Source organism: Rhinatrema bivittatum, chromosome 2 (assembly GCF_901001135.1).
Source record: "Rhinatrema bivittatum chromosome 2, aRhiBiv1.1, whole genome shotgun sequence".
NCBI lineage: Eukaryota > Metazoa > Chordata > Amphibia > Gymnophiona > Rhinatrematidae > Rhinatrema > Rhinatrema bivittatum.
In genome coordinates, this window is record NC_042616.1 from 67,708,619 (window position 1) to 68,149,410 (window position 440,792).

The 440,792-nt window shown below is 43.4% G+C and overlaps 1 protein-coding gene and 1 pseudogene across 1 annotated transcript; one reads left to right on the plus strand and one right to left on the minus strand.

Annotated features, from left to right (window-relative positions):
* Window positions 1–13,964: 13,964 nt before the first annotated feature.
* On the minus strand, window positions 13,965–307,759 carry WNT9A (Wnt family member 9A). The gene is made up of 4 exons (XM_029588288.1): window positions 307,612–307,759; window positions 88,514–88,773; window positions 67,112–67,374; window positions 13,965–15,088 (listed from the first exon to the last, which is right to left on the minus strand). The coding sequence occupies exons 1-4, from the start codon at window positions 307,695–307,697 to the stop codon at window positions 14,615–14,617; spliced, it is 1,083 nt and encodes a 360-aa protein (XP_029444148.1). The 5' UTR covers window positions 307,698–307,759; the 3' UTR covers window positions 13,965–14,614.
* LOC115086389 lies at window positions 239,445–239,559 on the plus strand (annotated as a pseudogene).
* Window positions 307,760–440,792: the final 133,033 nt, after the last annotated feature.

Consider the following 440,792-nt stretch of genomic DNA (forward strand, 5'->3'; position numbering starts at 1 on the left):
AGATCCTAAGAGGCATTCCTGAAGGTCTTCACCACCTGGCAATGGTGCAAGGAATTCAAATCAAGAGAAAGTAGCTATAAGGGAATCAGATAGGCATCAAAGGTACATCGCCAAGTGTGAGTGTCACTGTTCACGCTGATAAGAATTGTAAACTAAATACAATTATTTGACCCGGGTTTGTGTCAGGATCTATGAGCTGCCCTTGGTAGTGCTCACAAAGTTTATTTTATCCCATTCTCATGTGAACCTGCTCACAGGGTGTCCATTATAGGACAACCACCTCCTTGGATAGATGCCCACCCCTTCCAGCACATAATTTCCCATAATAGTGGGACCCTCCAAGTGGCCAAGAAGTTAACCCTGAGAAGGTGTCTGGGGCAGCGCTCAGGCATTGCATGACAAACCTAGTTAATAACACTGATAATCACAATTGCTGTAAGCTCCTGGTAAGGCATTGTCAGTGGGTGAACTACCATACAGTTAACGGATCTTTGTATTGTATTGCAGAGGTCAGGGTGTTGTCCTCTGCCAGCTATTACAAAAATCCATTAACTCTACAATTTAATGTACTGTATTATTCACCACTCCTGCTTAACTGCATAAAACAATACATTCAGGTTTAATTTTTAAAGCAGACAATGACATGATTTTGAATAATTCTTCTGGCAGTTAAAACAAGCCAATTTGTTAAAGCTGTCCTCGTTTTTTTTACAATTCATGTTTTATTTTTGAAGCTCTGCCAGCTTAGCTGTTCCCATCACTAGGAGTCCTGGTATTTCAGAGAGTTTCTATGCTAATATCCTTACCAGGACCCCATGCAAGTACCATAGAGAATATATGGAAAACATCAACCTGCAGCATAGGAAAAACTGAAGAGGAGACACAGGGCAGGAGAGGTTTGCAAAGGAGCCTGAAACCCTAACAAAAGATTCAGAATTTGTAAAAGTAAAAGGGTGTAAGAAAAACATTAGGACAAAATAAGAAAGACTGAATTTGGAGTAAAGTCAAAAGAGGTAGCAATAGTGCCAGGAATAAAAAGGCATGTTTGCAGCTTACAAAATGTTATTAGCCCTTTTTGTTGAAATGGGTAAAGACTGAGGCCTAAATTTTTAAGTGTGTGTGTGTGTGTTTGAGATCTAAAATAGGGATATAGAGATGTGCCAAGAGACTAATGAAATGCCTAGTAAATCTCGCACATCTACAATTAGATGGTTAAAACTAGGCATTCCGAACTTCAGGGTGGTTTCAAGGCACGACTTTGCATTGGATATGCTGAGCTTTCAATAACCACAGCACATATTAGTTGTGAGATCCTGCATTCCACTTAGGTGTCCAATGGTATTGGACACCTAAGTGGAATGCAGGATCTCACAACTAATGTACATATGTATTTGTACACATAGGTATGTACCTATGTGTACAAATACATAGGTACATACCTGCAGTTAGACACACAGCTGCACACCCTTAAAAACTTCATCCTAATATCAACAAGGAGACAAGATAGTTTGTTAGAGTGATCTAGCCTGTTTCCTAAGATAAAATCTTCAGCTCAATAAAATTAAAAAGAACTATGGTGCTGACTGGACAAGGTGTTTTCCCCATCCTTAGTAAATTGGGACTTATGTTTGTAATCAGGGTACTGGATATGTCAGGGTCTGGTGCACTGAGTTACTGCGCTTTTCACTTTGTTGCCACTTTCAATCTAGGAGATCAGATCAGGTCAGATCAGGAGTGACCAAGTGCCATTATTACTGGGAGCTTATGTGACATGAATTGTTAGCCTTCAGTTCATTTCCCTGGACACTAAAATATATATACTAGCATTAAAACCGGCACTAAGGGCCTGATTTACTAAAAAAAAAAAAAAAAAATTCTCATGGACACAGAATAGAACAGATATGGAAGCTCTTACTCTTAAAGATGAGCCCGTCTGAGCAAAATTGAGAAAAATTGACAGGTCAGGGTAAAGGACACATGCACTGCCACTAATCATAACTGATCTGTGAATGAATGGAGAACTGTGGTTTCCAGTATTGTCAAACAGCAAATTTTACAAACACAAAAGCATCTTTTATTTATTTATTTATTTATTTTATTTTGAATTTTTCTATACCTGCGTTCATGTAGCAAATACATATCACGTCGGTTTACATTAAAACGAGTTATATATGTTGCATGAGAGCATTACATGGAACAGGGGAACAGTAACTGGGGTCCATGAAGATAAATAACTGGGGTACTTATAAACTACTAATATAACATTCAGGTGTAATGCCAACCATAATGATAGTTCAAGAAGTTAACAGTAGAGTCAGAGAATGAAGTAACAAATAAATTATAAGTTATAAATAGACTCTGGAGTGTACATTAAAACCGTCATCCTTAAAACGTACAATAAATGTCAGTGTTCACCATTAAGCGTCATTAAACAGGTATTGATCGTCTTTAAGCGTCTTTAATGATCGTCAGTATGGGGATAAGCTAGGCTGAATAGCCATGTTTTGAGCTTTTTTTTTTTTAATTCAGTTGGCATGGTTCTTGACGAAGGTCCGGGGGGAGAGCATTCCATTGAGGGGGACCGGCTGTCGATAGAGCGCGTTTCCTTAGAAAGGTCTTGGTTGCGGGGGAGTATAGAGTGCCTTTGTAGATGCTTCTCACAGGTCTGGAGGAGGAGTGGGACCGTAAAGGGATCTTGAGATCAAGAGGAGAGAGATTGTGAAGGGCTTTATGGATTGTCATTAGGACTTTGTAGAGAATTCTGAATTTGATAGGTAGCCAATGGAAGTTCTGAAGGATAGGGGTAATGTTTTCTCTATGTTGGTGTTGGTCAGGATCCTAGCAGCTGAATTCTGTGCCATCTGCAAGAGTCTGATGTGGTTGGCTGGGAGTCCGAGGAAGAGGGAGTTGCAATAGTCCATTTTTGAAAAAATGATGGATTGGAGTACCGTGCGGTTGTCCTGAAAGTGGAGGAGGGGGTCTCAATTTTTTTAGGACTTGGAGTTTAAAGAAACAATCCTTAGTGGTATTGTTAACTAATTTTTTAAGGTTTAGGTGGTTGTCCAGGATGACACCCAGGTCTCTCACTTGTTGGGAGAGACTTAATTGGGATGAAGGTGGGATGTTGGTTGATCTGTAGCTGTCGTCTTGGGAGACGATGAGGATCTCCATCTTGTTGGTATTTAGAATTAAATTAAGGCTGGTGAGGAGGTGGTTGATTGACTGAAGGCAGCTGTTCCAGAAGCTGAGTGTTTTGGTGAGGGACTCCGTGATCGGGATGAATATTTGAACGTCATCGGTGTAGATATAGTGAGTTAGCTTTAGATTTGCGAGTAAGTTACAGAGCGGGAGGAGGTACATGTTGAAAAGGGTTGGGGAGAGAGATGATCCTTGGGGGATACCCAGAGTGGAGCTGACCGGGTGGGATTTTTTGTTGTTAATTCTGACCTTGAAAAACCTGTTGCTTAGGAAAGATTTAAACCAGCTGAGGGCCACTCCGGTGATGCCTATGTCTGCTAGGTGGTCAAGGAGTATTGAGTGGTTAACTGTGTCAAAGGCTGCCGATAGATCTAAAAGGGCGAGAAGAAATGGTTGTCTATTTTCTAGGCCCAGGAGGATGGTGTCTGTTAGTGAGATTAATAGGGATTCGGTGCTCAAAGATTTGCGGAAACCGAACTGGGAGGGGGGTGAGGATCTTGTGTTACTCAAGGTATTCTGTGAGTTGCTTGTTGACGATTTTTTCCAAGAGTTTAGCAATAAATGGTAAATTGGCTTTAGGGCGGAAGTTTGCAGGATCAGCTGCCGATAGATTTGGTTTTTTTAAAAGGGGTTTGAGCGTGGCGAGCTTTAGAGAGTCTGGTACTAGCCCTTGTGATAAGGAGCAGTTTATGATTTCGGAAATGGATTTAGCGATGGTTTTAGGGATGGAGATGAGTAGATTTGACGGGATCTGGTCTGATGGGTGAGAGGATGTTTTGAGCTTCTTGAGGATGTTTTCTATCTCCAGAGATGACGTGGGCTCAAAAATTTCAAATCTTGAATCACAGAGGATTGACGAGGTGGGAAGTGGAGAGAGCTGGTGATTGGTTGAGATCAGAGGGGTGATCAGATTGGTGATATTTTTCTTGAAGTAGGTAGCAAGTTCTGCAGCTTTGCTTAGTGCTTAGTGCTTATTGTTGTTGCATGATTAGAATTGTTAATAAAAAATAAAGTGATACCTTTTTATTAGACAAACTACATTTCCTGACTAGCTTTTGAGAGATGACACTCCCTTCCTCAAGTTTCATCAGAATTTCTCTGACACTACAAACCTCTTGTGAGCAAAATGAAGGACCACAGATTTCACAAATAATTTAAAATACATTTATTGTTTCATTTTTTCTTGCTTTTGTTATACAAAGATGTTAAATAATTTAAATACATTCTCAACAGTCACTCAGAATCAGATTTAAACCTACAAGCTGTACACATGAGGTAGAGAAAAATAATTTAGGCTCCCATAAGACAGAAATACAAAGAAATAGCAATCCTTCATACGTTAGTGCTCATTCCCAACTTCCCTTTTAACAGGAAAATGCTTTCTCAAGTGTGCAAAACAAATCCTAAAATTTACTTTCTTAATTTTTGTGAGGTGCCTTTTCAGGTTGAGCAGCTCTTGTAAAGTGTTTTAGAATGCAATTCTTTTTTTGAGGTTAGGGCTTTAAAAAAAAAAAAAAGGTCATTTTTCTGTGGTTTGCTCAGATACATTCTATGCCATCTGTTTGGCCAAAGGTTGACTTGGTCTGAGGATTCCACATAGTTTTAGCATAGAAAGTCCATGGGCAGGGGCTATGTATGATCAGTAAAGATACAAGTTGGTCCAAAAATTATGATCTCTAGCTTTGGGCAAAGACAAAAAGATAATTTCGGAAAACTGACTGGGTGAGTTTTCTTGTTTTATGTTAACAGTATAAAAACAAAAAACAAAATACAAATTACTGCAACCTACCTCTCCCTTTCATGCTTAACCATCAAGGATTGCTATGGGGGATATAGGACCATACACGGTGCCTTAGGAATGAATAAACTCTGAATTAGAATTAAAATTGGTAGATTTGCAGCTTGCATGCATCTAACCTATTGTGTCTGAATTTCCACACCTTCAGTGACTTTGGTGAAACTAATAATTGCTTCCTGTGGGGATTGCTAGACCTTCCTAAAGGATATCAGGAGCTTTTTATCACTGCTTTGCATCCTAATTGGATTGAGTTTAAGGACCAAAGGCAAACAGGTCACAAACGTGAACTGGAAGCTTGCTTTAAGAACTATGCCTCCTGGAGCACCTAATCATGTCCAGTTTACTGATGCATTGTAGTTATAAACCTCTTTGGCAGGCACTGTATTCTTGTGCATTGAACTAAGGGAGCTTTTTCCAAAACAAAGCTACTAATAGAATTTTTCTTGAAATATTGCTTTGCAGGATATGGTTGACATTTTGACCCCTTTACATAGGCTTCTGCAGTAGTATGAATGAAAGTGGTTCACAATGTATCACATGTGATTTCGGAAAGTATGTGGACGGCGTGCATGCATACGTTCTGTGCAGGTGCCATGCAGCACACCCTTGGGCCTGCACTGCCTGAGCACTCATACAAGACTCACAAGTTACATCACACACAAACTTTGCTTGATTGGTTCATATCGGCTACAATGCCCAAAAATGACATCATATCCAAACAGATACTGATGTGTGGGCTAACCCGTAACTCTTTCTCCAAGGATGCAAAAGGAATCCCAGAAGAGCACTTGAAAATCGTCTGCATAAAAATAATATTTTGGGGTCAATAAAGAATGCACATAATTGCAAGCCACATGCACTTTTGTAACAGTAAACACTATGCAGTATGTTTTATTTTAACCAAAGACTTAGGATAGCATATAACTTCATGTCAAAAGAAATAGGCTACACATAGGCTGCCTTAACCCTGTTGCACGTGTGGAGATGAAATGTTTTACTTAAGCAAATCAGAACCACATCCCCAAAGCATGCGTGGGCAAAGCCAGCACCAGCTCAGTTTGTCCTCCTTAACGCGGCGCTAGCTGGCCATCCTATCTGCAGAGTCTGTAGTACGCCATCATGACTTTTATTTTTTATTTCTTTTGGATAAGAATAGCATTGCATGATAGCAGTATAGGTTATGCACAAATTTGCCAAGACCATTTCTGAGAATGTCCCACAAGCACAGGGCCCTGACTGGCAGTTAATGCCCTGCTAAACCAGTAAATGAACTAAACTTCTCCTGTCAAGTTCCTCTTGCCGCCCCAGAGTCCTGCCTTTGCCTGTAAGAGGGAAAGGCAGAAAGAGGAACAAGGATGCACCCAGAAAATGTATTACCAACAAATAGGTTTTGTAAATTGCTGCACTGACATTTTAGGGTTCAAGGTGTTCTGAAGCAACTTCCCCATATTCAGCCCAAAATGATATCGGGGTTGTCTGATGACTTCCCCTTTCTGAGAAAATGTAAATAAAAACTGCTGATGGGACTGAGAGACAGCTGGAGGATGTTAAGAAATGACCATTTTGTTAAAGTCCTGTTTGAGCCTTTAGCCTCTTCTCTGTCTAGTCTTTCAAATGCCAAGGGTGAATTTTGGGGCCGAGAGTATCCTTATGAGTGATTCTTATCATGATACTTTTCTACCGGAAGCAGCAACCACAGACATTCCTACCAGCTGACTCTCTGAAATGCTCTCTCTGAGGAATTAATGTCCTGTGCTCCAGCCAATCTGATTGCTCAGATGGAATTCAAAATTTTGAAAGTGATTTAATATGAGCTGAAGACATTAATTACAATAAGAAAAGGGACTTTCATTTAACTCAAATTAACCCACTAGCCGGTAAATTTTAAAAGGAACATGCGTGCGTGCACCCATAAAAGCACATATTGCAGTGTGAGCAAAAATATGCCTTATTTTATGAGGTACATGAGAAGCATTTAAAATGCTGGGTGTACTTCTCTGGAGAGAGAGCGAGAGAGAGAGAGAAAACCTCTGAATAGCCTCAGACTGACACTCTCTCTATATAGGTACCACTCTAGAGGGGCATTCTGAAACGGGGTGAGTTTTCAGGAGGTGGATTGGGGTTAGGGTGGGTGGTGTTACAGACACATTCAGAGGTTTTCATAGTGAAATTGACATCAGTAAAGAATTGTAGTCGCTTAGAACTAAGTAGCAACATCCTCCCTCCCCAGCCCACCCTGATTCAGTGCCCCTCTACAGTGGTACATAAATATATAGTCAGACTGCTGTAATACAGTTTCTTTCTCTCCCGCCCTCACGCTCTCTCTCTCTCCTTCCCCTCATGAGGAGCAGTAGCAAAGTTGCACAAGAAACATACATGCAAAATTTGTGGTTAGGTGTGTCAGTCTTAGCACTTCCCCTTTTCCACCTCCTTATTCTGGACACGTGTATATCATCCTTCCTGGCTTCTTAAAATTTGCTTTGCTCACGCATAGCCACCAACAATCACGTGTATGTGGCTGTTTTTCTGCGAGCAACGCTTTTAAAATCTACCTCTGGTTTTTTTTCCCATAGCTTCAGAATAGCTTGGTATGCAGCCTAGCACATTCACAACTAAATTCTATCAATGACAACTTCCAGGCTAAAAACTGCACCTTATGTGTTTATGCTACTGCCCCATACACAGCTGTGACATGAGGGAATTGCAATCTAGTGAGGATATTTTTTGACAGGGTTGCCTCAAGCCAACTCAAGTCAGTATGATCAGAAGTCATCACCTCCTCTGACTCTATTTAATACTATGCAGGACATTATACTTAAAAAGTCATTTCACCCATGTAGCTACCCTTTGCTTAATCAGGGTTGTCTAGAACAATGGCAGCTTGCATGCTCACCTGTTAATGGTCATACTGTACATGCTCAGTGTAAGACTCTACTGAACATATCACCCATGCATAGCAGCACCTCATATACTCACAGGGATGCAACTCACAAACATGCAATGCCTCACAGTGACCACAGGAAGTGGGACCTGAGCCACAGTAATTCTGCATTACTATATATGATGAATTGTGCTTTTTTCATTTATTTTCACATTTATATCTGGTTTGCAGTTGATCAGATGGTTTTTTTTCTCTCCGTAGAACCTGACAAACCTTCACAAACAAATCTGTGAACTTTTAGATCACATAATATAGAATCTGCTTATTCTGTGCCTGTATGCAGTCATAATTCCACAACTGCTTGCTATCCAGTTTTTGATGTTCTAAAAGTCTCTCTTCCATTTGAAAGAAATTCAGAAGACATATAAAATCACTTTCAGGCATGGCTGCCACCAAGGAGGAGGGGAAAGAGGAGTGATCTAATGGTTAGAATAATAGGCTGCCAAACTGAAGATTTGCATCTCGCACCATCACTCCTTATGACATTGGGAAAGTCATTTTATCTCAGGTAGTTACTTAGGAGCTAAGGATGGCGCCACAAGGAATGGTTCAGCAGTGCAAGATGTTTTTCTTACAATACCAGCTCTGTTCCATATTATGCAAAAATGGTTTGTGGTGATTCTTTTTGCATTAAAGTTTGGGCAAATTTATGAACTTTAACACACACAAGAACATAATTACATCTCCCTAAGAATTAGTTCAGCTTTGCGCACAAACACGGATTTGCTTACTTTTAGTCTGTGGCATTTAATCAAACATAAATAATGATCTGTTTGCATAATTATGCAGCTCATTCCCTATTTTGCAAAGAAAGCAGAGCCAAGCTAATGCTAAATTTCTCTCACTAAAATCACCGATAACACATGCTATCAGTGATTTTAGCATACAAAATCAAGTTGGCAAATTTGTCCATGTTTTAATACATTAGCTCTAGGGATAAAACTTTCAAACAACTCCACACAGCAGCATATACAAGCATATATGGATACACATAGATCTATTATAGTATTTTATAACCAATGTGTATTATATATAAGCGTATTATAAAATACTCAAATCTTTCCATTATTACTCTTTTTTGTCTGGCGCTATTTCATATATCATCACCTAAATGCCAAAAGAATTAAATTAAAAAAATACATTTCCGTGTACCCAACAATGTATGTGCATATGTATGCTCACAGTTAAATTCTTAGCATACAAAAACACCACCTACAAATTGCATGTACTCTCATGTGCACACCCACTATTCATTGTCATGCCCTCATAACTGCATATTACACTGGTATTTCATTATATTACACACATTGTTTTACTCAACAGTCAGTCCAGATACAAAAAGCAAAAGGAGCAAGGAAACTCACACAAAAATGACATTTGTGCAATGTTCTCTCAACCTAGCTTGATGGACTCTCTACCTGGGTAACATCAAGCTAGGTTGAAAGAACATTGCACAAATCTTATCTTTGAGTGAGTTTCCTCACTCCAAAGGTCATCAAATCTTCACAAGAGAGCACTGTTTGGTTTGTACATCTCACTCTGCATGTCAAAGTGGCCCCTAACCCCTACACTAATACCTAAACCTCACCTCGAGTGACTAGGTGGGCCTCATATAGAGGTATAAATACCTACCTAGTATGAGGGCATCATGGCCTTGAGGAAGTGTAACTTCAAAAAACAAAAAAAGGCCATTCCTGAGAGGTTTAAAGGATTTGGGGTAACCAGGGGGAGTGCAGGCTGTTAAACCAGTGGGGTTTGGAGGACTTAATCCTACACTAGGTAAACAGGTGAATGAACCAGTAAACCTGGTCTTGGCATGGATGCATGCCAGTTATAAAATTCCCACTTACATGGCCAAGATATTATTTGCACTGTCAGGCATGCCTATTTGCAAAATTAAATGCACACATATGCATGCCAAGGCTATTTTATAATGTACAGGCACATATGCACACATGCTATAAAATCACTGCTTCCCTGGGTGCGTGCCCACACACATGCTCAATGTGCACCCCCACACCCTTTTTAAAGTTACCATCCTTCCATCTGTGTTTTTAAGTGAAAGTCAATTATTATAATTTTATATTTTAATATGCACTTTAAAAACTGATTTCTTTTCTTTAATAGAAGGCTTGTCACATATTCCATGCATGAGCAGGAAAAGCAGGTAGAATCCAGTAACTCCAAAAATGCTAATCAGATGGTAACATAGTAGTTCAAAAACAATAACCCAACACAGACTGTGTTTTGAAGTGACAGACTTCTGCATCAGAGGTCTTAATAGCCTCAAACTTCCACAGGGCCAGTCAGCCATCTTCAAATTTGCCACAGCATAGTCTTTTGTATCTGGACTGACCGGTGATTAAGACAGTATGTATGATAAAATGTAATATCAGTGTTTCATATAATAAACATTTTGGTTTTTTACACCTTCTTGAGATCTGTTTGTTTATTGTTTACGTGTTAATGCATACAAAGCATTGACCATGTGAGCATTTCCTACCTGTTTTATAAATGTATATGTGTTTATTTTACTTATGAAAATAAAGTAGGACTTACTCACGTAAAACATGATTTACATGGCAGGTTGGTATATTTTAAAACATATGCATGTGGTTATTACTAGTTTACCAATTACTCTGCCAGTTTGCCCAGACCATCTCCATGTCATTGACATTCTCCCTCCAGTTCATCCAGACCTTCTACCCAGCCAATAATACACAATAAACAAATCTGATATCAATTACGCAAGATAATTAGCAGGTGTAAAATTATGCAAATTGTCAAATGTGTGCGTGCCTTTTAGAATAGCAAGTTATGCATGCAACTGCTGGCCCCGCCCAGAACAGCTTAGAATGCCCTTTTTATAGGCAGTTTTTAAAGTAGGCACATACTTTTGACTTTTATTAAATAACTATTGCGCAAGTACAGGTTGCTTACGTGCATACACAATCATTTTTATGCTCGTAGCTCTTTGAAAGTGACTTGTATCATCGCCCTGATTTAGGATGCTAAATAAATGTCAAAATAAAAGAAAAAGCTCTATGTCACAAAGGACAAGCTGTGCCAAGCCTGGTTTACCCTTTTGTAGCTATGGACTTGTACTTCTTATTTCTCAAAGATAGAAATAGAAGCCCACAGATGTAAGGGAATCAGAGCAGGACTGGCTGTGCTGCTTCCTTAAGACATGGGGTTGGTTGACAAACCTACTTCCAAGGGTGAAAGAAAAACTGAAAGTAGAGATATCCCTGTTGGGGGAGATAAGGAACACAGAAGGGAAGAGAGCATGATAATCAGTTTGCTGTCGTTATATGTGGTCAAAACCATCACATCTGAATCTCTCCGGGCTCTGTTTGTGAAATTTCTTTTAAAGATCAAGCCAGATATTCTTCCTGCCTAACCACTGACCCATCTTGCATTACAGTGATAGCTCACATTCTCTGCAATACTTCACACTTTGGCAATAGGTTGAGCATACCCTCGGGCAACAGCCTACATTTGTGAACATTGCTAATCTTTCAAAGCCATTTATGGGAGGTCAAGCAGGAAATCTTTAGCTCACTAGCTCTACTAGTATACAAAAAAGAAAGTAAGCTGGAATGATGATAAAAAATATACTGCATTGCTTTAAAGGGCCCTCAGTGAACTTTAAGTTTGGAAGATGAAAAGAAAGTATAGTTAGGACTTGTTTTGCACTTACATCAGGCTAATATGGAGGACAGAAGTAAGATAAACCATAAAACAGAACATGGGTGCAATGATTATTCATTTTTGCAATAGAAAACACTATTATAAAACAGCAAAGTTTGCCTTGTTTAAAAAAAATAAAAGATTTTCTTAATGCTGACATGTAGCTAAAACATATCGTCTGATAAAAGAAAATACTCTTCACCTCATTAACTCTTTACGAAAGGAAAGTTCTAAATAATGGCTGCACCCATGAAAATCTTGCTGGAGAAGGAAGGCAACTTCCATTTTTCTGAAGAGAAAAGAAAAGACAGGAAGGTTTGATATAGGGTGGGGGATGGGAGTGGGCTTCTTGCATTCCAGTTCTATCTGACACCACGTCTCTCATTTTCAAATAAGGAATATATATATATATTTTTAGCTTTGCTTACATTGTAATGGCACTTTGATATAGTGTAGGTGTGTATGATCCTAGTTCTTTTCCAAAATAAGGCAAATATTGAAAAACACAGAGAAATAACCCATGTGCATTATACCACCTTAAGTCAAAAGGCAAGAGAAGGTTGGAGACAACAGCTCCTGATTTGAGAGGGTTAAAATTGATGTTTTATACACTGCCTATACAATTAACACATGTGCCTCTCTACTATTTCATCTCATTTTTTTAACCACAGGAGAATAAACCTTACTATTTACAATATATAACAGAGAAGCAATATATCCACATTGATATAAATACATTTTTTTAAATACTAATAGAAAGCATCCAAGCTTCAGTGCGTGAATTATAATAAAGAGATGAGCTCTTTCACTCAGCAGCTCATTCATCCTTTCCCTCTTATCTACATGCCACTGTTTCAGGTGTTCCCACTGACAAAACCGACTATGGGCAAGCTATTTTATCTGATTCAAACTCACACACATCCAGCCTATACAAACTCACACACAGACACGCATTCTTGTCATACTTCATAAAGGCACAAAATCTGTGTCCTACTCAAAAAATGCTCTACATAAGAAAGGATTATAAAAGAAGTTTTGTGACACTTATAATTGAACATAATACCACAATGAAACCATAAGAAGGTTTTTTGAAAATGCTTTAGAATAAATAAATGTTAATATATCTATATCTATCTATCTATATATATATATGTATATATTATTCAGTGTATATCTATATATACATTGAATAATACACTTTAGTTCAGGCCTTATGAACAGATAATTGCTTAATGAATACTGGATTTTCTGTGTGTGTGACACAGAAAATACTGTTGAATACAATATAGGACAAGAAAAGCCATGAGAGGTTTGACAAGTTTCCAAGGTGTGAAATAGCTTGTCCTACTCCATTTGCAAGAAGGTCTTATGCCTGATAACACCCAGGCTGGACTTTCTGAAGCTTTCAGTTTGCACATGAACAGTTTACAAACTAGTGGCTAATGTCTTCAAGAGAAATTCAGCTTCTCATATTTGTCCATCCTTGAGATAACACCATTCTGGAGATGCAATGATATCTGGCTCCTGTTTTTCACTTGCTCAATGGTTGCTACCAGCATCACTAACAGATCATTAGACAACCAGTCTTGGGTTTATTGAGATAGTTCCGAAACTGGATCTATGACATTTTCTTGCTGATGATGTGCCAATAGTGTCTTCTAGGCCGAACAAAGCTTTCTGATGCAATTGTCCTGTAATCCTTTTTAAAAAGACACATGGCCTTATTCATTTCATGGCTTCATGAATTGGCTGACCTTCTAGTTGCATTTTTGTTAATGACTAACATGTTGAAGCTAATGCTGGAACCCAGTAGAATATTTAGGAGTGATGTTTTAGAACAATCTTTTTCAGTCTAGTGGTATCAAGAACATATATGTCCTGGTATGTATAAATGCATTTCCTACCTAGGTTCACAGTTGATGGAATGATGACCTAGAAGTCTTTACAGTAAGCTTTTTACCAAGGTGACTACTATGCAACATTTATTTGGAGAATAAGTATTTAGCTTTGAAGTGTGCTAGAATTTACATTTCATATTATTAGCAGGATATTATAAAGATATTTGCATCTGATTTGAAGTAATCAGGATAAGACTAAAAATATGGTTTTAGTAACCTCCACAGGGATATTACTTGTTCAAGAAAAAAAAAAGATTTTAAAGGGATATATACAACAAAAATTACAAGATTTTTTAGTGGTTTTTAAGACAGTGATAGTGCTAAAAATGCAAATGAAGTCTGTAACTATTGAATAGGAAAATTGATTTCATTGATGACTCATATCTTTCATTTACATATTCTGCTTGCAACAACATGGTGATTTGGAGCTCTATTTCAGAAGCAACTTTTGACAATGGTTTTTTTTTTTCAGAAACCTGCATTATATGGTCAAAGTCAAACTTCTGGTGTTTCCTTTCCTTTGCTGGAGTCTTTCTTCTAGCTGGGCAGAAATTGCAACAGAAGGCTGATATTCCTGCCTCTTCACTTCTCTACTTATTTCTATTCAGTTTGTTTCTCATCCACTTTGCTTAAGAAAAGTTCTCCAGAGTCAAACGTTTGTTTCTCATCCACTTTGCTTAAGAAAAGTTCTCCAGAGTCAAACGTATCCAGGCATATCAAGACTAACAAATTGTATCTGACATCAATGTAAATAGACAACTAACATTCAATTTCATTGCTTTCTGAGGTTGGCAAGGGTCAAATGAAGTATCAAACTGAGTGGACTAATGGACACATTAGTAAAAGTAATCTATCATCTACTCAGTCTGGTAGAGAACTTCCTGTTTTCATGTTGTTGGACCTCTTGATTCAGCTCAGTCTACAGGAAAAAAAAACCCCATAGCTGGGTTGCTTCTACCCTACAAAGTGCTTACATCTTAACATAGCTTTCAAATCCCATAATGTCAATCAAACCCTGTTTGTCTCCATATGCAGTTCTGCCATAATGCATAATCTTCTGCTACGTAGGATGTCCATCCAAAGTGTCTGTTAATCTTTGCAGGTGTAAACCTCTTCTCTTTGGGTACACTGTTTACAATCCACATAGCAGCACCAGCGAACTTGGCATTGGCAAGACCTGGTCACCACCCTGCTTTGTGTGTTATGACCCCGGCCACAACAGATGCTCTCACAGTTCTTGTCTTTGTAACATTTCCTCCCCGAGGTCCCAGGTGAATACTTGCTCATTCGACAGAAGCTTGGGGAATCATCAATATAAATGAGATCTGTAGTCCTAGGAATTTGGTCACCGTGGCCAGGAATGATTTTTTTGGGTGGTGAAATGTCCCCTTCTCCTGTAGCTTCGTTGGTGGTGCTGCCCACTTTGAGCGAAGTCTCATACTTCTGCTTAAGCTGTTTGCCGATTTCATGGAAAGGAGAAAGCTGTCTCCAGCAGGTACGTACTGTACAGGATCCAGAAACGCCATGGCACTTACAGGTAGTTTCCACTCCTGCTTTGATTACCTAAAAAAATAAAAATAAATAAAAAATTAGCAAATAGAAGAGGAAAGAGATGGGACGAGATATCTCAGAAAACAGAGGACCTTAATGAGTTCTTTAATTTCATCCTTTTATCATTATATTTCTCATCATCTCCAGATTAGAATATATATTTATTTTTTATATTTATGAGTTATGTAATTTAGAAAGGCTGTAGGTAGCAACCAGGGGTATGAAAAACATAAATTATACATTACATAAAACTCTTCTAACAGCAATGGCACAGTAAAACATAAACCACACACACCAAGTCAATATAAAAGTGTTTTATTTCTATCAAGAAGGTTATTTTCTTTGAACTCAATTGCTTTCTATCCAGGTTACATCAGTTTGGAAGTATCAACTATAAAGTCCCTATTTGCTAGTGAAATGGATGCTCAAGCTTCCATAATTAGTAGAGCATTGGCAAAGTACAGATGTAACCTACTGGCTAACACTTTCACACCAATCCATTTTCTTACTTGGGGTATACCTTTTTTGGAGTTCTGCTTATCCCATATCCTTATTTGTGACTATATGATATCTCTGAGGGAGAGAAAGGGACTGTAAAACTGAGCAGGAGGTGAGGATGGACAGATTGGATGGGTCATTTGGTCTTTATCAGCCATCATACTGTATGCATCTATGTTTCTAGGTCAACACTAGTGGCTACCATCTGGTTATGGCTGTTATCTACTAGTTTCAAAGATAAACCAATTCACACTACATTGATTACACTGAACATTTTTCATGGGTTTTCCTGGAGATGGTAATTTTACTTCAGTCATAAAACAAAAATCAAGGAATGTATTTATTTATTTGTTTGCTTGTTTGTACAGTTTTTTGCTAACTTTCTTACAGTTTCTTGTAGCCCACATCTCCCTAAAAAATGTATCCTGAGTCAATGTCATAAATTACAATCAAAAAATACCACATACAATAAAAACATAAAACAAACTTAAAATGCATTTACAAAGTTAAAAACTAGACAATTAGGTAACTAGAACCAAAATCCCTTCCCTTGCAGTGACAAACTCAGGTATATGCTTCTTCAAATAGCATGTCTTTCACCTGCTTTCTAAAATGTTTTAACTCCATCATCTCCCTCATCTTTATCTGCAACTTGTTCCATGCTAAAACTGAGGCATATGAAAAGCTCTGGACCTCGTTCGCTCATACCTGAAGGTGCTAGCAGAAGGAATTTGCAACAAATGAGTGCCTTCTGAGTGCAAAGACCTTATGGGAATATACCAGTTGACACTATTCTGTAACATACATGACTGATTGCTATTAAGAAGCTTAAAGATAATTACCAGCAGTCTGAACCTTGGCCTCCATTTCACTGGAAGCTAATGTAAATCTCTTAATGTAGGAGTAATGTGCCCGGAGTGTGATAAACCATTTAGGAGGCGAGCTATAGCATGTTGAATCAACTGTAAAACATGTACAAGTTTATCTGGTAGGCCTACATAAATTCATGAGGTTTAGGACTAATGACTAAACAACTGTACAAAAATGTTCAGATGGCAATTGACTTTTTAAAGGTTTTACTGATTTAAGTTTGTAAAACACTGCCTTAGCTACCTGCCTAATTTGTTGCTTCATTGTGTTGTGATTCTCCAAGACTCTTTATTTCTGAAAGAATGGGAATAGGGGACCCCTCAAGAAAAATCTGCTGTGGCTGCAGAATTTCTATGGGGTATCTATTTACCCAAAGTGTTCTGTTTTTTTTTTAATAATCAAACATAAGTGATTTTCTGTCAACCAATGTTTTTTTTATCAACAACAGTGATGTTTGCAGTCAATTCTCAGGCAGTGCCTCATAATTGATAATAATGCTAAACTTTAAAATGGTGCTGTCCACTTTGGTGAAAGCACCAGAGTTAATTAATTCTGGCGCGACCTCAATAGATGGTATCAGCTGAAAAAGTAAAGATGAAAAAAAGAGTGTTATCGGAGCTGCTCCGAGGCCTGGACTCCAAAACAGGCACTGGTTTCACATCTAGGTCTGGGCCAAGACCCCAGTGTCAGGATCTGGCCTTTGGGCTATGCTGCAGCATCAGGCCTGAGTCCAGGCTCCGGCCTAGGCCAAGGTGTTGGGCCTGGGTTGTGGTTGAGGCCCCATTATCAGGACCTGGCCTTTGAGCTGAACTATGGCATTGGGCCCCGGTGTCAGGCACCAGCCTCCAGGCTAGTGTGTGGCATCATGCCTCGGCCCAAAGATTCAGGCATCAGGACCCATCCTCCAGACTGGGTCCCGATGTTGGACTTGGGTCTGGGTTGAGGCCCAGGCATTGGGTCCCAGGTTGGCCACTTCCATGGATACCCTACAAATTAGGTAAGTGATTGTTTGTGGGGGTCTCAGCTGAAGCCCCAGTGTCATCCCAGGCTTTGGGCCATTGCCTATGCCCTAGGCGAAACAAACTTTGGGCCAACGCCTAGTCCGAGAGGCCAGCATTACACTTGGGCATAGGCCACAGCCCTTACTATTGGCCTCGGCCTTTGCCCTAGGCGAGTCCCTGGCCTCAGGCCTAGGCTTCTGCAAGATGCATTCATTTAAAACAAATGCAACGAATAAGGTTTGTTTCATTCAGGGGGCACTCCATTTGTTTTAGGGCCCTGAATGAAATGAATTGCCCTTATTCATCACATTTTGCACATTCCTACCCACCACTAAAAACTTCTGCAGTCTCTCTAATAAGATACTGTGATGTACTGTATCAAAGGCTGCATAAAGGTCCAACTGGACCAATAACCTTGATGTACTATGACCTAAACTATATAACATTATATCTAACAGGAAGAGTAATAATAACTCCATGTTGTGTTGCTTTCTAATGCCAAACTGCTTTGGGTCCAACAACTCATATTTACTCAAAAAGTCTTCCAGTTGTGCTAGAACCATATTTTTTAGTATTTTAGCCATAGTAAGGAAGTTGGAAACAGGGTGGTAGTTAGCTAACTCTTTTGTTTGTAGACTAACATCATTTTGAACAGGTCTTACCATTGCACACATCAACTAAGTTGCAACACATCCATGAACTAGTGACCTATTAATCAGGGTTTTTATAAATTCAAAGAATGTTGAACTCATATTTTTACTATGTCAAATGGAAATGGATCTAATTCAGAATGGGTAGAATTTAGTTTAGAGACTCCTGAACTAATCTCTTTTGCTGTTGTCATGGCAAACCTAGACCAACTAATAATCTGATGATTGCGGGTCTGATTATCTTCTGACTAAGCTTGTGCAGTAATGATTTGTTTTTGAAGATTTACTACCTTGTCTTCAAAATAGGTGGCCAATTACTCATTGTCGGGCAAAGACTCATTTTCCAAGATAGTGTTAATTGTCAACCTTTTCACGATCATAAAAAGCTCCATTGGCTAATTTAAAGAATATTTTAAACAATTCGAGTGCAGCAATTTCTATGGAAGACTCACTGTCTTTTTTATCTTTCTCCAGCCTCTCTCATATTTTTGCACTATTCTTCTAAGATGTGCAATAGATGTTGAATACCACACAGCATATTTCCTTTTTTACCTAATCTTGACTTCATAAGGTATAGCTAATTGATCATGTTTGTATCAGACTTTACTATGTCTTCACCAGCTCATTTACAGGTCTAGTGTCCCACAATGACAAATCTATTTGTACTACCTGAGAGAGTAAATAACAGTTTGCTGTTTACCCATTCCATCCCACTCATAGTTTTGTAGACCTCAAGCATATCTCCTCTCAGCTGTCCCTTCTGCTGGCTAAAAACTGTAATCTATTTAGCCTCTCCTCATTGGAGAAAGATTCTAGAATCTTTATCATTTTGGTCACTCTTCTCTTTACCTTTTCTAGTTCCATTGTATCTTTTTCAAAATGAGGTGACCAGAATTGCACACAATACTCAAGGTTGCATCATAGATCGAAAGAGTGGCATTATGATATCATTGTTTTATTTTCTATTAATTTCCTTATAGTACTTAACATTCTATTCGCTTTTGGACAGTCACCATGCACTGGGCCAAGGATTTCAAAGTATTGTCCACAATGACTCCAATGTCCTTTTCCTGGGTAGTGTGCCTAATATGGAACCCAGTATCATCATGTACAGATATTTTGGATTAGGCTTCCCTATCTGTATGTATCACTTTGGATTTAATAGTCTCTTTAACTTCTCCTTTTAACCATGCTAGCAGTCATTTGGTCTTCTTCCCACCTGTTTTGATACTTGGAATACATTTAGTCTGAGCTTCCAAGATATTGTTTTTAAATGGTATCCATGTTGCATTCAAAATTTTAAATTTTGAAACTGCTCCTTTTTGTTTTTTTCTAATGTTCTAATTTTCTCATAGTTTCCCTTTTTAAAGTTAAATGCTACTGCAGTAGTTTTCTTTACTGTTATTAATGTTTAATGTCATGCTTATCTCCCATCAGAGAAACAAGACATTTGATACTTCGCCCCCAGTCCTAAACATCGCAATCACCCCTGCACAAAGTGTAAAAAACTTGGAGTCACCATTGACAATCAGCTAAATCATAAAAAACATATTAACAGCATGATAAAAGACGGTTATTTTAAATTATATACTCTAAAGAAATTAAAACTCCTACTCTATCAATGTGACTTCTGAACCGTTCTACAATCCCTTATCTTAACAAAAGTAGACTTCTGTAACTCCCTCCTCCTTGGCCTCCCCAAAGCGACCATCCTGCAAAACGCAGCTGCACAGATACTCACCAACATGCGCAGATCCAAACACATTACACCTATCCTCAAAGAATTACATTGGCTCCCCATTGCCCAATGGATAAAATACAAAACATTGTCTATAATACACAAAACGCTACATACCGAAAACATGCACTGGCTCAATAATGCTTTACACTTCCACAAACCCACCAGACCACCCAGATCACAACATGCTGCTACATTACATACGCCTTCTCACAAAGCTACTCTACTCAACATGACCAAAGAACGCACCATGTCCATAGCCGGGCCAGCAACCTGGAACAATATGCCCCTGACCTCCATCAGGAATCATGCCCAAAAAAGTTTAAACAAAATCTTAAAACATGGCTCTTCTTACAAGCATTTACCTGACTAACCTCCACTCGTATAATAACAGTAGGCAACTACCTCCCTGGTCGCCCCCACTCAGCTCTCCACTTATTTTCAAATGTTTTTGATGAACTCCATGGTACGACCTCATCTTGAGTATTAGGGATGTGCAAAATGGTGCCAGTGGCCCTTTGCCCTTACCATGTGACAGGGGCTATCGGTGCTATTGACCAGCCCCTATCACATGGTAGGAGCAATGGAAGGCCCGCGCCATTTTTTAAGATGGCGCCGGCCATCCATTACTCCTACCATGTGACAGGGTCCGACCAATGGCACTGATAGCCCCTGTCACATGGTAAGGGTAAAGGGCCACCGGTGCCATTTTGTTTACTGGCAGCCAATGGCCCGAGAGTGGGAGATTACTCCCAGAACCCCCGCTGGACCACCAGGTACTTTAGGAAAGTTTTTGGGGGGTCGGGAGAGTGGGGGATTCTAAATAATTAGATTTAAAGGGTCGGGGTGTTTTGGGGTTTTTTTTGGCTCGGGTCAGCTGAAAACAAAAAACATCTGGATTGCGGGAAACAGAATTTTCTGCGGGTCCACGATCCCGAAACTGGAATCGATTCTGGCACCCGATTCACATCTTTATTGAGTATTGTGTTCCGTTCTGGTTACAACATCTCAAGAAAGATATAGCAGAATTAGAAAAGTGCAGAGAATGGTGATCAATATGATAAAGAGGATGGAACAATTGCATGGTGGCCTCCCCACAACAGGCGAATGTGGCACGTTTCATTGACATGACGGCATCGTACGTGATGTTGGCACCGATGCGGTGATGTCACCGATAGCAGGGGCATGTGCGGTGGTGCCCAGGGGAGGTTCCTTGGGGCACAGAGATCCGGATTGTGGCAGGATCAACCAAGTAAATGGCAGACTCTACAGTAGGGGGGCTGCTGATACTGAAGCCTAATTTAGCTATTTAAAATTGTGGATATGACCTGGAGGCGAAGCCCATTTGGCATCCCTTTTGTTCCTGCTCCTCACACTGCTGCATACTCCTCATCACATCAGTGAGTCCATGTTAATACCCTCCCTGGATGATAGCAAAAACAAAAACAAAAAAACTTCTAACAAGTTTTACCTTGTTCTGAGTCATTGGTTATACACACATTAAAATATATCATTTGGGCTAATTAATTGGGGCTTTGTTCCTGGTTCATAGTCTCTGACCTGCACTCAGTCCACTATATCCCTAGGCTGCTCCCTGATAGCAGTTGTAATGCCTGGTGCCAAGAAAGCTCCAGCTCGCCACCCATCCCAAAAGGGGATGACTGCTTCAGTCGTACCACTTTTAGAGGAATCAAGGAGTGCACGGCAGCTATTCCCCCCCAAGTATGGGTGCAGGGGGGTCACAAAAAGGGAATTGTGACTGAGCCAGTGACCACAACATCTGGCCAGCTGGGGAGGATCATATCCGGGAGCTGTGTAGTGGAGGGGTTTGGAATAGGACCAAAAGGAGATAGGATGCCTATGGGTAGTATCAGCGATCCCCGGTCCCTCAGGCCAGCCTCACAGTTGGATAAGTGGCAGCCGCTAGCAGGGGACCATACTTCGGCCTACCCCAACAATTTCAGCATTTAACTACGCTTCATCCTCTTATCCTTAGCAGTTGGTTGAGGCAGGACCTCCCAGATGATCTGCCTGGCCTTGTAATGGGCCGTCTTGTGTTTACCCCAATCCGCAAGTGTAGATTTGGCAATGTAGTTCTGCTCTGGTTTCTTGGCCAGGTGCGCATGGTCGCAGCCTCATTACAGCAGCACTTTGGGTTGTGGGGGCCCCTCACCTTTTTCCCTGTAATCATCGTCTAGCCTCATGGCACACGCAGCACAAACAGCGTTTCCTCCATGATGACCACCATGCAACATTCCATTTCCCTGGGTCTTCTTGCACCCAGTGTTACAGTACCAGGACCAACGGTTGAGGCAGAAGCTCCTTTGCTTGTGAAGGTGATGCAGGCTCAGTCCACTGATCCAGCAGCCATGGATGTGGCTCCAGAAGGTGAGTCATTAAATGATATAAGTGTAATTCCTGAGTCACTAGAGCAATCAAAGGTTGTTGAGGCAAGTGTGGGCGATAGTGCTCCTATTGCTGGAGAGGAGAGCAAGAGAAAGGGGCGAGGGCACAAGCGCAGGAGCAGGAGGTACTCTGGCCACTCTGACTTGTTGGGCAGTCGTAGTACCTCCTTTTCAGGTTCACGAGGTTCTTCAGTGGCCGAAGGCACCCATGGTGCTGCTCAGCCTCCTCTGGGTTCCCAGCTCTGGACACTTCTAAACAATTGTGGCAGGGTATGTCACGCTTCCTCTGGCACCAGTAATATGTAGATATATTTATCCTATTGGAGGAATGTAGGAAAGGGGAGGACACACAAAGAACTCACAGAAGCCATGATCCACCTTCTGGTACCAAGTGCATGCCAAGAAACCTTAATAATTGGGTGTGTCCTTTGATAGTCTGGCATCCATAGTAGATCGGGCAGATCCCTCTCAGCACTTGGTGATGTGGTCCTACTTGGACACCATAGTTAGTATAACTATGAGAGGTTTGCTGGCTGAACTATGACGAGAGGTTGAGAGATAAGATGGCTTACACCCCTAGTATGTCCTGGGGTTCTCCTGATGTGGAACTTTGGCTTACCCTTATAACAGCCAGGACTTCGGATGGTCAGTCAGGCTACCATTCCTTTCATTCCCAGCACAATACCCAGGGCCTGGGGTGGCCAACAAAGTAGTTGCAGAAGCTTGTTAGTGATTTACCAAAGGAGAATGTTCCATGCAGGATTGCAAATACAAACATATTTGAACCACCTGCACTGGAGGACATCCTGTCACAAAATGCCACAAGAAAGCGCCAGCTGGAAGGGGTAAATAATAACATGGGGAGGGCCCCAATCCAAGTAAGGTGGCAGCAGCTGGAGGTGGATTTGCAGTGGTACTCATATCCACATGCTGTACATACGCTGAGGGAGGATTTCAGATGGGATTTCAGGACCCCTTATGAAGGTCCCCTGTTGTTAGAATCTGCTATGTTGATGGGAGAAGCAAGTAGATGGGAGTTATGCTCAGCTCCTGAAGTGGGAGGAGTTAGCAATCTATTGTAATCTGCTGCTGGATACTCCTGTAGAGGAAGGAGTTGGCAATCTGTTATGAGTCACCATGCGGAGCTGCAATCTGTTAGGGACTGGCTCCCGTGGAAGGAGGAGTTTAGCAATCTGATATGCTCTGTAGGTGGAACTAGCAATCTTGTATGATGTAGACTGCAGTGTTCGCAATCTGTACCAGCGGAGTGCTGGAGAGGGTACTCAGCTGGAAAGGAAAGTAAATAGGTGAATCCTTAGGCCGATGGCAGATGACAGCGCCCCCAGGAGGATATCCTGAGAGGGACCACCGGCTAGGCTTGAGTATGAGACAGACACAGATAGTTCTTTTATTAGACAGGTCAGTAGAACCACCAGAGGTGGCAGTAGTGAGCTGATATGCCCGGTAGGGCTGAGGTCCCTCAGATACTGGAACTGTGATCCCAGGGTTGCTGAGCTGTAGAAAGACTATAGATAGTGAGTAGACAGGGTATGCTGTATACATAGCCAGTAGTAGATGACATAGGTTCTTAAGAAAGCTCAGTAGCTGAAAATGGTTAGGCCCTCGAGGAGCAAGTACCTGGTTCCAGGGAAAGCTCTGAGTGAGCGGTGGTAACTCACGAACGTCTATATCTGCGATAGCTTCCAGGCAGTAGCAAATCTTCAGAGTATTCAGGAACATGGGCCCTCGAGGAGCGAGTACCAGTTCCTATCTGCAATCTGAAATAGAGAAAAGAGAGCGAGGCCCCCGAGGAGCGGGTACCTCTGGTAAGTCCGATGGGGCAGAGTAGCTTAGAGAGACAAGCGGGTCTAAACAATCCCCGCTATCAATCCATCCTTGCTAACTCGATCTGTTAGCGTTAGTGAAGACCCTTTATGTTGGAAGCAGATGACATCAATACAGGGGGACACCCCTGAGGTTTGCACCCTTGCTGGTACATACTTCGGAACGCGCGTGCGCCCTATGTCATCAGGAACATGGTGGATCCGCAGCATCGAGCTGGTCCGGGTATGCCGGAGAGAAGTGGCATGGAGATGCCGCGGCAGCAAACCATCCATCAAGCCTGGAGGGAGTCGCCACAGAGGTAGAGAGGGTGGAGTGAGGGCTTAGAGCAGCCACGAATGCAACACCTGTCCTCTGCTTCAGCCAGAAATGCTCATTCTGCTGTGAAACTTGCACAGGTAGTGAGGTCTCAACTGGCCTCAAGAGATTTGCCTGGGGAGAACTGCAGCCTCCTTTCAGTAAGATGCTCTTATCACCTTTGGCAGTCATGCCATAGAAGGAGCTGGGTAAGAACAGGTTGATACATAAACTGACTTATCCAGTCAGCAGGCAGTGAACTATTTCATCGTGCCAGAGATGTCCACAGTCCAGTATGCTTCATTTGACACTGCACTTGGCATCTTATAGGACTGTGGGATGGGGGCCATCTTGGCTAAGGCTGATATTGAGTCCACCTTCCGGCTCTTGCCTGTGCACCTAGACAGTGTCCCCTTGTTGGGGTTTTACTTTGAACATGTTTACTATTTTGATAAATGCATGCCGATGGGCTGCTTTATTTCATGCGCCTACTTCGAGGCATTCAGTACCTTCCTACATTGGGAGCTGACGGGGTTCACAGGCTTAACAAGCATAGTACACTATCTGGATGACTTTCCATTTGTTGGACCTTGCGGTTCTGGCGCATGTTTGGACTTGTTCAACAGCTTTCAAAAATTGGCTGTGAGTACCATGGGCTGCGAATAAACTAGAACCACCAACCAGGGTGCTCACATTCCTGGGTATCGAGCTGGACTCCACTGGCATGGTATTTAGGCTATCCGTTGACAAGATCCAGATGCTGTTGGAGCTTGGTCGCAGTGCTCACCAGACCTGGAAGGTGACCCTTGCAATTTCTCAGTTCCTCATTTGGAGTCTGGCATTCACCTGCAGAGTGATCCCTATGGGCAGTGCGTAAGAAGAACTATTGATTGAGGGTTACTTAGGTAGTGTGGGAGGATCTGGTGGTCTAGGAGACATTCCTAGCCAAGTTCAATGGCATTATAGCATGGCTGCCTCTTCCAGTGCAGGTATGATTTGAAGCTCTTCTCAGTTGTATCGGGGGACATTGACTTTGGCTTTACTGCCAAGGAGCATGGTGCACTGAGACATGACCAGGGAGCTGGAAATCACATCAAATATTACCTTCCCGGTGGTGGTGTTGCCACACATTTGGGGCAAGCGTTTAGTCAACCGGAAGGTAGTATTTTGGTGTGGTAATCTGGCTATGGTACAGATAATCAATCAGTAGGCTGCCAAATACACTTCTGTTTCAAAGCTCCTGAGGGAGATGGTTTTGAAATGCTTGCAATTAAACATGTTGGCTTGGGCGAAAAATATTCCTGTACTATTCAATGAAATTGATGACTCTTTTCTCGTTGCAAGTGGGATGACTTCCAAAAACTGGCATCAGATGCTGAGAAGTCAGGGACGCCTGTGCCGGCACACCTTTGGAGCATTGGAGCCCAGGACGCATTTGACATGCTGCGCCAGTCAGTCACACCATCTACCTGGCAGACATACCTGAAGGGCTTCAAAGAGGTCGAGGACTTCCTGGGCACTGCAAGCCAACCACTCATTCCCACCTCACTGCAGGAGATAGTGGAACACATAGTGTGAGCTCAGCAATGGGGCACATCATGAGGCATGGTCCAGGCTAATTTGGCAGGCTATGCATTTTTTGCCAAAGCGCAGAGTTGGCCTAATCAGTCAGGGACTTCATGATAAGGCAAGTCTTGTCTGATTGGGCCAGGGTGAAGACCAAGGTTCCTGATGAGTGCAGACCAATCCTGCATGGGCATCTCCTGGCTTTGTGGTGAGTTCTTCTGTCAGTGGACGCTGGCCAGTTTGAATTGCAATTATTCTGCACAGCATTCTCCATTGCTTTTTTTGTTGCATTGAGGGTGGGTAAGCTGATAGTGGCAGCGAGATGCAGACTTGAATGCTCTTGCCTTTGAGCCAGTGACGTATTGATCAAGAAAGGTCGACTGTCATTGAGGATTAGGTGTTCCAAAACAGACCAATTGGGGTGTGGCTCATCAGTGGTGCTGGCGCTGGTCCCAGGATTGCCCATCTGCCTTGTTGCAAATGCCTCACATTATGTTGCCCTCAGATAGGATGGAGCAATACAGTTCCTAGTGCATCTGATTTTCTCCTGCTTAGCAAATATAAATTTGACACCATCTTGAGATGTGCCCTGGAGGCCGCTGGTATGCGGGTCGAACAATTTGGAACACATTCCTTCCAGATTGAAGCTGCATCGAGTGCTGCAGCTTCTTGTGCTCCCCTGCTTACCTGTCTTACTTTAGGCAGGCCAATGGGTCTCTGGGTCTTTCTACCCCCGAGTGGGTCTCAGCCTGTGGAACAGGAGACGTGCTGGGGCAGAGAGGCATAGGCTTGCAAATGTACTAATAACTGTATTATTCTAGGTTTTCCTCATTGACTGCAGATGATCTGGATCACGGGACACTTGATCATGTATTGGGCAAAGAAAGGTGCCACTGACTTACACCTGGGCTTCGCTTCTCATGAAGTGTTCATGCGAGGGTTGTGTGACAGAGGAATGTGATGGAGTAGACTCATCCTTCTTCTACATTGGAAATTGGCCAGATCAGCGCCCCCACCCCCAAGATGCTCATCATCCATTTGGGAGGCAATGATCTGGAGGTCATTCCAGGCCGATTACTCCTTGATTCCATGAGGAGCGACATTGCACGTATGTTGTCCCTAATCCCTGGTATGAGGATTGTGTGGTCTGAGATCATCCTATGTCACCATTTCCAGGATTTGCGGCTTTGGGGGCACTAGATACCAAAGTTCAACAAGCAAATTGGGAACTTTGTTGAGCATCATGGTGGTTTACAAATCAAACATGACTGGCTTTGTGTTGAATGTGAGAAGCTGTTCAGAAAGGATGGTGTGCACCGTTCGGACATGGCACAGGACCTTTTCATAAATGTTTGGAGATGATCTGTTCAGAGGATATTACTAGGAGCTGACCAGTTGGGCCATAGTGGTGTTTGTGGGGAGGGTCTCGGGGAAGCCTCAGGCTACCCGGGCCATATGGCAGGGGTTTCCGAGCCAGGAGGGGAGTTTTCTGATTGGAGGCAGAGCATCGTAGGTAGTTATCTATTTGGCTATCCGTGAAGGGGGGCTATCTATCTCCATGGCCGAGCTCCATTCAGCTGGGCTGTCACCTTGGACATGGCGAGTGACTGTAAATGCCCGCGGAGGATACCACATTGAAGGACAGGGCCTTTCTTGGCTGTGGCTGGCCCTGGGGTCTGGAAGGGTCGCATTGCTTTCCAATGGGTCTCATAGTAGACTTGATTGTTATAGCTCGGGTATTTAGCTCTTTATTGTATATTTGTAACACAATAAAGCTGTAGCCTATTTATATTCCACTGAGTTGCCCCTCTCTCATTTATTTGGCCTGCTCCTTCAGTACTGACATGCTATCCCTTCCTCTTTTTATGACAAAATTGTCACGGCTACCCGGGTTATTACCTGGCTGGCCATATTCAAGTCCTGCTTAAAGATCCATCTCTTTGAAACTGCTTTTAAATCCTAAAACTTTGACTCTTCCTAATCTTGGCTCCCTTAAACATACTTTACTGTAATTGTCAAGTGATTACCTGAAATGTATTTGTCTTGTTTCATGGCTCAATTACTGTAAGCTTCATGGAGCTGAGTTTTCTTTATCTGTACAGTGCTGCATACGCCCAGCATTGCTATAGAAATATTAAGCAGCTTTATAATATATTTTATATTGTATGTTTGTATTTTTGCCTTGAGCCATTGGGGAGGGGTGAATCATTTGTGAAGAAATAAATAAATTAAGAAACAGTGATGTTAAACTCTGCTTGAGTGCCACAAACATGCTCGGTTTCTCAATAGTCAAACTATGCAAATTAATCTTGTTTTTGCATCAGATGTAGGTAACTCTATCTCATGGATATTGGCCTGGGAAAATCAGGAAAACCATTGCAGTTGGCACTGGAAGACCAGAGTTCACCATCCCTGCTGTAGAGGGAAAGCACGCAACTGTGACGAGGCAGGGAATCTGTGGTTCCAGGGGAGGGGCCCTCAACTGGTGCTTCCAAGGTATCTGTTGAAAAGAGAAGTCTGTTTTGTTAAGCTTGTACATAGGGGAATTCTGCTTTGTTTAATAGCCTAAGGGTAAAAGAGAGTTTTCTGGGCTGTGAAAGGATAGCCTGCTGACTGCTGTAATACACAGCCTTTCCAAGAAGACACTTGAGTGGAAAAGATTATGTTTTGTTATACTCCTTGAAGGCAGGGCTGGATTAAGGCCTACTGATGCCCTAAGCACAGTCCCAAAATGATGCCCCCGTGGCCCTTCCATTGCTTAACTGACAAGACATTAACTCAATAAGTGCTGAAGGTGAAATAAGAGATTAAAAATTCAGTTTTCTTCCAGAACTATATTCAATATAAACTTTTTAAAAAATTGTATTTATTTAACACTAAATAGCAGTAAGTAATATAGCAAATTATTTACTTATAACTAGGGGGCAACAGAAAATATGTACATTTTCAACCCTGTGGTGTCCCCCTTCCCTTGGTGCCCTATACACTTGTTTATTTTGCTTAATGGTTAATCCAGGGCTGCTACTATCAAGAAGTAAATTAATTAAAAGGACTTTGCTGAAGTAGACATGTTGGAGAGGGGGCATGGTGCCCACAGATGGTTTAATCCTTTTCTCTGGGGGGAACAGGATTAGGCTGCCCAGGGAACAGAGAGAGCTAAACTTGTAAGTTAGTTTGAACTCTCTGAGACCCAGACTTCATTTTATTTTTGCTTGTCTACATAAAATTAAAAAAAAACATTTTCAGACATTGACTCCTCCCCTGAGAGTGAAGAGGTGCTTAATAAAAGAGGCCACTTCCCTGATACTACTTTGTGGACCTTACAATATGTTAATACACTGCCCTCCCCCAACTGCCATGAGATGTTGCATATCATTCAAAATGCATATTAGCATATTACAGAATACCTACATATTACACAAGCAAAGGAGCTTTATATCATTTTCTTAAATTTAAAAAAGGAAGGAAAAAACTCTTCCATCCCATAGAGTAAAAAAAAAAAAAAAGGTCTAACCATTTCCTGATGCTGTGCATGGGGTGTTTGGGTGACCCTCTGCCCTCTGGCACTTTCTCAGGGGTGACATCATAAAGCAGTCATGCATGGGCAGCAATTCCACGTAATCCATGGTATATGAATTAAGAGAATAGTACTTTAAAAAAAAAGTGTAATCAAGTTTCAAATTCGCTATACAAATTAATCTATGAATAATTTTAAGAAAACATAAACCATACAGAACCTAAGCCAATCAGATATACACTAATGAAATGCCTTGACTAAATCTGATCAAATGTGTAAGAGGAGAACTACAGATGTAACAGATGTTGGTCCAATGTAGCATCAACAAATCATGCACTGCAGCTCAAGTTTTTTTTTTTTTCTGATAGTTCAGCAGGACTCCCACTTCTCCAAAGGCTAAGAAAACAACATTTGTAACAGCATGCATATAGATTATAGAATGAGTAACTAGGGCAATACAAAACCAAGAAGAAAACTCCACACACATATACCACTTGGTCTGGAAATAATTCAGGGTATATAGTAGTAGTACAGTGTAGTACTGTCACTTGCCTTACATCTGACCTGTAGTCTAGGTAGCATACAAAACCAGGTCAGAGAAGGTCTTAGGATCCACATAAACCTTCCTTGTTGCCAAGCAATTGCTGGGGATTGCACAATGCTAGCAAATTAATTTTTTTTGGAATACATTTCTTTGGTACTACACCAATTACAAGTGCTTAAAAACACACCTCTTCTAGAGTATGATTCCTGTATTCTGCTACGATCTGCGAGTATAACATGGTTGTGCTGTAGTAATTTCTAATGGTTACAACCAAACAGAATATTGTGTTGCACTTCTGTCAAACAGGTACTGTATATGCTGTGCTCTCCTTACAATTATGCATGGTTTTTTTTTTCTTGCATCATTTAAAACATCTCTTCAAGCAGTTTTTTTTTCAAAAAAATGCATGAACTCACAGTGTAGATGACCTGATAATTATAAATTCAGCACATTGAAAGGATTTTGGAGCATTCACATGGTGCCAACCCTGTGGTATATCATGATCATTCACATACTACTCATTTAAGTGAGTTTTTCCCACTCTCTTTTGTAGTAAAGTGAGATTTCTGTTGGTATGTTTTTATTAGAAATGGGATAATTATGTACAGTTTCTCATTGAATAAATATTCCCCAATAAATTTCAGTTTCACTAACTTGGCAGCTAGGAGAAGAGACTCTATTGCATTAAATACAACAGAGTATATAATCCCAGTGCCAGCCTTTCGGAAAGGCATGAGTGCAGTTGCCTGGGGTATCTTGAGCTGAGGGGCTTCCTGGGTTCCACCAATATCACCCATTATTAGGTATGTGAATCGCTTTTGATGATTTAAAATATCGTCCGATATATTTTAAATCGTCAAAAATCGTTAGGGCCATGATACAATACCAATTCCCCCGATTTATCGTTAAAAAATCATAAATCGGGGGAAGGGGGAGGGCAGGAAAACCGGCACACTAAAACCCCCTAAAACCCACCCCGACCCTTTAAATTAAATCCCCCCCCCTCCCCAACCCCCCCCCCCCCCAAATGCTTTAAATTACCTGGGGATCCAGCGGTGGTCCAGAACGGTGGCGGTCCGGAACGGCCCCCTCAATTGAATCCTGTTGTCTTCAGCCGGCGCCATTTTGCAAAATGGCCGCCGCAAAATGGCGGCGGCCATAGACAAAAACGATTCGACGCAGGAGGTCGTTCCGGACCCCCGCTGGACTTTTGGCAAGTCTTGTGGGGGTCAGGAGGCCCCCCCAAGCTGGCCAAAAGTTCCTGGGAGTCCAGCGGGGTTCCGGGAGCGATTTCTTGCCGCGAATCGTTTTCCGTACGGAAAATGGCGCCGGCAGGAGATCGACTGCAGGAGGTCGTTCAGCGGCGTCCGGAACCCCCGCTGAACGACCTCCTGCAGTCGATCGCCTGCCGGCGCCATTTTCCGTACGGAAAACGATTCGCGGCAAGAAATCGCTCCCGGAACCCCGCTGGACTCCCAGGAACTTTTGGCCAGCTTGGGGGGGCCTCCTGACCCCCACAAGACTTGCCAAAAGTCCAGCGGGGGTCCGGAACGACCTCCTGCATCGAATCGTTTTGGTCTATGGCCGCCGCCATTTTGCGGCGGCCATTTTGCAAAATGGCGCCGGCTGAAGACAACAGGATTCAACTGAGGGGGCCGTTCCGGACCGCCGCCGTTCTGGACCACTGCTGGATCCCCAGGTAATTTAAAGCATTTGGGGGGGGGTTCGGGAGGGTGGGGGATTTAATTTAAAGGGTCGGGGGTGGGTTTTAGGGGGTTTTAGTGTGCTGGCTCACGATTTTAACGATTTTCACGATAGTTTACACACCCAAACGGCAACAATACGATTCCCTCCCCCTCCCAGCCGAAATCGATCGTTAAGACGATCGAGGACACGATTCACATCTCTACCCATTATGTTGAAGAGGTGGGGAGCTGATTTTCGCCCAGGGTGCCATTTGCCCTAGAGTGGGCCCTGTACATGTCTCCTTCAATGCCTACAGATTAGATGTCTGAGAAAGGGTTTGTTGGGTCAACAGCATACAAAAAACATGTTAAGTTACAAACTAGACTGGCTACTGCTAGTATGAAAGTGATTCAGCCTTCCCTCCTGCACATTTTAGAGGTGAATTTTGAAAACTTGGATGCATAAAAAAATAGCACTTATGCACGTAAAATAGAATACCCACAAGCATATACTATTTTAAAAATCCAAACATACACACATAATCAGGGATCAGAGATAAATTTACACATGGCATAAAAGGAGTAGGCCAGGGGTATTCCAGGGAGGGGCCAACATTCTATTAGCTATGGGGCCGATTTTAAAAGTTACGCGCGCACAAATATACACCCGATTTTATAACATGCACGCGCTGCCACGCACATGTTATAAAATATGGGGTCGGTGCGTGCAAGGGGGTGCACACTTGTGCACGCCGAGTCCTAGGGGAACAATTGGCCGCGCCCCAGGACCGCCCCTGAACCGCCGCCATGCCTCAAGCCATGCCCCCGGACCACACCGGACTGCCGCCACACTCCCGGCCATGCCCCCGGACCGCCCCTTTTTCGAAGCCCTGGACAAACACGCGTCCCGGGGCTTGTGCACGCCGCCAAGCCTATGCAAAATAGGCTCGGTGCATGCAGGAGTAGGTTTTCGGGGGTTACGTGCATATCTTATGCACGTAACCCTTTGAAAATCTACACCTATACATTTAAATATGGCACTTTACTTGCCTATATTTACTCATAAGAACATAAGAACATGCCATACTGGGTCAGACCAAGGGTCCATCAAGCCCAGCATCCTGTTTCCAACAGTGGCCAATCCAGGCCATAAGAACCTGGCAAATATCCAAAAACTAAGTCTATTCCATGTTACCGTTGCTAGTAATAGCAGTGGCTATTTTCTAAGTCAACTTAATTAATAGCAGGTAATGGACTTCTCCTCCAAGAACTTATCCAATCCTTTTTTAAACACAGCTACACTAACTACACTAACCACATCCTCTGGCAACAAATTCCAGAGTTTAATTGTGCATTGAGTGAAAAAGAACTTTCTCCGATTAGTTTTAAATGTGCCACATGTTAACTTCATGGAGTGCCCCCTAGTCTTTCTATTATCTAAAAGAGTAAATAACCGATTCACATCTACCTGTTCTAGACCTCTCATGATTTTAAACATCTCTATCATATCCCCCTCAGCCGTCTCTTCTCCAAGCTGAAAAGTCATAACCTCTTTAGTCTTTCCTCATAGGAGATCTGTTCCATTCCCCTTATCATTTCGGTTGCCCTTCACTGTACCTTCTCCATCGCAACTATATCTTTTTTGAGATGCGGTGACCAGAATTCTACATAGTATTCAAGGTGCGGTCTCACCATGGAGCGATACAGAGGCATTTTAACATTTTCCGTTTTATTCACCATTCCCTTTCTTATAATTCCCAACATTCTGTTTGCTTTTTTGACTGTCGCAGCACACTGAACTGACAATTTCAATGTGTTAACCACTATGACGCCCAGATCTTTTTCTTGGGTGGTAGCACCTAATATGGGTGGTATTAGCACCTAATATTGTGTAACTATAGCTTGGGTTATTTTTGCCTATATGCATCACCTTGCACTTATCCACATTAGATTTCACCTGCCATTCAATGCCAAATTTTCCAGTCTCATAAGGTCTTCCTGCAATTTATCACAATCTGCTTGTGATTTAACTACTCTGAACAATTTTGTATCATCTGCAAATTTGATTACCTCACTCGTCATATTTCTTTCCAAATCATTCATAAATATATTGAAAAGTAAAGGTCCCAATACAGATCCCTGAGGCACTCCACTGCCCTTGCCCACTCCCTTCCACTGAGAAAATTGTCCATTTAATCCTACTCTCTGTTTCCTGTCTTTTAGCCAGTTTTGTAATCCATGAAAGGACATTGCCACCTATCCCATGACTTTTTACTTTTCCTAGAAGCCTCTCATGAGGAACTTTGTCAAACACCTTCTGAAAATCCAAGTACACTACATCTACCAGTTTACCTTTATCCACATGTTTATTGACTCCTTCAAAAAAATGAAGCAGATTTGTGAGGCAAGACTTGCCTTGGGTAAATCCATGCTGACTTTGTTACATTAATCCACTTCTTTCTATATGTTCTGTGATTTTGATATTTAGAACACTTTCCACTATTTTTCCTGGCACTGAAGTCAGGCTAACTGGTCTGTAGTTTCCCAGATCGCCCCTGGAGCCCTTTTTAAATATTGGGATTATATCAAGCAGAAGAGAGGATTGCCAGGGAGATAAAAAATGGTGACAAAACATTTTTCAGATACATCAGCGAAAAGAGAAAGGTCCAAAGTGGTATAGTGAAATTGAAAGGTGGTAATGATCAATGTGTGGAGAGAGACGAAGAAATGGCAGAAATATTAAACGAATACTTCAGCTCTGTGTTCACTAAAGAAGACCCTGGGAGAAGGACCATCTCTACACAACAAGAAAACTGGGAGGGAAGTGGAATAGATGAAAATCCTTTTACAGTAGAAAATGTGTGGGAAGAGTTAAAGAACTTGAAAGTGGACAAAGCCATGGGGCCTGATGGGATTCATCCAAGGATATTGAGGGAGCTCAGGGATGTTCTGGCAGGTCCGCTGTGTGACCTGTTCAATAGAACCCTAGAAACAGGAGTGGTGCCGAGTGATTGGAGAAGAGCGGTGGTGGTCCCGCTTCACAAGAGTGGGAACAGGGAGGAGGCTGGCAACTACAGACCGGTTAGCCTCACTTCGGTGGTGGGAAAAGTAATGGAGTCACTGCTGAAAGAGAGAATAGTGAACTATCTACAGTCTGGAGAATTGATGGACCAGAGGCAACATGGATTCACCAGGGGAAGATCCTGTCCGACAAATCTGATTTACTTTTTTGACTGGGTAACCAAGGAATTGGATCAAGGAAGAGCACTCGATGTCATATACTTGGATTTCAGCAAAGCTTTTGATACAGTCCCGCACAGGAGACTGGTGAATAAAACGAGAAGCTTAGGAGTGAGTGCCGAGGTGGTGACCTGGATTGCAAATTGGTTGACGGACAGAAGACAATTGTGATGGTAAATGGAACCTTCTCTGAAGAGAGAGCGGTTTTAAGTGGTGTACCGCAAGGATCGGTGTTGGGACCGGTCCTGTTCAATATCTTTGTGAGCGACATTGCGGACGAGATAGAAGGTAAGGTTTGTCTTTTTGCGGATGACACTAAGATCTGCAACAGAGTGGACACGCCAGAAGGATTGGAGAGAATGAGACGGGATCTAAGGAAACTGGAAGAGTGGTCGAAGATATGGCAGCTGAGATTCAATGCCAAGAAGTGCAAAGTCATGCATATGGGGAGTGGAAATCCGAATGAACTGTATTCGATGGGGGGGGAAAGGCTGATGTGCACGGAACAGGAGAGGGACCTTGGGGTGATAGTGTCTAATGATAGGGGTGTGCATTCATTTTGAACTTATATGTAAAACGCTACTTATTTTTTTTTTTAACTTAAAAAAGTGATGAGGCGAAAATGATCGGATTTCCAACTTATTCAACACAGCTATGTTGAATACGTTGGAAATCGCGATCGTTGATCCTAAATAAAAATTTAAACCCCTCACCCTCCTTAATCCCCCCCAAGACTTACCAAAACTCCCTGGTGGTCCAGCGGGGAGTCAGGAAGCCATTCCTCTATTCCTTTGCGAGGAGCACGTGACGTCCGCGTCACGTCGGAGTGACGCGACCGTCAAGTGGTCCACCGCGGTTCCGCTCCCGGACCACTCGTTGGACACAAACGGAACTTTTGGCCAGCTTGGGGAGGTCAGGAGGCCCCCCCAAGCTGGCCAAAAGTTCCGTTTGTGTCCAACGAGGGGTCCGGGAGTGGAACCGCGGTGGACCACGTGACGGCTGCGTCACTCCGACGTGACGCGGATGTCACGTGCTCCTGGCAAAGGAATAGAGGAATGGCTTCCTGACTCCCCGCTGGACCACCAGGGAATTTTGGTAAGTCTTGGGGGGGGATTAAGGAGGGTGAGGGGTTTAAATGTTTATTTAGGGAACCGGTGCACATATGGACATAGACTCAACTTATGGAATTCTCCATATGTCCATATTGACCGAAATTGACTCCCCTTTTTGACTTATGGACTTATGAACATAAACTTTTTGTCTGCACATCCCTATCTAATGATATGAAGTCTGCGAAACAATGCGACAAGGCGATAGCAAAAGCCAGAAGAATGCTGGGCTGCATAGAGGAATATCGAGTAAGAAAAGGGAAGTGATTATTCCCTTGTACAGGTCCTTGGTGAGGCCTCACCTGGAGTACTGTGTTCAGTTCTGGAGACCGTATCTACAAAGAGACAAAGACAAGATGGAAGCGGTACAGAGAAGGGCGACCAGGAAGGTGGAGGATCTTCATCGGATGACGTACGAGGACAGATTGAAGAATCTAAATATGTACACCCTGGAGGAAAGGAGGAGCAGGGGTGATATGATTCAGACTTTCAGATACTTAAAAATCTTTAATGATCCAAAGACAATGACAAACCTTTTCCGTAGGAAAAAAATCAGCAGAACCAGAGGTCACGAGCTGAGGCTCCGGGGGAGGAAGACTAAGAACCAATGTCAGGAAGTATTTCTTCACGGAAAGGGTGGTGGATGCTTGGAATGCCCTTCCGGAGGAAATGGTGAAGTCTAAAACTGTGAAGGACTTCAAAGGGGTGTGGGATAAACACTGTGGATCCATCAAGTCTAGTGGGCGTAAATAAAGTGGAGGCAGCAAAACACTGCACGGAGCGGCAGTAGCCACAGAGGCATTCACGGAGCGGGATGCCAGTGGCCAGTAGGTGCTCCACCTTCAGGCAGCAAAACACTGCACGGAGCGGCAGTAGCCACAGAGGCATTCACGGAGCGGGATGCCAGTGGCCAGTAGTTGGTGTTCCACCTTCAGGCAGTAAAACACTGCACGGAGCGGCAGTAGCCACAGAGGCATTCACGGAGCGGGATGCCAGTGGCCAGTGGTTGGTGTTCTGCCTTCATAGAGGGCTGCCATCTCCAAAAAAACTAAAACAAGAAACAAACAAACAAAGCAGGGGTGGGTAGGAATATGGGGCAGGGGTGTGGCCTGCTTGTTGCGGCGGTTGCTACCCCTGTTTGAGCTGGATGTTCACTGGGATGCGGATACAGCGCTGCTCTCTGCATGGTGGAGGGGTGGAAGGGAGTTGGGGCCGGAGGGTGCTGGAAGCCAATAGTGATGGGTGGGAGGGAGAAAAAGGGTGGAGGGAGAAAAAGGGTGGGAAAAATAAATAAATAAAGAAATAAATGGATGAACTGCGTGGCTTGCTGGGCAGACTGGATGGGCCGTTTGGTCTTCTTCTGCCATCATTTCTATGTTTCTATGTTTCTATATTAGCTATCCTCCAGTCTTCAGGTACAATGGATGATTTTAATGATAGGTTACAAATTTTTACTAATAGGTCTGAAATTTTATTTTTGAGTTCCTTCAGAACTCTGGGGTGTATACCATCTGGTCCAGGTGATTTACTACTCTTCAGTTTGTCAATCAGGCCTACCACATCTTCTAGGTTCACCGTGATTTGGTTCAGTCCATCTGAATGATTAACCATGAAAACCTTCTCCAGTACGGGTACCTCCCCAACATCCTCTTCAGTAAACACCGAAGCAAAGAAATCATTTAATCTTTCTGCGATGGCCTTATCTTCTCTAAGTGCCCCTTTAACCCCTTGATCATCTAACGGCCAACTGACTCCTTCACAGGCTTTCTGCTTCGGATATATTTTAAAAAGTTTTTACTATGAGTTTTTGCCTCTACGGCCAGCTTCTCTTCAAATTCTCTCTTAGCCTGTCTTATCAATGTCTTACATTTAACTTGCCAATGCTTATGCATTATCCTATTTTCTTCTGTGGGATCCTTCTTCCAATTTTTGAATGAAGATCTTTTGGCTAAAACAGCTTCTTTCACCTCCCGTTTTAACCATGCCAGTAATTGTTTTGCCTTCTTTCCACCTTTCCTAATGTGTGGAATACATCTGGACTGAACTACCTTTGTAGTTGCTCCTTTCAGTTTTTTTCTAATTATTTTTCTTCTCAGTATCAGACGTAAGTGATCATAAACATCTTAAAAATGAAAAACTGATTGGGTTGGGGGTCTGGATGAACTGGAGAGACTTCAGGCTGAATAGCCAGGAGGGTCTTCATGAGCTGCAGATGGCCTAGGAAAACTGGTAGACTAATTGGTAAAACTGGTTATTTCATTGTCGTGAACATGTTATAAAATCCTATGACTTATACATGTAAAAGCTGACTTATATGGGTAAATGCATATATATAATGTGGGTAAAATCTACTCATTTATCCCTTTAAAATCTGAAGCAAAAATACATGGGTATATTATTTGCACACACATATCCGACTAATTTCTGACTTATCTGGCAAAGTAGCACTTCTTTGTTTAAGCTTATCCAGCTGTCTTACTTTTCAGTCTTATCTGGATAAGTTCCACTACTTAAGTGGATAAATTAGAACTTATCCAAATTAGTCTGAACTTGTGAGACTCGCATTTTTCTATATATGTATGCTCACATATGTACTTCTTTTTTATAATCTGCACATAATCATTTGTGTGCAGCTTATAAAATAAAATAGCAACTTTGTGCATGCCCATATACATGTGAGTATGGGCACTAGTGAGCAGTTTTGAAAATTATCCTCCCTGTATAGAAAATATAAGGTGTCAATTAAAAAATGATATTATTGGTGTTAATTTTGGCAACAGCTTCTCTGTGTCTGTAATCAGATTAGACATATTCAAGATAAATGAAAATCAGCTGTAGTGCTAGATATATCACAATAATACTGCCATATTACTTATTTATTTATTTATTTATTTATTTATTTATTTATTTTTGGTTTTTCTATACCGATCTTCCTACATTAGATGCAAATCAAACTGGTTTACAAAGAACAAAAATTTGCCAGAAGGCATTACATGGAACAATGAACGTTTAAGCAACTTTAAGTAACATGGTCAGAGAGATGAATAACCAAGTAAACAATTTGAATTACATAGTAATCAAGGTAAATAAAAATTGAATTACATAGTAATAAAGATCACAAGTAATAAAAATCAACAAATGAATGATCCAAATTAATTGTGCTTGTACTAGGATCAGTTAGAAAGAAGGAGCTAAGAAGAAATGTAGAAAAATGAGTGGTGAATAATGGAAAAAATAAAATAAAATACTTGATTTTTTTTAACTCATTTTAGAAATGGGATAAAAAGGAACTTTTGGCCAGCTTGGGGGGGCCTCCTGACCCCCCCAAGCTGGCCAAAAGTGCCTTTTGGGCCCAACGAGGGTTCCGGGAGCGGACCCGCGGGGAATCACGTGAAGCCGCGTCACTCCGATGTGGCGCCGACGTCACGTGATTCCCCTCGGGTTCGCTCCCGGAACCCTCGTTTTGACTGCCGCAGCACACTGAACCAATGATTTCAATGTGTTATCCACTATGATGCCTAGATCTCTTTCCTGGGTGGTAGCACCTAATATGGAACCTAACATTGTGTAACTATAGCATGGGTTATTTTTCCCTCTAGGCATCACCTTGCACTTATCCACATTAAATATCATCTGCCATTTGGATGCCCAGTTTTCCAGTCTCACAAGGTCTTCTTGTAATTTATCACTATCTGCTTGTGATTTAACAACTCTGAACAATTTTGTATCATCTGCAAATTTGATTACCTCACTCGTCATATTTCTTTCTGGATGATTTATAAATATATTGAAAAGTAAGGTCCCAATACAGATCCCTGAGGCACTCCACTGCCCACTCTCTTCCACTGAGAAAATTGTCCTTTTAATCCTACTCTCTGTTTCCTGTCTTTTAGTCAGTTTGTAATCCACGAAAGGACATTTCCACCTATCTCATGACTTTTTATTTTTCCTAGAAACCTCTCATGAGGAACCTTGTCAAATGCCTTCTGAAAATCCAAATACACTACATCTACCGGTTTACCTTTATCTACATGTTTATTAACTCCTTCAAAAAAGTGAAGCAGATTTGTGAGGCAAGTCTTGCCTTGGGTAAAGGCATGCTGACTTTGTTCCATTAAACCATGTCTTTCTATAGTTCTGTGATTTTGATATTTAGAACACTTTCCAATACTTTTCCTGGCACTGAAGTCAGACTCACTGGTCTGTAGTTTTCCAGATCGCCCCTGTGGAGCCCTTTTTAAATATAGGGGTTATATTTGCCATCCTCCAGTCTTTAGTTACAATGGATGATTTTAATGATAAGTTACAAATGTATACTAATACATCTGAAATTTCATTTTTTAGTTCCTTCAGAACCCTGAGGTGTATACCATCTGGTCCAGGTGATTTACTACTCTTCAGTTTGTCAATCAGGCCTAACACATGTTCTAGATTAAAACATATTTTGTTGAGTGGCATATCTAAAATATTTGGCATCCAGAGTAGATACTTCCTTTGGTACCCCCACCCCAAGGTTGACTCCACCATCCCCCCCCCCCCCAGTGATCTCTGGTTCCTCTCTCCCTCACAGAGGTTCCCTCTCTCACACACACTCACACCCCTTCTCAAAGGCTCCTTCTCTCTCTTGCACATACTCACTGAGCCCTGCATACAGTCTCCCTCCATTTTCCTCTCTCTCTCACACATATATACCCCTTCATACAGGCTCCTCTCTTTTACCCTCATGGTCTTACACACACATACACACATATACACACACACACACTCCCAGTCTGTTACTTACATAAACACACAGGCACATGCACTTCTATACACATATTCAGGCCCCTAATCTCTTACTCATACACACATACACATACACACACACACACACACACACTCACTCCCATACCCCCCACCACAATCTCTTATATATATACACACATTCTCGCTTCCATACACACATACAGGTTCCCAATCTCTTACTCACATACACATACACATACATACGTACATACACACACTCCCGGGACCCCCGCTGGACCACCAGGTACTTTAGGAAAGTTTTTTGGTGGTTGGGAGGGTGGGGGATTCTAAATAATTAGATTTAAAGAGTTGGCGTGGGGAGGGGGGTTTGGCTCAGGACAGCCGAAAAAAAACCCAAAACGTCTGGACCGTGGGAAACAAAGATTTCCCGTGGGTCCACGATGCCGAAACCGGAACCAATTCCAGAACCGATTCACGTCTTTAGTTCCTACTGTGGACATAGTCTTGGTAGTAGCACACATTCAATTTGATAAGAATGAGCTGAGGTGGGGGGGAAGAAGCATATATAAGACAACCTCAGAATAGTGTAAAGGACCAGTTCCAGTCGTATGGTCCCAGTAAATCTTAAGACAAAGCATTTTGGGTGCAGGGAATATAGTTTAGGTTCAGAGAAGAGCAAGGATGTCCTGGGAATGAGGTGAAGTTAGCTCCTAACATATCTTTCTTATCGTTGCATTGATACTAAGCACTACTGAGATAAGCAGTACATTTTCTTTGATTGTACTGAATAAAGATTATGCAAATGAAAAGCCAGAGTCTGAATTAATTTGTCCTTTGGAAATCTTAGACCACTCAGATGGTAACACAGGCAGCAAGATCCCCAAAGTGGAAACATCAAAGGCATGGCAGCAAGGAAGAGTGGTAGCATGTCTTATCCGTCTAAGTTTAGATCTACTATTGAGCAGGTCCAACAACCCCGGATATGTTATCTGCTTAACACTGAAAATTGCTAATTAGCCAGCTAAGTAGCACAGCCCTGATCTGCCCACTACCTGCTCATAACTTATCTGGCTATTCAGATAAGTGGCATCTGGCTATCTAGTGGCCACTGAACATAACTGGATATTTAGCAGCGACTAGATAGCTGTATAAGTCCTAATTATCCAGCTATCAGGTACTAAATGCACTAAATGCACAATATCGGCCTCAATAATAAATTATCCAGCTATCAGGTAGGGGTGTGCATTCGTTTTGAACTTAAATGGAAAACGCAACTTTTTTTTTTTTTACGCGAGCCCCGGGGCTCTGCGCGCACCGGTAGGCCTATTGAACATAGGCGCACCGGCGCACAGGGCCCTGCTCGCGTAAATCCGGGCGGATTTACGCGAGCAGGGCTCTTAAAATCCGCCCCATAATGTGTATCTTCTAACATCTGTGGAATGTATCTTAAAGAAATTGAAAAAATTTAATAAATACTAAATTTAAAAAAAAAGGATACAGAGAGGAGACTGCAGAAAACATTTATGGTATGGAGGCTCCTTAAAGTGAAGAAGAATCTCCATTTTGCTCAGTGAATTCACTGCAGAAAGGCCATCTGTCGAGGGAAAGTACTGGGGCATAGGACAAATGTTGGTATGCAGTAGGGATGTGAATCGTTTTTGAACGATTAAAATTATCGTCAGATAATTTTAAAATCATCCAAAATCGTTAGAGTGCAGATACAATACAAATGCCCCCGAATTATCGTCAGGGGCATTTATCGTTAAATAGGGTGCGAGAAAACCGGCACACCAAAAATCTCTAAAACCCACCCCGAACCTTTAAAAGAAATCCCCCACCCTCCCGAATCCCCCCAAAATGTTTTAAATTACCTGGGGTCCAGTGGGGGGGACCCGACGCGATCTCCTCTCTCTCTCTCTCTCTGGCCATGGCTGCGTTGAGAAATGGCGCCGGTGGCCCTTTGCCCTTATCATGTGACAGGGCAAAGGTAGCGCCGGCGCCATTTTGTTTCCTGGCTCCCGACGTCACGCCTGCTGGAGATCGCCCCCGGACCCCCACTGGACCCCCAAGGACTTTTGGCCAGCTTGGGGGGGGCCTCCTGACCCCTACAAGACTTGCCAAAAGTCCAGCGGGGGTCCGGGAGCGACCTCCTGCACGCGGGCCGTATTGCCAATCTTCAAAATGGCGCCGGTTTTCTCGCGCCCTATTTAACGATACAATACAAATGCCCCTGATGATAAATCGGGGGCATTTGTATTGTATCTGCACTCTAACGATTTTGGACGATTTTAAAATTAATTATTAGGGTTTTTTTGGTGTGCCGGTTTTCCCGCCCTCCCCCGATTTACGATTTTTAATGATTTTTTCAAACAAAAAAACCCAACAATTAGATTTCCCTCCCCCCCCCCCAGCCAAAATCGATCGTTAAGACGATCGATCACACGATTCATACCTCTAGTATGCAGCACCACCTAAGGAAACATCACTACTTAGCACTGGCATCAGGGGAGGGTAGCAGTATTCACCTAGGGATCCCCTCTGCCACTCAAAGAAGAAGCTGCAGCTAAAGGATAAAAAAGAGGAGGACATTTTCTCAAGCTGAGAACATGGCCCCCTTCCTGCAGTCAGGTGACAGGCCAGCAGGCCCCTGTCATGTGTCTACAGTGGCAAACCACCATAGAAGAATTGGGTGGTATTCTATATTACTGTCCTGGGGAAAGAAGTAGGCAGCCTCCAATGTAGTGGCAAATGCATCAGGGAAATGATCTGGATACCCAGCCCCTGGAAATAGTGGAGAACCTGGGTTTTAAGCATCTGTTGCACTGCTTAGCCTCCCATTACAAAATACCTTCCAGGACTATATTAAATAGGAAGGTTATTTGTGCCCTGTACAATCAATGCCATAGTTGCAAGCAGGCACAGCTAGCCAAGGTAGAGGGGGATAGCATAGGGATGTGAATCGTTTTCCATATCGTCTTAACGATAGAAATCGTGTGGCAGGGCAAGAAAATCGTCTTAGGCACGATTTTTTAGTTAAAAAATCGTTAAAAATCGTTTTTTCCGATTAGTGCGCACGAACTCGAGTTAGTGGGCACTAACGGGAGTTAGTGCGCACTAACTGGGAGTTAGTGCGCACTAACTGAAAATGATACAATTTGACACTTTTCAGGTCAGTTAAGGTCAGTTTAGGAATGAATATGTATTCCTATTGGCTGCCCTCTTATTTATTCATGTTACCAAGTTTCCTACTGACAGTATATGGGGGATGGGAAATGAAAACAGTTGGTAGCTTGACAAAACAAGTAATGTGATCAGTCAATGTGACTAGAACTTGTGCCCTAACCCTGATACCAGGGGTATTGTGATCTTCCTGCACACAGTGCCCTATCCCTATTAATACCAGGAGTGTTGTGATCTTCCTGCACACAGTGCCCTATCCCTAATACCAGGGGTGTTGTGATCTTCCTGCACACAGTGCCCTATTCCTGATACTGGGGGTGTTGTGATCTTCCTGCACACAGTGCCCTATTCCTGATACCGGGGGTGTTGTGATCTTCTTGCACACATCCCGATATCAGGGATAGGGCACTGCATGCAGGAAGATCACAACACTCCTGGTATTAATAGGGATAGGGCACTGCATGCAGGAAGATCACAACACCCCGGAGGAGTGAGGGTCAGGCAGCTCCCCCCTGTCTGTGAAGCCAGCCTCTCACTAGTAATGCAGGGAGGGAGCTGTCTCAGACTTCACCATCCTCCCCCCCCCCCCCCTTACCCACACACCATTCACTAGCTGGGACATGGGGGAAGTCAGGAGTGAGGGTCAGGCAGCTCCCCCCTGTCTGTGAAGCCAGCCTCTCACTAGTAATGCAGGGAGGGAGCTGTCTCAGACTTCACCATCCACCCCCCCCCCTCACCCACACACCATTCACTAGCTGGGACATGGGGGAAGTCAGGAGTGAGGGTCAGGCAGCTCCCCCCTGTCTGTGAAGCCAGCCTCTCACTAGTAATGCAGGGAGGGAGCTGTCTCAGACTTCACCATCCACCCCCCCCCCCCCTCACCCACACACCATTCACTAGCTGGGACATGGGGGAAGTCAGGAGTGAGGGACAGGCAGCCCCCCCCTGTCTGTGAAGCCAGCCTCTCACTAGTAATGCAGGGAGGGAGCTGTCTCAGACTTCACCATCCCCCCCCCCCCCCTCACCCACACACCATTCACTAGCTGGGACATGGGGGAAGTCAGGAGTGAGGGTCAGGCAGCTCCCCCCTGTCTGTGAAGCCAGCCTCTCACTAGTAATGCAGGGAGGGAGCTGTCTCAGACTTCACCATCCTCCCCCCCCCCCCCCCCTCACCCACACACCATTCACTAGCTGGGACATGGGGGAAGTCAGGAGTGAGGGTCAGGCAGCTCCCCCCTGTCTGCGAAGCCAGCCTCTCACTAGTAATGCAGGGAGGGAGCTGTCTCAGACTTCACCATCCTCCCCCCCCCCCCCCACCCACACACCATTCACTAGCTGGGACATGGGGGAAGTCAGGAGTGAGGGTCAGGCAGCTCCCCCCTGTTTGTGAAGCCAGCCTCTCACTAGTAATGCAGGAAGGGAGCTGTCTCAGACTTCACCATCCCCCCCCCCCCCCCTCACCCACACACCATTCACTAGCTGGGACATGGGGGAAGTCAGGAGTGAGGGACAGGCAGCTCCCCCCTGTCTGTGAAGCCAGCCTCTCACTAGTAATGCAGGGAGGGAGCTGTCTCAGACTTCACCATCCTCCCCCCCCCCCTCACCCACACACCATTCACTAGCTGGGACATGGGGGAAGTCAGGAGTGAGGGTCAGGCAGCTCCCCCCTGTCTGCGAAGCCAGCCTCTCACTAGTAATGCAGGGAGGGAGCTGTCTCAGACTTCACCATCCTCCCCCCCCCCCCTCACCCACACACCATTCACTAGCTGGGACATGGGGGAAGTCAGGAGTGAGGGTCAGGCAGCTCCCCCCTGTCTGTGAAGCCAGCCTCTCACTAGTAATGCAGGGAGGGAGCTGTCTCAGACTTCACCATCCTCCCCCCCCCCCCCTCACCCACACACCATTCACTAGCTGGGACATGGGGGAAGTCAGGAGTGAGGGTCAGGCAGCTCCCCCCTGTCTGTGAAGCCAGCCTCTCACTAGTAATGCAGGGAGGGAGCTGTCTCAGACTTCACCATCCTCCCCCCCCCCTCACCCACACACCATTCACTAGCTGGGACATGGGGGAAGTCAGGAGTGAGGGTCAGGCAGCTCCCCCCTGTCTGTGAAGCCAGCCTCTCACTAGTAATGCAGGGAGGGAGCTGTCTCAGACTTCACCATCCTCCCCCCCCCCCTCACCCACACACCATTCACTAGCTGGGACATGGGGGAAGTCAGGAGTGAGGGTCAGGCAGCTCCCCCCTGTCTGTGAAGCCAGCCTCTCACTAGTAATGCAGGGAGGGAGCTGTCTCAGACTTCACCATCCTCCCCCCCCCCCCCTCCCCCACACACCATTCACTAGCTGGGACATGGGGGAAGTCAGGAGTGAGGGTCAGGCAGCTCCCCCCTGTCTGTGAAGCCAGCCTCTCACTAGTAATGCAGGGAGGGAGCTGTCTCAGACTTCACCATCCTCCCCCCCCCCCCTCACCCACACACCATTCACTAGCTGGGACATGGGGGAAGCCAGGAGTGAGGGTCAGGCAGCTCCCCCCTGTCTGTGAAGCCAGCCTCTCACTAGTAATGCAGGGAGGGAGCTGTCTCAGACTTCACCATCCTCCCCCCCCCCCTCACCCACACACCATTCACTAGCTGGGACATGGGGGAAGTCAGGAGTGAGGGTCAGGCAGCTCCCCCCTGTCTGTGAAGCCAGCCTCTCACTAGTAATGCAGGGAGGGAGCTGTCTCAGACTGGTATCAGGGTTAGGGCACTGTGTGCAGGAAGATCACAACACTCCTGGTATTAATAGGGATAGGGCACTGTAAGAGATGACTGTAGTAGATTGAATAAAGATCTGATGTTTCTGCTCTCCTCACACCAAACAAAAACAACACACAAGCAGAGAAGCCCTTCTTACAAAGCTGAGCTAGTGAGTTAAGTAGGAGGAAAGTAAACATACTGGTGCCAGTGTGGCTACTTAAAAAATACACTTACCAACAATCAATTACATATATTTGAACTGTGTACAGTTCCAGCCAGGACCACCTTTCTAAAATGCACAGTGATTGGCAAATTCAACATGCACTAGCATTTCAGGTGCCTGCTAACAAAAATAATAAACAAACAAGTTCTAGTCACGTGAGTGCTGATCATTACATTACTTTTTTTGTCAAGCTTCCAACTGTTTCCATTTCACATCCCCCCAACCATATTGGTAACATCAATAGATAAGAGCACAGCCAGCCAATAGGAATACATACATACATATTCATTCCTAAGTGACCTTTACTGACCTGGGAAGTGTGAACACTTTGTTTCATTTTCTGTTGGTGTTCGTTAGTTTCCAGTTCCATTTCCCATCCCCCCAACCATCACCTCAGTGGTAACCTTGGTAATATCAATAGATAAGAGGGCAGCCAGCCAATAGGAACACATATTCATTCCTAACTGACCTTCAGTGACCTGGAAAGTGTTTATTTGTATCATTTTCAGTTAGTGCGCACTAAATCGAGTTAGTGCGCACTAACGGGGAGTTAGTGCGCACTAACTCGAGTTAGTGCGCACTAACACGATTTAACGATTTTTAACGATAAATCGTTAGAATTTCTATTGTATCGTGTTCTATAACGATTTAAGACGATATAAACATTATCGGACAATAATTTTAATCGTTGAAAAACGATTCACATCCCTAGGATAGCATGCATTTAATCAGCAACATCTAGACCAGCATGACTGCTGTGCCCACTCTGCTGGTAGCAGTTGCCCAAGGTAGGGGTGGGCAGCAGCTTGAGGTTGATCACCCAGATGATGGATACCACCATATTATTTCCTAACAGTTATAAGAAATATTATGAAGGGTTGGCATCTAGAGGCAGGAATGTTCATACAGGTTTATTTGTCATTGACAGTAGTGCAAATAAGATAAGGAAGGTAGAAGATAGGAGCTGTCAGGGGATCTGTTGCTTTGCACACTTGCTGTAACTGGCAATATGGGATGTCCTGGGGTTGGAGCCCAAGGAGCACAGAAATCCAGTCCTGAAGGACCTGATAGAGAGGAGAAGGAAAATAGCAGGGCATTAAAATCCTAGCATGAAGGGTAGGCAGCTTCTCCATGAGAAGCCTTATGAATAGCTGATTAAAGATGTTTGTATCCATTGGAATTCCCCATATATGACACAGCAGAGCTTGGTAGAGCAAGAAGACACCCCTTCATGATCTGTCTTTGGGAACAGATAGTTGTGGATTATCCCCAGGGCATTATGATTGAGTAATGATGAAGTGGCTGATGTATCCTGAAGCCCTTCAAGAATGCTGAGGGGGATCTGAGTTCAGAAGCCTTGTGTTATGGTTATGAGGTGTTGGAGTGGATTCTTGGGTACTGCGATGATGGCCACTCCCACGGGGAGGAGCCCCATGAGGAACTGCGATACTAGGCTAGACTCTATACACGCAGACACAGAGAAGTTGTATTTATTGTACAGCTCAATGGTACTGCCCAGGGAGCAGGCAGCAGTGAAGGTAACCCAGTGAAGCAGTCCAGGGGACCTCAGCAGAGGAGCCCAGTCCCACACTCGAGTAGGTGATAGGCAGCGAGGCGTAGCAGGGACAGGTCCCGGATGTAGACACAGAGTGCTGAAGCTGAAGGTGAGACAGACTGAAAGGGTTAGTACTCACTGAAGCAGAAAGCTGTATTGTTGAAGGTCCTGGCAGGCAGAAGTTGTTCAGTGGCAGGCACCAGATTCGAGAGATCAGGCCCTCAAGGAGCGAGTACCCGGTATCCCAAGATAGGTACCTGAAATAGAGCAGAAGGGCCCCTGAGGAGCAGGTACCCAGGTTAGTGAAGAAATACATCGAAGGGCAGAGAGAGCTTCCTGTGGCAGTTGGGAAGCGGTAGAGCAGCTTAGACCAGAGGTAATCCAATCCTTGCTAACTCATTTTGTTAGCAAATGAAGGGCAGGCTAAATACCAGGATGTGATGATGTCACTCAGAGGGGACGCCCCCGAGGTTCCCACCATGACGTGGATAAAGACGTGGGTAGCGTGCGCACACGCACCCTACGAGGCCCTCAGGAAAATCATGGTGAACACTGTCGCCATTGACAATCCAGGGACATCGGAGAGAGCAGCATGAAGACGTGACAGCAGCCATCTTCCCAAGGCTTGAGGAGAGAGAAGGAAGAAAGGTGAGGCACAGAGGTCAAAGCCGACTGAGACCGATGGACGCCACACCTTGTAATGGAACTTAGATCTTAAACAACTTGGTAATGGTTCCTCCCATGAAAGTGCAGAATATAAGTTTTTAATAAATTCAAATTCAGAAGCTCCACCATAGGCGGGGTCAGCCCATTAGTAAATATGATGAAGGAGAATATTTCCATGAGCAAAAGTGAATGGAAGCAAAGACGTTGCATTTTGTGGACTCCTTGCAGCACAAGGTGCAAGAGAAACTGAAACCTCTGATAAAAAAACAACAACAATATTTACCTGCAACATGGTTTGTGACACATGGGTGAAAGGGAGTCTCACCTTACGATCCTAGTGTCTCACTTTCATGAAGGAAATACTGGCAGCTAGGGTTCATGAACAGGAGTGCCAGAGGCAGAGGCACAGTGTGGATGCAGTGCAGGAAAGAGTAACCACCCCAGGAAGTAGTGTGAGTAGGAGCTGCACAATGTCAATTACCATTTCCTCCCTAACCTCAATATGCCACAGCCATGTTGCCCCCTCAGATACATCTTTCCTGAAGCAGGCCATATCTAAAGCATCTGGCAGCAGACTCTTGCCCCATCCCAGCAATGGTGACCCCAACAGAAATTTCTGTGACTTGCTAAAAGATCCCCTTGAGGACATACAGATCTGCTGGCATATCAGGCAAATAAATCTGTGGTATGGCTGATCCTGGTCAAGGTGGATTAGTGTTATCTTTCATAGCCACCAATGAATATGCCTATTGAACATGTCTTTTAAATGACAGGGGACATCATGAACTGATATTTGGCACTTTTTGGCACTCTACCTGGGCAACAACATGCTAGGTGGAGAAAATGTTGGCCAAATCTCCGCTTGGAGTGAGCGTCCTCACTCCGACGGCCAGCAAATCTGCACTAGAGACCACTGTTCTGTCCGTAGGTCTCATGTGGAATGCAAAAGTGGCCCCCAACCCCCGACGCTCATACCTAATCCCCACCCCGAGTTAGTAGGTAGCCCTCCCATAGGGATACAAATACCTATGTAGGGCATAGGCACTATAGTAAGTCTCTCTCTCTCTCTCTCTCTCTCTCTCTCTCTCTCTCTCTCTCTCTCTCTCTCTCCTGCAACAGGCTGTCTGGGACTATCTCCAGAAAGTGCCAAATATCGTGCACTGCGATACATGAAACTGGCAAATATCGTGCACTGCGATAAAACCCTGAAAGAATCATTGTGCAGTGGGAAAACATCGTGTGCGGCGCTAATGTTTTTGCGAATGGCGAAAACATCGCCGCACACGATGTTTCCCCACTGCACGAAAGAAGCCTCATTTGCATTGGTAACGCCCCCTAATGCGTTACCAATGCGATATTGGAAAATAAGGCCCTATGTTCTGATGCTACCCCTTGGGGGTTTTGATACCTGTTTTTTTGGCCACTGGAATCCCAGCCTAGTTTTCCCACCCTGTTTCTTTCTTGATGATAGAGGTGAAAATAGAAAAAAAATGTTTGAATTTCTCCTTCCACCCTAACTCTTCTGATTCTCCTCCTTACTGTTTTGTTGTACCCATCTAGGATCCTGGCCTAGATCTCCAACTCTGCTTCTTTCTTGATTTTACTGGGGTGTTTTGCCCCCAAAAAAATAATGTTAGAAAAGGAATAGAAAACACAAGTTTCTTCTCTCACCCTACCTCTTTTCTGGCTCTATGCCTTGTATCTAAATTTGCCACTGTTACTTCCTGTTCTGTTCCTGGCTCTCTCATGGTGCCTTGGAGAACACCTACTACTACAGTACCATTCTGACGCTTTGCAGTTCCTTGGTCTATTCATGCCACATTTGGTGCTTCTGTTGCTTCTCTTTTGGTGCCATGCTCTTTTTGTGCCATGTCCCCCTTGGGTTGTTCATATAACTATTGTTGACTCCCTTTGCCTTTCTTATGATGCCTTTGGGGTTTTGATTTATCTAAGCTCTTTGTGATTTCCAGTGCTCTATGCCTTGGAAGTTTGATGTCTCTGTGCTGTTTGTGATACCTTGAACTTTTGGCTTTTGAGGTTTTGATGCTTCAATGTTGTTTGCGATACTCCACCCTCACTCTATGCCTAGGGGGTTTTGATGTCTCTGTGTTGTTGGAGATTTCCCACACTCTACAGCTTGGGCAAGACTGTCCAGAATACCCTAAGCTCCAAAAAATGGGCAAAGAATACCAACAACAGTCGCATGAGCTGTCAAGCCTGGAGGAAAGAAGCAAAGTAAGACCATATATATGGCATGAACAGCTCAAGGCATCATAAAGGAGGAACAAAGCACAAAAAGAGGCAGAAATTCCCTCAGCAATGATAGATGGTCAAACCAAAGAGTGGCATAAAGACCTCAAAGCATCATGACAGTCATAAAGCACCACCCAAAGTGGCAAGTACACACCAAGGTTCCAAATGTGGGCAAGGGACACCAACCAAATTATAGAAAGACATAAGCATGGAGAACCCAGTGAAAGAAGAGGCCTGATGCAATTTCCAGATGGCATCATTAGGTGAAGGAACTGGTTGTTTAAGTTTGGAGTTGGTCTTCAGTGGAGATCAAGATGCTACTTAATAGAGTCACCAAATGTATTTAGCCACTAGTCCTTTAATATTCTGTGATTCAGGGAATCCAGTACATGGTTCTTCTTCTGAATCCATTTTTGAAAATAAAGGCTGTATTACCTTAGAATCACAATACAAAAGAGTCCTGAAATTAATCGACTTTTATAGAGATACTAAAAAAAGGTAGCAATCACAATCAGCTAATAATTGCTTATAATTGAAACACCAATAATTGCTTATAATTGAAACACCAATGTATCAAAAGACCGCCCTAACAAACAAAATGGTGAAGTATATATTCTTTTACTTCCACCATACAAGCTGGGCCATGTATAATCATCAGTCGTAAAGCATATTGCACAGTCCCAAAGAATTTTTTAAATCGCAAATAAAAATGCACTTCCCTTAGTAGCTGTAATAATGGAGGAGCATGGTCCTGGTTCTTGGTGCTGCACTTTTGCAGCTCTTGCCTTTTGCTATGGTATAATTCATCAAAAAGTTACATTCTGGATGAGACCAACAATTGTAAGAAACATAAAAGAATGGTATTTGAAGAAAATGTACAAGAGGGCATGAAACCATTAAAGATAACTGGGTGGGTAAGGCATGTGAAAAGCATCAGATGGCCAGGTCAAGACCATTGGGGAAGGGGAATTGGAAAGAAGCTCAAAGACTCTTGGAGCTGAAGAGGAAACACCCTAAGGTACTAGCTTGGAGAGATGGCGGTAGCACTGCTGCTAGCGTTTTAAAAAAGAAAGAGTAGGAACAGAGAAACATAGAAGGAAGAGTGGCTAAAAAAAAACCCAAAGTGTACTTTAAAGGTTGAGGCAGGAAGAAGAATGGCATCAAAACCCCAAAGCACCAGGAGGAGCAAAGTAGTAACAGGAGTGGCATGAAGAGCCAGAGGAGTGGTGCCACAAGCATGCAAAGTAATATATTGCTATTTCTTCATCTTTCTCCACACATTGCTCCTTATCACTTTTGTCTGATATATCTAAAAAATATTTTGTCATCTTACTTTACCTCTGTTGCTATCCTTTCTTCCACTTGACCTTTTGCCTTTCTGATTTCTTTCTTCTTCTCCCTTAGCATCACCAGGTATTCTTTCCTATGTTCATCTTTTTGGGATCCTTTGCACTTCTTGAACGCTGTTCTTTTTACCTTTATTTTTTATCCATTTCCTTTGAGAACCAAGCCAGTTTCCTTTTCCTCTTACTTTTGTTTATTTTTCAAAAATATATTTATTTATTTTAGAGTATTTCTCATCCATATCCCTCAAATATCGATGTGGGTTATAATATAACATACATAATAAAATAAAAATAGGTTTGATGCCTTTGCAATCATTCCTTTTAATTTAGTCCATTGTTTGTCTACCTCACCCATTTTTTCCCAGTGGTCCCCAGTGGTCCCCAGTGGTCCCCAGTGGTCCCCTTTTTTGCACCAGAGACCGGCTTCAAGCAAGACCATTTTTCCATGGCCCAGGCAGGGCGGGGTGGGGGTGGGGCAGGGGCGAGGCTTTGGTCATATGGGGGCGGGGTTATGGAGGGGATTAGATTTTAGTGCACACTTATTTAATTATGACATTTATAATGTGAATGTGACTCAACTCACTATAGGTTCTCACATGCATGACACACTGACCCATGATCGTCACAGGGCTAGATGTAAAAGTACAGTTTGCATCCACGGGAACCCCCCCTGACCCACAATAATGGATGTAAAGCAGAATTATGACATTCCCCATACAACTCACCCTACAAAAAAAGATATTCTGGTTCTGGTGTCATCTCAGTAACAGCAACTCAAACTCCTTCTACTTCCAGGCTCAATAGCCCTACTTATGAAAAGACAGCAGTTTACCACCAATGCATGTCCTCTTGAGAAAACACAACAAATAAGACCGATACAAACGCTTACATGCTAGTAAAATATCTCATCTCGGTAACAGGAACAGAACCGACCTAACATACTCCCAGGATCTGTAGTAATGCACATAAACTAATCTGCAGAGTTACACCTGTATTATGGAATACACTCAAACAGGAGCAACCCTATCTATGAAAAGGCAACACTACAAATATTAAATCAGGTCTTAAAAACCAATACACCTCTTATTAGGAAAACAGAACTAGCAAGCAGCTATAGATCCCCACTCAGAAATAATTGTAAAACTATACTAATAAGCAGAATAAATTTTTCAAAACAGCTATGAACAGAATAACATCCAACAATTAAAAACTCATAAAAACTATTAAACATGCTCCAAACACCAATAAAATATTTCAAAAAAGCAGACATCACACAATTAAAATAGCAGTCAAGAAAAATAAACTTAAAAAGCCACCTTTACTTATCTCCTCCAGCAGCTCTCCTACTCCCCTTCCCTGCAGGCCGTGGCACACACCAGAAGCAGCAATAGAAGCTAAGCTCTATACTTATGGTCCTCTTCCTTAGTGCCCATGTCTCTCACACACACACCATACCAGTCATGCCCCCATGACCAGCTTCTGTCTCTCACACACCAATCATCTCCCAGTCTTTGGCACACGCACACCAGTCACCTTCCTGAACAGTTTCTCTCATGCCATACACACACACAGGCTTCCCACTCCCATGTTCTACTTACATATATGGGCTTCTCACTCTCATAATCACTTTCTTTGTCTCTCTCTCACACACACACCAGTCTCTCACTCCCATGCTTGTTCTCTCCACATGCACAAGCTTCTCATTCCCATAATCACTTTCTTTCTCTCTCTCACACACACACCAGTCACCTGATCTCTCTCATGCATACACACACACAGGCTTCCCACTCCCATGTTCTTTCAGATATACAGGCTTCTCACTCCCATGCTCTGTCTCACACATACCCAGGTTTCTCACTCCCATGCTCACTCTCTTCACATGCACAGGCTTCTCATTCCCATAATCACTTTCTCTCTGTTACACACACACCAGTCTCTCTCATTTCCATGCTCACTCTCCACGTGCACAGGCTTCTCATTCCCTGAATCACATTCTCTCACATTCACACACACCAGTCTCTTTCTCTCACACACACCGTCACCTTACCAACCAGTCTCTCTCTCATGCACGCACACACACACCCAGGTTTCTCACTCCCATGCTCACTCTCTTCACATGCACAGGCTTCTCATTCCCATAATCACTTTCTCTCTGTTACACACACATCAGTCTCTCTCATTTCCATGCTCACTCTCCACGTGCACAGGTTTCTCATTCCCTGAATCACATTCTCTCACATTCACACACACCAGTCTCTTTCTCTCACACACACCGTCACCTTACCAACCAGTCTCTCTCTCATATGCATGCACACTCACCCAGGTTTCTCACTCCCATGCTTTCTTTCACCCCCCCCCCCTTCTTACGCCCATGCTTTCCCACATACCCAGACCTCACTTCCATGCTTTTTCTCTCTCTCTCACACACACACACACACACACATCAGTCACCTCCCTGACTAATGTCTTACACTCTCACATACACATCAGTCATCTCCCTGAGCAGTCACTTTCATTGTCTCTCACATACACACACACATCAGCTCTCTGACCAGTCAATCACACACAGGCTGGCTGGCTGCTTCTCTCTCTTTCTCTCACTCACTTCTTCTCCCCTCCCCCGGAGCACAAATGGTAGCTGTAGCAGCCCCCGCAGGCCAAGAAAGAAGAATCCCATCGGCCGCGGGAGGCTCAAGCTGCTCTCTCATTTCCCGATTACCGGCTGCTTCAATTGCTCGGGGGCTGATGCTGCAGCCGCCGCTGCTACTTTCACGTGGCACTGCTCTTTCTTCTTCCCGCGCACCGCGCATCACTTCCTGTTCTGGGTCACGGGGGGGGGCAGGCGCGGGAAGAAGAAAAGGCCCAGCCGCGGGTGCCACGGCTTCCTCTAACACTGCTGCCGTTCCCACTGGGCTTGAACGTGCTGATAGCCCGGCGGCAACGGCAGCAGGGAAGGAAGAGCAGCAGGAGAGATCGGGAGCACGCGACACACCAGCCGGTGCTTGGCGCCGGCGCCGCGGACCGGCAAAAATCCCCAACGGCCCGGTCCCGGTCCGCGGACCGGTGGTTGGGGACCCCTGTTCTAGTTCTATCTCCAGGTACATCCCCATTTTGGCAAAGTATGTATTTTTGAAATACAAAACTTGGATTTTCATGTGACTTTTCTCTATCCTGGTTGTGATATCAAACCATATAGTCTGATGATCACTGGTGCTCAGGTGAGCATTTACCTTGACATTAGAGTTATTATCCCCATTAATGAGCACCAGGTTGACTATCACACCCTCCCTTGAGGGTTCCATTACCATTTATTTGAGCAGAGCCCCTTTAGGGGATTCTACTATTTCTCTACTTCTTACAGATTCTGCAGAAAGTATACTCCAATCCACATCTGGCAAATTCAAATCACCAATGAGCCATGTTTCTCCCATCTTTCCCACCTTTTGGATGTCTTCAATCAGATCTCTATCCAGTTCTTCTGTTGAGTCAGAGACCTGTAGATCACACCAGTATAAATGGAAGCACCAACTTTTTTTTTTTAGGACATCTCATAATGCTTCTTCCCTACACCACATCCCTTGCAATTCAGTTTCTTGGATATTATTTTTGACATAAAGAGCTACTCCTCTCTCTTTTTGACCTCTCTATCCTTCCTTAACAGGTTATAGCCCGAGATGGCCATATTCCAATCATGAGACTCATTGAACCATGATGATGTAATAGCAATGATGTCCAAGATTCCCTCCACTGTGAGAGGCTGAAGGTCTAGGATTTTATTGTCCAAACTATGAGTATTTGTAGTCATAGCTTTCAAACTTTTCTCACTTGGTTTGCTGTTCGTTCTAGTCACCTTTTTAGATATTTTAAGCTGATTTATATTATTCTATTCTCTTCTCACTCCCTGTGTTGCATGGGAGTTACATGCCAATTTCATTGGCCACTTTCTTCCACCCCCTGCCCTCTAGTTTACATGCCTGATAATGTATGATCTGAATTTATAGCTGGTCGCCACATCTCAAAAAAGATAAAGTTGTGATGGAGAAGGTACAGAGAAGGGCAACCAAAATGATAAAGGGGATGGAACAGCTCCCCTATGAGGAAAGGCTGAAGAGGTTAGGGCTATTCAGTTTGGAGGAGAGACGGCTGAGGGGGGATATGATAGAGGTGTTTAAGATCATGAGAGGTCTTGAACGAGTAGATGTTACTCGGTTATTTACACTTTCGAATAATAGAAGGACTAGGGGGCATTCCATGAAGTTAGCAAGTAACACATTTAAGTCTAATTGGAGAACATTCTTTTTCACTCAATGCACAATAAAGCTCTGGAATTTGTTGCCAGAGGAGGTGGTTAGTGCAGTTAGTGTAGCTGGGTTCAAAAAAGGTTTGAATAAGGTCTTGGAGAAGTCCATTAACGGCTATTAATCAATTATACTTAGGGAATAGCCACTGCTATTAATTGCATCAGTAGCATGGGTTCTTCTTAGTGTTTGGGTATTTGCCAGGTTCTTGTGGCCTAGTTTTGGCATCTGTTGGAAACAGGATGCTGGGCTTGATGGACCCTTGGTCCGACCCAGCATGGCAATTTCTTATGTTCTTATGTTCCTGCCACAGTCAAATATAGGATGACCCTGCTACAGGGTGGTGCTTTTGGAACTCAGATCATCTGTGGTATCCTTGAAGTGTTTAAGAATTTTTATCAGCTGCCTCATCACTGCCCACTAATGATGCCCCAGGGGGCAATCAACACCTATTTCTGTTTCCAGAGACAGATTATGAAGTAGTGTCTGCTGCTCCACTAACCTCTGCAGAATCAAATAGGTGCCAATATCTTGAATCAGACGATTATGAGGTATCCCAAAATCTTCCTGCTTCTCATTGAGAATCTCTCCCCCCCCCCCCCCCCCACACACACACACACACATACACACATACACTTCATGCTTTGATGGAAATGCCCCACTGGTTTTGGGCACTTCTCTATCAGGTCCTTCAGGAATAAATTCCAGTGGTCCTTGGGCCCCTGCCCCAGAGCATTTCTTATTGCCAGGTGCAGCATGTGTGCAAAGCAACAATTACCCTGAAAACCTCCATTGTCTATTGCTCTTATATATTTCCTATGGTCTGTCACAAGAAAACTGCCTGAAGACTCCTGCCTCTCTGGTCTAGTTGCCAGCCTTCCAGCATCTTTCTTGTGGCCGATAAAATGTTGCACGAGGTATTGGGTTCTACATTAAGGGCCAGATTTTATAACATGCGCGCAGGCGCAGATTTGTTTGTACAACCCAGCGCGAACAACCCGGGCAGGCGTAACTTGTGCGCTCTGGCTCTCCATCCCCCGGCTCGGTGGCTGTTCCAGAGGCCTCGGTCCTGCCCCCGGAACGCCACCGGACTGGTGCCCCGCCCCAGAACGCCCATTTTTTCAAGCCCCGGGACTTATGCGCATCCCGGGGCGCACGCAGGGGGAGGCAGGGGTAGGTTTTCGGGGGTTGCACACATATCTTTTGCGCACAACCCGTTGAAAACCTACCCTAACTGAGTGTGCATCACAGCCCACCTGCACCCTGGTGCTCATTAACCACTAAGTGCATACTTTCTACTATCTCGGTCAGGTCTGACCAGTGTGTCATCAGGTAGAGGAAAGCATGAGTAGCATTTTTGCTGGTGAAATGTACACTGTTCCCCTCTATCTTAGGCAGATGTGCCTGTATGAACCTATGGCACTGGCTGCAGAGGGTGTAGATAACCTGCCTTAAATGTAATCCTGAAGGGCATTTTATAATTGGGGTTTAACACTTGCAGCAGACATTTAAAACCCATGTTTTCCACTACCAGCTGGTCATCAAGGGCAATCATTTTCCTGCTGGACATGTTTTACTACTTTTGATGCTGCCTTCCTCTTGCCCCGGGCCAGTGATATGGAACACCATACCATTTCCTTTATAATGGCTTGCCACTGCAGACACATGGCAGAAGACTACTGACCTGCCACCTGACTGGTGGAAAAGACTGTGGGATCAGATTTGGGAAAAGTCTTCCCATTTACAACCCTTTTTCTTTGGCTTTTACTTTGAGTAGGACAAGTAGTTCTCAGATTAGCACTGCTACCTTCCCCTGAGGCCAATGAGAGCAGGTGTTGCTTCTGCAGATGAGGCTGCATTCCAGCCTTTGTCAGATGCTCCACTCACTTCCATTGACTGATATCCTTATTGCAATGAACATGCTGAGCAAAATGTGGATCCTTCCTCACTTTAAAGCACCTACAGACAAGGGATGTCTTGTGCGATCTCTTCTCTGCCTCCTTGGAGGATGATGCTGGCACTGGTGTTGAGGTTGAAGATAGATCTTGAGGAAAAACTGAAAGACATCACTCATGTTCTCTGTCTGCATTACCTCATCTTCCTGGGGGTTGCTCTCAACACTGTCAGTGTCATCTATCTCCCACATTACCTCACTTGAAGTTAATATGTTATTTACTAAACCTCCGAAATGTTCTTCAACTACTAGCACTTCAATTTCTGATTCATGGAATCCTCAGAATTAGTTGTTGAAAATACTGCCTCATTGATTCAGAAGCAGTAACCCTAAAGGTCAAGGAGCATGCTGCTAATTTTGGCTTTTGCGATTCTGCTGCCCCTAACAATGACCCTCCCTTACTAATACAAGCATTGGATGGTTCTTGAGCCTTTTCCCTTTGCTCCAAAATAAGAAGAAATGGAACAGGCAGTGGTGGCACATGCTCTCCAAATTTCATTTTATTCTGCATTAAGCTGGCTTCCACTCCTGCCATTATCCAGCTTAAAAAAAATCCCTTTTCAATTTAAGCGCAGGACTGGTTTTTTTTTTGCTATTGTTGTTACTATTAGGCTGAGCTGGCTCTGCAGTAAATCTTCTTTCCCTGCTATTCCCTGTTCTGCCCTTGCCTCTCAATTGCAGGATGGAATTTACATTTTTCTTATCAGCTTAGTTCTGAATGTGTGTCTTTTTTAGATATGTGGGCTGAGTTTAAGGATGGCATTTTTGTTATATGTATCTTTAGAAAACCTACCGATCATAATAGTTTATTGTGATTTGATAGCCTCCATCCTAGGTATATTATTTATATTAGTGAGAATATTCTTACCTGCCAATTATTTTGTTTTAGGAGGATTTGTTCCTCTAAGGCTGACTGCAAGAAACATGCTATTGAGATGGAGGGAGCACTGGGTGGCCAGCGCCATCTTTAAAAATGGCGTGGGCCATCCAGTGCTCCTACCATGTGACAGGGGTCGGCCAATGAAATGGATACCTTGTCACATGGTAAGGGCAAAGGCCATCGGTGCCATTTTTATTAGTGGCAGCCGATGGCCCGAGAGTGGGAGATCGCTCCCGGGACCCCCACTGGACCACCAGGTACCTGTAAAAAGTTTTTTTGGGGGGGGGTCAGGAGTGTGGGGGAAGCTAAGGGATTAGTTTTAAAGTGTCGGGGTGGGTTTTTTGTTTATCGGCTCAGGCGCAGCCGATAAACAAAACCATGATCGGGCTGGACGAAAAAAAAAACACGATGTGAATCGGAACTGGAATCAGAACCGATTCCGGTTCCGATTCACATCTCTAATCAACATTGCTTTATTTTACAACACATTGTTTCAAGATGGGATGAAAAAATCAGCTCTTATGTGCAATGATGGATCTCTTTACTATAATTGTTTTATCGTGAACCACTTAGAAATTGGTTAAGTGGAAACAAAATATTCCAAATAAATAAATAAATAAATAGCCTCGACACAATTTTTCTTTCCAGTTTGAATAAAAAGATTGATTGGGTGGCTTGTTTTTGGTTGATGCATGGCTCTGTTGAGTCTGTGATTATAAATTTGTTCTATGATTGGCTGATCTTTGACGACATGTTCTGGATCTAGGATGATATCCATGTTTGCTTCTGGTTTGTACATGCTTTGAGATGCTGTGGGTGAATTTGCAATATAATAGCTTCAAGTATGTTTATTCTTTGGTATATGGGAAATATCTGAATAATAGTTAAAGGGCCGCAGGTGTAAAATTCAGGACTTACCATGCGTAAGGGCCAGGCCCTGCGCATGCTGTGCACATTTTAAAAAGGACACAGCCACACACATAAGTCCCAATATGTGCACACGTGCCAGATCCTAAAAAAAGAGCAGGGGTGTGTGGTCTGGGCAGGGAGAGGCAGGGCAGGGCGGGAAGGATGTCAGCCGGGCAGCGGCCATTAGCCGCTGTTCCAGGGAAGCGCATATCAGCAGCTGGCCAGCGCACAGAAGTTGTTTCTGCTCCAATGGAACAGTAAGTAAAAAAGCAACAAAAATGAGGATAGTTAGGGTTAGGTCAGGGGTCAGGGTGGAGAAGGGAAGAAGTAGGAAGAATAGGGTTAGGGATAGAAACGTTCCCTCCCTGTCTGCTCCTTAATTGAAGTGGACTGGGAGGGAACTGGGGAAGGCCCAATTATGTTGCCATGCGTAATTTTCTAAAATTCACCCCCTCCCCTCCGCGTGTGCCACCCACACATGCACGCACGGATTTTAAAACCATGCACATGCTAGCACATGCATGTTATAAAATCAGCTCCTCCATGTGCGTGTGATGGGATCCATGCACACATGGACGCGAATGTGCTTCTTTTAAAATCTACCCTTATGTTTTATGAGTAGTTTTAAAATATTTTGATATGTTTGATTTGTATAAATATTGTGAAACATAGCGCTCTGACCTATGCAATATAAATGACATTGTGCTCAGCAGTAATCTTGATGTTTTGCTGAATTTTCACCTTGTGGAACTTTGCTTTTCTGCTTTGGAATACTGGAGTTCTGGAAAAAATTCCACCATTTGCCCTTGATTGACATCCCCCCTGAGGAAGTTCTGTGGAGGTTGGAAGTATGAGAGATTATGAGAAATTGAGGATTCCTATGGATTTGTGTTTTCCATAGGAGTTCTACACCACGTGGATTTTCTATCCTTGTGGCATGTGATATTTTGTGTTTGTATTGACATTGGGAGTTGCTTCCTGTGGATTTTTATATTTTCGATATTGTTTGTGGTTTTATATGTTTTGTGCATCTTTGTTTGTTCATTATGTCTGTGATCAGTGTGTGGTTTCATGTATTGTAATAGCTCTGTGAGGTACTTTGAATTTATTTATATTTTTTAGATTAAAGATTGATATTTTCATATGTCTATATCATCCTTTATTATCTGCCATGTTGAGTAATACCAAAAATCCATCAAGCCCAGCATCCCATCTCTGACAGTGGCCAGTGGTTACTAGGAAGAACCCAAGAGTTTCCAAAGAATAGATCCAGACTATAACTACACTTAGCCATTGTGTTTTATCAATGTCAAGTTTTTTGGGGGTTTTTTTTTTCATTTGAATATTCAGATTGATTCCTCAAATGGACACCAAATTGTTACCTCCTTAATGGACTATGATCATATCTAGCTTGTATTGCTTCTTTGCCTTCTGCCAAACTCTAGGTATCTGCAGATCCTCTCTCTCTTCCCCATCTACTTTATCATTACCTTCTTATGTGATACACCCTTTTTCAGGCCTAAAGTATAAATGAATGCCCTACAATCCAAATGGTTTTCACAGTGTGTACCATATTGTTTCTACTTTGAACAGATATAAAGTTAGTATTAGCCTCAATACAGCTCGCCTCTCACATATCCTTTCGACTCGTCAGACTTCCAAACCCTGATCTTACATGCCTAACTCCTTAGCAAGTGAAGTTGTCCTCATTCTAAATGAATGTGTCCCATATCACTACTGCTTTCAGCATATGTTCTAATGGAAATTATGGTTTATAAAGTGCATGTGATTAATGAATTAGCAAATAAATAATAAAAGGCTTTTTCCGCTGTCTCGAGGCATTTTGATAACACCCTCGAGCTGAAAGCATGACAATACTCATTTATCTCTATGCTGAAAAAATGTGCTCACCCAATGGCCTGATCCATTAATAGATCACCACATCCTTAACCAGGCACTGCTTCCTCTTCTTAAACCAGAATAAATAGTGTCCCATCCTGCTGCCATTTTGCCCATCTTTGAGCTCTTTAGCCAAAATGTTATCTAATTACCTTTCTCCTGAACATCCTCTAATGATAATGTTGGACTATGCAGATTACGTCTTTTTCCTGTCAACTCACCCTAAACATCACAAAAAGACATAAACAAAAAGGCAGCTCAAAATAATCTACCCTTGTAGCTGTCCCTTTGCCAGAGTTGATCCCATCATCCCTTCGAGAACAATGATTTTCGGCCTCCTCCACCCTTTCTTTAGGCCCTAATAATGCTTCCACCATCCTTTCATTAGCTTTTTTTTTTTTTAATGAGGAATGCTTTATTACACCCTATTTACTACTAAAGCTTTTGAAAATTCCCCCCCCCCCCAGTATAAGTACAACTACACATGCTGTTTCACTATACACATAGTTATACCCATGTAGAAAAGAAAGTAGGATTAGGTCGAGGGAGGAAAAGAGCACATATGCACGGTAATTTCATTTTTTGGATTACTGCACAAACTTTTTAGTGTGCACGTTGCAGGTGCAAAGTACACAGGAACGTTTCTACTCCCAGTGTGGATGCAGGAACATTTTCAAAACAAAACACCATGGGCAATTTCCTTTAGAACTTAAGCTTGCAAGTCTGCAGTTACCTCTTGCTATCACATCGCCCCACGATCCCTTATACCACCAGCCATGAAACATTGCCAGATGCCTGTGACTCTCTTGTCTCTGTCATAAAGGAAGTCCTGGAGAGACCCACATCTCTTTACCACCTATGTCCTGGTGCCAGAATGGAAAAGGGGCTGAAAAGCTCGCTTTATAGCTCTTTTGCTACTATAGTGCTTGCTTGCATTGCTCCACCCTGCCGCCACGCACACTGAGCAATGAGGGTCACACTTTGCAGCTGTTCAGGAGCCTCCTGTTCCTCTGACTCTGATGCTGCTCTCCCACCTCTGCTGCTTTGCAAGCCGCCTGGCTCCAGCCAGCACCATTTATGCTCCCAACCAGCTCTTCCTGCTATTTCCTAGAGGACTTGATAGGTTATCTGGATTTGGATTTAATTACTAATGTCCCAAATCTGAGCTCAAGACGAGTTTATAAATAAGGTACAGTAGGCACGTCCCTGCCTCAGAGGGCTTAAAATCTAACAAGTAAATTTACAACGGGCCCGGCCACTCGTGTAAACCCCGGTATGTGCAGAAGTGCCGGCCAAGGGAAAAGGGGCGGCCCGGGAGGGGGGGGGGGGGGCAGCGCAATTAGCCGCTGTCCCAGGGAAGCATGAGCTGGAAGCTGGCCGGCGTGCGCAGATTACTTCTGCTCTGGAGGCGCAGTAAGTAACAAAATAAAAAAATTAGGGATAGGCAGGGTTAGGTTAGGGCTCGGGGAGGAGAGGGAAAGAGGTAGGAAGGGTAGGGTTAGGGATAGGAAAGTTCTTTCCCAGTCCGTTCCTTAACTGGAGTGGACTGGGAGGGAACTGGGGAGGCTCAATTGCATTGATGCGCATTACTTTGTAAAATTCCCCCTCTGCAGGTGCAAGTCGCAGGCCGCCTGCATATGTGCATGGTCATTGGATTTTATAACATGCGCGGGCCGGCAAGCACATGTTATAAAATCGGCGCATCCATGTATGCGCACCAGGAACCGCATGCACATGGACACACGCGTGCTCCTTTTAAAATCGACCCCTAAGTGAAAAGAAGTTGAAATCAGTGGCGTAGCTAGACAATTTGGCGCCCGGGGCAAGAGACTTCTTCGGCGCCCCCTCCCTCCATCAATGATTTGCATTGAAATCAGTGCTATTTTTCTGCACTCATTTTTATGAGCGCGCATGCAAATAAGATAATTTCAAAACAGCTGATGAATAGAATATCCAATAATTAAAGATTAATGCAAATTTTGAAAGCTTTACCAAACACAAATAAAATATTTCAAACAGCAGACACATCACATACTACCCAATAATTAAAATGGTAGTCAATCAAGAAAAATAAACTTAAAAAGCCACCTTTACTTACCCTCTCCAGCAGTTCTCCTCTTAAAATTTAGTAATTTCATCTTTCATCCAACTTTTCAACAAAATCAGCACAAAAGTTGAGGTATATGTATTATCACACTTCATTTTTTAAACTGGCAGATTCCTTTCTCACATACACTCACACAGAGAAAGAAGATCGGCGCAGCCGGTCTAGCTGATCATGTGGCCGAAGAAAGGAAGATCGGTGCAGCCGGAGACCAGCCGCCGAGACTTAAGGGGGCGCCGCGGCAGGCAGCCAGCCCCCAACTCTCCCTGCCTCCCCCCCAGTGCCACCCTCCCGACGCCCTCCATGGTGGTCCAGCGGAGGGCCCGGGAGCAATCTGCCACTCCCGGGGCCTCGGCTGCCACTAAGCAAAATGGCGCTGGTGGCCTTCAGCCCCTGTCACATGGTAGGGGCTAAAGGTCACCAGCGCCATTTTGCTTAGTGGCAGCGGAGGCCCCGGGAGCGCTAGGGGGGTGTCGGGAGGGTGACACTGGTGGGGCGGCAGGGCGAGTCGGGAGCTGGCTGCCTGCCACGGCGCCCCCTTAGACATGGCGCCCGGGGCGGCCGCCCACCCCTCGCTACGCCACTGGTTGAAATAGCTTGCCCAAAGTCACAAGGTGCATCAGTAAGGGAAGTAAGATGTGAACCTTGGCTTCCCTGGTTCTCATCTCACTGCTCTAACCACTAGACAGCTCTCTTTTTTTATTTTGCAGTTCTTCTACCTCCTTCCCCCATGCTTAGCTCACTGTAGTCTCTTTTTAAGTCTCAATGGCTCTACAGCTCTTGAAAACCAAAAAGACTCCTTGGGAGCAAGCGACAGCTGCTGTATTATACACCCTCAGTCATCCAATGTGGCCAGGTCAACAGAGGAAATGTTCTGTTTCAAAATACACATGCTTGAAACTTGAGATTTTCTAGTTATGTTTTAAAGTAATACTGGTTATACCTGTTTAATGAATGCATTTAATTTTAATATTTATTGCAACAGGCACACCAGGGATGATTATCTGCAAAGAATTATTAAATTTGCAGATTTCTGTACTGTGGGTATAATTTGTAAAAGCAAAATACTGATAATGTTAAGCAATCTAGTGGAAACCTCTTATTGCTGTATTGCTCATTGCAAGCAGAGGAAATAAAATAATGGATGCTACAATGCCATTTCTTCCTGGTTAGCCACATAACCTTGAATGGTGCCCCTAAGATTTGTAAGACATGCTTGACCAGACATACCTCAGAAAAAAGGTCAGCCCTTCTGGGATTAGGAAAGTTAGCAACGCTCCTGCTAGAAAGTCATGTTTAATGATACTTTGCTGAGAAACATGTACGAATTTAATTAACACATCACTTACTTAACCCGAGTGGAACTAATTGAGTCCTTTAATATTCTGACTTTTCATTAATGGGTTACAAAAGGCTTGCAGATGGGGGAAGGGGAGGGAGGAAGGAAGCTAGGACTTGCTGTTTAATCATAACTCTCATAAGCTTCCACTTTGTTGCCAGCCAGTGGACTTCTGGGGTGACTCCTTTTCCCCAAATAAAAAGCTGAATGGGTGAAAGCTGATTTTGCAGAGGAAGGGAAATTGCTTTTTTAATAAGTGCGCTATTCAAGGCTCATGCTTCTCAATAAATAAAATGAGTCTGGATAGGTTCTCAGTCTAATTACCTCATCCTCATGCCAGACAAGGTTGCCCTTTCATTAGCAGTTGAGGTCACACTGAAGGCACTTAGCAAGACATAATAGGCAGGACTAGATCGGTGATGATTTCATCACTGATGTGGCAAGTTTGAGAAATTAATTAAGGGGGCAATTATAAACGGAGATGGCAAACATTGAGAAAATGGATGGGAAAAAAACACTCCACCAGGATAATCACATCCTATATTATATCTGGCTAGGGACCACCTATTCATCTGATTTATTAATTTAAAATCTCTATAAACTGCCAAACCATTGCGATTGCATGAGGATGAACAGTGATATAGTTAAACAAAGACTTACAGAACCAGCCAATATAAATACAAACCACAACTTTCACTTATTCCCTTTCTGGAAATATAGATTTTTTTACATGCACCCAAAAGGTAAAAACGTTAACTCTTTATAGAAGCGGGCTGAGCTGCAGCTCCATACTACACCAACGGAGCCATCATATCCCTCAGTCAATCCAATGATAATTTACACATTAATGATGCTCAAAGATTTTGCCTAGACCAACTTAATGTAAACCTAGAGGAGGAAATGTTTCCATATAGGAAAAAGCAAAAATGATGGTGAATACAATACAATAAGCAACAAACACTTCCATAGTGAAGCAGGACCTCACCTTGATTCCCACATTGGTATTATGCAAGTCTACTCTTGCTCGAAGGTCTTTGTTGGATTTCTTCCCCAGAAACTCTTTGACAAACTTGTTGCTGTACTTGAGGTTGTCACCGCAGCCACCCCATTGCCAAGCTTCCCGGTTTTCCAAGTCCGGAGCCTCATCGCAAGTGCATCGTTCCATACGCCCCGCACTGCATGCTTTTGCCATGGCATGGGTGAGTCCTGCTGAGGAGACAGCATAGAGGAAGGCGGTTTCCTTAAAACCTAGGGAGTAAGAAGAAAAGACATTGGAAATACCGGAGCCATGGAAATGTGTTGATTTTCCAGGATTCACCTGGCAAAGGAAATTGTTCCACAAATCAAATGCTGTGTGGTATCCAGTACAAAACTACAATATGTTCCCCCTGCATTATGCCACTGTAGAATAAAGCACATTTTGACATTCCACAGCTAGGCAGGTTCTGCAATGTCAGATGAGTAGAATCATGCTATGCTGCTGGCTGCAGGTCTGAAACATGCTCAAAAACAACGTTTGCCTACAAAGAACAGCACAATTATGTGTAGCATTTACCATCAGCAATCATTAAAACAGAGAAAACAATTGTGCGGGCAATTCAAGATCAAGCACAAACCAGGTGAATTTCCAGTTTCTTGGAAAAATCTGATTTCATCCAGATCCAATAGAACAAAGCATTGGAACCATTGATCTACTACATTTGGCTTCACATTTTCTCAAAATGGAAACCACATTTCTGAAGATTCAACAGAAATCTGAAAACCCTTGCTCAGGATCATTATCATCATAGCAAACTGTTCAAACTTAATTCAAAAAATGAAAATATTTGGATTTTTCTAATCTTTTAAAAAAATAGTGGATTTTCCATCAAGTCTATTTTGGAAAAATTTGCATATCTCTGCTTACATGTACCAATTTAAGTTCATAAATAAAACCATTGTAGATTAGCAGGTGGCAATATAAACCCTGCCTTTGACATCCTAGTCAATCACCGTTGAAACATCACCATCGAATATCAAACTGAGAGAAGAGCTCAGCTAAAAATAAACAATAAGTTCACTACCCTGTAAGGTCCTCATTCATTAAGACATGTCTCTCTTTCTATATCAATGGAAAGAGCCCTTGATGAATCCAGCCCTAAATTGTAAGGGACAGAAATGTAGAGTTTTAAGAGTTGGTGTACATATCCATTGCACTTTAAAACATTAATAAGAATACTAATTTTCAGGGATAGCAGCAACAGCATCCTATTAAATGCATTGCTGGCATATAAAAGATGCCCTTATATTTAGAAATGTATTATTTCAATTTAATTGGAAGATTCATCAAGGGCTATAAAGTGCATTAAACAGCATATATCACACGATAGTCATGATATTTTGCATAAAATGGCCAAGAATCACACCTCTGTTCCAATGAGCTGCTTTGTATGGCATCTGAGTGCATTCAGTTTTCATATCCATGCAAAGTAGCTCATGCATAAGTAATCTCATGTCAACTGGTTGGTGGGGAGGGCCAACAGTGCATGAAAAGTATTCCTGTAGGACAAATTTCTGCTCTGAGATAAAAAAGGAATGGATTCCACCATTTCAACCCAGCTATAGAAAAGGACCTATGTCTTGTCTCAATCAAGTGATCCTCTCTCTGGGATGGCAAACAAATGAACAATTTCTCCGTCAAACACGGGAGCTACCTGGGAGCATATTCATTAATCAAATATTTCAAATACAGAACAGTTTACCCATGAATGGTCTTAAAACTAGAGCAAGTGATTTGAATCTAATCCACAAGGAAATAGGCAATCAGTGCAATTTTTCCAGAACTGGAGTAATGTCTACACAATAGCCACTGCCTGAGACAACATGGGCAGATGCATTCTGCACTAGTGTGGGAGACCTATAAAGATGGAATTACAGTAGTCCAGGCTTGACAGTAGAGTGATCTGGACCACAATCTCAAATCTTGAGGAAGAAGCAGATATTTAAACCTTCTAATAAGACAAAGCTTAAAGAAGATTCTAACATATCCCTTCAGTTGCATGCTTCATTCTGAATAGTTAGGCAAATATCTTCCACCTGAATTGTATATAAATCTTCCAGTAATGGTAAAACACTCACCCACAGAATCTTTTTTTTTTTTTTGTATCAAGACAATCTGTGTTTGTTAACAAGGCATTGACCACACTTTACAATTTATTAAAATAGGTAGGGCTTTCCCCAAAAGGCAAAGAACAGTCAGCTGAATATTAACACTGTAAATTCTATAGGTGAGACCGAGGAAATCGAGAAATTCTCCAAAAGGTTGCAAATATACATTAATCAACACCAGAGAAATCCCTGTCTACTCTCACCTGCTGAATGAGTTCTGACAGAAAACACTCAAACTAGTCAAGGGCTGACCTACCACACACTGAGACTTTTAGCTAAGAATAGAGTGGCTGATGAAAATACCAAGAAAATCAAAAGAAAAGCCCAATCATGGTCCAGATCTCATCAAAGGGAGCCCAGAAAGACACCAAAGGTTCTCTGTGCTGTGAACCCTGTGAAATCTGGACTGAAATGAGTTCAATTCAGAGCCTTCCTCCAAACATTACTGTCACTGAATTAGTACAGCCTGTTCACTTATTTTTGCCAGAAAAGGGGAGGTTGGAAGTAAGGTGACAGTTGGCAGGATCTGTGGACTGTAAAATTGTTGTTTTCCCAAACTGACCAGGATACTTTCTTGTGAATGCAAAACATTTTCTCACAGATGGGAATTGATAATACATGTCAGCATTTCAGAGAGGGAGTTTTTCAAGGCCCTTACTACATAAGAGGGGCAGGACTCTTAATGCTTTTCCAGTGACCTGGTGAAAGGAATGCCAGGTAGGCCTGGATTTCGTAATAGGCACACTAGGCCTCTGCCTAGAGCAGTTGGGAGCAGCAGGCTAGCTGAAGATTTGCCTCCCAGCTGTGTTTAATCTCACTCCGCAGAGAGCAGTCCTCTGCTTCCTGATTCAGCCTCTCCTCTCTGAATTAGTGTGCAGGAAATGTTGGGGGGGAGAAGGGTTGAGCCTGGCACAGACAGCCTAGCAGACTACAGAAGAGCTACACTGTGTCCTAATCTAGACCCTCCTTTCCTGTCAGTCAGGGAGAGGAGGGGATAGGTGAGCTTGGAGCTTAGAGAGATCATTTTGGGGAAGGCTAGGTAGTGCTAAGTGAGAGATCATTGGGGGGGTGAAAAGAAAGGCTGGGGGAAGAGAGGGATCAGCTAGAAGGGTGGCTGTGAGAGAGAGAGAGGGAAAAATGAGAAGTGGCAGTGTTTATGAGTGTGAGAAAGAAGGGCTTGGTGCCAATTGTGCAAGTTTAGGCCAGATTGGGTAGGAAGTTAAAGAGGAAATTACAAGGGGAACAAGATTGAAGCACAGGAGGGACCCCTGTCTCCTCCCTTACCTACCATTGTCCTTGGATTCTATCCCCCAGATCCTGGAACTTTCCTTCCTCTCCCTTCTCCCCAGATCCTAGAACCTACACCCGACCACTCCTACTCCCTTTTCTCCTTCCTCCATCCCAGCACCTTCCTCCTTTCTCCATCTTCATCCTCCCCATCTCTGGTCTTCTCTCCTTTTCCTCCTGCCACGTCCAGTCCTCCTTGCTACTCACACTCCTCTCCACATCTCCAGTCCTCTCACCTTCTCCTCATGCCGTTCCTGGTCCCGTTCCCTTTCTCTCCCCACTTTGGGTGGTTAGAGTTAAAAACAAAATGTGAGACAAGTCAGTGCAGTAAAAAAACACCCAAGAATTAAAGTTATAGCATTCAAAGGAGAGGGCCAATATAGCCAAGAGGAGTTTCCTGGACTCCCATCCATAACATTTCCAACATTCCTATGGCTCCTGTATATTGTAAATTGTATTCAACTGACCATAGCAGAACACAAAAAATCCTTAATTCATATGTGTTCTTTCATTGATGGTCTATGGCGAGCATGACATAGGATTATTTTAAAGGCAATTTCTTTTCCCAATCTGCATGGACGTGAGTGGGGTATTTTAAAGTAGTTACAACATTAGAGTTGACATTTTATTAATTGCACACATACTCTGAGCTCTTGGCACATATCCAAAGGGTGAGAGAAGGTAAGGGTATGGATTCAATTAAAAAGAAATCAACTGAGATGAAACCAAACCACAATATTTTTTACAGTATTTCTCATGAACTAGAATTATGAATGATGTTTATGGCATTTTGCGGAACAGGTATCATCATCACAGTACTTCTTTCAAGAAAACAAAAGTCACTGCATGATTTTTTTTTCCATGATGTATGCAGGCAGTTGGGATATTTAGCAAATCAAATAACAGAACTCTCTGAGTAATCCAACAACATGGGAAGGAGCATTTCTTATTAGCCAATTTGTCAAAATATCTCCCATTTCACTGACAGTGCTATCTTTTGTCAAACCGTGCAACTGTAATATTATTTTACTAGAGGAATACATTAGGATTGTTGCATCATTATGCCCCAAAGGTCAATAAGCCATTGTGATGTATTATGGAAGCATGAAATGTGATCTAAAAACATTTACTCGTAAATAATGAATCCAGGGCACATTTATGTGAAACCTGTTGTTGCCATACAATAAAATAGCATATTCTAACAAACAGTATAGTCTTTGATAAGAGTATCATGTATATGCAGATGATGCATATGTATATATGACTCATTGTACAAAACTCTGCACAATCCTTTAATCAAAACTTGAAGCAAAGGAACATTCTCCTTGGTAGGACACCTCCAATGCTGTCTATTAACTAGATGTGTTAAATTTGACAGTTATGGAATCTGACAACAAGGAATCAGATATGACACCTTCTCAATCATTTCTGCACTCGAGTACATGTCATACAGTTTAAACCTGCAGTGTTCTAGACAATGACACAAAGTGCAGCAAAAACACTGCAGATAATATTGTAAAGATTTGCACTGTAAAAGTGAACTCTCTTAGAATACTATAAGGAGGCATTTGCCACTGGGCGGTAAGACAGCTAGTAGTCACAGCTGCCCACAGTAATTCTCTGAGCCCTGGCATCATGCTGTTGTTAGTATGTTAGCTAGTTTTCTCATTTGGATCTATATTTTTCTTTTTCTTATCTTCCATTACATGGCTTCTTCTGTTACTCTGTCTTTAATTATGTGCCAATGTGGTCTTTTGTATTTCCCAGTTTCTGCCTGGGGTCAGGCAAAGGCTTATTCGTTAGTATGAAAATTATCATCTTTTCATTAAAGTTCTGGGGGGGGGGGGGGAGCTGTTTTTCCTCTGACAGAGACCACCGTGTACTACAGCCTTCCATAGAAACTCAAACTTTGGGAGTATGTGTTAATAATGCCACAAAATCCCCAAGGAGTTCCAGTTTCTTGTGGTATTTTATGTATAGAATACTTCTTTGTTTAAGTCACCATTAAATCAGAATACTAAAAACGTTACCATGCAACAGTTTTTAAGAGGAAGGCAGTGGTGGAAATAATGTTCAAATTTACCTATTGTGCAACCTTCACAGACAGGCGAATATGTACAGAAGGCATGTCTCCTTTTCAAAGCCTTTTAAACCGTGACAATTCCTGCCTGTTAGAAATCACATTTTCAGCGCACCTCCGCGGTTGCTGTTAGCAGACTGGACTTGCCGAGGCCATTTAAACCTTCGTTAGTTCGCGCCAAAAACTGAGTAAAGAGCTATTGAGAACGCATTTGAAGCTTGCCTCTGCGGCAACTGCTCTCAGATCCAGTATGTGCTGTGCATGCTCCAACATACGATGTACTCCCTTTTAGGGGAGTACATAGTGCTTCAGTGGGAAGAAGATAAAGGAAGAGTGAGGTATTGAAACCTTTCCTAGGGTTTGAGGAGGGAGGATTGAAGAGCAAGAGATTGCCCCCAACATCTGAAAGCAAGGTGGTTCCAGAATTGGAGATTCCCCTGGGTCTCACAGAAGGCATTTCAAGCATTTTTTAAAAAAACTGTTTTAGGAAGAACCTTTTGTGAGAAGAGTTAAGAACATAAGTACATGCCATACTGGGTCACACAAAGGTCCATCAAGCCCAGCATCCTGTTTCCAACAGTGGCCAATCCAGACCATTAGAACGTGGCAAGTACCCAAAAATTAAGTCTATTCCATGTTACTGTTGCTAGTAATAGCAGTGGCTATTTTCTAAGTCATCTTAATTAATAGCAGGTAATGGACTTCTCCTCCAAGAACTTATCCAATCCTTTTTTAAACACAGCTCCACTAACTGCACTAACCACAATCTCTGGCAAAAAATTCATAAGGAACAAATTCATGAGGAACTTTGTCAAACACCTTCTGAAAATCCAAATATACTACATCTACCGGTTCACCTTTATCTACATGTTTATTTACTCCTTCAAAAAAGTGAAGCAGATTTGTGAGGCAAGACTTGCCTTGGGTAAAGCCATGCTGACTTTGTTCCATTAAACCATGTCTTTCTATATGTTCTGTGATTTTGATATTTAGAACACATTCCACTATTTTTTTCCTGGCACTGAAGACAGGCTAACCAGTCTGTAGTTTCCCGGATTGCCCTGGAGCCCTTTTTAAATATCGGGGTTACATTAGCCACCCTCCAGTCTTCAGGTACAATGGATGATTTTAATGATAGTTTACAAATGTTTACTAATGGGTCTGAAATTTCATTTTTTAATTCCTTCAGAACCCTGGGGTGTATACCATCTGGTCCAGGTGATTTACTACTCTTGAGTTTCTCAATCAGGCCTACCACATCTTCAAGGTTCACCGTGATTTGGTTCAGTCCATCTGAATCATTACCCATGAAAACCTTTTCTGATATGGGTATCTCCCCAACATTCTCTTCAATAAACACTGAAGCAAAAAAATGTTTAATATTTCTGCGATGGCCTTATCTTCTCTAATTGTCCCTTTAACTCCTTGATCATCTAATGGTCCAATTGACTCCCTCACAGGCTTTCTGCTTCGGATATTTTTAAAAACGTTTTTACTGTGAGTTTTTTCCTCTATGGCCAACTTCTTTTCAAATTCTCTGTTAGCCTTTCTTATCAATGTCTTACATTTAACTTGCCAATGCTTATGCATTATCCTATTTTCTTCTGTTGGATCCTTCTTCTAATTTTTTAATGAAGATCTTTTGGCTAAAATAGCTTCTTTCACCTCCCCTTTTAACCATGCCGGTGATAATTTTGCCATCTTTCCACCTTTCTTAATGTGTAGAATATATCTTATTGGATTTTGCCTGACCAGTGCCTGAGGGAAAGGCATACCCACAGTATTCCAAAGGGTTGGGACAGAGATCTTTTGACCCATTCGCCCAGTTAACAGATTGGGTGATGAGAAGAATGTAAATGTTTGAGCCACTAACTCAAGAGACTTGTATTTTTGATAGTTGACTTACAGTTGAAGATTTTAGCTTGTTGGAACCCTATTTTGAATATTTTTCTTGGGGATTTTTCCAGTCCAGTTCATGCCTGAACTGGAATTACACTCTTGTTATCGCACTCTCATTGGTGAGGATATTTTCAATCAGGATGAAGGTGCAAGAGCCAGATGGGAAATGAACAGAGTAATGATGGACAGAGAAACCATTTGCTTTTTGTTGATCATTAGATGTATACTGATACTGATTTAAATTATGTTGTCCTGGATCCTCTTCTTCAAGTTACAGTAAATATTATCTTTTATTTGAACACAATTACAGACTCCAGTGTTTTCTGAGTTTTACCCTAATGTGGTTTCTCCCTTTTGTATTGGTTTTGGCTTCTTGTTTTTATTTTTCATTATCTGGTATCCTCTGAAAAACATCATTATAGAGTGATCACAGAGTGGTCATGAAGACTGTGGTAGCTAGCACCAGGGAAGTCTTCCTCCCTATCCAGACTTGAACCCTTATCCATAGCACTCCTAGTAGAGGACAAAGCACTGATATGGGGGATCATTACATAAGCATTTGTGGTCTCCAGAATAAACTACTGCAGTGTGTTATACGTGGATGCCCCCATAGATTATTAAAAACAAAATGGTACAGCAAAAGCAAAACATTGTAACAAGTGTCCTGGCAAATTGTGGCTTTTCAAATAACATTAGTCCTAGGTTGAGGATACTTCATTGACTCTCTGTAGCCTACAGAGCCCAATTTAAGGTTCACATCTTAACATTCAAGGTGCTAAATGGTATGGGCCCCACATATTTAATAGAGAAGCTAAGCTGTTACAATATTACCTGCCACTTTCACTTGTCCGAAGAAGCATTGTTGATCATTGAAGTTCCAGTAGAAGCAAGGTTGACAGGGACCAGGGATAGAGCTTTTTTCTGTAGCAATACCACACTTAATAGATTTTATAACAACAGAAGAAATGCTAAACTGGTCAGACAGCATACTGTCTCTGACAATGGCCAGTCTGGATCAGGAGTACCTGGCAGATCTAATAAAGTAGATCTGTTTTTTGTTACTCACTACCAGGGATAGCAATGGCTTTCCATTCTCCACCTGGCTAATAATGCTTTCTGCACTTTTCCTCCAGGAACATAGTAACATAATAATGAGGACAGTCTTCCCAGCAAACGTCTTATGCTAGTTTCTGCCATGCTGTGCAGGTTACCCCCATGTTTCTCTTTTACTGAATAATAAGCTTTCTTAAAAATTCAGACAGCACTGCTTGACATGCTATGCTTATGGACATGGCCGAAGAAGCAGTCCTGCACGTTTTCCCTTATTTCTGCGAAAACATCATAGCCCATATTATTTGTTGTCTGAATCAAATCCCCCCCCCCCCCCCCAATCAAAGCAGAGAGCGAAGCTGCAGTTGTGTCAAAAGCATCAAGGTTTATTGGCTAAGTGTAGTAATCCTCTGCCTTATGTCAAAAAGAAGTAACTGTTGAGCTGTGCCGGTTATCCCCATGTTTAACAGCTCCCAAGACCGTAAAAGTCGGGGCTCTTGTTGGTTGTTGTCTGAATTCAATTCCCTTTTTCCCCCTATTGTTGAAGCAGAGAGCAATGTTGCAGTTGCATCAAAGCATCAAGACTTACCCTATACCTTCTGTTAAGGGTAGTAACCACCGTACCAGCAAGTTACCTCCTTTAACCCTTTTCTTCATTTCTATCCTCTAGCTTTTAAGGATCCGCAGTGTTAATCCCATGCTCCTTTTCATTCTTTGACTGTTTTCGTCTCCACCACCTCCTCCAGAAGGGCATTCAGGCATCCACAACCCTCTCCGAGAAGAAATATTTCCTGACATTTGCTCTGAGTTATGCCCCTTGGAGTTTCATTTCATGACCCATAGTTCTAATGATTTCTTTCAAATGGAAAAAGTTTGAAGTTCGTGCATCATTAAAACTTTTCAGGTATCTGAAGTTCTGTATCATATTGCCCCTGCACCTCCTCCCTTCCAGGGTATACATATTTAGTTCCTTCAGCCTCTCCTCATAAGTCTTCTGATACTGATCCCACAGCATTTTGGTTGCCCTTCCCTGTACTGACTCCATCCTGTCTCTATCCTTTTTAAGATACGGTCTCCAGAACTGAACAAAGTGCTCCAGGTGAGGCCTCACCAAGAACAAAGAGTTGTCCTTTTTCTTACTGGTTATTCCGTTCTCTATGCAGCCCAGCATTCTTCTGAATTTAGCTATCACCTTGTCACATTGCCATTTTCAGATCGCCAGACACTAACACCCCAAGAGCCCTCTCTTGGTCCATGCACAGCACTCTTTCACCCCTCATCATATACATCTCTTTTGGATTATCACATCCCAGATGCATGACTCTGCACTTCTTGGCATTGAATCCCAGCTGCCAAATCGCCAACTACTCTTCATACTTTCTTAAATCACTTTTCATTCTCTCTACTTCTTCAGGCTTGTCCATTCTGTTACACATCTTAGTATAATCCATAAATAGACAAACTCTACCTTCAATCCCTTCCACAATGTCTCTCACAAAAATATTGAACAGAACCAGTTCCATCACTGATCCCTGTGGCACTCCACTTAACACTGTTCTCTCTTCAGAGTAGGTTCCATTTACCTTTACACGTTGTCTTCTATCAGTTAACCAGTTTGTAATCCACACCACTACCTTGGCATCACTCCTAAGCTTCTCATTTTATTCACAAGTCTCCTATGCAGGACCGTATCAAAAGCTTTGCTAAAATCCAAGTTGATCGCATGGAGCGCTCTTACTCAATCCAATCAAAAAAATCAGTCAGATTTGTCTCTCAGAACCTTCCCCAGTGCATCCATGCTGCGTCAGATCTCGCAACCCACTGGACAGTAGATAGTTCACTATCCTTTCCTTCATCAGCGTCTCCATTTATTTTCCTACCACCAAGGTGAGGCTAACTGGCCTGTAGTTTCCAGCCTCCTCTGTTGTGAAGAGAAACTGCCACTGCACTTCTCCAATCCAACAGCACCATTCCCATTTCCAGGGATCTATTGAACAGGTCCTTCAGTGGACCTGCCAGCACATCTCTGAGCTTCCTCAGTATCCTGGGATGTACTGCATCTGGCCCCATAGCCTTTTCCACTTTCAGTTGTCTAGCTCTTCCCTTACATTCTATTCTTTATATGGAGTTTCGGTTATCTGATCCCCATCTATGGTCTTCTCAACCAGGAACTATGCTTCTTCAAGATCTTTGGATTACAAACTGATTAAAAGACAGGAAACAGAGAGTAGGTTTAAATGGTAAATTTTCTAGGTGGAAAAAGGTAAACAGTGGAGTGCCTCAGGGATCTGTACTTGGACCGGTGCTTTTCAATATATATATATATATATATATATATATATATATATATATATATATATATATATATATATAAATGATCTGGAAAGGAATACGACGAGTGAGACTATCAAATTTGCGGCTGATAAAAAATTATTCAGAGTAGTTAAATCACAAGTGGATTGTGATACATTACAGGAGGACCTTGCAAGACTGGAAGATTGAGCATCCAAATAGCAGATGAAATTTAATGTTGACAAGTTCAAGGTGATGCATACAGGGAAAAATAACCCTTGCTGTAGTTACATGATGTTAGGTCCATATTAGGAGCTACCACCCAGGAAAAAGATCTAGGCATCATAATGGATAATACTTTAAAATCGTCGGCTCAGTGTGCTGCAGCAGTCAAAAAAGCAAACATAATGTTAGGAATTATTAGGAAGGGAATGGTTAATAAAATGGAAAATGTCATAATGCCTCTATATCGCTCCATGGTGATACCGCACCTTGAATACTGTGTACAATTCTGGTCGTCGCATCTCAAAAAAGATATAGGTGCGATGGATAAGGTACAGAGAAGGGCAACCAAAATGATAAAAGGGATGGAACAGCTCTCCTATGAGGAAAGGCTGAAGAGGTTAGGGTTGTTCAGCTTGGAGAAGAGACGGCTGAGGGTCGATATGATAGAGGTCTTTAAGATCATTAGAGGTCTTGAACGAGTAGATGTGAATCGGTTATTTACACTTTCAAATAATAGAAGGACTAGAGGGCATTCCATGAAGTTAGCAAGTAGCACTTTTAAGACTAATTGGAGAAAATTATTGTTTCACTCAACGCACAATAAAGCTCTGGATTTGTTGCCAGAGGATGTGGTTATTTATTTCAAATGTATTTATTTCAAAACTCTTTTATACCGTCGTTTAGTAGGTAACCATCACAACGGTTTACATAAAGTCACGATAAAGTACAGTCTGAGTGGTATAGATTACAAGTTAACATGTGCCATCATAGTACGGAAACATTTTAATATAATAAACTATGTGTATAAGTTATGTCTGTTAGGAAATATTAGGCGGTTCCAATTTAACATTTATTTATTTATTTATTTATTTATTTATTTATTTATTTAGGGTTTTTATATACCGACTTTCTTGATATATATATATCAAATCAAGTTGGTTTCCAAATAACACAACTATCGCCGGGGGGGTGTTACATTAAACAATAAATATAATATTGAACAGAGTAACCTTAAAACAATAAGTAAGGTCGTTACATTAAACCATAAACATAGTATTGAACAGAGAACGTGTAGGGTTACTTTGAACAATCAATAAGGTTCCTGATGGTCCTGAGGGTATTAGGTTGGTGGTGGACTTTAAATTGCGCTATTTTGTTCTTTGACCTGTGTCGAAGTGTTCCTGCGATTCTGGAAAGGCTTGCCGGAAGAGCTATGTTTTAAGGTTTTTCTTGAAGGTTAGATGGCAAGTTTCGAGTCAAAGATCTGGCGGAAGTGAGTTCCAAAGGGTGGGCCCGGCTGTGGAGAGTGCTCGTTTAGCTAGCGAGGTTTTAATCGGGGGAGTGTGTAGAGAACCTTTGTAGTTATATCTGATTGGTCTTTTTGATGTGTGAAGGCGGAGTTGCGAGGTAAGATTTAGGTGGGCGCTTCCCATAATATCCTTGTGGATCATTGATAGTGTCTTGAAGGTGATTCTAGCTTTTATGGGAAGCCAGTGGAGGTAGTGCAGGATTGGAGTGATGTGGTCTCTTCTGTTGGAGTTGGTGAGTAGCCTCGCCGCGGCGTTTTGTACCATCTGTAAGGTTTTATGGATGATAGCGGAAAAGACCCCTAACAGAAGGAATTGCAGTAGTCTAAGTTGGACAGTATTAATAAGACTGGACTACTAAGCGGAAGTCATGAAGTGAAGGAGTGTTTAAGATTTTTTAATACTTGTAGTTTGAAGTAACATTCCTTAGTTGTGTTGTGGATGAAAGATTAAGGTTGAAGTGATTGTCGATGCGCATCCCTAAGTCTCTGACTGAAGGGTGAGTGGTTGATAGGTGGATTTATGGATTGTGTTGGTTTTGGACGTTGAAGAGTGTGTGGTTTTCATCGGGCGAGATGATGAGGATTTCTGTTTTATTAGTGTTGAGTATAAGGTTGAGGCTGGATAACAAGGAGATTTGATGGATAATAGGCAATTGTTCCAATGCACCCAGGTTTTTTGGAGTGATTCTGTGATGGGAAGAAGTATCTGAATGTTCATCGGCGAAGATATAGTGTTTTAGCTTGAGGCTGGAGAGTAGGTGGCAGAGCGGAAGCAGGTAGATGTTAAAAAAGGGTAGGAGAGAGTGAAGAACCTGAGGTACTCCTCTGGTTGATTTGATAGGAGGTGATTCTACATTATTTATCTTGACTTTGTAGTATCTGTTTTCTAGGAATGATTGAAACCAACTGTGGGCTTCTCCTTGGATTCCTATGTCCGAAAGCCGCTCGAGGAGGATTTCATGATTTACGGTGTCAAATGCGGGCGGAATAAGTCAAGAAGAGCGAGGAGGTACGATTGTTTTTTTTCAAGGTTGAGGAGGATAGTGTCAGATAGTGAAGTTAATAGGGCTTCTGTGTTTTGTGATTTCCTGAATCCAAACTGTAAGGGGGAGAGGATGTTATTCTCCTCCAGGTAATCAGACAGTTGTTTGTTAACAAATCTCTCCATTACTCGTGAGATTAAAGGCAGGTTGGCTATCGGGCGGAAGTTGGCAGGGTCTGTTGTTGGCAAGTTAGGTTTTTTTAGTAGTGGTTTAAGAATGGCTATTTTCAGTTGTTCTGGGACCTTTCCTTGGGTTAAAGAACAATTAATGATGTTTGCTAATGCTTTGGAGATGGTGTTGGGAGTCGATAGTAATAGATTGGAAGGAATGGTGTCCAGAGGGTGAGAAGATGGTTTAAGTTTATTGAGGATGATTTCAATTTCCAGGGATGATGGGGTCTTGAATGATGATAAGCTGCATTTTTTGTTGTGGGTCGGAGTGCTGGTGGGTGTAGGAGTCCGAGGTTGGAAGGAAATTGGCCTAGCGGTGCTATGGTGAGTTGTTGTTGTCAGCTGTTGGGTGGTGATTGGTTTGATGAGATTGGTGATCTTGTTGTCGAAGTAGATTGCTAATTCCAATGCTTTGACGGCTGCTTGATCGTCCGGGATGGTTGGTGGAGAGGGTTTTGTAAGGGATGATACAAATGAGAATAAGGCTTTAGAGTCGAATACGAAGTTATGGATTTTTTTTGCAAAGAAGTATTTTTTTGCCTTGAGAATAGCTAGTCTGTATGTGTTGAGGTGGGATTTGTAGATTAGACTTGTGTTAGTGGATGGAGATTTGCGCCAGATGTTTTCCTTTTTCCTAAGTTCTTGTTTGAGAGTTTTTAGAGTCGGGGTGTTCCACGGGTGTCTATTAGCTTGCGGAGGTTTCAGAGTTTTGGTAGTGGTAGGGCAGGATAGATCTGCGACCTCCTTTGTTATCTTAAGCCAGGAGTTGATCGCTGATGAGGCGTCTGAGAGGTCCAGGCGGTCGAGTTCTTTAGAGAGCACTTTATTAAGACTGTCAATGGTGCAAGGCTTCCTGTAGTGAATAGTAGTTGCTGGGAAGCTAAGACGAGGCTGGTCTTTGATTTGAAGTTCCGCAGAGATGAAGTAATGGTCAGACCAAGGGACTGGGACACAGGTGGGGTTGTTGGTCGAAGTTATGCCATTGTTGAGAAAGATCAGGTCTAGCGTGTGACCCGCTTTGTGTGTGGGATCCTTGATGATCTGGTTGAAGCCAAGGTGATTTAGAGCTGTGAGGAGGATGTCGCAATTGTGGGTTAAACGAGTGCTGTTTACATGTAGGTTGAAGTCACCCATCAATATAGCTGGTTTGTCCTGTTTGGTAGTGAATTCAATTAATGGTGAGGGGTCAGTATCTAAGGTACCTGGAGGTGAGTATACTAGAGCTATTTGTAGATGGTTACATTAAGGTGTATTTATAGATTAAAATAACTGCTTGGTGCACCCTTTCCAATCAACTGTATTTCTCTTTCTATTTAGTGCAGTTAGTATAACTGGGTTCAAAAAAGGTTTGGATAAATTCTTGGAGGAGAAGTCCATTAACGGCTATTAATCAAGTTTACTTAGGGAATAGCCACTTATATTAATTGCATCAGTAGCATGGGATCTTCTTAGTGTTTGGGTAATTGCCAGGTTCTTGTGGCCTGGTTTTGGCCTCTGTTGGAAACAGGATGTTGGTCTTCATGGACCCTTGGTCTGACCCAGCATGGCATTTTCTTATGTTCTTATGTTCTTATGAGGGAATGATGGGAATTGTATGAGCTAGATAAATTAGATGGATGAGCAGACTAATTGGGCCATATGGTCTTTTTCTGCTATCATGCTTCTATGCTCCTGTAACAGACACCCAATTCTGTTACTATTAATGCCTGGGTGAATTCTTGCGCGTCGATTTTAAAAGCTTTGTTTGCGCAAAAATGCCCATGCCTGCATTGCTCGGGCCATGCACAAGCTACGCGGATTTTAAAAAGCTGCACAATTCATGCATATCTACTTGTGCATATGTGATGAATAAGGGGGCAGAAAAGGAGCAGGGCATGGATGGGGCATGGGTGTTCCAGAATGAGGTCAAGACTTATGTGTGTAACTCCGAATTTTAAAAATGAAGCCTGCAGTGCACATATGTTAGACATCCATGTAACTTTACTGCTGCTCCTGATGAGGACATAAGAAAATAAGAAATTGCCATGCTGGGTCAGACCAAAGGTCCATCAAGCCCAGCATTCTGTTTCCAACATAGGCCAATCCAGGCCACAAGAACCTGGCAATTACCCAAACACTAAGAAGATCCCATGCTATTGATTCCAGTAATAGCAGAGGCCATTCTCTCAGTCAACTTGATTAATAGCAGTTGACTTCTCCTCCAAGAAATTATCCAAACCTTTTTTAAACCCAGCTACACTACCTAATCTAACCACATCCTCTGGCAACAAATTCCAGAGCTTAATTGTGCATTGAGTGAAAAAGAATTTTCTCCGTTTAGTCTTAAATGTGTAACTTGCTAACTTCATGGGATGCTCCCTAGTACTTCTATTATCGAAAAGTGTAAATAACAGATTCACATCTACTCATTCAAGACCTCTCATGATTTTAAAGACCTCTATCATATCTCCCCTCAGCAGTCTTTTCTCCAAGCTGACCAGTCTTAACCTCTTTATCTTTTCCTCATAGGGGAGCTGTTCCATCCCCTTTATCATTTTGGACACCCTTCTCTGTACCTTCTCCAGTGCAACTATATCTTTTTTGAGATGCGGTGACCAGAACAGTACACAGTTCTCAAGGTGTGGTCTCACCATAAGAACATAAGAAATTGCCATGTGGGGTCAGACCAAGGGTCCATCAAGCCCAGCATCCTATTACCAACAGAGGCAAAACCAGGCCACAAGAACCTGGCAATTACCCAAACACCAAGAAGATCCCATTCTACTGATGCAATTAATAGCAGTGGCTATTCCCTAAGTAAACCTACAGGCCGATACAGTACAGTGCGCTCCGACGGAGCACACTGTTAACCTGCACTTGGACGTGCGGTTTCCCTTACCCCTTATTCAATAAGGGGCAGAAAACGTGCATCCATCCCGCGACACCTAATAGCGCCCTCAACATGCAAATGCATGTTGATGGCCCTATTAGGTATGCACGCGGGATACAGTAAGTAAAATGTGCAGCCACGCCGCACATTTTACTTTCAGAAATTAGCGCCTACCCAAAGGTAGGCGCTAGTTTCTGCCAGCACCGGGAAAGTGCACAGAAAAGCAGTAAAAACTGCTTTTCTGTGCACCCTCCGACTTAATATCATAGCGATATTAAATTGGAGGTCCCGAAGGGTGTAAAAAGTAAAAAAAAAAAAATTTAAATTGGGCCGGCGGCTGTTGGGCCAAAAACCAGACGCTCAATTTTGCCGGCGTCCGGTTTCCGAGCCCATGGCTGTCAGCGGGCTCGAGAACCGACGCCGGCAAAATTGAGCGGCGGCTGTCAAACCCGCTGACAGCCGCCGCTTCAGGTCAAAAGGAGGCACTAGGGACGCGCTAGTATCCCTAGCGCCTCCTTTTGCCCATTTCTACCACACCACCTAATTTACATACTGAATCGCACGCACCGGCGAGTGGCTGGTGCGCGCGTTGGGAGAGCGGGCGTTCGTCAGCTCTCCCGCATATTTACTGAATCGGCCCGTTGATTAATAGCAGTTAATGGACTTCTCCTCCAAGAACTTATCCAAACCTTTTTTGAACCCAGCTACACTAACTGCACTAACCATGGAGCAATACAGAGGCATGAAGTCAGTGCATTAGTAATTACACACACAAGGGTGTGCCAGGGTCCTCTACAGCATAACTTTACTTCAGCTATGGATGAAGTGTAAATCGTGTGACAAAAGAAATTAGGCTAGTCAGCGGGGTTTTAAGGCTCAGTGTTAATAGGGTAAAAGGGAGGCAAGTTAGCTAGGGAGTTTAGAAAGTCTTCTCCTTTACAGGAGCAAACTGGGAGTGAACTGGGAAAAATTCTCCCCACTTATGTGCAAAAGATGGCATTTGCATGCACATGTGTGCGTCAATATAAAATTGTGTGCACAGAGAGACGATTTTATAACACGCGTACATATATGCGCATATACGCACATATGTTATAAATCAGCGTGTCCATGTACGCAAGCCAGTAAATGCGCGTGGGTCTTAAATTTTGCCAGAAAGTTAGTGAATGGGCGAGGATACCATTCAAATGCAGTCTCCTCACTTTGAGAGGTCTGGAATGGCCATGTCCCTTGACAGGTTTTTTAAGCAGCCCTCTCCAGAATCTAAAGGAAGCAATCGCTTATGAGTTAGGAGTCAGAGAGGAGTTTCTCCTGAGTTGGTTTTTCAGGCCCAGGCAAAAGAGCCAGGCACATCCTGCCTGGGGAGACTGACCAGATTCTAGAAGGTTTTCCTTATCCAGTCCACTCCCTGGCTGGTTAGGATTGTCCCTCTGGGTATATTTTTGAGATTTCTGCAATTAAGTGGTAAGAGCCTTGCTATAGCCTGTACACCACCTGCGCTTAGAGCACAAGAAACCCTGTTCTGATTAAAAAAAACCCTGCCCTTCCAAACCCTCACTGAGGACGGAGGAGGTGGTGCCCCAGAGTAAGGAGGAATCCCGATGTTAGCTTCCTTTGAAGGAAAAATGACTTCGTTTTGAGATCCAGGAGGAAGGTTTTGACTGCCCCTTCCATCCTGTTTGGAGCAGGGACAGCTGCCTGCTTCAGGGGATCCCTCTCCTCAGGGATGTGAAAGAGACTATGAGAAGCTAAGGGGCGGATTTTAAAAGCCCTGCTCACGTAAATCCGCCCGGATTTACGCGAGCAGGGCCTTGCGTGTCGGCGCGCCTATTTTGCATAGGCCGTCGGCGCGCGCAGAGCCCCGGGACGCGCGTAGGTCCCGGGGTTTTTTGAAGGGGGCATGTCGGGGGGGTGGGACCAGATGACGCGGCGTTTCGGGGGCAGGACGTGGCATTTAGGGGGCGGGACCGGGGCGTGGCACCGGCCCGGGGGCATGGTCCAGACCTCCGGACCAGCCCCCGGGTCGGAAGACGGCGTGCCAGCAGTCCGCTGGCGCGCGTAGATTTACGTCTGCTTCTCGCAGGCGTAAATCTAGGGACAAAGGTAAGGGGGGGTTTAGATAGGGCCGGGGGGGTGGGTTAGGTAGGGGAAGGGAGGGGAAGGTGAGGGGAGGGCGAAAGAAAGTTCCCTCCGATTTCGGAGCGGCCTCGGAGGGAACGGAGGCAGGTTGCGCGGCTCGGCGCGCGCAGGCTGCCCAAAATCGGCAGCCTTGCGCGTGCCGATCCAGGATTTTAGAGGATACGCGTGGCTATGCGCTTATCTTATAAAATCCAGCGTACTTTTGTTTGCGCCTGCTGCGCAAACAAAAGTACATGATCGCGCTTTTTTAAAAAATCTACACCTTAGAGTTTCAAGAGAGCAGCTAACCATGAATAAAAGAAACCAGCAATCACTGGGCAGACCCATCCAACATCTTCTCCCCTGGGGAGAGAGAGAACCGGACTCTGTGCCTTTTTTGCCATTTCTGGAGGGGTTTTCCTGCCCAAACGAGCATCCCCTGTCCATGTTTTAACTTCACTTTTCCATGCCCTGGAGGGTGGATGTTCCTTGCCCTAGTACAAGATACCCCTGCACAGAGAAGAAAGACTGTAAGCCAAATTAATTCTGTAGTGCGGAAAATGAATTTGTTGTGCCATATTCCATCGGTGTGTAAACAGTAAAGCCTTTGTTTCGGGACACTAAACAAGTGACTGTGTGGTGTTAATTTTGGCACTTATAACACACACTTAGGGGGCGATGCAATAAACTCGCATAGAAAGCTGGCGCTGAACAGTCAGAGCCCGCTCTCTTAACGCACACCAGCCGCCCCCAAATTGGGCGCCATACAATATTTAAATGAGGGGGTCGCGCATCCTTGCTAACGTGAACCCAATCGGTTTTCATGACTGCGGCGTCGGTTTTCGTGATGGGTCCGACTGTCAATTTTTTTGTTTGTTTGTTTGTTTTATTTCTTTTATTTTTTATCTTTTGTTTTGATGCGCACAGCTAGTAACGCCTGCTCCTGGCAGGCATTAATAGACGGCAGTTAAATGTGCGTCCGAGACGCACATTTTTTTTTTTTTTTGCATCGAGAGTAAATGCCTAATAGCCTCATTCGCATGCATTTGCATGTGATGAGCGCTATTGGATTCACTCTGCATTGGACGTGCGTTGAATATGCGCTAGTCCCCTTATTGCATTAGGGGATTGATTAGCGCCTATTCTACCCGCGTCTGACTGCAAGTTAACAGTGTGCTCGGCTCAGTGCACCTTATTGCATCGGCCCCTTAGGATACGTATCCCCTCTCCCAGGGATAATGGAAGAAAAGTCAGCGTTAGCACTTCCACTTGGAGCCCTGAAAATTAACTCTTCCTCTCCCTCCCCCCCCCCCCCCCCCCCCCCCCCCCCCCCCCCCCCCTGACCCCACAAAAATAATCCACCCTCTGGGGAAAAAGTCTGCAGAGACAGCTAGCCAGGGTTCCAGCCCCAAAGAGATAGTAAATAAGTTTATGGCCCCATCGGAGTGTAGCCTGCCTCCCTGGATGGGGTTACCTTTCTAATCGTGTTCTCTGGTATTTAATTTATTTATTTAGAGTTTTTATATACCGGCAATCATGAAAACATATCTTGCTGGTTTAATGTTGTCATTGTCATTGTCATTGTCATTGTCATTATCATTGTCATTGTCATTGTCATTGTCATGATATAATTTAATGTTATCATTGTCATGATTTATTTATTTATTTAAATAATTTATATACCGGGGTTCCTGTATAGTATACATATCACCCCGGTTTACAAGGAACCAAAACTATCGCTAAGGAACCGTAACTATCGCTTCATTTAGCGGTTTACATTGAACATTTAGCGGTTTACATTGTAGGACCTTTTGTTTTACTGAAATTCCTATAGGCAGAGAGTTAGGGGCAAGCCGCCTGGTTTTCAGCTCCCCCTTGGGGGTTGCTGCCATGGTAACAGCACTCTCTGTAATAAATAGCAGAGCCTTCTGCAGTCAGGATGGATTTTTAGTTTCATTGTGGAGAAGGCACGAGCATTTTGTTTAAGCTCCTATTTCTTTCTCCCTAGACATTTTAAACCATCAGGGACGGCTGGTTTTTATTTTTTTATTTTTTAACTTACACCTCCTCCATAGCAGAAGTAAAGGTACGTGGGACTGGACCTGGATGAGTAAGTATTTGCACACACATCTCTTGGTCCTGCCTCAGAACGCCCATGCCCCATCCAAACCATTCCCAAACCACGCCCCTTTTTGAATCACAATGAGATATTCGCCCATCGGGAGTTGCGCGCGCATGTAGGTGGTTTTTAAAATCTGCTGGGCGCATGCCTGTCCTACTAGTTGGAAAGTTAATTACCCCTCAAGAGGTGTAGATAACTTCCCCACAGGAGTATCACCAAGCTAAACCATCTGATAGTAGTCTTCAGGCACCTTCTTAAAGGGCCATACGACCCAGTAAAAGCCATGGCCAACTTCCTACTTCTCCCAATCTCCCCAGTACCCCTACCTAGGCCATAATTAAAAATAAGTCCCATAAAAGCCCTGCTGTTTATGCTCCATTGAAACAAAACATTGCCCACATCTGAAAACTCGCCCCATCTCAACTCCAGGCTTATCATAAAAGCCCTGGAGGTTTAGTGGGGGGCAAGAGTGATCCCTACTCGCTTCTGCCCTGCCAGCAACAATTTTTAAAATGGCACTGGCTGACCCTAGGGGCTCCTTTCCCCTTCCCATGGATTTACTAAACTGCGATACTCAGGTTCCACAGTTTAGTAAATCCAATCTTTTTTTTTTACCTGTGATAAAATGGCGTTTCCAGCAGAATGTTATAGAGTATCATGGGCATTCTGGACAGCAATTTGTAGTTAACAATTATTTGCAAAGCATTTCTCAGATGTAGTCAGCATAAATAATATAAACACAGGATGCCTTCTCCCCAACCATCAGACCAACTTACCTCTCTTAAGCAGACTGGCTCTGTAACGTCCTTCAAGGGTGCAGTTCCACCGTTCAAAGCGGAACTGGTACTGACACTCTTCAGCACTCATGCTGATGGCCTCCATGAGAGTCTCAGCAACACCCGGGTCTCGCCTGCACATCCTGCGTTGCTTTCGCTCCAGCTTCAGCCGGTCGCAAGCTTTGTAATGAGCTTTAACTGCAGCTTCCTCCATTTCTGAAGTCAGAGGGAGGATGGTCAAAGGTTCATTCCCTGTCAGCCTGAAATAAAAGAAAGCAAAAGAAGAAAAGTTAGTGTTCAGAGTGCAGCGTAGACATTGGTCAAAGGTTCATTCCCGTGAATTATTTTCATCAAATCATTAAAAAATGTAAAGAAATATTGTTTCCGACATTTTTCATAGTGCAGATTTGTACTGATGCAGTGTAACTTCATGAGCTGAGCCCAAAGCCTTGAAACCAAAAGGTCCAGTTTTGAGGAAATCATTGATACGTCAATATACTGTGCAGAGTTCATCAAAGTCTGTTTTACATGTAAAAAATGGCAAGTTGAATTTCCATGTATTTTCTTTATTTAAAATTTAATTTTGTGTGTGTGTGTTCAAAGGTTTGCGTGTCATCTTTCTGCATCCCTTCAAAAGGATGCTATTTTGGATAAGAACATAAGAAATACCATACTGGGTCAGACCAAGGGTCCATCAAGCCCAGTATCCTGTTTCTAACAGTAGCCAATCCAAGTCACAAGTACCCAAGCATTAAATTGCTCACAAGTTACTATTGCAGCCCACCATAATACATGAACTGCCCCTGGCTCATCTACCTGTCCAATTCTTGACGAGGGCTATCTGCTGGTGGCAGGCTGGAGAGAGGTCTTAAATTAAGAGGTGGGGCCTCCCAACTGTTAGTAGGCAAATGGGATAGATGGGTTGCAAAGGGGGGTGTTGGCTGCATATCTCAAGTTAGGGGGCAGATTTCCCAAGCTAATTGCCATGAGGTGCTACTAGTAGAACAGGTAGCCCTGCCCATACTGGGAGGTTACAATTTCAGATAGGGTGAGGATGTCCCCTTGAGTGTAGTGTCAGGGCAGAGAAGCTGTAGTAGTGGAACAGTCATGCCATCACTAACCTACCTGGTTGGCAAATGGAAAGGCAGTGGTTGACTTCAACAGTGGCCATATACTGTGGGAGAACCAGCCAGAGGCCCAGCTGGTCCCATGGTGGACTGGAATAAGATGGTTTATTTGATTTTCTGACTTGGATAAACACAGGGTTTTAATGGTTTGCAAATGAGGTTGAGGCCTTGCATTTGTTCTTCCACAACTGTGATTGTGTCAGTTTGTTGTTGTGTTGGGTGAATGATGTCAAGAAGACGGGATGAGGGCAGGTGAGGAATGGGGAGAAGTCATGGCTGTCTATGTTAATTTTGAGTTTCCAAGATTGCAAAAAAAAAAAAAAAAAAAAAGCCCCTAAAAAACAATTTGCTGCTTGGATAATCTTCACACTTATAATCAGTAGAGACACATTTTGACTAACTAGCACCAGAAAAACGGATATCCAGGGGGAATTCTGAAATACTCTATATAGTAAAGACACACTTGCACTCAACCCCCAGTGACGACCTTTGCAAGCATTATGCAAAATAAAATAAACTACAATTCCTGATTACTGCACAGGCTGCAGTTCCAAATAAAATAGGAAAAAACAGTGAATGATTATAGGTAGGACTGCCAAGACATTTTAAGGAACTGAATTAGTCCAATGAAAATTTTACAAAAACAAACACATACATCCAGGAGTAGAAGGTCCTTGATTTCTATGACATGCAACAACAAAAGTCAGCATACTGTTCCCAGTGTTGAGTAACAGGTTGCTGGATCTGCACCAGTCTGGCATTTGCTTTTGGGACTAAGAAGTAGAAACATCTGCTGGAGCCCTGAATGTTTTGCTGACTGTAGGTTCAGTGCCCAAGTGCCTACTCTGGCTCTGCCCTCTTCCTGGGACCACGGCAGTCAATGAGAATAGATGTAGAGGCGGGCAGCTGCTCCACAACGCCAGCCAAAAAAAAGGTACATTTCTGCAGCTCCTTTCTCGGATACTGCCAAAGATATTTCAGATATTTAGGTATTCAGAATGAGAATATGGAAATTATTCTCAATGCGCATAGATTAGAAACCTATAGATTGCATTTACAAAAAGGTGACGTACTATTCGCAAACAAAAAAAGCAGGTTAGCTGCAATAAGGACAGATAACATCAGAATCTTGTACACAAACTTTAACAAACAGGCACTGAGCACTGTTCAGTATTCCCAAAGAACATTTTACATTCACACTGTATTAATTAAAAAATGATACGATTGTTAGCCTTGATTTCTATAGAGAAACTTGCCATGTAAGACCACTGTGCCTATGTATCTGGGTCTGCCCTACCTTGTAAGTGTGACTGTCTCCCTCCTCCCCCCAAACATCTTTTGAACTATACATTCAATTTCATTCACATTTCTACTACAATTGGTAGAGTGCTCAGTGACCCCTAGCACACCCTTTCATGTTAACCTTATGTCCACCACCACTTAGAATTGCTGTTTGTTTGTTTTTTCATTTTAGCTTCCTACAGGCCAGTTCAGTTATAATCCCTGGGAGATCAGAGCACATTGTAATGTCTTTGGGTTGCCTTGTGCCTTTTGGTCCCTCAGCACATAGTTTGAAATAAAGCAAAATGGCAAGCAAATAAAGGGCCTCATTTTCCAAGGAGTTACCGTGCGTGATAAATTTGCAAATCACGCTAATGTGATTTGTAATGTGGTATTCAGGGGGCGGAGCATATGTAAAGTGAGAAACAGTTATCGTGTGCGGCGAAACAGCTGCAGTGTTAGCGTGGCTAATAGCTACAACCCTTTCATTTGTGTTACATGCTGTGCTAGCGGGCAGTAAAGGGGTATTGCAGTGCATGACATTTCCTGACAGCCTATTGAGAGAGAAAGAGAGAGAGAGAACCTTCCTATAATGCTTATGCCCTAGACAGGTATTTGTATCCCTATGGGAGGGCCACCTAGTAACTCGAGGTGGGGATTAGGTATGAGCATAGGGGGTTGTGGGCCACTTTCACATTCCACGTGAGACGTACGAACAGAACAGTGGTCTCTTGTGAAGATTTGAAGGCCTTCGGAGTGAGGAAGCTCACTCCAAGATGAGATTTGGACAACGTTCTCTCCACCTAGCTTGATGGACACTCTACCTGGGCAACAACAAGCTAGGTGGAGAGAACGTTGCCCAAATCTCTTCTTGGAGTGAGTTTCCTCACTCCGACGGCCAGCAAATCTTCACTAGAGACCACTGTTCTTTCCGTAGGTCTCATGTTGAATGTGAAAGTGGCCCACAACCCCCTACGCTCATACCTAATCCCCACCTCGAGTTACTAGGTGGCCCTCCCATAGGGATACAAATACCTGTCTAGGGCATAGCCATTATAGGAAGGTGCTTTCTCTCTCTCTCTCTCTCTCTCTCTCTCTCCTGAAACAGGCTGTCTGGGAATATCGTGGACCACGATACTCAACATCACATGCAGCAATGTTTCCCCACTGCACAAAAAATGCCTTATTTGCATAGGACACACCCCCTCATGCATTACCACTGCAATATTAGAAAATGAGGCCCAAAGTATCTCTAAAGAAAAAAAAAGAAGCACACATTGTGATGTCACTGAGAATGTTTAAAGCTGCCCTGCCATTGGCGGGTAATCAGAACCATATGCAAATTTATATATCAAATAAGGAAACTAGGCATCTTGAAATGCTAACACATTTCCTTGTACATTCATTTTGAAAGCCTTGAACCAGCTTCACTGCCATTCTTCTGCAGTTCTGAGAGCAGCCCTATCGAAAAGTGCGGTAAATATAAATTCATGGCCACCATTTGTGCTTGATTCACAAATGACATCACACAGACTGCAATGGACCAATCAAACTCCATTACAGGTGAGATAAGGTGAATACAGATGTATGCAGAACATCAGGGGACTTGTAAGAGAGCAGTTAAAAAAATATTTAAAAATAATGATTCGTGCCAAAATGTTATGGTGTGAGTTAGTTTCTCCCTGTGCTTTGGATATATTCTTGCACAGCAAAAAGAGGTACTGTATAATTTTTTTTTCCAATTCAGCCTTGGTATGCAGAGTGGATCCATTTTGCTGTCACAAGGTCCGAAAAAAGACAAATTACTGTCTTTATATATATGAAATATGTATAAATATGTCACTCAATTGCCCAAATGAAAATAAGGGAAACTAGCAAACACTGCCTGGCATTGCTCAGGTTGTGGGTGATCCATATCAGCTATAAATATTAAAACTGAACAAAACTGAAAATATTAAATATTGTTTTATTTTTTTAAGTAATTAACAAAAAGCACGTAGACACAACGGCAAATTTTAAATGGCCTGCGTGCACCAAAACCGGGATCTCTGCGCACAAGTTGGGCCGGCATGCGCCGAATGGATTTTATCAGCCGCCCATGGATGTGCCTATCTCCTGATGTGCGCACAAGTGAAAAGATTCTACAAAGGGGCGGGGCTTGGGCCTGGTCAAGAAATATGCACATAAATACTTACGCGTCCTTGCGTGTGTGTGCCAGGGTCCCCTGCTGTGTAAATTCACGACGCCTATGAATGCCATGTAAGTATCAAAAAAATGTAGGCTAGTCAGCAGGGTTTTAAGGGTCAGGGCTAACAGAGGGAAAGGGGGGCTATTAAATTAGGGGCGGGGGGTGAGAAGTCCTATCCCTAAACTGGGAAACCTGGAATGAACTGGGAAAATGGCGATTGGTGTGCGTCTCTTATAAAATTCCCTCACTTGCGTTGTAGAAGCGACATTTGCACATACATGCGTGCATCCATTTAAATTTGTACTCATGCACACAAGTGCACCCGCGCGCCTGCTTAAAAGTTATCACCCCTTGGACCCTCTCTATAAATCACGTTGACAATACATTAGATGCCTCTTGTTGTCCAACTGTAGAGAGCGCTAAATAGTGAGTGTTACAGAAAAAGATTCAAAAGCCCATGCCCAGACTTTGCACCTTGGAGCTCTTTCTGTCATTGTGCCTTCCTGCCAAACCTCAGACCTTACACCTTGAGGTGTTCTTAGGAGGCTGCTTTGCACCTCTCATGTTGCTTTGGTGTCTTGGTGCCACTCTTTGCGCTGCTTTGTCCCTCTATTGGTGCCTTTGTTATTTTTTTCTGCCACCTTGTCGGCTTCACTCCTCCTTCTTGATGCCTTAGGATGCTGATTTATATATATTTAGCTATTTTTAAAAGTCTTATATTTCACAACTTCCACGATATAGCCAGTACAGCAAACTGGCACACAAAGTGATGCCACTTTGGGTACCCGTTTGCCTCTTGTGCTGCCATCAAGTGTTTATGCCACTATTTTGGAGCCTTGCGGTGATCTTCCCACCCACACTAGCTTTCTTCTTTGCTCCTATGATGATGCCCTGGAGAACTCCTGCCAATGCTAGTACCCCTTTGCCCCTTTATGGAGCTTTGGGATATTTCTGCCACTTTTGGTGCCATTTTGCCACAGTCTAAGTACCTTGGAGTTCTTTTTCCCTTCTGGTGATTTCTTCTCACAAGTTCCATAAGAACTGATGAGAAAACCCCATTTCTGGAACCTAAAATAGGCTGTAATGCTTCCCCCTTTGACTCTAATGACATATGAAAAAAGAAATCAAACGAACAAACAAATATGTTTTCATGTTGGAAAACGAAACAAATCGGTGTCCTCATGAAATGAATGGATGAAATGAAATCAATTTTTTCTTCTGCATATCCCTAGTAGTAATAGTGAGCATAATGAACAAGTAACTTATAAGAAAAGGTATGGAAAAGTATTCTCCAGAAAAGCTTTAAATAGCCTTGTTCTAAAATATGCAATGTTTTGCTATCTATGAAACATCATTAAGTATTATTAGATACAAAAATTAGGGATCCAGTTTAACTCATCTGGGATATAATTAGCTAAGAAACAAAATCGAAGCCAGAAAAAGTGAAAGCAGTCAATCCTACTCAGCTTTTGACAGAAGAAATCTTCTGTATGTGGGACACACAAGCAGACCATAAAGCTTTGACTTGAATCAAAAAATTGTTTATACTGATTTGTTAATTAATATACTTTTTCAGAAAATAAAATAATTTTCCAACTTTTAGTGGGTTTTGGTTTCATTTTCTTCTCTGCTTTTCTGTTCTTTTTGTTGATCTTCTGTTCTATTTTTTTTTTTGTGTGTGTTCTCTATTATCCTTTGTTTACCTTCCTTTGTATTTTCCATTCTGTTTGGCTTTTTTTAAATTTGTCTTTCCTTCAATTAATTCTTCATTCCTTTCCCTTTCCATTCTCCTGCCTCACCCCATCCTCCATTCTCTCTCTCTCTCTCTCCACCATATGTTCCTGATCCCTTCCCTGCCCCACATATGCTTTTCTCTCATATTTCTTATTTGGTATATTTCTTTCGGGTTTCCTTTCCTCTTGCTGGATCTCTTCCATCCTTCCAGGGAAGCAAAACTACAACATTTCCAAAAGCATGTCAGGTCCTGACAATCACACAAGCAAAAAGAACAGCCAGAGTCTGCTTTTAAATAACTTTGCAACTAGTATACAGAAATAAATTGTCCTTGACTTGCTTTGTGTCTATGCCTCTGACAAGACTCTGAGCTGGTAACTTTCCTTGAGAACTGTACTCAAGGCTTAGGGACTTGGGAGTGACCCTAAATTCTCATAGACTGTATTCTTTTTTCGTGTTACTTTGTCAGCTGCAGTAATTGAGAAGAAAGCATTTAAAAAACTATGGCCCCTTTTCAGTATCTCCTTCTGCTTTCATAACCCTTTGTGTTGTTGTTATGAGGCCCTAACTGCACCCACACACTCTTATTCTGAACTAATTTAGCAATACAGCTGCCCAATTAGGGAGGAAGCCAGCGGTAAACTTAAATCTACTGGCAGGAACTGAGGAGAGGTGCACAATAGGGGTGTGGAGCCAAAAAAATGTTTTCTTAAAATTAATTTTGAGTTTTTCCCATTTGTTTTATTGTTTGTTTGTTTTTTTGTTTCCATTTAGTGCACATTAAGTCAAAATAGTGTGCATTCCTATGACACTCAGCCTAAAGCATGATAGGAATGGGAAAATCTATTCTGATGAACTTTTCCCATATCAGAAGAATTTGATTTTACCTAAAAGACCAGACTTTTACAGCATCATTTAGATTTAATATGAATCTTTGCTGTTTGGTTCATATTCAAATCAGATAATTTCTAGCAGATGATATTGATTACTATGCAATGGTGAATGTAAGAAAAATATTTTGAAAAGAGGGTTAGCCATAAGTAGGGACAAGGCCTGCCAAGTTATCTATAAATATATAAAGCATTGTGTCAGCTACACTGTTGTGTCTGTCTGTGGCCACCAGGTGGTACCATGAACAGTGGATAGTACATTGTGCAATGATAATACAAAACCCTGTCTCTCAGACACACACATAAGCTCTTTCTCAAACATATACCCTGGTGTAGCATGAGAGGTATAGCAGCAAGGTAGAGTGGCATGGGAGATGCCAGTCATTCTTGAAGTACTCTTACCATTTTAATTGTCAGAATTATTAAAAGAAAATGAACTGTAATAAGTATCATTTTCTTGAAATATGCTTTTATCATATTCCCTACTTGTACTTGTTCTAGCTGCTGGATGGAAATTTGATTTTCTTGTGAAATGGGTTTTCAGAAGGAAACTGTTACACATTTATAACATGTGAATAGTTTCTCTAATGAATGTACTTTGATTTTTCTGTAAAATAGTGAAAGTTGCTTTACTTAGAAACCTTTTCCCATATTCTGTAGCTGAACTCTGGCTGTTCTACTTCCTGATTTTCTGGTTTTGCATGCATTCTCTCTGACTATGGTAACTGTTACCACATTCAGGAAATCAAAATTGTTTCTCTTAAGCATTTTTTCTCTTGTGCTGCATTTCTTTCTTCTGACTGAGGACTTTTTGGAAAACCACCTTAATATAATCAAGCATCAAACATGGTAGGAAAACCAGGCTGGGATTATGGAGGTATAGAAAAAAAAGAAGAACTATGAACATATGCCATGATAGTACAAACTTGCATGCATGTGGCAGAAAGTCCTCTTTCGTGTAATAAGAGACATGGCAGGTAGGCATTTGGCAGCAAGTCCCCTATGCTGGTATTAGTGGTATCAATCAAAAACGATATAGAAGTCTAGAAAAAAATTATATTTATCAAAATATACAAATATATTATTTAATTGTAATACTTAAAATCCACCATAAAAACTCTATCTCAACCAACCTTATACAAAAAAGGATTCACACATACCACACATACAAACCTACACAACAAAAAAACAACATTCATATACAATTAAAAACAATATTTTCTAACAATTGTTGCTGTACAAAACATCTTCAGGGGAATATAGTATGCTGTATTTATAAATCTGGGTGACATCTAAATCATCTCAATTATAGAATACAGATAGAGGTTGTATACATAATTTAAATGAAAAGATCAAGATCCAATCATTGTGCTATTTACATATCAGCTGTATTTCATCTTTTTACAATATCACAGGCAATTCAAAATATCTACCTTAAAAATAAAAAAGGGGATTTTTCACTACATCTCATGAGAAATCTAAGAATACATATCTAATCCTTTATGTACAATCAAAGCAATTAATCTTTATTATACACCAAAAAAAAACATTACAGCATTTCCAGGAATAATGAATACTCTATTCAGTATACAAAAAACTTTCTATCACATTCTTAGTAGAAAATATAAACCATGATTTCCAAACATTGTTTATTTCTTTTCTTTAAAAAAATGAGATAGCATTATTGCTGCTATTTTTACTCCCCTTTAGAATGCCTCCAATTTGATTTCAGGGTTTTTTAAGTATGCAAAAACAAGAATGTCAACTCTGGATACAGTATATACTATACAAAAAACAAAACAATAAGACAATATTGAGAAAATCATGAGCAAAGCCACAAAATCTTTCTGTTTCCAGTTTCAAGCTCTTGCCAACCTTTAAAGAAACACACAGGGCATCTTTAAAACTAGGTTTTACACACATAAATGCACTTTACTTGCATCAAGTGACTTTTGAGAATTGCTATAATATATCATTGAATTGTCAATTAAGTGCATTTAACATGGGGAAATGGCTTTTGAAAATTTACATGTGTAACTCCTTTGAAAATTCACCTGTAAGAATGCATTCTTTTGAATGCAAAGGTTATGGAAGCTCACTTTAAGATGAGGTAAGTAAAGTAAAAACAATTCAGTTGAATGTAGCACTGCAGACCATAAAATATTTGACGTGTATTAAATGCCACTGGATGAGGGATAGATAATTCTGCTGAAAAATTGCAGGCTCTGTGAAGCCCTTTCATAAAAGTAAAAAACACTAAGTAAGAAAGACATGGTATAAGAGTGACAAAAAGTCAAAGATAAATGCTCTATAATCCTCTAATTATATGTGAAAACCAGTCTGATCGCCTAATGGTGACATCATCTTAAAAGACTTCTACCACACACGAGTGTTTTGTTTCAGCTGAAAAGAGGCTATGAAAATGGATTTGGAACAATAGCCTATGGGCTTCAGTCAGGACCTCCCCTCACTTTTCTAGGATTAATATCTGGAAAACCAGAGGAACACTTTAACCCTAGTGAACTTGAGCTTGAATTCTTCTGCATAGAGTTTAGTTTGTGGAGGATGCACTGATGGCTGCCAAAACTGACAGCTGCAGTTTATGATTCATGGTGGAGATGAATAGAAACATAGAAATGATGGCAGAAAAGGACCAAATGGTTGTAGTAACATCAAAAGTATCAGGCTTATTGGTCAAGGGCATCAACAGCCGCATCAGCAAGTTACCCCCACTCCTTCTTGTTTTCCCAGTCCCCAAAATCCAGGGTCCTCATTGGCTGCAGTCTGAGTCCAATTCCCCCTCTCCCCTTTTCTTCCCCTTACCATTATAGCAAAGAGCAATATTGAAGCTGCACCAACAGCATGAAGACCCACCAGCCCCTTTGAAATCTTTCACTGTTTTTGTCTTCACCGCCTCTTCTGGAAGGGCTTTCCAGGCATCCACCACCCTCTCTGTGAAAAAATATTTCCTGATGTTGGTTCTGAGTCTTCTTCCCTGGAGTTTCATTTTGTGACCCCTGGTTCTCCTAATTTCTTTATGCTGGAGAAGGTTTGTTGCTTGTGCATCATTAAGACCTTTCAGGTATCTGAAGATCTGTATCATATCTCCCCTGCACCTCCTCTCCTCCATATCTAGGTCCTTCAACCTCTCCTCATAAGTTATTTGATGGAGACCCCACCCCCCCACCACCACCATTTTGTCACCCTTCCCTGCACAACCTCCATCCTGTCTCTGTCCCTTTTGAGATACAGTTTCCAAAACTGAACACAATACTCCAGGTGAGGCCTCAACAAGGACTTGAACAAGGGCATTATCGCTTCCTTTTTCTTACTGGTTATTCCTCTCTCTATGCAGTCCAGCATTCTTCTGGCTTTAGCTATCACCTTGTCACTTTGCTTTGCCATCTTCAGATCACTAGACACTATCACCCCAAGGTCACTCTCTTGCTTCGTGCACAGCAGCTCTTCAGCCCCCATCACATACATCTCTTTTGGATTACCACACCCCAGATGCATGACTATGCACTTCTTGGCATTGAATCCCAGTTGCTATGTCTTTGACCACCATTCAAGTTTTTTTAAATTATGTCTCATTCTCTCTACTCCTTCCAGCATGTCCACTCTGTAGCAGACCTTAGAACCATCCACAAATAGATAAACTTTACCTTCTATCTCTTCCACCATGTTGCTCACAAAGATATTGAACAGAACCAGTCCCAACACCAATCCTTGTGGCTCTCTGCTTAACACCATTCTCTCTTCAGAGTAGGAACAATTTACCAACACACGCTGCCTTCTATCCATCAACCAGTTTGTAATCCACTCCAACACCTTTGTGCTTACTCCCAAGCATCTCATTTTATTCATAAGCCTTGCTGAAATCCAAGTAGATCACATTGAGTGCTCTTCCTTGATCCAATTCATTCCTTAGTCACCCAATCAAAAAAATCAATCAGATTTGTCTGACATGAAATTTCCCTGTGAATCCTTGCTGCCTCAGGTTGAGCAACCCACTGGATTGTAGATAGTTCACTGTCATTTCTTTCAGCAGAGTCTCCATTAATTTTCCCACCACTGAGGTGAGGCTAATCAGCCTGTAGTTTCCAGCCTCCTCTCTGCTCCCACTCTTGTGAAGTGGGACCACCACTTCTTTTCTCCAATCTTGTGTCACCCCTCCCGTTTCCAGGGATCGCTTGAACAGGTCTTGCAGCAGACCCCCTATCACATTTCTGAGCTCTCTCAGTATCCTGGGATACATCTCATCAGGCTCCATGGCTTTGTCCACTTTCAGATTTCCTAGCTCTTCCCATACATTATCTTCTGTAAAATGAGTTTCATCTACTCTATCCCCCTCCGATGTCTTGTTAATTAGCGATGGTCCCTCTCCAGGGTCTTCTTTAGTGAACACAGAACTGAAGAAATTGTTTATATTTCTGCCTTTTATTTGTCTCTCCCAACACATTGATCCCTGTCACCTTTCAATTTCACTGTACCACTTTGGAGCTTTCTCCTTTCTCTGATGTATCTGAAAAATGATTTGTCCCCACTCTTTACTCTTTGGCAATCCTTTCTTCTGATTGGATTTTGCTTTCTTGATTGCTTTCTCTTCTCTCTCAGTTTCACCAGATATTCTTCCATGTGTTCCTCTTTTTGGGATCCTTTATATTTCTTGAACACTCTTCTTTTTACTTTTATTTTATCAACCAGCTCTGTTGAGAACCACATCAATTTCTTATTTCTCTTGCTTTTGTTTACTTTTCTAACATATAGATTACTTGCCTTAGTAATTGCTCATTTTAGTTTGGACCACTGTTGTTCCACCTCTCTCATTTTCTCCCAGTCTTCAAGTTCTTCCCCATGTCCACAAAGTCTGTATTTTTTAAAGTTCAAAACTCAGGGTCTTTGTGTGACTTGTCCGGATCCTATTTGCAATATCAAACCATACTGTTTGATGATCACTGGTGCTGAGGTGGGCACCCACCTGGGCATTAGAAACATTATCCCCATTAGTGAGCACTAGGTCAAGTATAACTCCCTCCTTCATGAGTTCCATTACCATTTGTTTGAACAGAGCCCCTTGCAGGGCATCCACTATCCCTCTACTTCTGGTAGATTCCACAGAAGGGATTCTCCAGTCTACGTCTGGCAGATTAAAATCTCCAACAATCAACACTTCTTCCTTCTTTCCAATCTTTTGGATGTCTTCAATCAGATCTCTGTCTAGTTCTTCCATTTGAGTCAGAGGCCTTTAAACGACTCCAGTAACAATGGATGCACCATCATCTTTTTTTAGGACGGCCCATAATGCTTCTTCTCAACCCCATCTTCCTTGCAGTTCAGTTGCTTTAATATTGTTTTTGACATAAAGAGCTAATCCTCCCCCTTTTTTTGTCCTCTCTGTCCTTCCTTAACATGTTATAGCCCGGTATGGCCATATCCCAATCACGAGAATACGTGAACTATGTCTCTGTAATAGCAACAATGTCCAAGTCTGCCTTCACCATTAGGGCTTGCAGGTGTGGGATTTTGTTGTCAGACTATGAGCATTTTTGCTCATAGCCTTCCAGCTTTTGTTGTTCAGATTTCTGCTTCTCTTGGACTTGTTTTGTGCCTTATTCAGCTGACTTTTGTTGTCCCCTAAACCCATTTCTTTTGTATTTGTATCTGTATTAGGGGGATGATGTTACAATGTCCTTCTGCTACTCCCATCATCTAGTTTAAATGTCTTATGGCATAGGATTTGAATTTATCTCTTAGGATCCTTTTTCCTGCCACAGACAGATGTAATATTTTGTTCTATGGGACCGTCATATAAACCCCAGTTATTGACGTCTTTTAGAGCATTGAATTATGCTCCATCGATAAGGGGATACAGTTTTAATCATTGGCCCCGCCCCCTTTTCTATACCTAAAAAATACTTTAAAATTTTGGAAATTGGACCAATGATTAAAACTGTACCCCGTTATCGATGGAGCATAATTCAATGCTCTAAAAGACGTCAATAACTGGGGTTTATATGACGGTCCCATAGAAACAAATATTATTAGTGTTGGATGAATATGTGTGTTGTTTGAAATTTATTGGTTCGTATCATCTTTTTAAGGCTTTTTCATTATATTGTTACAGACAGATGTAAGCCATCTTTAACATAGAGCCTTTTACTGTTCCATAATGGCCCCAGCCTCCAATATATCCAAAACTTTGTTCATTACACCAAGTTTTGAGCCATGCATTAGAAGTTATCTATATGACTTAGCCTCTCTTTTCCCTTTCCAGGAACAGGTAATTCACTGATTCACTTTCCAGGAACTGATTTCCTTTCCACTTTTCACTGATTTCCTTTCCAGGAACAGGTAATTCGACTGATTCACGCCCAATTATATCTTTTCTCCCTCCTCCCCACTTCTTGTGGGTCTCCCTCTCCTCCACCTTCTTACTCCTAATACCCCACCCCCCCTCGCCAATAACCTAACTGCCTTGATTAACTCTATTGTTTAAAAAAAAAAAAAATGTACATATGTATATAATCCATGTATTATTTCCTCCAGCCCCTGTTAACCGACTCCTTGTTAAAAATTTATATTATTGTAAAGCTTGTTGCTAGGTTATGTTACATTGTGAACCGAGGTGATGTTTTGCAAACGTGCCTCGGTATATAAAAAACCCTTAAATAAATAAATAAAGGTAACACTTCTGAAAAGGCAATAGTCTTCACCATGTGTCTAATCTGCTTCACCAGAGACTGGTAATCTCTCTGAAGCACTTGGATGCTGCTTCTTGCAAGATCATTGGTTCCCATGTGGATGATAATATCAACTTCAGAGTCTTTGCTTTCTTCTTTGATCATATTGACTATTTGAATCGCATTTCTACTGGCCGATGATCTCGGAAAGCTTATAACTTTAGTTTTTCCCTCAAAGAGGGTTTCCATGTTAGTGCCTCTGATTATGGAGTCACCCAGCACTATGAGCTTTTTCCTATGATTATTCATTTTATTGATTTTATTATGGAATTTCTGTGTGCATTGGGTTTCTTCTTTCTTTTCAGATACTGCTTCAGTCTCCATTGCTAGAGCTTCTTCATTATTTAATACAGAGAAGGTAGATCATACTTGTGTCACTTCAGGGAGGGTGTATCTCTGCATTACAGGTCTTACTCTATACAAATCCCATTGTAATCTATTTGTTCTTGCTCTCTATGTGCTCTGTGTAGGTAGGGAGAATGAGAAGAATGGATGTTTTTGGGTCACAGGTCATACAACTTCTCATTCCTATTACTTCGTCTTTAGAAGAAGCAATGTCAAAAGCAGCCTCACACCTTGAAGCAATACGAAAGCTGCTAAACAACCTAAAATTATGCTTAAATATGAGCAAAACAGAATGTATACTAATTACAAGAAAAAACTCTGGTATAACATCCACTCCACCCTTCCAATTTGACAACATTCGAATTCAACTCAAAGACAACGTTAAAGACCTTGGTATTTGGCTAGATAATGAGCTAAATTACAAAAAACACATCACAACAAAAACAAGAGAAGGCTTCTACAAAATTCAAATACTCAAACACCTAAAACCTCTGCTTCACCCCCAGGATTTCAGAACCGTTCTTCAAGCCCTCATCTTCTCCAGTTTGGACTACTGCAACTTCTAATTGGCCTCCCTAAATCAACCTTAAGACCACTGCAGTTACTCCAAAATGCAGCTGCCAGAGTCCTGACTGGTAAAAGAAAATCTGACCATATATCCCCAGTACTTTACAACTTACAATGGCTACCAGTTGAAAAAAGAATAGAGTACAAAGTCCTCACAATCCTACACAAGACTATTCATAAAGCAGACTACACTGCCCTGGACAATATTATACATCTACATAAATCATCACGTACAACAAGATCTACATATAAAATTCAGCTGGATGTTCCTTCACTACCACAAGCCAAACTATCCTCCACTAGAAATAGAGCCATCTCTATCGTCGGCCCAAAATTATGGAACTCACTACCTCAACACCTTAATTCGCAAGAAAACTTTAAATCTTTTAAAAAAGATCTTAAAGCTTGGCTACTTTCACAGTCTTACAATGGATGCTCACCCAATGTCAGCAGAACATAAATCTTTTTATCTTATCCACTACTCGTTCCATTTTATGCCAGCAATCCCCCTCCTTTTTGACATCTGCCCCGACTTGCAGAAACCTTTTTCTCATTTCATTTCGGTATCAACCGTCCCCCTTCAAGATTTGCATACAGTCATATCTAATGTACAATGTATTTATTGACTTTTATTAAGTTATTGTTCTGATTCAATTTCTGTTATACTGTTATGAATTTAAATGTAACTGGTTTGTTATAATGTAAACCGGAGTGAAGGCAATGTCTGCTATACCTCGGTATATAAACGAATGCTAAATAAATAAAGTCAAAGTCAGTGGAGTGGTTATTCTTCCTTTATATATATATAATACTTGTGACCATCATTAAGTCAGAGTGCTGAATATTCAATCTATCTGTTATGTAATTGATGGTGAACAAAGAATAATCTCTTAATGACTTCCTCTGTTCCTGATGCTCATCTCTCCTTCTTTCATATGATCTTCTAGAGACCAATTTATTTGCTTAAAGTGCTGCAATTAGTGTATAGTGCAGCTATGCATATTATTTTTTGGTTGTGATGGGATGATTGCTTGATGCCATTTATGAAGGATTTACACTGGTTAACAATATCTCAAAGGATCATTTTTAAGGTGTTAGCACCAGTATTCAAAGCCAACTATGTTCAATCACATCCCTTAACTGGGAAGTTGAAGTGGTATGTATATGCCTGCTCGGTCTTTGCAATCACCCACTTTAATGTTATTGCAATTTTTGCCATCTTCATACAACTAGAACAAGAGCATTCTCCGTGGCAATTCTAGATCTTTGGAACACTTTATCAATAGAGTTGCAGCAAGAATGAGATTATTTAGCATTTCATAAACAACTCAAAGCAGTCTTAGTCTGTCAAGTGCATGACAGTGTACCAGGGATGGTAACTTTTAAACCAGCATGCAGGCGCACATTGGTAGGGATGTGAATCGTTTTCCATATCGTCTTAACGATAGAAATCGTGTGGCAGGGCAAGAAAATCGTCTTAGGCACGATTTTTTAGTTAAAAAATCGTTAAAAATCGTTTTTTCCGATTAGTGCGCACTAACTCGAGTTAGTGCGCACTAACTGAAAATGATACAATTTGACACTTTTCAGGTCAGTTAAGGTCAGTTTAGGAATGAATATGTATTCCTATTGGCTGCCCTCTTATTTATTCATGTTACCAAGTTTCCTACTGACAGTATATGGGGGATGGGAAATGGAAACAGTTGGTAGCTTGACAAAACAAGTAATGTGATCAGTCAATGTGACTAGAACTTGTGCCCTAACCCTGATACCAGGGGTATTGTGATCTTCCTGCACACAGTGCCCCTATCCCTATTAATACCAGGAGTGTTGTGATCTTCCTGCACACAGTGCCCTATCCCTAATACCAGGGGTGTTGTGATCTTCCTGCACACAGTGCCCTATTCCTGATACTGGGGGTGTTGTGATCTTCCTGCACACAGTGCCCTATTCCTGATACCGGGGGTGTTGTGATCTTCTTGCACACATCCCAGTATCAGGGATAGGGCACTGCATGCAGGAAGATCACAACACTCCTGGTATTAATAGGGATAGGGCACTGCATGCAGGAAGATCACAACACTCCTGGTATTAATAGGGATAGGGCACTGCATGCAGGAAGATCACAACACCCCTGGTATCAGGGATAGGGCACTGTGTGCAGGAAGATCACAATACCCCGGAGGAGTGAGGGTCAGGCAGCTCCCCCCTGTCTGTGAAGCCAGCCTCTCACTAGTAATGCAGGGAGGGAGCTGTCTCAGACTTCACCATCCTCCCCCCCCTCCCCTCACCCACACACCATTCACTAGCTGGGACATGGGGGAAGTCAGGAGTGAGGGTCAGGCAGCTCCCCCCTGTCTGTGAAGCCAGCCTCTCACTAGTAATGCAGGGAGGGAGCTGTCTCAGACTTCACCATCCTCCCCCCCCCCCTCACCCACACACCATTCACTAGCTGGGACATGGGGGAAGTCAGGAGTGAGGGTCAGGCAGCTCCCCCCTGTCTGTGAAGCCAGCCTCTCACTAGTAATGCAGGGAGGGAGCTGTCTCAGACTTCACCATCCTCCCCCCCCCCCCCTCACCCACACACCATTCACTAGCTGGGACATGGGGGAAGTCAGGAGTGAGGGTCAGGCAGCTCCCCCCTGTCTGTGAAGCCAGCCTCTCACTAGTAATGCAGGGAGGGAGCTGTCTCAGACTTCACCATCCACCCCCCCCCCCTCACCCACACACCATTCACTAGCTGGGACATGGGGGAAGTCAGGAGTGAGGGTCAGGCAGCTCCCCCCTGTCTGTGAAGCCAGCCTCTCACTAGTAATGCAGGGAGGGAGCTGTCTCAGACTTCACCATCCTCCCCCCCCCCCTCACCCACACACCATTCACTAGCTGGGACATGGGGGAAGTCAGGAGTGAGGGTCAGGCAGCTCCCCCCTGTCTGTGAAGCCAGCCTCTCACTAGTAATGCAGGGAGGGAGCTGTCTCAGACTTCACCATCCTCCCCCCCCCCCCTCACCCACACACCATTCACTAGCTGGGACATGGGGGAAGTCAGGAGTGAGGGTCAGGCAGCTCCCCCCTGTCTGTGAAGCCAGCCTCTCACTAGTAATGCAGGGAGGGAGCTGTCTCAGACTTCACCATCCTCCCCCCCCCCCCCTCACCCACACACCATTCACTAGCTGGGACATGGGGGAAGTCAGGAGTGAGGGTCAGGCAGCTCCCCCCCTGTCTGTGAAGCCAGCCTCTCACTAGTAATGCAGGGAGGGAGCTGTCTCAGACTTCACCATCCTCCCCCCCCCCCTCACCCACACACCATTCACTAGCTGGGACATGGGGGAAGTCAGGAGTGAGGGTCAGGCAGCTCCCCCCTGTCTGTGAAGCCAGCCTCTCACTAGTAATGCAGGGAGGGAGCTGTCTCAGACTGGTATCAGGGTTAGGGCACTGTGTGCAGGAAGATCACAACACTCCTGGTATTAATAGGGATAGGGCACTGTAAGAGATGACTGTAGTAGATTGAATAAAGATCTGATGTTTCTGCTCTCCTCACACCAAACAAAAACAACACACAAGCAGAGAAGCCCTTCTTACAAAGCTGAGCTAGTGAGTTAAGTAGGAGGAAAAGTAAACATACTGGTGCCAGTGTGGCTACTTAAAAAATACACTTACCAACAATCAATTACATATATTTGAACTGTGTACAGTTCCAGCCAGGACCACCTTTCTAAAATGCACAGTGATTGGCAAATTCAACATGCACTAGCATTTCAGGTGCCTGCTAACAAAAATAATAAACAAACAAGTTCTAGTCAGGTGAGTGCTGATCATTACATTACTTTTTTTGTCAAGCTTCCAACTGTTTCCATTTCACATCCCCCCAACCATATTGGTAACATCAATAGATAAGAGCACAGCCAGCCAATAGGAATACATACATACATATTCATTCCTAAGTGACCTTTACTGACCTGGGAAGTGTGAACACTTTGTTTCATTTTCTGTTGGTGTTCGTTAGTTTCCAGTTCCATTTCCCATCCCCCCCAACCATCACCTCAGTGGTAACCTTGGTAACATCAATAGATAAGAGGGCAGCCAGCCAATAGGAACACATATTCATTCCTAACTGACCTTCAGTGACCTGGAAAGTGTTTATTTGTATCATTTTCAGTTAGTGCGCACTAAATCGAGTTAGTGCGCACTAACGGGGAGTTAGTGCGCACTAACTTGAGTTAGTGCGCACTAACACGATTTAACGATTTTTAACGATAAATCGTTAGAATTTCTATTGTATCGTGTTCTATAACGATTTAAGACGATATAAACATTATCGGACGATAATTTTAATCGTTGAAAAACGATTCACATCCCTACACATTGGTGCATATACATCGGCATGCTCAGGTAAGCGGCCATTTTATAACATACGCACGCTTCTACATGCATGTCCTAAAATAGTCTGGCTGCTCACACATGTGCACAAACGTTTAAGTGAGTGCACGCGTACGCATACAAATCCTGCATCTATTGCACAATTGGGGGGATTTTAAAAGGGGCGCGTAGCACTTTTCCCACTTTTCCCAGTTTGTCCCCAGTTCGCCCAGTTAAGAGAGAGGTCCTACAACCCCCCTGGTTTGATGGCCTTTACCTTCCCCCCCCCCCCCAAGTTAGCCTCTACCCTTAAATTTCTGCAGATCTGCCTAGTTTTCTTTAAATTTTAACTTGCATGGCATGCATAGCAGAAGTAAAGTTATACAGCAGGAGTCCTTGGTGTGCGCCGGATCACGTCAATATTTTTGCACACATTTTAGGTTCATGCCCCGCCCAGACCTTGCCCCCACCCCGCCCCCCTTTTGCAAACTTTTGAGATGTGCGTGCTCTGCAGGAGATATGCGTGTATCTCGTGGGGGGGGGGCATAGTTAAAATCTGCTCAACGCATGTGAGCTAGACCTCTTCATGCATCCCCTAATTGATTCACATTTCGGGCTTTTAAATTCATCTCTTAGTATTAAGTACAGTTTTAAAAGTTTCAGTGGTAAAGTGCTTTATAAAAATATATAATTTTAATTGAAATGTAGGTTTTTAATTGTTTTAAATTGTTACTCATGCTTTTACTTAATTTAATGTGTTTTATGTATTTTGATCATTTAAAATATAGTAATCCACATTTAACAATAAGATGTTTCAATAAATGAATAATTAAATAATGCATCTAAATTCAGGGTGAAGTAGCAGTTAGTATGTAGTAGCAGGAGAACAATACCGGGCAACCTCGTTACTTCTCTGCAAATCCTATTTCAGCCTTCATTATGAGAAACTGAAAAATGAATATTATCTTCCTTGTGCTCAAACACAGATATACAAATTTGAGCCTCATGAGAGGGATCCAGTAAAGGTTGTCATTAGAATCCAAGGACATACAGGGTCATTCTTTATTCTGTGATGGGCCAGTATTGCGGCAGTATTATTCTGATTAGGGGAAGGGGAGGAGTGTGGATGGGGTTTGGGCGGAGTTATCTCCCGACAGCGCTGCAGGCAATACTGTTTTTCACATTATTGCTGGCAGCCCCATGGGAAATAACTACATCTTTTCCTGTGGCACTATGGGGGCGATAGTGTGTGGCACAGCCACACCTCGATAAGAGAAACCGCACCACCGAGATGCAGCCAGCTGCCCACTGTCGCCTCGCCCCCTTTTTTTTGCCTCATCATTCTGCTATATCCCTAAGACCACTCTGCTCTTGTCTTTTTCCCTCATGCCTTTTTCCTGTCTTTTGATACCTTCTGTTTTTCCTTTATTTTATTAAAGCTTGCTTCTTATTCTTGCCTAGTTCTTTCTTTCCTTTTCACTAACCCCAAAACATGAACTATCACTTTCAACACTTTGGTTTAGCTACAATAACTTGCTAAATGTATCAACACATGCCCGTGAGAAAAGATTGAATTTTATGACGTGGCTTGGAATACCGTGAGGGTGAAAACACACATATACCCTATTAAGACTTATCATTTAATTTAATCCCATCAGAATGTGCCCTCTGCTTGACCAATATAGGTTTAGATGCTTATAGATTTAAAAAAAAAAAAAAAAACATTTACAGTATGATCACATCTATTGCTCTAGATGTCTATGGCATGGCTGTATTCCCACACTGCCTCAATGCAGAAGACAATGGTAGACAAAAAAAAAAAAATCTTTCACAGACAGCATGCAAAATGACAGACCGTGCATGAGAACTGTAGTACAACATGGGCGTGCAGCTGTCAAGGATAATCTACTGTTATCACTGCTTATCATTTCTATTGCACTACTGAGTGTATGTCCGTGGGAATTTTTACATGTTCTCTGAACTAAAATCATCTTGTTACGGGCTATCCTTGAGATGCTAAGAATTTTGTGTACTCTGTCTTTCAGGACTCCTCGATGATTCTTGTCCTTCATGGCAGCATTTGTCATTTTATTTCCCTCACTGAAGTTGGTAGTGTGCTATTCTCTGAGAAAACATAAATCTGATTCATTCGGTCATATGTTTTTTTTGTTTTGTATTTTTCAAAATAAAATCAAAGCATACAATTTTTTCAGCTGTTTGCAGGGTATTAGGTGTAGAGTAAGGGATTATCTTTAAAATAATGTGCTGTACTGTAGCACCTTATACTATGCAATCAGAAACAAAGAATTGATAGTGTAGTAATGAGGGTGACTTCACAGATTAAGGATTTGTGCAATCAGATGGCGGTCGCCAGTCACACATAATCAGTCCATATAGTGCAGTAGCCTTCAGAGAGAGGAACAAAGATTTTAAAGAAAAATAGCAGATTGTGATTCTCTTCCTTAGACGAAGATTAGCCAGACAACCACCTTCATATTATAAACTGAACTGGCATACTATAGAGAATCAATGCACATCTACAGAGTAATGGTCTGTTAATATGAACTATTTTTGCTATTGGTATTCATGTGTACTTAATAACTATTTTGGTGCAGTGATATCCATGAAACAAGAAGAAATACAATAACATTCTTGGAATGCAGATTTAATTAACTTTACTGGATGCTGGCAGATGAAAACTGCAATGTGGTTGGCTAATGGTGGTAGCTTTGTGAAGGCAATCGCAGGTGAAAGTGCAAGTGTAACTCCATAATTTAAAATTAAAATTCATTGGAAAGTGTTTGAACAAAAGAGAGAAAGTTAGAGGCAGTTCTTTATTCTATTATTATCATTTCAAGGTAGGATACACTTGATGAAGGCAGTATTGGTTTCTATTTATTTAAATAATCTCCAAAATGTTTCTCCTAGTTTTACTGCAAAATGAAATTAAATAAATTATTTATTTTTTTTTTTGCTTCTTGCCACCTGTTATATGTTCTAGGTTATCACCCCCCTTGTTACTTGTAAACCGACATGATGTGATTATATCATGAATGCCGGTATAAAAAAAGCTTTAATTAAATAAATAAATAAATAAATAAATAAATAAATAAATAAATATAAATGAATTCTCTCTACCTTTATTGGAAGAGATAAGAGACCTGATTACCTCTTTGGAAATTGATGGCTCCTAAAGTAGTAGTTTATGAATGCTAACATTTCTCCCTTCTCTTTACAGCCATGTCTTAATACTGTAATACAACTCAAATACTTAGATAAATATAATCAAGTATTAGAACAATTTGCCTAGAAAGGTGGTAAAATGATGGTGGTTCTTAAAGTTAGACAAACACCTCTCTGGGATGCTGCTACAGTGGAACCTGCTATGTGGCAAGGGGATAGACCAGATGAACATTCAAAGTTTAATTCAGCTCTGTTTTCTATGATTCTGTAACATAAAGTTCTGATTAATGTTTACTTTTCTCTTGTAACTTCAACAAAGAGGATTTTTCATGTCCCAGTTTTCAATAGGTTTTATCTTTAAAAGCTTTGGGGTAGATTTTAATAGATACACGCGTGCGACCATGTGCGCACGCTACCCGGCGCGCACACATGGACACGCAATTTTATAACATGCGCAGGGAGGCGTGCTCATGTTATAAAATCGGGAGTTGGCGCCGAGCTGTGCTGCCTTCCCCCGTTCCCTCCCAGGCCGCTCTGAAATCGAAGCTGCCTCGGAGGGAACTTCCCTACCCCCCACCCCATCTTCCCTTCCCCTACCTCCCCTGCCCTTTCCATCCTTCCTTTTTCTTCTTTTTACTTTTAAAACTTACTTCAGCCCTAGGGCTGAAGTAAGTTGTGCATGCCAGCCGATTGCCGGCGCGCGATCCCCGGCACAGCAGCAAATGGGCACTGGGCCGGGAGCCTCTGACCCCACCCCTTTTTGCAAGCCCCGGGACTTACACGCATCCCGGGGCTTTACGCGCGTCGCCGGGCCTCTTTAAAATAGGCCCGGCGCGCGTAACCTTTTGAAAATCTGCCCCTTTATAGGCTGAAAGATAATGAGGTGGTAACAGAAAGAGGACTACTGAATTGAGCACATAAAATACTATTCTGGATTATGCAGTAAAAAAAAAAAAAATCAATGGAGATGTGAGGCAGAAATTCAAGGGCTATACACCTTATGTGAGGTCAAGAGCTTTTAGGTGAGACCTCATTTGGAAAACTGCGTACAAATCTGGAGACATTTAAAGGAAATAGTTCTGATTCCTGAAGGAAGTCAGTCAACAAAATGTTGCAGAATAATAGTATTCTTCTGTTTATGAAGAGATGTATCATTAGTAGAAAGATTAGAACCCCTCCCTTTAGCTATAGTAACCAGATCTAGAGGTCACATTCAAAATAAGGTCATTGCTAAGGTGGAGACACTTCAAATAGGGGCACCAAACTGTTCCTGGTTTGCATCATAAGCCACATATGGAGATACTTTAGGATGTAAAGTACTCTGTAGATGAAAGGCAGGTAAAGAAAGATTATAATAGAAAAGTTTAAATGAATAGCAGGCTTCAAGAAAGTGCCAAAAGGCAACATTTTCTATAGCATTGGAAACTCAACAAAAAGGGGGTCATAAAATACTGTTGGATGTAAGGAAGTTCAAAATGAATGTGAGAAAATACTTTTTATTTTCTTACTAACGGGGGGATTGTGGACACCTAGAGTAGAATTCAAGTATAGCTGACAGGGAAGCAAAACGATACAAGAATGCAAGGATATTTGGGATTGAGAACAGCTAGTTATTACTTTTTTGATTTGTGTTTAACAGGGTTACTCCAGATATAATTTTTAATATTTCATGATTTTAGCCATCTAGTAGGCAGTTAGCTAAAATAGTATGCATTTAAAAAGATGCACTTAGAGATGTGAATCGTGTCCTCGATCGTCTTAACGATCGATTTCGGCTGGGAGGGGGAGGGAATCGTATTGTTGCCGTTTGGGGGGGTAAAATATCGTGAAAAATCGTGAAAAATCGTGAAAAATCGAAAAATCGAAAAATCGCAAAACCGGCACATTAAAACCCCCTAAAACCCACCCCCGACCCTTTAAATTAAATCCCCCACCCTCCCGAACCCCCCCCAAATGACTTAAATAACCTGCGGGTCCAGCGGCGGTCCGGAACGGCAGCGGTCCGGAACGGGCTCCTGCTCCTCAATCTTGTTGTCTTCAGCCGGCGCCATTTTCCAAAATGGCGGCGAAAAATGGCGGCGGCCATAGACGAACATGATTGGACGGCAGGAGGTCCTTCCGGACCCCCGCTGGACTTTTGGCAAGTCTCGTGGGGGTCAGGAGGCCCCCCACAAGCTGGCCAAAAGTTCCTGGAGGTCCAGCGGGGGTCAGGGAGCGATTTCCCGCCGCGAATCGTTTTCGTACGGAAAATGGCGCCGGCAGGAGATCGACTGCAGGAGGTCGTTCAGTGAGGCGCCGGAACCCTCGCTGAACGACCTCCTGCAGTCGATCTCCTGCCGGCGCCATTTTCCGTACGAAAACGATTCGCGGCGGGAAATCGCTCCCTGACCCCCGCTGGACCTCCAGGAACTTTTGGCCAGCTTGTGGGGGGCCTCCTGACCCCCACGAGACTTGCCAAAAGTCCAGCGGGGGTCCGGAAGGACCTCCTGCCGTCCAATCGTGTTCGTCTATGGCCACCGCCATTTTTCGCCGCCATTTTGGAAAATGGCGCCGGCTGAAGACAACAAGATTGAGGAGCAGGAGCCCGTTCCGGACCGCTGCCGTTCCGGACCGCCGCTGGACCCGCAGGTTATTTAACTCATTTGGGGGGGGTTCGGGAGGGTGGGGGATTTAATTTAAAGGGTCGGGGGTGGGTTTTAGGGGGTTTTAGTGTGCCGGCTCACGATTCTAACGATTTATAACGATAAATCGTTAGAATCTCTATTGTATTGTGTTCCATAACGGTTTAAGACGATATTAAAATTATCGGACGATAATTTTAATCGTCCTAAAACGATTCACATCCCTATTATATATTATAATGCATAGCAAAACAGAAACACAGAAGATGTGGGTACATTCCTTCTCTGTTATCACGGGTTTTATGTGATCTAGCGATGTGATTCATTTAAAACAAAAGTGCAAAACACAATGAATATTGTTCCATTCAGGGGGCCCTGAACCAAATTGGGGGTCCCCCTTAATGAAATGAACCTTATTTGTTCCATTCATTTTAAACTAATGCATCGGGCCAAAGCAGGGGCGACGGCTTAGGCCTGAGCCTGACACCAGGGTCCCAGCGGAGACCTGGGCAGATGATGAGGGCCTCAGCTGAGTCCCCCTAAAATTTAAATTAAAAAATTATATCTGATCCATCAGGTATCCAATGAAGGCCGGGTCTCGATACCTGGACCTTGGCCTAGGCCAGAGCCTGGGGCCAGTCCTGATGCCACGGCTCTTCCTAGAGTCCGGGTCCCAAAGCTGAGGCCTCAATCCAGAACCAGACCTTATGCCGGATCCCGACACCTGAGCCACAGCCTAGGCCAGACCCAGAGACTAGGTCTCAACACCGAGGCCTCAACCCAGACTCATGCCCGATGCCGAGGACCAGCCCAGGCCTTGGAGCTCCTCTTCTTGGTATTCTTTCTTTGTCACTTGAAAGCCAATGGACATCATCCACTGGGGTCATGCATTCACCCCAGTGGATGGTGCCATTTGATATGTGGCAATGCCAGGTGCTGGCATTGGGCTGGGACTGGGCTGGGCAGTGTTGGGTCTGTGTCTGGGCCAAGGCCCCAGCATCAGGACCCAACCTCCGAGTCATGTCTCAACATAGGGCCTGGGCCACGGCCCTGGTCTAGGTCAAGGTCCAGGCTTCAGGACCCAGCCTTCAGACCAGGCCCTGGTGTTGGGCCTGAGCTCAGGCTGCAGCCTAGGCTGAAGCTTCAGCATTGAGAATGCCAAGGCCTATGTCACGGTGACCTACCGTGGCCTTGGCGTATGCTTAACCAAGTCTTTGGCCTGGGTTTAGGGCTCAGCTGCAGCATCATACTTGGACCTTAGCCGAAGCCTCAGCATTGGGTAGGCCGAGGTGACCTATCATGGCCTTAGCCTATATGAAGCCAGGGCTTTGGCCTGGGCCTAGGCCTCAGCTATGGTTTTGGGCCTGGGCCTTGGCCAAAGCCTTGGCTTTGCGTAGGCCGGGGTCATGGTGGCCTACTACGTCCTCAGCCTACATATAGCTGAGGCTTCAACCTGGGCCTAGGCCTCACTGGTGGATCCCCACTGGACAGGGTAATTAGAGACCAAGGGAGAATCTGGTTCTGGCATTTTTGCAGGTAGGAGGGAAGCCACGTTTAACCTCATAAATAGCTACCTACTACAAGGGCCTTGTAGATAGTCTCTCTCTCTCCCCCCCAGTGGTGAAATGAGCACTTTGCAGGTAGGGAATTGCAATCATGTAGGTGTTACTGCAAAGTGTGAAAAGTTAACGCACTTTGTGGTAATACCTGTGCGAAGCGCTAAGATGACGCATATTGTGATAATTAGGCTATTACCATAATACACGCCTCTTTTCCTATCGCATGTGATATTTAGTGCAGTTTGATAAATCTAGGCCTAAATTTACCAGCAAAAACATGGTTTAAAAGTGGAAAAAGACCAAATCCTGAAAACAGGCTGGAAAGTATGACCCTTTGAATTACATTGGAGAGGGAGAGAACTGAATAGAGAAAATAAACAGTATTATTTCTTTTTGTGTATTGCAGTGGAACTCCTGATTTCCATAGTATATCACTTAGTATAATCTGGTATTCATTTGTGGATAGAAACCCCCTTAATCTTTATTCTACATATAGTCAAGGATTGTAGCTACCAGGAGATAGCAGCAGCTGGAATTTATAAATATATATGGAATAAAAAGTAATCAGGTAAACAATATAGATTAGCTACTAGGAGGTTCTTGAGTGGGATGGCCACTCATTGCAGTGTCAGTTTGTTCCTTTGTTTTGCCTGCCAGGTATTCCCCAAACAAGATTCTACTTCAGTGCACTGACCCACACTATTTGTAATTACATTAACACGGAAAAGGACAACATTCTAAAAGCATGAATAAAATTGGTAAGTGCGCCCATATGGTAATTACAGAGCAATGACTGACTTGAACCCTTCTTTCCATTGCATATGCACCCTAAGACCCAGAGGTCAAGGTTTTAAAGCTCTCACTTAAAATGCACTGCTCCCTCTAAAGAGTTAAAGTGCAAAAATAATAATAATAATAATAAAGCCTTACTTTAGAAAAACAAGGGTAGTCCAAGAGACGGCTTTTATGTATGCCAGAGGCAAGAAATTCCATTGACCTTTTTGTCAAGTAGCACTCTATGCAAAGACTGTGCAGAGGGAACTGTCACAGGCAGGATGAGACATAAGAACAAACTGACCTTCTAGATACATCACTGGCAGAAAGTACAAGCAGAGGGCAGAAAGATGTTCACCTCATGGTAGTGACTCCTTGGATAAAGGCAAATCTGGGAAATAACCTGTCATGCAAATCTGAGTTATAAGATCAACTATTACAGTATTATGCATAACAAATGTAAAACGCAGGAACATGAAATGCAATCCCAAAATATCAAATCCATTGCTGATCCTGTCTATTAGAAATACAGTAGTGGTCAAAATAAGATTATCAAACTTTGCTTTGGCAAACCAATATCAAGGTATTAAGACAAGCTAACATGATAGAAATCAACAGATGAGAACTATTTGGTCCACTCGGTCTGCCTGGTTTCCATGCTTAAGAATATAGAAGAGAGCCTCACTACAATTCCGTGCTGGTTGACCGTAACTTCTGTTCCTGGGAACTTAATGTTAGCTGCATTGCTGCTCTATACACACTGGCTTTTGTCATCTCCCCATTTGAGTTAGCATACAGAAAAACTCATACTGGTGTTTCTACTACTATAACTGAAACACCATAAAGAAACAAGAAAAATCAATATGGTAATAGCATTAAAGTACTCCAGAGAGGGCAAAAATACTCCTTATGATTTCTATATAGGGAAAATATAAATTTATTCTTCCAAGCGGAGCAGGTTAAAAACTTTGTCATTGATATCCTGGGAGAATTTTATCTCCCTGCAATGATCTCTAGTCTGTCTGAACAGAGAACAAATGTTTCCTACCCAACACCAATCATACACGCCAAGTACAAAAATGAACTAGTCCCCTTCACCCGATGCACTAAAAGCAGACTTGTTCTAAACTGAAACATTTGACAACCATAATTCAGAACCACTGACCAAACTGAAATTCAGCACAGCAGATACCATAATACGACATACACAAAGGAATAGTTTTCCACAGCACACTTTACAAATATACAGCTCTACAATATTTGTAAAATCTGCTCCTTACCCTTCTTTGGCATCTTGCCATTTACTTTTCCAGGCCCTGTTTAAATTCATTATGTGGCTACTGCAAATGGACAGAGCTGGCCTACCTAGCTCATCCCTTTAGCCTCTTCAGGTCTTGCAGAACTCTGCTCTTCATCAGCTCTTTCGGTTGCCCTGCTATTCCCATTCCATTCTCTGATCAAGTCCAGATGAAGCCAGGTGGGAACCCTGGGTAGGTCATAGTGGTGCTCCTGCTTTCCCTCAGCCTTGGCAAAAGAGGGACAGACCAGTATGGCACTCCTCTCCCTCAGTGACAAATGTTACTTGGCCTTAGAGGTGGTGGAGACAAGAACAGCATCTGAATTCAGTAAATCATGGGATAAAAACAGGGGATCTCTGGGGGAATGGTGGGGTCTGTAAAGCTGAATTACTTGGTGTGGATGGGCAGAGTAGATAGGTCATATTGTCTTTTTCTGCCATCAAGTTTCTATGTTTCTATGGAAGATGGAGGGGAGAGTGGAAATGATAGAGGCATTAATTACCTCAAAGACATAAATAATTCACAAAGCATTACTTAAAGAAAGTAAAGACAGTTAAAGATTGTGAGGCTAAAAACTGATAGACTGAGAAGTAACACAAATAAATATGTATTTATAGTAAGGGAGATGGATGTATGGAACACCCTCCCAATGGGAGTGGTGAAGGCAAAAGCTTTATCAATAGTCAAGAAAGTATGGGCAAAACACCAAAAATCCTTAGTGATAGGAAAGTGAAAGTATTAGTCAACCTTAGCCTGCAGTATTGCAACAGAAAGGTATAATGGGCAGATAAAATATCAAAGACCACAAAGTCCACCTTATGTTTCTATATGGCTAGTGATCATACGTTAAAATTATCACCTTGTAAACTGAAGAAAAAAGCCACAAAAATATTTAATGGAAAGACTCTTTTTAATCCAAGTATAGGTTTATCATGGAATATTTGAAATTGTCATTCAAATGTGAGGAAATTCATTCAAGCCCACAATCATCACAAATTTAAATAATCTGCAGCTATTTATTAATTTGAGGTAACTGCTGATGATAAAGTTGTGATTTTTGGCCCAAATATTATCAGTGACTAGAGGCTGATGTAATAAGTCCTGAAGGTCATATTTTTCCCTGTGGGAAAAGTGAGTACTTTGCAGTCCATTAGCAGACTACAAAATTGTATTTTTTTAAAATTAATTTCAGGTAAACAATATTTTACATGTTTGATATCTTTATTGTATTTAAAAAATCTTCATTTTATTAATTTGGGTTAAAACATTTATAACTAAATATATTACAAAGGAAAGAACATTTATTTTCAAAATTAAAAATGAATTAGAAATATTATTTAATTGAGCATGCTATCTTATCTTAAATGACTAGAAAGGAAAACATTTTGATAAAAGTCATATATTTATATACATACACGTGTGATAAAAGTCATATATTTATATACATTCACTGTGTCTATGATGAGACCCTTCAAAATGTATCATCTTTTTTGTGCCTAGACCCATCAAAGTGAATGTAAATGGAAATGTTAATATGTACTATTCCTGAATAGATTAAAACATTCATTTTTTTAAGCGTGATCTAAGCTTTCTTGATATCAAGTGATTTCTTGCAAGATTAGGCAGTATTGAATGTACAGATCCCTGACAACATTACATTGAAAGAAAGATAAAAGAGGGCAACAGACCCGTGTGTTACTAAGTCACAGAGGGCTGTGAGGGTTATATGTTAGAGGATTACATGCAGGCCGATACAGTACAGTGCGTTCCGATGGAGCGCACTGTTAACCCACCACTGGACGCGCATTTTCCCTTACTCCTTATTCAGTAAGGGGCCGAAAACGCGCATCCAATCTGCCGAACCTAATAGCGCACGCAACATGCAAATGCATGTTGATGGCCCTATTAGGTATTCCCACGCGATTCAGAAAACAAAATGTGTAGCCAAGCCGCACATTTTGCTTTCAGAAATTAGCGCCTACCCAAAGGTAGGCGCTAATTTCTTCGGGCACCGGGAAAGGGCACAGAAAAGCAGTAAAAGCAGTAAAAACCTCCTGTTGCCCGTTTTTACCGCCGGGCCTCATTTAAATACAGAATCGCACGCACAGGAGAGTGGCCTGTGCGCGCGCCGGGATCGCCCGCTCTCCGCGGACTTTACTGTATTGGCCCGTTGGTTTGATAAAGATTCTAGTAAGGACTGTGCTAAATACCTAGTTAATATAGAAAGGAAAGCACACCTTATAATGCACCTACCTTGGTACCCCAGTATGAAAAGAAGTAATCGATTAAGATGGAATGATAATATATGCTATCATAACATTCCATGTTAAATACTGCTGTGACCATTGGACTTCCAGAATTGAAATGAATTGTATTTGCTGGCTGGCTGGAGAACCTGGGACAATCACACATCTGGCTTATGTTAAACAGTTTGCCTTTAAAAATCATATGTCTCAGTTGCTGGATACTCTCTCTCTCTCTCTCTTTCTTATCTTAGCATTCACTTATGACCAATAATCTAATCAAAATCATAAAAGAGTAATGTGTGCTTTGTGTCCAAAATATAAAGCATTCATTATAATAGATAATCAAAACATAAGCAAATCTATACAGTAAATAAATTACATTTGTACAATATTTGCTCTATGTATCCAAAATATCCTTGCATAGCAAATCTAACACATGCTTCAGCATACTGCTAAGTTCAAGGATCATTATCTCACATACTGTAGAATATATAGGCCAGTTGATTTTTATGCACTATGGGGTAGATTTTAAAAGAAGCGCGATCAGCCTACTTTTGCTTGCGCATCAGACTCAAGCAAAAGTACGCTGGATTTTAGTAGATACGCGCGGAGCCGCGCGTATCCACTAAAATCCTGGATCGGCGCGCGCAAGGCTATCGATTTTGTATAGCCGGCGCGCGCCGAGCCGCGCTGCCTCCCCCCGTTCCCTCCAAGGCCGCTCCGAAATCGGAGCGGCCTCGGAGGGAACTTTCCTTTGCCCTCCCCTCACCTTACCCTCCCTTCCCCTACCTAACCCACCCACCCGGCCCTGTCTACACCCCCCCCTTACCTTTGTCGGGGGATTTACGCCTCCCGGAGGGAGACGTAAATCCCCGCGCGCCAGCGGGCCTGCTGCGCGCCGGGCCGCGACCTGGGGGCGGGTACGGAGGGCGCGGCCACGCCCCCGGGCCGTAGCCACGCCCCGTACCCGCCCCCAAAACGCTGCCGACACGCCCCCGCAACGCCGCGCGCTCCGGCCCCGCCCCCCGACACGCCCCCCTCCGAGAACCCCGGGACGTACGCGAGTCCCGGGCTCTGCGCGCGCCGGGAGGCCTATGTAAAATAGGCTTCCCGGCGCGCAGGGCCCTGCTCGCGTAAATCCGCTCGGTTTTGGGCGGATTTACACGAGCAGGGCTCTGAAAATCCGCCCCTATGTCAGGTGAACTCAGTCAACCCTACAGATTCCTCTTCTGACATACATTTAGAGTTTCCTCAGCTTGAAATTGTGCTCCTGATAGCAGTCTGGCATGTCTCCTGCAGGGTGCACTCATGAGTTCCCAGTGAACAGACAGAGAAGGCCAGGTATGAGTTTATGCATTTACTTTCAGGTTAGGGTGAGTAACAGATCAGTTTGGATTTTGGCAACAGAAAACCAGAGCTCCAGTTAGGAACAAAGGCTCATCACTAGTTCAAGTTCATGGCAGATTTAGAGCACAGGCAAGAAGGTTGAGACTGCATAGAAACATAGAAACATAGAAACATAGAAACATAGAAATGACGGCAGAAGAAGACCAAATGGCCCATCCAGTCTGCCCAGCAAGCTTCCCTCTTTCTTCTCCCATACTTATCTGTTTCTCTTAGCTCTTGGTTCTAATTCCCTTCCACCCCCGCCATTAATGTAGAGAGCGGTGGAGGAGCTGCATCCAAGTGAAATATCTAGCTTGATTAGTTAGAGGTAGTAGGGGTAGTAACCGCCGCAATAAGCAAGCTACACCCATGCTTATTTGTTTTTACCCAGATTATGTTATACAGCCCTTATTGGTTGTTTATCTTCTCCCCTGCCGTTGAAGCAGGGAGCTATGCTGGATATGCGTGAGGTATCAGTTTTTTTCTTCTCCCCTGCCGTTGAAGCAGAGAGCTATGCTGGATATGCATCGAAAGTGAAGTATCAGGCACATTTGGTTTGGGGTAGTAACCGCCGTGGCAAGCCAGCTACTCCCCGCTTTGTGAGTGTGAATCCTTTTTTCTTCTCCCCTGCCGTTGAAGTTATGCTGGATATGCGTGAAGTATCAGTTTTTCTTTTCCCCTGCCGTTGAAGCAGAGAGCTATGCTGGATATGCGTCGAGAGTGAAGTATCAGGTACATTTGGTTTGGGGTAGTAACCACCGTAACAAGCCAGCTACTCCCCGCTTTGTGAGTGCGAACCCTTTTTTCTTCTCCCCTGCCGTTTAAGCAGAGAGCTCTGCTGGATGTGTGAAGTAACAGTTTTTCTTTTCCCCTGCTGTTGAAGCAGAGAACTATGCTGGATATGCATTGAAAGTGAAGTATAAGAATGGAGTGATCAAGCTAGTTGAAAGGCATCAGGAATAGAGGAAGGTGGAGGTAGTAATTTGGATATTTGGTTTGGGGTAGTAACCGCCGTAACAAGCCAGCTACTCCCGTCTTTGTGAGTGCAAATCCTTTTTTCCACATTTCCTCTTGCTGTTGAATCTTAGAGTGATGTTGGAGTCACAGTAACCATGTGTATGTTTATTGACTAAGGGTATTGTCTCCAGGCAGTAGCCATCATTCTGGCGAGTCACCCACTCTTCATTGGCGGCCTCTTGACTTTATGGATCCACAGTGTTTATCCCACGCCCCTTTGAAGTCCTTCACAGTTCTGGTCTTCACCACTTCCTCCGGAAGGGCATTCCAGGCATCCACCACCCTCTCCGTGAAGAAATACTTCCTGACATTGGTTCTGAATCTTCCTCCCTGGAGCTTCAAATCGTGACCCCTGGTTCTGCTGATTTTTTTCTTATGGTAAAGGTTTGTCGTTGCCTTTGGATCATTAAAACCTTTCAAGTATCTGAAAGTCTGTATCATATCACCTCTGCTCCTCCTTTCCTCCAGGGTGTACATATTTAGATTCTTCAATCTCTCCTCGTACGTCATGCGATGAAGATCCTCCACCTTCCTGGTCGCCCTTCTCTGTACCGCTTCCATCTTGTCTTTGTCTTTTTGTAGATACGGTCTCCAGAACTGAACACAGTACTCCAGGTGAGGCCTCACCAAGGACCTGTACAAGGGAATAATCACTTCCCTTTTCTTTCTGCAGTCCAACAGAAGATCAAACTTATGTTGTAATATAGCTGGACGGCCTTCTAGTGGGGTTATCATCGAGGCCTTTCCTCTGGGGCTTAAGTCTTTTCCTGCATTCTCAGTTTAGTCCATCAGTTAGGGTACCCATCCTCTCACCCATGCTGCTCCCAGTGTAAACTCCATGGAGGCCTTACCTCTCAAAATCAAAAGTCATCAAATCCCAATTTGATTCATAAATCAATAAAAAAAAAAATAAGTAAAGGCCAAAATAATACCTTAAATCAGCCAGTATACTGATTGTACACATGTTCCTATTATTTCTATATATACAAATATAGATATAGATAGATATAGATATATGATTGATGTTTAGCTTCTATATTTAATACATGACTTGAATTTTAGACACAAAACACCTATTTCTGTTTTATAATTTTGATTTAACGATTGCCGAGAATCCCTCCTATTTCGCACATTGTATACTGAGCAGTGAAATCATCCGGTCCACTGATTAGTAAATTGAAGTACTCAATCATTACCATCACTACTTCCATCAAGAAACCTCTAGACAAAGGTTGGATGGAATAGTTCCCTTATGAAGAAAGGCTAAACAGGTTAGGGCTCTTTAACCTGGGAAAGAGATAACTGAGGGAACAGGAAAGAGGATTATAAAATCATGAGTAGGGTGGAAGGGGTAAGTAATCAATTGTTATTCACGCTTTCAAATAATACTGAAACATGAAAGTAGCAACCAGCAGATTTAAAGCAAATCATAGAAAGCATTTTTTCACTCAGCACAAATCTGATGCTAGAGGATATGGTCAAGGCAACTAGCATAGTGGGGTTTAAAAGAGGCTTGAACAAGTTCCTGGAGGAAAAGTCCATAAATAATTATTAGCCAGGTAGACTTGGGCTTTTGCTTATCCCTGGCGGTGAGCAATAAGAAAAAAGACTTATGTCTTGGGATCTACCAGGTATTTGTGACCTGAACAGGCAGCTCTTGGAGGCAGGATACCTGGTTCAGTGGTCTGACCCAGCACTGCATATCTTATATTATCAGATACTAAAGTGCCTACAGGCTCCCATGTTCAAAAAATGATCTCCTCCTACCATGTAAATGTAGGGATGCATTGATTCCGCTCTGGTTTGACCCTACTATGAGGATAACTTACAAACAACTAACTACACATTTATTTATTTATTTTTAGATTTTTATATACCGGTGTTCCTATATGAAATAAAGATCACATCGGTTTACATTGAAACAGAACATGAAAATTGCCAAAAGGCATTACATAGAACAAGGTTATGAAACTTGGAACAGTGTACATAAGTTCAAAATTTAACAATAACGTTGTAACATTGATGACCAAAAGATAAAGGAGAAAAAAAAAAAAAAAAAAGACTTAAACAATTAAGTTGACAGGTCTTATTGAGCATAAAAATTATAACGTATAAGTGAGAAAGTCTCAAGTGTCCTGCAGCAAGAGATTAGATACCGAAGTAGGTAGTGGTATGGAAAATGGGGGTTTGTGAAGAAGATATGTTCTTGCTGGTTGGAGGGGAAAAAATGATGATCATGGTCCTGGAAAAGCTTGGCTAAAGAGCCAGGTTTTAAGTTTTTTTTTGAATGAAGAGTGGCAGAACTCAAGCCGAATGTCTGGTGGGAGCACATTCCATTGAATAGGGCCTGCTGTAGATATGGCACGTTTATGATGCGAGGATTTTGTTGAAGGTACATAGAGTGTGCCTTTATATGCTCCTCTGATGGGTCTAGAGGAGGAGTGAGGGCGTAGTTGGTTACATAATTGAAGAGGAGAGATATTGTGAATGGATTTATGAATTACGGTGAGTACTTTATATAGGATCCTTTGCTTTATAGGCAGCCAGTGGAGGAGCTTGAGAATGGGGGTGATGTGATCTCTTTTATTCGTATTGGTAAGGATTCTGGCTGCAGAGTTCTGTAGCATTTGGAGGGGTTTGATGGATGAATATGGAAGGCCAAAGAGAAGCGAATTGCAATAGTCGACTTTTGATAGAATAATGGCTTGTAGGACCATCCGAAAATCGTTGAAATAAAGAAGAGGCTTCAATTTTTTTAAGACTTGTAACTTATAAAAACAGTCTTTGGTGGTTGTGCTTATGAATTTTTTAAAATTGAGCTGATTGTCTAGCATGATACCTAGATCTCGAACATGTGGTGAGTGATTTAATATGGGAGTGGATGAGTTGAGTAGGTCAGCTGGGTTTAGAAGTTTGATGTTGATGTCTTGAATGATGATTAGGATCTCAGTTTTGTTGTTGTTAAGAATGAGGCAAAGGCTGGAGAGAAGATGATTGATCTGTTGCAAACAATTGTTCCAGTGAGCCAAGGTTTTTTGTAAGGATTCTGAGATTGGGATGAGTATCTGGATGTCATCCGCGTAGAGATAGTGAGTTAGGTTTAGTTTAGTAAGTAGATGACATAGAGGTAAGAGGTAAATGTTGAAGAGGGTAGGGGAAAGGGAGGAACCCTGAGGGACCCCCCGGTTGGAAGGGATCGGTTGTGATTCTTTGTTGTTAATCTTTACTTTGAATTGTCTATTTGCTAGGAAGGATTTGAACCAGCTGAAGACTGTTCCTTTAATGCCTATATCTGCCAGACATTTTAATAGAGATGAATGGTTGACAGTGTCAAAGGCTGCAGAGAGATCTAGTAGTATCAAAAGATGTGGTTGTTTTTTGTCCATATTAGATAGAATAGAATCAGTAAGAGAGATAAGGAGAGATTCAGTGCTTAACGATTTCCGAAAGCCATACTGGGAAGATACAAGAATGTTGTTTTCTTCCAAATATTCAGATAGTTGTTTATTGACTATCTTTTCCATAATTTTGGCGATCAATGGCAGATTAGCTATTGGGCAGAAGTTAGCTGGATCTGTGGTTGGAAGGTTAGGTTTTTTAAGTAGAGGTTTGAGAATGGCTAATTTAAGTTGGTCAGGAACTAGACCCTGGGAGAGAGAGCAGTTAATGATGTCTGCAATTGGTTTTGATATGGAGTTTCTTATTGCGATGAGAAGGTTAGTAGGAATTGTGTCTAAGGGATGAGATGACGGTTTCATTTTTTTAAGTATGTTTTCTATCACAAGTGCTGAAGTGGTCTCGAAAGTTTCCAGCGTTGTATTTAGTTGAGGTGAGGTAATGTGAGGGAAAGGGGGATATGAAAAAGATGATGAGAAAGAGATAGTCAGTTTGTCAATTTTATCCTTAAAGTATTCTGCTAGTTCTGATGCTTTGTTGAGTGCTTGATCATCAGGAATGGTAGGAGGTGATGGTTTAGTGAGAGCTGAAACGTAGGAGAAAAGTGCTTTTGAATCAAATATGAAATGATGTATTTTTTTTAAGAAAAAATCTCTCTTTGTTCTCAGTATGGTGATCCTATAAGCATTGAGGGAGGTTTTATAAATAGCTAATGTTGTGGGGGATGGGTTTCTCCTCCAAGTGTGTTCTTTATTTCTTAGCTCTTGTTTAAGCAGCTTCAGTTCTGGGGTGAACCAGGGTTTCCTGTTGTCTGGCGAAGGTTGTACTACTTTTGTGATGGAAGGGCAGGTAATGTCTGCGATCTTTTTGGTGATGTTGCACCATGAGGTGGTGGCTGTAGATGCGTTGGAGAGATCGAGATGTGATAATTCATTAGTGAACTGATTGATGAGAAGGTCTGTAGAACAAGGTTTCCTGAATTGAATAGTGTTTTTTGGGAACGAAAGTGGAGGATGTTGTGAAAGCTTGAAGGTCGTGTTGATGATTTGATGGTCCGACCAAGGGACAGGTGAACATGTGATTGTATTTGTGTTTGAGATGCACTGATTAATGAAAATAAGGTCTAAAGTGTGACCTGCTTTGTGGGTAGGGGCTTTTATAATTTGTGTGAAGCCCATGTAGTTGAGAGCCGAGAGTAGGGTAACACAATTTGGGGATTGTGGTGAAGCATCGACATGTAAGTTGAAATCACCCAGTAAGATGGCAGGTTTGTCTGGGTTGAAGTATTTGGCAGAGAGTTCAATGACTGGTGAAGGGTCAGAATCTAAAGATCCTGGTGGAGCGTAGATTAGGCCAATTTGTAAATGATCAGATTTAAAGAAAGAGAGCTCTAATTTTGATGTGGTATATGAATGTTGTAAAGATATTCTTAGACCTTTCTTGGCTGCGAGAAGCAGAGCTCCTCCCTTTCTTTTGGTTCTAGGTATGGAGAAAAAATCATAAAGCTGAGTTGGTAGTTGATTTAACAGAGCTAAATCTGAAGGTTTAAACCACGTTTCTGTGATTGCACAGATATCTGGGTTTACTTCAGTAAGGTAGTCGTTTAAGATATGAGTTTTTTTGGAAAGTGATTGAGCATTGAATAGAGTAAGAGATAACAGAGAAAGGCCGAGGAATTGTGTGATTGGTGAAATCATTATTGGAATTAGCCTTTGATGACGGTTGTAGTGTTGTGGGAGAGGCTTAGTTTGATGTTTACGTTGATTCTTGATGATTGGTATGGAGTATTCGCCATGGCAAACATGGTGATGTATAGGGATAGGGAAACCAAGAAGCATGTTGATCTGTTTGTGTGGTATAGAGAGAATATTAGAGGCTTACTCGAGTGCTCCAAAGAAGATGAAGATTCAAGGGCCAGTAAACTGACTTATTATTGACCCGAAGCTGGCTTTAGGATCAGGGAACACTATCTGTTGAGGTTCCAGGGTTTGTGGAGATTTTGGATTACAATTTCAATTTGTTTTCCTGTTGATAAATAAAGCTTGGGATCTATTCTCGTCTCCCTTACACGAATCAGCTGACTTGAATCTTGTTGCCAATGTAATTTATAGATTTAAAGATGATATGCTGAATTCTAATCAAGGTATGAAAGGAGAATTAAGCAGATAATGAAAAAGAAGATATATACATATATATACATTGTATATATATATTCCATATACATATATATATATATATATATATATATATATATATATATATACATACATATATTCCATATGCCATATACATGCAAACATGCCACATGGTGGCATGTTTGCATGTATATGGCAGTGCGTAGTTTTATCATAGTATTTTATTACCTGCAGGTATCACATATGCACATATTAGATAATACATGTATTTTACCCCACAACATATGCGTGCATGTATCCATATGCGCAAAGGCATGCAATGCATTGTAAGCATGAATATCAATGCACTGAATGTGCGCACTTTTCCTACATATTTTGAAAATATACATACGTATATTTTAAGCATGAAAGAAAACTAGGACTTACCAACATAAATCAAACAATTTTAAAACATGAGCGCATCAAGGAAATTAACCAGTTTTTCTAATTAGTCCACCAGTTCACCCAGTCCTTTACCAGATCAATGAAATCTTCTTGATTCTTCAGCACGAACTCCCCTCAGTCCATCCAGACCTCCCACACAGTCAATACTGCACAATAAATATGTTTAACATCACTTATACCAGATTATTAGTAGGTATAAATATCTGCAAAAAATTTGGCCAAGTACGCATGCGTCTTTTTAAAATAGAAACATGCGTGTAAGTGTTCACCCCATCCCAGAATGCCCCAAGATCACCCCTTTTTTACACATGTATGTGTGCACAAAAGTGAAAATATATGCTCATTTGTTTCTTTTTTAATATACAGAATACAAAAGCAGAGGCTATTCATGTGCATATATGCTAATTTATATCTTGTAAACTTTTGAAAATTCACCTATTAGGCATTTAGGGAGTAGGATTTAGGGAGTAGGAAAGGTAGACCATTCTTATCCAGCACTTCCTATAACGCTGTTGAGATTGATCACCCTACCTGCATCAATACAGTCAGAGAAGGGAGTTGGTGTGGCATTTTTGATTTGGCATTTGGTGCAGACTATTTGGGTGCATCTCTCAAAGTTAGCCCTCATTGCTTGATATCAGAGAGGGAGAGGCAAGAGACAGATTTCTGGCCCAGTACCCAATCAGTCTGGCAGGATTTGTCCTAGTGGTGGTGCAATCTTTTGGAGATTTTTTTCTTTGACTGTGTTTTGGAGGCATCCTGTTTCTGTCTTCAGCTCTGTATCCCCTGCCTGGAGGAGGCCAGAATAAAGGGAACTGATGGTTCACATCCAAAGGAAGTGTAGGGGCAGTGGTTTCTGCCACAAGTAAAGGATTTTTTCAGAGATTTTGAGAAGATTTTGGCTCCGATTTGTAGCTGGGAGGAATTAGTATCACTATTCTTGCCTGAGAAGTTGAGAAGGCCATTGTTTTTCTGCCTCTTTACCTGAGATGTCCCTGAGAACACCAGGGGAGGACAGGAGAACTCTGTATCCATCTCTAGGGACCCACCTTCCACCCTCTGGAAGGGAGGATTTTCCCTGATGCCTGCCATCTAAAAGGATACTCATTCAAACTTAGGAGCAGGCCTAAGACATAAAGGCCTCACAGAATTTTGCGAAGATTCATTGGAAACGGTGTGCTGTTTGTTTTCGAAGTCTTTAGGTTACAGTACATTTTTAGGTTGGAGCACCCCACCAAAGTGTCCAGTGTATTACTGAGGGCTAAAGGTGACCCTAAATCCAGGTCATCCACGTGAGTACACCCTGCGTGCTTTGGAACTTGGACGTTAAATTCTCCCCCCCCCCATTGGAAAGAATCCAGACTCATAAGGCTATTAGGCTAATGAACTGAAAGGGAGAGCTGTAGCCCTGGGACATAGTGTACCCCTGCATTTGGGGCCATCATCGAAAAGTGAGGGGGGGGGGAACCCTCCCTCTGGAATTCTTTACCTAATCCTCTTCGCTTAATATCAAATCCTCTTCACTTCAAAAAATCTCTAAAAAAAAACATACCTCTTTCAACTTGCATTTAATATTTCATCAAATCACTCTACCTCCACTATTCAATCCTCCACCACCCCCCTCTACCTTTATGAAACTTCTTTCAGATGATCCATTATCATACAAACAGATTTCACTGCCCCCCCCCCCTTCTCTCCCCCCTCTCTTACTAGAGAATTCTTCCTACACCCTTCCTTGTTTTTCTCCCCCCCCCCCCCCCTTCTTGCTCTTCCCCTTCCTCTCTGTTTATTTTCTTAAACAGACCTAGGGCACAGTATCTTTCTTTTAATAAGATTTTTGTTTAAGGTTAGCAATCTATCTAGCTATATATCCATTTTATGTATTTTTAAATCTAATTTTAATTTGTTTGTTTTTATACTTTGTAAACCGTTTTGACAAAATCTATTTTTAAAAGCGGTATATAAATACTTTAAAATAAATAAATATATAACTCCAGCTCTTGTCAGATCCACCGTATTCACAGTCACGCTCTTCCTAAAATCCCGTAGTTCATTCAGATTTATTAAAAAAGCTCAAGCCATACAATAGGGCATATATGAATTGCAAACGTGTCTTCATAAGTGTAGTGAGAAAAAACAAAAACTGTTTTCCTATCTGCTGCAGTAAGCTATGACTTTTATTTATACAGTTTAATGTGATGTGTCATGGAATATTGTTTTTGTTGCACAGATTACTATGCCTTGTAATCATGTTAAACAATTCTCCATTCACATGTTATTTTAATATTGATCTGCCATCTTGGAGGTGGCTAGTTACCTATGCCACTCATAGAATCAATCGGTCATGTTCAACCTGCGTTAATGATAATTTGTATTTATAGCAACCCGACTTCTTTTCCCCTGAAGGAATGACTCAGTTCAATGAAATTCTTTTGGCACGAAGCAGTTACTTTTAATTCCAACAAGGATTAAATTGTCTTCTCTGTTGACGTTTCCCCTTCTCGTTCCACATGGCTATGTTATGATAAAATAGTTACAATGTATCAGGATAATTAAAAGCAAAATCAAATTCAAGATCTACAGTATTTTGGGAGGAGCAACACACAAGATGAAACCTTATGATACACAAATGACACAAAAATCATAACATGTACCAAAAGGATATCATTTCGGGCACAAACATTGCAAAGAAAAAAAAAAGTTCCATGTGAATCACAGATATATGTAACCATATATATGGAATATATGTAACCTGGTATCAAACATTTGTGCATTCAAAAATAAATATGCATTCCCTTTTCCAAGTAAGAGAAAATGTCAGTAATAAAATCTGCTGAAATGGTCTACTAGTGATGGGATTAGGACCCAGAAATGTAGTGAAAGTACATAAAAGCAGGGGTGAAAATATTCTAGGAACCATAGGTACCTGCCAAAAATGGTTAAGAGCCAAGGGAAATTGTTTCCTTATTTTTTTCATGTTTCTATTTTTTTTTTTAATTTTTCCTTGATATTTTGAGTTTTTCTTCCTTATTCTATTTTTTTGTATATATTTTTAGTTTAGGTTTGTTTCCTTTTCTTTCTTTTTACATTTCTTTGTTCCTACTTTTCCTCCCCCTCCAGACACTACCCCCTTTTCCTTCTTCCAGGCACTATCCCTACCTCTTTCAGTTTCTTCCTATTCCTTCAGGCACTTCTACCCCCTCCATCACAGCCTCTTCCTTTGCTTCCAGGCACTACTACCTTCCCCCTTCCTTTTCCTACAGGTACTTTTCTCCTTAACCCAACCACCATCCAGATTCTTCCCCACTTCCAGTTACTCTCTCCTCCTTCCCTTTTACTCTAAAACTACATTGTCAGCTTATTTCCCTCCAAAAGAACATGCCATACTGGGTCAGACCAAGGGTCCTTCAAGCCCAGCCTCCTGTTTCCAACAGTGGACAATCCAGGCCACACAAATCTGGCAAGTACCCAAAAACTAAGCCTATTCCATGCTATTGTTGCTAGTAATAACAGTGGCTATTTTCTAAGTCAACTTCCCAACTTCCCTTCAGGAACTCATCCATCCACCTCACCCTCCCTCCCTCTCAGCTTCTCCCCCTTCCAGATGGTCTCCTTCATCCTAATCTCTCAGCCATGATAGAGTGTTACGTGTCTGTGTGTGTGTATGTGTGTGTGTGTGTGTGTGTGTAAGCATGGGAGAGCTAGTGTATATATGTGTATGTGAGGGAACATGTGAGAGCGAGAGCCTGTGTGTGAGAGAGAAAACATGTGAGAGTGAGATCCTATGTGAAAGAGAGATAGAGTGAGCATGAGATCCTGAGTAGTATCTATGTGTGTGTGGGCTGGTGTGTATGAGGGAGCATATAAAAGTGAGAGTCTTATGTGTATGTGCATGTGTGAGGGAGCCTGTGAGAGACTCATGTGAGAGCCTATGTGTATTTGTATGTGTGAGGGAGCCTGTGTGTGAGAGAATGTAAGAGAGAGCATGTGAGCATGTGAACATGAGAGCCTGTGTATGTGTTTGTGTGTGTATATGTGAACCCTTGTACCCTAGGAAGCATAAGAGAGGAGAGCATGTGTGTGTGAGGGAGCATGTGAGAGTGAGAGCCTGTGTGTTTGAGAGGGAGAATGTGAGCATGAAAGCTTGTGTGTATTTGGGAAGAAAAATTGTGTGTAAGAGAGAGCATGTGAGAATGTGTGTATGAAGGAGCCTGTGAGAGATTTCATGTGAAAGTGAGAGCATGTGCGGTGTGTATGTGTGTGCATGTGTGAGGGAGGAAGGGGAGAAGACAGAAGGAGAGAGAAAAAAACAGAAAAAAACCCACCCTAAATAAATAATGCACCATCTAACGGGAAATCATGAAGAGCCGGACTGCTAAAATCCCTACAGAGAAACTACACACTAAGAGAAATAGTCATCTCATTCACATTCATATACGCAGAACACAGATTGACCCATACCTAATACAGAATAAGGACCTACAAATTAGAAACAGAAACATGTAGACAAAACTGAAATGGAAAGCCTGAAAAACCAGACAGTGGAACTCTGAAGAAAAAGAAAAATATGAAAATATAAGAAATGTACATTGCCAAAGAGGGCATTTTCCAATTTTTATCTTTATTTTCTGGTCTTATTTTCCTAATCAGTTGGTCTTGGTCTCTTTTTTATCCCTGAAATGTATGTTGCTAGATGCCCTTGATATATTAGTATACAGTGCAACCAGAAAGTAAAATAGTGCAATAAGCTAATATGCTGGATTTTAATTGCAAGATATGGTCACTGATATGTTATTTTATTTTCATAAGTTCAGACTTACAAAAAAAAGTGTTGGCTGACTAGTTACTATGAAAGTTTGAGATGTAGAATATAGAGTTAAATTATATTGAAGCATATTTCAACCCGATGACTTGGTTTACAGACTGCAGTTTTCTTCCCAGAAGAGCTATTTAAATGCAAGTTCAGTGTTCAGATTTGCGGCTCGGTCATCCCCGCGAGCTGCTGCGCCTACCCTCGACGTTCCCATGACCATGCAGGCCACAGCTCCTTTGATGGCTCTGACGCCGCTCTCTGCTGCCATGCTTTGGCTGCTCCCCATGGTTCCCTTAGGCGCGCGTGCACGGTGCCTCTTAAAGGGCCCATGGCGAGAAAAGACCCGTGGCACCCTTGAATGATGTCAGCAGCCCAGTCCTATATAAGCGCTCCTTGGACCTTCCTGCTTTGACTCAGCAATGGGTCTCTTGCCTTTGCAGTGTGTGAGTTATCTTGAGTTCCTGATTCCTGTCTCCCACACTTCTGATTCTTTGGCCTGCCTTGCCTCATCCAGTCAGCCTTCTCTCTCCCTGTCTTCCTTGACCAGTCTGTCTTGTCCTTCCTTCAGTGTGTATTCATCTATCCCTTGGCCTGACTCTCCAAATCTTGACCACTTGCCTGGACCTGACCACGATTGCCTACAGCCTACACCTGATTTCTGGTCTGGACTTGACTTTCCTTGTTGGCCGCATGCCCTGACCTTGACCTGTCTCTAACTCCATTAGCCTGCTGCCTGCCCTGACCCCGGCACGCCATTGGACTCTTGTTTTCTTCACCGTCCTAATGACTCAATTAAGTCCTGCCAGCTGCCAGAACCCAAGGGCTCAACCTGCGGGAAAGGTGGCTGGTATAATTGAAGCTCCAGACTGCTCCTGTATAGGGTGCATTTGCCAGCTGCTGGCATAGGCTTCATAGGTTCACCCCTTGAGGCTATACCAACTACTCTGTAACACAAAAGGCTCACACCCACACTACCCTTTACATTCAGCTGCTGACACTCAAAATCCATAATTTCTATGCTGTTAACAAACTTCAGTGATCTTGAAGTTTACTTGCTTTTCTTTCAGCATGCTGGCCATCTTTTAACTCAATATTTATTTTTCTATCCAACAGGAAGATTTAATTATTTATTTGATTGTGATATTTGGCCTTAGAATTATAGACTGCAAGGTGGATTACAGAAAAAAATAAGATAATAAGGTAATTTATCAGAAAACTGTTACCAGCACTCTCACTACACCAAACTGATCTCTAGATAAGAGATTCCCAAACCTGTCATGGGGGGACACCCAGCCAGTTGGGTTTTCAGGATATTCACAATAATGAATATGCATGAGACAAAATTTGCATGCTATGGAGGCAACTTGACTGGCTGGGGGGTCCCCCAGGACAATTTTGGCAGCCACTGCTCTAGATCATTTAGCAGTCCAGTCTTCCACATTCCTATCAGTATTACTCAAATTTCATCATTTATGGTCACTGATCCTTTAAAATATTAGTAACACTTCAGAGGAACATTCTGTAAATGCCTGTTTGAAGAACCGGGTTCTTAATTTCTTACTGAAAGATAAATACTATGGATCCAAGTAAATGGAATTGCAGTTCATAATGTCTGAGTGAAGCAGGCAAGGGCCCTCTGATGAGTAATCTCTAATTTTGTCTGTACCGGTGAAGGCATGCACAAGCACCCTTCCTGTGAGAAGCACACTGCCATACCCGGCGAAAAATACACCATCAAATTCTGCAAATATTTAGGACCCAATTGGTTAAAACTCCTGAACACAAATTGAAGGATATTCAGTCTAACTCTCCATTTGCATCCATATTACACGCAGCCAAATGAAGACAATGGTGAGAAAAATCAGCAGAGAAGTACTGAGCTATTGATGCGGAAGAAAAATGATATTAACAGAGTCAGACTGTAGTAGCAGTAAAGCAAGCAATTTTTTGTCAACTTTCAACAGGGGCCCTAACCAGAGGGGCTGCTGCCCAGGGTACAAACCTTTTTCTATTGGAGGGTGGGAGCAGACAAATGACTAAGTGTGAACTGGTAGTAGTTGAATATCCAGACAGTCTGCCATGGTCCTCCTACCATTCAGGGGGAAGAGGGGAGAGAGGAAAACATAACTGGGGATCATAGTGGAGGGGGTGGAGGGAAAGAGGAGCGGAGATCAGAGTGGAGGCAGGGGAGACATAAAATATACTTGCTGCCCTGGGTGCTGAAATGCCTCGTTATACCTGTGCTCTACAATATCACAATGTAAATTGGGAAATCTCCTATGCCGCAGTGACATAGCTCGAGGGGAAGCACCCACAAATTCCAAGCTGCAGTCAATGCTTTCTACCAGAAGATTTGTAGATTATCTGAAACTGTGGTTTCCTCTGAACGATGAGTGATCACTGAATGAACAGGGTGCTGATTTTATAGCTGTTCATTTGTAAGCAATGTGTAATGTGTTGCTCAGAAATTCAGATGCTTCTATGTACGGGATCTTTGTGGTATTTCTGAATTACCAAAGTATACATAAAGATGTTGCATTGAAAGAAGCAGAAACAAAACAAAAACGTGGACTCACCATAGCCGTGGCTGAGGATGCTGCAAGAGCGGCATTCACACCTCCTGGGAAGAAGGAGGTTTCAGCCATTGTATAACAGTGACACCTGGTGGTCAGGCTCAGATTTCACATGCATTGGGTTTGAGGGAGATGCTTTAAGTGGCTCCTGGCTAAATAAAATCGTTGTGATGGCCAGACTAGATAGAAGTGGAAGAAAAAGTGGAAAAACCTCGGGGAGTTGTGAATGAGGGCCCAGAGTGCTGAGGCCAAAGCAAGTGGCAGCTTCTGCCTGAGCTGGAAACCCACAGGAGAAGGAGAAAAGTGCTAGGCCAAAAAGAAATGAAATCACAGGGCAGAGGCACACTGCCAAACTATGCCTTTGAATGACTGTGCTATGGGCATGTGTCTGCCCTCAGTAAATCTCCCTGCTTCATTAATGTGTTCATTCCCCCTTCTTTCATACTCCATAGTAATGCTGATAAGGCATGTGGTTTCAGCATTATTCATAAGAAAAGAAGACAGAGTTTCAGCCAAACTCATGTTGTGACAGAAGCCCACGTTCCAGCATTCCTGTGAAGTTAAGCAATGATAAAAAAAAAAAACCCACACAAAGTTTTGTTTTTTGTTCTGTTGTTTTTAGTGCACGCTATTCGGAATAATGCACACTATTTTTTTTTGCACACAGTACATACTATTTAGTAATAGTGCACACTGTTTCCAAAGAGCATGCACTAATAACAACAGAATGAAAAACAAAAATTGGAGTGTTTTTCTATCAATTTGTTTTGAAAGCAACATGAAATGATGTTTCGAATGAATGCACATCCCTAGTGAGAGTGGGTGATGAGACTTCCAGACAGGCCCAGCGCCACTGGGTGTGCAAGCCATGCAATTACACAGGGCGGCACACCCGGCGGGGCGGTGTTGGGAGCAGGGTGAAGCCCGCGCTGCCGCTGGTGCCCTCGATCCCACTGGAGGCGGAAGAAGGAGGCCCATGCTGCTGCCGGTGGACCCAATCACACTAGCGCCAGAAGAAGGAGGTCTGTGGTGCTGCTGGTGGAGCTGATCCCACTGACTCCGGAAGAGGAGGCCCAAGGTGCCACCGGTGGAGTCAATCCCACCCGTGGCAGCAGAAGAGAAGCTACAGCAGAAGAAGCCCTTCTGCAGCTCTTCCTCCGGTGCTGGCCCCATGGTATTAAACACTCACCTGCTACAATTTCCTGTATTCTCCTGAGATGAGATGAGAATACAGGAAGCGCTAGCACCGCGAGTACTGAATTGTCGCCATGCCCAGGGGCGGTTCTATCATGAGCCGGTGGCCTCAGGCGGCAAAATTTTGAAGCCACAAAAAGTGCCCCTCCAAAACACCTGTACTGCACCTGCCGCCTCACGCTGCCTTCAAAGTCAAGCATCAGATTGGGCAGGGATAAACCAAACCCCTGCCCGATCCACTCAGTGGCAACCCCGGGCAGCAGGAGTAGCGTTTTTCTCAATGTCATTTCCTGCTGCCGCGGGTCTCACGGCAGCAGGAGAAGACATCGGGAGAAATGCGACGTCGGGAGAAACACGACTCGTCATCTTCTGCTGCCATGAGACTGCCCCCGCAGCAGCAGATGACGACGGGAGAAACACAACTCGTCAGCTCCTGCTGCCCAAGACTGGCTACCCAAGAGAGAAGGAGAATTCAGTGGCTGAAAAAAGGTCTAGGCCCTATGGGCGTGTGTGGGTAACTGTGTGTGTGTGTGTGTGTGTGTGTGTGTGTGTGTGTGTGTGTGTGTGTGTGCACGGGTAGCTGACTGCCTGCCTGGATAGATGGGTAACTGCTTGTGTGGGTGTTGGAGAAGGGTGAGAGCCTGTGTGTGTTAGGTGAGAGGCTGTATGGGTGTGGGAGACCTTGTGTGTGTATCTGTGAGAGAGTGAGAACTATGTGTGGGTGGGTAAATGAATGGGTGCCTTCCTGGGGTCTGTCTGTGTGAGAATGGGTGCCTGTCTGTGTGTATGTGTGTGTGTGTGTGTGTGTGTGTGTGTGTGTGTGTGTGTGTGTGTGAAAATGAATCAGTGCTTGCCTGAGGGTTTCTGTGTGTGTGTGTGTGGGGGGGGGGGTGCGTGTGTGTGTGTGTAAGAATGAATGTGTGCATGCCTGGAGAGTCGGGGGGGGGAGCGGTGAGAGAATGAATGGGAGTTTGCCTGGGTGTGTGCGTGTATGTGAGGGAGCCAGTGAGAATGAGAGCGTGTGTGTATGTGAGAGAATCCGGGGGAGTAAGAGCTTGTGTGTAGGGCGTGGGGGGAGAGAGAGGGCCATAGAGCCTGAGAGTGTATCAGTGTCTGTGAGAGAGGTTGTGGGTGTGTATAAGAGTATATATGTGTGTATGTGTGACAGTGTATGTATGAGGGGGCAGGACGAGGGGCTGGGGGCGAGATGGGGGAAGGACGAGGGGGTGGGGGTGCCATATCATCCCTCACCTCAGGTAGCAGATTGCCTTGAGCCGCCCCTGGTGGTGCCAGCACAGGAAGAGGAACTACAGAAGGGCTACTATCCATATCGTAAAAGGTACAGGCAGGCAGCAACAGTGGAGGAGGAATGAATGTATGTGTGTGTGTGAATGGGAGGCTGCCTGGAATGAATGGGTGTATGAATGGGAGACTGCCCGTGCCTGGGCTGCATATGTGTATGTGTATGTGTGTGAATGGGAGGCTGCCTCTGATGGATGTGTCTGTGTGAATGGGAGACTGCCTGGGATGTGTGTTTGTGTGTGTGTGTGTGTGTGTGTGAATAGGAGACTGCCTGGGATGTGTGAATGTGTGTGTGTGAATGGGAGGCTCCCTGGGATAGGTGTGTGTATGTGTGTGAATGGGACTGCCTGGGATGTGTGTGTGTGAGAGGAGAAAGTGTGTACATCCCACTCCCACTACTCCATGACAATTCCAAGGTGACTGGAAATCAAAATTTCCCAAGTATGGAGAGCGTGAATTTTTAAAATGCTTTTTAATTTTATTTTTTCTGATGTTATTTGCTGTGTCTGTTTTGAAATATTTTATTGATGTTTGGGACAATTGATAAAACTTGTATATGAGTTTTTAATTATTTGATAATTTATTCATCAGGTTTTTTTGAAAATATTATTAATATGTTTTTAGTATTATGATTATGTATTTATTTTATTTCTTGATTTTATTGTTTGATGTTTGAGGAATGATGATGGTTCTGTTTTTTTCATTATTGCACTGGATAGCGTGTCTTACATCTTGTGGTTTCCAGTTCAGGTTTTGTCTGCGCGTTGGTATTTCTGCTTTATGGTTGCTCTATGCTGTATTTGGTGAGGGTCTCTTTATGTTCTGCATGTGTGACTGAGGTGAGGCATTTTTCTAATAGGAAGTTTATTAGTGTATTTGGGCTTTCAGAGGGTTAAACCCACACCCAACACCTATCACTCACAATAGGCCTAATACCATAAGGGTTCCAGGTGGGTTTTTGTTTTTTTTTGCAGGGAGTTCTGCTTGGCGTCTCAGCAGTGCATGTAAATATAATGTAAGTGATATTTTTACCTCAGACTACTATGCTTTGATATTTTTCATATAAATATAAATGCATAACTTTTAACTGTGTGTGTGGAATTGGGCATGGGGGAGGCGCATCGTGCAAGACTATAAGGTTCACCTAGGGCATCTAATACCCTTGGCACTAACCATTGGTAAGGGGGGGGGGCAGAAGGACAGAGAATGAATGAATGGGGGTGGGGGGGGGGAGGCAGCATAGTAATTATTTGCACAGGGCAGCAAAACAACCTAGCACCGACCCTGCTTCTAGAGTTGCGAAGCAAAGCTCCCAAGCTTGACATGAGACATGGGCATTGTGAGAAAGAAAAAAAGATTTTGGCTCAATCCCAAAATAAGAAAGAGAGTCCTAAGCTTCAGAATTAAAGAAGAAGATGTGTTTGGGACGATTTGGACATTATTCAGGACATTTACACAGATTATTAAGGGGTGTTTGAAAACCCTGGGCAACTGGACTCTTAGCCTTGTGGTTGAAGTAGGAGGAGCCCCTGCTAGCTGAACCATGGACTAACAGTAAGATGCTATAATCTCTCGGAAACAGGACTCCTTCTAGCAAGGAAAGAGCTTTAGAATGTGGTTCCCCCGAGTAGAGTGGATCCAGAAACGGATTGGAGGTGGGGTGTTTGCACCCACATGAAGGTGTTGCCCCTGTGGCCCATCACAGGCAGAATTTAACAGAACCATTCCTGCAGGAGAGCAAAGAGTAGGTGGAGTAATAGTCCCCCCAAAGAGGGGCATGGGTCCAGCAACAGAGCAGAAGCAGAGCCAAGGAGACAACCAGCAGTCAAGTTTCAACTTGGACATGACGGATCACTCCCATATGACTGGCAACGTCCAACAACCCAGCTGCATGAGCGAAACTTGGGACATGCTGGGAAAGGATAAAGGGAAGAGAGGCTAGAGGATCAGTTTAAGGGAACAAAGGTAGCCCAGGAGGGCTTTTCTTTGAAGAATTATGCCCCACCATTTGAATACCCTGTCTCATATCACCTAGAAACTATTTGAATTGTTTAGGCACTGTTTGGTATCTCCTAGCAATTTACAAATATACAAATTCACTACCAGCTGTAAATGTTACCAGCCCTGTTTCCAGTCCCATTTGTTTGGGGTTCCCGGGGAGAAGGGATGGAAATACCATCTGCGGGCACCCATGTTCCCCAGGTGGAAGTTCCAGGTGCCAAGTTCCCAAGGGACAGCGGAGCCTGCCTGAGTTTGGGGAGGAGGCAGCGTGACCTACTGCCAGGTCAGTCCCAGACCCAAGAGGTTGGGTCAAGGGTATGTTACAGTTATGAAAGTACATCATTTATTTTACATGGTCTTTTCTTTCAAATGGTGATATGCATGCAACTACAGCTGAACAGTTAAATATGTCCAATTCTGTCCAGACCCAGTTGCATAAATGTAACTGCTAATTTCAGAATATGTGTCCCCCGCCCAGGATTAATTTAGCTGGGGACCGTGAAAATCTGACTAATACCAGTGAAAGTTCAGGTTTTCCTACCTCGTTGATTAGCATTCAGCAGGGACCCAGAGCAGAAGCCATTCCACGATGAGGTATCATGATGTGTCATGCCACAGAAAAGGAGGTGAGTGTTGAGAATAGCCAAAGAGACAGAATGCAGAGATACCGAGCGGTTCTTGAGGAGAAGCGAGCCAGAGCTTCCCAAACCAGTGCTGGGATCCCGCCAGCCTATCAGACTTTCAGGAAATCCACAATGAATATGCATGAGAATAACAGCGGTTTATGCTGTGTCTTCACCGCATACAAATTTATCCCATGAATATTCTTTGGTGATTTTGTGAAAACTCGACTGGCCATGGGGTCCCTAGGACAGGTTTGGCAAACCCTGTAATAGTACGGCAACGATAAGAAAAGCCAGCGGGGGTTTCGGGTTGCCAACTGGCTCCAGATTTTCAGGATAGGTTGACCCAGTCCTGGTTTTACCCCACTGCATGCAAGAACTTAACAGTTCTGATTTCACTATGAAAAGCAATAGGGTAAAGCAAGGACTGGATCAGCTTGTCCTGATAATTTCTGGAGCCATTTGGCAACTTTGGCAAGGACTCTATGGGGCGGATTTTAAGAGCCCTGCTCGCCTAAATCCGCCCAAAACCGGGCGGATTTAGGCGAGCAGGGCCCTGCGCGCCGGGAAGCCTATTTTACATAGGCCTACCGGCGCGCGCAGAGCCCCAGGACTCGCGTACGTCCCGGGGTTCTCCGAGGGGGGCGTGTCGGGGGCGTGTCGGGGGCGGGCCCGGTCGTCGCGGCGTTTCGGGGGCGTGTCGGCAGCGGTTTGGGGGCGGGTACGGGGGCGTGGCTACGGCCCGGGGCGGTCCGGGGGCGTGGCCGCACCCTCCGTACCCACCCCCAGGTCGCTGCCCGGCGCGCAGGAGGCCCGCTCGCGCGTGGGGATTTACGCCTCCCTCTGGGAGGCGTAAATCCCCGGAGAAAGGTAAGGGGGGGGTTTAGACAGGGCCGGGCGGGTGGGTTAGGTAGGGGGAAGGGAGGGGAAGGTGAGGGGGAGGGCGTTAGAGGATTCCCTCCAAGGCCGCTCCGATTTCGGAGCGGCCTTGGAGGGAATGGGGGTAGGCTGCGCGGCTCGGCGCGCGCCGGCTATACAAAATCCATAGCCTTGCGCGCGCCGATCCAGGTTTTTAGCAGATACGCGCGGCTCCGCGCGTATCTACTAAAATCCAGCGTACTTTTGTTTGCGCCTGGAGCGCAAACAAAAGTAGGCTATTCGCGCTCCTTTTAAAATCCGCCCCTATGAGCAGAGGAGGAAGAGAGGATTAATCACAGGTGAACATCAATTTAGTTTTTACCTTCCTGTGGACTTCATAAGCTACTTTGATTGTGGGTCAGCATTATTTCCCATGGATTGAGAAATGCTGCATCCTTATAAGTGCATTAAAAAAAAAAAGTACCCAATTTCATGCCCCTTTAAAGAAACTAAACATTTATAACGTTCCACATAGTAATCCAGCGTTCTCAGTTTGTCTGCTTACATTTCTCCCTCTCAAACCTGTCGCTTTTGACTTCATAGAAATAGATTACTCATGAATTTTTGACACTCTTAGAAGGCGTCTATGTTTTATGAAAGGCAAATGGTTAAAAAAAACAACAACCCACACATGCTGATGCTTTGAGTAAGATCAGGGGGGAGATCAGTTGTAGAAATCAACAGTAATGCCCTCTTTTGCTTATGTTGAATTTTCTTTGCATGAACGCATACAAAAATCAGAGCCTAGGTGCATTGCTCTCCTATGAAAAATTCCTCAGGCAAACTAAAGTGACAGGCCTGTTGACAGATTGCATTCCTGGAGCTTCCTTCTTGGCATTTTGGAATTTTTTTTGTTCAAAATAATCACATTTCTTTTGCACATCTGCACAAAGCCCCACTTGAGTTTTGGATATGTTCTTGTTTACTACTCTGCTTACTATCTCAACATAAGCCATCCTCCCTTTTCTGCCTCCTTGGCTCAATGTTGGGGTTTTTTTTTTTTGGGTTTTTTTTTCATTTTTCAAATCGTTGAGTGTTGCAAGCATGAAATATTGTAGGCGTTGCAACAGCTATAAAACAATTGAGCCACGGAAAATAGCAATACTATCCACTGGAAACAGGGCACTTTCAGGAAACCTCCTCAAACCTTCGGGGTGATGCTCTGTGCAAATCTCCCTATTTAAAAGATTTCTTCCTTTTGTTACTAGAAGGTTAGGGTTTTGGATTATTCCAGAACTAGCAAGGCTGTACACTGATGAGGGGTTTGAGGCTCGGCAAATTAATATTCCCCTCCCCCACCCTCATAGCAGCAAATGAAGGTCAGAGGCCATTTGCTGCTGTTAGGGGTGGGGAAGGGAATGTTCCAGATTTTCTATTTTGCTCCCTTTGACTAATCCAGTCACAGTTACCGCAGTCTTTAGCTGATGAGGTACAGGCATTGGTCCCCTCTTTAAAAATGATCTGCACCTGCCTCCAAGCAAGCCAGTAGAAGTCACTGTTGAGCAGTGGCTGAGTCATTCACCTCGGACACGGCCTATGCAGCATTTCCTTGCTGGCCTAAGCAGCAGGGTCTGAGAATCAAGAGTCGGTACTCGGCTATTGGGCTGGGCCTGGCTTAAGTTTTTCGATGAGTATTTGCACCCCAGTCGTCGTTAGCTGAACGCGAATCAATTTAATAAAACCCATTTAAACAGAGGTTGGGACTACAACTGGGCGGACAGTGAATAACAAAAATGCTTGCAGAGCTATTCAAGAAGCCAACCCGTTAAACTTAGACTGTGAGCAAGTTTTATTTTCATAAACCTTTAGAGGTTGATGATGAGTAGACCGGGATGCGGGATCGTTACCCGGTTAACTTTTCTCAGATATTCACTGGAACTCAGCAGAGTAAATGTTCCACTGAATTATACCTGGCTCAAGTTATGCAGGCAGGCGACTTTAGTATTGTGGTTTTTCCTACCAGACTTCCTCATCTAATTTTATCCTGCTAGTCTGCTGAATATCGATGTTAGCCAGATACGTTTTATCCCTGCCCTTAGAATGCCCTCGCCTCCCCCAGAAACACACACGACTTGCCTCTTTCCATCCTGCCAAACCGTTGACAATTAATGACTTACCCAGTTAAATTTCATTGGTGAGAGGTGTGGGAAATTCAAATCTTGGGGTTTTGCTAAGGTAACCCTTTTGAATACTGATCTCTTAAGAGAAATCAAAAACAACAACAAACCAAACCACCCCCCCCCCCCTCTCCCCGTCTAAACCCCTACACATTGACAGTTCTATACGGAAACCTTTTCTTAAGTAGCCAGAATGAAGAAAAAAAAACAAAACTGTAAGGATTACATGACCAGAATGATTTATGCTCACCTGCCAACCTGCTGATTCAACAATGAAGGGAATTTGGCAATGTCCCAAACTAAAATGAGAAACAGTTGTAATACACTAATTTGAATCTGCTATTAATGAACGAGATGCAAGAGGAGTCCAGAGAGGCAGCAGAGAGAGACTGGTCGCTAGAATGAACTGTCTCTCACAAGAATGGGGTCCAATATATCCCTGTCTCGTTTTTACAGATGTAACCCCAGCGTACTGACTGAGCTCTACTGGGGCCATAAAAACAAAACAGTACAAACCCGGGCTAACTCTCTAATTATTCACTTTCACCAGCCCTGTTTGCCCCGGGTGTGGGTCCTTTTCAGGATCCAGGCATGTAAGTGGAATCCTCTTCCCTTGTCCGATACTGCCTCTTGCTGTGGTGATGCTGTAGGGACAGACAGGGCACAGATTTAGTTGTTCCAAACCCAAAGTTTACTCCAAATTAAATAAAGTACAGTTTCTTTTGAATAAAGTCGTTCCAGATTACACCCGTGTTCAAACTGGTTTCTTTCTTCACACTCTAGGCTCCTTGTCCTCCTCTCTGCTTGTGTGTTCGTAGGATAAATCTTGCCCCTCCTGAATGTGAATGGGTAAGGGAAATCCTAGGTGTGAGGGGGGATTCTCTTATTCCTGAAAAAGCACACCCGAGCTTCAAACCCCTGCCTGTGCCCCGTATCCCAAAGGGGGTGAGATCCCCAGTGATTGGTCTCTGAAGCTGGAAGGAGCAGGGCTGCAGAAGCCCAGCTTCAGTGTGAGGAAGAGTGGCAGAAGACTTCCTCACAAATCAAAAGGTGAAAAAAACAAAAAAAAAGCACTTCTGAAGTCCAAGAACTTCCTCCACTGACCATTCCCTAACAGTGAAAGGGGCACAGCAGATTGTCTTTTCCCTGGCCACCAGATTCGGGGATGTCCTTACTCCAGTGCGAATCACCTTAATCAAAAATACAAAAATCTTCAAACTTCTAGCGAAAATCTATTTGCCACAAAAATGGGAGGCAGATCCTAACAGACCTGGGATGCACTGGAAGGAATCTTTCTCCCGATACACTAAGTCAGGCTGGGAGGCCCTAACTCAAAGCAGAGGTAACAGAAACAGCTCCTCACCCTCCAACATCTAAACCAAAATGGTCATGCTCCCCTCTGTCCTAGCCTCCCCTCTGTACATTAGGAGCTCACCACCTCTGCAGTCCTCGAGGGGGGAAGTGCTGTTGAGAAAGGTATACCCCGCTACAGCTTCCTTAACCGAGCGCTGGGAACTAGTGGAGACCTAAAGGGTCTCTACACAAACACTAAGGAGGCGACACACTAAAGGTTTGCATGTCCTCTAAGACCGTTTCGTTTGCACAGAAAAACAGTATGCACTAAAAGGCAACAGCACGGCATGTCTGCTAAACCAGTCCTCCAATACATTAAGCAGCTACGCATTAAAATTAGCACGCAAGTGCATTTCAAATGAGGGACGATCGTATGAAATTTAAGCTTTAAGAGGCACAAGCAAAATAGCGCAAGGAGGTCAGCAATACCACACTATTTCACATGTGCCCCCTATGGCTTAAAATATAACACCTGCCATGCAGGAGATGTAAACTAGGTGCCCACTGACAGATAGATTTTAAAAGCGTTTCTTAGGCTAAAAGGCCCATATACATGATTTCCTGGCACACATGTGAGAGGTGCGTATTTTAAATGCTGGAAATTGTGCACGTATATACCCATGCGCGAGGAAAAAGAAAAGGGGCGGAGTTGGGGGTGGGGCATGGGCATTCCAGGCCGGGGGCAAGAGTAATGCACATAACTCCATATTTTAAGACCAGAGGCTGCGGCGCACGCTGGCTTGTTATCCACGTAACTTTACTGTTGCACCTGATGAGGAGTCTGCAGATCTCATATTTTTGGGTTTACATGACAGGGTGAGGGATCTGGGTCAGCTGGGGGATGTGGATAAAGAACCAACCTGGTTTGTGTGTGGGAGTAACTAGTGAGACAGGGGTGACAGGTAGGAGAGAGATTTGGTGGGCTGGTGAATGGAGAGAGAGGCAGCCTGGTGAGGGAGGAGGGGGTGACTGTGAGAGGGTTGTGACTGGGATTAGTGAATGGGGTAACCAGGTGAGGAAAGGAGACTGGTTGAGGATGAGACTGGTGAGAGAGAGGCAGCATGGTTTGTGTGTGGGAGGGTGACTAGTGAGAGGGGGAGTGACTGGGGTGAATCTATGGTATGTCAGGTGGGAGAAATACTGGTGACAGAAGGCAGCCTGGTTTGTTTGGGGGATAGCTGGTTAGAAAGGAAGTGAATGGGGTGACTGTATGGGGTGATGTGAAGAGAGAGGCAATTGTGTGTGTGAGCAGGGGGATGACTGGGGTAACTGTATGGTGTGACAGGTCACCCACACACACACCAGGCTGCCTCTCTCTCACCAGTCATCACTTCAAACAGTTTCTCTCCTACCTGTCGCCCCATACATTCATCCCAGTCACTTCCTGTTTCACCAGTCACCCACCACCCACCCAATCACACAGACATATACCAGGGGAATTCAAAGTATGCATATCCTAAAATGTCAAGGCCCTTTTCCTAAAATATAAAGGGATGTGGGAATTCAAAATATGCATTTGCATTACATGCTTTTGCTGACTAGAAGTTGATGCTATTATTACATCATTTGTTTGTTTACATTTGTTACCAGAGCCATCCCCTTCAAACACAATCTTGCAATCTTGGCAGCACAAGCAAGTAACTAAGGAGACAGCTAATGGGAATGCAGAACTATATCTCTAGCTAACAAATTTCTCCCCAAATGACACTTTTTAACTTATCAGTAATATTTTCAGTCAGTGCACACTAACTCAGAAATCAGACAAACCAAAAATAAACACCCCCACTCCAAACCATTTAAAAAATGAAATCAAACAGATAATGACCCGAAAGGAAAATAACACAAAATAAAATCCATGCACACCCCTAGTCAGAAGCACAAGCAGTATGTCAGAGAGGAGTGAGTGGGGAATGCCAGTGCAAGGCCACCACTGATTGGCTGCATTATGCATTGCTGGCATTAGCATTGCATTTACTGCAGAACTGCTTGAACTGAAGACAGGGAGAAAGGCTGCAGCACAGCCTTGAGGTGATTTTGGCAGGGTGGTGTAGGCCACAGAAAGGAAATCACTGGTGGTACTGAAACATGGGTTTCTGGAAGGTTGCAGCAGTCAGCCAAGTAAGGATGTTGGTTCCTGGTGCTCCTGACTGCATTGCCCTCTCTTTAAAGCTGTGAAAAAGAAGGCATGGAAGTTGCCCCTAAGTGTGAAAGCTTTGGAGGGACAGAATGCATAAATTATCATTATTATAATTCAGATACCAAGTGTGAATGCCTCTCCCTAGGGAGGGAGGAAAAGGAGTAGGGATGGAGAAAGAGATGAGAAAGGGGAAAAAATATAGAAGGAATATGAGTCAATGGGGAATGCGTGACAGAGGACACCACACACAAACACAAACTTTCCATCCCGACATCCATCCACCCTCCACCACACTCCTATGGGGGGGGGGGAGAGGCGGGGGTCAAATATTGGAATAGGGAAGGAGGCAGGAGGAAGGTTGCTGGATGTATGGCAGGCTCCCAGTTATGCAGAAATCTTGAAATATTATTACTGACACCATCTGTCAGACATGTGCATCACTGGGAGCCCTGCCCTCTGCCTCACTCTTTCCCAGCATTTCAAATCACCCAAACAGCCAGACATGGTCCCCAACCTTTCAAACTCTTCTCAGCAAGCAACTCGGAGAGACTTCTCCTTCCTCTCGCCAGATCAGCAAACTCCAAAGAGCTTTTCCCCCTCCAAGCCACTCAGTGATTTAAAATGCCCTGTGTGGCCCTTCTCATGAAAAGTTTGGAGACTCCGGGGTTAAATATCAGAAGTTCGATTTGCATTCATTGCGACTTCTGAAATGTTACTGGGTTTGAGTTCCTTTTACTCAGCCCCTTAATTTAGTTATCAAAAATGTGAACAGGGAAAGGGATGGGCTCAGACTGGGGCAAGAAAGTTAGGCAGCCGTACATAGGTGCTGAGCTGCCCTAATTCTGGCCACCCACATCCTCCTTCCCATCGGTGGCACTAAAAGTTTGCTAGGGGAATAATTCCGCCAGCACCTCTGCAGCACTCTTTAATGACGATTTAAAAAATATCGGACGATATTTTAAATCGTCAAAAAACGATTCACATCCCTAATCATTTGCAAAATTAAGACCTAATGGTTTAGCTGTCTATAAAGTCAATATTGTTTTGATGTCAAATGTGTTACTGCTCCTTGAGAAAGAGGTGAAATGACTCATCACAACAAAACTGAAGTCATATCATTTATGTCCCAAAACAACAAAATAGTGTAGTAATGGCATATTTCTAGCGACTTTTATTTTAGTTTTTATTTTATTTTTCCTGGGAATTTCAGTAATAACAAAATAAGTAAGTGGAAAAATGATTGATATAACTCAAGGGAGAAAATCAGCAGAAAAGTCATTTTTCCACTGGTTTCTTTTCTGATATAACAGTGAAATTCCCATATATTTCTTACCCTATATCTAATTCATCCTTTTTGCTTTGTAATTTACATCCTAAGAGCTTGTGTTGTGATAGTAGAGGGAGAAAGAGAGAGTGGTATAGGGAAGAGTTGGCTGTGGGGTGTAGTGGAAAGAGTAATACATTTTGATTTTTCCAGGCAGCAAGAGTAAGAAGACATCTCAATACCCTGGCAGAAGAAGCCAATACTTCACAAAGTTATTTGTCTTGGGTAACTGGGATCTTTAAGATACTACCATCTGGGTGGAGATACCAAGGAACTACCAGCAGTAATGTTGTACTGGGGGAGAAGAAAATTCAAGAGTCATCTGTCTATGGCCAGGTACTGGTCATCTTGATTTTACTGAGTGGATTAGAGGCAAATGGAAATTGCTCATTTTTAAGAAGAGACTTCTGTATGACTATCTGTTCTCAGAGAGGTCATGGCCTGAAATAGGTATTATTACCTAGGGTTGTTCTGGGAATTTTTCACAATAGCAATAAAAACGTGGGTGATAATGAGTTCATCTTCCACAATCACTTTGCATGGATCTGTAAATAAACTACAAATGTTATTTTCTTCTGTAAGACTTGTTTTCAACTAAACCTTTGAAGTATAAAGAACCAATTTGGGAACACTCAACCTCAGTTTTTATAATTTTTTAAAATTTATCAGAAGTACATTTTATTAGCCACTACTAATAAGAGAACAAGATTTTTGCTTAGGAAGAAAAATCTGACAGCTCTTCTCATGTTAAACAGAGACTGGCCAGGACTACATCTATATTTATTTGTATATACTGACATTCAATCTCAATTGAGATATCACACTGGTTTACATTCAGGTACTGGAGGTATTTCTCTATCCCCAGAGGGCTTATAATCTAAGTTTTTGTACCTGAGGCAATGGAGGGTAAAGTGACTTGTGCAAGGTCACAAGGAGTGACAGCTGGACTTGAAGCCTGGTCTCCTGGTTTATAGTCCACTGCTCTAACCACTAGGCTATTCCTCCTCCCCTACACAATTAATATACATTAATATAGTATGTGCTGCAGTTTGACACATACTCTTTTTACATTAATTACATGAAAAAATGCCTTCAAGTTTTTCTGTTGATCATGATGAACAATGGCTTCATTTGCCATGCCTTAGTTATAGACCTACCACCTTGCTGAATAGCCAATTGGTTCTATTTTTTGACATAGAAAAAAAACAAAATGTATAAGTACATACGATTTAATTTTCAACACTCAATCTGAGCCTCCAGAGTATTTGTGACCCTCACATCCCTTGAATTTGACGGAGACTTGTTATCTTGCCTGGGCAACAGAAAGGTGAGAGTCACCACAGCCATGTCAGGCCCTGGAGGATTAGAAACCATCCCCCCCCCCGCCCCCCCAATGTAAAAAGAACCCTTTCCTGAAGCCTCTGGACTATGCCCTAGTGAGAGAAACCTAAAGGACTGTATCTGGGACCCTCATGTGCCCCTTCCCTACTGGCCCATAAATCAGAGAAGGGTACACTATCTTTTAACCAGTTCCTATCGCGCAAGAGGACACTGCCCCCTATCCCATGACTTTTTAATTTCCTAAGAAATTGCTCAGAATGGAGTTTGTCAAATGCTTTTTTGAAATCCAGACACATTGGGATGGTAACTTTCAAAGCAGCTTGTGGGCACACGTGTGCACGCATTCATGGGCTCGTGCTCAGGGATGTGCCAGGCATTTTATAAGGTACACACATATATTGGGCACATGTTATCAAATAGCCTGACTGTGCACACACGTGTGCGCAATTTTAAGTGGGAGTGAGCTTGGGCACAAATGATGCTACTGCTGCCTAAGTGGGAGAATTTGAAAAGAAACGCACACCAATGCCCATTGCCACTTTTCCCAGTTAGTTCCAGTTCACCCAGTTAAGGCATAGGGCTTCTAAACCCCCTAGTTCAATAACTTCCCTTCCCCCCTGTTAGCCTCAACATTTAAAACCCCACTGATCTGCCTAGCTTTTTTGCTTTACAACTAACACATCATCCATAGCAGAAGTAAACTTACACAGCAGGGGATTTCATGCACATAAGTATTTTTGCGCAAATTTTAGTTTAAAATCGCGGAATGCCCAATGCCCATGCCTTGCTAAGACCATCGCCATGCCCCACCACTTTTTTAGAATTTTTTTTATTTGTGCATGCAGCGGCATGTACACTCTTAAAATCCACTTGGTGTGTGCCGGCCTAACATATTCATTCACGTCCTAATTTCGTCACAAGTTGGGCTTTTAAAAATCACCTTTCTATCAACTAGCTCACCTTTAGGCACATGTTTACTTGCGCCCTCAAAAAAATGTAGCAGATTGGTGAAGCAAGACTTCCCATGGCTAAATCTATGTTGGCTTTGACCCATTAAACTATGCCTATCCATTTGTTCAGAAATTTTGTTCTTTTTGATAGTTTCTACCGTTTTGCCTGGCACAGTTGTCACACTCACCAGTCTGTAGTTTCCTGGATCACCACTTCTTCTAAATTTTTAATCTGGGAAAAAGCTAATATTGAGTTCTTGATAAACACTCTACATACTTTAAGGACATGCCATGCCAGTATCTGAAGGAAAGCCTTTGGATTTCATGTTCTTATGAATTCTACTGTAACGAACAAATCCTAAGATGAGTGTTCTGTTTCTAGCACAGCTCTAGCATTTCACCACTATTTGAATACAATGCTGTTTTTTTAGCTCACCTTACATATCTCTTTAAGGACCCTTGTATAAATGTATTTATTTATTTATTTATTACAAGAATTTGTTTTATCACACTATTTAGAACTGCAGGCTTATCAAGTAGTTTACATTCATTTGATATAGAAGATAAAGCAGCATCAAAGTTCAGGAATGAGTTGAGAGGTAAGGTTGAGAGACATAAATTAAAAAGAACTAAACAAAACCTTAGAAAATTAGAGAAACAATGGCAGAAATGCCCATCTTCTGAATCCCTAGAAACATATAAATATTTCCTTATAAAATATCATACACAAACCAATAAAGCAAAACAAAAAGATAACTATGCTAAACAAATTCTCGGGGTTATATTTAATAGAGATTTGCTTTGGGTAAAAATTTCATGTCAGGCTTAATTTTCAGGCTCCCCCCCCCCCCCCCCCGCGAGAATTTCATTTTTCCTGTGGTTCAGGTTTTTTTTTCGGGGGCCCCGATTTTCAGGTTAGTGCACACTATCGGGAGTTAGCACGCACTAACTCAAAAATTTATTTTTCCTGAAATTTCAGAAAAAATTCAATCATTTTTTGGTTCTGCCGAACCATTCCGAATTAGGGAATTTCGTTGACATTGCCTAATTCGGGAAAAACGATTGCACATCCCTAATATTTAATTCAAAACTGCTCTTCGAGACTGTTAAATATTTAATTAAAGTCCCAACATCTTCCTTCTCGAGAAACTATAACTTCACAAAGGCCTCTTGCAATGAATATTAGGGATGTGAATCGTGTCCTCGATCGTCTTAACGATTGATTTCGGCTGGGAGGGGGAGGGAATCGTATTGTTGCCGTTTGGGGGGGTAAAATATCGTGAAAAATCGTGAAAAATCGTGAAAAATCTAAAAATCGAAAAATCGCAAAACCGGCACATTAAAACCCCCTAAAACCCACCCCCAACCCTTTAAATTAAATCCCCCACCCTCCCGAACCCCCCCCAAATGACTTAAATAACCTGCGGGTCCAGCGGCGGTCCGGAATGGCAGCGGTCCGGAACGGGCTCCTGCTCCTGAATCTTGTTGTCTTCAGCCGGCGCCATTTTCCAAAATGGCGCCGAAAAATGGCGGCGGCCATAGACGAACACGATTGGACGGCAGGAGGTCCTTCCGGACCCCCGCTGGACTTTTGGCAAGTCTCGTGGGGGTCAGGAGGCCCCCCACAAGCTGGCCAAAAGTTCCTGGAGGTCCAGCGGGGGTCAGGGAGCGATTTCCCGCCGCGAATCGTTTTCGTACGGAAAATGGCGCCGGCAGGAGATCGACTGCAGGAGGTCGTTCAGCGAGGGTTCCGGCGCCTCGCTGAACAACCTCCTGCAGTCGATCTCCTGCCGGCGCCATTTTCCGTACGAAAACGATTCGCGGCGGGAAATCGCTCCCTGACCCCCGCTGGACCTCCAGGAACTTTTGGCCAGCTTGTGGGGGGCCTCCTGACCCCCACGAGACTTGCCAAAAGTCCAGCGGGGGTCCGGAAGGACCTCCTGCCGTCCAATCGTGTTCGTCTATGGCCGCCGCCATTTTTCAGCGCCATTTTGGAAAATGGCGCCGGCTGAAGACAACAAGATTCAGGAGCAGGAGCCCGTTCCGGACCGCTGCCGTTCCGGACCGCCGCTGGACCCGCAGGTTATTTAAGTCATTTGGGGGGGGGGTTCGGGAGGGTGGGGGATTTAATTTAAAGGGTCGGGGGTGGGTTTTAGGGGGTTTTAGTGTGCCGGCTCACGATTCTAACGATTTATAACGATAAATCGTTAGAATCTCTATTGTATTGTGTTCCATAACGGTTTAAGACGATATTAAAATTATCGGACGATAATTTTAATCGTCCTAAAACGATTCACATCCCTAATGAATATACCACTGAACTCATAGACAAAATCAATAAGTTGAATAAACAATTCACTATTAGTTCTCCAGCAAAAACAACTGAAGACTCAAATGATATAGTTAAGTGGTTTACATTCAGCAGAGCACCTAAACTGGAAATCAGTCAAATCACTGCTAAAATTAAACTTGCTATTCATCTACATGACCCAATACCAGTCAATTCCTTGAAACAAGTACAATATGTTATTACTCTCACAATCACAACTTTAATTAATCTTTCACTATCAGAAGGAATTATACCTCATGGATTAAAACAAGCAGTGATACAGCCGATCCTAAAAAATAAGACTGGTAGAACTGACAATTGGGGCAACTATCGTCCAATATCCAACTTGCCGTTTCTAGCAAATGTTCTAGAGAAAACAGTGTTATCCCAACTCGTAGATCACCTGGAAGATCAAAATATTCTCTACCCAAATCAATATGGATTTAAGAAACATCTCTCAACTGAGATATTACTCCTCTCATTAACAGACTTGGTTTTATGAGGGCTTGACGCAGATGAATCTTATTGCCTTGTGCTAATTGACTTAACAGCTGCCTTTGACACTGTAGACCATAACCTTTTATGCCATCAGATGAGAAACATGGGGATCAATAGCATGTTTCTTAGATGATTCACTTTTTTCTATCTAACACAACATTCCAAGTCAAATTTGGCAGCCATATATCTGACACTTTCAAATGTGATACAGGGGTCCCTCAAGGCTCAGCCCTCTCAGTAACACTATTCAATATTTACATGCTCCCACTGTGTAAATTACTGATGAATCATGGAATAACTTTCCTCTTGTATGCTGATGACTTACAGTTTTACATCCCACTCTCCAGATCATTTGAAAACACGGCTTCAATACTCTCTACCTACATGAAAGCAATACAACACAAACTATCACAACTTAAAATGACATTAAATCCTAAAAACTGAAAATATTTAGCTGAGTAGAAACTCATCAACAGTTACGCCACAAATGTATCCCTCAAATCAAGTATGGGATTTAGGGGTACACCTAGATGAGAACCTCACAATGAAAATGCACATCAGTAAATTAATTAAGACAGGTTATACCAAGTTGCATATACTACATCGGTTGAAACCATTATTAACTTTTGCGGACTTCTGTACTGTATTGCAAACTCTAATCTTCTCAAACCTTGACTACTATAACTCCTTACTACTGGGTCTTCCAGCAAGCCACTTAAAACCAATAGAACTATTACAAAATGCTGCAGCAAGACTATTATTAGGATCTAGGAAATATGATCACATTACTCTATTGCTGATACCACTACATTACAACCCAGTACCAGTACAAGCCAGAATCTGCTATAAAGTATTATTGATAATATTCAACATCATTCACTCCAATTGCTCCAGCTTATTAGGAGTGACTCTTCAACCTTACAATCCTCAACAAAAACTAAAATCTCAAAATAAAGGATTATTGTCTATTCCCACAATACGGTGCACACATTTGGCGCAAATAATAGATTGAGGTTTTTCAATACCCAGCCCAAAGCTCTGTAATTCTCTGCCTGAGGCATTATACATTTTACCAGATAGAAAGAGATTTAAACGTGAAGTAAAAAATGGCTCTTCAAAAGCGCATATAGTTTAACTTAAAATATCAGAATATATAGAACCACAAAAACAAGAAGGACAAAAATAATAATCAAATCATGAAGAATAAAACAAATGAGAGAATGCAAGATTCTTAAAACAGCTCACTGACTAAGACACGATACAATCATCACAAATGAATTACTCATTTCTCTTTACCTTATGTAGCAGATCAATTTTAATATGTACTAGAAAATTTCTCTTAATAGATATCAATGCCTAACTATGAACACCTTCTCTGTAACCAATCTTTGCTTTGATTGTTTGATGAGTTATAATTTATGAATGTCACTTTGTAAACCATTGTTATCTACAAATGGAACAATGGTATATAAAATATCTAAATAAATAAATAAATAAATAAATAAAATTAAGTAATGCAGTACATATGATACAGTTCATATAATATACAGAACAGTAATGTCACAAGTGAACTTAGATTTTAGACTCGACCTTTTCACTTAGCCTTCATAGGTGACAACCAACAAGAAGAATCTTTTTAACGGTCATGGATGGAAACTCTAATACTGTAGAAATATTGCAATGCATTTAATTAATGTAAATGCTAATCATAATATTCCTATATGCTTTACATATTCCCAAATTGAGGAACTGAATTACCTAACAATTATAAATTCAGATTGAATTTTAAATCTGAATCATAATCATTGAGTCATTCAACAAAATATGGACAACTCCACTTCACAAATCAACAATAGCGTGCATATACTTCTTACATTGTTTCCAAGCTCCTGAGAGTTAAAAACAATTTTCTTCTCAAACTGTCCTGTGTATAGATTGCCCACAGTTGGTGCCATCATAGCCCTCAATACAGACTGAAAACCAACAGCGTTTGGTTTTCAGAGGTAGATTTTCAAAGGGTTACGTGCATAAGATACGCGTGTAACCCCCGAAAACCTACCTCTGTATGCGCTGAGCCTATTTTGCATAGGCTCGGCGACACGCGAAAGCCCTGGGACGTGTGTATGTCCCGGGGCTTTAAAAAATGGGCAGTCTGGGGGTGGAGCTGGGGGCGTGGCAGCGGTTCGTGGGCGGACCGGGGTGGGGGCAGGGGTATGGCGGCGGTTCGGGGGCAGTCCGAGGTTGGTCCCAAATTCTCTGGCACAGCGGCCTGTGCTAGGGGATGGCGTGCTGGCAGCCATCCGGCGCGTGCAAGTTACGTCTGCCTCGGGCAGGCGTAACTTTGGAAACAAAGGTAGGGTGGGGGGATTTAGTTAGGGCTGAGGGGTGGGCTAGATAGGGGAAGGGAGGGGAAGGTGGGGGGGATCGAAAAAGAAGCTCCCTCCAAGGCCGCTCCAATTTCGAAGCGGCCTTGGAGGGAACGGGGAAAACCATCGGGGCTCCCCTTGGGCTCGGCATGCGCACGGTGCACAAGTGTGCATCCCCTTGCACGCACTGACCCTGGATTTTATAACATGCATGCAGCAGCGCGCGCATGTTATAAAATCGGGTGTATATTTGTGCACGCCGGGTAGCACGCACAAATGTACCCCGTGCACGTAACATTTAAAATCCGCCCCATATTGTTTTGCTGTTTTTGTAATTTATTTATTTATTTATTTATTTATTTAGGGCTTTTTTATACCGACACTCATGATAACAATCATATCGTATCGGTTTACAGTAAACAGTGCAATAACATTCACATCAGCGTGAACAATAGGCGAAGAGAGAAAAAGTGAATGAAAGTTACAATAAACAGGGGCACTTGAACTGGGAGGAGGAAAAGCCAGAGTAATGGCTAACATAGAAATAAATAATATTTAATCTCAGCAATAAATAATATCTAGAAATATACTTATGACTATGATACTCACTTGTACTCAGGACTGAGTATTATCAATTATATACTTGATATCCTATACCTAGGGCTGTGGAATAAATAGTATTAGTTCAAAAAACTCAGGACTGATTAATATAATGTCAGAAGCCATGTCGGGGATGGGGAACGTCGACTGGCGGACCAAGGTGAGTTGTGGCAGTAGGGGATGTCCAAAATCCTGTAGCAGTAGGGGATGTCATAGATCAGGGAAGGCTTGTAGAAATAGCCAAGTCTTGAGTTTCTTTCTGAATGTCTGCGTGCAAGGTTCTTGTCTAAGGTCTGTGGGCATGTTGTTCCAGATGGTTGGTGCTGCTGCTGAGAAGGCTCGATCTTTAGTGGATGAGAGGTGTGTGGATTTGGCTGGGGGGGGGGGTGTAGCGTACCTTTGTATGCTTCTCTGATGGGTCTGGTAGAGAAGTGTAGCGTGAGAGGGTTGCGTAAATCGATGGGTGTTTTGTTGTAGATAGCTTTATGGATGATGGTGAGACACTTGTGTAGAATTCTGAAGTTTACTGGGAGCCAATGTAGGTTTTTCAAGATAGGTGTGCTGTGGTCTCTTCTATTGGAATTTGTTAAGATTCTGGCAGCCGAATTTTGTAGCATATGAAGTGGTTTGGTAGAGGAAGCGGGAAGGCCTAGCAGAATGGAATTGCAGTAATCTAATTTGGAGAATATAATGGCCTGGAGTACTGATCTGAAGTCTTGAAAATACAGTAGCGGTTTGAGTCTTTTTAGTACCTGAAGTTTGAAGAAGCAGTCTTTGGTTGTGTTGGTGATGAACTTTTTTAGATTTAGCTGGTTATCAATTATAACTCCATGGTCTCTTGCTTGGTTGACCAGGGTGTTGGTGTGGCTTGTGTGTAGGCTATCTTTGTGGTTGAGAGATATGAGGAGCATTTCTGTCTTGGACGTGTTGAGCACAAGGTTTAAGGTAGTAAGGAGGTCGTTGATTGCTTGGAGGCAGTTGTCCCAGAATTTCAGTGTTTTTGTAAGGGATTCGGTTATAGGGATCAGGATTTGGACATCGTCGGCGTAAAGATAGTGTTTGAGTTTAAGATTCGTAAGCAGCTGGCAAAGGGGGAGAAGGTATAGGTTGAATAGTGTAGGAGACAGAGAAGAGCCCTGTGGTACACCTCTTGTAGTGTTGATGAGCGGAGATTGGCAGGGAACCTAACTTTCAAACCTATGTGCAGTACTGGGGATATGCATGTAAGTGGATATGTGGACATTAATGCTAGCATTTTATAAACTGTGTAGCAACCTGCTGCTCAGTTTATAAAATACAGCGTATTTCTGCTCTGAAAGTATGCGCATAGGGTCAGATTTTCAAAGCCCTATGCGCTTAAATCTGGGATGATTTATGCGTGTAGGGGGGTTACACGCGCCAGGCCTATTTTCAGAAGGCCCGGTGGCACGCGTAAAGCCCCGGGACACGTGTAAGTCCTGGGGCTTGAAAAAAGGGTCAGGACATGGGCGGTTTGGTGCCGGAGCCTCCAGGCACAGCGGCCATTTGCCGCTGTGCCCGGATCGCGGGCTGGCCATTGGCCAGCGCATGCAACCTATGCCTTCCTGGAGGCAGGTGCAACTTATAAAATAAAGGTTTGGGGGGAGTTTAGGTAGAGCTGGGGGGCAGGTTAGGGAGGGGTAGTTGCGGGGGGGGGGGGTGGAAGGAAAGTTCCCTCAGAGGCTGCTCCGATTTCAGAGCAGCCTTAGAGGGAATGGGGAGGTCTCCCCAAGGGCTCTGCACGTGCAAGGTGCACTATTGTGCACCCCCTTGCGCGAACCGACCCCAGATTTTATAACATGCATGTGGCTGCGCGCGCACGTTATAAAATCAGGCGTACATTTGTGCGCGTCGGGTTGCGCGCACAAATGTACACCCGCGCGTAGGTATTAAAATCCGGCCCATATATTTCATTTTTCTGCAAGTATTTCCAATGCAATCAAAGTACTCATTTTATCTACCTGTTTTATAAATGTGTGTGCAAAATAATATATAATACATACACATAAAACCCTGATTTATACAAAGAGGCAGGTATTTTCTAAAATCTTGAGTAAACTTTCAAAGTAGTTACGCGTGGAAAATTAGTATGTGCATGCTTGAGTAGCCCGTATGTGCGAGCATGCTATTTTTCAAACATCAAAAGCATGCACGTCATTTTGTTTCTCGCACACATTTAATGGCACAAAAAAGGGGTAATCTAGAGGTGCTCTAGGTCAGAAGTCGCTGTTTTATATGTGGTTTATTTGAACACATTAATCCAATTTATCCGCACATTTTTATCTCTATTAATTTCACTTTTATCTTTATTAATTTCACTTTTATGTCTATTAATTTCAAACAATATATTCAAGAGACTCTGGATTCAAGAAAACCACAGTAGCTTAAGAAAATGACACTACAAAAGAACTAAGAGATAAGGCAAATAATGCTTATTGTTGTTCATGCCACATTTCTACCTGCTAATTATTTACGCAAGTGAAACTGGACTTGTCTGCTATTTCTGGGTGGGAAATCTGGGTGAACTGGTGGGGAGTTCAGGGTGAGGTGCTCGGGATTTTAGGAGAACTGGAGATGGACTGGGTGACTTGACAGATAGTAGAGACACATGGTGATTTCAAGTGCATGCACATATTTTAAAACATATCTGCTTCTGCGTATTAATCAGGTTTTTACTAGTACTTGTTACATTTTTTCTCACATAAAATATGCACGCAAATGTTTATAAAATAGATAGTGAATAGATGTTTATAAAATAGATAGTGAAAGTACGTGCCTTCCTCACGTTAGAAATCTTTGAGCATATTGAGACATACTTTCAGAGCAGAATTACATGGAATTTTATAAAAACTGGCAGTTTATAAAATCCCAAAGTAAATCCTTTTATGTGCATAAATGCTATGCTTTAATAGTTTTGAAAACTATCCTCCATGTGCATAGACCTTTTTGAAAATACTTAATTGTGCGCGTATTTGAAATCACCAGGGTGCTGAATACCTCCAGCAGTTCCCCAGTCCCATCTCCAATTCCTTTAAACGAGTGGGTCCTAAACCTGTCCTGGAGGAACCATGGACAGTCGGGTTTTCAGGAAATCCGCAATGAATATGCATGAGATAAATCTGCATGCAATGAAGGCAACACATGCAAATCTATCTCGTCAGAAAAGCAATTCACATTTCTAATTAGCAGGTGTAAAATTGTACAAGCAAGTTGGCTAATGAATATACATAAATCTCATAAAATAGTAACTACCTTGTGGACCGGTGCTTTTCAATATATATATAAATGATCTGGAAAGGAATATGATGAGTGAGGTTGTCAAATTTGTGGATGATACAAAATTATTCAGAGTAGTTAAATCACAAGCAGACTGTGATACATTACAGGAGGACCTTGCAAGACTAGAAGATTGGGCATCCAAATGGCAGATGAAATTTAATGTGGACAAGTGCAAGGTGTTGCATATAGGGAAAAATAGCCCTTGCTGTAGTTACACGATGTTAGGTTCCATATTAGGAGCTACCACCCAGGAAAAAGATCTAGGCTTCATAGTGGATAATACTTTAAAATTGCCGGCTCAGTGTGCTGTAGCAGTCAAAAAAGCAAACAGAATGCTGGGAATTATTAGGAAGGGAATGGTTAATAAAACAGAAAATGTCATAATGCCTCTATATCGCTCCACGGTGAGACGACACCTTGAATACTGTGTACAATTCTGGTTGCTGCATCTCAAAATAGATATAGTTGGATGGAGAATGTACAGAGAAGGGCAACCAAAATGATAAAGGGGTTGGAACAGCTCCCCTATGAGGAAAGGCTGAAGAGGTTAGGGCTGTTCAGCTTGGAGAAGAGACGGCTGAGGGGGGATATGATAGAGGTCTTTTAAGATCATGAGAGGTCTTGAATGAGTAGATGTGAATCGGTTATTTACACTTTCGAATAATAGAAAGACTAGGAGGCATTCTATGAAGTTAGCAAGTAGCACATTTAAGACTAATCAGAGAAAATTCTTTTTCACTCAATGCACAATAAAGCTCTGGAATTTGTTGCCAGAGGATGTGGTTAGTGTAGCTGGGTTCAAAAAAGATTTGCATAAGTTATTGGATGAGAAGTCCATTAATGGCTATTAATCAAGTTTACTTAGGGAATAGCCACTGCTATTAATTGCATCAGTAGCATGGGATCTTCTTAGTGTTTGGGTACTTGCCAGGTTCTTATGGCCTGGATTGGCCTCTGTTGGAAACAGGATGCTGGGCTTGATGGACCCTTGGTCTGACCCAGCATGGCAGTTTCTTATGTTCTTATGTACTTCTTTACCCCACCCGTGAATATCCCAGTCCATTCCTTATTTGTGTCAGTAAAAGTTGTGCATGAAAACAAAAATATGCACAACTTTTGATGTTTACATACTATCCTGTGCACAAATACAGGCTACTTATATGCATATGTGCGATTTTTACATATGGAATCCCTTTGAAGATGTACTTATTTATAGGTGAATTTAAGAAACCCAGCATGTGTATCAATTAGGGGATGTGTGAACAAGTCAGGCTTACGTGCGCCATCCCTATTTTAACAAAGCGCCCAGTTACACGTGTAAACCCTGCTGCAAGCATATCTGCCAGGTTTCCAAAAAGAGGTGGGGAAGTGGTCGGGACGTGGGCATTTCGGAGCCTGGCCAAGAGATGTGTGTGTAAATACTTCCGCATACTGAAACGTGCCGAAGTCCCCGGCCACATAACTTTACTTCTCCTATGGAGTTATAAAAAGAAATAACCATTTCTCAAGGGTTTAAAGGGGCTGGGATAACTGGGGGGGGGAGTGCAAACTATCAAACCAAGGAGGTTTGGAGGCCCTAGCTGTTAACTGGGTGAACTGGTGGATGAACTGCTAAACAGGCAATGGCATGGAGGCGCAACACTTTTAAAATTCTGACCTATGTATTAGCAGGATTTGAGCACCCATGCATGCACCCACTTAAAAGTTGGTATATATAAAATAACCTGGCTGCACGCACAGAACATGTGCGCATATGGACATGCAAGTTATAAAATGGCCGCATCCCTGGATGAGAGCTGACGCGCACACACCAATGTTCGCCTGTGCGCCAGTTTGAAAGTTACCATCTTATGTTTCACGTTTGCTATAAATCCTCTAGTACATTTAGGGGGTAATATTCAGTCACTGGCCAGACTGCAAAGTTAGCCAAATAGACTTAATCTGACTAACTTTGTCTTAAAGATGACTGGAAATCTTTAACCAGCTAACTTTAGGAGTACTCTATGGCACAACCAAAGGTAGCCAGTTAAGTTATCCGGCTATCGCAGAATATTGGGATTAACCAGATAATTTATCTAGCTAACTTAGGACCACTCCGAAATGCTCCCAAATTATCTGGCTAAATTTTAGATGGATAATGGTTTATTCAACTATAATTTAGCCAAATACGTGTCCAAAATATTTAAAAAGTTGGCATTTAGCTTAATAACTTGTGAGTTAACTTGCTAAATGTCTCTTGATAATGACCTCTTGTGATTTAGGCCTGGATTTATCAAAATGCATTAAATATCTCCTGCAATAGAAAAATGGGTGTGTTTTATGGTAATAGCAGTTTATCACAAAGTGTGCTATCTTAGTGCTTTGCATAGTTATTACCACAAACTGCGATAACTTTTTCACACTTTGCGATAAGTGCCAGAATTGTTGGAGAGAGAGAGAGCACCTAGCCATAATGCCCTCATACTAGGTAGGTATTTATACCTCTATATGAGGCCTACCTAGTCTCTCGAGATTTGTGCAATGTTCTCTCAACCTAGCTTGATGGACTCTGTACCTGGGTAACATCAAGCTAGGTTGAGATAACATTGCACAAATCTCATCTTTGGCTGAGTTTCCTCACTCGAAAAGTCATCAAATCTTCACAAGAGAGCACTGTTCTGTTCGTACGTCTCACTTTGAATGTCAAAGTGGCCCTAACCCCCTACACTAATACCTAAACCTCACCTCAAGTGACTAGGCAGGCCTAGTCACTTGATGATTATGTTAATTCTGTTATTGCAGTTCCTATCTACTTTTATCTCACTCTCTCCTATTTCTGCTATTCAGGCTCCTTACGCCCTTGCTTTCTCCCTGCCCCCCTCTCTCCTCTTTCCTTTCCTGTTCCCCCTCCCCCCTCCGTGTTATTTGTAATTCATTTTCTTTTCTCCATGAGTTGATTGTAAACCGGTATGATGTGACCTACGAATATCGGTATATTAAAAATTCATAAATAAATACATAAATAGAGAGAGAGAGGTATAAATACCTACCTAGAATGAGGACATTATGGTAGGTGCTCTCTCTCGCTCTTCTCCCCCCCCCCCCCTCCCTCCCCATGGTTGTAGAAGGGCCATGATAGCAAGGCTGGCTTTCCAGGAGCTAAAAACAGCATTTGCAACAAAGCCCTATTGCACAGCTTTATGCAAATGAAAAAGGTGTCATTAAAGCTATGCAATAGGGCTTTGCAAATGCCATATAGCAGTTTGATAAATGACCCCCTTAGTGAATATTTAAATACTGTCTAATAATTATCAGCAAGTTTTTTATTAATCGGATGATAATCTTCACTGACTCTAAACATTATAAAGAACTCAAATTAGCCTCCATATACATATGCACACACAAATACACCTTGGATACCAGGTAGCAAAAGAATAATTACAGATATGATTGTTAAGCTTGAATGTTGTGTGAAAGAAGACTGCTTAATAACAGTTTTTGTACTGCTCTTAAACAAAAAAACTGAACTGCTGGGCTGATCTCACAATCTCTTGCTGAGCTCATAACTCTGGTCTTGGAAAGCAAAGCATGCAAGCAGCTGCTTGCATTAGGGTTTGCAGGAACCTAATTCCATGGACAGGACTTGTTCTGCTTCTCAGAAGCTTTCATCCTCCCATGAAGCTTACTACCCATATCCCTATGGGTTGCTTTGCATTAGGTTCTTATCAAATTCAAACCTGGCCGTGAATTCAGGTGCCTGTCAAATGCATGCCACTTGAAAACCCTGGGAACTTTTCCTTCACATTTTAAGACAGCATTAACTTCCCTTAAGAATACATTGTGTGGCAGAATTAGACACAATGCAATTTTATTTTCTAAATACCTTTAATTAGTTCACATTACCGGGGCATAACTAGACCAGTGAAATAGTTGCAAGAATAATAGAATAATGGTTCTAATTGGTAAGAATCAATTTAATTATAGGTACAGTACAATGGAGGTGGAAATGCAGATGATTGAAAGGAGAGGCAAGGGACAAGGGTCAATTATATTTGGACATTCTGGAAGTAAAGGAAAAAACCCTGGGAAAGATCTAAACAAACATTAAAAATGTGTGATACTAAGTTGGGCAGACTAGATTAGGCAAACGGTCCTTCTGTGCTATCCTATTCCATAATACTGAAATGATGATATTGCTGCTCCAGTATTTAATAGGACAAATTGGTTCCAGAGTCAACTGACTAATTATTTTAATCAAACAAGGGATCCCAATATTGCTCCCCCTCCCCCTGCAAAAAAATGTGCCACAGTGGGGGTGTTGACCTTATACTACGCCTGACCTCTGCAGGAAATCAAATACTGAATGAAAGCTGAGATGGGTAGTGCAGAAGTGATGTAGAAAGTGAGATGCGCAGTCCTGCATGTTTTGCCTGGAAAATGTCTATGTTTACGGCCAATCAAACTGTGGGGAAGTTGTTGAGGTCATGCCATTCGTACTTTAGCTGAGGAAGTGTTGAGTTGTGGCTAAAAGAGAGGAGTCAGTCACATAATCCAACAACCAAAAAAAAAAAAAAAAACTTCAACTAGCAATGACAAGCTATGAGGGTGATGTCTTAAAGAGAGAAACATTTTACAAAGCCCATTTTGTGCTAAAAAAACATTAGATATCACACACTATTTTCCATGTTAGCATGGGAAGTAGACTTTGCAAAAATTTTCAGCTTCTCAAATAATTTGATTTTGCTCATAGTTTGATGCTAGGGGAAATTTTATTTAAATGAATGAGTTACTGCGATGCAAAATTATGCCAAGCAGCTCATTAACTTAGCACACATGAAAGCTATGTGTGAAATTTGCTTTATAAAGCCAGTTTCAGAATAACTTTTAACTACACAGCAATGAGATATTGTTAAAGGTTCTGCGAAATATCCTGTAGAAGATGTGTGATATTTTTCTACTGGGTTTATTTGCCTATTAAGTTTCAGTAGAAAAATAGCATGCAAATAGTACAGAAAATTTTTCTTGCTTTTTTTTTTTTTTTTTTACATTGGCCTGATGGACTTTGTTAATTCCAAGAGAACAAAATGTGTTTTCTTTTTTTTTTTTTTTTATAATTGATCAGCATCTTTGAACCGACAGCACTTTGTGTAGCCTCTCACACTATTCAAACTTACACACACAACACAACTAATCATCAAGGTTTGTAAAGTAAATAGCACAGTGCATTCCTAATCCTTGTGACTCAGTCTTCTGTGTATAAAAGTTTAATATTTAAGTGTATTTATCTTCCTGGATTCTAGTATGTTTGTAAAGATAATATGCTTGTTAGAATTTCACTACTTCCAAAAGGGTTTGTCTGCAAGAAGCAGATTCCTCTCTAATTATTTGCTGCATGTACGGCCTGCCTCAAGTATGCTTGAAACGGAGCATGTGTTAATGTCAGTCTCCTCTCTGCACTGCAGTGCCAAGGAACACATATGACTCTGTAATGAATCACCCATTTGTCTCTCTGACACCTCACACAGTCTTTTGTTAAACCTCACCTCCAAATTTAACTTTGCCATGATGGATGTCATGTGTTATACATTCATTTCCAGGACTCTGCATTCTGTACAAATACTGTCCCATTGAACAGCACAATACTGTCTCATCCCTAAGCACCTAGCTCAGAGAGCAGGCCTTTCTAACATATAGAGACTCTGAAAGGAATTTTTTTGCGCAAAAAAAAAAAAAAAGCCCAATATTATCTGCTAAACAAAATGTCTCCTGCAGCAAATTTTAGGAGTCACATAGCACATGGAGGTCAAATTGTGCATAGCTATTTGGACTGATCCATGGGCCGCTTGTTGTCACTTCATCTGGTCTATTTTGGGAGCAGTTTACTGCTATTCAATTCCTTCAGTGCACTACTGAGATAGCCATTTCACTCAGCTAATAGCTTTAATGTCACATTAGTCTTATGGCAAAGCTTAAACCTAAACAGGTGAATCAACAAACCCTATGGGTGCTGTAAGGTGTAGGGAGTAGGATGCATGGATCCGGGCCATTCTATTTCACCAGTGCAGGACGATTCATCTCTCTGCAGAATGGACAACCTATCCATTATGGTCCCTATGTGACCAGATGATGCAGTATTGAGGGCATGATTGTGGATCCCATGAACTCATTTGCATGGACTGTTTCACCTGTATAACGGAAGCTTATTGTGAAATCAGGACACAAACTAGAAACAGAAACCAATATGTTTTGCCAACACAGTTGCTTTCAGAGAACATGAGAGTGATTGTGTATCTGATGAGGCGAGATGTCGTTCCGAGTTTTGCAATAAAGACTCTCTGGTATGCAATCAACAAGCAGTTTTTGTGACTTTGTTTCTAGAATATACAATCCCTGCCATTAAAAAAAAAAATGCAATTAAGCGATCATGATGTGAGGGTCCAAGGAGGTAAACTTGGGAGCAGGATGAGAATATATTACTTCACATAAAGGGTGCAGGAAGCAGCTTCCCAGCGAAGGTGGTGGAAGGAAAAAAACATTAAGCATGTTTAAGAAAACTTGGAGTAAGCACAGAAAATTCTTAGCCATGAAGAAATTAAGAAAAAGCCAGTGATGAACTGGAATCTACAGCACTGCAGCAAGAAAGTGATTGGAGCAGACTGGGAGGGCTCTGCAGTCTTCATCTGGCACAATCTAAGTTTCTATGTTTAAAAAAAAACAATTTCTCAACAGATAACTATCTGAATTTTAATAATCTGAATGTTTTAAATTTTCTGCTAGCATAAAACCACAAACATAACATGGAAGCAGTTTTGAAATGAGATTTTGTAAATAAGGATAATAATCTGATAGATGAAAAGTGAACTCATTTAGGAAAAAAATAGCATGTGTTTCTATTCAACTTAATCGCTGAGGATCACTCTAGTAAATATGATTGGATCACTAAATTCAGATCACTTTCTCTACTGGGGTGTCTTATGTGAAGAAGAAAACATTTGGCCAGATTAAAGAGCTGAGCAAAAAAAAAAAACAAACAAACAGCAAATACATGCAAAATTGTTTGTAATTGTCAGGCGTTATGAATTTTGCATTTTATGTCAAATTGAAGTAGCATGCAAATGTACTTCATTAAAATTGGCATTAGAAAAGTATGGAAGAAAATCAGCACATATACTTCAGCAATTGTAAGATAACACACAGTTTGCACAAAGGCATAACTGTAATGCCATAGGAGGTAACAGAATGATTTAGGCGTTGAGCTTTGATGTTCGGGAGTCCAGGCGGACAGGATTCTGTTCGGGATTGTGCTACTGCATAACAATCCCGATGGTAGCAGCCCTCAGTACATACATGAGCATTTATTATTTAGCATTTAACCACCATATTATACGTCCAGTTCACAGGAAATATATACAGAAGCCCAAACAAGAAATTACAAAAAGAAAAGAAGAAGAATGTCTGCTCGTTGGCCACTCAAACAGTCACAAAGGGTCAATATTCAAAGGACTTAGCCTAAATTTAGCCAGGCAAATTCTGGGCAGGCCTGGGGTGGTACTAGGGCTGGAGCTGAAAGTTAAAGAGGCCAGCACTGATTTCTAGCACTAGCCTCCGAACTCGGCCAGACAATTCCAGGCGCTGAAAAAGCAGCCCTAAATCTGGACAGCCAAGCTCTGTCCTTCATTAAACACATTCAAATAAGGGCCAGCAGCCCCATCCATCTTCTAACCTCCACTCTTCAAATCATTTTTTTTCCCCAAAAAAGTGAGCCCCATGGTCCCCATCCCCTTGCTCCCATCCTCCATTTTTTAAAAAGAAATGGTGCCATGGTCTCCATCCCTTTGCTCCCACCTTCTCTTTTTAAAAAGAAATGGTCTGCAGTCTCTAGTCCCTTATTCCCACTCTCTTGATAATCTCTGTTAGAAAAAGAAATGGAACCCATCCCATTCCTGCCACCCTCCTGAGTGTCCCTTTTTTTTAAAACAGAAATGGCCCCATGGCCAGTGCCCAGCATCCAGCCACAATCTTCCTCCCTCTCCTCTCCTCACCCTTAGAATGTAAATAAAAGTCTGCGGGAGGAAGCCCTGAGATCCACTGCCTACCCCTGTACCAATAAGGATAGAGGGCCAGCCTGTGGATTCCTTTCCACGCCCTCCTGTCCTAAATATTAACTTTTATGTCATCGGGGACCTATAGGTACAAACGATTTTCAAACTCAAAGTATATGAGTACCTTCTATTTGAAAATGTCCTTGTTCTGTACAGGCTTACCAGTACGTGCGTATCTTTGCAGTTAGGTGCCTTACTGAAAATTTACCTTTACCATATATAAACTTTGAGACTCTTTATTCAAAAAAGGGTGAGCTCATAAATTTAGGCTCCTGACCGGGTCACTCAACAAACCGCGATGTGCCGGTATCGCAGCAGTACAATGCAAATTAAGGGAAGGGGAGGAACATGGGCGGGTATGGGCGGAGTTATATCCCGGCAGCGCTGCGGGCTATAATGTTTTCCACATTATCGCTGGCAGCACTGCGGGAAATAACGACACCTTTTCCCGCGGTGCTATGGGTGCGAAACTAAAAGAGGGCGTGACACAAAAAGAGGGCGCAAAAATGCACTGCCGCCGCGATGCGGCCGGCTGCACAATTTCTCCCCGCCCCTTTTTTTTTTCACGCGGCTCATCCTCTGGGATGAATCTAGGCCTAAGTTAGATGCCAGCTGAATACATCTGATAGGATAAAATTACACAGATAAGTTCAGCAGATAAGCTTTAGGTCTGCTGGCCACCATGACCAGACTTTTCTGAGTAGCGCTGAGTATCAGTGCTCCCCAGATAAGTTTAAACTCCACTCCTGGAACACCTCCGTGTCATCTCTTTCTTATCTGCATAAGTTTTTGCCCTGTAATGACTTACCTGGCTAAAACCTATCCTCTGTGAGGGGCTGAAAATTCAAAAACGTAGCTGAACAAACCTGTTGAATATTGACTTCTAAGTTTTAAGTTAAAAATTCAACTAAATTTAGTCATCTGAACCAGTTTAGGCCTAGATTTAGGCTTCTACATTAGATGCCAGTGCTGAACATCAGTGCTAAGCATCTAACTTTTTCCCTGCCCTAATCCTGCCCCTGGAGATACCCTCTTTTAGTTCCCTCAATGTAGGTACTCACTCTAGCAAATTTTCAAAAAGACCAATTTAGTATCCTAACTCCCAAAATGAGGAACCTAAACCCTTTGTAAACTGATTCCTGGGTTCTTCTCCAGTTAAAATATTAGAGAGCTGAAACGATGTATAATAGAATATTCTAGTGATAACTAAAGCATAGCAAAACTCCACAGACAATTACCCATATCATGATCTTGTACACTATGCCACCATCACAGGGTGGAGATTTATAGGCAGACCCTTTATAATTAAGCTATTAGTGTCACTGATTTAAGATTGTTCTTCTTTTTATCATCCCTCTTACATGTAGCGTCTGTGCCACGTGGTATGTGTTCTATAATATGGTGAATCCCTCAGTTTTGAACCCTAGAGGAAGCATTTCATAGAGATTGCTTGAGCATGTTGTAGAAGAAGTATAGTGATCTGTAGTCTGCTAGAGTCTTGCAAGGCCTAGAGAAGAAGCTCTCTGATCAGGAAGAATCAATGAGACACAGAATCTCCTGGAAACATGTTAGTGGAGAATATAGCAGACTCTTGGTCAAGCTGCAGCTCCTGGGAGTATCATGAACTCCAACGGCAAAGAAATCTCTACCTGAATAGAGGAGAGAAAGAAATTGGCTTGTGTTGATGGATGGTACCCCTAGAACTGAAAGGGTTTACTGGGTAGTATCTTCTAAGACAGACATGGTGGGGAATGGGGATGGAGAATTGATGTTGTGTTGAGCATGGGCTTTTTAATGTGTAGTTATACAAGGTGAAAGGATCACATTTAGGCAAACTGGACAAATCAGTTTGGTCATTTTCTGCTGTCATTTACTTTCAGGCCGATGCAATATTGTGTGCGCTGAGCCTAGCCCGTGGTTAACAAGCGCTTAGACGCACGTTTTGGACGCGCGTCCATAACCCCTAATGTAATAAGGGGATTAGCGCATCTAAAACACGTGTCCAAACCAGCGCAGAGCTAATGGCGCTCATCATATGTAAATTCACGCTGATGAGGCAATTAGCTATGACCCATTTGTGTAAAAAACAAATAAGCGCCCGACATGCACATTTTTACTCTCAAAAATTAACGCCTGCCCCAGAGCAGGTGTTAAGTCTTGAGGAGCCACTAAAGTTAACAGAAAAGCAGAAAAAAAATACTGCTTTTCTGTAGCTCCTCCAACTTAATATCATGGCAATGTTAAGTTGGAGGAACTGAAAAAAGGAGTAAGGAAAAAAAAAATTAAACAAAAAAAAAAAAGTCTTTCCAGTGGTCGGGTTAAGAAAACGCATGCTCAGTTAAGGTTAATTGAGTGACCATTTTCCTAACCCGCGCACAGCCACTTCTCCAGGGCGCCCGATGCCAGGGAGGTGCTGGGGATGCACAATTGCCCCTAGCGCCTCCTTTTTAACGCAGCGACTCATTTACCTATTGCACCGCGCGCCCCCGGGAGAGGTTGATGGTCCCGCGTTAGGAAAGCGGGCGCCCAGTTTGGACGAATGGTTTAAGCGTGTCCGTATTGCGCCAGCCTGTTTGTTATTAAGCGGGGAAGCATTCAATCAAAAATGAATAAGAAGGTCCATTCCTTGGGAAAACTGGAGAGAAGCCGCCTGCCTTAAAACCTGACAGCTTTACTCTGAGCGGAGTATCTAGAGTACAACAGAACCGTGAATTTTCTGTTGAACTGGAAGCCATGATCGCCAAGCTCCGAGTTAAAGCCAACGACGAGGAAGTTTGTGAGGAGAGGGATTTGTGAAATCCAGGATTTCAGAAAGGCTGGCAGAAGTAGAGTGCTTTACAGTCACTAAAGCTTTTTCATGCAAAAGCTATCTGCAAAGCCAGTGAGGTGAAACACTTGATCGCTGTATTGGAATTTTGAGATTGATCCCACTTGTTCAGCACACAAAAGTAACAACTGTATACTCTCATGGAGTGGCTTGCAAACATTTTTGTCTGTAGATAAAAGTCAGACCAGTATGGGGAAGCACAGACTGGATTATTTTGCAGTCATTTCAGATCCTGACTAATAATGCTGCCCCAGAGAGGACTTTGCCATCTTTGCTTTTGAGCGCTTTCACCCATGATCCACGACACCAAGAGATTTACTACTTATTTAGGGGTAGATTTTTAAACCTACGCGCCTCCATCCATGTGCGCATGCTTCCCGGTGCGCACACCTGGACGCCCTGATTTTATAACATGCGTGCTCCGGCGCGTGCATGTTATAATCCACACGTTCATGTGCTGGCGGCGCACGCAAGGTGGGGTACTTATGCAGTTTTTGCGCAATGACGCATCCCGGCCTTTCCCAGTTCCCTCCCTGTCCTCTCCAATTAAGGAGCAGACTGGGAGGGAATTTCCCTACTCCTCCCCCCCCCCCATCTAACCTCCCTTCCCCTTCCCAACTCCTCCCCACCCTCTAAATCTAACCTACCTTCCTTTTTTTTTTTCATTTTTGAAGTTGCTGCTCCTCCGGAGCAGAAGCAACTTGCGCACGCTTCCCTGGCACAGCGGCAAATGGCCGCTGTATCGGCTGCCTTCAGCCCCGCCCCTCCCCACCCCTTCTACAGGCCCCAGCACTTAATCGTGTACCGGGGTTTACACGCGTGGCTGGGCCCGTTTGAAAATTGGCCTGGCGCGTGTAAGGCCCGGCCATGCGCATAAACCCCGGGATTTACGTGCGCTGGGGTTTATAAGTCCCCATTCCTTGTTTCTACACTGGTGTTTTTGTATCCTGCCCCTCACAGAATGATGATGTTTGACCATTCCTGCAATAGTTTATTCTTTTTATTTATTTATTTTATTTGTATTCCACTTTTTGGAAATTCAAAGCAGATTACATTCAGGTACATTAGGTACAGAAGTCATTTACAACAGAGCAATATTCCACTTAGTATTAAAACTCTTTTCTGCTGCCAATCCATTACAATCTATTACCGCAGAGTACAGGGCATCCTTAGTATCGCAGGGCAAGCCTATTTCTTCCTGTGCTTATTATTCATATTCCTTTTTATTTCTTTATCTCAGCATTGATACTGCTTCAACCTTTTGTGTCCAAGAGGGATTAGCCAATGGTTCCATTAGATCCTCTGGTGTATATTTGCACTGTGTGAGGGCTTCTGATGATCTCTGCTCCATCCTTGAGAGTTGTGCATACTTTACTGACAATGCTCCCATCCCTTTCCAGACCAACACATAGATTCCCACATCTTACAAGGCTTGAGATGATTTTGGCAGCAATGATTTTCCTAGAAAAGTTAAATCGTGAAAAGGCCATCCCCAAGAATGGGACTACATTAAAAATTGCAAAAAAAAAGAGCTTTTACTGCTATTCTGTGGAGAAGGAAATAGCAGAGACGCCTTTCAAAAAGCAAGTTCCAGCACACCACAAATGATCATTTGCCTTTTGTGGTCATGTAAAGTTTGATGAATGTATTGTCAATGGCCAATCAAACTTCAGGCTCAAGTATAAATTTGTATTCACAGCAGCTGCAAGAAAACCTCTGGTTCTTGCTTTTCTTTGCAAGTAGTTCCATCTGGTAAGTTAGAAGGAAAACACATTTGCTGCCGGCAAGGAAGATTTTTATTTTATTTTATAGTACAATATGTATTATGGTAGGGAGAGAACAGGATGTTGAATTCTTAATATTGATGTATCATTAAAATAGGCCTGTGAAGATTGTTATCTTGGCAGTCTGTTACTGCCAAAATGATACCTTGATATCACATACAGGAGGTGGTTCCATGCTTTACAGAATGCACATTCGGTTTCTGCATGATAAAAACTGCCTTACAACTTAGTTAATGCCATTCAGTGCATGTCCACCATCTAGAAACTAATCTTCACTGGAGGGCCACTTTACATTATTATTTTTTTCAGTTTTTTGAAGCATAATTTCATATTTTCATCTTCCATAGACTAAGCAGTCTTTAACGCATATTGACCATATTAATCAAGAAACAGGTATAAAAGACTACATTTTGTCACCTGTGGAAAGCATGCTCAGTGCAGACTTCATCAGTCTATCTGCTGTCTCAGACTTCAGTAGGGTGTGAAATGTTTTTGTTTTTTTTTAATGTACTTTTTGACTTTGCAGAGAAGACCTAACCCGAGACTCCATTCAAAGATTTTCTTTCATTTAGAGCTTTGATGGGAAAATTTCTTGATGAATAGGTCCCATAGAAAATTGTTATTAGTGGCTTTCAGATCGAGATCAGGATGCAATAAAGTAACCCACCAGGGAAGCGCGCCGTCAGAAAAGAGTAAGGCGTGAAGCCAACTGCAGTCCTCCTCCCTCAGCAGCAGATAGACAACAAGTTAATTCAAAGCAAGACTAATACACAAAAAAAGTCAAATAATGCCTTTTCTCCTGTTTATTCTTCTTTTACAGTAGATTATCCCAACCATACATCATATTTGGTGAGCATTACCATAAACACAACAGTTTTCTAAAGACCCCCCATGACTGTCCTGCTGGTTTCAAAATTGGTTTGAATGAAAACAAACAAATCCGCTAATCAACTTTTAATTTTCTCCTGGTCTCCAGGGCAATCCATATAAAATGCATTAGCAGAAAGTGGAATTATGAAAGGATAGCTATAAAAGGATGCCTGTAACTTGCTTTGAATTGGTTTGGATCAGCAGATCCTATTCTGTATCTTCCCCTGCAAAGTTAATAAATAAAGTAACGTGGTTGGCTGCCGTAGTCAACATGAATACATAAAATTAGAGGTTAGTAAAGACGTTCCAGGACATATCTTAACATTTCCAACTAACGTTTGAGAAATACACTCCCTTCATCAGGAGAAAGCAAAGAGATCCATATTTGACCGCTGCCCAGCTGAGCTAGTAAGCCAGACAAACTGATCCAGCTAACCTAGCTGGGATATTCAGTAGGGGAACTGTGCCACTGAATATACTCAGTTATCTAAAAGGTAGCCAGATTAATTTATCTGGCTAACTTTAGGGCAGGTTTCCAGTGCAAACAGAGCTATCCGGAAATTCATCTGCCACCACTTAGCCAGATAAGTCAAAACCCAACCACCACCCACACCCACCACCCAAGATTTCTTACTACACTAGATGTTAATATAATACATAACGTCTCCTCACAGACCAATCAATACCCATGCTACAAAGTTCAATGCAATATTATGTGAAATTCAATGCAAGTTTTTTTTTAAAGTCCAATACATAATGCCACAAAGTTCAATGTAAAAATGTTCAATGTAAAATATTACAAAGCTTAACCTAAAATGTTACAATGTTTCAATGTAAAACAAGAAGTCTACATCAATAGGCTCCTCTGTTACCCTGTAAACCAGTGTGATATGTCCGATGAACATCAGTATAGAAAAACAGATAAATAAATAAAATGCTGAATATGGACTTCCAAATGATCAGGTTAAGTTAATGCAAAAGATGAAGTTGCCTGACGATACAAGTAAAATTGCCCTATTGTGAATGTTTTAAATTATAACTCTCCTATATCCAGTGTGTAGAGGAGATAAATTAATAAATCTAAACTAATCCAAAATTACAGGTTGCAATAGCTGAAAGGAAATGAAGAATTGAGGTAACTTTTCTGTTACACAATATAGTTTATATATAGGCTTGGGGAGGCCTGCACGGAGCGGCAGTTGCTACTACCCTTAACAGAAGGCAATATCGCTCTCCGCTTTGACGGTGGGGGTGAGAAAAAGAGGAATTGGATTCAGAGACCGTCAACACTGGAGTCTGACTTTTATGGTCCAGGGGTACTGATACGCAGACATTAGGGAAAATAACACAGGACGGTTTCTATGGCCAAGTCAAAAAGCAAAGCACATTCAAGCAGCATTCTCTGAATTATCAAGAAGGCGGCTCACTCCGTAAACATGTTGCTAGCAGTAATTTTGTTAATGGTTTGGCAGTTCTTGGTATTATATTACTATCCTTAACATAAAGTTTGGGGGTAACCAGCAGGGAGCAGCAGTTCCTATTCCTAACTTGTATGGCACAGCAATTAATACCTTAAGAAACTTGCTAGGGCAGCTAGGCAGACTGGATGGACCATTTGTTTTTTTCTGCCATGTTTACTATGTTACTATACCCTTTAAAACTAATCCCTTTGCTTCCCCCACCCTCCCGACCCCCCCCCCAAAAAACATTTTACAGGTACCTGGTGGTCCAGTGGGGGTCCCGGGAGCAATCTCCCGCTCCCGGGCCGTCGGCTGCCACTAATCAAAATGGCGCCGATGGCCCTTTGCCCTTACCATGTGACAGGATATCCGTGCCATTGGCCGGCCCCTGTCACATGGTAGGAGCACTGGATAGCCCGCGCCATTTTTAAAGATGGCGCCGGCCATCCAGTGCTCCCTCCATGTGACAGGGGCAGCCAATGGCATGGATACCCTGTCACATGGTAAGGGCAAAGGCCATCAGCGCCATTTTTATTAGTGGCAGCCGACGGCCTGGGAGCGGGAGATCGCTCCCGGGACCCCCACTGGACCACCAGGTACCTGTAAAATGTTTTTGGGGGGGTCAGGAGGGTGGGGGAAGCGAAGGGATTAGTTTTAAAGGGTCAGTGGGTTTTTTGTTTATCAGCTCGGGCGCAGCCGATAAACAAAACCGCGATCGGGCCCGATGAAAAAACCCCTACATGTGAATCAGAACCGGAATCCGAACCGATTCCGGTTCCGATTCACATCTCTAATATTGAGTGGTACATCCATGCCATGGAATAAGTGATAAAAATTAGCCAGAAAAGTTTATTTGGCTAATATAGCTGGACTCTCTGTAGCTGAATATTGGCCTAAAAATGTTTATTTTCAAGGATCTGCTCACTCTTTTAAAAAAGTCTGTAAAAGAATGTCAGTAAAAATGAACATCAATTTTCTTTTTTTTTTTTTTTAATGTAATGTTTATTGAACATATTTGAACTGAAAAACAGAGCGGACTTACATACATAAGTCCACTTGGAAAATTATCCCACCAAATTTACTGCCACACAATTACATCTGCTATTATGTGCATGGAAAATTTTCAGGAAAAATGTGCATGCATGCTTTTGGAAAGCCAAAAGTGTGCATGTAATTGTAAACCACTCCCCAACTCCATCCCCAATATTGCCTCCGCTCAATCCGGGTAAATGTATGCATGATGGGGGACACCTGCATATCGGATGGGCAATTTTGTAACAGACCATTTCTGCAGGTAAAACACAGAAATACCTTTGAAATTTACCCGACCTAATGTTGAATGTTTTATGTTCTTGGGTAGTTTGGAAGTTCCCATTCGGTATCCTGATTACAATTTCATTGACGCAGTGATCTGCTCTGGAACAAAGTTCCTCCACTGAGGGGTTATTTTATTTTGCTCTTCTTTGTGATGTGTTACCTTGCATCTGTAAAGGTTTGTTCTTGTCTTTGACTTCTGACTTTGTGTCGCCAAATGTAACATCCTTCCGCAGATTTTCAGCACTATATTACACTACAGTACAAAGTTAATGAGGAAACCTTGAATAGCATTTGGAACTAAAATAATTTTGGGGTGAAGGCTCACAAGCAGGAAGAGAAGCTGGGAAAGTTCCGCAATATTGCCATTAACCACAGAGCTGGTGTTGATCCTTTGGAAGGACAAAGTTTATTTGCTGTCCTAAAATGAAGTGGTACAACATTTCTATAAACAGATGTTGTCGCGATGACTTCAGTGCAGAATATGCTCTCATTCCATGTCATCTGCCTATAGTATTGCTATCAGCACGGTGCCAGCCCTGCACCAAAAACCCTACTGAGGCTTAAGAAGTTGAGATGTTTGATTAGTAATCTCAATGCATGTGAAAAAAGCTCACAGATCCTGGTGTCAATGTGTAGTTATTGTGCAATATGCTCCCCTTTAGTATATACACAAGGTAGCCTTTCTCATGTACACACAGGGCCTGATTTTAAGAATTGTGCGCAGGCGTAGATTTGTGCGTGCAACCTGGCGCGCACAAATCTACACCCGATTTTATAACATGCCGCGCAGCAGCACGCATGTAATAAAATCCAGGGTTGGCGCGCGCAGGGGGGTGCACAATTGTGCAACTTGCGCGTGCCGAGCCGTGCAGCCTTCTTCTGTTCCCTCCGAGGCCGCTCCGAAATCGGAGAGGCCTCTGAGGGAACTTTCCTTCCACCCCCCCACCTTCCCCTCCCTTCCCCTACCTAACCTGCCCCCCAGCCCAACCTAAACCCCCCCTTACCTTTAACTTCTAAGTTGCGCCTACCTCCGTGCAGGTGTAGGTTGCACATGCCGGCCAACGGCCGGCCCGTGATCCCGGGCACAGCAGCAAATGGCCGCTGTGCCTGGAGGCTCCGGCCCCGCCCACTCCCCGCCCCCTTTTTCAAGCCCTGGGGCTTGCGCGTGTCGCCAGGCCTATGCAAAATAGGCTTGGCGTGCGCAGGAGGGTTTTAAAAGGGTTGCGCGCATATATTACGCACGTAACCCTTTTAAAATCCACCCCACAGCCTGTATCACATACACCACACAACCTCCATTGCAATACGCACGCACTCTCAATCAAAAACACAACTTCAGGCTAATACACAACATACATTCTTATCTGCAAATTCTACTGCATTCATGCAGTTTCTATCTCCAACACCAAACCCAGACATTGGTGGCAATGCATGCACCTCCGGGTCTCAGTCCTTCATGCAGTCCCAGTTACATACACCCTCATGCAGCTCCAGTCTCTTGTAAACATACCTAACCTTGATCAACAAGCACACATATTTATGTACACATATTTATGTACACACACACATGCTCTTGCAGCCTACAGCATACAACCTTTTTCTTGGCCCCCAACTCCTCAAAGTCACAAATGCACATAAATAAACATCATCCCAGCCGCACACAGGCACACAGCTTTAGTATCTTTTACACTCACACAGAATTGGTCACAGAGGCATTATACACTCATATATTCACATAAAAAAAACCCAGACAAGCAGACTCAGATACCCAGGCGCACCCCCGTGGAAGGTGAGAACAGGAATCTTCTTTCTATCTCTCATGCACCTTCTCTCCTAATCTTCTGCTTCTCTGTGCCCTTGTTCACCAGATCCTCTTCTCTTTTCCATCCTCCCTCGTGCTTTATTTCTCCCTTCCTGTATTTTGTCTGAAACCAGATTAAATGCAATCCTTTCCAACTTCCACCCACAATTGTTAGGACTGTCCAATTCCGGAAGTGGATCCTTAGGCCGACCGACCAGGATGGGCGGCCGGGAGGCAGAACACACCCTGGGCTGACGAGACTTCACCTGGAAACCCGTGACCCCTCCAGAGGAGCTGTAGGAGCCCGGGTCGCTAGGACTTAGGAGTCTTCACCCTGGAAGTCCGAGGTCCCCCCAGGAGGAGCCCGTAGGGACCCGGACCGCTGGGACTTAGGCGAAGAGCAGACAAACCCCAGAAAGGAATATGAACCGGAATCAAGGCAGGCAGCAAGCAGGCGGAGTCGGGGTCACGGACCGGAGTCAAGGCAGGCGGGAAGCAAGCGAGGTCGGAGTCACAGGCTGGAATCAAGGCAGGCGGCAGGCAAGCGGAGTCGGAGTCACAGGCTGGAATCGGGACAGGCGGCAGGCAAGCGAAGTCGGAGTCACGGCTGAAGTCAAGACAGGCGGCAGGCAAATCAGGAAACAAGGTCAGGCAGGCAGGATCCGAAGACAGGCAGGCTGGAATCAGGAACCGGGTGAACGAGACGGCAACTAGCACTTCCAGGAAGTAACCTTGTTGCAAGGCAAAGTAAGGATTCCCGGGGCCTGTTTAAATCCCCTTACCGGCATCTGACGTCATTAGGAGACGGGCCAGGACATCCGGAGCTGTGAGCAGAAAAGTCCGGCCCTTGCGCGCGCGCGTTCCCCTCCAGAGGGGCGGAGTCTTCGGCGGCGTCTCCCTCGTGGAGACGCCGCTGCCACGTGGCTCGAGAGGCCTGGGACCCAGCGGTTTGCAACCGCTGCCACGCGGCTCGGGGAGCTCGGAACCCGGCCGTCAGCAGCGCGACAGGAGGAGGTAAGGGCCCGGTCACTGACCCAGTGACCGGGATCACAACAGTACCCCCCCTTTTACGCCCCCTCCGTAGAGGACCAGGTTTTCCCGGATTGTCCAAGTGATATTGGGTCAACAGAGACTTATCCAGAATATTCCGTGCCGGTTCCCAGGAGTCTTCCTCTGGTCCACAACCCTCCCAGGCCAGTAAGTACTCCCATCATCGATTATGGAAGTGCACATCTTTCACTTCGTGTACCTGATAAACCGGATCTTCAGGTGCTGAATCGGAAATCTCATCTTGAGTAAGTCGGTGGAAATGAGAGTATACTACAGGTTTCAAGAGAGACACATGAAACACGTTGTGGATGTGTAAAGTTGAAGGCAGACGAAGCCGATAAGAAACCAGACCTATTCGTTCGGCCACGGAAAACGGCCCACAAAACCTAGGAGCCAGCTTGCGAGAGCGCCCAGGAAAGTGAAGATTCTTGGTGCTTAACCACACCTTGGATCCAGGCAACAGTTCAGGAGCTGGACGTCGATGACGATTCGTATCTTCCCGTGCTCTCCAAGCTGCGGTAACGAGTCATCGCTGTAGCACTCTCCAGAGTTGATGAAGCTGCGCGGCCACAGTTTGAGCCGCAGGAGAGGGGACTTCTACCGGAACAGGAACAGGAGTCCTGAGATGGCGTCCAAAGACAGTTTGAAACGGAGACTGACCCGTAACCAAATGTGTGTGATTATTGTAGGCGAACTCAGCCCAAGGCAACAAGGAGACCAAGTTATCTTTACGCTCTGAAATGAAGCTACGAAGGAATGTCTTGAGAGAACGATTCATTCGTTCAGTCTGTCCATTGCTCTGTGGGTGGACGCAGTGGACAAATTCAATTGCACTCCGAATTTCTTGCAGAGTGCGCGCCAGTAGCGAGCCGTAAACTGCGGTCCACAATCGGAGACAATGCTCTGTGGAAGACCATGAGCCCGTAAGATGTGCTGAATGAAAAGCACTGCCAGTTCTGGTGCTGATGGAAGTTTAGGTAGAGGAACCAAGTGGACCATCTTCGAGAACCGATCCACGGTGACCCAGATTACCGTGTTACCTTCGGATGGGGGTAAATCCACCACGAAGTCCGTGGCGATGTGGGTCCAAGGCTCGGTGGGTATTGGCAAAGGATGTAGGAGACCCCAGGGTCGTCCAGTGAGAGGTTTCTGTCTGGCACAAGTCGGGCATGCCGCTACATACTCCTGTACATCCCACCGTACACGAGGCCACCAGTAGTACCGATTCAGGAGGGTTAACGTTCTGTCCTGACCAGCGTGACCTCCCGTGAGGGAGTCGTGGGCCCATTCTAGGACCTTCCTACGATCCCGTCGAGGAATGACCACCCTTCCTTGCGTGGATATACTAGTGCTGGCAAGAAGAATTTGGGCTGGATCTATGATGTACTGAGGAGGGTCATCCTTTTCCTCGAAGATGGTGTTTCGGGACAAGGCGTCGGCCCGGACATTCTTAGAGGCAGGCCGGTATTTAAGAACGAAATCAAATCGGCTGAAGAAAAGTGACCACCGAGCTTGTCTGGGGTTAAGACGTTGAGCTTGTGCAAGGAACTCGAGATTGTTATGGTCGGTGTAGACGGTGACCTGATGCTGAGCTCCCTCTAGCCATTGTCTCCACTCCTCGAAAGCCAACTTAATGGCCAACAGTTCCTTATCTCCAATTCCGTAGTTGCTTTCGGCAGGAGTGAACCTTTTGGAGAAGTAGGAGCATGGTAGCAATCTCCCGGTGCTAGAATACTGAGAAAGTACCGCCCCCACGGCCACACTAGAAGTGTCGACATCCACTATGAACAGTCGCAATGGATCAGGATGGCGTAAGCATGTCTCCAACAGAAACGCCTCTTTCAAGTCCTGAAATGCTTGACATGCCTCAGCAGACCACTGTCGAGTATTTGCCCCCTTTCTAGTTAGAGCAGTCAATGGTGCTACTAAGCGTGAATACCCAGGAATAAAGTGTCTGTAAAAGTTTGCGAACCCTAGAAAACGCTGCAAGGCTTTTAATCCAATAGGTTGCGGCCACTTCTGGATTGCAGACACCTTTTCGGGATCCATGTTGAACCCTGTAGCGGAAATAACATAGCCCAGGAAGGGTACAGAGTCCTGTTCGAATAGACATTTTTCTAGTTTCGCGAAGAGGTGTTGCTCCCGGAGGATCTGAAGCACTTGTCGTACCTGGCGGCGATGAGACTTCAAGTCCTGTGAGAAAATGAGAACATCGTCCAGATATACAATGACACATGAATACAACAGTTCTCTCAGAATCTCGTTCATGAGATGCTGGAATACCGCGGGGGCATTGCATAAGCCGAATGGCATGACTAGGTACTCATAATGCCCGTCCCGGGTATTGAACGCAGTCTTCCATTCATCCCCGGGACGGATCCGGACCAGATTGTAAGCCCCCCTTAAGTCCAGCTTTGTAAACACATGAGCCCCCTGAAGTTTGTCTAGCAATTCTGGGATTAAAGGTAGCGGGTAACGATTCTTCTTCGTAATGGTATTCAGACCCCTGTAGTCAATGCATGGCCTCAGTGATCCATCTTTTTTGGCCACAAAAAAAGAATCCCGCCCCTGCAGAAGACTTAGACGGTCGAATGAACCCCTTGGCGAGATTTTCTCGGATATACTCAGACATAGCTTTCGTCTCAGGTTGAGAGAGAGGGTAAACCCTACCCCGTGGAGGAGCGGTCCCAGGGAGTAAATCTATGGCACAATCAAAGGGGCGGTGTTCAGGTAGAATCTCCGCCCTTTCCTTGGAAAAGACGTCTGTGAAGTCCACGTAGGGTGTTGGAAGTAAGGTCCCAACGTGGGCCAACGGAATGGATGGAACCACCGTGGTCTTAATGCAGGACTGGAAACAATGAGGGCTCCAACGGGTAATTTGAAGATCGTCCCAGCGAATCATCGGTGAGTGTAGCTGCAACCAGGGCAAACCGAGGACTACCGGGTGTACTGACCGGTCCAAGACCAGGAATGAGATTGTTTCTTCATGTAACAACCCTGTTTGAAGTATCAGCAGCATAGTGGAAACAGAAATGTTCCCGGGTAAGGGAGTCCCTTGAATGGAAGTAACCCGTAGTGGTGGGTCACGAGGTCGAGTGGCAAGCTGAAGTTGTTGGACTAGTGTCTGGGTGATGAAGTTCCCTCCGGCTCCGGAGTCAATAAGAGCCAGGGTTTCGAAGGAACCCCCGGGAAACTTTAAAGTTACAGGAACTGTACATTGAGGAGCAGCGTTAAGACAGCCCAGAAGACACTCCTCCAATTCTCCTAGGCGCGAGCGTTTTCCGCCCGTTCTTTACATTGCGACAGGAAGTGTCCCTTTCCTCCACAATACATGTACAGTCCCAGGGACCGGCGACGACGTTTCTCCTCTTCCGTCAGAGACGTCCTGCCAATCTGCATGGGTTCTTCGGAGGAGGGTTCGGAAGATGCTCCCGTGGATCGAGGAGTCGATAAGAGCGGCCTCAAGAAAGTGGGAGCCAGAGGCGTCATGCGACGTGGAGGCCGTAACACCTTGGCTCTCTGTTGCAGAAATTGATCTATGCGTCCGGCGAGTTCAATGAGGGCGTTGAGGTCTTCAGGAATGTCTCTGGCTGCCAGAACATCCTTGATACGACCCGCCAGGCCCTCTAGGAAGATCCTGCGGAGAGCGTCATCACGCCAGCCCACTTCCAACGCCAGCGTGCGGAACTCCAACGCATATTCAGCCAAAGTACGGGCTCCTTGCCGGAGTTGCAGTAACTCAGAAGTTGCCGAAGTCTGACGAGCAGGCTCATCAAAGGCTGCTTTGAAGTTAGCCACGAAGTGATCCAAATTAGTAAGGGTGGCGTCGTTCTTCTTCCACATCGGAGATGCCCAATTCAAGGCCTTACCATCTAGTAAGGAGAAAATGTATGCCACCTTGACCGAGTCAGTCGGAAACTGATTCGTAAGTAAGGCAAACCGCACAAAACACTGTTTTAAAAAACCACGACACGCCTTAGAATCTCCCGCGTATCGGGAGGGAGCGGGGAGCTCTGTAGGCATTTGAAGCGTGACGACCGGAGCGGCCACTGGTACCGGAGCTGGAGCCTGCGGCTCGGCATCCATGCGGGTTGCCATGCGTTCCACTGTGGCTACCAAAGAGTCCAGTACTTGCTGCTGCTGCACCAGCCGTTGGGCGAGGCCCGGAATGGCCTGGAGACCAGCGAGGTTTGCCGGATCCATGGCCTTGCAAACTGTTAGGACTGTCCAATTCCGGAAGTGGATCCTTAGGCCGACCGACCAGGATGGGCGGCCGGGAGGCAGAACACACCCTGGGCTGACGAGACTTCACCTGGAAACCCGTGACCCCTCCAGAGGAGCTGTAGGAGCCCGGGTCGCTAGGACTTAGGAGTCTTCACCCTGGAAGTCCGAGGTCCCCCCAGGAGGAGCCCGTAGGGACCCGGACCGCTGGGACTTAGGCGAAGAGCAGACAAACCCCAGAAAGGAATACGAACCGGAATCAAGGCAGGCAGCAAGCAGGCGGAGTCGGGGTCATGGACCGGAGTCAAGGCAGGCGGCAAGCAAGCAAGGTCGGAGTAAAGGCTGGAATCAAGGCAGGCGGCAGGCAAGCGGAGTCGGAGTCACAGGCTGGAATCTGGACAGGCGGCAGGCAAGCAAAGTCGGAGTCACAGCTGAAGTCAAGACAGGCAGCAGGCAAATCAGGAAACAAGGTCAGGCAGGCAGGATCCGAAGACAGGCAGGCTGGAATCAGGAACCAGGTGAATGAGACGGCAACTAGCACTTCCAGGAAGTAACCTTGTTGCAAGGCAAAGTAAGGATTCCCGGGGCCTGTTTAAATCCCCTTACCGGTGTCTGACATCATCAGGAGGCGGGCCAGGACATCCGGAGCTGTGAGCAGAAAAGGTCGGCCCTTGCGCGCACGCGTTCCCCTCCAGAGGGGCGGAGTCTTCGGCGGCGTCTCCCTCGTGGAGACGCCGCTGCCACGCGGCTCGAGAGGCCTGGGACCCGGCGGTTTGCAACCGCTGCCACGCAGCTCGGGGAGCCCGGAACCCGGCCGTCAGCAGCGCGGCAGGAGGAGGTAAGGGCCCGGTCACTGACCCAGTGACCGGGATCACAACACCTAACAATATAATGATTTTATGGAAATTTGATGTGTCAAGCTGTTTTGGCTGCTATAAGCAAAAGTGAACAACAGAAATAAGTCAAAACTGCATGCAGAAATTGAATAGGCAAATCATCAGATTTTCTCCTCAGATTTATCCAGTATTTCAAGTGTTTTCCATTAGCCCTAACTAGAGATGTTTTGTTTTTTTTTGTTTGTTTTGTGGTTTGGTTCGGGTCCCCCATGGGTAATTTCATTTTTTCCGTGGTTCAGGTTTGTTTGTTTTTTTTTCCTGGTTCCTGAATTTCATGTTAGTGCGCACTAACACAAAATATTAATTTTTCCGAAATTTTAGAAAATTTTATTTCGTTTTTTGGTGCTCCCAAACCGTGATGAATTAGACAAATTAGACAATTTCATTGAAATTGTCTAATAATTCATTTAAAACTAATTCACATTTCTACTAAGTATTCACATCTCTCCTTCCAGCTAGCTATTTTGAATACTTTAAGAATGTCACAATGAGTCCCTTACAGGTAATAATAACATATTTAATTCTTATATCCCAGTAAAAAAAAAAAAAATAGCCAAGCTCTCACTTGATATACAAATATTAAAACATTGAAGATAAGATAGGGCTCACCTCAGCTACCCAATCTGCCCATTTGTACCTGTCCTCTGTGCTGTCACAGGTCTTACTGGAACTATAGAGCTCTCCCTCCCTCTGCCATGATGGCCCCTTTCTCCCATGCATGCATTAATTCTGCCACTGCGTGCTTTGGCTCCTCTCACCTCCACTGGAAGTCCGTTCCAAATGCCCATCATTCTCTCAGTGGAAAGTGTTTTCTAATATTCATTTTCAGCCTCTCCCTTTCAGCTTCAAACAGGAACCACCTGTCCTTAAGCTTTTCATTCTTTAGAAAATGTTTCCTTTTGGTGGCCTAATAGATATTTGAATGCATCATATCTCCTTTTTACATACTTCCTTCAGTCTCTTTTCCCATAGCTTTTAGTGCACCATTTTATTGGCCCTTCTTTGAATTGACTCCATCTTATTGAGGTGGTCTCCAGAAATTATCACAATACAAAGTAGGGTTTCACCAGACCCCCTTGTCTGAGGTAATATTACATCTCTCTTCCTATTTATAGTACCTTTTTATGCACCTAAGTATACTCAGGCACAAATGTATTCCCTTCCTTCCATCCCCAACAGTGTAAGCTCTAGAAGGGATGCTATTCACTAATATATATATATATATATATATATATATATATATATATATATATATATACATTGGACTCTGAAATTGAAAACATATGTAGGAAATCATAAATGCTCTGCTAGTGCTCCTGAATATATGACATAAGTGTCCAAAGTGGCATACCTCATCAGTCTCTGCTGGCAATCACAACTCCCAAATGAACATTCTTGATGACATTCCCCAATTCAAGATACTTGTAATTTGAAAAGTTCCATATCCTACTACTCTTCTGGTATCCTATTTCTATCCCAGGTTAAGAAAAGAGTTTATTTCATTTTAGTAACTGTGTGTCCATGCTGGGACACCATAGTTAGGAGACTAGAAGAAACTAAAGACACTGAATAGTGACTGAGTGATTCAGGGGCTGAATGAGGTATATCTAAGGCTAAAGCAAAATACTAGAATTTTCATGCTAAGATTCCCTACATTTTTTGACCCATGCAGCCAATGTTCCCTCTCCTGCATCCTGCAGTCCTGGAATACCACATCTAGATTTCAGGTTTATGTTTTTTCCATAGAGACAAACCATATAAAGATAGTTTATACCTTAAGTTATATATCTTTAAAAATCCCTTTACTGAATCTGTCAGACTGAACAAAATTGAGACATGAACACCTCAGAATCACAAACTCCTCAGAGAGCTAAGAAAAATACCTCTATTTAAATAGATCAAGATGGACATGCCAAACACTGACTAGTACAAAGACGGAGCATACTTTCCTTTGTTGAGGCTCCTTGGAATGCAAATAACGCACCCTAAAGACATCAGAAAAGTGTCATATCCCTGTGAAGACTGAACACGCATGATATCAAGCAAGTAGCTGCCATATTTGAAGTATTATGCTTTATGCCAAAGTACAATAAATGTGTTTGCTTTGCCATCCATCACTGTTAGTTTTAAAAGTCGGTTATCTACCGTTCATGCCTGTAGCCATCATCTCACTCAGTCAACAAAACAAATCAGCCAGATGTTGGAGTAAAAAAGAAATACACCAAGGAAAGGCATTCCATCCATCAAAACCGAGTACTTGTACGGGCTACTCCTCCCAAGTATATTAGTTACCATTTTTTGTCTTGTTAAATTAATTTGATGGCATCTATTTCCACATTCCCCTAAATCTCAGGGGTGGTATGTCAACGACCTATGCTTTTTTGCCTTAGTATTATCACCAGAATAAGAGCATCATCCATATCAAAAGAAGGCTCTTAAAAATTATGACCTTTTAACCTTTCTGGCAAATACAATCTTACAAAGGCTGAAGAAAGCAAACCTGCTTCTTCCTTCAGTCTGCTCTCTGTGGTGTCAAGTTTAAACTTTCCAGACATTGTCTATTTCTTACAGAAAAAAGTTCTCGTCGATCAACTGCTATAGACAAATCCTGCTTCTTCTGGGAGATATCATATAGCTAGACAAGTATGAATTAATCCAAGATTACTCTATAAAAGGGAAAAAAAATCACAAAAAGTGCTTCTTATTAAATAAATACAAAGGCCTATGGGAAGTGCGCTTCATGCACGTCATATTTTCATTTATGAAAAGCAAGGATTAGGTGATTGTGAATAATCAAAACTACAATTGAAAAGGGGAAAATGCTTGTTCTCTTTATTGCTAAGGAAGGTTTGGTCCTTCACATGGAGAGACAGATATTGTTACAAGCATCATACGAATGTGAGTTAAGCATACGAATGCTAGTTAAGTATGTGTGGATTTGACCAGGGCCAGATTTCAGTGTAGGAAACACAGGCATGTGCCTAGGTTGCCACATTTTAAAGACACCCTGTGCCCTGGGACCTCACCCTATTTCCTGCCTTAAGAGCACTGTAATCTTAGATCTATTCCTGGATTTGACTAATCTTTTTCGCAGCTGTATTTTCAAGTGCCTCACTTAGTAGACGAGAATGAATAAGAACCACTTGACTTAAAAAAAATGATATTGGTGACAATCCTTTACTAAGAAATGGACATCACTGAATCTGACTCCTGCACTTTGGCTTGAAGGGGCTGGGAGTATAAAACCAATAGCCATTTGGAAGGAGCCATACTAAACTAGAAATGCCTACTGGTTTGGGTCAATTAATGAGATTATAGACATAATTTAGAGGTGTTGTTCTCCTTTCTCCATCTACCTAGAAGAATTAGGTAGATATGGAAAGGATTTCTCCAGAAAACCTTTCGACTTGGCTAACTTTTGGAGTTAGCCAGATCAAACCCAAGATTTCCCCTTTAATGCATAAAGTTGAATCCCGCACAGTGGTTTTATTTACAATTTGTAGACATCTCTGTTAGTTGCCAGATAATTAATGTTTTACCTGTGTTAATCTGCCATCTAAAAACTGCCCTCTTCAATATGGCTAAAAGAACAAGCCTGCTTTTGATGGCCTTAGGATACATCATTCCTGGAGGTGAACTTAATCTAGGGAAGGAAAATAACACACACTGGGCCTTATTCGCGGCGCCACGTGATTCCCGGCGAGAACGAGCCGTCCGGCGCGAACGAGCCAGGAATCACGTGACGCCGCGTCACTCGACGTGCCACCGACGTCACATGCTTCTCGCCAAGGATTGCAGAAATGACGTCCTCACTCCTCGCTCGATCACCAGGGAGTTGTGGTAAGTCTGGGGGGGGGATTAAGGAGGGTGAGGGGGTTTAAATTTTTTTTTTGCACATATGTACATATACCCAACTCATTGGATTTTTTTTATGTCCATATTGGCCGCAAGTGGGACCCCCTTTCGGACATAAAAAATATGAACATAAAATTTTGCTCTGCACATCCCTAGTGCACCCCCTTGCGCGCGCCGACCCCAGATTTTATAACATGCGCGTAGCAGCGCGTGCATGTTATAAAATTGGGTGTACATTTGTGCGTGCCAGGTAGCACGCACAAATGTACCCGAGCGTGTAAGATTAAAAATCTGCCCCTACATGTGTAAAAATTAGCATGTGCACACATAAGTAGTCTCTACTCACGAACTTGGTACTTTATACAAGTCAAAAGTATGTGCATATATTCACTTTCGTGCACACATATACGCACATAAAAAAGAGCTGGTCTAGGGACATTCCAGGGCAGGGCCAACACTTATGCGTGTAAATTACTGTTTTAAAAGGCACGTGCATAAATTTTCCAACTTATTTGCATATTTTTACATTTGCTAATTATCTGGCCTAAGTGATATTAAAAGTGTTTATTTTGTAGTACCTACTGGGAAGGATGTCCGGTGGCCTGGGAGGAGCTCAGACTGAAGAACCAGGAAGTTCTCGATCACTTAGGGGCCGATGCAAAAATGTTGGGCTGAAAGTGGGCGCTGAGTGTTTAAATTTAAATTAAGGCTTGCGCTGTCGAGAAGGCGCTAGGGGCGATTGTGCATCCCTAGCGCCTCCTTGACAGTGTTCACTGGAGAGAGGTCCGCTGTTGGTGGCTGTTCGCCAGTTGAGAAAACGGACGCTGAACTTATCAGCATCGGTTTTCCTAACCAGCGCACATGCACAGGTTAGGAAAATGGACGCTGATAAATTCAGCGTCCATTCTCCCACCCTTAGTACCAGCACGAGAGTGTATAAATTAATATTAAAGTGTCAGGCACTTAATATTAATTTATTCACTCCTTCCCTTATTGCTGATTGGTCCCTTCACTGTCACATGTCAGTGAAAGGACCAATCACTTTTCATAAGGCTGTCCTGAAAGGGGATTGATCCTTTCACTGACAAATGTAAGTGAAAAGGACCAATGGGCAATAAGTAAAGGTGTGATTAAATTAATATTAAGTGCCCCACACTTTAATATTGATTTATTCACTCCTTATAGTGCCACAGTCAGGTTTGGAAAATGGACGCTGAATTTATCAGCATCTGTTTTCCTAACCCGTTGATGTGCCAGGGGTTCAGAAACAGGACGCTTGTGAACTGTGCATTCGCTTCATGCACCCAACTGCCATGCTTTTTTAAAACTATTATTTTTAAATTTTTTTTAAAGAGTTGTTCCTCCTACTTAATATCCCAACGATATTAAGTAGGAGGCAGTTCAGCAAAGCAGTTTTTTCTGCTTTTCTGTACTAATTTTAGGAGCGCTCAGAAATTAATGCCTGCTCCAGCCCTTAGGGGTAGATTTTAAAAGAAGTGCGCATGGCTTACGTGTGCGCACGCTACCTGGTGCGCTCTCATATACGCCCAATTTTATAACATGCGCGCAGACGCATGCATGTTATAAAATCAGGGGTCGGCGCGCTCAAGGGGGTGCACAATTATGCACCTTGTGCGCGCCGAGCCAAGCTGCCTTCCCTGGTTCCCTTCCCCCTAGCCTGACCTTCCCACCCCTTCCCCTAACCTTTCCCCCTCCCAGCCCTACTCTAATGCTCTCCGTCCTTTGTCTTACCTTTTGTGCCTGCCTCCGGGCAGGTGCACAAACCTCCAACAGATCGGCAATGGCATCTAGCCCCATCCCCTGTGGCTGAAGTAAGTTACACATGCCAGCCGAGCCGGGCCGACTGCCGCTTTGCCAGAGGCCTCTGGCCCCGCACTCGCCCCACACCGTCCACACCCCTCCCCCTCACCGCCCCTTTTTTGCAAGCCCCGGGACTTACACTCATGCCGGGGCTTTATGCGCGTCGCCGGGCCTTTTTGAAATAGGGGGACTGGGAAGCATGGCTGGGAGTCTTGGAGGAGAGGGGCTGAGGAACAAGACAGCTAGGGACTAGAAAACTGGGGGATTGGAGAGCTGGGTTATTTGATGAGGTTTAAATTCTTGAATATTCTAGTCATCAACTGTCTTGAAATATTTATTCTTTTAATTAGTATGGTTTTACTGTTATGATTGACATTTTATATTTTTTTATTTTATTGTTGGTCAGTCTTCCAGTGTTCTGCATGTGTGACCAAGGAGAGGGAATCTGCTAATTGTTGGTACACTTGCAGTTCTTATCTTTAGATGCAAGTGTCTTTGAAGAGCCTGGATTGCAGAATGTATTTTAATGTTTTGCACAAATATTATGGTTTATTTTTGTTTGAATATGATGTAATCTGCTTAGTTTGCCTAGGAAATTATTTGTTTTTCAAATAAATAAATAAGTAACTAACTAACAGCATGTAGTTTCTGAGCAGTGATCTGTAGTAGTCTGGCTTTTTCTTTTTTCAATAGGAGGTGTATTGATTTTCTAGGGCCTGTTGTAATATTTGCAGTGCTGCTCTTTCCTGGGTAGGGTGGTAACTGTTTGAGTCCTGGGAGTTAATGTTGTTCTGATACAGCATATTTGATTCTTGAGGTAAACTGTAGCCTTGGAAGGCTGCAATAACTTTATTGGTTTATGTAAGTATTATCCAAGAATACTATATGTGAGCTATTGAGGCAATGTAGGGCCTGTCTTGTGAATGTCTCTGATCTGACATCTGAAGAAGGGATCTATGTAGTTTTAAAAGCTTTTGTACAATATTCTTAGATACAAGGGTTTTTATTTTACACATATTTTTAGGCAGCCTGGCATGTTCTGTTTTCCTAGTAGGAGGTGTATTGTTGTTGTTTAGGGCCTGGTGTAATAGCTGCAGTGTTCCTTTTCATATATAGGATTCTTGTTGCTTGAATGCAGTTTTGGTATGGGTGGTTTACTTTATTATAATTGTTTGTTCATGCCTTTCTGAGGGCTAAGCTCACACTCAATACATTTTAAAATGGGCCTAATATCCAAATAGGAATGGTGTAGCGCTAAGCATTTCCATTTTTATAACAAAAAAATGGAATTGCTTCGCAATCTCTTCTAATTAACTGAATTGCATTCTATTTTGTGGAGCCTGATGTGCTTAGCGCTACACCATTCCTATTTGGACATTTTCCACTGAGTGTACCACTCATCCTCTCCACCTTGTTTCTGCTTAAAATGGGCCTAATGCCATATGGGTTCCAATATCTTCTGGCGAGGGGAGGCGTTGAGGGAGTGAGACTGCAGGAGACATGGGGGAACGGGTGTGGGAGGGGAGAGGAAACTGAACGAGCAAGATCTATTTATTTATTTATTTATTTATTTATTTTCTATACCGACATTCATGACACAAGTCATATCACATCAGTTTACATCGAACAAGGGTGAAATTAACATTAACTTAATCGTTTAAGAAGGGAGGTAAGTTACAGTGAAAGGGGGTTACTAGAGCTAGGAAGATAGAAGAAGGTAGGGAGTGAAGGAAGGAACATCTAATTGATAATGGTTACAAAAATAACTACATTGTGAATTACTGAATTTAACATAACATTTTATGAGGTTATGGATAGTCTTGTTTGAACAGCCAGGTCTTAAGTTTTTTCTTAAAGGTCAGTGGGCAGTGTTCCTGGCGTAGGTCTGGAGGCAAGGTGTTCCACAGAGATGGTCCAGCTGCGGAGAAGACACATTTCCTAGTTGAGGTGACTTGGGGGGGGGGGGGGGGAGCTGTTTGAGACTGAATCTCCCACTATAAATGTCACGGTACGACACTGCATGCATCCCGTGTTCTCCAGCTCTTCTCGATGCCCTCGACTTATATGCAGTCAAGGTAGCATATATAATATATGCAGTCAAGCTGCATATATTATATATGCTACCTTTCAAGTTCCATTGTCCTGTCACCTGACCCAAGTCAACTGATGGGCTGATCCAGCTCTAGATTTGCCTGACTGCATCTATGGACTTGTAGTTCTGTCTTTCATATATAAGTATTGGAATAACAAGTCCATAGGAAAAAGGGGGGAAAAAAATCTAGAACTTAGTCAACCTCTCAATATTGGCCTGTGCCCAGTAGCAATGCTAAATAGGCTGCTAGTTTGTGGCGTTTGTGCACTAAGGCATCTACTTTTAATGGCTTGTGCACGCCTCTCCAAACTACCAATGTGTCTCTGTCTAGCTACTAGTTGTGAACACATTAAAAATTTTAGGGTGAATTTTCAAAATGTCAGGCACATAAGTAGCCTCTACTTGTGCATTCTGTATAAAAGTTGAAAATACATGCATATTTTCACTTTCGTGTGCACATATACATGCATAAATAAGGGGGTGGTCTGGGGAGATGTATCCAGCATTTATACATGTAAAGATTCTGTTTTAAAAGACATGCACTTACCTTTACTAACTTACTCGGGTAATTTTGCATTGGCTAATTCTCTAGTATGTGATATTAAATATGTTTACTGTGTAGTATTGTAGGAGGTCTGGGTGAACTGGTGGGGAGTTCAAGCTGAAGAACCAGGAGGGTCTTGATGGCTTGGAGAAGGATTGGGAGAACTGGTGGACTAACTGGTAAAACTGGTCACTTCCTTTGCGAGTGTAAGTTCTAAAGTACACTGGTTTACCTAAGTCCCACTTTATTTTCAAGCGTAAAATATATGCGTGTATATTTTTAAAATAGGTAGACAAAATACACCCATGTATCTACACGTGGGTTATAAAATACTAGCGTAGATCTGCTTGCAGCCATATATGTGCGAATATGCCAACGCGTCCATTTGATTGAAAATGCATTCAGCCTAACAAAATATGCCTCCAGCTCCTAATATATGAAGTGTCCTAATGCTCCTTTGCCCAAATTGTGGGTTTCCAGTTGTTTGATTATTGTTTTTTATGTCACATTTTCCTGTGTATGTTTTTATTGTACCTCGCTCCGAACGAAGGAGGGTGCAGGTCATAAATCTTTCAAAATAAATAAATATATATTTGTATCTATATATATATATATTGTAATTCTAAGCCAGGGAGGAAGAAACATGTGCCAATCCTTTCAACAAACCTTGGCAGCTATCATTTGAACTGTACTCTCCAGCGTGTACGAATATGTGACCTCATTTAAATGTCAAATGCCTACCCTCTACTTTCCCACCTTCTCCATATTCCATTCATTGCTTTTTAGAAACAGAATATTCTGGTTCCTTTTCCCCCTACCCACAACATGGGGGACTCTCAAACCTCAATGAATTTTTTTTTTTCGCTGCTGTTTTCACAGCTGTACATGTGCAACTTACAAATTAGCAAATACTCTAGCTGCAAAGGATGATGGATTAGGAATGCTGGTGGTACCTGACATAATCTGCCATTCTATAAGCTTTCCGCTTCTCTTCAGCGCACTCGCAGGGGGGGGGGGGGTGTAACTTCTGACTGGAGTTTGTTTTGGCAAGTCAACAAGACACAAGTGCCAGCGAGCATAAAAACTGATTGAAGCTACCCCCTGTTTCATTATTGTTTTTCCTATTCCTGTTGTGAGTAGGACAGCTGTGCCATATACCCAGTACCTATTGAAATGCAGTGATCTTGTGTTATAATGAATAATATCTGCTCTGAATTTACTGTTGACATGGTACAAGTGTCCATACTCAAGTCTAACATAAATTTTCCTTTAAATAACAAATTAATAATAATAGAACTAATGGCAATCATAGTGTTGTGGGTTTGTTTTTTTTTTAAGTTAATGTATCTCAATGTATATACCCAAAGGAATACCTTAAGGAGGTACTTCATGTTCAAGCAACCCTTTTGAAAAAAACAGGGGCCCGGTAAACTTTTTAAAAATTATTATTGGGGAAACGGTGTTCATGTCAATAGTAATTCTTAAATTAATTGGACTTCCCCATTATGAAACAGCTGTCAAGGGGCCTGGCCGCCTGGCAATCACATTTGCATCTGCCCCAGCTTCCAGTACTGCGTGCCTACTTCCTGTTTCTGTCTGGATTTCATCTTTTCAACATCATAGGAAGTAGCCACTTGATGCTGGAAGTAGCAGGGTCTGGCTGGTGGCTACATTTCTGATTGAAAGGTGCCCAGGGACCTTTGTTTTCAGTTTTTATTTTATTTTGTCTGGAAATGTCAACGTTAGAACAAAAAGAAATCAGTGGAAAATGAACTTTTCCAATGATTTTGTTCCGGTGTGTGATAACAAAGACATTTTTCCATTGGTGTTTTTTTGTTATAATATTGAAATTACCAGGCTAAATGAAATAAAAAATGAAAGCAAAGGTCCCTAGTGGTGCCCAAGCCTACTGGGCACTTTAGCTGTCAAGCAACCTCTTTATAAATAAGGAAATATCAGTCAGGCTGCATAATAATAAACTTGGAAAGTCTGCTAATTCTTTTTTCATAACATGCCCTTTCAGATTGTTTTACATTTTAAATAATCATGCTATTATAATTGCTTAATTATAGTTTGGCACACTGAGGCACATGAGAATAGTGACTTGCACAAGATCATAAAGAGAATCAGGAGCAACCAGGATTTAAACCCAATAGCACATGAAATTCCTAATTCCAAGTTTCAGCCTGCAAAGTGTAAACTACTTTTCCTTCCAATGCAACTTATAGCTGGCAAGTTAACAACTACCAGGCTTTAGGAAGAGAACCCAGATTGTTTTCTGCAGTTTGGCTCAACAAATGATGGTGATATGCTTGAATGTCATGAGGCATGTACTAGCAATTTAACTTGGCCTTAGTCAACTCAAGGCCCTACCTCTCTGTAGAAAATGATCAGCTTCCTTACATGTTAAGGGCGAACTGCTGCAATGAGAAACATCCCACACACAGCTCAGTAACTTCTTCTTGTGGGCTCTCAATTGTCTAACTCTACCATTTGGTCACATTTTACTTCCAAATTTTGTAGTTCTGAAGGATCATTCATAAATCATGCCAACTTAATTTGCTTCTCAAACAGCGGTGGATCACATTTTTTTTTCTTCCCAAATTTTTTAAATATGAGCTGTCCATAAGTATGAATATGCACATCATTTCCTTGATAATGTTAAATGCAAACATGCATATTTGTTGACGACCTGAATTGGTAGAGAAAGCCTGATAAATTTAATCCCGTCAGTCATCTCTCACTTTTCAAACAGAACTAGTCTCGTTTCCCATCACTTTGAACGGTTTTGAGTTCTGATTCATCAGTATTTATAAATATGGAAAAAATTACCATTATGTTCCAAAGGCAGATTTCTGAGCGTAAATCTGGGCATACAATTCTTACAATTATTTGGGCAGGTGCTGGCATGTTGTAATATACAATAGGCATGGAACATGGTTACTTTCTATTGTGCCTGCTTGCTTTTTTTTTTTTTTTTTAACGTACTGCTAAATATTATACAGCAATTAGTCTATGTAAATCTTTTCATCTGGGAATGTCATAATTACACTAACTCCTAAAACTGATTTCTCTGTGAAATACAGTAGCAAATTTATTTAGTGGTGGGATGAGCTAGCATCTGCTTGGCTGACAGATAGACCACTTATGACTAGCTCACCACATTCAATTTATAGCCATCCAGCAGCCACAACTCCCTTCCTGATTGTGACAGGCCCACCCAGTCATCACCAGTTTCTCAGCTTGGTAAGCCATGCTTTTACTTCATGCTGAATGTCTTCATAAGAACATAAGAAATTGCCATGCTGGGTCAGACCAAGGGTCCATCAAGCCCAGCATCCTGTTTCCAACAGAGGCCAAAACCAGGCCACAAGAACCTGGCAATTACCCAAATACCAAGAAGATCCCATGCTACTGATGCAATTCACCACTGCTCTCCAAATCTGCACTGAACCAACCCCACTGAGAGCCAACCCTGATTGGCTACAGTATTTAAACTCCTATTTCCAGCTAATATATTGCATCTCCCTTGAAATGCCCTGCTGTCTTCTTCCAGAAATCCTCTGGTTCCTATGCATTTCTTTTTTCCTCTCCTTGCTTGCTCTTGCTTTTGTCTTTGCTATTCCTTGTCTGTTTCCCTGAGGATGGATTACTTGATTTTTACCCTGCACCAAACCTAACATTGTAACTGCTGCACTTATCATCTGTGGTTTTGAGTATCGTTGCCAGCTTGCTTACTTACAGTAGTGACTGCTGCCTTCACCTTGGTTATTAACTAACAGAAGACTCCATGTCATTTTTCTCATAGAAACAAATTGGCATAATCAAGAGCTCCTGTGCAATAGGATCAGGCGCTCTATAATTTATAAATATAATTTATAAATATATAATTTATAAATTTTTTTTCAGTTCTGTTCATTTATTTATTTTAATTTACATCCCCTGTTAAATGTAAACCAGCATGATGTGATTCTAATCATGAATGACGGTATAGAAAAAACGCTAAATAAATAAAAATAAATAAATAATATTCTAGAGAACCTTTGGTATGTAGCAAAAAGTAAGGATGTGCTTTCACTTTTAACGACAGAAGTAATGTCAACAACATTGTCTATTTTGTCTCCTATTGTTTATAAATGCATGAAATTTTGAGGGTTTTTTAAATTTTTAAACCTATGCACAGTGGCAGTAACTTTCAAACTGGTGCACGGGTGCACATTTGCCCATGTGCATCGGCCCTTGTCCAGGGTAGTCTTTGCTGCGACTATTTTATAACATCAGTGCGCATAATCGAGCATGTTAAAAAATAATTTTGGATGTGCACAGATTTTTTTTTTTCATGTCATTTCTGTTTCTGTTTGATATCTGTCAGATTTCGTTTTTATAATGATACAGGAGGTATTTATTTCGTGTTTCCCTCATTTCGGAGTTAGTGCGCACAGTTAATGCACCCTAAATTCTATTAGGGCGCACTACCTCCAAAATTAGAAAACTAGGTAGTGCACACTAAAGGACGTAAGGCACACTAACATCTAGTTAGTGTGCTCTAAAGTCCCATTAGTGCGCACTAAACCTGTAAATAAGAAAACTATAGTTAGTGTGCACCAAGTCCCATTAGTGCGAACTAACATGAAATACGAAATTCCATGAAATTTCTCAATTTATTTTCATTTCGGGGCGCTCCCAAAACACGATGAAATGGACAATTTCATTGCCATTGTCTATTTCGGTTAAAACAAATGCACATCCCTACGAAGCAGTCTTTGCTGCGCACATGTGCACCAAATTTTAAGTGGGCATGCAAATGTGCACATTAATGCCACTTCTACTGCATGTCGCCATTGCCAGTTAAACCAGGTCATCCCCAGTTCACCCAGTTAAGGGGTAGGTCCTCCAAACCCTCCTACTTTAATAGCCTGCACTCCCCCCAGTTAGCCTCTCAGTTAGTAAACCTCACAGATCTGCCTAGTTTTCTTTATTTTATAACTTATACCTCCTCTATAGCAGATGTAAACTTACACAGCAAGGAAGTATTTACGCATGCAGCTCTGGTTCAAACCCCGAAATGCCCATGCCTTGACTAGACTACGCCCACGTCCCGCTCCCTTTGGGAACTTTGGAGATGTGTGCGCTTCAGCAGATACGCACGTATCCAGGCAACTTTTAAAATCTGCTTGGCATGCACGAGTCTGACTTATTCAGGCATCCCCTAATTAATGCATGTGCTGGGCTTTTAAAATTCACCTTTATTTCAGTGCGCACTATTACATCTCAGTGTGCACTAAATCAAAAATAGCATGCACTAACTCAAAATGGTGCACTCAAAACAAGAAACAACACCTTACAAAACAAAAAAATAAAACAAAGAAGGGAGGAAAATTAAACAAAACAAACCAAAAAAGTATGGATGCAATTCTAGCAATAAGGAGCCCAATATTCAAACACTAAGTGGTGGCTGCTGAATATCCGGCTACATTCACTAGCCTCCACTTAGCTACTTAAATCACTTCTCTGGCTAAGTAGAGAGCCAGAGATGTTGTGGGTGATCAGTGGGTGGATCGGGGCGGCGCTACTTATCCAGCTAACTTAGGGCCAGCTTCATTAAGGCATTTCTTCCATTTTGTGTCTATGGGAAAAACCGTTAGGGGCGGATTTTAAAACAATACGCGCGCTGGTACAAGTACACCAGATTTTATAAGATACGCGCGTAGCCGCACGTATCTTATAAAATCCGGGGTCGGCGCGTGCAAGGGGGTGCACATTTGTGCAACCTGCGTGCGCCGAGCCCAGCGCAGCCTGCCTGTTCCCTCCGAGGCCGCTCTGATTTCGGAGCGGCCTCGGAGGGAACTTTTCTTCGCCCCCCACCTTCCCCTCCCTTCCCCTACCTAACCCACCCCCCCCGGCCCTATCTAAACCCCCCCTTACCTTTGTCTGCAAAGTTACGTCTGCTGAAAGCAGGCGTAACTTTGCGCGCGTCGCCGGCAGCCCCGCTCCGTCCTCCGGTCCCGGGGGCGTGGTCCGGAGGCCTCAACCACACCCCCGGGCCAGCGCCACGCCCCCGGGCCCGCCCCCGAAACGCCACGGCACGCCCCCGAAACGCCGCGTCATTTCGGGAACGCCCCGGACACGCCCCCTCCCTCCCCATTTCGAAAGCCCCGGGACGTACGCGCGTCCCAGGGCTTTACGCGCGCCGGCAGCCTATGCAAAATAGGCTGCCGGCGCGCGCAGGGGTTTTAAAATCCGCCCCTTAGTGAATCAGGTACTTAGCTGGATGAAGTGACATTCATACTTATCCAGTTAAGTTAATCAGACAAGATAGACTTGACAAAGAGAACCAAATACGGGGATATTCAGCAGTATAGCCATGCGGATAAATATCCCTTGTAAGTTAGTCTTAGCCAGCTAACTTACCTGAATGGATTAGCTTGAATATCGAGGCCAAGGAGTCCAGGAGAATTAACACTAGGATATTTGTAAACAATAATCCCTTGTGTAATAGCTTGTTGTATAGCTTTTGTATACAGAGGTCCCTGTAATCCAGGGGTGGGCACTTCTGGTCCTCGAGGGCCACAAACCAGTCTGGTTTTCAGGATATCCCTAATGAATATGCATGAGAGAGATTTGCATGCACCCTGCCTCGGTTGTATGCAAATCTATGTCATGCATATTCATTAGGATATCCTAAAACCTCGACAGGTTTGTGGCCCTCGAGGACTGGAATTGCCCACCCCTGCTGTAATCTATGTTAGGAAATTCTGTGTGTTTAGACATCTTTAGTACTGGAGAGAGTTCCAGGAAACAAGAGAGTTCCAGGAAACAAGGCAAAAAGTAAACATTAGGCATTTATCCCATAATAAACAGTGGTATTATACCCCCCCCCCCCCCATATTGTAGGTATGTCAATGAGAAATACTTTGCAAATGAATGCAAAACAACTCATTACTAGGCAATCTAACGCAAAGAAAATAATGTGGCTTGCCAGAAAAATCGCAAACCAAGTTATTTTCAGGAAAGTTGCCTTACCTTCATAATCCATGGTGGCCTAGTGGAGCCCAGAGTCTAGAGGCTAAAGTATAAATGTGGCTGCCCGATGCCAGAATAAAAGTTATGGCTCTGGACCTGGAACCTAGGTGGTGCTCCAAGTCTAGGGGTGCCAACTGGATCCAGATTTTCAAGACAGGTTGATCCAGTCCTGCTTTTACTCACCTGCATGCAGGTACTTTTTGTCTTGCTTTCCTTAGGGAATGAAATAGGGAAATCAGAATAAATCCCAGCATGCAATGGGGTACAACCAGGACTGGATCAACCTGTTCTGAAAATCTTGAGCCAATTGGCAACTCTATCCAGGCCGTGCTAGGCCACAACAGATTTTAAAGGAATGGCAAAGAAGGGGGTTCAAGGGGATGGTGTGGTGAGAGAAAGAGGGTGTTTGCTTGGGGGAAGTCAGAGACCTAGGGAGGTTAAAAAATGGGGCAGGGTTTGGATGGGAGAGGAGGAGCCTTAGCCGTTACCTTAGTAAATATTCTTTTTTAACTTTCCACTATTAGGGCCTTCTCAGGGTTTGGTGGGGGAAGGGAATGTTAGCAGACCCCCAGGGTTTTTCTACACTGTAGGCGGGAGCTCCCTGAAAGGAACAATTAGCCCTTTTAAAAAAATGGAGGACTCGGGCTGTGGGACCACCATTATACGATCTTTACCAAGGCCAGCTAAGCCATGGTATTTTTTACCTGCAGGATTCAGTAAACTGAAATACAGAGCACTGCAGCTTTGTGAATCCCTCGGCATTTTCTCCTCAGGGAAAAATAGCGTAACTAAGTAAATGACCCTCTAAGCTAGTTCCAAAACCAGTATGGAAAATCCAGCAGCTTGCCATACTCTAAGCCTAGCACATTTATTGCCTATGATGGATCAATCCTTTTTCTCAGAGTGCTTTTTGGTTCCAGCTTCTGAAGTCTATGAGTAATAATTTATTTATTTATTTGGTTTGTATTCCACCTTTTGGCACTTGAAAGCAGATTAGATTTCGTACTGTAGGTATGTCCCTCTACCCAAAGGGATTACAGTCTTAAAGGTGAATTTTCAAAACATTAATTATTGTTTATTAGTATCTTGTAAACCAGTATGATGCTACCATGAATATTGGTATATAAAAAATAAACAAAAAAAAAAACATTCCGTGTATAAAAATTAGCATATTCGTGCTTAAATAGCTGCTATTCACATACGGCTAAATTTTAAATCACCTGTGTGCAGGGAAAATGGGGGTTACGTGTGTGGTTGGGCCCTTCAAAGGGGCCCGGTCATGCGTGTAACTCCCGTTACGCGCAGAAGTGCCGGGCCCAAGAAAAGAGGCAGGGAGGGGCGGAGCTGGAGGCAGCTGGTACAGCGGCCATTTGCCGCTGTGCCGGAGGATCGCGCGCCAGCAACTTATGCCAGCACAGGAGCTGAGGTAAGTTCTGAAATAAAGAAAATAAAAAAAGGTAGGCCCTGAAAAGGGGTCGGGGAAGAGGAAGGGAAGGTAGGTAGGGGGGTAAGAAAGTTCCCTCCCAGTCCACTCCTTAATTGGAGTGGACTGGGAGGGAACTGGGGGAGGCCCGATCTCATCACCGTGTGTAAACTGGCCAAATCTACCCCCCCAGCGTGCGCATGCTATAAAATCTGGTGTCCATGCGCGCGCGCTGGGTAGTGCGCGCACATGGAGGTACATGCGCATTTTTAAAAAATCTACCCCTTATTCTGTATGAGTATTTTCACTTTCGAACACATATATAAGTGTGTGAAAAAAGGGGTTGTTTACAGGCATTTCTGGGCAGAACCAACAGTTACCAACAAAAGTTGCTATTTTAAAAGACATTTAGAGGCGTACATTTTCCAACTCTAACCTCCTTCATAGTAGGAATATGAAGTAGTGCCATACTAGATGATCCAAGTACTCTACCAGGAACATACATTGAACCTACACAATTTTGAGGCTTTAAAAGTCCATTCTAATTACTTAAATTGAATTCTAAAACAGATATTTAGCCAATGAAGTTCTTCCAAGCACAGGGTTTGCATGATCACTACAGTACAAGTTTGAAAGTAACAGAGCTGCTGATTTCTGAATTATTTGAAGTTTCTGGATGCATCTGATATGGAGCCCTATATATATAATACATCATAGTAAAAAAAAATCATATATTGCTGTAGCTAAATCCTGTTGGAACAAAAATGGTCATAGTTGGTGCAAATAGTGAAAATAAAGAAAGGAACATCTGGCAATGGCTGCAATTAGAGGGTCCATCATCAACAAATCACAGATAATTACTCCCAGGTCCCGAACCTGTGTGCTGTTTGATATTTGGACCCTATCCAGCTTTATATAAAGGCACATGGGTGGCACAGAGTGTTTCCTAATCCATAGCAACGCTGTCTCAGCTGGATTCAAATTCAGCTTCACTGTTTTATCCCAGTTTGCAGAAAGGGGTGTGCGTGTATATATATATATATATATATATATATATATATATATATATATATATATACACGCACACTCACAATCTAAGTTACTAAATTATTGAACCCCACTACAACATATATTATAGCAATACCTTTATTAATACTTCCTCACACATTGAAACAATCCTTCTTATGCTATAGCTAGTAGGGATGTGAGTTGTTTTTATAACTAATTAAAATATCATACGATATTTCTTAATTCATTATATATCGGTTAAAAAAGAAGCGAACACTTTTCCCCCTGAATTTTCGTGCAAATCATTTTTCGCGCACTAACGGGAGTTAGCACGCACTAAGCCAAAAACTGATTTTTCATGAAAAAAAAAAACGTCGATCCATGGGAAAACGAGATTTTCCCACAGCCAGACAAACCCGAAAGCGGGAACGATCAGGCACCCGAGTCACATCCCTAATAGCTAGTTGCATTTTAAAGACCTACTAAAAGAGCCAATCACTCGCATTCATACCTGCAGTCACACACAACGTATCAAATAAAAACATTATTCTTGTAAATAAAATCTCAACAAGTGTTCCAGGTGTGATACAGACCAGTGAGTCTGATGTCAATGTAGAGCAAAATGGTAGGAAACTATCATCAAGATCAAAATTACTGAACATATAAATAGTAATAGTTTAATAGGACAAAACCAATATGGATATTGTCAAGGGAAGTCTTATCTTACTAATCTGCTACATTTTTCTGAAGGTGTAAATAAACATGTGGATAAAGGCGAGCCAGTTGACACAGTGTATTTGGATTACCAGAAAGTGTTTGACAAAGTACCTCGACTACTAAGGAAATTAAAATGTCATAGGATAGCAGGCAATATCCTGCTGGGATTGGGAAATAGTTAAAAGATGGAAAGAAGAGATTAGGGCTAAATGGTCAATTTTCTCAATGACGAAAGGTGAATAGTGGAGGCAAAAACCTATAACAAAAACTTTGTTAAATGCATCCGAAGCAGGAAACAGTTGCACCGTTAGATGATCAAGGGGTTAAAGGGGCTCTTAGGGAAGATAAGGCCTTTGCGGAAAGGATAAATGAATTCTTTTCTTCTGTGTTTTCTAATGAGGATGTTGGGGAGATACCGGTTACACAGATGGTTTTTAAGGGTGATGATTTGGATGAACTCAACCAAATCATGGTGAACCTGGAAGATGTAGTAGGCCAGATTGACAAACCAAAGAGTAGCAAACCACTTGGACTGGATGGCATGCACCATAGGGATCTAAAAGAACTCAAAAATAAATGTATTAGTAAAAATGTTTAACCTATCATAAAAATCATCCATTGTACCTGAAGACTGGAGGGTGGCCAATATTTAAAAAGGGCTTCAGGAGAGATCCGGGAAACTATAGACCTGTGAGCCTGACTTCAGTGCTAGGAAAAATCATGGAAACTGTTATAAAGCATATAAAGCATATAGAAAGACATGATTTAATGGAACACAGCCAGCATGGATTTATCCAAGGGAAGTCTTGCCTCATAAATCTACTACATTTTTTTGAAGGGGGTCAATAAACATGTGGATAATAGTGAACAGGTAGATGTAGAGTATTTGGATTTTCAGAAGGCGTTTGACAAAGTCCCTCGAAGGAAATTAAAAAGTCATGGGATAGCTGATGTCCTTTCATGGATTGCAAACTGGTTAAAAGAGAGAAAACAGAATAAGATTAATTGGTCAGTTTTCTCAGTGGAAAAAGGTAAACAGTGGATCTGTAATTGATCCGATGCTTTTCAATATATTTATAAATGATCTGGAGAGGGATATGACAAGTGAAGTGACCAAATTTGCAGATGTCAGAATTATTCAGAGTAGTTAAACACGAGTGGATTGTGATAAATTGCAGGAGAATCTTGTGAGACTGGAAGATTGGGCATCCAAATCGCAGATGAAATTTAATGTGGGCAAGTGCAAGGTGTTGCATATAGGGAAAAATAATCCATTCTGTAGTTACAAGGTGTTAGGTTACATATTTGAAGTTACCACCCAGGAAAAATATCTAGACTTCATAATACATTGAAATTGTTGGCTTACTGTGATGTGGCGGTCAAAAAAGCAAACAAAATGTTAGGAATTATTAGGAAAGGAATGGTGAATAAAACCATATGAAAATGTCATAAATCCTTTGTATTGATCCATGGTGAGACCGCACTGTGAGTACTGTGTACAGTTCTGGTCACCACATCTCAAAAAAGATATAGTTGTACTAGAGAAGGTACAGAGAAGAGCAACCAAAATGATAAAGGGGATGGAATGGCTCCCATGAGGAAAGGCTAAAGATGTTAGGGCTGATCAGCTTGGAGAAGAGACAGCTGAGGGGGGATACAATAGAAGTCTATAAAATCATGAGCAGACTAGAATGTTTCTGTTATTTATTCTCTTGGATAATAGAAGGACCCAAGTGGCACTCCATGAAGTTAGCAAGTAGCATATCTTAAATAAACTGGTGACAATTCTTTTTCATTCAATGCACAATTAAGCTCTGGAATTTGTTGCCAGAGGATGAGGTTAGGGTAGACAGTGTAGCTGGTTTTAAAAGAGGTTTGGATAAGTACGTCAAGGAGAAGTCTAGTAACTGCTGTTAACTAAGTTGACTTAAGTACTGCTATTACTGGCATTAGTAGCATGGAATCTACTTAATGTTTGGGTACTTGCCAGGTACTTATAACCTGGATTGGCCACTTGGCTTGATGGACCCTTGGACTGACTCAATGTGGCAACTTCTTATGTTCTTATCCCATGGATCTATTCTGGGATCACTGCTTTATATCATATTTATAAATGCCCTGGAAATGGGAACAACAAGTTAGATGATTAAATTTGCAGTTTACACAAAATTATTCAAAGTTATTAATTCACAAAAGGATTGTGGGAAATTGCAAAAGGACCTTGTAAGACTGGGAGATGTTGCAGGTGACATTTAATGTGGACGAGTGCAAAGTGATGCACATAAGAGAGAGTAATCTAAACTGTAGCTAGACAATGCAAGGTTTCACATTAGGAGTCACCACTCAGGAAAAGGATCTAGGCATCAGCATGGATAATATGTTGAAATCCTCTTCTTAGTGTGCAGTGGCAGCCAAGAAATAAAATAGAATGCTAGGAATTATTAGAAAAGGAATGGAGAATAAAACTGAGAACATCATAATGCCTCTGTAACTCTCCATGGTGCAACCACATCTCGAGAATTGTGTGCAATTCTGGTCACCATATCTAAAAAAAAAAAAAATAGAATTAGAAAAGGTACAGAGAAGAGCAACCAAAATGTAAAAGGGATGGAATAATTCCCCTATGAGGAAAGGCTAAAGAGGTTAGGGCTCTTCAGCTTGAAGAAGAGACGGCTGAGGGAAGATATGATAGAGGTCTATAAAATATGAGTGGCATGGAACTGGTGAATGCAAGTTGGTTGTTTGCTACTTCAAAAAGTACAGACGAGGGAATACGCAATTAAGATATTAAGCAGTACTTTTAAAACAAAGAGGAGAAAATATTTTTTTACTCAAACATAATTAAACTCTGGAATTCGTTGCCAGAGGATATGGTGAAAGCTCTTAGTGTAGCTGGGTTTAAAAAAAGTTTGGACAAGTTCCTGGAGGAAAAGTTAATGAACATTATTAAGGTGTACTTGGGGAAATCCACTGTTTATCCCTGGGATAAGCATCATGGAAGCTATTTACCTTTTCAGATCCTGCCAGGTACTTGTGACCTGGATTGGCCATTCTTGGAAACAGGATACTGGGATTGATGGATCTTTGGTCCGACCCAGTAAGTCAAATCTTATGTTCTTATGTTCAAAATGCATCTCACAGTTGAACACTGAGTAAAAACATAAAAGAGCTGCATAAGGAGCAGGAAGAGAAGTGTATCATTCTATATATTTCCATAATTTCAAGTACAAAGGTAGTATAACATTGCTGTTAGAGCACAGATCCTAATACTTAGGAAAACCATTTCATTTCCACAAGCCATTAGCTACTATGTGACTTGTCGCCACCCTGTGCTTCCTGTGTGCAGTTATATAATCTTGAGATTGATCTTGTACAGTGTTCTGTACCCTAATGGTGCTATATAAATAACGCATGTATCAATTATTCACACCATACTGGCTTTTAGCAGAGATGTTAGGGGCCAGAAAAGTAGCATCATTGAAGTATGCTGGGTATAGACACAAAGAGACCTTAGTGGCAGGAGAAGGGAGACAGAAGACCACAGATCAAGTAGGGTCCGTGGCAAGCAGAGGAGGGAGGCAAGTATGGACAAACTGGGTGGCCCAAGTGATACTTATCGGCTGGCATCCTCTAGGTTTCTATACAGTTCCTTTCACAGGCTTTCTAGGTAGATTCCTTTTAAATTGTACACATTCATCATAACTGCTTTCTTTTAGAAAAAAAAAAGAAATAATCAGATCTCAAGTTATCCGACAATAAACTCTGGCTTTTGATGCCAAAGAACTACAGTTTCAGTCCAACAAGAGTCCTTAAACAAAATGAGTTGGCCGGTCTCAGAACAGTCCCTCATCAACAATATTTTATTTCTCAGGACTAACCGCACATACAATTTAGCAATACTTTTCCACAGAGACTTAAAACTGCTGGCTCAGAGAGTGAATAAGTGCTTCTTTCCAAGGGAAGATGGTCTCTCCGGTTGCAGCATTGAGGTCATGTAATTGGTGAAATGTAAATGGGGCAAGCTCACAGCGACGCTGCAGGCCCAGCCCTGCCCCATACAGTAGCCTGCACACAATTAGGAAAACTTTTACTTTCCTTCCAATCAGCTGCATCAAAAAAAAAAAAAATCAATCTGCATCAGCAGCAATAAATACCCTCCAGAAGTGTTTCTTAAAAAAAGAAAAGGGCAGCCTACGCTTCTTTCTGTTTTCTTTCCATTTGTACCTAGTTCAAAGCCAGCCAGGTCACCAGTGGATCAATAAATCTAGCACTTGTAAAATTATTAGTTTTTTTGAGCCGATCCAAAGTAAAGGCTGCCGCCTTTTTTTTTTTTTTTTTTTTATTGTGTACCTCTCTTCCTGCATTCACACTTGCCTTCTCTCTCATGGTCAGCCGATTCCCAGCCAGTCGCCACACCGCTGAGTTTTTGGGACTGGGAGGCGAGAGTACACTTATCTAACAGGTGGCTCCAGGGCCCCGACTCAGAGACTCGGAGGCAGCAGAATGGGGGTGGGCCACCGGGTTGTTGGGCCAGGGGGAAGATCAGAGATTGGCTTGTTTGCCTTCCCCCTAACTAAAAAGATATTCCACTGTCCCTGTCAGAGACGAGCCAAAGCGTTGAACCATTTCATATCCCCGCTTATTGCAGCAAAATTAAGCAAAGGTCCCTGAGCTCCCTACAGCATTCGGGATGCTGCGTACACTTGGCTCTTACCACCAAAGAGGGTTTGCAGACATAAAACTCCAGATGTCCCGCCGTCCCAAAAAACCTGGTGTTACTTCAAGGGGAAACGCGTTTTATGGCTGTCAGAAATCTCATCCACTTAGCCAGCAAGTATTGCTTTAAGAAGTTATAATTAATTTAAGTTGCTTCTCTCTTAAATCTAACCTTGATTTGGCTGGTAGAAACCACACACGTCTTTTCAGGGTTCAAAGTAAATGGCTCTTGTGCCACAAAATGTAAAAAAAAAAAAAAAAAAGGAATAATATGTTCAGAAAATCAAACTTTACTCGCTTCAAATTCAAAAGCAATAGCAAGGCTGCTGACTCACTGGGTGTCATTTTGGCTTCGGTTTCGGGCACCACTCATTTACTATTCCTTAGATGTATTTGTTGACCAAGGAAGCCATATTAAAGCAAATGTGGTGCTTTTAATTGGACTCCAAAGGGTGAAGGAAACAATGTGATTTCGCCCAAAGCCACCCAGAGGTGAATCTCAAACTCAAACCCAAGGAGCTCTCTCCTGAGCCAAAATCCTATGCTCAAAGCTCTCAGCCATTCCTCCATTTAATACAGAGAGGAGCAAGAGGAAACTGCTGCAGCTGACTGGCTAATAATTGTTTGGTACCCAGCTAATTATGTGTAAAGCTTGATTCATTTATTTCCATATCTCTTCTTTATGAAAAAGGGCCCAAAAACTTACTGTGCAATCTCACCCTGAATACAGATTTAAAGTCTAAAGCAAGGAAGCGATGCTGCAGCCTCAAGATTAACAAACAGCGTTGCATTTTCAGGTGGCAAAATGCCCTACTCCTGCAGGATTATGGGGAAAATGGTGCAAGAAAACAAAACAAAGAAAATTAAGACTCAGACTACAAAGAAGAGAGAAAGCCCGTGTCCCTTTTTCATCCCTAGCATTCCTAGTTCCATGCAGCAAACCTCCTGCAGTCGTATAACTCGCAAAGCCTCTTTATATTGTAGTCTATTTCTACTTCCCCTTCTCTAATAAGCTAATAAGCTACCTTTTCCCATTAAGAATGGTCGGTGCCTCCTTCACTCTTTCATTATGCATTCTTTTTCAAGATATTATCAGTAGGACATACACTGATTTTACCTTGATTTTATTGCTCCAGTTGGAACCTCCTCCCCTATATTCCCCCTGACACCTGTCATCCCACACTTGCCCTTGGTAAGAAGTGAGCCCAGGTATAGCTGCTGTTAGTGCAGAGGCTCTCACGAGCCAGGGGGGTTTGCTTTCTGAGTAACATAAGAACATAAGAAATTGCCATGCTGGGTCAGACCAAGGGTCCATCAAGCCCAGCATCCTGTTTCCAACAGAGGCCAATCCAGGCCACAAGAACCTGGCAATTACCCAAACACTAGGAAGATCCCATGCTACTGATGCAATTAATAGCAGTGGCTATTCCCTAAGTAAACTTGATTAATAGCAGTTAATGGACTTCTCCTCCAAGAACTTATCCAAACCTTTTTTGAACCCAGCTACACTAACTGCACTAACCACATCCTCTGGCAACAAATTCCAGAGCTTTATTCTACACCTTCCGTCAACAACGCCTTTCAAGATCAGACTTGAATTGCTGGACAAGTGCCTTTTTTTAGGCTTATTTCTGCAGGGCAAGCTTCTTTGATGTTCTGCTTGCCCACTGGCAAAACTGACTGATACATGGGGGTAAACCTTCATGGTTCAGCAGCTAACAAATCAAAAGTGGGGGGGATTTAGATAGGGCCGGGGGGGGGGGGGGGGTTAGGTAGTGGAAGGGAGGGGAAGGGGGGGGGGGGGGTGGAAAGAAAGTTCCCTCTGAGGCCGCTCCAATTTCGGAGCGGCCTCGGAGGGAACGGAGGAAGGCTGCGCGGCTCGGCGCACACACGTTGCACAAGTGTGCACCCCCTTGCGCGCGACGACCCTGGATTTTATAACATGCGTGCGCGGCTGCGCACGCATGTTATAAAATCGGGCATACATTTGTGCGCGCCGGGTTCCACGCACAAATGTAAGCCTGCGCGTACCTCTTAAAATCCGGCCCTTTGTCTTTTTACCACCAGAACTCAAGCTCGCTGTCAGGAACAGCCATGCAGTGGAAACCATAAGAGAAGAAGGAGCGAGGAGGCCCATCTGCTAATAAGAAGATGTGCAGATGAGGAGCTGTCAGTGAAGAAAAGATGCATGGACAGAGCAGCGAGCCTAAGACAGGCAAGGGTAAGTGGTTTTGGAGTACTAGGGGGACAGTGCTTTTCTGGTCTTTATCCAATAATCATCCATTGACTTTTTTTTTTTTTACTCTAGGTATTTTATTGGTTAAAACCTAAAAACAGAAATCACTACTATAATAAAAGTTCTGAAGTCCATATTCAGACATATTCTGGATAGCAAAGTTAGCCGGACAAATTATCTGGCTAACTTTGGAGGTATATTCAATAGTGCAGCAGTATTATTGAATACAGCTGGCCGATTTTAGGGCAGCTCTTCAGCTCGACCAAACTTAAGCCAGGATTCCGTGCGGAATGATGAACCCTGCACTACAGGGAGGCAGGGGGGTGAAGCAGGGGGCGGTTGGGCGATAGCCTGCAGCCCGGCTGCACCATGGTGGTGGGTTTCGCTTGCCACAGCATGGCCGGCTGCAGGCTATTGCGGGCATAGCGCTGCCGTAAAAGGTGGTGCTATTCCCCGCTCTACTGCCGGCAATAATGTTCGAAACATTATCGCTGACAGCCGCCGATTTCCATAATTCCCTCCCTAACTCCGCCCCGACTCCTCCCCTCCCCCTAATTTAAATCTTACTGCCACGATAAGGCCCTTATCGTGGCTTGGAAAATAACCCTGTTAGCTGTCTAAGTTATTCAGCTAACTCTGAATATTAGAGTTAGCCAGTTTGCTTAGCTGGCTAACTCAACTCCTCCCAGTTACACCTAATATTTAGCCAAATAAGTGCCAAATATTCAGTTAGTCAGCTAACTTGTGAGTTAGTCGGCTAAATGCTTCTGAATATGGACATCTCCATTATCCGTCACGTTCCTATCCAGAATGCTCTGTCAACCAGTCTCTCGTCCAGGGCCTGTGTTTTTTTATACCAGGACTGCTCTCTGATGCTGTGAGTAGGAGGTGGGGGCTAATGTGCGGGTGGGAAGCATGCATTCATGTTCCTTTACAGCCCCGGGCAGCACACGCCCTGCCAGTATCTTCACTGGAAGAGGAAGCCTGAGGGCTGGGAGAAGGGAGACTGTAGGACAGGAAAGAGATTACTGTTGGAGTCAAAGGTGAGCAGTGATGGACAGAAAACTTGAAGAGGTGAAAAAAACCCCTCTCAGACAGCTGATACATTTAATTAACTTCCCCTCCCCCCACCATTCCCCAAGTATGACAGATAATAGAACTTTTACTGTATATTGTATCCTTGTCACACTGTGAGTGGGTTAAGACTTGGAGATTCATTTGCTTTATTGTAATCTTTTCATCTTAACATATTTCAGCACTATTTGCACTGTATGTTGTCATGTTAAAACAAAAACTCCATGGTGAAAAGAACTGCTCCAAGGGCCTGGAAGAACCACACCTCCCAAGGGTGCCTGCCTGTCCCATCTAGTTCATCAGCTGGTGTGACGGTAATGCGGGAATACACGCAGAGGGAAGCTTACAAGCTGTTTATCTGGGCTGGAAGGGTAGTGTAGTGAATCTGCAAAACCCTGACATGATTACCATTCATCACCAATTTAAGCAAGGGCTTTACCATGCTCAGACTTACATTGTAAGCTCTCTGGGTCAGATATATGAAATAATTCACATGGTCTGCACTCAGAAGTGTGTACATAATAAAATGCATACTATTACATTTTATTTTATTTGTATTTATTTGTTGACCCTCACCCCCTCTCTCTATGTGCCTTGCATGTCAGACAGGCTTCTCAGTTTTGGATCATTTTTGTCCCTGTGCCTCATGTATAGAAGAACCAAGGCCTTCATGACATCCAAGAGGCCCCCACCTAGACTACATTTAAATCCCGATTAAAGACCCATTAGTTCACGCTCACTGCCTGCTATCAATGTAGACTTGAATACCTTGGAAGGCACCAATAAGTACAGAAATTAAATAAATAGGGGAGAAATCAAGTATGAGTCATATGTGATAATAATAATAATATTAATAATCATGACCACATTGCTCCATCTTTCTGTGCCACTTTCAAAGCTGCAAAATAAGAAAAGAGATGTGACTCCTCTATCCCACAGGTGGCTGCATGCATGTATTCAAAGTATTATATTGAATAAGGTAATATGGTTGCCATGTTAATCCACTTAGACACACAGAATCAAGGTCACACAAGCTGCAGACAATACCTTTTAACTGGACTGACGTAATACATTAGTGATAAGCTTTGGAAAGTCCATTTCTCTTCATCAGGGCAGTGCTCATTGTATACTGACCTGAGAAAGACCGCACAAATGCACTGTTAATCCAATAAAAAGGTTACAATGTACAATCTATTTGTTAGCCTTTATTTCAAGGTACTAACCTTGCAAAACACACTGGGATTCTTTCCTGATAACAAGGTGCTGTTAAACTATTTAACTATAATAACAACAGCAATAATAATAAAAGATCTTCCTTTTAGCATCATTTTAATGTAAAAAGATGTCAGTGAGAGATTATTATAGCAAGAAAACTTTTCAAATCAAAGGTCTTAAAGGACAATATTCAATACCCGTTTCTGCGGGCAAATGGCAGAGTTGGGGGTCTTTGAAAATTGCCCACCCTATGTGGGCAGTAAATGATAATGCCACTATGCTCATAATTTTACCCGCGGTGAGAGAAGGTCTTCCTAAAGGTAGGATTAGGGATGGGCTTGCAGGTATGCACATACTCTTACCCGGAGCAAAATTGTGTGGTTGCTTTTTATCATGTAATTTTCAAAGGGAAACGTTTCCCTTTGAAAAATATTGCAAAGTCCATGGGTAACAAGTATCTGCAGCCTTTTAACTTCTGCAGACAGTTTGAAAATTGCCCTCATTAGACTTGGGAGGACTAAAATCATTTGGATGTTTGAAATCCTCCTGGATTTTGTATCAGATCAGTTCTTGCAGTCCAACACTGTTGCTCAAGTAATGCATTAGGGGCATTAGAGCACAAGTAAAAGCATTGCCCTGGAATTTCAAATGCAGTAGGAGGGCAGAGTCATAGATCAAGGAGGGACAGCAGCACTATCTCATGAAGGGAGAATGTGCAGATTACATGGGCCTTACACTACTTCGCTGCATCATATGCTGTTTCTTTTTAAGAAAATGTGTTTACATAAGAATGTAAGGTTTGCCATGCTGGGCCAGACCAAAGATCTATCAAGCCCAGCATCCAGTCTCTGACAATGACCAATCCAAGTTACAAGTACTCAGTAGGATCTCAAAGAGTTGGACCAAACCTTCTTGTTCATATCCAGGATAATCAGTGGCTTTCCTAAATCAACATGGCTAATAGTGGCTTATGGACTTTTCCTACAGGAACTTGTCTATACCCTTTTTAAACCCAGCTATGCTAACTGATTTCATAACACCCTGTGGCAACAAACTATACCGTTTAATTGTGCACTGACTGAAAAAAAAATACTTTCTACAATTTGTACTGCCCATTAGCTTCATGGAGAGTCCTCTAGTCCTATTTCAAAGGGTAAAAAACCATTCCCTATTTAACTTTTCCACCCCGCACATGATTTTATAGACCTCTATCATATCTCCTCTTACCCAACTCTTCTCCAAGTTGAAGAGTCCTAGCCTGTTTAGCTTTTCCTCTTAGAGTAGCCATTCCAATCCCTTTAACATTTTGGTTGGACTTCACTGTTTCTCTATACCTTTTCTAGTTCTACTATTTCTTTTTGAGATAGTGCAACCAGAATTGCACACAATACTCAAGGAGTGGTTTACACTAGGGATTGATCCAAAGGCATTATGCTATTCTCTGCATTATTTTCCATTCCATTCCTAATAAAACTTATTTGTTCTGTGATCACTGCTGTATACTGAGATTTTGATCTCAAAGTATTGTCCAAGGTGACTTTAAGATCCTTTTCCTAGGTAGTGATGCCAAATACAAAATCCAGTATCATGTATCTATACTTTGGATTATTCTTCCCTATATGCATCACTTTGCACTTATCCACATTAAATTTCATCTGCCATTTATATGCCCAGTCCTCCAGTCTTACAAGATCCTCTTGCAATTCCTCACAATTGGCTCATAATTTAAACTCTTTGAATTGTTTTGTGTCATCTGCAAATTTGATCATCTAACTCGTTATTCCCTTTTCCAGATCATTTATAAATATATTAAAAGCACTAGTTCTAGTTTAGATCCCTAGGCACTCCACTATTTACCATTCTCAATTGAAAGAAATGACCATTTAGTCTTATGTTTCCTATCTATTAACCAATTGCCAATGCACAACAGGACATTGCCTCCTATCCCATGACTTTTTAATTTTCTGATGAGTCCCTCATGAGAGACTTTCTAAAATGCCTTTTGAAAATTGAGATACAATATATAAACTGATTCATACTTGTCTACATGTTTATTAACCCCCTTCAAAAAATGTAACATTTAAAAGAATAGATTTGCCTTACTAAAACCATGCTACTTCTGCCCCATTAATCTGTGTCTATCAAAAAGGTCAGCAATTGTATTCTTCAGAATAGCTTCTACTATTTCCTCTGGCAGTGATATCAAGCTTACCTGTCTGTTATTTCCCAGATTACCCTGGAACTCTTTTTAAAAAGGGCATTTCATTGACCACCCTCCAGTCTTCAGGTACCATAGTTGATTTGAATGAGAAGTTAATGATTACTAATAACAAATCTGCAATTTACATTTTGAGTTCTTTCAGAACTCTGGGGTATATACTATCTGGTCCTGATGATTTATTACTCTAGTTTATCAGTTTGATCTATTACATCTTCCTAGTTCACCATGATTTGCTTCAGTTCCTCTGAATCATCACCCACAAAGAATGTTTCCAGCATTGGTATCTCTCCAATACCTTCCACAGTAAAGACCAAAGCAAAAAATGCATTTTGTTATTCTGCTGTTGTTTTTTCTTCCCTGAGCAGATTCCTCATAGGCTTCTTGCTATGAAAATTCTTGAAAAAGGTTTAATTTTGGGTTTTAGCTCTCTGACAAGTTTATTTTTCTAATTCTTTTTTGCCTGTCTTAATAAAGCTTTACATCTAACTTCTGAATACTTTTGCAAAGTACATATGCATATTTTAGGCATATGAAAACATGCATAGAAAAACTGGTTGAACTGGCACCAGTTTGAAACTTGAATGAAACATATCTCATTGAAGAAAAAACTAAATGAAGACTGGACTGTGGGCCTTCCAACATCAGTGTCCCAGTACTTTCAAATAGCAATAATCATTTCTACAAGCTCATTTCAGGTGTCCTATTGTTTGTGATTCTAGTTAATGGTGAGGGAAGCAACAGAATATCGATCAGCTGCCTGTAGGATTAGCAGGTCCTGAAAACAACAATAATTCATATCCACATCATTTCTGTCTGAGGCATTTGAGCAAAACAGAGGGATCTCCAAGAAACTGTCTAAACTTTTATCCAGTGGGAGCACTAAGAAGAAAGGATCACCTTGCTGGTGGCTGAAAGGAATCAATAAATGTTTGCTTGGGAAATTTTCTTTTTTAACAGTATTGGGACGAAGTTAACTATTTGGGAATATTATTTAGTGTGTTTGTGTGTGTTTGTGCTTTTGTCCTTTAATAGTCAGTAAGGCAGGGAATAAACTGAAGTTAGACTGTTTGTATTTTTAAATAGTCAGTCAGTAAGGCAGCTAATATGCAGTAGTTAGTTTGTTTATTTTTAATAGTCTGTAAGGCAGCTAATAAGCAGGAATTAGAGTGTTTGTATATTAAAAAAAAAAGTAGCCAGGTGACCCACTTTCTAGAGGGGTTTCCTTGAGCATTTCTGGTGTTTAAACTGACCACACAATGCTTTGTGGTCTATCTACTTTCATTTGAGATCAGTGCTACAGGTACCGAAATTAAATGGTTGAGGTGGGGGGAGAGGGGTATGAGGCGGATGTCAAAAGGCCCAGAAGTAGCCTGAAGTTTCTCTTCCAGATGCAGGTCTTATATAATACTGAAATAATGAAGCCCAAGCATGATGATTACTGAAGAGTAAAAGCAGAGGAAATGTATGCTAAAGAAACTCAAAGGGGCCAATGCAAAAAACGAATAGTGAAAGTGGGCGCTGAGTGTTCAGTGCCCATTTTCCTAGCACACCCCCAGGCATCTATCCTGGGGGTGCCATGCAATATTTAAATTAGTGGTCACGTTGTCAAGGAGGCGCTAGGGTCGATTGTGAGCCCCTAGCACCTCCACAGCGGGAGCCCGCGAGCGGTCAGCTATCAGCGGCCATCCGCTGGTTAGAAAAACAGACTCTGAATTTATCGGCATCCATTTTCCTAATCAGTGCACGTTCAGGAAACGGACGCTTGTTAACTGTATTAACAGTATTTTCTGCTTTTCTGTACAACTTTTGGGAGTGCTCAGTGCGTTCATTTCTGAGCACAAAACTGTGCGTTTTAGATGCACACTTTTTTTTTTGTATTTCGGGTGATTAATTAATAGCCTCATCAACATGCATTTGCATATTAGTTTTGCCGCACGTGGGACGCGTGTTGTGGAGGCGCTAATCCTCTTATTGCATATTGCAGTGTCGAGCCTGGGTCCCTGCTGATGTCCCGGCATCAGGACCCAACCTCCAGTGCTCCTACCATGTAACAGGGGCTGGCCAATGGCATGGATATCCTGTCACATGGTAAGGGCAAAGGGCCATCGGCGCCATCTTTATGAGTGGCAGCCAACGGCCCGAGAACGGGAGATCGCTCCCGGGACCACCACTGGACCACTAGGTAATTTTAAAATGTTTTGGGGGGATCGGGAGGGTGGGGGAAGCTAAGGGGTCATTTTTAAAGGGTCGGTGGGTTTTTTTTTTTATCGAGCCATCGGCGCCATTTTTGAGTGGCAGCCAAAATGGCACCGATGGCCCGAGAGCGGGAGATCGGTCCCCGCGCCCCCACTGGACCACCAGGTACTCGTAAAAAGTTTTTGGGGGGTTCGGGAGGGTGGGGGAAGGTAAGGGATTAGTTTTATAGTGTCGGGCCTCACTAAAAAAAAATTAACGATGTGAATTGGAACTGATTCCGATTCACATCTCCACCGATCAGATTTGTTTCTCCCTCCAGCCGAACCCGATCGTTAAGACGATCGGGCACACGATTCACATCCCTACTCTTTAGCCTTTCCTCATAGGGGAGTTGTTTCATCCCCTTTATCATTTTGGTCACCCTTCTCGTTACCTTCTCCAGTGCAACTATATCTTTTTTGAGGAACTGCACACAATACTCAAGTCTCACCATGGAGCGATACTGAGGCATTATGACATTCTCCGTTTTATTCACCATTCCCTTCCTAACATTCTGTTTGCTTTTTTGACTGCTGCAGCACATCAAACTGACGATTTAAATGTATTATGCACTATGATGCCTAGATATTTTTCCTAATATGAAATCTAACATTGTGAAATTACAGCATGGGTTATTTTTCCCTATATGCAGCACCTTGCACTTGCCCACATTAAATTTCATCTGCCATTTGGCCGCCCAATCTTCCAGTCTAGCAAGATCCTTCTGCAATTTATCACAATCCACTCGTGATTTAACTACTCTGAATAATTTTGTGTTTTCTGCAAATTTGATCACCTCACTTGTCATATCCATTTCCAGATCATTTATAAATATATTAAACAAAACCGGTCCAAATACAGATCCCTGAGGCACTCTACTGTTTACCCTTTTCCACTGAGAAAACTGACCATTTAATCCTACTCTTCATTTCCTGTCTTTTAACTGGTTTGCAAACCACAAAAGGACATCACTTCCTATCCCATGACTTTTTAATTTTCTTGGAAGCCTCTCAAGTGGGACATTGTCAAACACCTTCTGAAAATGCAAGTATACTACATCTTCCGGTTCACCTTTATCCACATGTTTATTCACCCCTTCAAAAAAGTATAGTAGATTTGTGAGGCAACTTCCCTTGGGGAAATCCATGATGGTTCTGTCCCATGAAGCCATGTTTATCTATATGTTCTTTGATTTTATTCTTTAGAATAGTTTATATGATTTTTCCAGCACTGAATTCAGGCTCACTGTTCTATAGTTTCCCAGATAACTCTTGGAACCCTTTTTAAATATCGGGGTTAATTCGGACTCCTTCCAGTCTTCAGATACAAATGACTATTTGAATGATAGATTACAAATTATTAGTAATAGGTCTGAAATTTCATTTTTGAGTTCTTTAAGAACCCTGGGGTGTATACCATCTGGTCCAGGTCAGCATATCTGTTATTCCATGGAGTCACCTTTTTCCCAATAGCTTGCTTCTGGGTGCTTCTCACAACACCACATATTTACAGACAATATATGTCAGCCTAGATAGAAGTTGCCTGCTTAGTTTTGGGGAAAGGGCTAGGGAGGTCATACTGGCAGAGGAAAAGAGAGATTGAGGTTGCACCAATACAAATTTGTTTGGGGGGAGGTACCACCCTTCATGCCACCCCCTTGCCCCAAACTAAGCCTGTGTATCATAGCACAGGTGACATCATAGGCTGACTCCGTTTTTGAGTCAGTTAAGCTTGGAAGGACTATGTTTTTTTTTTTGTACGGCACTGTATAAGTCTATGATAAGTAGTAGCAGTACTTTAAGAAAAGCTTCCTCTCAACTCTGTGACCTCTTGTGAGGAAATGTCTGATCCAGAACTGAAATGTGCCACCCTCTGGTCTCGATATAATAGTTCTACCAATCAGCCAAAAGGAGCCCTCCCTATTGGTTAAGTTTTAAAACCACGACTCTCTCTTCTCAGCTGTCGTTATTTCACACCACTAGAAATAATTAATCACAGAATGAGAACAAAGCCTTCATAAAGCAGGAGAGAAAAACTAAGCAAATCGAGCCCTGTATGTTGTCCAAATCTGGAAGCGTTCTCACGTTTCAGCACAACTGTTTGCTTCTATCGTTGATAATAATAACATGATTTTCAAAGATCAGTGTCTGGAAGTCAGTTATTTTCGCTGTCTGTTTTCTGGAGGTTTCTTTAAGTATGAAACCACCCAAGTGTTAAACCCTAGCCCTACACCTGAGTGTCTGGCAGCTCAGAGTACTTCAGTGCAGAAATCCCAGGGCACTGCTTTCAAAAGACTGCACTGACACGTTGCCCTCTAACTTCTTTTGGCTTTCGAGCCTCTATAATAGAAGAGAGTTAGATGAAATTCAAACTCCAGGATTCTTTGGTTATGTCTTATGCCTTATGCCAAAATTAAAAAAAAAAAAAAAGAGAGAGAGAGACAAAGGCGTTCCCTTGAACTGTATAGACCATTAATAAATAAATAAAAAGTCTGCAAGCAAGCAAAGGAAGCAGAGATGGGAGGAAGTGGTCACCATGGCTTCAAGGGCCATGCACACATTCCACGCTGGCTCAGGTCCCAGCTCCTGATGGAGCCTGTAACCACTGAAGCACAAGATCTTCCGGCACTTTCAAAATAATGAGGTTCAAATGGTGAAGTAGCAAGAACAGAAACTTATGAAAATAAATGGAAGAAAATATGTGTGCGTCTGTATATATCTATGAATTTATGCACACATGTGAGCGGGCGAAAAAGAGCTTTGTAGCTACATACACATACTGAACCATTCTCACTTTACTTATCTGAAATGCATTTTATTTGGAGCTGAGCTGTATAATGAGGTAAAAATGAATACTTGATTTGGATGGCTCCCCTTGCATGTATTTGAACGTCAAACCCAAAAAATGTGTTTCAGACTCCTGTGGGAATGTTTAACGCAAACCTTCTCTGTGCATCAGTGAGGTGCTGGAGGAAGCTTCCATTAGACCCCTGGGTAAATTATTTTATGAAAACAAAGCCTGTATCTCTTTAATGAACTAAGGGCCAGATTTATTAAGACTTTTCTCCCATATAGGGGCCAATGCAGTACATTGCACGTAAAAAAAAAGTGCGTCCAAACTGGCTGCCCATTTATTAATGTGCGCGCATTCACATCTCTTGGGCGCCCAAAGCAATAGGACGTGCATGAAAATTGTGCATCCCTAGCATGCCCTTGGCATTGGGCGCCCAGGAAACATGGCTCTCTGTGTGGGTTAGGAAAACAGATGTTCAATACAAGCTACCGGCTACCAGCACAATATACACACACAATATACACAGCCTGGAATGTGTATATTGTGTGCGTGTATTGTGCGCCCAGAATCTTTCCCCCCCACCCTTTTAATTTTTTCCACCTTTTCATTTTATCATGCTACAGCTTTCTATGGATCTTCCAACTTAGTAGGAGACACCACAGAAAGCAGGAATTTTTGGGTTTTTTGTTTTTTTTTGTGAGCCCGTGACATGTGGCAAGGCTTAATGCCAGCTCCCGGGCTGGCATTAAATTTGCCACGTTAAGAAGGGCGCGTTGGAAAGCAGTAATTTATTGCATCACGGGGTAATAGCTAATAGCCTCATCTATTTGTAATTTGTATATATGATGAGCGCTATTAGCTATGTGTGAGTTTGGATGCTCTGACCCTCTTATTGCAACAGGGGTTATAGGCGTGCATCCAAAACATGTGTTAAACTGTGTGCTAGGCTGGGCATTACATTTGCCTCTTTGTGTCTACGGGAAAAACCCTTGGGGGTAGATTTTCAAACATACGCTGAAGCACGATTTTATAGCAATTCACACGCGCATGTGCAGTCAGCGCGCACAAGGGGGGGTGAACCTTTGCAAACTGTGCGCGGCGACTCAATCGGGCCTTCCCCAGTTCCCTCCCAGTCCACTCCAATTAAAAAGCGGACTGGGAGGGAACTTCCCTACCCCCCTACCTACACTCCCTCCCTCTTTCCTTCTCCTTCCCACCCCCTAAACTCTACCTATCTTTTTTTTTTTGGTTTGCAACTTACTTCAGGGCGGTGTTACGCTTGCCACTCGCGGCAGCCCTGCTGTGCGGCCCTCTCACCTCTCTTCACAAGCTTAGGGCTCCAGCTCCTTGTCGCTGGCGGCGGTGAGCCACCAGTCCTGACCTCAGACTTCCACCAGCTCCTCCAGCCCTGCTCCACTTCCTGGGACCTCCAGCCATGATGCCTCCATCCGTCGGGCCTCTCCGCAGGGTTCGCGAAGAGAAGCCACCGGCAGCGCCGTACCCCTCCCTAGGCGCGCGCTCACCAGTCAAACCTTTGTAGGGCCCACAGCGGGATCCTGGCCGCGGACCCGGATGTTGACATCAGTTCTCTCAACATATAAAAGCTCAGGCAGCGCTCCTCAGTATTGCCTTTGTAACATATCACCTTGGTCTCCTGTTCTGGTTTCAGAGTTCTAGTTGCCTTGCGCTTGTCTTGTTTCCTCTGATTCCTGGTTACTGTTCCTTGTGTTCATCTCGTCTGTCTACTGGATCATCTACTTGGTTCTGACCTCTGCTATGCCTGATTTCGCCTGCCTTCTCCCAGCCTGAACTCAGCTAAGCCTGATTTCACCTGCCTTCTGCAAGCCTGACCTCTGCCATGTCTAACCATGCCTGCCTTCTCCGTGTCTTGACCATTGCTACATCTGACCATGCCTGCCTTCTCCGTGCCTTGATCATTGCTACGTCTGACCACTCCTGACTTCACAGTGCCTTACCATTGCTATGCCTGACCACGCCTGCCTTCTCTGTGCCTTGACCATTGCTACATCTGACCACTCTTGCCTTCTCCGTGCCTTGATCATTGCTACATACGACTTCACCTCAGATACCTTCCTAGTGCCACCAGCTTCCATTCAAGCTTGAAACTGATGCCTCTGTCCCTATCCTCTGGACACGGACTATTAAGGCTCTGGCCTTCCTTTGCTCAGACACTTTCAGTTCCTTATTGTCCCTTGGTGCTTCAGTTCCTGTCCATGTCCTGTCCAAGATAGGACCACGCCACCTGCTGGCTATCTCTGGGTTGAAGCATCTCCTACCTGTACTCAACCTTGAGGCCCGCCTAAGTCCTGCCGGCCCCAGCACCCGAAGGCTCAACCCGAGGGGAACGTGAGCTGGTATAGGTGAAACTCCAGTGGCCTCCAGCTTCAGCCCACTCCACCTGCTGACAGTGGGGACCCATAGGCCCTCACCTATGGGTTGGGTTGCGTCAACCCCACCTCAGCCCAAGGATCCACCTCCGACGTAACAGGCAGAGCTGAAATAAGTTGTGCGCGCCAGCCGGCTGGCTGACAGCATACAATGGCGCTGTCCCGGCCTTCCCCCTGCCCTGCCCATCCCCAACCAGACCCCGCCCCCTGGCCCACCCATTTGAAGAGGCCTGGCACTTGTGCACATACCAGGGTTTTCGCACATGGCAGGGCCTGTTTGAAAATTCGCACAGTGCGCGCAAGGCCCAGCCATGTGCATAAATCCCAGGTTTTAAGCACGCAGGCTTTTTAGTGAATCAGGTACTAAGTATGACTCTCCTGAAGTTTAAACATTTTACCTCTAGAGGACTTAATGATGTCCAAAGAGGAAATTAAGCCAGGATTTCAAAGAGCCTAATGGGGTTTGTAGTCTTCAGGCACTATGACCTTAGAAGTGTTGCGACCGTCACTGCCCGATGTCTCCACTCCGCCCACCTTACTGAATTGGTGACTCCCTCCGGGGTTGAAGGACGGCTGGCTGCCGCGGTATCTCCCTGCTGAGTTCCTCCGTTGTCCCCGGACCGGCTCGATGCTGCACTTCCGCCATGTTGCCTGAAGCCTAGGGTGCGCACACGCGCTCTGATTGATGTACCAGCAAGGGTGCGAACCTCAGGGGTGTCCCCCTGAGATGACGTCATCTGCTTCCAATACTTAAAGTCTTTGAAATTGCTAACAGACGAGTTAGCTAAGGTTAGCTAAAGTTAGCTAAGGTCAAGGTTATGATTCAGATTTGGTTTCGCTACCTAAGCTACTCTGCCTCCTCGAGCTTACCAGACGTACCCGCTCCTCGGGAGCCTCGCTCTCTCTTTTGCCTTTCAGGTTTACAGACAGGAACCGGTACTCACTCCTCGAGGGCCCTTGTTCCTGACTCTCTACTGATTCTCTTCTGCCTGGAAGCTATCCCTGCCTACAACATCGTGAGTTACCATCGCTCTCTCAGAGCTTTCCCTGGAACCAGGTACTCGCTTCTCGAGGGCCTACCCTTTCCAGCTGCTGAGCTTCTACAAGACCATTATTGTGAGTGTTGTCATCTAGTTCTGCTCATGAACTCTGCATACCCTGCCTACTCACTATCTACAGTTTCTCAACAGCTCAGCTATCCTGGGATCGCTGTTCCAGTATCTAAGGGACTTCAGCCCTGCTAGGCACTTTAGCTCACTACTGCCACCTCTGGTGGTTCTCAAAACCTGTTTAATAAAAGAACTAGTGTGTGTCTGTCTCCATACTCTAAGCCTAGCCGGTGGTCCCTCTCAGGATCTTCCCCCAGGGGCGTGGTCATCTGCCACTGGCCCAAGGATCCACCTACAACTACACCAGAAATAACTCCCTTATCTGGTTGCTCCTCCCATCCGCATTGTGGATCAATACAGATAACTAACTCTAGCAACTCAGATTACTACAAGAAGACTGCAGAAGATGATTGCGGATAATTACAACTAAATTAAAAAAAAAAAACAAGCTGCTAGAAAGAGTTGAAGAAGAGAATGGCCAAAACATCATGCACTGTTGGAAGCTAGTTTAGCCTGGATTTATATTTGTAGCTGTCTGATTTGAACGCTTGATGACCTAAGCCACTGAATTGAATAGTGAACTCTGAAGTTTTGACTTTTAAGTGTTATTAAAAAGCCTGCACTGTGTCTGTGTGCCATGTCTCATATCTGGGGAAGGACGATATAATAAAATCCTACCCCAAAGGGTTTCATAGGAAGGATTACTTGGTTACAACCTCCAAGTGGAGTAGAGCTAGTGAAAGCCCCTGAAAAAAAGGCATATCCTGAGTCAGAGACAAGCAAACAAGTGACCAGGGAGGCATTGAAAGCCAACATGCGTCAACAACGATGTATAATTTCTTCATTCGGTCCTGCAAAAGATATTGAAACTTCTGCAGTAGCCAGAGAAAATTGAGAATTGTTCACGGTCAGAGGCACACAACAAGGAAGGAAAAAAAATTCAGAATCCGCATTCTCTCCAAATTCTTGAGCTTCACTCAGAGAACCCCAGGGTCCTGAGATGAGAACAGCACATTTTCCAGTGTCAAACCACTACCATACGTCCAGCACCTTGTGAGATGTGGGATGTGTCAGTGGGGCAGGAGGGTTCAGGTCAGGGTTGCAGGTGAAAGGAGGGAGAGGGAAGGCAGAAGTTATTTCAGAATTCAGTGGGGGCGGCAGGCAGGCTCCTCAGGACCATATGCCTGCGACCTTTTTGCTCTTTTGGTGGACTTTGGGGATGGCAAATGGGTTCGGGCGCTAGGTCCCTCCTCCATAAGTTTGAGGCTTATAGTGGGGGTGAGAGGGTGGAAGATCAGGTCTGTAGGCCTACAAAATTATTTTTCCCATCTCTCAACTGTCTAAAATGTTGAATCCACCAGCCAGTTAGGGCTAAAGTTATCCAGGTACATGTTCCTGGATAACTTTAACCCTGCAGTAAAGCATGTGCGAACTTGGACGAATAACTTATTCAGCTAACTCGAAATATCGGAGTTAGCCAGGTAAGTAAGCCAGCTCAGTTATCTCCTCCCAGGATCATACCCAGAATGCCTCCAATTTATCGGGATACATGTTATCTGGTTAATGAACACCTTAGAACACCTACATTCAAAACCTCCTTTAGTAAACGAGCCTTTTCCACCGCAGGCCCCAAACAGTGGAACCTGCTCCCACCGGACTTTAGGCTGGAACAATGCCCAATTACATTCAAGAAGAGACTTAAAACGCTACTATTCAGACAAGCCTCCCCATAACACTCGTCCTTGCCTCACCCTCCACGGACCTTCTCTTCCTAAGCTCAGATGCCTAAGCACTTTTTCTTCCGCTGCCTAAGCTAATTAATATATGTATATTAGTTTCATTAATTCTATGGTAACCCTCCACTACCCTCCCCCCCCCCCCCACCTTCAAACCCCCCCTTCCAACCCCCTTACAATCCCTCATTCCTACCCCCTCCCTCGGAATACCTTGTTACCCCAAAAAGCCTACTCAGTTCTTACCAGTTTAGGACACGTTACTCCCCATGCTTAAGCTGTATCCAAGTTTTTCTCTCCCCCTGTTCTATGTAAGACAACTTTGTCACTGTTTTATGGTTGCAATGGAGTGATAATTAACTCTGTTATTTGAACTTCGGTATAGAAAAGTTATAAATAAATAAATAAATAATGACTTAGCTGGATACAATTTGTCCTATGGCCAGATATTCAAACCTCAGGGTTTGTCCGGCTACCTCAAAAGTTATTCAGACAAACTCCTATGAATATGGACCTTATGGTTTAGAAAGGGAGCTTGTGAGATGCAGGCACAAAAGCAAAAGCCCCAGGCAGAGCACACAGCAGCTGCGCCCTTCACCGCCTGCCTTTTTTCTTCCTTGCCCAACAAGCTGAAGGCGGTGGTAGCTGCCAATGTGTTCCCATCTCCCCGTGAACTGTATGAGTGCCAGCTGTCGTGACCACCCAGACTGTACACCTCATTTGCAATGGTGCTGAACTAAGTGTAGCCATTTCAGTAGGGGGTGGAGGAGAAGGGGGAGGCTGGGGGACAGGGGGGAATCGCATTGCAAAGAGAACAGCGAACTGTTTGTACAGGGCAGAAGTTTGGTCAGATGTAAGCAATGTGATGGGGAGGGGCTGCAGGGAAATGTTCATTCTCCCTCCACTCTGATGACGGAAAACTGCAGACGCTGTAATAAAACAGTGGTGCATCCAAGCCCCTGTCGCTCAGACGGCTGGAATGCCTTCACATCCGGATTCTGACTTCATTGCCTTTTCTGTCATTTTTCGGCATTCTGTGGATGGAAGAAGCACGCTGGGGGGACCCAGAGCTACCCCTTGTGGCTCCAGTTTCTATGATTATTTAACCCTACTGTAAAACCTGGATTAGACTAAATTCAAGGATCAGATTCTCCCACCATTTTCAGTAAAGGAGTAGCCTAGGGGGTTAGAGCAGCAAACTAAGAAGCAGGGAAGCCACAGTTTAAATCCCTCTGCCAATCGTTGTGACCTTGGGCAAGTCACTTCACCCTCCACTGCCTCAGGAGCAAAATGCAGGGTTAGATTTACTAACCCACGATAATTCTATAATGGTCATCAAACAGTGTTTATCAAGCAATACAGCCATATTGTGTGCTTTGTTAAACAATTATCCATCCTCCTTTAGAATTAGCTGCTTTGTGTGCACTTGCATTCATAAATTGCCTAATGCATGCAAGGAAGCTAATGCACAGGCAATACAATGCCAATAAAATAAAGCTGCTGACTTACAAAAGAAATAGACGTCATTTTGTCACATTTCAAGAAGGTGTAGTTATTTTCTCGAGAGAACATCAGGATGCTAATGCGCATCTCGATATCCCCTAAACTAGAGGACTCTTAGAGGGTCCTGTGACCCAAAAATAACTGCCTCTGCCCGAAAGGCCAACTCCACCAGGGGTCTTTGCAGACCTCCACTTACCACCTCGCCACCTATCGAGGTGGTTCAGAGTCAAAATATTAATGTAAAAAAAATGTTTTAATCACATGGTGACACCCTGCCCCTTCTTTAACCTTTCCTCTTTGTTGAAAAAAACTCCTGTCCCAACCAGAGACGAGTCCTCGGTAATAGCTCCCCCCATTCCTCCCAAACCCCCCCCCTCTGCTTGGATCCCTTTTCCAAATTAATTAGGCCATGGTAGTCTACGGTGGTCTCCTCTTCCTCTCCCTCACGTATCAGGGCCGGTCAGGAACATTTTGGAATATGGCGGCAACCGGCCTGGAACTAGGGGGTGCTCCGGGCTGCCCCTATACAACCAGTACGTCTTCTTCTAGGGGGAGTCTGGGGGCAACCCTAGACTACCAGGGCCTAAATGTTTTGGAAGGGCAGTATGGGAGCAGAAAGGGTTTGGGGTGATGGGGAAAGGGGGAAAGGGGGAAGGGGGCAAGGCATCACAGACAATTTAAAATCTTTTTTGTTTTAATTTTAGACTTGGTGCCACCTTGATAGGACATAAGAACATAAGAAATTGCCATGCTGGGTCAGGACAAGGGTCCATCAAGCCCAGCATCCTGTTTCCAACAGAGGCCAAAACCAGGCCACAAGAACCTGGCAATTACCCAAACACTAAGAAGATCCCATGCTACTGATGCCAGTAATAGCAGTGGCTATTCCCTAAGTAAACTTGATTAATAATAGTTAATGGACTTCTCCTGCAAGAACTTATCCAATCCTTTTTTAAACACAGCTATACTAACTTCACTAACCACCTCCTCTGGCAACAAATTCCAGAGCTTTATTGTACGTTGAGTGAAAAAGAATTTTCTCCGATTAGTCTTAAATGTGCTACTTGCTAACTTCATGGAATGCCCCCTAGTCCTTCTATTATTTGAAAGTATAAATAACCGATTCACATCTACTTGTTCAAAACCTTTCATGATCTTAAAGACCTCTATCATATCCCCCCTCAGCTGTCTCTTCTCCAAGCTGAACAGCCCTAACCTCTTCAGCCTTTCCTCATAGGGGAGCTGTTCCATTCCCTTAATCATTTTGGTTTCCCTTCTCTGTACCTTCTCCGTTGCAACTATATCTTTTTTGAGATGCGGTGACCAGAATTGTACACAGTATTCAAGGTGCATAACACAGTATTCAAGGTGGGGTTTGGGAGGGGTCTGCTTGGTTCCCCGGGGGTATTTTTGACACTTTTGGGAGGGAGTGGGTTTCAAGCTGCCCTTTAAAACTAAGGCAGCCCCCATGCGAAGTGAGCCACCTTCACATGTTTTTGCCCCCTCTGTCATGTTCTTTTTTGTCACAGAGCTTTTCCACGATAAAAATTAACATGGCAATATTGACACAATATTTTGTCAGGAAAGGGCAAATTATAGCAGGACCACCCTGTGATGTTTCACCCCTCCCACGTTAAAATATTGCAGCTTGATACATCTCCCACTTTCATTGTAAGCCCTCTGCAGACAGCGAAAGGTTTTTTAGTACCTGAATGTAATCCATTCTGACGTGCCTGAAAAGCAGAATATAAATCAAATGAATACAATAAAAAGCTGCAAGAGTAGGGTTGGAGGACTTATTAACATTCACAGAAATGTTGGGCCCCAAACTTTAACTGCATCTTTAACCCAGAAGGCAGAATACAGAGTGAGTGCACCAAAACAATTTTCAAGCATCATAGGGTGTCTGTCTACTGCCCATCACTAGCGATCAGCCTAAACAAAAAATGAAGAATAGTAAAACAAGCAACAAGCACATCCTGGCTTCCTATGTCTGCTGGCTTTCAAGAGAGATTTTGCTCCAATGCAAGTCTCCTATCACAATGCTTTCCAGGAACTGGAGCCCAGCCATACTGATGCAGAAGCAGGGCTACACCTCTCCGAGACTGAACTGGCTGTGCTCTGAGATTGGGAAGCCTGGCTTTGATGCCCCTCTGTAATTACAGCGAGCCATGAGAGGAGAAGGATAAAAGGCGGATGGCGTCACCTTCTAAGGCTTCGTAGTAATTTCTAGCGAGCTGTTAACGTTGCAGTTTTAAAGTAACCGGGGACCAGATGTTACAGATATCACAGCCTGAATCCCCAACCTGAGCGACTTTTTCCATGCCTTTCAGACCACAACTCCATGACTTAGCTGTGCTTTTCAGAGAGCAATCTGTGAAAATTCCTGGAAGAAATAAAGGCCTTGCAATAACATGAAATCTTGGCTGGCCATCAAAATAAATAAATCACATGGAGCAAACAAGTAGTGGTGACCTTCATCTGTAAAAAAAAAAAAAAACCCCACCAGTGAAAATATAAAGTGATATATTGCAAGCTAGTTTCCCCCTCTCCCCCTGGCCCCCACACACATAAAAGTGCAGAAACTCACATCCCAAACAAACAATGATCCCTGTATCCAAAAAGGAGACCCCTTAACATAGCATCAATTTCATATTTTTACCCACAGTTTGTTCATGAAATTCACCACCATTTTCCATGATGAATTTGTGCCACCTGTTCTGCAGCATTTAACCAAGACATTGCAAGGTGGCAAAATACCAAAAGTGCATCCACCTTGTGGCAGGATGGCATTCTTAGCCAGACAATTGAAGGGCATGAATGGTAATTAGGATGCTCCCTGACCATTGGACAAGGAGCCACTGACAAAACTTTGTTCAGGCTTTCCAAGCCCCCAAGTCACCTGTTATCTACCCAGTACTGCAATGATGGATTATACAAACACAGAACCCAACCTCTAAGCCAATTTCTTCTACGCTTGCTAACTTCCTACAGCAGTTCAGCATACCCTACTTAAGGGGTGGCCAACTCCGGTCCTCGAGAGCCACAAACAGGCCAGGCTTTCAGGATATTCACACTGAACATGCAAGAGACAGATTCAATGGAGGCAGTGCATGCAAATCTCTCTCAGGAGTATTCATTGTGGATATCCTGAAAACCTGGCCTGTTTGTGGCTCTCGAGGGCCAGAGTTGGCCACCCCTGTGCTACTTGATCTCTAATTTTATACTTGCTTCCCTACTACTAGGGATCCTCAGTGCTTATCCCATGCTTTCTTGAATTCTGTCAATGTTTCTGTCCCCACCCCCTCTATTGACAGGTTGTTCCAAGCATCCACCACCCTTTCTGGCATAATATTATGCAACGCCTGTCCTTCAGGAGCAACTGAAACTTCAACAGTCAGAAAGCCTGTTATAAAAAGTGAAGTTTATAGTAACTGATATTATACACAGTAGCTCCTACTGAGAGAGAGCCTACTGCTTTACATTTAGCTTACAGAAGTGAAGATGTTGCTTTTCACTTTTCAAGTGGCCTTTTTGAACAACAATAAGAAGCACTTGGCACAATGCACAGTAGTTGATCAGCAGCAACCCTCTTCAGCTGACATGAAATACTGCTTCAGTTTACCAACAACTGACTCGGAAAAACAAGAGGCAATCCAAATGTGTTTTTAAGTTTGAGGTTCAGAATCTCTAAATACTGATGATGTTTGAGACTGGTTACTACCTCTGCTGAAAAAGTTATTAACTGCAGCTACACAAATAAACATTAAATAAATAAATAAATAAATAAATAACATTGAAGAGTGCCCTCACTGTAACCTCCCCCCCCCCACCCGACTCTACTTCCCCAAACAAATTCCTGATGGACATCAGAGAGATTAGACTGCTATTTGACTGCTCGATACCTAGGACCTGATGGGACATATACTTCACTACTCTGGACAAAAAGTAAGTGGGCCCAATATTCAGCGCCACTTACCTGGATAAGCTCCGCCTTATCCAGATAAGTGGCAGTGTCTGATTATGCAGCCTCATTAAGTGGCTGCCACTTAGCCAGATAATTCCTTAACCAGCTATGTAGTTAGCCAGATAAGCAGTGGGAGGGATGGGGGCATAAAGGGGAGGAGCTAACTTATAGGGTCATTTATCATTTTGCATTAGGGCCTTAATGCTAGCAAAAGCAGGGGGCTCTCAAATAACTGACATATTCAATTAACAGTAAGGATGTGCTTTCATTTGAAATGAATGGGTAAAATACACCAAATGGGACCATTTTTGTTTCATTCATTGATCCCTGAAACGAATGGAAGTGCTCACAAATTAAAAAAAAAAAAAGTGGTTCATTCACTCATGTCTCCAAATCAAGTCTATGACCCATTGAAAAGTGCTGCAGTGACACTAATATGTATACGTTTAGCAACCAAGAAATTCCTGAATGCGGCAGTAGCCAGTTCAAAACCAAGAGGGGAGAAGAGGGCAAGTAGACAGGATGGAGGACCAACCAAGGTGAAACTGCTCCAGAACTGACAATACACCTTGGGGATCATGCTAGCACTGAGCCTTGCTGTCATTTCTCAGACTCTACACATTAGGGTTCTTAATGCCACTCTGCCTTGCTGTTGTGCCCCTTATGCTACACTTGGGGGTCTATCTGTCTATTTGCCATGCCCCTGATGCTGCACTTGGAGGTCTTGCTGACACTCTTTCATTACTCCTTGGAGGTCTTGATGCCACTTTTCCTTGCTACTGTACACCTTCTACAACTTAGGGTTCTTGCTGCCGGTACGCCTTGCTGCCTTATCTCAATCTTTACACCTTGGGGGTCTAGCTGCCACACTGCCTTGCTGCCATGCTCCTGACACTATACCTTAAGTATCTTGCTGCCATCCATGCCCCCGATGCTACACTTTGGGAATCTTGCTGCCATATTGTTTCCAGTGGTAATTTTATTTAAAAAAAAAAAGGTACCAGGTCAGAGTAAGTGATGGCCTCCATCTCCCTCTCCAGCTACAATGAGGAAAAGGAAGCAAGTTCAAAAGGGTTCCAGGTTGATGACATGGGCGCCACCTGGCAGAAAATCACCACTCCGTTATATGTAATGAGGGGGCATGGTTCTCAGCATGGTTACTTATGTGCATTTGCATCTTCCAAATTCCAGGTGAACATCTATGTGTCTGGATGGACTCATACTCTGCCCATTACTCTGCCCTTCTGATGCCAATCTTGTGTGGGCACAAATGGATAGGGAGGCTGGATTACTAAGGGCATGCAAAACAAAATATAAAAGGGAATTTCAGGTATGATCATGGGTATGTCCTTTCATGTGACCATACAAGATATGGATATTTATTGTTGTTCAGTTTTAGTTATGCTTAGTTTGTTTTTGTGTTTTATTATCGATGTCCTTTAAAATCTGCATTGAACATTTTTTCAGACATTGTGGAATATAAGAAATGTACAAACAAATAATAAATAAACACATTGTCTTACTTTGGGATTTTTTGTGCTGTTTTATTCATTAAAAAATGGGGGGGGGGGAGGAGGATGCTTGGATGGAGCAAAAAAGAGGCCTCTTCCAGCTCTTTGCAACCTTATGAGTAGCTTCCCCCTCCCCAAGATGAGTTTCCCTTTTCCCTTTTAAACACTAGAAATATTCACTTTCATGGGTGCCATGCAATCAGATCCATTGGTAATCGTGATATTTATTTATTTATTTATTTATTTATTTAGATTTTTTCTATACCGGCATTCGTGAAAATGTCACATCAAGCCGGTTTACAATAAACAATGGGGTGATAACCGTAACAGAGAACGAGATAATATGTATTAAACATAGTATAGATGCAGTTACAATAAAACAAGGAGTTGTACAACTAGGAGCAAGAAGAAGAAAAGATAGTAACTTTAACATATCTAGTGATATCTAGGTCAGAGTCAGTCCCCGTGGGATTAGCTTTAATAAATTTTAGTGATCTCTGGAAAATCAGGTAAAGAAAGATAAAGAATAATCACATTTTATATGCAACTCACTACCTAAAAATGAAAGATGTTAAACCATGACATAAGAATATGAGAACTGCCATACTGGGTCAGACCAAGGGTCCATCAAGCCCAGTATCCAGTTCCCAACAGTGGCCAATTCATGTCACAAGTAACTGGCAGGATCCAAAATACAAGACAGATTACATGCTACTTGTGCCCATGAATAAACTGGGGGACTTTTCTTACAGGAACTTGTCCAAACTATTTTAAACCCAGCTATGCTAACTGCCTTTGCCATATCCTCTGGCAATGAATTCCAGAGCGTAATTGTGCGTTGAGTGAAAAAAAATATTTTCTCCAGTTTGTTTTAAATGTGTTACTTAGTAACTTCATGGAATGTCCCCTAGTCTTTTTTTTATTTTTTCAAAGAGTAAACTACTGATATGCTTTTACTCATGCCACTCCATTCATGCTTTAAAACATAGTAAAGTATAATTACATCTCATGAAAAAATACATCAGTTGCATGTTGTGATAGAGAAGCTTTTGATATTGCATCAGTCCCTTCAAATGTGATCTTAGGTCTCTTGCAAAGCTCCGTGCATGGCAAAAGCTTTGGAAAAAATCTTCATTCCAACGCACATCCAGTCAAAGGAATCACACCCTCCAAAAGGTCCAGTTTTCACCAGAACCAGGCACGCCGACATCACCCATCCTCTAATGAGCAAGGGAAAGGCATTTTACTTCATCGTCTTCTCATATTTGTAACTATTCTGCAACCAGTAACAATTATAGCCGCAACCTCATTCCCTGCTTTAGGACTGCAAAGACCTATGCTGGAATCCTTTCCCAAACCAAAATATCAGAACAGCACACAAGGGTGTATAAAAAGTGCATGCCAGCATGAAGACAGATATATAAAATAAAGCAGTTTCTATTTCTGTCTCAGACCTTTAGAAGCCAAGGGCGAGAAGAGGAGAAAAGGTGTAGAGATCTTGGTTTAAAACAAGCTGAAAAAGTAATAGGCATTGCAAAACTCAGGGGCACGTTTGGGGGTTCAGGCAGGCCAGGATTATTTAGAAATAGGCAACATAGGCAGCTACATCTAGAGCCAAATTTTTTAAAGGGGCCGGACTTTTATCACTGCTCCCAGCTGGAACCTGGGGCTATGGCCAGTTGGCCACCAGCCCCACAGCACTAACTGGAGAAATTCAGTGCAGGATCTCCTGCAGCTGCCATGCACTGAAAGGCCCTGTAGCCACAAATCTCTATTCCCCACCCCTTTCAGTGACAAATCACTCCCACCCCGGGGAGTGATTTGTCACTAAAAGGCCCTGCGGCATCCTCTTCCAATGTCTCTTGAATACTTTTCCGTAGCAACAAGAAGCCCATGCAGAAGGAGGGGGCAGAGCACTGCAGGACCTGTAAGTGTATGACAGCTGCAGGAGGTCTTGCTCTGAATTTCTCTGCTTCTATAGGGCTAGCACAAGGACTTAGAGGTAGGAGGGTCTGGGCACCAGCCCTGAGATGGATTTAGTGGTCTTGCCAAGCAAGACCACTACATCCATCTGACAAACTCTCTTGCATCCAATCCTCACTCTCTTTGCCACGCTCAATTCCCTCCTCAAACTTTCTTCACCTCCCTTCCCCCTTCACTCTCTGCCCATAATCACATTAACTGTATACCGCTGAGTACAATACATTTGTGATTAGCAGTTTTTTACATGTTCAAAATAACTAAATAAATAAGATTCACAAGATAAATTTTGAATTCTCAACAAGGTCACTCTATCTCACTCTCTCCCGCTTCTTTCCTCTACCCTTCCCCTGGTCTCTGCCACTTTCTCCCCCTTTTCTGAACTCACAGTAGAGGAAACTGCCCATCTTCTTTCCTCCTTCCAACTCACTGCTTGTTCCTCTAACCCCATTCCCACCCAGTTCCTCAGCTCTAGCTCCACTGCACTCTGTCACATCCTCAGTCTATTACTTTCCACTGCTTATATTCCTGCTGAGTTCAAACATGCTATGATCACACCACCCTACTAAAAAACCCTTCACTGGATCCCACCTGTCCTACCAGCGATCTTCCCATCTCCCCCTCCCTTTTCATTCCAAACTACTTGAATGTGTTGCTCAGCGCTGATGACTTGACTTTCTTTCATCTCAAGCCATCCTTGATCCACTCCAGTCTACTTTACCACAGAAAATACCCTTGCCAAAGTTTCCAATGACATGTTCATGGCTAACGCCAAATGGCAGACAAAGGTCTTTACTCAGTCCTCATCCTCCTTGACCTATCTGCTGCTTTTGACATCGTTGATCAGCACCTACTCCTTCCTACTCTGTCCTTACTTGGATTTCAGAATACCGTCTTAGTTTTTCTTACCTCTCCCAACACACTTTTAGTGTTTCCTCTGGTGGATTCTCCTCTACTGCCATCCCACTGTCAATTGGTGTGCCTCAGGTTTCTGTCCTGGACCCTCTTCTCTCTGTACACTAATCCCCTTGGGACTCTGATTTTCTCTCATGGTTTTAATACCATCTTTGTGCTGATTCCCAGATTTACCTCTCTACACCAGAAACTCATCAGGAATCCAGTCCCACATCTCAGATTGCTTGTCTGACGTTGCTGCTTGAATGTCCCACCACCACCTTAGACTCAACATGGTCAAGATAGAGCTCTTTATATTTCTCAGCAAGCCCACTTCGCTTCTTCCTCCTTTCTCTGGTTCTGTGAATAACACTGTAATCTTCCCAGTCTCCTCAGCCCAAAACCTTATAGTCATCTTTGAACCTTCTACACATATCCAAAACAATGCTAAAATGTGTCATTTCTTTCTCTATAATATCACTAAAATGTGTCCCTTCCTTTCTGAAAATACTACCAGAACCTTTATCCACTCTCTCATCACTTCCTATTTAAATTATTGCAACCTACTCCTCACAGGTCTCCCGGCAAGCCATCTCTCTCCACTATAATCCATCCAAAATTCAGCTGAGTGACTTAGCTTTTGCCACACCCATGTAACCCCTGTTCTCAAGTCACTAAGCTCCCTATCCATTCCTGCATACTTGGCTGGTGCTAGGGGATAGGCAACCTAGGCACCTTCTGCCTCATGCTGCCTCCCCCCCCTCACTATCACCGTCGCCCCCTCCCCCATTGCACCGCCACCTCCATTAGGGGGCATGAGCCATGGGGGGCCATGAATGGCGGCATCACTGTGGCAAAGAGCAGTGGAGATTGCTGAATCTCCACTCCTCTTTGGCGCCTCTGCTCGTGGCCCCACATGGCTCGTGCCCCCTAATGGTCAGTGCCCTAGGCCCAGGCCTAGTTCACCTAGTGGTTCCACCGGCCCTGCCCGCATACAGTTCAGGCTCCTCTTACTCACCTACAAAAGCCTTTACTCTGCAGATCCTCACTACCTCTCCTCCCTTCTCTTTCTTTACACCCCTCCTCATGCACGTCAGTCATCAGGCAAGTCACTCCTATCTATGCTTTCTTTTCTAACTCCAATTCCCAAATTTGCCCTCTCCACTTGGCTGCACCATGTGCTTGGAATAGATTTCCTGAGCTGGTGAACCATGCTCCCTTTCTTGCCTTATTCTGTTTAAAACCTCAGTTGTTTGAGATGGCTTTTAAATTTTAACCCCCGGTTGTCCTGTTTACACCCTCATTAATTTTTAGCCATTGTCTTAATAAATTAAACTCCCGAAGTCTGTTTTACATTTGTCCTGTATATTTGTCTTGATTAGATTGTAAGTTCTACTAGGAAGGGACTGTCTCTTACATGTTTTTGTACAGTGCTCTAGTAGTAGTAATAGTAGTAGTAGTAGTAGTAATAGTAGTAGTAGTAGTAGTAGTAGTAGTAAGTAGATTTGATTACATGAGATCAGGAGGAAGGTGGGGAGCATACCTTCCCTGTCCTAATGCCTGTGGGAGCACCCAACTTAAATCTAGCCTTGGGGTCAGGTGGTCCTGAAAATGACTAGACAGATGGATAGACTGATTGTCGGCAATAGGTGCTTACACTGACAAGCATACCTAAAAAGGAACAGGGAGAGAAAACTTAGGTAGCTTCTACCCAGGACCAAACAAAAGGAAGAGAAACTAAACACCTCAGTGAAATTAAATAAGGTGATAAGTACAGACGGTTACATTCTGCAGAAACAATTGATGGAAGATTAATGTAATATTTTTTAATAGAAGGTTAAATATCTTGATTAAAACCATATCAGTTTGTTAAAGTTATTAAATCAGGAGAGAAGTATTTGCTATGTTCTGATTTTGCTTTAAAAGCTCTTAACAGCATAATGTTTGATTTCTTGCTGAAGTTTAGGAAGGAATGCATATAGGGCACTGTTTTCTACTACTGAGTGAGCCCTAGTGGGACGTCTTGTGTACATAGTTTGTAGGGAGCTACAGTAATTTTTTTTTTTTTTTTTTTTTAGCAACATCATACACGAATGGCAGGAGGAAAAATGAGACAAGAAAGATATAAGGAAAGGCCTTTTTAAAATAGTATTTTGCTTTGGAAGAAGGGGGAAATGAAAGGCACATCATGCTGTATCCCATCACTTTTTGGGGATCTTCACTGTTCATACCAATCCTTCCCTGCATAAGCTGACTGTTGCGTCGGAGGTGGACCCTTGGGCCGAGGTGGGGTTAACGCAACCTGTAGGTAAGAAGCTACGGGTCCTCACCGTCGGCAGGTGGAGTGGGCTGATAGGCAGAGGCCGCTGGAGCTTCACCTATACCAGCCCTTGTTCCCCACGGGTTGAGCCTTTGGGTGCCGGAGCCGGCAGGACTTAGGTGGGCCTCTGAATGTAGTTGTAGTAGGAGTTGGTTCAACCCAAAGACAGCAGGTGAGGGATGGCACAGATCTACTTTGGACTGGATAATGTCCTAGAAACTCGGGCACCAATGAAACGAAGGCAGACAGAGGGCTCTCGAGTAAAGGTAGGCCAAAGCCTGATGAATCCACGTCCAGGAAGTAAACAGAAGAGGCGTCCAATGGTAGGCTTGAATCAGGGATGGCGGCAATCCAGAGGCAATGGCAAGCAAGGCTGAGGTCTGATCATGGAGATAGTCAATAGCCTAGTCGGATGAAGCAAAGGTCTGGGCTGGAGATAGGCTGTAGCATAGTCAGGCGAAACAGAGGTCTGGATCTGGAGATAGGCTGTAGCGTAGTCAGTCAAAGCAAAGTCAAAGTCCGTGTAGGCAATCCGAAGCATAAGCAGAACAAGAACAAGGAAATAGAACCAGGAACAACAAGGAACAGGAATGCAGGGAAGAGACGAATCTCTTAGTAGCAACGAGTACTCGACCAGCGAAGAGACCTGTTGCAAAGGCAACGCTATGGAGCGGAGCCTGAGCTTAAATACTATGAACAGTTTGACGTCATCATCTGGGGCCACGGCTAGGTTCCCACTGCGGTCCCTACATAAGGATCAGCAATGTGCGCGCGCCTAGGGAGGGGTGCGGCGTGAGTGGTGGCGTCTCTCTGCGGATCACGCGGAGAGGCCCGATGAGTAGTAGCATCAGGACCGGGATCACCAGAGTCTGTAGCAGGTTTGGAGGCACCTGGGGAGGCCCGAGGACGGAGCTGGCAGCCCACCACCACCTGCGAGGAGGAACCAGAGGCTGGAGTCCTTGTGGAATGGTGAGAGGGCCGTGCCGCGGGTCTGCCGTGGACGGCACATGTAACACTAGCTCTGATGCATGAAGACCAATGATCTGATGAATCCATGGACTTATCTACCCAATCCTGGCTTATTAACCTGTAGTGCACAGCAATATGGAGGTATGGCATTTCAGGTAAGTTAAGCAGAGAAACTACTTTGCATCAATTTGGTGATTTTGCAGGAGATGGACAGCCTTGGAACATAACATAAGATATGCCATACTGGGTCAGACCAAGGGTCCATCAAGCCCAGTATCCTGTTTCCAACAGTGGCCAATCCAAGTTACAAGTACCTGGCAAGCACCCAAACATTAGAAAGATCATAAGCTACTATTGCTTATTAATTACTGTAATAGCAGTTTATGGATTTATCCTGTAGGAACTTATCCAAACCTTTTTTAAACCCAGTTGCACTAACTGCTGTAACCACATCCTCTGGCAATGAATTCTAGAGCTTAACTATGTGCTGAGTGAAAAAGAATTTTCTTTGATTTGTTTTAAATGAGCTCCTTGCTAACTTCATGGTCCTTCTATTATCTGAGAGAGTAAATAACTGATTTACTTTAACTTGTTCAAGTCATTTCATGATTTTTTAGACTTCTATCATATTCCCCCTCAGTCGTCTCTTCTCCAAACTGAACAGTCCTAACTTCTTTAGCCTTTCCTCATAGGGCAGCCATTCCATGCCCCTTATCATTTTGGTTGCCCTTCTCTGCACTTTCTCCAGTGCAACTATATCTTTCTTGAGATGCGGTAACCAGAACTGCACATAGTATTCAAGGTGCAGTCTGACCATGGAGTGATACAGAGGCATTATGACATGCTCCGTTTTATTTTCTATTCCCTTCCTTATAATTCCTAACATTCTGTTTGCTTTTTTGATTGCCACAGCGCACTGGGCCGATGATTTTAATGTATTATCCACTATGACGCCTAGATTTTTTTCCTGGGTGGTAAGATAGAACCTAACATTGTGTAACTACAGCAAGGGTTAATTTTCCCCTATATATATATCACTTTGCACTTGTCCAAGTTAAATTTCATCTGCCATTTGGAAGCCCAATCTTCCAGTCTCACAAGGTCCTCCTGCAATTCTTTACAATCTGCTTGAGATTTAACTTAGTCTGCATACTTTTGTGTCATCTGCAAATCTGATCACCTCACTCGTCGTGCCCCTTTCCAGATCATTTACAAACATATTAAAGAGCACCGGTCCTTCCTTGGAGAACCGAACAAATACTCCCTAGGCAGCAAGGTTGGCTTTACCCACATTGGTACAGTGCTACCCTCGAAAGACCACCTGGGAGAGATGGCAAACTCGCTTCACGTGCCTCGCGAAGCTATTGATGTCTGCACTGAGACAGCCAACAACAGGAGCGATGATTCTTGTACTTCTTTCATCTTTAATGTACTCCCATGCGCACAAGCATGCTAGCGGAGTAGATGAAGGGAATCCATCTGTGTGTATGTGTGTGTGTGTTCCAGTTATATTAAGGCTCCCTATGGTCTGCTCTGTTTTTCCTGCTGGTATATTTATTTCACTACTTTAGCAACCCAGCAGATTTTTTTTTTTAAATGGAATTGTAGATATTTATCCTGGCTGCACCTTCTGAACAAACTAGCATATGACACAAGTTCATTTCCAGCCGATGCCTGAAAACATTAATCTTCATTCATCCCCAATGGGAATTCTAGGTTTCCCCCATTTATCACACTCCGAGGTTTCTGCCGCCATAAATGGTGTTTACTTTGCTCGTTCTGCAATGCTGAGGCGCGTAGGTGATCGAAGCAGAGTGTATATGTTGCAAAATAAATAAAGTATCCCTTTAATGCCCTCTTGGAAGCAGTTTGCTCAGAAGGGACCGGCAATGCTGATGAAAACCATTTAAGGAAGAATTGGGGTGCAGTGAAACCCTAAGCAGCTCTGGCTTTGCATTTAAATGCAGAACCCAAGCAGCTACACTCGGGATATCGATCACTCTTCTCATGCACATATGTTGGCAAGCGATAGGTGATGGTATTTCCAGCAGTCACTGGCAACAACAGCAGGTATACATTTAAATAAAGCGTCGGTGGCAGCAAAGAGAGTATGATGGGGTAAATCAGCTGACGGAGTCTCCAGGACAAAAAAAAAAAAAAGAGCAGTGCTCATGGACCAGCATTCCTGATCTTTTGACATCATATAATTAAATGTAAGTACGTCAGGTTGCATTGTATAAAAGGAGAGAAGGTTAGCACACCCCTTGATAAGGATGGAAGAGGTCCCCCTGGCCTTTACCACAGGTACTGTTACTTATTTCATGGCATCTAACCAACATTTCTTGGGAAAGCTGGGTGGGTGGGCCTAGTGATCAGAATAATAAACAAGGAACTAGATGACTGGGATTCAAATCATATTTCTGTGCCCTCAAGCAAGTCACTTTATCTCTCATCGCGATTTAAACTGTAAGGTCTTTGAGACAGGGACACAATGAAATATGAGGGACAGCTAGAAGTGATCTGGCGTGTCTTAATCTTGTTTCCTGAAATGTATCACTCCTCCCCCCACCCCGCTACCCTGCCTGTAAAATATTTGGTTGCCTGCACATGCTTGTTTCACACCCACCATTAAATAAAACTAGAACTTAAGTTCTTAGAAGCATTTTACACCTACCAACAGGTCCCAGGTTTAGGGCGCCATATGAATGGGGAAAGAAGTGAAATCTGGTCACTGTACATTTTATTGTAACAATATTGACTGGTCTCCATTAGCCAAAGCTATTCCACAGTTTGTATCTTCTTTCTAGAAACCACCCAGGTGAAATGCACTAGACAAATGGCACAGTCTTACATGGAGCAGGTTGATAAAACAAGAGGGTAGGCGATCTAAAAAAGCCGTGAGGGCAACACAATGGATTTGATGCCAAATGTCCATTTAGAATTTTTATTTTGGAGACTTGCTCATCAAATAAAAACGCCCGACTCAGGCCGAGTTTCGCCCACTCAATTGGGCTGCCCCAGGGGCTGTATGCAATATTTCTTGTGTATGTATGATTGTTATCTCATACCATCGGGTTAACAGAGAGTTCAGGGTTGCATTTTAGAAGCGTGCCCCTGAGGCAGCCCAATTGTGTGGGTGAAACTCGGCCTGAGTCGGGCGTTTTTATTTGATGAGCAAGCCTCCAAAATAAAAATTCTAAACAGACATTTGGCCTCTAATCCATTGTGTTGCTAAAACGGAGCAGGGTACTGACTTATAAAAAAAAAAAAAATCCCGCAGAAGGCATCAAGGCTGTCTCTCTGTCCCTGCAAACCAGAATGCTTCCTGAAACACAGTGACAAGGATTGCAAACTGCCTCTCGGCATGACTGTTTCCAAGTACAAGGAAATCGACATCTTTCAAGGTCTCTCTTGTGCTGGTCTATATAGTATTAATTTAGTCTGTCTGGTTTTTGGTTTGGTTCTGTGATTTTTAAAAATATGTGGCTGATATTCCAAACGGCACTCAGCTGGATAAGATCAGTGGATGCAACTTAAGCCAAATAAGTCACTTATGTGGATAAGTATTTAGTCTGTTAAGTCATGAGCAGGGAATAGGAGTAAAGGTCAGTAGATAAGTTATCCAGCTAACTCAAATATTCAGTTAGCCGGTTCATTTATACGGCTAATTCTAGTTGGGCCACAGGGCTGTCTTAAGGATAGCCGGATACATTTTATGCCATGCCACTGAATATACAGCACTAGTTAGCCCTGTGGCCCGACCAGGGTTAGCCGGATAATTAGCAGAGCTGCCCAGTGGGTGAATATAGACCTCATTATATATAATTGTGTGTGCTGCTCTGTTCTTAACTGTTTCACACCACATTTGGAGGTTTACAAATGAAGACAAAGGCGGTCACAGCAAGCAGGCGGGAGGGTGTCATGCCTCCTTACCCACTGAAAACCCTACTTTGAAATGTGTACACTGTCATCTTGCCGGTCATCCTGATCTCCTAATACCAGTGGCATAGCTATGGGTGGGCAGAGGCCCCACCCACTTTTCATTCAAGCCCCCCCTAAAATTGTTTTTCCAGGACGGTGCAGCAGTGCAGTCAATACCATCTCAGAAGTCAGGGCAGGCAATCGGAATCGGCGGCAGCCGCGGCACTAAGTTCAGCAATCGGGAGGAGCGACAGCAGCGGCAGCAGCAGCAACAGACCATGATGAATAAAAGCCGTAAAAAGCCACAAAAACTGCAAGTTTGCCCACAAAAGCCACAAAAAAGCTGCAAGTCTGAAGCCAGGGCTCGGCTGCACCATCCAAGAGGAGTCTGCGTGCGCAGGCGCAGGACGCACATTGGCCGGAGAGAAGGAACGCGTAGGCAGCCGAGCAGACTGCATGCGTGCACGCACCCTACGTGGGAGCAAGAGAAGCAGGGTGAGCAAGGCAGGCCTGGTGGACCACTCTGGCTGCCTTGCATGCAGCACCCTGACTCCACACCACGATTGTCTAATCAGGAGAGGAGCAGAACTGAGGAAGCCCTTATTATTCAGGTCTGAAAAATGATAAAAGGGGGGTAAAGAAGCCCTCATCTGATCTGGCAGTGGTGAAAGAGGTACCCTTCTGAAGCCGGATGGAGGAGGGGGAGGGGGGAAGGGAAGGGAAGGGAAGGGCCTCCCCCCCACGGCGATGTGCTGAGTCAGCACATCTCCCCCTCCTCCATCCGGCTTCAGAAAGGTACCTCTTTCACTACTGAGGAGGGGGAGGAGGGTCAAAGATGGGCTTGAGTGTGAGGAGGAGGCTGGAGATGGGCTTGGGGGGAGGGGAATCGAGTGTTTAGTGCCCACTCATGTTAACTTTGGGCCCAGCCAAAAATTCATTTTTGGCTACGCCCCCACCTAATACAAAAAAAAAAAAGGAAAAAGCATAAATGAAAGCCACGTTAAACAGTGTGTAATGTGATTTCGTGGAATTACAGGAATATGGTTTGTAGTAGTCCTGTGAAGGGTATATAAAATATCTGCATACGCCCATCCTAAAATCCCACTTATTTTTACAGTATTTCTCTTGGAGCTGCATTAACAGTAGCACTTGGAATTCTTCATCTGCCCTGTTACCTGAGGGATCCTGCACATGCACCGTCATAAATCCACATATACACAAACCTGCTTTTGTAAGTCTGAAATGTGCAGCATTGTGCAGCAAAAAAGTAGGTGCAGGGTTCATAAATCATCCGCAATACTTTCCCTCTGAGAAATGCCTGACTTCCAGTCCCTTCCCACCTCTCATCTTTTAGCAGCTCACTGTCAGTGCTTGGAGCCATCTGCACTGGCAGCCTCTGGCAGTGACATCACCGCAGGCTTCCACACCAACAGAGCCCGTCCAAGCTAGAGGAACGGCAAAGGTTACATAGGCATCTTATTATTACAAAAAGGTATTATTTGGATTTAATAAAGAATATTCATATGTATTCTTTTCTAATTCTGTAATATTTTCTTATGTTTGTGATTTCAATTTTTTTTAAAGTTTCATTACATAAAATTTAAAACCCTCCCCTCAAAAAACTCAACTTCTTTCCAAGATGAATTGTGCAGGAGCCATCATTAAGGAAGAATAAATAGTTCCCAAATGGCCTCCCTATTATCATGTTCCTTGAGACCTATAAGCTCATACATCCAAAGCCTTCATACTGCAGTGCAGCATCATAAACATGGCATGACATTGTAATTAATATTGCCAGGTAACCATGTCCAGTGTCCCTGTCTCCCATGATTCTGTGCCTGCAGAATGGGCTCAAGCTGTATTCCCTGTTCCTTGTGGAATTGCCATGAGAGACCAGGGGCTGAATCGAACTGGAAGAAGCAGCAGCGTTCAACACATTGTTCTCCTTCTCACACTGAATCAATTTGGGCTTGGCAGTCAAAAGAAAAACAAAATAGCAGTAAAGGTGCTTTGAGTCATTTCTTCTGCTGCTGACTGGATCGAAGTATTTCACTTTCAACCACTTTAAAAGTCCAAGTCAGATCCCAAATGGTTTGAAGTAAATGTCAAGTCTACAAATATAAGTCAAATATTCACATTTCTGCACTAGTAGCATGATCATATAACTCCATGTCCAGGGGAACAAGTCGAGCCAGTCCTAGTTTTACCCCATTGCATGCAGGGATATGTAGTACTGGTTTTCCTATTGCATTTACTAGTGATGGATGCATGGAATGCCTTCCCAGAAGAGAGAGTGAAAAGAAGAACGGTAATGAAACTCAAAAGGGCATAGGACAAACACAGACAATCCCTACTGCCTGGAGAATGGAAATGAAGCAATGGGGAAACCTCTGCTACACCAAAAAGATAACCTATTTTTCAACTAGAATTAAGGAAGTTGGTATTAATTCAAGGGAACGTTTCAAACAATTGAATACTTTACATGTGCCACTGGGAGTAATTCTCAGAAAACTAGTTCACCATCAGGCTCGATAAAGACTTTGGGAAGACTTTGCACATTTCTTTGAAGATAAGCTCATGACTCTGTCCAAAGTTTCTAACAACCTGTTTTTCTTTGGCACCTTTTGATGTAGTAATGAAATGGGACAACTTTTGTATGATCTCTGTAAAGGAAATGGCACAGCTTATTTCAGCTATGAATTCCTCTTCCTTTTTATTAAATCCATGCCCAACAGTATTGTTGAAGACCCTTAGAGAAGATGTTTCTCTTTTTTTGAAGTTATTAATTTATCTTTACTTGAAGGTCTCTTCCAGCTAGCCTTTGCAAGGCTTCTGTTATTTTTTTGAAAAAGGCCTAATTAAATCCTGTCTGCATAGTGAATAACAGACCTATTTCTTCTTTATCATTTTTGCAAAGCTAATTGAGGTAGCTGTTCATTCGCAGCTGAATGATTTGGTCCTTAACCCTTAACAATTTGGATTTCGGAAGTCTTTTAGTACCAAGACCTTACTTTCAATATGACTAGGCGCGGCTTTGCTCATGGTCAGCATTATATATTGGTCTTGCTGGACATCTCCACAGCATTTGACACTGTAAATCATGAAATTTTGATCTATCGCTTGAGAAAATGTGGGATCGGAGGAACAGTTCCACAGTTTGCATCTTACCTTTCTGATAGCCAGCATCAAATCTGTAGAGCATCTTCCATCTCTTCATGGCGTATGATTCAGACTGACATTCCACAGGGTTCTGCATGCTCGGCAGCACTTTTTAACATATAAATAGCTCTGATTTTCAAGTTATTGGCTAGTCTTGGTGTTAAATATGCAGATGATAATCAGTTGTTTGTTCCAGCATTATCATCTTGGAATACTATTATTCAATTAGTATCAATCTGTTTTTCATCTATGAAGCAATGGCATTGGCTACATCATAATAAGCTGACTTTGTACAGTGAAAAAACTGAAATTATAATTTTAGAATGTGTTCTAGCATATGGTAAACTTGCCTTTTTTTTTTCCTTTTGAGGGTAATCAGATATTGATACCGACACAAATCAAAAAGTCTGGGTGTCAAACTTGACTCAAGCTTATCTATGAGCTCTCAGAACAATGGAATTGTTAAGGCAGCATTTTTTAAATTTAAGTTGCAATGTGGATTATGATCTTTATTGAGTACACAGGATTTTCAGAGAGTATTTCAAGCCTTACAGTTTACTGGCCTTGATTACTGTAACTCACTCTGTCTTGGTGTCCCAAGCTCTTTACTCCACAAGCTGCAGTTTGTTCAGAACACAGCGGCCTATATTTTTTATAGGTGTGAATATGCATGAGTGAGCATATCATTCCAATCCTCAGGAAACTTCCCAGCGGAATGGAGAGTAAAGTATTAAACCTTAACATTAATTTAGAAACTGCTGGGGGATAACTGAGTCATCTTGGATTAATAGGATGCTACAAATATACAATCCTTCCTATGCCCTTTGCTCGTCACAATATACCATCCTTAAAGGCTGTCCACCTTGCTGAGACCTGGGAAAAAGCTCTCTCTCTCTCAGGTCCAATGTTTTAGAACATGTTGTCTGAACAATTGCATTTAACAACTAGTGCTAAAGATTTTAGGAACCTATTTAAAACATATTTTTTCAATCAAGTTTTTTGATTTTTACAACCCTGAACTTTGCTTGGGGGTATTACATTTCCCAAAAAACTTTTATCTGGAGTTATACCAGTCCACAATTCCTGTTCTGGAAGGGGATCATATTTGTAGTTTGTCTCCACTTAATGTTATTTTTATGATTGTTGTTTTTGTTAGCCACTTTGAATTTTGTCTGAGTGGAATATTCCTTTCTAAAATAAATAAATAAATGCATATTTCTATGTCTGGGTAACATGTAAGGAGCGGCAGGTACTTACCTAAAACACTTGCTGGGCAGACTGGTTAGACCATTTATCTGCCATCATTTACTATGTTCCTAAATCAGTACTCCATCTCCCTGCATGCAATGGGGTAAAAGTAGGACTAGCCTCAACTTGTTATACCTGAACACAAAGCTACATTGTCACCCTAGCAGTAGATCATAAGACGTTTGCGCACCCCTTGATGCATGCCAAGACACAGTAAATACCCAGTGTCTGGGGGCACATAGATTATAAATGGCTTGTAGATGACAGCAGTAGCAGTTCATTAATTGCACAAGTGGAGGAGTACCGAGGTCTAATGGTTAGAGCATGGTTTGTAAGAGGGGGTGGGGGGATGCTTGAGTGTGGGTTTCAGAGAGAGGGAGCCTATATGAGGGGAGGGGGATGCTGGTGAGAGAGAATGTGTGTGTGTGAGAGAGGAAAGGGGATGTGGGGGAGTAGGAGAGACAGCAGAAAATAGCAGCGGAGACCCCGGCATGCCGCGAACGGAGCACGTCCTGCAGCACACGCTCCATTCGCGGCGAAGATGAAGGCCAGGCGCGCCGATCGCAGCATACGGGGGCCTTCCCTTTTCGCCGCAAATGGCACAGCGGGCCTTCATCTTTTCCGCGAACCAAGCGTGTGCCGCAGGACGCACTCCATTCGTGGCATGCCAGGGTCTCCTCTGCTATTTTCTGCCTGTCCCACAATGGCCGCTGTCCTTCCGGTTTTAAATAGTCTTCTGGCGAGGAAGGAAATCGGCGAGGTGACGGAGGAAATCTGCGGGAAGGAGGAATTCTGCGCAAAATCTGCATTCCGCAGTAGCGCTGAATTCCCCCAGGAGTACCTTTTGTAGCTGGTGTTGTGACATGGCCGCCGTATGGTGTGTTTGAGCCTCCAAGGTGGCCAGGGGGTCGCCTGCACCATCTATCAGCCGGCTGGGGAACATGAGCGAGCACTGACGGACACACTACCAAGCCTGATATATTATAGCGCCATCTATCGGTGGACTGGGGAACATGCGCGAGCACTGACGGACACACTACCAAGCCTGATATATTATAGCGCCATCTATCGGTGGACTGGGGAACATGCGCGAGCACTGACGGACACACTACCAAGCCTGATATATTATAGCGCCATCTATCGGTGGACTGGGGAACATGCGCGAGCACTGATGGACACACTACCAAGCCCGATATATTATGGATTATCCTTAGAGGAGCCAATAACAGCCAAACTTATTTTCTGATTATGCTGGATATATCTTCAGCATTCGATACAGTTAATCATAAAATTCTCTTAGATAGATTAAAGACTCTGCACTGAATGGTTTGACTCCTACTTAAAGAATAGATCTTTTAAAGTGAAATTTCATAATAAAGAATCCCAACCAATATATCTTCAACATGGGGTACCACAGAGATCCTCTTTGTCAGCGCCTCTTTTTAATGTTGACATGCTTCCTTTGTGCAGAATTTTATCTGGTTTCAATCTTGCGCATTTTATTTATGCTGACAATGTTCAAATTTTAATTCCAATTGAAAAATAAATTGATCTAACTCTTAAGTTCTATCCAAAATTAATCTTTCTCTGAATGCGAAAAAGACTGAAATTTTATATATGGCCCCTACATTAACCCAGTCAAAAGAACTTGAAATTCAGGAAGCTGCCAAAAATTATCCCATCTCCCTGGAAATATGAGATCTTGGGATCTTCTTTGATTGTGAATTCACACTGAAAACTTGCATTAAAAAAATAATTAACAATGGGTATTTTAAATCAAATGTACTTAAAAGATTGAAGCCTCTCTTATTTCCAAAAGATTTTAGAACAGTTTTACAAGCTCTGATTTTATCAAAATTAGATTACTGTAATTCACTGTTTTTAGGCCTACCAGCGAATGTGACTAGACCACTACAACTATTACAGAACTCAACAGCTAGACTCCTAACAGGAACTAAAAGATCTGATCACATTACACCAATACAGGGCGTAGCATAAAGTTCTATCGCTAATTCATAAAACCCTCTACAATGAAATGATAGAATGGTTAACCTCTACACTACATTTTCATATCACATCACATCAAGAATCACAGGATCAACAGGTACAGGGATGCTACCTATACTTTCTCCAAAAATTGCTCATTTAAATAACGTCAGAGAAAGGGCTATTTCCATTGCAGGGCCCCAGCTGTGGAACTCTCTACCCCAGGAACTAAGGTTGGAATCTGACATTAAAATATTTAAAAAGGGTATTAAAACATGGCTATTTAATCAAGCCTTCCAAGAACTTTAACCTAAGGATTATACTCACCTTTAATATAAGCACTTAGTTAATTATTTTATCTCTGCTCTTACTGTTCTGCCTCTTTACTGTTTAAATTTTGTCTATTTATTTTACTATTTTATTTGTTTTAGTAGTTTATCATGAAACTCTGTATTTTCATATCTCCTTTTAATTTTGGAAATGCAAATATTTTTAAACGAATATTTGTTAACTATTGTAAACTGATGTGATATGTTCTCATGAAACTTTGGTATATAAAAATTAAATAATAATAATAATAATTTATGTTTCTAGATGTCTGCAAGTAAGGATGTAATCATTTTTTTAAACATCAGAAGTCTGATAATCTACAAGTTTACAGGCAGTACATCCCAAGGATGGAAGATGATAGAAAATGTCTTACACGTCACGATGCATTGACACATCTCAGAATATTCATCCAGTTACTTCATTGTACTGTAGACTAGCAAGAGCTGCTTGAACAAATAATTTCTGATAGAACTGATAGAGATGAGCCAAAAATCATAAACCCTGAATATTAATTGGGTGGGGGAGAGGGAAGAGGGTTAAATCATGAGCCAAGATTTCCTATATATATACAATATATGTAAAAATGTTTATACATAGCTGCCAGCATGAACTTTAACATTCTAAAGATCTTTGCCATTTTATTCGATTTTATATAGGATTTTTTTTACATATTCAAAATTTTAAACCCTACCTATCTATCTGATAATACTCTGTTCTTAGGTCGAATTTGAAATAATATTTTAACCCATCCTTACTGCCTGAGTCACTAAGGCTTTGCTCCCATTCTGTGTCTATTGGAAAATACCTTGATGAATCAGGCCCTTAGGGGCCGATGCAATATGCCGAGCGCACTCTTAACGAGCAGTTAGACATGGGTAAAATAGGCGCTAATCAATCCCCTAATGCAGGGGTCAGGAATCTATGGCTCGCGAGCCAGATGTGGCTCTTTTGATGGCTGCATCTGGCTCACAGACAAATCTACCTTATAAATGGGCTCTGACCGATGGCCCGCAAATGCGCAGTAGAGAGCAGCTCTACCGTGCATGCGCGGGCGAGCACGTCAGTCAGAGCAGAGCGTGCCTGAAAACAAAATGGTGCTGGGAGGAGCAGTAGTGGCGGCGAGGAGCGGCGGGCGGCGCACGCGAGGGAGGGACTCCCCCCTGAGATCTTCCGTCTGCGCCATCCGAGGGAAGGGGTTGTGGATGAGCTGAAAGGGGAGGGGATTGAGAGAGGGGGAGTGACTGAGGGAAGGGGTTGTGGATGAGCTGAAAGGGGAGGGGATTGAGAGAGGTGGTGACTGAGGGGAGGGGGGAGGGAGGAGAGAATGACTGGAGGGAAGGAGGAGAGAGTGACTGAGGGGGGGAGGGAGGAGAGAGTGACTGTGGGGGAGGGAGTGGGAGGGAGACTAGAGGGGGGAGAATAGAGGTGGGAGGGAGAATGAGGGGGAGGGAGTGGGAAGGAGAATGAGTGGGAAGGAAATGGACCGAAATGCGTAACGTACACAGGTCATTGTGAGGTCAGGAAGTAAACGTCCCTCCTTTTAATCAAGTAGTCAGCTAGTTAATTGCAGAAACCCTTATATCGAAAAAGATGGCTAAAAGAAAAAAAGATGAGGAGTATCATACTTTTCAGCAGGAATGGACAGAGGAATTCGCCTTTGTGGAGAGAGAAGGTTCTGCAGTGTCTAATATGCAATGATAAAATTGCATCAATGAAATGGTCAAATATAAAGCGGCACTTCGACACACGCCATACTACATTTGCATCGAAATATCCTGCAGGGGACAGCAGGAAGAAAGCATGTCAAGAGCTACTGTGCAGAGTGCAAGCTAGTCAGCAGCAACTCCGTGTTTGGACCCAACAAGGTGACTGGAATTCGGCTAGCTTTGCTGGTGCTTTAGCAATTGTGAGAAACGGAAAGCCATTCACAGATGGGGAGTATGCCAAAACATTCATGCTTGATGTTGCCAATGAACTTTTTGACGACTTTTTGGATAAAGACAAGATAATCAAATGAATAAAAGACATGCCTCTGTCGGCAAGAACTGTTCACGATCGTACCATCATGATGGCAAATCAAATTGAGGCAATACAAGTGAAGGACATAAATGCAGCACCATTCTTTTCTCTCGCTTTGGAAGAGTCAACAGACTAAGCCATTTATCCCCGTTCAGCGTGATTGCAAGGTATGCTGTTGGTGACACACTACGTGAGGAAAGTCTTGCTGTTTTGCCTATGAAAGGGACAACAAGAGGGGAGGATTTATTCAAGTCTTTCACTGAGCTCGCTAAAGAAAAAAATCTACCGATGGATAAACTTATTTCGGTGTGTACTGATGGTGCTCTGTGCATGATGGGGAAAAACAGAGGATTTGCAGTACTTCTTCATGAACATGAAAAGAGACCCATCCTAAGTTTTCACTGCATCCTACATCAGTAGGTGCTTTGTGCTCAGATGTGTGGCAAGCAGCTTGGTGAGGTGATGTTGCTGGTCATTCGGGTGGTCAACTTTATTGTTGCCCGAGCTTTAAATGATCGCCAGTTTAAAACACTGCTGGATGAAGTTGGGAATAATTATCCTGGTCTGCTTCTGCACAGCAATGTGCGTTGGTTGTCAAGAGGGAAGGTGCTCAGCCGTTTCGCGGCTTGTCTGAGCGAAATCCGGACTTTTCTTGAAATGAAAAATGTCGAGCATCCTGAGTTAGCTAACGCTGAGTGACTCCTGAAGTTCTACTATCTCGTGGACATGACTGAACATCTGAACCAGCTCAATGTGAAAATGCAAGGCGTTGGAAATACAGTCTTATCCCTTCAACAAGCAGTGTTTGCATTTGAAAACAAGCTAGAACTCTTCATCGCCGACATTGATACAGGTCGTTTACTACACTTTGAAAAACTGGGAGAGTTTAAAGATGCATGCACAGCAAATGACCCTGCTCAACATCTTGATGTTCAGCAGCTAGCGGGCTTCACATCTAATCTCCTGCAGTCATTCAAAGCGTGCTTTGGAGAATTTCGTGAGCACACTCATCTTTTAAGTTCATCACCCATCCACACGAGTGTGCAGTGGACAGCGCTGACCTGAGTTACATCCCCGATGTCTCTGTCAGAGATTTTGAGCTACAAGCAGCTGACCTGAAGGCCTCAGACATGTGGGTGAATAAGTTCAAGTCACTGAATGAAGATTTGGAAAGACTTGCACGACAGCAAGCAGAGTTGGCGAGCAAATACAAGTGGGGAGAAATGAAAAAACTTCAACCCACGGACCAGCTGATTGTCAAAATTTGGAACGTGCTTCCCGTCACATACCATACCCTGCAGCATGTGAGTATTGTTGTACTGACAAAGTTTGGCTCTACGTATGCATATGAGCAGTCTTTCTCACATCTAAAGAACATTAAGACCAACTTACGATCACGTTTAATGGGTGGAAGTCTCAACGCCTGCATGAAGCTTAACCTCACCATGTATCAACCAGACCACAAAGCCATCAGCAAAACCATGCAGCACCAGAAGTCACATTAATGGTAAGAAGTACTTTATTCATCATTGGTTAGCAACAGCATAACAACGTTATTAAAAAGAATTCAGAGACTTATTGTACTTTAAAACTGCTTTTCTGTACTTCTTTTTTAAAGTAAAAAAAATAAAATAAAATAACTCGGCAGACTGCCGAGTTATAAAGACCGACGCCGGTAAACTCGCCTCAGTTTTCATAACCGGCTGTCTGCCAGTAATGAAAATGGCCGCCGATAAACTTGGGGGCCGTTTTCCTTACTGGCAGACAGGCAGCCGTGACTCCCTAATTTAAATATTGCATGGTGCCCCCCTTTTGGGGCACCATGCGCAAGTTAAAAGAAGGGGCGCTGACTGTTCAGGGCCCGCTTTCTACGCGCCTTTATTGCATCGGCCCCTTAGTTTGTGACGGGTCAGCAATCTACCCTTTCCTATTGCTCTCCCTCCCTCTTCCTTCCCCTATCCAAAAATACTCTGCTTCTATTCATCAAAACAATTTCCAGCCATCAATGCACATTCATTCAGAGAATTATCCTCATCACTGGCTGTGACCAAGTCTGGATGTCTCACTGCTGCTTATTTTACTATATGCAGTCCTGCTTTAAGTAGGACCAGTGATATTTATGATTTTCTATGGCAACAAAAATATAAAATAAAAAAAACAAGCACTTTTTTCAGTTTTTGCTTTTACAGTTTTTTTTTTTTCAGATTTCCCTCCATTGTACGGAGAAAAATGTCATCTAAAATGCATAGGAATAAGTAATGATGTTTCTAATGTACATTTTAGTGAAATTATGGTAAACAAATCAAAATATTAAGGAATTCTGTGGTGCTTTTGCTAGCTTACAGGAATTTTCGGACATTGCCTAAGGTAAAAATTCAAAAGATTTGGCAGATTTCCTGTGAAATCCTTTCTTAAAATAGCCTTGATAATACAGAAAGCAGTGTGGCCTCATTTAATACACACTTAGGGGTATTAGGTGCACACATGGACTCACCAATTATATAATATGCGCACGCCGGTGTGTGCATCTTATAAAATCCAGGGACCGCACACACATTTGCGCCGGATTTTATAATCTGTGCACACATGTGCGGGCGGCGCGAGCAAGGGGAGGAGACTTTGGCAATTTTCGCACGACATCGCATCTCGGCCTTCCCCAGTTCCCTACCCCCTACCTAACCTCCCTTAACCTTCCCCTTTCCTCCCCACCCCTAAACCCTTTCTCCTACCTTTTTTCTTTTTATTTTGTTGCTTACTCCTTCGTTGGAGCAGTAGCAACTTGTGCACGCTGGCAGTCCCTTCCCCGACACAGCGGCAAATGCCATCTCCAGCCCCACCCCTCCATGCCCCCTGGACCGTCCCTTTCCTTCAGCCTGGTACTTCTGCACATAATGGGAATTACACGCATGGCTAGGCCCCTTTGAAAATGTGCGCGGCGCACGCAAGGCCCGGCCATATGCAAAACTCCAGTTTTTACGTGCAATTGATTTAAAATCTTCCCGATATTGTCCTGTCTTCAGAATTCACCCTCTAGTTTGAATTCCTAGACAGTCAGTTAAACCTTCTCATCCCAACTTACATATATCTGAGAATTCAGTTCTTAAACACCAAACAATGTTTATAAGAATAAAGGAAATAGTTCAACACTCTCAGGGGCGAATGCAATATCAAGCGCATAAAAAAGGGCATCCAAACTAGATACCCATTTTTTCAACACGCGCACATCCTCCTCTCCTGGGCATCCAATACAATAATCAAATCAGCTGCTGCACTAAAAAGGATATGCTATTGATAAATTGTGCATTTCTAGCGCGTCCTTGCTATTGGGCGCCCAGGAGACGCCCAATGCCAAGGACTGTGTGCAGGTTACGAAAACGGATGCTAAATACAAGCATCCGTTTTATCTCGCAGAAGCTAATTTACTACACGGCCTGGAGCATGTAGAATAGGCATGTATATTGTGCGCCCAGAATTGTTTTTTTTTTCTCAAGCCTTTTTATTTTTTTTATGATGCTGCAGTATTTTTTGTTTATTTCTTGAGCCCTTGACGTGCGTCAAGACTTTACACCTGCTCTGGGGCAGACATATAAATTTTTCATGTTAAAAAGTGCACATCGGGTGCACATCAATTTTATGCATCGGGGGGGGGGGGGGGAATAGCTAATAGACTCACCTATATGGCATTTACATGTGACAAGCGCTATTAGCTATGCACTTGTTTGGACGCACGTTTTGGATGTGCTGATCCCCTTATTGCATCAGGGGTTAGTCTAGCATGTCCAAAACTCGTTAACCTGTGTGCTAGGCTGGGCGTGCTTTATTGCATCAGCTCCACAGTGACTTTCAAGGAAAGAAGAATAGTTTACAGACAGCAGCCTGGTTAGCTGTTATGAGTTTCTGGAGCTCAGCAATCAGAAGAAGACCACTGCATCCACAGTGAAAGTTGTGGCTACTAGTACATAGGGCAGACTACCAGCATAAGGGAAACAGAGACAATGTGAGGTGAAAGGCGAATGGCTTTCTAGGATCTTGAAGAGGATGTAACAGAGCTGTTAGTTTGTAAGAGCCTGCTTCTAACTGAAACCTCAGTAAGAAGTTAGACAGTCCCAGATTGCTTAAAATCTAAGGACCGATAGGAAGAGGACAGAGAACATAGTAACATAAGTAAAGACGACAGAAAAAGACCAAATGGTCCATCTAGTCTGCCCAGCAAGCTTCTAATGTAGAGACTATAGCTCCATACAGGTTACCCTCAAGTCTTATGTTTAGGGTAGTAATATTAAAAATCAAAACCAAGCAACTTTTAAACCCATAACAAAATTACAGCTAGCAACATTTTTACAGGGTGAGCAGCCTTCCTGATCATTCATTAGGATGTGCATTCATTTTAAATTAATTTCAAAAACATGACAAATAAGGTCAATTCATTTCATTCAGGAGCCCCAAAATGAAACCAACCTTATTCTTTGCATTCATTTAAAATGAATGCATCAGGTCTAGGCCTAGGCCAAGAGGCTAAAGCCTCACCTAGGGCACAGACTGAGGCCAAAAGCAGGGGCCGTGGCCTAGGCCAAATCATGATTCTGGGGCCTTGGCTGAGACCCAAGACCCGCGATCAGTCACTTATCTGATCTGTCGGATATACAAAGGGCTAGGCTGGGCCTTACCTAAGCTGGATCCTGGACCAGGGCTGATGCTGTGGCCTATCCTGGAGGCTAGGCCCCGATGCCTGATCCTTGGCCTAGGCCAGAGCCCAAGCCCAGGCCCAACACTACAGCCTGGTCTAGAGGCTGGGTGAAACTGGGATCTCAGCCCAGACGCAGGCTCAATGTTGGGGCAATGCTTGGGCTTCGGCATAGGGTCAGGCCCAGGCCTGGAGCCCAGGTCTTGCAACTCTGTACATGCAGTCCTCTTCTTTTTTCCTTTTTCTTTAAATTGACGCCATGCACCAGAGTTAACTAACTCTGGTGCATTCACCTCACTGAACAGCGCTCTTTTAATGTACGGTATTGTATGGCATTGCCATTAATTAACTCCAGCGCAACCCCAGCACATGGCATAAGTTTAAAGAAGAAAGGCCTGGGCTCTGGGTCTGGGCCTGGCCCTAGGCTGAGGTTCAAGCTTTGGGACCCAGCCTCCATACCAGACCTTGGCTTTGGGCCTATATCTGGGCTGAGGTCCCTGTGTTGGGACTTGGCCTCCAGGCCAGGCCCCGGCATTGGACCTAGTTCTGGGCCCCAACCTAGGCCAAAGCCCAAGCATTGGGATCCAGTCTCTGGGCTGGGCCACTGCATCAGATCTAATCTCTGGCTCTGGTCTAGGCCAAGGCCCAGGTGTTGGGCCTTGCCTGTAGGCCATGTCGCAGCATCGAGCCTGGGGCTGGTCCCCGGCCTAGGCTGAGGCTTCGGCCTTAGGTAGGTCGAGGCTGAGGTTGCTGTGACCTACCATGGCCTCAGCCTAGTCAAGGCCAAGGCTTTGGCCTGGCTCTAGGCCTTGCCAGTGGATCCCTTCCTAACTAGGTAAGTGGGGGCTTAGAAGCATCCTGGCTCCGGCATTTTTCCGGGTAGGAGGGATGGGTTGTGGGGATGGGATGGGAGGCCCCATTTATTTTGGGGGTGGGGTTAAATGTTTGATTCTTTTTTTTTTTTTTTTACATGAATGAAATGAAACAAACATTCCACCAACCAAAATTCATAGGGAAAAAATCTCCCAAAAAAGAACTGAAAAGCAAAAATGAATTTTTTATCCCTTCTCACCACTAAAAGTTCATACAATGCTACTGCTTGAATGTGTTTTACTTTTGGACTTGGCTGTTGAAGCAGTCTTATTCTTTTCCTCTAATGTCTGTGTATCAGTACCCTGGACCTTAAAAGCCAGGGCCCAGCTTTGATTATTGTCTGAATCCAATTCCTCTTTATCCCCCACTTCCCCCGCCACGAAGTGGAGAGTGATGCTGCAGTTGCGTCAATACTGCAGAGATAGCAAACTAGAACATATCCAATAGGAGTTCAGCAATATTCAAATAATATCCAATAAGAAGAAAGCTCTACAATATGCAGAGAATCTAAGCTCTGTGATATCGCAAAACAACACTGGGTGGCAGCAAATTAATGAAACATATATACATATACTGTAAAAGAAGAATCCATATTTTACCAGAAAGGGTAAGGTGCATCACATCATTTCTGCAGGTGATCATTAAGATATAAGAGATCTGATGTGTCTTAGTTTAATGTAGTTTCTTGATTCCATTGCCTTTCTATTGTATAAATCAAAGTGAAACACAAAATTTAACAATAACAAGATTAGACACTGAGAACCAGTTCTAGTACATAAAATATAAACATGAAACCCTGTCCATATAAAAATAAAAAAATATAAAAAAACTAGATAAAATATATCTTTGAATAATTACTAATAAAGAATAGATAAAAACAATAGTCCTTAATTAACAAAAACTTGAGACAAGAGCAGTATCTTAATATGTTTCCTAAACTTGAGATATTCCTTTTGAAGGTAAATTTCAAGCCGTGAAATTTGAGGGCTGCCTGATAAGAAAAACAGGTCTCATGCATCCCTTCTAAACTAAGTCCTTGGGAGATAGAAGTCTTAAGTCTTGTTGAAAGGAACACAGATGATGATTTGGTTCATGCCAACTGAGTAGATTTGAAAAATAAATAGCTCTCGATGCAAAGCTTTGACTGTAAGACATAAGATCTTAAAACTAATTCTGCAAGAATTGAAGCCAGTGAAGATCCAGCAATAGCAGGGTTAATTGATCAAAGGTTTTATTTTTCCAAAAATCTGTTTGACAGCTGTGTTTTATAAGAGCTGGAGTCTTTGCAAAGTTCCCATGGCTACAACTTGATAAAGGGCATTATAGTTATCTAATCAACTTATAATTAGTAGGGATGTGCAGATGCAAAATTTTTGTTTTCCTTCATTCATTAGTTTCATTATCTCATTCATTTGTTTCATTAGTCAGAAATGAAAACAAAATGTTCATATATTTCTTTCATTCATTTCCCATCAAAGTCAATAGGGGAAGCAATGCAGCACAATTTGAGCTTCAAAATTGGTATTTTCTAATCAGACAAGGAGCAGAGAAGAAAAATCAGTAGGCAAGCCGAAGATTAGAGCAGGCAGCAGATAAGGTCAGAGTCCAGAGCCGAGGTCAGAATCCAGGAAGTCAAGCCCAGGGAGGTTGAGACAAGACAAAACTGAACAATACAAGACTGGGTGAAGGCAAGGCACCGACAGAAACAGGACTGAGCAAGGCAAGGACAAGGTAAGGCAAGGATTCAGAGACAAGGCAAGAGACAAAGGCTGGAGAGAAAGGCAGGACTGCAACGCAGGAACCCCATAACACTGAATGGATAGGAACAAGTCAATGCACACTGACGAGCAAAGCACATCAGGTGGCCTGTTGCTGAGGCGAGGAACTACTGTGGGGCCTGGGCTTAAGTAGGGCAGGCAAGTGACATCATCAGGAGCACTTTAAAGGTTCTTCCTGCATATTGGGGCAGATTTTCAAAGGCTACGTGGGTAACATATGCGCGTAAACCGAGAAAATCTGCCCCTGCCCCTGCACGTGCCAAGCCTATTTTGCATAGGCTCAGCGGCATCCGGGGGCGGGGCGCCAGCCCAGGGGTGTTCTGGGGGCAGGACCGAGGCCGCCAGAACATCTGCCGTGCCGGGGGATGGCATGCCGGCAGCTCGCTGGCGTGCGCTAGTTACATCTGCCTGAAGGCAGGCATAACTTCAATGATAAAGGTGGGAGGGGGTTTAGATAGGGCTGGGGGGGCGGAAGGATAGTTCCCTCCGAGGCCACTCCAATTTTGGTGCGGCCTCGGAGGGAACGGAGGAAGCCTGTGCGGCTCGGCGCGCGCAAGTTGCACAATTGTGCAGCCCCTTGGCACGCGCCAACCCTGGATTTTATAACGTGCGCGGCAGCACGCACATGTTATAAATCGGGTGTAGATTTGTTTGTGCCGGGTTGCACAAACAAATTTACGCCCGCACGAAGGTTTGAAGATCTGCCCCGTTATGAGCATGCACCTACAGGGAGGCCGGGCGCGGCAGGATTTGGTGACTTTCCTGCCGTGTGAGAGTGGGTGAGTGCCGCAAATTCTAGCAGACTACACTACTACCAATGCTAGTTATTTCATCTCTGTTTGAACACCGGTGAGTTGAGCAGTGTACACTCAGAGACTAAAGAGAAGAGTCTTACCAAGCTGCCACAATTCACGGGTACCAGTGTCAGGGCTCAGGCCTCGGCAACTTGTCTCCCCCTCCCCTCCAGACCTAAGCCTTTCCTTGGGTCTGGCCTTGACTGAGGCCTCAGCTTTAGGACCCAACCTCCAAGCTGGCTCATGGCTTCAGGCCTGGGCAAGGGCCTAAGCTGAGACCTTGTTGTTAGGACCTGTCCCACTGGGTTCTGGTGAGAGGCCTGGGCCTCAGCTGAGGCCTTAATAACTGGTCCCCCCCCCCCCCCCCCCCTCCAGGCTGAACCCTGGCATTGGGTCTAGGCCTAAGCTTAAACCTCAATGATAGGTCAAGGATTCCGCCTGGCCAATTCTTTGGGCCCCCCCCCCTCCCCCCACACACACACACACACATGGATAGGGTTAGTGGAGGATAGGAAGACTCCTGAGCCTTGGAATTTTTTGAGGTTCTTTCAAGGGTTTTTTTTTTTTTAATCTGTTTTTATTTTTCAAAATGAAAACAAAAATTAATCAATGAAATCTCATTGATTTTTCTATCATATCGTTTTGAAAATGCCATTTCATTTCCTATTTCATGTCAAACAAATGAACATCCCTAATGGGTATTTAGAATTCAAGCAATTGAAAGAAGATTCTGAAAATTCATAGGTAATGTTGCACATTTTTTTTAAAGATGGGTTTAAAAAGATGCTTTTCAGTCACTGCATGTTGAGATGTTTTGTGTGTGAATTGCATTCATTTCTTAAAGAAAAAAGTTATAACAAAATGTCTGATGCATTTTTGGGCTAAAAGAAAGGAAATGCTATTCTCTTTACTTTCTTTCTAAATGTTGGATCTCCTGTAGCTGAGCATCTTTGTGCATGTAATCTGTCTCCTTAAACCTTGACGCTGTAAACAGGACTACAGTCTCCAGGATTATGTGACCCTAATGAGACGCCGATTGCAAGATAAAGCTGACTCTCAAGTTTTTCAGAATTTCCTGTGAGGTTTCTGCAGGATTGCTTGCAGCAGTGCCCTGGAGGAAGACCTCTCATTCCTGGAGAACCAGGACAATCTCGGAGAGTTGGCAACCCTATGCATGTACCACAGTAAGGCAGAGAAGTCGACATGCTGAAAAATGATGAAAAAGTTCTCTCTTTGACGCAGATAGCATACTAACAGGAAATCTAGGTTCACTGTAAGAAGAGCTGAGCCGCCGCATCTGTCATGTACAGTGGATAGTTGTCAGAGAAGATTATAGGTTATCAATTTGTTTCACCAGTGATGGATTCTAAAATCAGCTGATCATTGTGGTGAGCTGTTTTAGAAAGGGATTTTAGAAGCTTGGCAATCTCACATAAAACAAACAAACAAAAAATGCCATGGTCCTGACTGCCATAAATAAAATAATAGGGTGCAACTTTCACCGCCAGCTGCCCTTGGTCAGCATCAGTGGTTGTAGGCAGGATTAATGCTCTACACATGTATGGTATCAACTGACCAGGCACCAAAGACATGATTTTGGTCAAGTCCAGATTTTTTTTTTCTTCTTGAGGTATTATAAGAATGGTGGTTTTCTTCTTCCTTTCCAAAAGCAGGACGGAAGGTCCCATAATGCTTTGAGATGGACTGAACTTACATTGTCTGAGTGACATGAAGCCAGTCGATAGGGGTGTGCATTCGTTTGCAACGTATTGGTAATCCGCAACGTATATGCCATATTTGTTGTATTTGTGGGGGGTCGCGAAACGTATGGCGAACCCCCACGAATACAACGTATCACTAACGAATAAACCCCCACCCTCCTGACCCTCCCAAGACTTGCCAAAAGTCCCTGGTGGTCCAGCGGGGGGCCTGGAGTGATCTGCACGCGGGCTGTCGGCTGCCGGTATTCAAAATGGCACAAGATGCCACATTGCTCCTACCATGTGACAGGGGCCAATCAATGGCACCAGTAGCCCCTGTGACATAGTAAGGGCAAAGGCTATCGGCACCATTTTGAATACTGGCAGCCGACAGCCCGAGTGCAGGAGATCGCTCCCGGACCTCCGCTGGACCACCAGGGACTTTTGGCAAGTCTTGGGGGGGAGGACAGGAGGGTGGACGGTTGTCAGTCAAACGAAGCACTCTGAATTGAAACGGGAGGGAACTGAAGCCCAAATTAATTAAGAATTCACTGAGCAGAGAAACTGAAGAATTCATCGCGGTGAGTTTAAACCACGCCCACGAAAAGGCACTCTGCCAATTAGTGGGCAGCGGCAAGCTCTTTAAATTTAAACCCTCAACGACGGCGTCGCGCGCCGGGTGTCGCGCGTCCGAAGGGGCGCAACCTAAGGGGCTTGCCCCTTAGTGTGCCCTTTTGTGAGACCCAAGACCTAATGCTAGACTAGCGATTAGTGCTACCTATACAATCTACCTCCTTCCTCATTCAAACACTTCAAGCTGCATCCAACTCCCATTATCCGGTTTAACACAGCAACTAAAACTTCATCCAGCTCTCATCTTCCAGACTCCAATGATCCTCATTCAGCATCCAGCACTCCTCTACCTGACATCAGTCAACCTCATTCAGCATCCAGCACTCCTCTACCTGACATCAGTCAACCTCATTCAGCATCCAGCACTCCTCTACCTGACATCAGTCAACCTCATTCAGCATCCAGCACTCCTCTACCTGACATCAGTCAACCTCATTCAGCATCCAGCACTCCTCTACCTGACATCAGTCAACCTCATTCAGCATCCAGCACTCCTCGACCTGACATCAGTCTTCCTCAATCAGCATCCAGCACTCCTCATCCAGACCTCATTCATCCTCATTCAACATCCAGCACTCCTCATCCAGACCTCAGTCAACTTCATTCAGCATCCAGCACTCCTCTACCTGACATCAGTCAACCCCAATCAGCATCCAGCAATCATCACCTGATTTCACTCAATATCTAGCACAAGCACTCGTAAGATGGAGAAACCTCCTAACCTTCAACACCACAATAGTCACAAGCACCTAATAAACATCCCACTTATGAAAAATAACAAAAACTTACTTTGCCTCACCTTCCTACTCATCAATGCACAATCATTAACCAAAAAATTCATGTTAATTTCTGACATATTACAAGAAAAAAACCCTGACTTCATCGCCATAACTGAATCCTGGTTAAAAAACACCAATCAAGTCCTTTTGAACCAACTTGACAACAATGATTATGACACCTTTTCAATCCCCCGCAATTACCGAAGAGGAGGCGGTCTTCTCCTACTTATCAAAAAACATTTCTCAATGAAAATGATCCCGCACAACCTCCCTAAACAATTCGAAGTTGCACTCTTCAACTCACCAAACCTACAAATTTGTCTTGTCTACTGCCCACCTAAGTTTCTCGACAGTAACATCTCTCCGCTTCTCGAGTTCCTTATTACCCACATTAATTTGAAAAAACCTACAATTATTCTTGGTGACTTTAACCTCCATATAGATGTCAACCCAAGATCTCTAAACTGCCAAACCCTTATAGACATGCTTTCAAGCTTAAACTGCTTCCTTCAAGTACACAACCCCACTCACAAAGCAGGTCATACATTAGACCTCATTTTCACTAATAGCTACTTCTCCAATACCTCAATTTTCCACAGTCCAGTTCCCTGGTCAGACCACCATCTTCTACTATGCAAGACTCAAATAAATTTCAACAATCCAACCTACACTAAGGACACACAAAACTTCTTCAAATACCGACCACCATTTCAATCGGATCTTCTCTTACAAGAACTGGGTTATCAACTTTCTAACCTCGACCTCTCTAACATAAATAATGCCATCCAATCCTGGTATCAAATTACTGAAGAAACCGCTAACAACATTAATCCAGAGAAAATCAAACATCTAAGAAACAAAAGAGAACACCAAAACCCCTGGTATAACACCACTCTAAAAAATATGAAAACGGCACTCAGGAAAATCGAAAAAGAGTGGCAAAAAAAACAAACTGCCAGTATTACAGCAGAAATTCCGCACACATCTAGCCGCCTACAAAAAAACCATTCAGAACACGAAACGCGACTACTACAGTAAAAAAATAAATAACTCCGCTAACAATTCCAAATCACTGTTCAACATAGTAAACATCCTCATCGCCGATAACAACAATCCCAATACCACTGTAAAAAAAAATTTGAGCCAAGATTTAGCCATCTTCTTTAAGAACAAAATTTCAAAAATTACTGATGCCTTCAACACCCCATCTATCTTTGAAAAGCAATCATTATTAAACATAAGTCCTTGGCTTGAATTCAATCCTATCTCCAACTTGGAAACAGAGATAATGTTGAAAAAAATAAACCCTGCACGTCATGATATGGACACCATCCCAACCAGAGCTTTAAAGGAAATCGCTCATCCTTTAGCCCCAACAATAGCAGCAATCATCAGCAAATCTCTTACTGAGGGTGAGCTTCCTATCAAACTAAAAACCGCTACAATCACGCCACTACTAAAGAAAAAAAACCTCAACCCAGAAGATTTAAACAACTATCGCCCAATATCAAACCTTCCCCTCTTTGCTAAATTGACAGAAAAGGCGGTTCTGAAACAACTAAACAATCACCTTGACGACCACAAAATTCTATTTCCTACACAACACGGTTTTAGAAAAAACCTGAGTACAGAAACCCTACTTCTCAGTCTTTCTGACACCTTATTAAGAAGCTTCGATAACAAACTTGATCACCTTCTGATCCTCCTCGATCTGTCAGCAGCTTTTGACACTGTGAACCACAAAAGGCTTATCTTTAGCCTGGAATCCATCGGGCTAGCTGGAAAAACCCTTAACTGGTTCTCCTCTTTCCTTAAAAACAGATCTTTCAAAGTCTCCTTCAACAGCTTTTCATCTGAGGCTATTCCCCTGGAAACTGGAGTTCCTCAAGGGTCGGCTTTATCACCAATTCTCTTTAATATTTACCTTCTTCCTTTATGCCATCTTCTAACAAACCTCAACATCATTTTCTACATGTATGCTGATGACATACAACTTCTTATTCCCATTACTTCGTCTTTAGAAGAAACACTGTCAAAAGCAGTCTCACACCTTGAAGCAATACGAAAGCTACTAAACAATCTAAAATTATGCTTAAATATGAACAAAACAGAATGTATACTAATTTCAAGAAAAAACTCTAGTATAACATCTAGAGATGTGAATCGTGTCCTCGATCGTCTTAACAATCGATTTCGGCTGGGAGGGGGAGGGAATCGTATTGTTGCCATTTGGAGGGGTAAAATATCGTGAAAAATCGTAAAAAATCGAAAAAACGTAAAATCGCAAAACCGGCACATTAAAACCCCCTAAAACCCACCCCCGACCCTTTAAATTAAATCCCCCCACCCTCCCGAACCCCCCCCCAAATGACTTAAATAACCTGCGGGTCCAGCAGCGGTCCGGAACGGCAGCGGTCCGGAACGGGCTCCTGCTACTGAATCTTGTTGTCTTCAGCCGGCGCCATTTTCCAAAATGGCGCCGAAAAATGGCAGCGGCCATAGACGAACACGATTGGACGGCAGGAGGTCCTTCCGGACCCCCGCTGGACTTTTGGCAAGTCTTGTGGGGGTCAGGAGGCCCCCCCAAGCTGGCCAAAAGTTCCTGGAGGTCCAGCGGGGGTCAGGGAGCGATTTCCCGCCGCGAATCGTTTTCGTACGGAAAATGGCGCCGGCAGGAGATCGACTGCAGGAGGTCGTTCAGCGAGGGTTCCGGCGCCTCGCTGAATGACCTCCTGCAGTCGATCTCCTGCCGGCGCCATTTTCCGTACGAAAACGATTCGCGGCGGGAAATCGCTCCCTGACCCCCGCTGGACCTCCAGGAACTTTTGGCCAGCTTGGGGGGGGCCTCCTGACCCCCACAAGACTTGCCAAAAGTCCAGCGGGGGTCCGGAAGGACCTCCTGCCGTCCAATCGTGTTCGTCTATGGCCGCCGCCATTTTTCGGCGCCATTTTGGAAAATGGCGCCGGCTGAAGACAACAAGATTCAGTAGCAGGAGCCCGTTCCGGACCGCTGCCGTTCCGGACCGCCGCTGGACCCGCAGGTTATTTAAGTCATTTGGGGGGGGGGGTTCGGGAGGGTGGGGGATTTAATTTAAAGGGTTGGGGGTGGGTTTTAGGGGGTTTTAGTGTGCCGGCTCACGATTCTAACGATTTATAACGATAAATCGTTAGAATCTCTATTGTATTGTGTTCCATAACGGTTTAAGACGATATTAAAATTATCGGACGATAATTTTAATCGTCCTAAAACGATTCACATCCCTAATAACGTCCACTCCACCCTTCCAATTTGACAACATGCAAATTCAACTCAAAGACAACGTTAAAGACCTTGGTTTTTGGCTAGATAACGAGCTAAATTTTAAAAAGCATATCTCATCAAAAACAAGAGAAGGCTTCTACAAAATTCAAATACTCAAACACCTTAAACCGCTGCTTCACCCCCTGGATTTCAGAACCGTTCTTCAAACCCTCATATTCTCCAGTTTGGACTACTGCAACTCCCTTCTAATAGGCCTTCCTAACTCAACCTTAAGACCACTGCAGTTACTCCAAAATGCAGCTGCCAGAGTTCTGACTGGCAAAAGAAAATCCGACCATATATCCCCAGTACTCTACAACCTACAATGGCTACCAATTAAAAAAAGAATAGAGTATAAAGTCCTCACTATCCTACACAAGACAATTCACAAAGCTGACTTCACTGCCCTGGACAATATTATAAATCTACATAAATCATCACGAACCACAAGATCAACATATAAAATTCAACTGGATGTCCCTTCACTACCACAAGCCAAGCTATCCTCCACTAGAAATAGAGCCATCTCTATCGTCGGCCCAAAATTATGGAACTCACTACCTCAACACCTCAATTCGCAAGTAAACTCTAAATCTTTTAAAAAAGAACTCAAAAATTGGCTACTCTCACAGTCCTACGACTGCTCACCTATTGACAGCAGAACTTAAACCTTTTATCATATCCACTTCTCATTCCTTTTTTTGCTGCAACCCCCTCCTTCTAACTTGCCCCAATTCGCAGAAACCTTTTCTCAATTACGATATCAACTGTCTACTTCAAGATATGTATACAGTCATATCTAATGTTCATTGTATTTATTGAATTCTATTAAGTTATTGTTTTTTTGATTCAATCTCTGTCATACTGTTATGAATTTAAATGTAACTGGTTGTTATTATGTAAACCGGAGTGAAGGCAATGTCAGCTATACCTCGGTATATAAACAAATGCTAAATAAATAAAATAGTTAATTAAATTTAAAGGGTTGGGATGGTGGGTTTTTCGGGAAACGAATACATATGTAACTAATGAACGGATTGGGGTCCCCTGAGAAGGGATGCAACGGATTTGGGTCCCGACGAATACCGAATGGGACGAATCCATCCCTGCTGCACCTCCCTACCAGTTGACACATGCCATTCTGGTATGAAACAATTTTGTTTCGAAAGTATTTCTCAGTTCTGTGAATGTGGCAATACTAATTTTTTTGTTAACAAAATCTTTCCTTTTATTTGTGGTGATATTTTGTATGCCTATGTATGGATCAGTGTGTTTCATTTAGCCCCTGCTAAATAGTTTTAGCAAATGCTAAAACCAATTTAGTGCATGTTAAAATGTTTTGAGTGTGCACTAAATGATTTAGCATGATAAAACTTGGCTTGTGTGGGTTAAACAAGAACACAAAATAAAAATAAAAATGTTTTCCCTGCACACAACTAAAACAGTTCATAGATTTATTCAGTCCTGCACTGGGCTGAAGTGGGACCCCCCTTACAAGTGCAGCTTCTCAGTTCTATTTGCTGGCAACCCGAAGTGTTTTTTTGTAGTAATGCACCACATGCTGCCGGTATCCAGTGCTGAAAAGAAGAGGGAGTTAGTGTGAGGAACGTATTACTGGACGTCAGAACATATTCGGAGTTGCCAGTCCTGGCTCTGCTACAGCTAGCAATGCCAATCTAAACCGATGCCATCATAAGAGTTTGGAGGCAGTCAGGGTTTTTTTTTTTTGTGCCAGACTGCAACCTGGATGCAGATGGAAAACTCAGACTTAGGCTCATGTTGCAGAAGGATGTGGAATTAGGTAGTAACACCAGATCTTGCTGAAATGCCTGCACCTTCCCCGTAACTCAAATAAAACTCAAATATAAATGGATGGCGATATCGTTATTTCCCCTCTGCCCCCATAAACTCTGCATGCAGATTGCTTTCTGAAAGTCAGCCTGTGGCCTACAGGCATAAATGTATGTGCAAAACCTGATTTTGTGCATATTTTTGTGAGCGGCAGCATGAGGTGTTCTGGGGAGCAGAACTGGGGGTGGGGAAAAGATTGATACACGTTTTTTTTTTTCTTTTAAAAAGTATGCACAAAACTCTACCCAAACCAAGTTACACCTGCTCGGAATCAGGTCTAGGTTTGTGCCTGAAACGTTGGGGCATCCTGGGAACACCTGAACATTTTCACAGTGAGTTGATGCACATAAAATCCACTTTGAAAATTTGAGGAAAAACCCGAGGGTACAAAGCATCCACAGAGGGCTATTATAACATCACTCTCCCCCTGTCTAACTGCCAGAAAATGCTGAGAAAGCAACCTTAGACAGTGTCCGATTCCACTCCACTAGGTTCGTGATGCACCTAGGGAATCTCCTGCAGCTCTATGGACAGTGAAGTCGCATCAAAGTAAGTGATTTGTGGCAACCATTCTTTGCCATAATTGAGCACCATGATGAAAGAGGAGCACTGGTCCTCATAGCAGTGTGGACGGTGCAGTGGAAAAACATCAGATTAACCAACCGTGAACTTGTTACAGCAACCTCAAAACATACAAACATTCACCAGTGAACTCTAGAGGAACTGTTTCCGCAGCCACGACCCATACCATTGACAGTGAGAACAGAAATATATATATATTAATGGAGCAGAAAAGACAGTTTCTATTTCCAGTCCTTCCAGACATTACGCCGTCCACACTCCTGGAGAACTGTATTATACAGAAATAAAACAATAAAGCATGTTTTTTCCACTGACCACCCCTGGGCTGTGTTTAACGGTTCTTTCTTTCTCACAGGACCAGTGGATCTAAACAAACTGAAAACTGCTACAGAAACCTCCTGCAGGTTGCAAATGGCGCGGAGGAAATTCACAGCAGTTGACAAACGTTATATTGTAAGATGCCCTTTTAAAGCACCAATTGACTATACAGGTCAAGTTTTCTCTGCCTAAAAATGTTTTAGTATTGCTGTCACATTTCTGCCTTAAAAGCCTTTGCCAAGCAAGTTTATGAAACCGGCAGCTCTGTTATTGCAACTTCTTGCATTGTTACTTTCACATAATGACACAAACTACCTTTGTGGCTGCTGTGTACGCAGCCTACCAAACTACAAACTCATGGCTCGTTGATTGGCTATTCATAGGGAGGCCCGTGCTTTGGGCCTCGACCTATGCCTTGGTGAGGCCCTGGCCTAAGCTTAGGCCTGATGCATTAATTTCAAATGAATGCAGTAAATAATGCTTGTTTCATTTGGTGGCCCCGATTCGTTTTGGAGCCCCAAATGAAACACATTTTCCTTATTTATTGTGTTTTTGAAATTTGTTTGAAACAAATGTACATCCCTAGCAGGGAGGGATAACTAGGGAATAGGTCCCAAGGACCACAGAAATACAGTCCTTAAACCTGATAGGGAGGTGCAGGAAAATACCAGGGCATTTCCACTGAATTGTGAAATGTGGACAGCTTTTCCGTGATAAACAGGAATAATTTAGGATGCCTCATAAGTGTCTGATTCAAGATGTTGACAACTGCTTGACTCCATCTTCATGAACCTGCAGAGGTTAATTGAGCTGTAGACCCTCCTTCATTATCTGTCTCTGGAAACAGAGATAGGTGTGGATTACTCTCCATGGAATCATGTTTGGATTGTGATGCGGCAGCTGATTGAAATCCTGAAGCCTTCAAAGATGCCATGGAGAATCTAAGTTCCAGAAGCCCCACCCTAGGCAATATTATCCCTATAGTAAATATATTGGTGATAAAGGTGCAAGGTTTCCAAGAGCAAGAGGGAATGGAAGCAGAGGTGTTGCTGTTTGTAGACTCTTTGCAGCAGTGAGTGCAAGAAAGATTAAAATCTCTCACACAAAATAATACATACATTCTTGCCATGCTGTGTTTTCCACAGGTGAAAAGAATCTTACTTTCCAGTTCCATTGTCTCACATTCATGAAGAAGATGCTGCTAGCTATGGTGTGTGAATACAAGGGAGAAGCACAGAGTTGATGTACTACAGGAAAGAGTGACCACCCTAGAGAGTAGTGTAAGCATGAGCAGTACCCTTTCAGCTACCACTTGCTCAACCACCTCAATACACCAAAGCCACAATGCCCACAAAGAACAATTTGCTTCTTCTCTTTTTTAAGCATTCACTGTTTTTATTTTGTCATACTTTTTTATTGGTTTTCTCCATTTTGAAATGCTACTTTTGCTTATTTTTTAATTTCAATTGATTTATTTATTGTATTTTTATGTAGTTACAATTTTATTTTTGTCTTGTTTAAATTATATGAATGTGATTCTTTTCTAATTCAACATTATATTGTATATTGCCTTGATTTTTGATGGGAAGGAAGGTGATTTTCTTATATGAAATAAACTAACCACCTCTCCTCACACAGACCATAGGTAAGGCAGCTAGCAAAAGAGACCCTTGGCCCACACCTGCAAGGGAGACCATAGGAGAAATTTCTGTAACACACTATCACGTAGAGACTATCGAGGACATGTACACAATTGTGCTGGCAAAATGGGCACACAAGTTGGCAGTCTGAACAAACCTAGGCAAGGTGGCTCAGCACTGTCTTTCTTACCTACCATCCAGCATACCCAATTAAAGTGACTTTTCAATGGCAGGGGACATTAACAGCACTTATTACTCAAGGATAGTACCAGTATAGATCTTTTTGAAAATCAATCTGCCATTGCTGGACTTTCCAGAATTTCCATGCCAGGGGCTAGATGATTTAGCACATCTTCAAGGTCTCACTGCCGCTCTGCTTACCTGCCATGTCCCTGATGTAGTACCTTAGGGGTCTTACTGCTACACTGCCTCCCTGCCATATGCCAGATGTATTATCTCAGAGGTTTTAGTGCTACTCTGCCTACCTGCCATGCCTATGATGTACCAGCATGGGAGTTTTGGTGCATCCCTGTTTGTTCTTTGGATCTAAGATAATTCTCCCATCCTGCTTGTTTTTTTGAGTATACTGGCTTGTTCTGTTCACCAGAAACAAAAATATGAAAAGAGAATAAAAACATATTTCTCTTCCCTTCCTACCTCTTTTCTGGTTTTCTGTTTGCTGTCTAGGCCTGTCTAGTCCTTTGTGCTGTTTGCAATTGACTGCACTTTATGTTTTAGAGATTATGACACTTTGTGCTGTTTGTGATGAACCACATTCCAAGACTTGAGGGGTTAGACACTTTTGTGCTTTTATGATAAACTGTTCTCCATGCTTGGGGTTTTAGGCACCTTTTTGCTGTTTGCAATTCCCTGCGCTATGTTTCGGTGTCAGCAATCATCAGCATGTATTAGCTCTACAATCCACAAACAATAAGCCCAAATATCCAGAAACCTGAAGTACAAGTACAAAATAATATAACAAAGTTTCCAAGTCAATTTTTAAATTTCAACACGCCACATAAATATAATTTGTATTAGAAAAATTATGTAGGACCACTACCAACTGGATCTGTATGACAATCAGACCCAACATAGGAGAGGACACATTGCTTTATTAATAATTATGTAGTTTTTTGTTTTTCAAAAAATATTGCCTCGGGAAAGTAAATCTATAAGTTCAAACAAAGCCACAAAAAGTTTTTGTCTGGCATAAAATCTCACGCAATTAATTGCAATACTTAGCTCAAACCGGGTGAGAGATAAAGTCCTGACGTGATCACGTTTCGGACCAACCAGGTCCTGCTTCAGGGGTCAAGTCTTAAGAGCATAAGAACATAAGAAAATGCCATACTGGGTCAGACCAAGGGTCCATCAAGCCCAGCATCCTGTTTCCAACAGTGGCCAATCCAGGCCATAAGAACCTGGCAAGTACCCAAAAACTAAGTCTATTCCATGTAACAATTGCTAATGACAGTGGCTATTCTCTAAGTGAACTTAATAGCAGGTAATGGACTTCTCCTCCAAGAACTTATCCAATCGTTTTTTAAACACAGCTATACTAACTGCAGTAACCACATTCTATGGCACACAATTCCAGAGTTTAATTGTGCGTTGAGTAAAAAAGAACTTTCTCCGATTAGTTTTAAATGTGCCCCATGCTAACTTCATGGAGTGCCCCCTAGTCTTTCTACTATCCGAAAGAGTAAATAACCGATTCACATCTACCCGTTCTAGACCTCTCATGATTTTAAACACCTCTATCATATCCCCCCTCAGTCGTCTCTTCTCCAAGCTGAAAAGTCCTAACCTCTTTAGTCTTTCCTCATAGGGGAGTTGTTCCATTCCCCTTATCATTTTGGTAGCCCTTCTCTGTACCTTCTCCATCGCAATTCTATCTTTTTTGAGATGCGGCGACCAGAATTGTATACAGTATTCAAGGTGCGGTCTCACCATGGAGCGATACAGAGGCATTATGACATTTTCCGTTTTATTCACCATTCCTTTTCTCCAAAGATGGACCGCCAACGAAAGTATGTGAAAAAAACACCAGTTTGTTTGCCAGTTTGGGAATATTTTATCAACAATTTTGGAGGCTGTACATTGAAGGATTTAGAAGACTAGAAGACTTGACCCCTGAAGCAGGACCTGGTTGGTCCGAAACGTGATCACGTTGGGACTTTATCTCTCATCCCGGTTTGAGCTAAGTATTGCAATTAATTGCATGAGATTTTATGCCAGACAAAAGCTTTTTGTGGCTTTGTTTGAACTTATAGATTTACTTTCCCATGGCAATATTTTTTGAAAAACAAAAAACTACATAATTATTAATAAAGCAATGTGACCTCTCCTATGTTGGGTCTGATTGTCATACAGATCCAGTTGGTAGTGGTCCTACATAATTTTTCTAATACAAATTTCATTTATGTGGCATGTTGAAATTTAAAAATTGACCTGGAAACTTTGTTATATTATTTTGTACTTAGCTCTACAATCGCCATACTGATTTAATGAGCAGTTCTTGCCATGTGAACTTGTAATATGTACATAACACGTGCATGTTTCAATCTTTATAATTTGACAGAAGCACATACTGCTGGTAGGATCAACTTCATTCCTCCTACTGATACAAGCATCCTCTACTCTAGCTGACTTTTAGTTCCTTTTCACATCGCTTTCCTTATTGTACTTGTCAACTCTTAGTTTTGTCCTGACCATCTGTTGCCATGCATGCTTGCTTCAACACTTCTCTGGCTGTTCATGCCACTGCAGGTACTATGCCTCATCTGGTGCTTTTGGCTTTTGATGCTATTCTTCCTAATCCCAACTCAAGTCTTGAGGTAGACTATGGGAGGAGGGGGGTTCTGCTTCCCTTCCTGCTGCATTATTCTGCTCCTCCTTAAGATGCTTTCCAAATTCCCTTACCATATGATATTTTCTGACTTTTGGTCTTTCCCTGGCCATCCATAGCTTTGCACGCTTATTGCACCATTTCTTGAGCCCGTCCTGCTGCTCCAGATACTGTTTGCCCCTCCTGGTATCTTTGATATTTTATGTCATTCTTTCTTTTCCTGCCTAGACCCTTGAGGCACACCTTGGAGGGTTTTTTTTTGCTATTATTCTTGTTCTATTGCTTTGTTTCTATTGTTTTTAATCACCAATGCCATTGCTGCCACTTCTGCTCAAAACCAGTTTAAGTACCATAGGGTGCTTCCTCCACTGCTCCAGCTAGGTTTGTGATACTTTCCAAATCCTCTTTCCCTGTGGTACTTGCCAACTCTTGGTCTTGCTCTGGTTATCTGATGCTTTATACAAACCTTACCCACTCAGTTGTCTTTAACGGTTTCATATACTCTTGGTCATTTTCTTTGAACTGTATTCCCTTGAAGTTCTTATGACTGTTGGTCTCATCCAGTATTTAGCCTTTGATGGATTGTACTAAAGCAAATGGCAAGGGCTGCAGAAATGCAGCATCCAGAACAAGGACCATGCTCCTCCATGATTACTGCTTCTGAGCTAATGGAGGCAGTATTTGCAATACTGATTCAGAAGAAGAAGCATGTCCTGGATTCCCTGAATCACAGAATAGTAAACAGCTATGGCTAAAGAGCATTTCATGCCTCTCATCAAGCAGTAGCATCTTAACCTCCAGTGAAGACCAAATTCAAGCCCAAGCAGCCTGTCCCTTCACCTGATGCCTTATAGAAATGAAATCAGGCCTCCTCTTGGGATGTCTTCTGCCTTCTCCCTGCCTAGGGCTTTTTACCAATTTGTTTAATGCCTTTTTCTGCTTATTTGGAGCCTTGGGGTATTCTTGCCACTCTGAGTGACTGCTTTGTGCCTCTTATAATGCTTTAGGGTCTTCATGCCACTTTTTCAGTTGATTTGACTCTTTGTCTTGGAAGGGTGTTTCTCCCTCATTTGGTGCTTTGCTCCCCCTTCATGATTCCTTGAGCTATTCATGCCACACTTGGTGTTGCTTTGGGGTGCTCACACCACTGTTGTTGGTGACCTTTGCCCCACCTTTGAATCCTTGGGCTGATCTTGCCAGTCTTGTTGCTGATTTACTCCTCTCACAATGCCTCAGAAAACTCCTGCCACTGCTGGTACCATATTGCCCTATTATGTTTCCTTGGGCTCCTCAAGCTACTTTTGGTTAAATCTTGAAGTGTTGGAATGCCTTCACCCTTCTGATGATATCTACCCACCAGTTTCATTAGAAAGGATAAGAAAATTCCAATTTGGAAGCCCAAAACAAATTGCTTGCCCAATTTAATATAATGGTAAATGAAATAAGAAATAAAACAAACAAATAAAAATTAATTTGTTCAAAAAGAACCTAATAAATGAATGTGATGTATGAAACAATTGAATGAACTAAAACAAATTTTTGGATTCTCCACATGCTTGATATCTTATTAAAATCTACACAATGAGGAAAATCAGGAGAAAATGAATGTGCTGTTTCAAAATTACAACACTTCCTACTGGCCTGTTAATTTGTACTTTGGTGCATTATATCCTTCTTCCCCCAAGGTAGAGGAGTAGGGAATATAAAGAAATATCTCTGGAAGGTAGAAACCTCCAGATAAAGGAAAGAATCTATTTTGTGGTATGGCATTATGGCCACTGCTATAAAACAACTTCAGGATGTTTTGCAGATCTGATGAAAATTCATAGAATAGGTTCTTATAGCACTATTAGTGCTATTGAAACTACAAAGCCATCTCCTTACTAAAACTCTCAATTGCCGGCTGTAAGTGACCAGGTAGGCTATGCTATTAACAGACACAGATAATAAAAGTCAAGAAGAAATTTTCCTCAAAGCTCTTTGACCTGAGCTTTTATTTTTATTTTATGTATTTTGTGTCTTTTCCTGAAGTCAGTATTGAAAATCCTTCAACAAATCTCCTTTAGAATTTGGAAAGATACAGTAGGCCTCATTTAGATCTGCAACAGTCAGATTCAATGCAAACTTTTTCATAATGGCAAATCTGAATTAATCAGTCAGATTTACCCATATTTCCTAGGAAAAATATGGGTAAACTTCCAAAGTGAATCTGAGAAAAAAAAAATCAGAAAATTCCAGCAAAACCAAACCAGGCTGAAATTTCATTGGACTGGGTTTGAGTGTGAAATTTTCGAAACAATTCCACTCAGTAATTTCCAATGCTTTTCTTAAGCCCTATATGCATTAAGAAAAGCATACAACAACCTGTAAATGAGCCATATAATTGGTGAGTAGAGTCAATTTTTTGAGGGTTTTTCTATAACAATAAGTTTCTATGTGGATTTACAACACTCTGTGCTGTTTTTAAGAAATAAGTGCGTGATGTAAGCTTATGAAATTACAGCCCCCTAAGCAGAGTTAATTTTCCTACAAAAAAAAAAAAGCACCAGACTGAGCTCAGTGGCGACCTCTACCTTCACTTTTTCTTGATGGGGAAAAGAAAGCAAGTTCAAAAGGTTCCAGGCCACTGACCTGGCAGTAAAACGCCATTACCTCGAAGGCAGTTGTGTTTCCACGATATTCATAATGAATATGTATGAGCTATGGCTGAGCATCCAATGTACACAGATTTATCTCATGCATATTCATTGTGGATTTACTGGAAATCCGACTGACTATGGAGTCACCAGGACAGATTGGGGAAATCCTTCTTTAAGGTGCAGAACACTATGGTAAACCAATTGCCACAGAGGGCAAGTGCTAGCCCAAGCAAACCTCGGCTTCTAATGCTCAAGTTACAGCAGTGGTTCCAGAGTAACCAGCAGTACTAAAGAAATAAGTTGGGTTTCTGCTGAATGGGATATGCCTTGCTTGTTCGGGCTGAAAAGTTAGAATACAGGATGATTTCACGATGGAAAAATTAAGAGCTGAGAGAAATAATGTATGATGCTTCCATAATTATTAAATCCTTTCCTGAACTGACTGGTCTGATAGCTCATGTACACCCTTTGTTCTTTTTTCGTTCAATTTCCTTCTAGCTGTCCTCTTTCCTCTTTGATTTACTTCTTCCTTTCTTTTTTTTATTCCGCATAACAAAATAATACAAAATGGGACAAGCCATTGCACTTTGCCTGAATGTAACTCTTCCTTATTGCGTCTTAGAACTGTTAGTGTGAAAGCTATCACCATTTGTCAGCTTTTGATGTAATGCTGTGGCTGTTTTGTTTCACTTCAGTTAAAATTAAAGTGGAAAAACTTTTTTTGCAGTAGTAGCAATAGTAGTAGAGATCAGCCTACCGGCCTCATGCTTGTTGACATAAGAACTACTTTTCTAAACTGGACTCTTGAGCATTAGAGGAAAGGGGAGAATAAGAATGCCTAACTGGATAACAATTTTAATAACACTTTGATGGATAGAGATTTCCACAGTCCGTGATGGATCATCTTTTTGCCCCCAAAGAATATGACTCATCCCGGTTGGCACAGAGCATGTCACTGTCTAGACAGCCGAGCTTTTTATACTTGGGAGTTAACACTTGTCTAATGGTGGTCCATGATGAGGTTGTTACGTTAAAGAAAGCATGTAAAGCAGGCCGAAGAGCCAAGAAACAGTGGAAGGGCAGCGTTGGTCTAGTTATTAACAATCGTCTTCCCTTTGTGATGTGTTCCAGGGCAACAGAATCAGCACTGGCCATAAAAACTGATTTACCCATGTTTTCACAGAGCTTCAGAAGGAATTTCTACTATTTTTTTTTCTAGACCCAACTATTTATTAATTAAGCAGTAAATCATAATAAGATATGTGTGGGATTACTGCACTGCACAGCTCAGTGAAATTGTAAAGTATAAGGCTGAAGGTGAAAGCCTTTCCATTTGGTTTATATTATAAGCTTCTTCTTGAACGCTCAGCACCAGTGCCTTACTCAAGATTATGACATGGATAAGAAATGAACAGGTTGTAAAACTTGACATTGCTGATATGAAACTCATAGCACTATACTGATGCGGTTTCATTGAAACAAAATGAAAGAAAAACCAATTAAATTTTGATCGTTTTCCTTTGTTTCATTAAAAAATAAAAAGATGGCCAGTACCTGCCCCACCACCATCATCACCATCACCTTCCTGTGTCGATCCCCAATGCCCAGAACCTCCTCTGGAACCTCTTATCCTCATGAAGTCTTTAAAATCTGCTTAAATCTTTTACTCCTGCCACTATTTCAAGACCGAGGCCAGCGCCATTATTATTTCATTCCGTACAAAATGGTGCCAGGCCGAGTCTGGCTGGAGCCATTTTTCAGAGATGAAAGTAATAATGGTGCTGGCTTCAGTCTGCCAGAGCCATTTAGAAATAGCAGCAGCAGATCAGGAGTCACTGGGAATCACAACCGGCCCTATGAAGATTTAAACAGTTTTAAAGACTTCATGGGAGGGTTTTTTTCTTTTTTTGCAGAGGGGAAAACCCAAAAAATAGAAAACAATACAAAAAAAATGTCTGTGCAAATCCCTATCATACTGTTGATATTCCACAAGCAGTTTCACATCAACACTGCTATTGTTTAACATTTCTATAGTGCCACAACATGTGCACTATATACTGCTCTACAGACACATAAAAGATAGTGTCTCTGCTCCATGGAGCTTTACGATTTCTGCACAAGACAAATAACTTTCAGTAATTCCTTAACTCTTGCAGTAAAACCTGCTTAGTCTGAGAGGGTCAAAATTGGAAAGAGTCAAAGTTTTTGGATTTAAAAGCAATCTAAAAAAAAGATGAGTCATTATGTGGGAATGGATAACAGCCAGACAGGGAGCAAGTGCACCAACTCAGGAAGGCTCAGGAAGCATAGAGTCTGGAATTAGCAATGGTCCAGATTATACAGATTTATTCAATAAACTGAATAAGGATGGACAGAGGGACATAGCATGGAGCTGCAGAGTGCATGTACTTGTAGATGAAAAGTAGATTAACCTGAATGCAGAAAGCAGTTAGAGAGGAAGTTTACAACCATGAGAAGATAAGTAACCTGGTTAATAAATTAATACATTTATAATTTCTTTAAAATTGTATACATTTATAGAGGGTATGAGCTAAACTATGGTCATCCATAAATTTCTTGCTGCTAGTTCTGCATTATTTGTCCTATAACATCAGAAAGATGGAAAATCAGATCACCATGAATATAATAATTTAGATATGTAAAAAACAAAACAAACAAAAAAAAAAAAACAGCCTCGTCAAGAAAAAATAAATATCAAAAGCAAACCAACTGAAATGGATCATCATATACCTAATTAGATGAGGTACCTATATTATCCATCTCTCTCAATCTAATCAAGTTTCCTTCTTAAATGACTTCTAAATATTGTCCTGAGGGTTTCTCTTACAATAAAACTTAAAAACGTTAATATGAACCACAGGCTAGTTTTAAATAAGTTATTCCAACCCATGGTACCATCAGCCATACCTTTGTGTTCACAGTTGAAAGCACTGCCAGTCATATAACCCCATAACGCAATTCAATTATCTCCCACTGAATGGGCCCAAAGGCTTACCTTGATAAGTCCATGATAAAGCATGAGTCCTTTAATGATTAAACCTACTTATGGGCACGCCGAGTACGGGATGTGTAGCTGAACTTCACTTAAGGTGGCAGCTGCATTCACCAGGAGGTTAATCATTTATTCTCCCCCTCCCCTCTTCCCTCCCCAGTGGCCACCATGCTTTCACAGATTTCATGCCTTTATTTGCTCGTGTTATGGATTGTCAATTATACGAAAGAAGTCTATAAAGGCAAATATTTTCCTGTCTGAACCTAACCATCCAAAGAAGCAGAAATACCCTTTAAACCAAAGCAAACGTTACCTCTAAAAGTTCTTTTCCAAAGGAAAAAAAAAGGAAATCAGGAAGTGATAACCACTCTCTCTTGATTTGCAGTTTAGGGAAGTATTGGATTGCTTATGATGTAATAATCCACAAAATACTGCAGTGAAATATTGGGACTGCAGCTTGTCAGTTTTTATTAAATGTTTCAAGAGAATTTTTATGAATAGGACTGAATTAAAATTGTTAGGGGCTCGAATCCCTTTTTAATATTTTAATTTGCCTATATGAACTTGGGCTGCATCCAGGAAGCTCCATCAATAATTTGGCTATATATATGCATATTAATTGCAGTGTTCCTAGAAATTGCTCTCCAGGAGAGAGGGCTCACCACACATGTTCAACACCAATTAAAGTTAAAATGGTAACAGTTATAAGTTTTGTTTATTATTTCTCCGTGTAGAAAAAGTGAATGTACAATACATTATATTTCATTCTTTTATTGTGTGTATATTCTATTATATTATTGTGTGTATGATCTCCGACAGGAACAATGCCCGATCACCTTCAAAAAGAGACTCAAAACTTGGCTGTTCGAGCAAGCTTTCTATCTACACCAATAATCTCCCACTATTCACTTCCTTCCTTATTTACAATGACACCTTTCAGACTATACCAATACTAGCCGTTAAGCCCGTAACAACGGGCTTCATTTAAAAAAATATTTTCGGTCTATTTCCTTCCCACTTCCTCCCCCCTCCTCCCTCCCCCCACCTCACTCTCTCCTCCCCCCTTCCTCTCACCTCCCCCCTCTATTCTCCCTCTCCTCCCCTCACCTCACTCTCTCCTCCCTCCCTCCCTCCCCCCACCTCCCTCTCTCCTCCCTCTCGCCTCCCCCCACCTCACTCTCTCCTCCCTCTCACCTCCACCCACCTCACTCTCTCCTCCCTCTCACCTCCCCACTCTATTCTCCCTCTCCTCTCTCCACCTCACTCTATTCTCCCTCCCACCTCCCCCTCTATTCTCCCTCTCCTCACTCCCCCTCCCTCTCTCCTCCCTCCCCCTCCCCTCAGCTCACTCTCCTCACTCTCTCCTCCTCCCTCCCCTTTCAGCTGATCACAACCGGCAGACAGGGGGGTGTCCCTCCCTCACACGCACGCGCGTCGCCGCCGCTACTGCTCCTCCCTCCCTCGCGCACGCGCGTCGCCGCCGCTACTGCTCCTCCCTCCCTCCCTCGCGCGTGCGTCGTCGCCGCCGCTACTGCTCCTCCCTCCCTCCCTTGCGCACACCGCCACTCCTGCTTGTCGCCGTCGCCGCTCCTGCTCCTCCCGCTCGTCGCTCCTGCCGCCGCCGCCGCTCCTGCTCCTAAGGAGCAGGCGCCATTTTTTTTGGGGGGGGGGGGGGGCACGCTCTGCTCTGGCCGACGTGCTCGCATGCGCAGTAGAGCTGCTCTCTACTGCGCATTTGCGGCACGTCGGTCCGGGCTCCCTTATAGGTATGATTGTCACTCCAGTTAGCATTCCTACTTGCAGCTTATCAACTCTCAGTTTGTCTAGTCTGATCCTTATTTAGCTTTTGTTTAGATGATTACATGTCTATTGTTTAGCCTGTTACACAAAAAATATCACTCTATTTATTGTTTATGGTAATACCAGTTCTCCCAGTTTTAGTTGTTCCAAGTCAAATATTCCTTGTTCTATGTAATAGCATTCTTACATGCATGTTAATGTTAAAATGTAAACCGAATTGATTTGTAACTCTGCTTCATGAACTTCGGTATATAAAAATGCTAAATAAAATAAATAAAAATAAATATTCAGTGCTGATAATTCAATGAAAAGAAACATTAGCTTGCTAAAATACCTTGGCAGTGCCACAGTAATTTTATATTTTTTTAATTCGGCCCAGGAAAGATAGCCTAAGGGATCACCTACTGTCCATACAACGCAAAAGACAGACAATAAAAGGGGTGACCTTTAACCTTTAGTGCTGCCGTAGACTTTTGGCCTGAATAAATGCGAACTGTGCAAAGTTTTACAGTACAACCACTAGGTCAGAGCATAGTTAGTGATCATAAATGTGTGAACCCACAGATAAAATAATATTGATAAGATTCTTCTCCCATATACTACATTATGAAGTGTCTCACAAGTGATTGCTTTCCGTGAGTGTTGTAGGCAGTAACAGTCAGCAAAGTTCAGATGAGATCCAGACTGAGGGAAGGGGCAGAGGGCGGTTTTGTTTCACACCGAGCTAAGTGTTTTCCAATTCCAATCTGGATTTTAATTTCTCCCCCAAAGCACAATTTGGTGTGGTGTACTTGGATTTCAACAAGGCCTTTGACACTGTTCCACACAAGAGGCTCATATATATATATATATATATATATATATATATATATATATATATATATATATATATATATATAGTCTGACTAAACTAGGGGGTTAGGTCCCAAGGTGGTTGCCTGCTTTATTTATTTGTTTATTATTAACTGCCTTTTCAAAGATTCACTCAAAAGGTGTGTACAGCAGGTTAAACTGGAGAAAAGCAAAAATAATTTAATAGTGGCATGTAGTGTCAGCACAATATACATTAATCTTCAGTAAACACTGCATCAATCAAGAAACAAGCCGAGAGGATATACATGAGCAGAACATAGAAAGAGACAAAAAAAATATAGCTAGGAGTTATGATAAATGATGTAGCAGACAAAAGCAGAGGTTGAATGAAAAATAACATACATATACAAATGACTGGATGTCAGGTTGGAAGCTCTTGCACCACCCAGGAGATAGTAACTTGACGCTGGTTTATTAATAAAGTGATAACAAACATTTCCTGACTTATAATGTACTGCAAGTAGAAGCACTGAAGGTTGCAAGCATTCCCACTCGGGGTAAAACTTAAATCAGTCCATTTCCTGGCCCAGGTCAGTTTCCACAGTGATTCCTTTCATATGAGCATAAGAAGTGGCGTGCTGGCTCAGACCCAGGCCCATCGAGCCCAGCATCTTGCCACCAACGTTGGAATTCTGGGTCACAAGTACCCAGCAGATCTCAAATAGTTGATCTATTTCACTCCCAGGGATAAACGAAGGAAAGACCACAATGTACACTCGAGACAAGAACTCTACATACACGGTTAGAACAAAACTTCAATACCTTCACATCACAGAACATCAGTTTACATAGAGCTCTTGGGTCTTCTATCAGAATCATATATTGTCTTGTCCTCCAAGCCTTCTAAATTTCAGCAATGCCTTCCTTGTGCTCTTGTACACCTTTTGAATCCCCTGATGACCAATCTGAATCCTCAGGCATACGATCATGCCCCAGGCTATTGCTAATCCAAGCCTTGACTCCTCAGAGCCATTCTGCGGTTCTGCACATGAGCCCTGAACTGAGCAGACCCTGATGCAAGGCCAGCAGCAATACGTTTTGCCCTTACACGGGGTAAGCTAGTTTGGGTTTCCAGCTAGACACGGTGTGTGAGGCTGGTCTCGGTCAGGGTACACGTTGCTGACTAGTCCAGTGCATCACCCCTTAAAGGCCTGGCAGGAGAGCCTGCTTCCTGAAGTGAAAGTAGTGCTGAATTAGGTATAGCTTTTATGGGAGTGAGTTTCAAAGGGTGAGGGCTTCTCCCAAGAATGCTCGCTGGTGAGGGTTGGATCACTTGATTTACTTTGGTGAAGACATAGTTATGGAGGTTCCCTGAGAATAGGTCTCAAAAGGTGCATAAAGGTATAACCTTTTTTTTTTTTTCAAATATATTGGCTCATTTCCTCAAAGGGGTATGAAGATCAAAGAGAGAGAGAGTTTTAAATTTGACCCTGTAGGGCACAGGTAGCCATTAAAGCTTTTGGGGGGGAAAAAAGGACTTCATGTGATCATGCAGCTTGCAGCCCTCTACAAGTCCTGCTGCAGCATTCTGAATTAATTGGAGCTTTACAGTAATCCAACTGTGATGTTATCACAGCATGGACTACAGTGATCAGGCCCACCTTCTCAATGTATGGACAAAGATTACGTATGTGTCACAGATGACAGAAACAACTTTAAAAAGTTGCCTGAAGTGCCTAATCTGTGGATTTAGTGTTAGTTCATAATGGGATTTTGTTTATGAAAATATGAATGCTTATGGAAACATTGAACCCATTCTAGTCCTAATCCCTTAGGTCACTACCCTCAGTTGTCTATTTAACTTGAAACTTGCTGAGGTAGGTAACAGAGGGCAGTGATAATTAGTGTTCACTGCAAGGAAAAGGGATTACCAGTGGAGTGGCTAAGGGATCAGGCCTAGGCTCTGTTCAATATTTTCATAAATAATATTGTAAAGGAGCTATTAGGAAAGGTTTGCCATTTTGTACAACGCTGAGATCTACAGCTGGGTGAATATGCTGGATGAAGTTGGAAAATTAGTGATCTAAAGAAGTTTGAGGACTGGTTAAGCAGCTGGCAATTAATGCAAATAAAGTATGTTCATGTACATAGGACACAGAAATCCAAGAGTTCTACAAGACATGATTGGGGAGGGGTAAGAGAATAACATACACCACACGGGAGCGGGATCTCAGAGCAACAGTTGAGAAGAATGCTAGACTGCATGAGGAGATACAACCAGACAAAAAAGCAGGTACTGTCTCTCTGTTGCTTCTGATGAGATGTCACCTGAAATATTGCATTCAATTCTGGAGGCTGCAGCTCCATAAGCATACAGACAGAGCAGAGTCAGTCCAGGGGAAGCCCTACCAAAATGGGTCAGAGCCTGCACCATAAGCCCTCCAAGTTGGAGATCTACATTAAAAAGGAGTTACACATGAAAATGTAACATGTTTTCATAGCAATTTTCAAAAGCCATTTCATGCATAAAGTGTACCTACATGTGAATAACCTATGTACAATTCAATGGCCTATACTGTAGCAATTTTCAAAAACTCACTTACCTTGGTAAAGTACATTTACACACGTAAAACCTAATTTTAATGTGTAAGTGCTTTCAAAATCAGGCCCTTTATGTGTATCCTAGACAAGAAGTGAGAGAGGAGTGAGATGATAGTGACATTCAAATACCTCAAAGGCATACATAGGGCCAGATTTTCAAAGGGGTACGCGCGTAAGATTCGCACGTAACCCCCGAAAACCTGGCCCAAACTCCCCCTGCGCGCGCCAAGCCTATATTGAGTAGGCTCGGCGGCGCGCGCAAGCCCCGGGACGCGCGTAAGTCCCGGGGCTTTCCTGGGGGAGCATGTCAGGGGCGTGTTGGGGGGCATGTCGTGGCCAGCGCATCATCGGGGGCGTTCCAGGGGGCGTGTTGCGGCCGGCGCATCATTGGGGGCGTTCCAGGGGGCGTGTTGCGGCCGGCGCATCATCGGGGGCGTTCCAGGGGTGTGGCCGTAGCTTCCAGACCAGCCCCTGGACTGGACCATGGCGCGCTGGTGGCCAGCCCGGCACGCGCAAGTTATGCCTGCCTCGAGCAGGTGTAACTTGTGCAACAAAGGTAGGGGGTGGGTTAGGTAGGGGAAAGGAGGGGAAAGGAGGGGAAGGTGCGGGGGGGGGTGGAGGGAACTGAGGCAAGCTGCGCAGCTCGGCGCGCGCAGGCTGCCGATTTTGGGCAGCCTTGCGCGCGGCGACCCCGGATTTTAATGGATACGCGCGGCTACGTGCGTATCCATTAAAATCCCGCGTACTCTTGTTTGCGCCTGGTGCGCGAACAAAAGTACGCGTGGGCGCAGATTTATAAAATCTACCCCATAACGTACAAAAGTCAAGAAAGGTTGAGTGGAAGTGAAGTTCTAAAAGTGAGTATGAAACTGAAAGAGTTTAGATTCAAGCATAACAAGAAATTATTCGTTTGTAGTAAAGGTAGTGAAAGCATAGAAAAGCCTGCCAGTGCCAGTTTAACCAGTTCTTCCACCAGTTAATAACTACTCCTCCAAACCCACCTGGTTTGATAGACTACAGTCCCCCCAGGTAACCCAGACCCTTAAATCACTGAAGTTATGGCTAGTTTGGTTTTTTTTTTAACTTACGCCACTGGACCGGGGCGCATGCCCAGGCACATAATTATTTACGTGCACATCTCTTGACCTTGCCCCAAAATGCCCATGCCCCACCCGCACCCTGCCCCTTTTTGAAACATTTTGAGGTACGCATGCAGCGGGAGATGCACGCGTATCTGGGCGGCTTTTAAAATTCGGTTGGCACGCGCCAGCATGACCTGTGCACGCATCTCCCAGTTGATGCATGTGCTGGGTTTTTTAAAATTCACCTTTAAGTTTTTGTGTTTTGTTTGTATTGAACGGCTGAATGGTTATTGCCATCTTCACAAATGCTTAGAAATATGAAGCTTGAAGCTTGATCCTCAGGGTCCAGAAGGGTCATGAAAGCTTATGACCTGAGAAGATGCTGCTGAAGTTGAATGTTATAATATGCCCCTCCACTCCCAACAAATATCAGAATTTGTGTAGTGAAAACTTGAACAAATCCAGGGGAAACTGAAGTTTCTGATAAAGCTTGCTGGACCAAGATGAATAACTGCATAATACATATGGCAATCGCTAAGCTACAGATTACTGAATAACAGCCAGGATGCTTACAACCAATGAAACTTGGACATCTTGGGAATTTGGAGCAGTCGGCTTGAAAATGCCAGGGATAACTGCTGTCTCCTGTGAGATATAACGGGGGAATGATTTTTTTTTTTTTTTTTTTTTTTTTGTGAATAAGGGGAATGGTGTTCCCCTCCATGCAAGCCCTGGCCGCAGCCCATCTCAATATTGGAGCTGCCAAGGCAGAACAATTTTTAACATAGAAACAAAGAAACATGGAAACAGGATGTCAGAAGAAGACCATGCAACCAGTCTAGTCGGTCCATCCACACCTTCTCAGCTCTACAATCCCTACAACTTCCTCAGAGACCCTTGAATTCAGATACTCTCCTTGTCTCCACCACTGCTTCCACTGGAAGGCTGTTCCATGCACTAAGTCTATCCCTTTCTACCTTCATTCCATGACCCTTCTTCAATCAATAGCTACATTTCCATTGAAAGAAGCCCACATCCTGTGCATTGATAGCTTGGAGATATTTAAATGCCTCTATCATCTCTCCTTTATCGCACCTTTCTTCTAGGGTATACACGTTTAGATCTTTAAATCTGACCCACATGCTTTAGAATGAATATCATTGACCATTTTAGTAGCCAGCCTCTGGACTGACTCCATCCAGTTAATAACCTTTTGAAGGTGAAATCTTCAGAACTGGACACAGTATTATAAATTAAGTCTCATTAGGGATTTATACAGGGGCAATATCACCTCCTCTTTTTTTTTCCATTCATACCTTTATTCATTTTTCAGTATATAATGAAATTAACAGTTTAAAAGTAAACCAACATCTCCAAATATCAACTTCTTTTATCCCTTACCATTTCCAAAGAAAAGAAAAAGGAAAAACCACCTCCCTACAACCCCCCCCCCCCCGCCCTAAATATTTGTTAGGAGCACTTTTATAAAACAAAGCATAGGGATACAATATAAATATTAAATAGCACCCACCGTACACATAGCACTTCCCACTAAAGATGGCCAAAATGCCAAACCTTTTCCCAAACAAATGCCATGCAAGCAAAATATACATGGAGAGATGTTACTTAAAAACCAGTAATATACTCTCTCATAGAGTCAGAAAGTGAGTACCAAAAGCCGCTCTAAATCGACATACAGAGGGGCAAATTTTAAAACCTGCACGCGGGCGCAGATTTGTTCGTGCAACCCGGCGCGAACAAATCTACGCCCGATTTTATAACATGTGCCAGTGTTGCACTTTCAGGGAAGCAGGGTTCAACTCCAACTCCGTTTGAAAAGTTTTTAGCAGCAGTCCACATAGCAGTAGGCTACACTTACAATCTGTGTTATTAATCATTCAAAAGACAACTGTGAAAAATAAAGTGTAATATAACCCCTGAAGTAGCCCATGCTTATGGGCGAAACTCGGCCCGAATCGAGTAATCTGGGTAATCTGTCATATGACCAATAAAAGCTTTTTCTCTTGACATCGATCCAGCTCTCTTTTGTTTGCGTTTCTGCTGCATTGGATCAGCTTCCATGCTGTTTTTTGGGACCACTATTCCTAGGTCATGCACACAGTTAAAATCCCTCAGTACTATCAGAGCCCCTCTAATCAATGGGGTCAACACAGTGGTTATCCCCTGAAAAAAAGAAGGACTATAGGTTTTGGGGGCATATAAATTACAGAGAGTAATTATACCCACCAAAATTACATATTGACCCTCAGGGTCAGATATTTTTTGACTCACATGAAAAGGCAACTGTTTATGAACTAAAATAGCCACCCCTAGAGTAAAAAAATATTGGCCAACCCAGCTTCTTTTCAACTTCTTACTCTCCCCATCAGATAAATTAATTTCCTGAAGACCCACTACCATTGCTTTATGGTGTTGAAGTGCACTCAGTATTTTCTGTTTTTTAATTGGTGACACAGCGAAAGTTGCCTATCCAGCACGCAATTCTCTCATGAAAACCTGAGAAAACAGATGCCTTATCTTAACTGATGGCCTCCCAGCCTGGACCACCAGCTTTCTATCCTCCTTATTTGGCATTTGGGTATTACATAGGCCATAGCACACCATAGGACATAGAACCTAATGAAAGTACTCCCTCCCCCCGCTTATTGATAAGAATTGAATCAAAACACCTTCTCTCTACCCACCCCCTGGACCCTTAAGGCTCTACAAGGAATAGTCCCTACTCTCTGCAGAGCTCCTCCTACCCCCAAAAACAAGCAAACACAGAAATCCCTTAATATCAGGGAAAGAGATCTGCTTACATGTGCTCGGGTGCCAACCCCCTCCTCCTGCAATAAACATAGAATCAATCAGCTCCCCAGGCATGGAATATAATTTCCAAAAAGAGCATTCGAATAAACAATGAACTACTAAGCACGTGTGCTACTTGTAAATTGTAAGAAAACCTGAAACAATGTTAACATCATTGAATGAGAACTCCTCTGTACATTTCCAAAAACATGCACAGAGGGTAAAACCAGAACCACTCAGACACACGTGCAAGATAAATAAATCGCTGAGAAAGTACTTGTGGAAAAATGTTTATGAAGAGAATTCACCACTCCACATATGCAACTTCTCAGAGTTATCCGTGATGCAGTAAAGAAAAGAAATTTTACAGCATGCTTTGCAGGCCGTCAACTCTTATGCATTTGTACTCATTTAAAGCTCCCTTGACCAGCGAGGAATCCAGAGATTTTATCTGGTGCATCAAATGAAAAAGTCTTCTCGTCTTTCCATAATTTCAAGGTAGCTGGATACTGTAGAGGAAATTGAATATTCTTATTGAACAAATTGCTGCAGACGGTGGAGAAGGATCTCTGCTTAGCTGATACTGCCGCCGAGAAGTCCTGGAATATCAGATTGTTCTGATATTTGTACTTTAAATCTCTGCATTTTTTGAAAGCCCAATTCAAAAATCATGCAAAAACTAATCTTGAGCGGCCATCTTGGCCCCTCCTTTGCCCTAATCTGTGGGCCCGCTTGATGATTAATTTGCCTTCTAGATCTGGGAGCTTCAACTCACATGCTGGACAGTTTTCAAGCAAGGTCGCAAGCTCTCTCGCTGGAATAGAGTCCGGCAAGCCCATGAATCGGAGGTTATTTCACCTTGTCCTGTTCTCTAAGTCCTTGATCTTGTCCTCCATGGATTTATGAGAAGCTTCCATATTTATAATCCTCGACATGAGGGCCAAGTTATCCTCTTCTACCACAGAGATTCACCCCTCGGCAATATCGATGCATCTTCTGATGTCACTCATAGATTCCTTTAGGGCAGTGAAATTATTAATGTTCTCAAATTTCTGTTCCAGAGCCATCACAATGGCAGCGGTTAAGCGCACTACCTTCAGTTCGTTGAGGCTAGCATAGCCAGAGGACTCTCAGTGGTCGGCCATTTTGAAAACTGCAGCGCTGCTCCTGACCTTTTCTTTCCAGACCAGCTTAGAAGATATCAGCAATCTTGCCAAACTGAAAGTAAGAACCCCTAAGCTGAGCCAATTAGTAAAATGAATGGCCTTAGTCCTAAACCTGATATGGAAGCCCAAAAATATGGTTAATTGAAGGGGTGGCACCCAGAGCGCGGATGACTATGGCTCACCAGGTTCATCGCATCACGTGATCTATCACCGCATTTTTATTGCTGACCATTCCTCTCCCTATGCATTCAAGCTTCTTTCTGACCTTTGCTTTCACTTTATTCACTATTTGACCACTTAACATCATCAGATACGATCACCCCCAGGCTCTGCTCTTTTTACCTGCTTAGAAGAATTTCACCCCTTGGTACCCTATATTGTACCACTCCCCAAGTGCATGACTCTCCATTTTTTAGCATTAAATCTTAGCTGCCAGATTCTCAACCATTCCACAAGCTTCAATAGATCCCTCCTCATAGTTTTCACACCTTCTTGTGTCTACCCTATTGGAGATTTTTGTATCATCTGCAAAAAGACAAATTTTTCCCAATAGTCCTTCCACAATATCACATATAAATATGTTGAAAAGAACTAATCCACGTATTGATCTCTGTGGCAAATCTCTAGCAAAGCCCTTCTCATCCAAGTGAACTGCATTTACTACTGTTCGTTGTTGCTTCCCATTCAACCAATTTCTAACCCAGTCAGTCACTTTAGCACCCATACCAAAGGCACTCAATTTATTCATAAGTCACCTATGTGGAAACATGGTCAAAGACCTTGCTGAAATCCAAGAAAACTACAGCTAGTGCTCTCCCCTGATCCAACTCTCTGGTCATCCAGTCAAAAAAAATCATCAGATTAATCTGACAAGACCTACCTCTGGTAAAACCATGCTGCCTCCGATCATGAAATCCACTGGAAACCAAAAATTGCAGAAATTCCATTAATTTATAGACCATAGAGGGCATATCAAACAGTCTGTAGTACCCAGCCTCCTCCATACTTCTTTTTTGTGTGAAAAGGAACCACATTTGCCTGTGTCCAGACCTCCAGAACTACTTCTATCAAGAAGTATTGAAAAGGTCAGCCTGCTGAATGCCAAAACTCCTCTACATTTCTTTAATACCCTAGGATGTTTCCCATGGGGCCCGGTACTTATCATTTAGCTAGCTCCTCTCAAACACAGTCTTCTGAAAATTGTTTTTCAGCTTACTTCACATCCTATCCTATTTGTGTCAATTTTCTGTGATCCTACTACTGACCCTTTCTCAGTGAACACCAAACAAAAATATTTGTTAAGGAATTCCACTTTTCCCCCTATCAATCTCCACATATTCTTCCCCTTCTCCTCTGAGTCTTATGACACTTTTTCACTTCCTCCTCTCACTGGCATATCTAAAAAGAAGTCCTGCCCCACCCCTTATTACCATATTTGCTATTTTTTCTTCCATTTGCATTTACACTCTTCTGACTATTTGCTTAGCTTATCTTAGCTTTTCTAGATATTGTCATCTCTCTACATTTTTCTGCAATCTCTTACAGTTTGGGAATGATATAATTTTTTTTAGATTATCTTTTCAGCTACTTCTTTTGAAAACCAGAGATTGTGAAATTAGCCAGATAACTGTATCCACCTAACTTTGTTTAGATACTCAGCAGCACAGTCATGCAGCTGTATATCCATATCTATTTCAAAATTGGTTGGATAAGTATATCTGGCCAACTTTAGCACTGCTTTCATGTCATCCTAAAGTTGTCTGGCTAATTTAGCCAGATGGTTCTGGGATCATTGTAGAAATGATCAAATCAAAAATTCAGTCAGTGAAGATGTTGCTAAGTGTACTGCACTTTTGAATAAAAGTTGGAAATGCTTGGCAGCATCTTCACTGATTGAAGTTTTGGTTTGATCATTTCTACAAGGATCCCAGAGCCTTTAGCGCTATACTGTTGACACATAGGGCTGGATTCAACATTCATCCAGCTGCAGCCTTTCACACAAATAATGACACCGTAAAAGACGTTGTTTTTCGCTGCTACTGCTGGCGATAATGTTCCTCACATTATCGCCAGCAGCATTACCACGGCTGACTCCTCCCCCTCTCCTCCCCGCCCCCTCCCCTCCCAAACTCCTCCCCTCCAGCTAATTTACATTCTATCGCACATGAAAAGGCCCTTTTCGCACACGATAAACCTTCAGTAAATAACCCCCATACTTTGTTAGCAGCCTGTATACCGCTCATCTTCTCCACCTTATTATTTGCTGTGCAATTTATCCAGATAACATAGAATATGGTCATTTATCCAGCTAAATCAGCCAGATAGCTGACTTCACCCTGAAACACCCTGGTCCTCTCCCTGACTTATCTGGCTAACATTTTAACCAGATAAAAAAGCTAAGTGCTGGATGGTGAGCAAAGCTGGATATTGAAATGGTGCATTTGTCTGGCTAAGTCCTAATTTAGCTGGACAAATGGTGCTGAATATTGACCTTTAAGAGATTAAAAGAGGTTAAGGGAGAGATTTGCGGGCCAAGGCATTACATACCTCCACCATCTTCTCCCTCTTCCTTATCCTTTCAGTAAATTACCTTGTTCACCTAAATGACTGCAGGGCTCGAAGCTGCTCCCCACCTTTGATCCATCCTAGCTAGCACAGAAATTTTCAGACTTAAACAATCTTCCAAACTTTATGTCTGTACTTTGAATTTATTCTCTTTCTCTATTTGTATTTGACTTTCTCTTAGTCTCCTCTCTGCCTCCTCATATCTTTTCTTTGTGATCTTCTTTTCATTTCTTTATCATTTATATTATTTTTTTGTCCATGTGTAAATCTCTATCAGCCAGCTGTCTCTCAGAAGCTCATTGTCTTCTCTCATGTCCTCCAACTTTTACCCCCTCTTTCCAGGTCCATCACTCTCCTCATCCCTTAATGACTCTTCTGCCCACTATGATCTCATCTCTTCTCATAATCCTCCCCATCATCCCCCACCTCTCTGTTCCACACAGCTCCTTTCCCAGTCCTCCTTAAATTACTTTCACCTTACCACTTACCCTTGTTCTTGTTTCCTAAGAGTGTCCCCTCCTTCCTTCTCTCAGTTTTTTCTTTGCTTCTCACAGCCCATGGCCTGACTCTCAACACCTCTTTCATCTTTCAGCTCTTCTCCCAGCCCTTCTAAGATATGTATTCTCCTCATGATCTCTCCTCACATCCCTTAGCTAAGGCCTCCAAAGTCAATATGTAACAGTTCTTGAAAGATTTCTACAGCAGCAACCCTGCTCACTGCCACTAGTATCCAATGTATGAAAAAGCGGAAAAAGTTGCAGAACAGTTAGTCTTTCAAATAGTACTAGGATTAGGGGAAACTCCATTAAACTAACATATAGTAGATTTAAAACAAAGAAGAAGTATTTTTTTTGGCCAATGCACAATTAAGCTGTGGAATTTCTTACTGGTGGATGTGGTGAAGACCTCTAGCATAGCTGGGTTTAAAAGAGGTTTGGAAAAATCCATAAACAATTATTAAGCAAGCAGATTTATCCCTAGGAGTGAGCAGCAAGAAATATTTTTACTCTTTAGGGTCTGCCAGATATTTCCTAGAGACTCGGCTTAGCCACAGTAGATGCACAATTGGTCTGACCCAGCATGGAACTTTGTATGCACTTACAACTTGCTAACAGACACATTTTAGAAAGTCATGAAATTTGTCATTTAAATTTACTATGATTTTATCCTTATGGACCCAGAAGAAGATTTTAGCAAATCTGACTACAAATGTAACTTTTCTTTTTTTTTTTTTGTAGATATACCATCTTCCAAAAAAAAAAAAAAAGGCCTAAAATAGTTCATTTGGAAATCAGCCCACTGCAGCTAAAGACTTTCTTGTTCACACTGCTATGTTTTCACACATTGTGAATCAAAATCTTTCCTTTGATTGGAAGAACCAAGAGCCCTTTACCCTTTGGGGACCCTGAGGCTGCTTATTTATCCCTTAGTCCTTAGAAATGTGCCACCAGCGCTGCCCTAATGATGTGCTGACACAGCCTTGTTAACGCATGTCAGGCAGGATTTCTTTGCACATGGCTCATTTCCCTTGCAGGGCTGAGTAGGCCACACATTTGGGAAACATGTAATTTATTTTCTGCTGAAACTGGGAGGTGATTATCCCACCAGCTGACCCCATGGCCCCCTCTCCCTGCAGAGGCAAGAAGCTACACTGGCTCTGTTGAGCTGATGGGCAGCCCTGCCAGCACCATGGGAGGAGGGAAGTAGATGTTTTCCACTACATGTTTGTACTGACAGTTACGGGTGGAGAAGATATTGGCTATGAAAGTAACCCCAGGTATAGATTGGTGGGGGTGTTGGGAAACTTCAACCCCCTTCACCGCCTCCCTCAGTTTAAGCTTCCTGTTAAAACACTGTTCCTAGCCCCATTTTTAAAAAAGTTTCTCCTGCTATGCAGAAAAGTGAAAAACCTTTTTTAAAAATACAAAATGAAAAACTTTATAAGAGGGAGGCGCTTTCTTTCTGAGTCCCCACACCAAATCAGAGTTAAACTCCCACATTTGAAATGATTTTCTCACGGAAGTGTATGAAGTACAGTGGGGATGGTAAAGGTATAGAAAAATGAAATCTAGAGGAAGCAATATAAATCCTATTTGCACCTCAATTCAGTAAACAATTTCTGATCTCCATTTCAGGGCATTTCTAGGCATGGACCCACCCCAATTCCTGGCACTTCACAGAAAACAGCAGAAGTTTGCCATTGCCTTCTCCAGTCCAAAATACCTGGACTTCCCCCCATCCAGGCACTATCCAGACTTAGAATTTGAGATCTAATAAGTTCGGTCTCTTCCAGGCCAGATTTTCTAGGGAGGAAATGGTTGATCCCTAGAAAAAGCTAGAAGGTCAAAATTCAAAGGCAATTAGCTGACTAGCTCAAAAGTTATCCGGATAAATGTTGACTTTTGATTATCGGCATCATTTACCCAGATAAAATTTATCTCGACAAGTCATTATCTGTTTAAAATTCACCCGGATATATAGCAGGCATTTCGGGGGCATTCTGGGAAAAGGTTGAGATAACTGAATAACTTATTCAGATAACTCTGATATTTGGAATTAGCTGAATTCGTTTTTCAGCTATCTCTAGTCATGGACAAATTGGCCATATACAGGTCTAAAATTATCAAAAGAAAATAGCCAGTTAAGTGGTGATCAGGCTTTAAAAAAAACCAAACAAACAGCCTAGTGTCCCTGGCAGCCTGATTGCCCAATCTCCACCATAGTGACACAAAAATGGGACCTGCCAGCTTGAGTCCCCAAAGCCCCTCCAAACATTGATGTAAAGGGTAAGGGTTATGGGGCCTATCATAGTTCCCCCACACACACAGTTGGTCAAGAAAAGACTTACTTCTGGCCCTTCCTTAATCCCTCTCCTCCTCCTCCTCCCAGACCATCTGACACACTACCAAACCCCTTAATGCTGCCAGGATCACAGTACTCTCATACCCTTCCTGGCAACATTCAGTCTTGCTCTGACAGCAGTGCTGGACCAGTACAGGTAGCTTACCCTTCCAGTGATGCTGTTAGAGCAACGCTAGAAGCCTCGTGGTCCGGTACGAGAATATCGAGATCTATGCGGGGAAAGGGGTTTTGGAGGATGCCAGGTTGAATGGGAGGTTTAGGATTGGAATGAGGTGCTAGAGGTAAGGGAAGGGGCAATGATCGGACCAGTAACCATTAACTCAGTGTTTGGAGGTGGTGGGATATGGGGGGGCTCTAGCCAGCAGGCCCCATTTATGTGGCACTAGGCTGGTAGAGGGGAAGGGGAATCAGACCACACGTTTTGCTAGGCTGTTTTTTCTTTTAAGGTTAGATCACCAAATAACCTTCTTTATTCTTTTGAATGTAGCTGTTAAACTTAAAGTTATTCTGGTACACATTCCAGGATAACTCTGAAACCTAATTAGCGATATTCAAACATTAATGGTAAGGTTTTAAAGTTAGCTGGGTAGGTTCGCCCAGATAACTTTACTGAAGGATATTCAGCGGGATGCTTATGCCACTGAATATCCCTGATAACTACCGGCAAACATTAGTCAAATAAGTTATCCATTTTAGGCTTGTTTGAATATTGGCCTCTAAATATCTGGAGATATTTTGCCCACAGCATTTCTTTTCTTAGAACTATAGAAAATTAGGAGCATGATGGCCAGATAGACCATGTAGCCTATCTGTTATGCATATCCACAGTCACCATTTATCTTTACCATCCTGATCACTCCCTCAGAGAAGTTCGGCATTTATCTCTTACTGAAGAAAAACCCTCCAGCCCAGGTGGGTGCTATGCACTGCTGTTCCAGGGAACTGCATTTATTTCCATAATATTTTTGTACAATGCCAAAAATCTCACAGAATGAAGACAAATGTAACTGAACAAATAATGCCACCTGGGCTGAAACTTAGGGGGTATTTCAGCCTAATGATTTAAAATTTGCACTGTGCATTATTCTATAGCTATAGATAAACAGGTTTACAATGAAATGTAAGGCTGCTATATGTAAGTTTGCTTATAATTCAAAAATGATGAGTCCTATCTACTCTAAACTTTCCAAGAGTCACTTAAAGAAAATTGCAAGTGGGTTATTCTGCCTCTCTGCCATTCATGATTGGCTTAATCAGAACAACAAACTCCTTCTTAACATCACCAAAGGCAAAATTATGATTCTTTGTCAATTTCCACTCCCTTTTATTCCGGAAAAAAATTGTCTTCAGAAAGGAAAACATTCCCATCTCTAAAACAGTTCGTAATCTTGGCATTTGTCATAGACCCCTCACGTTCAATGCAGGTTCACATCAAATCCTTAACACAAACCTCTTTTTTCAAATTATCTCTACCATCTGAAGCCTTTACTGGACCTTAATGATTTTTGGACCATTCTCCGATCTTTACTCCTTCCCAGCCTTGATTACTGCAACTCATTATTCCTTGGCCTCCCATTTTACATAATCCACCCTTTACAGATTATTCAAAATTCAGGTTATTAACTGTAGCTCCTCTACATGATCACATTACTCCTTTCTTGCAATAAGTACAAAGGGCATCTGATCTCGTATCGGATTCAATATATAAACCTGGTTGTTATTGTTCACACACTTTTACCCAATATTTCACCACCATGGATTGTAGCCGTTCTGAAAAATCATACTCCACCCCACCAGAATGCTAAAATCTTCGAACCAAGGAATGTTAGATGTTCCTTCACCGAGAGCAGTCCACCTGAGAGAAACGAGAGAGCATGCCTTTTTGCCCCCTCCTCTGGGACTCCATTCTGAAGGACATAAGATCAGTTATTGAACCCACATTTTTTTAAGAAAGCCACGAAAAACTACCTGCGTAAAATGGCATATTGCACCTACCTGCCTTAGCACTACCATCATACAGGCCTGTGTCCTCCAAAATGCTCTTTGATGCAATCATATCGCTGTAACAGTGTTGATATTGTATCTCATTTGTGTTTGTTCTGCTTTTCATCTATGGTTGGTTTTTTTTTTTGCTCTCCACCCTGAACGTAGGAAGGGCGAGTAACAAATATTTGAAAATAAAATAAAGGTAAAGATATTCTGTCAATGCACTTTGGTATCACGGTGAGCTCCGGAAACAATCTGAATATGAAGAAAAGCTGGTTTGCCTTTCCCCTCCCCCTCAGGCAGCCTCTCCATGGGGTGGGATGCTCAAAGCAAACCGGCTTTCAATATTGTTTATTTCTTTTCAATTTCCCTCCCACCTTTCCATTGGTAACTTTAGGCAAGTTTCATTCAGGTATAATTAGTTATTTCCCTGTTACCATGTGGTCAACAACATATACCGTACAATAAATGCCTTAATGCACAAATAACACTTGGGATTTCAAATACCGTGTGCTCTCTCCCCCTGCCGCTGAACGACCAGACAAAACGCAGGTATTAAAATGAGCTCATTTAAACGAAAATGCATGCATGTGCATACAAATCAGCTCTGGTAGATCTGGTGCAAATCAAGTAATGCATCTTGCCTCATAATTCGCAAGCTGCATTAAATTGATAGAAAGATAGCTACGGGAGCATCAGGACGTTAACGCACACCCAGACACTCCCAGGCACTCTGGCCTTGAAGGGATCATTGGGCCCTAGAACTCTTCCTCACTGGTGTAGTGTCAAAATCACTGGTGGCCACATCAGACCCCTCTCTCCCATCCCCCTGCTAAGTGAATAAGTGGTAGCCGCTGCCCCATCTGCAAGCCCTTCCCCTTGTTATCAACCCACCCCCTCCCCCCATCCCCATCCATTTACTATTTACCCTAGTGGTCTAGTAGTGAAGGCTGAAACACCCCCTATGCATCCGGGTCCAGGGATGTCACATCTCTGGAGAAAGTGCTACAGCATAGTTAATAGGAACCCCAAGTAAATAGATCTAAGGTAAAACAAAGGGTGAAGTCAGGTGCCTAAGGTCAGAAAGAGTATCAGCGGGATTTGAAGCCTAGCTTCCCTCGCTCTTGGCCTGCTACTCTAACTGCTAGGCTACTCTGCCAGTCAGACTGGCGTTCCAAGGCTCACCATGATTCACAGCATACCTTCATAATTTTATAATTTATCTGATTTTATATTCCGCTTTTCAGGAACTGTAGGTATTTCCCTATGCCCAGAGGGCTTTGCTTTTGAGCATTACAGACAAAGAATGCCTAGTGCATATTTCCAACGTTACCCTTTCTCAGGACTGATTTTCATGGGGATTAATTCATTTCTTACATAACAAACTGGTACATTATAATTACATTTTCGACTTGTATTCCAACCTGCTCCATTTTGGATGCAGTAAATTCAGTTCAATTGACAGTAGGCTGATGCTTGCCTCTCACTTTCCTCTCTTGCCCTGTAGCCCTTTCACGCTCCTCCCTTTCCCCCACATCTCACAGCCCTCTCCTCCCCTTCCTTTCTCCCACAGCAAGAAACATGGAAGCCTTTGTTACACCGCACCAGCTGTGAAGCGACCACCGAAGACTTAAGAATCCTGCTCATTTAGCAACTTGTCCAGGGTGTCCCATGAGTGCTGTGACAGCTTCTGGACCCCCTTCCCCTTTTCTAAATCTCTTGAATGGACTCATCTTTTTCTGTACATTTACTAAATATATATATATAGACGGCAGCCTAACATATTACTGATGAAGAGGCGGGAAAGTAGGAGCATTTTCCTGCAGGGTATGGAGCATGAGAGGGAGGAATCGAGCTGCACCAGGCAGTAGCTGCAGGGTGTGATATCGCCACACTCACCCAGCAATGGCTAAAGCCTACATTACGATGCCTCATCGATGGGCTGAGCATTTTCCTGTAGGGTATGGAGCATGAGAGGGAGGAATCGAGCTGCATCGGGCAGTAGCTGCAGGGTGTGACATCGCCACACTCACCCAGCAATGGCTAAAGCCTACATTACGATGCCTCATCGATGGGCTGAGCATTTTCCTGCAGGGTATGGAGCACGAGAGGGAGGAATCGAGCTGCATCGGGCAGTAGCTGCAGGGTGTGACATCGCCACACTCACCCAACAATGGCTAAAGCCTACATTACGATGCCTCATCGATGGGCCGTGCAGGTTCTCCCAGCCTTACATCCACATGCAGGAATAAGGAAAGAGCTCTTTCAGCCGCAGAATGGCTTTCTTAGAATAGGGTACCTAATTGGAGACTCTTTTCACTGGAATCCTCTTATAATGAGCATCTTGGAGGCACTCAGTTTTTAGCCTTAATAAGAGCGTTACGTTCCAACTGCCAGGCAATCCAGTTGTTTAGAAGACATGACATTGGTTGGAAAATATTGCCCAGAAAGGCTCCATTTCACTAAGCAAGGCATTTGGTCTTTTTTTTTTTTTTTGAAAGATAATTGCTTTAAACAAACAAAACAAAACAAAAACCAAACCAAACACACTTTAGTTTATAATAGCAATAAACCCCTTATGTGTGGGGTACTTTGTTGATTAATGCCCCTTTTGAACCAAAAGCTCCTTCAGGCAGGACATTAACTGCCAATAAATACTCTGGCCATTGAAAAGGACGGCTTAAATAGCCATGTGCCTCAACCCCGCATCGGCACAGAATATCTGCATTTTAAAAACAGCAGGGTTACTTTTTTTTTATTTTTTACTGGAGGTATAATTCTCCTGGTCTAGCCTAGGTCCTGATGATTTTGTCCTCAGTTAGACTGCGTGGCAGAGGGTTACCTGGGCACCTCCCCCTCCCCCCAATTCTACAGCCTCTGAGCCAAAAGGCCAAGCAGGAACTGCCTTCAGCTGAAGACTCTTTGATCTTAATTAGAAAGAGACTGGGATATGGAGTATTACGATGAGCACTTTTTGGCAAAGATCAACCACAGGGAAAAAAAAAACCAAAAGCAAGGTTTCTTATATGAACGTAAATATTCCCAAGTAAATATTCCCACATATATGTGTGTGTGTTTGTGTATATATCTATACACATAGATGATGGCAGAAAAAGACCAACTTATCCATCCAGTCTACCCATTTATTCCTGTCCACAGTGCTAAAGATATATCCCTACTGCTAGCCATACAGTGTGGCTGTGTGACTGTTTGTGAGCTATTTCACCTTTGGTTAGATGAGGATACAAGATCCTCCATTTAGTTTACACTCAGCACCCTTTCCATGTCTAAACCATAAACCTGTGTAATAATCTAAAAACTACTAAAAGTAATATTAGCCTAACTGTTGCATGAATATCTGGCCGCCTAGATCCACTGCACCTGCATTTCCTCTAGTACTTCTAGATTAGATTTTACTGCACTTGCAGCCTGCCAGGCAGACCTATCAGCTTGGTTGCCTGTTTTCACTAGGATTTCTAACATTCGATATTACCCATTTTGCCATTCATTTCAATGCTGACTCATTCAGGTAGGGCATTAGAAATAGCCTAGCGGTTAGAGGATTGGGATGCAAAGCAGGGAAGCTCAGATTCAAATACTACTCCCACTTCTTGAAACCTTGGGCTGGTCACTTCACCTTGCATCGTCTCAGGTGCAAACCTACAGCGTCATTCATCAAATTGTGTTAGGGCCCCAATACCTGCAATAATACCATAATGCCTGTGGTAAAAAAATGTGAGATGCATAGGCAAATTTATAAAATGTAGTTAAAGGGAAGAAGTTTGGACAGAGTTTATGAAAATGAGGGGTGTTTTTGTGACAGTCTCCAACAATAAAATTTCAGCCAAATCTGTTCACTCAGATCCTCCCTGATACATGCCTATGGATAATCTTGACAGGCACTTTCACTCTGATGCACAAGAGGCCTAAAAAACAGGAGAAATGATTTTTAAAACAGACACTGTTCCCAAAGTCCCAGTCTCCTATGGTATGTGATTACAGTTCATTTATAGTAATACATTCAACAGTAAGAAATCATGACAACTTCCCTTTAAAATACAAACATGACTGTCATGAAAAGTATTGAATGCGTGTTTCATTATTTAAAAAAAATGTTAATGGAGGACTATGAAGAGTCCCTATGAAGAGGACTATGAAGAGTCCCTATGAAGAGTTTAAAAATCTCTTCATAGGGACTCCATACCCTATGGAGTGGACAAAGAATAATTGTAGCAATTTTCAAAAGCCCATTTGTGCGTGTAAAACCTTATGAAATTTCAGCCCTATGGAGTGAATCTTCAAAGGAGTTAAGAGCGTAAAAGTAGCAATTTTCAAAAACCCATTTATGAACATTAAACCGTTTGAAAATAACCTCTTTAATGTATGTCATTACAACCAAAATTATGGAACCAAGGAACTTATTATGATATGCCATGCTGAGTCAGACCAAAGGTCCATCAAGCTGAGCATCCTGTCTCAGACATTGGCCAAGCTGGATCGCAAGTATTTGGTAAATCCCCCCAAAAAATCTATTTCTTGTTACTGACTCCCAGGGATAAGCACTTCCTGGTTGCTGACTCCCAGGGATAAGGCTACCTGGTTAATAAATATCTATAGACTTTCCCTCTAGGAACTTGTCCAAGCCCCTTTCAAACCTTGCTAGGCTAATCGTCTTAACCATTTCCTCTGGCAACAAATTCTACAGCTTGTTTGTCTATTGAATGAAAAAATACTCTGATTTGTTTTAAATTTGCTACATGATTATTTCATGGAGTTTCCCCCTACTTTTAGTCCTAACTGAAAGGTAATAACCATCCCCTATTTACCTGTTCCAGCCACTCATGATTTTATAAACTTCCCTCTTATCCCTTCCTAGTCGCCTCTTCTCCAAGCCGAAGAGCCCTAACCTGTATAACCTTTCTTCATAAGGCAGCTGCTCCATCCCCTCTCTCAATGCTCTTGCCCTTCTCTGCATTTTTTCTAATTTCATTTCATCATTTTTGAGATGGAGTGAGCACAATGGCATGGCCACACCATGGTTTGATACGGAGGTGGAGCATGCTTCATTTAATTTTCCTTTTCTTTCCAAACCACCCTTAACATTCTCTCTGCTTTTTTTTTTTACCACTGCCGCACACTGTGCTGAGGATTTCAGGGCATTGCCAGAAGGACTCCAAGGTCCTTTTCCTGAGTAGTGACTCCTAATGTGGAACCCAGCATTGTGTGCCAATAGTAAGGAATGTTTTCTCTATGTGAATCACTTTGCATTTGTCCACATTTAATTTTAGGGGTGTGCACATGAAAAATGTTCATTGTTTTTTATTTCCTCTTTCTTTTGTTTGTTTCTTGTCTTGCTTATTCCAAAATGAAATAAAGAAAACATAACTAACAAAAAAGTAAACCTAAAAAAAATTAAAACCAAACCAAAGTATCCCCTCCTTTTGCCCACCAAACCCATCTAAGCCAAGACATTCCCTGGCCCCCAGGATCTCTCAACCTGCCTACGCCCATCCCAGCCCTTACCCCACTGCAGGCCCACGGTTCTTCTGAGGCAGGAACAATCCCCAGCTGCAGCGGTAGCACTGTGCAAGCTTTTCAAAATGGCCATTGGTAAACCCGAGTCCAGTGCCATTAAGTCATACAGCAGAATCTGCTATACAACATAATGGTGCCAACCTAGGGTTGGCCAGTGCCCAATCTGAAAAGCCAGAACAGAAGAACAGGAGGGATTTGTGAATGCTCCTGCCCCCCAGACGACCTGCAGAAATGCTGTGGGATAAGGGCCAGGGCCGATAGAGGTCGGGGGGGGGGGGGGGGGGGACGGACAAGGGGACCTTTGCTTTAGTGGAATAAATGTGTCGAGGGTGGGGGAGGGACAAGGACTTTTTTTTGTTATTTGCCCACAACAATGAATATTCAAAAAGAAACAAAAGAAAAACAAACAAAATCATGTTCATTCTTCTTTCATTTCTTTTTGAAAATGTAACAAAATAGGAAATGTCATTGACTTTTAATAAGTATAATACCATATCCTTATTAAATTGAAATCTGCTATTTAGATGCCTAGTCTCCCAAAATTACAAGGCCCTTCTTCCGTTCCATACAATCTACTTGTGTTTTAACAATTTGCAAAGGTTTGTGTCATCTGCAATTCACGTCACCTTATTCGTTGCTCTTTTCCAGAACATTTTTGAAAATGGTAAACACAGCACTGATCCTGGTAATCCCAGTAATCTTTTTAACCTGTTACCAATCCAAATAGGACATCACTTCCCATACTAGGGTTTTTTTAATTTCCTGAAGAGTCTCTCATGAGGGACTTTGTTAAATGTTTTCTGAAAATCCATATATACTTTATCAACTGGCTCACCCTTATTCACATTTATTAACACCTTTAAAAAAATCTAGTAGATTGGTAAGGCAAGACCTGATTTTGCAAAATCCATATCGCCATGTCTATTCATACGGTCAATAATTATATTTTTAAGAACAGATTCTACCATTTCATCTGACATTGACATCAGGCTCACTAATCTATAGTTTACTGAAGCCCTTTTTGAAAACTGATGTTATATTTCATTGACCTTTAGGAAAAAAACTGAAAACTTGGCTATTCACTGAGGGGGTCGATTTTAAAAAGTCCACGCCCACTCACAGGCGCACCGATTTTATAACATGCGCGTGTTATGAAATCCGAAGGCTGTGTGCTGCATTTTAAAATCCGCGCAAGCATGTGCGGGCGACCCATGACTCACATGCACAGGGAGGGGAGATTTTATAACCTATGAGCGGCGACACAATCGGGCCTCCCCCAGTTCCCTTCCAGTCCACTCCAATTAAGAAGCAGACTGGGAAGGAACTTTCCTATCCCTAACCCTACCCTTCCTACCTCTTCCCCTCTACTCCTAACCTAACCCTACCTACCTATCTCTAATTTTTTTTTTTGTTACTTACTGCTCCTCCAGAGCAGAAGTAATCTGCGCACGCCGGCCAGCAGCTAATGGTGCTGTCCCGGCTTACCCCCTCCCCCCCCCCCTTTTCCCTTGGCCAGTACTTCTGTGCATTCTGGGGTTTACGTGCGTGGCTGGGCCTGTTGTAAAATGCGCGCAGCGCGTGCAAAACCCGGCCACGCGGATATAACCCTGGTTTTTACATGCTGCATAGCCCTTTGGAAATTTACTTGTAAGGCCTTTGGTCTCTGGGAAGTTATGTTACCGTTATTATGCCCGACCTTCTTCCTATCTGCATGCTCCTGCTGCTAGCTATTGGTCTGTCCACCCAGTTAAATCATCCTGAAATCTGGAGTGTTCCTACCATGAAGGTATGGCAGTTGCTGTAGATGCTGTTCTGTTCGGTTATGTTTTTGCTGCTTCTGCAGCTACTGTTTCTGTTTGATTAAGTTATTCTGGATTCTGGACTATTCCTACTAGGTAGGCCCTGCTGTTGACTTGTTTATTGTACCCTCACACTGTCCAGCCACCCTAGGCGGTGATGATGTCATGTGATCTCTCTCTCTCTCTCTCTACGACAAACGGCCCCAGCTCCTCATAGATATACATACCCAAAAACAGAAAACACCCTCCAGCTCCGCGCCTCACCAACACTGCTTCTCTCATCTGACCTTTGGAAACTGCCATCCTTACTGGCCCCGCCCACTTCTGGCACACTAGGCCTAATGCTTACACCAGCCCTGCTCACTAATTGAGCCATTTGCTGTTTCTTTGTTTAGTTATTCTGTAACACGCCCCGATCCCATTTGTTGGAAAAGTGTGTAATAAACAATGCTGATAATGATAATTTAGCCCCCCTCCAGGCAGTGTGGCTGTTTATAATAGGTCACAGATTACTAGTAACAGGTTTGTAATTTCATAATTGAGTTCTTTCAGAAATCTGGGGTGAATACATTCCAGTCCTGATGATTTGTTACTCTTTAATTTTGTCAGTTTGCTCTATTCCATCTTCCATTTTCAGTGACTTCTTGCTTCACTTACTGTGAATCATCACCATCAAAGAATGTATAAAACCATTATACATATCAATTTATTGCTTGAATCCCTTGTACATATCTTATCCCCATGTGTCTGTCCTCACCCTCCCCCCCCCCCCCCCCCTTTGTCATGACTACCCCTACCCCTCCCTCCCTAAGTTATTTAGTTTCTTGCTCTGTTTCTGCATTAGTTTCTTGCTCTGTTACTGCATTTATGTTACATACTGTTATTTGTAAAGGCTTCTGCCTATATATCTTATGGTTGTAAGTTACTTGTAAACCGGCACGATGTGCAAACGGCTGTCGGTATATAAAATTAAATAAATAAAATAAAATAAATGTTATCAGTTTATCTCCTCCAACATTCTCCTCAGTAAATATGGAAGCAGAAATGAATTTTGTTTTTCTACTATGATCTTGTCATCCCTAAGTGTTCCTTTTACCTCTTGGTTATTTAATGGTCTAAATGAATGTACTTAAAAATGTTTTATTATTAGTTTTTGCCTCTGTGACTAGCTTCTTTGCAAATTCTCTCTTGGCCATGTTGTTATGTGTAACAATTTATACTCTTTCCTATTTTCCTCAGTTGGACCTGCTTTCTGAAAAATGTCCCTTTGATTTTAAGTATCTTTCACCTCACAGTTTAACTATGCTGGCAGTTGTTTGGTCTTCCTTTGACCTTTTTTAATGTGTGGAATGCATTTTATATGGGCTTCCAGTATTGTATTTTTGAATAATGTCTACACTTCATGCAAACTTTTAATCTTTGTAATCACTACTTTTATTTTTTTTTCTAACTAATTTCTTCCTTTTCTCATAGTCTTCATTTTTAAAGTTAAAAGTTCTGTAGTAGTTTTATTTAATGACCACCCTTCAGTGATTAGGTGAAATTTGATTGCATTATGATCACTATTGCTAAGCATCCCCATCATCATAACCCCTTGCACTAGGCCTTGCTTTCTACCTAGCATTAAATCTAAAATTGCTCCCACTCTCATTGATTCCAGGATCAGCTGCTCCATGAAGCAGTCATTTATGGCATCAGAAATTTACCTCTCTAGCATGTTTTAATGAAACAGTTATCTAATCTATAGTGAGGTAATTTAAAACTCCCATTATTGCTGGGTTGCCAATTGTATTTGCCCTTCTAATTTCTGTTACCATTTCATTCTCTGTCTCTTTATCCTGGCCATGTGGACAGTAGTATACCCCCACAACTATATTCTTCCTATCACACAAGGAATTTCTACTCATAAGGATACTACATTACATTTTTTGCATGACTTTTATCCTGCTTGACTCCATGCCATCCTCTATAGTATCACTTCTCCATCAACTTGATGTGCCCTGTCATGTTGATATAATTTTTACTCCAGTATCACAATGTTTCATATTTATTCTCCTTCCACCAGGTCTCTGATATGCCTACAATGTCTATATCTTCTTTATGTCCAAATATTCTACTCCAATCTTATCTTTTAGATTTTTGGTATTCGTCTAGAGAGAACAATGTTTATTTTTATTCATAACCTGCTTATTAGTAGTTGATTCAGACAATATGGAATCTTTCATATTTGTCACCTCTTTATTTAATTCCACCTGAACTGATTCAGCCTTTACCACAGCTTCTCTGTCGGGATATGTTAACTTTCCTGTTATGACAGTATCTTTAGAAGATATCTCAATCAGAACCATGTGCTCCTGAGTGACTATCTGCTTTACCTATGATAAAGTTAGAAAACTGATTTCCTTTTTAAATGTTAATGCCAGCAGCTGGAATTCACTCTGGTTAAGGCGGAGCCTATTCAGTCAGAATAGGCTCTCCCTTACCCAAAAAGTTCCCCAGCCCTCTTCCCTGCACCATCATCTTATCCAAATATTGAGACTCTGGAGATCAGCCTGCCTCAGGGGACCAAGCATGGAACAGGAGGCACTTCTGAGAATGCAGCCCTGGAGATTCTCAATTTCAATTTCCTACCTAAAATCCTAAATGTGTCTTCCAGCACCTCCCTCCTGCACCTTCCTATGCGTACCCACACACACTATGACAGCTGGTTCCTCCCCAGCATACTCTAAAATCCTATCTAGGTGGTCCACTATCATTGCAACAAATAGACAAGTTACCCTCACACCCACCAGCCACTTAGCTACCTACATTTTTAGTGATCAAAATCAACTAAACTGGCAGTCCTAACCCTTCTTTTCTGGGCAAAACCATAACGAACCATGTATGCACGTGACAAGGATCAAGATCAGAAACAGTACAAACAGTACAAACAGCTGAGATGAAACATTATTCGAGAAAAAAAGAACTTTTAAATTTAACTATAAAGTCAATGTGAATGCTTTCAGGAAACATCTTCACTGCTTCTGCTTTTTTTCCCTTGGAAAGACAGAAAGTGTAAAACAATATAAACAGCGAAAAGGTAAGAAAAGAGAAAAAGAAACAGAAAATAAAAACCGTACAAGAACCTTTTCCCATGAAAAAAGTGTTGTATTTTCTTTAAGAACAGGATACACCTGCAAGACTCTTCCAGCCTAAATCCCTTTCAAAGCCAGAAGGTCCTCATTAATGGATTAATGGAACCCCCTACTGGTGACACTGGGAAATTGCAGAAGGAATTTAAATTTTGGGGTAAGAAAAAAATAGGTAACAGGTGACGGTGGGAAGAGAGGCGTTTCCAATGACGCTTGGGCTCCAGAGCAAAACCAAATCCACATTGCGTGAAACGGAGGGTCCAAAATATGTCACACACAGAAAAAAGAAAAAAAAAACCAACCAAAAATAAAACCCAACCTTCCCAGGGAGAAGGAGCAAGACCAACTGCTCTAAAAACCACAGAACCACAGAACTGCTCGTGCAGGAAATTCAGGGGGGAAAAAGCTGAGCATTTTGCACACCTTGCATGAACTGTGCAGGGAGGCCAATGCAAAGGAAAGACAGCAAACTCTGATCTTAACTGTACACATTTTTACAAAGTGCTCTTTTTAAGCATTTCTACAAATATACAGCAAGGTGGCCAAACGTCAATCCATACAGCATGTGCATTTTAGAAAATGAAACAAAACACATTTGCATTCTGTTCAGATATGTTTTGGGTTGGGGGGTTTTTTTTTCAGATTCAAAAAGGCAAATTCCTTTATTTGGGTATTGTAAAATCAGCTAAATTATGTAACTGTACATGGGAGGGCGGAGAGGGGCTGGAGTGGCAGCAGTGTAAAATAAAGTTAAGATATTGAGTGTTTGTGTGTTTTACCATGGGACAGTCAGAAATCACATTCAATGAACTTTTCTTTATAATAATAATAATAAGGTTGCCTATAGTTACATATCATTGCTGAGCAGTTCTACCTTATGATACTCCATCCTATAGGTTACAAATTATTCAGACAAAAGTGAAAGCACACCTAAGAGAGGATGCAATAAATTCCCTGTCCTTCTGTCTTTCCTTCCAAGATCTAGGCAAAACTGACCTTATTCACTAAACAGCAGATTTTCAAATCCACGGCAAATTATTACAGATTAATTCTGCACAAAATCAACAAAAATGCCCCACAACGTGCAAGAATGACATTTTACAGCATCTAGCCACACAGCCTAGTTTTTTGTACTTATTTGTTTTTGTTTTGTGTGGGGGCAGAAAAGAAGGGAGAAGAACCTGGGGCAGGTTCTTTTGCATGCAGACGGGAGCCTAACAAGGCACAGAAAATGACAGCTTGGAAGGGGACGCACAACCCACCACTGACATTATAGCAAAGGACAAAAAAGAAAGCCTCTCACGAATCAGAAAAAAAAAAAAAAACAAACCCGCACAAATACTTATCCGAGTATAAAATTACTCCAGCTGCAGGGATAAGTGATCCAAGGCAAGCTGAAAGGAGTAAAACAAAACAAAATCCCCATATAATTAATAAAAGAGGAAACCACCACCTTGCACACGCTAAACAAACAAGTACCGACTCCAGGCAACAACCTGCCGCTTCCAGCCCGGGATTAATTGCAAGCTGGCCAGGCTGTGCACCCTGGCAGAAAGGGGCTGGCCACCAGCAGAGCAATCACTCAGAACAAGGAAGAGTCCAAGCGAAAAGTGTCAGCCCCGACCAAGGCAATTACACTCCAGGGTGAAATAACTTGGAAGTCCCAGGCTTGCCAGCATCGTTGCTCAGTGGCCAATGTTCACTTTCCCAGGATCTGCCCTCACTGCCCTCCCCAGCGTTTGGACCCTGTAACTTCCAAAGCTGAAAACAATTTCCCATCAAAAAAGGAAAATACAAACTCATTTCTGAAACAGACAAGAGGAGCCTCACAGCAAAGGATCCCGTTAACTCCAGAAATCGCAGCAAGTTTGGAAAGGACAAGCGTGGGGGGCGGGAAATGACTGATTTCTGCCACTCATTAATTTGTGCTCTTCCTGGAAGCGTTTCAGAACTGACTGCAGAGGTCAACATCTGCCCCAGCCATCCAGGAGCAGGGAGAAGGTACAGAAGAAGTTATGCAGAGAAACAAATCACCAGCCAGCAAAATATGGAATGACAATAAAAAAAAAAATGGAAATAAAAACAAGGCTGCCCCATTAAGGACAAGCTTTCCTACTTTGAACTTCTTGTTTCTTTCTCCAGGACCTACCCAAAGTAAGCAGCCGCCGGCCCTGTCGAGGTGAGGGCTATCAAGGTAACTGACAGCCATCCCAGAAGTAGGTGTCCATCCAGCATTTTGCTGCAGCGCTAGGGCTGATCATTTCGTTGCTCGGAGTTCCTGCTGAGGACTCCGGTGCCCTCAGCTCCTCTTCTCATAGAGCTGTGCTGAGGAGGGGGCGTGCCTGCCGGGCAGCAGGTTCCTCCCACACAGACAGCCTGCCCAGCCTGGGAGAAGACAGGATCGAGCAGCGAGCAAGCCGCAAGCTCGGCACCGAGAGCGGGGAAAGAAACAGCAGCACTGGGGAGGGGGGTAAGAGGAGGAGAGGGGATCCCAGGCTGCACTTCCCAACTCCCCCCTCCGTCTTTTCCGGGTGCCAACCCCGCCTGCTGCTGGCCCAGTAAAGCAGAGGCAGAGCCCGTGCAGCAGCTGGAGGAGTTGGATTAGGACAACGGCTTTAGCCCTTCTATTGGAGACCAACGTCAAGACTGATTTTATTCCCAGTGACGACGATGATATTTACTTTTTTTTTTTTTTTTTACCCTCGTTGCTAATCCTTATTTATGGGAAAGATTTGGATTAGGGGAGAATTGCCTTGGTGCTGAAACTCCCTTCTGACGCCTGGGTTTAATGAAGTCTAACTCTGCAACCCCAAAGGTCCCAGGAAGGGGTGTTGCTGCTCTGCTTTGGTGCTGAACATGAAACGATCCCAATGCACCTCGTAGGTGAGAGCTCTGGGCGGCTAAAATAAAGATTACAATGCCAGTATTAGGTTCCCAACTAACTTTCCACAGAACTTTTGTTTTTACCCGCACGAGGTGAGGTGAAAACAAAGGGATAGGAAAAAAAAAAAAAAAGATAGGAAGAATACAATTCGGAGTGAAAAAAAACAAATGATTTAAGGCGCCGGTATTTGGGGGCTGGAGGTGGGGATCCTCCTTTACTTTGGAGGATGCGAGAAAGGGTTGCTTTAGCCCTTCTGTTGTAGAAACAAATATCGTTCCCTTCTTTATAAAATGATCCACTGATGCCACAGCGGGGGTTGGGCAATCCAGGTTTTCCAGTCAGGGCAATCCAGTCTAGAATGCATCTCCCCTCCCAACTCCTACAGCCCCCAGTTTTCGGCTGCAATAGTTTAAAAAAAAAAAAAAAAAAAAACATCGCTGCAACGATTCTGAATTTCTGCAGGAATCATGTGGCACAACTGCATGCATTTGCTTCTCTAAAAAGTGCTCTTTTAACATTTCTGCCCACATATAGAACGCACTAACCCAGCAAGGGTTAGTGTTCAAATGTCAAAATGCCATTACACACTTTGGATTCTGTTTAGACAGGGGTTTCTTTTTTTCCCGTTTCCAAAGGAAAACCCCCCTTCACTTGGGTATTGCAAATCAGCTAAATTATGTGATAGTTCACAGGGGGTGGGCAGCAATGTCATATAAGGTTGTTAAAGCGAAAAAGTTATTGTGTGCATCTGCGTGTTTTCTTTTTTTTGACGAGAAACGGTCTGAAACCAGGTTTAATGAACTTTTCTTTACAATAATAAAAAGGTTGCCTGCAGTTAGAAATCATTGCTGAGTATTTCTACATTGTGACACTCCATCCTATAGGTTACAAATTATTCAGACAAAAGTAAAAGCACACCTAAGAGAGGATGCAATAAATATTCCCTGTCCTTTTGTCCTTCCTTCCAGGGTCTAGGTAAAACTGACCTCAGTCACCAACCAGCAGACTCAAATCCTCGGCAAATAGTTAAAGGTTATTTTTGCACAAGATCAACAGGCATATACCAAAAGTAACAATCCTGACATTTTGCAGCACCTAGCCACGCAGCCTGGTTTATTTTACTTTTGTTCAGGGGTGGGGGGGGGGGGATTTCATTTGCAAGCAGACGGGAGCCTCACAGGGCACAGAAAATGACAGCTTGGAAGGGGACGCAGAACCCACCACTGACTTTACAGGAAAGCCCCAAAAAAGAAAGGCTCTCAAGAATCAGGAAAAAAAAAAAAAGTATAAATACTTATCCGAGTATAAAATTACTCCAGCTGCAGGGATAAGTGATTCGAGGAAGGCTGAAAGGAGTAAAACAACAACAACAACAAAATCCCCATTAAATTAATAAAAGAGGAAACCACCACCTTGCACACGCTAAACAAACAAGTACCGACTCCAGGCAACAACCTGCCGCTTCCAGCCCGGGATTAATTGTAACCTTGCCAGGCTGTGCACCCTGGCAGAAAGGGGCTGGCCACCAGCAGAGCAATCACTCAGAACTAGGAAGAGTCCAAGCGAAAAGTGTCAGCCCCGACCAAGGCAATTACACTCCAGGGTGAAATAATTTGGAAGTCCCAGGCTTGCCAGCATCGTTGCTCAGTGGCCAATGTTCACTTTCCCAGGATCTGCCCTCACTGCCCTCCCCAGCGTTTGGACCCTGTCACTTCCAAAGTTGAAAACAATTTCCCATCACAAAGGAAAATACAAACTCATTTCTGAAACAGACAAGAGGAGCCTCACAGCAAAGGATCCCGTTAACTCCAGAAATCGCAGCAAGTTTGGAAAGGACAGAGAGCAGGCATGGGGGGGCGGGAAATGACTGATTTCTGCCACTCATGAATTTGTGCTCTTCCTGGAAGCGTTTCAGAACGGACTGCAGAGGTCAACATCTGCCCCAGCCATCCAGGAGCAGGGAGAAGGTACAGAAGAAGTTATGCATGAGAAATAAATCACCAGCCAGCAAAATATGGAATGACAATAAAAAAAATGGAAATAAAAACAAGGCTGCCCCATTAAGGAAAAGCTTTCCTACTTTGAACTTCTTGTTTCTTTCTCCAGGACCTACCCAAAGTAAGCAGCCGCCGGCCCTGTCGAGGTGAGGGCTATCAAGGTAACTGACAGCCATCCCAGAAGTAGGTGTCCATCCAGCATTTTGCTGCAGCGCTAGGGCTGATCATTTCGTTGCTCGGAGTTCCTGCTGAGGACTCCGGTGCCCTCAGCTCCTCTTCTCATAGAGCTGTGCTGAGGAGGGGGCGTGCCTGCCGGGCAGCAGGTTCCTCCCACACAGACAGCCTGCCCAGCCTGGGAGAAGACAGGATCGAGCAGCGAGCAAGCCGCAAGCTCGGCACCGAGAGCGGGGAAAGAAACAGCAGCACTGGGGAGGGGGGCAAGAGGAGGAGAGGGGATCCCAGGCTGCACTTCCCAACTCCCCCCTCCGTCTTTTCCGGGTGCCAACCCCGCATGCTGCTGGCCCAGTAAAGCAGAGGCAGAGCCCGTGTAGCAGCTGGAGGAGTTGGATTAGGACAACGGCTTTAACCTTTTATTGGAGACCAACGTCAAGACTGATTTTATTCACAGCACGGGAAAGACGGTTGCATTTTGTTCTGTTTCCCCCGTAACTACATCTTTACTCATGGGAAAGGTTTGGATTAGGGGAGAATTGCCTAGGTGCTGAAACTCCCTTCTGACGCCCGGGTTTAATGAAGTCTAACTATGCAACCCCAAAGGTCCCAGGAAGGGGTGTTGCTGCTCTGCTTTGGTGCTGAACATGAAACGATCCCAATGCATCTCGTAGGTGAGAGCTCTGGGCGACTAAAATAATGATTACAATGCCAGTATTAGGTTCCCAACTAACTTTCCACAGAACTTTTGTTTTTGCCTGCACAAGGAAAGGGAAAAGAAAGGATAGGAAAGAAAGGTAGGAAAAAATACAATTTGGAGTGAAAAAAAAAGAGAAGGAATTAAAGCAGCACATGCTGACAAACATACCAGATTAAGAATCCCATAAGAAATTCCTTTTACGCCCCCCTTCAGAGAGCATAATTCCCATAAGATACCATCTGATACGTAAATACTAGAACCCCCTCTTCAATCAATATATTCTATATAGCACAATTTAGTGTTAATTTTTCAATGTAATTACCACTATACATTTATGCTCAGAGTTTAATGTACATATTTCAAATGATTAGGTACTTTTCTTCAATATCACTCACATTACTTGCTGTAAAATGTTGTTCTTAACCCCATCAGAGAGCATAATTCCCATAAGATACCATCTTATATGTAAATACTACAACCCCCTCCTCAATCAATATATTCTATATAGCACAATTTAGTGTTAATTCTATATGGCATAATTTAGTGTTAATTTTTCAATGTAATTACCACTATACATTTATGCTCAGAGTTTAATGTACATAGTTCAAATGATTAGATACTGTTCTTCAATGTCATTAACATTACATGCTGTAAAATCTTATTCTTAACCTTAATCGTTACTTAATGTAAAATGTTGTTTTAACTGTAAACCGGAATGAAGGCCTGTGCCAAACCTTGGTATATAAAAACATATAAATAAATTAAAATAAAAATAAATAAGGCACAAGAGCAGTGGGTGGGGGTTTTCCTTTACCTTGGAGGATGAGAGACAGGATTGTTTTAGCCTTTCTGTTTTAAAAAAGTAGTGTTCACTTCTAATCTCACAGGACGATTGTCAGTCCAGGTTTTCCAGTCAGGGCAATCCAGCCTAGAGTATATTTTTATGTATTTATGTTTCCTGAAGAAACAGCCTAGCTAACAGGGCTCTTCTACAATCACGGGGGGAGAGAGAGAGGCCACTCGAGGTGAGGTTTAGGTATTAGTGTAGGGGTTAGGGGTCACTTTGACATTCAAAGTGAGACGTACGAACAGAACAGTGCTCTCTTGTGAAGACTTGATGACCCTCGGAGTGAGGAAACTCACCCAAAGATGAGATTTGTGCAATGTTCGCTCAACCTAGCTTGATGTTTGAAGCTAGGTTGAGAGAACATTGCACAAATCTCACCTTTGGGTGAGTTTCCTCACTCCGAAGGTCATCAAATCTTCACAAGATAGCACTGTTCTGTTCGTACGTCTCACTTTGAATGTCAAAGTGACCCCTAACCCCTACACTAATACCTAAACCTCACCGTGAATGACTAGGTAGGCCTCATATAGAGGTATAAATCAGTGGCGTAGCCAGAAATGAATTTTTGGCTGGGCACAAAGTTAACATGGGTGGGCACTAAACAAAGTCTGAGCCATGGAATTCATATTCTTATTGATAAATACTTTCACATGCACACCTGACAACAGATTTCTAAATAATCTGCTACAGCTGTTATACTTTTAATATTTTAAACTCAATGATTTCAAGCAGCTACCAATGCTAAACTTTATACATAGTTATGGAAGCATTTCAATTATACTTAAAGAGATCTCAAGTAGCTCTGTCCCCTCACACTCATTTCCCCTCACCCAGGGCCAGTGCAAGGGTATTAGACACCCTGGACAAACCTTACAGCCTGGCGCCCCCTCCCCCACCTCTCCATACACAATTTTAAATTATGCATTTATAACTTATTTTACATGAAAAATGACATTCTAAGGTAAAATTAATATATACATTGTTGTGATAATTTCATGCACTGTTGTGATGCCAACAAGAAAACTTTGCATCTTGGAATTCATATGGCATCATACCTATTGTGACATGTTTCGGCATGGTCCTCCTGTATCAACACAGTACTATCTGCCAACATTCAAAGAATAACAACCCTACCTATGAAAAAGAATACTACAAATATTACACCAGAATCTAAAATACCAATACACCTCCTATCAGGAAAACAGAACAGGCCAAGCTACTACAGATCCCTACAGAGAAACCACATGCTAAAAGAATGCTTCATCTCAGTCTTTGCATGCAGAACACAAACCCTCACCAAATACAGAATAAAGCCACATAAAATATAAATAGAAATGTGCAGACAAAAACTAAACTGTAAAATGTATCACGCCAGACTCTATACAGTGTAACAATGGAAAAACAAAAATGTCACCATTTCTCATGAAACAATCAATAAAATCAAGATATATAAATCATCATAATAGTAAAATCATACTAATAAAATAATTTCAAAACAGCTGATGAATAGAATATCCAATAATTAGACTCATGCAAATTTTGAAAGCTTTACCAAACACCAATAAAATATTTCAAAACAGCAGACACATCACATACTACCCAATAATTAAAATGGTAGTCAATCAAGAAAAATGAACTTAAAAAGCCACCTTTACTTACTCTCTCCAGCAGTTCTCCTACTCCTTTCCCTTGCAGGCCACACCAGAAGCAGCAGTAGCTGCTGAAGCTGTCCTCACGGTCCTCTTCCTTAGGGACCACAACCAGTCTCTTCTCTCTCTCACACACACACAACAGTCACACCCTCAGGACCAGTTTCTGTCTCTCACACACCAATCATCTCCCCAACCAGTCTCTCTCTCTCTCTCACACACAAGCACACACATTCCAGTTATCTCCCTTATCAGTCTTTCTCACACATATACACGTCACCGCTCTGGCCAGACTCTTTCAATCACACAATGCTCTCGCTCTCTCTTACTTACACACAAGCTTTCAATCACACACATGCTCTATTTCACTTACACACAAACTCTCAATCACACACATGTTCTATCTCACTTACAAAAAAGCTCAATCACACACGTCCCCTCTCTCTCACAGCCACAGCCAGCCAAAAACATAATCCATCTCTCTTTTGCACACACACATTGACACATACAGCACCCTCCCTGAATCACATATACACCACACACATACAGAAGCACCCACCCTGTCTCACATACACATTACTCTCTCACCTTCCCATTCTCTCACACACAGAAGCACCATTCCACCCTCACATACACATACACAGAAGCACCCTCCCTTTCTCACATACACACCACACACAGAAGCACCCTCCCTTTCTCACATACACATCACCCACACACAGAAGCACCCTTCCGATCTCAAATACACAAACACACACACACACAGACACAAAGGCCTCCAGCTGGTTTTCAGCCTGCCAGCGGCTCGCTGCGCTGCTCTTCTTTTCTTCGGCCCCCGCTGGCCTGGTCTCTGGCAGCGGCTGGCAGCGCCGCTCTTCTTTCTTCGGCCCTGCAGGCACGGTGCACACTGACTCCTCTTGGACAGTCCAGTGAGCAGTCATGGCCGTTCAAATTGCTCTATTTGTTGAAGAGCCACCGATTGCCTGACTCTTAATCATGACGTGGTCTGTTCTGTTGTTAGTGCGCCGCAGTCTTATACATTTTTTCTCCCTTGTTTTTGGTGGGCCTGAATGGGAAGTGGGTGGGCCACTGCCCACTCAGGCCCACCTGTAGCTATGCCACTGGTATAAATACCTACCTAGTATGAGGGCATTATGGCTAGGCTTTCTCGTGCTCTCTCTCTCTCTCTCCTGCCTATTACCATAGAACACACCCCTTTTCCTATCACATGTGATATTTAGTGCATTTTGATAAATCCAAGCCTAAGTTTGTACCTGAGGCAATGGAGGGTAAAGATCTCCCCTCCCAACTCCTACAGCTCCCAGTTTTCTACTGCAATGATTCTGAACTTCTACAACAATTATGAGGCACATTTGCATAGGTTTGTTTATTAAACGATGTAGATCTGTATTTTTCTTTATTAAAAAAAAACATTTTCTGACATTTATTGTGTCTGGATAACTTATTTACTATAAGTTAATTTATGGAGCAAAAACTATCCTAGTGCTGAGAAGGGAGGAGGTGGATAGAGATTAGGAATAGTAGAGGTTATCTGCAGAATGTGGAAGGGATCTTTATGGAGTAAGATGAACAGGATCCTGAACTTGGAGGAAAGGGCTGAGGGATAGGAGATGGAAGGGGGATGCAGGGAATGGAGGGGACAGAGGGAGAAGATGTAAGAAAGGAGAAAAGAAAATGGAAGAGACCTAATAAAGCAGATGGAGAGAAAGGGAGGGATGGTTCAGGTAGATGGTGATCCATAATCAGGACAGGGAGGGAGGGAAAATGAATCCACTCTCACACCCCTCCTTTTTATCTCATATCCACTATGATCCCCTTTCTTACTTTCACACACATACTCACACACACACATTGTACACCCCCTCTAATTCCCTCACTCCCACATGCACGCGCGCACACATACACACACACACACACACACCCTCTTATCCCCTACTCTAAGAACATAAGAACATAAGAAATTGCCATGCTGGGACAGACCATGGGTCCATCAAGCCCAGCATCCTGTTTCCAACAGATGCCAAAACCAGGCCACAAGAACCTGGCAATTACCCAAACACTAAGAAGAACCCATGCTACTGATGTAATTAATAGCAGTGGCTATTCCCTAAGTAAAATTAATTAATAGCCATTAATGGACTTCTCCAAGAACTTATCCAAACCTTTTTTGAACCCAGCTACACTAACTGCACTAACCACATCCTCTGGCAACAAATTCCAGAGCTTTATTGTGCGTTGAGTGAAAAAGAATTTTCTCAATTAGTCTTAGAACTTGCTAACTTCATGGAATGCCCCCTAGTCCTTTTATTATTCGAAAGTGTAAATAACTGAGTCACATCTACTCGTTCAAGACCTCTCATGATCTTAAATATGATCTTATCATATCCCCCCTCAGCCGTCTCTTCTCCAAGCTGAACAGCCCTAACCTCTTCAGCCTTTCCTCATAGGGGAGCTGTTCCATCCCCTTTATCATTTTGGTTGCCTTTCTCTGTACCTTCTCCATCGCAACTATATCTTTTTTGAGATGCGGTGACCAGAATTGTACACAATATTCAAGGTGCGGTCTCACCATGGAGCCAAACAGAGGCATTATGACATTTTCCGTTCTATTAACCATTCCCTTCCTAATAATTCTTAACATTCTATTTGCTTTTTTGACTGCTGCAGCACACTGAGCCGACAATTGTAAAGTATTATCCACTATGATGCCTAGATCTTTTTCCTGGGTGGTAGTTCCTAATATGGAACCTAACATCGTGTAACTATAGCAAGGGTTATTTTTCCCTATATACAACACCTTGCACTTGTCCACATTAAATTTCATCTGCCATTTGGATGCCCAATCTTCCAGTCTTGCAAGGTCCTCCTGTAATGTATCACAGTCTGCTTGTGATTTAACTACTCTGCATAATTTTGTATCATCCGCAAATTTGATAACCTCACTCGTCGTATTCCTTTCCAGATCATTTATATATATATTGAAAAGCACCGGTCCAAGTACAGATCCCTGAGGCACTCCACTGGTTACCCTTTTCCACTGATAAAATTGACCATTTAATCCTACTCTCTGTTTCCTGTCTTTTAACCAGTTTGTAATCCATGAAAGGACATCGCCTCCTATCCCATGACTTTTTAGTTTTCGTAGAAGCCTCTCATGAGGGAATTTGTCAAACACCTTCTGAAAATCCAAATACACTACATCTACCGGTTCACCTTTTTCCACATATTTATTAACCCCTTCAAAATAATGAAGCAGATTTGTTAGGCAAGACTTCCCTTGGGTAAATCCATGTTGACTGTGTCCCATTAATTCATGTCTTTCTATATGCTCTACGATTTTGATCTTGAGAATAGTTTCCACTATTTTTCCCGGCACTGAAGTCAGGCTCACTGGTCTATAGTTACCCAGATCGCCCCTGGAGCATTTTTTCAATATTGGGGTTACATTGGCCACCCTTCAGTCTTCAGGTTCAATGGATGATTTTAATGATAGGTTACAAATTTTAACTAATAGATCAGAAATTTCATTTTTTAGTTCCTTCAGTACCCTAGGATGCATACCATCCAGTCCAGGTGATTTGCTACTCTTTAGTTTGTCAATCTGGCCTATCACATCTTCCAGGTTCACAGTGATTTTGTTCAGTTCGTCTGACTCATCACCCCTGAAAACCATCTCTGGAACTGGTATCTCCCCAACATCCTCATTAGTAAACATGGAGGCAAAGAATTCATTTAGTCTTTCTGCAATGGCCTTATCTTCCCTAAAAGCCCCTTTAACCCCTCTGTCATCTAATGGTCCAACCAACTTCCTCACAGGTTTCTTACTTTGGATATATTTAAAAAAGATTTTATTATGAGTTTTTGCCTCTATGGCCAACTTCATTTCAAATTCTCTCTTCGCCTGTCTTATCAATGTTTTACAATTAACTTGACAATGCTTATATTTTATCCTATTTTCTTCAGATGGATCCTTTTTCCAATTTTTAAAGGATATTTTTTTGGCTAAAATAGCCTCTTTCACCTCACCTTTTAACTCTCTTCTCTCTCTCGATCTCTCTCACACCCATTCACACATACTGTACACCCGCTCTGATCCCTCCACTCTCTCACTCTCTCTCATGCCAACGCCCACAAATTACACCCCCTCTAATCCTCCTACTCTCTCTCTCACACACTGTACATATCCTATAATCACCCCACTCTCTCCCCCTCAAACCTACACACACACACTGTACACCCCTTTAATCCCCCACTCTCTCTCTTCCCCTCAAACCCCCCACACATGCACACATACTGTACACCCCCTATAATCCCCTCTCTCGAGCTCTCTTTCACACTTACACACATACACTGTACACCATTTCTAAGTCCCCACTCTCTTGCTCACTCTCTCTCTCTTTCACCCACACACACACACACACAAACATAGACACACCACACACTCACAGCAGCCAAGTTATCCAGTTTTTCAGATTTTTTGACCTGTCCTGGATTTAAATTTACATCTCATTACATTGCGATATTTGTAATTTCTGATTTAATCTTTTGATGTCAGCATACATGTACTAGAATGAATCAGGATAGGCGTGTCAGAAATCAAGGATTGGCCCAAAATCTCTCTTGGAACTGGGCAACTTGATAGCTCTGTTCATAGATACTCTCAGATTCTCTGCCCTTCGCCACATCTCCCCAGTCACCTTATTTATTTATGGGCCAATACAGTACAGTGCGCTCCAACGGAGCGCACTGTTAACCTGCCATTAGATGCACGTTTTCCCTTACCCCTTATTTAGTAAGGGGCAGAAAACGCGCGTTCAACCCGCCAAACCTAATAGCGCCCTCAACATGCAAATGCATGTTGATGGTCCTATTAGGTATTCCCACGTGATTCAGTAAGTAAAATGTGCAGCCAAGCCACACATTTTACTTTCAGAAATTAGCGTCTACCCAAAGGTAGGCGCTAATTTCTTCCGGCACCGGGAAGTGCACAGAAAAGCAGTAAAAACTGCTTTTCTGTGCACCCTCCGACTTAATATCATGGCGATATTATCGGAGGTCCCGAAAAGTAAAAAAAGTAAAAAAAAAAAAAAATTTGAAGTCGGCTGGCAGCTGTCGGGTTGAAAACTGGATGCTCAATTTTGCCGGCGTCCGGTTTCCGAGCCCGTGGCTGTCAGCGGGCTCGAGAACTGACGCCGGCAAAATTGAGCGTCGGCTGTCAAACCACTGACAGCCACCGCTCTTGTCAAAAAGGAGGCGCTAGGGACGCGCTAGTGTCCCTAGCACCTCCTTTTGCCCGTTCTACCCCCGGGCCTCATATAAATACTGCATCGCGCACACAGGCGAGTGGCCTGTGCACGCGCCGGGAGACTTTACTGAATCGGTTAGTTATTTAGTTATTTATTTATTTGAAAGTATTTCTATTTCATTTATAACAAATTGTGCTAAACGGATTGCAATATAAAAAATTAAAAAAATATATTACACACATCTTATGTACACAAAATGCATAAAACAATTAAATATAAAATTGAAGCAAAATAATAAAACTAAAATACACTAAAAACTAAAAGAAAAATGAACATGTATTTAGAAAACACTTGAGAAAACAAATATGCCTTAAGGAGCTTTCAAAATGATTTTATGTCATTGATATCTCACAAGACCCCAGGTAGGGCATTCCAGAAAGTAGGCCCAACAACTAAAAATGTCCTACTGTGTGTTTCTTGCAATTGAGCTAAATTAGTGAAAGGACCCACCAGAAGATTTTTATCCGCAGAACGTACATTGTGGCTAAGAGTGTAAGATTATAAAAGATCAGCTAAGTAAGTAGGGCCTTTATGTTTCTGTGTCTTATAAACACATAATAATAGCTTAAACCTAGATTGAAATTTCACAGGATGCCAATGAAGTTCCTTGAGCCCTCTCCCCCATCCATTGTGCAATCCCCTCACTCTCACACCCACATTAAAAAGCTTCATTAATCAATCCCCTCACTCTCACAAAAAAGCTTCATTAATTAATTAATTAATTAATTAATCAATTAATCAATTAATTAATCAATTAATCATTAAAAAGCTTCATTAATCAATCCCCTCACTCTCACACCCACATTAAAAAGCTTCATTAATAAAAAGCTTCATTAAAAAGCTTCATTAAAAAGCACATTAAAAAGCTTCAAATAAATTAAAAGCTTCAAATAAATAAATAAATAAATAAATAAATAAATAAAAAACTTTCTCACCATCTTCTCTCTCCCATGTCAATCCGGAGGTTGTCAGAGAACAGCAGCAGCGTGGCACCTCGGACTGCTTCGCTCTCCTGGGCAGCCCAGGGCCAGAGTTTTGTACTTTGAACCACGAGGAATACCATAGAACCACACACGGTTCAAAGCATGATAGTCCAGTCCTGGACTGCAAAGGAAGAGGAAGCAGCCAAGGTGCCATGGATGCCGCATCTGCGCTGTTGAAAATGTCCAGATTTGTACAGAGAAGAAGAAAGAAGGCATGCATGGGCTGCTGTATATAATTGCTGCTCCTGTGCACGCAGACACACACCCTCACACCCCCCACCACCACCACACATCTTCCACAGCAATCCTCTGGAGAAGAAGACATTTTGCAAGAAGAGCTAAATTTTGCACTACAGAATTGCAGGAAACCTGGGGCAAAGCTTATTATTCCGACTTCTCTAAGAAAAAACTGGAATACATATCCATGCAATTAAAAAGGTAAAAACCAGGACTGCAGTAGCCTATGGGCAAAAGAAAAAAAAAACCTCCATGTCGCAACCCCACCTATCAACTTTTTGGTTTTCTTCTTACTCACAGGAGGGGCTGTGGGATTTAGGGTAGAACCTCCTTAAGCGCAGCAGGGAACGATTTTGTTCATGTCCTTGTAGAAAGACTCCTTCCAGACTCCTTAGGTGTACGGGAATGTTATCTTTCCTGGCACAGCTTAACTTTTAAGGATGCAGCATAAAGAGCAATGCAAAATATTCTGTATTAATCACAAAACTTTATGGCAATGAAAATAACACATGTTTTGTATTTCTCCATTGCAAACTCTGGCTCTGCTGGAGGACAGGGGAGAGAGTCCGGTGAGGGAAAAAAAATGAGTATTTCCCTTTTGACTTTTATAATTAGATTGAATGCATGTCAGATATTTTCCATAGAGGTAAAAATGTACTAATTCCCTGGAGCATTGTTGACAGATTCATTTAATGGACTTGGCGATTCTGACTGATGATTTTGTGAAATCTTTTCAGAAATGTTACAAGGCAGTGAGATGGTTCAGTTAATACCTCTCACCTGGACCTGCTGGGTCCGAGTAGGACCTTGCTCTTCCTGGGAGGTCACTGCAGGGGTGGCGCCTCCTCCAGTCATTCCGAACATGTGGAGGAAGATCCGGCCCTCCTTCTTCACATTGGAGCCCAGACATTCATTTTCCTCTACACATGGGGGCTGCTTCCCTCAATCCCTCTAGGCTGAGCCACTCACTGCCCCTTCCTTCTGAGTAATTAGTTTGACTCAGCCTTGAACCAGGCGGATTTTGTTTAACCTGGTTCGATTTAAAAATGAAATAAAGATCATTTGGATTTCCACAAATTGGGCATGGATTATGTACTAAATTGCACTATTAAAAAAAAAAATATCTATAGGTTTGCAAAGTTCTTTTCTTTTTAAAAATGTATTAATCGCCTCACACTATTGGCCGAGACGATGTACAATAAAACATACTTAACAATTATAATACACATTCATAAAATAACATAATAGAGTAACCTATAACCATAGGTAAAACCTTCATAACAATAAATAAATTACTATTTTACACATCAGCATCATCAGACACCTTGAATTCTGTTCAGGCTTGTCAAGTTAGTTTTACAAATAAAACCACAATTCAGGGTATCTGCTAAATTCTGCTGGGACCACAAAAATCTTGAGGTTGTGTCTCAATGTTACTTGCATCAGTACTTTTGACATGGAGTGGGATTTCTTGATCTCTGGGAGGTGAGGAGGGGTGGGGGGGGAGAATGTCCTTCAAAGCCCAAAATGTAGGCGGAATCTCTTCCCTGTGTGATACTCTAGCTCTTTGGATCAAGTACATCAAATAGAAAAGGCTGGACTCACTGATGGGGTGCTCAAAAAAGATGATTGGGTGCAAAATAAGTAAGCTGCATAAACAAGGTGATATCCAGTATATCGAGGTTTAACTCTTCTTTCCACTTCTGTATATGTGTCCCTCAGTGCTGGATCCTGAGACTGGTTTACTTGCCAGGGAGTGGAATGATAAGTGTCCCAGGTGAGATGGAGGTGTCCTAGGTGTAAATGGATTCCCTTCCCCACAGTACTTGAAGATCAACTGAACTTCAGCTCTTCAACACCCGTCAGTGCCCTGTGTCCCGGGGTGAAGATTCCTTTAGGGGGTCTCCAGACATCCTTCTCTGTTCATCAGTTCTCCTCCCCAACTCTCTTCTTTAGTAGATGACCTCTGTGGAGGAGGAGAGGCCTCCTCGCAATGGGGTGGCAGTAAAAAGGAACTTCCTTCTTTGACCTCAGGTTGAAAAAAAAAAATACTTGTGATGAATACTCTTAGTCTCTTGAGATCACTGCAGCTCCCTCTTGACCTGGACAAAAAGGTATTTAGGAGTAGGACCCCACTGGCCATCCTAGGGAGTGGGAACAGTCACCGATTAAAGCACAGGTCTTAGACAGAAAAAAAAAAAAGACTCCATGAACTCAGAAAAATGTTCAAAACTCTCTTACTCCAAGAAACTCCAAAGTGCTATACCACTCCCTAAACTCCTCCTCCCTTATTCACCTAGGAGCTCGCCATTGCAGACAGCCTCGGGGAAGGTTTTGTTACGCATGGTGCACCCCTCTCCTAAACTCTTTAACCCCAAGGTGGAATAGGGCCATCTAGTGGAGGTGAAAGAGTCTCCTCACAAACTTCTATCTGCAAAGTTTGTGCACCTTTGCTCCTGACTTTCTTATTGAATGGATAAAATGGGGGGCTGGCCTGGTGGCTCAGCTGTAAAGTGCTGGGCACTATGGGTGTGCATTCGTTGGCAACATAATGGTGATCCGCAACGTATAGGGCCATATTCGTTGTATTCGTGGGGAAGCAAAACGTATGGCGATTCCCCACGATAGCAACAAATCTTCACCGAATTATTCGGCAATCTAAAGGAGCGAATTTAAACAAACCCCCCATCCTCATGACCCCCCCCCCCAAGACTTACCAAAACTCCCTGGTGGTCCAGCGGGGGGTTCGGGAGCCATCTACTGCACTCACGCCATTGGCTGCCGGTATTCAAAATGGCACCGATAGCCTTTGACCTTACTATGTCACAGGGGCTACAGGTGCCATTGGTCGGCCCCTGTCACATGGTAGGAGCAATGGACGACCGGTGCCATCTTGTACAACGTATGCGGTCCCTCTGCACATCCCTACTGGGCACTTCCATGCAGAAGGTCTCCAGCTCAATACTTGAGTCAGATCCTCTACTCCTCAGGGTCAGCTGGGGCTAGAGATGCTGCAGAGGCAGTGGTTGCCACCCCTGGGAGAATGAATAAAGTTATGGTCATTGCCTAAAGGTGATCTAATGCACAGAGTTTCAGAAAGAACTTTGGTGTGTATTCCCTGGTCCAAGATCACCACTACAATGACAAGGTACAGCAGGGGAGGGGCCCCGCCCCCGGAACACCCCCATGCCTAGGTACAGCAGGGGAGGGGGTACAAAATAGAGGAACATTCCTGGGTAGTTGCTATTGAAGACTTATCATACCAGATCCCAGTCCATGTTTCTGATTTCAGCTGGCAGCACAAAAGAGCAGGAGGGAACTGCCAGTCAAAAAACCCACCAAATCCATGAAATGGATATTTCTTTTTCTCTTTAGATCAAGTAAACCAGAATAATGGTCTTGGCCTCTGTCTGGCTATGATCCACAGGCAGGGTCCAAGCTATCAGCTGAGAATGACTCCTTCTTGGCCATTTAGATGAGACTGAGAACCTGTACAAGTGCATGGGAGCTGTTAATATCCCAAAGAGGACACGATGACGTAGCGGCCAACACCAAAGCAGAAGAATTAAATCTTGTCCAAGTTTTAATAAAGTAATCCTAAGTGTAGCTGCTTTGGTTGACTCTGCTTGGGGGCAGGCCCTGTCACTGAGCGCATTTGGGAAGATGCTGCAGGAGGAAGCACAGATTCCTTTTAAACAAACTTTTTTTTTTTTCTAAAACATTGACTTAAAAGCATTCTTCTACAGTTCACATTCCCATCCAAAAAAAAAAATGAAAGGGAGTCTCCACAATACAGCAATCCATGCAGCCATGAAAATGAAACATACTTCGATCCATTTAAAGGCATGGATCTGCACTGGAAGGTCACACACAGAAATAAAATGAAAGTGTGCAACCAAATTAAAAAAGAAAAAAGAAAGAGAAAGAGAAAGAGAAAGAGAAGAGAAAAGAAAAGAAAAGAAAAACACAAAAGACAAACTTTCTCATGAAAACGTTGTGTTTTCTTTCAGAACAGGATACACCTGCAAGGCTCCTCCAGTCTCATTCCCTCTGACACCATAGGATCTCATTAATGGATTAATGGAACCCCCTGCTGGCCAAGCCGGGTAATTGAAGAAGAAATGTCACATTTGGGAGGGCAAACCAACAGGTAACAGGCGATGGGAAACTTCAAAATGCTTTCGCTCCACGGCAAACCAAAACCATGCTCAGGGCCAGATGTTCCACGCATTTTCCTATAGATACAACACAGGAAAAACCCTTCAGTCCATCTGGCTCTGGGTGGGGAGAGAAAGCAAAGGGACGATCCAAAATATGCTTGTAGAATTATAAAACTATGCTTAGAGAAAAAGCAAAAAAAAGAAAAATCTGTCCGCTCCAAAAATTATTTAATCACCAGGCTGCTCTTCACTTGCGAGGAAATTAGGGGAGAAACTACTTTGGCATTTTGAAAACCTTTAAGAAACTCTGCAAGGAGTGGAATGCAGTAAAAATGGACCGTTGCAGGCCACTGTGAAGAAACGTGTAGCCAACATCTGCAGTTGTTTCAAGGGGTTGTTCCCAGGCAATGGATTCTGTCTCCCCACTACTCCATCTCATCTCCCACAGCCAATCAGCTCCTTTTTCTGATTGCCAGGGGATACTCCCTGTGACTTCAGCCTCCTCCTGCCACCCTGGTGAGCCTTCATGGTTTGACCACACAAGGCCCTGTAGAGATGTGCATGGTTTTCCAAACTTTGATGTTGCCACTGAGGCTGGCGGAATGTGTTCTGGGGCCTCCCATTCCTGTATTTGTAGTCATTTTCATTCCTCCCCTCTCCCCCCCGCCGATAAATGTGCTGGCAGCAGGGCCCGACCGACAGCTCCTACTGCTGCTTTGGCTTTGATCCCTGCCTATTGATGCTTCAATGGGCCACACATGCCTGCCTTCTTAAAAGAGCCACTGATCCCTGACCCGGAAACACTCCCTGCCTTCATCCATGATGCCCATTTTGAGCAGTCACTCTACTTCCCAGAATCATTTACTTCTGGCCAGGACTAGGGATAGAACTATTGGGGTCCAGGGCAGAAATTAAGGGGTAGTCCTAGCTATTGCCAGGAACCAGGTGCCCTGAAACCCTAGGGGGCAGGGGGGGGGGGGCTTGTGGTGCTACAGCCTCAGGCAAATGCCATGCTTGCTCCTCCTGAAAACCTGCCCTGCTTCTGATGCACCTCTAGGTTGCCACTGAGCAGAGTTGTGTATGTCCTTGGGCACAGTATCATGTCTGGTTTTCATCCCGCCCCCCACCCCGGTGCATGTACCAGCAGCAAGGCCCCACTCTGACGACTGCCGCTGCTTTGGCTCTGATCCCAGCCTGTTAAATGTTCCTACTGTGACCTCATCTCTGGGTCCTCTGATCGTATCCCAATATGATGCCTGCTCATTTACCTTGATCATAAGAAGCCTTTTAGAGCATTACAGACAGACAAACAGACCAACGCTATTTATTTGGTTTACTTATTTATGATAATTTATAATCTGCCAGTCCAGAACCTGTTCTCAGCGGTGAGAATCTGTACTAGCAGCTTTTATTATGCAGTATGTCAGCAATGTGCTGCAGAAGGCTCCCAGAATGAACAAAAAGAAGCAGAGCAGCCACAGAGCTCCTTACGAAGGAACGAGTAAGAACGTGTGCAGAGCATTGGCAAAAACAGTATCAAAACCACTTTCAAAGGGGAGCCATTGAAATTGCCAGCTTCTCCAAAATTCAACCTGGCATGAAATGTACAACTTAAAAATTTTCAAAAAGTTATTTGTTTACCTCTTATAAAATAATTTCACAAAGGTGAATATTGTACTATTAAAGATAAGAAAGAAACGTTTCCAGACCTAAAAGATACAGAGGTCCCTGGCATTTTTTTATTGCTGTCTGACCAGTAACATTAGCCAGTCAATTTATCCAGCTAGCTTTGGCAGGATATTCAGTAATAGAGCCGCACCACTGAATATACCCAACTTTCTTAAAGTTAGCTGATGAGTGTATCCGGTTAACTTTAGGGCTGCTCTACAGCATGACCAGAGTTAACCAGATGACTTATCCAACTAATTTAATTCCACCCCAGAATGTCCCGGAACACCCCCCCCCCCCCCCCCCCCCCCCCCCCCCGTTATCCAGCTAATACTTAGTAGGGGAAGTGGTAGAAATATGCAAAAGTGAGTTATCTGGCTTAATGCCATTGAATATGGATTCCACAGAGTTTAAAAACTTCCTCACATTGCCAAAACGTCCTCAAATTGCCAAATTTTTCTACTTGCAGAATAATCCTGAAACAACAAATAACGGTTACATATCTACGTGTGCAGGTGTACAGTTCTTCTGGCTTCTGGTGGCCTGTACCTTGACACTACCTGATCTCCACCTGCCCCAACCTTGGCCTGGACTTTGACACCATTTACAGGACCCTCTAAAGGAGCGAATCTAAACAAACCCCCCACCCTCCTGACCCCCCAAGACTTACCAAAGCTCCCTGGTGGTCCAGGAGCCATCTACTGCACTCACGCCGTCGGCTGCCGGTATTCAAAATGGTGCCGATAGCCTTTGACCTTACTATGTCACGGGGGCTACCGGTGCCATTGGTCGGCCCCTGTCACATGGTAGGAGCAATGGATGGCCGGTGCCATCTTGTGCTCCTACCATGTGACAGGGGCTGACCAATGGCACCGGTAATCTCTTCTGGCCCTGGAACCCAAGGACTCAACCACTGGGGAATGGGGCTATTATAGGTGAAATCCTAGTAAGATCGTGTCCACCAGCTGTTGGAGTAAGCCTAGTGGTTTCTCCTATTAGGCTGTGCCAACCACGCCCCAGCCCAAGGGCTTACATCCTTAACAATCACTGACATTATCGGAGGTGGTGGTGGAAATCCCTCATGAACCAACAAATAACTAAATAAAGTGCAAATGCTTAAAGCAATGTAAAATGACTCAGACATCAAGGCTCAGTGTTTCAAGGCAAGCAGAAGAGCTAACAAAACTGAATATGAAAGCCATAATTATTAAAGAAGAAAACAACATATTTCATCCATGCTGAATTAACAAAAGTCTAACTCTAAGCAATAAATTACAACTTCCAGCCCATGACTAATTGTGACCTGGAAGAGATGTGAAAACAAATGCAAGGGGAGATCGAGAGAATGAGGCTGGATGCAAGTGGAACAATCACCGAAAGCCATTAGAGTGCAATTCCCGAGACAATTACAATTAGGGGAAAAATAAGCATTGAAAACAGGAGCTGCCAGCACATTGTAACTGAAGGTCAAATTAATATGTTCTCAAGGTTTGTCCGTCAGCCACTTCAGCACCGAGTCTTCCAAAGCTTGAAGCACAGGCATGCACTGTCCGAAACTGGCAAGCATTAGTGCTTAGGAAGGTGAGAGTGTCTGCTCTGATTAGATGCCAATTCTAAAGTAGAAGAAGAAGAAAATGATAATAAACTGTCTTAAAAATTCATGCTTCAGCCTGCCCCCTAAGGCATCTATTTTGTGCCCAGCAGTGAGGATAATGATTTTGTCTTGTTCTTTACTTTCCCTTCCACCCTCCCTGGGCCACCACCATCCTTAAGCAGACTGAGGACAGGACAATGTACTTTCCTTACTGGATACAGATGGATGTTCTCAGCAGTTCAGGTGCATGCATTTCAAGCAGACCGTTTACCTAGCTTTTGACCATAAAGGCTTCCTTAGCTGCCTGGATGCTAAAACTTCCCAAATTTGAACGGTCTATTGTCCTTTAGTTCAGATATTTCCAAGAATTATTTCTTCAGGTTTCTTTGACTCTACAGCCATTCCAAAATGATATCTCAACTCCAGCTATTAGTGAGAATTTTGTCTTTGTCTGCTCAATAATGGGGCTTTCCGGTCTTTTTCAGAACTGGGGAAACAAAAACTGTGTTGTTGCTAGTGCCCTTATGGACCTAGAGGGAGCTTTTCATTGAGTAAGAAGAGAAGAATGAGATTTGACTTTTTGAGAGAGCTGTTTTTTTCTTGACCTGCTAGTAGCTCAGGAGAGCAATCACGCCCTGTCTGAGGGAAACGGGATAGGGTACTGTTTTGCCCTATGTCCAGCTTATGTGGGGATTGGGGTTGCCTAGTTGAAAGAACTGATTTGGAGAAATCTGGGTTTTTTTATGTTTTATTGGGAGGAAACCTTTTTGCCACCACCTTCCTATCTACTTTATGAGTACAGAATTTGTTTGTACTTTTATGTCACCAGGAAGGGACATTGACTCAGAATATGGGCAATGGGAGGACTAAGGCACAGGAAGATTTCTTTGATGTTGCACCAAAAGACTGCATGATTCATTTTGGTAATTTTTTCTGATTTTTATAAAAATGTTCCTGTATTACAGTAAAGTTTTATTTGAATACTACTTCCAGTATCCTGCCTGCTATTTTTAAGGGCACAAATATGCATATACAGCATAGTTCTCTGCTTCAACGGCAGGGGAGAAGAAAAACTGATACTACACACATCCAGCAGAGCTCTCTGCTTCAACGGCAGGGGAGAAGAAAAAAGGGTTCACACTCACAAAGCGGGGAGTAGCTGGCTTGTTACGGCGGTTACTACCCCAAACCAAATGTGCCTGATACTTCACTTTCGATGCATATCCAGCATGGCTCTCTGCTTCAACAGCATGGGAGAAGAATAAACTGATACTTCAAGCATATCCAGCATAGCTCCCTGCTTCAACGGCAGGGGAGAAGAAATACAACCAATAAGGGCTGTATAACATAGTCTGGGTAAAACAAATAAGCATGGGTGTAGCTTGCTTATTGCGGCGGTTACTACCCCTACTACCCCTAACTAATCAAGCTAGATATTTCACTTGGATGCAGCTCAATCACTGCTTTCTACATTAATGGTGGGGGTGGAAGGGAAATAGAACCAAGAGCTAAGAGAAACAGATAAGTATGAGAGAAAAAAATGTGTGAAGCTTGCTGGGCAGACTGGATGGGCCGTTTGGTCTTCTTCTGCCGTCATTTCTATGTTTCTATGTTTATGTTTCTATGAATAAGCCTGCTGAGACATCAAGGAGTAAGTACCATTGTGAGAAAAATTAGTAGGAACATGTAGGACTGGACAGACTGAAGAGATTCTCTCTTCTAATCTTAACTATGTAAGGGATCTAATTACCCTATCTAATTTTCATATATTATTTCTAAATGAAGCTTGGCTTAAAAACAGCGACTTTTACTGTCATACACAAGCTTTTATAACCTAATTTCTCTTTTTTCGGTAAGTGCAGGAATCGTTACCTTGAGGGTGGGGTAGCCATTTTATTTCATGAAGCCTTGCTCCTTAGAGAACTAGGATTTAGATTTTCTAAGTACATTGATTATCTTGTAGTTCAGTTCTCTTTATCAATTCAATGTACTTTCCTTTTGATCTATAATCTTCCAGACCCTCATTGTCTTCCCTTTCCAAAACTATGGAATTTATCAGTGATCTCTCAAGACATTACAAGAATTTGATAATGTGCATGTAGGCAACCCAGTCTGGATGTTCAATAAAAATCTTCCTCACTTTAGCTTTGTTATGGTTTGTAAGAATGTGGGCACTTGGCCCGAGTTGCGAGTTGTTACCACTTGTGGGGAGGGGCCCCACAGGCCCGCAGCATCGGAAGGCGAGGTCAGACACAGTGGGGAGCTCTGGGTGAAGCTATGGAGAGGTCCCGAAGAGCCAGGGGGGGGGTACCCCAGTGGAGAGGCAGGCTAGAGGTAGTACCTGGGTAGGGACCCTGAAGGGAAAGGCGCCAGACAGGCCACAGAACGAGAGGCGCAAGACTGACCTGCAGGAGATACTCCGAGAGGCAACCACGAGCGGAGGAGCTGCGCAGCATAGAGGATGATGATGTAATGCCCACTGACACCCAGTGCACTGCCTTCTTGGCTTAAAAGAGCACTGCTTTCCCAATATATGTGAGTCTGCAAAACTGCCTACTGATGCCCACTGAACTGCCTTCTTGGCTTAAAAGAGCACTGCTGTCCCAATATATGTGAGTTTGCAAAACTGCCCACTGATGCACAATGCACTGCCTTCTTGCTGCTGCTTTCCTGATCCTGCAAGCAGCCTTCATCTCCATCCTTAGAAACTGTAGGATCATCACTCTTTTCCTTCCCAAATAAGCAATGTTTCTTGCTAGGGACTGGGGAGCTGATCTTCAAGTTCCTGGTGCCCCTGTTGCCAGAACTTGCCATTGCCAGCACTGTTATTACTAGGTTTACCTTTATTAGTGCCACTGCCAATGCCAGAACCAGTACTTTTGCTGCTAATAGTAGTTCTATAATATTTTAACACTTGACAGACAGCACCACATTTTCTTCTGAGTGGCAATAACATGACTGATTGATTGATTATTTAAATATTACTTACTACATGTAGAGTTAGTAGTTAGTTAGCTAGCTATAGTTACTTACTTTATTATTACCATTAGGGATGGACATTAGTTAGTAGTTATAGTTACTTACTTTATTATTACCATTAGGGATAGGCATTCATTTTTAAACACTTTCAATTCTTAAAGGCAAATGTTGGAGGAATAGGCAAACACCAAACAAGTATTACAATAGACAATCCTGCTTTACACTAAAGAGCAAAATCTGAAATCATGCAGTGAGTGTACAATGTGGGGCGGATTTTAAAAGGCGCGCGAATAGCCTACTTTTGTTTGCGCTCCAGGCGCTCCTGGAGGCCTATGTAAAATAGGCTTCCCGGCGCGCAGGGCCCTGCTCGCGTAAATCCGCCGGGTTTTGGGCGGATTTACGCGAGCAGGGCTCTGAAAATCCGCCCCTGTAAGTGTAGTAGTAGTAGTACTACTAACAACAACTAGTAAGACTATATGCTTCAGAACTGGGAGGAAAAACACAGAAAAGTGTCAGTGTTTGAACTTTTAAATAGTCAAAAACCAAAATTGAAACATAAGGATCCACGGAGTGCCAATTGACTCTATTTTCAGGACAGGTTGATCCAGTCCTGGTTTTACCTTATTGCACGCTGGGACTTATTCTATTTTCTCTATTGCATTCCCTAAGAAAATCAAGACTATAAGTATCTGCATGCAGGGGAGTAAAATCAGGACTGGATCAATCTATCCTGAAAATCTGGAGCCAGTTGGCAACCCTAAGGATACTCCATAGAGGGAGATCCTTGCCAAGTCTGCACTTAGCTCAGCAGCAGCTGCAGAGCCAAAAAGGACAGACTGAACTTGAAAATTACATGACCCTACCACCACCAACAGTACAACAGAACAGAAATTCCAATTACCTCTCAGTTTATTGTGCTCATTCACTGCTGTGCTAGTCTGAGTCTCCTCTCTGCTGAGCTGTGCTGCAGCAGTGCTACTAGGACTAGTACCCACTTATTAATCCTTATACAATCCATTGGCTGCTGTAGTGAACATCTACCTTTGAAAATCCAATCCACTTCCAGCAGCGCTACAGTACAACAGAAACTGAGTAAAAGATATTAGTGAAATGCACTCAGAGTCAGCTCTCAGCAGACTTAGCTGCAATAGCAATAATAATAAATGAATACTAATACTAATAATTATTATTATTAACTTACTGAGATCAGGCAGCCAGGCTGCCACTGTTACTTGCTTGCTGAGTTGCTTGTATATCTCTACTCTCCTCCATGCCCTCAATATATACTGTAGAATATTATGACTAGATTTGAAAATCCAATCCACTTCCAACAATTCAATACATACAGAACAAACTGAATGAGATATTATTGAAAATCACTCAGCAGCCAGCAACTCAGCACTAACATGCATTAATTCAATGAGGTCAGACACAGCCACTGTGCCTGCCTGCCAGACTGCACATAGAGAGAGACCCTAAAGGTAGGGCAATACTGCTTGTAGTGACACACATTCACACACACTGACCGTTAATGTTTGAAACTGTAATGTAGAAGGAGTGCAGTTAAATAGATGTATTTGATTATAATTTATTGCCACTAAGGTCAGTAGGCCAGTGGGCCAGTGAAAAATGCCAAGCTACAGAGACATACTAAGGACAAAGACACAGTAAACATAATAAGCAAGCAGCCAGCGAGCCTTTAGTATTGAAACAGATTATAAAGCTAAAGCAGCAGTGCAACTCACTCATCTTACAAACACAAGCAGCCAAGGCCAGGCATAGAGAGATTCCCCAGCACCTACTTTACAGTCAGGCTGTGGTCACTGCCTAGCTAGCTTGGCCTTCCTCTCAAGACTGATAGTAAGTCCACCATCAACATCAATCAGTTCAATTGCTGAAGGTAACAATGATGGAAGATTAATAATTAGAAATTTGCTGTCTTTACAAAGACATTCAAATGACCAAAGAGGTGTTGCCACCTCACTTTCCACAAAGGAAAGAAGCAGTCTACCACTAGAGCAACCCTTATCATATCGGGCAGCTATTAGACTGCTGTTGAGTCAAAAAGGAAGGGTGAAATGACTACTTGAATGGCTGAATCAAAAACCGCTTGTGTAAAGCCGGTGCCCGAAATTTTAAAAAAATAATAATTAAAGAAAATTACCTGGATCATGCTTGAGGCCTTTCTGGGATCTGGACGTGAGATGAAGACTGAGGCAGGTCCTGATAACCATAGGAGAAATAGGGAGGAGAAGCAGAGCAGGAGAAGTGGTCTTGTGCCGCTTGGGTGGCTGTGCACCTTTGTCCATGGTGCCTTATGAGGATGACACAGGTTGCGGGACAGGAGATGGTGTCAGCCACTGTTAGCAGGAGTGGTACAGGAGCCAAGGCAGCTGGTGTTAGCTGGAGACTGATAAAGAGACTGGGCCGTTATGGAGCTGGGAACGATGGAGAAGCCCGGTGAGAAAGAGGCGGTGGCGGCGTCGAGCTGCAAAGACCGGTCTGTCCGACCGTAGCAGTAGTGGCAGAGTGGGAGAGGAGGCTTCGCTGACTCAGAGGAGGTGCCACTACTACAGGATTCCTCCTTCAGGCCTGGATGGATTTTGGCTCTGTTGGGGGGTAAGCAGGAGCAGGCTGCGATCGGCTGGCAGAGGCATCCTCTTACAGTGAAAGTCAAGCCGTCCAGAGAGCCATTGACTTAGCATTTCCACAGTTTTGATTTAAAAAAATGGAGAAATGACTTACCTGATAATTTCATTTTCCTTAGTATAGACAGATGGACTCAGGACCAATGGGTATTGTGCTCTCCTGATAGCAGATGGGAGACGGAGTCAGATTTCAAAGCTGACGTCAGCCTACATATACCCGTGCAGCATGCTTAGCTCTTCAGTATTCTCCTCGAAAATCCAGTGTGGATATATGTTGCTTGATACTTGATTACACTTGAGTATAATTAATTAACTTTGAACTGGTTCAACTGATTATATATATAAAAATGTTTTGGCACTGAAGACCGCCGGTACGCTGAAACAATAAACGCCGATACCTATGTAACTGCGGGTGTCTTAACATAGAGGTAGGCCGAGGCTTACCCGTACAGTCTCGAGATTGATATCTGAGGTTCTCTATTTCTGGAGCAGCCGTGGGCGGGATGCTGAGTCCATCTCTCTACACTAAGGAAAACAAAAGTATCAGGTAAGTAATTTCTCCATTTCCTAGCGTGTAGCCAGATGGACTCAGGACCAATGGGATGTACAAAAGCTACTCTCCTACCAGGTGGGAGGCTGCCCATGGCCCACTCAGTGCTGCCCTTGCAAAGGCTGCATCCTCCCTGGCTTGGACATCCAGGCAGTAGAACCTGGAGAAGTTGTGTAGGGAGGACCATGTCGCCGCCCGACAGATTTCGGCTGGCGAAAGCAGTCTGGTTTCAACCCAGGAGACTGCCTAGGCCCTTGTAGAATGCGCCTTGACCTGTAGAGGTAGTAGTTTTCTTGCCTCTATGTAGGCAGCATTAATGACTTCTTTGATCCAGCAGGCTATGGTCGCCCACGATGCTGCTTTCCCTTGTTTCTTCCTGCTGTGAAGAATGAACAGGTGATCAGTTTTGCACAAGGATTCTGATCTCTTGAGGTATCGGACTAGGATTCTGCCGACACTCAGGTGGCGAAGGAGGCGTGAGTCTTCTGAATCCCTGTGTTCATCTGGAGATGGTAAGGATATGGTCTGGTTCATATGGAACTGGGAAACCACCTTTGGAAGGAAGGATGGTACCGTATGCAGCTGTATGGTGCCTGGGGTGAACCTGAGGAATGGTTCTCGACAGGATAACGCTTGAAGTTCGGAGATATGCCAAGCTGAGCATATTGCGATCAAGAATGCTGTCTTTAAGGTCAAGAGGCATAGGGACAGGCTGCTTGTTGGTCTGAAGGACTCCCCTGCTAGGAAGTCTAGTTCTAGGTTGAGGTTCCATAGAGGCACCGACCATTTTAGTGGTGGCCGGAGTTGTTTGACTCCTTTCAGGAAGGGAGACACATCAGGATGAGTTGATAGTCTGATGCCATCCACTCAGACTTGAAACAGGCCAGTGCTATGACTTGAACCTTGAGGGACAAACCCTTCTGCATGCCGTCCTGTAGGAATTCTAGGATATTGAGAATCTTGGCTGTCCTCAGAAAGAGGACATGGTCTTCACACCAGGCTTCAAATACTCTCTAGATCTGTATGTAAGTGTTGCGTTCATGCCTCTTCTCGCCCCACGCTCCGTCCTCTCTACCTTGGGAGCGACTCCCTTCGGCTCTGATGGACAGATGCAGCCGTGGCTTCTCCCTGCCTCTTGGTCCCAGTGTCCCCGGGCTGACTTGACGCTATGGATCCACCATGTTCCTGATGACGTAAGGGCACGCACGCGCGTTCCAGACTTTGTACCGGCAAGGGCGCAAACCTCAGGGGCATCCCTCTGTAGTGACGACATCCATTTCTACTTTAAAAGGTCTTTGCTAACTTCTAACGAGTTAACAAGCAACTCCAACAGGACTTGCTTTGGCAGTCCACAATACTTGCAACAACGATCAAAGTCAGCGAGGGGAATCCTTCTCCACTGCTCGGCCTTTTCAAACTTACCAGGAGTACCCGCTCCACGGGGGTTCCGCTCTCTCTTCTTGATTTCAGATTGCCAAGAAGAGATCCGGTACTTGCTCCTTGAGGGCCTATGTCCCTGAATACTCAGAAGACTCCTCATTGCCTGGAAGCGATCGCAGATATGAACACAGTGAGTTCTATTGTAGATAGGAATCGGTACTCACTCCACGAGGGCCTACATTCCTATAGCTCTGAAGACTCCCTTCCATCCAAGATGTTATCGCAGGTACGGAGATCGAGAGTTATATTGGCAAGATTGCAAATAGGAACCGGTACTCGCTCCACGAGGGCCCATGTTCCTAGAATGCTTTACAGACTCTAGAAGCCATTTCATATACAGCTATTGCGAGTTCTTATTACAGACTGTTTATAGGAACCAGTGTCACCTACGACTCCTGTTCCTGAATATACTGAAGACACTCTGTGGCATAGAGACCATTGCAGACATCTACTATTGTGAGTGTACCATTTTGTATCCAGTATACCCTGTCTACTCACTACTTCTAGTCTCTCTCTACAGCTCAGTGACCCAGAGATTATATTCCAGTATCGGAAGAACTTCAGTCCTGCCGGAAACATTATATAGATAGCTACCTTCTCTTTCTATGGGACTTGCCAGCAGCCTATCTTGTTGCGCTCAGGCTTGTGGACCCTTGGGCCAACGAGGGGATGTTACACCTTGCGGAGGATCCATAGGTTCTCTCGTCAGGTGGCGAGGCAGGACAGAGGAGGAGAGCAGCTGACCCTTGGCAGTGAAGACAGAAGCTACTGTGGAGACGGACGAAGAGATGAGCAGATGAGCGGTCTTCACCACTGGTGGTCTGCGGTCCCCCCAGGAGGAGCCCGTAGAGACCCGACCGCTGGGACTTAGGTGGACCTTTGAGAGGTCAGGGTATCGGTGCAAGGACCAACTGGAGCTTCGCCCTGGAGACCCGCGGTCCCCCCAGGAGGAGCCCATAGGGACCCGGGCTGCTGGGACTTAGGTGGGTCCTTGGAGACGGTGGTCTAGAAGAAGTCCGAAGTCAAGTGCCAGAGGGTTGTCGCTTGCCAGTCCAAAGTCGCACACCAGGGAATCACCGCTTGCCAATCCGAAGTCAATACCAGGAATCACCGTCAGCCAATCCGAAGTCAGGAACCAGGAACACCAAGATGAAACTAGAACAAGGCGTCAAGACACTGGAACTCACCGAAGCAAGCAGACTCAACACTCACAGGAGACGTTGCCAAGTCAAGGAACGGTCAGAGGAAGTCTCCTTTTATACTTCCTCTGACTCTGTGGATAGGATTCAGCTGAGAGTAATTAAAGGGACGAGGTCCCTTTAGATCTGGAGAAGAGGCGCGGCCTCGCGCCTAAGATGGCGGTGGCCATCTTGGATCCTGGGCCATGGAGGAAAGCAGTAGCTGCCGCGAGGGAGGAGCAGGGATGGCTCCAGACCCAGCGGCTAGCCTGGCAGCCCATGCCGATGCGCGGGGGCATCAGACCTGGTCGCAGGGCTGTCTGCCCCAACACTGTCGCCGGCGACCGGTCATGGGAGGAGGTAGGGAGCCGTGCCTGCGGATGGCCGCGGGCGCGGAACACAACAGTACTCCCCCTCTTTAGGGCGCCTTCCCGGAGGCCTGGGTTTAGACGGATGGTCTCTGTGAAACTGGTCCAATAGACTCCAATCCAAGATGTTAGCCATGGGCTCCCAGGAGTTCTCTTCAGGACCGAAGCCCTCCCACGCTAACAGATACTCCCATTTCTTGTGATGTTTTCTCACATCTAACACCTCCTGGACCTGGTAGGTGAGGTCATCTTCAGAGGCGACAGGTTGAGGAGTAGGAGGCGTGCTGGAGGGCCATGACAATACCAGAGGCTTTAAGAGGGAGACGTGGAACGTGTTGTGTATCCTGAGAGACGGAGGGAGGCGAAGTTGATAAGAGACAGCACCCACCTGCCGGATGATGGGAAATGGCCCGATGAATCACGGGGCCAGTCGAGATGATGGCAGCTTCAAACGGATGAACTGTGTACTTAGCCAGACCCTTTGGCCCGGTCTAAGAGCTGGATAAGGTCTTCTCCGTTGGTCCGCATACCTCTTTGCCGCCTGACTGGCCTTGATCAGGGCGCGTTGTGTGGATACCCACAGGCGGTGTAGCTCTTCCGCAGAGAGCTGGGCTACCGGAGATGGCACTGTGATGGGCACGGGCAGAGGCGGGCGTGGCTGTTTTCCATAAACAATTTGAAATGGGGAAGATCCCGTAGCCGTGGAGAGATGGGAGTTCAGAGCGAATTCGGCCCATGGTAACAAGCTAGCCCAGTCATCTTGTTTTTCATTGACGTAGATGCGGAGGAACTGCTTCAACGTCTGGTTGGTTCTCTCCGCGAGACCATTGGTCTGAGGGTGATAGCCTGATGTATAATCCAAGGTGACGTCGAACTTTTGACAGAGGACCCTCCAGAACTTGGCAGTGAATTGAGGCCCTCGATCCGACAGAATACTTTGAGGCAGGCCGTGTAGCTGGAAGGTATGCTGGACGAACAGCTGGGCCAGCTGTGGCGCAGACGGCAAACCTGGCAATGGCACAAAATGTGCCATTTTACTAAAACGGTCGATGACCACCCAGATCACGGTGTTGCCGCTGGATTGTGGCAGGTCCACCACGAAATCGGTTGCCACATGGGTTCAGGGTTCTGAGGGCACCAGTAAGGGTTGAAGTAAGCTCGGAACTGCACCGGGGATCCTCTTGTGGCGGGCACACAACTGGCAGGACTCCACGTACGCCCGGTCGTCTTTATTCATCCGCGGCCACCAGTAATACCAACGCAGAGTCTGTAATGTCCGGGATTGTCCAAGGTGTCCGGAACAACGTGAGTCGTGAGCCCATGCCAAGGCTTGTTTCCGCCAACGCAGCGGAACTAGTGTCTTCCCGGGTGGGATGGTTGTGGTGGCCGACAACAGGATACGGGATGGCTCTATTATAAACTGCGGCTCCTTGGGTTCTTCCGTAGACTCAAACACCCGTGACAGGGCGTCAACCTTAACATTCTTCCCGGCCGGTCTGTACCTGAGGATGAAATTGAAGCGGGTAAACAACAGGGCCCAACGGGCTTGTCGTGTGTTGAGTCGCTGAGCCCGATGCAGGTATTCTAAATTCTTGTGGTCCATGAAGACTGTGAACTGGTGTTGAGCCCCTTCCAGCCATGGGCGCCACTCTTCTAAGGCCACCTTGATGGCCAGGAGCTCCTTATCACCGATGACATAATTCCATTCTGCCGGCGAGAACTGACGGGAGAGGAAGGCACACGGACGTAGCTTATGGCTGTCGTAGGCCTGACTCAGCACGGCCCCTACTCCCTCTGAGGATGCATCCACCTCAACAAAAAATGGCCGCTGTGGGTCCAGGTGTCTGAGGCAGGGTTGTTGCATGAATGCCTCCTTGAGGCGACAAAAGGTGCTTTCTGCTTCCGGAGGCCAATTTTTGGGGTCTGCGCCCTTTCGGGTCAGGGCCGTCATAGGAGCAACAATGGAGGCGTAGTGGGGAATGAAAGAGCGGTAGTAATTGGCAAAGCCCAGAAAACTTTGGAGTGCCTTCAGTCCAGACGGCTGTGGCCATTCCCAAATGGCTTTTAGCTTTTGTGGATCCATACAGAATCCCTGACTGGAGACTATATATCCCAGGAAGGGGAGAGACTCCTGCTCGAACTGGCACTTTTCGAGCTTCGCATATAATTTATGTTCCCTGAGGCGTTGTAAAACTTGGACGACGTGTTGGCGGTGGGCGGCTAAGTCCTTGAAGAAAATCAAGATGTCGTCTAAGTATATAACCACGCACTGGTACAAGAGGTCATGGAGGATCTCATTCATGGTATTCTGAAATATGGCAGGGGCATTACAGAGCCCGAACGGCATCACCAAATACTCGTAGTGGCCATCTTGGGTGTTGAAGGCTGTCTTCCATTCATCACCCTCCTTGATTTGAATGAGGTTGTAAGCCCCTCTGAGGTCTAGCTTAGAAAAGATCTTCGCCCCCTGTAATCGGTCAAAGAGCTCAGAGATGAGAGGCGGGGGTAACGGTCCTTGACCGTTATGGCATTCAAGCCCCGGTAGTCAATACAAGGGCGAAGTGTCCCATCCTTCTTCGCGACGAAGAAGAACCCCGCCCCTGCGGGTGACTTCGACTTCCAAATGAAGCTCTTTTCCAGGTTCTCTCTGATGTACTCATTCATGGCCTGCATCTCAGCAGGCGAGAGGGCGTAGGTGCGGCCCTGAGGAGGCTCAGTACCAGGGAGGAGATTGATGGCGCAATCGAAGGGACGATGGGGTGGAAGTACCTCGGCCTTCTTTTTCGAGAACACATCTGCAAACAAGACATAGGGGGCCAGCAGGCCAGGAAGGCTGGTGGAAGTCACAGGATAGGGGACGGGATCCACGGTTTGGAGGCTGTTGCCATGGCACTTCGGTCCCCAGCGAGACAACTGCAGAGTTTTCCAGTTAAACTGAGGCTCGTGCTCCTGCAGCCAGGGAAAACCCAGGACAATTGGGTGTATGGAATACTCCAAAACGCACAGTGGCATGTGTTCTTGATGAAGGATTACAACCCTCAGTGGGACAGGAACCGTGGTGTGTGTCACGCGTTCTGGGAGAGGCTTCCCTTGAATGGAGGAGATGTCCAAGGGCGCTGAAAGACGAGCTTGTGGGATCCCCAAGTGTTCCACCAGGCTCTTCATAATGAAATTACCACCGGCGCCGGAGTCCACCAAGGCTAAAATGTGGAACTCTCTGCCGGCAAATGTTAATGCCACAAACAGCGTTAGTGGAGGTGCGGGAGAAGCACGGCCCAGGATGAGACCTCCTTCAAGTCCTAGGCCCGAGTGTTTCCCGACCAGGGGGTGGAAGAAGGCGACGACGACCCCGGTGACAAGATGGCGACCCCCCCAGAGGGTCTCCATGTGTGTGGACCCTCGCACCAGATCGGGGCCTAGCCAGAGGAAGACTGCTCAACCCAATTTCAATCTTGTCGGAGGAAGGTCAGTACGGCTGTTCGAGCCTTGGAGACCGGAGACTTAGAAGAAAAGGTTTCTACCTTACCTGGTCTCGGCGCTTACCGGTCCTGTGCCAGGCAGTCTCAGCTGCGGGGGGAGAGGGAAATGCCTTCACTGCTGTGCTCAAATCTGCACCTGCTGCCTTTCAGCCACCTGGGGACAACGTCCATGCCAGCAGACTAAGGCTCACCTCTGAGGGATATTGAATCAACCTAGGAAAGTCTCGACTGGGTGAGGGACCGTTAGGTTTCACCACAGGAGAAGCGGGGCTCTCTTCTTAAGGTAAATTTTCTTTCTTGTAAATGTTACACTATTTTCTTTTGGATAGCGTCCGCATCTGCTATGGGAGACGGAGAAATACTGGGGAGATAAGCATGCTGAACGGGTATATGTAGGCTGACGTCAGCTTTGAAATCTGACTCCGTCTCCCATCTGCTAGCAGAAGAGCACAATACCCAATGGTCCTCAGTCCATCTGGCTACACGCTAGGAAATTGGTGATTAGCATTGGAGCCTCCCGACGTGGCAAAGCCAACTAAGCTATGGTCTCACTGACATCATTGATAATGCCAGTGGGTACCTGTGGCTCTGAAGGGGGGGGCCATCAATTTGATAAAAAAAATAACTGAAACCAAAGTAAATTAAAATGAAACAAAGATGGTGGCCAGGTAAGAGAACCTTGGTCACCTGATCAACCCCAGCGCCCCAGCACTAGAGTCAGTTTTGAGAGGGTAATATTCCCAAGATGGTATCCAAGTCAATTGTGGGACTGGAAATCCTATGGAGCACCTGAAAATCAGGGGATTCTGATGATGATGTTTGAGTCTGAGAAATATTTTGCCAGAGGGAAAAACCTCTTTTGAGGATCAGAAAAAAATTGGAAAATGAATGCTTTTAAAGTAAGTGGTAGCATCCAACCACCCCTAAACTCAATGGTCAGCCCTGAATCTACCTGAAGAAACTAGTACCACCATGGAAACCAACCCGTATCCTGGGAAACATAGCAACAGCTTCCCTAACAACAGGTGACGAGGCAGGCGCAGCACCATGACAGCAGGTCGAAGCATAGAGAAAGATATGAACATTGAAAAAGAAACAACAAAAGGTTTAGAGTAGCAGAAATAAAAAAAATAGTAACAGCTGAAGACAAAAATCAGAAATGGAAGATGTAGACAAAATGTAATGGAGAGACTAACTAGTGACAGGGACTATTCTCACCCCAATGACATTAGCGAGAGCAGGGGTGACAGTTTAGAAGTGGGGGAGAAGCCTGGTGAAACCTGATATGAGCAGCAGCACATTGTTATGGCTGGTCACCAAGGCCCATAAAGTTATTTAAAACACAATAACACTGATAAGGGCAGTGGGGAAGGTAGTGAATGAATGAAAATCAGTAATTGATAAGTTATACCAGACAGACAAAGTAAGCTGAAAATAGAAGATGGTTAACAAGCTGCTGACTCGCGGATTTTAGCATCAGCTAAGTCAGGCTGTGCTGCATGTATGAAAGAAAAAAGTCTGTGCCAAGGATATGTCTAGTTAGGACTATCAGAGGGTGAAGAAGAAGAAATATTTTCTCGGAGTAGCCCTGATGGAAAGTGTCCTGCAATTGCATGGGAGACTACTAAAAAAAAAAAAAAAAGAAAGGCTACTTGTAATCTATGCTAGGTATCGACTGTAAAGTGCTTTTAACATGTCACAGCCCTACACAGTAAGGGTGAACACATCAGGCTGTAACTTAAGAAAAAAAAGTATTTAAATAAAAGTGACCGGCACAAAGGGACACTCAACAGTTGCAGTAGAATTCTTGGACCTACGAGTGTGACTGAATGTAAACTCTGAGTGTGACTGAATGTAAACTCTGAGTGTGACTGAATGTAACAACTGAGTGTGACTGAATGTAAACTCTGAGTGCAACTGAATGTAAGGGGCCCTTGCCTTTAGTTAGGGAAATTATAATTATTCTTTGTTTTCTCATTTGGTAAGTTTCATTATACAAAAAGATGACGGGGACATATCACTTCAGGGACCACACAGGCTTTAGTTGCAGAAGACTGGTCGGGCATAGGGAGTTCAGTCTTTCTTTGTTATTTTATCTGAGAGTAGAGCAGTAGGTAAGAAGGCAACGTTGGAGCCAGAGTTTCCCAGCTGACAAGAGTCGGCAAAAGAACTTCAACGAGATGTACGCACCAACATATCACCAGGCAAAAGAGAGGGAAATACATCAGAACATAAAGGAAATAAAAACTGAGAAAAGTAGATACAAAGAGAGAGAGAGAGACATAAGAGGAAAAGAGAGGAAAGTAAAGAAAGACAGTATGGGACATTATTATACTTACCTGGGCGACATGCCAAGGAAAGAAACTCTTGGTTACTTGAAAGTATACACAAAGACTGAATTTCTTAGATAAAATATAGCATTAGTAGTATTTGACAGTACATTTAATGGTTAATGGAAGAGATAGATTAAAAAAAAAAAAGTACTTATCTGATATAATTTCACGGCTATAGCTTGGTAAGAACCGGTTCTGAGATTTAAAAAAAAAAAAAAAAAAAGCGAGAAGTTAAGCATTAGAAACTGTTCAAGTTGTCTAATAAAAATAATGAATATATTTGCCAGAATATCTGGTATTAGAAATTGATTTGCTTTCCATCATTTACACACATAGTTACCCTGTCCCTTTCTTTATTCCTGCTCTCCCTCCCTACTACTGGGAAACCTGATTGGATAGGTTTTGGGTCCCTTTTTATAAAACCTGATAGGAGTTGGGGGGGGGTCTTCTGGCAGTGACCCCTTTTAGGCAATATCAGGGAACCCCTGCATTTAATTCTTGGCCAAAAAAGCGGGAAGGGTCCCATCTCAGCAGGGTGGTTTACACTTGCACCAATCACCAAGTACCTCTGTCACTTCCACAAGTGAAATAGGACAGGGGAAATCAAAGAACAGGCACAAAATCCCAGGGCCCCCTTTCAGGGGCGGCTCAAGGCAATCTGCTGCCTGAGGTGCAGGGTGAAATGGAGCCTCCCCCCCCCCCCCCCCCCTCCATGGCCCGGTGCAGGTGAAATCACCGAGGGTCAGGGCAGGGGGAAGGCAATGGAGGGTGAAGTGACTTGTCCAAGGTCACAAGGAATGGCAATAGGATTTGTACCCTGGCTTCCCTTGTTTGTCGCCCACTGCTCTTGCCACTCAGTTTTTTGGGGCTATTTTATTGTTCTCAGTCGTCAGCATCCACACTAGGGGGCGCCGGAGAAATGTTTAATGGGGCGAGGCAGCCACCCCTGGGTCTAGAAATAAGACTCCTCCATTCCCTGTTGCCTGCCTCCCACCTTTCTCCATGATCTGCCACCCCCCTGGGGGTGTGAGAGGTTGGTGAATGGTGGGAGTCTGTGTGTGTGTGTGACACACTCTCTCTTGGGGCTGATACAAGGGTATTAGATGCCCTAGAGAACCTTACAGCCTTTCATTCCCCCTTCCCTCCCCTCCCCACATAATTAAAAGTTATGCATTCTTTTCCATTTTAAAATGTATTAACTTCCCCAACCTAAAAAGGCAGATTGCAAATGGAAAATAGACATTCAAAGTATAATCTTTGAGTATAAACTACATACTAGCAGAATACCTAAAGCCTCAGTCACACAAGCAGAACACAGATAGACTCTCACCAAATACAGAATAAAGAGAACATGAAATATAAATTGAAGCGTGCAGACAAAAATTGAATTGGAAATCACAAGAAGCCAAATTCTGTAAGCAATGCAAACACAATCAAGAAATATAAAAAATTAAAGATACCAATAAAAAGAATGTCAAATCTGCTGATAAATTCAGCCAATTAAAAACACATAAAAATGTTGAAAATATTACCAAACAATAAAATATTTCAAAACAGCAGATATATCACATCCAATAATTAAAACTAAGGATTAAAAGAAAAAATCTCTCGCTCTCCATACCTGGGAACTTTAGATATCCAGTCTTTCTGAGATTGTCATAGATTGGAAGAGGGTGAACAAAGTTTAACCTCTCTCACACACGTAAATACAGGTACTCTCACATATGCACCCACATGTGCGCAGGCACTCTCCCTCACAGACACACACATACACAAAAACCCTTTCATATATACACATACACACACACAAACAGGCTACCTCACACACAACACCCACACAACCACACACATCACACACCCACCCACCAAGTAGGCTGCCTCACTTACAACACACACACACACAAGCAGACTGTCTCACATAGCACCCACACATACACACACACACACAAGCAAGCTGCCTCACACACAAGCAGGCTGCCTCACACACAACATACACACACAAGCAGGCTGCCACACACACACAAGCAGCCGCCTCACACACAACCACAAGCAGACTGCCTCACACACAGCACATTCCCACACACAATGCTTACACACACAAGCGGTCTGCCTCACACACACAAGCAGGCTGCCTCACACACAACACACACACACAAGCAGGCTGCCACACACACACAAGCAGGCTGCCTCACACACAACACACACACACAAGCAGGCTGCCACACACACACAAGCAGGCTGCCACACACACAAGCAGGCTGCCACACACATAACACACACACACAAGCAGGCTGCCACACACACACAAGCAGGCTGCCTCACACACAACACACACACACAAGCAGGCTGTCACACACACACAAGCAGGCTGCCACACACACAAGCAGGCTGCCTCACACACAACACACACACAAGCAGGCTGCCACACACACACAAGCAGGCTGCCTCACACACACAAGCAGGCTGCCTCACACACAGCACACACACACAAGCAGGCTGTCACACACACACAAGCAGGCTGCCACACACACACAAGCAGCCGCCTCACACACAACACACACACAAATTGTGCCTTTTCCCATTCTCCCACCGCCACCGACCTGGGCTCTGGTGGTGGCCCATGGCCTCCTTTACCTTTTCTGTGACTGCCACTGGCTTGGGTTCCGGTGGCGGCTCGCGGCCTCTTTTTTTCCCTCTCGACCATCACTTTCCCGGGTTCTGGTGGTGACACTTGGGCTTCTTTTCCATTTCTTCAGCCAGAGCTGTAGCTAGGAAATTTGGCACCTATGGTCAAGGGAAAATCTACACCCTCCCCCTTTACACAACACATGACAACATGAGTTGGGAGACTCTGTTAAATGTTTGTACAGCAATGCTCAATGGCCAGAGCAAGGGTATTAGAAGCCCTAGGAAAACTTTACAGCCTTGCACCCACCCCATCAAGCCTTCTTCCCTTCCACCAGGAAGTAAAAAAAAAAAAAAAAAAAGGCATAATAAAGTCAGGGTGAGGCTGCTGTGGCAGGAAGGTTTCAGGGGCAATTTTGCACCTCAAAATCTTGCTACCTGAAGTGGCCACCTCACCCAGCCTCATTATAGAACACCCCCCCCCCCCCCCCCCGGCCCCTTTCCAAAAACAATCAGGGATTAGTGAATTCAAAATACTCCCTACCTGTCCACATGCGCCTTGAACCATGTGCGATCAAATTCAAAAAGAAACTAAAAACATTTCTGTTCAACCAAGTCTACCCAGAATAGTTTCCTCTAATCCACACCATAACTCTCACCCCCCCCAGGTGACCGCCCTTTCCTTATATTAAGGAGATAATTACTTTGTAAATTGTTATTCTCTTGTTATGATTTCTTGTTTTTTAATCTATTCTTCCATACTGCCTTTGGTTAACCCCTCGCCCAGTTCTCCTTCCCTGTTGATATGTATTTTCCAAGCTTTTTGTTAATATGTGAACCGGTATGATGTCCCCACTAATACCGGTATATAAAAGTTTCTAAATAAAATAAAATAAATAAATAAAATATGCATTTGCTGAGTGGGCATGGTTTTGCTTAAGCTGCTGCTGACTTCTTGACCTTACGGTTTGCTTACCCCCCCAGGCAATGTGGCAGGTGGCTCACCATTCCCCCAACACACACCACCTTGTCATCTCTGTAACACCAACCTGTAACTAAGAAGACAGCCAATGGGAATGCCAAACCTTATCTCTAGCTAACAAACCGCTCCCCCCATATGACACTTTACATTTACTGTTTCTTCTGCTCAGTAACTCCCATTACCACTCATTTCACTTACTGCATGGTTCAGCCCTTACTACATGGTTACAGTGTTTCTGTGCAGTAACACGGAATATCAGTTTTGCACAAAATTTTAGGACTTTCTCCTTCGTTTCTCTGCCCTCCCCGAAATGAGATGAAATAGACATGTTTGTTGTGATTGCCTATTTTGGAAAAAAAAATGAATGCCCACCCCTAGCAATCAATAGCACCCATCACATTAGGTAAATTTTGCTTATGTTGTGAAAGTTTCTTTTAATGTCCTGCCATACTGTCCTTATTACACTAGGAAAAAACATATTTATTTATTTATTTATTATTTTTATATACCGACATTCATCTCAATTGAGACATCACACCGGTTTACATTCAGGTACTGTAGGTATTTCTCTATCCCCAGAGGTGATAGTTCATATAGTGCTTTGCTGAACCATCTGTAAAAGTTGGTGGAGAAATTGCTCCCTCTACAGTCACAATACATTAAAAAGACTTAGACCGGGATTTTCTAACGACGCACAGCTCTATGAATCGAACGGTGCAGGGGGGCGGGGGGGTGAAGCGGGGGGGCCGGCTTTCGCACCCAATAGCGCCATTGTAAAAGGTGGTGCTATTGGGCGCGAAATGGAAGCAAAAAGGCTCCTTACCTTTTCTTTGCGGCGTCCGCCCCGACTCCTCCCCTTCCGATGGCTACTCCTCCCCGACTCCTCCCCAATCTAGCTATCGCTTGAGCTTAAGAGTTTGACAAGGGCAGGCATGGCATTGGATCTATCAGAGGATATAGGTCTCCTTTCCTATTAAATCTCTATAGCATCTGAATGCACTCTATACCTGCAAACTGCCTTCTCCTCAGGAAGCCTAAGGCTTAAAGATCCAGGGTCTTCTCATTAGGCATGACTGAACCTATGACAATCAGAGGGATACTCTGCAATGTCAGCAAGTTATTTCCAATTGGTTGGAGTTCATTTCAAATCTGATTAGATGGCAAGGTCAGTGTCAGACCTCATTTGCAAATGAACTATAATTCCCAATGGGCCTAACCTGAACGATCCACCTACATTATGTCCTAAACTGGTGCTAAAACCATGGATGAGTTTCACTTGTATAAAGAATATATAAAATATACCCAGGATTTCATAACAAAAAGTAATACATTTAATGAATTTGATATGAGGCTTTGATATGTGTGGGGCAAATCACTAGAGCTGCAAAGCTCTTACAAAATCTGCCATTGTTTATATTTTATTCTTAGCCTCCTTTTTTTTTTTTTTTTTTTTTAATTAGTGATGAATCTAAAAAGTCTCAATAAAAATATCAATTGTGAAAAAATCTCATTGTGTATCTCAGATTATATTTAAATTGCCAAATTCAGCAGTCTTACAATAGGCTAAACAGCCACATGAAATTACTTATCTTAGAAATGGCTGAAACATGTGACTTGATGATTTATATACGCTTTCATCAGTGGATGTTTCAGCCATCTCTAAGATAAGTAATTTCATGTGGCTGTTTACCCTATTGTAAGACTGCTGAATTTAGCAATTTAAAAAAAAAAACATCTTAGATACCCAATGAGATTGTGTTGCGGAAGGAAGCCTAGAGATATCTATGAGAACTGGAATGAGAATTGCCATGTGTGGCTTTATGGAGAGTCAGGATGCCAGAAGCTCTGTGGGGAGCTGGCACAACCCTAAAACCCTCTCTTCTGAGCAGGACTTTCTCGCTAGCTGGCCCCCTCAGCAAATGGGTGGGTATTAGGAAAGGTTGCTAGGATTCTAGTGGACTAGTCTTTTCAATACCTTGGGGCACACTTCCATGGGATCTGTGTGTAGAGACTCCATCTGATGAATGGCATCTTTGAGCAATCTTTAGTCACGTTCCAAAGGGAGGAATGCGCAAAACCCCATATTTTGGGATAGTGGCCAGATAGTAATATGGCTGGACATCACTGGGATCTTTTCTGCCCTAAACAAAAAGATTCCCTTCTTTGTCCTGGGACCTACAGACCAAAACTGAAACTAAACCCATTGGGAAGGCTGCCCTCTATCCCTGCTCCTTTCTGTTAGAGGAGAGGGTTACTTGTTGAGTATGAGCAGGCATGCTGACTGTAAACAGTCTTTTCTAGTCTTTAAATCTTTCTATTAACATTATGTTACAATACAGCAACAAAACTTTTCTATTGCAGCAGTTAATGACATAATAAACTTACAAGGAGTGGTTATATAGCAGTAAACTTAGTGCAATAACCCTCTCCCTTTCCTTTATGAGATTATTAAAGTAATACAGTTTAGTAAATCTTAACATAAGTGCATATTAGAAATACTAGGAAAGAAAGATAAGATTCAGTATAATGCACTTCAAAGGTTCTAATCATAAGACATCATCTGAAACTGCCTATGAGGATAAAAGGCCTAAGATTTGCATATTGGCTTTCTGAAGAAGCTAGCTAAGGATTTCAGATTGAATAAAATCTCTTGGCTGATGTTTGCAGATGAGGATTCTATCCACTGTAGCATTATAGTGACTAAACAAGCCTTCTGAGCAAACAATCCCATGTATTTCTCTGCAGGAGAATTATTTCCAACTGCATGCAGGGCACCATTTTAGAATCATTTACACATGTAAACTGCCCATCTGAAAACTGCCCGCCCTTGATACAACTAAAAGGATGCCCATTGTTCTAGAAAGGATGCATGTTTAATCATATTTGGGTGAGGTGTGTCTGGGGGCATGTTTGGGCAGGAGTGGGAAATAAAAGGTGATGGTATTTTGGACTCTGCGTGTTATTGTCCTTGAAAAACAGCACTTGCACAGAAATTGTCCACAGGCATTCTGTAGCCAGTCTCAAAGTGAAAGCGCACATTTTACTTTCTCTTTGAAAAAGCTGGTGCAAACTCCGCAGATAAAAAGTACCTGCAAACATTGGCCCCTCCCCCCCCCCCAAGGCAGACAATTTAGCAATTTACCCCACCCCCCACACATTTCTTTCTTTTCTGTTTTGTCCTTGTCCTCTGATGTGGTTAATGCAGTTAGTATAGCTGTGTTTAAAAAAGGATTGGATAAGTTCTTGGAGGAGAAGTCCATTACCTGCTATTAAGTTCACTTAGAGAATAGCCACTGCCATTAGCAATGGTTACATGGAATAGACTTAGTGTTTGAGTACTTGCCAGGTTCTTATGGCCTGGATTGGCCACTGTTGGAAACAGGATGCTGGGCTTGATGGACCCTTGGTCTGACCCAGTATGGCATGTTCTTATTTCCAAGGCTACAGAAACACTGTTGCAGAAGACAGAAATTTTGTGGCAGGACCCTATACAACCCCTCTAGGGCAGTGGTTCTCAACCTTTTTTCGGCCGGGACACACCTGACAGATGGTTCTCAAGTGCGTGACACACTGAACATGTGACTGTCACGGGACAAAATGTAAATATACATTCTGCATCCTCAGGAACCACGTCGACCCCCAAAAATGGGTGCAGAGCAGAACTAGGGCATTATCCGTACAGCTCACCATACAAAAAAAGATATTCTGGATCTGATGACATCTCAGTATAAGCAAAACAAACTCTTTATACTGGCAGGCACAATACCCCTCCTTATGAAAAGACAGTAATTTACCACTACAAATATTTACCACCTCCTATTGGGAAAACAGAGCAAGCCAAGCTTTTATAGATACCCACTTAGAAATAATTGTAAAAACTATACTAATAAATGTTACAAAACAGCTGATGAACAGAATAACATCCAACAATTAAAAACTTATAAAAATGAATAAAAATTGTCTAAATATCAAAATATTTCAAAACAGCAGACACATCACATAATACCCAATAATTAAAATGGCAGTCAATCAAGAAAAATAAACTTAAAAAGCTGCCTTTACTTACCCTCTCCAGCAACTCTCCTACTCCTTTCCCTTGCAGACCAATAGCACTCACCAGAAGCAGCAGTGGCTGCTAAAGCTATGTCCTCACAGTCCTCTTCCTTAAGGCCCACAACCAGTCACAACCAGCCTCTGTCTCATACAGACTAGAAACTTCCCTAACTAGTATCTCTTCCTCACACACACACATACACACACACACACACACACACACACACACCAGTCACCTCCCTGACCAGTCTCTGTCTCTCACACACACACCATTCACCTCCCTGACCAGTCTTTGTCTCTCACACACACACACACACACATACACACCAGTCACCTCCCTGACCAGTCTCTGTCTCTCACACACACACCAGTCACCTCCCTGACTAGTCTCTCTCAATCACACACATGCTCTCTCACTTACATACAATCTCACACATACTCTGTCACTTACAACCACACACACTGCCACTCATGCACCCATTGTACCACACACACTCACTCAAGCTCTCACTCATGCACCCAGGCACCCATTCTACCACACACACACACACTGCCACTCATGCACCCATTGTATCACACACACAAGCTCTCACTCATGCACCCAGGCACCCATTCTACCACACACACACAAAGCTGCCACTCACCACCCAGGCACCCATTCTACCACAGGCACACACACAAAGCTGCCACTCACCACCCAGGCACCCATTCTATCACAGGCACACAAGCTCTCACTCATGCAACCAGGCACCCATTCTACCACACACACACAAAGCTACCACTCACCACCCAGGCACCCATTCTACCACAGGCACACACACAAAGCTGCCACTCACCACCCAGGCACCCATTCTATCACAGGCACACAAGCTCTCACTCATGCAACCAGGCATGCATTCCAACACACACACACACAAAGCTGCCACTCACGCACTCATTCTACCACAGGCACACAAGCTCACATGGAGCCCCTTCTCATTGTTTGGCCCAATAAGCCTGGCCTCCCCTTCTCAGCTGCCTCTGGCTTGACCTCCCACGTGCACAATGTCTCTCCAGCCGCCTCCTGTGGTGCGCAGGGTCTCTCAGCTCTTCAGCTGTCGGCAGCGGCGCACAGCGTCTCTACATTCTTCGGCCCCGCTGGCGTCAGTGCGCAAGTCTCTCATTCTTCAGCCCCCGCTGGCGTCGGCGCGCAGGTCTCTCTGCTCTTCAGCTGCCGCCGCCGGCGCAGGTCTCTTCGTTCTTCGGCCCCGCTGGCGTCAGTGCGCAGCGTCTCTTCATTCTTTAGCCCTGCTGGCGTCGGCGCGCAGGTCTCTCTGCTCTTCAGCCGCCGCCAGCGGCGCGCAGGTCTCTTCGTTCTTCGGCCCCCGCTGGCATCGGCGCGCAGGTCTCTCCGCTCTTCCGCCGCCGCCGGCGGCGCGCAGGTCTCTTCGTTTTTCGGCCCTGTTGGCATCGGCGCGCAGGTCTCTCCGCTCTTCAGCCGCCGCCGGTGGCGCGCAGGTCTCTTCATTTTTCGGCCCCGCTGGCGCCGGGGCACACATCTCTCCGCTCTTCAGCCGCCAGCAGCGGCGCGCAGCGTCTCTTCTTTCTTCAGCCCCGCCGGCCTGGCCTCCAGCGGTGGCGCGCAGCGTCTCTCCATTCTTCAGCCCCGCGCCTGGGGAGAAGGGAAGCACAAGCGGGGCAGTGGAACACCAGGAGCCGCGACACACCTGCCGGTGCTTGGCGACACACTGGTTGAGAACCACTGCTCTAGGGTATGGAAATCCAGCAAGTGATTTACTTTTGTATTTCTCTCAAGGAGATGCATTCTGCTGATTTTTTTTTTGTGCACACCCAATCTGTAAATCATCTATTTGAGGGCTAATCCTGAATCATTTTCTCATATCAATAAAAGATTTCCCACAAGAGAGCTACAATACATCAAGCATACCCCTATGGAGTTTGATATTGATATGTTACTGCTAGAGGATGCAATGACATGAAGAACAAGATGGGCTTCCAATATGTCCTGGATACTATCTTGCAAAGCCTTATCTTTAAAAAGGCAGAGTATACTTTACTTTCCATATCAAAAAGTTCTTTCAGCGGTTTAAAGCAAAGAACACTACAGTTCATCCGTCTGCAGCCATTGTGCTGCCTTTTGGACTTACTTGTATTTTTCCCTTCAATTAAAAATGTCGGCCTAAGATCCAGGTGTAAAGCCTAAGATGTATTTGATGGGTAAAAATTCCAAAATGCTATGTGGGTATAAATACTCAAAAAATTATTCCAGAAAATGCCAGACACTTACAATATCAACAAAAAAACATAGAAAAGTCTAGCTCAAATTCCCCAGTTTGATTACATACAATCTCTTTCAAAATGCTATGTGGAGCATCTAATAATTTTCTCATTCCTTTCTAGGCCCATCTCAGTGGGTCATGCAACAAGCTGATTTAGGGGCACATTTCAAACTGTCTACCTAGCCCATGGGTAGCAATCACAGTCCTCAAGGGCCACCAATCAGTTGGGTTTTAAGGATATCCCTAATGAATATACATGAGACACATATCAATACAATTGAGATGGTTTGCATGTAAATCTATCTCATGCTTATTGTAAGGATGTCACCCTAAAAAGGAATGTGCAACTGAACAAATCTCTGTAGGTGTGAGCAGCACACAAAAGAGGTCCAGTAGCCTAGTGGCTAGAGCAGCAGGTTATAAACCAGGAGACCAGTGTTCAAGCCCCACTGTTGTTCTTTGTGACCTTGGGCAAGTCCCTTTACTCTCCATTGTCTCAAGTACAAACTTAGGGGCGGATTTTAAAAAGCATTTACATGCGTAAATCTGGGTTTTACGCATGTAAATGCACTTTACTCGAGTAAGTGGGCTTTTGAAAATTGCTACAATATATGCCATTGAATCGTCCATAGGATTTATTCGCATAAGTGCACTTTGAGTAAATGGCTTTTGAAAATTGCTACAATAGTAGTTACATTTATGCGCGTAACTCCTTTGAAAATTACCCCCTTAGATTATAAGCCCTCTGGGGACAGGGAAATACCTAAATATAATCAAGCTATGAAAAGCAGAATACTAAAATAAATGATAGTCCCCTGCAGTTTTAATGCCTGTGAGGAGAAGCTGCACTTGTTCTTCATATCAAGCATCTGTCTTCACCTTACAACTTTGCTGGTACCACTGGACAAAAACTTGCTAAGCTGTGGCCTTGTCAAACTTTTTGTCCAGCCATGAAACCCCGTATTGCTCACAGATGTCTTCTGATTCATGCCAGCATCTTTGTGAGAATAAGCATGTATGTACAAGCTAAGATGAAATCATTTTGGAAGCCCAGCAACCCCGTGCAGTAATCCATTTAATATTAACTTAGGGATCATATGCACACAAGCATACGTATGAAGTCTAGAGAAGAAAGGAAAGGACTTTGGACTTACAGATTCCAGACCACACTGCTGCATTGCACTGCTTGTTGCTGTTCATGCAAACTCTATACCTGTGAACTTGACACCCAAGACTTTGCACGAAGCCCAAGCTAAGCTTCAAGACTGAGCTCCCAGCTCAGCTCAGCTCAGCCCAGCCTCGCTCCCTTAACTGATGAGTACTTGCCGAGCTCATCCTTGCCTAAGCACTGCAAGCTGAGATATCTTCACCCCATCCTTGCCTGCATAACTTACAGAGAAGTTTCCCAGTTCTCTGTCTGCCGCCTGAGACAGGACCCTGATTTTCCAGAAAGACGGCCGTAGCCTGAGACCGCCCTTGAAACATCTTCATGCATACTTGGACAGCATAAAATAAGCTGGCTGAATTACTACTTTAAGCCTGGGTAGTTTAACAGGCATTGCAATTGATAACTGCAAGTTAGCTTTGAGTTAAATGCTAAAAATTTCATAACCATTGTAACAAGAGTGATCTGCACTGTTAAACCAGAAACTTAAAACAATATTCACTATATATATAAAACCATTAAAAATGTAATTATGCAATATTAAACATTATTATCCTTTTCAAGAAAGGTATAGGCCATCTGCTCTCTTTGTATGAACTTGGACCTTACTTTATCTGATTTAAATGACAGATAAACCACGTTAAGACTACAATTCTTTACAATATTCATGACGTATATCCCGAAAACCTGACTGGTTGGTGGTCTTCAAGGACTAGCTACAAAGGGAAGTACCTGCAGAACTTGTACTTACGCACTTCCTCTTTGGAAGACTGCCATTGGTATAATGTTCTTGTAGAGGTTGGCAGCTGCTTTTCATGGCTGGAAAAATGTCACTGGAAAATAACATACATAGATGTGTAAAAACAATCTAACAGGCACTCTTTTCCAATCCTGCCCAAAACATCTCTCCGGGAACACCACCCCAGTACTTTTAGCGGTGTTGAGTAAGGACAATTTTCAGACAGCTAGCTCACCCGGTTTAATTGCTATTTATTTAACCAGGTAAATAACTTTCAAAATCACCTAGAAGGGGCAATCTTGATTGCCATCTTATCCATAGTAATGCCCTTCACCTCTTGAGATGCTTTGCAGTTTCTTAATTAAAGCTTCCTGTCTCACAATAAACAGAATGGGAGAGAGGAGAGGCAGCCCTCTGTCTGCAAGGACATATCACCATTGCCTAATACTGCTGCGGCTGCTACTGCTGGATTTGCATATAGTGCATTAATAATACTTAGGAATTGTTCCCCCAATTTAAATTTTTCTAAAGTATATTTCACATGCACTATCTAAAAAAATGCAATGCTAAAACTGGTGCTCAAAAATTGTTGATTTAAAAAAAAAATTGTTGCTCAAAAGCAAAAAAATGTGGGCATACTTAGTCCCTCCTTGGAGGGAACACTGCCCTGGACACTCTGTTGAAGGCTTTTATCAGCATCAACACTAACTAGGAGAGCTTTGTTTCTTTTTCATGTTGATAGATTCTATGGAGGCTATAATTTTTCTGTAAACTAACCATATCTGTCAGAGGCAAACCCCATTTGTTCAGGGAGAGATTAAGGTGGTCAAGATGGTTTGCTAACAAATTTAGCATAAATCTTCATGTCATGATCTATTAGTGAGATAGACCAGTAGAGATATGAATCGGAACCGGAATCAGTTCTGATTCCGATTCACATCGTCATTTTTTTTAGTGAGGCCCGGTTGCGTTTTTGTTTATCGGCTGCGCCCGAGCTGATAAACAAAAAGCCCACCCCGACCCTTTAAAACTGACCCCTTAGCTTCCCCCACTCTCCCGAACCCCCCCCCCAAAAACTTTTTACAAATACCTGGTGATCTAGCAGAAGTCCCGGGAGCGATCTTCCTAGTCTCGGGCCATCGGCTGCGCTAATAAAAATGGCACCGATGGCCCTTTGCCCTTACTATGTGACAGGGTATCCATGCCATTGGCTGGCCCCTGTCACATGGTAGGAGCACTGGATGGCCGGTGCCATTTTAAAGATGGCGCGGGCCATCCAGTGCCATTTTTAAAGATGGCACCAGCCATCCAGTGCTCCTACCATGTGACAGGGGCCGACCAATGGCACGGATACCCTTGATCTTTGGGCAGGAGGGTTAGGGGAAGGGGAAAGGGTCCATTAATGCATTACAACCTCTTCATTTGTGTGCTAAGGGATGGGGAATACAATCCCCCCCTGCTAACCAACCCACAGTGAAAGGCTCAGCTAACATGGGGAATTTCTACACAAAGCTAGTGTGCATGGCATAGTTTTTTGGGGGTTATTGTACATCTTACTATCATGTCCTCAGTAGCATGGCAAAACTTTAATGTAGCACAGACCTTTAAGCATCCAACCAATTCATTCAATTGCTTAAAAATGCTGCAACTTGAACTTATTCAAAAGATATAAAAAATATGAAAAGGAACCATCATACTTGCTAGCCAACACAGCAAAGGCCTTATTTTAATGGATGTCTCAAGCTAGCAAATTATAATCATTGTCCTGTTCTAAAGTTTCATTTTTATTTGTTTATTTTTTTCATCTATATAAATAAAAATGCTAAATAGTTTGGACAAAATCGCTAATCTCAGAAACCACTGAACCGATTGCTTTCACATTTGGACACAACCTTCATTTCGCAAACAGGAAGGTTCTTCTCTACTTACATTACAGATATGTCACACCTGTGACAGGTAAAATAGGTTTACAAATTTTTTCGAGAAAACAGCAACATCTGCTGGACATAAGCGCCATCTGTTACATCTTACGCTAACACACGCTACACTAATCATTTCGCCAGTCCAGGTCCAAGTTGCACTTCCATTTTAACACATTTGCGCACTTTTTTCGCCGGAAGATAACTATTTCCTTTACAGATAAAATACACCCACCACCCTCCTCACACCCATATGTTATCACTGCTTCAACATTTAGGACCTCAGGGATCTGTAGTTAGATAATATATTTATCAATGATCTGGAAAGGGGAGTGATGAGGGAGGTGATAAAATTTGCAGCAGATACAAAATAATTTTGAGTTGTTAAATCAAAAGCAGATTGTGATAAATTGCAGGAAGACCTTGTGAAACTTTAATGTGGACCAGTGCAAAGTGATGCACATAGAGAAAAGTAGCCCACGTTGTAGTTACACAATGTTAAGTTCCATATTTGGAGATATACCGCCCAGGAAAAAGATCTGGGTGTCAGAGTGGACAATACATTGAAATCATCAACTCAGAGTGCTGCAACAGTTAGAAAAGCAAATAGAATGTTAGGAATTATTAGGAAATAAATAATGAATAAAACAGAGAATGTCCTAGTACCTCTGTATTTCATCATGTTGAGACTGCACCTTGATTGCTGTGCTCAGTTCTGGTTGCTGCATCTCAAAAAAGATATATTTGCTAGGGATGTGAATCGTTTTTTGACGATTTAAAATATCGTCCGATATATTTTAAATCGTCAAAAATCGTTAGGGCCACGATACAATACCAATTCCCCAGATTTATCGTTAAAAAATCGTAAATCGGGGGAAGGGGGAGGGCAGGAAAACCGGCTCAATAAAACCCCCTAAAACCCACCCCCGACCCTTTAAATTAAATCCCCCACCCTCCCGAACCCCCCCCCCCCCAATGCTTTAAATTACCTGGGGATCCAGCGGTGGTCCAGAACGGCGGCGGTCCGGAACGGCCCCCTCAATTGAATCCTGTTGTCTTCAGCCGGTGCCATTTTGCAAAATGGCCGCCGCAAAATGGCGGCGGCCATAGACAAAAACGATTCGACAAAAATGATTTCTTGCCGCGAATCGTTTTCCGTACGGAAAATGGCGCCGGCAGGAGATCGACTGCAGGAGGTCGTTCAGCGGCGGTCCGGAACCCCCGTACGGAAAACGATTCGCGGCAAGAAATCGCTTCCTGAATCCCGCTGGACTCCCAGGAACTTTTGGCCAGCTTGGGGGGGGCCTCCTGACCCCCACAAGACTTGCCAAAAGTCCAGCGGGGGTCCGGAACGACCTCCTGCGTCGAATCGTTTTTGTCTATGGCCGCCGCCATTTTGCGGCGGCCATTTTGCAAAATGGCGCCGGCTGAAGACAACAGGATTCAATTGAGGGGGCCGTTCCGGACCGCCGCCGTTCTGGACCACCGCTGGATCCCCAGGTTATTTAAAGCATTTGGGGGGGGGGGTTCGGGAGGGTGGGGGATTTAATTTAAAGGGTCACGGGTGGGTTTTATGGGGTTTTATTGTGTCGGCTCACGATTTTAATGATTTTCACAATAGTTTACACACCCAAACGGCAACAATACGATTCCCTCCCCCTCCCAGCCGAAATCGATCGTTAAGACGATCGAGGACACGATTCACATCTCTAATATTTGCATTAGAAAAGGTTCTGAGAAGGGCAACAAAAATTATAAAGTGGCTGGATTGGCTCCCCTATGCAGAAAGGCTAAAAAGGTTAGGGCTGTTCGACTTGGAGAAAAGACAGCTGAAGGGGATTTGAGAGAGGTCTATAAAATCACGAGAGGACTAGAACAGGTAAATGTGACTCGGTTATTTACTCTTTCAGATAATACAAGGACTTGGAGGGCACTCTATGAAGTTGGCAAGCAGCACATTTAAAACAAATTGGAGAAAATTCTTAAGAACATAATAACATACCACACTGGGTCAGACTAAGGGTCCATCAAGCCCAGCATCCTGTTTCCAACAGTGGCCAATCCAGGCCATAAGAACCTGGCAAGTACCCAAAAACTAAGTCTATTCCATGTAAATGTTGCTAGTAATAGCAGTGGCTATTTTCTAAGTCAACTTAATTAAAAGCAGGTAATGGACTTAATAGGGGGTAATGGACTTCTCCTCCAAGAACTTATCCAATCCTTTTTTAAATACAGCTACACTAACTGCACTAACCACATCGTCTGGCAACAAATTCCGGAGTTTAATTGTGCGTTGAGTGAAAAAGAACTTTCTCCGATTAGTTTTAAATGTGCCACATGCTAACTTCAAGGAGTGCCCCCTAGTCTTTCTATTATCTGAAAGAGTAAATAACCGATTCACATCTAACTGTTCTAGACCTCTCATGATTTTATTTATTTATTTATTTACTTTTATATACCGTCATTCGATCGAGATATCACATTGGTTTACATAAAACTGAGTGAATAGGGCAAGGTCTGCCCTATTTTACAGTGTAACAAGGTAACTTATCTATGATCTAAAGAAATGGGTGCAAATAGTAACAAATATGATATATTAAGGGGGATAGCATTTAAAATAACATTAATATTTACTTTGTAATGAGGTATTTTGTATCTTATAACATTTTACATTGTAACGAGGTCACTTAAATAACATAACATTTTACATTGTAATGAGGTAACTTATATTAGGGCTAGAGAGAAATATTTCAAATTGATATGATGACATTGCTTGGGAGAGTAGGATTGGCTGGGGGATTTGGTAGAGGCTTCGGGAGGTTAGCTGGGGGAGGCAGGGGTGGGGAGGGATGAATAAAGAGAGGCAGTAGGGGGTTATCTAGGTGGGGTGTGGGCCAGTGTGAATGGGTGTGCCAGAGTGGGTGAGGGCAGGGAGGGAGATTTAATTAGGGGTAAGGGTTGATACGGGGAGGGAGCTAAGTGTCTGGCGGGGAGGTTTCCTTTTTTTAGGGAACACTTCCCTCTTTAGCCTTTCCTCATAGGGAAGCTGTTCCTTTCCCCTTATCATTTTGGTCACCCTTCTCTGTACCTTCTAAGTGTCTGGCGGGGAGGTTTCCTTTTTTTAGGGAACACTTCCCTAAAAAAAAGAAACCTCCCCGCCAGACACTTAGCTCCCTCCCCGTATCAACCCTTACCCCTAATTAAATCCCCCTCCCTGCCCTCACCCACTCTGGCACACCCAGTTCAGGGAGTGGGTTAAGTATCAGGTGGGAAGGCTTTTCTGATTAGCCATGTTTTGAGTTGTTTTTGGAACGCTTGGGTGGAAGGTTCATTTCTGAGAGGGGTTGGGAGTGAGTTCCACAGTGTTGGGCCCGCTACTGATATGGCTCGTTTGCGGGTGCAGGTAAGGTGTGCTGTTCTGGAGTTGGGGAACGGAGAGGAGGCCAGTGTCTGAGGACCTGAGGTTTCTCTGTGTGGAGTGTGGGAGTATTGCGGTATTAGCCAGTTCATTTCGTTGTTTATTTTTTTGTGGATGAGGGAGAGGGTTTTTATATTGGATCCTCTGTCTAATGGGCAGCCAGTGAAGTTCTTTTAGTGTGGGTGTGATGTGATTGCATTTTTTTATGTTTGTGATTGTTCTGGCAGCAGCGTTTTGCAGAACTTGAAGAGGTTTGATGTATGATTCAGGGAGGCCCAGAAGTAGTGTGTTGCAGTAGTCGAGTTTTGAAAAGATTATTGATTGTAGTACTGTTCGAAAATCCTGAGCGTGAAGAAGGGGGTTTGAGTTTTTTTCAGTGTTTGCAGTTTGAAGAATCCGTCTTTTATCATGTTGGAGATGTGGTGTTTGAAATTGAGTTGTTGTCGATAGTCACACCTAGGTTTCTTGTTGGTGTTGTGAGTTGCATTCCTGGGTTTTTTGTGGTGTTGTTGCTGAGAGGTGTAGAGGGGCGGTCATCGGGAATATGAAGGATTTCAGTTTTGGATTGGTTGAGGTAGAGTGATAGTTGCGACAGCAGTTGAGTTATATTCGAGCTAAGATTATTCCATCTGTCCAGGGTGTATTCGATGGATTTGTTTATGGGGAGTAATATTTGTATGTCGTCGGCGTATACGAAATAAGTGAGGTTTGATTCTGAGAGGAATTTGCAGAGAGGGAGGAGGTATATATTGAATAGGGTTGAGGATAGGGAAGATCCTTGTGGGACACCGTGTGTAAGTGGTACTAGGGAGGATTCTGATGTGTTTACGTTGTAGGATGTGTTTGTGAGGTATGATTCAAACCATTTGATTGTGGTGTCTCGTAGTCCAATTTCTTTGAGTCTGGTAAGGAGTGTTCTGTGGTTGATGATGTCGAAGGCGGCGGATATGTCGATGAGAATCAGGAGGTATGATTGGCCTTGGTCGCGTCCTCTGAGGATGGTATCGGTGAGTGTAGGAAGGAGGGTTTCAGTGCTGAGACGTTTTCTGAATCCATGTTGTGTAGGATGTAAGATGTTATGTGATTCAAGGTGATCCGTAAGTTGATTGCTGACTGTTTTTTCGATGATTTTTGCTATGAATGGGAGTTTTTTGCTATGAATGGGAATTTTAAACACCTCTATCATATCCCCCCTCAGCCATCTCTTCTCCAAGCTGAAAAGTCCTAATCTCTTTAGCCTTTCCTCATAGGGAAGCTGTTCCTTTCCCCTTATCATTTTGGTCACCCTTCTCTGTACCTTCTCCATTGCAACTATATCTTTTTTCAGATGCGGCGACCAGAATTGTTCACAGTATTCAAGGTGCGGTCTCACCATGGAGCGATATAGAGGCATTATGAAATTTTCCGTTTTATTCACTATTCCCTTTCTAATAATTCCCAACATTCTATTTGCTTTTTTGACTGCCGCAGCACACTGAACCAACGATTTCAATATGTTATCCACTATGACGCCTAGATCTCTTTCTTGGGTGGTAGCACCTAATATGGAACCTAACAATGTAACTATAGCATGGGTTATTTTTCCCTATATGAATCACCTTCCACTTATCCACATTAAATTTCATCTGCCATTTCGATGCAAAATTTTCCAGTCTCAGAAGTTCTTCCTGCAATGTATCACAATCTGCTTTTGATATAACTACTTTGAACAATTTTGTATCATCTGCAAATTTGATTACCTCACTCGTCGTAATTCTTTCAGATCATTTACAAACTTAGGGGGTCATTTATCAAAATGTGCTAAGGCATTTTTGCATGCCTTAAGGGCTTTTCGCATGCGAAAAGCTCCGTTAGTGCATGCCATAGCACCATATCGTATGGTGCGATGCAAATCTGAAAAAGAGGAGGAGATAGGGGCGGGCTTGCCAGTCTGTGAAGTGCTATTGCACAGACTTAATGCTGATTTTAACTACACCTTTTTCAGTAGCTTTAAGCTGTGTGAAAGCTTTAGTGCATTTTGTGATATCTCCTGAAAAGCCTGTTGTAGTAGGCTTGAAGTGAGAGAGAGAGAGAGAGAGAGAGAGAGAGAGAAGACTAGCCGTAATGTCCTCTCCCTAGATAGGTATTCTTTTCAATGCACTCAGCTATTAATGCCTGCTCCAGGCAGGCATTAATAGCTGAAGCTCAGCAATAAATGAGCATCTGAGATGCACATTTATTTTTTGCATTGGAGTGAATGAGTAATAGCCTCATTCACATGCATTTGCATGTGATGAACGCTATCCCATTCACTTCACTTCAGATTCGCATTAAATAATGCTAATCCCCCTATTGCATTAGGGGGTGGATCAGCGCCTATTTAACCCGCGTCTGACTGCAGGTTATACAGTGTTCTCGGCACCTGAGTATGAAAGAAGGAAGTCTCTCCTAAAACAGGAAGTACTAGATTCTGAAACATGAGCCGTGTGGAGCTTGATCCAGGAAAGATAAGTGTCATTGCTTTGAACTGCATATATCTATGAAACTTAATTTGAGGACCAATGATTATAATGTTGGGCTACATGAAAGAAAAGAGAAGTCATCTCTTTGGCAAGAAAGGCATGATATGAAGCCCTGATCCTTGGTAGCAAGGCTGGAACTATTCAGTTAGAGGAGAAATTGTAGTTATTATTATTATCCTATGTCACAGACTGTGTAGTATGTACTATTTTAGCCCTCAATGCCATCTGATTTTCCAGCATCCTATCTTTCACACCTGTGCTTCCAGAAGTTATCTCTTGGTTCTTGGGGTAGTCAAAAACGTGAAAAAGTAAACAGTATTTGGACTTATTAATAAAGAATTAGTGATCCCAGTCTATGGAAGGATGTAGTAAAACATGTTTTATGACTGCTTTCTGAATGCAATTCCTCTAAATTTGATTGCCTTTTCAGCTTTTGAAGGTTGCTACTTTCAGTTAGTTTTAGAATTTATTTTTCCTTCTATATTTTCATTTTCATTTTGACATCTGACTTTTCAGGATTATGCAAGTAAATAGAGAATAAAACTTTGTGCATGTGCCTGTTTATAGTACCTGCACCAGATAAAAAATGCCCTGTGATCCATTTCACTTGACTGTCCAGCAACGGTCAATCCATAACTCTTGCCATGTGTACTGAATAACTGAGCTGTTGGCACAATAGGAGATATGTTGGTTCAGTTTTATAATTTTCACTTTGGCCAATGTTATTTTTCACAAAGGTACACATCACCCTCCTACCCTTCATTTTAAGTAGAGAAATAAATTATATATTCCAGATAAAAGATAAGATAATTGTGATAAAGCTTTGCTGGATCACTGACTTATGGTCATGAAGCAAATCCATCAAAGGTATTGCCTCATTTTGAGTCCGGAGGGGAAAACCCTTGATAGATCAAGCCCGCATTTTCATAGACTTGACTGAGGTCCTTGCAAACTGGATGCAGGGTTTGCTTTCAATCACGTAGATAGAAAAATCCTGGAAAACTGAAGAATAAAATAAGACCAAACCAGCAATTGCAGTATCATTACAATTTGCTTATAGCATTCTGCTTTGTGAAATGTCTATTTAAATGTAAATGTATTATTATGAGTGCATGGAAATCAATTATGTTCTAAAGAGAACCCCCTCATGCTCACTGTACACACTGTAAAGTTTCATAAATGTAAGAGCCATAGACAGACCTGGTTTTCAGGATACTCATAATGAACATGCATGAGATACATTTGTATACAAAGGAAGCAGTGCATGCACACATTTAGAAAGGTGGAAAGAAGGCAAAACGATCACCGGCATGGTTAAAAGGGGAGGTGAAAGAAGCTATTTTAGCCAAAAGATCTTCATTCAAAAACTGGAAGAAGGATCCAACAGAAGAAAATAGGATAATGCATAAGCATTGGCAAGTTAAATGTAAGACATTGATAAGACAGGCTAAGAGAGAATATGAATAGATGGCCGTAGAGGCAAAAACTCACATTAAAAACTTTTAAAAATATATCTGAAGCAGAAAGCCTGTGAGGGAGTCAGTTGGACCCTTAGATGATTGAGGGGTTAAAGGGGCAATTAGAGAAGATAAGGCCATCACAGAAAGATTAAATTATTTTTTTGCTTCAGTGTTTACTGAAGAGGATGTTGGGGAGATAGCCATATCAGAGAAGGTTTTTATGGGTAATGATTCAGATGGACTGAACCAAATCACAGTGAACTAGAAGATGTGGTAGGCCTGATTGACAAAATCAAGAGTAGTAAATAACCTGGACCAGATGGTATACACCTCAAGGTTCTGAAGGAACTCAAAAATGAAATTACAGACCTATTAGTAAAAATATGTAACCCATCGTTAAAATCATCCATTGTACCTGAAGACTGGAGGGTGGCTAATGTAACCCCAATATTTAAAAAGGGCTCCAGGGGAGATCGGGGAAACTACAGACCAGTTAGCCTGACTTCAATGCCAGGAAAAATAGTGGAAAGTGTTCTAAATATCAAAATCACAGAACATATAGAAAGAGATGGTTTAATGGAACAAAGTCAGCATGGCTTTACCCAAGGCAAGTCTTGCCTCACAAATCTGTTTCACTTTTTTGAAGGAGTTAATAAACATGTAGATAAAGGTGAACCAGTAGATGTAGTATATTTGGATTTTCAGAAGGCGTTTTACAATGTTCCTCATGAGAGGTTCCTAGGAAACGTAAAAAGTCATAGGATAGGTGGTGATGTCCTTTTGTGGATTACAAACTGGCTAAAAGACAGGAAACAGAGAGTAGGATTAAATGGACAATTTTCTCAGTGGAAGGAAGTGAGCAGTGGAGTGCCTCAGGGATCTGTATTGGGACCCATATTTTTCAATATATGTATAAATGATCTGGAAAGAAATACGACAACTGAGGTAATGAAATTTGCAGATGATACAAAATTGTTCAGAGTAGTTAAATCACAAGCAGACTGTGATAAATTGCAGAAAGACCTTCTAAGACTGGAAAATTGGGCATCCAAATGGCAGATGAGATTTAATGTGGATAAGTGCAAGGTGATGCATATAGGGAAAAATAACCCATGCTATAGTTACACAATGTTAGGTTCCATATTAGGAGCTACCACCCAAGAAAGAGTTCTAGGCGTCATAGTGGATAACACATTGAAATCCTCGGTTCAGTGTGCTGTGCCAGTCAAAATAGCAAACAGAATGCTGGGAATTATTAGAAAGGGAATGGTGAATATAACGGAAAATGTCATAATGCCTCTGTATCACTCCATGGTGAGACTGCACCTTGAATACTGTGTACAATTCTGGTCGCCGCATCTCAAAAAAGATATAATTGCGATGGAGAAGGTACAGAGAAGGGCTACCAAAATGATAAGGGGAATGGAACAACTCCCCTATGAGGAAAGACTAAAGAGGTTAGGACTTTTCAGCTTGGAGAAGAGACGACTGAGGGGGGATATGATAGAGGTGTTTAAAATCATGAGAGGTCTAGAATGGATTAATGTGAATCGGTTATTTACTCTTTCAGATAATAGAAAGACTAGGGGGCACTCCATGAAGTTAGCATGTGGCACATTTAAAACTAATAAGAGAAAGTTCTTTTTCAGTCAACACATAATTAAACTCTGGAATTTGTTGCCAGAGGATGTGGTTAGTGCAGTTAGTATAACTGTGTTTAAAAAAGGATTGGATAAGTTGTTGGAGGAGAAGTCCATTACCTGCTATTAATTAAGTTGACTTAGAAAATAGCCACTGCTATTACTAGCAACGGTAACATGGAATAGACTTAGTTTTTGGGTACTTGCCAGGTTCTTATGGCCTGGCGTGGCCACTGTTGGAAACAGGATGCTGGGCTTGATGGACCCTTGGTCTGACCCAGTATGGCATGTTCTTATGAAAATACATAGTAGCTTAGTGGCTCTAGGCCAAAGTTAGCTCAATAAGTTTATACAGCAAACTTTCCTAGCTTAACAGCAGCTAAAAATGGACCCCATGAGCCCACCTGGCTCAGGAATCTATTTGTCTAATTTTGTTTCTTGGAGGGCAGCAGAAACACAGGGTGAAAGCCCTCGGGTCTCCAGGAGGAGGAGTTCTGAAAGGGTGCTGGCACCCATGGGTGGGGTTTCCAGGCCCTAGGGCTTGGGAGATTTTATAGGATCCAAGGAAGATCTTAAGAGGGGAAAAGATCAAGCAGTGGTCCAAAGGAAGAAAGACATAAATTCCATGCTTCTCTTACTTTGTAAGAGATTACCTAAGAGTTCTGAAGAGTAGGCTGCTACTTGGAGTCAAAGTGAGGACTGCCAGACTAAGAAGTCTACTTGCAGAATTGCTGTTGAAGGAAGTTCCAGTTTGTCCTGCTGAGAAGGAATCTACATCCACTTGTTCCTTGTGAAGATTACCTACTGCCAGGGAGTGCAGAGTTGCCAGTGACTGTATGTTTTATTTATTTGTTTATGTTTACTTTCCTTTCTGTATTGAAGTGCACTATTCCAATGTGTACCCTTTCAAATTTCATCTGCCATCAAGTAACAGTTAAAATGATGTATGTGTGCCATGTGTTTCTTTTCTTGGAAGAAAGAGATCTCAAAAGAAAGACTGACTCTTTACCCCTGTTTAGGAAGGAGTGTAGGGAGTATGGATGGAAAACTGCCTCCAATATTCCCCAGTGAGCCCCTGAGCTCTGTCACATGCCAAGACAGGGCTACACCTAAACCCTCCATAAGCAGATAGATGCACATTTCCTGCTGAATGAGATGCTTTTGTGTGGAACCCTAAAATATTAAAGGGCAAAAGAATACAAGCTTTTAATGATACTTAGTAAAAGAGTTCCTCTTCAGTTTGCAGCCTCTTCCACAAACTACTATTCTAGAGTTCTCTGAGAGGCCAATATGCGGAAGTAGTAACAATTATACTGCAGTAAATCTGAAATGGGAAAACACCTAGAATTGTTGATCTGAACTACAGTATTCTAAAATTGTGTTATATCTTCTTGCTACTTGCTGACTAAACATACTGCTAAGTCATGACACTAACCACTTCCTTATTGCATTTGATAACAAATTCATTTTTATTATCATACTATGATACTATGGCTTCCTTACAGTGCTGCCAGATAAAAATAAATTGAAAGATTAATCAGTACTCAGAGTCAAAATAGCGGTGCAGCAAATTGAACAAAAGAAACAATAGCACACACTAAGTCAGAATTCAAAATTCAAAATGGTCTCTAAACTAGAGCATTATTTATTTATTTATTTAACACTTTTCTATACCGACCTTCATGGGCAAGCCATATCAGATCGGTTTACATCAAACAAGGGTAAACAACTGTAGTGACAACAAACTTAAAACAAAAGTGTGGAAGAGGCAAAGTTACATTGAACAAGAAAAATGGAACTTGGAAGCATTCTGAACAACAGCAACTAGAAAAGTGCCGAAAAAATTGAATTTAATAATTGGGTGATGGGACTATTCATGGTGACCATGCTTAATATAAATTTGCATGCCTTGGGTTCTTTATAATCATTATGGTCTTATTCACACCAACCACCTTCTTATTTATTAAGAGTTGGAAAATGTATGCAAGTAAAATAAGCTAGAGAGTTACTCTTGGAGGAGAAGTCCATTACCAGCTATTAATTAAGTTAAATTAGAAAATAACCACTGCTATTACTAGCAACAGTAACATGGAATAGACTTAGTTTTTGGGTATTTGCCAGGTTCTTATGGCCTGGATTGGCCACTGTTGGAAACAGGATGCTGGGCTTGATGGACCCTTGGTCTGACCCAGTAAGGTATGTTCTTATGTCCCATTGTGTTGCGCGCTCCAGTCGCCTTGGCACCGCGGCCGGACCTGTTCACCTCGCATGGTCCTCCACGAGTGCTGGCCTTGCCGCCGCCGCTAGCTCCCAGTGTCCGCAGTGTCCTGCGGCTTCTCTCGGGCCTTCAAGGCCCTCTACCTCTCCCGGTTCCTCACGCCGAGGCTCGGCGTCCACGCTGGCGTTGGGTCCACCCCTAAGCGCGTATACAGAACTCCCGGCCATTTAAAGGGCCAAGCATGGGAAACTCCTCCATGGCGCGCCATGATGACATCATCTGAGCCCTGTATATAAGGCAGGGCTCAGTACCTTGATTCCCGCCTTGGCAATCGGGTCAACATCGTTGGTGCTCTAGTTTGCCTCGTGTGTTCCAGTGTTCTTCGTTCCTGTGTCTCCTGTTCCAGTGTCTCCTCGTTCCCTGTTTCTTCGTGTGTTCCTGTATCCTTCTCAGGTAGTACCCCTTCGGACTGACCTCTGGTACTGACCTCTGCCTACCTGACCATTCTTCTGTCTGCTGCCTGGAACTGATCACTCCCTGCCTGACCATTCTTCTGTTGGCCGCCTGCAACTGACCACTGCCTACCTGACCATTCTTCTGCCTGCCGCCTGGAACTGGCCACTGCCTGCCTGACCATTCTTCTGTCTGCTGTCTGGAACGGACCCTGGTATTGACCTTTGCTTTGGCTGACTATTCCTGAACTGATACTCTGGCTCTGACCCTTGCACTTCACTCACTCTCTTCTGGCCTACTGTAACTACCAGACCAACCTGCTTGGAAACTAACTGCGGCTTCCACTTGACTAGACCCGCAGGCACTGCCTGTCTCACCCAGAGAGCCTCCCTGAACTGCTACCTCCCTGAAGTCTCCGGAGCTTCCAGTTCGGGTCTGGTCCATCCATTCTGCATCAGCCGCATACCCTTGCTCGTTATGGGCACACCCTTCGCTCTCTCTCTGGAAGACCACCAGAGGCCCACCTAAGCCCAGGCGGTCCAGGTACCCAAGGGATCAATCTGCGGAAACCCCAGACTGTTATTTGTGAAACTCCAGTTAGCCTCTGTCTCCTTGTGTGCTCTGCCTCCAGGTGACAGGCGCTCTCTAGGTCCGAACAGAGGGCCATACCAATCCAGCACCAGGCCAAGGGTCCACCTCCAGTGCAACAGGTTGCCAAGGCCATGGACTTGGCGGAGTCTCCAGCCCTGCAGGCCATCCATGGTCTGGTCATTCGTGTCCAAGAGCATCAACGGATCATGGAAGCATTGGCTTATTCTGTGGAGAAAATACATTCTCAATTGGAGGAATCCGTCATGGCGAACCCAGGGACCCTTGCCCCCACTTTGCCCTTACGGGGATCTCTGGCCCTCCCAGATCCATCCCATTTTAATGGGAATCTGCGCCTTTGTCGAGGCTTCATAAATCAATGTTATATGAAGTTTTCACTGCAACCCTCATTGTTTCCTGACAAGGCAACAAAAATCACATTTATCCTTTCACGCCTTGAGGGGAAGACCTTGGCATGGGCTTCCCCACTCTGGGAGTATTCTGATGCCATTCTTCGCCAGCTCCTTCAGTTCATCTCCATCTTGTGATGTACCTTCAAGGACTCAGGCCGACAGGTGGTCGCTGGCTACCACCTACCCCACCTCCGTCAAGTCTCGCACTTGCTCACTGAGTATACAGTGGAGTTTAGAACACTAGCCACTGAGTTAGGGTGGCAAGAAGACTGCTTGCAGGCACTCTACCTCGAGGGACTGTCTCCTGCCCTTAAGGATGAACTGGCCATCCGCGAGATCCCCGTATCTCTGGAAGGCCTGATCTCCCTGGTCGGTAGACTCAACTATCATCTTTGACAACTACATCAGGAGGTAAGGGTCCTACAACCTCCTGCTCTACGATCAACCCAATCAGTGAGCCCTCAGTTGAAGGCCTTACCAGCGGCTCCTCAGCCTTCCAAGGAACCCATGCAAATCAATTGTGGCCACCTGACTCCAGAGGAACGCCTCTGACACAGAAAGGCGGGCCTTTGCCTATATTGCGGTGGTTACGGACATCTTCTTCAGACTTGCCCAGTGCATCCGGAAAACTCCAAAGCCTGAGCCTGGTGGGGGTCCCAAGCTTGGGCACTACTTTTTCTGGCCCTCAACTATTGTTCCCTATCTCCCTCCTTAGTAAGTCATGATCATTCGCCACCACTGCCCTCGGGAACCCTGGGGTGAGTGGAAATTTTATTATGGAAGATATCGTCAAGCTTCTCCAGATACCTGTCCAACCACTAGAGGTACCACACTGTATTGCCTTGATACAGGGACAGCATCTCCCCGGTTGTATCACCCACCATACCATGACCATTCGCCTCACCGTTGGGACCCTCGATGATGAGGAGATCTCCCTCCTGATTTTGAAACAATCCACGTACCCCGTAGTACTTGGACTTCCCTGGCTCCAGTTACACGCACCCCATTTTGACTGGCAATCCCTGCAACTAACTCAGTGGGGCCCTCAATGTCAAACCCACTGTTTATGGTAAGTATCTCCATCTGTGACTATCCTCAACTCTACAACCCTTCCTGGGTTACCTGCCCCGTACTCGGAGTTCAAGGATGTATTCTCCAAACAAAACACTGACATCCTGCCTCCACTCTGAGAGTTCAACTGCCCCATAGAACTGCTGCCTGGAACCATGCCTCCTAAGGGCAGAACCTATCCCTTGTCACTCCCCTGAAAACCCACGCAATGTCAGCCTACATCAATGAAAATTTGGATAAAGGATTCATAAGACCCTCTAATTCCCCGGCAGGAGCCAGGTTCTTCTTCATAAGGATGAAAGATGGCAGCTTAAGACCCTGCATAGACTACAGAGGTTTGAATGCAGTAACTTGTAAGGACCATTATCCACTGCCACTTATTAGTGAACTATTCGACCGCCTGCAAGGAGCACAAATCTTTACAAAATCAGATTTCCTAGGGGCGTATAACCTTGTACGGATTCAACCAGAAGACATCTGGAAAACCACCTTCAACACAAGAGATGGCCATTATGAGTACGTAGTAATGCCCTTTGGACTTTGCACTGCCCCTACAGTCTTTCAACGGCTAATGAACGAGATCGTCCGGGACCTTTTATACACATTTGTCGTAGTATATCTGGACGATATACTAATATTCTCCAAAGACCTGAAGTCTCATCATTCCCACGTTCAAACAGTCCTCCAACGTCTCAGAGACCATCATTTCTATGCGAAATTAGAGAAATACAATTTTGAACAACTCACTTCCCTTTTTAGGCTACATCATTTCCAACTGTGGCTTCACCATGGACCCCGAAAAACTCCAGGGCATTCAATATTGGCCTCAACCAGTGGGCCTCTGTGCCCTACAAAGATTCCTTGGATTCAGAAATTACTATCGAAACTTCATCAGTAATTACTTCACGCTGGCCGCTACACTCATCGCCATGACTAGGAAGGGATGTGACCTTAGAGTGTGGAGCCCCAAGGCCCAGTCAGCATTTCACACCTTGAAAGAAGCCTTCTATACCAGACTGTGTCTATGACATCCGGATCCTAACCGCCACTTCATCATCGAAGTCGAAGCATCCGCCATCAGAGCAGGGGCAGTCTTGAGCCAGTATTCCACTAGGGGAATTCTAGTACCATATTCCTTCTACTCACATAAATTCTCCTCCACCGAACAAAATTATACTATAGGGGACCGTGAACTCCTAGCAGTAAAACTTGCCCTCCAGGAATGGAGCCCCTGGCTGGAAGGAGTGCAACACATTCCAGTGGGAGCACTGAGAGGAGAGGATCACCTTGCTGGTGGCTGAAAGGAATCAGTAAGTTTTTGCTTGGGACATTGTCTTTTTTTAAAGTATTGGGGCAAAGTTAACTATTTGGGAATATTATTTAGTGTGTTTGTGTGTTTGTGCTTTTAATAGTCAATAAGGCAGTGAATAAACAAGTTAGACTGTTTGTATTTTTAAATAGTCAGTCAATAAGGCAGCTAGTAAGCAGTAGGTAGTGTGTTTATTTTTAAAAGTCTGTAAGGCAGCTAGTAAACAGAACTGAGTGTTTGTATTTAAAAAAATAAAAACCACAAAAAAAACCCCACAAAAAGTAGCCAGAAGCTAGAAATAAGCTAGGAGCAGTGTATACCTAAGTAAAAAAGTTGAAAAGTTCAGCTCAGTTACTCACCTTGGAAAGGTGTTGAGGTAGTGTGATTTGGTTTGAATAGGTACCAACATTTGTTAATCAAGAGAGCAGTGAGTCACTCTGGCTGACTAACTGAAGTTAGACTATTTGGATTTCCCAACCCTCCCACCCTTCGCCCATCCACCCCTAGCTCATCCTTTAATTTATAGGCAGGTGCCACTTTCACAAAAAAACAACAACAACAAAAACTTTATTGAGAGTTTGATCAGACCCCGGTAGGCCACTACCAGACATATAGTTAATTCACTAATACATTTAAAGTACGTTAGACACATTCCTACTCCCATAGCAACCTAAAACTTAACTAGGAACTGATCAAAATTGAGATAAAGGCAGCAGTCCAGCAGCAAGAGGGGGGCTTCCCAGTCTTTTGCATCGAGTGTCACATGTATGATTTTTTACCCACCGGTGAGAAGTCGCACATGTGCATGCGATGCAAAGAGCTCCTGGCTCTCAGAGAACGAGTCAGATCTCTGGAGGCTAGAGTGGCAGACCTGGAGGAGCTGAGGCAGACAGAGAGATATATAGATGAGACCTTCAGAGACATAGTAGCCAAGTCCCAATTCAGACTGGCAGCCCTGGTGCTGCATTGGAGGAAGAAGGTCTCATGATTGGATAGCATCAACCAGGTGCAGCAGGAAAGGATCCTGTAGCAAGGACCTGCTCTCCAGGTGATGCATTGTCCTTTCGCACTGAGGATATCTCCCTAAGGCCTACTGCCCAGGAGGGAAGGGTTAGGTCGGCAGTCATAGGAGGTGATTCGATTATTAGGAATGTAGGTAGCTGGGTGGCTGGTGGGCATGAGGATCGTCTGGTAACATGCCTACCTGGTGCAAAGGTGGTGGACCTCACGCTTCACCTAGATAGGATTTGGGGAGGAGCCGGATGTAATGGTACATGTGGGCACCAACGACATAGGAAAATGTGGGAGGGATGTTCTGGAAGCCAAATTTAGGCTCTTAGGTAGAAAGCTCAAATCCAGAACCTCCAGGGTAGCATTCTCTGAAATGCTCCCTGTTCCACGCGCAGGTCAGCAGAGGCAGGCAGAGCTCCGGAGTATCAATGCGTGGATGAGACGATGGTGCAAGGAAGAGGGAATCAGTTTTGTTAGGAACTGGGAAACCTTTTGGGGAAGGGGGAGTCTCTTCTGAAGGGATGGGCTCCACCTTAACCAGGGTGGAACCAGACTGCTGGCGCTAACCTTTAAAAAGGAGATAGAGCAGCTTTTAAACTAGAACAAAGGGGAACACCGACAGTCGCTCAGCAGCGCATGGTTCGGAGAGAGGTATCTTCAACGGATACTAATGATGCATTAGAATTAAGGCATCCCAACAGTGAGGTTTCAATAATAAGAAAAGTAGTCCAAGTGCCTGTAACTAAAAACTCACCTGAGCTAAAAAATTCTAACTTATCCCTATCAATTAAAAAGCAGAATGAAAATACAAACAAAAAACAAACTTTGAAATGTTTGTATGCTAATGCCAGAAGTCTAAGAAGTAAGATGGGAGAATTAGAATGTATAGCAGTGAATGATGACATAGACTTAATTGTCATCTCAGAGACATGGTGGAAGGAGGATAACCAATGGGAAAGTGCTATACCGGGGTACAAATTATATCGCAATGACAGAGAGGAGCACCCGGGAGGCGGTGTGGAGCTTTTTGTCCGGGATGGCATAGAGTCCAACAGGATAAACATCCTGTATGAGACTAAATGCAAAATTGAATCTTTATGGGTAGAAATCCCTTGTGTGTCGGGGAAGACTATAGTGATAGGAGTATACTACCGGCCACCTGGTCAAGATGGTGAGACGGACAGTGAAATGCTAAGAGAAATTAGGGAAGCTAACCAAATTGGTAGTGCGGTAATAAAGGGAGACTTCAATTACCTCAATATTGAATGGGTAAATGTATCATCGGGACACGCTAGAGAAATAAAGTTCCTGGATGGAATAAATGATAGCTTTATGGAGTAATTGGTTCAGGAACCGACGAGAGAGGGAGCAATTTTAGATCTAATTCTCAGTGGAGCACAGGACTTGGTGAGAGAGGTAACGGTGGTGGGGCTGCTTGGCAATAGTGGTCATAATATGGTCAAATTTGAATTAATGACTGGAAGAGGAACAGTATGCAAATCCAAGGCTCTCTCGTGCTAAACTTTCAAAAGGGAAACTTTGATAAAATGAGAAAAAATGTTAGAAAAAAACTGAAAGGAGCAGCTACAAAAATAAAAACTGTCCAAGAGGCGTGGTCATTGTTAAAAAATACCATTCTAGAAGCACAGTCCAGATGTATTCCACAAATTAAGAAAGTTGGAAAGAAGGCAAAACAATTACCGGCATGGTTAAAAGGGGAGGTGAAAGAAGCTATTTTAGCAAAAAGATCTTCATTCAAAAATTGGAAGAAGGATCCAACAGAAGAAAATTGGATAATACATAAACGTTGGCAAGTTAAATGTAAGACATTGATAAGACAGGCTAAGAGAGAATTTGAAAAGAAGTTGACCGTAGAGGCAAAAACTCACAGTAAAAACCTTTTAAAATATATCCGAAGCAGAAAGCCTGTGAGGGAGTCAGTTGGACCGTTAGATGATCGAGGGGTTAAAGGGGCACTTAGAGAAGATAAGGCCATCGCGGAAAGATTAAATGAGGGGAAGCACTGACAGTCTCTGTATAGAACGTAGGCACTGCCCCGAGGAGCGGGGAAGCACTGACTGTCTCTGTATAGAACGTAGGCACTGCCCCGAGGAGCGGGGAAGCACTGACAGTCTCTGTATAGAACGTAGGCACTGCCCCGAGGAGCGGGGAAGCACTGACAGTCTCTGTATAGAACGTAGGCACTGCCCCGAGGAGCAGGGAAGCACTGACAGTCTCTGTATAGAACGTAGGCACTGCCCCGAGGAGCGGGGAAGCACTGACAGTCTCTGTATAGAACGTAGGCACTGCCCCGAGGAGCGGGGAAACACTGACAGTCTCTGTATAGGATGTAGGCAGGCACTGCCCCGAGGAGCGGGGAGGCACTGACCATCTCTGTATAGAACGTAGGCACTGCCCCGAGGAGCGTGGAAGCACTGACAATCTCTGTATAGAAGGTAGGCACTGCCCCGAGGAGCGGGGAAGCACTGACAGTCTCTGTATAGGATGTAGGCATTGCCCCGAGGAGCGGGGAAACACTGACAGTCTCTGTATAGGATGTAGGCAGGCACTGCCCCGAGGAGCAGGGAAGCACTGACAGTCTCTGTATAGAACGTAGGCACTGCCCCGAGGAGCGGGGAAACACTGACAGTCTCTGTATAGGATGTAGGCAGGCACTGCCCCGAGGAGCGGGGAGGCACTGACCATCTCTGTATAGAACGTAGGCACTGCCCCGAGGAGCGTGGAAGCACTGACAATCTCTGTATAGAAGGTAGGCACTGCCCCGAGGAGCGGGGAAGCACTGACAGTCTCTGTATAGGATGTAGGCACTGCCCCGAGGAGCGTGGAAGCACTGACAATCTCTGTATAGAAGGTAGGCACTGCCCCGAGGAGCGGGGAAGCACTGACAATCTCTGTATAGAAGGTAGGCACTGCCCCGAGGAGCGGGGAGGCACTGACCATCTCTGTATAGAACGTAGGCACTGCCCCAAGGAACGGGGAAGCACTGACAGTCACTGGAGTAGAACGTAGGCACTGCCCCGAGGAGCAGGGAAACACTGACAGTCTCTGTATAGAACGTAGGCACTGCCCCGAGGAGCGGGGAAGCACTGACCGTCTCTCTATAGAAGGTAGGCACTGCCCCCAGGAGCGGGGAAGCACTGACCGTCTCTGTATAGAACGTAGGCACTGCCCCGAGGAGCCAGGAAGCACTGACCGTCTCTGTATAGAACGTAGGCACTGCCCCAAGGAGCGGGGAAGCACTGACCGTCTCTGGTGTCGAATGTAGGCACTGCCCCGAGGAGCGGGGAAGAACTGACAGTCTCTGTATAGAACGAAGGCACTGCCCCGAGGAGCGGGGAAGCACTGACAGTCTCTGTATAGAATGTAGGCACTCCCCCGAGGAGCCGGGAAGCACTGACAGTCTCTGGGTGTCGAACGTAGGCACTGCCTCGAGGAGCGGGGAAGCACTGACAATCTCTGTGTAGAACGTAGGCGCTGCCCCAAGGAGCAGGGACGCACAGAGTTAGAACTCCCAAGTGGTGAAGGTGTTCCCAGAGGCGGCCTCGAGGAGCGGGAAGCAAGCAAGATAGGACTTCTGGAAGGCATAGGGTCAGCCCGAGGAGCGGGGCAAGCCAGGAGACCAAGACTTCGTAGATCACGTACATTGGCCCCCAAGGAGCGGGTGCCAGGCAGGGTCCAGAGTCCAAGAAGGGTCCGGTAGAGTCACCACAGGTCCAAGGGAGTCAGGAGCTTGTAGTGTAATGATGGAACTCGTTGCCAAGTCGGCTAGCTGGGGGCAAAGGTGGAGCTTAAGAACCCTGATCCAATGACATCATCAATCAGGGACGCCCGCAAGGTTCCCGCCATAGAAGCTTCAAAAGAGGGGCCGGTGGCACGCGCACCTAGGAAGGCCCGGAGTCGGCATGGGTGGCAGCAGCGGCATCCCGACTGCCTCGAGGAACCATGGGGTACGCGGCGGCAGAGACTAGCCCCCACCGCGAGCAGGCCCAGAGAGGAAAGCAGGACGGTGCAGGACGTGAGTAGACGCGATCGCAGACGTCTTCGACCGACGGTCATAACAATCCTGTGAGCGCACTACTTTCCTTTGATGAAAAAGCCTATTAATTTTATACTCACAGCAACCCAATTCTTAAAAGGAACATTAGCTAATTCCATTCTTTAAAATAATTAACTAATTTACTAACAGCAGTTACAACAATAAAATATGTGAATGATAAAATATTTTCTGCAAGAACATTCAAAGAGCAAACTTCTGTATAAAATAGAAATGACCATAAGGCTGTCAAAGCCAGTGATAAGGTACCATCATTTTTACAGCAAGAATTAAAGTTAAATAACAACTGGACCTTTAATGTACAGACAGACCCTCACCAAATAGAATAGAAACATGCCAGCAAATACTGAACTGGAAACCACAAGCTCGACTGTATTATGTAATGGAACAATGGAAAACAGAAACATCATCATTCCTTGCAAAACATCAAACAATAAAATCAAGAGCTATCAAACATCATTCATAATATTAAAACCATACTAATATAATATAATATAATATAATATATATATATATATATATATATATAATATAATATAATATAAATACTAATATATTATAAATATGTCAAAACAGCTGATGAACAAACAATAATTTAAAGAACTTTCATAAATTTGTATTTCTCAGACACCAATTAAATATTTCGAAACATCTGATGAATAAAACATCCATTAATTTAAAAATGTTCTAATATTTCCCAAAAATGCAATAAAAATTTCAAAACAATAGAAGCATCAAATAATTGTTGCGACCGTCAGTCTGCGACGGCTTCGCCCCGCCTACCTCACTCTTCTTGCGGCTCCTCCCGCTCACCTTGGACTACTGGCTGCCGCGGCATCTCTCTGCCGTCCTCTCCAGCGTTCAAGGACCGGCTTTGGTGCTGCTTCCCGCCATGCTCCTCCAAGGTTCCATAGGGCGCGTGCGCGCACGCCGCCCTCATCTTTATTTCCTCGATGGTGCGAACCTCAGGGGCATCCCCCTGAATGACGTCACGCTGTCTGGATACTTAAGCCTACAACGTTAGCTAGCTAATCGAGTTAGCAAGAACTTGGATTACTACGGATGGGATTCGCTCTCCGTAATGAAGCTACTCTGCCACTCCAGCGTTATCTGGAACTCTTATTGCTAATGGGGTACCTGCTCCTCGGGGGCCTCGTCTGCTTCTTTCAGGTGCTATCAGGAAACCGGTACTCGCTCCTCGAGGGCCCATGTTCCCTGAGTCGCTACCTGCATCTACAATCCTTTCTACTTGGAAGACTTCACTAACAGTTTTCATCTGTGAGTACAACTACCATCTATTTCACAGTACTGCTTCCCTGGAACCAGGTACTCACTCCTCAAGGGCCTGCCCTCTGTTCCAGTGCCAGACCTCTCGTCTAGTGGAACCGCTGTGTGAGTACAATACCACTGAGTCTCCCTGCTCTAAGGGATCAGCTACTCGCTCCTCAAGGGTCTGCTCTCCCTGTCTCAGAGCTTCACCTATTCTATCTGGGACTCTGTATATTTCTCACTGTGTACTCATAACTCTCAGTCTCTTTCCACTACAGCACAGCCAAGCTGAGGATTCGCTGTTCCAGCATCCTGTGGGATACTCGCCCAGCCGGGCTCAACATCTACTACTCACGACTGCTACCTCTGATGGTTTCCAAAACTGTTTAAATAAAGATTCAAGTCTGTGTTTGTGTGTCCAGAGTCTAGCCTGACACTGTGGTCCCTCACGGGACTGCCCCCAGTGGGCGTGGTCAGCTGCCACAGTGTCCAAGGATCCACCCAAACATCAATAACCATAACAATAATACCAAATAATTAAATCTGATAAGGACATACAAATTTTCTGCTCTCCATACCTGGGATCTTTTGATTTCTAGACACCCTGAGATTGTTGAGGATTGGGGGAGGTAGGTCAGCACAAATGTTATCTTCTTTCTTTCTCTCTCTCGCACACACACACACTAACACGTTCATTCTCTCTCACACTCTCTCATATACATGCCCATGGTCTCACATACACTCCCTCTCTCTTACTGTACATACACAGGCTCTATCTTCCCCTCATACACATTTTGGGGTAGATTTTAAGAAATTGCGAGCAGGCGTCCATGTGCGCGCTACCCGGCACGCACACAAGGACAGCCGATTTTATAACATGCGTGTGCAGGTGCCCTGCCCCCAGACTGCCCTGCCCTGCCCCCTCCCTGCCCCTTTTTCGAAGCCCCGGGACTTAGACACATCCAGGGGCTTTATGCGCGTCACCGGACCTTTGTAAAATAGGCCCGGCGCGCATAACCCCACCTACGTACGTAAATCCTATGACTTTTCAAATCTGGCCCATTATGTGCATATATGCATTCCTGTGAGAGCCTATGTGACTCATAGGCTCTCACAGGCGTATACACACATGAATACAGGCTCTTACACAGAACACACATACACACATGCACACAGGTTCTTACACAAACAAGTAGAAATGTTTGCAGGCACAAATCTGGCCTTAAGGGAAATTCAATAATTTAATATCATGTCTCCTTAAATTTGAATATCTTAAACTTTAGCAAGTTGGAATTGATAATTAATATTCAAAAGTTAAACCTATCTATGATAAAGAAACAAGAGTCGCTATCAGGGAGGACTGAGTTTTTGGAAACCAAACTAGACATTTAAATTTGAGATTGCTTATTTTCCTAAAATTTTAGGAGAATTGTCTCTTATCACTCTAAGAAATGTTTTCTGAAATTCTGCAAATTTCTGCACATGATTGTTCCCTCAGTTAATAAGCTGTTTTTCTTACCTAATCATTTGGCTTCTCAATACCCTATTCAGTCTCCTTAAATTTGCCTAATTTAACAGCATTTCTTGAGGCTTCGACTCCTGAGGTCATAGAACACTCTACAGACTCTTACACTGCCGGTACCATTTATTTCAGAACCTGATTTGAGCAAGGCTATGAAAAAGTATTTGAAAATATGAGTATTCCCCTTTCTAGGTCAGAAGGTTAAGATTGTTCCTGATTCACTCAGGAGAGAAGAAAGGGATTTAGGTGCTTAGACCAGTGATTCTAGCATCGGTGGGTCTTTTTATTAAGATACCGAGTGTAAATGTATTGTTAATCTAAATAACCAGTGCTATGTCCTTTTTGTTCTGAACAGCTTAAATCGTTAGTGGATTTCCAAAGAATTGTGACATCTTACCCAGCTCCCAGGTAACTTCAGGTTGTAATCTAATTCATGCTCATCATGTTATTGCAGTTGCCTACTGAATTCTCTGCTATTTCTTTCTTTCTGCCCCTTTAATGGTTAGGTGTGCTGAGGTAATGAGAAAATGGTGACATTTGTTTCTTCTCCAGATTGAATGTATTGTCTTTATGCTCTCATTGTATTTCTGAAATGCAAAAGTTTCTTTACTTTGTATTAAAAGTGTTCATAAATAAACAGTTAAAAAAAACTTCAACAAATTTTGCTTTTTGCTATTATTATATATGTCTTCTCTCTGTATAATGCCCTTTGAGAGCGCATTTATGATCTAATCTGCTAGAAGCCTTGGGCTCTTGAATAACCTTCATCTGCTCAGCTTCAAGTAATCAATAACCAACATAGATTTAATACTTGCCAATGCCATATCCACCGTAGATAATTACAACCTGCAATCGCTATAGTAATAAATCTGGCTTCTGTTTGAAAACACTCTCAAACTGTTTGCATTTTAAAGATAGAGTCAGTCAGTGCCACACTGCACACAGGCAGTGCTTTCTATGTAAATTGTATCCGAAGGCCGACCAGCGCAGTAGGGGCGGGAAGCGAGAATGACTCCTGCGGCAGCATTCACTTGCTAAAGCACAGTAGAAGAGTCCAAAAAGACTTTCAGAAACCAGCTGTTTCACCATGACTGAGTTTATGATTGCTATTAAGGTCAGGTCAGGTCAAGTTAGGTTCTGGCCTGCTGGAGAGCAGATCTGTATCAACACCGTGGTGACGGAGGAGGAGCGCATCGGGTTTCCCCTTAAATCTGTCATGTTTGTGTCCAGAGGACTACAAATTTTAAATTAATTAGCGACTCGGCCACTACAGGAGCTATAACTCCAAATTAGGGCTAATTTTAAATCTCTTTTGAAGAGTTTTCCAGTTATCTTACTTTTGAAGCTTTAAGTTATTAGATATTTAAAATGGAGTTCCCATTGAAGTGTGTCCCTTGGGGTTTCATTCAGGAATGCTGGAAGAGGTGGGCAAGGCAAGCACCAGTCAAGTCAGGGAGGCACCAAGCCAGGGGGTGCCAAGCCAGAGGAGGAAGCACATGGATATCGTGATGCTGCTGATTTCCTGCTAGTGCTGATGTGTGCAAAAGTAAGCTGCAGCATCAAACAGGGACTGACCAACCAGCTAGACCTAGTTCAGACCTATTTCAATGAATTTGGACAGGCAGTACATGCTTGCTTGGACAGCCGATGATAACTCAGGGTTAGCTCCGGAAGGAGCGAGGAGCTGCGGGGGGGGGAGGGTAAAGGAGGAACAGAAGGAGCATGAACAGCTAGGGAGCATGGGAAACGGTTGAAAGAGTGGGGGTTTGAATTGGGCTGTTGTGATTGGCAGCAGGAAAGGGAATTACACATCAGCAGCTTAGCGCCATTCGAGTTGGGATGGCATGGCGAGAGGGTGCCTGGGGGCTCGCGATCTGGAGTGTGAGACATTGAGGCATACGTATCCATTGCTGAGAAATTAAAAAACAAAACAAAAAAAGCAATACACAATTGATATACAAGGTAATTCTAATCATAAACTGATCAGACTTTCTCGTAGTCCGGGGACCCACAGCGGCTCTCTACCATGTATCAATTTCCTCAGAGTACTCTGCAGCGGGAGAAATAAGGTTACTAATTACTCCATCTGTGCTAATTTGACCCTCATTATTCCCAGGAGCAAGGAGCGCATGCGGCCCTCTGTCCTTCAAGGCCTTTGGCCAGCAGACACTGCAGGGAGATAGCGGCGCATAATCTCACGGGGCCGGTAGTTTTCCCTATGGCAGTGCGGCCTAGTGGGTTGGGCTGTAATCCTGTAGAGGTGAGCTTGGGGAAAGTGGGCCAGAGGCAGGCCTGGCCTCAGCGACAGGGGGGATGGGTGTAGAATCTGGGGAGGAGGATTTCTTGCCATTAGACTTATCTATGAATGCATCAGGCAGGGCATTCAGTTCCCCGCCCAGGCCACCCCTCAATGCAGGGGCGAGGGATGGCAGAGAGGTCGGAGTTTAGCTGGAAACGTAGAGGGGCTAGAGGTTTCTCTGTGGGGAAGGGGAAGGCATAGTCACTAGGCCCAGGGGGGTAACGGGGAGCGCGAGGGAGAAGTCATAGGGAGGCAGGGATTTGGGGATGGGTGGCAGGCAGATATCGGTCTGCAGACATGGGAGGGGAAGTTCCAGGAGCTGGAGATGACCAGAGGAGGTCAGAGATCATCTGGGATTAGTTGGGTGCCAAGAGGTGGACCCTCAGTCGGGCGAGGACTGAGATTTGAAAAACCGGGCCCTCATGGCTGGCATGCGGTAGAGAGCGCTCCTGCCAACAGGGACAAGACTCGAGGGGCAGTCTGTCAGGGAGGAAGGTAGGTATTCAGGAAAATAGGCGACGGAGACTCATCCTGCAGGAGAATGGAGTGGTCAGCATGGTTTTGGGGGATGGCCCACATGGCAGAAGGAGAGGGGAAGGACAAGGGTTAAACGGGGACATACTGGAGAGAGAGGGTGGGAGTAAAGTATGGGAGGGGGCAACCGGAGAGGGATGCCGGAGCACATAACTTCGGGACAGGATTTGGGGATGGGGCAAAGGGTATGCGGGGGCGAGGTTTCTGCGGCTTGTGGCTAGATATTTACGGATGAGGAAGACATGGCAGTGCCGTCCGCATCTCAGCATGAATCTTGGAGAGGTAGAGCCCAGCTGCAGATGCCATAGAGTCAGATGCTTCTGGGAGACCGGGCAGTGGAGGCAGGGTGGTATCCGAAGGAATGCAAGGAGAGAGTGGTGATGCAGGTGAGTTGCAAGGGTCAGCAGGGCCACAAGAGGGGCGAGGAGCTCATAAGAGGAAACGAAGACGGAGGTCAGCAGAGCACAGCACAAGTTTGTCTTCTTCTTCTTCATCATCCTCCTGCAAGTCTGAGAGTAAGATGATTCGGGGGGAGGGGCCGTGACAGGATATGGGGCATCCGGCCTTGGCATCCTTGATGGAATTATGGGAGAGCATTCCACATAAATTGAGGAGGAAGATTCGCGAGAAGAAATACATTAATATATTCCGATTATTGGAATGGTAGAAGGGGGGGCAAGGAGCGACAGGAAGAAAAAATAGGAAAAAGGGGTAAAAAGACTGCGAAAGGGCTTAAGGTCTCTTAGAATATTATTAACTGGGTGCGATGTTTTTTCCGATTGGCCAGTGTTGTGGGGCATTTCAGTCGGATCAGTATGGTGCATTGTTGGCTATGGAGATAGCATATCAGGGGGCCATTTAGGGATTATGAAGGTTGGGCCTGGCTCAACTATGATGAGAAATTTAGCAACAAGGATTGCAGGGAATCGATTTATGTCTTGAGGGACACAGGATATTTAATTTGTAGTTAATCCAAATGATGAATAAAGAGTGCAGGAAACATGAAAGCGCAGAGCGAGTGGGGTCTGTGGCAGCGGGGGGGGGGGCCGGTTTGGAAGGGGAGGAGGGGGTAAGGATTCCTTTCGGGCTACGGGGACAGTTGGGGAAAGGGGCAGGCAGGGAGGAAAAAGGTGTGTGGCAGGGAGCGGTGATGTATGTTGGAGATTTAATAAAAAGCCCACCATAAAAAAAAGACAAAGTCAAGAAATTTCCAATGCTGTGCAGACCACAATTAAATCAAAAATTTTTTTCATAGTTTTAAATAGAACCGCATCAGCAAGCCAAGACGGCGGCAGTGGACAATACACTTGCCGCCCTGACTACTCGTCACTTGCGGTGTAGATGTTACAAAAAGTATATTCAAGAAAATGTAATTCAAAGTAATCTTGAAAAATCAGCTGGTCCCAGAAAAGGAGAACTTCCAAGTTAAGACCCTGACAGCGGCCGGTGTTTCGCGATGCAGAGATCGCTTCCTCAGGAGAACTTTATAAACTGTTGATAAGGATGCTGATAAACAGAAAATCAACTTGTCAAATATTTGGAAAAGCAAAAACAGAGTACTTATCTTAAAGCGGCACAGCTTCACACACCTTCTATGCGGACGTGAGCGTCTCAACATCAATGCAACAGAACGGGACAGCGGGAAGCCTTGAAACGCCGTGTCTTTAAAAAAGCCCGCGCTTCTTGTGCGTGATAACGTCAGGACATTGCTGGCGTCACTGACGGTATGTTGCTATAGTTACATGTAAACAATCTGAAGCAATGAAAGAAAATGAGATCAATTAAAGGAACACTTGAAGTTCTAAGGATGAGTTCAAACCTTCAGGTTCCACGCAGCCAAGTCGATGAATCCAGCGTTGTTCGGCACGAAGAAGCCGAACATTAAAGTCCCCACCTCTCCAATTAGGAGAGAGTTGTTCGAGCACACAAACTTTGAGATCATCAAAAGTGTGTTGTAACGAGAACAATGAGCAGTAAGCGGAGCTGTCAACCTGCCTGTAGAAATACATGACCGGTGCTCAATCAAACGAGTCTTCAGTGCCCGTTGCGTTTTGCCAACATACAGGAGATGACAGGGGCATTGTATGATGTAAATGACCCCTGTAGATCGGCAATCTGTGAATTGTCTGAGTACAAAGGTGAAATCATTTCTAGTAAAATGAATGGCTGATGTGTCAATCATGACGTGACACACTGTACATGTGCCACAAGAGGTATGAGCTCCTGTCGCGTTGGTTAGATGGGGTACTGTAGAGTCAGAGTGACCAAAAGATCTTTCATATTGGAGCTCCGAGAATTTTTTTGATTTAATTGTGGTCTGCACAGCATTGGAAATTTCTTGACTTTGTCTTTTTTTATGGTGGGCTTTCTGATTAATAAGAAAGTGCCGAAGTTCTTTGGTGCATTGTGGAGCATTTAATAAAGCCACATGCCTCGTCCCGGATTATAAATTTTGGCACGCCCTGCACTAATTGCAATGGGGCATACCCAGCTTCCAAGTGTCAGCAAGGTGCCATCACCAGTTCTGTTTAAAGGAGGGAAAATAGTACGTGTTTTTATTGGGGGTGGAAGGGAGCGATCTTAGAGCAAGTCTAACCTCCCTGAGTTAGTAACCTGTCATTAAAATCATCAGTTGTACCTGAAGACTTGAAGATGGCCAATGATGGCCAGTGGGCTCACCAGTGAGGTTTGCAACATGTCTACGTGGCTGCGAATTTACCCAGACCATAAGGCAGTGCAGTTGCTTTTTTGGGGTTTCAAGGAGGGTTTCCTGATCCCTTTACGAAGGTCCAGGGGGTGGGGGAGGGGTAAGGAATGCCAAATCGGTGGGTGGAATTGGCGGAGGTAGTGCAGGGCAAATTAGAATCAGAGTTGTGCTTAGGGAGGATCGCAGGCCCATTGAAATACCTCGTTCACGCAGATTGCATATGTCAACTTTGGCCGTCATTCCGTAGAAAGCTGTCAAGAAGTACAGATTGATCCTTAATTTGTCTTCTTCAAAGGAGCATCGGTGAATGACTACATCCTAAAGAAAAATGTATAGTCCGCTATGCTTCATTTGATGAAGCACTGGCACTGGTACGGCAAACAGGTTGGAGAGCTTTTATGGCAAAGGCAGACATCGAATCGGCTTTCAGATTATTACCAATTCACCCGTCTAGCTTGCCTTTATTAGGATTTTCTTTTGAAGGGGGTTATTTTGTGGATCGGTGTCTGCCCATAGGATGTTTCCATTTCCTGTGCATATTTTGAAGCATTTAGTTCCTTTTTACAGTGGGTAACAGAGCGGTATATGGGAGAACATCTGATGCTACATTATTTGGATGAATTTTTATTTGTGGAAGGGAACGAGTCCAATTTGTGTCAAAAGCAGTTAAGGGGTTTTTTGGAGGTGGCTCAACAGCTGGGGTTTCCAACGAACGGAGGACCCAAAACGGAAGGTCCGGCTACCAAGCTGACATTCTTGGGGATTGAATTTGGACTCCGATAGGATGATCTCCTGTTTGCCCGAGGACAAAGTGGTGAAATTGCGGGACATTGTAGGAGAGGTGAGGCGTGCGAGAAAGGTGACCCTAAAGAAAAATGCAGTCGTTGATCGGGTCATTGAATTTTGCCTGTCAGGTGATACCCATGGGGGAGGGCGTTCATATACTGGTTGTCGTCAGCCATACGGGAATCAAGGTGAGTCATCATCATATATGGGCGACCCAGTCTATTAGGGAAGAACTTGGGGTGTGGGAAGTCTTTTTGCAAGTCCTTCAATGGTGTGCGGTTGATCCCAGAGTTGGAAGTAAGGAATCGGGACATAAAGTTGTTTTTGGACGCGGCAGGGGGTACAGGGTTCGGAGTGTTCTTTGGGGGTCAGTGGTGTGCACAACCGTGGCCCAGGGACTGGGTGGAGAAAGGTTGGACTAAGAATGTCATGTTTTGGAATTGTTCCCGATAGTATTAGCAGTCATGATTTGGGGGGGGGCAATTAGCCAACAGAGAGTGGTATTTGGTGTGAGGTGTGACAATTTAGGGGTGGTTCAGGTAATTAATAAGTTGACGGTAAGATGCTTGCGGGTCTCCAGGTTGTTACAGGTATTAATCGCGTTTAAGTAGGAAATATAAGCATATAGGGCCAAGCATTTGCCGGGAGTGCAGAATATCATTGCTGATTGCTTTGTCTCGTTTTCAACGGAAGGTTTTTTCGGGATTTGGCACCATTTGTGAAGGAGTCACCGGAGAAGTTCCCAGAAGAATGTAGAAGAAACTTGGAGGACGAAGAATGGAGTTTGATCAGGCGGTCCATGGCGTCGGCTACATGGGCGGTCGTATACAGTGGGCAGGGAAACTGTGTCTCGTTTTTTATGGTCCGTTGGGTGGCATGCTGGGCCTGTTCCAGAAGGGAGTTTAGTGCGGTATATTTTAAGAGCCAGAAGACTAGGTTATTTGGTGGGATCGGTGCAAGCTCAGCTAGCGGGATTCACCTTTTTCCAGAAGTTGCAGGGATGGAGTAACCCGTTGTGTAGTTTCTGGATAAAGCAGGTCCTTGGGGGGTGGCAGAGGGATAGCCAGTGAGAGGGAGATTTACAAAGACCGATAAGATATCTGGATTTCATTCAGTTAACAATTCACTTGTTGGCAGTATATTGGTCCAATTACGAGGTGCTGATGTTCAGTACAGCGTTTTCATTGGCTTTCTTCGGGGCCTTGAGGATCAGTAAGTTGTAGCGAGATCAAAGGGGGATTGCTCGGATCAAGGGCTCTTGGTCCAGAATGTTAAGCTGGATACGTCATTGGTTGAGCTGTTTTTACATAATTCCAAAATGGACCAGAAAAGAAAAGGGCATATCATCAAGCTCCTCCCAGCGGTCAACGTGGAGGGCTGTCCAGTTCAGTTGACCAATCTATTCATGAGGGTTAGGCCAGCAATACAAGGTCCATTGTTCACCAGGTAGTTCAACAGGTGGGGTGGAACGCAAAGCTTTACCACTCGCATTCCTTTCAAATTGGAGCAGCAACGTCTGTGACAGAAGGGGGAATATCGGGAGCCGGCATTCAAGCTATCGGCAGATGAAAGTCCAATGCATTTTTGACATACATCAGGGAGTAAAAAAAAAAAAAGAAACGGAAAAAGGGAGGGGTCAAAGAAGGAGAAGTCATATTTTGGAGGTACAGGGGGGCAGCGTGGGAGGGTTGGGTGGGGGGGTCAGGAAGGACACTTAATGACATCATTTTATTTCATTACAGAAATATTCAGGGTGGTGCGCAGAACAGGGTGCGTCTGGATTCTGGATTGTGGACCACTCGTTCATCCACGGGGCGCAGCAGCAAGCCTTGAGGCAGCCATGTGGGGAACACTTGGATCTTGACCAGAGGCAGTGGAGCGCGTCCTGGTTCAGCAAGAGAGGAATGTTGTGAGACGAACTCTTGCCATTCCTGTGGGAAAGAGCAGAACTGTGGGGTGTGTTGGATGTATTGCATCCGGCACATCCCACAGTGGTGTGCCAGATGTGGGGAAAAGAACATGCCGGGAATGTGGGGAAAAGAACATGCCGGGAATTGATCACTTGTATCAAGAAAGACTTTTTGCAAATTTGGATTCGATGGCCAAGGGTTCTGCTGGGATGGGCCGATACCATTGTCAGGCTTTGATGCAAAACAGAAATGTTATTGAAAGCAGGGGTAACAAAAATGAATCGACAGATAAATGGGGTAACTAGAGAGGGGGGATTTTGGGTATGGCATAGATGGGCGTGGGGGGGCGGAGGAAGGATAATTTCAGGGAAACGAAGCCCACTTGTCGGATGTTGGCATGTACTTATTTAATAATTCCCTTCAGGACAATTTGGAGGTGGTGCGGTTTTAGGAGGTTTGAGGCCGCCACTGGGGGGAACAAGAACTGGGTAAACAGTTTCTTATCTGTGGCGGTAAACCCGAGCCCTAGTTTACTATTGAAGAATTGTAAGGTTAAAGGGGGTTGAATGAGGGGGGGGGGGCAACTCGTGCAGTTGGGGGGGCTGCTGCCACAAGAAGCCCTGTGAGCTTGGGGGCTATAGCTCAGGGCCAGGCTTGCCCTCGCTGGTGTGAGGTGGGGCAAGAGTGGGGGGAGGAGGGTGGCAGTGCTTTACCTCTGGATGAGGGGTAGATCCAGAAAAGGGAGGGGGGGAAGAGGAAGGGAGGGTTAAGGGGGTCGGGGTTGTTGTTAAATGTTATAAGGTTATCATTGTTGTAAGGGGCTTCAGGTTTGGTAATAAACTGCGGCCTATGTTAAATGCCAAACAGTAGTACGTGTTTTATTGGGGGTGGAAGGAGCGATCTTAGAGCAAGTTCTAACCTCCCTGAGTTAGTAACCTGTCATTAAAAATCATCAGTTGTACCTGAAGACTTGAAGATGGCCAATGATATTTAAAAAGCTCTGGAATTTGTTGCCAGAGGATGTGGTTAGTGCAGTTAGTGTAGCTGGGTTCAAAAAAGGTTTGGAGAAGTTCTTGGAGAAGTCCATTAATGGCTATTAATTTTACTTAGGGAATAGCCACTGCTATTAATTGCATCAATAGCATGGGATCTTCTTAGTGTTTGGGTAATTGCCAGGTTCTTGTGGCCTGGTTTTGGCCTCTGTTGGAAACAGGATGCTGGGCTTGATGGACCCTTGGTCTGACCCAGCATGGCAATTTCTTATGTTCTTAAAAGGGCTCCAGGGATGATCCGCGAAACTATAGACTGGTGAGCCTTACTTCAGTGCTGGGAAAAATCGTGGAAACTTTTATAAAGAATAAAATCATAAAACATTTAGATAGACATGGTTTAATGGGACACATCCAGCAAGGATTTACCCAAGGGAAGTCTTGCCTCACAAATGTCCTACATTTTTTTGAAGGGGGTGAATAAACATGTGGACAAAGGTGAACTGGTAGATGTCAGAAGATGTTCTACAAAGTTCTGTATGAGAGTCTTCTAAGAAAACTAAAAAGTCATAGGATAGGAGGCAATGTCCTTTCATGGATTGCAAACTGTTTAAAAGACAGGAAACAGAGAGTAGGATTAAATGGTCTGTTTTCACAGAGGAAAAAGGTAAACAGTGGAGTGCCTTAGGGATCTGTACTTAGATGCTTTTTTATATATTTATAAATAATCTGGAAAGGGGTACAACAAGAGAGGTGATCAAATTTGCGGATCATACAAAATTTGCGGATCACACAAATTTGCGGATCACACAAAATTGCCTTGCCTTGCCCAAAAAGATTTAAACAAAATTTAAAGACTTGGCTCTTCACACATACATACATCTAATTCATCCTTAGCTCCATTCACCTACTCTCTCCCCTCTGTACATTTTTTGTAAAATTCTTGTAAATACCTGTAAATATTTCCCCCTCTCAGTTACCTGTCCCGTTAACTTGGTTACCGTTGACACTTTTATAATTGTTTCCTGTTTACACTCTATTTTAATGTTCCCTGTGAAGCTTCTTGCCATGATCAGTTATCTGTAAACCGAGATGATGTTCCCAATTTATCTCGGTATATAAAATGCTTAAAATAAATAAACAAATAAATAAATAAATAGATGTATTTATTTATTTCTCATTTATTTATTTCTCATTTCTTATATACCGCACAACAGATTCCAGATTTTGCCAGAGCAGTTTACAGTTAAAACAACAATTAAAATTTATATTCAATGCAACCATATATATAAACATTAAAAATCATCCCTGAGAAAACAACGTATAGAATATTTAATAGCACTTCAAATCTATACTCTTCCTAGTCAGTAACATCCACTTACAAGTTAAAAATTCATGGATACCCCGACAGGAAAAATCCAGGCCTTATGCAGAGTAGGTAAATCTCAAGTGGATTGTTATAAATTGCAGGAGGACCTTGTGAACCTGGAAGACTGGGCTTCCAAATGGCAGATGAAATTTAATGTGGACACATGCAAGATGATGCATACAGGGAAAAATAACCCATGCTGTAGTTTCACAATGTTAGGTTTCATATTAGGAGCTACCACCAGGATAAAGATCTAGGCATCATAGTGGATAATACTTTGAAATCATCGGCTCAGTGTGCTGTGACAGTCAAAAAAGCAAACAGAATGTTAGGAATTATTAGGAAGAGAATGGCGAATAAAATGGTGGCAGACATAAAGCCTCTCTATCCCTTGAAGTTAAGGCTGTTCGGTTTGGAGAAGAGACGACTGAGGGGGAATATGATAGAGGTCTACAAAATCATGAAAGAATGTAATCAGGTTATTATAAATCAGTTATTTACTCTCAGAATTAAATGGCACTCCAAGAAGTAGCAAACAGCCAACGTGCAGTTCCTCTGAAGAAAAATGTCATTTACACATTACCATAATCAGAGGGATATTAACCAAATACATAACATTCTCAATCTGTTTATTAGCAATACATATTCAACAAATAAGTGTTTTGTGGACACCATCTTTATTAATCATAATATTTATACAAACATGTTTATTTATTTCAAATTAACATGCATTTCACTGCATATAAAAATCACATGTTAAACCCCATAGGTAATATCACATAATACACCATATATGCACTACCCATCATTCATACTATATTGCACACAAACATATACATACTCACTATCCCTCCATACCACATAAAATCCAGATCACAAGGGGAATTAATCTCCAACACATACTAAAAGTTATTTGCACTATTATATTGAGAACTTTAATATCGTTTTAACCACAAATCCACCAGTATTCACTCCGGAAGTTAACTCCTCAATATGCTTCCTGCGATTCTCAAATTTCTTAAACTCCCGATGAGGACCCTTGTTTCACCCTATACAGGGCTTCTTCAGGGGGATCATTAAACTGTTCCCAATCTCATTCATTTACAAAGATCGTTTTCTATACCGATAGTGTCCACTCCGCCAAATATCTATGTAGTTCTATAATATAGTAAAAGAAACCAATAATTATATGTTCACAAGTTCCTCTCACAATTGAATATAAAAAACTAAACTTTACCTACCTCTTCCAAAAATACTTTACTAACCAAATATTCTCATGCGTATGCCGCCATCATATTCAACAGATACCGACACCTATAACAAATATACAGTCTTCTCAGTTCAAATAGACAACCCTATAATACTTAAAATTCAATACATAATTGCCTATGTATTTTCTATGTATTTTCTATTTACAATTTTCTGTTTAACATCACCATTCTCTTTAAGACAAAGCAAACTATTTCCCAGCCATTAGCAAACTGTGTTTCATTGGCATCGAAGGACATTTATTTATTTATTTATTTATTTATTTAACAGTTTTATATACCGAAAATTCTTGTAAGGGGTTACAAATCAGTTCGGTTTACATAGAACAGCAACAGTGCTTCATTAAATGAAAGCAATTACATTGAACAATTAACAGAGCTTCAAAAGAGAACAATTACAAAGAGTTAAGGATTCCAGTAAGAATAATAAGATTATTAACCAATAAAACAAGCAGATAACATTTAACATTTAAACAGCAAACAGTGTCTCGGGGAGAATAAATATAATACGCACGTGATGGCAGAGGTTAAGATCTTGAACTACGAAACAGAAGAACTAGTGGTTGACTCCACTATGGAATGCACCCAAACGTCTCCACGTTATCTGGACATGCCCAAACGTCTCCACGTTATCTGAAGTCACTCCCAAAAACCTCATCATCTAAATCTTACTGCCTGACCAATCACAATTTATTTATTTAATATATATTTCTATACCGGACTTCACGAATAGAAATTCACATCAGGCCGGTTTACATGGAACTTGGGGGAAAAACAAGTGTAACCAAGAACAAGAAGGCTGAATTAAGCAAAGTTACATAAAACAGGGGCATTGAACTTGTTAGCAATTGTTAACAATGTTAACAATGTTAACAATTGTTAACAATGTTAGCACACTCCTAACCACATCTCCACTATCAATCAATTATCATATTCACCCCTCCCATAAACTCAGGACATGCTAACTCTGGGCATCAGGGTACTTTGCTCAAGCCTACACAACCACACCTTTATTGGCATGGGGGGATGCACCCAAGTGTTTCCACATCATCTAAAAGTACTCCCAAAAACCTCATCATCCAAATTTTGCTAACTGACCGATCACAATGTCAGCACACTACTAACCACTCCCTCCCCCCCCCCTCCTCGCATGAACACATAACGTACTGACTCAAAACATCCAGGACCTTTCCACAACTAAACCCCAAACCTACACAGACACACCTCTATTGTGGAAATATATTTTCATAGCAAATCCCTTTCCACACCAATATGAATCATTTCAAAAAGGTTCATACTTTCAATTAATTCTCTAAATTCTCTTTTATCAACCCTGATTTTTTCTGCCACCATATCTGCAGAGTTATCTCCTATTTACTCATACATCAGCGAGTTAACACAGTATGCAAAAGCCTAACATTAGTACAAGAATAAATCATACTTCTCATTTGTGCGTGCTACCCGGCGCGCACAAATGTACACCCGATTTTATAACATGTGCGGCAGGTTTTCAGGGTTACGCGCGTAACCCTTTGAAAATCTACCCCTAAGTCAACTTGATTAATAGCAGTTAATGGACTTCTACAAGAATTTATCCAAACCTTTTTCAACCCAGCTTCCATAACTGCACTAACCACATCCACTAACAACAAATTGCAGAGCTTAATTGTGTGTTGCGTAAAAAAGAATTTTCTCCAATTAGTTTTAAATGTGCTATTTGCTAACTTCATGGAGTGCCCCTTAGTCTTTCTATTATTTGAAAGTGTCCAGACAACAAAGGTAAAGAAAAGAAAAGCATTTTATTTTTAGTTTCATGACTGGAATATGTCGACTTTGGAATATATGTTTCTCATAGCTTTGTGTTTTACTCGGTAAAGGAGGAAATTGATTTCTGCATGTATAATCAAGCTTTTCAGGTTTCAATTTCAGTTTTTAACTGTATGTTTCTCTTTCTAATTTGTGGGCACTTATTCTGTGTTTGGTGAAGGTCTGTTGACCAAGAGCAGGGTTATTCTGCTAGTGTGTAGAATCTGTGTAGGAATCTATAACAGTCTAGCTTGTTTTCTTTTTACAGAATGAGTTATATTCCTGTTCTAGGGCCTGTTATAAGAATTGCAGTGTTGCTTTTTCATGGGTCCTCCTTCTCATCCACCTTCTTTAACATATATCTACTTCCCCTCTGCCAACTCCTCTCAGATCTTGGCCTCCCTCACTTTATCTACGCGGATGATGTTCAAATCCTCATCCCCATCCAGTAATCCCTCTCCAAGTCTTTCAAGACCTGGGAAAACTGCCTCAGCACGATAAACCAACTACTAAACAACCTCCACTTTGCATTGAACACCACGAAAACCAAACTCATCATCATTTCAGCACCCAATAACACTGTGCCCTTCCCTAGCGACAATCCCCCCCCCCCCCCCCCCCGCGACCTCATTCCAGGAAAATGTTCGAAGTCTCGGCGTCACCCTTGATAACCAACTTAACTTAAAAAGAATTATCAACACAACCGTAAGGGATTCCTACTTCAAACTCCATGTCCTTAAAAATCTGAAGCCTCTTCTCCATTTCAATGACTTCCGCACAGTCCTTCAGGCCACTATCTTGTCAAAAATTGACTACTGTAATTCCTTACTACTAGGCCTCCCTGACTCCACCATCAAACCACTTCAAATGTTGCAAAACGCCGCAGCCAGAACACTAATACCTGCAAATCAGATCACATCACCCCTTTCCTCAAGGAACTCCACTGGCTCCCGATATCCTCCCGTATCCTCTACCAAAATCTCTCAATTATACACAAAACCATGCACAACTGCAATATAAATTGGCTTGGCAATTCCCTCCATCTCCATTCATCCAATCGCCCCACTAGAATAGCATACAAAGGTACCCTACACACCCCCTCCCCCAAGACTTTCCGCCTGCTCTCCATGGAAGAGCGAGCCCTCTCGATTGCAGGACCCACTCCATGCCGCCAGACCTTCGTCTTGAGCCATGCACACAAAATTTTAAAAAAAAACCTAAAGACTTGGCTTTTTAAGCAGGCCTTCCCGGAATAAGCGCCTTGCCCCCCTTATTTATACAGACATTCCCTGAATAGTGGTCCACCACACCCTCATCCCCTCCCCCCATCCCTGTATGCCCTTGAACATTTACCTCTTTTTCAGCAAGTTATATTTGTAATATGCCATGCAAACTTTGTATCCCCTTTCTGAGTTAATCCCACTGTGCAATTATTATCAACTTATTATCAAGTTATATCTGCAATGTTCCTATCTGACTTTGTTGATCCCCCCCCCCTCCCAGTTTTATTGCACCCTGTTCAATGTACTATTGTTTCAAGTTCCATGTAAACCGATATGATGTTCACATGAATACCGGTCTATAAAAGCTTTTAAATAAATAAATAACTAAATAAATAGGTAGAGTGGTTACTCTTCGAGCCTGATAATGTGGTATGGTATGGTATATTTGCTCTATTGTTTTGCAGGATTATTCTCTGACAGGATGAGGGGGAAGAGGAGCTGTTGATTGTGATTGTTGAGTTGTAAAAATCTCGGAGGGAGGGGGAATGCAAGGGTGCCCCAGATTTTTTAAATAAATACCTAGCGATGCTTCTAGTTAATGTTTAATTACTGGCAATTAATGCTGTTTTGATATGGGAAGTTTATTATATTGTATTTTAGTTTACTTATGGCTTTCTGAGCGCCAAGACCACACCAACATACATAACAGTAGGTCTAATGTCATATGAATTCCAAGTGACTGGATCTGCCTTATATATAAATAAGGAAGAAGACCCTCCTCTCCCCCAACCTCCAGGGTCCAGCTGTAGTCAGCAGAAAAGTTGGTAACCCTATACTCTACTCATTGCTTCTTATAAGATATCTTATAATAAAAGGAGTTTTCTCTTGTGAGCTTGTCAGTATTAAGTGTTTCTTTCAGCTCACAACAGAAGTCTTTAAAATCATGAGAGGTCTAGAATGGTTAAATGTGAATCGGTTATTTACTCTTTTGGATAATAGAAGAACTAGGGGGCATTATATGAAGTCAGCATGTAGCACATTTAAAACTAATAGGATAAAATTCTTTTTCACTCAACGCACAATTAAACTCTGGAATTTGTTACCAGGGGATGTGATTAGTGCAGTTAGTGTAGCTGGGTTTAAAAAAGGTTTGGATAGGTTCTTGGAGGAGAAATCCATTAATAGAAGGACTAGGAGGCACACCATGAAGTTAGAAAGTAGCACATTTAAAACTAATTGGAGAAAATTAACTTTTACTCAACACACCATTAAGCTCTGAAATTTGTTGTCAGAGGATATGGTTAATGCAGTTAGTGTAGCTGGGTTTAAAAAAGGTTTGTATAAGTTCTTGTAGGAGAAGTCCATTAACTGCTATTAATCAAGTTGACTGTCAGGCCGATACAGTACAGTGCGCTCTGGTGGAGCGCACTGTTATCCCGCATTTGGACGCACTAGCTTTACCCCTTATTCAGTAAGGGGTAATAGCGCGTCGAAAACGCACGTCCAACCCCCCCGAAACTAATAGCACCCGCAACATGCAAATGCATGCAAATGCATGTTGTTGGCCCTATTAGTTATTCCCGCATGATTCACTAAGTAAAATGTGCAGCCAAGCCGCACATTTTACTTTCAGAAATTAGCGCCTACCCAAAGGTAGGTGTTAATTTCTGCCGGCACCGGGAAAGTGCACAGAAAAGCAGTAAAAACTGTTTTCCTGTGCACCCTCCGACTTAATATCATGACGATATTAAGTCGGAGGTCCCAAAAGTTAAAAATAATTTTAAAAAATTTAAAATTGGCTTGCGGGTTAAAAACCAGGCGCTCAATTTTGCCGGCGTATGGTTTCCGAACCTGTGGCTGTCAGCGGGCTTGAGAACCGATGCCGGCAAAATTGAGCGTCGGCTGTCAAACTCGCTGACAACTGCCGCTCCTGTCAAAAAAGAGGCGCTAGGGACACGCTAGTGTCCCTAGCGCCTCTTTTTACCACAAGCCCTAATTTGAACAATTTTTTTTTCTGAATCACGTGCACAGGAGAGTGGCCTGTGCGCGTGCCGGGAGAACGGGTGCTCGCCCGCTCTCTCACGATTTTTACTGTATCGGCCTGTTAGAGAATAGCCACTGCTATTACTGGCATCAGATCTATTAGTTAAAATTTGACTTAGAAAATAGTCACTGCTATTACTGGTATCAGTAGCATGGGATATACTTAGTTTTTGGGTACTTGCCAGGTACTTGTAGCCTGGATTGACCACTGTTGGAAACAGGATGCTGGGCTTGATGGACCCTTGGTCTGACCCAGTATGGCAATTTCTTATGTTCTTATGTTCTTAATATCCCAAGACCTTGAGTGAAGGGTAACACATCAACAAGAGTGGCATCAACACCCCCAGGCATAGAGTGATGAGTGAGGCAGCAAGAAGACTGGCATTAACATTCCCAGACACTGAGTGAAGGGTAATACAGCAAGACAAGTAGCATCAGCACAGAAAGGCACTGAACCAAGAGAGAGAAGCAGACTATGCAGCAACATTGGTCAAACAACACAGCAAGGCAGTAAGCCAGAAGAGAAGCAAGGCATGGGGAACAGGATCTGTGGCAAGCAACAGCAGTAGCCAGGCTCTAAGATTCCAAGGTATCCAGAGAGGGGCAAGGAAGTTTTCGCTTTTTTGTTGGGGTGGCAAAACATCTCAGCATATCCAGGAGAGAGGCAGAGCAGGAGGTACAGGCCAGCCAGCAACAGTGGCCCAACAGCAAAGCACTGAGACCAAAATGAGGGCACTGGTTCAGTGTAACTGTGCACTTAGTCCTCCTGCTACTAACATGGAAATTCAGGGAAACCCAGCAAATAGGGTGACCAACTGCCCGGTTTTCGACCGGACAGCCCGGTTTTGCAGCCTGTTCTACTGTGTCCAGTTACAAGGTTAACCAGACACTGTAAAACCCGGACAGTCAAGACCAGGGGCCAATCAGTGGTGGCAGCCTGGCAGTGCTCCACTCACCTGCCTGTTTTTGGGGCTCGGTTGACTTTCCTCCTCCTCCTCTGCCTCTCCCACAGCTGTGTAGCAATTGTTTCTACTTCACTCTGTCCTCTTGGGAGTCACAGAGGAAGAGGAGAGTCAAACTAAGCCCCAGAATCTACCTAGGAAAAACTCTATGCTCAATTTAAAAGGGAAAAAGGGGGGATGGCTGTGGCCAGCCTCCTGCCCCTTCCCCCCCAAGTGTCCTGTCCTGCTCCATGGAAAATTTGGCAACCCTACCAGCAAAGGAAGCTTGATTTAAAGAAGACCAACATTTCCATTAACTCTGGTGCCAGCCATGAATGATATAGACTCAGAATGTCCCTGCCATTGAAAATACCCATTCACATGGCATGCTGATGGGTAGGCAGGAAATGAAATACTGGATCACCTTAGCCAGGTCCAGCCAGACCATGACCTTGTGTTCCCAGTATGTCAATGGGTCTATGCCTATAACCTCAATGGGTTTTTCAAGGTACCACATGACTGCAATTTGTGCCTGGTTCTTCTTTGCTAGGGGAGGGGATGATATTGGTCCGTGTTGGAAATCATTGAAGATATGACCTGTGGTGAGAGCTAGTATCAGTCCTTATGCTATCTGTGGCCACCCATAAAGCACATAGACTGATGACTCCTGGGCCGAACAGCTTGCAGAATGGCCCATTTCAAAGTTTAGAGGGTTTATGGTTGGAGGCCCTTGCTGTCCTATAGGCTGTGTCTCATGTGGTTTTAGTCACTTTTGCAGTTAGTGGGGAACAGGGCAGGTCTGCTGATAGACTTTCAATCATCAGCTCTGTGAATAGTTTAAAGGGTAGAGAAGCTGTTATCAGCTGATGACCTCAGGGGCCTATAACCTGCTTCATTCAGAAACCTATCACTGTGCTGAATATATGGGGCAACTGCTCCCAGAGGTGGCATGTGGTTGGAATGATGGCTTATGCGCTTTCTGTGTTGGTCTCTTGCAAGACAAGCATTTCCTGCCATCTGAGGACTTGAGGGACCCATGACAGTATAGTGCTTATCATATAGGCTTCTCACAGATGTCTGTCATGCTGGCAGGTGCACCTAATCTTCTCTCCTCATTATGAGTTAGGGATCAGGCAGCCAGAGGCATCAATGATGTAGGATTACGGAGATGCCTGCAACATACTCATTGACCATGGGTAGTGCACAAACATCTGGAGGTAGTCTGGCCCCAAAAAAGAGCCAGCACATATGTGTGCCTGCGTGCATCTGAATGAGTGACATGTTGTGTTAGCCTTGGTCTACAGCTGTGTCTGGGGGTGATGTTTTGCCTCGTTATTCCCTCCATTACCACTCCTATGTATATCCCAGAGCATGTAGTGAGTGTGCATCCATTTTGCACTGTCTTTCCACAAATGATCTTATGCTTCCACTGTTTATAACTGGTGCCTCAGAGATACAATTGTATTGTATGGGGAGAAAATGGCCTCACGCTTACTCAAAGAACATTCCAACTACAGCTCACACTGTTTATTACTTGTGTTGGAGGGGGGGAGGAATGTGAAACTTGACAACAACAGATCTCAGGTTTTGGTGTGTCACATTTCTGGATGAGTAGCTATCTGCCTATGGTATACCCCTTCCACCCCTTGAACCCTGATGCTCTTTCTCCTAGTACTTGCAGTGGGCCTGGTTCCAAGAGCTTCAGCTGCCAGAGAGGATTTGCTGTTTTTTGGGGAGGGGGGGAGGCATGGATTGCTTGAGGCCTGCTAGCACTCCGATTAGAGATTCCATTTTTCAAGACCATGGCCTTCTTACCCTCCTCTCTGTAGAACAGATCCTGGATATTCCACATAGAGGCTGCCACACCAGGCCACATTTTGTGCGCTTTATTCTACCTGATGTACACGCTGGGGGGTTATACCTACAAAGATGCTGCCATATGTAGCTCGATATATTTTGTGTGCACACATAGAAGTGGTAGCACGTTCTGCGGTTGATTTTAGAGGGCAGGTTTAGCAGCCAGTTTTCCTAGCTTCACTTGTCCTCTACACAACCTGTGCATTATGCACCTCTGATAACTTGCTGGCTCCTCTAACACAGTGTCAGCTGTGTGACAACTGAGAAGTTGTATAGGTTAGATAAACCCCACAGCCCAAGAGCAGACAGCTAGGAAGCCTTCTGTTGCATGGTAGCAGGCAGACCTTCACAGACTGGCTGCCTCCCCTGTACTGGCCTGGCATATGGATCTGTCTAATACTTGTTCGCTAGCTATCAGCCTTAATGAACAGGTATTATACAGATCTACATGCCAGGCCAGTACAGGGGTTTGTATAACCTACACAACTCCCTCACAACTCCTCAGTTGTCACACAGCTGCTGACATGGTGTTAGAGCAGCAAGCAAGTAGAAGACATTTTGTTTAGTGTGGAATCTAAAAAGGGTTTTGACAAGATTGCCTTTTAGGTGGAGTGAGGACCCAGTAAGGGTCCCAATGTAAAGTCTTGTGGGGTGATTAGTGTAACATGCCCTTAACATCACACAAGCTTTACATGTAAACTCTATATTCTCTTTCCTGTACACCTGCAGCTGTATATTTATGCTCCCTAGAGATAAAACAAACATAGGGCTTTATGTAATTTTCAAGTAGCCCTGTGACTGAACACTTATGTCATGATAGCATTCGGTGCCAGAGCCAGAGAGAAGGGCCATTGTTCGGTCAGAGCTGATACATAAAATGTTATAGGCCAATGGTTTGTAAGAAGTGCACTAGGACCTTCACATAGCTGGACAACTGATTGGTCGCCAACAAAGTGATGACATAGCTACTGCACCTCTAGGCAAACATTTCTACACCTATTTCACCGGGCTGCGTATGGAGATGAACACTACCTAGCTACTGCCCATCTCACACACATGCCTGCCTATGTACTAGAGATGTGAATCAGGTGCCGGAATCGGTTCCGATTTCGGTCCGGACGGTTTTTGTTTTCAGTTGTCCCGAGCCGAAAAAAAAAACCAAACCACCCTGACCTTTTAAATCTAATTATTTACAATCCCCCACCCTCCTGACCCCCGAAAACTTTCCAAAAGTACCTGGTGGTCCAGCAGGGGTCCCTGGAGTGATCTCCCGCTCTCGGGACTTTGGCTGCCAGTAAACAAAATGGCGCCGGTGGCCCTTTACCCTTACCATGTGACAGGGGCTATCGGTGCCATTGGCCGGCCCCCTGTCACATGGTAGGAGCAATGGACGGCCCGCACCATCTTAAAAAATGAAATTGCCTAATTTCTGATAAAAGAATGCACATCTCTATACAGAACTAGCATTTTATCCTTTTCCACAATCAAGATTACAGCAAAGATATTAGAAAGCTGAAGTGGCATCCCAATAGCTACCGTACAGCTTTCATGTTAGAGCTGATAGCAGCACAACTATGTGATGTAAACAAAAAGCTCCCAGACATCCATTTTGAAAGAGCACATTCAAAGGGGGGATAGCCTAAAGGCCAAGGCAGCAGAGTTCGTGAAGGCCACAGACAGTCTATAAGAACATAAGAACATGCCATACTGGGTCAGACCAAGGGTCCATCAAGCCCAGCATCCTGTTTCTAACAGAGGCCAAACCAGGCAACAAGAACCTGGCAAACCTGGCAATTATCCAAACACCAAGAAGATCCCATGCTACTGATTCAATTAATACACCAACTGTAACATACAAGGGAATGCTTGTTTGGTGGTAATCTTGTACGGAGGTTATTCAATGAGGGTAACCGATTTCCAGTTATCCTCTCCTTAGCCTCCGTCTATTATTCTTTTATTAAGTTGAACAATGTCTCTAAAGTTACTTTTTTTGTAATATTTCAATTTTTCTTAAAATCCCTTCTCCCCTGCTGCTTTTCCGTCCCACTACTGTTTTATTTCATACTTATCAGGGTCGTCGCCTCTAGTAGTGTCTCATGGGTACGGAGCTGCGCGTCCGATACGGGCCATGTTTCGGCACAATGTGCCTGCTTCAGGGACTATGGGAGAATATACTGTGTCCTATACAGGGTTTCACAGCATGGCAGTAAACTTATTCAAAGCTTCTTCTGTTTGATGTGCGACGCCTTCTGGTGTATTTTTGAAAAGGGAAAGAGGTTGGTTAGTGACTACTGATTCAATTAATGGCAGTGGCTATTCCCTAAGTAAACTTGATTAATAGCAGTTAATGGACTTCTCCTCCAAGAACCTACCCAAACCTTTTTTTTGAACCCAGCTACTCTAACTGCACTAACCACATCCTCTGGCAACAAATTCCAGAGCTTAATTGTGCATGGAGTGAAAAAGAATTTTCTCTGCTTAAATGTGCTACTTGCTAACTTCATGGAATGTTCCCTAGTCCTTCTATTATCTGAAAGTGTAAATAACCGATTCACATCTAGTTATTCAAGACCTCTCATGATCTTAAAGACCTCTATCATATCACCCCTCAGCCGTCTCTTCTCCAAGCTGAACAGCCCTAACCTCTTCAGCCTTTCCTCATAGGGGAGCTGTTCCATCCCCTTTATCATTTTGGTTGCCCTTATCTGTACCTTCTCCATCGCAACTAAATCTTTTTTGAGATGTGGCGACCAGAATTGTACCCAGTATTCAAGGTGCGGTCTCACTATGGAACAATACAGAGGCATTATGACATTTTACGTTTTATTAACCATTCCCTTCCTAATAATTCCTAACATTCTGTTTGCTTTTTTGACTGCGGCAGCACACTGAGCTGACAATTTTAAAGTATGATGCCTAGATCTTTTTCCTGGGTGGTAGTTCCTAATATGGAACCTAACATCGTGTAACTACAGCAAGGGTTATTTTTCCCTAAATGCAACACCTTGTACTTGTCCACATTAAATTTAATCTGCCATTTGGATGCCCAATCTTCCAGTCTTACTAGGTCCTCCTGTAATGTATCACATTCTGCTTGTGATTTAACTACTCTCAATAATTTTGTATCGTTCGCAAATTTGATAACCTCACTCATCGTATTCCTTTCCAGATAATTTATATATATATTGAAAAGCACAGGTCCAAGTTCAGATCCCTGAGGCACTCCTCTGTTTACCCTTTTCCACTGAGAAAATTGACCATTTAATCCTACTCCCTGTTTCCTGTCTTTTAACCAGTTTGTAATCCATGAAAGGACATTGCCTCCTATCCCATGACTTTTTAGTTTTCTTAGAAGCCTCTCATGAGGGACTTTGTCAAACGCCTTCTGAAAATCCAAATACACTACATCTACTGGTTCACCTTTATCCACATGTTTATTAACCCCTTCAAAAAAATGAAGCTGATTTGTTAGGCAAGTCTTCCCTTGGGTAAATCCATGTTGTCTGTGTTCCATTAAATCATGTCTTTCTATGATTTTGAGCTTGCTCTACGATTTTGATCTTATGTTGAAAGAATGCACTCAAAAGGGAAAGGGAGTGGGGGGGGGGGGATCCTAAAGGCCAAGGCAGAAGAGTTCAAGTGAAGACCCTAGACAGTTCATGATGAAAGAGTGCACTCAAAGGGGAGCAAGGCTAAAGGTCAAGGCAACAAAGATTAAGTAGCAGGCAGCAGGACCAGGACTGGACAGCATAGTATGGAGGCTGAGGGCCAGGACCAGGGAGCACAGCATGGAGGCAGGAGCCCCAGGAGAAGACACAGCAGCATGGAGACAGCAGCAGCATGAGATGAGATGAGATGACCGCAGCAGGAGTAGGAGATGAGACATGATGAAAAGAGACTGTAGCTGGATTGTGACTGGATATGGCATCAAGGAGGCTGGAGTATGGGCAGAGCCTTGAGGAAGGTATTAGAAGTAGACAGCAGGACAAACTGGCACTCAGGAGACCATCCCCATCATCTAGCCAGCACAGGAACTCTGTAGTCAGAACAGACCCAGCAGTCTTCTTTCATCTAATCGGCATAGGAACTCTGTAGTTAGGACAGGCGCAGCAGTCTTCTTCCATCTAGTCCATACAGGAACTCTCTCCAGGGCCCCTGCCAGGCTTGGTCAACCAGTTTTATTTTTAGGCATTACAGGGCAGCAGTTGCTAACCTTCATGGCCCTTTGCCATACTCTGGCTTACCACTTGGGGATGCCATGTCTTTGGGGGGGCCTATCCCTGGGTCATCTCTCAGGCTGGGGACTGCTATATGGTGCGGAGTCTTGGGATTCTGGGGGGGTGGAGGCTCCAGCATTCTTTGGAGAATCTGGGTGAGGATGCTGGTGAGGTAATTGATTGAGGTAGTCACTATGGTGCGAGCTTGTTTGGGGGCTGCTATCTAGTCATGCAGGGACTGGGTCTGCCCATTCAGAGCCTTCCTCAAGCACACTAGCTCTGCCCTTATGTGGTGCAGGTGCATAGATGGCTCCTTTCCAGCTGGTCCAGCTTCTTGTGCTTTGAGGCCTCGATCGGTGCTAGTGCTGATGCAGGAGCTGGTGCCAGAACTGGCTTTCTGAGCCAAGGGCTTGCAGGATCTGGCTGTGCTGAAGAGGCTACTGCTGCTCCTCCTCCTCCTCTTTGCTGAACTGCGTCTGCCTGTCGATAAGCAAGAGGGCATGGAAAAGTGCTGCTGCACGGGTGATCCCTAGCTCTTCACTGCATTCTCTGGGGCTTTACTGCTGTCCTTAGGGCTTGATGACTGGGACCAGCAGAATCCTGTGTGAAAGTTGAGGAATCAAAGAAGAAGAAGACATAAGTCCCAAAGCTAAGAGGTACATACATGGACCATTTGGCATGAGTTGTGCACTTTGCATTTCTGTCAATGTGAGTATCTTATGCCAAATGACGTGCACAACTATGGCAGTCTTACCATCTACAGATGAGGTGAACTTACTGGCTCTTGCTGCATGGTGTCCAGCCGCTCAACCATGCCCTCAAACATAACCGGTCCCAGCTGTTGGATGAGGCGCTCCTCCATGGGAGTGAGGACAATCAGACAATCAGACAATGGGCTTCTCTGCCTGTCTGCCAGATATACTTGTTGTCGTCAACTGGGCCTTTATGTCCCAGCACCTGTGGGCCACCTGCTCCCCACTGCATCTCACACTGCTGCGCCTTGAGATAGCCTGGGTGATGGTGCATCAGATCTGAACCTTGGATGCCCTCGAGGCCTTGACCACACAGTTGTCAAACAGCATGGCATAATGTTCCAGGATCCCAGCAATGATCATCTTGTTGTCCTCTGGGATGAACTTCAATGTCCTCAGATGAACGTGTCCTGCTTGCTTGGCTGCCTGAAAAGAGTGCCACTTCCACTTCCAGAGAGGTCTCCTCCCTTTCCTGACTCTTGCTCCCACTCTCCTTTCCCCTCTATTCCTCCACTTCCTGCACTTGCCCTACTATCTCCTTTTCCCTCTGTCTATCTCTAGTCTGTCGTCTTTCTCCCACTGGACTCAACTGCCTATCCTCTTCCCTCTCCCACCTCCTCCTATTACTTCCCCTTCTCTGTCTCTACTCCTGTCTCTGTCTCTACTACAAATCATACTCCTTCTCCTTCCCCTAGTACTCCTGCCCTCACCCTCCCTCTCCTCTCCTCACTCCTTCCTCCTCCTCTTCTCTCCTCATGCCTCTCCTCTGTCCTCTCCCCCTGCCTCTCATACTCCATCCTCTCCACTCCTCAACACCACTATGCCTCAATACTCCTCTTCACAACTACTCCTCCACCCCACCATCATGCCTCACCATCATGCCTCACCACTCTTCCTCCTCCTCATCACCATACCGCACCAATCCTCCTCCCCACTCCACCTCACCCAAGCACAAAGACAAACTGACAACAAAAACTTCCAAACACAGATAAAGACAAGAGACAAAGGTTAAGGGAACAGATGAGAACAGAAGACAAGACAACTCACTAAGAAATCGCTATCCACTAAATCCACTAAACTCCAACCAAGAACTCACCTACTCTCCTCTCCTCTTGCAAAACACCTGACACAACCTCAAAGAGGCAGCTGCAGGAAGCTGGTACATATAAACCAGAAAAAAAACATGCCACGCACAAATCATAGCGTGCTGCACAAAATGATATGCAACACACCGATGCTACATGTAACGTAATCATTTCCTGTATGATGTGATACACTGGAAATTAGCCTAACCACGCACATTTTTTTAGCGCTGGCGCTATTTCTACTATGTTTATAGCAATTTGATCACTCTAGGCCTAAGCTGGATAATGCTGAATATCATTTTATATGGGCAAATTAGCCAGATAAATTTCCCAACCCTGGAATGCCGCCATCCTGCCGCTTACTTAGCCGGTTAACTATATAGTCTGATAAAAAGTTAAGCCACTTAGCCAACTATGTCTAAATTTAAACAATTAAACAATTAAATGGCACTAAATATCAGGCCATGCTTATGTGTGTGTGTGTGTGTGTGTGTGTGTGTGTATGCATGTGTGTCGTGTATGTGTGTGTGTGTGTGTGTGTGCGCGCGTATATGTGAGTGTATGTACCCTAATGAGCTAGTTGCAACATTAGTAGTATAGAATTTCTACAGTGCTCTGAAACAGGGAACTTTACAGCAAATTACATAGAGCGAGAATGTGTCCTTGTCCCATTGATCTTACAGTCTATAAATAAGTGACTCCATGAAAGAGTCTGTGACTTGCCCAATGTTAGTGTATCAATAGGAGAAAGAAGGCTTTGAGTTTACATCTCTTGGTTCCCAGTTCTAACACCTGCTCAAAAAAATTCATAAAAATTAACGCAATCCCAATTTTCCCCATCCCCAAATAAAAAAGTGCTGGTATGACGTTTGGCTAGGAGTGAGATGGAAAGTGCCATAATGTGTTCTAGTTAGGGTTGTGCATTCGTTTTGGCAATCCGCAACGTATATGCCATATTCATTGTATTCGTGGGGTCACGAAACGGTGCCATTAGTCGGCCCCTGTCACATGGTAGGAGCAATGGACGGCCGGCACCATTTTGTGCTCCTACCATGTGACCAATGGCACCGGTAGGCCCTGTGACATAGTAAGGGCAAAGGCTGTCGGTGCCATTTTGAATACTGGCAGCCAACGGCCCGAGTGCAGGAGATTGCTCCAGGACCCCCGCTGGACCACCAGGGACTTTTGGCAAGTCTTGGAGGGGTCAGGAGTCCCTGGTGGTCCAGCGGGGGTCCTGGTGCTTATGAAGTATAGACAGACATTTATAAATCTGCAAATTCCAGATGGGGAGATGAGCTGGAGAGCCAGCAAGGAGTCTGAGGCCCCCGAAACCCCCTGTACTTTGTGGTTTATTTAGAAACTCAGAAGGGCTATTTTGAGTCATCTAGAAGGATCAAATTATATTTACCTGAGCCAACATTTCAGGTTAAATGAAAATTTAATTTATTTTCTTTACCTACCACAGGATTTACAGAGAAGCATGGGCTAGTTTTAAAGATACAGCAGCCAGCAGGCTTAGCCAGGTCCTAAACACTAATACACCTCCTATTAGGAAAACAGAACAAGCCAAGCTGCTATAGAGCCCCACACAGAAATAACTGTAAAACTATATTAATAAATGTTTCAAAACAGCTGATGAACAGAATAACATCCAACAAATCTCATAAAAATTATTAAAAATTGTCCAAATATCAATAAAATATTTCAAAACAGCAGACACATCACATAATACTCAATAATTAAAATGGCAGTTAATCAAAAAAAATAAACTTAAAATGCCACCTTTACTTACCATCTCCAGCAACTTTCCTACTCCTTTCCCTTGAAAGCACAGATCAGGAGCAGCAGCAGCTGCTGAAGCTCTGTCCTTACGGTCCTCTTCTTTAGGGCCCACAAGTCACACACACAGGGCCGGTGCAAGAGTATTTGGCACCCTAGGCGAACCTTCAGAAATGCAACCCCTCCCCTGGATTACCTATTGGCAGCAGCTCCGGCACAGTGCCCCTGGGTTTGGATTTGTGGCAGGACCTCTTGTGCTGGTGGGAGTTTGCAACCTCCCAAAATTGTGGTGCCCTAGGCCACCGCCTAGTTTGCCTAATAGAAGCACCGGCCCTGCACACACACACACACACCAATAAAACCCTACAATCAGTCTCTATCTCTCACACACACCCATCACCTCCCTGCCCAAACCCCGTCTCTCACACACACACCCCAGTCACCTCCCTGCCCAGACTCTGTCTCTCACACACACCCCAGTCACCTCCCTGCCCAGACACTGTCTCTCACACACACCCCAGTCACCTCCCTGCCCAGACTCTGTCTCTCACACACACCCGCCACCTCCCTGCCCAGACTCTGTCTCTCACACACACCCCAGTCACCTCCCTGCCCAGACTCTGTCTCTCACACACACCCGTCACCTCCCTGCCCAAACCCCGTCTCTCACACACACCCCAGTCACCTCCCTGCCCAGACTCTGTCTCTCACACACACCCCAGTCACCTCCCTGCCCAGACTCTGTCTCTCTCACACACCCGTCACCTCCCTGCCCAAACCCTGTCTCTCACACACACCCGTCACCTCCCTGCCCAGACTGTCTCTCACACACACCCCAGTCACCTCCCTGCCCAGACTCTGTCTCTCTCACACACCCGTCACCTCCCTGCCCAAACCCTGTCTCTCACACACACCCCAGTCACCTCCCTGCCCAGTCTTTGTCTCTCACACACACCCCAGTCACTTCCCTGCCCAGTCTTTGTCTCTCACACACCCCAGTCACCTCCCTGCCCAAACCCTGTCTCTCACACACACCCCAGTCACCTCCCTGCCCAGTCTTTGTCTCTCACACACACCAGTCACCTCCTTGCTCAGTCTCTCACACACAGCCCAGTCACCTCCCTGCCCAAACCCTGTCTCTCACACACACCCCAGTCACCTCCCTGCCCAGTCTTTGTCTCTCACACACACCAGTCACCTCCTTGCTCAGTCTCTCACACACAGCCCAGTCACCTCCCTGCCCAAACCCTGTCTCTCACACACACCCCAGTCACCTCCCTGCCCAGTCTTTGTCTCTCACACACACTTTGCTTAGAGCCCCAATGCTGTGTTCCCCTTTAATTTCGCAGTGGCAGATTTCCTACCGCTGCCACTGCCTTCTCAGCCGCACTGAAGTAGCAAACATTTATTTTAGAAAAATATGCCACAGCACTCAAGCCTTTCTTCTGACTGTCAGGATATCCCTAGGCTCCCGCGGCCCATCTGCCTGCTTTTACGGCCGCTGGGAGCTCCAATTGCCCCATCTGAAATCAGCAAGGCTGAGTGCCACTTTTACTTTAAATGCGGTTCTGCCGCGCACACTGGGGGAAGGAGGAGACTCCACGGAGCAACCAGCCTCTGCATGCTCGCTTTGGGGACTCCCTACTCTATTGCGGTTCCTGGCGTGGCTGGCCTCGTTTCTTTGTGGCTCTCTGCATTTCAGCACTTGCAGCCCATGGCTTGAACACTGCCACTCCTCCCAGCCCGATGCCCCCCTTCTTCCTGCCCCACCGGCCAATCAGAGGCTTTCTCCTCCCACTGGCAGGGAGGAGGCTTCCGATTGGCCCGCGGGGGCAAGAAGAACTGAGGAGGCTTCCAATTGGCCCGGGGGCAGGAAGAAGGGAGGAGGTTTCCCATTGGCCTATGGAGGCAGGAAGAAGGTAAAGGGAAGTATTACTGAGGCTGTGGGACACCGGGAGCTGCAACACACCAGCTGGTTTTATTAATTTTTTTTTCTCCCTTGGGTGCCTGCTGATGCTGCCTGCTTTTTATTGGCTGCAGTGTCTTGCAAACAAATTTGGGTGGGCCTGAATGGAAAGTGGGTGGGCCACTGCCCACCCGTAGCTGCGCCACTGGTTTGTACCTGAGGCAAAACAGGGTAAAGTGACTTGCCCAAGGTCATAAGGAGTAGCAGTGAGACTTAAACCCTGGTTTACAGCCCACTATTCTAACCACTAAGCTGTTCCTCCACTCTTATTTATAGGATTTTATACTTGCTATGTAAATGACTGAAGTGAAATTGTTCTTGTCTTTTATCTATGGGTTTTGGGTGGGAGGGCTGGGTTAAGTGTCAGGGTGAAGTACTGGAGGCTATGGATGAGCTGGTTGAGGTGTCAGCCAAATGGTGATCATAAGTACGTGCACAAGTAAATATTTTCATAAGCAGATTACACACGTTCTATATAAAATACATGCCTCCTGTATAACTCAGTTGTGTATAAAATCTATGTGTTACTAGATAAAATGGTAGTCTAGTTCCCCATGTAAGACTGTTAAAGTTTTGTATTGTGTTATTTGAGCATGCGCCAACTTTTGTTACTAAAAAGAAAAACCATAAGCAAAGCACCACAACAATTATAACCATATAATAAAAAAAAGTACAAAACAAACTAAATTTAAATGCTTATATATAAAATTTAACAAGTCTTCTTCAAAGCAAGGACTTGTATAATTAGAATTACTCCAAAACACATTTTTATGGAACTTGGTATCAGAACTTTTATTTCTATTGACTGCCTTTTGCCCGCAATGGGTTGCAAGCAGGATTGGTAACTGGCACCCACCATGTCAATCATATACCAGTCCCAAAACCTCACACAATATAATATGAATAAACCTCACACCACACCGCATATGAGTACTGTAAACTTATCTTATCAGTCTGTTACAGACCACATATTAGGGATGTGCATTTGTTTTCAACGAATGCGCAATCCGCAATGAATAAGTCCCTATTCATTGTATTCGTGGGTTCATTCTTTTGGTTCACAGTGATTTCTTAGTGGCTGTTTGAAATAGGAGAAGGCCATGGGGGAGTATCAATAAAAAAAACCAGCCATTTCCTGTGAGTCATAAGTGACCTCACAGCCCTGTCATAGGGTAGGTCAGATGGCTTGGCAAGGAGAAGAGAATGCAACCTATCAGAGCTAAGATTTTTCTAATGCAGCCAATTGCCACTCTCACTCAGTGCTCTGTGACGCTATTCCTGATGACGCTGTACTATTTATACCTTAAGCAAGTGGCATGCCACGCTCTTTCTTTGTGGAGGTGGTCTGGGAATAGTGGCTTTACTCAGAGCTAGTCTGAGTGTCTCAAATCTTTATTCAATTGCTAACTACTTTGATAGAATTTTCTATTGAAAAAGATATTTCTTCATTTTTGCTCCTGTGTCAGCCAGGCATTTTTTTAACTGCACTTTTTTTTTTATTGAACTCAGACTGTCTCTCCCACTGAGACAAGCTGCTAGCAGTGGCATTTTGCTGCTGATCTTACCCCCCTGGGTGTTGTGGGTGTGAGCTATATTCAATTGCTAGCTACTTTGATAGAATTTTCCATTGAAAAAGATATTTCTTTGTTTTTGCTGCTGTGCCAGCCAGGCTTTTTTTAAACTGCAGGTTTTTTTTTAAATTGAACTCAGACAGTCTCTCTGTGATCTTTTAAGCCAACAAGGCAGTGCAGTGGGCTTCTGTGGGCAGTTTTCCAGAATCACACTCGGGCCAATACAGTAAAGTCCGCGGGAGAGCAGGTGAATGCCCGCTCTCCCGGCGTGCGCATAGGCCACTCTCCTGTGCATGCGATTCACTATTCAAATTAGGCCCAGCGGTAAAGACAGGGAAAAGGAGCGGCAGCTGTCAGCCAGTTTGACAGCCGACGCTCAATTTTGCCAGTGTCGGTTCTTGAGCCCGCTGACAGTCACGGGCTCGGAAACCGGACGCTGGCAAAATTGAGCGTCCGGTTTCATTCTTTTGGCTTCAAATTTTTTTTTTTTTTTACTTTTGGAAACTTTCAGGACCTCCGACTTAATATCGCCGGTGCCCGAAGAAATTAGCGCCTACCTTTGGGTAGGCGCTAATTTCTGAAAGCAAAATGTGCGGCTTGGCTGCACATTTTGTTTTCTGAATCGCGCGGGAATACCTAATAGGGCCATCAACATGCATTTGCATGTTGCGGGTGCTATTAGGTTCAGGGGGTTGGACGCACGTTTTCGGCACCTTACTGAATAAGGGGTAACGCTAGGTGTCGAAAACACGCGTCCAATTGAGGGTTAACAGTGCACTCCGTGCATTGGAGAATTCCTGCCACTTCTAGTACCCCCTTTACTGCTTTACAATGCTTTAGGCTATTCATACTACCTTTGGTGCCACCTTGACATAGTCTTGAGGCGTTGCCGGGCTTTTAATCTTTTGATGATATCTACCCACCAGTTTTATTAGATGAGAAAATCCCAATTTTGGAATCCAAAGTAGACTGCAGTGCTTCCCCTTTTGAATTTAATGGTAAATGAATGAACAAATAAAATGAAAAAACAATTTTTTTTTTTGTTTGAAACTAATGAACCAAATGAGGGTGCCTATGAAATGAATGAATGAACCGAAACAAAAATATTTCCTCTGCACTCCACTGCCAGGCAATGAGTCACACTGGAAATAGCTTTTGGTTACTGCCCTTTTTGTCACAGTAGTGCTGTAATATATATACAAAATGTAGCAGGAGGAGTGGCAGAAGAAAACAGGGACAATATTGAGAAGTGCATATGCACGCTGCTTCTTGAAAGTTACTAAGGAATTCGTAAGACGAGAAGCTTCACAGTGAAGGATATATAAAGTTCATGACTCAATTTACTGACCCAAACACTACATAGAAGATGTAAAAATACAAACCGTGGAGAAAAGCTGTGCAGATTGGATCTGGCATCTAAACATTTTTTTTTCCACTAAAGAATAAGGGCCCTGTTCATCAGGGTTCGAACAAGTCCCTGGGATTTGTACGGAAATTACTGATCTGGGTAACGTGCCAAAATGAAGTGAATTCTCTCTCTCTCTTCCACCTGTGCAAATGCTCTTGCTGCTCTGCATGCAAGTATTAAAGCTAACAGCTATGAAAAAAGAAATAAATTCCAAGTCAGAGTAAGTTATGTGATTATCTAGCTTGACATCAGAACCGCAACTCTGCTCCATGCTGTCTCTTTTCAGACAGCTTACAGTCCACAGCAAAGGGACACGGGATCAGATTGTTGATGTGAGAAGCATCTGATTTTATGCTCAGGGCCGGTGGAAGCACTAGGCGAGCTAGGCCTGGGCCTGGGGTGCCGAGCATTAGGGGGGGCGCCGAGCAGTGGTATACCGAGGGGAGGTCAGGGGGAGCCAATGCCTCCGGGAGCAGGGCCATAGGGTGGCGCTGATGGCCGACATGAAGGCTCATGCAGCCGCCGGTAGACCTTATCCCACTGGCGGCTGAGCAGTGAACTACTGCTGTGCTGTGTGCCAGATGCACATAGCAGGATCGGCATGGCCACGGTGGAGCTCATGTCACCATGGTCCAAAGAAAAAGGTCGCGTCTAAACCTGAGGTGCTCCTCCTTCTTCCTGCCCACGTGGCCCCGGAAGAAAAATGTTGCCGGAGCCGCACGGGCAGGAAGGAGGAGGAGCATCAACCGCGTGCAGAAAAGGAGCAGCGCTTACGGGCCGCCACGAATCCCAAGTCGCAGTGGGATGAGAAGAGAAGGAGGCCCGGTAGCAGGGCTGCAGCCGCGGATCCCATATTGCGGGCGGCCCGAGAAGATCAGGGCCGCTGTAGAGCCCATCCTGCGGCAACCCGTGAAGAGGAGGCCCAGAGGTGAAAGAGAGGCTGAGGGCCTGTAGAGTATATGTGTGTGTGTGTGAAAGAGAGAGAGAAAGCATGTGAGAATGAGAACCTGACTGTGTGTTTGAGGGAAGAAGACAGATGGAGAGAAAAGAAATAGAAAATAAAACAACATAAAAGGAATTGGCAAAAAAATAAGAAAGGGAAGGTGGAAAAAAAAAAAGCCTGTGACCAACCGATTAGAAAACTAAGATCAGACAGCAAATGTAAAAAAAAAAATTCTTACTGATTGGCACATGTAATCTTTGGGAATGTGCAAGAATAGCATTTTCTCTATGCGTATCTCACAATGTACAAGATCAACATGGAGGACATGGAAGCCCACGGGGTCTGCACAGAGGAGCCAGCAGAATGGGCTTCAGTGTCAGGAGCAGCAATCGGCACCTCCCCAATAGCCATGTGGCAGCAGTGACAGTGGCAGCAGAGGAATGAGAGAGGCTCTGAGGTTGCTGGCGAAAGAAAGAGAGAGGGGGTCTGCCTTTAGTGTGTGGATGTGTATGAATGGGAGTCTGCCTAGGGTGTGTGAATGCATGGGTGCCTGCCTGAGGGTGTGTCTATGTATGAGAATGAATGAGTGTCTTCCTGGGGTTTGTATGTGTGAGAATAGGTGCCTGCCCGTGTGTGGTGTATGTGTGTGTGAAAATGAATGGGAGCCTGCCTTAGGGTCAGTTAGTGTGTGAGAATGACTGGGAGCTTGCCTGGGTGTGTGTGTTTGTGTGAGAATGACTGGGAGCTTGCCTAGGTGTGTGTGTTTGTGTGTATGTGAGGAGCCAGTGAGAGTGAGAGCATGAGTGTGTATCAGGAAATCCAGGTGAGTAAGAGTGTGTATGTGTGTGTGTGTGTGGGGGGGGGAGGTGTGGAGGGGGAGAGAGTTTCTTACAGCCTGAGAGTGTGTCAGTGTCTGTGAGAGCGAGAGGTTATGGTGAGTATAAGAGCATGAATGTGTATGTATGTGACAGTGTATGTGTGAGAGAGAATGGGCATGTGAGTATGTATGAGAGAGAGAGGATAACCTCTTAATCCTCAACAATATCAGGGTGACAGGAAATCAAAAGCTCCCACGTATGGACAGCAGGGGCTTTTTAAAATCCTTATTAGTTTTAATTATTGGGTGTTATTTAATATATGTGCTGTTTTGAAATATTTTATTAGTGTTTGGGAAATTGTAAAAAATGTATATGATTTTAATTAATAGAAATTATATTTATCAGTAGTTTTAAAATATTATTAGTATTTATTTATTTATTTATTTATTTAGACTCTTTTTTTTTTTTATACCGAAGTATAGCAGGCTGCCTTCACTCCGGTTTACAGTATAAACAACATAATACATATAACACATTCGAATAACACATATTAAACCGTTTATAGTATGGTTTTACTATTATAACTGATGCTTTATGTTTCTTGATTTTATTGTTTTTCCATTGTTAATACACAGAGTCTGGCTTCTTGGGGTTTCCATTTCAGTTTTTTCTAATTTGTGCTCCTTTATTTTGTATTCTGTATTTGGTGAGGGTCTGTCTCTGCTCTGTGTGTGTGAGGCCATGATGAGAGATTCTGCTAGCATGTAGTATCTGTATAGGGATCTACAGCAATCTGGTTTGTTTTGTTTCCTCAGTAGGTGGTGTATTGCTATTCTAGGACCCAGTGTAATATTTACCCTTGCTTATTCACAGGTAGGGTTATTGTTGTTTGAGTCCTTGGTGTTATTACTGTTATGTTACGATGGGATTGCAGTATAGATTTTGAGTGTCTTTTTTGCGAGGTTTTGTGTTAGTTCACAATGTGCCTGGCAGTGGAAGCTGTTTGTGCTGCTGTTACTGTGAGGTGACACCAGCATTTGAAAATATCTTTTAGTATGATGAGCTGAAAGGGACACATCCAAGCTCCATTGTTTAGGGGAATTTCAGTGGATGCACAGAGTTACAGAACTGGAGGTGCAGGATTTATATTGACATTCTGTCCCTTCCTATGTATTCCAGACTTCACTCTCATAGCCATAAAAAAGTCTTTTCACTCCCACAATGATATTTTTCAGATCTATTTTATTCTTCCTTATTCAATTAGAGATTCACATATTCATGCTGACTACATACAGTCTACATACATATTCTCATGTGGACTTACATATCTCCATGTTATTTATTGATTTATTGATCGCATGTTTATTAACGGTTTAATAGTATTTACTATTTGCTTACTTCTATTAATTTGTTTCAAAGTAAAAACTTGTTTACTTCGTTTGTTTCAATGTAAAAACTTGTTTACGTCTTTTGCTCAATGTAAAACTTCGTTGTTTAATCCTGTTCTATGTAAACCGCTAAATGTAGCGATTGTTACTGTTCTATGTAAACCGGGGTGATATGTATATTATACAGGAACCTCCGGTATATAAATTATTTAAATAAATAAATAAATAAATAAATATAGAATTAGTTGAATGAGGCTATCAAATAATTTTATAGTGTGAAACTGGCCAGCTTTGTAAAATTATGCAGAAGACCCTTTGGACTTTTTTATTAACACTTTTTTTATAACCAATTTTAAAGCAGGATCCATGCTATAGAGGGGTGTGTGATGAAGAAATGTCATTTTAGCTCCCCCCCTCAAAAAAAAATAATTCTTCTGTCTAAGATGCCACTGATTTTCTGTGACCTTAAGCATTAGTACAAGAATGATTATGGGGGGGGGGGGGGATGCAGGAGAGGCACACAATGCATTGGCCCCCGGGCGCCGCAGACCCTCGGTGCGCCACTGGGTGCGAGCCATATGGGGCCGCAAGCGGTGGCAAAGAGGAGTGGGGATTTGGCGGCCGCGAGCAGTGCCCAACCTGCTCGTGACCCAGAAAACCACACAGTCAGCGGGCGTGATCGAGAATGAGGTAGGAGTAGGGGGCCGAGACAAGGGGGGGGGAGGGGGCACAAGGGAGAAGGCTCACCTAGGGCGCCTAATCCCCTTGCACCGGCCCTGTTTATGCTATTTCAGTTTGGCCACACAGGAGCACTTTGCTAGCTCTCATTTTAAATCCGGCTGCCCCACACATCTAGCTTAGTCAGGAAATTATCAATTGGATCTTCAGGACTGAAGCTGACATGGAAGGAGTGCACCAAACTGCTGGTTTCTCTCCCCTGCCAGGAGGAGATGACAGTAGCATAGCAGGTATTGAATGATAAGCAAAGTGATAGTTTTAGGCTTTTGCTACCCCTAAGGCACTGATGGTCCTGTTGCCCTCTCGGAAAATCAAACCATGGGTAGTAGAACATCTAAGGCATTAGAATTAGAAAATTCTGAAGCACAATGGTAAATATTTCCATCTTTTATATTATATTGTAAAAATAATACCAACCTTGCTTGTGTCTGTATAATTTATTTTGTTTTTATTGTATGAGGAAAAGGGATTTAAAGTATCAGCATAAAGAGGAAATCTTGGGGATGGGGATAAGAGAATGAAAGGACCAGGAAAGGGGAAGAGAAGAAAAGGATAGGATGGGATGGGGAGGAGATGAAATGGGGAATGTTGGGAACGTTGGGGGAGGGGGGAAGATATAAGGGAAATGATAATGAATCTGGGATAGGGCAGGAGATATGAGGTGGAACTGGGATTAGAGGTTGCGGGGGAGGGGGGACTCCAGGATTTGGGAGAAAGGAGACGTAGGAAGAAAGGGATGTTACAAGCTCTGGGGGATAGAACTCAAGATCAAGGGAGCAAAGATCCAAATTGCAGTTATGGGGGAGGGAAAAGGGGCGTCTACCCCCAAACACTGCCCCAACTCCCCTCTCTCTCTCTCTCTCTCTCTCATACACAGACACATGCTCCCCAGTCAATCCCCCTCATCTCCCAGCTCTTCCCCCTCACCTTCCAATTACCCCCCACTTAGCTCTCTGCCAAGAGAGAATCAGCACAGCTGTAAGGCAGCAGTTCTTCAGTCAAACTGCTGCCTTCAGAATTTTGACAGCCTAGCCTAGTGGGCCTAGTGACAAATCCAGGCCTGGATAGGTCCCTCTTCTTCAATCAAGAATGCCCAGTTACCCCTACCTAATGTGTCATTGCAGACCCTACTCAGTCTTTGGTATACTCTCACCCTTGGCCTTACCACAGCCCTCTGTATCTGCTCCATGCATGGTGGAATTCTTTCACTGTTTTAGTTACTGTGACTCTGCTGGTAGGCTACGTTAAGCATCCAGTATCATCAGTAAACATAGCATTTTATGATATTTCCTCTGAACATCCAGCTTCATATCATGACCCCCTTATCCTTGAGTTCTTGTACCCTAGCAAAGCTATTTGTGGCAGATTTAAAATTTGCCTGAAGGGGAAAGATTCCTATTGGTTAATCTTTAAAAGTGATGCCCTGCCCCAATATCTTCTGGCACATGGGAGGCCATAGGCTATGTCAGCATCCGTGCTCTTGGGTCCTTCCCATAGGGAGGAAGAGTCTTTCAGGGCCCCGAGCATTTTTCTAATGCTTCTCTGCCACAAGGCCAGTTAAAAACCCATGTCACACTGTAGTTGTTCTTTAAAAATAGTAAAATCATTTACTATAAACTTGATTGTGTTGCGTCGGAGGTAGACCCTTGGGCCGAGGTGGGGTTGACGCAACCCTTAGGTAAGGACCTACGGGTCCCCACCGTTGGCAGGCAGAGTGAGCCGATAGACAGAGGCCGCTAGAGCTTCACCTATACCAGCCCTCGTTCTCCGCGGGTTGAGCCTTTGGGTGCCCGGGGCCGGCAGGATTTAGGTGGGTCTCTGAATGTAGTTGTAGTAGGAGTTGGTTCAGCCCAGAGACAGCAGGTGAGAGATGGTACAGACTTATGCCTGACTGGGTCATGTCCTGGAAACTCGGGCACCAATGGAACGAAGGCAGACAGGGGGCTCTCGAGCAAAAGCAGGCCGAAGCCTGAAGAAACCACGTCCATGGAGTAAACTGAAGAGACGTCCAATGGTAGGCTTGAGACAGGGCTGGCGACAATCCGAGGGCAGTGGCAAGCAAGGCTGAGGTCTGATCACAGAGATAGTCAAGAGCGTAGTCAAGCAAGGCAGAGGTCTGATCACAGAAATGGTCAAAAGCGTAGTCAGGCAAAGCAAAGTTCTGGATCTGGAAATAAGCAATGTGTAGTCGGACGAAGCAGAGGTCTGGGTCTGGAAATAGGCAGTAGCATAGTCAGACGAAGCAGAGGTCTGGATCTGGAGATAGGCAGTAGTGTAGTCAGGCTAAACAGAGGTCTGGGTCTGGAGATGATCAATGGCAAAGGCAGGCAAAGCAAAGTCAAAGTCCGTGTAGTCAATCTGAAGCATAAAGCAGGGTAGGAATGAAGAGACAGGAACCAGGAACAATGAGGAACAGGAACGCAGGGATGACATGAATCTCTAGGAGGCAGCGAGTACTCGACCAGAGAGGAGACCTGTTGTAAAGGCAATGCTAGGGAACGGAGCCTGAGCTTAAATACTGAAGTTAGGTTGACATCGTCATCCGGGGTCGCAGCTAGGTTCCCGCCGCGGTCCCTACTTAAGAATCAATGGTGCGCGCTCCTAGAGAGGGGCACAGCGAGAATAACAGCGTCTCCCTGCGGGCCACGTGTAGAGGCCCGTTGAGAAGTGGAAGCAGGACCGGGAACGTCAGGGACTTGGCAAAGCCGGAGGCACTGGGGGAGGCCCGAGGACGGAGCTGATGACCCACCGCCACCAGCGAGGAGGAACCAGAGGCTGGAGTCACTGTAGAAAGGTGAGGGGGCCGTGCCGCGGGTCTGCCGTGGACGGCACATGTAACAGATTGCAGGAAATAAAATCACAGAAGATACACTATAGGTTAGAGCAATGTTTCCCAACGTTTTAAAACACATTAGCAAAAATGGTGCGCGGCACAGCAGCCTCCACAAGGGAGGCAATGCGGAGGACATGGAGAGGACTGAAATGGTACAAAGAAGAGCCAGGGAAAAACACTGAAAGTCCCAGCAGTCTATCTTCCAAATTTTAAAGCAAAGGAGGAGACGGGGCAGACATGCACCGGAACTCATTAAAACTGGTCAGTTCCCTTTGCACGTAAGGGCAGGAGAAGGCAGCAGCTGGTGTGATGTGGGCAGCTCCTCCATCCCTGCTGCTCCCAACACTCAGAATAAATCACATCCAGTGCACAGGGCGCATGTTCCCTGGCTCATTCAGCAATGGGGATAAGACAGAAGCTGAAATGACTCAAAGAGGGCAGGAGAAAAGGTGCTGTGTGCATCGTGCATGCTGTACAAAGGAGAGGCCTCGTTAAAGAAACTTAATGAGGGAGAAGGACTCTTGTCTTTTGAGATAGCAATGATATACTACTTTTGCATATTGGCTATGTATCTGCCTTGTTTGTTTACAATTTCCTCAATAAAAAAAATACAATTCCAAAAAAAAAAAAAAAAAACAAAGTTGGGCCTGGCGATCCATGCCCTGCCTGCTGCCCATTGATTACCAAACGCCAAGGCTTCTGCCACGGCTAGGAAGAAGAGGCATGCGTGATTGCATCCATGCTTAAGAGCCCCTGCTGGTGAATCTTGTTGCTGTGCTGCGCTGAACTGAATCTGTGCAAGTGCTGGTCTGGATCTTACAGGGCCCGTAAAATAATGAGAGGATCTGACACATCTGGACTGAGAGTCAATCTCTCTAATTCATTTGGTGGGTTCAGAGAAAATGGGGTCATGCAGATGGTGAAGTGGACCTGGAGTCAGTGAGGTAAGTTGCTCTTCTTGGACTGCTCAGGAGAGGGACCCAGTATCCACCCCTCCGTGAACCCCCTTCCCTTATTTGATCTTCTTCACGCATTCCAGGGTTAAATCAAACACTCAACTTTTAAGTTTTTTTGGGAGGTCCAGCCAATGCGCACTTTGGGGGCAATTATCAAAGGGGTTTCCGTGCACCGACACCGTTCCCAATTTTATGAACTGCTGGACTCAGAGCACGGGAACCAGGTTTCTGGGGCTGCGAGGGTTAGGGCAGACCTGGATGGAGGAAGGTGGTGACCCAGTGCCAGGACCTTCCAGTGTTTGCATCATTTTCGGAAAGAAAAATTGTTTTAAAGGACTTGGGAGGACATTTTGGCTGCTCCTCCCCAGATGTGGCTGGACCCCCCCCAGTCTGCCACTTAAGCTCCAATCCCTGATATTTATCACATTTTGAGATATCCATCCCCCTCCACCACCACCCTAGCGCCTCCTTTTTACCGCATTCCTTGGCTTCTTGAATCGCGCGCATCGGGAAGAGTGGCCTGGGCGCGCATGGGGAGAGTGGGCACTCGCCAGTTCTCCCGTGAGGTTTTCTGTATCGGCCCGGATGTGATTTAAGGTGCGGCTAGAATCCATTCAGCGCAGACATCAAGCAGTAAAGATGTACGCTTCTCCCTCCGTTTTTTTTTTTTGTTTTTTTTTGCTTTTTTTGAGTGGGTCCAAAACCCAGAGGGGTCTCTTGGAGTTTAGTTCCAGTAAGGAGATCTTTTTTGCTGGAACCCCCCCCCCCCCCCCCCCCCGTGGGACTCCCATGCTAGGACTGAAGACCCGTGAGCCCATTCACCCCCTGAATGAGGCAAGCACCTGTGACAGGCTTGGCTGTGTGAGGCGATTGAAGGCTGGTAGAATCCTATTTTTTTGGAAGGGGCTGTGTTTAAACTCTGCCCCCTTTGGGGAAGGTCATCCTCGCTGGCTGGACTCAGAGGGCAGGGGCTGAAGAGACCAGTGAGCCCTTTCACCTCACTAACATGGCAAGCACCTGTACAGCAGAACCCCAGGCTGAGAAGGTTTTTGATTGGGAAAGTATTTTCTCTTTTTGTCCGAGGAGGATTTTAAGCCAGCCTTCCTTACTGGGAGCCAAGCTGGTATAGCTGGTTCCTGAAACCACAGACTTTTCAATCCGAGTCACCCTTTCAGAACAACTAAAAGGAGTCAAATAAGATCATGGTGACCCCCATCCAGATCTCTGCCCAAGGGCTGGGTGATCAGTGAAAATCTGGAGTTTAGAGTAGGACATTTTTTGCTGTGCTAAAAGGGAACCCCTGACATAGGAATCCTGGGTAAGCAGCTGGGAGAGCTTTAGTGCACTTTTACACCACTAATTGGGAAGCTCAACCAGTTTGCTGAAGAAAGGGACACCTACCCAGAATTAAATACCCTCACTGTACAAAGAATCATCTGTAACTGCACACATATTTAAAGATGGACTTTAATTTGCCTTTACCTAATCAGTAAATTATTATTTAACACCCAGTGCCTTGTCCTGCTAGGGTTGCCAAGTGGCTCCAGATTTTCAGGACAGGTTGATCCAGTCCTGGATTTACCCCCATTGCATGTTGGGACTTATTCTGATTTCCCTATTGCATTCCATAAGAAAATCAAGACCATAAGTACTTGCATGCAGAGGAGTAAAACCAGGACTGCTTCAACTTGTCCTGCAAATCTGGAGCCAGTTGGCAACCCTATCTCTTGCCTGTTTTGTTACAGTAGCTCTCTCTAGGAGCTGCCACAACTACCAACACAACACACACAAGGAATAAATCACTCCATAGATGAGATCCCCCCCCCCCCCATAAGAAGAATCCACTTCTGGGATAGAGAGCTCCACCTTGAGCAGGCTGATCTCAGGGAGGTCAGGGGGGACTGCGCACCTTTTCGAACTGCTTCGAACAGGAGGCTGCGGCACCCAGTGTGAGGAGAGATCCTGATTCAAGTTTTTTCTGGCCCCTTCTTTTCCCCTCAGCTGCAGACGTTTGGTAACTGTTTCCAGCGTAGACCTTTCCTCCTGTTCCTTGATGCATATATCAAAAGGTGTTAGTGGACAGGAAAGTGATTTAGTGGAAGAGAAGGTGTGTATGTAACAATTTCTGGACAAATGAACGCTCCTCCCACTTAGCTAAGGCCCATGGATGGGAGCATATCCTTTAGACTTGTTACATACAGTTCAAAGGCTGGAACCTCTTCCGCTGGGGTAGAAACACTCTACTGTTGGACTTTGGGGGTCCTCCTGTGAGCTAGAACATCACCGGGAGCTGGGCGTTCTTTCTCTGTACCAGGCTTCCTGCAGCCAGTGTCTCTCAGTTCTTGTAGTGTGCTGCTTCTCAGCAAACCACCTCCTTCATTACTGGGAATGGGATTACGGTATTGATGGAGTATTGGATCTGATCATTTTTTTATATTTATTATTTGCTAACCAATTGGCTATATTAATTCCCTTTATTTCTAAGGAGTAATTTATAATTTTCTGTGACATTTCTTTAATGTGAGCATTACCTACCACCATTTTTGGTGTAAAGTAGGGATGTACAGAGAACAATTCATTTTATTTTGTTTGTCGGTTTGTTTGTTTTTTTTCATTTTGTTTGTTTCATTTATTTAAAATGTAAAACAACAAGTGAAATAAAAAAAAAGGAATGAAAACAAAACAAAACAAATGTCAGGTCTTCCCTACCCTGATGCAAAAACAAACACAAATAAAATTCTCCTGGGCCTTCTCCCCATTGTCTCCTTCGCTGCCATTTTGAATGTTTGTTGTTCTATACCATGTTGTCAGCGGGCACCATTTTGTTCTAGGGCACTAATTCTAAACTGTGCCAGCCACAGGTCAGCTGGTGCTATTAAGGAATAGGCACTGCTGGGGCAGGAGTTACTGGGGATTTCTCCTGCCTCAGGAGGGTTGAACCCCAGCATCACGGAGGAGTCTAAGGGACCATGGAGTGCTGCAGCAGGAGGTGGGGAAACCCTGGAAGTCCGTTTTTAAACTGGCTCGCTTGGAGGTCAATATTCGTCAGCATTTAGCCAGATAACTTGGGAGTTACCTGGCTAAATCTTGACTTTTGACTATTTTGGGCACTTATCCATCAACATTTTAGCTAGAGATCTTATTATCCAGCTAAAACCTAGCTGGACAACATAGGGGCTTTCTGGGGGGCATTAAAGCAGGCCTGTCATTTTTTAAAGAAATGAAGAAGAGAGATGTTTGAGGCCTGGTCTAGGCCTTAGCACGAGGACTGGGTGAGTCTAGGCTCTGACACTGGGAGCAGGCCTTGGGCTAGACTCTGGTGTTGGACCTAGCTGAGGCCTTTGTACCAGCACTGGACCTCGGGCCAGGCCCCAGCATAGGATCTAAGCCTGGGGTTTTCATCTTTTTTTTCTTTGAAATCAAAACCAAACAAAAGTAAAACCAGCAAAATATTCTTGCTTTTCTTTTGTTCCATTTTGAAAATAACATGAAAGGAAATAGGAAATATCAACAACATTTCCTATTTCTTTCAAACAAATGCACATCCTTAGTAAATACCTGATTTAAATCTGATTTTTTTTACTTACGCTGTCTAATTTTTTCTACCTAAAAAAGCAATACCAGCTGATCTGAAACCCAGCCCTTTACAGAGACTATAATGCACCCTCCTGACAGTTCAGCATGAATAGGAATCACAGCCAAAATAACTTGGTTGAAAGACCAAAGTGTCTTTAACCGAAAGTAGACTACATGAAAGTGTTAACTGTCACAACTGGTTTAAAATGAACTTCAATATTAGACTCCCTTCTCTCCCCCACCTCCGAAGTAACTTTTGCAATAGGGAATTCCTGATGAGGCATTCCTCACATTTCATACGTGGAAAATAACGTCATGCGCTCAGACACTGGGGCACAGGCCAGCTGTGCAGAAACCTCTAGTTGCATTCTTATTGTGTCTTATCCACAAATTCCCATAGAGACTCTGCAGGCAGCCTCAGCAGTCCACAGAACTGGTTCAGTTGGGAAGCTTTTCTAAATACTGCTGCTGCTGCTGGTGGGAAGAAATAGATATATAAGTAGAGATGTACCACCATCTAATGGCAGAAAAGCAAGAAATGTGGCAGTACCTGATTAATAAAAAAATCCTTTACTTGTTCACTTGTCTCCTTTTATCCAATTTTTACTTAGTTAATGTATGCAAAGTTTATTTTCTTCCTCGCTAGCATTTTGAACCTATTAACTGCATCCATTATCTGAATTGAAACTTTCTTTTACTTCTTCCATTGTTTTGGATTGATTTTCAAATAATTAATTTTGTGCCCGTGAAAGGTCTCTGACTGTCAGCACTGTGAACTGAGTCTTGCATTGGTCCACAGAGCAGGTGCAGGGATCTTGTACAGTGGCAGAACAGGCATTGCGTTTGCAAAAGTAGTTTCAGATTTGTGGGTACAAAAAATATCAAGTATTTTTGCCCCATCCCACTAAGCACACAAAACAACTGATCCATGCCAGCAAAATGGCACAGCCCTTCTTCACACTAGAGATGGGCCATCATCAGTTTTATTTTCGTTTAGTGCATGCTAATTTTGGAATACTCACTACATCAACTATGCATGCACTAATTTGATTTAGTGTCCAATGGGATTTAGTGTGCGCTAAAAAAAAATGAGTACTCTCTAAAATAAACCAACATAAAATTAAGCGAAAAGAAAAAAACCCAACAAACTTCAAAACGAAAAAAAACGAGACTGTATCAGTTGCATAGACTTACTTCACGCCACACTTGCTCTAAAATGTCCCACGAAAATAGCTTTTGATATTATGTAGCTGCTCAAGTGCAAGTTTGAACTCACCGTGCCACTCTTGTGTTTTAACCCTGTTCTGCAGGGATATCATCTACAAATGAGATTGCAATTCAGTTCGGAAGTCTGTTCCATTATCCATCCAGCCATATACTTATGGCTGGATGGATCGTTTCCTCCAGATCCTGAGTTTCAAACCCAAGTAGAACTGCTTTAATCACACCTCCTATCATCCAGGATGGGGGTGGAAGGATGGGGTCCGAAACTGAGATATTATCTGCCTTCATTCACTGCAAAAATAGGTTTTTCTCCCTCATCACACCACCCCCCCCCCCCCCCCCTGCCTGGTAACAGTCCAGTCCAGGGACATGGGTTGTATTACCTTTAAAACTTTTGCCATTGAAGACTCGGGATCCAGGATTGATGGTCATTTGTGCACAGAATTCCACATTTTTTTTTCCCTTCTCCTGAATTCGTATACTCGCTCTTCTTATCCTCCTGGTCATTTTCAAATGCTTTAGGAGGAGCACTTTGGGTTTCTTTTTCCTGCACTTCTATTTCTCAACCAGCATGGTTTAAACTCTTGTCAATGTAGGATGTAAAGCAGGAGGTCATCGGATTTTTTTTTTTGGCAGAGCGACAAACAGCACGGAAAATCCCAACACTTCCTCTGGAGATGTGAGCCTGCTGTGTCCCTTCCTATCCTGGGCAATGGAGGAGGCCTCCTCCCCCATCTCCCCTCCCAAATGAAACCCATGCCTCCTCTGGGAGGAAGGAAGATTCCCCCCCCCCCCTGACAAAAATCATGCCCCTTCCTGCACACTACTCAGTCTGTCCACCCCCCCCCCTACCTGGCAAGACTCTCGTTCTCAAACGCCAGCACCTCAAGCATTTTCAAAGCTGGCAAGCCAGTCATGCTAACCTCGCGTCTCGTGAGATTAGCACGGCGGGTCCTCCGGTTCCGACAAGGAGTGTGGAGAGTGAGTACTAGTGTGTGCCAAGCGGAAGATTTTCACAAGCCACTGTGTGCCATGCATGTCAGAGGCCACTTGTGCCTTGAGCTAAACTGTTCACCGAAGAATTGATTTTCAGAATGGGTTCAGTGCCTGAATTTTAAAGCACCTAAATGCAGGAAGATTTTCAGCCAAATTTAGGACCCTACATTTTCAGCTTTTATTCTACTGAACTCTGGGCACCTAAAACGTAAGGACCTAACTTCAGAACTGCTCCACTGGAAAGCAAAAAAAACACAAAACCTAAATAAATAAATAAATAAATAAATAAATACAAATTCCCAGGCCTTTCCCCCGCCCCCCCCCCCCCCTACTCCTCCAGCCCCTCTGTCACTACTGAAGACCCTTCACTGGTCTGGAACGATCCCCAGTTGCTCCTGTCCTGCCTGGGCTGCGGGCGGTGAGAGATCAAGCCTGGTGGCCATTGTTAATGTCTCCTGTACAGAATGATGCCAGCCAGGCTCAGATCCAGGCCAGGGTCGTTTTCTATGGCTAAAATTAACAATGATGCTAGTCTTCTGGCCCATTTGTAATCACAGCGCCAGCCGTGTAGGCGTGACCTGGCTTCACTCCTACTTCATGAAGATTCTTCAGTAGGGTAAGAGAAGCTGGGGCCAGGACGACCCAGTAGTGTGTGTGTGTATGTGTGTGTGTGTGTGGGGGGGGGGGGGGGGGGGAGGGGTATGTTTGTGTGGGTTTTTTTCCTTTCCTTCTCGAACAGAGCTGACATTAAAAAAAAAACAAAAACAAAAAAACGTGGCAAAGGAAAACAAATGAAATGTGCTCACTTTTCTTTCATTTTAATTTTAAAATGAATTGAAACAAAATGGGAAATTTCATTAAAAGTTTTTTCATTTCTTCTCAAACAAATGTGCACTCCTCTGGCTCCCTCCTTCCACGCCTTCATGTTTCCAATAAGAAGTCAGCAGCTGGTGGGAGCGCTTATTATAATATCTGAACGACTAGCAGGGAGGTGGCAGGAAGGGGGCAAAATCAAAGCTCCATTGGCCTTAGTTTAGGACACACAAGAGGCCTCCCCTCCCCCCCCCCTCCATGTCACGAAAGACAATGAGTGGGGCTGGAAGCAGGTTCTGTTTGAAATGGAAGCCCAAGAGTTGGAGAAAACCCCCATTCCCTCCATTCCCCTCTTTTACCCCTCCTCCCCTCCCCCCCCAAAAAAAAAATATCAGTTGGGAACTCCCCAACTGACAGTCTATAGTATTTTCTCTCAGCTGTGACACAGGGTACACAGGGGACAGAGAAAAAGTACAACAACATTCCCAGAGAATTGCATTCTAGAAAAGAATGCGTTATTTGAACTGCGCTGAAATGCATGAAATAATAGGATCTAGGAGAAGCTTTCAAAGATTTCCCTCAGTCTAAATACTTCCTTGCATGAGCAGCTTGCCTGTCTTGATTATGTAGTGCCATTTGACACTGGTTTAATTCATCTATAAATGTATAGAACAGGACTCTATGGTACTTACGCTCAGCTTTAAAAAAAAAAAAAAAAGGATTTTCCAGTAACAAATGATACTGTGGTGTGAAAAATCACTCCTTTGCTACAGGTCCACTAGGTGGCAGCAATGTTCAACGAAATGGATCAGTTGACGTAGTCCTCATTGACATAGAAACAGAAATATAGAAACAGAAAATAGGACAGCAGAGAAGGATCACACAGACCATCTTGTCTACCCAATTTACTTCTTGGTGCAATGCCTTATATCAGGAGTCTCCAAATCTGGTTGTTGAGGGCCACAAATATGCATGGGATATATTTGCATACAGTGGAGTCAAGGCATGCAAATATATTGCAGTTTTGTAGATTTTCTAACCCTGTTCCCAATTTATCACCCTGTTCCCAATTTACCACCCATCTCTAGCCTGTGGGGCTGAGGCACTATTTCTAGCCCTGGCATCTGACCCACCTTTTTTTTTAAATAGTGCTAGATTATGATTCACATCATTAATTTGCTTTGTAAACAAGACAACTGCTACTTTCAGCCTCTGGGCACACAGCAGCAGCAATAGTCAGCACTGTGCCCAGCCCTACTAATATCAGACCTTTTGAAGAAGACCTGTTTTGTTTGGTATCTTAATAATTTAACAGAGGTCTCCAAGGAGTTGCCTCCAATTCCGGAAATACTGCGACATAACGTTCTGTCTTGTAAATGTATTCTCTGATTTACAAGCTTCGTTAGTTTATATTTTGCACTTCGCATGCTGCTCCATTGAAATGTCTCGCTGATTTTATTGCCATGGCATCACGTCGTCTACAAGTTGTTGCGTCTGTGTATTGCAGATGATAGACAGCCATGTTTGTCATGTGAAAGGGAAAGCATTTGCGCCATCCAAGTAGAGCACTACAGTCACCATGGTAATTTAGTTGTGGATGCTTTCACATTAAAAAAAAAAAAAGCAAAAGGCTTTCCATTTACACACAGCAAGCAATGGCAGATATAGACCAGCCAGTCTACCAATTAAGGTATCTAGGATTGTAACTTTCTCTCCATTCAGGTTACCCTCTTGTCTATTCTTTAGGGTTGCAAAAATGACAAGAGGCATGTATTCCTCAATAAATCGGTTAAGTCTATAAGGTGCTAGCTGCCTCTTGCCATTTTAGCTGCACCAGGCTAATATGGTTATCCCTCTGAAGATCTGAACTCTTTAGCGATCCGTTCAGGTTACCGCCGTGCCTTCTCAGAAGCACAATGCAGTTAGGTATAGATATTAGTATTCTCTGTCATCACTTTGGAAAGCGCCCATTTGTGTTTTAGGCTATTGCAGGAAGTTTTCTATGCTACAAAGAAATCTACCCTGTCGGTTTGAGGCAAAAGATCAGCAGTCTGCCCTTAGAGACAGCTAGAATGCAGCCCATTAATCTTTGGGACTATGCGTGTAAAGATTAATACAGTACGTGTTCAATCTATTGCTTGAATAACCTACTAGCAGTATTTATAATTTAATCAACCCTCTTGGAGTCTCGTCTCATTTTTAGGATTCGCTTAGTACACAAGGAAGTTAGCATCTGCAAGATATTGGAGCGGAAGCGGGGACTGGTGAAATCACTCCTCACTAGTTCTCTATCCTCATCAAGCAATGTCATAGTGTTTGCTACTTAGAGACAACTCTCGTTGCTTTTGACGTTTTCCTTGTTCTTGGAATCCCTCAGAGAGATGGATTTACTCTGATTTACTACTGGTTTGTATATACAAAGCCCAACTTTCAAACCTGTCCATGGTACAGCATTTATATGCACAATTGGATGTTCAGAGATTAATGCTAGTATTTTAATAACTGTGGGGAAGGAGCTGAGCTGTGCATAAACTGACCACATATTTCTGCTCCGAAAGTATGCACATATGTTTTAGTAATCAGTATATCTCCAAAGTAGAAAATGCATACTTTCGATACTCATTTTATAAATATGCACATATATATTTCGCTCATGAAATAATCCTGACTCTGTGCAAATAAACATTCAGAATGAAATGTGGAGGAAGTGTATACTGCTTTGAAAATACTTGCACACATACTTGGAATCACCAGTTCATTGACTCCACTAGTTCACCTTCTCCAGTTCACCTAGACCCTCAAGCACTTCACTCTGAACCATGATCAGTTTATCCAGACCTCCCAACAAAACATGCAGACAACAGGCAAGTCTGATTTCACTTGCATGAGTCAATTAGCAGATGTTAAAGTGTACGAATAAGTTTGGTAATGTATACACATATATATCTCTTACAAAACAGCAACAACCACATGACTTCTCAATCCCTCCCCGGAATGCCTCTAGATTGCCCCTTTTTTGCCCCAGTTAAATGTATGAATGAAACCGAATGTTGCGTCGAAGGTGGGCCAAGGTGGGGTTAGTGCAACACCGTCGGCAGGCAGAGTGGGCTGATAGTCAGAGGCTGCAGGAGCTTCACCTATACCAGCCCTCGTTCCCTGCAGGTTGAGCCCTTGGGTGCTGGGGCTGGCAGGACTTAGGTGGGCCTCAGTGTAGCAACACAGTAAAGTCTGATACCGCCCAAAAGCAGCGGATAGGAGATGGTGCAGTCTATCCTGGACTGGGTTTAGTACAGGAACTCATGCGCAAAGGTCAAGGAGAGACAGGGGGCACTCAAGCAAGGAAGGCCTAAGCCTTATAAGTCCATATCCAGAGGATAGGCAAGGGTCAGAACCGGCAGCAAATGGTGTTAGGGCTAACAACGTAGAACTCTGGACACAGAAAGTCTATTACATAGTCGACTGAAGCAGTGGTCATGGCACGGAGTAGGCAGGCGTGGTCAGACATAGTAGTGGTCAAGGCATGGAGAAGGCAGGCGTGGTCAGATGAGACAATGGTCAAGGCACGGAGAAGGCAGGCGTGGTCAGACATAGCAGGGATCGAGGCTCGATAAAGCAGTCCAAAGGAGGAAGGAAACAGGAACTAGAAGACTCACCAGAAGGCAACAAGGAATGATGGGACCTGTTGCAAAGGCAAGCTCTGATTGTCAGAGCTTGCCTTAAATAGGTCTTGGCCCATGACATCATCCGGAGGGGCTGGCAGCATTAGCGTGCCATGGGCCCTTTAAATCGGCCAGAGGGGCGCATGCCTAGAGGACCCAGATGGGAAGAGGGTGACGACGACGGCGTCTCTGCCACAATGCGGCCCATCAGCGGTGTGTCAACCGCAACTCAATCCTGGAGGGGCAGTGAAGAAGCCGAAACCCGCCCCTGGCGGGGCGCCATGCTAGATGAGGAAGGCCGGTCGCAAGTTCCGTGGCCGGCCGACATAACACCGAAAATACGTGCATGCTCTCAATGTTTATAAAATACTTAGCATATGCGAGTATATGCTATTTTTACACATATAACCCGTTTGAAAATTACCTCCTTAGAAAATATTTGGTGTTAAATCTTTTAGTTTCCTGCATAAATTTGTCTATTTTGTAACTTGAAAATAGTTAAAAATAAAGTTTTAAAAAAAGATGGCACTCCCTACTGTAACTAGAATGGAATCATTGGGAGGGAGAAGGAATCAAGTTATTCTGATGTATTCAGATTGACTCAGACCTTTTCAGACCATGGCACGAAGAGCCTGGATCTAATCTGAGCCTACACCAATTCTTCAGGTTTGGAGGGACTTGAAATCAATTTGACCCAATTCCACCCATCTCTACTTTACATATTGCTATGGAACCTGATTTCTGAGAATCTGGAGTTATATCTTTGCAGTTCATTTGGGAAATTATGTTCTTTTCTATGATACATTAAAAAAAAGTAACATAGAGGGAAAAACAACATCCAATGACAGAAAGAATCAAATCTACAATCATTTTCAAACGTCATCTTGAGAAAACATTCCCTCATTACATTAATAACATTTTCCCCTTATTCAAATTGTAGCACCCAAAGTGAATTGCACATGGGGGAGAGGTGTGGACTTGAAAGTGACTGAATTAATGGTTGGAGGAGGCATGTTTAGAAGAACCTTAAGCAACAGAAGAGTTTAAAGCATGTATGGAGAGATAGACCTTCAAGGCCAAGGGTTCTTATAAGGTCTTACAAGCACATTCAAGGTTCTTTCCAACAAAGAAAAAGAACTATCCTGTCTGGTTGAACACATGCAAGCATAAGAACTGCCATACTGGGTCCATCGAGCTCAATATCCACTTTCCAACAGAGGTCAAGCCAGTAACTGGCAAGATCCCAAACAGTAGATAGATTCCATGCTGCTTATTCCCATTGCGCAGCTGTATGCAAAGGCTTTCCCCAAGTCTACCTGATGAATAAATGTTTGGACTTTTCTTTTTTAGTTTATGGACACAGTACATCATGAAAGAACAGAAAACCATAAGACTTGCCATACTGGGTCAGACTGTGGGTCCATCAAGCCCAGTATCTTGTTTCCAACAATGGCCAAGCCAGGTCACAAGAACCTGACAGGAACCCAGGGGGGTTGACAGATTCCAAGCTGCTTATCCCAGGGATAAGCAGTGGATTTCTGTAACTCCACCTTAATAATGGTTGATGGATTTTTTTTTCTCCAGGAACTTGTCCAAACCTTTCGTAAATGCACCTTTGCTAGCAGCTACTCTGCACAGTATAAGAGCAGCAGAGATCCATCACTCTTTTACGTAAGCTTGCACCCCAGTAGATAGGGTGGGTGGCAGAAATCTGCTGGCTGCGACTAATGTTTTATTCAAGGTCTCTGTCCAACAGATGAGTCTAGACAAAAACGAAAACACTTTGAGGTTAATTACTAAAGGGCAAAGGGATTTCGCAGAATGTGTGAAATAATGCACAAAGCACCCCCAAAACCTGCAAAAATGCTGACATTTTGATGTTTTCTTTACTCTTTCATGCCATCAGGGCTGTCCTTAGTGAAGGAAGAACCAAGGTGATCCTGGGCCTTGCACTGCAGCTGATCTATGGTAATATCTGCTTCTTTATGCAGTTGTAATGAGAGAGAGAGAGAGAGAAAAAGAGAGAGAGAGCACCCAGCCATGATAGCATGTCCCATGCATAAGTATTTATATCCCTAGGATAGTCCCACCTAGTAACTCGAGGTGGGGATTAGATAAGGGTGTAGGGGTTTAGGGGCCACTGTCACATTCTACATGAGACGTACGAACAGAACAGTGGTCTCTTGTGATGATTAGCTGGCCTTCGGAGTGAGGAAACTCCCTCCAAGATGGGATTTGGGCAAGGGTCTCTCAACCTACATACTTATTCTCTCTCTCTCTCTCTCTCTCTCTCTCTCTCTCTCTCTCTCTCCCCTAATTTTGCTTGAAGGAGACACAATGACTCTCCATGTAACAATTTAAAAGCTTTTCAATGCTGGGGTAATATGATCATGTCTTGACAATCCAAGTAAACCTCTTGTGGCCGACTGCTGTGTTAGTTGTAATGCATGCAGTAGTTTGTCAGGCAAAAACTATACAGACAGTGCTGCAATAATCCAAATGACCTAATACGAGATATTACAACACAGTCTGAAACATATCTATTGGAATCAAGTATGTTAAATGCCTAAGCACATTTAGCTTGTTTTTTTTTTTTTATCTCATACGTACACTTATTAAATACTCTTATTATGATAGCTGCTTCACTATCATTTCAGCATTTTAGGGTCCTACTGCGGTTGATTCACTCTGGACCATGCACCCTTCTAAGGTCAGCCCTGCATGCGTGCGTAGTCCACTCTGTGGGAATTTCTACAAACATTCTAGCAGGCTGATGCTGTACTGTGCACTGGCCGCAGGGCACGTTTCAATGCGCGATGGAACGTGCGTCCATAACCCCTATGCAAAATGGGGGTTAGCGCGTCTAAAACGAGTGTCTAATCGCGCACGTAGGTAATAGTGCTTATCACATGTAAATGCATGTTGATGAGGCTATTAGATATTCTCCTGATGCAAGGAAAAAAACAGAGAACCCGAAGCGCACATTTTTATTCACCAAAATTAATGCCTGCCCTGAGCAGGCATTACATTTGGAGGAGCCCAAAAAGTATTTTTTGCTTTTCTGTACTTCCTCCAACTTAATATCATGTCAATATTAAGTCAGGGGAACTAAAAAATTCAAAATGTCCCCCCCCAAAAAAAAAATTTAAAAAAAAAAGGGTGCCTGCATTCAGGTTCGGAAAAGGGATGCTCATAAATTGAGTATCCATTTTCCTAACCCGCTGACAGCCACCTCTCCTGGGTGCCCACTGCCGAGGAAACGCTAGGGGTGCAGTTTCACCTAGTGCCTTCTTTTTAACGTGGCATCCCATTTCCATTTTGCATTGGGTGCCCCGGAGAGGTGGATCGGTGCGCATTAAGGGGCAGATTTTAAAACATACGCGCGGGCGTACTTTTGGTCACGCAATCCGGCACGCACAAATGTACGCCCGATTTTATAAAATGTGCGCACAGCCGCGTGCATGTTATAAAATCAGGGGTCGGCGCGTGCAAGGGGGTGCACTGCCTTCTTCCGTTCCCTCCCAGGCTGCTCCGAAATCGGGGCGGCCTGGGAGGGAACTGGGAGCGGAGCAGCCTCGGAGGGGTCTTCCCTACCTCCCACCCCATCTTCCCTTCTCTTCCCCTAACTCTCCCGCCCCCCATCCCTAAGCAAAACCCCCCCTAAAAAAGTTATCTTACCTAGTTACGCCTGCCTTGGGCAGGCGCAAGTTGCATGCGCCGGCAAATGGCCAGCCCGCAATCCCGAGCACAGCAGCAAATGGCCACTGTGCCTGGAGGCTCCGGCCCCACCCCACCCCGCCCTACCCACGCCCCACCCTTTTTTCAAGCCCCAGGACTTACACTCATCCCGGGGCTTTATGCGCACTGCCGGGCCTTTTAAAAATAGGCCTGGCATGCGTAACCCCCCCTACGCCTGGATTTATGGGTGTAGGGCTTCGAAAATCTGCCCCTGTGACAGGGGCCGACCAATGGCACCGGTAGCCCCTGTGACATAGTGAGGGCAAAGGCTATTGGTGCCATTTTGAATACCGGCAGCCGACAGCCCGAGTGCAGGAGATCGCTCCCGGACCCCCGTTGGACCACCAGGGACTTTTGGCAAGTCTTGGGGGGGTCAGGAGGGTGGGGAGTTTATTTGTTAGATACACATTGTATTCGTGGGGGTTAGCCATACGTTTCGTGACCCCACGAATACAACGAATAGAGACATATTTGTTGCGGATTGCCAATATGTCGAAAACGAATGTACACCCCTAGTATGGGGTTACAGATTATCTGCACTGAGAAGCATTTAGAAACCTAAACACCTTGTGGCCAGACTGGGTGGGCCATCGTGGTCTTTATCTGCCATCATTTACTATGATATTATTAATTCAGAAATCATTGAAATCCAGCATGGTTTCACAAAAAAAGATAACTATACCTCAATGAGGTGCAATATGATGTGGAGCTCATTTACATCCGTTGTAACCTTGCACAGGAAAGATGCCACCAACTCATTACAAATTGCCCCCATACATTTCATTATTGAACTTTGCTTTCTTATACCTATAATACACATACTGTATGTTCCAGAAATCATATTTCCCTAGTGTATCGCATAGGGTCAGATTTAATTTCTCTTATCCTATAGAAAATTAATTAATTAAATGTTCTCTTATGGAAGGTGATGTACATTAATAAATCAGACCTAGAATGAGAGATCCCCCTTAAAAATATGTCGTAGAATTCCAAACTTCTCTCTGGCTGATTGTGGTGTGACTAACAAGTGTCTTACTGTGATCTTCTTTACTTAGAATGCATTCTTTAACAACTGTGGGAATGGGTAGGTAGGCATCAGAAGAGAGTCCCCCACTGAAAGTAGGTGAAGATACGCCTATGCCTTAATGCTATTCAGTGCATGAGTCACAGTTTCATCTTTTCACCCATATACATTTCATGTACATTCAATGCATTCTTCATGAATCCTAGCTGTGGTCATTTGTTTACTATTTTACTGTTCTTAATAGTCTTGGAAAATCCCATATGCCATTACAACTCTATCATTTTCTGTACTTTACCACCATGTAAATGAGGAATAACCCTGTAATAGAGCTGTGTGATGTCACTAATCCTGTAATCAAGCATTAGTGATGTCACTAATACTATAATGGATCACTTTTAAAATAGAACACAGAGTAAACAAATCAACAAAATGTTTAGCTTTTCTGCTTACCAGAAATTCATGACCACATACTGTAAAAGCCAAGAAAATGTATTAAAAGGGTATACTGTAGTCCAATAGTTATTTCTGGTGGATAATATGCTAAAAACTACATGTACTTTTTGCTCATGTTAGGCACCTTCCCTGGGCCTGATTCAGCAAGGTTTTTTCCCATAGCACAAAATGGAAGAAAAGCCTTAGTGTATCAGGCCTTAGATGTCATTATGAACCATACTGAGCCAGGCAGTCAAACAGCTGCCTGGGATTACCAGTGTGAGATCCACTCTTATTGATCAAAGAGTAGCTCTCATGCTGGTGCATGCTAGCTAAACCAAAGATTAAAATAATGATGTGGCCTATACTTGATAACCATTGGCAACAGTGAGGCGTGTGCAACTGGAAGCGATGAGGCATAGAGAATGAGAAAACCAGAGAGGCATCATAGTAAATTACAAATAAAACTAAACTGAATGTTCAAATGGTATCCAGATAATCTGATTGGTTGGAACAATGAGCACTAATCCCCTAGAAATGCCCTGTGTCACTGATCTAACTGTGCAGCAGGTCAAAATCTCTAGATGCTTTTTCCAAAAACAAAAAAAAAAAAAAAATGCAGAGATAAAGCAAACAAATAGTAGTTTACTTTATAATAACAATAATCAAGTCTAGCCAATGTATTTAAAGCTAGTTAATTCAAATCAAGGATATTATAAAGTAGCAGCTAGCACTCGAATCTGATTGGATTATAGAGTGGAGTTCTGTGTTTAGTTTGACATTTTTAAATTGTATTAAGAATGTTATCTGCTGATTTGCTGTTTTATTATTTTATTTTGCTAGGTATTGTTTTATTATTTTATTATTTTGATTGATTAACCTTTTTTTATATTTTGTTTAAATCATTGTATAATGTATTTCTCAATATTTTAAGTCTCTTGTCCTTTTGATATGATTGACTATATGTTATGTATTATTTTTTTTTTTATTTTTATATACTCTTTTTTGAATGGATTATTTACCTTGGAAAGACAGATGAACTCAAATTATATTAAATTAAGTAACACTTCTATGATTGATCTTAACATTCTGTTTTCCCATAAAGGATACAGCAAGTAACAGTTAGTACATGGAGCAAGATTAAAACACCCAAGTGATCCCTGTGGACCACTGAGGGTGCCTTGTTATCATGCAAAGAACCACCTCAGTTTTTTTTTATCAGCTGTAAGCTTGCAAACAGAGACCTCTGCAAGGTGTGTGGCACAAGAAAGGAACTGGGAGTTCTCCAAGTATAAGTAATGCATTTCCAAGATCAAACTCTGGTAGGCGGCAGAGTGCAGATTTGGGTTGTGGTGGAGAATCACTGGACTGCATTTAGACTCCGAATCCAGGAGAAAGTGGATTCTAAACTAACTGTTTTGACTCCCTCGTCACTGGAAGTTAGCTGACCCCCAGAGCATCAATAACTGGAGCAATGGAAGAAGATGGAGAAGGAGGTTTGTAGGAAGCAGATCTCCTGCATTAGTGAATGTGATTTCCCTGCTTCTAACTTGTGCACTGCAAACATGAAGGCGAACCGGGCCCGTCCCGTGTTCGCCGAAGGTAACACGGGATCGGGCGGAGGCAGGGCGGGCGGAAGTTGGGGGAGGGGGAGTCGGGGTAGGGGGGGGGGAGAGGGAGAGCGAGGATCAAAGGGGGCCAATGGCAGGGCAGCATTTTTCGAAAGGCTGCACTGTCATTGGGGCACGGGAAAAGGAGCTCGGTGCTAGCTGGGAGCAGCCAGTAAGGGATCCGGCAGCGAAGCAGGCAGAGGTGTTTGCTTCCCTCCCTCGCGCCCATCAGTTCTTTTGTGCTTTCTTTGCGGTGGTGGTTGTCGCAGTAGGCGGAAACCCGAGCCATATTTGAGTGTGTATTAGTTGTAAGGGTGAAGGGCACGTTGCTGGGGGGGTAATGCTCGTGCAGTTTGGGGCTGCTGCACGAGAAGGCCTAAAGAGCAAGGGGGGGGCCGATGCTCAGGCCGTAAGCCTACCCTCGCCGACGGCGTGGTGGGGTAGGAGGAAAAGGGGGAGGCTCCAAGCTGCTTACCATTGGGCCGTGATGGTAAGTGAAGAATGGCATGCGGCAGGTGGTGGAGGTGGAGGGAGTTAATTTTGGAATATTGTTAATAATGGCTCGGGTTAGGTTTAATAAACTGCGGCCTTATTTGTTATGCCATACAGTTGTCATGTCTAATTTGTGGAGGGTAAGGGGAGCAAAGGCTGAGTGCCTGCCTGTCGACAGGTCACGAGTACCTGTGTTAATTTCCATTGATGTAATCATGCAAGCATGAACTTGTTCAAAGGGCACAGTGGAACTTTTGCCCTTCTAGGTTAAATTTAAGAATCAGGCAAAAGTTTTACATTTTTGCTTGAATTTTTTCCCCTTTCTTAAGTTGCTGGCATTTGAATCCTCATGCGAAAGATGCATGATTTTAAAAGGTTTGATAGCAAATTGATTTTCAGGATTCTGAAGATTTTTTTTGTCATATTCTAAAATCTGACCATACATTACTATGATTGTTTGTTGATTTGCAATGTGGTATTAGAGAAAACAGGTTTGCTTAATCATAAGCTTACTATAAATTATTTTTCTTGAAGGTACTTCACTCAATCTGTGAAGAATATTTTCTAATAAACAGGATATGAAAGGGCATAAGTTATTTGCTGGTTGAAATACACCCTGTGTGCATTTTTAGAGGAATTTAGAAAACTTCTGTTTATTTGAAAGTCAAAACAACTCAAAATGCCCCAGTTAAGAAGTATACCCATATTTTGAATGTCAAAATCTTAAAAGCAGTGAGCTCACCAGTCTATTCTAAAGCAACAAGGTAGAGAAAGAGAACAGATATGAGGCAAGCAAAAGCAGTTCAAAGAGAAATAGCTGGCAAGCTGTGAGTAGAAATACTCATGGTCTATACAATAAAACAAGTAGATGGATCAGTATAAACAGGACTTTATTGAAGCTTGCCCGACTCTGGCCGAGTTTCGCTCAGAGAGCTGCCTCAGGGGCTTAAAAGCCACATGAGTTGGCTTAAAACATCAAACAGAATCCACAAAAGAGGTTCCTTTTAGAATAACAAAAGCTTGCATACCATTAGAAGTAGTGCTTCAGACTAGAGCACTTGATGTTTTAAGCCAACTCATGTGGCTTTTAAGCCCCTGAGGCAGATCTCTGAGCGAAACTCGGCCAGAGTCGGGCAAGCTTCAATAAAGTCCTGTTTATACCGATCCATCTACTTGTTCTTATTGCTGACAGCCATCTTGGATCGATTACCGGTTTGTTTTCTTGGACTATACAATAAAACTCCATATTTATTTGTTTATTTCTTTTTTCTGCAACTCCTAATAGTGGAGTTGGACTTGGATATTGTTGCTATCATGGAGACATGGATCAATGAATCCCATGGATTAATGAGCCACATTGGAGGCTCATAAATAAACTGATAATCTGTTTAGAAATGATAGGGATGACAGAAATGGAGGAGTGTTAGCCCTTTATATAAAAAATATCAAAGCAACTGAAATGAAGTGGGTATCGGGAAAACTGGTGGCATTATGGGCCTTCTTGGAAAGAAGATATGGCACTTCCATGTATACCAGTATGGCCTACAGACTTCCAACTCAGCTGGAGTAGCTGGACAGAGATCTGGTTGAACACATCCAAAAAACGTGGGAATGAAGAGGGAGGTGCTCTTGGTAGGAAATTTTAAGCTGCTTAATGCGGATTGAAGTATTCTGTCAGTGGACTTGGTTGTAAATAGTGAAATCCTGAACTCCTTTCAAGGGGCTTTCCTCAGACAAATGATAATGGGGCCTATGATGGAAGGGGCAAAATTGGACCTAATATGTACGAATGAAGAAATAATCTCAAATGCCCGGGTAGATGATCAATTGAGTATCAATGTATAGTCTGAAAACAGCCAAGGAAGAAAGACATCACACAAAGCTTAAAGTCCTGTATTTAAAAAATATTGACTTTGGTAAAATGGGAAGGAGCCTTAAGGAGGCTCTGGCAAAGTGGGAGGAAATAGGTGACGTGGAAGACAAGTGGGATAAACTAAAAAGAGCTATAATAAGCACAACAGATCTTTATGTCAGGAAAGTAAAGGAAGCCAGTTTGGTTTTCCAAAATGTGATGGCAAAAAGATTAGTATTTAAAAAGTACTAAAGATCTCAAAAAGAGCAACACAGAAAAGAAAATCTAGAAAAACTGAAAAAAGGGGGGAAGGAAGTCAGGAAAGCAAAGGCATGTGTGGAAGAAAACAGTTAAAAAGATAAAATGAGGTGATGACTTTTTTCAGATAGGTCAGTGCAGGGAAAAAGTCAAGAGGTGGAATTGTAAGATTGAGAGGAGATGAAGAAAAATGTATGGAGGGTGTCCATTGAAGAAGGGACTGGAGAAGAACCACTGTTGGTTGACAAGGGTGCATATGAGAGTGGGGTAGATACCACCCCATTTAAAGTGGACTAAATCCATGGGGTTGGATAGGATGCATCCTGGAATGTTAAGGGAGGTCAAAAAGGTGCGGGCAGATCTGCTGAAGGATCTCTTCAATAGATCCTTGGACACAGGAATGGTCCCATGGAAATGGAGAAGGGCAGATGTTATCCCACTTCATCAAAATGGTAACAGAGAAGGTTGAAAACTCCTGACCAGATAGTCTGATCTCACTGGTGGAAAAATTAATGGAAACCCTATGGAAGGATAGTAAAGTATCCACAGTCCAATCGGTTGCAGGATCTCAGGCAACATGGAGATTGTGTCAAACAAATCTGATTGATTTCTTCAATTCGGTGATTAGAGAATTGGATTAGGGTGAGTTCTGGATGTGGTTTACTTGGATTTCAGCAAAGCTTTTGATACTGTCCCACATAGGAGGCTTATACATGAACTGATAAATTTGGGGTTGGCTCTCAAGGAGTTGATTTAGACAACAGAGGGTTGTCTCTCTCTGAGAAAAGAAAGTTGGTTGGTGGACTGCCCCAGGGGAGTGTTCCTTAGGTAATCTCTGTTCAATACCTTTGTGATTGATATTGCATGGGGTTAGAAGGAAAAATTTGTCTTTTTGCAGATAACAATAAGATGTGCAACCGAGGCAACACACTTGGGGAAGAAGGAAGAATGAGAAATGATCTAAGAAAGCCTGAGGAGTAGAATTCTTGGTGGTCAACATTAAATGCAGAAATGCAAAATGCAAAAAAGTGCAGGTCCGTGCATTTGGAATGCAAGAATCTGAGAGGTGAGATGCTAATATGCCTGATCAGGATGGAGACCTAAGAAGTAATAAATTTGTGTCAAGAGCCAGAGAAGTGCTACACAGGGAGAGGCATAACAAGCAAAAAAAAAAAAAAAAAAAGAGGTGAAAATGACTCTGCACAGGCCATTTGTGAAAACGTACCTAGCATACTATGTTCAGTTCTGGAGCCCATGCCTTCAACAGATTTAGATAGGCTAGAGATGGATTAGAGAAAGGCAGGCAAAATGTGGGGCCTGCATTAAAAAAAACATATGAAATAAGACTTATGGACTTATTATGTACTGGTTATCCTGGAGGAGATATGACAGAGACATTTAAAACCTGAAAGTATTAGTAAATACACAATACATCTTTTAAGATAGAAAGGAAGTTGTAGGACAAGGGGTCCTTTTTAATGAAACTCCAAGGGTTCAGCTTAATAACAATGGCAGAAAATATTTATTTATGGAATGTCCTTCCCAAATATGTGGTGAAAGCTAAAACA

What these genes read in the sequence shown, in the direction of transcription:
- WNT9A (XM_029588288.1), bottom strand. Translation starts at nt 307,697, where the DNA reads ATGCTGGATGGACACCTACTTCTGGGATGGCTGTCAGTTACCTTGATA. An exon ending in CCGGCGGCTGCTTACTTTGG is followed by an intron (nt 88,774 to 307,611) that starts GTAGGTCCTGGA and finishes CTTTTATTTCAG; the next exon opens with GCTGACAGGGAATGAACCTT. An exon ending in ATACCAATGTGGGAATCAAG is followed by an intron (nt 15,089 to 67,111) that starts GTGAGGTCCTGC and finishes TTATTTTTTTAG; the next exon opens with GTAATCAAAGCAGGAGTGGA.